Below are 554,971 nucleotides of genomic sequence, written 5' to 3' on the forward strand. Positions count from 1 at the left end.
TAAAAATGACTCAGTTACTTAAAAAAGCAGAAAAGATCCAAAATCACCAGAGCTCAAGCTAAGCTGGCAAAACCACAGAGACACTGAAGCCCAGCAACTCCCAAGAAGCTGAGCATTAAGATTAAAAATAAACTCTGGATACTGAATCCTACATCAACACTCTGAATTTATGTTTATTGTTAGTAATTTATATTATTCTTTTCTTTGGGTAAAAAAAAAATGTTTTAAAAAGAACCAATTTTTGGAATAAGCAATGTAACTCTGATCATTCTGCTATGTGACTACCAAAAAGGCTGCTGTTCTTTTAGCCCTACCACTTGGTAAGACAGAAAGCTCTCCACACACAAGGCCTAGAGAAGGCTGATATCACAAGTCAGTGTGAGTTACACTGTTCTCATGCAATGGAGCTACTAAAATACATACATTTGCTCTTACAAAAAAATTACAAAACTAACAAATCTCTTTTTCTCCAGAATTATAAAAGATAGAATCTATGAATCAGTACTCTAATGTGATCACAGAAAAATAGCAAACTGAGTCAAAAAGCACAGGCTGTCCATCATAGAGTCCCCAGTGTCTTTCCTTTCTACCTAGAGTCCTCAGTCTATTTGATACTTTCTACCTGCTCCGAGGATGGAGGTGTCATCACCTTAGAAAACCATGATCGGCTTTAAAACTGGGTAAAGAATCATCCCTAGGGTTAGGCAAATGTAAGTTCACTTATTGCTTACACGCAGGAAATAATTTGCTTCCTTTTCCAGGACATTATTTTAAGGATTACTTGACAGTGCTTCTTTTAAAGGTATCAAAAGATGTCATAAAAAAAAAAAAAAAAAACCTCTTTGGAATTCTCCCGGAATTCCAGAAAGATTATCTGGCAATTCATTCCTCCACCCTATCAAAATTTTTCCTTTGAAAAATTACAACTGATAACTCACATAAGATTTAATTAACTTACTTAAATAAGGGAGGGCTTCTCAGTATGTTTCCCCACTGGAAAACTAAGAAATTCAGTGATACTCAGTGCCAGTAACTAAGTGGCACATATCATAAAAATTCAAACTTGGACACAGGTACGTCACACCCAGAAAAGATTTTATACATTTGTAAGCTTGTGCTTTCACACTTTATAAGCAACACAGGCTAGTTTCACTTCAGTTTTCATTTTTAGTAACGTGCATGTCGTATGAGGGACGGTCATCAAACAGTCTCTCTTACACACACTTTAGTGTTTCGTCAGACCGAAAAAGAAACAGCCTTCTCTTTTTCTCTATGAAGATTCTCTCCGCCTTGGGAAAACAATCTTCTATGCAATGAAAGTCTTGTGGAATTATGTAAAGAAATCATACAACTGAATAGAATTTTAGAGGTCAATCAGGAACTAGAAGAAGAAAACCACGGTGTGGATGAGCCCAGCAGTTCCCTTCCCCACAACGTCTGCCTCCAGGTGACCCTTCAACAGCACATAGGCAGCACGAACTTCAGACTCAGCCATCTGCTCTTCCTCATTTCCCCCTTTCAAACAGGAGACTTATTTTTCTCTGTAATAAAGCAAGTAGTATTTCAGGGGATCTGGCAGAGGGAGGTTCAGAACCTTCTGGCGTAGGAAGTTCACCGGGGGGTCTGGCTTTGTTTCAGGCAGGGTCTTCTCTTCTTCTTCCCTCCGTTCCTCTTCCAAGTCTTCACAGCTGTTGTCATCTGAGGGGTTGGAAATCCGACTGGCAAAGACTTCTTTGTCCAAAAAGACAATCGTTTCCATTCGACGGCGGCGAACTCTCCTTCGTTTAAACCTGGGGGTGTTCTTTAGTCCGTTTCCGTTTTTGCTCACAGTTTCCTGATGAATAATCTTTTTAATGGTGCCCCGGATGGCAATGCGAGCCAAGTCCTGGAGGCTGCGAACTGCCACTGGTGCTGCAGCACGAAAGAGTGACACAGTCAAACGCATCTGAGTGACACTACCACAATGCCCACACATCTAAGACCCGTAACATCATCTGAATTAACCGGCAAATTTATGAGTATGTTACAATATGAGAGCATGCTAAGCAAATGTCAATTAGTGCTCTAATTTACAATCATATGGCACTTTTCAAAAGACGTTTTCAAACGCATCAATTCTTAACTTTGAAAGGGAAAGGAAGCAATATTGCTTGGCTATATTAATCAGTGGTGGAATCAACACCTGGGTCAGTTTGTCTTCCTGACAGCCTAGTTTCATTATTCTATTATTTGCTGTGTTCGTGTGTATATTAATACCCACCTACTAGTAATAGAGTGAATATGCCTCCAACATTCTTTTTTTTGGAGACAGAGTCTTACTCTGTCACCCAGGCTGGGGTGCAAGGGTGTGATCTCGACTTACTGCAACCTCCGTCTCCTGGGTTCAAGTGATCCTCCCGCCTCAACCTCCCCAGTAGCTGGGATTACAGGCATGCACCACCATGCCCAGCTAATTTTTGTATTTTTAGTAGAGACGGGGTTTCAATCATGTTGGCCACGATGGTCTGAAACTCCTGACATCAAGTGATCCGCCCACCTCAGCCTCCCAAAGTGCTGGGATTACAGGCATGAGCCACTGTGTCCGGCCTATTATTCTTTTATCTATTAATATTTTCATAGTTATTTACACATTGAATATTTGTTCCATTTTTACTGAAGTAGGGAAATGCAAATCCAAACATTTTTCAGAAAAAAACAAAAACTCCAAAGCACACCAAGGAGAAAGAACATTTGACAATTAAAGCTCACGATTTCATGCAGGCAATATTTCTCAAAGGGAAAATTACATTAAACTGAAAATCAGCATCACTTTTCCCCTCCACTACTCAACTTCTCCAAAGAATAAGTCTGCACTGTAGGGAGAGCTCTTGTGTTGTGCACATTTATCACCAAAGTCAGAAAGGCCTGCACAGAGTCTCGGCAATCTCCACTGTTCTTTGGAAACCCTCAAACAGGCTTGTGTCCCAGGCCCTTGGTAGTCAGTAGCACCTTCTCCCTTCAACCTTTCCTGCTTTTCTGACTCCACGGACAACAGGTCCCTTCTCCTTTCTCCAGGACAGGCTCCGGCACTTCCTTTGTCTTCAGTCCTTTCTCTTCACTCAACACCACGATCGTGCCTCTTGCCCCATCTGTGACCCGGCTCCCTCCTCAAGTACAGCCATCCTTCCTTCCTTCATCATCTCACATCTAGAAAGATTACTTCCAGAGCCACTGGGATCTGGCTGTTGCCCCAAGAGGCTGAAACAACTCCTTCCGAGGCCCTCAGGGTCCCGGCCTTCAGCTCTGGCCTCTCCAGATCTCCAAGGAGTCTGCTTGGGATAAGCAACGTGGCTCACTGCTCCCCTGGCCCAAGGCACAGCCGCTCCTCTGACCTCCGCAGCTCTTTTCTCTTGCAGGCTCTTCCTCTTCCATCCAGCCCAGTGCTGCTCCCTAAGGTTCCAATTCCCACCATTTCCCCATCTCGGTATGACTGCTAGTCCTTGGTTTCACATCCATTCTGTGGCTTTAAAGAACAGAGGCCAGCCAACAGCTCCCAAGGTTCTAATCCAGTTCGGACCAGAATCCTGAGCCTCACACAGACCCAGGTCTACGACAGACAATGAACACCTCACATGCCCTTCCTCAGAAGGACTGTATCATTGTATGTCTCACTGAATCTTCTCCACTGTGGAAGCCAGTGTCTTAGTTTTTATCTCTATCTCTCGCCTAGAAAATTTCAACAGGTTTCCACTGGTTCCTGCTTCCAATGTGTCCTGTGTCCATTCAATCTGAAAGCTAACCCGTCCATGCCACACCACACATATCTACACTCACACGATCCCATACCGTGCACTTCTGTACTCACATGACCCCACACCGTGCACGCCCACACTCACCCCACACTGTGCACTCACACGACCCCACACCGTGCACGCCCACACTCACCCCACACTGTGCACTCACATGACCCCACACCGTGCACACCCGAACTCACGACCCCACACCGTGCACGCCCGAACTCACACGACCCCATACCATGCACTCACACAACCCCACACTGTGCACATCTGCACTCACATGACCCCACATCACGCGTGCCCACACTCACACGATCCCACACCATGCACGCCCTCACGACCCCACACCGTGCGCTCACACGACCCCACACCGCGCACGCCCGAACTCACATGACCCCACATCACGCGTACCCACTCACATGACCCCACACCATGCACGCTCGCACTCACAGGACCCCACACCGTGCAGGCCCGCACTCACACGACCCCACACTGTACACGCCTGCACTCACACCGCACACCATGCACGCCCGCACTCACACGACCCCACACGCACGCCCACACACAACCCATCATGCACGCCTGCACTCACACAACCCCACACCGCACACCACGCGTACCCACACATGACCCCACACCACGCACACCCACACACACATTACCCCACACTGCAAATGTCCACACATGACCCCACAGTGCACACGTCCGCACTCTCACGACCCCACACCACACACGTCTACACTCACTTTGACCCCATATCGTGCAGGTCTAAACGTACACACCCCACACCACGTATCTACACTCACATGATCCCATATCACGTATGTCTATACTCAAAGAGTTTGCTACTCCACTGTCTTCGCAAACATGACTTTACTAGTCTAGGAAACTGGCCCAGGAAAAGAAAAGTTGCAAATAACTCAATGGGTCACTTCAGAAACTCTAAAAGCATCACACTAATGTTGATCATCTAACACTCTTCAAAGCCATCTCCTCAAAACAAGCATCCAAACTGCCCACCACATTGTCATGATTCTTAATCAGCCAGATGAAGCCCTCACAGGGAACGGCTCATTTCAACCAGACCCTCAAAAAGCCTCATAAATACCCCAAAGATGCCCCTGCCTTCCCAAACTCTGCTAAGGCTCTGGAAGCTGGTGCCCTCCCTGCCAAGGGCGGCAGTTACTTAAAAGGTTATTCTGGTGAGACTTTCAGAGCACGCATTTGACAGATTCACCCTCCACCCGACCACCAGGCTTATCCAGGATGCACAGGCACTGTATCTTTTACTTAAAGCATCTGATAGCTCTCCCCAGCCTACATGATAAACCCAATTCTAACCTACATACCAGTAGTTTCTCCCACCAGTCCCAACTCTGACTACATGGGGAACACGCATTTTGATTTCTGCCCTCCCACTGCTGGCACTTTTCTCCCCTTTCTTCTCTCTTTAGGGAATTCCTTTTTGCCCTTGAAGGCCAAGCACAGACATCATACTCTGCCAAACCTTCCCTAATTACTCGAACCGTTTTGCATGTCCTATTGTTGCTCATTATCAAATTTCAAGAACCGTGTCTATTTCTTAGAACCTGTATTTAGTAGAGACCAAAGCAAAGTGTAATCATTTAATAGATGATTCCTAAGAAATCAAAAAACCTTTCTGGAAGAGATCTGCCAAAATGTATTGTCTCTGGGTGGTGGGACTACGTAAAACTTTTCCCTTCCTATTATTTTTTGCATTTTCCAAATTTTCTACATGATCAGAGAGCATCCTGATAGTTTTATTTTAAATAAAATCAATTGGAACTCTCATTTCTGTGTGAGCCGTTTAAATTTTAAAACATTAGAAGGTTTTGCCGTCATGCTGGCCCTGGTATTAGTTCCTTGCTCAGTTTGCATCCTGAAATAGTGAAACACAAAGGCTCGGCTGTGTAAGCTTCCACGGAAAGTCTCCTATCCACACCCCAGCAGATTAGCGGGAATGTGTTCTCTGCCCTTGTCTACCCATGAGGCAGCAGGCGCTTGGCGCCCTGGGGAGCAGAAGCCCCGTGACTCTGTAGGAGCCCTCTGGCTGATGGCTCTCTCTGTAAGCCCCTCCCAGTGGAGGTGGCAAATAGGCTAAGTCTCCCACATGGCAAAACGAGCTCCCTTTTATGTGCGTCCTCGGCTTTCAATGGCGTGACCAGCAACAGCTCTTTGTAGATTTAAAAGACGGCTAAAATAACCTGAAATAGGTTAAAAATAGATTATAATTTTTTTAATGCCTGAAATTGCTTGTAGAATTTTACAGTTTCAGCATGGGAGTGGTGCTTTTTAATATCAAAAGGTTCTTTGTAAATTTTGTTTCCTTTTAAAATCTAACCAGACGAAAAAGATCTAAAAGATACCATAAGTAAAGATTGGTATACTTACGTAACTGGACAAGTCTTGATTTTCCTGACTCTGAATGGCAGGGCTGGATCAGAGGAGCAAAAGAAACAGCAAGAATCTTTTTGGTTTCCCAAGCTGAAGGACCTGTGCGTGTTATCTTAGTCAACTATCCCAGAGACAAAATGAGAATATTCAAAAGAATTGGCTACTAAATAGCTCATATTTAATCATTCCTATACATACTATAAAAATACATATATATGCTTACAATAAAATGAAATATCTTGACATACGGACCCCTAATGTGATGTGCCATGAAGTACATCTATCTTATGAATATTCCTGCAAAAATGCTTAACCTGAATATATTCAGGCCCTAGGCCTAACTTCTGTTTACAGAAATTATATATTACAGAGAAACTACTTATAGGATAGCAAGAGGAGACAACCACATAGACGATGTGGGGATTCGTACAAGACATGCTCCAGCACTCTCCAAAGAAGTCAATATTGAGGGTGAAAAGGGGGTCTGCTCTAAAGTAAAAAGTAATTACAGAGACGTTAACAACCAACTGAATCCTGACCTGTTGTTATTGGGAGGGTGGCTAAGTCCTGATAGGCACTGTAGTAACAGATCCTGTTACAGAATCCCTGTTACTTTTTTAAATGCAAACTTGTCATCTTGGATGCCTGGGCAATTATCCTCATGCTTTGGAGACAAATACTGAAGTGTTTAAATGAGCCTTGCCCTGATATCACCCCCACGAAAGCACCAGAATCTGGTGGCTTAACACACTCCAGTGTAGGTCATCAAAACATTTCTTTTGAATTAAAGTATTAGGAGCACCAGAGACCACAATTAGACATGACCTCTGTGCGCCCTGTGTGGCTGGGTCAGTCTCCAAGTAGCCTACACAGGTCACAAAACTATTTTTGGTCAGTTCTTTCATGCTATGATTATATGCTGGCCTTTTCTAAAAATATCTAAGTCAGTAAATCCTCTAAAAACTAAGATTCTATGTCATGAATCTTATAACTAAAAGGATTAAGTAGCCATGTAACTAAGTAAATATCAACAAACATTCTTGTATACCAGCAAGTTATTTTTATACATTTAAACATTTTTAAAATAATTTCTAGTTATAATGAAGAACAAGCATTTCAATATAATCAATAAATGATGTATAAAACCTTAAATAAAACTATATAAACCCCTATTTCATATTCTAGATAAGCAGATGAAACATTGTAAAGATGTCCACAATCCCCAAGCTATCAAGATGATACAATTCCAATAAAAAATCCAACGCATTTTGTATAGCAACAAAGATCTGTAATATCACTTGTATAGGCAAAGACATTTAAAACAATATTCCACCAGGTGTGATGGCTCATGCCAACAACTCTGGAGGCTGAGGTGAGGCGATTGCTTGAGGCCAGGAGTTCGTGATCAGCCTGGGCAACACAGTGAGAGCCCGTCACTAAAAAAATAAAATTAGGCCGGGCGCGGTGGCTCACACCTGTAATCAGAGCACTTTGGGAGGCCGAGGTGGGCGGATCATGAGGTCAGGAGCTCTGAGACCAGCCTGACCAACATGGTGAAACCCTGTCTCTACTAAAAATACAAAAATTAGCTGGGTGTGGTGGCGCACACCTGTAATCCCAGCTACTCAGGAGGCTGAGGCAGGACAATCGCTTGAACCCAGGAGGCGGAGGTTGCACTAAGCTGAGATCGCACCACTGCACTCCAGCCTGGGCGACAGAGTGAGACTCCGTCTCTAAATAAATAAATAAATAAATATTTTTAAAAAATTTAGCTGGGCATGGCAGCACGTGCCTATAGTGCCAGCTACTTGGGATGCTGAGACGGAAGGGTCACTTGAGCCCAGGAGTTTGAAGTTACAGTGAGCTATTATCATGCCACTGTACTCCAGCCTGGATGACAGAGCAAGATCTCATCTCCAAATTTTTATTAAAACAATTAAAACCTCCTAATTTTTGTTATTTGTGTTTTCCTAGTTCTTTGTGACTGGGAGACATTCTTCTTGGTGACCAATTCCTGATTAATCTGTTCATTTACTATAAACTATTTTTCCCAGTGAAATACAGTAACACAGACAAACATGCATGACCAAACAGCAAACTTGGACAAGACTCTCACTAAGCAAAGGATTTCTGTAAAATGCATAACATCAAGGCATATAACAATTAGACTAATGACGAGAATACAATTACTCTGATAATTTTATATATAATTCTAACAACAGAACAATTACAATAGATTAACAATTAGAATTAAAACTCAGAACAGCTGGGGGCAAGGAGAGGGGGAAGGAAGAGGGAGGTGAGGAGGAAGGGACAGAAGAAGGAAAAAGAGAGAGAAGGAAGGTGGAGAAAAGGGTTTCACGTGCAGGCTCTGAAGCACCCACCTGAGTCAGGTTCTGGCCCCACCTAGGGCATGTGCATGACCCGGCATCTCCCTCACCTGTCCCTGCCTCTGTTTCCTCATTTGTGAAATGCAGGAAATTGTTAAAAGAGTAAGTATCCATAAACTGCCCAGAACAGACCTTGGCACGCAGTGTGCAAAAATGTCAGTTATGAAGGGAATCTGACCTTCTCTTCCAATGGCATGACAAGGATCCCTCCCACTTTGAGAAGATTCTTCATGTACTCTTCATGTTCTTTCTGCACACCAGCCCCACAGTATACACGATCATACTGAGAACAATCCGGAGAAATCTCCAGGCAATTCCCAGTAACAAAGGAGGGTTCACAGAAGTCAAACCTGGAAGTAAAAAATGCTTCCTGCAACTGAAAGTATCACATTGCAGCAAGTCTATGCGTAAATCTACGCTAACCACAGGTTAAAATCCCACGGCAACGTGACACAGTTTACAGAGCGACGTGCTGGAAGAATTACAAATGTCCAAGAATTACTTCCAAAAAGAATTACACTATATAACTAGAACTCTAGAAATGCCAAACAAAATAGTATGAAAGTGAATATCAAAAGTTTTATCCAAATTTCACACAATCTCCAATCGCTGTTGTCTCTGTCATCTTCTTATCATCTTATGTAAGATCTATTAGTACTACACAATAAGTGAGATGTGGGGATGGTGAAACTGCACTTGGTGTTTCTAAAAAGTTTAATCCCTAAAATAAGAACTTTAATGCCTTCTTTTAAAATGGCAAAAGCTTGCTTTATATACACTGTTTAGAGACAAATGCAACAATTTTATTTGAGGAAAAATTAGGTGGTAAACAGTTGTCTTACATAGGAAGCATGAATATTGATCAAACGAACACCTTATGTATGTGTAACAGTTTGAAATACCCTAAAACCCTCAAAATACACAACCTTTTTTAGAAATTACAACAGGCAGCCAGGCGCAGTGGCTCACGCTTGTAATCCCAGCACTTTGGGAGGCCGAGGCGGGTGGATCACGAGGTCAGGAGATCGAGACCAGGTGAAACCCCGTCTCTACTAAAAATACAAAAAATTAGCCGGGCGTGGTGGCGGGCGCCTGTAGTCCCAGCTACTCGGAGAGGCGGAGGCAGGAGAATGACGTGATCCCGGGAGGCGGAGCTTGCAGTGAGCCAAGATTGCGCCACTGCACTCCAGCCTGGGCGACAGAGCAAGACTCCGTCTCAGAAAAAAAGAAATTACAACAGGCACATAGAATCATCCTACCACAGTTTAATTACGTTTGCTACCACATGAACACTAATCAGCTGATTTCTATCTGATCAAAACTTTGTAAAATTATAATTCACATGATCTGAGCCAATGGATAGTATTTCATCTTACTTGTCAAAACTATCACTTGTTCTGATGAAGAAGTCCAGTTTCTGCTTTGCATACTCTATCACATCTGAGTGAAGTTCCACCCCATGGTTCACACCAAAAGGACCTAAAAGGTTTAAGAATAAGAAAACATGTAGAACCAGAGCAAGAACTCCTGCTCATTTGTTCACTTCTACCAACTGTAACACATCGGATTTAACGTGCAACTACAGACATTCAGAAAGTTTTGAAGTCTCATCACATTATCACGGCTCACCACATCATAAATACTTGTGGCCTGGGCTTCTCTGCTCTCAAACTTTTAAAGAATCATTTGAAAATGGAAACAAACCAAGTGTTCAAGTCTTACTAATGAACTAAAGAAGAAACATGTGTTTTCAAGTGGAACTGACACACGCCTCACCTGTTTGTCCAGAGGTAACATTTAAGACGATTCTGTTTTCCCTGAAAAGTTCCCCAAAACACTCAGATGTGTGCATTATAATATTCACAAAACAGCGTTCAATCATCATCATTAAGATAAAACTATGCTTCCAAGTCACAATGAAACTTTTTTTATATCAAAGGATATTTATCAGTAATTTGAAATAAAACTGAGAAATGTTACAAGTCCACTTAACGATGAAAGTGCTCCCCCCATATAAAACTGCCCCTACGTTAACTGAGAACAAAGTATTGACACTCAACTTAGATGAGTCTCTGTTGTGGGAATCCACTTACACGAAGGTAAAAATTGGGCAAAATTCATCTGTGCCGACGAAGGCAAAACAGTCATCACCTTTCTGGAACATGCAACACTGGTGAGCTTTCTAGAAGGAGGAGGGGGCACGGGAGCCTTTTGGGGTGCTGATTCAACTCTGCATCTTGCTGTGGGTGGAGTTTATATGGCGGTGGATGCATATGTAAAAGTCCACCAGAATTCACACTTCGTACTTGTTCATTTACTATGGGTAAGTTACAGGTCAACTTTTTAAATCTACATGTAAAAATCACAGGGCATGTAGGACTTTACTTGGTAGGCAGATATACTACAGTGATCATGTAGCACTGGACTCTACAATCTAACAGAAATGCTGAGAAATGGGCAACTTTCTGTGCATCCCACACCTTTGCACCATGTGGGCCCTCCTAGTACAACAGCCACCAGCCCAGGCCAAGGCTTCCCTGCTCCCCATTTGGACAACTGTACCTGCTGCTCTTTTCTCTCAACATATTTCATACACAGAGCTGCAGCTAAAACATTACCTCGTCAAAATACGCCCTACCTGAGAGTTCCACTTTTCACTATCTACAACATCAAATCCTGAATTACTCTGAACGTCAAGACCTTCTGACAACTCCCTGACTTCAATTCCCGACTCTGCCACTGTGCCAGAGACCAAAAATAGCTGCTTGATTTTTCCCACTCATTCTATTTTCACTGACCCCTCACCTTCACTATCAAACACTTACTAAGCAGTTAATTCTAATAACAGATATGAGATATGGTTCCTATTCCCAAGAAGCTTAACACCAAACAGTAGTAACACAAACACCTTGACCCACCTGCTTAATAAAAAGATGACTAGCAGGGAAGGAGGACACAGGGTGGCCGGGGGGTGTCAGGAACACGGCACCTGGGACTCAGCACTGGAACACGGCATGAAGCCACAGCAGCAAGGCCCCCCTGGCAGAGCCACTCCTAGGTCTGCCCTGCTTCCTAATCACACGGCACTTTTCGGGTAGGTGACTTAGGAGTCACCATCTCTTAGTAGCTACTGTATTCTACCCTGGTTGATGACAAACAAAGGTTAAGGACAGCCCTGAGCAAAGGGGAGGGGAGCCCACAGAGCAAGCACAGGAACATGGCTGACCCAGGATGCAGCTCAGACCCCGTGAAAGGCAGTGGGGGCTCACAGTAAAGAACTCTATCAGATGAGAGACCCACATTCACAGGCACTGGGAAGCCAATGAGGTTTCACTCTGGAGTGCTCTGCACAAAGTGCTGTTAAGGTTGAATAAGCTGCAGCATCTGGAGACACAGCCAAGACACGCATCCATGACAGCAAACCCTGAAGTCACTTCCTTCAACCGCATCAAAGCAGCATGTTACATCCATTACAGCAGAAAACAGGCCTTTCCTTCCTTCAGACCTCTCTCCTCCCAAAATCCAATGAAATTCCCAGTAAACAGGGGATTCAGGAAAGAGAAGCAACCATATCGAGTTGGGAGGCCTTTCCTTACAACTGCGAGGGGTTGTCAAGTACAGCAAAGCCATTTCAGGCTTACTTTTTTTTTTTTCCTTTTTGAGATGGAGACTGGCTCTGTTAGCCAGACTGGAGTGCAGTGGCACCATCTCTGCTCACTGTAACCTTCGCCTCCCAGGTTCAAGTGATTCTCCAGCCTCAGCCTCCTGAGTAGCTGGGATTATAGGTGCGCACCACCACACCCGGCTAATTTTTTATACTTTTGGTAGAGACAGGGTTTCACCATGTTGGCCAGGCTGGTCTTGAACTCCAGACCTCAGGCCATCTACCTGACTCGGCCTCCCAAAGTGCCGAGATTACAGGCGTGAGCCACCGCACCCGGCCATTTCAGGCTTACTTTAAGTCATCTTTTCCTAAGCATTTTGGCTCTTTTCTATAGAATTTCTAATCTAGCCAGCTTGATCACCTATTTCTCCCCAAGGTTCTACCTTAGCTATAGCTCCTATTTTTCAGCTACGTTGGAGGAAATCACAATATTCCCAAATTCAAAAATGATAAATAATCTGGGCACTGTGTTCTCTTCTCAAAGCACGGGGATCACAACAGTCTCAATCGAAGAGAAGTTAAGGTCAAAAAGCATTATAAAAATCTACACATTTTTACACCTAAAGGTAGCAATCTATAGCCTAAAGCCAAAATAATTGGTCTCAAAACTTCAGCAAATTCCAACTTACACGGACTTAGAAAAAAAAACAAAATTATCATTCCATATCCACAAAAATCAATTACAGACGGGGTCTCACTCTGTCACCTAGGCTGGAGTGCAGTGGCGCAATCACAGCTCACTGCAGTCTTGAAGCGATCAAGCGATCCTCCGACCTCAGCCTCCCAAAGGGCTGGGATTACAGGAACGAACCACCAACCCAAGCCACATTCCTGATGTTCCTTTCACAACCACATGCAGCCCATCCGTAAATCCTGTCAGTTCTAACAGGATTTAGAAAAATACAGACTCCAGCTTCTCTGCACTGGTTTCATCCCGTCTTCTCAGCCAGCTTGCCTCAGCAGCCGCGCCCCTGCTTCCTGCTTAGAGCAAGGTTTTACGGTACAGATCAGCTCCTATCACCCCTCCAGCAAAGCCTTTCCACCTTACTGAGTTAAAAACAGATGCCTTCCCTGCCCCCCACAGCATTTTGCACCAAGTGATGTTCTTCCTTAGTTATCTGCTATTATTAAAAACAGCCATATTCCCATGTGCAGTCTCACAACTCACTTGTTTGGGAAAATAGGATAAATAGCTTCAAATAAGATAACCTGTGAAATCCCTTCCATCCCTGAAACTAATTTTAAAATCTACAGGTATTACTCTTAGTATTAAAACAAAAAAGTAGGCCAGGCATGGCAGCTCATGCCTGTAATCCCAGCGCTTTGGGAGGCTGAGGCAGGTGGAGAGCTGGCGCCCAGGAGTTTGAGACCAGCCTGGGAAACATGAAGAGACCCCGTGTGTAAATATAATTTTAAAATTAGCCAAGCGTGGTGGTGCATGCCTGTGGCCCTAGGTCCTCAGGAGGATTGCTAGAGCCCAGGAAGTCAAGGCTGCAGTGGGCCTGGTTCGTGTCATGGCACTCCAGCCTAGGCGATGGAGCACGACTCTGTCAAGAAAGAAAACCAACAAAACAAAAACCGCTTAGAAGTACTCCGAAAGGACTTTAAAGTTAATTACCATCAATTTAGAGAAAGAGTGACAAGGAAGACTGAGTGATAAAATTAAATCAAGAAATGATAGTGGGGTCAAGATTTACACAACTGTCTTTGTCCTCCGCTGTCCAGAGGGCAGGTGCACAGCACAGGCTGTGGCAGTACAGGAAGATGGGACAGAGAACAGGAGAGGTCCCTCTGGAGAATCTGGGGCACATGAGATGCATGCAGGCCTTCCTCCTTCATCGCTCTATCCACCACCCAGTGATGTGTCAACGTCAGATAACTACTGGGAAGGCTGTGGTCTCGACCCAGGCAGGCCATTAGCAGACTATATTTTCTGTCAAAGGAGATGCCTCCTTCCCTGAGACAGATGAGTTTTCAGACTCTCCTTCCACACTTACCTAGAATGAGGCCCACCATGGAGCTGAGATACCCAGTGCCACTGCCCAGGTTCAGAAATGAGAGTCCAGGCTGCAGATCCAGAGCTTCCATCACCTCCGAGTAGATGCACGGGGCTGAGAGGTGAATGTTTCCATGCTTCCATGCCAAGTCTTTATATGCATTTTCTTTAAATTCTTCGAGGTAATAGTCTGCGCGATCGATGGCTCTGAAAGCCTGCTCTACCAGCTCCGTGCGGATATACTGCGCCTCTTTCAGGTTATCTATCAGCTCGTCATTGTCTTCGCCAGCACTCACGGCACCGCCCATGTTCAAGATCACACTTAGGCAATACTACAACTAAAAATTTTTACAAAGAGTGGTTTACGTTAAAGGTAAGAGCAGAACAATCAAAGTTCTAAACAGATACCAATTTGAAATTCTGAATTCTGAAAATAATAATCTTTTGTCAACACCCACCTCATCCCCTGCCCCACCCAGAGATGCCAGATTTAGAAGAGAAAAAAATCCCAATTCAATTGGAAATTAAGGTAAACAACAATACTAAAAATTATTTGATGTTTATTTGAAATTCAAATTTAGGCCGGGTGCGGTGGCTCATGACTGTAATCCCAGCACTTTGGGAGGCCGAGGCGGGTGGATCACCTGAGGTCAGGAGTTCCAGAACAGCCCGGCCCACATGGTGAAACCCCATCACTACTGAAAATACATAAATTAGCCAGGCATGCTGGTGGATGCCTGTAATCCCAGCTACTCATGAGGCTGAGGGAGGAAAATCGCTTGAACCCGGGAGGCAGAGGTTGCAGTGAGCAGAACTCGTGCCACTGCACTCCAGCTTGGGGAACACAGCAAGACTCTTGTCTCAAAAAAAAAAAAAAGAAAAGAAAAGAAAAAAGAAAAAAAATTTAGGTGGTGTCCTATATTACATCTGGGAATTCTATATCCCCAACAGACACAAAAGTACCCACCCAAGTCAAGCAATCCATTTGACCTGTTGATTTGGATATTTTAATGTTCAAATTTTAGACAAAAACAGCAAGAAAACACTCTTCGCAAACTGAACGTATTGTGACAAATACCTTCTTCTAACAAATGCAAAATCAGCTTCCTGGCTAAAGTTTAAGTGTAGGAGGGGCTGCTACCAGAACTTCCTACAGCCTCTTCTCAATTGCATGATACGCAGCTTTCCCAGATCTTTAAAAATAACAACTACTTTGTCTTACCTTCTCCCAAGCTGCCTTCAAGAAGAAAAAGCGCAGCATGTGTCACCTCTGAGCCTAACTATTAAAATACAGCATAGCTTCATCTAATTCACAAGAAAACACTTTTTCATGTGGAGAAGTCTTACCCTTCTTAAACCTACAAAAATATCCTTTCCAATTTTATACTTACCGCATGTAACTTTTTCAAAGTAACTGCTTTAACTTCACATAAAATGGTAATGCTTTACAAAACACCAGATACAAATTGTCACGGAAAAAGACCACCAGACCTCATGAAGACATTTTCTGAAATGAACACAACCTTTTTAACAACCTGTTATAATCATGAGTAAGTTTATACTTGCTTTCCTCTTCACATTCCTCTGGATTTCTAACAGCAGAATGAGGATCGTAAAGAAATACTGTGGGGTGGCAAGGGGCCGGGGGCGAATTTCATACACACCCACGTACACAACTGGAGACAGTGGTGGGAGGTTTTCCCAGGAATGAAAATAATCACATAGTTTCTTACAAGTGAACAAAAAGTGTGAAGGGTTCAGCTTAACACAAATTCTCTTCTATTTTTAGGGTGCAATACTCAATCTTCACACTCAAGATTTTAGAGCTGAATATTAGGTTTGCAAATCAACAGGATGGTCCAGTCATTAAATTTTCACACCCTTTTTGAATTTTTTGAATTATTTCGGAGCCCTTGTTAGATTATGGTCCATAGCCAGCTGACTTAGATGGAATTAAGTCCTAATGAGGTCAACTTTAATCCTGGATAAGCCACTTAGTTCTGAGGCTGCACCCTAGCCTAGCACAGTCATGTTAAAATTTGGGTCAGTGGTTAAAAGCGGAATCATGTGTTTGGATGCTTAAGGGTCTATTTAGGAAAAGAGCTGGAAATCGCATACCCTCCTCAGTCAAAGCCACTTCTTCACCCGGAAGCCTGTATACAATGTTCCAACATTCTGTCTCAAAGCCACATCTTTAGAAGGTAACCTCAAACTGTATGTTGGATAGGTTTCATTTTCCACTAACTATCACTTATTTTGAACTCTGCCTTAATGTGAAAGTTCAGACAGCTTTTTAGTAAAAACAAGCACCTTTTTCCAGGTACCACCTGCCAGTCCTGGCCTCATTACACTTCACAACATTAAGAAGCAAATTGGAGCTGGCCGGTTAATTTGTTCATCATCGCATAGCCAGTTTGTGAGGAAGGGGGCTGCATTCAAACCCAGGACTGTATGGCAAAAGGCCTGTGTTTTTAATACCACACCAGTGCAGCTTTTAAAAATACTCAAGACAGCAACGTTCTTTACCACACAACACACTGGTAATCTTTGGACGAGGGGGTAACCCCATCTATACCTATTGCCATTGGTAGGATCCATGTGAATAGTTGTGGGGTCTGATATTTATTACCATCTTTGTCTGGCAATCTAACACTCCCTCACACTGGAAACCATCGATGTGATCAGTCATGATGTCACCAAAAACACCGACAACTAAGCTCTTCACCAAACCAAACCCTATCACTTTCACCTGGATTCTACAATCCAGTCAAATCCAATTTTTCAAAGTAGAAGTGAAGAATCATTTTTAGAATGCTGCACTCGATACTGTGCACATTGTCTGCTGTAATTAATCCTTAATATAATTCACTACTCTGTGGTAACTAGCAACAGTCCATGACAACCTGGCTGCTCCTTACAATGCCAACTGCCAGGGAACATGAAGAACACTTGCTGAGTGGCGACAGGCATGGGAAGGTCTCAGAACTGACACCTGAGGAGGCTGTGATTGTGGCTGTATCAACACAAGCATGAAGCTATGGTAATGGGGTTTTGGGAGGCTACATACGGAAGATCACATTCCAACCTGGATGTCACTTCTTAACGGTAATATGGACAAAGTAATTCATTGTGGAAGATGAGTGGGGAAAAGGACCCAAAGCCACATCTCCTTTGGGCAGAATGATCAAACAAACACACAAACAGATTTCTCCCCTTGAAAACCAGAACTCTGACAAGGAATGCAAAGGGACTTTTTTCAAATACAGATGGTCTCCGACTTCGGATGGTTCGACTTCAGGGTTAACGATGTGTTTACTGGATGCGACCCCACCGTAAGTCGAGGAGCACCTGTACTTGAAAAGTTGTCACATGTACACTATTAACGGCCTAACAAAAGCCAGACCAGTGGTACATGTTGGAGACAATGCCTACTAAATACACAGAGAAGCTTTCTAACAAATGAAGTTGCAGTGAATGAAAGGAGCTCTTGATAAGCCCAGCCAAGTTTCACTGGAGGTACGAGCTGGGGTGGGGCAGGGAGAAAGGCCCTGGATCGGTCACCTCTGAGGTCTCCTCTCATCACCTGAGTGGAGGGCTCTATTTCCCCCAAGCATGGCCACAACAATTTCTGAGTTGCTTATAGGCACCTCAACTTCACTCATTCTTGAATGACACTCTATCAAACGCCCAGATCGGAGCTGTTTAGCCATTCCCTTGAGAAGAAAAATTAAACTATTCTAGTCACACGAGTCAAGAGGGGGTGGATAAAGAGAGCGTGGATATCTAGATGACTTATTTGAGGTGCAACGCTGGAGCAAACATTCATTTAGGAGACACATCCCTCTCACAAAAACAAAACAAAGGCACGAAGCTCAGGCAAGTTCTCCTTCCTCCAACTAACAAAGATCTCTTTCCATGCGTGAACTGAAGTCCCAGTGCTCTGCTCCAATTCTTACTATCTCCAAGGCACGGTGCGGGGGCGGGGGGGGGGGGGCGGCGCAACTATTTTTTAAAAAATCCTGTCATCTTCTGAAAGGGTCCAAGGCAGACTTTGTTCTAAACCTTAGCTCTTGGCTTGCCTTGGAATTGCAAACGTTTCCCACTTGGGAAATCAAGGACAAGCTGCAGGTCTGGACTAACCAGACCCAAGAGTGTGAGTGAGCAACGGGCACCGGGAGAGACCGACGGGAAACCGCGAGCGCTCGGAGAGAGAAACGCGGGGCGCCCTGGAGGCCGCTGGGGGGAGGTGAGGGTGCCCGAGGTGGGGAGGGGCGAGGCCCCCAGAGGAGCGCCCCGGGCGCAGGGGTGCCGGGGGTGGGGGAGGAGGAGGGAAGGGGCCGAGGGGACACACCACCCGCTCGCCGCAGGCCGGGCCGAGGGGCGGCGGCGGCGGCGGCTCTACCTCCAGGCTCGGCCGGCCGACGGGTTCGGACCGCCTGGGCTGCGACCTGCAGCTCCTCGGGCGCGTCCCTCGTGTGTCCGCGGCCGAGCAGCGCCGCTCCGACCTCGGCCGCCGTAAACATCCGCCGCCGCCGCCGCCGCCTCTGCGCCTGCGCACAACGGCCTGATTGCGCATGCGCTGCGGGCCTGGCACTTAAAGGGGTGATGGCGGCGCAGGGCGGGCCGCACTACCCCGGGCTGCCTGCGTCTGCCGGCCCCGCTGAGAGCTCGCTGAGCCCTAGGCCGGGTCCGAGTCTCGTGGGCCCGCCGTCCGCGCATTGCTTAGCCAGGACGGACCCCGCACAGGCTGCCTCAGAAGCCCTCCCTGAGGGTCACCTGGACGCCTTTGCTGACCCACGGCTGGGGGCGTTCCGCATCTCCAGGGTGCCCTGCGGCGGCTGACTCGGGGCCGGCGCTGCCCTCGGGCGGCCTCCCAGAACCAAGCACAGCCACCTGGGGACCCCCGCCCTGCCACCCGGAGGGCCACCTGGCCCTGGGGTCCTCCTACCTAGCCGGCTTTGTGAAATCAGCTGCGAAAGGAAAATATCCTGGGCCCCCAAGATCACTAAGGAAAACTCCAACAGGAAACTGCCTCGGGCAAGCCTGCTTCCCATTCCATTCAAAGTCACTCCCCTGCTCGCTGAGATAGATACACATCTGATTTGCCTCCTTTGGAAAGGCAAATCAGAAACTCAAAAGAATTTAACCGTTGGTGTCCCACCTATCTGTGACCTGGACGCTCCCTCCCCGCTTGGAGTCTTCCTGCCTTTGCTTCAAGTTGTCCCGTCTTTCCAGACCGAACCAATGTACTTCTTACACGTATTGATGGATGTCTCATGTCTCCCTAAATGTATAAAACCAAGCTGTGCCCCGACCACCTTGGGCACATGCCGTCAGGACTTCCTGAGGCTGTGTCACGGGCGCGTCCTCAACCTTGGCAAAATAAACTTTCTAAATTAACTGAGACCTGTCTCCCTCCCATCTTCTGGGTTCACACAGCCCGCTGCCCAAACTTCGCGTGGGGCTTTGCAGATGGGCTTTAGCTGCAGAACCCTTTCTTCAAGAGCAGCCGTGCGAGCCGCCCCAGACGTGCAGCAAGTGCCAGCGTCGCTGCTGCGGACGAATGGGCCTGGGTCTCCGGTCCCGCCTCCCTCCGAACCCCGCATGAACCCCGCATTTCCCCCCCAGACCCTGGAGCTCCACTTAGGAGCAGAGTTTGAAAACCAAAGGCCAGTGCCTTCACCACGTTATGTGGTCCCAGGGAGACCTCCCTTCTCTTGTTGATCCATGGTCCTGGATCCATGGACCTGAGGTGGCCCACCACCTCGTGACCTTCATGGGGCTCTCAGTGTCCTTCCACCTGAGAGCTTGTGGTTATTTGTGACTGTTTCAAATTACGGAAGCCCTGGAGTCATCCTTGACTCTCTTCCTACTGCCAGGGGACACGTCCTCCATACATCCCTCCTTGCCCTGTCCCAGCTCCCCTCAACTCTCCCCACCCCTCCCAACATTCCCCTGGGCTCTGGCGAGTAGTCCTCCTAAAACAGTGTGATCACATCACTGCTGTCTTCAGACACTCCCTTTGTTCCTGGACCCAACTGAGGGTGGGGCTACTACTTCTCCTGGCCCCATAACAAGATGCAAATGAGCTGGAGAGTAAGAGAGGTTTTATTTCTGTAACCGGTTACAAGGAGAAGGCCTGGAAATTATCACCAGACCAACTCAAAATTACAAAGTTTTCCAAAGCTTGTACACCTTCTAAGCTATATGCCTACGTGTAAGTGTGCATTCATCTAAAGACACAAGTGATTAACTTCTTTTACTCTATGACTAAGGTCGAAGTCCTGAAGACCTTCTTCTGGAGCCTCAGAAAGTTTAATCTAAATGGGTCTAGGTGCTGGGGTGATTACCCTCATCTTGTCTCCTGCTAAATCCTAATGGTATGGGGAATTCCTTTAGACCCCCATACACTTGTTTGTGGAGGCCTGGGGAGTTTCTTCAGATCCCTAATACAACTTGTTTAATCCTAAAAAGGGTCCTGTTAAGAGTTCCTTCGTTATCTTGTCATGCTTCAAGGCCCAGGAAAAGCCTAGGCAAAACTCTTGGTGGGCTCTTTGTTACATTCCAAGCTTTGTATAAGGGCATTGGCTCAATCAGCTTTTAATGTTTAACCTGGCTACTCAGTCCGTGCTGGGACAGTTGTAATGACGGAGACCTGCGTTAGTGAGACCCGGCCTGCCACAACTTCAGACTCTTGCTTGGTTTTCCAAGGTGTCTCCACCATTCCCCTCCACATCAGCTCCCACTACCATCAGCATTCATAACCCTTCACAGGGTATATACTGAGCACTCTACATGAGTTATTTCCATGGAATAGGTACTAGTATGACCTCCAAGAAGAAAAGTGGACCGTGACATCAGGAGCTGGCCTGGGGCTCAGATCGAGGCCACGGGGTCTCCTGTTGGACATAAATAATTTTGTAGAGGAGTACCATCATGATCCAAAGCCACGTCATAATTTTGTCTAAGCACAAACAAAAATAGGGTCTCTGTGCCACCACAAAATCTAAGACATATCATCTCCAAGTTAGTAGCAATGTCCCCCACTCCTCTACCAGCTACACCTGAGTCTCCCTCTGCCCTGGCCTCCTCACAGATAACATCCACTAAGATACCCAGAGAACCGCCCTTTCCCCTGATCCGCTCCCCCAATTCCTGACAGCATCTAATCCATAAAAAAAATCACCCAACTCAAGCCCATAACCTTTAGTAAGTTTTCCCGACACCTCTGACTGAGATGCCTTGCAGTTCTCCATGATCTGCATCCTTCTCGCTGCAATGAGTGATAATCCCAACTCATTCAATTACAGGCAGGTTCCTGGCAACCTTTGGCTTGATGACACTGATACCTCCATTTTACAGATGAGGGAACTGAAACTACCAGAGGTTAGCTGGCTTCTTGTACTTACCAGCTAGTAGTAAGCACAGGAGGGTGGATGGGAATCCAACTGCTACTCTCACCCTCTCCAGGCTTCTCCCACACCCAGCCACGGGGAGCTTTCTGAGTATGTCTTCAGTGTCCCCTTGCCTATCCTCTTGCATCACTCCACTCATCTTTGTTGTATCTGCAGGAGGAGCCTCGGGACGGAGGGAAGGTCATGCAAGGGCCTGAGGCAGGGGTGTGGCCGGGTATCTGGGGAGCAAGTGGCTAGAGCCACATGTGGGAGGTTGTGTTGTTGTCTTCGAAATACACTATTCTTATTATGGTAAAGTATACAAAACATTTATCATTTTAACTATTTTTAAGTGTACATGAAGTACATTTACACTATTGTGCAACCTCACTACTATCCAACTCCACATTTTTTCATCATGCCCAACTGCAACTCCATACCCATTCATGTTAAAAATTCTCACCCAGCTGGCCGGGCGCCGTGGCTCACGCCTGTAATCCCAGCACTTTGGGAGGCCGAGGCAGGCGGATCACGAGGTCAGGAGATTGAGACCATCCTGGCCAACATGGTGAAAACCCGTCTCTACTAAAAATACAAAAATTAGCCGGGCGTGGTGGCGCATGCCTGTAATCCCAGCTACTTGGGAGGCTGAGGCAGGAAAATAGTTTGAACCAGGGAGTCGGCGATTGCAGTGAGCCGAGATCGCACCACTGCACTCCAGCCTGGGTGACAGAGTGAGACTCCATCTCAAAAAAAAAAAAAAAAAAAAATTCTCACCCAGCTAGTAATAGAGGGGCATTTCCTCAACTTGATAAAGAACATCTACAGAAAACCAACAGCTAATATCATACTTAATGGTGAAAAGTGGACCCTTTCTCCTTAAGATCAGAAACAAGGCAAGGATGTCCCCTCTCACTGCTTCTGTTCAACATCATATAGAAGTCCTAGCTGATGCAATAAGTCTTGAAAATAAGGGCTACAGATTTAGAAGGAAGAAATGAAACTGTCTTTGTGCACAGGTGGTAAGATTAACTGTGTATTATACCCTGAAGAATCTCCAGTAAAACTCCTGAAACTAATAACTGACTACAGCAAGGTTGCTGGATACAGCAGTGCCCCCCTCATCCTTAGGGGATATGTTCTAAGACACTGTTGGGGATACGTACCAAACCCTAGAGTACATATAGGAATGCTTGAAACCAGGGATGGAATCAAACCCTATATATACTGTGTTTTTTCCTACATATGGATCATCTATGATAAAGTTTAATTTATAAATTAGGCATAGCAAGAGATTAACAACAATAACTAATAATAAAATTGAACAATTATAACAATATACTGTAATAAAAGTTACATGAATGTGGTCTCTCTGTCAGCTACTCAGTGATTAACGGGCAGGTAGTGTATATGGCATGGATATGCTGAACAGAAAGGTGGCCCATGTACTGGGTAGCATGGAGCAGGACGGCACGAGATTTCATCCCACTACTCAGAACAGCACACAATTTAAAATTTAGGAATTATTTCTGTAATTTTCCAATTAATATTTTTGAATTGTGGTTGACTGCAGGTAACCGAAACCACAGATGGGGGACTACCATGTAAGGTTATAAACAAAAGCCAGTTGCTTTCCTATATACCAGCAATTAACAATTGGAATTTGAAATTAAAAATACAATACTGTTTACAATAGCACCAAAAAATGGGATGCTTAGGCGTAAACCTAACAAAATAGGTACAAGGTCTATATGATGAAAACTACCAAACTCTCATAAAGGAAATCAAATATTTACATAGACAGATATTCCATGTTTATGGAGAGGAAAAATCAGCAGTGCTATCGGTTATTTCCAACTTAATCTGTAGATTCAATGCAACACCAATCAAAATCTCAGCAAGTTATTTCATGGATATCAACAAGCTGATTCTAAAGTGCATGTGGAAAGGCAAAATGCCCAGAATGGCCAACACAATACTGAAGAACAAAGTTGGAGGACTGACACAACCAGATTTCAAGACCTGTAAAGTTACAGTAATCAAGACAGTGTGGTGTTGGCAACAGAAGAGACAAATAGATCAATGGAATAGAATAGTAAGCCCAGAAATAGACCCACACAGATACAGTCAACTGTTCTTTGACAAAGGAGCAAAAGCAATTAAATGGAGAAAGAATAGTCTTTTCAACAAATGATGCTGGGACAGCTGAACATCCATATGCAAACAAACAACCAAAAAACTAGACATAGATCTCAAACTTTTTACATAAAAGTTCTACAAAATAATATAGGAGAAAATCCTGGTGGTCTTGGGTTTAGTGATGACTTTTTTGACAGGTCAAACACACAATCCATGAAAGTAAAAATTGGTAAGGTAGATTTTGTTAAAATTAAAACTTCTGCTCTGTGAAAGACACGAGTCTTACCTTATGATCCAGCATTTGCACTCCTAGGTGCTTACTCAACCACTGTGTCCATGCAAAAAGTTGCACATAGATTTTTATAACAGCTGTATTCACAGTTTCCAAAAATTGGAAACAACCAAGATGTCCTTCAATAGGTGAATGAATAAACAAACTCACACATGCTAAGCAATGGAGTATGAATCAATGATAAAAAAAAAAAAAAAAATGAGCTCTGAGACAGGAAAAGACAAGGAGGAACCTTAAATGCTTATTGCGAAATGAAAGAAACCAGGATAAAAAGGCTACATATTAACACTATGTGATTCCAATGATACGACATTCGGGAACAGTGAAAACTGTAGAAACTGTGAAAAGATCAATGGTTGCCAGGGATTGGGGTTGGAGGGAGAGGGAGAGATGAACAGGCAGAGCAGAGAGGGTTTTTAGGGCACTGAAACTATTCTGTATGATACTGTAATGGTGGATACATGTTATTATGCTTTAGTCAAAACCCATATAACTAGCCAGGTGCGGTGGCTCACGCCTATAATCCTAGCACTTTGGGAGACTGAGGTAGGAAGGATCGCTTGAGGCTGGGAGGTGGAATCTGCAGTGAGCAGTGATTGTGCCACTGCACTCCAACAGAGCCTGAGCCTGTCTCCAAAAAAAAAAACCCACAAAACAACGACAAAACATGTAACTGCAACACAAACAGTGAACCCTAATGTGTACTATAGACTTTAGTTAATAGTAATGCATCAATATTGGTGTATTAGTTGTTACAACATACCACAGTGATTCAAGATGTTAATAATAAGGAGAGGGGTCTGTGGGAACTCTTTGTACTATCTGCTCAAATTTTGTGTAAACCCCAAACTGCTCTCAAAAATAAAGTTTGTCATTTATTTTAAACAATGAAAGATTTTTCTCAGACATACAAAGCTAAAAGAATTCATTAGCAGACCCACACAATGTGAAATGTTAAAGGGAATTTTTCAGGCAGACAGCAAATGAAGCAGATGGAAGAGTAGATCTACATTTTAAAAGGGACTCTGGAAATGAGAACTCCATGGGTAAATATGTAAGGTTAATTTCTTAGCATGTCTCAGCTCTGGCTAAGGACACAAATTCTCATTTAATTTACTTCTGTGATGTTTGTATGGACAATGTCGCTTTTGCAATGACAATTTACATTTTTTTTTATCCTCTAAGGGTTTTACAACAAGTGCCCCATTCTTTTTTTCTTTTTTTTATGGAGTCTCACTCTGTGACCCAGGCTGGAGCGCAATAGTGCGATCTCTGCAACCTCTGCCTCCCGGGTTCAAGCGATTCTCCTGCCCCAGCCTCCCGAGCAGCTGGGATTACAGGTGCCGGCCACCATGCCTGGCTAATTTGTTTTGTATTTTCAGTAGAGACAGGGTTTCACCATGTTGACCAGGCTGGTCTCAAACTCCTGACCTCAGGTGATCCACCTGCCTCGGCCTCCCAAAGTGCTGGGATTACAGGCGTGAGTCACTGCGCGTGGCCAGCACCCTGTCCTTGAGGAGGGGCTCGCTCCTGAGTGCCAGACAGTGGCTGCCTTGCCATCTGCCTGCTCAGTACCTGGTGGTGGTCAGGGGTGGCTGAGTCGGGACTGGCTAGATGAAGGCGAATCAGAACAAGACACTCTGATGGGTGATGTGCCAGGGGTTCTCCCCCATGCTGAGCAGAAAGCAGTGCTTTCACAAGGGAAGTGGGTGAGTGTGTGGAGAGGCCCCTGCAGCAGCCGCCCTACGTCCTCAGCCCCTTCCCTGCCACTCTTCCAACGTCTCCTGGGTGCTTTTTGCAGTCCAGTGAAGGGGCAAGGTCTCATGCCCACTCCAGGTGTCCTGGGCCTCTGAGATACTCGCCCACAGTCTTATCAAACGCAGGTTGGCTCTGTCAGGGCCGCAGGGGCAGGGGACCAGCACTGCTAAGGAATGGCCTTAGGCCTGGTCTCTCTCGCCTCTGGGTGGCTGGGGGGTGCTCATATGAGGAATTTACCGCAAGGTGTCACGGCTGCACAGCTGCTCTCTTGGGAGGGGACAAACTGGGTCATCTGGAAGGGGAAGTCGTTCTTCCTCATTTTAAGCCCCGTAGCCAGAGCGGAATGAACCAGTCTGTTTTCCGACGTCTGTCAAGGCTTCTGTGCTATTCATGCCACACAGGTGACAGCAGTTTGATGCTGATCTGAAAATACCGGTGAACTCAAATGTATTCACATACATAAAATGGTTGGGAATGAGTCTTAAAAATTATTTCTCATCTTAAAACAAACCCACTTTATGTGGGCATAGGAAAGAGGTCTGCAACGGCCAATTTTATATCAACTTTGCTGGGCCTATTAAGAGATACATATGTATCCCCTGTTGGTTCTGTTTCTCTGGGGACCCTGCCTAATACAGGGTCCTCACAAAGAAGTGGTGTCAGACCCAGGGCCCAGCGCCCTGTCCACAGGACACCTGAGGTGGGAGTGCCTTGAGCTGACACCCACACTTCTTAGGATGTGGGACCCAGGGTTCTTGGTGACATTGCTGCCATAACAGGAACTCCCCGGTGCCAGCTCTTCCCCTACTCCCCACTCCTCACTGCCTCTTGTGAATTGTGAAAGGAAAACCTGGAGGGGAACGTGAGAGTGGGTGTCGGCCTTGAAGAAGGAGGGGCCACCCCAGAAACGTCTTACTGCAACAGGTGGTGGAACAGACTAGTCGTGAGGATGAGGTGGTAGCAGAGGATGTTTTCACTCCCTGGGCACCAGGTGAGTGGCAGCTGGACCTGGAGGTGCAGACAGGAGGGCCTTGGGTAGCACTTCCGAACCAGGCTGGCAGCTGTTGTCAGACATCCGGTAGCCAGCAACCCACCAGGGGCAGACCTCGAAGCCAAGAGGAGTGGCTGGTATAGATGGGAGATGCAGGGGTGTCCCTGAAGTGTCATAGGTGGGTGAGCTGGGACCACAGTGCACCTTTGCAGGATGGCTTTATGTGGTAGGCAGGGGTGCCAGGCACAGGGAGAGGTACCCAGTTGCCAGCTGTCTGGAGAACGAGCTCCAAGTCAGCTTCTCCTAGGCAGCCCAGTCCTGGGATCTGGGTGAGGAAATGCAATGTGAAGCCCCCTGCCGTGTCTCGGCACTCATCCAGATGTCCCCAGTGACTTGAGGCCGGCCCTGGACTTCCCCTCCCTCCCTGCACTCAGCACTGTTTGCCTGCAAGGGCAGATCTCTCTCTTGACCCTGGGCATCCGGGGTTAGTAGGACAAGACCCTCATCTCAGGGATCTCGTGCAGACAAATAAACCAGAAAACACATCAGCAAGGTCACTCCACTGCCCCAAACCCCCAGTGTTACATCTCACACAGCGTCAAAGTCTGGCCGTGGCTGAACTCCCTCATCCCTCATGCCTCCTGCCGCCCCCGCCCCTTGGCCAGCCCCACCGGCCGGCACCCTTCCTCCCTCCCACCAGGGTCCCTGCCCCTGCCTCAGACACCCCCAGGGCTGGCCCGCGCCTCCCTCAGGTCAAGTGCAAATCCCCTCAGGAGGGGCATCCGTGACCACCATTGTGCCCCATTTTCTCTCCATGATTTCTGTGTAGCTCTCTTCACCAAATATGGAGGCAGACGAGGCTGCAGAATCTGCCTCCATTTCGAGGAGCCTTAGTGGTCTCCACCAGTCCCACCTGCCCTGGGGAATGATCAGATTGTCCCCAGAGGCAATGACATCTACCTGGCCTCCTCTTCAGGCATCCTGACTGGGGACCCAGATGGTTCCCAACTCTCCTGAGGCTGGAGCAACCCAGCGGTGAGCTCCCATCTTTCCCTGCCCTGCCAGGCAGATTCTTCCTGGCGCCTCCTGCCCTTCCCACTGGACTAGGGAGCACAGCAGCCCCTTCTCCTCTGGCCCCTTGGATACCCACTGGACCCTACTGCTCTGTGAGGATCCACTCTTCTCCTCCTGGATATGCTACAGACACTATCATGTGGTTCCAAAGGCACCAGCTCTGGAGTCAGGGGCCTGCAGGCAAACCCTGGCTGCACAGCCAAGCCCTGTGTGACTCTGAGCAGCCTTCTGGGCCTCGCTGGGCCTTGCTTTCTTCATCTGCTTGATGGGGACAATCCTATTGCTTGTATCACAGGTGGCTGAGAGGTGGAAGGAGCCCAAATGTGTAGAAAGGGATAAGATTCAATAATGGTCAGTCTTTATTTCTCCTTCTCTGCTCAGAGCTGAGCCAAGTAGGACTTCTATGTGGGGTGGGAGTTAGGGCAGCCATAATGGAGCCCTTCTAGATTTGGTGCCTGATGGGTTCTGAGATTATCCACCCATCAGGGGTCCCAAGCAGTGGCCCAGGGGGATATGGGGTGGAACCCGCAGCACTTCTGCTTGGTCTTTCCTAGGCAGCAGGTTGGTTCTCACATGGCTCCTCACCATCTTTAGTCATAAACATTACCAGGTTTGACTTCTGCTATTTTGACAACTTCTACAGAGAGAGCTGTGACCGAATTAAAGACAAGGAAAACACTTTTGACAGTGTATGAAATAAACAGGCAAAAGTGTGTCTAATTTGGCAAAAGGTGCCCCATGAGCAGAAATGAATGGGTCCCATGAAGAGGGTTCGCCGGGTGCTGCAGTGGTGGCTGCAGTTTGCTGCTCACCCTCCTGCTCCTGGGCTCCTGTGGGTTGGGGGACAAGGCTTCACAGGCACCCCCTGCCCCCCCGGCAAGATTTCTCACCCTAGGAGTGGTGGGTGCTCAGGGATGGCTCTGCAGGGCTGAGACTGTACGACTTCCTCCAACCTCACGGGGCTCCCAATGTGCCCCTCAAGACCTACACTGGCTCACGAGGCTGCCAGGGGTGTGGCCAGTTCTCAGGAGCTACAACCAGCCCAAGTAGACAGCTCAGGAAACTGTGACACTAGTTACTGGGAGGGGCTCCCTAGGAGTTCAGAGGAGTCACTGTGTCCACATGCTGGGCAGGGCACAGACTGTGCTGTTGTGCGTGTATCCCTGCATGGCTTTCCCCAGGATCCAAAATAACCATCCATTCTTCCCCCACATCATACACCTGCTCTAGTCAGGGCTGCTCTATGGTTGGCCCCATGGGGTGGCACATAGCACCAGCTGGGTATATCAGGGGCATTCACATTCACGTGGCACATCAGGCAGTTGTGGCCCCTCTTGGCAGCTCTCATATGGCCACGTGACCTACAGCTGGGTGACTGAACACCAGGGGCTGATGGGGGTTGGTATCTTGCTGGGCCCAGAGAGGACCAGGTGGGAGCAGTGGGCAGGCTGTTATGGTCACCCAGGCATGTGTCCTGATGCCTCTGGGGCATCCAAGTGCGTACCCAGGAGGTACCAGAGCCAGGGAAGAAAGGACTGGGGGACAGTATGGGAGTTCTCTGCACACAGCAGACATCAGCCTTGGGAATGAGGAGAAAGGGGCTGGGACATAGGCTGGGACAGCCCTGAGGCAGCTGCAGGGTAGGGTGGAAATCAGGAAGGAGGAGAGGCCAGAGCACATAAGCAGGTGGGAGGAAGATACAGTAGAGGGAGAGGAGGAGGGAGCCACAGCAGGTGCTGGAAGAGGAGAGGCCAGGCTTTAGAAAAGTCAGCACACACAGAGACCTGCATGCTGCAGACACTGAGAGGAAAGAAGGAGGCAGAGACAATGGGAGCAGCCAGGAGGGATGGTGGGCTTGGGGTGCAGTGAGGGCCAGAGTGGCTCAGAGCATAGCTCTGCCAAAGGTCAGCTGCCTGGCATTGGCCCAGGCCACCCACGATCATGGATAAGAATGCCCCTGTGAAGACTTAAGACTCTATTAGAGAAGTCCACACTCCACCTCCATATTTTAAGAATGGCAAAGGGAATGGCACAGAGGCTATAACCCCTGGGAGCATGGATGGCCTGTGCTGCAGGATTCACAATCAGCTGACGGTTAGGAAACCCTCCACATCCATGTCTTTAGCAGCCTCTGAGAGGCTACCGGCTTCAGGGAGACAGCGGTTAATAGGAAAAATCTCACCTGAACTTGAGGCTTCGCTTACTCATGGGGTGATGTTGACCCAGCACTAAGCTGACTTCCCGTCTGTTCAGGGAGACAGTCATGTGCTCATCAACTTGAAGCATGCCCATTCAGGTAAGGAAAGCAGGTGTACATGTGTATTTACCTTTGTTCTCTCTTACACCTGGCTAAAATGACAGATTTTAAGGCATAAATCGGCAGGAGTGAGGAGATGAAAGAGGGGACAACAATGCAATTTAGAAGCCAGAAAATTCACAGATGCAAAATACATGGCCTAGGGGACACAAAACACTGAATTCTAGCCAGAGTGTAGAAAGTTCAGAGCCAACACCGTCCACACCTCATAACCCCCAAGAACTGGTAGCACCAGATTCTGTTGAAGATGGGAGAAGACAACTGGTAGAAAGTGTTTCGGGAGCCAGTAGCCCCCTTCCCCAGAACTCCACCCCGACTCTGAGAGCCTGGCAAACACTCCCCTCCCTCTGGATGAAAGCTTGAGCTTCGTTCTCTGGATACAGTAAACAGGAGGGTCTGCAGGCTAGTAGAGAAGGCCTAGCTGTGGAGTCCCACACCAAAAATAAATCCTAAGAGAGCACATGCCTGTGACTCTAGACGCTCTTTCTCTCAGCTCCCAGTGGGCTGGTGGCCCAGCCAGTGCCTCTAAGCAAAAACTGAGAAAATCTTGGCGGTGACCAGCTCGTGCCATTATCAAACTATGGGATTGTGCAGCTTTCTAACATCATGGGAACAGCCTGTGTCCCCTAGCAGGAATATCGTAGTCCCCACCTCTCCAGCCAACTCTCATACCCCCCAGAATGACTTTACCTCAGCTTGCTGAGGGGACACTTCAGAATCGGTCTTGCTCACACCCACCCCAGCATCTGCTGTGCTGATGTGAAGGGGTACAACTCCAGGCCACTGGTCTCCCTGTCACAAACGGGGCCTCACCAAAGGGGACCCCCAGGAGCCCTTCCTCACAGTTGAACAGGTTCTGCATAACCCACCAGTGAGCACCGGGACCTGCTCGGGCCCCCACAACCAGCAGTTGGAGCCCTGAGGGCAGGTCAAATGTCCTCCACAGGTGTTGCGGACCCTGTCTGACTACAGCAGAGGGTGGAAACTCAGTCCAGAACTTCTAAGAATTTGTCAGTGAAGATGGATCCTTTGTTTGCATATCAGATGGACGCTCCAGGGCTACCACCAGGGCCAGATTCTAGGGAGGTCAAAAGCATGTTGACAGTTTAGGCTGAATGTGACTAGAAGCCCCAAGTCCAAGTCTTACTCTGGGAGCGCTAGGGCCCCACCTGACACAAAAGTACGAAAATGAAAAAGGGGAGAAGTCACTTTTTTTTTTTAAAGCTGGTTATATATTGGCTTTTTGGCCTTGTATACCAGCTTGAAAAAAAGAAAAGAATCCATTGCCTTATATAACTGGGCAGTTCAAGGGTGGAGTGCCTTCAGACATGGCTGGGTCCATGAGCTCTGAAAAGATCATCAGAGAACTCTCTTTTCTTCCACATCTACCTCCATTGTCAGCTTTGCCCCCCTCCAGAATGTCTGAACTCTCTCCTACTACTGATGGCTTCGTCCTGTGGCCAGGAGAGATAGCCCAAGGCAACCCCAGTTCCACACCCCCAAGTCTAACAACCTCAGCAGGAAAACTTTTTCTCCCTGACCCTAAGAGAAGACTCCTGGGAAAAACTTCAATTTGCATATGACTGGTCACATGGGAAGGGGCAAGATGCAGTGACTTAGACCTTCTAGAAACACACATGGAGGCGGTGAGGGAGGGCAGTTTCAAAGGAGATACTGGTTAAGCTGACACCAGGGGGGCCCCACGTGTGGTATCAAGGGGAGACCAGAGATGGAAGATTCCCCTCCTGGGCACGTGCTCCCAGGAGGGTGCATGATAGAGCTCACCAAGAATGGAGACAGTGTCCTCCCCACAGACCACAGCACCGATTCACAGTCAGAGTGGACTTTTATTAGGAAATCACCCTGCAAACACACCACGGAGTGCTGTGGGTTCAACGCGTTTCCTGAGGAAGGAGGGTCACAGTATTGGAGCTGTCAGAGGGACGGGTGGCACAGCCTGTGAGCCTGGCGGCGACTCGAGGCTGCCTGCAGCCAGCACTCCCTCACAGCAACAGGACTCCACCGCAAGAGCCGACACGCAAACGCGACACGAGAAACACGCCCAAGCACACACATCTGCGCTACACTTAAATAATAATAAATACAGAATTCCATTTGCTGTTATCCGTGCCTGAAACAAAAGGAACCCAAAATGGAAAAAGAAAACCAAAATGTCTTTCTCTCCATTAGACCAAGGGAAAACAAAATCCCCAAATTATCACAATTCCTCAGTTACAAAATACTTTTTAAAAAAATTCCATTATTAAAAGAATAAATAACAAAATATATAAAAAATAACTTGGTTGCATCAAAATTATAACTAGGAGTTATATCAAGATTTTTTGTGGCCTATATTATAGTCAAATAGTTATTTTTGCTTTGAATTCACTTTTTTCCCCTCTTACGGTGCCCTGGTGTGGGGTCTAGTTGAAATAGTATAAAATTAATAAATAAAAATGTTAAATAAATAGCAAACGTTAACATAAGAGGCTGTGAATATAAATACTTACATCTTGACAAAATTAAATAATTTACAGAATAATTAAACTAACTACTTTTTAATTTTTTCCAGGAAGTGCAATTTCTCTATTTTTAAATACTAACTTGGAATTGCAGTCATCATTGACTTGGATCTATTTACACAGTAGGGACATTGTGTTTTTAACACTTTAAATTAAAATGTACCCTTTCTTCGCATATTGGATGGATCTAAAAGAAGTGAAACCTTGTGGTCTCCTGTTAGGAATTTACCCTCTGACCTTGATGATGTCATTGCCACCTCCGTCACCATGGATGCAGAGGTCAAGCTCGGCCATGACCCGGATAATGTGGCAGTGATGGGTCGGGGGCCTGGGTGGATGCACAGAAGCCAGAGTGGTCCCTGGACGTGGATCCCAGACCCAGGGTCTAAAGGCTGCAGCCCCAGTAGGGAGCTGTGACCCAAGGCCATACACATCTGCACAGCCTCAGCGCCAGCTGCCCCCAGATATTAGGCTGATTTTCAGGAGTCTCCCAGGCTAAAATTCCTTGACCTGACAGGGGCTGCGATGCTTGTCAACTGTCTGGAGTGTCCTCTGGGAGGCCTACTCCTAACTTTCCCTCTGGGACAGAGCTTTGTTCCACCCTTAACACAAAACTGAATTAAATGAAAACAGAAAACGCACTTTCCTCCGCGGCCATCACTGAGCACAGACACGCTGCCCCAGGCGTGTCCTCCAGGCCAAGATGCCACTCACACCACCCGCCCACCACGCTCACGGCCACCCTCCCAGCCTCGACAGACAAAGGAATACTGTGGTTGCAAACTCCAAAACTTCCCTGAGAACCTTGTCCATGAGCTTCCACTGGAGACTTTGAGCTGCTCTTCAGATTTCTTTCAAAAACAAAAATAAATCGCTTTGTAATTCTTCAGTGCCCCTATGCACACGGACAGGGCCACCACGGCCCCGAGCCTGGAGGGGGCCTCGTGGGAGAGGCCGATTTCCAGCCGTCCCTTTGGATAAACCCGCCCGAGGCCACACCTGGCCACAAACAGGAAGTCACTGTGAGTTGGGCATCCCCACGGCGCGGGGCAGGGCGGGGCAGGCAGACGGTGTGGTGGGCTGGGAGACTTCTGGGTACCACACGGCCTAGACCTGGATGCCCCTCACAGCCTGCTTGATGCTCTCCAGCAGGTCCTTGTTCTCTGGGTCCTGGTTGGAGTACATGTCGGTGAGGGTGCTCACATAGGCATCGAAATTCTGTTCGCATATTGGCTCCTAGAGAACAGAACCAGGTTAGCAAGCCCCATCCATGCAGTGGGCCCCACACCACAGACCCTGATGTGGGAGCATCCAACCTATGTCCCCAGGTGACTCGAGACAAGCCCATACCAACCAGAGGCAGCACTGGCTGCACTGCCCTCGTGCTGAAACAACATGAGTGTTTCTCTCTGCAGCCATCCCCGCAGTAGCCTCTCTGCTGATGAAATCACCTTTTGCTTTGGATTCATGAGCTACTCCTTGTGGTGGCTAAAGCCACCATAGCCAACAGCCTGCCGGGCCATTCGGGGTGGAGACAATCTCCACAAGGGCACAGGGCCCCTAGGGCAGGACCCAGAGGCAGAGGGGGTGGGAGATGCCCTGCCCTCCCGCTTTGCGAAGAGCCCCCGGGGCAGCTGTGGTGCCGGCAGGCCCGCGTGCTGCCTACCATGTGCGGAAGGCGGATGTTGGCGAGACTTTGGATGAGGGCCTGGCTCAGGCCGGACAGCTCCAGAAACAGGGCTTCGTTCTGCTCCTCAATGAGCTTGTTCTCCTCCTCGATGTTCTTCAGGTTCTTCTCCATGGAGGAGATCTGTGCCAGAGAGAGACTCGAAGTGCTGCCTGCCCTTGGCCCACATCCTCCTGGGGGTCCTCTCTGGGCTGCCTCTCACAGCCCTCTGGGAGAATGCAGAACCCTGGGGTGGGGGAAGAGGCGGGACTCTGCCTTCCTGTACGGGGTTCTGCCACAGGTGAGGGGCTGGCAGAGGAGAGAAAGGCAGGGGCCTCTGGAGACATGGCCTGACTCCAGGGAAGCCAGGAAGGGGGCTCGTGTGGCACGTCCCTCTGTGCCATGCTTTCTAGATGGAATTGAAACCCCCTGTGCAGGAGAGGTCCCCACTCCTGGTTTTCTGAGCCCCTCTGTCCTGAGGGGATGGGGTGGGAGCACAGACTTCACAGCGCCCTGTCTCAATCTCAGACTCCACCTGCTGTGGTCTTAGCTTCACCATGTTTCCTGCTTCTATCTGTAAGATGGAAATCACTGCACACCCTGTGGGGTGTCAGCCTGCCTTTGGGTCTTCCCCTCACCAGAAAGACCAACAAAGAGCCTCCTCAGGGCCTCCCAAGCACGTCTTCCCCAGGCCAACTACAGACAAGTCTTCTCACTTCCCCACCATGGCGGTGAACCTGCCCTGAGGTGTTGGCCCTGAGGCCTTTGGTGTCCAGGAATAGCCCCCAGCCTGACTGCACATCTGCAGGGAGCCATGGGGGCAGAGGCTAAACTCACAGAAAGACAGTGTGGGTGACACACGAGGCAGGAGTGGGGAGCTCCTTCCTGGGAGGCTGTGGATGGGGTCAAGCATGCTTCTTCTGCCACCTGGTGACAAGCATGTGGCTTTGAAAGGGTTGCATGGGGGATAGGGACCTGCCTTCCCTTTGCCTTTGCCCTTCCGCAGAGGGCAGCAGTCACCAAACTCCCTCAAAGGGACAGGGGTTTTTGAGTCTTTCCAAAGGGATGCTAGTAAAAGGTAATGATCTGTCTTTAAAAAGATTGGCTTTGGCAAATAAAGAGAAATCAGAGGTGCTACCCCAAGGACACTGACACTGATGAAGGCCCTAAGAACTTTGAGAAGGGGAGGAGCAGAGAGCACAAAATGGGACACCCACACAACAGTGCATCTCCACACTCAGAGACACCAGGAGGGGACGGGGATGGCTCCGCCGGGAGGGGACGGGGATGGCTCCGCCAGGAGGGGACGGGGATGGCTCCGCCGGGAGGGGACGGGGATGGCTCCGCCGGGAGGGGACGGGGATGGCTCCGCCGGGAGGGGACGGGGATGGCTCCGCCAGGAGGGCCATCACTCCTTCTCTGTCGTCACTGCCTATGAACCTGGGGGGATGCAACATCGACATGCGCACGACAGCGAAAATCCCTCCTGATCCCCGTGGGGTGATGCTATTTTTATACAGGCTCTTGAGTAACAAGCGGTCAACGTGAGCCTGTTTGCCAGTAGAGAGAAGAGCAGAGTAACGAGGCATGTGGGGCAGGAGGATGTTACTCATTTTCTGCCGCCTTGGTGGAGGCCACCATCTCCCCAGCTGTCCCTGCCCAGAGGGGCTCTGCCCAAATTCTCTGTGGGACCTGGTCACTTCCTTGTCCCTTTGTCCCTCTAGCCGTTAGGGGCACAGTTATGTGTGCCCACTCCCCCAGCGTGGCTGCAGACTCCACTCAGCAGCCACAGGTGGGGCATGCTCTTATTTTCAAAATAAGATCTTTACTGCTTTTTTTTCTGATTACAAATGCTCATTTTAGGGAAATCAGGAAATATGACACAAACATTTAAAATAATTTGTAATCCTATCCCTCAGCAACAGCAGCCGTCACCGACGGCACATACTCTGGATCAGGTGCTTATGCTAAATGTTTTCCTCATAGAAATGCGTTCATTGTACAATAACCGGCTGGAGTAGAATCCTATTCTTACCTCCATTTTACGGAGGAACTGACTGAGGAAGAGGCTGAAAGGTTTCTCAGGTCTCTCAGCTGGTATGTGGTTGTGCTGGGTGCTGGGGAGGAAACCTGGCTCCAGAGACCTGGCTCTACGGCACCACGCTCACGGACCACACTCATGGACCACTGGTACTCACAAGACTGGTAACCCTAATGGGACCGCTAGTCTTGACAGGACTACGCATTCTAATGAGAGTAAGAGAAACAGTGCTGCTAATCTTAATGGGACTAGTATTATTAATAGTGTTATTAACACTAACGAGACCACAGCCCTAGCGGGACAACCAGCTCCAGCGGCCCGCCGGCACTCACAGTGTGACTTCACAGACACCGCAGTGTGAGCAGCCAGCAAGTCCTAAGTGTGCCTGTGTGCCAGGCACTGCGCTGTCTGTCAGCTCAGCCCTGACAGCAACCTTAATGAGTGCTGACGGATGCCTCACTGTCCCCAGGATGAATGTTTGGGTTGGGTGGGCAAAGAGCCCAGGAGTGGGGGGCGGCACCACCTACCTGGGACTGCAGCTGCACCATGGCAGCCTCCATCTCCGAGTTGGACTCGTTCAGGTCTCGGATCTCCTGGTTCAGCTGCTTGATCTCCTCATCATTCTCCAACACTGACCCAGAGAGAAACTTCAGTTGTGGCCCTGGGCCTCAGGCAGGCCTGGGCCAAAGTGCTGTGGGGAAGCCTGCTTTCTAGAACTGAAACCCCCTGTGCAGCAGAGGTCCCCCCTCCTGGTTTTCTGAGCTCATCTCTCTCTGGGGCTCATATCCCACATTATGTGCTGGAGAAGTCTGTCTTGAAAATTGTGAGATGAGTGTTTATGGTTTGCCTTCTGAGCTGGCTGGCAGGTGGAAAGGCTTAAATCTCTTTGGGAGGTATGAAATGCTGCATTAAAGATGGAAGTTTGTTCAGGCGATGCTGAATTTCCTCACCTAAGTGGGAATGAGCCACACCTCTCCACAAACTCACAGCACATGGGCTCCACTGGACTCTGATCCCAGTGGTCACCAAAGCCACAGGTTACAGCAGGCATGAGCTCCTGAGGGCCAGGGCCCCCAGACACAGGTGTCAACAGCTTCAGAGCCAACGTCCGAAAGGCTGTCAGCTTAGGTGAAGGGATCTGCCTCTGCCATGACTCACTCCAGGAGGGGCTTTACCTCTCTACCTTCTTCCCACCAGCACAAAAAGGTACACAGCTCTCACTCACCCGGGCACCTAGCCATGAGCAGGGAAATCCAGGAAGCCATCCTTACCATCGCTAGTCTTGAACTTTGGACTGAGGACCTCATCCCCTGACAGTTTTCCCTTCTTTCCAGCAAAGGTTGCTCTGGGACAGCCTGACAAACTGGAAACAGAGGCCACATATCATTCACCAGCCCAGGGTCACCCACCATGACCATCCCAGGGTCACATACCACGGCCAGCCCAGGGTCACCCACCACGGCCAGCCCAGGATCACACACTATGACCATTCCAGGGTCGCACACCATGAGCAGCCCAGGATCACACACTATGGGATAGTCTAGGGGTCACCATCACTAGTCTGGAGTCAGACACCATGACCAGCCCAGGGTCACACATTATGGGTTAACAGAAGGCACGTTCCACCTCACCTAGATGACCCGGAGGGCCTCCCTATGGCCAAACTGTGTTCTATGGGGAAAAAGAAGCTACATCTAGGCAGGGCAGAGGCTGGGAAGGGGACACTCCAGAGCTCACCTCGTCTGGCACAGCCATAGCTGACCCTGTCTGATACTCGGGGGCCAGGGCACTGTTGCTCTCTGCAGGGCTCCCTCTGGGGTCTGAGGTCCACATGACCCGCTTGCCGGTACTTTGCAGCCCTGACCTCCCAGAGGAGCCCATCCTAGCTGCCTCTGCCTCTGAGACACCCTCTAGGATGTGGTGGTAATGACAGTCACAGATCACTCCTCAGATATAGACACTCGAGCAGAAAAATGCATTAAAATTGTGCATTCTCAGGCATGATTTCATTTATGAAGTGACTGTGTCCACACTATAAGTAAAGGTTGACTGAGGCAAGGTGAGATGCCCTTAGGAAGTCCAGCGTGAGTCTCTGCCCAACTGAACCCGGCTGCAGTAGCCTCCTTTAGTGGCCTTCCTGGCTTCCGCAGCTGTGTCCATGCCAGCTGCCCATGCCAGATCTAGTCTTTCCTCTGCCTTCTGCCAGGGACCCTCACTCACAGTGAAAGCTGAGTCCTTGCCAGCTGGCAGCCAGATAAGCCCTGGCTCAGAACTTTCTACCTCATCTCCTTTTGCTCCTGCTCCCTGGTTCCAGCCCCTCAGCACCTCCAACCTTGTCCAGCGGGCCAGGCTGTTCCCAGCTCCAGCCACTTCACCGAGGGCTTGTGCCCCAGACACCTCAGGCCAAGCTGCTACCTCCTTCTCAAAGAGGACTTCCTTGTCCTCTTCCCTGCTTCTGTTTTGCCCGGCATACGCACCACCATTCGCCATACTAAGTAATTTACGTATTTATTTGTTTACAGGCTGTCCCACCTACTTTGCCCAAAATGCACTCTACAAGGACAAGGGGTAGTTGCCCTTTTTTTCTCTGCTCTCTCTCCAGGGCTTGGAACATGGTGCAAATGCTTTTGTTGAATGAGTGAGTGAATTAATCTTGTAGATGGAGGAAGGAAGGGAAAAGGGAGGGGAGGGGAAGGGAAGAAAAAGAAGAGAAGGTGAGGAAGGGGAGGGGGGAGGGGAGGGGAGAGGAAGAAGGGGGGGTGGGGAGGGAGTGAGGGGGGAGGCGGGGGGGTGGGCGGAGGGAAGGGAGGGGAGGGGTAGAAGAGGGGAGGGGAAGAGGAGGGGAGGGGAAGGGGAAGGGGAGGGGAGAGGAGGCAAAAGGGGAGGGGGATGGGGGAAGGGGGGAGGGGAGAGGGAGGGGAGGGAGAGGGGAGGGGAGAGGGGAGGGGGAGGGGAGAGAGGAAGGAAAGGGGAGAGGAGAGAAAGGGGAGGGAGAGGGGAGGGGAAGGGGAAGGGAGGGGCAAGAAGGAAACGGGGAGGGATAGGGGTAGGGAGAGGGGAGGAAAGGGGAGAGGGGAGGAACGGGGACAGAGCAGGGAAAGGGAAGGAGGAAGGGAGGGAGAAGAGGAAAGGAGGGAAAAGGGAGGGGAAGGAAGAGGGAAGAAGGGGAGGGGAGGGACGGGGAGGGAATGAAGAGTCAGTGTTGGCCCTAGGCCCAGACACAGGGTTTCTGATGGGACCAGGCACTCATTGTCACCACAGGACACAGACAGGAAGTGGGGGCTGGTGAGGCAAGGTCCTTCAGCTCTGGAGCAGGTGTTGGAGGGCAGGTGAGAGTTGGTGAATGCTGCCCAGGCCCACTGCCTGACAGCGAGGGGTCACCAGCTCCCTTGCAAAGCAGGCAGGGGTCTCTGCCCAGAGTTCAAAGAAGAGGTATGAATGGGAGGGACAGGGCATAAGCTGTAGGAGACAAACTTTTCCTGAGAAGTTGTCAGCCTGTTAAGAGAACGTAAGTGTCAGACCCAGGGCTCTGCTCATGTGTGGCCTCTGTGTCCAGCATAACACCCAGCCAGGAAGGACTCCATCAGGATGTGGAAGGGTGGCTTATGACAGGAGACGCATGGCGAAGACATAACCCACAGCATCACCTGGCACCAACAGACCCGCTAGCCTCTGCCATCCGCTACCCATGCGGCCTGGCCTTTCCCTTGAGAAACTGGTCACACAGAGCCCTGGTCTGGCCCTCCCTCAGGAGCTTCAGCCCCAGGCCCCAGGCGAGGGTCCCCACTGACTGCACAGAGGGGCAGGACCTGCAGGCACAGTTACCTCCGGTGGGTGAGGAAACTCCCATTGGCGTGGCCAGAGCCGTCACAGCCCGGGGTGGGGCAGGTCGGTCCCTCGTTCTTCAGGGACTTCCAGGAGAATGACGAGCCATTGAGGGAACCCTCCTTCTGCCTGCGGGCAGCCAATGGGCAGCCGGATGCGCTCCTGTGAGAGGCGTATTTCCCGCTGATGTGACCAAGCCCCACACAGCCTGGAACTGGGCACCTGGGTGCAGAAAGGCCAGGGTGAGTACAGGGGCGAAGGGTTGGGAGGAGAAGCCTGGAGACTCTCTCAAGCTAGACACGAGGGAACCCAACATCACACATTAAAGGGCTTCTGAGTGAGGCAGGGAGGGCAGCTGAGGTCCTGGAGCCTCAGGGAAGAACTGGCCCTTCCAGGCTGAATGTGAAGACTGCAGGACCACGCTCCCTCTTCCGCATGGCTGGGGTCTCTGCAGCCACCTTCTTTCTGTGCCCTCCAGCAGCCGTGACCCTGAGCCTGGGGGCTGCTCTCAGGTTCACTCCAAGCCTTGCTGCTGGAGTCACTGTGTGTCACTCAGCAATGTGGAGACATGTTGTCAGCTGAGACCACCCAGAGGCCACTCCCTAGGAGCTTGCATCAAGCATAGGCCTGGGGGCCGATGGATCACAAGAGAATGACAAGGTCCCCAAACAGGGGAGCTCAGGGACAGCAGGGGCCTGTCACCCCACAGCCTCCCAGACTGAGGCCAGTGCAATCAGGGGGCAGTGCCCATAGATGTTGCAGCTTTGCCACAACTGAGATCTATGTTCTAGAAGGAAGAACTCAGACCTCACGTGAGGCAGACTCGCCAGGGTATCCCATAATCACTCCTGCCTGAGGCTGGCCTTAAATGCTGTTTTCCTTTCCTTTGTTCTGGGTGTTCCAGGAGAGGGATAGAGGCCCTTATGAAAATAACATAAATTCAGATTGGCAAATGCCTTGGGCACAGTGTGGGTCGGAGACAAACAGGACAGTGCAGAGGGCCCAGGCCCCTGACCTCTCTGAGGGTCTGTCCCCACTGCCTCAGGGAAGGACCTGGACCAGGACTTGGGGATCTGAGGGACCACTTCATCCAGGAACCCACGCCAAACCCAGGACAAGATCTTCAGTCTGCAAGGCTCATTCTTATCTCTCCGTAAATGAAACTCATCCAAATTACCATTTGTCACACACTCCCTGTGTGCTGATTACCTGGCAGCACAAGACCCCAAGAGAGGTCACCATTGCTCCATTTACGAGGAGATTCACGGGGATACAGGGAAGTCGGGGTCAGCACAGGAAGCGCTCGGGAGGACGGTAGCAGGGGGCGGAGGCCGTGGCAGAGGCTCCTGCCGTAGGGGTGAGATGGGGCTCAGTGGAAGGTCAACAAGGCCTGGACAGGGAGGGCAGCGTCCGGCTCCTTGCCCCCACGCTCTGGCCTCGTCTCTGAAGCTGCCATTTCGGACCCTTCCCAGCCACCTCGGCCAGGGCCCTGCTTTCTCTCCCTCCACAGGCCCCTCTCTTGGTTCTTTTCCCTTTGTTACTCATCCCACCCACCTAGCCCTCAGAAACTTATAGGACATTCCCTGAGCCAGTCCAAGGTCACCTCATCCCTGTCCAGAGCAGAGACACTGCCAGGGGCCCCTACGGGGGCTTTGGGAAGTTCACATTCAATGTCCAGCCCCCCTCGGATGGGGGTGCCTCCCAGCCATGGGACCCCGGGGAACACCTGCACCAGGCACAGCCTGGCTGGGAAGAGGCACTGGCCAAATGGGAGGTGGCTGGCTCTTCAGTTACTCCACACAGTCGAATCTGAATTTTTATTATTATTATTATTATTTTTGAGATGGAGTCTCGCTCTTGTTGCCCAAGCCGGAGTGCAGTGGCGCGATCTTGGCTCACTGCAACCTCCGCCTCCTGGCTTCAAGCAATTCTCCTGCCTCAGCCTCCCGAGTAGCTGGGATTACAGGCGCCCGCCACCACGCCCGGCTAATTTTTGTATTTTTAGTAGAGATGAGGTTTCACCATGTTGGCCGGGCTGGTCTCGAACTCCTGACCTCAGGTGATCCGCCTGCCTCAGCCTCCTAAAGTGCTGGGATTACAGGCATGAGCCATAGCGCCTGGCCCAAATCTGAATTATTTTTACTCCCTTTCTTGCAAAACGCTACTCTCCTTCATCAAGGGAAACTGTTTTTGTTCCCTTGAATCGCATACATGGAGCGGATTTCGGATTTCAGGTATGTTCGCTTTCTCACAACACCTGGTGTGGAGACTTTCAAGCCGTCAGGGGCATCACGTTGAAAGGTGCTGGGGCGAGGGGAGCGGGCACTGAGCTGGTGAGGCCTCTGTGCTTCTTGGGTGAGCTAGTGTTTCCTATCACGTGTTGGGGGGCAGAAGCCGTGTGTGCCAGTGACATGAGAAACATGGCCAGGACCAGGAGCCAGAGGTGCGTTTCATTTGTCGGGTGTCTGTGTGGCCAGGGGCAGCGTGGGCTCCCCTCCAGGGACAATGGGCAGGGCAGGGGGAGCATTCACCTCTTGACTCCCACACTGGAACCTCCACAAGACTTTTATGACCAGTTATAAAGCTGTGGCAAAGGGATTTACCACCAAGTGCCTGATGTGACTTAATTTTAAATAGTGCCAGCAGGAGATGTCATAAAAAGGACTCTTGCTCCGCCAGACTCTCCAAATCACAGCTCACGCACGCCAACAAAATCCCATCCCTCAGCATGACCTGACGCACCCATTCAGGTTTCTGCTTTGATACACATCTGTTTAAAGATGCTAAGCAACTATAAGTGCAGTTAAAGTTTATGGCTGGGAAGGAACCCTGTAAAACGGAGGTGTTCAGTAGTCAGTGTCCCTCTGCCACGGAACCGTTAGGAACCTCATCTACCCTGCAAATGTTTCTGAAAGTCACAGTCTCCGCTTGGCTGCAGAACTCTTGTTTTTTTTAAAGCTAAGTTGACAGCACATTAGAAAGGAAAACCATTTTTCCTGGTTAATTTGAAAAATGCTGATCTTGATTTTAATCATTTGCAAATGCAGCACAATTCACTTATAATATCCCTGCCAGCAGGGTCCCTGCCAAATCCATAAAGGTGCTGCACTTATATGATCATAGGCAAATTCCTGGATTCTCAGGGGCAAAATGCTTTTTATCCACCTCATCATTTAGTGTGCGGCCTTCATAGTACTAACAACCACAAACTTTGCATTGTTAATTTAGCATTCATTACAGTTTTATTGTAAAAATTAAATAAACAAGCCACAGCCTATTACACCAAACAGCTGGTGGGGCCATCCCCTTCTGAAGGATGTGATGTTGGTCAATTAGGTTCCTCCAGTGTGGCCGAGCAGATGTTTGGGCACAGCTGGAGCAAACTACCAGGAGGAGCAACCCAATCTCAGGCCAAGCTGCCCGTCCCTGGGGGTGCTGTCTGGCTGCTCTTGGCCCAGCAGGTAACACAATCAGGGCAACCTGCTTCCTGTGGGCAGAGTAGGGCCCTGTCCCGACCAAGCCAGCCCCAAGGCCCTGGGCAACAAGGTGTCCAGAGCCATCATGTCCACTGCGCACCTGCTGGGGAACCCCCTGCCCATTTTGCCAGATGTCAGCTCTGAAAGTACCTCGGTCCTGGGCAACATGGCCAGTGGGTCACCTGGTTTGAGTCTGTAGCAAAGCATTCCCCCCACCTAAGAGTGGGCAGTACAGGGGACCCGTTCCCTATTGGGAGAATAAGCTTGCAAGGACACAAACCCCCACCAAGTAGGATAACACACAGAGTCAGGGTTCACCTATAAACCCCACAAAGACACGTGAGCCCCCACCCTGCCCCAGTGAGAAGAGCAATAGAGGAGAATCTTTTCGCCTCAAGGACTTGGGTCACTTAAGGCCCAGGATGTCCTCTTTCCTTCACCCAACAGTGTCTGGGTCCCAGTTGAGATCCTCCCGGCTCTCTCCATCTACCAGCTCTCTGCACAGGTGTGTGCGTGGACAGATACATGGGATTTGGAGCTTCAACGTCATTCTAACCACCCTCTCCTCCTTGACTCCTGCATCTCAACTTTCCTGCCAGACAAAAGTCTGCAGGTTGCAAGGCCCTGGGGCCCACTCCCAGGTGGCCCTAAGACATAGGTAGAAGGGTGCTCTGCCTCTCCCAGCCCCGCCAAATACTCCAGACCTGAGAAGCCAGGAGGATCTGGCACCCATGCCCTCCACACGACATCCAGGGCTCATATCTTCATAGGTATCAATGTGCAGTGTATGAGAGCTTCCATAAAAACGAAAGTTGGCATTGATCAGTTAGGTGACCCGTTGTATTAATGAAAAGGGAATCTAGTAGGAGTTTTTTTACATTATAAAACACAGGAAAATCTCAATTCTGCAATGCAATGAAAGAGCCAGCATGGCCCAACATACTTCATCAGCTCAGGGTCCTCCTTGTCATCCTTGGTGGGTGCCACCTTGACTCCACTTTTCTTTGCACGAGGGCAGCCGGACAAGCTGATTTTGAAAGAGGAAAAAAGGCCACCTTAGTGCTAGAACTGCAGCTTCTCACACCCGTTCATCTCATCCTCTCCCCTCAAGCTCTGTGACCCCAGGCTGGGGTGGGAGAGAGTGAGAGCAGTCGACGGATCAATTGTAAGAAGCAGAATCCACAGACATAGGCAGCAGGATCGGGAAGGAGAAGCATTACCATGAGCCCCTAACCCTGACCCTTTGCCTTTTTATCTTACTGCAGAGGGCAACATAGTGAGGTTCTGGAAACGGCAACAATTCAGATTAAAGAGATGGAAATGGACTCTGGCTGTCAGCAACATTAGTGTCTTCCAATCTTCAAATAAGGAAGAGATTCCCTGCCCACCCCTGGGGCCCAGGACCTGAGGGTGTGGCAGGCTCACCTCCGGTGCGAAGCGTAGTTCCCTGTGATGTGGCCGGAGCCGTCACAGCCAGGGGTGGGGCACCTGCAGAGGGAAACAGAACTGGAACCAGAGCCCATGAAGATGTTTAGCCCCGGCCCAGGGCCCTGGGACCCCCAGAGGAAAGCCTTCCGGGCTCAGCCCTTGAGTGGGCCCCCCCACATTCCCTTGTCCACAGAGGAACATCACTGATGTTCACCCCAGCTGCCTACTGCCAGCAACAGGGGTCTGATTCGATCATCTCAGGGGTTCAGTACTTTGCTCCTCCGTCTCCCCGAGGGAGACCAGGAAGTATGAGAGGAGAGCAGCCACCTGCTGCTCCAGCATCGCTTTACACCCAGACCCCTCCCTGGGCACTGGGACAGGCCTACAGGGTCCACTGCAGCCGAGGACACGAAGGGCTCCCAGCTCGGGCTTCTGTAGGGTCCAGGCTGGACTAAAGGCATTCAGAGCATATCTGAGTCATAACTTGAAGCAGAGCCTAAGACCAGTTCATCTTCCTGGGCGGGCTGGGAGCTTGCCCTCACAAAGGGTTGCCACCATGGGCTGGTACATGAACACAGGCTTTTTTGCACACCTGCTGCAGAGCAGATGGCGCAGCCCGTGCCAGGCCTGGCTGTTGGGTAGCGTGACTGCAGAGTTCACACAGCCAGTGGCTTGTGGCAGAGAGTAAGGAGGGGAAACACAGGAGTCCAACTTTATACACCAAAACTATTTGATGAATGTATCACATAAGGTGGTACAAAATTCCACTTTAATATTATAAGCACGGATGTTATTTTCTTCTGAATGTCCACTGAGAAAAAATATGTGAGTTCCTGCTGATGTTAGAGAGTGGGAGGAGGTGACCTGATTCTGCGGGTAGATCCATCCCCCGTCAGGCCTGCTCTCTGCGCCTCACCCCTCCCGACCCCTGACCCAGCAGGAGCCAGGCAAGAGTTCAGTGCTTGGGTCCAGATCACCTGCTGCTCACAGGCACTTTGCAGTGGCGCTCAGACCCCAGGGAGGACGTCTCACTTTCCATGCTGCTGGCCCTTCCTCGCCGGAGTCTTCCACCAGCACATGTGACATCTGGCCACCGGGACAGGACATCTCCTCGCTTGGAGGAAGATGAAGCCGGGCACAGCCTGGCACCCAAAGGGCTATGGCAGCACAGCAGGGCTGGCCCCACCTCTTGCAACCTTCTCTTCGGCCCCTAGGGGTTTTCTTGGGGTGCCCTCCTGGGGAGTCTCAGGTTCCTTCATCCTTGCGCTGTGGGCCACACATTGGATACCCTGCCGGCCAGCCAGGAGAACTGAAGATGGCCTGCCTCTCCTTCCTGGGTTGGCAGCTGTTCAAGTGGCCACTTGGGGCTCCAGCTCCTTGTCTCCGTGGCAGGAAAGCAGCAGGTAGAGCTCAGGTTCAGTGCGGTGGGCAAGTGGCCATTCACGTGGCCAGAGTGACAGACCCACAGCAGCTCCAGGCCTCGACGGGGATAAGCACAGCATTGGGCTGTGAGTGGCATCAACAGCAGAGGAGACACTCCCCGATGGCATCTGGGAGTGAGTGTCAGGTGGGGGTGTAACTCCCAAGGGGCCGGCAGGTACCTCACACGCAGGTGGGGCCATCCTGCAGTCCTCACTAAGGCCCGATTCGATGGCTTTTCTCAAGAGTTGTGTCCAAGAGAGGAAAGTACTCACATAGTCAGAGGAGCAGGTGTCCCCTCTGCATGCCCCTTATGGCCCTGTGGACCCCCACGGTCAGCTGCGGGAATCTGCAGCCACCCCCACCCCTCCCACCGCCTGCTTCTGAGTGCCCCATCTGGGCAGAAGGGAACACCGTGTCTGAGGGGCACCCTCTGCCTTGGCAATACACACCAGGTCTCACCTCTCTAACCCTGTGCTTTGGACAGGCATTCTTCACCCTGCACAAAGCCTGTCATGCCCTGGCAGGTGTGTGTGGTTGCAGCTCAACTCCCAACACAAGATGAGCTGAGTGGCCTGAGGCAGCCCTTGACCACATCAGACACATGGGAGGGAAGAGTGAACGCCCTTGGGATTCACTTAAAACACAGAACACACATCATCCGACTGTCGCTGCAGCCAGGTGTGGACAGGGAGGTCATGAAAGGAACCTCGTTTGTCCCAAGGCCACCTTCACCCATGGCTGCCACAAGGCTGATCAGGAGAAGCCAGTGCCTGATGCCGACTCACACAGGAGGTGGCAGAGAGCAAGGAGGCTGGTACACCGGGACACGTGGCGGGGTGAGACCACCAACGTCCCAAGCTCATGCAGTGGTCGGAGGGAGGAGAGGAAGTGGCCTCCCACGGAGGGGAGAGAGGAGTTTCTGAAGGAGCCTGGAGGCCTTGGCTGCCTGCCCAAACCCTGCTGATGCTGATGAGAGGTTCACTTTCAACAGGGGAGGCTTTTGGTCGTTATTTCTAAAGAAGTTTGGCAATTAAGGTTCTTCACAGGCTCTTAGTCTTCAAAAAGCACTAACTCTCCCAGACGGCCATGTCTCCAGGCCCGAACCGTGCCAAGCTCCTTTCATCCGCCCGAGCTTCCACTTCACAGGACAGAAAGGACATGGTGACATTTGGGGCCACTGAGTGCATGCAGCCACATTTCTCGCTCTTAAATTACTCAGGCCCAAATGGGAAAAACCATGGAAACTAATCATAGAAAAGAAAGCAGAATTGGAAAAGGAAAAAGGAACGCAAGAAAGATGGCAAGAGAAGACAGAAAAAGGGAGAGAGGGCAGTCCCAGAAGCTGCAGTACTGAGTGTTTCCTGGGTTTCTAGGACTGGACAAAGTGGGGGCAGAATGAACGAATAAGTCAATGTGTGAAGCTGCTGTGGGATCTAAGCCTCAGAAAACGCTTATGTTGAAGCTGTTAACTTCCAGGAAGGAAACTGAGACGGTGCACCCCACCCTGTGGGCACTGAAGGGCCTGAGGGCACACTCCTCCTGGCTGCTGGGGCCAGACCAGCCTCCAGAGAGGAACAGAGACAAGGCTGCTGGTGGGGGCTCTAGGAGACCTAGAGCTTTCTGTCCAGCTCTGAGCCAGCTAAGGTCCCTAGAAGCCTTCAGCAATTTCATTTCCTCATCTTAGAGGCACCAGTGCCCGGGATCCTGTCTGGCCCCAGAATGGAATGAGCCAGGGTGTGTTGACCTGGATTCAGGGCCCCCAACACGGAGGCCTATGTTGGGGGGAGGGAGGGACACCCCTGGAGAGGGGTGACCTGAGGAGACAGGAATGGGATGCCCTTCCTGCAAGGCCTCAGCTTGACCCCGGTGCCCAGGAGGAGCTCCCCACAGCTCAGGGTCACACAGGCTGTGGAGTCACAGCGCAACTGGAGGCACGAAAACCAAAGGCAGCAACAGTCCCTGAGTCCACCCCGGGAGGACACCGACCCCTGGAAACCTCTGGGTGCTTGCGCCTGGTTTTGCAGGACTGTCAGGCAGGCTATAGCTGGTGCCTGCAGGGCCTGCCCTGCCCATGCGTTAGGTAGGGGCGGGAGGTACAGAAGCAGAAACGGGTGAGCCCAGCAAAGAGAAAGCGTGAGCATGGAGGGAGAGGGCATCAGGGCCATGGCAGAAGCAGCTGGAGCGTGACGAGAGAGGGGAGGGCAAAGAGCTTTCTCTTCATTATCAGCGTTCAGTTCATTTAGCAAGAGCCGCACAGCCTGTGGCCTGCCGAGCCACGGCAGGGCTTACGTTCCCTGGTGGGTTCTGCGCTTTTCCCACATCTCTAGGGCAGTGAGAAAGCAGGCCCAGACAGCCCTGTCGGGGGTCTCCAGGGAGGCTGGAGGGTGGGGGACGGGGCAAGAACAGCGCAGGAGCCTGCAGCAGCCCCTAGCCCCCAGTGGAGAGGCAAACAGCAGAGCTCAGAGCAGGGCACAGAGGCAGAGCAGCCCCAGCCAAGCAGAATCGGCCCCTCCACGGCCCTGCCCCTCTGCCCATCTCAGGAGAGCTGGGGCCAGCTGAGGCTTGGCACCTTGGAGAAGGCTGATTTTGGCAGGAGCCTCATGGAAGGAGAGCAAAGCGAGGGTGCCGCCCAACAGACAGGAGGTCAGGGAGCGCAAACATACTTGAGGTCAGCAGAGTGGGCAGCCATGAGGTTTCTGAGGCTCTTGTCAGCAAGAGGGCAACCAGAGAGGCTGAAAGAGAAGAGACGGGATATTGGGGTAAGCCAAAGAGGGGGAGCAGAGGAGGAGGAGAGGAGGGATACCCACCACGAAGCACCCAGGCCAGGCCAGACAGACCCCAGCAGGAGACAAACCTGCGATGGGAGGCATAGTTCCCAGTGATGTGGCCGCTGCCGTCACAGCCAGGGGTGGGACAGCTGGACAAAGGAAAAAGAGTGTCAGACCAGAGAGTGGTGTGTACCTGCCCCCCAGGCTGAGCCTGCTCTGCGAGGGAGACTGGTGCCCACTCCTGGCTCACCCACGAGCCAAGCGGTGGCCCCTCCTCCCCTCAGTCCTTGGAGGACAGCCAGTGCCTCTCAGGCTGGAAGTTTCTCCCACACAACTTAACTCAAGAAGAAAAAGTAACCAAATTAAAGTTGACCTTAAAGTTAGGTGCCTCTGACACACATGTGCTGTGTGTGCACGCGTATGTGCCCATGAATATTTAGGCAGGGAACTCCTTCCCTTTTCCAGGCCCTGAAGCAAGGCCTTCCCTGGATCCAGCCACTCCCAGGAGGGCAAGCTGCAAGTGTGAGGGTACAAGAGGGGTTCAGGGTGGGGAGAAGAGGGACCCCAGGAATGTACTCTGAGCACATGTGAGAGCTGTATCACCTGTGGAGCAGGTGCCAGGCACAGCCTCTCACAGTCCCCTAGGACAGGTGGCTGGCAATGAGGGTTGGCCAGAAGGTCACTGACATCTGACTCATATCCATCAGCAACTCTGTCTGTTCCAACTCCGTGCGGACCAGCTCAGACACGCAGCCTCTGGGCCAGCCAGGATGACAGAGTTGAGGGTGGTGAGTCCTAAGGCAGTACATTCCAGGCCTTGGCCATGGAGCCCAAGGCAGAAGGTGCCAGCTGTGGCCTCAGGGAGAGGGCCAGGCCTCTGGCTGCCCCAGGGCTTCCTGCAGAGCTCTCTGGGAGCTCTCCTCCACTCTCCCCCTGCCCTGCTCTGTCCTGCTTGGTGAGCTTGGCCAAGGGATTTCTTTGTTCTTAATCACTTTTAGAAGATTGCAGTAAAGCCCAGCACAACGCAAAGGTGTTGGGAAACCTCTGAATACTCTGGCTCCTGTCGCAGGCTGCCTGGCTCGAGGTGGTCAGGACAGGTCGGGGGAAGCCTGAGCAGACCTGGTCGTCATGGGTTGGGACCAGGGCCTATTCCTCCCCAGGCCACAGAGGGTCTCCTAGGAGCTGTGCCAGCCGAACAGGGACTTACGTGAGCAGCTCCTTCTTTATGTCCTTGGAGAGAAACTTCAGCTTAAAGTTGGTCAGGGTGACTTCCCCCGGATACTTCCGCTCCTCAAAATTCTCTTCCGACACTTCCTGGTCATCTGCTTCAGAAGAAGCAAAAGAATGGGCTGCTGGCTCTGACTGCAAAAAACCAGCAGGGAGATGTTTTAACCGGCTGGCGGGGAGGCCTGGGCGCCCAACCCAGTGGGCGAGGGAGAGGGACCCTTCGGGACAGTGTCCACAGAAGCATCTCCCAGAGTCTCCTATGTTCTATTTTTTTTTTTTTTTTTTTTTTTGAGACAGAGTCTCGCTCTGTCACCCAGGCCCAGGCTGGAGTGCAGTGGCGCAATCCCGACTCACTGCAAGCTCCGCCTCCCAGGTTCACGCCATTCTCCTGCCTCAGCCTCTCCGAGTAGCTGGGACTACAGGCGCCGCCACCACGCCCGGCTAATTTTTTTTTGTATTTTTTAGTAGAGACGGGGTTTCACCGTGGTCTCTATCTCCTGACCTCGTGATCCGCCCGCCTCGGCCTCCCAAAGTGCTGGGATTATAAGCGTGAGCCACCGCGCCCGGCCCAAGTCTCCTATCTTCTGGATAAGGGAGGAAGACTTAACTCCCCCCAGCAAAACACAGAAGACGACGCCCCTGAGGGGCTGGATCCCTCCCCTGCTTCAGCCAGAGCTCCTGAGTTGCCCTAGAAATGAGGAGGCCTGGGGCTGCCCAGTGTGGCAGGCTCCTGACACCCTCCCTGGCCTCAGGTGTGTGGGTCCCCTCTGCCACGTCACTCCGCAGGGTAAACATCAGGATACAGTTCCCTTCAGAGCCAGGGACGGCACTCAATAGGCAGTGGGCTCTAAATAAGTGTTACTGAAATGCCACGGAGATGGCGCAACCAGGGTAATAACACACAAATTACGATAACTGCAGTAACCTTGAAACCACCTGGCCCGACACTCCCACCAGTGCGATGCCTTGATCACAGCAGGTACTTGATAAAGGCTTCAAACTGAAGGCTGGCTATGGAGGCTCAGTGCTGTGGACACAGGTAAGCAGGGCGCAGTCCCTCCCACGGAGGGGCCAGGGGTCCAGGAAGGGTCAGAAGGCCAACATTCTGCAGGATGCTGTAAACCAGAGCTCCAATTCCAGTCCTGACAGGCACTCGCATGTGTCCCAGGCAAGTGGCTCAGGCTCTTGGGGCCCAGGTGCCACTCTTTCCAACGTGAGATAACAGCAGCCCCTCAAAGGTTTTTGGGGGTCAAATGAGGAAATGCCGGTGAAGCCCACGGCCCAGCATAATCACAGTCTTCGGGTAATTGGACCTTGTTGTGGGGTCCCAGGCTGCTCCTCTATAAAATGGGGTGACCTGAGGGTGGTGTGAGGGCCAGTGAGGAAATCTGGCTCCCACTGAGGCCGGATTATGGAGGGGGCCCGATCCAGCCCCCACCCTTCATAGGGACCTACCCTGCCCCCCTCATTCCTCCTTGAGGGTCTGGCCCTGCTCCTTCCACAGGGACCCCTTCCACCTCCTGAGGGGCTTTAGGGGAGGGGAAGGAGAGGGAGAGGGGCCTGCTAGCCTCACACATGCCGCTGGTGCCACCTGGACCCTGGGCTGCCCTCACAGCTGGACATTGCTCTTCAGGACACACACCTCCTTGGGAAAAAGCCCAGAATTAGCTGGACTCGGAGGGTTCTTCGTTCACACGTTTTAAGGAACAACTAAAAAGGGAAGGATCCCCTGCTTCCCAGACCACAGTTCCAACACCCACGCCAGGTTGGTCCTGGTCTCAGGGACCTAGCCCACCATGCGCGATCCTAAGCCCAGGTCCTAAGCTCTCCCACTGGCTCCGCCCCTATCTGGACAGCAGGTCAGCTCTGCAGGGTGGTGGAAGGCTCAAAACCCAAGAAACCTGAGCTTTTCCCCAATCAACTCCTGGGATCTGAAAGGTGCCTTTCTCCTCCCCATGCCTCCACAGTGCCCACGTTGGTACTGGCCGCCACGCTCCACAGGGTGAGAAGGCCACCTCCTTCTTGACAGACAAGGGCACAGCATGACCCTGCTGCTGAAAATCCCACCCTGAGTCCCAGCCGCTGAGAAGACGAAGGGCTCTTCGGAAAATGGACGGCTCCCCGAGGCCCTTCCAGAAGCCTGTGAGGAGGAACTTCCTTGAAAAGCCAGGATCACATCAGCCTCAGGCAGGGCAAGCTGGCTGCAGCCGCCCAACCACTTGCCCAGGCGCCTGCACCCACCTCCTCAGGTTCCTCCTCTCTCGGGCGGCTTGGCTTGGTGTAGTCCAGGGGCTGGTCCCACTCGTCCGGGCGGGAGGCCTGGCTGGACTGGGGGGAGGTCATGGAGCTGCTGGGGGCGCTGGTGCCGCTCTGGCGCTGGGAGGCGTCCGGAGACTTCACACCGGGGCTGCTGCTGCAGCTGCTGCTGCTGGGGAAAGCATTTTCTCGTTTGCGGTGTTTGTGCATGCTCAAGTCCAGGGTTCCATTCTCATCTACCTCAATATCCACAGACTGCAATTGCAAAGGTGAGATCTGTTAGCGATTCCAGCCCCTTCCCGTGTGTGCCTTCTGGTCCATTTGAATCACACGTACAGAGTCCAGAACACTGGTTCCCATAGAAGGAAGCAGAACAACAGGGATAGACAGGCGGTGAGAGGAAAACATCCACTGCCATTTCCTGATTTCCCATGAAGGGGTCCCTACAATTCCTCTTGCCTCCCAACAGCACAAAAACCAGTCCCTCAGGACATGTCATAAACACGGGTAAGACTAGGTCCTCTGAGTGAGGAGAGTGTGTCAGCAACCACAAGACTCTGCGGGAAACACGTGTGAACAGGGCACGTGCACCGCCCTGGAGTCAGAAGGAAACACGTGGGAGTGTGTGTGCACCACCCTCAGGCTCAGAGGGAGACATGTGGGAACTTGTGTTCACAGCCCTTGGTCCCCCTCCGCTCAGCACACCAGGTTCTCTTGGTGGACCCACCCAAGCTCTGCGGTCCTTGGGGCCACGGCCAGGAGGGAGAAAAAGTTAAGAATGAGAATTGCCAGCTAGGCACGAGCCATTCCTAGGGACATTTTGTGCAGAGAGCAGGTGGGCCTGACTGCAGATTCCACCAACTCACCTCTCCCAAGGAAGGCTCTGTGGCGAATGCACTAACCTTGCTGGGGAGGTCCTGTGGCTTCGTGCTGAGGTTCTCGGGCATCTCCCAGCAGCGCGTGGAGAGGTTCAGGATGGCAGTGGCAGCCATGTGTGCAGCCTCGGCGTCGTGCGAATAGTCAAAGCCTGCAGAGGAGGGTGAAGTGATCCCCACATAACTACTGGAGGGGCTGTGCCTGGGGGAAGAGGCCTTTGGGAAAGGTTTGGCTGCAAAAAGGGAACAACACGAGACTGATACACAACTTGAAAAGAGGCAGCAACTCGGACAAGTCAGTGGGGAGGGGGCACTTTGGGAGGGATGGGAGGGCCCAGGGCACAGCTAGGTCGAAGTAGGCCAGGGGCCTGACCACCCATCCCAGTCCCAAGTCCTCACACACCTCGCTCCCAGCCACCCCCCTGTAGGGGACTGAGGAGACAATCTCGTTTCTGGCTCAGTGAAAATTTGGGCAAAAGGAGTAAAAGCCTCCAAGACATTCCAGCAGCCCTGATATTTCAAACAAAAATAACTTGTCTATCAGAAACTCAAGCATTCTGTGAACAGGATGAGTGTTTGCCATATCGCCCAAATAGGAAAATTGTGTCACATCATCTCAAAAGGGTGTACCCATATTTAGGCTGACTTGGTGTCCCCAGTAACCGTCACTGCCTTAAAAAAGTAACATTATTGCTCAAATGAACATGACAAATGAAGGCACGGAATGTTATCTTTTCTAGTAATTGTACTGTAGCTGCAAAATCACTCTCACGCACGATGTTCTCAGCAATCACGATGTCACTAGTATATCCAGAAAGGTCTAGATATATTGGAAAGCTTATCGTGCGGTCCCCCTCTCCACGGGCACCATTGCATTCCCTCATCCAAGTAGGCATGTGTGCCTGGAGGCAGGGAGTCCTCCACCCTAATGAGCAGGTTCTGTCAAAGTTAGGAAGAGAGGCCCACACCCCACAGTACTTTTATTATTCTCATGTAGGAAACTCGTCACGTCATCTTTGGGGCTGACAACATCTGCCACGAGACGCCACTCCCAATCTCATGTGTACACTGAATGCTTTTCCATTTCGCATGCATTTCCAGGGCTAATGGGCGTATTCCACAAATTAGGGCAGTAAGTGACAAGACAAGACAGAAAGGATTGTTCTTAAAGATTTGTAGGAATGATTTTTGTCAGTACAATTACCCAGAAAATTTGTTACTAATGTCACAGATAACACATTGTATCCAGTAAGATGGTCCCCACCAGGAGAGCAATGGCTTCCTGCCAGGGCACCGGGCCCAGCCCCACAGTTGTCTGGCCCCACCCAGCCCGCAGTCCGACCCTCCCCAGAGGCAGTGCTGGGAAATGGACACCCGGCTGCACTGGGATTAAACAGGTAGCACGAGGACAGTGGGGACAGCGGCGTCTCCCAGGGTGAACCGTGTTGGTGGCGTTGCTCTGAAGTCTTTGGACACACATGCCCATAACGGATCTGGGTTTTGTTTCACAAATAATTAGGAGACACATAAATGTTAATGGTGAACATGAAGGTGGCAGCAGGAGTGAGATGCAGGCCCCAAGAAAGCCACCAAAGTGCCCCCGGGACAGCTAAGACCTGCATCGTGGTCCTCCCATGAGGGCAGAGATTCCCTCCCTAGTAGCTCCTCGAGAGGGTCCCTCCTCCACTGCCCCTTGATCCTGCCCCTCCCGGGAGCAACACAGAAGAGAAACAAGAACAATTCTCCCCAACTTACATTGAAAGGCTTTAGGTGAGGTTTCGCTGGTCTGAATCTTTGGGGCAAGCATGCGTTTGCCAAAAACCTGAGCATCGAAACTTGCGTAGTCAAAGGTGACCTTGGAGAACTTCTCCAGCTCCTTGGCCAAGTTGGCCCTGGGTGTGGCGGGGGCCACGCTGGGACGGTAGCTCCCATATGGAGGGACCTCGAGCTGCTTCACGAAGCACATGGGCCTGGGGTGCAGTACAGGGATGCACAGCCAGTGAGATGGGACCTGGGGATCCCGTGCCACCCTCCCCAACCCCAATCCACAGACCAGGCAGGGGCCTCACAGCGTCTGGTGAGGAAGGAGACTCAGGAAGACACTCCCCCTGCATATTCCACCACTAAAGCTGGGCAGAGTTCCACCTCCCAGGGTCAAGGGCTCCCAGAGCAGGCCCGTGAAGAATTGCCTGCAGGGAGGAAGCAATAGGACCCACAGCAGTGGCCTGTCCTGCTGGCAGCATCAGCTAGAGAAGAGCCTAGGATTTTCCCCAGAACTTAGGAGAGCAGATTTCAAACAGCTCAGCTACAACTGGAGTGAGTATCGGGCAGGGCCAAAGAGTAGCACAGCCCAGGACAACAGCAAGACACTCCAAGGCAGCATAACCTAGAACTCCCCAGCAAGGAGGAAGTTGGGAAATCTACAGCAGACGCTAGTTGTATCAGGTGCATTTCTGAGGAGTGGCCTCAGGGCCAGGCCTGACCCTTCTTCATTCAGCCGGGGACTCAGCCCTCAGCTGCCCTCTTCTTAAAGCTGTGTTGAGGTGGACCCTCCAGGAACTGTTGGAAGGGTTAACAACAGCCACGAGAAAGCTACTGCAAGCATTCCGTTCGCTGCCACTAATGCTCTTGGAAGACTTCAGGATTTTACATGCACAAAAGACGGCATGAAGAAACTGGCATAGAAGGCACAGAGGCAGGAAGACTGGTGGTAGACGCTGGTGACCACACAGGCACAGAGGGGCTTCTGAACCTGGCAGCTCAGAGAAGAGGAGGTCCTGGCAAGCAGCCATGGCTTTCTTTGCTCCTGTCTGGACCAAGCAATGACTTCAGTCTGGAAAGTGTGCAATCAGTGGAATTAAGAAGGAGCTGACAATGACAGCCTCCAAGGTGCTGGGTGCTACGAGAACTTCAGTGTGGACTAAGAACAGAGCCCAGCACAGAGGACCTCCAGGCCAGCCCTGCAACCATGACCAGCTCTGATGGACCTGGAAGAACTGAACACTACCAGGCCAGGACGTGGGTGTGTTCTCCTTCTCCAGGAAGGGTGGGAGCCCCAGGATGGACCCTGACCCCAGTGGCAGATAGAAAAGTTGCAAGAGTGAGGCCAGGAGGGAAAAAACTAACTTTAAACTTAACATTGGGTCAGGTGTGGTGGCTTATGTCTACAATCCAAGCACTTTTGGAGGCCAAGGCAGGTCTCTTGAAGCCAGGAGTAAGAAACCAGCTTGGGCAACATAGTGAGACCCTCTCTACAAAAAAAAAAAAACAAAAAAAAACAAAAAAAAAAAAAACGCAAAAAAAATAGCCAGGCATGGTGGCACATCTGCATTCCTAGGTACTCGGGAGGTTGAGGGGGGAGGATCACATGAGACCAGGAGTTTGAGGTTATAGTGAGCTATGACTGAAACCACTGCACTCCAGCCTGAGCAACAGCGTGACACTCTGTCAGTAAAAATAACAATAGTAATAATAAGCTCAACATTGGTGCCACCGTTGATGGCTTCCTTGGCCAAGGCTTCAGTCAGAATCTGTCCATTTATTGTCCGCGATGCCAACGAAGCTTTGCAAAGCCCCTCCTCACACCCCAAAGTTCGACAGCCAGAAACGTGGGCTAGATGGAATCAAAAGGGCGTAATGGGAGGCCTCCTCCAGCCTGGCCACAATCTCTAGCGTTCAGTGAGTATTCACCATGGGCTGAGGGCGGCAGAGTGTCGCTGGAGCCTCATGAGTGACTTCGTTTGTTGTCCTACTTTTGTAAGTGAACAAACTGAGGTCATAGTCCCAGGGAGTACAGTCCTCAAAGTTGGAGCCTGTTTGACACCCCTGCCTGGCCTCACATGGGGGCCAAATCTGTGGTTTGACATTTTATCAGTGATTTAGATCAAAGAGGGAAAGGATTGAATTAGCAACTGACAGGAAGCTGGAGGGAACAGCAAATAAGATAGAGGAAAAAAGCAGCTTCAAACCATTGTGAGAGCCAGCGGGTGGAAAGCAGCCTGCTGGGACCGGCAGGGCTGAAGGTGCCCATGTGTGGGATGGCAAGCATGCCCACAGAGCAGGAAGGCAAGTCTCTGTCCTCTGCCCGGAGATCCCACATGTGGGAACGGCACCTTCAGAGGAACCCTCTGGAGCAGACCAGGGAAGGGCCTGGGTATGACACAGCCAAGGTGAGCAGCGAAGACCCTCTGGCTGGGACTTTGCCAATTATGTGCCAGGAAGGGCCGGGGTCAGGTGGGCCCCGCAAGGAGGCAGACAGTGGAAGGGGCTATGCAGTCATTCACACTCACCCCAGCCGGGGTCTCCCATACTCTTGTCCGGTGAGACAGATATGGAACAGGGGTCTGAGAGCTGGGGAGGAGGGGCTATGTGTGAGTTCTAGTTCCTCATGGAAGCGGGGAGCAGGGTGTCTGCAGGTGAAGACAGGAGCAGTGGAAGTGTCCTCTTCGACAGTGGGTACCATGGTCCAAGGACTCAGCCCCACAGAGGACAGACTTTGAAGCCAGGCAGGATGGGCAGGGTGGCCTTGGGCAACTCCCTGAGCCTCTGGCCTTATTTGTGGCACTTACTTCTTAGAGCCACATGGAAGGAGGGGACACTAATGGGACACATTCTGAAAGATCCTTATTGATGAGAGCCAAATCTACACGTGCACACACGCATGGACTTGCACGCACATGTTAACATACTCGCACATATGCAAACACAAACAGGCGTGTGAACATGCACACACATGCTCCCACATGTTCACACACACCTACTGCGATCTCAGAACCTCAGGGGCCACAAAGCACTCTGGGGAGCAAAGCCTGCACCCACCCTCTTCCTTGACTTGGGGTCTATCCCTGGGGTCGGGGAGGGACAGGCAGGACGGCCAAGGATTAGTGGCTCATGGTGCTCCTGGACATCCGTGGTCCTTGGCTGGTGCAGTCTGCTCTCTGCAGACAGGACCAGCCTCTCCACAAATGAATCCCCAAGGGGCCTCAAGTGGTCACATCAGACGACTCCAAGGAGGCAGAGCACCGAGGCAGAGGCAGCTGTGCAGGAGTTTGTGCTTTGGCTGAGGCACTGGCGAACGTGGCAGACATGAGACTCTGTCCTGTGTGGCTCCAAAACTGCCCCTCAGTTCTGCTCCTGGGGGGCCCGGGGCATGTCACACTCACATGCACCTACACTCACACACGCGCACTCACACACATGCACATACAGCCTGCGGGAGACTGAGAAGCCCCCCTGCAGGCATTTGGGAGGCAGCCTCTTCAGTTCTGCGGCTCATGCCACTCACCTGAGGATCCGATCGGAACTGGAGCTGCTCTTGGTGGGGTCTCCTGTCTGCGGCTGCTGCTTCTCATGGGATTTGGCTAATTTTTCGGCGGCAGCAATGGGACACCCAGACAAACTAGAGGAAGGAAGAGGAGGGGTTTCTGAGCCTTCCCCTCCATGCGTGTCCTATCCTGGGTGTCTGCGTGTGTGGGTGTCTCACGGCAAGGTCATTCAGATATGAGAACTCCATGTGTACAAGAAGCCCAGAGCTGGGAATGATCCTGTCATTCTGCAGGACAGGGGTTTTCTCTCTGGCTCTGTTCTTGAGCCTCAAAGTACAAGCTGCTCAGTCAGTTTCTGTTTTGGAACATTCTGTGCCAATGACACACAAAGACGAAATATATCCTAGAGGCCTTGAAAGCTCTGGGCAAAGATGCCTCCTCTGCATGGGTCTGGGAGACAGGCTTGCCCCTCACCCCCTCCTCTCCCTTCCCAGCTTCCAGGGCTGGATCCTGCAACCCTCTCTGGCTCTGGTTCTTTTTTTTTTTTTTTTTGAGACGGAGTCTCACTCTGTCGCCCAGGCTGGAGTGCAGTGGCGCAATCTCGGCTCACTGCAAGCTCTGCCTCCCGGATTCACGCCATTCTCCTGCCTCAGCCTCCTGAGTAGCTGGGACTACAGGCGCCCGCCAACACGCCCGGCTAATTTTTTGTATTTTTAGTAGAGACGGGGTTTCACCTGGTCTCGATCTCCTGACCTCGTGATCCGCCCGCCTCGGCCTCCCAAAGTGCTGGGATTACAGGCTTGAGCCACCGCGCCCGGCCCTGGCTCTGGTTCTGTTAGCTGCTCTGGGGCAGCCCAGGGCCCCACTTGGACCACAACCTGGGCACTGACCCTGGATGACTCAGGCCCAGGAAAGTACTCAGACTAAGACATGGAGGCAGCAGCTTCATCTGTCAGAATAAAGTCAACTGTGAGCTCCAGCGCCAGTCCCTCAGCCAGCCTGGAGAGGTGATGTAATGGGGAATTGGCCTCTTTTCAAATGAAGTGACCTCAAAAGCTCTGGCAGTCCTTTCAGCTGAGCATATGCCTGCTGGGGGAAAGGCATATCCCACCAAGGCCATGGCCACCCATGGCACTTTGGGTAAGGCTGGGGGAGTAGTCCCCCCTCGCCACAGAAGACCAGTCAACAGCTACACCTCGAGGGTGGTCGGGAAGCTTCACTTCCACCTGGCCTCAGAACGCCCACAAAGCAGCCCAGAGCACAGTCCTGGCCTGCCGAGGCTACTGTTCATGTCTGCCCTTTCCACTCAGGAGCAAGAGCCAGTGTGCAGAGGTGGGTAGGACACAAAGTATTCACCTGGCTCTCCACATGGTCATTGTACCTCTCTTCACAGAGGGCGCATCGCTCACTCCTCTGCAGGCTGCTGCCTGCTCTCTTGGGAGCCCCAGTCAAGGCAGCAACGGCACTGGGTGACTCTGCACCTTCAGTTGCTGCTCTGCCCACACAAAGGCCCCTCACAGCCCAGGTGTGCCCTGACCTTATACCCACCCCTCAGGGCAGCAGGCTGGGAGAAGGGCTGCACACAGGGAGCCCCAGGCAGCCCGGAGCCCCGTCCCAGGTCACAGGCCCAAGGCCCAGGCAGGGACACACAGGCCCACTCCAGGTGCCCTACCACCCATGGAGCCCCCACCCTGGCCCCCACTATGGCCCAGCTCAGTCCAAGTACCTTCTGTGCGTGTTGCGGTTGCTGTTCACGTGACCCTGGCCTGTGCAGCCAGGAGTGGGGCACTTCAGCACGTTCTCATGCATGGCTAAGACTGTAAGAGAACCGGGGGTGGAGGGAGCCAAGGTTGTCAGAGAATCTGGGGAGCTGTCCAAAGGCTGCTACTTGGTGGGCAGGTGGGGGACACAGCAACGCAGGGCAGCTCCAGCCCCCAAGAGCCTGCAGACGCAACTCCCCACACTCAGCCTGGTTAGGGCGTGCCCACCCCCCACCACTGTGGTCCCTCCCTCCTGTGGCAGAAACCAGACTCAGCTTTAAAACCTCTCATTCTGTGGTTTGCTCCTTTAAATTTAATTTTTGCAATTACTGCTTCTAGCCTAAACGTAAGAACACGTATTTGCTTCCTAATGACACTAGCCTGTCCCCTCCCATCCATCCGTGACTGTGGGGTCTGACCCGGACTGGCGTCTCTAGGTAGACAAATGGGCTGGTTGCAGGGCCCCAGCTTTAAAGGGCTCAAGTTTGGGCTGAGGGAGTTTGTGGGGGAAAGCGGGGAGACGTAAGGATGAGCATCTGGACAAACCAAAGGGGCAGGTTATGGCCCTGGGCAGGCCACACCTCCCCATAGACACCACCCAAACACCACAGAGGCAGCCTGAGCTTCCCAGTTAGGGCTAACGCTGCACAGAGCTACTCACTCTCTGGGGGGATCCTATCCTTGTGGGGACAGCCAGAAAGGCTGCGGTGGTGAGGGTACAACCCGGTAACGTGGCCAGTGCCATCACAGCCTGGTGTTGGACACTTGATCTCACGCTTCTCAGCTCTTGAAGGATCTAAAACACACAAGTCACATCAGTTAGAGCCAGGAATGGGTGGTGAGCAGAGAGGGGGCAGGGGTAGCTCAGGGACCCTCTCTCTGGCTGTCCAGAGAGAAGGGAGGCGAGACTGCCCATGAGCTTGAACAGGGACTGGGGCTGGACAGTCAGGTGACCCTGAAGAAACCAGCCCACACTGGCTACCTGTGCGAAAGCCCTGAAGCTGCCCTGACCATCCCAAATAGCAGTTTGTGCAGCGTTTTAAGGAGAACAACCCAGATGGCAGCTGGAGTCCTCTTTCCTCTCTCCTCTGACAGCGTGGAGGCCTCATGGGTCAGCTTTCTGCCTAGAGAGGTCAAGGCGTTTGGCAATATTCCTGCCAGGAGATGTCCTTGGGATTTGACAAAACGAGGAAGACAAAGGAGTTGAGTAACTTATCCAAGGCTGCATGACTAATATATGCCTGGGCAGAAATTTAAACCCAAGTCTCAGTTATGGACCTCATCTAGCCTCTGCAGGTCCAGGCCGGTCACTGTAGAGTGTAGGGACCAGCAGGAACACGGAGGACCCTCAGAGCAGAGCTGACATCTCAGTGAAACACGTTTGGATGAGCTGTCCCCTTTGGGAGGGTGCAGAGGTCACAGAGCCAAACTCAGAACTCCCGCCTCAGAGGGGGAGGGTCCCAGCAGGGGGCTCCAAAGGGAAGGAGCTCTTGAAAGGAGTCAGACTTCCACCCATGTGGACAGGCAGGGGTGTCCTGAGGGGCTTCCAAACCCCTGCCCAACACCGGCCTCCTAGGCTTGCCGCCCCTGTCCCACGGCCTCTGTCCAGAATTCTCGCGGCATCTGTGCCCCGACATCAGTCCCTTAGAACCAGAACCGCACGTTCACATTGCAGACACTCACAGCCCAGCTCGGCACTGCCTGGTGTTCTAAGCTTGGCCACCTGTGTCACCCGGGGCCGTGTCCCTTTGGGTCCATGCACTGAAAATCTCTTCCTGAAGGCAGGGCGCCTTGCGTCTGGGTCCTCCTATGTCTGTCCCACAGGTCTGAGACCCTCGAAAACCTGGGCCTAGGGCTGTCACTGGGTGTCTGTGTTCCTCATACGTGTCCCACCAAATTCTGCGCTGATGTGTGCAGCCCAAGCACACCACACCCAGGCTAGTAACCACCCCAGGCCCTTAACACCTGTCCCTAAGTCTCACCTTCAGCCTGCGTCTCTTTGTGCCCATGGCCCCACAAGGCCCGAGCATGACAGTGCTGACCTAAATCTGGGTCCCCAAACGGCTGTCCTGCCATCTGGGTTGCCCTAAACGGTGTCCCCACAAAGCCATTCTTTGGGTCCATCTCACCCTGAAACCATGTCCCCACCTGTGTCCCCTTAGTATCTTTCCCCTGAGCTTGTCTCATATGCCTGGGTGTTCCCAGAAAATACGTCCCTCATGTCTCCACTGACCCGCCTATCACGCCCCTTGAATTATGTCTCACTCAGATCTGTCTCTCCCATGACCGAAGTGCATCTTCCCAGGGTTGGCCCCAAGTCTGTGTCTCCTGCATTTTTGGTTCCTGGCTCCAGCATCTGAGTCATCTCCCATCCCAGTTCTCTCTCCTTATCTGCTCCCTCCCTGGTCTCAGCTAACCCTTCTTGGGGGCACTCATTGGAAGAGCACCAAGAACTCCCACCGCCCCGGCCACCTGGAGAAGAGATGCGGGACTAGACATGGGGAAAAAAGAGGCCGAGGTCAGGGCAGGTCCCTAGTCTTAGGAGAATAGAGGCCAAATGCCCAGGTGCAGGAGACCCCGGCACCAGGCCGGCTGGGTCAAAGCTGACCTGTCCAAGGCTTGGCCTCCCTGGCATGGCTCACTGAGGGAGCAGCCCCTGGCCAGCCCTGCTCCCAGGCCCCTGTCCCAAGGAGGAATGTGAGATAGCCAGTCAGCAGAGCAGAGCCAGCCTGTTGTCCAGACCCTGACACCCCAGTAACAGTGAAGGCCACAACTGTTTACTCAGGATTCGTCCTCAGACCTCAGCACTCCAGGCTCCCAGCTGCTCCCCAACCATGTCAGCTGCTTCCCAGCGGCTCCCCAACCACATCAGCCCAGCCCCAGGCCCCTCCAAGCAGCCCTCCTTCTCTATCCTCACCTCAACATCAGCCACTCGGTGTGATCAGGGAATGCCTCCCCTACACCCTGCACACTTTAGAGCCAAACCCAGAGGCAGATGCAGAGCCAGCGGCAGGCCGCTCCCTCTGAGGAGCAAGGGCACCCCTCACATCTGCCTGCTGGTCTCCACCCCACGAGAGGATCAGGATGGCCCAGCATGGCTGTAGGAAACGGCGGGTTCTGTCATAGCACAATCCCTGCCACGGTGTGAGTTGGGGTGGAAGGGACAGGACGGTCCCCACCCTCTCCAGACCCCCGATGCTGCTGTGACCAGTCACTGTGGGTGGGTCACTGTCCCTCCCACCTCCTCTCTCCCACCTGGTTCTTTCTCACACGTCTCCGCTCTGCGTCTCGCTCCAGATGGCTCTATGTAAAGCAGTGTGGGAACCTGTTTGCTCAGTATCTGACCACAGTCTGTGTCATGTATTTGTCCTTCCGTCTGCTTTTCTGCCATCCCCCAGCCCCCTGTCCTAGAAGGGCTCTCAGCCTGCATCTGCACACCTGGGGCAGGGGTGAAAGGATGAGTCTGCAGGGCCAGGCCACCGCTGAGCCCTACCTTTACTGTAGTAGCTCTTCCGCACAGCGTCCAGGGGCTTTCCTGCCTTCCCTGGCTCTCCCAGGCCCAGCTGGCTCTGCTCGGCAGGCGGGCAGCCCGGCTCACAGACTGTGCGCACCTGCTCCGCCTTCAGGGCGATGGCCTGTTCCAGGAGGCCCAGGTTCCCCCGGGTCATCATGTCATGCATCTCCGACTCGTCAGTGACTGTTGACTTCTGGGAGTGGGTGTCCTCGTCCTTGTCATCGTCCGAGCGGACCTCCACAATGACAGAGTACTCAGGCTTAGGACTGGGTGATTCTGGGCCCCGGAGCTCAGGGGCCTTCCGGGCAGAGGTGTGAGAGGTGTCTTCCTGAAAGATCACATCAGGAGCTGCCTCCTCCTCCTCTTCCTCTTCCTCCTCCTCCTCCTCTTCCTCTTCCTCCTCATCCTCCTCCTCCTCCTCTTCCTCCTCTTCATCCTCCTCCTCCTCCTCGTCCTCCTCCTCCTCCTCCTCGTCCTCCTCTTCCTGACTCAGGATGCCTTTCTGCTTGCTGGACTCTTCACTGGCTGCATCCTCCAAGGACTGGGAACACAGGTCCTGGGAGCGCTCAGTGGTGACTTCGACGACCTCCTCGGCATCCTCTGGCTGGACGAAGAGGCCCTTTTCACCGTCCTCGCTGGCAGCTCCCTCTGCGGCCTCCTGAAGCAGGTGCACGATGCCAGGACCTGGCTTGGCCGCCTGGCCCAAGTCCTCTTCCACCAGGGTCTCTTCAGCAACTTGACCCAAGTTCAGGAGAGAAGTTGCGATGATTCCCTGGTAGCTGCTATAGCTGCCCTTGGAGGAGCCAGTGGGGCTGCCGATGGGGTTGGATCCAAAATGGGACTTGACGGGGCTCCTTCCTGCACAAAATCAAAATCAACATGGGGGCCAGAGAACACGTGGGAAGACTCCAGGTCTCCAGTCCCCAACACACCCACCACCCCTCCACCTGACCTACCACTCACTCTTTATACGGGAGCCAAGGGGAAACCTGAAACTCCAGAAGTGGGGATTTGGTATGGACCTTTCTGTCAACCCTTCTGCCTGAATCCAGAAATCATGGTGAATATATTTTAGGAGGCAGGTCATGGGCCACTGATGTATCTTTTAAACTAAGAACTACTTTGATACTTTTTCTTAATGTTCCTCTCCCATCACGTTTACTTTCCCAAATCAGATAAACCTGCATTGTATACAATGGAGCTTAAGTAGCAAGTCAGATTTTTAAAAAATAATAATAATTGTTTCATAATTGAAAAACAGTAAATAAGAATGGGCGAGGTGGCTCATGCCTGTAATCCCAGCACTTTGGGAGGCCGAGGCGGGCGGATCACCTGAGGTCAGGAGTTCAAGACCAGCCTGGCCAACATGGCGAAACCCCATCTCTACTAAAAATACAAAAATGAACTGGGCATGGTGGTGTGTGCCTATAGTCCCAGCTATTCCTTGAACCCGGGAGGAGGAGACTTCAGTAAATCAAGATCGTGCCCCTGCACTCCAGCCTGGGCAATAGAGTGAGACTCTCTCAAAACAAAAACAAAACAAAACTAAGATATGGTAGGTGCTCACCACATGCAGGCCCCGTAGGGTTGTCAGCAAGGACACCTGGGCCAGCACGTCCCACAATGGTAGGAACGGGCTCTGCCATCCACCCACTTCAGAGGGGAACGTCCAAGCCCAGGTTGATGGCTGAACTCCAGACGCCTTTCTTGATAAGAAAGCAGGAAAATGTGTGTCTTTTCTACCTGGGATCTAGGACTGTGTTGATTCCACGGGGCAGCGCACTCACTCCAGACCCCCCAAGGGAGCTGGGGTTGAGGACCCTCTCTGGCTTTGCTTCTAAAATCCATCTCAGACCCTTCCCCACTGCAGAAGCTTGGGGAGTGTTGGGTGAGTGGTGGGGATGGCGGGGGGAGCGGACCTTGGGCCTCGTCTGACCCCAGGTCTCTACAGATCTGCCAGGGCTCTCAGGGGCACAGACCCCTCCCTCCGGAACCCAGGGGCCAAAGCACCTGCTTCATCCGCTTTTGCCAAGGGCCAGGTGCTCCAACGCGGCAGTCCTGGTAGACCCCACAAGGAAGTGGGAGACTCGTGTGCTTTCCTCCTTCCCCTCTTGGCTCCCCCGGACACCCCATTTTCAGAGGCCTCACCTGGTCCTCAATCACCTGAAGCTCAACCTGAGGTGCTTCCTCAGCATCTGCCTGTGAGTGCCTCAGGGGAAAGCAGACCTCTCAGCCATGCCCCCAGGCAGGTCTCCCAGAGGGCCAGGCGAACAGAGGGCCAGTCTAAGACCCTCCCTTCCCCACTTACAGACACACAGAGACACAGCCTTGTCTGTCTCTCTCATATACATGCAGGCACACCTGCCGAAACACGCTACAACTGCACACACACACACACACACACCAGCCCCGTGTCTGTGTCTGTCCTGCCTCTCTCCTACGCACACAGTGTTCACACACAAACACACCACAGGCCCCATAAACACCATGGGCAGACCTCTCTCCCAGGAAGCCCAGCACATGTTGGGACAAGACATGCCTTGTTCTCAGGAAGGGCTTTCTCTCGCCCAGAGTGAGCCCCTCCCCACTCACAGGCTGCAATTCTCCAGGGCCACACTAAGCGCCCTTTATTCGGGGAAGAAAGAGCGACAAAGCACCTTCAGCTGTCTCAGGGCGATGAATCTCGTCCTGTCCTGACGTCTCAGCCTCGGCCCCCTCCAGAGTTCCTTCCGATTCATCCGAAACAGAGGCGTCCTTCACCTCGGCGTCCTCACTGCCATCGCTGTCCACACCACAGCCCTCGTCCAGAGCCAGCTTCAGGGGGTGCGACTTCCTCTTGGACACCAGGTGCTCAGCCTCAGCGCCCTCCAGCTTCCTCTTCTTGGCCAGGGGGCAGCTCTGTAAACTGGGAGGGAGGAGTAGGCAGTGGAGAGGGCCAGGCTAGGGCCACGAGAGGCCTCAGCCACCCCATCAGCCCCTCCTAAGGGGCCTCCCTCCCTCCCTCCCTCCCCCACAGACTCATCCAGTCCTTGCAGGGGACCCAGACAAAAAAAACCAAAGTGCAGCGCTGGGAGGTCAGATGGTCTGTCTTCCCCCACATGAGGTGCCCATGGCCATACGGACCTCCATGCTAGAGTGGGAGGTTGCTGCCTCACAGAAGGTTCAGCAGCCTGGCCTTGGGAGCCATGGAAAAAGATGGAAAGTTCTCCATCTGCAAAAGGGTCTAGAGCAGAGTGGGCAGGGGCTCCAAATCTACTGCCCAGGAATCTCTGTGAGATCCAAGGGTCCTCTTACCTTCGGTGCCTGGAGTACTTGCCCCGGACGTGCCCTGAACCCGTGCATCCTGGGGTGGGGCAGCTGAGGGGAAATAAAAAGGCAAGGTCACATCAGGCGATGGGCTCAGATCTCGGGGCCCATCGCAGACCTTCACCCTGGGGAGGAGACTATCTCCAAACGATTCATCTCAGAATGGCTGCTTGCAGTTTGCTGAAAATTAATAACTCACCCCATTCAAATAAATGAATGGCTCATTACAGTTTTACGAGTGTTCAATTAAAGACTGTGTATATATAAGAGCAAGACTTCTAACGCCAGAGTCTCCCAGACCACTCCGGACGGCAGGCATTCCACCAGCTGCCACCAGGTCTCCAGGAGCTTGGACACAAGATACTCTGAGGTGCCCTGAACACAGCACCCCTCTCTAAAGAGGTCCCAAGTCCAAAGCACAAAAGTTGGCATTCTCTGCGGCCATCACTTATGCTGTAAGGCCTATGGCAATCGAGGGCAACAGTCTCTGCATTCCCTGCCAGCTGTGACCTTCGTGCCCCAGCAAACTGAGCCAGGACTGACAGGCAGAAAGGAATCTGTGGCCCAAGCCAAAGACAGTGGTGAAGATTCCACCAGTGCCTGTAGCTGGTGTGGGTCCCAGCTTCCGTGCAGGGAAAAGAAGCCAGGAGGACCAATGAACCAGGAGCTGACAGCATCTGCCTTGAGGAAGACTTTTGGACCGCGCTAAGAAGGGCAGTTTGGGGAGGGGGTGATACTGACCCTCCTGCCTCTCTCACTCTGGAAGCACAAGGCAGGACACCTAGGAGTTCCTCTTCCTTAACCATCATCTGTCTCCCTATATAACCAAACCAGCAGGAAGCTCTGGAAACTTCTGAGCATGAATACTGACTATGCCAACCAGCGTGGCGGCAGGACCACAGCTCCCACAGCAGCCTCAGCCACAAAGGGGCCAGTGTGGAGTGTGAGGCCAGAGTTCACCACATATCAGGTTCTTGTGGGCTGTCGGATGCATCCACGGCTCAAGGACTACAAGGAGCTGCCACGGTAAGACCCAGACGCCTGTGCCAGGTCGCCCAAGGCAGGCAGGAGGGGCAGGCCTGCGCTCCTTGTGGGAAGAGAGAGGCTTTCCTGGCCAAGATGGGAAGACCTTGCTTTTAACAGGATTGGCATTATTGTGAGTCTCAGCTCTTTCCAAAACCCAAGCACATCTTCCGGAGCCTGTGAAGGGAGGAAGGTAAGGGCTGGCGCCCCCACACCTGGGACCCAGGGAAAAGAACGCCATCCCCAGTTTCTATCCAGATACCTCTGATCGTTTCTAATTCGACTGACCACAGGCCTGACTGCAGACAACTGTGGGGCCCAATGGGCTTGCAGGCCACCCTCCCCGACAACCTCAGGGAGAACCGTCAGCAGAATCCAGGCCTTACCCTATCCCCTGGATCAACAGCAGCCATGGGGTGGGGGAGCTCTCATGCGGACGGACGTCCTCTGCAGCCTTCCAGGCTGGGGTTTTCAGTGTGTTAACGAGAAGACAGAAAAGGAGGGAAGGAGGAGGGAAGAAGGAACCCAGGCAGGAAAGGAGGGGAAGAGGGAGGAAGAGGGAGAGAGGGAGGGCACACCACACTTGACTGGGGGTTCCCTTTCCAAACTGAGGGAGTTGCCGCTGCTGCCACCCACCTCTCCCTGCCTCTAGTCTCTTCTAAAATCCAGGCCCACACTTGCTTTCACTCTTTGGAAAACTAGCTTTGAGACTTTTCACAAAAAGCTCCTTGTTATTGGGGATTTGAAGCTAAGGTCCCAATTAGTCGATGAAATCACTGAGTTAATCAGGCAATTAGGCGACAGCTGCTGTGGAGGCCTGTGGGGACTGGACTGCCCTGAACACATCACCCTCAGCTCAGAAGAGTCCTGGTCCCCAGAAAGGTGGGCCTGCACCTCCCAGCCCCAGCCTCAGAGGGTGTGAGACAGGGCTGTGAGCCCAAGTGCGTGGAGCTGACAAGGCCACTCCGGGACAGGAAGCTGGAAACCCCTTAGATGCCTGCTCCCCACCCCACGCCAAGTGGACAAGAGACCCAGCCAGGGCCTCCAGGGGTGTCGTGCCAGCCGACGCCAGCCCTGCAGTTCACCTGCAAGCACATTCGGCTCTTATTTACTGATGTCCTCTGGCTGCTCAGGGCAAGAGCTGTAGGAAGAGGAAGACGGCCAGGGCTCCGGGACTCCTGACCCTCTTTTCTCCGGGAGGAGGGAACTCCCCAGCCTTGACTCCCCAGCTCCAACTAGGGCTGGTGTCAGAGATGTGAGGAAAGGACGCAAGTGAGGCTGGGAAGAGGGTGTGGCTCACAGTCACCCCTCAGCTGGCATCCTGCATGACAGCTCTGAGAGACCCAAACTTGAAAAGTAGGCATCAAAGAAGACAAGTCAGGAGAGGAGCTGAATCCCAGCCTGGAGCCCCATGCTTCAGCTACCAGCCTTTGAAGACACTGCTTTCCCTGCCTTCCCTCCCTCTCCTGGGGCAGTCATCTGGGCGGGAGTTGGCCAGTGGCTCAAGGAGCAAGGCACCAGAAGAGGAAGGTGAGCTACAGACGTGTTCTCTCTCTGAATTTGGAGATGGTCCTGAACTCAGTGTTGTCGGCACCTCGCTGTCTCCAAGATGCTAACCCCAACCCTAACCTTCCCTAGTCTTCGCCTCCAGCAGAGCCAGTCTGAGGCCACGTGACAGCAGATGGACCCAGGCAAAAATACAAGCTGAAATGTCATCAGTTCTTCCACTGGGGTGAAAGGAAAAACCATCAAACTGCTTCTTCGCTCAGGCACTCCCAGTGGGCTCCAAGGTCGGAAATAGCCGCTCAGGGTCCTACTCCATCCAAGTCCAACCTCTCCTCAGCTCACCTGGTAAACAGCCAATGGAGTGTCTTCCTGGGAGCTCTGCCGGAGCTGGTGGGGAGGCGAGCTGGGGTTAGAGGCTCTGCAGGCTGTGAAGTTCTGAGTCAATGCAGTGTTAAGTCTCTCATCCACAGAACAAGTCCTGCACACAGGGGTTCCCGACAGGTGACTCTGTGTCCGTGAGCTCATCCAGTGCCACGGTCTGCACACAGGACGTGATGCTCCTCTCACAGACCGCAACAGTGCATTTTCTCTGTGGGTCATGCTTCCTGTTCTGGCACCCACAGTGTGGGCCCCCCCAGGACAGAGGTCTCATCCGCTTGTCCAGTCAGAGCCCAGGGTCTTTGGGAGGGGAAACACCATCAGTCCATTTCTGTGGTGTAAATGCTCCCACGACGGCTGGGCACGCAGTCAGCCAGCACGAGCCACAGGCACGCCCACGTGAAGCGTGTGGCCAACAGATGTTTGAGAATACAGGAATGAATAGTACCTCCCACGCAGAATGTATTTGATTCCTTGGAACATCAACTTTGTTCTATTTTACTCTAAGCATCCCTTGTCAGCAATGAAGAATTGCTGCAGAAATTGTTGTTGGAACACTAGATGTCAACACATCTCCCCCCAATTCCTCCATTAAAAAGTTTACGGGTCTCACTATTACCAAACATGTAGGTTGAGACCACAAGGCTCACAATGAGGGCGTCAAAATCCAAACGCTCACAGAACCCCTCACTGAGGCTGGACAGGTCCTCTCAGAATGTTTCAAAACAAACAAATCTATTTGAGAGTCACTTTTCCTTCCGCTGTTTCAAAGCTACAAGATAGCACCCTGCCATTTGTATTTGCCTTTTCAACTTCCTCCACACTCCATCTGTTACCACAAAAGCCTGGAGTTTCCTCAACTCCTGTGCCTCACTCACTGCGCCCTCGCCTGGGATTCTCCTCCATCTCTGTCTCCACCGTGTCCCTGGGCGGCTGCCACGTGGCACCTCCTCTTCCCTTTACTCAGGGCCCTTTCTGAGCATCTCTCGCCATCACAATCACTGCTTCTTCAGCAGGCCGGCCAAGCAGACAATGTCTCCCTTCCAGGGAGCCGACCCCTGTGCTTCGGGGGACTGTGTTCTGGGGAGCACCCAGTGGGATGCTGAGGACACCAGACCGGAAGTGCCGGTACACGACCTGGTTTGGCTGAGGTTCCACCCCACCCCTCCCACCCGTTACCCAGGGTGGGGCCTCCAGCAAGTAGCGCATGCCGTTCAGCTCTTCTGGTCAGATGAAGGTTAACCCCTGAGTCTCAACTTCCCCACTTCACAAACAGGATAATAACATCACCAGGCAGTGCTTCCATGACCTTTCCAGAGACCAAGACTGTGATGTGTGACTGACACAGAGCATGGGGCTTGCAGCACCCCAACTCCCTCCCGTAGTCCTCCCCCTTCATCTCCAAGTTACGGGGCCTCAAGTGTCAGAGGGACACTGTCTTCCTGTCCCACCTCTGCGAAAGGTTTACAAAGTGAACTTTGCAGTCCTCTCATTTTCCTGATCGGCAGAAGCCATCCACTCTTCAATTATATGCTGAACAATATGATGGTCCCTGCCCTGAGAATTTGTACCCTAAGAAGCAGGAAGGAAATGGTCACAGAGCTCAGCCAGCCACGTCACCAGCACACAGAACTGCTGTTTGCATCCTGAGCCAATGGAAGACTCAGGATGTAGAAGACCCCCTTCTCTCATCTCATCCCCGAACTGGGCCTCCAACCATCTGGCACAGAAGCACTTGTGAGGGTCCGCTAAGAGAGCAGTTCGTTTTTGGTTTGGGGGACCGCGGTGACAGTCCAGGTCCTCGTGGTGACCAGATGTGGGCACATCCGTGTCCTTGCCATGATGCTGGGGCACCACATGATGGGGCCAGGACAGAGGTGAGCACGGACAGAGATGGGGCCAAGACAGCTGGACACGTGGCCAGGAGAAAGGCAGTCTACTTAGGGAAAGCAGGGGCTCACCAGGGGTGTTTGGTCAATCCAAGAAGACCCCGTTTGGGACATTTAGGGTATCTCCAGGGTCACAGGCACATAGATGACACTCGGTGCTAACAGGAAGGGTTCCTTACCTGAGGTCTGCAGCTGTGGCCTCCGGGGGTCCTGGGAAAAAGAGAGAAACAGGGAAAACATGTGGGAATTGTGATTTTAAAGGCTCATTGCCCTAACAGCATAAACTAAGTTAAACAGCCGAGAGGATTGCCAAGGACAAGTGGAGGCAATCTCAATGAGACCTGAGCAGTTTCCCCGGGGCCCTCACCCTTTCCTGACCTCCCAGAGAGTCCTCCAAGGTCAACAGAGTGAGGGGCTCCCCAAGCCCGGTGCTGCCCCAGAAGCTCCCCTGAGCAGCCCGGCAGTTTTGCAGAGTGGGACAGATACTCCAGCTCAGACAGGATCTCTGGGACCTTGCGGCCAGGGATAGTATCTCTTTCTCTAATTGCAGATAGAAGTCAGCTTTTGGCAGGAAACACAAACCACCAGATCAAGCTGGACAGAGAAGAGAACAACTGGACCAAGTTACTGGTCCTTCAGTGATGGCTGCAAAGATGCACGGGGCTCTGACCAGGGCAGGCACACCTGAGATGCTTGGGCACAACAGGAAGCCCCCACCCGTATCAGGGAGGTAAGTCTGGCCAGGGGTTGGGGCTCAGATCCCAGCAGAGTGAGCAAGGCATCGGCCCCCTCTCCTCCCACTGCACTTCCAGCTCAACCCAGCAACCTCCTATTCCCCATCAGCACCAAGACCGATCTCCTGGGAAGGAAGGAGGATGGCGGTGGAAGGCTGGCGGCCTCTCATTTCCAAACAGAAGGGTCCCGTAACTGAGCCTTGCTACTCCCACTCCATGGAGCTAGGTCCGCCTTTACATTTCTGCCCTCAAGGCAGGTTTATCTGGGCCAAAGGCCCCTCAGCGGCCCTCTTAGATGCCAGCTTCAAAGCTCAGCAGCCCTGAGGATGAACAAGGCTGAAGAGGCCTGAGGTCCTCAGGGCATCTCTGCACACGTGTGGTTCGGGGTTTGTGCTCCTGAGGAAGACCACGGAGGAAAGTGGCATTTACAGCCCCAGAGGAGGGGAGGGCAGCACTCACCTCGCAGGGCCTTGGATCGGGTGCGAGCTCGCTTGTCTTCATTTTCTAAGCTCATCTGCAAGCAAAAAACCATGATGTTAACAAGAAAACCCAGCCAGTGCCTCTGGAGTCAGAGCCATCAGGAATGTCTGGCCATTTTCTGGCTCAAGCTTTGACAGCAAAGGTGATTTTGGGCACAGAATGACAAGGATGGGCTCACAGGACAAGAAAGGCCTGGGGCCAGGTGCAGCAGGTGGGAGGGTGTAGAGAAAGGACCTTCCACAAGGCTTGGAAGTGTCCCATCAGCATGTCCCCGCCCTCGGCAAGGAGGGTACAGTGCACCGTGCCCTCCCACTGCCCCCAGGTTTTCACCTGCCAACAAGTGCTGAGGCGTGGGCCCTGCCCCACTGAAGCCTGACGAATGTCCGTGTTTTATCCATGAGGGCCTCCTGGCCCGACACAGAGCAGCACCCACTGCTCACCTCACCCGGCCAGGAGGGTGCTGAGGCATCAGGGCAGGTCGCTCACCACAAACTCAGCCACCAGAGGCAGCTCCAGGTCATCCAATGGCTTCTGACCCCAACGTGTCCCCAGAGCACAGCTTCCCATGGGCCCTTTCTTCCCACTACAGCAGAAGGCTTTAATGCCCCTCACGCACCAGGGTCATCCCGTGAGAAACAGGCAACCTGGAGCGGCCCCAGCCCACATGTTCTCCGGGCCTTGAGGGCCTGGCTGCCTTGCCTGAGCCCATGGGTGTCCCTCCCCACCTGTGATCCTTGAATCTGACCAGCCTCTATGAGGACGCTGCCCACAGCATTGTCCTGCGAGGGAGCCATGGGGGACCCCCCAGGAGGGTGACAATCACAGAAAGGACATGTCAGGTGGTGGTGAGGGTCACACACAGCATCCTTGTCCTGTGTCACCCATGACAAATCTGGGCAGGCAGGTAAATCCCACACACTCCATGCTATGCAAAACATTCTCCCTGGGGAGCCACACCAGGCCGGGGAGGGCACCTCTATCTGGACAGGGGAGGCCCAAGAGGAGAACGCTGGACTCCACCACCATCACCTGTGGCCAGGAAGGGGAGGCAGCAAATCCACACCTGTCCCAGGCCACAGACACCAGAGCTGCCAGGGCTCTATGCATGAGGTAGTCAAAGGGAAAGCAGGGGAGTGGAAAGAAGTAGCAGAAGAAAGGAAGAGAGGCAGCAGGAGGGGGGCTCAGAAGCCCCCACGTCTTAAATGGGGCTTTCGTTCCTGAAAACCAGCAAGAGACAAATGTCTACAGTACCACCTGGGAAGAAAGAAAAAGGAATTCCCCCAATTAGTAAGATGAAATTTGCAAATTGAACCTCCCCCATGCAGCAGCACTAACATACAATGATGTATGTGATTTGTTAAGGAAGAAAAATCAAACCTGGGTAATTTAAGCAACCTGTCGACTCCGGGCTGTGGGGCACGGTGCTGTGAGCCGTGCGTTTATTACAGCCTTCCAATAGAACGGAAGACAATTACTACAATTTCTGTTTTTAAAGCGGAGGTTCCCCATGGGCCAATGGCTCACATTTAAAGTGAGAGAGGAGCAGGTGTCACAGGGACTTCATTACATTTATGAGCCTTCAAATGTCGTCTGCTCTGAGCCCGTGCGCAATGCCTTCCGATGCAGGACGTACAACGGGGCTGATGCGTCTGATTGCGCAGCGCCTGCACTCAGCTGAAATGCAATCTACAGCTCTATTTTATTTATTTATTTATTTTTGCCAGTTTTCCCAAGGATATTGGCAAGCATTGTGCTAGGTTAAAGCGTGCCTTGGCAATTTGGATGTCCTGCAGATAAATTATTCAAAGAGCAGAGAATAGAGAGGGTTGCAGGGATGTGTAATGGGCGCTGCTTGAAAACTGTGAGCTCCCGTTGATGAAGCTGACAGCTCTGCCGCTCCTTCTGCTGCGCACCTTACCATTTGCAATTTATCTGCATTGACTGGTCAATAAGCGAGAAGTTCTCTTAGGTGCATGCAGCTTTGATTTTTAAAGGGAAAAAACTGCTACCAAAGAAAAAAAAACCAGGCTCTTTAATATGAGAATGAATCCGTAAGAGCTGGGTGACTTGGGACACTGGTTTCTGAGCTGTTTGAAATCAGCAGTGCCAGCTGATGCGAAAGCATCTGGACAAAACCAGCACTGCTTGATTTACATCACTTTTCTTTTCGAAAGAAGTCAAAGCACTTCAGAGGTGAGTTCTCTGCTCTCCTCCTGCCGCAAGATCAGCACCACGATGTGGTAGATGGAGAGCGGGTGCTGGGGGCGGCCCTGTGCCCAGCACCACCCAGGCTCACCTTGGTGATCACTGGGCGGCAGCCCCCCAGACCTTCTGCCCCCACCACACGATGACAGCTGGGCCCTAAAGGGCAGCTCAATGACGCAAAGAAAATTAAACACTTCTCAATCTTTCATTGATTTTTAAAACACACTTTACTTGTTCCAAACACAAGCCAACCAGGTCCCTTTTTTGTGCAACCTGGAAATAGCCCAGTCCCCTCTCCCCTTGAGAGTGAAAAGGCAGAACTACCCCATCACCCACTCTCACTGCTGGGCCGGCAACCTTTCTCAAGAACGTCTGCTCTGTTTCTCCAAATGCCAGCTTCATTCTGCCACTGCGAGCATGTCTTGAGGCTCTAATTAATATTTCAATAGTTCTGCCTTCAATAGGAAAGCCATGAAAACTATGGGGAGGAGAATAATTCGTAAATGCAAATACGTTGTACATTGCTACATTAACCCAAGAGAACTGTCTCTTTGTCCATCCATTGAACTTGCTTTCTTAGTGCCATATAAAAGCAGTCTCTCAAAAGTGTGTTTTGCTTTGTTCTGTTTTATATTTCTTTTTAGTAAAGTCAACATTAATCATGTAAGCTCATTTGAAAATATACATAGTTCTGGCTGGGCGCGGTGGCTCATGTCTGTAATCCCAGGACTTTGAGAGGCTGAGGCAGGTGGATCACTTGAGGTCAGGAGTTCATGACCAGCCTGGCCAACAGGGTGAAACCACATCTCTACTGAAAATACAAAAATTAGTCAGGCGTGGTGGTGTGTGCCTGTAATCTCAGCTACTTGAGAGGCTGAGGCAGGAGGATCACTTGAACCTGGGAGGCGGAGGTTGCAGTGAGCCGAGATTGCACCACTGCACTCCAGGCTGGGTGATAGAGTGAGACTCCATCTCAAAAAAAAAAAAAAGTATATATATATATATATATACACACACACACACACACACATAGCTCTCACCATGACATGCTACGAAGACCAGCCCCTTTTCCAGACTCATATGCGTGCTGGCCTTGCCAAGCCAGAGTGCCCTGAGTTGGGTGTTTACAAACTCAGGAACCAAAACAAGCCAATGCAGTAAGCAGTCTTGAAACCTGCAGAGGAATCTGGACTCAGGCTGCAGCTGTGACAAATACAATCAGAACCCAGAAACAGGGCTGGGCGTGGTGGCTCACGCCTGTAATCCCAGCACTTTGGGAGGCTGAGGCAGGCATGGTGAAACCTAACTCTACTAAAAATACAAAAATTAGCCAGGTGTGGTGGTGGCCACCTATAGTCCCAGCTATCTGGGAGGCTGAGGCAGGAGAATCGCCTGAGGCGAAGGTTGAGATGAGCTGAGATTGCACCACTGCACTCCAGCCTGGGTGACAGAGCAAGACTCCATCTCAAAAAAACTAAAAAATGAAAAGAACCCAGAAACATAGCCAGTAGCAAACCACTCGTGTCTAACCTCTAAGGGGAAATGGGAGACTCAACTTCCAAAGATGTCAGGGTTGGAGATTTTCCATGAAGCCCAACAGGCTTTGTGCAAACTTCCACCTTTGCCCCCAGAGGCTGTGTCTCCCCACTCCTTCCCGGGCCCCAGGTCAGGGACACCCATTTCTCCTCGCTCACTCACTGACTCCCTCTCTGTCTCTCTCTGCCTCTTTCATTCCTTTTTCATGCTTCCTCCCAGGCCAGGGCCCTCAGAGCTGAACAGCTTCCTCCCTCAACCCCCATCACATCCCTTCTGCACCAACGGCCTGGGGCGGGTCAAAGGACAGAATCCTGGCTGAAGCCTGGCCCCAGCAGGACGGTGTCCTGGCCCTGAGGGGCACCAGCCTGGCATCCCAAGGTTTGTACATCACCCCAGGGAGGCAGGGGTGAAGATCCACGTTCCCACTCAACGATCTAAGAGCAGCATTCAAGCATTTGCGTTGCTCCCCTCCCGAGTATCCCAGGAGGATCATCTGCTGCGTCCACAGCCCTTCCCTTCCCTTTCTTTGGAGCATGGACCTGTCTGCCAGCTCAGCCCACAGAACAGATATAGAAAGTCGGTGACCTCAGCACACATCCTGCTTTCCACTCTCTTGCTCTCTGAGGCTAAACCATATGCCCTCACCCCTGAACCCCACTGGCAGCCATCACAGTACCCCTGGTTTCTTGCAGAGACAGTTCTGTCCCCACATTGGGTGATGTCTTGTTGCATGTCTGAAATTCTGAAATTCTCCTGACAAATTCAGCAGAATAGACCAGCCTCCTCCTTGGGGTACAGAAAGGACACCTCCATGGGGCATCATCTAACACATGTCTGAGAAGGGTTCTCTTGACAGCTCTAAGCATGGGATACTTGCTCACTTCTCTCCCAAATCAAAAATTAGAGCTACATAATGGATACCCTGATGAAGCAGCCATATCTGCAACTGTCTGTTAAAAACTCCAGCATAAATGGAATTTATACCCACCCAGGGTAGAATCCAACAACATAAAGAGAGGCCAGAAGGGCCATACCCAGTGGCAGCTCCTTCCCTTGCAGGAGCCTCTATCCAGTAGTCCTTGCCAGAGGCACCCCCTGCCCTGGGTGGCAGGAAGAAGGGTTGGCTGAATGGCCATGCAACTGATCTTTTCCTTGATTCCGTATCTCTGAATGTTTTGCAAGAAGGGGGTTGAGGAGCTACCATCAGTGCCTGCACACCACCACCTGACTTTTCTGGCAGCCCCTTCCAACCAGTCCTGAGCTGTCCACAGGCCTGGTGCTGAACTCAGAGGCATGCCGCAGGCTGTCACGGTCCCCTGCACAAGGTTTGTGTGTTCACTGCCCTCTCATGCTGGCTCCTCACCTCACCCATCTCCTGTCCTAAGCCAGCCTCTGGAAGGCTGACCCCAATGCTGCTGTGGCTGTGTTACATTCTCACACTGTGACCATGGCTCATCCCCTCTGCTGCCACCCTCCTCAGCCTCCTTAGTCAGGAGATTCTACCTGCACCTGCCCCACTGTCCTCTAGGCAGTCGACCCTTTCTCATCCTCTCGCCTTCTCTGGCACACTTTTCATCTTAGCTTCTCTATTCAGAGCAGTAACTCAGGCCCTATCTGCAAGAAATGAAGGGAAGTAAGCAGTGATGAAAGAGCCGGTGATGCCACGAGGACCTGGGCATGGACCCTGGCTTTGTTCACAGGAGCAGCACTTTGAACAGCCATGGGTTGTCCATGGTAGGTCCCAAACTCTGAGTTTGTCATGCCTGGACCAGGGGGAGACAAAAATCTTCCTACTCACCCCTGACATGGCACTAGACATTTGTAGATAACACTGCATGCAGAGCCCCTGGCCTCAAATCAAGTAACTTTCATGCTCACATGATCTCATGCCAGTACAGCGCTATGTGAATTCTCAGGATTTGGGGCAGGGTGAGGGGAATGAGGCCAAAAACTCAATGATCAAGATAAATAATATTTTAATTCAATATTTTGAAACATCAACATGATGCAAAAAACCCCTAATAAACAAGATACCAAAACTTCAAATAAAGACAGGATCAATATTACCAACTCTTCCTTGTGCCTCAGGCTCCAATATGGATCAGCAGAGCACTGAGAATCCTGTGGGAGCCAAAATATGAGCGGAGGAGCTTAACAAGGTATCTATAACAGACCCATTAAAATGTACATTCTCACCACCAGATTCAAAAGACAAAGGTTGGGTTTTGAGAGTAAAATAAGAGCACCCCCAAATGAAGTTCCCACTGCAATAGCCCTCCTTGCCTACACCCTACGCCATCACTGTCCTTGAGCCATGCCCTGAGTCACAGCTGGATCCTTGCTGGAGAGCATCTACATGCAAAAAAAAGAGAGAGCTCAGAATCCGATCTTTGGGAAGGGCTTCAACCTAAGCCTGTTGTCAGCCTCTCCTTCCAGCTGTGAGGGTCACCTGACCCTGGGGACCTGGCCTCATCCAGAGAGTATTGGTGGGAAGTTCTAGAATTAGAGGGTTGGTGGTGGAGAACAGTGGCTGTAAGCACATGTGACATCACAGTTCAGGAGTGTCCCCGAGGGGAGATCTTACACCCTGGGAAGGTATAAGGAGGGCTTGCACCATCTGCCTCCCCTTAGGAAGATCGAAATAAAACAAGGCCAACAGACTTCATAAGTTCCTGCCAGCAATCTCTGCTGTCAGATCCTGTTGGGATTCTCAGCCTGCCCAGGTAAATGCAGGGTGAATAGAGAACCATTGCTCAGGCACATCACAGAGCCCAGATGTGATCATACCTCAAAGCAGGGAAGTGAGACTCTGGGGTCACATTTTCATTTTGGTGGGTTTTTTTGTTTGCTTGCTTGCTTGATTTCTGAGACGGAGTCTTGCTCTGTCACCCAGGCTGGAATGCAGTGGTACAATCTTGGGTCACTGCAACCTCCGCCTCCCAGGTTCAAGTGATTCTCCTGCCTCAGCTTTCCCAGTAGCTGGGATTACAGGCGTGTGCCACCATGCCCGGCTAATTTTTACATTTTTAGTAAAGACGGGGTTTCACCATGTTGGCCAGGCTGGTCTTGAATTCTTGACCTCCAGTGATCCACCTGCCTCAGCCTCCCAAAGTACTGGGATTACAGGTGTGAGCCACTGGGCCCAGCCTGGGGTCACATTTTAGTTTTGATCTACTCAGAGTCATTTTTCTTCCCTTAATTTTAAAGTGACCAGATCATTGCTGATCCTAGTCTCCATTTACCCTTCACCTAACCTGGACTCTGGTGAGGATCAGACCAAAAGTTGCCTCCATGCTTCATGCCTGCAGCTGAAGAGAGGCTTTGTGCAGGCAGCCATGGGGTGGGGCCCTGTGACAGGGGCTGCCCTCTCATGCCTCACCTTGCAGTGTCTGCCCAGAAGGTGTCTTGAGGTCCTGCAGCTGCTGGCCTTGCCTCCGTGTGTCCACCTCTGATTTAGCAGCTCACCCCGGAACTCATTTTCTGAGGGTTTAAAAAGGTTCAAGGTCAGAAAAGGAAAGCTTGGTGGGTGCCAGCTGTGCTGGCTCAAGGGGAGAAAGTGAGAAACTTGGGACACTTTTTTAGACATCATATATTCAATCCCTATTTCCTGGAATCCACTGGAAAAACAGACAAGGTCATGGCTCCATGGCTGTTTCAGGGACAAGAGGCAATTTCTTTCCGACTCGGGAGCCTCCGTGGAGTCTTCCAGCACCTACAGTCCCCTGCACTGTTGTCCCAGCTCTGGTGCCGTTTCACGGAACATGCCTTGGGTAGGTGTTGGTTCCCACTGACAACCACGGCCACCAGAGAGGGCTGGGACAAGGCAGCTGACAGCCACCTTGAGAAAACTTGGCATTTCACCTCTCCAACTTTGAAAATGAGCTGACTAATGAGTAATTATTCGCATTACAACCAGATCCTTCCGCCCCTCAAAAGAATGCACAGTACATATGCATTTGAAAAAGAAGATTGTTTTGCACGACTTCTCTGGAGCCCACTGATTGAAGAAAGTGAGATCCACCCATGGTCTCAAATCAGCTTTGCTCCCCCCACAGGATCCCGGGGGCCCAGCACGCTCTTTGCCCTGGTTTCCAAAATCTTTTCTCACCCTGTGTTTCTGCCTCTCTCCAGGGCAATGCCTCCAGTTAATATTTAATTCCTCACATAAATTCCCATGTCTGAGCAGAGGCTGAATGCATCAGCTGGACATGACAAAGAAATGCATTGTGTACCTATTCCCTGCACGTCACTCCCCGTTTCCATGACAACCTGCTTTCTACATAACTGCAGCATTTCAAAGGAAGGTCATTAAGTAACCAACAATGAAACAGGAAATGAATATTCTCGCGTTCTGCTCTGGCTTCCCTTGGAAGTGAGTTTGGATTCTGCCGAAGGCACACTATTCCCACCCACTTTCTTTCTTTTCCTCATGTTTTTGATGTGCGTCCCCAAATGCAATTCTTCTCTAGGATTCTGGCCACTCCTGGCCCCAGGCAGCCCTGCGGCTCTGGCCACAGCATCCTCTTCTTATCTGGAAATGCTTCCATCCCATTACGGGGCTTCGGATTACCTTCTGGAGCATAAACACAGGGGAAAGCAGATTTGGTCGTCAAGGAGACAGCATAATATGAGGTCTTCAGAGGAATGAATAAAACCACTCAGATTCGGCACCTACTGTGTGCACCTAGTCTGTGCCTCCCCTCATTGAGCTGTAAGTCACCCGCAGGCCATCGCTGAGATGACAGGGCTCCCACCGCATGCTCCGGTGCCTGGACTAGTGAGGAGGGAGCTGCGGGAGTTTCCCCATAACCCAAGATCTCTAGGCCCCCTGGGTTCCCATCTGCCTCTGGTCATCTGCACTGAGCCAGTGTGAGGTGCCTCAAACTGGGGCCCAGCCTGCCCACCAGGTAATCCAATTCTCAACTCTATGACAGGGATGTGGCGTATAGGGAGGAAAAACACATTAGAAGATTCCATAAGTGAACCGACAAGAATCATATCAGCTGGGGAGTGTGCTTCACACTTTGAAGATGGGGCATGCGGTCCTCTGTGTGTCTCTTTTTTTATGTGACAACAGAAGCTGAGAGACAAGGCCCCAAAGTGCACAGGGCTCACTTTCTCAGCATCTACCCCAGGAGCCAAGATGCTGCAGAAACCTGCTCACTGGGCTGATTGGTAAGGCTCAAGCAGAATTTCTCGTTACCGTTACATATGTAAATATGCACGACAACTGGGGCATGTCTGGCTGACAGCTGGAGCGAAGGACATAAGGTCTGTGCACTCCAGAGGAGACGCTGCCTCTCCCGAGTGCGACTCCCCTGAGTTCTGCTCTGAGTCTCTCCTGCTTCTCAGCAAAGCCATGTGGACATGAACTGCAAGAGTCTCTGCAAAGGGACCTCCAGTTTTGTTTGGTGGGAGAGAACCAGCTCACTGGGGCTTCTCCACCCACACTCACCCGTGGGAGTCTGGAAATATGGAAGATTCTTCATTTGAATTCCACATTCATGTGGAATTCTTCATTGCCCACATCCCTTACACTCCTGTGCCTAGGTCAGTCAGCCCCGGGCTCTGAAGTCCTGAGGCCCTGAGGCCCCACATCTGCTCAGGAAAAGCACTTGCATCCCGGGATCAACTGCTCCTCCAAAGAGCCCCTCCTGCCTCCCTGAGGGAGCAAAGCCACTGAGCTTCTCTGGACAAAAGAGCAGAATGGCACCTGGTGAAAGCCTTTGTGCCACACCCCTGGGATACAGAGCACACAAGTAATCAAAGCACAAACCCCCAAGCTTAGACCCTCCTTTATGAGGACCTGAGGACCCGGCTCAACCCTGACAAGATTTAGCCTCCCTTCTCCAGGAAATGTCTTGGCAGCAAACGACGATCACTACTAGAAGCCCAGTAAGGTACGCCAGTTCTTCTCCTGTGGCCCTCTTGGTCCCCTACTGGGGCCTGTGTATGGCCAAGCCCCATGGGCTCAGCAGGCTCCACCCCAGACAAAGCTCTCCTGTCTGTAGGCTCTGCTCAATCAGCATCCCCGGCAGCACATTAAGCCCCCATGCACCAAAACAACATGCCAGGGCCACAGGCTACAGGAAAACCCCACAGAAACGTGGATGCTGGGGCCACAGGCTACAGGAAAACTCCACAGAAACGTGGATGCCGGGGCCACACGCTACAGGAAAACTCTCCACAGAAACGTGGATGCCGGGGTCACACGCTACAGGAAAACTCTCCACAGAAACGTGGATGCCGGGGCCACACGCTACAGGAAAACTCTCCACAGAAACGTGGAGGTGTTCCATAAAGACGCCCTTCCAGAAGTCATGCTGCTCCATGGACACTCTGTGGTAGGAACAAGGGTCCCCAAAGCTCACACAGGGCACTGCCGCCAACTCAGACCTGAGCAGCAGGTCACTACCCTCTCTGAGACTGAAGTTCTTCACCCATAAAGTGGGAGGGGAAGAATTATTTGGAGATGGAGAGACACGCACGGACGGAGCCTGGAAGTGAACCCATGAGGAGGTCAGCGCTGTTGTCATCACCGTGGCCTCTCTTGTCGGGAATCTGAAGTGACGTGGAGGTTTTCATCCAGACGAGCCTTTTCTCTTGGGTTACTAAGTTTCTCGTGAGTTAATCTGAATCCCTGCTCGTCGATGCAGATGGGAAACGGAACATCAGAGACAGCTACATCCTGAGTACGTCTCTCGGAAAACAAGCCTCTCGGGATCAGCTCCCAGCACCCAGAGGGCAGCGCTAGCTGGGACCCTTCTCTAGGGACCCGGCATCTTTGCACCTGGAGTCCTGCCTGCTCAAGGTCACCCCCACATCTGTCCCCACAGTGGCCCCAGGCTCACTTTTATGGGGCTCTGGTGGGCAGAAAAACTCAGTAAACAAACAGGGCCTGCTCAGTTGAGATTGATGCACAAAGTTCCAGAGGAGAGGGAACCACCCCTCACTGGCCAGAGACTCCAGCACAGGCCAGGGAGATGTGCAGAGCTGAGCTGCAGCCTCTCGTCTGTCTTCTCCTAATGAAGCCCTCTTTTTCCAACTCAGCAGCACTGCAAACTGGAGACCAGCCTGACCCAGGCCCCAGACAGGACGTTTGCACTGACAGCCAGTACTCTGTTGGGCTCTTCCCAGGCAGTGCCGCTGGCCTGCCCCAAGGTTTCCTTCTGTCGTCATGGCAAGGAGAGCCCCCTTGTCCCAGAGCTAACACCCCAGCTGCCGGCTGACCCACTGCCAGCACACACTTCCTCCTTGCACTGGCACTGTGGCCACTCCATGCACAACCCCATGGGGGACCCCCCACGGGCGACCGTGGCTGCTTTCATGCTGGCTGGGTGGCCTGGAATCTGGCCTGAGCCCACCTGCCCCCATGGTGCATCCCCTGGACCTCCGGGTGGGAGTCCCTGTGGCGGTTAGCTCTGATCCACTCCAGCCCTGGCAACCCGACCCCCTTCCACTGTGCAAAACCTCCCCACTCTGAAAACAAGAACAAAATAACAGGAAGGCTGAGTGACAGGCCAGGTGGTAAGTGTGGAAAGCCAAATGTTTTCAGTCTTCACAGGTTTTGCATCTCTGGTAACTAGGGCTGCCTTTGGGGCCAGGAGCTGTTACCACCTGCCCCTCAGCAAAGAGGGGAAGGGTAGTCACTTGAGAGGAGCCCATACCTCCATTCTCCCATGCACCCCTCCGGCCCTCCTCCGTCTCCAGCACAGGAGATGGAGTCTTGCCTCCCTGCTGAGCCGGCTTGTCCATCTGGACTTTATACCCACCTCCTTCCCACTGTCAATTAAAGTTCCCGGGAATATCAACTCTTCCCTCCATTCTTCTGGAATATTGAACTACTCTTCCCAACTCTTCAACAGGCGTGAGGCATCCATATTTAAAAACACAGTCTCTTTGGATGGCACGTCCCTGCCCAGCCCCCTCTCCATCTCCTGCTTCATGACTACGCTTCTTGCTGACCCTTCCTCAGTCCCCACCACAGTTGACCTCCACCCACATCCACCCACATCCCTCTACTGGAACAACAGGCGGCTTCATGTTCACAGGCCACGTGAGGGCCCACTAGACATCACTGCAGTGCACGTCTGTTCCCCGCTTCTGTGGCAAACACTCGCCCCGACCTTGTCAGTCACCTGTACGGGCTCCTCCTGGCCACCTGGCCACCCCATGTCAGACGCCCTCTCCTTTTTGCTTCCTCTCTGCCACAGTATCTGCTTCTTATGTGACTCGGGGTTTTCCTCTTCCCCCTCTTCAGTCATCAGCTCCTCAAGACAGAACCCTGAGGGGCATCCTTGGCCCCAAATCCTGCCAATGTTATTTTCTAAATCTCACCAGAATCTGACCATTTCTGACCTCTCCAGCTATGTTGTTTTGTTCTGTCTGCAAAAACTGACAAACTCATTCTAAAAATGTGTAAGGCAATTCAAGGAATATAGACTAGCCAAAACAATTTTGAAAAAGAGCAAAGTTGGAAGTCACACTTCTCAGTTTCCAAACTTACTACAAAGCTGCAGTAATCAAGGCAATGTGTTTCTAGCATAAGGACGGGCATATAGATAAGTGCGACAGAATTGAGAGTCCAGAAATAACCCCCTCTACTGATGATCAATTGATTTTTGACAACGAAACAAAAACAAGTTAATGGGAAAAAAAACTGTCTTTTCAACAAATGTGCTAGGACAACTAGATATCAAAAAAAAAAAATGAAGTTGGACCTCTCTCAAAAATTAACTCGCACTGGATCACATATCTAAATGTAAGAACCAAAACTCCTAGAAAACACAGGCGTAGATCTTTCCGACTTTGGGTTCAGCAATGGTTTCTTGGCTATGACAACAAAACTACAAGCCATTAAAGAAAAAAAGTAATATATTGGACTTCAAAAGGTTTAAAACTTTCGGAGTTAAAATAACACCGTCGGCCGGGCGCAGTGGCTCACGCCTGTAATCCCAACACTTTGGGAGACTAAGGCAGGCAGATCACTTGAGGTCAGGAGTTCGAGAGCAGCCTGGTCAACATGGTGAAGCCCCACCTCTACTGAAAATATAAAATTAGCCGGGTGTGGCGGTGCGTGTCTGTAGTCCCAGATACTTGGGAGGCTGAGGCAGGAGAATCACTTGAACCTGGGAAGTGGAGCTTGCAGTGAGCCAATATCGTGCCACTGCACTCCAGCCTGGGTGACAGAGCGAGACTCCGTCTCAAAAATAAATAAATAACACTGTCAATAAGGTGAAAAGAGAATCCAAAGACTGGGAGAAAATATTTGCAAATCGTAAACCTGACAAAGAGCTTGTATTTGGACAAAAGAACTCTCGTAACTCATAACAAGACAAATAACCCAATTTTAACATGAGCAGAGGATTTGAACAAACATTTCTCCAAAGATAACATGGAAATGGCCAATAAGCACATGAAGAGATGCCCAACAGCTAGTAGTCCAGGAAATGCAAATCAAAACCACACTCAGATACCATTGCACTAAAACGGCTGTAATTTTAAAGATAAACAGATAGTAACAAGTGTTGGCAAGAACCCTCATAGAATGCTGATGCGAATATAAAATAGCACAATCACTTGGAAAATGGCATGGCAGTTACTCAAAATGTTAAACATAGAGTTATATGACTCAGGAATTCCACTCTAGAATAAAACCATATGAGAAAATAGAATAAAAACAAGAGAAATAAAAACATATGCCCACATAAAGGCTTGTACACAACTATTTATAGCAGCTTTATTCATACTAGCCAAAAAGTGGAAAAACCCAAATGTCCATCAACTGCTGAATGGGTGATACGAAATACAGTGGCATAGTCTTTGGCAATAAAAAGGAATGAAGTTGCTTATACATGCAACAATGTGGGTGAATCTCAAAAACATCGTGTTCAGTGAAAGAGGCCAGGGACAAAAGACCACATATTGAACAATCCCATATTTATGAAATGTCCAGAACAGGCAGATTCATAGAGATAGAAAGTGGATTCATGGTTGCCTAGGGCTGGTGGAGGAGAGAATGGAGAATGACTGTGAATGGGCACGGGGTTTCTTTCTGGGGCGATTAAAACAGTCTAAAATTGGGCTGTGGTGATAGATGCACAACCCTATATGCTAAAACCACTGAGTTGTATACTTTCAATAGGTGAATTCTGTGATGTGCAGATTACATTCCAATAAAGCTGTTTTTAAACAGTGGCATGTGGATGGTCAGTGAGACACTCTGGGGACTCTTGCATAGGGCAGGAAGTCCCAGCAAGTCCCCCTTGGTTCTCCAGACTGGGTTCTGTGAGCCAGTGTCCTGGGCCAGCCTCTGGACCACTGTGCCTCAACCCCAAGCTGGACCACCTTGGATGCCTATCACTCCTTGCTCCTGGAGGCCAGGGAGGGCTGGGTCCAGGGATACAACAGGAGAATGGGTCATGCGGGTGATATGAGACAGGCCATGGAAGTCAGAGTGAGAGTTCTTGGGTCCACTGCACCCTCCCACTCCCCAGAGCAGTTAGAGCTGTACTCATTCAACAAGGCCAAAGGAAGGTGACCTGCCTCTGTGCAGCCAGGAGGCATCGTGACCCAGAACAGCACAAGCTCACCTCCCACCTCGGCCAGTGCTATGTCAGGATGTGTCAGCAGCTATCCATGCAGCTGCACTGATGGCCAGGGCCAATCCCAGCTGGTAGCTAATGCAGCAGCAACAACCCCCCATTCTGCCTGTTCGTGCGCATTGGCTGGACCTGCCACGTCCTGGGACACTGTGGCTGCTCCAGCCGCCACTTCCCTGGAGAGGGCAGGCCTTCTTAGCTTTCATCATACCTCATGCAGAGTGAAACGGAAAAGCTGGGCCCTGGGTTGAGTATAAACTTACATCTTGCCATTCGAAAGGAAAAAAAGACAAAACAAAAAAACTTTTTCCTACTTCTTCTCTCAATCCCTCATTTATCCCCTTCTTGCTGCTACTTGGGTTTAAATCAAAGCCTAGCAAGGCAGCAAGAAAAGGGTTAGAATAAAACTTTAGAAACAATTTAAGGCCCGCACGAAACCAATCACAGGTCACAGTAGACTCCTGGGGGACCACAGCCCAGGATTCTCTCTCTAGACCCAAAGAGCCTCTGACACCCAAGGTGACACCCCTGAGGTCCAGGCTGCACCCCCAGACATGGGAAGGTAAGGCACTAGGAGGCAAACAGACTCACATCTATGTCACATGGCTCCTGGAGGAGGCAGCAGAAGAACTAGGTCCAGCATCTCTCTCTCAAAGTTCAAAGCGAGGTCCCCACCGCAGTCTGAGAACTGCCAGGGCGCTCAATAACAGCTGTTCCTGGGACCGCTCCTGGCCTGTGGGAGGAACCTGCACCGGATGAGCAAATGAATGTTTCAGGAGGCTCCTTCAGGCTCCCTCCACTAACAGTGTGGGCAGCGGTTAGAGCAGGAACAAGGACAGACCAGGAGGCAGGACACAGACTCTCCAGACGCATGTGGACAGGCCAGATATGGCCCAGCCCAGACAGTGACAGGAGGACTTATTTGGGAAGTCCTGATACCATTGTGTCCATCCTCCCCAACTTGGAAATAAATTGTAAAACCAAAATGAAAAATTCAACAGAAGACCTGGGAGATAGAGTCAAAGAAATATACTAGAAAAGGGAACAAAAGGACGAAGAGATAGGAGAGACGGAGGAAACGCTGAGTGAGGCCTGACACCCGATTTGGGAGTTCCAGAAAGAGAGAATTAAGAAAATGGGAAGGAAAAGCATAAGTTAAATGATAAAAAAAAATTTCCCCAGAACTAAAGAAAATTATATTTTTAGATTAAAAGGCCCATTAAGCACCCATAACAGTGAATAAAAAAAGACCCACATCCAACCAAGCCCAGCACTATAAAATTTTAAAACACCAGGAATAGAAAAAGACCCTAAAAGCTTTTAAAGGGGGAAAAAGTCTCAAACGAAACTGATAACTACAATAGGATCACATTCTCAAGAGCAGCGTTCACAGACAGTAGAGAAAGCCTCTTCCCAGTTTCAAGGGAGTTGACATTCAACTTCAGGGCATGCCCTCTATGCCGGCAAAACACTGATCACGGGAAGTAGAAGAGTAAAAAAATCCAGAGATGCAAAGCCTCAAAAACTGCGCATTGAACAGTGAGTAAGGGAAGTGAGGCCAGGGCGGTTCATGGGGCAGGGGTGGTGATCGTTATCTACAAGAAAAACAAACCACAAAATCTTGTATGAGACGTAACACTGGTAAATACTGCTTGGTCCAGCAGCGAAACAATGAAGATAAAGAAAGATAATGCTCAGTGCTACAAAGGAAGCTAACTGGTCACTGTGAGCACAAGTGTCAGAAAGGTCCAGTTCTGGGGCCACAGGGAGGCCAACCAGCCCCTTATACTTGGAATGTCCTGTCCTACACCCTATGAACCCCAAAGTCCTGGGCAACTGGCCAGCGAGGCTCCCTAGCACCAGAGCCCTTGCAGGGGAGAAGGTGTCCCCATCAAGGCCTAGAACGGAGGGTGGGGCTGGCCTGTGCAGACCCAGAGGTTGGCCTGCAGAGAGAGGCTCAGCAAGGGGTCAGCACTTGTGTGGAGTGAGGACGGTGCTGGTAGGGGGAAAGAGGTGGATCAAAGAAGTAAACATATTAAAGATAATGGAAACCAGCTTTCTCACTGTTGGAAGAGCAAGTTATGCCTACGGAAAGGCAGAACTTTAGAATGAACCCCGTGTGGGAACTGGAATCAGAGGTTATCAATGTGAACTTGTGTTTTTCAATATACATCGATAGATGGAGAAGTAAATACAGACCTAGGTGAAAAAGGGCGTGTGTGTAGCGTGTGTCTGTAACTGTGTGTGTGTAGCATGTGTGTGTAACTATAATAGCATGTGTGTAACTGTGTAGCATGTGTGTAACTGTGTGTAGCATGTGTGTAGCACGTATGTGTAACTGTGTATAGCATGTGTGTAGCATGTATGTGTAACTGTGTGTAGCGTGTGTGTAACTGTGTGTAGCGTGTGTGTAACTGTGTGTAGCACGTATGTGTAACTGTGTATAGCATGTGTGTAGCATGTATGTGTAACTGTGTATAGCATGTGTGTGTAACTGCGTGTAGGGTGTGTGTAGCATGTGTGTAGCATGTGTGCATAGCACTTGTGTGTAACTGTGTGTAGCATGTGTGTAGCATGTATGTGTAACTGTGTGTAGCGTGTGTGTAACTGTGTGTAGCATGTGTGTAGTGTGTGTGTAGCATGTGTGCATAGCATTTGTGTGTAACTGGTGTAGCATGTGTGTAGCATGTGTGTGTAACTGTGTGTAGCACGTGGGTGTAACTGCTTGTAGCGTGTGTAGCATGTGTGTAGCATGTTTGCATAGCATTTGTGTGTAACTGTGTAGCATGTGTGTGTAACTGTGTAGCGTGGGTAGCATGTGTGTGTAACTGTTTGTAGCATGTGTGCAGCATGTGTAGCGTGTAACTGTGCAGCATGTTGTAGCGTGTAACTGTGTGTAGCATGTGTGTAGCCGTGTGTAGCATGTGTAACTGTGTGTAGCATGTGTGTAACTATGCATAGCATGAGTAGCATGATGTAACTGTGTGTGTAGCATGTGTGTGTAACTGTGTGTGGTGTGTGTGTAACGGTGTGTGTAGCATGTGTGTGTAGCATGTGTAACTGTAACTGTGTGTAGCATGTGTGTGTAACTGTGTGTGGTGTGTGTGTAACGGTGTGTGTAGCATGTGTAACTGTAACTGTGTAGCATGTGTGTGTAACTGTGTGTGGTGTGTGTGTAACGGTGTGTGTAGCATGTGTAACTGTAACTGTGTGTAGCATGTGTGTGTAACTGTGTGTGGTGTGTGTGTAACGGTGTGTGTAGCATGTGTAACTGTAACTGTGTGTAGCATGTGTGTAACTGTGTGTAGCATGTAACTGCGTGTAGCATGTGTGTAGTGTGTGTAGCGTGTGTGGCATGTGTGTAACTGTGTGTAGCGTGTGAGTGTGTAACTGTGTGTAGTGTGTGGCGTGTGTGTGGCATGTGTGTGTAACTGTGTGTGTGGCGTGTGTGAGTAGCATGTATGTGTGTAACTGTGTAGCGTGTGTGTGGCGTGTGTGTTTAACTGTGTGTGTAGCGTGTGTGTGTAACTGTGTGTAGCATTGTGTAACTGTGTGTGGCAAAAATGACTGGCATTTCCCTCTGACATAGAGGTGCCAGGATGCCCCATCAAATCCAGTGACCAAGTCAACATTATGAGTTAAGGGGCAAATCAGCGTCAGGTGAAGGGAGAACCTCCCACTCGGGTGTTCCTGCATCACAGGCAACACTGGACAAACCCACGTTGAAGGGCATTCCACGGAATAACGGCTCAGCGCTCCCACGTTCAAGGGTATCGCACTGAATAATGGCTCAGTGCTCCCACGTTCAAGGGTATCCCACTGAATAACGGCTCAGCGCTCCCACGTTGAAGGGCATTCCACCAAATAACAGCTCAGTGCTCCCAGGTTGAAGGGTATCCCACCGAATAACGGCTCAGCGCTCCCACGTTGAAGGGTATTCCACCGAATAACGGCTCAGCGCTCCCACGTTGAAGGGTATTCCACTGAATAACGGCTCAGCGCTCCCACGTTGAAGGGTATTCCACCAATGACTCAGCGCTCCCACGTTGAAGGGTATCCCCCCGAATAACGGCTCAGTGCTCCCAGGTTGAAGGGTATCCCCCCGAATAATGGCTCAGCGCTCCCACGTTGAAGGGCATTCCACCGAATAACGGCTCAGCGCTCCCACGTTGAAGGGTATTCCACCAATGACTCAGCGCTCCCACGTTGAAGGGTATCCCCCCGAATAATGGCTCAGCGCTCCCACGTTGAAGGGCATTCCACCGAATAACGGCTCAGCGCTCTTCCAAAAGCACAAGGTCATGAAAGGCGAGGAGCGCTGAAAACGACTTTAGATGCACGAGACACCAGGACCACACACAACACGTGGTTCCGAACCCACCCCTGAATGGGTCTGAGGACCAGATGGCCGTGAAGGTGAGGGTGGTGCAGTGGGAGAGCGGCCTCTCTGCTGGAAACACCCACCCAAGTGTCCTTGGTGATGGCATCGCATCGGCAACACGCTCTCAAACGCTCAGGAGAACAGCTTGGCTCTTTACTTGAAACGTTTCTGTGGCTTTGAGATTGTTTCAAAATGTATTTTTGAAAATAATGAGGATGGGGGACTGTGATTTAAGTAACCAGTGGTCAGTGGAGGCCTCTGTGAGGAGAGAAGCTGGGACCAAGGAGGATCCTGAGGTGCCTCCTCCGGGCAGGACGCTCCACCTCTCTCTGTCCCAGGACTGCTCCTGGAAGACCCTAAAGTCCATGATGTGCTCAGCCGAGTCTGTTTCCAAAGCTGGCTGGGCAGGTGCAGGCCCCAGCCCCACCCAGGGTTTCTCTCAGGGATGGCCGGCTCTGTTCCTGGGGGGCTCCTGGGAAGCCCAGGGGACCAGGCACCTGGGAAAGTCTGACAAGCTTGGAAATTTCCATAAAGAAGGTGGAACCCAGGCCTTAGAAGCTGCGGGTCCCATGGGGCTGAGAGGAAGGCGGAACAGGACTCCCTCAGCCCACACAGGAACCCCCGCCGCCATTTGCCCCTGCCCCCAGCCTTTCCCAGCAGCGGGTCCAAAACAGCTCCACTAGCTCCAGAGAGGGGTGCCCTCTTGTCCCCGCCCTGGAGAGGGGTGCCCTCTTGTCCCCGCCCCCGGAGAGGGGTGCCCTCTTGTCCCCGCCCCTGGAGAGGGGTGCCCTCTTGTCCCCGCCCTGGAGAGGGGTGCCCTCTTGTCTCTGCCCCTGGAGAGGGGTGCCCTCTTGTCCCCGCCCCTGGAGAGGGGTGCCCTCTTGTCCCCGCCCCGAGGGCCTCTTCCTCTCCACACCCTGCGGGGCCACAGTCACAGGGGCTTCTGCTCCGGGGTTTGGGGCATCTGGAGGAAACACTGGCAGGAAACACAAATGGGACCGAGGGGAAAATGAGGGCAAGTTTTGCTCCTTTTCTTTCCTTTTTTTTTGGTCTCTCTGGAATCCAGAGAGAAGTAAAATGAAGACTTGCTGAGTGGCGCAAAGGCAGACCAGCTTTTGCTGAGTTTAGGTGAAAATGAGAGAAGGGAGAGGTGGGGGCAGGGAGTTGGCAATTCTATAGCTTTGCACATTTCTCTCATTATTTTGCTTCTAAATCAGCCTCGCTGGTACTTTCTCTATTCAATAAAAGCCAAATGCAAGCCATGTCCTCTAATCTCTCCAACAGCAGCTCACTGCTGAGAAAATAATACAGATGTAACTTCCAGCATCATACACTTTCTTTTCCATTTATATGCAAATAGTGACCTTTCACCCAGGCTGTCTCAAAGAAGTGTTTCCTTAAAAATGCAAATAGCATGTTGCAGGCAGTTACTGTGGCTGAGTCTTTCTTATATTATTATCATTATTTCTTTTAACCTTACCAACGCTGTAAAAACAACAGCTAAACTGCTCTGCAGTAATAATGACTTTCCAAACCAAATCACAGGATGGGCTCTCCAGGCGGCCTGTCATCCCGGCTGCCAACAGGGGAGGAGTGTGCCCAGCCCAGGGCAAGCAGTGTGCTGGGAGGGACACCAATAGTGTCACATTCATCCCTCCAGGGGTGCCTGGGAGAGCAGTTCAGCCGTGTGACCAGGCCTCACACCCAGGCCGGGTGCCCGGAACCCAGGCGGCACCAAGGAAACCACTCCACACTGCTCCACGCAGACACACAGGATTCTCCTTCTGGGGCGACAACATCCTCAGCTCCAAGTGGGGTTCAATGCTGTGACCCCAGTCCAGCACATTCGCCCCACACCCAGGACAAGGAACCCAGAGTGGGGACCTCCAGAAATAGGTGGCTCCCAAGAGGCTACCCAGGGCAGCAGGAAAGACGCTACAGGAGGAGAAGTCAGGGACGGGGAATGGACACAACTACAGGCACTGGGGTACGGGCTCCCTCCTCCTCCCTGACCATCTCTACTGACTAGGCCAGGCCACAGGCTGGGGAGAAGCCCACAAAAGACACCCACTCTATCAGCCGCACCTGCCCAACAGCCCACCTCTGTCTGTGACTGCTGCCTCCAAGGGCTGCTCGAGGCCTGACCCACCCACAGTACTCAAGAGGGGAGGAAAAGTGGCCAGGCTGACCCATGGGCCTTGCCTCACTGGGCTACCATCAGAGACCCTTTTTCCAATCAGGCACAACTGGACTCGCCTGCTTGAATCCTGGGGTATGGGAAGGGGGAGAACACAGAGAAAACAAAGGTAGTAAGAAGGCGCTGTGATAGAAACAGGCCTGGTCCAACAGGTATTCCAGATGCAAGATAAGAATGAAGAGGGTATGAGGCCAGGAACGGTGGCTCAAGCCTGTAATCCTAACACTTCGGGAGGCCGAGGTGGGTGGATCATTTGAGGGCAGGGGTTAAAGACCAGCCTGGCCAACATGGTGAAACCCTGCCTCTACTAAAGATACAAAAATTAGCCAGGTGTAGTGGCACATGCAGGAGGCCGAGGCAGCAGAATTGCTGAACCCAGTAGGCAGAGGTTGCAGTGAGCCAAGATCACGCCACTGCACTCCAGCCTGGGCAACAGAGTGAGACTCCGTCTTTAAAAAAAAAAAAAGAGGGTACGGCCAGAGCCAGCAGGGCTGGGTTTGGGGGCGTCTTCCCCATGGATCTTTGGGAACTCCCCAGAAGACATGGCAGCCTCGCAGGATCAAGAGGTCCTGCTCTGGAATTCTGCTCCAGCATTTTCGTTCCTTGGTCCCAGAAATTTTTCTTAGAACCGTTCAGCTTTCCAGCCCAAAAAAGAGAAGAAATGGCCATCTCCTTCTGCCTTAAAACCACATTTTACTGAGGCCTTGAAGATAAAATTCCACTAGGAGGGGCATCTCACATTCCTTTTCGGGTCTGCCACACCCTGGCTCATCCCCAGTTCAGAAGGGAGAGGGCTCGAGGGAAGATCTCCAGGCCTCAAAGCCCTTGGGGATTTTGGCTTTCACAACAGTTCCATTTTCCTTCTCTAACCCCAGGCTCTCCAACCGCAGGACCCCTGCCCAAATCCCTGCGTGGGTAGGGTGAGCCCAGGCAGCTGCTCTCTGATGGGTTCAACTGCAGCCCCAGCTCCAGGGCTCAGAGCAGTCCCCTCTGCTGCTCTTCAGGCTTAGAAAAATTGCAGGGGGTGCGGGGATGTGTATGGTAATTTCCTAGCCTGGATGGACAGCGGTCAGTACACGAGAGCCAACACAGAACACATCTGGGGAAAACACAAACGCTTTACCCACACCAGAGGCGGCCTGGCCTCTGGGTGACTGGGCAGGAAGTGGGTGGCCAGCAGGAGGGGCTGGCAGGGGGAGAGCCCACCAGGTCCAGGAGGCCCGAAGGCCATCAGAGGGTTCTCAGAGGGATTGGACTCTAACTCTTATATCAAAGTGGGTTCGGGTTCCTCCAGATGCCAGAGGTGTAGGGGGTCAGCCAAGCACAAAGGCGCAGACCCTGGGGATGAAGGGAGCTCTACATCCAGTAGCAGGTTCTGACTTAGAAGCTACATGTGCGATTTGCAGCCAGACAAGCCCAGGCCACCGGTGTGGATGACACTCCACAGGGAAGAGGTGCAGGGCCCAGAGTCCTGGAATTGATTCTTGCTTCCCTGAATGCCACTCAGTAACAAATCCACTTTGTTTTCCCTCTCTGGCAGATGCACCTAGGAAGCAGACTCTCTGCTTACAGGACTTAACGCTAGATGAGGGAAGGCAGCAAGCTCACAGCACCTCATAACTCTTAAAAACTGGGCAAATTTGGCCGGGCACAGTGGCTCACGCCTGTAATACCAGCACTTTGGGAGGCTGAGGTGGGCAGATCACCTGAGGTCAGGAGTTCAAGAGCAGCCTTGCCAACATGGCAAAACCCCATCTCTGCTAAAAAAAAAATACAAAAATTAGCCAGGCGTGGTGGCACGCATCTGCAGTCCCAGCTACTCGGGAGACTGAGGCAGAGAGAATTGCTTGAACCCGGAGGCAGAGGTTGCAGCCAAGATGGCGCCACTGCACTCCTGCCTGGGCAACAGAGCAAGACTCTGTCTCAAAAAAAAAAAAATATATATATATATATATACATATATATATATATATAGGACCAATTTGTCTATCTGTGTCATGGGGAGGGAACGAACGCCTCACAGCCAACACACTTTGATGCACTGGTGACATGACTGGGTCATGGCTCACCGAGGCTAGGGTTGGGCACAGCCTTCATGGAAATAAAATTAGGAAGCACAAAACTCTAAATAAGCCAGCCAAAACAAAATCAGATCACTTAAAAACAAATGACTGTGAGAGGTACCTCTCCAATGTGCATTCATAGTCTAACATTTTATCTAGGCGGACATGATCGCAAATAACCAGAAGGCAGGGCTCAACCTCAAGAAGGAACAGAGAGTGGAGGAAAAATTCAGAACTGCTCAATTGAGCATTTAAGTAGCTTTTCTCCCCAACACAAGTGTCCTTCCAACCTCAAAGCTAAAATGTGGATCCTTCGCTGGTCCAGATCAGCTTTGAAAACTCCATGCACCGTGTGAACAAGGGAGTCCCTAGGCAAGATTGGGGTGCCCCCCTTGGGCCCAGCAGGCCCTAGACTTGGGGCACCCCCCTTGGACCCAGCAGGCCCAGACTTGCGGTGCCCCCATGGGGTCCAGCAGCCCCTAGACTTGGGATGCTTTCCTCGGGCCCGGCAGCCCCCAGAGCTGGTTACCTGCAGGCTCTCCCGGAAGGCAAGCAGGGACGCCCATCAGTCACAGCAGAGACACTGCATCCTGAGAGCGGGATTTCAAATGTGAGACATGTGAGAGTAAAGGTAAGTAAAGGAGGGTCCAGGGTGGCATCTGTACCAAGCCTTGAAAGAGAAGCAAAAATTCAACTGCAGGAGATGAAGGGAGATAGGGAGGCATGTTCGGGAATCTTGGGTAACAACCCAGCTTGGGACGGAGAATAAGGTTGGAGGGCATGCTGGGGACAGGCTCTAGATGTGTCCCAGGCTGTGAGGAAGAGACACGAGGGCAGTAAGGGTCATACTGTGGTCTGCGGGCAGCCTCCAAGGCAGCCTGGGACACTGGGCAGGAAGGCTGGGTGGGGCTGGGTGGGGCTGGGTGGGACTGTGAGGGAGGCTGTTCTGGAAAGATCTCAGATTCCAGCTACACCACTCACCTGGGAAGCTAATTTGCCTCCCAGCCTCAGTGTCCAGCACAGAACACATTCATGAGAATTAAACAAGTTAGCACAGTCTCAATGATTGAAATAACAGTGTCAAACGTGTTTCTTTGCCCCTTGCGACCTAAGTCAGATTTTTTGTTCCATTTCATAGATTAAGGCCCAGTCTCAATGAAAATAATGTTAAACATCGTTAAGTCGTCCCACTTTCAAATCCCTGTTTTTCCCTAAACAAAACTTTGGTAATGGCAGGGTGAGCACAATTCCACGTGCTGACGAACAACTGACAACCTAGTGTTGGGTCAGCAGTAACTGAGAGGCCGCTTCGAACCATCCCTGGGATCCCTGGGTCGGCAGATACCCTGGGAAACTCAGAGCCGAGAGGGAACTTGTCCCCCAGCTCTAAGTCTTGTAAAGAATGGGCAGCGCCTTCAGTTAGGAGCCACTTTGGCTGCACACAGAGCAGGACTGCTAAAGCCATTTGATTTTCAGAACCCAAAAAACCCTGTAGGTGTAAAGACCCAAGTGCTTTGACAAGCTAGCTCAGCAAGGCGCATGCAGGGACTGGGGACGCGCCTCGGGTCTGGCTCACCGTGGGTCTGTGGGTCTGGCTCACTGGGAGGCCACCCCAGGCACCTGCTGCTCTCAGTTTGCGGTCCGAGAGTCTCAGGGACCTTCTAGGGCCTTCTAAAGCAGGCCCTGGTGCACCACGGAGCATCCAAACTCCCACTCTCCTCGCACTCAGGCAGGGCAGGTCAGCCACTGGCAGCTCTGTGGGTCCCTGAGCTAGGGAGACATGGAGGGGTCCCCCAGGACCAGGTGAGAGGCTCCAACCGCCTTGACCCAGGGCCCCCTCTTCTCACACTCCTCCTCTGATGTTTGGATTGCAAGCGGCAAAATGGGAAAAAAAGAAGAGGACCCAGATGGCTTCTGCCCCAGCCCTCAGACCAGTGTTGAACACGATGGAGGTGTGAAGCCAGGCGTGAGAGAGAGGTGGGGCCAGCAAGCTCATCTGTCAGCAGCTCAGGCCATATGGTGCCTCCACTTTTCCTCCCTAGAATCTAGATCCCAAGTGCTCACCCCCACCTTGCCTGGCCACCCTGACTCATGCAGAGTGCTGCAGCCTACTTCCTGAGGACCGTCCAACCTGCACCCTCCTGGCACAGGCCATGCTCCCAGGCCACAGTCCCAAATAAACCCCAAGGCACAGCGAACGTATCCAATCAACTCCAAGCAACTCCAGGGCAAACTACACACTCAGTTGCCAGAACACAAAGTCACTCTTTTGAAGGTTGAGGCTGCTGAGTGGAGGCTTTCGGTGCTGCAGGATGAGGGGTGGCAGGAAGACCACAGACACCCACAGCTGTGTCGACATCCTCTCTCCTCTGCAAGGCCTGGACTCCAATCCTGGCCAAGGCAGATGTACTCAGCCAGGGCAGATTAAAGCATGCTGAGTTACTTTCGTTCCCGATTAAAATAACATTGCATTTTTTAAGTGCAAATTGTAAAATAAAAAAAAAAAGGATGAAGTGATGGGTGAAACGAATCTTCCCACACAGAAAGCTCCTAATGGCATTAACCGTAGGGAGAAAAGACTCCACGCTTGTATCAGGTTGGTTCCAGTAACACTGAAGAGAAACAGGAAGACATTTTCAAACTACGCTTTCCACTTGCAAGTATCCATTAATCTCTTCTCTCTGAAGCTGGCTCCGTGGAAGCCTGAGATCAAAAACATTTTAATTCAGGTGAAATTCCTCTTGCTCATTTTTGTTTTGAGTTTTTTAAGTGACGTTTGGGGAAATTTTGTCTGAAAGACAGAAAAATGCTGGGAACCTCAAGAGGCCATGAAAACACATTCCACCCCAAGGCCTCCAGCAAACACTCTGCGCTGGGCAGTGGGCTGCCCACTGGGGCTGTCCTGAAGTGGGGATGGGTCCCATGGTCACCAAGAAGCAGAAAGCCCACAGGGGAGCAGCACAGCCGCCACTGCTCTCTCCCTTCTGGGAAACACGGCGTTTCTCGGTCTGACTAATGATGCTGGTTCCCAAACACCATTTTCCCGTAAACTCACACCACAACATTCCTGTTAAAATTACGTCCGTAGACAACTAACTTCTGGTTTATTCATGAGTGAGTTCACAAGGAAAATGGAGAGGAGGAGGATCTAAGATGAGGAGGATGGGAGAGAGGAAGAAAGAGAAGACCCCCCCAATCCCCACAGGCGCCCCGCTCCACTCTCCCGCCCAGGTTCCTGCAAGAGAACAGGCAACAAAAGAGGGGCTCTGAGATGCATCTTCCAGCACTGGGACAGGCACAGCATCCACTCTCCAAGATGCCTGAGTAACATGAAAAGTCTGGCTGACCATCCAGTACCCTGCCCGCTCACAGATCAGGTGACCGCCAGCAGCCCCCACCCACCCCACAGCTAACCTCCTGACCCCTGTTCCACCAGCTGGGTCAGTTCTCGACCTCCTCATCCACTCCAGGCCTGGTGCTGACCAAAGTGTTCTGGTTGTTGCTGGTCTCATCCCCACCGTGAGCCCCGACAGAGGGACTGGGTGGCCCCAAGCCTTGCTCAGTCTTTTCCAAAGTAGATGTGCCTTTTGCACTGAGTCCATCTAGGAAGAGCTCAGCCCCCACCAGCCTGCCTGCTGCCACTGAGCAGCTGCTGGAGGCCCCAGGTTTCTCTCTGGCATTTTGTCAGTCTTCAGGAACCTCTCCTGCTCTCTCTGCACAGAACTGGGTTGTGCAAACTGGCATTCCAAGCGGCCCAGCCATCACCAGACTGAGCGGCACCAGGAAGACAGTTAGTCAGGCTCTGACCCATCTCCCCAGTGCAGAGTGGTGGGGTCTCCTCTACCCCCCACACCACCACAAATGTCATTGTCTGCACATTCAGGGACCCCTGGCCAGAGAGGAAGGGAGTGAGTCTCTGAGCAGCACCAGGGAGAGCGCCCACCACGTCCACAGAGAGGGGACAGGCCAAGCTCCAGCCACCATCCAGGCTGACTGCGGAGCCAGCACTGCCGTTGGTCAGCTGCCAGAGCTGCCCAGTGTGCACCCCCGTGGCCGCATACCCTGTGCAAGCCTCTCCCTGACATCTCCGGCACTAACAGAGCTTCCAAGTAGAGGCTGCTGCAATCCCCAGACCAGAGCAACTTCGCATCCCACATGGCTAGAAGGGGTCATCTCAGAGAGTTTTCCCCCGCTCATGCACCAGGGGCATTCAAGGGAGTAGGTGACCACTGCCTTTGCCAGAATCTTCCAAGGGGGGCCAGAGCATTGGCTCTGAACAATTGAGGCTCCCTCCAGATCTGTGGGCAATGACTGAGGGTCACACAAACCCTCGAGTGGCACTTGGGACAGAGGCAGCCCCCCTGCCTTGGGTAAGCTACCAGGCCCTCTTCAGGGACTCATGGCCCAAGGGGGTCAGAGCCGAGGCTGTTCCAGAGCAGAAAGGCCTCTTTGTCCAGCTCTCTGTGGCTCCTGCTCAAGCTCCTGAATCAGCAAGTACCTCTGGGAAGTTCGGCACCGTCCAGGTGCCCAGGGAGTCGGGGGGACCCTGTAGGAGTCTCAGTCTCTACAGGACAGAAGAATCCATAAAACTGCTTCCTTCTCTTTGAAAACAAACTGCCCTCTAAGCCCTGACCCAGCCTCCTCTGTATAAGGAACAGCTACCCAGGGAGACAGGGCAGGGTCCTGCCTCCACTGGTAGCAGCACCCTGGCTGGTACCACAGGACTCCAATCCCTGCTCTGTTACTCTTTTGTTTACCATTAATTAACAGGGCCATATGGAAGGAGGCGATAATCACAGCCAAGGACCAATGGGAGGGGAGCCCGGGGTGGCAGGGAGCCTGGGGGCCGAGGGGAGCCTCCCTCAGTCAGCCCTGGTGAGGACACAGCACCCCCACTCCCCAGGCCAGAGCGAGGCCAGGGCAAGCTCTGCCGGCACCTCAGAGGAGACAGAGCCAGAGCACACCCCTCAGCACCAAGTGGGCCCCCCCAAGTCTGCCCCAACATCCCTCCCACCTTTTGTGCACTCAGCCACTGGCATTAGAGGTATCCTCAGTTTTCTGTGATTTAAAAGAAAAAAAAAAAAAAAAACTACAAGGGCAAAATTCTCCACCGCCCTCTCCCAAAAGGATAATTATAATCAGCGCTGCCATTATCATCATCGTGACAGAGTCGATGCCCAGGACCAAACCCACCTGCAGCCACAGAACCCCCCGCACCACCACAAATGTTTTGTTTCCAAAATTAAACACCCAACTTTACCAGCCAATGGTGTCCACTGATTCAAAGGTGATGCTGAGACAAGCAAAGCCCTTGGTGACTCAGAAGGAGCAGTGAGAACCCACCACTCCAACACAAAGCCACCAGCACTTGTTTATTTTCCTGGCTTATAGAGAAGAAAGTGAATTCAATGGACAGAACCAAAGTCCACGGCCCCGGAACTACAGACAATGGCATTAGGGTGTTCAACTTCTTAGCTAATCCTGATTTTTAGTTTTAAATACAAAAATCCAGTTACACTACCACCATAAACAACCACACTCCACAGCCGCACGGACAAGTAGCAAAAAAAGGGGCTGAGAGGAGCGGCCGATATTTACTTCTGCACATCTATCCCACAGACGCATGCACCCTAGGTATTGATCCTTAAGTTGAGAAATGCGTGACATGCAGACAAAACGTTCGCATGAGCACCTCTACTCAGTACCTCGGGTGGGGGTCACACGTGACACACCCCGGACTCTGAGACCTGCTTCAGAGAGGTCTTCTGCTTAAACGGCCAGCGCTCTCGCCAGGTATGGAGCTGCTGGGTCCCAGGCCACAGACATATCCGTTGTTCCTCTTCCAGAAATGCGCATAAAGTTTCTCATTTTGATATGCGCTCCCCTCCCCTAATGTCTCCTCTGTCAGAAGCACAACATGCCCCCTGGAATCTCAGAGGAGCATGAACAACAGAGAGACAGGAGAAAAACAGCACACGGCAGGCCAGGGAGGAGAAGAAAGCCCCCGTCCTCCAGAGCAGTTTCAAAAAGCCATCCTCAGACCTGCTTTTCCTGCAAACAGAGCCTTCATCTTAGAAATTAACTCTGCCCGCGCGCCCTCTCCCTGTCTCTGTCCAAGAGGAAAAGCCAAGCGTTGGGTATCTGCCTTTGTCAGAAAGAACGTAAGGTTGACTTACCTTTCCCCACAGCTATTGTCTGTCCTCTTTCAAAATGACATCACGGAAAAGCAATCATGAAATTTACATGGGGGGTGCAGGGTGGACTGGGGGAGGAGAGGGAAGGCAGCTGCCTCCCGTACAGCGGTCACATGTGGGGAAGCCTGCGTGCGGGTTTCAATTAAATATCTTCTCCCCTTAGTGTGCGAACTCCTAAGCCAGCTAAAGGCGACGTCTCATTTACTTAATGACTGCTCTCATTAGCAGCGGTGGCACGGGCTGGCGGAGGAGGCTCCTTTGTAAATACGCTACCCATGAACCCTTGGGGCTCCAATATATCTGTTTACTCTCTGAGGTGAAATAAATTTACAGTATCGCATCAGAAAGATGGATCTGCTGAATTGGGGGTGAGAGGTGTCCCAGGCCGGTGGAGCCCTGTCCCCTGCTCTGAGCCTCGGCCAACAGAAGGTGCCTACATTTGTCCACACTGATTCATACCCAATGTGCAGCATGATTGAGTTTTTTTAAAAAGCAATACACACAAAAGGGCAGAGAGCATTACAACCACCACATTCACCCCCCTCTGCTTTCTCTGCCAGTGGTTCAGTCCAATAATTCCTAATAGCAGCAACCGGAATGACAGATGCCCTGGGTTAGCATGGCTACAGCGAAAGTACTTTACAATATTTATTGGTGGTTAGGAATATGACCTACCATCATAAAGAACGGGCTGCAGAATTTATTACTCAAATGAACCAGGAATATTACATATTGGCTCATCTGCATATTCAAGTACCCCTGACTTAAATGGATATGTATTTTTTAACGGCATAAAAGGTAACTATAGCCACAGACCAAAAAATAAAGTCATGCACACAAAGAATAGATCAGGAAAAGACATTTTTCTGTTGTCACATTTTCCCTTTTCACTTTAATTTTTACAATAATAAAAACCTTCCCAAAGAGAACTCAGGGATCCCTGGGCATGGGAACCCCCCCCCCAAAAAAAGACTAAGTTTATTCCAACCAGAGCGAAGCACACTGCCCAAGTTTTCTGCTCTTTTTCTGATTCTTTTATAAACGGCCTGAAAGGAGCTATCCAATGAAAATCAAGAAGAGAAAAATCCATAACACACACAATAGAAGTGCCCACCCACTCTCTATGCAGCCTGACTGTCTGCCTTCTCATCTGCCAGTCTGTGATATTTTCCCCCACATTCAGGGATAAATGTAGGAATTTCTTCAGTAAGAGAACTCAAGACCCAGAGTATTCTTGTTTGCGGCCCAAATCTCCTTCTTGTACTGATAAATCAGGCAAACGATTGTCCACTATCATAATCAGGATGTTAGAAACGAAACTGTGAAACACAAGGGTGAAAACTCAGTGTGAGACGCCTGCAAAGATGCCGCCGTCCAAGGGCAGCTGGAGAAGCAGAAAACTCACATCTCAGAAGTTCAGCGCAGAGATTTTAACGACAGTAAACATCATTTCTTGGTAAATTATGCAAGAACACAATACCCCAACTTAATTAGCACTAAAGGGCTCGGGCCACCAAAAGTGTGACTGAGGCAGAACTATAAACACTTAGCTTTCTCTAAGAGACCATGTTTTGAAAATCTTAGTGGCTTATTTTTAACATACAGTTTGTGCTTTACACGTTATATACAAACCAATAAGCTTCACCCCAAAGGCAAGTATCTTAGATTCTTATACGCACAAATTATCCTCAACGAATAAAACACAAAATGCACACAGAGCAATTGTTTAGATTGAGCACAAGGAAATAAATGCAAGCCTGCACTGGTCAAACTGAGGATGAAATATTAATTAGTCAAATGAGAACAGTCTGAGGTTTCCACAATGACTGCCTACCATTTTTAAATTCTGTCATAAACTTATATCCATTAGTATAAAAGGACACATTCAGCTGAGAGCACTCCTGAAAAGCCGTTTCTATCTCCTCTGGACATGCTGTGCGTGCTAGGATGTCTTACACCCCAAACCTTCGGCATTCAGAAATTCTATTAAACTCTTATCGGCAGGCTGCAGGCTCCAGGCAGGCTTGCGGGCCATTGTTCCATGATGAAGATAGAATCAAAGCGAGGGCCGTTGCTGAATCAGCCTTATTTCCCAACAACACCCAAGGTTTCATGAAAGCGACTTGATTCAGATATGCAACAGTCACACCTGAGAAACCACAGCGAAGCGGAGGTGGCAGCAGGGAGAAACAAACCTGCGCAACACGCGCTTCGTGGGGCACAGGAGTTTTTTCAGGTAATAGAAATCAAATTTGTGAAAACGTAAGTCTTTCGGCATTTCTCACTTCCCCTTCTGAACAATCACAGGCCTCCTGAGGTGTGGCGCTCCGGGGGTCGGGAATGGGCCCCCAGACCCTCTGCGGCGCTGCTAAGAGTATTCAGACTGTGCCTGGAAACTTAACATCGGTGCCTGCCGGCAGGACCTAGAGCGCCCCGGGAGCTCCCACCGGGAGGTTCCAGTGCTGTGAGCAGCTTCCGAAGATGAGTTTGGATGAGTAAAGGTTCGAACTCTTCAGCTGACCCCGTCAAGACAAAGGAGTCCAGGGAAAGAGCAGGGCAGAAAAGCGGCCGCGGCACGTTTCGCAGGTTCGGCTGCCGCCCTTCAGCCCCTGGGAGGGAGCCTGAGCGGTGGGTGGATCCGAAGTCTGATCAGCACTTCGGACAGCGCTCTCCCCCCAGAGCGCCTCAGTCTTTGTTCTCCGCACAGGGAAGCTTGAGTTCGCACCAGTATACAGCTATCGCTCAACTCTGGGCTCCGGGCTGAGACAGAGAATTCCAGACCCCAGCAGATCCCTGCTTGTAAGTGACAACAGCAAGGTATAGTCTTAAACTTCTTTTCTTAGAGAGGGCGAAAATTTGTCAGGACTTTTTGAAATCATAAAATATTTTCTCTTCCATAACTGAGCACGTTGCACACTGTTCCTTTGGGTTTTATTTCATAAAAGTCTGTGGGAAAGTCACATGTGACTTTTTAATATGTTTGGAAAGATCCACCAGGAAATAACTCCTGTCTGACTGGCGGGTCCTCAGACTCCACACGGGGAGGGAAACGGGAGATTTGCAAAACCAAACTTAGCCGCAGCCGCACTCGCTGAGAAAGTGCTTTGTGTGAGTGGGGGAGCAGGCTTAATGATCGCTTAGCTGGTAAGATCACTTCAAATAAAGTGTAATTACTTGTGCAAATCTGCACACAGACATTCCAAGTGTCAGTTCATTTGCTTCATAAAAACTCTTTCAAGTAATTTTGGTCTAAACTTTCTGCATCTGTAATTGGCACCACCTTCTCCGGTGACCAGCTGGGGGTGAGGGTTTTCTTGTTTCCTTCTGAAAGCTTCCCGCAGATGGGCGCCTGCCTTAATGCTGCAGACGACAATTAGGGCCGTTGTGTGAGGCCGAGATGGTGAGCATTAATATTGTATAGAACAGCTGAGGGCGGGGGTGCTGCCCCAGGCCGGCCCTGGCAGATGGAGCAAACAAAACCGGGATCCACTCTCCGCCACACTCTGGGCTGACTTTGTGTTTCTGTCTCACACTCACGCAGACACTCACAAACATTTGGCATCCAGTTTGTGAGACCCTCACATACGCATGCACACTCACACATGTGCACTCACACACAGTAACTTTGAGTGTGATGAGGACGCAAGCAGCAGCGGCCCTGGCCAAAGCCCCTTAGCTACAGTTAAGTCCCAGGGGACATCTGTCACACACAAATTCTCTCTGCCACCTTCTCACAGAGTCTCACAGAGCCTTGCTCCAGGCCAAGGGCTCCTGACACCCACCAGCTATATGGCCTGCTGGGCAGATCTGGGCAGGTAAATCAACAGAAAGAAGGCCCGGCTAGCCTCTGCACACACACCCTGCCCACCGCCCTCCCACCTCCAACCTTCTGCAGGGCAGCGTTCACAGGGCTGTGTGCCGTCAGCACTTCTGCAAGCCACAGGATCCGCTAGAAGGGGAGGTGGCTGTTTCCCCAGGGGCCCTGGCCATTGTTCAGGAGGGAGCATGTCTGTCACCTCCTCGGCTGCCCAGAAAAGAGCACGAGCTCTGATGGGGGGACACACACAGCTAATTAGTCCCTTTGGCATCTTCACAGAAACTTGTGAACAGACCAGGGAGGGGTGCGAGGGGCTGGGGGTGGTACGCACCCAGGAAGGTCCCGCAGAGCGTCATCCTGGCCAGGGGGTGCACCTTCTCTTTGGGAACACACGTCATTTCATGCTGGAAAAAGTTGCTGCACAAACTTGTGTCCCAGGGCCCTGGGGAGACCCCACTGCATCCAGCCAATCAAGACCAGGCAGCAGATAATCACAAATTGATGCCCCGGCTGCCTGCCAATGAGGCTCTCTTCTCCACACAATGGGCTCAGGCCCCAGACAATCTCTCCCCCACCCCGCAGGGCCAGGGAAGGGGAGTGAGGGGAGGCAGAGACACAGCCCTTCCCACACGGTAATGGACTCACAGCGAGTGAGGGGAGGGGGCCCTTCCTGAAGATGCATCCCTTCCCCCGCTTCCTCTCTCGGGTGGGACTGTCAGACTAGGTCCAGCTTGGGGCACCAGCCAGGATGGGTGAGTGGGGTCAGGTCTGGCTCCCCACAACCCAATCACTGGCTGTCGAGAGGGCAGGCCCCTGAGGGCCCTCAGCTGGTGTGACTCCCCACCACCAGGTCCCAGGCAGAAGCTATGGTGGGAGGTGCCAGGGGGAGGCAAACTGTAGAAGTCAAGACTCCCTCGGACAACCTCAGGTCCTGCAGGCAGAGGGTGGGGTGTGCAGGAAGGAAAGGGTAGGGAGAGAGGGCTGCCCAGAAGGACCTGGACCTTCCAGCAGCTAAAGCCACACCAGGGTCAGGGAGGGGCAGGGTGTGTGGATGGGAGTGAAGGTGGGCACTGCAGAGGCCTCTTCCAGAATGATTCCCAGTCCCTCCAACGGGGCCCACGACCTTTCACCACCCACAGCGGCCCTTTGAAACGATGAACTTGGCCACACCATGGAGCCTGGCTGTCCTCTGGGCCAGCTTCCCCTGATGCCGAGGGAAGCTCCCATCACCCTGGGCAGCTCAGGGTCACCCCCTGGTCCTCAGGTTCTGCAGGTGTCTGTCCCTGCAGGGGACAGGTGGAGGCCCAGGTGATGCTGGCTTATTTCTACCAACGCGCGGCCAAGTCCAGGCTAGTTTCTCCCATCCAGGGCAGCATTGAGGGGGAGGCCCGGAGTATGGAGGGTTCAAACCTTTGGAGGAGGCAGATCTGGAATGACCCCTGACCGGCCCCTCCCAGCTGGGTGACCAAGAGTAAAATGTTTAACATTTACATCTTCACTGAGGCCTATGGCGAGTGCTACTGGGCGGCAATAGAACGTAAAGGGCGTCCCAAGAGAAGCGACGAATTGCATTCCAGTTGGGACACCCCCTCAGGAATGAATCGGGTTGCTGAGGGTCTGGATGTGGTACAGACAGAGAGGCCACAGGAGACTCCAGGGCTGGCCAGAGCCATGAGGTGGGCGGCAGCACCCCCTGAGAGGGAGACGCTGAAGGAGGGCAGATTTGTGGGAGTTGCTGGCTCTGCTGGGATGTCTGAGCGCCTGTTAGTCACCAGGTGACACCGTCAACAAGGGTGTCAGTACGGAGGCTGAAGCTCGGGGCAGAGATTGGGCTGGAAATAAACGGTGAGTCATCTTGTTTAGAGGAGAAAACAGCGAGGGGGTGAATGTGCTCGAGGCTGGTGAGCGTGCAGGGGAAGCAGGAGGGAGCAGGTGGGTGCAGGGGGGACAGGTGGGAGGCCAAGAGGGGCAGGTAGGGGTGGGAAGACAGGTGGGGCAGGTGAAGGTAGGAGGGGGGAGGGGGGACATGTGGGGGGCAAAAGAGAGGCAGGTTGGAGGCAGGGGAGACAGGTAGGACAGGTAGGGCCAGGAGGGGCATATGGCAGTGGCAAGACAGGTGGAGCAAGTGGTGGGAGGGGAGGGGGTGGGGGCAGGAAGGTAGAAGAGGGACGGGGTCAGGTGGGGCAGGTGGTGGCAGGGACCAGTGGGGCCGGTGGGGGACACGGACAGGTTGGGCAGGTGAGGACAGGGGCAGGTAGAACAGGTGAGGACAGGGGCAGGTAGAACAGGTGAGGACAGGGGCAGGTGGGACATGTGGGGACAGGGGCAGGTGGGGCAGGTGGGGATAGGAGCAGGTGGAGACAAAGACAGGTGGGGACAGGGACAGGTGGGGACGGGGCAGGTGGGGCAGGTGAGGACAGGGACAGGTGGGGGACAGGAACAGGTGGGGACAGGAACAGGTGGGGACAGGAACAGGTGGGGACATGAACAGATGGGGCAGGTTGAGGACAAGGATAGGTGGGGACAGGGGCAGGTGGGGGCAGGGGCAGGTGGGGCAGGTGAGGACAGGGACAAGTGGGGCAGATGGGGACAGGAACAGGTGGGGACAGGGGCAGGTGGGCAGGTTGGGCACAGGGATGGGTGGGGCAGGTGGGGACAGGATGGGGACAGGAGCAGATGGGGACGGGGACAGGTGGGGCAGGTTAGGGACAGGGACAGGTGGGGACAGGGGCAGGTGGGGGCAGGTGGCCGCAGCAGATGCTGTGTGGAAGAGTGGTTTTCCCCTCTGAGTTCTGCCTCTTCTCCTCGTCCACAACGACGTCTGTGCTTAAGGGAAGTGACCTGCGGCAGATTGCCAAACCTTTCTGTGACTCAGTTTCCCGATCTATCAAATGAGGGCAACAGAAATGTCAGAAAGTGCCGGCAGGGGTTGGTGCTGATCCATCCGCCCGCCCATCACGGAGACACCCCTCGCAGTAGCCAGGGGGCCCCTCCTAACACCACAGCTATCAAATAGCGGTTTGCAGTTCCAACTTGCTCCACCTGACTGGGACTCCCTACCCTTGGGGAAAATGCCTTCTTCGGATGGAGTTAATTAAGACTAATTATTTAAAGGAACAATGGTGAGAAATCCAGGAAAAGCTTGTGCTGCTGCCTTTCGGTAGAACCAACCAGCCTGGTAATCCATCACGTGATGAAACGACCTGGACATGTTCAGAATCAGGAAAGAGAGCCAGCGCTCCTCTCTGAAGGTCTGCTCGAGAAAGGCCCTCCAGCCCCCCACCCCAACTCAACACGCGCTCAGGGGGCCAGCGCCAGGGGAACCTGGCCAGGCTGAGTCAGAACTCACCAGGTTGACCGTGGATGCATTAGGGTTTGAGGGGCATTTGCCATAGGCCATGCGGCCCAGCCTCACCCCACAGCCGGGAGAGTCCAGCCCCGTGTGTGGGATGCGGCTCTGACTATTGAAGGTGGCAATACCTCAGCCTCCCTCAGGGCTGCGTGTAACCACTGTACCTCCCTGCCCTCGACAGGAAGCTGGGCTGCAGCTGACCCAAGGGAAGCCCTCTGGACATCACCCACCATAGCTGAGTTCCCAGCACTCAGCACCACCTGGGCTGAAGTCATGTGGAGCCAGAGCAGGGGTCCTGCCTTCTGGACACATCCCAGGCTCCAGAGGTCACAGGCTGCTGGTCATCGCTGTCTAGGCTGGCACTGGTTCCTGCTTTAGTAGGGCACTCAATGCAGGTGCACCTGTGAAGCCCTCTGGTCTGCCCATATGGCTCCTCTGCCTGCTCTGCCCTGACCCAGGGCCATGACCTTGGAAGGCGGCATCCTAGGGGTTGGCTGGGCTGTGTGGATGCTGTGGAAACAGCAGAGTGACCTGGAGGACACGAGCTGCTCAGAGGACCAGGTCACCAGGCCCTCAAGCCTCTGAGGGGCCAGCCCAAGGGTCCTGGGGATCTGTGCATCTCACAGCAGCCTCAGCAACAGCCCAGGCCAGGAGATAAAGGATGTGGGGACAGAGGAAAGACAGAGGAGAGACAGCTGAGGGCTGGCGGCACCGGCAGGAGAAGGCAAGGTCACTGTGACTGCTGTGGCACCGGAGGAGACAGCTCCCTGCAGCAGGGGTAACCTAGGCCAGGCCTCAGGAAGAACTGGAAGCAGCTGCAGAGGGGCTACCTTCTCATCCCCCTGCAAGTCAGACTGGTGTCAAAGCTCTGCGGAGCTCAGAGGGACCTGCAGGGCAGGGGCAGCTGAACAAGGCTGCAAGCTCAGCCATGCATGGTTTGGGGAAGCCAGGAGGCTCCATGCTGAGCCCAGGACGCTGCATCTGCCCAGCCCTGTGGAGAGAGAGACACAAGCTCCTGACAGGGAGGCCTGACCAGGAAGGGGTGTTAGGTGAGGGCACAGCATGAGTGAAGGCTGCAGGGCGGGAAACGGAAGCACATTCAATGAACAGCGGGACTGGGCTCAGAGGGAGGAGCTCAGAGTGAAGGGCTTGGAGAGTAAGAAGCTCAGGCTGAAGGCACGACCCTGGGCACTGGGCCCAGGAAGCTAAGAGCAGTATGAGAAAGTACCCCCGCCCCGCCACCCACCTCATGACCTGGCCACCCTGAGGCGGAGGAAAGTGGGGTGGAGAGACAGGTGCGCCCGGAGTGGACCAGGAGGCCCCTGCCTGACTGTTCTAGGAGCATCCAAGAGGGTGAGGCACGGGTGGAAACCCCCCGACGTCCTGGTCCTACCAGCCTAGAACGATAGCCACAGGCAAAAAGCAGCTGAACCAGCAGGAGAGATAAGAGGTGGAGACAAAGGCCAAAGAGGGTCAAGGGGATTAAACACAGAGACGGACACAGACAGGGGCAGGAAAGGAGACAAAGGACGTGGGGAAAGAAGCGACACAAAGGCAGAGAGGTGAGGCAGAAACCAGGCCGGCTCAGACAAACAGATGGACAGAGAGGTGAGGAACACAGAGAAAGAGAGGAGGACACAGACTGGCCGACCACCAGGGTGCCCAGGAACCGGCTCGGGGACAGCAGGGAAAGGGAGCAGCCGGAGGGGCACCCTGACTGTCCCTGTCATCGCCTTCCACCCTGCAGGGGTCACACCACATCTGCATGTGCATGTGCGTGTGTGTGCCTGAGTGTGTGCACACACGTGTGAGGACAGAGGGCCCAGCGCCTTGCCCTGCTCCAGGCTCTGTTTAAATGGCTTTGGAATTGTGCTCCCAGAACAGATGGCCTCAGAGATAAAGCTACTGGGTGCCTGGACAGAGAGCGAGGCTGCGGGCGGTTACCATGGCAGGCTGGACTGGCGAAGATCGCTCATTAGCAGACAGAGCAGCGCTCACAAATGTCAAGATGGGCTCGTGGGGAGGGGCACCCCCAGCAGAGCCCCGGGAGGGAAAGACTCTGGACTGAATGTCCGGGCCCTGCATTCCCAAGAATGGAGCTTGGTGGAACAGGTAGGCACTGGCCAGCTGCTGACTGATGTCCAAGGACGACAGCCACGCTGGCCTGGCCATGTCGGGAGAAACACCCCTCCAGTCTCTGTCCCAAGATTTCCAAGCTGGAGCCTGAGACACACTGACCCTGGGATGGTTCCAGCCATGCCCCACATTGGAGATCAAGAGCCAGTTTGAGGCCAACACCACACTCTGGGATGACAGGATGGCTTCCTGAGTGAGGGAGCCCCCACCCTCACATGCAGCACTCTAGGGAGGGGTGGGAGCTGACCACAGGGGCTCTGGGAGCCCAGAGAGGGAAGGGGCAGTTGGAGCCCTGGACAGGATCTAGGAGACAGATCCTGGAGCCAGATCCCCCACCATTCCAACAAGCACACCCTGAGCACTTCCACGGCCAAACCCCACTGAGGAAGCCAGGCTGGATGTCCCCACTGCCACTCAAGCCATGGGTCCCGCCCCTGAGGAGGAGGAACAAGGATGCTCCCATTGGTACCAGGCACGGGGCAGCTTCATCCTTTAGTCCCGAGGGTCCACAGTGTTGTTCCCAACTTGTAGGTGGGCTCAGAAGGGTCGAGGGCCCGCAGCTCCCAGACAAAGCTGGGACTGACGCCCTGGACCGTCTGGCACCAAAGGCTGGATCTGAGCCAAAGAATGGCCTCACTGGTGCCTTCCTCAAATGAGAGTTCAGGAGGGACAGACCCAGGGCCAGAGGGGTCCCCTGCTAGGCTTCAAAGGGAGGCAGAGCCAGGACAGGAGGTTTCTGCCCTGGAGTGAGCAGGAGGCATGTGAAGGTCCAGGAGCAGAGCCAGGGTGCACAGGGTGGGGTACATAGCGTGGGGTCCAGGAGCAGAGCCGGGGTACACAGGGTGGGGTACACAGGGTGGGGTCCAGGAGCAGAGCTGGGGTACACAGGGTGGGGTACACAGCACGGGGTCCAGGAGCAGAGCCAGGGTACACAGGGTGGGGTACACAGCACGGGGTCCAGGAGCAGAGCCGGGGTACACAGGGTGGGGTACACAGGGTGGGGTCCAGGAGCAGAGCTGGGGTACACAGGGTGGGGTACACAGCGCGGGGTCCAGGAGCAGAGCCGGAGTACACAGCGCGGGGTCCAGGAGCAGAGCTGGGGTACACAGGGTGGGGTGCACAGCGTGGGGTCCAGGAGCAGAGCCGGGGTACACAGCGCGGGGTCCAGGAGCAGAGCTGGGGTACACAGGGTGGGGTGCACAGCGTGGGGTCCAGGAGCAGAGCCGGGGTACACAGCGTGGGGTCCAGGAGCAGAGCCGGGGTACACAGTGTTGGGGCAGCTGGGATGGCAGAGGGGACCCTGGGCAGGGGCCTAAAGGGCACACCCACCAGGACAACAGGGAACACGGGCATGGAGCCCGGAAGGCCTTGGGCCTGGTCAGCCTGGGACTGCCCAACGAGCCCACGCGCCTGCACGCAGCCAGGAGCTCTGCCTAGAGCCCCAGAACCTTCCCCGGGACCCCAGCCTAATATACCCTCCAGATAACCCCACCTTCCCAGGCCAGAGCAGCCTGGGGCCTCCAAATCCAAGAGCCCCGGGAGGCCCTTCCATCTCCACCACACACAACAGACCCTACACACACCCCACACATGCACAGACACACACACAACACACACAGACACACAGACATACACACCATATACACACCACACACACATACACACATACCACATACACACAACAGACCCCACACACACTCCCCACACATGCAGGCACACACACAACACACACAGACATACACGCCATATAGACACCACACACACACATAGACACACACAAACACACACACCACATACATCAAACAGATCCCACAGACACACACACACACTACACACAGACATACACACCATATATATACCACACACACACATAGACACACAAATACACGCACACCTCAAACACACCACACACATACACACAACACAAACAGACATACACACCATATACACATCACACACATATACATAGACACACAAACACACTACATAAACACACACACCGCACATACACGCATGCAGTGTGTGTGCAGTGGATGTGCAGAGACCCGCTGGGATGACACCACCTCCTCTGCCAGCACACACAGGCCATCAGTTCCTCTTTACACGAGGCCCCAAGCCCCGCACAGCCCAGTTATGACCAGGAACTAAGGCTCAGACAGTGACTAAACCGAGCAAGCTTCCAGGAAAAGTCAATGGCAGAGCGAGGACACCCCAGAGGTCCCGAACACCACAGCCCACCTCCCCCCACGAATGCAGGAGCAAGGTGTGCGCCCCAAGGAGGTGGCAGGCGAGCGAAGCCGTGTTCCGATCCGCCATTGTCCCACCACCTGTGCCAAGAGCCGCTGGCCCTCCCGGGTGTGGGTTTGCCGGCCCAGCCCCAACACTTCAGCTGCAAGGGCACCTGTATGCAAATGCTACCAAGGGCGCAGGGGGAGGGGGCTGCCCAGGCCAGAGCATGCAGGGTGCTGGGAGAAGGGCAGAGGAGGTGACCTGGGGTGACAGCTGTGTGCTTGTGGTTGGGGGGGGGCACAGGCCCCCCCACCCCAAGGGATAAGAAAGATCATGAGAGGAGGGGTGCGAGCCCCACCCCAAGCCTGGGAGCCCAAGGCACTGGCTCTAAAGAAGGGGCTGTCAGGCTGGGCACGGTGGCTCACGCCAGTAATCGCAGCACTTTGGGAGGCTGAGGCAGGTGGATCACGAGGTCAGGAGTTCAAGACCATCCTGGCAAACATGGTGAAACCCCGTATCTACTAATAATATAAAAATTAGGACGTAGTAGCATGTGTCTGTAGTCCCAGCTACTTGGGAGGCTGAGGCAGGAGAATTGCTTGAACCCGGGAGGCAGAGGCTGCAGTGAGCTGAGATCACGCCACTGCACTCCAGCCTGGGCAACAGAGTGAGACTCAATCTAAAAAAAAAAAAAAAAGATGGGGCTGTCCCACCTGAGGAACAGGGTGCTTGGAGCACGGGTCTGCCTGGGCATGGGCACATCAGTCACTGTATGAAGCAGGTGTGCTGACCCCTCCTCTCATCTAGCTGCAAAGTCTCCTTGGAAACCTTGCCGTGGACCGTCTGAGTCTGCAGGAAGCCATCCCGCCTGGCAGTCCCGGCAGGAGGAAGTACCCTTACACACTATGATGATTCCAGTGAATTATCACCGCGCCTCACAGGAAGACTGAATTTACTTGTTTTACAGGCTCAAAGAAATGACAGATCTTTTCTGAGGGCCATGACAGCATGGCTGAGTCAGGAACGGGGCCTCAGTGGGGCCGTGTCACTGGTACACAAAGCCCCAGGCCCCAACCTGCAGCAGCCAACACAGACTTGAAGGCTCAAAGACCACTGGATGTCCCACAGCACCACATGAAGAACTGAAGGGCAAGAGCTTCCAACAGAGACCCACATGACAGGCAATGTGTGCACACCAGGTACACAGGGGACCAAACACACACACACAAGCCCTGAGACCACACAAAGCCCGTGGGTCAGATTCAAGGTAGCTGAGACCCAGCTGGACCCCCGAGATGTGTACCCATCCTGCACCCTCACCGCAGCCACAAGCTTGTCTTGGGCTCCCCTCAACCTACCGGACTGATGAGGACCAGAAACATGGGAACATTCTGCCACCGGTTTCCAAATCACAGAAGATCCCAGACATTCCACTGGCTCCAAGTTAATGAAGCAGCTTGCAAACTCCTGCTACTCCGCCGTCTCCCTTTGTGCAAATGTGTTCATCAGCCCCATGCTTGCAAAAAGCTGATCGCTTCTAGTGCCACACAAAAGCCAGATGCAGATGGAAACCTGCAGGAGGGAGACTTGTCTGTAATTTGTTCTTTTAGGTTGAAATTGCCACCTCTGTTTCTGACCTCAGTGCCTCTGACCCGGCCTGGAAAGATGAGTGGGAACCTCCTGGCAGCCAAGGGCATCCTGTGGACAAAGGAGACGGGAACGCAGGAGCCAAACGCACACCCACACTTTGTCCTGAGGTTGGAGGGCGGCTGGGGAGGGCTTCGTACCCCTGGAAGATACAAAAGATACACAGCCGACGTTCTCTTCTGAACCCATCCTCTGCCCAGGACAAGTTGACCTGGGCACTCCTGATGCCACCACTGGGCACTCCTGATGCCACCTTGAGGACCTCGTGCTCCTCTGCGCCCTGCTCCCTACCAGGAGCCCCCGAGGCCTCCTCCACACAGATACTCCTGTGTTTCGACACCCACAACGAGGCTGGTCCTGACTGACCTCCTCCAAGTCCCACTCATCTCAGGACCTTTGGACGGCCCTGACACAGCACTTAGCACCCTTGACTTTGCCAGGAAGCTCAAAGAGGTGAGCTCTCTCTTCCACTGGGATACAAGCTCCCCGAGAGTTCCTGGCACACTGACATTGCTCCTTAAATACCTGAGTGGTCCAGCTAGTCTCCTGAGTTCTCCACAGGGAAGACCAAGTCACATCCTGTTCAGGGCTCTCCAACATCACCCACGAAGGCCTGATCCCCACTCTTCTTGAGGCCTAGGCCCAGATGTCTAGACTGAGCTTTTCTCATCAAGCACCAGCCTCACGACCCTGTCCTTGCCTCTGTGCACCCAGCCTGGCCTAGTCCCTGCAGTTCCTGTACTGACACCCTCCCCTTCCCATAGCCAGACTCCTAGGTGTGCACCTCTTCTCTGAGAGGTCACACTGATCATCCAGACACTCCAGTCTTAGGACCTCAGGACTAGCCTGCCCATCACTGACCACCAGCTTCTTCCACTGAGTGCCCATAGGGGCAGAGAGGAAACTAGACCACTCTCCATAGTAGTAGCGCCTCACCCAGGGAAGGCCTGTCCTTTCTCCACAGTCCTCCACTCCCACAACTTACCATGCACCAGTTCCCAGCTCCTGCTTTAGGGCCCTCATCCCTCCAGTAACATGAGTAAAACTCCAGTATCCTACTCTACAAACCAGAAACCTGAGGCCCAGAGAAGAGCCAAGATTTGAACCCAGGTCTTCTGCCTCCAGAGAGCATTTCATGTCCTCTTGTCTTCATAGCCTCAAGGCAGGAACTTACAGACAGGGAGAAATGACAGTTTCACCTAGCATGGCCCCAACCTGAGGCAGACAGCAGAGCTGCAGAGGGTCTGTGTTTGCGTGCATGTGTATGTGTGTGAACATCCATGTGTGTACATCTGTGTGCATGTGCATGCCCATTTCTATGTGCATGTGTGCATGCATCTCTGTGTACACATCTGTGTGTGCATGCGTGCATGCATCTCTGTGTACACATCTGTGTGTGCATGTGTGCATGCATCTGTGTACACATCTGTGTGCATGCGTGTGTGCATCTCTCTGTACACATCTGTGTGTGCATGTGTGCATGCATCTCTATGTACACATCTGTGTGCATGCGTGCGTGCATCTCTGTGTACACGTGTGTACATGCGTGCGTGCATCTGTGTACACATCTGTGTGTGCATGCGTGCATGCATCTCTGTGTACACATGTGTGTGCATGTGTGCGTGCATCTGTGTACACATCTGTGTGTGCATGTGTGCGTGCATCTCTGTGTACACATCTGTGTGCATGCGTGCGTGCATCTCTGTGTACACATCTGTGTGTGCATGCGTGCGTGCATCTGTGTGTACACATCTGTGTGTGCATGCGTGCGTGCATCTCTGTGTACACGTGTACATGCGTGCGTGCATGTGTACACATCTGTGTGCATGTGTGCGTGCATCTCTGTGTACACATCTGTGTGTGCATGTGTGCGTGCATCTGTGTGCACATCTGTGTGTGCATGTGTGCGTGCATCTCTGTGTACACATCTGTGTGCATGTGTGCATCTCTGTGTACACATGTGTGTACATGTGTGCATGCATCTCTGTGTACACACCTGTATGCATGTGTGTGTGCATCTCTGTGTACACATCTGTGTGCATATGTGCCTGTATCTCTGTGTACACATCTGTGTGTACGTGTGTGTGCATCTCTGTGTAAACACCTGTGTGCATGTGCCTGTCTGCTGTGTGGGCCTATGCATGCACATTTCTGTGTGCATGTCTGTGTACAAATGTACATGCCTGTATGTGCACATGCACATCTATGAATGCACCATCACACACCATTCCTGTCCCCATGAAGGGGACTAGGGCTGAGGAAGCACAAGAGCTTCAGGTCTAGCCCCTCACCTAGGAGAGAGCCCTCTAGACCAGCCCCCATCAGCTGCCATCTACGGAGCTGAGTCAAGGTGGAGCCCCTCACCGCACTGGTCTCCACCTCCTTCTCAACCCAGGGTCCATGATGCTGCCCTACAACCCCCTCCTCAAACCAAGAAGCTTCCTCAAAGTGGGCTGTATGCAATCCCCAGACTCCAAGGTCCCAGCTCCCTTGGGCCTTTGCAGGTGCTCCAGCAGGGACACCCTCACTTTGACCGTGACTAAGGGGGAAGTCTCAGGTCAAGTATCCTTCCTCGGAGGCCTGCCTGGGCCCCTTGGCTGGTTGGAATTCTCCACGCTGTACCCATGAGCTGTGTCTGTGGATGCTTTCCGTGCCTGGCCAGTACCATCACTGAGTGTCTCAACCACAATCTGACTGCAGCTATTTTGCTTTCTGCAAATGATGATCCAAAGTGTCTTTACATCTCTGCCTCTATTTGGTGGTTTTCCACATTTAGCCTGCCATTTGGGGCCATTATATAGGAAATTGCTTCATCAAGAAGTGAATACCTGTAATGGGAACAGCACACATCAGGGAGAGAACGTCCTGGCCATTAAGCACCATTCCGGCGGCCACCTTCCTCTCATTTCATCCTGTGTTTGTATAGAAGCCCTTAGCGGATCTGGGGAGGTAGGGGACAAGAAGTAGCCCCTTCTTTGGGGACCCCCCCCAAGGAAGGCTGGCACAAAGGGTCAGAAAAGAGGTTGTGATTAAGCTGAATGTCTTCAAGGTGAAGAGTCACCTGAGAGCTGAAACAGAGGTCCCCCGAGGTGGGGGGTGTCTGATACTTTCTACTTTGAGCTGCCAGTGACGCAAGCTTGTAGTCCACAGCAACTGTGTGGGTGGTCCCATGGTTTCTTAAGGAATGTTACTTGGGATTGTGAGATCTCCAAGTTTGAAGCCTGCTACTTTGTAAAAAGTACTTGGGAAAGGAAAATAAATCTCAGGACCCCAAAATCACTAAGCCAAAGTACGTCAGGCCAACCTGCCTCCCATTTTATTCCTGAATAAGATAGCGACAAGGATTGTGTGGAAGGCTACATCCTCCCTCACAATTTCCCCAAAAAGAAACTCTTCTTGGGCTTCAAGATCTTTGCCCTAAAACTGTTCTGCTGAATTTCACCCTGGCAACGTGAATGGATAGCTTCCCTTCACAGGTGCGGGACAATGGACAGGCAGAACTCATCAAAGTCATCCCACTGCCCACCTGAGACAAATGCACATCTGATGGCTTCCTCTGCCCTACTGCTTATGTAAAAATGCAGATTCACTGAGTCAGCCTAAGGCATAAGTGACTATTTCTCTACTCCCTCTCACATGTAAATTGTGTGTTCAGTGAAACGCTGATCAAAAACCCAAAAGAATGCAGCTGTTTGTGTCTTATCTACCTATGGCCTGGAAGCCCACACTTTGAGTTGTCCTGCCTTTCCAGACCAAACCAATGTACATCTTGTATACATTGACTGATGTACAAGGTAGATATTGATTGATGTCTCATGTCACCCTTCAAATGTATAAAACCGGGCTGTGTCCCAAACACCTCGGGCATATGTCGCCAGGACCTCCTGAGGCTGCGTCACGGGCCATGGTCTCTCGTATTTGGTTCAGGATAAATCTCTTCAAATACTTTACAGAGTTTGACTCTTTTCGTGGACACCCTTGGTTTCCCCTCCTCAGGGGATGCCCTGGGCCCAGACTTGCACTGCTCAGTGAAGGCACAGAGCACAGACACCTTCGTGTGCTTGGGCCACCATGATGGGCCCACTGAAGGCTCCCTTCGCGGGTTAGGGTTAGGATCACAGGTGGAGCCACCCCTCCTTGCCCCGACTGACAGCACTCACTCCCTCCTGTGCCCCTAGGGCACCATCACTTCTGTATAAAGACTCAGCCTCTAATCAGCCTCTCTGCTCCACCCACTATCTCCTTCCCCAGGGTCGTCCCGCTAAGCCAGTCTCTGGGAAGCTTTCAGACCAGGTCACAGCCCTTCTCAGAGCTGTTCTGGCAACCCTTGTTGAAGCTGGAATTGCACAAGTGCATGTCATCATCTGCTCAGTGTTAGGCCAAGGTGAAGGGCTGCATGGATCTGCCTTACCCGGTGCTGAGCCCAGGGCCTGCTCAGAGAAAGTGCCACATACTTGTGGACACATGCAGAAAAGACGTTGGTTAGGACTGCGGACACCCCCACACATCTGAGGGAGGCTGCGGCTGGTGGGGGCATCACAGAGGAGGCTCAGAAAACAGACCTTCTTTGAGAAGCTGGGAGTAGGGAGGGGCAAGGCCGGAAGACGGGGTCCCCGCACAAAGGGCTCCATCTGCGAAGTCAGCCCTGCACCTGCCCTGGTGCCCCATCCACGCAAGCAAGCACCTGGATCTCTCCCCGCAGAGCAGCCCAAGGGGCCCCAGGGAGGGCCCAGGGTCTGCAGCACCCACGGGGCCACCTCCTTCACTACCAGGCAGAGAAGGTGGTGTGACTCCAGCACTGGCTCAGAAGCAGGGCCTCGCTGCCATCCCACACCTAGTGGGAGAGGCCCAGCCTTTCAGAGGCCTCCCACTGAAGAACAGCCCCCGGCCCCACCAAAGGGTGCCCTCACCAGAGCTGGGGGCTCCTGGAGGCCACAGGGCCAGAGGCTGGGCCGCAATCCTGGTCAGTCCTCCCAATCCGCGCTGGGTACCCTCACCCTCACTCAGGGGCTGAGCCTCCAACCAGCACCCATCCCTTCTCTCCTTAGAGCAGGCCCAGGCCTGGGGTCTTGGGGGGAAGTTGGCCCATTTCCCCCGGCCTGCCCCGCCCTCCCAGTCCCAGAGCCCCTGTCTCTGGGTCTGTCCCCTGGACTGCCTACCCTCCCCTCCTCAGACCCTTGAGAGAAGGAGAGACGGTGGCTGGATCTCTGGGAGAAAGGACAGAGCCAGCAGAGAAAAGCAGGGCCTAGGCACTCCCCACAGCAGCTGTCAGGTTTGGCGAGGGAGGTTGGGGGAGGAGGCATGAGTGTATTCAGCATCTGCCTGCAGCAGCCTGGCCGCTAATTCTCCCTAATTGCTTTAAAGTTGTACTAATTGAACTGACTGAAAACAGAGTCTTGAGGGGCTGGGGAGGGCGTTGTCCGAGAAAACAGCAGCCCATCTCCCAACCCAAGAGATGCCCAAAGCTGGCTGAAGTTCCTCAGCTGCCCAGGGCCTCAGCCAGGGTGGCTGTTTGTCCCCTGACCCCAAGCCCAGCCAAGCCCCCTCCCAGATTTAGGGTCAGGGCTGGTGGCCCAGCAAGAAGGGGCCAAGCTCAAACAAGGGCATGTCCAACCCCAAGATGGGACCCAGGATGGGACCCAGGAGGGGCTGCTCTGAGACAGGAAGGGCTGTCAGTCTGTCTTACACATGTGGAATCCATGGGCCTGCCAGTCCACTGACACACTCCACAAACACCAGCCCCACCAGTGCTGACACTGGGGGTCCTGGGGGTAACAGCAGTGCACACAGTGCTTGGTGCACCTGCTGCATTTCAACGTGATTACGCCACATCTGTTCCCCCACCAGCCAGGAGACCCAAAGAGCAGGCCTGGGCAGGACATGGAAGGAAACATTTGGGAAGGAGGAATGGGTATGAATGAATCCTTCCCCATTTAGTGTGCGAGCCTCCAAACCCTCTATTAGCACCACGTCCGTTATTTCCTTCTCAAGTACTCTCCTCCAACATGCATGCCGATTGTCCAAAAATGCTGGAGGCTTAGTCCAAAGGAGGGCCAGTCCTGCTCCCAAAGCCTGGTAGGGAGGAGCTGCAGGAGAGCCTGTCGTTCCACTGGCAGTGCTGCTGCCATTGCAACCACAAGGTGTCACCGTGGAACACCGGTCTTGTACAGTCCTGTTGGTCTTGCTGGTTTTGCAGCATCTTTGCTGCCCTGATCCCTGCAGGCTGCTGTAGGGCCTCAGGGACCATGACTGACCAGCTTGAGCATGGCAGAGGAAGGCAGAGGCTGAGAGCTTCTAGCATTCGTCCCACAGTGTTCAGAATGCAGTCTCCCTAACCACAGGCCCAGGTTGCACCTCAGCCTTCCCTTTCTGTAGAAATAAGGCCCCTGTGCAGGAGGGGCCCAGTGTCTTTTCCTCCCAGCTGACATCTGTCACGACACACACAATCCACTGGCAGGGCTCTAATAACGCTTAACCCCAAAAGTGAAGGGGCTGGTGGGACAGGCATGGTCTCTCTCCCACTGCAAGTATGTCTTCCTCCCAAGCTTATCACTGGACATTGCTGGATTCCCAGCATGGAGAGAGGCTTCAAAGGAATGTTAGGAGAGGCTCTGCCCAGAGGAAGTGCTCAGCTCATTTCACTGCACTGAAGAAGCCAACAGCGGACCTCAGAAGATTACTTGGTTCCTCTTAAATAGATCAAAAACCAAGGGCTGGGCCCTCTCACCATCCCTGGGCTCCTAGGGACCTAAGGGACAGAGAAGGGTCCCCAGACATTCCTCTCCCTCTCACCTCACTTCCATGTAGAAAATCTAGGCCGACCCAGGCAGAAAGTCAAGTCTGAGCTCAGACTCCTGGACACCTGCTTTGCCACTGCACCTTCAATGCCCCCAGTGAGTACCCCAACACCCAAAAATACCCCAAAATGCTGCCTATGATCACATCCAGACACAGTGCATACCACACACATGCAACACATGAGCACATGTGTTCACATACAAAAGCACATGCAGCCACTGCAACTCAATACCCCCCACAAGCCAGATGTCCAGGTCTGTGACTGACCTCAGAAGAGAAGCAGGAGATCAGGAGAGCGCTGAGCGCATGCCAGGCAGACTCATTCAGCTGAAGACAGAGGCCTCAGCCCTGCCACCACGTTCTCTCCAGAGCTAGCAGGGACCCCCATCAGACTCAGTCTGAGACCTCTGTGCACATACACTTACACTCACCACTCACACACATATGTTCATGAAAGCACACATGTGTAGCATATGCACACACAAATCACTTGAACACATGCACACACACATGCATTACTTACACGTATACAACACACACACATTCACTTTTGCACATACGCACATGCTGACATATACACATGTACACACAATGTGCATGTACACACATGAACATAGCTATATGCACACATGCATGTGCACATATATACATGCACCCTCACATGTGCACACACATGCACATATACACGTGTGAACACACTGCCCACATGCATATACATGCATATATATACACACACCCCTCACATGTGCACACACATCCACACATACACACTGCTTATGTGCACATATACACTTGCATATGCACAAAAACCTACATGTACACACATGCATATACCACTTACACATACACACACGCACACATGTACATATACATTAGCGTACCTGCATGAGCATATACATGTCACTCACATATGCACACGTTTACACATACTTTGGTGCATGTGTGTACATGCAGACACATTCACACGTAGAGGTACATGCACACTCACCTAAACATGCATGCACTCACATGCGCATTCTCACTAACACACATGTCCGCTAATGCTGACGTCTGCAAAGTGGGTGCTGCAGAGCACGCAGAGCACACACCCTAAGACTCTGGTCCCACCTGGGGGCCTGTTAGCTCATAGGGGGGCAGGTGTCACAGTAACTGGATACAGGGTGGAACTTCCTTCCATCCAGAGGATCTCCCAGCTCAGGCTCATCCTGGAGCCAGCTCTGCAGAGGGAACATGGTGGGAGGGGACTCACACCATGACCTGTGTGGAGGTGGCCATGGTCGGGTGAACCAAAGAACCAAGATATGAGTAAGTGTAAGCCCTGTCTCAGTGCTCTGTGAGGTAGTGGTGAGCGAGGAGCCACACTGAACCCAGCAAACAAGTGGCAGGAGTTGAGTATTCGGAACATGCTTCCTCTTAAGGAAAGGAAGGACCCTCAGAAACACTGGCTTAAGTTTTATGTAATCCCTGGTCTAGGAGAGAGATGGGTAGGGAGACCTCTCGGCATGCTGAGTGGGGCTGGGATAAACGCAGGAAAAGAGGGAGGCGAGGATCCCCAGGGGCCATGAGGTTTGGGAGCCAGAGAAAAGAGTGGTCAGGAGAGCCCTGCACGGGCACTGTCCAGGGCCTCAAACACTAGGGTGCTGGACGGTCGGGACTGGCCGTGGTCAGCAGCAGAACAAAGCCCCGCCTGGGCAGGCACACCGACAAAGCCTGGGCGGACTGGAGAGGGGCCTACCTGCCAGGAGTCAGGCCAGGCAGCTGGGTGGGGGGACAGTTGCAGAGGGACGCCCCAGAAACAGTAGGATTTGGGAAGTGGGAAGGCAGGAGCAAGGAGAGGTAGCTGGATAATGAGCTGATTGGCAAATGAGTAAACAGCAATTGCCTGATGAAAAGTGTTTATGGTGCAATTAGCAGCTGCGCCATAAATAAAAGTTTAACTGTGTTTATTATAAACTTGTTGAGCCACAGGAAACAGCTCTCCGCGAGTGAGCCAGCCGTTAGTGCTCTATTTACTCCATGAGCCGTCTTTGGCGATGCATGACTAAGCTTCCTCTCAGCATCCATTCAATTCAGATCTTCATCCCTCTCCTGACCCCTCCCTCGGCACACACGGCCTCTCCTGCCCAAGCTCTCACCCCCACGGTGGCATGGCACAAGCACCTGTCCTCACCTGGGCTTCAGCCTCCTGGAAGTACCACCCCGCTTCCAGCCCCTGTGGCTCTCCCACCCTTCTCCCTGGCTCCTTTTCCTACAGAATTCTTCGTAGAATCCTCAAAGCCCTCCCTCTGCCCAGCCCACTACCCCAACTCACTCTCTTCACCACCTAGAAATGGACCCTTTTCAGCACGCTGCCTCCTCATCCTATCTCCCATCATCTTTTGTTGTTTAATTTTTAAGCATGAAAATATTCAAACGCACATTCAAAACACAGTCAGACAACGAAGAATGCTTGTCTTGTGCCCTCCTCCCCAGCAGGGGCATCTCTGAAATTGGTTTGTATCATCTCCCTGCATGTTTTCACAGTTTTTGTATCTACATACACATCCAAGAACAACACATACTATTTTTTTTCAGTTTACATTGATGTGATCATACAGAACAAAACCCTTTATAACTTGCTTTTATAGCTCGACTTTTTTAAAGAGATGGAGTCTCGCTCTGTCACCCAGGCTGCAGTGCAGTGACACAGTCATAGCTCACTGCAGCCTCGACCTCCCAGACTCAAGCAATCCTCCCGCCTCAGCCTCCCAAGTAGCTGGGACTAAATCCAAGCATGCGCCGTGTGCCCTACCAGCTTCAGCCTTATTCTTTTTTTTTTTTTTTTTTTTTTTTTTTGAGACAAAGTCTCGCTCTGTCACCCAGGCTGGAGCAGTGGCATGATCTCAGCTCACAGCAAGCTCCACCTCCCGGGTTCATGCCATCTCCTGCCTCAGCCTCGCGAGTAGCTGGGACTACAGACACCCACCATCAGGCCCAGCTAATTTTCTGTATTTTTAGCAGAGACGGGGGTTTCACCGTGTTAGCCAGGATGGTCTCAATCTCCTGACCTCGTGATCGGCCCGCCTCCACCTCCCAAAGTGCTGGATTACAGGCGTGAGCCACTGCGCCCCGCCTCAGCCTTATTCTTAAGGTTTATTCAAGTTGACTGATTTTAATCCCTGTGTAGCATTACCGTCAATGAATAATCACCTATGGCTCCTCTCCTTCCTTCAGCTATAACCCTTTGCACCTGCTCCCAGAGCCACGTGTCCCGCAGTCTCTCCACCTGCAGCACCTTCCCTGCCCTCCCCGAGGGCCTCCTGGCCTCCTCCTGGGATCCAGGGCCCTCCCTGCAGCAGCTTCACAGCACTTTAAGAGGGGGGTGCATAGCTGATTATTCATTGGAGGTAATCTATGCAGGGATGAAAACACTTCTTACACACACTTTTTAAATGTTTTGAATGCTTTTAGAGCTCCTTTTCATCATAGAAGAAATAGGGTAGCGTTGCCAACTTGGAAAACAGAGGAGAGGAAAGCACCCCTCAGGGCCTGGGCTGGTTCCACACAGCTGTTTTGCGCCCCACAGTGAAGGCAACGACATGGGGCCCGTGAGCCGTTCATGTTTGTGCTGCCTCTCCCACCAGCCAGGGGTGCCTGGGGGTCTCTGTCTCTCTGGGACACGCAGAGGTGGAGAGGGAGGAGGAGGGGGAGACAAGAGGAGACGGAGCAGAGAGCTCTCAGAACTTGGCTAGGATGGGGTCGAGGCTGAGAGAGCCTTTGGTTTGTTTTTTAACAACAGACTCCTGAGTGTGTCTTAAGTCCAAAGAGCAGGACTTCGTGAAGGAAAGAGGGAAGAGCTGCAGCGGGGAGGCTGAACAGGTAGGAGTGGGGCTGGTACTGCCCCCAGCCAAGCCACGAGGCCTCCAGGCCTCATGCCCCTTGCCTTGGCCTCCCACCTGCTCCCTTCATCTGGGAAGACGTTCCCTGCCTCCTTTCCACCTTGCACCAACCCATTCACACACCCCAGAGCCCCTTAGTCACTCTCACTTTCTTCCTTCCTCTTCCAGGGCAGCTGTCTGCCCACACCCCTGCTGTCAGCCTGTGAGCTCACGGACTGACTCTGCTTCTGAGTATATAAAACCTCCAGTCCCAAGTGGCTACCTGGTCCACAGGCACACCCACCTTCCCCCTCAACGTGGATTTTCTGTGGGGCCTGCGGTGGGGACAGTCTCAGGTGTGGGGAGAGAGAGCCACTGCCTTGAGATCCAGCTAGCACCTGGGCCCAGCCCGTGAGTCGCAGGTGGGCCCCCAGCTCTGGGTCAAAGGGTGGCCAGTCATGGCGCCCACCCGGCCTGAGAACAGTGGCAGAAAGGTGAGCTGCCCCTTTAATTTCTTCCCAGGCAAGGCCTCCAGACAACAAGAACAACATTTTAATTTAAATTCTGATTCCACATTCATTCACAGAGCAGCTCTGAGCGGGGATTTCATTAAAGGCTTTAACAGGTTTTATAGGACTTGTCATATCAGGGAAGGTGATGGAGCAAATGCATTTTCTCTGCTTCCAGGATTTTAACAACGGCTTGAAAAAACAAACTTACCATGAAAATGCAGGGCAGTCCAGCCTTGTGCAGACAAAGGAGAAATGAGCCTCACTCGGGCAAACAGTGCTGGCAACCTTCTCTCCCTCCCTCCACCAAGGAAAACAAAAGAAGGGCAAGGCCCAGAGTGGACACAGGCTTCTTCCCTGGGTCAGAGAAACACGAGGTCTCGGGGCCCAAATCCCAGCGCTGCCTAGAGGAAAGGACCCAGCACCTCCCAGCAAAGGCCTCTGTCCACAGCTCCCTTAGTCTGGGGCAGGGAAATCTGTCTACACCTTGGCTTGGCTTCTTTCCCTGGGCTCTGGGCAACAACTGCCTATCCGCTTTCCCCCTCAGGAACAGGGACACCTTGGCAAGGTGACCAGTGCGTCCCAGTTGGCCCAGATTGTGCTGGTTTTAAAACGGAGAGTCCTGGAAACCCCTTCACCTGGGCAAACCAGGATGGTGGAGCACAGGGCAGGACGAGCAGCAGGTCAGCCCTGGGGCCCACTGCTGCCGGAGGCTTCCTGGTCACTGTCTGTTCCCAAGCGCCTGAACTTAACCCTAACCCTACCCCTAACCCAAATTCAACTCACCACTGGCAGCACTGTCCTGTCCTGGACTACCTCCGCCCTGGCCAGGGTGCTCAAGGCCCTGTTGGTGGTCGAGGGGTTCCTGTGGATCCCGGACCCCGGCCTGGACCTAATCAGAGCCCGCCTGGGCCTCTGACCACCATCTCTCTCTGCTCTGCTGTCAAGGACCGCCCCCCGCACCCCCCGACCCGCCTTCTGCCAGGTACCTCAAGAGAAACATGGATGGCCCCCCGGGCTCCCTACCCCGGCCACAGGGCTGTGGAGGCCACTCCCTCTGAACGCCACACCCCACACTGCACATGCTCTGCCCGCTCCCCCAGCAGCAGAGTCCCTGCAGGGCGATGGCCAAGCCTCTTTCACTGGGCGAGCTGCTCCCTCTCCGCAGGGGCCCCAGCTACCCAGGTACAGAATTTCTAACAGTCAGAGCAAGTGTTTAGGGAACCATCAAAGCAGGACACCAAAAACAATTGTTTTAAGAATTTGGCATTTTTTTTAAAGTGTCTAAGTTGACCTCAGGAAAATCTGCAATGTTTTAGACTTTCTTATACTGCTTTTATGATTTAATATTGTTTTAATGCTTAAAGATTTTATGTCAAGAAGCATCAGAACTTGGCTGGGTGCAGTGGCTCACGTCTGTAATCCCAGCACTTTGGGAGGCCGAGGCGGGCCGATCACGAGGTCAGGAGATCGAGATCATCCTGGCTAACACGGTGAAACCCCGTTTCTACTAAAAATACAAAAAAATTAGCCGGGCGTGTTGGCGGGCGCCTGTAGTCCCAGCTACTCGGGAGGCTGAGGCAGGATAATGGCGTGAACCCGGGAGGCAGAGTTTGCAGTAAGCCGAGATTGCACCACTGCACTCCAGCCTGGGCAACAGAGCGAGAATCCGTCTCAAAAAGAAAAAAAAGAAAAAAAAAAAGCATCATAACTTTTTGGCAGGAGCTCAACATATGTGCTCAGTTCCTGGGCCGCAAGAATAGGTGAGTGCAGGACAGCGCATGCGGCTCAGCACGAATCTCTCCGCTGTCCTTATGAGATAATGAGGCCTCTGCCCAACCAATGGAGGGTGAATTCCCCAAAAGTGGAGACAGGCTGGCCTTCATCTCTGTGAGACTTCCCAGAGGCAGCAGCACAGCTTAGCAGAACGGAGCTTGAGGCCTGGAGTCAGCCAGTCCCGTGTTCGAATCCCAGCTCGGTGTGACCATGGGCAGGTTACTTAACCTTTCTGAAATCCAGTCTCCTCACTTAGAGGGCAGGGTTGTTGTGAGCATTAAATGAGCTCGTGAAGGTCAACAGAAGGAACCTGCATACAGTAGGTGCTCGTTAAAAGTAACTGCTAGTGTCTGATTCCTCATGGCCTTGTTCCAGGGCGTGGCTACAGCAGGGCTTCACCCGCGTGCACTGGATGAATGAATGACAACAACCTCCCCGGCCCTCCCCACCCCCCCAGACCCTGCCCCATCTATCCCAGCATCACCTGACCCCCACCCTTACCCCAAAACACGACATTGAGAGGTCCATAGAGCTCCCCATGAACAGCCCTGGGTTCACAAAGGCAGATCACAGCCTTGTCTAGAACAGCTTGTGGTCAGCTCATTCCACACTGGCCCTACCCTTTGGGCTCCACCAGGCCCAGACCTGAGCCCTCCAACACCCAACCGCACACTGCACCCCTGGGAGCTGAGTCCAAGTGCCCTGGGGAGCTCCTGGAAGTGCCCATTCCCCAAGTCGGTTGTTGTCGGTTCAGTAATGGAGCCGCATCTGACAGAGCTCATCCCAGCGTCCTGTGCTGCACCTGTCCAGCATCTGGCCCACCCCACTTTCCACCTCTGTGACCTGTAGGGCCACCTGTGGCTGCCTGACTCCGGGCTGCTGGGTGGGACTGGCCTGGAGGGAGCCCTGACTCTGGGCTGCTGGGTGCGATTGGCCTGCAGGGAGCCAACTGGGAGTGGGTGTTTGTTTCCCCAACCCTCCCTGTAGGGCCCTGCACTCGAGTCTCCCCACACCCAGGTCTCTGCTCCTGCAGGACCACCTCCCTTGCAGCCTCCCTGTGTCCTCTGAGGCCTGAGGGGTGCCACCCAGCATTAGCCTTAGTGGCTTCTCTACATGCCAACGACATCTTAGTCCCTTTATTCATCTCTCCTCAAATTTCCCAAGTTGAGGGTGACATCTGTCTCCTCCATGGATGCTAACTGACACCAATCACAAGCTTGGCTCTTATACCAAAATAAAGCCTGGATAGATATAAAAAGATTTAAAAGTTTTTAATTTAAATAGTACTAGAAGAAAGCATGGGGGACGGGCGATATTATGAAAAAGATTAATTACCTCATGTAATAAAAAGAAAATTATCTATGGCAAAACTCCTTAAGCAAAGACAAAAGTCAAATAAACCAGGGGAGGTGGTGCCACACACCTGTGGACCCAGATGCTTGAGAGGCTGAGATGGGAGGGTCCCTTGAGCTCAGGAGTTTGAGACCAGCCTGGGCAACACAGTGAGACCTCTGTCTCTCAAAAGAAAAATAATTTTTTTTTTTTGAGACGGAGTCTTGCCCTGTCGCCCAGGCTGGAGTGCAGTGGTGCAATTTCGGCTCACTGCAAGCTCCGCCTCCTGGGTTCATGCCATTCTCCTGCCTCGGCCTCTCCGAGTAGCTGGGACTACAGGTGCCCGGCACCTCGCCCAGCTAATTTTTTGTATTTTTTTTTTTTTTTTGGTAGAGACAGAGTTTCACCATGGTCTCGATCTCCTGACCTCGTGATCCGCCTGCCTCGGCCTCCCAAAGTGCTGGGATTACAAGCGTGAGCCACCGCGCCCGGCCCAAAAGAAAATTTTTTAAGAAAAAAAATGAAAAAAAATCTGCAAGTATGTAGGTGTAAGGTCCTTAATATGTAAACGCCCCATACAAATCAGTAAGACAAAACCCAACAACGCAATGAGAAAAATGGGTCAAGGGCCTGTAATCCCAGTATTCTGGGAGGCCGAGCCAGGCGGATCACTTGAGGTCAGGAGTTCGAGACCACCCTGGCCAATATGGCAAAACCTTGTCTCTACTAAAAATACAAAAATTAGAACCCAAAAGTTCCAGACCAGCCTGAGCAACATAGTGAGGCCATGTCTCTGTATTTTAAAAAATTAAAGATAATAAATTTTTAAAAAGAACGAGAGACTTCACAACACACACATTAGGAAGGCATGGGCAGCAAGGCACTGCTACCACCTCCATGGTACAAGCTCTGTGAAGGGCAGTGTCACAATAAGCCCTTCCAAGTCAAAACTTCAGACACCCTTCTGCCTGGCACATGTACCTTCAGAAATCTGCCCTAAGATGTGCTCACCCACTGGGAGACGACTCATGTCCAAGGACGCCTTTGGCACCACTGTCGGTGAAAAAGAAAACGTTGAAAGCAACCTGGCTGTCCCTCAATAACGGCTAAATCGGTCAGGCACCGCCACACCATGGGCAAGGGGGCCCTAACGATGCGGGATCTCTCTAAGCCATGGTGTTTCATGCAAAGGCACAGTGCAAAGTCACCTGACAACTGAGGGAGGGTGTGTGTTTGTGACGCACAAAACTGAGGGAGCCTGTGTTTGTGACGCATATAAGTGAGGGAGCGCGCGTATTTGTGACGCACAAAACTGAGGGAGCGCGCGTGTTTGTGACGCACAAAACTGAGGGAGCGCGCGTATTTGTGACGCACAAAACTGAGGGAGCGCGCGTATTTGTGACGCACAAAACTGAGGGAGCGCGCGTGTTTGTGACGCACAAAACTGAGGGAGCGCGCGTGTTTGTGACGCACGTAACTGAGGGAGCGCGTGTGTTTGTGACGCACGTAACTGAGGGAGCGCGTGTGTTTGTGACGCACGTAACTGAGGGAGCGCGTGTGTTTGTGACGCACGTAACTGAGGGAGCGCGTGTGTTTGTGATGCACAGAAATCACTGTCAAGGACCCGAAAGAGGAGAAGCAGAAATGCTTCTCTTTTTTTTTTTTTTTTTTTTGAGACGGAGTCTCGCTCTGTCGCCCAGGCTGGAGTGCAGTGGCACAATCTCGGCTCACTGCAAGCTCCGCCTCCCGGGTTCACGCCATTCTCCTGCCTCAGCCTCTCGGAGTAGCTGGGACTACAGGCGCCCGCCACCACGCCCGGCTAATTTTTTGTATTTTTAGTAGAGACGGGGTTTCACCGTGGTCTCGATCTCCTGACCTTGTGATCCGCCCGCCTCGGCCTCCCAAAGTGCTGGGATTACAAGCGTGAGCCACCGCGCCCGGCCCATATTTACTTATTTTTAAATCAAAGCACAGCAAACATGACCATGTGGGGGTGGCCCAGTGGACCCTCACAGTGAGCCCTGGGCCACACAGAGCATGGCCCTGGAGCCCGGCTATTATTCATTTTTAAAGTTTTGCTTTTTGAATCATCTGGATTTATAACCAATTTCCCCCCAAAAAAAGAAAATAATTTTTTAAAACATTTTAAAATTCCTAATCCCAGGATGGCCCCAGAGTGATCCTGAAGTGCTGTGGGGAAGGGCACACTTTAAGACTCGGGCAATGGGCTGCAACCTCCCGTTCCAGGCCGACCCCTCAGGTGTTCTCCCACTCCCCAGAAAGGATGAGGTCCCCCTGGTAAAAACCCCTGGATGGGGTCCAGGTGGGCAAACATGAACAGATGCTGCCACCCTCTGGTGCACGAGGAGGCAGACGCAGTCTGGAAACTTCAGGAAGCACCAAGGTCCCCCAAGACCCTGTTAAAACCTCACGGGGTGCTCCAGGGCCATGCTCTGTGTGGCCCAGGGCTCACTGTGAGGGTCCACTGGGTCATCCCCACATGGTCATGTTTGCTGTGCTTTGATTTAAAAATAAGTAAATATGGGCCGGGCGCGGTGGCTCACGCTTGTAATCCCAGCACTTTGGGAGGCCGAGGCAGGCGGATCACGAGGTCAGCAGATCGAGACCATGATGAAACCCCGTCTCTACTAAAAATACAAAAAATTAGCCAGGCGTCGTGGCGGGCGCCTGTAGTCCCAGCTACTCGGAGAGGCTGAGGCAGGAGAATGGCGTGAACCCGGGAGGCGGAGCTTGCAGTGAGCCGAGATTGCACCACTGCACTCCAGCCTGGGCGACAAGGCGAGACTCCGTCTCAAAAAAATAAATAAATAAAAATAAAATAAAAATAAGTAAATACATAAATAACCGAGTGTCCAGCCCCTCCCTGAGCTGCCTTGGGGTAGGGTCAGGTCTGAAGGTTAACTGCTCCCCAGCTGCTGAAGCAAAAAGCAGCTGAGGGCCCTTCCCAAAGCTGCTGTGGACCAAGACCCAAGCTCAAGTTCCGGGAACCCAAGGAGCAAATGCAGAGGGTCCTGAGGGTGAACAGTGAGGGGGTCTCTGCAGGCCATGAGGGTGAACAGTGAGGGAGTCTCTGCAGGCCATGAGGGTGGACAGTGAGGGGGTCTCTATGGGACATGAGGGTGGACACTGAGGGGGTCTCTATGGGACATGTGGGTGGACATTGAGGGGGTCTCTATGGGACATGAGGGTGGACACTGAGGGGGTCTCTATGGGACATGAGGGTGGACACTGAGGGGGTCTCTGAAGGTCCTGAGGGTGGACACTGAGGGGGTCTCTAAGGGACATGAGAGTGGACAGTGAGGGGGTCTCTATGGGACATGAGGGTGGACAGTGAGGGGGTCTCTGCAGGTCCTGAGGGTGGACAGTGAGGGGGTCTCTGCAGGCCATGAGGGTGGACAGTGAGGGGGTCTCTATGGGACATGAGGGTGGACACTGAGGGGGTCTCTATGGGACATGAGGGTAGACACTGAGGGGGTCTCTATGGGACATGAGGGTGGACAGTGAGGGGGTCTCTGCAGGTCCTGAGGGTGGACAGTGAGGGGGTCTCTGCAGGCCATGAGGGTGGACACTGAGGGGATCTCTGAAGGTCCTGAGGGTGGACACTGAGGGGGTCTCTATGGGACATGAGGGTGGACACTGAGGGGGTCTCTGAAGGTCCTGAGGGTGGACACTGAGGGGGTCTCTATGGGACATGAGGGTGGACAGTGAGGGGGTCTCTACAGATCCTGAGAGTGGATAGTGAGGGGGTCTCTATAGGACATGAGAGAGGCCAGGACAAGTCTGTGACAGGGGAGGATGTGACCCCCACCAGGTTCCCTAAACCTGGGCTCAGTGTGGAGTCTCAGCCGCACCCTCATGGGCTGCCCAGCCCCTCCTGGCCCACCTACAAGAGCCTGCAGCCCTGTGAACAACTATCCACAGCCCAGCAGCTGTCCTCATCTTGCCTCATGCCCAGCCCAGAGCACGTGCCCAGCTAAACACAGAGCAGCACAGTGTCAGTGTGGCCACCAGACGGCCCAGATCATCTGCTTCCCAGGATAACACTGCAGGGCATCCACACTGGGTGTGTCCACCCCTAGCGTGTCAATACTCCAGTGGCTCTACGCACACACGCACACGCCTGGATACGCCAGTGCCTCTACTCACACACACGCACACGCCTGGATACTCCAGTGCCTCTACTCACACACACGCACACGCCTGGATACGCCAGTGCCTCTACGCACACACGCACAGGCCTGGATACGCCAGTGCCTCTACACACACACGCACACGCCTGGATACTCCAGTGCCTCTACGCACACACACGCACATGCCTGGATACTCCAGTGCCTCTACTCACACACACGCACACGCCTGGATACGCCAGTGCCTCTACTCACACACACACACGCCTGGATACGCCAGAGCCTGTACTCACACACACACACGCCTGGATACGCCAGTGCCTCTACGCACACACACACACGCCTGGATACGCCAGTGCCTCTACACACACACGCACACGCCTGGATACGCCAGTGCCTCTACACACACACGCACACGCCTGGATACGCCAGTGCCTCTACTCACACACACGCACACGCCTGGATACGCCAGTGCCTCTACGCACACACGCACACGCCTGGATACGCCAGTGCCTCTACGCACACACACACACGCCTGGATACTCCAGTGCCTCTACTCACACACACACACACGCCTGGATACGCCAGTGCCTCTACGCACACACATGCACACACCTGGATACGCCAGTGCCTCTACTCACACACACGCACACGCCTGGATACGCCAGTGCCTCTACGCACACACATGCACACGCCTGGATACGCCAGTGCCTCTACGCACACACATGCACACGCCTGGATACTCCAGTGCCTCTACGCACACACATGCACACGCCTGGATACTCCAGTGCCTCTACGCACACACATGCACACGCCTGGATACGCCAGTGCCTCTACACACACACATGCACACACCTGGAGTCCAGGATTGCCAGTGGCCATTGCCATCGCCCTTGTGCTGAACAAGAAAGCATCAGTGGTCCAGGACAAATGCACCAAAATTCCACCTTTAACATCCAGCATAGTCTTCCACATGACCTCTTGTTCTTCCTGAGTGACCCCTGCCAGGAGGCGCAGAGGCCCCACTGGCCTCCCCAGCAGCGGGCATGCCTCTGTCACACTCGCCCTGTTCTCCATTCTCAGGCCCAGGGGTTAAAACCAACACAAGTTAAATAAAACCTCTGGCATGAGGGTCATAGTTTTGTCTTCAAAATGTGTGCTTTAACCTTTTCCAGAATTAGGGCTTTTTAAAAAAGCCTCCCATTGCCTTTAGGAAAACAGTTCAAAGGTTCTCCGTGACCCAGCACCTCCTTCCCCTACCCCCCACTCCTGGGACATCTGCGTGTGTGGTTTCCTCTGTCCGGAGCAGCCCCTTCCACGCATACTGCATGGTCTCTTAGGGCTCCATAATAAAGGACCACAGACCGGCTTAAACAACAGAAAATTATTCTCTCTTAGTCCTGGAGGCCGGAAGTCTGGAATCCAGTATTGGCAGGGCTGCATTCCCTGCGAAGACTCCAGGGATGACCCTTCCTCGCCTCCTCTAGTTTCTGGCAGTTGCTGGCAATCCTCGATGCTCCCTGGCTCACAGATGCATCCCTCCAGCCTCCACCACTTCTGTCTTCACACAGCACTGTCCTCTGCATCTTCTGTGTCCAAATTTCCCTCTTCTTGTAAGGGCACCCCAGTCCACCATGGCCTCAAATGGACTAATTAAATCTGCAAAGACCCCACTTCCAAACCAGGTCACACTCACAGGTGCTGGGGTCGAGACTCTACCGTATCTTTTTTTATTTTTGATGGAGGCTCACTCTGTCGCCAGGCTGAGTGCAGTGGCGCAATCACGGCTCACTGCAACCTCTGCCTCTCAGGTTCAAGTGATTCTTCAGCCTTGGCCTCCCGAGTAGCTGGGACTACAGGCGCCTGCCACCGCGCCTGGCTAATTTTTGTATTTTTTTAGTAGAGACGGGGTTTCATCATGTTGGCCAGGATGGTCTCGATCTCTTGACCTCGTGATCCGCCCGCCTCAGCCTCCCAAAGTGCCGCGATTACAGGTGTGAGCCACTGAGCCCAGCCGAGACTCCAACACATCTTTTAGGAGACACAACTCAACCCCCAACAATAATGAATGAAGAAGCCTGTTGAGCGTTAGAGCCCAGTTCCAAGGAGGACCCAAAACACGATCGACGATCCAGGGTGTGAAATAGACACAAAGCCTGGCCGCCCCGTCTGGGAAGTAAGGAGCGCCTCTGCCCGGCCACCCATCGTCTGGGGGGTGAGGAGCGCCTCTGCCCGGCCGCCCCGTCTGGCAGGTGAGGAGCGCCTCTGCCCGGCCACCCCGTCTGGGAAGTGAGGAGCGCCTCTGCCTGGCCGCCCCATCTGGGAAGTGAGGAGCGCCTCTGCCCGGCCACTCATCGTCTGGGAAGTGAGGAGCGCCTCTGCCAGGCCGCCCCGTCTGGGAGGTAAGGGGCGCCTCTGCCCGGCCACCCATCGTCTGGGAAGTGAGGGGCGCCTCTGCCCGGCCACCCATCGTCTGGGGGGTGAGGGGCGCCTCTGCCCGGCCACCCATCGTCTGGGAAGTGAGGAGCGCCTCTGCCCGGCCACCCATCGTCTGGGAAGTGAGAAGCGCCTCTGCCTGGCCGCCCCGTCTGGGAAGAAGTGAGGAGCGCCTCTGCCCGGCCACCCATCGTCTGGGAAGTGAGGGGCGCCTCTGCCTGGCCGCCCCGTCTGGGAAGAAGTGAGGAGCGTCTCTGCCCGGCCTCCCCGTCTGGGAAGTGAGGAGCGCCTCTGCCCGGCCTCCCCGTCTGGGAAGTGAGGAGCGCCTCTGCCCGGCCACCCATCGTCTGGGAAGTGAGAAGCGCCTCTGCCTGGCCGCCCCGTCTGGGAAGAAGTGAGGAGCGCCTCTGCCCGGCCACCCATCGTCTGGGAAGTGAGGGGCGCCTCTGCCTGGCCGCCCCGTCTGGGAAGAAGTGAGGAGCGTCTCTGCCCGGCCGCCCCGTCTGGGAAGTGAGGAGCACCTCTGCCCGGCCGCCCCGTCTGGGAAGTGAGGAGCACCTCTGCCCGGCCGCCCCGTCTGGGAAGTGAGGAGCGCCTCTGCCCGGCCGCCCCGTCTGGGAAGTGAGGAGCGCCTCTGCCCGGCCGCCCTGTCTGGGAGGTCTACCACGGAGGCCAGAAGCAATGTGGGGGCTGGATGTGGTGGCTCACGCCTGTAGTCCCAGCACTCTGGGAGGCCGGGGCGGGTTGATCACTTCGGGCTAGGAGTTCGAGACCAGCCTGGCCAACATGGCGAAACATGAAGAATACAACAGACAAACCAACCAACCCAGTGACAACAAACAGGTCCACCCTGGAGTCATACTCTAATTTTTTCTATTTTCCTCCCTTTCTGATCCTTTATCCCACTTTCTTTTTCTTCCTCTTCCTTCTCCTTCTTCTTTGTCAAATAGAGGATGGAGTTATTATCATTGATCCATACAAAGTCCCTCTCTCATTTATTTTCTTTAATTCCCACTCCCCATTTCTATTCCCCGTCTTCCCATGTGCAACCTTCCTAATATGTTTGATACTCATCTTTTTGTTTGTATTTTTAGAAAATGTTTATTGTTTTGTGTGCAAAAAATAATAATAATAAAAAAACAAAAAAAGAAAAAAAAAAGAAATAGACACAAAACAGGTCAATATCCACAAAACACTCATCTACTTCATTCCTCTGAGCAAAACTCCTTTGCAGCTCTAGAACAAGAATTGTTTGCATTACTATCAGTTTTCTACCACTGTCCCACTGAAGGGGCTGCTCCGGCTCTGGCTGAGCATCCTCCACCCTCTCCAACCTTTGGCCACCAAGTGTCCCCAAGCCCCTGGGATGCTCCCCATCACCAGTCTGGCCAGGCCCCACTGGAGGCTCAGAAGGGTCTGTGGGACGGGACTTAACAGGTCTCAAGTGTCTCAAACTAATCTGGGCCCCCAAGGTGGCTGACTGAGGCCTCAGCTGCTTCCCAGTGGGGCTGGCAGAGCATGAAGCTCTAAGAGCAGCACCCGTGGTCATGCCCTGCATCTCAAACAGGAGGGGAGATGGTGGAGTGGCATCTGGGCAGGTGCCTGCAGCCAGGAGGGACAGTAGATGAGGGAGGTGTGACACACCAGGCAAGAGCCTGAGGGTGGCCAGACGGACCAGGAGCAAGCAGGGGCCAATGCAGCACAAGGGTCTCCAGGAATGAACAGCCAGAGGGGCTGTGATTTGAGTGAAGGCGTCATCCCTGGAGTGTTGGGAGTTCAAGACCAGCCTGGGCAACATGGCGAGACCCCGTCTCTACTAAAAATTAAAAATTAGCCAGGTGTGGTGGCTCACACTTCTGGTCCAGCTACTTGGAAGGCTGAGATGGGAGGATCACTTTGCTGGAAGTTGAGGCTACAGTGAGCCCTGATGTGACCCACGCCACTCCTGCCTGGGCAACAGAGCAAGACTCTGTCTCCAGAAAGAAAAGAATGCCAATTTCACAGAATTCTTTGAGGAAACTGAAGAAGTGGGACTGTCTCCCAACTCATTCATTGAGGCCAGCATTACTCTGATACCAAAAGCACCACAAGAAAAAAAATTACAGACCAATATCCCTCAAAAACACAGATGCAAAAATTATTAACAAAATTTTAGTAAATAAAAATCCATCAATATTCAAAAAAGTACTATAATATGACCAAGCAGGGTTTATTCCAGAATGCAAGGTTAGTTTAACAAAATCAGTGTGATTCATTATATTAACAAACTAAAAAAGGAAACACATGATTATCATAATAGACGCAGAAAAAGCATTTGACAAAATCTAAAATCCATTCCTTATGAAGACTCTCAGCAAACTAGGAATAGGAAGAATGCGTCAGCCTGATATGAAAAACCCAAGTTAAATCTTAACCCATGTCTCTCCTCAGAGCAAGACGGAGGCAAGGATGTTCACTTCTATTCAACATTGTACTGGACACTCTAACCAAACCAATAAGAAAGAAAAAGAAATAAAAGGTGTCCAGATTAGAAAGAAAAAATTGTCTAATTCACAGACATGATCATCTGTGTAGAAAGTTGGGTATAATCCACAAAGAAGCTACTACAACTAATAAGCAACTTCAGCAGTTTCAGGATACAAAATCATTACACAAAAATCTATAGGATTTCTATATCCTAGAAACGAATAATCAACTGAAAGTTTTTAAAAATAATGCTATTTATAATAGCATCCAAAATATGAAATACCTAGAAATACAACTGACAGAAGCCGTACATTAAAAACTGTAAAACTGCTGAGAGAAATTAAAGATGTAAATAGGAGTTATGCTGTGTTCATGGATCAGAAAACGCCATATACCGATTCTACCCAAACTGATCTATAGATTTAATGCAATTAAAATTGCAAGAGGCTTTTTTGTGGAAATTAACGAATTGATTCTAAAATTTGCATAGAAATTTGCAAAGAACCTATAATCCCCTAAACAACTTTGAAAAACAAAGTTAGAGGGACTCACACTACCTGACCTCAAAACAGAGTATAAAGCTATAGTAATCAAGACAGTGTAGTATTTGAGTATAAAGCTGTAGTAATCAAGACGGGGTAGTACTTGAGTATAAAGCTGTAGTAATCAAGACAGTGTAGCATTTGAGTATAAAGCTGTAGTTGCCGGGCGCGGTGGCTCACGCTTGTAATCCCAGCACTTTGGGAGGCCGAGGCGGGCGGATCACGAGGTCAGGAGATCAAGACCACGGTGAAACCCCGCCTCTACTAAAAATACAAAAAATTAGCCGGGTGTGGTGGCGGGCGCCTGTAGTCCCAGCTACTTGGGAGGCTGAGGCAGGAGAATGGCGTGAACCCGGGAGGCGGAGCTTGCAGTGAGCCGAGATCGCGCCACTGCACTCCAGCCTGGGTGAGAGAGCGAGACTCTGTCTCAAAAATAAATAAATAAATAAATAAATAAATAAATAAATAAATAAATAAAGCTGTAGTAATCAAGACGGTGTAGTATTTGAGTATAAAGCTGTAGTAATCAAGACAGTGTAGCATTTGAGTATAAAGCTGTAGTAATCAAGATGGTGTAGTATTTGAGTATAAAGCTGTAGTAATCAAGACAGTGTAGTATTTGAGCCAGGCATGGTGGCTGATGCCTGTAATCCCAGCACTGCTACTAAAAATACAAAAAAAAAAAAGGCGTGTCCAGGCGTGGTGGCTCACGCCTGTAATCCCAGCACTTTGGGAGGCCAAGGTGGGTGATCATGAGGTCAGGAAATCGAGACCATCCTGGCTAACACAGTGAAACCCCGTCTCTACTAAAAATACAAAATATTAGCTGGGCGTGGTGATGCACACCTGTAATCCCAGCTACTTGGGAGGCTGAGGCAGGAGAATCGCTTGAACTCAGGAGGCAGAGGCTGCAGTGAGCTGAGATGGCGCTACTGCGCTCCATCCTGGGCAATAGAGGGAGACTCTGTTTCAAAAAAAAAAAATGAAATTCTAAGCCCCCCACCAACTCAACAGACCCCCTCTTGGCCAAAGGAACCCCAGAAAACCTTAAAAACTGAATCCCTGGACATGATGGTAAGGGAAGTTGGACACATCTCATCAAACACCTCAAGCATTAATGTTAAAACAGATTTCATAAGACTAACAAAACAAACTCTTTGTGACAATAAGATATCAAATTATAAACAGGACCTAAGGCTGTGCCAGACAGGAGTTAAGTCACGTACCCCTATGGGTTAAGAGGCTTATATCTTAACTCAAAACGTTCCTCTCTGCTGACTCTAAATTTTTAATTAAACTTTATTCCTTTAACCAGTTGCAAATTAAAAAATCTCTGAATCCACGTATAACCTGTACACCCTGCTTCAAGATATCCTGTCATTTGGGGCCAAACCAATGTCTACCTTCTATGTATTGATTTCTGTCTTTGCCTGTAACTCCTGCCTCTCTGAAATCTATGAAATCAAAGTGTAATCTGACTGCTGGGGGCACCCTTTCTCGGGAAACTCAAAACTGTTCTCCAGGCTTTCTCAGGCAACTCGAGACTGTGTTCTCCAGGCCATGGTCATTCATATTGACTCAGAATAAACCTCTTTAAAATATTTTACAGAGTCTGTTTTTTTCCATTAACGTTATTGAGTTTTGAGAGTTCTTGATATACTCTGGATACAAGTCCTTTATCAAATATGTGATTTGCAAAAATTTTCTTACAGCCTGGGCTTGTCTTTTCATTTTCTTAGCAGTGTCTTTGGAAGAGCAGAAGTTCTTAGTTTTGATGAAACATCTTATTTATTTGATGGATTATGTTTTGATATCCTATCTAATAATGCTTTACCTGATCTAAGTTTGCAAAGGTTTTCTCCTATGTCCTATTATAGAAGTTTTATAATTTTAGGTTTTACATTTAGGTTTATGATCCATATTGACTTAATATTTTAATATAGTGCAAGGTATGAATCAAAGTTCATTTTTTTGCATATGGATATCCAACTGTTAAACATCATTTACTGAGAACAAAACTGGCCTTTATTGAATTGCCTTTGCACCTTTGTTGAAAATCACTTGCTTATATTTGTGGGTCTAGTTCTGGTCTCTCTAATTTGTTCTATTGATCTGTCTATCTTGAGGCAAATACCACAGTCTTTTTTAAAATGTTATTTCTTTTATCATGATACTTCTTTTTCTTTTGTTTTGACAGTGTCTCACTCCGTCACCCAGGCTGGAGTGCAGTAGTGAGATCTCTGCTCACTGCAACCTCCGCCTCCCAGGTTCAAGTGATTCTCGTGCCTCAGCCTCCCGAGTAGCTGGAATTACAGGTGTGTGCCACCACGCCTGGCTACTTTTTTGTATTTTTAGTAGAGACGGGGTTTCACCATGTTGGCCAGGCTGGTCTCGAACTCCTGACCTCAAGTGATCCACCCGCCTCAGCCTCCCCAGGAGCTGAGAACTCTGGCAGGGAGGCTCTGTGGTGTAGGAATCCCAGGTCTCCAGCCGTGTCTGAAAAACAGTATTAACCCATGGCTTCACCCCAGGTTTGAAACACCTGGGTGTTCTTCAGAAATACCTGCTATAGCTTGGATGTTTGTCCCTGAACCTCACGTTGAAATTTGATCCCCGATGTTGGAGGTGGGGCCTGGTGGGAGGTGTTCAGGTCACAGGGAAGGATCCAGAATGAATGGTTTAGTGCCCTCCTCATGGTGATGAGTGAATTCTTGCTCTATTAGTTCCCACACGAGCTGGTTGTTTTAAAGAAGCCTGGCATCTCCCCTCTCTCTCGCCTCTTCTCTTACCATGAGACACCTCCTGCCATGAGTGCACGCTCCCTGAGGCCTCCCCAGAAGCAGGGGCTGGCACCGTGCTTCCTGTACAGCCTGCAGAACCGTGAGCCAAACAAACCTCTTTTCTTTATAATGACCCAGCCTCTATCCTTCTCCTCACCTAGGAGAAAGAAAAAGAAATTACCCAGCCTCAGATATTCCTTCATAGCAACACAAAACTAGGACAATACTGGTGCCCAGGCCCCAATCCAGACCAAGCACATCAGAGCCTGGGCATGGGGGTGGAGCCAGCTCCAGTGAGCTCCTGAAGTGCCCGGGGGTTCTGTGCACATCCAGGAGGAGAACGTGGCCGTAGGTGGTCCAGACAAAAATATCCTTTATGCGACCAGCACAGAGTTGTTGTTTAAACTCAGTGGTAAGAACAGAACACAAGAGTTTTAATGGGAGTCGTAGTTTTCACCATTAAGAATCTTTACCTACTGTTGGAATCCAGGCACACATATTTACCCTGGGGTTTAATTTGCTATGTAAAATTGACTTGGTTCTTTTACAAATTGCTGGCAAGTTGAGGTTGGGGCCACCACAAGTCTCTATAGCAAGACAAAGAGCATCGTTGTGTGTCTGGGTCTCTCAGCACCAGAATGGAGCTCCTTGTGGGCAGGGGCTGGCTTGCCGCTTATCTTAGTCTGTTTCCTGCTGCTTATAACAGAAACTGGGTAATTTAAAAGAAACAAAATGTATTTCTTACAGTTCTGGGGGCTGGGAAGCCCAAGGTCAATGGGCCACATCTGATGAGGCTTTCTTGCTGGTGGGAACCCCAGAGTCCCAAGGCAGTGCAGGGCGTCGCATGGTGAGGGGCTGTGCGTGTGCTGGTTCAGGTCTCTCTCTTCCTATAAAGCCACCAGCCCCATTCCTGTGATAACCCTTAATCTATAAATAAATTAATCTATTCATGAGGGCAGAGCTCTTGTGACCCAATCACCTCTTAAAGGCCCCGCCTCTCAATACTGCCACATTGGGGATTAAATTCCAACTTGAGTTTTGGAGGTGACAAATATTCAAACCACAGCATCCTTAAATCATCAGAGACTGGCCTGCCTGCCCCCATGTCCACTCGAAAATGAGTGCCGCGCAAGCCACGGCAGTCCTGTCACCAAGCCCGAAGCTCCAGCACTGGGGCCTCCCTGGGGGGCACCCAGGCTATTCAGGAAGGCGGTTAGGGTCACCGGAAACCGCGCCAGCCCCCACCCCCACCCTACTGAATGGTCCCTTTTCCTCCGCAGCAGTTCTCGGAACTGGCCACTGGGGGTCAGGGTTGGGCCGCATCGCACAGAACCTGGCTCAGCCAGGAGCCAAGGGAAGGACCTTGTTCCTCTACCGCAGCCGAGGGAAAACGGCGGCCCCTCCGTGGTTCAGCAGAGCTAGTCCAGGAACAGTGGGGCTTCAAAGTGCTTCCCCTCCATGGCAGAGCCAGCGCTGGCCTGCTGGTCTCCCAGTTCCTTGCCCAGGCTAAGAAGGGCGCGCGCGGGCACACCACACACACACACACTCACTCTACACTACCTCTGGGAAGTTCTCCCTGCCTGTGGCTTGCAGCTCGCTGCCACTCACCAGCCTCCTGTCCCACTCACAGCTGACTTGAGGTCAGTGTTCCCTCCAAGCATCCACCTGAGCTGCCCAGGCCCAAGGCCGAAACCCCAGACCAGGTCCAGAGCAGCACGGGCAGGTGGGCCCTCAGACGGGGCTCCCTCTGCACCGCTCACTGGCCCAACATGTGCAAGCCTCCAGCCTGAGGCGGGAAAATTATGATCCCCATTTGACAAGTGAGGAAACAGAGGCTCAGAGAGGTTGGGTAACTCACCCTGGGCCACACAGCAAGGAAAAAGCCAGTCCCAGACCTGTACTCCTGACCTCCCCCTGGTCTGCTCCCCTCAGGAGACTGTCTAGGCCACAATGGCATCCTTACCTGGCCTGAGTCTGGAGCACAGGTCCGCAGGGCTCTTTACCCAGGTTCCACTGCAACAGTCCCCAGGCCACATACATGAGCACAGCTTGGACAGTGGAGCAGTCTCTGGCCCGACCACAGGCAGCACCCCAGGGGCTCCATGTGCCTTTGGGGTACACTCCAGTGGGTGGGGAAGAGGGGCCTAGAGCTCCAGCTCAGCCTCCTTTGTCGTGAGTGAGCAGGGCCCCACCTACCTCCCCCTGAGCAGCCAGAGATGGGAACGGAGACTCTCCCAGGTGATAAGGTGTGAGGTCTCCCTGGTGAGAGTGTGAGCTCCCCACATTCAACACCACCGGAGCCCTGGAGAGGAAGCCACAGGCTCCGGGAAGCTCCATGCGGAAGCTGAGTGCCCCGTTGCTGTACGGTTAGCAAGCGCGCTCCAGGGAAACTCCATCAGAGCCTCCTGTTCTCATCTGCTAAATGGGATGACAGTAGTACTGCCCTGGGTCATTGTGGGAACAAAATGAAACACAGATGTGTCTTTAGCTGTCGGCACCCGGCACATAGGAGGCATTCAGAACCAGAGACAGACCCGAGGAGGCTCAGATCCCAGGAGTCAGCAAAGGTGGAGATGGAAGGAAGTGAGGTGGGATGGGGCCCAGCCATGCTGGAGGAACTGGGGCTGTCTTCTGGCTGAGCCCAGGCCTGCCCCCCCACCGCCACCCACATCAGGGTGCACTCATGCCCCGCACAGCTTTGCCCAGACCCCCCACACACATCAGGGTGCCCTCATGCACCGCACAGCTTCTCCTGGGGGGAGCACTTTCTCATATGTCTCCCGGCGAGACCCTACCAATAAACAGTTTGTCCAGGACCAAGAGATTTCCTGGGATGTGGGCATTCAGTGCTAAAACCTGGACAGTCCCAGGCCAATCCAGACTGTTGGTCACCCTTCCTGCAGAGGGGACATAAGAGGTCACAAGGTCACCAGGCTGACACTCCTGAGAGGGCACAGCCAAGATGGACACCAAGTCCTGTGCTCACAGTCTCCTCACCCGGCTGCCGTGGCTTCTGGAGAGCAAGGCCATGACTTGCCATACATGTAAGCAGTGGGGTCTGGGCCGGGCTGTGACTCCCCTCACCCAGACTGGGCAGGGACGCTCAGCCTCCCCCAGCAGAGGGTGGCTCCTCAGGCTTCAGGAAGAGGCCCGGGAAGGAGGAGCCCCAGGGTCCAGGGCTCGAGACAAAGCTCAAAAGACGCACAGCACAGACACAGCGCTGCCCAGCTGGCCTGGGGTCCGGGGGGAGGCGGAGAGGGGCCATGATGAAGAGCTTAGAGAGGGCCCTGGGCACAAGAAGTGGGCCCTGACCCAGGTGAGAGGCAACCATTAAGCTGAGGCCTGGGGCTGAGCTGGCGTCCCCAAGACCCCCTGTGCAGTGGGCCGTGGCCGGCCTCCCACCCCTCTGTCCACCTCCTCTGTCCCGTCCCTAGGCTTGTCTGGACTTTGCTCTCCTCCAAGACTGCAGCCATGAAGATCCTCATGCCACAGCCCCTGCAGACCCTCATCTCCCCTCAGGGGCCCTCCAGCCTGAACCCTGGCTCCCCTTGATCCCCACCCAGCCTTTCATACGGTGCCCTTGCCCAGCCCAGAGTCCTGACTGCCTAGGTCTGGCCCAGACCACGCTTTTGGCTTCTGCATCAAAAGCCATTAAGCTAAACGCCGTCACCACTCTTCCGAGACTGCCGTGTTCTTTTAAATCATCCCATAAACACAAGGTGGATGTGACGTGGCCCACGCCATGCCCCGCTTAGGGTGGGGTCTCAACTCCCTCAGGCTCCCAGAAGCCTCGGCCAGATGAGCGGCGGCATCACTCCGGTGAGCCCAAATTGGCTGAAAATTCCAGAAGCCAAAAAGATGACAGCGTGGCGTTAGAATTGTTAGCACCACAGCTGCAAGCAGCATCGAGGTGTTGGCGGCAGCCCCATGCCCCCACCTCCATCCCCAGCTCAGGGTGGCAGCCCGAAGGCCACAGGACCCAGCCGAGGGCACGGCCCGGCTTCTGCTACTGACTTGGCCTCGTCCGTTGATGACTGAGGCCACAGTTGTGGGGGTGGAAGGTGAGGGAGCTGCCCAGTCCTAGATTCAAACCTCTGTCTACCCCCTTGGGTACCAAAAGCTACGGTGACCACAGAGCCTGCACAACTAGACTCATTATAGACACGTCTGCTGCAAGACCTGCAGGCCAGGCAGAATCTAGGTCAGCACAGGGGAGGGCCAGATCCAGCTCCTGCCCTTCCCCACCGCAGACCACACTTTGGAGCTGGATATAGGCTGAGGTCACAGGCAAGGAAAACTGAGCCCCACAAGGCCACACATACCACCTCACACCTCACCTCACCTGCGCCACTGCACAGCCGTGCCACACCTCACCAACGCCAAGGCACACCAGTGCCACAGCAGCAGCCTGGAGCCGCCACATGGCTTTCGTACATGCCCAGCTCCAGCACATGGACGTCTGCACAGCCACCGAACCTCAGCAGGGATGCAGTTGCTATGACAACCTCAAGTCTTTAAAAACCTGCTCCTGCCAGTTCTGCCTCTGCTGGTAAAAGCCTCCTCCACCTGCCCCATAAAGCCTGCGACATCCCTGGGGATGGAGGAGGGAGGCCACTGAAGATCTAGTGTGATGTGCCCTACTGCCCTGGGCTGAGCACACTGGGATGGGGACAGGGTGGACCCAGAACCTGGCCCAGGACTCCATGGAGGGCTATGCAGGAGAGACAGATGTGTGTGTCCTGCAGGGCATGTGACAAACAGGGCCAGGACAAATGGAGAAATTGAGGCTTCTTCTGACTTATAAAGGTTTATCTGCTTCTCAGAGCTGAACCATCATTCACATCTCTTTCTAGCTCAGTTCCTCTGACAAAAAAACCCCACCACAGACTCTGGAAGTGCAGCCCATTCCCCTGCCTGGTCAAACGTTCTGGACTGGGTAGAGCTGCAGTCCTCGGCTGGGCCCCCCTCCTGGCTGCTGCCAGGGCAGTAGCAAAAGGATCTCATCCACAAGCCCTGGACAGAGGTACCACCCCAACCCCTGCCAGGTCCCAGCCCAGTCTGGGCCCCCAGCACTGAGCCCAGGGCCTGGCAGGCAGGGCACATCAGTTACATGGACGAGCAGAGGTGCTGGGAGCAAACGGGTGGAGATAGGAACCAGGGCAGCCCATCAGCAGGAGGTCCAGGGAGGAGCTGGCCCATAGCAGGGTCCCCAGAGCTGAGGGTGACTCCAGTCCAGTCCTTGCTGGTGCAGCAAAATGTCTAGCTCTGTGCAGAGAACAGGGATTCGGAGACAGGATACAACACAGGCCAGCCAGGTGCCACCTCCCAGCACTGCCCCAGCTGCCCTCCCCCGGCAAAGCTCTTCTTCAGGGTCCTCACAGCTACGCAGATTCACCTTCGGCATCCCCCATGCCACAGCCTGCCTGAGATTTCATCACAGCAGGATCCCTGCTCACTAGCCACAGAAAGGCTTGGGCTGTGGCCCTTCCAGCCCTGCAGCTGCTGGCTCCTCCTTGATGCTCACCCAGTGACCCTCCCAAGGCTCCTCGAGCAGAGAACAGGGTCAGGAACAGGCTCCCCCGAGTGAGAGGTGCCCTCCTGGGCTCTGAGCCTTATCAGAGAGACTCAGGGCACGTCCACGGGAGCACATCCCGTGAGCAGGAATGTGTGCAGCCAGCATGTGAAGCCTGAAGTGGGGCCCAAAAGTGCATCAAGTCACGCATGCAGACGTGTGCGGGTACAACAATGTTAGCCTTGCATGAGCGAATGAGACGGGGCGTGTGAACACGACACGTGGGGGCTGGATGCCATGAACACGGGGAATTAAACGTGCGTGTGCACCAACGCCAACGCCGCAAGGATGCAGGGCAGCAAGCATGTGGCCGTGGGGCTCTGCCCCTGACCCGGCCACTGCCCCTAACTCTAACATTCCATCCCACCCCCGGCCCCTCTCCAGCAGGGCCTGGTCCCACACAGCCACCCAGCCTTCCCCAGCCCAGTTCGTCTCACAGCAATCAGCCCAAGAGAACCCCACCCCACCCCACCACCCACAAGCAATGGCTCCTGGCCTGGAGACAACCTGGCAGTGCACAATCCAGAGTTGATCTGGAGAAGCTCATGCAAAAATGGAGTGTAAGTGTGTGACCGTGTGTGGGAGGGCAGGTGTGTGTGTGCTGGCATCTGTGTGCTTGTGTGTACATGTGTGCTAAGGTCTGTGTGTGCTGGAATCTGTGAGCAGGTGTGTATATGCGTGTGTGTATGTGTACTGCAGTCGCAGCACTAGGGTCAGCTAGTCCTCAGGGGTAGCTGAAGCTTCTGCCACAGGCTCAGGCCACTATCCGTCCTTTGAGGTCGGGGTTGGTGCCAGGCAGGTTAGAAGAGGAAGAGAATGGGCCGGGCGCGGTGGCTCACGCCTGTAATCCCAGCACTTTGGGAGGCCGAGGCAGGCGGATCACGAGGTCAGGAGATCGAGACCGTCCTGGCCAACACGGTGAAACCCCGTCTCTACTAAAAATACAAAAAAATTAGCCGGGCATGGTGGCGGGCGCCTGTAGTCCCAGCTACTCGGGAGGCTGAGGCAGGAGAATGGTGTGAACCCGGGAGGCGGAGCTTGCAGTGAGCCGAGATTGTGCCACTGCACTCCAGCCTGGGCGACAGAGCAAGACTCCGTCTCAAAAATAATAATAATAATAAATAAATAAAATAAAAAATAATAAAAAAAAAAAGAAGGGGAAGAAAACGGGCAAGGTCAGAAGCTCCCTCACCTCCAACAGGGCTCATCATTCCGACCCTACCAGCTGCCAGCCTGGATCTGTTCTCTCCTGTCTGGATGTCCCCAAGGTGAGAGATCCAGAAAGGGCGGTGGGGGCTGCCTCACCCAGCCTTTCTCCTCCAACCTTCCCACCCCTCCTCATCTGCCCACGATGGAGAGCCTGGTCCAAGGTCAACATGTCTAGCCCCTGGAGCATCCCAGAACTGCGGCCCATACTCCCCAGGCCCAGAAACCAGCCATGTGGGCATGGTCCCCCGCGGAGGGGCATGGTCCCCCGTGGAGGGACATGGACTGCTGGCCTGCAGGGTCATCTCCAGGCCAGGAGCCAACAGAGGAGTCAAAAGCCTCCAGATCTGGGCATGCATCAGCCTTTCCCATCTGAGGATCCTTCAGCAAGAATTCACGGCCTGACGAGGAAGCCAGACGTAACCCACGTCAGGCCTTGGACACTCCTGGGCCCTCTCTGGGGGCTCAGGGCGCTCTGCTGCTGCAGGCACCAGTGAAGGGTGTCGTAGGACATACACACACTCCCGCCCACCCAGATGTGTGTCCACACACACTGACACACTGAATACCCCCTCCCCCAGAGACTCAAAGGCGCCTGCACCTGTGTGCCCACTCTGCCCACAATCTCTGAGTGGCCACAGCTGCTCCCAGCCCTGAGGACAGGGTGACACCTGCTCCAGCCCTCTCCTACATCTCCAGACACGCTGAGATCACCCAGGGACACGGGCCTGAGGCCAGGCACAGTGACACCTCCTCAGTGACGCCCTCTGGGATTGAGCCTCCAGAGAGCACCTGGAAGCTTCCAAGCTCAGGGCAGGCCCATTCCAGGGCCTATTCCTGGTTATTAGGGCCTGGGACTGGCCAAGGCAAGGAGAACAGGGAGCAGTCACCACTGGGGAAGACTGCCCTGGGGGCCCGCCCTCCTGTGCTTGGATTGGGGCCTTTGTGAGTGAGCAGGAAGCTGCGAGCGCTTTGATAATTGATTTAAGCAACCCTCCCAGCCCCAAGAGGAGACAGGCTTGAGCCCTAGGGAACAGTCGCCCTCCTTCCTGTCTGCGTGCTTCAGTCACGATGGGATCTTTGCACCAGGCTCCCTGAGCCTGCCGCCTACACGCGCCTGGGGCGGCAGGAGGCATGTGGGTAGGGCAGGCACAGCTTTAGCAGATGAGGTTGAGAGATGAGAGGGAGGTCTCGGTGACCCAGCCCCAGTAGCCCTGTAAACCCCTACTGCCAAAGGCCTTGGTCAGGGTGGGGGCTGCCCACAGGCAGCCAGACCTACATGCCACCGTGACCTCCGGCTTCCCTGCAGCAGCCACTTAACCAACCTGCTCAGGCCTCTGCTCCCCCAACTGTCACCTCCAGAACCTCTGGCTTTAGGACCTGGTCCCAAGGGCCCTCTTTCCCCCAGGGGCGTTGCCCCCACTCGCCCAGCCTTCCCCACCCACTCCAGGTTTCAGCACAAGCGTTGCCCTCTCTGCAAGGCCCAGTGGCCTCCTGCTGCCCCCAGAGCTCTCCTCCCTCCTGCTCCACAGTGCACTGCACTATTTCACCCACCATCTGCCTCCCCCACCAAAGGGCCAGCCCCACGAAAGCAAGAATTGTTCCCTGTGTTCACCACAGTCCTCCTGGGCAAGTATTTGTGCAATGGACGAATGACTCAGGGCCTAAGGTCGGGTATTTGGGAGGTGGCTGAGGACCCAGTCTGGCTACCCTGGCCCCTCTCACCTGCCCTGAGCTAAGGTGCCCGGTGTCTATGATCCTGTCTAACATGACCTCCCCTGGGGACAGTTCATTGCTGACTGGAGGGGGAAAGAGAGGCAGCGGGTGCCCCGAGGCATGGTGGGGAATCCTGAATTCAAACGAGAAATGGCCCCTTCCCAGTTTTATAAATAAAGTGCGTTTTCTCCCAGCTTCCCTAGAGAATTCACCTCCCACTCTGAGGGAAACTGGCCCTGAATTACTTATCTCTTTCGAGAGAGCTAAGCTGCCCAATCACCTGCTTAGAGAACGCCAGGCCTGGGCCTCTTGCTGGTCTTTTTTTTTTTCCTTGTGACAGGGCCCCACTCCGTCACCCAGGCTGGGGTGCAGTGGCACGATCTCGGCTCACTGCAGCCTTGACTTCCTGGGCTTAAGCGATTCTCCCACCTCAGCCTTTCAAGCAGCTGTGACTAGAGGCGTGCACCACCATACCCAGCTAATGTTTGTTTTTCTGGGTTTTTTTGGGACAGAGTCTCACTCTGTCCCCCAGGCTGCAGTGCAGTGGCGTGATCTCGGCTCAATGCAACCTCCACCTCCCGGGTCCAAGAAATTCTCCCGCCTCAGCCTCCCGAGTAGCTGGGATCACAGGCACCCACCACGACGCTCGGCTAATTTTTGTATTTTTAGTAGAGATGCAGTTTCACCATGTTGGCCAGGCTGGTCTTGAACTCCTGACCTCAGGTGATCTGCCCACCTCAGCCCCCAAAGTCCTGGGATTACAGGCGTGAGCCACCACCCCCGGCCTTTTGTATTTTTTTGTAGAGATGGGGTTTCACCATGTTGCCTAGACTGGTCTCGAACTCCTGGACTCAAGCAATCTGCTCACCTTGGTCTCCCAAAGTGCTGGGACTACAGGTATGAGCTACCGCGCCCGGCCCTCTCACTGGTCTTAATGGCCTAGGCCTCTTGGGAGCACCTAACCTGCAGGGCCACAGCTACAGCTGAGGCTCATCTTGGAGAGCTGATGGAGGAGAGAGTGCAGGGCAGACACGCCTGGACTCTGGCCACAGGGCAGAATCCACCCCTCCTACCAGGGCCTGCCTGGCTGGAGATGAGATGGTCAGCATGCACACCGGAGTCTGCATGAATCTCTGGGTGTGTATGTCTGCTACATATATGCATGCCTGTGTGAAGATCCGAGTCGCAGCGCGGACTGAGGGACAGGTGTCCCTGCACACACAAGGACAGGTGGAGGGCAGCTGCCACACCTATATGAAGTGGCAATAAGAATAAAGCCAGCACAGCTATGCTGTATGTTGCTTAGGCTGTCTCAGGGTCCTGGCACTTCTCCCTGGCCCCTGCCCTAGGGGAACAGTGTCACTGTGCTCGGCCGCGCATAAATGTAGGTCTGCTTCTCCTTCGGGTCCCTGCAAGACCCCAACACAGAGCCCCACAAAATGCTCAGATGCACACTGACTGGCACCCATCCCTCCCTCACCCCACACCCCAGACAGAGGATGTGCCCTGTCAGTGGCCTTGCTACCAGGCCCCCACCACCGTTCCACCCGACAGAGCTGAGCACGGCTCCCTTCCTCCCTGGCCTCTCCTCTCTACACCCAAAGGGCGTCACAGGTTCATTTGAAAAGGCCAATTTATTTCTGAAAATGGAAATCACTTCCACAGAACGATGCTCTCACAAGCTCACAGCTGGCTGGAACAATACCCAGCCCACGAACGGTGCAAAGGGCCTTTCTGAGCCCTGAGTGCTGGGGGTACAGATGGGGGAGCACCCCCGGCTCAGGCCCTGGTGTTGCAGCGGGCATCAGTGAGGTAGGTGCTTCTGGGAGGAAGAAAAGGCCCCTGGGGCTGCTGCTTTTGTGGCCAGGAGGACCTGACACCTCCAGCCGGCCTCCCCGGGGTCCTGAGCTCAGCACCTGGCAGTCTCCCCCAACCCCACTGCCCTCAGGGTCCCCATCCCTTCCATCATGCGCACCCCACCTCCAATGTGACTGGCGGGTGTGGTGCCAGACCAGCCTTCAGGACAGGCTCGGGAGAGCAGAGCTAGAGTCTGGGAGGGGCTCAGATTCCCAGACTCACCAGATACCGGCGGAGCGAAAAGAGGGCCCAGACTCGTGGTTGGCTTCAGAGGAAGCCAGACGCACAGTGGGATCTTTGCATGGGAAGATTCTGTGCTCTGAGGGATGCCTCTGACACTGGGCTCCCCACTACTGAGGCTTAAGGGAAGACCCTCCTGGAACACCCTGCTCTGAATTAGGTGTGTGTGGCAGTCGGTGTCCTGCAGGGCAAAGAGCAGGAGGGGTGCCCAGAGCTCAGGCCACACGGGGGTCACTGGGCAGGCTGCCGGCCAGCCCTGGGGGCAGAGGAAGGCACCGGCACTAGCCTGGGCCCCTCCCAAAATGCATGGAAGGGAGAGGCCCCCAGCAACGCCCCCAGGGAGGCCCAGAGTCAGGCAGCGTGGCCAGCCCCACCCCAGGACAACAGCTCGGTGACAGCAGGCCTGGGACATTCTCCCAGTGCCCGGTGCTGAGGCCATGGTTGGCCGCTCCCCAGCCAAGACCAGTGACCGCCTGGCCCAGCCCACACCCTGGTCAATGCCTGGGCCACCAGGGCCAAGGAGGACAAGGTCATCACATGCCAGGCCTGGCCTCTCTGTGTCACGCCTCTGGTTTCCAGGAGCTGTGAACTGACCCCTCCCGACCCCACGAACACCCCAAATCACAAAATTCAGCCCCAGTGCAGCCCCTCCTCACAGCTGCTGACCACCATCGCCTGACCTTGTGGGCCTCGAACTCCACTTATGTGACAAACTGTGGCTACCACAAGCCCCACACTCCCTCGAGACACACCACAGATCCCCCCATCCCATCCCCAAACAAGCCCTACGCTCCCTCGAGACACACCACAGATCCCCCCACCGCCATCCCCAAACTCTGGCTGAAGAGGAGTGTGAGATATCTCAGCAGGGCTCCCTGACCCCAGACTCAACATCCACACGGCACAGCCCATGGAAGGGTAGCTTGGGGCCCATCCGCAGTGTACCCTCAGGCTGGCGACATCAGGGTACTCAGGGCGACTGCCCAGGCTCCTGTCCTAACCAACAGACTTGACAGCAACTCTCATGAAAGAAGGCAGACTGTGAGTGTGGGGTGACATCGTTGCAACCCCACAGGCAGCGGGCAGTCTCGATGGGCAGACACATCTCCCCAGACTGAAAGCACACAGTGACCAGGCGCAGTGGCTCATGACTGTAACCTGAGCACTTAGGGAGGCTGAGGTAGGCTGAAGCTCAGGAGATCCAGACCAGCCTGGGCAACATGGTGAAACCCCGTCTCTACAAAAAAATACAAAAATTAGCCAGGCATGGTGGCACATGCCTGTAGTCCCAGCTAATTGAGAGGCTGAGGTGGGAGGATCACCTGAGCCCAGGGGGTCAGGGCTGCAGTGAGCCATGATAGTGCCACTGCACCCAGCCTGGGTGACAGGGCAAGACCTTTCTCAAAAAAGAAGGAAAGAAAACACAGACCCTCTGACCCAACACGTCTCCACTGAGGAGCCGCTCTGAGACCGGCGACTGCTCGTGTCAGCTGTGGTGTTGCCTGCAAAGCAGGTCCAGACGCAGCCGAGCTGCACACACAGGGGCTGAATAAGCCAGGGTGCGTCCAGCAAGGATGAAAATCAGGGAGAAGGGAAGGACTCAAAGACCAACCCAGAGCAGAGCGCGACGCTCACCACCTCTGCAGGACGGCAGGAGAGTTACGTGTCAGGGTGCGAACGTCTTCTCTGCAGCCTTTCACAGCTTGCCTAGGCTGAGTTCCTCTTTTAGCAAAAGACAAAAAAAGAAGGTGGGTTGCCTATGGCCAACAAGTTCTGCTTCCACATGAGGCATACGGACCCCCCAGACGCCCACACTCAGCCAAGGACATGTAGACCCACTTGGATACAATGCAGAGCTCACCCACAGAAACTCCCATACAGGCAGACACAGGCCCACACACATGTACACATCCTAACTGGCACACACACACAGGCACACACCATGTACACACACAGGGTGGGGCACCAGACCCACCAAGACACCCATGTTCGCAGATAAGGGCGCCCAGGCCCATAGTGACTCCCGGACAGAGGCACAGATGCCCTCAGTGCCCTCTGCCCGAAGACCTGGGCACACCCAGAGGCCCCTGCATGGAGTGCCTTCCTGACACACAGGCACACACGTGCCTCAGCCACCCACTGAGGAGCCTTCCTGGGTAAGTGAGTGCTGAGGAGACCCTGGGACAGCCCACTGCAGGCGCTACTGCAGCTCAGGGGAAGGTGGGGCCTGCCTTCCAGGCTCCACGTCAGCAAGGGGGATCCGCCTCCCTCCCTCACCAGCATCAGCACTGACACCAGGCTGGGAACCTCACAGCCGGCGCTGAGGCAGCCAGCAGGGCAGGTCCTGAAACTCCTGAAACCTCAGCTGGAGGTCTGTCAGTGAGGACCACACCTCGCCCTCCATCCCTGCGACTGCCTGTACTGGCCAAAACCAGGAACACACCAAGGCTACCAACTTCTGGACTCGAAGCACTGGACAGGTCAGTGGAGAGAAGAGCAGCTGGACCAGCAGGGTCTGCAGCATCTCTCGGGAGGGTGTGAGGGAGGGTGCAGACTCCAAGACCCCTGAGGGAAGGACCTTCGAATTCAAGGGAGCCAGAGATGAGCTTGGGAGGTGTGTTTCCAAAGGGACGCCTTGATTCTACTTAGCCTGTGCATTTGCGGGTTGCTGGGGCAGAGACGGATCCACGTCTCCTCTTCCCAGGAGGGTGGCCAGCAGCTGCTCTCTGCGGGAGGAGGGAACTGATCTGCTAAAGTACCACCAGGAAGAGGCGGGGGGAGGCCCCCACACACCCCACCAGGCTCCCTCTGGCCCCATGTCCTTGACCTGGCAAAGTGGCCGCAGTCTCTGCCAGAGAACTTGGAGTGGCTGTGCCCTAACAGACGGCCGGATCTCAACGTCTCCGGCTGTTTTTCCTTCCTAGAATCCAGCCCAAGGAGGCCCCCGACCAGACACCCAACTCCAAGGCACCTCCCACCTGCCCAGGGCAAAATTGTCAACGGTCCCAGCTACAATGCAGGCCGCTGGGCACCCAGAGCCCCCTGACAGCAGGGGCTCCTTCTCCCTCCCCACGATGGGTGCCAACGTCCCTCCGGACAATGGCACCGGCCACAATGCCACCTCCTCTGAGCCACTGCCGTTCCTCTATGTGCTCCTGCCCGCCGTGTACTCCGGGATCTGTGCCGTGGGGCTGACTGGCAACACGGCTGTCATCCTTGTAATCCTGAGGGCGCCCAAGATGAAGACAGTGACCAATGTGTTCATCCTGAACCTGGCCATCGCCGACGGGCTCTTCACACTGGTACTGCCTGTCAACATCGCGGAGCACCTGCTGCAGTACTGGCCCTTCGGGGAGCTGCTCTGCAAGCTGGTGCTGGCCATCGACCACTACAACATCTTCTCCAGCATCTACTTCCTAGCCGTGATGAGCGTGGACCGATACCTGGTGGTGCTGGCCACTGTGAGGTCCCGCCACATGCCCTGGCGCACCTACCGGGGGGCGAAGGTCGCCAGCCTGTGTGTCTGGCTGGGCGTCACGGTCCTGGTTCTGCCCTTCTTCTCTTTTGCTGGCGTCTACAGCAACGAGCTGCAGGTCCCAAGCTGTGGGCTGAGCTTCCCGTGGCCCGAGCGGGTCTGGTTCAAGGCCAGCCGTGTCTACACGTTGGTCCTGGGCTTTGTGGTGCCTGTGTGCACCATCTGTGTGCTCTACACGGACCTCCTGCGCCGGCTGCGGGCGGTGCGGCTCCGCTCTGGAGCCAAGGCTCTAGGCAAGGCCAGGCGGAAGGTGACCATCCTGGTCCTCGTCGTGCTGGCCGTGTGCCTCCTCTGCTGGACGCCCTTCCACCTGGCCTCTGTCGTGGCCCTGACCACAGACCTGCCCCAGACCCCGCTGGTCATCAGCATGTCCTACGTCATCACCAGCCTCAGCTACGCCAACTCGTGCCTGAACCCCTTCCTCTACGCCTTTCTAGACGACAACTTCCGGAAGAATTTCCGCACCATGTTCCGGTGCTAAGGGGCCTGAGCACCCACCATCACCCCCATCATCACCCCCACCCCCCACCCAGTTCGGGTTGTCTCTTTCAGGGGACGCCCGGCCTGTTCACATCCCAGTGCTGTCCTCTCCACGCAGGGAGACACAGATGCTCACACGCTGGCCACCAGACCTAGACAGCCATGAGCATATACCTTCCATGTCTCTGCTTCCTGGACAGCCCCTGGGTGGACAGCAGCAGGGATCCAGGTCCTGGCAGAGGCCCCGACACAGCAAGCATCCTGGGTCCACTTACCCACGAGAGACAGACAGATGGACAAGCCCCTTGGAAGGCTCTGGGACTCAGGGTCCCTCATGACAGTGGTCGGGAGGGGAAGGAACCTGAACTGTGATCTTGACCTGGGCCAGCGCCATGCTGCAGTCTCTCCCCAAGACGGGGCTGGGAGGTGGTAAGTGCGGGCACCTCAGGCAGCAGCGATGCTGTGTTGCTGCAAAGGCCAAGGACACCTGCACCAAATGAGACCAAGAAATCCACTCTCACAGCCTGAAGCCCAAGTGGCATTCCAGCAGGAGGCCCATCCCCGCCGTGCCCACGTGCTATGGCCTGTGGCCCCCTGTACCCCCCCTGCTATGGCCGACGGTCCTCTCATACTTTGCTAGAGGCTACAGGGCCCTTTTGCCAGGACCTCTGGGCCACCACAGCCTAGGGACCATCCGTCACTTGGACAGGCTGGCACCTGGAACTCTTTCTCCCGGGGTGTGGCCAGGGGCTTGTAATCAGCCAGCAGGAGCTGCATGCTGAAACTCTGGTGGGGGCAGGGTGAGGGGTGGTAATGAAGTGCAGGCAGCTCAGAGACCACTGACTGTCAGGGTGGGAGAGGCCAGGGGCTGGTCCCAGATGTGCTGTGGCCAGGCCCTGACTCTTGGCCCCATGGCTCTCAGCTGGTTCCATGCCTGGCACTCCAGCCTGGCAGTGAGGTGTGAGTGCTCTGGGTTGGTTTCAGTCCTCATGACCCAGAGCTCTGATCAATCTGTCCAGCTGGCACACAGGACCCACCATTCACCACCCCACGAGGTGTCCCAGGGTGTATGCCCACCTCCACCCATCCACCAAGTACTCCAGCGTTCCAGGCCACGAGGGCTCTGCCTGTGGAGACCACTCGGCTCAGGCCTGCATCAGTGCCCCTGCTTCGTGCTAGCCAGCCACACACGCCAGGGCCATCTCCATGCACTTATCCTCCCGGACAAGACTGTATTAGTTATCTGTTGCTGCATAACAAATTTCTCCAAAACTTAGCAGCTTAAAACAACTTCTACTATTTCACAGCTTCTGTGGTTCAAGAATTAAAGTGGCTTTTTGGGTGGTTCTGGCTCAGAGTCTCTCCTGAGATTGCAGTCAGGACGTTGGCCCAGGCCAACGTCTGAAGGCTGGGCAGGCGCTGGGGTATCTTTTTCTGAGAAGTCTTCCTCCCTCGGCTACAGGCAGGAGGCCTCTGCTCCTCAACACATGGATGCTTCAGGGGCTGAGTGTCCTCGAAACATGGCACTGGGTCCCCCAGAGCCAGCGACCCAGGGGGGAGCCAAGAGGAAGCCTCAATACATTTGAGGCCAAGTGTCCAAAGCCACTTGCCGTCCCTTCTACTGCATTCTGTGCATTGGAAGCAAGTCACATGTCCAGCCCACACTCGGGGGCTGTAGATGGTTTATTTTTCTTTTGCTTCAATTTTTTTTTTTTTTTTTGAGAAGGGGTCTCACTCTGTTGCCCAGGCTGGAGTGCTGTGGTGCGGTCACGGCTCACTGCAGCTTCCACCTCCTAAGCTCAAGCAATCCCCCCACACCAGCCTCTGGAGTAGCTGGGACTACGTGCGTGCGCCACCACGCCAGTCAAATTTTTTTTTTTTTTGAAAGACAGGGTCTCACTATGTTGCCCAGGCTGGTCTCAAACTCCTGGGCTCAAGTGATCCTCCTGCCTCAGCCTCCCAAAGTGCTGGGATTACGAGCATGAGCCCAGACCGTGGGCAATTTTTAAGCCACCACCAACACCGACACCGCAGGAAGAACAAGCTGTCCCTGGATTTGTTTCCTGGCTGCGCTGCAGTCACACCTCGCAAAGCAGCAGCACGGCAGCCTGACTGCGCTCTGCACGCTGTTACTGTGCCCCGAGCCCCTTGAGGAGACAAGTGAGACTGTGTTTCCCAGACACCCGCTCCAAGCCCGCGGCAGAGCCAGGTGTGAGGCGTAACGAGCAAGTGAACAACGCGGGGCGGGCAGGAGAGGCTCGGGAGTGGGAATGCGCGCAAGGCAGGACTGACAGTGAGCACCAGGGGGCGGGGGGCGGAGGGGCGGGGGAGCTTAAGGAGCGCCCGGGCAAGAGCCCCTACAGCCCTCAGGGCCGAGGTCTCCACCCTGCCCCCAGTTTGCCCTCCGGCCCCAGCCGCACATCTCTCCGCTGCAGAGAAGGCGCCAACCAGGATTCCTCCAAAGAACCCGGACCCCTTCTTACCTCGGGCGTCTCCCATCCCCATCCACAGTCCAGCAATGGGATCCTCAGCGTCTTCTCCTCGGGGACCAGGCAGATAAGCCCCAGCCAGAGGGTCTGCAGACCACGCCCCAGCCAGCCGGGGGGAGGGGCAGGCGAGCTCTCCCCCACCGCGGACCTCCTGACACGGGGCGGGGTGGGCGCGGGGCGAGGGCCACGCTGAGCGCTCAGCCCGCCACGTCCCCGCGCTCTGGGCTCCTGGTCCCAGGGAGAGCCCGGCCCCGCCACCCGCCTTCAGACCCCGCTAGTCACCGCGGTTCCCACCGCAGCGCCCTGGGGCCCAAGGCTGGGCCCGCGTGAGCCCACAGCGCCCCCTGGCGGGAGGGTCCGACGCCGCTGCTGAACCCCGGCCTTCCTGAGGTCGGACAGGACCCGGGACCCTCCCGGGCGCCCCAGCCTTCCCCCACAACCCCACAAAGAGGGTTCGGCGGTCCCCTTTGCACACGGAAGGAAACCGAGGCTCAGAAAAGCCAGGCGACTTGACCAAGCCCAAAAGCAGAGGGGGGTTGGGGGAGCCGGGGGCTGGAGAGGAGACCCAGGGTGCGGTCAGAGGAGGGTGGAACCCAGTCCTGGAGGGTACGGGAGCTAGTCAGCCTCCAACGCCCCGCACCTCCTCCTACGGCCCTTGGCCCCTGTCTGGCCAGCTCCTTCTGGAAGACACTAGCTGTGGGCTTAGCCCTGGATCCACACCCACCCGAAGACAGGACAGTCAGCACCACGTGTGAGCCTCCTCTACCAAGGCCATACCGTCTCCCGGGCCCAAGGGCACGGTAAGTCCCGGTGCAGCCTGTCCCTCCCAAATTGTCCCTCGATGCTAAATTTTTGCTTTAATGGCAATGTGTTTGTTATGAACTATTTGTGTTCCTCCAAAATTTGCATTTTGAAATCCCAGCCCCCCAAGCTGATGGTATCAGGAGAGAGGGGCCTTTGGGAGATGACAGGTCATGATGGCAGAAGCCTCCGGAATGGGATGAGTGCCTTTAGGAAAGGGACACTCTCGAGCTGTCAAACCCATGTCATGATACAGTGAGAAGATGATCGTCTGCAGCCCGGGAGCGGGTCTCCCCGGAACCCGACCGTGCCTGCACCTGATCTCATCTCCAGCCTCCAGAACCGTGAGAAACAAATGTCTGTTGTCTCTATTGCCGCTGAGTCTATGGTACTTTGCTATAGCAGTCCAGGATAAGACAGTGTCTGTCATTCAAACCTATAGAAAACCCTACAGAACTTGCCCATCTGCCCATGCCCTGGAGACAAGTACTTGGACTGGAGTGTGCTCGTGCCCCCGCCCCCCCCCACCACCAAAGCCGCTCTGTTTTGCAGGTCAGCCTGGGCTGAACTGGGCCAAACAGGAACCAGGAGGCAGAGATGTCCATGGCAAGAGTGTGCTCAGCCCCAGAAGAGGCCGTCTGCTCATCCTTCACCAAAACTCCCCTCAGATCTGCTCAAGGAAGGGGAAATGAGCAGGAGCAGGGGTTCTTCTGAGATGAAATCGGGGGAAGAAAACCCTGAAACCTGGGTGGGAGCAGCACCCTCCCACTGGACCCTCAGGAAACCTCTCTTTCCGGGGGCAGGGGAGAGGTACAGCCATCGGTTGTTTAGGGAGAAACTGTGTGTGCTGAAGAAAAGGTAACAGCCCGGCCAACACACCATTAGCTGGCTTCAACTCTCCCCGGGGTTGCAGCCTCCTGGGGGACCCTTCACTGAGGACAGAGCCCAGCCTGTTGAGCAGCACAGGACAGGTACAAGAATTCAGCCTAAACCCATAGCCTCCTCCCAGCCACGTGCCAATCCCAGAAAAGTCACCCCAGAAGCAAATCCCCAGGTGGCAGGAGCCAGAAACACCTGTTATGAAGAATTATGAAGAAGACCCAGCCGGTGAGCAGGTGCTTATTACGGTCCTTTTTCATTACCCCAGAGACAGACCCAGGGCTGGCTACATGCACAGGAAGTAACGCTTGCCACATGCATAAATACGTGAAGATGCACATTACATCAGCACAGATTCACAAAACACTTAACCTTGGTAAGAAAACTGTAGCTAGGCAGCTCCCGACCTCAGAGACTCCTGACACAGACGTCATGGAGACAGCATGGGCCTCCCCAGAACAGTCCCCACGGCCTAGACTCCCCAGAGCTGGAGGAGCAGCCCAGGCTCTGTTGGGACACAGCCATCACTTCCTGTTCTTTGCAGGCGCCTAAGGTAGGTTACCTGGCCAAGGTCTTGGTGGAAAAAATGAGTTTTTTCAATGTTACAGGTCTTTTAATAGTTCATCCGTAAGAAGTGCGTTTGCAAAGTCACCAGCCTGCAGCTTCCATCTGTAGACCAGGAAGAGTGATTGGGTGACCACAGCGGGGCATCCCCTGAGGTACAGAGGCCCCCCCACCGCCGCAGTGTCCTCACAGCCACCACAGCCTTTGCCATTTGGCTCAAGCAAGCCCTGCCAAGCCCCACCCCTCATGCTGGCTCTGCTGTGAAGCCATCCTCCCGTTGGGCAGCAAGCTCAGGCCCTACGCAGAGCCAGTAAATGAAGCAGGCGTCACCAGAGCAGGACTCCGCTGTGGCCACCAGCTTCTCCTTCCACACAGCTTCCCCCGCAACAGAGCACGGCCACTGACCTCTGGCTTCAAGCAAAGGACAGGCTGTGAGGGGAGCCCTGGGAGGGTGTGGGGACCCCCAGAGAATCTTCTCCCTCCCAAACAGAGCAGTCAAGACCAGGAAAACGAGGCCTCCACTTTGTGAACAACAGAGCTGCCCATGTGGTCACGCAGCTCCTTCCTCCCGAGACAGCTGCCACACACCGAGAAGCAGAGCTCAGCTGACGGTCCACAGCATGATAGTTCATTGCACCGCTGGGGGGAATGGGCCAGGGCCTCTCGTTGGTCTCCTGAAGGGAAATGGGGGTTGGGCCCACAGTCCAGCTGCAGTCAGGGATGAGGCCTGCACAGCGCAGCACACAGAAAACCTTCAGAGGTGCGGCTGGCCCAGGACCAGCTCACGGTCTGCAGTTCCCGGGGTGGCCCTGGCTGCACAGGTGGAGTCAGAACAGGCAAGTCCTCCAGGTGGCAGCTCCAAGCTCAGGGCAAGTCCCACCCCAAAGAAAAGTGCCTGCTGCACTTCCCGGGCAGCGCCAAGCCTGTCCAGCTGCCCTGAGGAGACGTCACAGGGCTGAAGGCAGCTGGAGCCCTGCCATGCAAACAGCACACAGCACACGGGGTGCACAGGATGACACAGCTGCTGCTCCTCCTCCGGGTGCGTGCCCACCCAGGGTTCTGCCAATGCAGCAGCAGAGAGGCCAAGAGTCAGGTGAAGCGCGGGGAGGCAGGGGCACGGGCTCCAGTCACAGCCATCCACCAGCACGGCAGCTGCTTCCAGGTGGGTCCTTGTGTCCCCTCAGCCCTGCACCAGGAGGGCAGCTTTAGTCTGTCTGGGGCCATGGAGGTGGCCCCAATGCTTTCACCTGTCCCATGATGTCACTAGGTCCTCCTCTGGGACCGAGCATCCCTGGCCCACAGGGAAAAGCCCATCCCAGGCTCTGGATGCTCAGGGTTCAGGGTGTCAGCCTAGAGAGCAGTGACCTGTGTGAGCTCCGTGTTGGGCGTAGATGGGCTCTGCGGGCTGACAGGCACCATGGGCAGGTCCACGCCTAGTCATGCGGGCCGTGGTACCGTCTCAGAGGTCTTGCAGGCCAGGGCCACATCCTTGGCAATGCTGCGCACACGGTCAGACACCTGCACGTCCCGGCGCAGGGCAGATGCACAGCAGAACTTGCGGAAGCAGGCCTTGAAGTTCTCATCCAGGAAGGCATAGAGGATGGGGTTGAGGCAGCTGTTGACGTAGCCCAGGGCTGTGCAGAAGCGCAGAATGGCCACGGCAGTCTCGCTGCCCGGCTGAACTCCCAGCCCTTGGACCAGCACGAAGACCTGGACAGGCGTCCAGCAGCCCACGAACACAGCCACCACCACCAGCACCAGCCGAGTGATGCGCCGCAAGTTCCGGTCCTTCTCTCGGGAGCCTGAGAGCAGGCGGACTCCACGGAGCCGCCGGATCATGAGGCTGTAGCAGACAGAGATGATGAGCACAGGGATGATGAAGGAGAAGAGGAAGATGCAGATGGCAAACACAGGGCCCCAGTAGTCCTGAGGGGTAGGGATCTCCACCAGGCACTCGATCTCTGCAGGGAGAGAAATGGGGTCAGAGTGGACCCAGGAGACGTGGAGGGCAAGTGGGCCCAGAGGAGCCACTCAGGAGCCCCAGAGCCTGGTGAGGGTAGGAGGGGACACCCCACTGACCTTCATCCTCGACCTGTGCCGAGCCCATGATGGCAACAGGAACACCCACAGCAGAGGCCAGGGCCCAGATGGCCACATTGACAGCCTGGGCTTTGCTGGATGTGCGGACGTCGAGGGCACGGATGGGGTGGCAGATGGCCACATAGCGATCCACACTCATGGCAGTCAGGGTGAAGGTGCTGGTGAACATGTTGTAGTAGTCAATGGCAATGACTGTCTTGCACAGGGCATTCCCAAACGGCCAGAAGCCCAGGAGGATGTCTGTGCCCTGGAAGGGCAGTGTCAGCAGGACCAGAGTGTCGGCCAGGGCCAGGTTAAAGATGTAAATGTTGGTGGCTGTCTTCATTTTGGTGTGCCTGTGGAGTAGAGGGAGAAGAAGGGCTTCACTTGGCCATGCTGGCTGGACCGGGCAGCAAAGGGAAGGGGCTCCGCTTGGCCACCACAAGCTACACTGGCCCTGAGTCCCTTAACATCAGAGTTCCCATGGGGGCTTGGCAAGTGACAGGTCCTGGACCCACCTGAGACTCACTGAGTCAGTCTCAGGGGATGGGGCCTGGGGTCAAACATCTTAACCAGCTCCTCAAGTGACTCTGACACACACAAAAGGATTCCAAGCCTTAAACACGGGTCTACTTTAGAGGAGTCAGGGCATGTAGGGTGCCAGAACACACCCCGGATTCTGCACAGGAGCAAAGGTTTAGAGCCCTAAGGGAAAGAGCCTGCTCTCCTTGCTTTTGAGTCCCCTCCATGACCCCTCACAGAGTCAAATGCTGACCCTACAGTTGCCAGAGGTTTCTGAGGGCTCCAGAATCAATAAGAACATGTCAAAAGGCTTCCAAGTCCACACTGCTGTCTAGCAATGGAGACAGAAAATGGTGACAGGGACAGGAGGGATGCTAATAAGGTATGATTGTATCCAAGCACCTGAAAAGGTGCTGGAAAGGGCTGGGAAAATTGTTGGCGATTAATAAATTTTTGTTAAATAAGTTAATGGTTGTAATAGTTGGGGGAGGTTATGGTGGTAATGGTGGTGGTGATGGTAGTGATCATGGTGGTAATGGTGATGACTGGACATGATGGTGGTGGTGGTGATGAATGTGATGATGGTGACAGTAGTGATGGTGATAATGGTGGTGATGGTGACAAATGTAATGATGGTGGTGGTGGTGGTGATAATTATGGTGATGGTGATAGTGAGGATGGTGATGGTGGTGATGGTGATGATGGTAATAGTGATGATGAATGTGATGATGGTGGTGGTGATAGTGGTGATGGTGATGATGGTAATGATTGTGATGATGAATGTGATGGTGGTGGTGGTGATAGTGGTGATGGTGATGATGGTAATGATTGTGATGATGAATGTGATGGTGGTGGTGGTGATAGTGGTGATGGTGATAATTATGGTGACGGTGATGACTGTGATGGTGATAGTGATGGTGATGATGGTGAGGATGGTGATGGTGATGAATATGATGATGGTGGTGTGTGGTGATAGTGGTGATGGTGGTGATGGTAATGATTGTGATGATGAATGTGATGGTGGTGGTGGTGATAGTGGTGATGGTGATGATGGTAATAGTGATGATGAATGTGATGATGGTGGTGGTGATAGTGGTGATGGTGATGATGGTAATAGTGATGATGAATGTGATGGTGGTGGTGGTGATAGTGGTGATGGTGATGATGGTAATGATTGTGATGATGAATGTGATGATGGTGGTGGTGATAGTGGTGATGGTGATGATGGTAATGATTGTGATGATGAATGTGATGATGGTGGTGGTGATAGTGGTGATGGTGATGATGGTAATGATTGTGATGATGAATGTGATGATGGTGGTGGTGATAGTGGTGATGGTGATGATGGTAATGATTGTGATGATGAATGTGATGATGGTGGTGGTGATAGTGGTGATGGTGATGGTAATGATTGTGATGATGAATGTGATGATGGTGGTGGTGATAGTGGTGATGGTGATGATGGTAATGATTGTGATGATGAATGTGATGATGGTGGTGGTGATAGTGGTGATGGTGATGATGGTAATGATTGTGATGATGAATGTGATGATGGTGGTGGTGATAGTGGTGATGGTGATGATGGTAATGATTGTGATGATGAATGTGATGATGATGGTGGTGGTGATAGTGGTGATGGTGATGATGGTAATGATTGTGATGATGAATGTGATGATGATGGTGGTGGTGATAGTGGTGATGGTGATGATGGTAATGATTGTGATGATGAATGTGATGATGGTGGTGGTGATAGTGGTGATGGTGATGATGGTAATGATTGTGATGATGAATGTGATGATGATGGTGGTGGTGATAGTGGTGATGGTGGTGATGGTAATGATTGTGATGATGAATGTGATGATGATGGTGGTGGTGATAGTGGTGATGGTGATGATGGTAATGATTGTGATGATGAATGTGATGATGATGGTGGTGGTGATAGTGGTGATGGTGATGATGGTAATGATTGTGATGATGAATGTGATGATGGTGGTGGTGATAGTGGTGATGGTGATGATGGTAATGATTGTGATGATGAATGTGATGATGATGGTGGTGGTGATAGTGGTGATGGTGGTGATGGTAATGATTGTGATGATGAATGTGATGATGATGGTGGTGGTGATAGTGGTGATGGTGATAATTATGGTGACGGTGATGACTGTGATGGTGATAGTGATGGTGGTGATAGTGAGGATGGTGATGGTGATGAATGTGATGATGGTGGTGTGTGGTGATAGTGGTGATGGTGATAATGGTGGTGATGGTGATGGTTGTGATGATGATGGTGGCGACGATATTGGCAGTGGCAGCAGCACCCAAGATGACACTATTCTGTGTCAGTGTAGCTGCCATGAGGAAATGTGGGGCTCAGTTCTGCCTCTTAGAGAGGGATTATGAATAAGCACAAAGAAGCCACAATTACGAAGAGACAACAACAATGACAATGATGATGGCAAACACCTGTGACAAGCTCTTCAGGGGGAATTTATGTCATTGAAGATTTGCAAAAATACTACTTTGATCCCCACTCTATAGAGGAAGAAACTGAGGCCCAGAGGATCTATGTTGTTTTTTTAAGGCCTTAGAGCTGGTAAAAAGCAGAGCAGGGCTCAGAACGGAGTGTTCTGACTCCCAGGATGGTCACCCCAGCCCACTGGCTCAAAACATGCTGCATGCTGCCTCTTGGGCCAGTGTGGCCGCAGCAGCCCCTGAGCATCGCTCTCTCTGGGGACTCTGGCCAGCAGATGACCTTCCCTGTCTGCTCTAATCCAGGAAGTGCCTCTGAGAGATTAAATGCCTCAATGCAGAGGAGAAACACAGTAGAGAAGCAATAATATCAGGAAAGGTGCTCAAGCCCAGGGACTTCCCCAGGCTGCCGCACTCCTCAGCCGTGACACGCCCGCCAGCCACGAAGGGACATGCACATATGCGCATCACGGAGCAACCTCCCCAGGAGCTTCCCTTAGGAGTCGCACTGGGGAGGGACAGCTGTTCTTCCCACTCTCTCGTCTGACCATGCACCACCTGCACACACACGCATACACACACACACATACACACGTGGCTACATGGTCCACCTTGCTCACTTTCCAGATGGGAAAAACAAGGCCAGAGGGGAACAGCTTTTCTCAGGGACACTAAGAGGACAGGGCAAGGATGGTGGAAGCTTGAACACCCCCACTAGCCTGTCCTGCCTCTACCTACATAACACCTCTGGTTGGAGCCCTTTCAGGTTATAAGGAGGGAACACTTGCTTTAGAGCTCTGGGCACTTTCTTCAGAATCACCTTTTTCTGGGTCCAGGCAAATATCCTGGACCAATAAGAAACCTCATTCCAGCTGTCAGTCATTTTCCTGCTAAAGCACCACCCATAACCCCCAACTGCCTGAAGAACAGAGTTCCCCCAACTGGGCCTTCAAGATCGCACCTGCTGCCCCTTCAGTTCTGTCTCCTCGGGATAGATTTGGGGCCCATCATTTCCTCTGCCTAGAAAACCCTGCCTTTCTGCTTAAGTCATCTCCGTCTTCTACCTGCCCAATCCACAATCCACGTGAAGGGTTCCTTGCCCACGCCCACGCTGCCCCCCATGCTGTCCCCAGTGCTATTCCCCCGCTATCCCCTGGCTCCCCCCAACTATCCACCCCACACCATCTCCCCCCACACTGTCTCCCCCACGCTATCCTCCCACTATCCCCCCAGACAATCTCCCCCATGCTATCCACCTGCTATATCCCTGGGTCCCCCCACTATGCCCCCCACACTATCCCCCCCACACCATCTCCCCCACGCTATTCCCCTGCTATCCCCTTGGCTCCCCCGACTATCCCCCTACTGTCCCCCACACTATCCCCCCACTATTCCTCTGGCTGCCCCCACTGTCTCTAACACTATCCTCCCATGCTATCCCCCCGTTATCTCCCTGGCTGCTCCCCATTATCCCCCGCACTTCTTTCCCACACTGCCCCCAACACTGACCCACACACTGCCCCCCACACTGCCCCCCACTGCCCCACACACTGCCCCCACACTGCCCCCACACGGCCCCCACACTGCCCCCACACGGCCCCCACACTGCCCCACACTGCCCCCACACTGCCCCCACACGGCCCCCACACTGCCCCCCACACTGCCCCACACACTGCTCCCCACACTGCCCCACACACTGCCCCCACATGGCCCCCACACGGCCCCCACACTGCCCCCCACACTGCCCCACACACTGACCCCACACGGCCCCCACACTGCCCCCCACACTGCCCCCCACACTGCCCCCACACGGCCCCCACACTGCCCCCCACACTGCCCCCCACACTGACCCACACACTGCCCCCACACTGCCCCCACACGGCCCCCCACACGGCCCCCACACGGCCCCCACACTGCCCCCACACGGCCCCCACACTGCCCCCCACACTGCCCCCCACACTGACCCACACACTGCCCCCACACTGCCCCCACACGGCCCCCCACACGGCCCCCACACTGCCCCCCACACTGCCCCCCACACTGCCCCCACACTGCCCCCACACGGCCCCCCACACTGCCCCCCACACTGACCCACACACGGCCCCCACACTGACCCACACACTGCCCCACACACTGCCCCACACACTGCCCCACACACTGCCCCCACACGGCCCCCTCAACCGCAACTATCAGCTGCTCTCTCAATGGCCCCCACAAGTTTTCCCATCTCTGAGCACCAACAGATCATGGGCCCAGCCACAGACACCTGCCATGAGCAAGAGCCCTGGAGCCTGAGAGGGGTTTCAGAACCGTCCCAGCTCCAGCCCCTGCGCCTCCCTTCGCCCATCTAGGGAATGGGCTGAAAAAAGCCTCTCCCAGGGCCACTGTGGGATCTCATGAGGTCATTCAAGCAGACAGCTCAAACCAGGGGTCAGGGTGGTGACATCTCTGCCTGGGACAGAGCGGGGTGGGCCAGGGCCAACCCCCTCCCCTCCCCTCCCCTCCCTGGGGAGGGGAGCACCCAGGGCCTCAGGATTGACCCTGCCTCCTGGACAGGGTCAAAAACATTGAATGGCGGAAGCAGGAAATCAACAGCTGCTCAGGCCCGTCCAGAACAGGCCCCGCCTCAGTTTCCCCCTCTGCAGCTGTGTGGCACTCACCAGACAGGAACTTGCGGCCCAGCCTACCTGAGGATGACGTACATGACAAGGCAGTTCCCCAGGAGCCCTCCGACACACACGGCCAGGTACAGACCCACGATGGTGACCTTGAGCCCGAGGGGCAGGAAGGCGCCGTGGCTGGCATTGAGCAGCAGATGCGGAGGCAGCAGACTGTGGTTGGGGCTCAGGACGGACAGGTTGCCCTGCAGGTGGCTGCCGTAGATCACCTCCCAGAGCGGGGCAGGGAAGAGGGGCTCCATGCCACTGCCCTGCAAATCCACTCAGTGCAGTACCTGGGACAGAGCACAGAGACAAGTGGCTGCAGTGCCAGACACACGCCCAGCAGAGGCCTCACAACCTAGCACGTGCAGCCCAGCAGGCACATGGACCCCCACACTGGGCAGCCACAGACACTGAAGCACACGGGCACACACACCAGAACACACAGGCACACATGCACATGCAGGGACACATGGAGACACGAGGACATGTGTGCACAGACAGGGACTCACAGAACACAAAGACACATATGCACCCGCAAGGACATGGTCCCATTTGGTTTAGAGACTCACACACAGGCTGTCTGGAGGCAGCTACGCCCCAGGACACGTGTCCACCCACAGGGACTCATGAACACACAGCCACTCGTGTGTTCACAGCACAGGGATGCAGGGACACAAGTCACACACACAGACACACAGAAATGCCCAAACCTGCCCTCACGCACACGCAGGCACCAAAGAGACTGACACACCCAGAAACGCTTGGGACCCAGCCTTCCTCCTGGGAGCACAGCTTCCTCCTGCCCCCTCCACCCGCCCTGCTTTGCTGCAGTCTGTCAGCAGGACCCCCACCCCACCTCCAGCGGCTCAGGCCCTTACCTCTGCAACCTCCTTGGGAGCTGGGACCACCGTGGAGACCCCCACCCTCAGCCGGCCAGCAGTCGAGCACAGGTGCAGAGCAGGGGAGAAGCGGCCCCGCCGCCACTCGCCTCAGTACAGGATCTTCTCAGCAGACGCCAGACCAGACGCAGCAGCCAAGTGAGCCGGCAGCCCGAAGCTGGGGGGGAGGGGGAGGAGGCTGCAGCTCCAGAAAGGGAGGGGCTACGCAGGCTGGAGGAGGGGGGGGCTGCGGGAAGGTGGGTCACCGCACCCAGGGCTGCGCCGGCCCCACACTGGACGGGGACAGACACACAGACCAGGACACACATACAGAGACAAAAAAAGGAGGCTCAGACCCACAGACCCTAGACGGAGACACACGCACAGGCCAGGACACACGGACAGAGATGCCCACGGGTTCACAGACACAGGATTGGAGACACAGGACAGAGAGACACACACAAGGACACACAGACTCACACCTGGGGACGGAGCCTCAGGGAGACACACACAGAGACATGCTCACAGACTCAGACACACAGACACGGGGACCACGACTCACACAGAGACACAGCCTTGGACAGACTGGCCTGGACCCCCCAGCTGGGCTCCCAGCACACCGAAATGCCCCCACCTGGCCAGCTCTCGACAGATCAAAGCTTCGTTGTAAACAAGCAGGCAAGATGCTTGGGTCCAGGACACGGCACTGGCCCAGCACCTACTGTGTGCTCCTGGAGCTCAGTCACCCCACCATACCCGGTGACTGCTGAGAGCATGAAGCCGCAGAGGTGTGAGGCCACCTGTCACAGTGGCAGACAGGGTTGAAACCCAGGTCTGTTCGTCACTTGGAGACACGCCCAGGGCACCTCTGCCACAGCTGGGTCCAAGATCAATGCCTGAGCATCACTCCCTCAGACAGGTCCCTGGCACCCACACAGCTGAATGGCTCCTTTAGAGTTGCCTCCTTCTCAGCACGGGGGTCCCATGCCTGACCCACTGAGATGAAAGGTCACAGGTCAAGGCCGTGTGGGTGACCCCTGAGCTGAATCACCAGCTCCCTCCCGGTCATGGGGTCGTACTGCCTGCACGAGCTTTGCAGGAGAACCAGACCTCTCCCCACACAGCTCAGACCCTGCTCAGAGCACCTTCTCCAAGAGTGGGGACCTGGTTGCTAGGCAACTGGCAGCAGCGTTGCTAGGATACCTGGCAAATCAGGAGAGGATGGAACAGGCAGATGCCCCAGGACCCAGCATCCCTCGCTGTCCCCCAGGATTTCTCCCTGCATCTTCACGGCAACCAAGACTCAGGGACACGTGTGAAGGCACGGGGCACGTCAACAGAGACACTCAAGGGACACATGGGGACACACATTCCTGGAAACACACACACAGATGCCCAGACAGGCATACGGGTGAACACACAGAGACATGGGTACACACTCAGAAATGCAGACACTCACAGGGATGCACAAACACACGGGCCACACACATGCAAGATGACGCCAAGGTGCACACAGGCACATGGGTAGACCTAGAGTGTGCATGGACACCTGTGGGAACAGGCAGACACAGACCAAGGCCCTCCGACAGCCAGAGGACACACACATGCACAAACACGCTCTCCAGGCAAAGCTCGAGGGTGAGCCCCCTGACCTCAGGAGCCGAGAGGGGACAGGAATCCAGGCAGGCTCGGACTCCTGCAGCCCTCCGCCCCAGCTGGGCTCACCAAGGTCTGAGCAGGAGACCCTAGACCCTCCTACCCGAGCTTCCTGAGCCTGCCTCCCAGCCTGGGACCCAGCCTGGGCACTGCAGGCACTGAGGGTGCGCAGAGCAGAGACCTTGTAAGGGAAGAAGGGCAAAGGAGCCCCACCTGATGTCCCTGGCCCAGGAACCAGTGTCAGAGGCCAGGGCAGAGTGCTGGACACAGGCACCTCATCCCTGCTACTGCAGACACCTCTCCCTTAGCCTGTCTGCCTTCCACCTGGGTCACCCCACAACTTCCTCCCTACAGGCAGAGACGGGGAGGATGAGGGGTTGGGATGGCGAGGAGGAGGAAAGGGAAGGAGTGGAGAGGAAGTATGGAGAGATCAAGAGAGAGGATGGGTAAGGAAGGAGGGGAGAAGGGGGAGGAAAACACGTTGGGGATAGGAGGACAGGAAGAAAGGAGGGGGGATGAGGTCAGACCTAGCTCCCTGACCCCCACCTCTTTTGACCCCAAGCCTTCTCACCCAGCAATAGCAACCAGCCACCTGCACCCCCACCAAGGCAGCTCCCAGCTCTGCCTTGCCTGGCCTTTCAGGAGTCAATAGAGACCTCAACTCCCTTTGTGGGAGCCGTTCAGGGTCCAGCAGAAGGCCGTGGCCTCCCCAGTCCAGGTGTTCATAATCTTATAATGTGTTCCCTTGAACTTCCTGTGTGTTCTGTGTCATCCTGCCCTGACATGTTCATAACCATAGAACCCAGGACAGCTCTTCCCTCCCTTGTGCCTGCTGCAAACCCCCTGCACAGACCCTGGCATGCTGAATAGCCTAGGCCCCCTGCACAGAACCTGCCCCCACCCACATAGACCCCTAGACCCCTGGTACAGACCTTGCCCCTGCACTGACCCTGTCCACCTGCCTGCACACAACCTGTCCCCCCTGCAAAGATCCTGCCCCCTTGCAAAGATCCTGGCCACTCTGCACAGATCCTGGCCACTCTGCAAAGACCCTGGCCACTCTGCACAGATCCTGGCCTCCCTGCACAGATCCTACCCCTTGCACAGACCCTGGCCACTCTGCACAGAGCATGGCCACTCTGCAAATACCCTGGCCTCCCTGCACAGATCCTGGCCACTCTGCACAGATCCTGGCCTCCCTGCACAGATTCTGGCCTCCCTGCACAGATCCTGGCCTCCCTGCACAGATCCTGGCCACTCTGCAAAGACCCTGGCCTCCCTGCACAGATCCTGGCCTCCCTGCACAGATCGTGGCCTCCCTGCACAGATCCCGGCCACTCTGCACAGATCCCGGCCACTCTGCAAAGACCCCGGCCACTCTGCAAAGACCCCGGCCACTCTGCACAGATCCCGGCCACTCTGCACAGATCCCGGCCTCCCTGCACAGATCCTGGCCTCCCTGCACAGATCCTGGCCACTCTGCACAGATCCTGGCCTCCCTGCACAGATCCTGGCCTCCCTGCACAGATCCTACCCCTTGCACAGATCCTGACCACACCTGCAAAGATCTAGTGCCCCTGAAACCTGGCACAGACCGTGTCCCCACCCCACATAGATGCTATCCCCATGCATAGATCTTGGTCCATCTGTACAGATCCTGCCCTCCCTGGACAGGTCCTGTCTCCCAACTCCCTTGAACAGACACTGACTCCCAATGTAGATCCTACCCACTGCACAGATCCTGGCCCCACTGCAAAGATCCTGCACGCTGCACAGATCCTGTCACCCCCTAAAAGTCCTCCTTGCAGAGACTCTTGCTCCCATGCAGAGATCCTGGCCTCAATGCACAGATCCTGGCCCCTGTGCAGATCCTGGCCCCTTGCATGGATCCTGCCCCACCCCAGCCAGCTCCAGTCCTACCTCCTCCAAGAAGCCTACCCCAGGACCCCCAGCCCTGGGAACCTTCCTAACTTGGCCATGATTCAGTAATATGGCTGCCAGGCTAGGCCTGTGAGCTCTGGTCTCAGCAGATACCCTCTGAGAGTGTGGTCATGGACCCAGCAGGGCCTCACAGGAGGCAGGCACCTGGCCCCTCACAGGCACAGTCTTAGACAGAAGGACAGGCCTGGTCACCTGGCTAGGGGAGTGGCCAGGTGTGACACTGACGGTGCTCCCTGGGGTTGGCAGGGGCTCAGCCCTGGACCCAGAAAGGCTCCCACGCAGGAGAACTGGTGGTGCAGATGAAATGGCCCAGGTTTCTCTAGACCCCTAATAGAGTCCTGCCCTCCCCCAACCTGCCAAGGGTGGGGTGGTCCCTCCAGAAGGGGGAAGGTAGAATCAGGGTCCTATATAGAACATATATGTCATGCAAGAGATAGCAAGAGACACATGTTATATGAGAGAGCAAGACAACCTCGAACACACATGTCCTGGGCAGGCAAAACAATATGCGAGGATACTAGGGATAGCCCAAGACATGATACGATGACATGCGGATGACAGCACAGAGCTTGTGTCCACAGATTACCGTTAAAGCCTGACACAGGCTGCTGTTGGAGCTCCTGGGTATTTGGGCAGGCCTGGGTTCCCGGGTGAGATTCACACCCACTCACCAGGCAAATACACACACCTCACTCTCATTCAGTGACTCAGAATCAGCAAACGCCAGACGGCAGCTGGAGTACTGTCCTTCGTCCTTTCCACTCCCACCCCCAGGGCAGGCACAGTCTACCCTCCTCCTTCCACAGGTTCACCACTCTGGGCTGGCCAAGAACAGGAATCAAGGCAGAGGGTCTGGCAGCCCCTCACAGAGCAGCCATCCCCCGGGGAAGCCAGTCACCAGGCCATACATTTGTGCTATTAAAAAAGTGAAAGAATTTTACCAATTCTGAGTTTCGTCAAAATAAATTACTTTGTCCTTATGATTTTAACTTTACAAAATTTATATACAATGACAAAAAAAATTGAGTTGTAGCTTCTCAATATAATGTTAAATTTTGTAGTCATTAATAAAGCTTGGCTGGGCGCGGTGGCTCACGCTTGTAATCCCAGCACTTTGGGAGGCCAAGGCGGGCGGATCACGAGGTCAGGAGATCGAGACCACGGTGAAACCCCGCCTCTACTAAAAATACAAAAAATTAGCCGGGTGTGGTGGCGGGCGCCTGTAGTCCCAGCTACTTGGAGAGGCTGAGGCAGGAGAATGGCGTGAACCTGGGAGGCGGAGCTTGCAGTGAGCCGAGATCGCGCCACTGCACTCCAGCCTGGGCGACAGAGCGAGACTCCGTCTCAAAAAAAAAATAAATAAATAAATAAATAAATAAATAAAGCTTACTAATTTGACTTGAAGTTTCATTGTCAGGCCTTGGCAGCAATAAACATGCTTTTAGATCTCAGCATTTCCGTTAGCCCTTGAAAAACATGTGAATCCTGGGGACAGAAACAGATGGGAGCTGTCGGCCTGCTGGGTCCCTCACAGTTGCTGGACCCCAAACACACAGAGAACGCCTCCCTCCTTGCAGAACTGCAAATGTGTGGAGAAACAGTAGGGGTGAGGAATGTGAGCCAGGTAGGCCCTGGGAGTACCTGCTGGGAATTATGAACTAGGGGGTGTCAAGGTTTTCCAGTCCTATAAAAACAGGTTACAAGCCTCTTCTTGCAGAACAAAAGAATATTCCCCTACTCCCTGTGTGACTCCCCCACAAACGCCAAGAGCCAGGAAGCACCCCACCCATGTGTCCCCCTGGCCTGGGCCCAGGGAAGCTGAGACGATGGTCCAGGTCCCTGTCTCAAAGGACTCACCCCTACGGGAGCGCAAAGGCTGCCCGGAGAAAGCAGCTGCTGGGTGAGCATCCCTAACAGTCACTGCTGCTTCCGGAGACCAGGGACCTTCCTCAAGCTGAGCTGGTGCTGCAGTGCAGGCAGGACCCGAAAGGCCCCTGCAGGAGGGGAGGGAACAGCACCAGGAAGGGCCTTCCTGGGGAGCCGCAAAAGCTTGAGGGCTGGAAGGATGGGCCTAGCCATGGGATGGGGTGCCAGCTCTGGGACACAGGGCTGAATGTCAAAGTTTACCCTCTTACTGAGAGGCCAGGGCAGTCTCCCAGAAACAATGGGAACACCAACAGCCTCCTGCCAAAAGGCCAGAACCTCAGCTAAGACCCTGATCCTCAGCTAGGACAGCCCTACTCCCAGACTCACAGGTTCCAGACTCCCAGCAAGGTGTCCCAGTGGCAGGTCTGTGAATACACAGACAGCACAGACATCTCGTGGAAGTAACAGATACGTAACAGATTGGACTTTGTGCACTAATTTTTGCCTAAACTGTGGAATAAGCACATGAATTAGGAAATTCTAGAACACACTTATGAGTGCCTGAAGAAATTATAAAATGATTAAGTAGTTAATTGAGAATTAGTTACAAAATAAAGGAATGCACAAATAGATTTCCAAAATCTAGGACCTAGGACCCAAGATCCCAAGACACAGGGTTCAGCAAAACCCAGCTCTAGTCCTGGGGACACCAGGACCCCTGAGACCCCAAACTTGCCCTAGAAGAGGTGAGGGGTCCTGAGTTCTGCCCCATTATCCCTTTCTGTGAACACCAGCGGCTGGGACCAGGGCCCCCTGGCCATCAGAAGGGAATGGGCCTGAACCACAAAGGTCTCCTCATAGCCGAGGGCCCCACCCACAAAACTAACCCCAAAGACCCCTCAAGCCAGGAACCTGGGCCCACAACCCCTAGGATGGCACGTCTGCGGCCGCCTGGAAAGGACGCTCACCCAAGCTGGAGAAGCCGCCGGCTCTATGCCTGTATGCCCCGATGGCCCCTATGAGGGGCGAGTCCACGCCCAGGCTCTAACCCAGGGCCCTCCGGAGGGGACCCTGCCCCCCCACCTCCCACCCCCCCGCCACCACAACCCGCCCCACCTGGTCGAGGGAGGGGCAGGACTCCCGGTTGCTGGGCAACCGCGTCAACAAGCCCGAAGAGTCTGGGCAACAGCGGAGGTTCTACTGACCAGAGAAGGCAGCAAGGAGGGGGTGTGGGGACCAAGAGGTGGGGGCTGGGCCTCAGTTGCAGGAGCTAAGGAGGGGCGGGGGCGTTAGCCGCCGCTGGGGCTGGCCTGGCTCTGCCTCTGGCACAGCGAGCCCAGCCCTGGATGGACAAGGTGGCAGCTATAGGCTGGGGCCGGGAAGGAAGGAGCTAGATGGGCTTTTGGAACCTCCCTCCTCTGTCACCTGCCCCTTAGGCTCTGCTCCCCACAACCATCTAGGCCCCGAAGGGGAAGAGCCAGCTGTCTAGTGGGAGACCCTGACTGTCGGGGACCGCAGACATAGGGGCACAACGAAGGTCCCCCAGGCGTCACCTAGAGCTCTCCATGTGGCGCCCACCCTGGCAGGGCCTTAGATCAACTCAGGGGGGTCTCAGCATTTTCTCAATTCAAACAGAACAGTCCATAGGGTAGGAAAGATATTTCCTACAACTGAGTGGATCAGAAAGTTCTAGTTGACTGCAGGACTGAGCAGGATCAGCCGATGGCAGAGCTGCCGGGGACGTGCGCTCCGGAGAGGGAGAGCGCCTGGGCAGAGCTCAGAGGCTGGGGGTGCGGAACTCAAAACCGACTGCGGAGAGCCCAGCGGGCGGGAGCTGGGGCGCACGGTGGGGCCCTGCCGAGGGGCGGGCAGGGCCCGGTGCCAGCCCCGGCACCGACGGGACGCCCTCCTCCCTCCGCAGGGCGGGTGGATGCCGCCGCCAGCGAAGGAGGGCGGGCGCAAGGGCCCGCGGGAGCGAAGCGGGAAGAGCGCGCCAGGTGCTGCGCGGGGTGAGGAGTGCGCCAAGGGGGCGCCCGCGACAGAGCCCCCCAAGCCGGGCTGGGCCCTGACGCCGCAGGGACTGGCGGCCATGCCCCCTGCGCAGCGTCACCGCCATCTGCTCTTCGGCGACCTGCTGGAGGACGTGGGGGCGGCGGCCTCCACCTTCCCGTGCGGGTCGGTGGAGCCGGGGTACCGCATGCCCGACCCGCGCCCGTGGACGCAGTCGCTCGAGCTGCCCGCCGAGCGCCAGAACCGGCTTCTCGGCGTCCTCAAGGCAGCGGAGGCCCGCGGGCGAGTCCGCGCCCTGCGTCTGCGCTACACCCGCATGCGGGTGAGGCGAGGGGGTCGGAGGGCGGAGGGGGCGCACGGGGAGCGTGGAGCGGAGCCGGCCGGGGCGGGGCGGGGCGGGGCGGGGCGCGGCGCGCGCTCAGCTACCCGGGCCCGGCAGGCCGAGGAGATCGCGCTGCTCATCCAGCGGCAGAAGTCCGCGTGCGCCGCCATCCGGCTGGAGCTGTTCCTGCCGCCGCAGCTGAAGCCCACGCGGATCCCGGACCCCCTGGACCGCCAAGAGGTGCCGACAAGCCCTGGTAGGGGCGGGGAAAGGGGAGGTGCCCCGCCCGCCTCCGCACACGCCGGGCCCCAGCCTCTCTCCCCCGCAGCGGAGGCGCTTGGAGACCATCCTGGGGGAGAACGTGGATGGCACCATCTTCCCGCGGTGACGGCGACTCAGAGTGTGCGATGCGCCCCAGCCTCCCACATAAAGTGATAATTCTCCGAAGCCTCGCTGGTCTTTCTGCTGCCACTCCCCAGGACCCCCGAGGGAAGCGGGGAGTATGGACGCTGCCTCTCCCATGCACCTCACAGACATCAGGGTACAGAGAGTGGGGCCTCTCCCAAAAAAGTGGGGAGACGCAAGTGGGTGAGTGTGAAAGTAACAGGTCAGGGACACGCCTACCCCTAATCCCGACCTGCCCCCCACTGGCAACCTGGCGTTCTGTGGATCTATGGGAGGTCCCCAGTCTTGGGGAGGACGGAGAAAGAGCCTGTCTCAGCAAAAGTCACACCCCCAGAAGTAAGGGTAGCCTCAGGCTGCAGCGGTCCCGAGTGCAGGTCATCCCACCAGGGGGCCAGGGAGAGGGCCGTGCTGTGGGCAGCGGAAGTGACCTAAGCTGGCCTTTGAAGAGGCAGCAGCTGTGCCCAGAGGACCAAGAGACTGGGAAAGGGGAACCCCTGCTGCCCCCAGACAAAAAACCCACCCTCTGGCCTTCCTTTCCACCCTGAATAGCCTCCTGTGACCCCTTTAATGCCCACGCCACACCCCCACACCTCCCCCCACACACACACCCCACACACACTCACGCATGGAGTAGGAAAGGGAACCACCGCGTCCCATTCTGACAAACAGGCCCACGACCTACAAAATCCCTGGACTCTGAAAAGCCCCGAGGTTTCTGGGCAGACCTTCCTTTTCTCCCCGACATGAGCTCTTTGCAGAAGCTGGGGCTTCCCTAGGCCCCGCTTCCTTTTCCTACCTCCCAGCCTCCTGCCCAGCAGGCTGCACAGAAGCAGGAACTACAGGAACTCAGACAAACCGCTTCTCCTGCTAGGGGGCTCCAGCTGACTGCCTGGAGCCTGAAAGCAGATCTGGAAGGAGGGGCAGAGGTCAGACCTGGGGTCCAGAAGGGATCCTGTTCAATGGCAGCCAGTGTTTCTCCCCAACCCCGGCCAGGGGGTGGAGCCCTGCGCACTCGCCCCTCAGCCAGCCCTTCTCCCCGTGCACCAGGCTATTGCTGCCCTTGGCCTTGACCCAAGCCCAGACTATACAGAGCTCAGAAGTCAGCTGACAAGGAGGGGACAGAGAGATGGCAGGAGGGGTTTCAGGAAGGGAAGGGTAGGGAGGAAGGAGGCCAGGGAGAAGGGGCTTGAGCAGGGGCAGACAGACAGGGAAGGGAGGCAGTCTGTCCAGGAGTGGCAGCCACTCACACCCTGATGTGCTTGTGACATGTGATGACTGCCAGCCCTGGTGTCCTCTGGCCAAACTCCCTGCAGCCTGGACCCCAGGATTCTGTGTCTTGGGGATTGACTGAGTGCCTAAAATGAGTTCATCTATTGGGAGAATCACGTATTATTTCATCATTTCTCTGAGACTCCATTTCTTCATCTTTAAAATGAGGGTCTTGGTGCAGTGCCCCACAGCCGCAAGTGCTCCGAAGGGGATGGGTCACTCTGCATCAGACAGGCAAGAGGGAAGAGGGGCAGAGACAGGCACAGCAGAGAAGGCCAGCAAGACAGTGACCTCAGTGACTGCACCAGGGCAGGCCGGCGCTCGGGCCCTTTGATCCCCATGAAAAGGCGCGGCGGCGGCGGCAGCGGGGGGGGGGGGGGGGGGGGGGGGGGGGCTCGATGTGCAAAGGAGGCTGGGGAATGGGGCCTGGAGGGACGCCTGCCTGTAGAAAGCTCTATGGGAAGGAAGGCATGTGGTCCAAAGCCCAATATATTGAGGGCTGTGAGGGGGCAGAGGGTCCTGGGTTCAAATCCCAGCTCCACCATCAACTGTCCAGCTCACCTGGCTCCACCCATGGACTTCAGGGATGCTGTGTGCCGAGAGGCAGAAGCCAGGGGAGTGGAGAGCAGGCCCAAGGGGCCAGAGGAGACGGGGGAATGATTGCAGGGTTGTAGAGTGACCCGAGGGGGCAGGGAGGGCACTGACCTTCACCCCCTGCCAGCTGCCCACAGCTGCATTTTCCCACAGCAGAGACAAGAGGCCGGCTCAGCGGGGTCAGCCTGGTGGTGTGTGGCCTGGGCCAGGTGCTGGCCCATCTTCGTTGAGCTTCCCTGACCTCACCTGTGCCCACCTCTCAGGAGTGTTATGTGGGCTGAATAAGCAGCAGCCTCTGCCTCTCGTCCCTGTGGGCTTCCTGGCCCCTGCCTTTCCTTGCCTGGCCTGACAACATGGCAGTCACAGCGTTCTGCAGCCAGGCCTCCGGGTACAGCTTCGAGAGGCAGCCTGTCCTCCAGGGCCCTCTGACCTCTGACCTCCCCTTCAGGCCCTTGCCCCCCTCAGCAGCGCAACACCCTCCCCTCCTCAGCCCTCCCCCCTCTCACCCAGGCCTTCCCTGCCTGCTCCCCACAACTCACTCTGCACCCCCAGCATCAGATCCAGGCTGATCTATGTTGCTGGCTTCTGGTCCCACTGCCTGGCCCACAGGGGCACCCAGATACTGATATTTGGTTCATTGAATGAGGAACACAAGTAGAATCTCCAGCTCCCTTTGCACCCCTCAGAGTTCTGTGAAGGTGTAAGGTGTGCACCTGACCTGTGCAATTGGAAGGCATTTTACGAACAGGATCCCGACACTGGGAATTATCCGGGTCGAGTGCTTGTGCTGGGGAGGACAGGAGCTGCACACAGCCAGGCCCCGGGAGGGCGGGGGGCACGGATGCTCTGCAGACACTTCCAGAGCAGGGTCAGGGCCACCCTGACACTGGGCCAAAGCATGCTGCGATGAGAAGCCTAACCCACGTCTGTACCGAGTCATAAAGGATGAGAAGAGTCGGCCAAAGGGACAGGGCGTTCGTGGCAAAGGGGACAGTGTGGCCTCAAGCTTTAGGACATCTTGGGACACATGGGTCAGCAGGGACTCTGCCAGGCCCCACAGGAGACATTCAGCATGACTCCGGATGCGAGAAACTCCGGATGCAAGAACCCGCACCCCCAGTTCTCCCCAGCCCCGCAGCACAGGAATCTCCCCCTTCCTTGGGAACCCCCCCCACAGCACGACAGGCGGCTCTTAACCCAGTCTTACAGACGAGGCTCACAGAGGCGAGGGGTGGGCCGGGCTGGTGTACCCGTCGATCGGTCCTTTCCAGCAGCCTCCTCTTTCCCAAGCTGGGCAAGCAGCATATGGGGCCCAGCTCTCGTGCCTCCACTGTAGTGGAAGTCCCACACGGATGGCAAGGCAGGAATGGCCCCGCTGAGCAGAGTCCGGGGCCACGGCCACACCCCCATCTACTACCGTGCAGCTCCGTCCGCCCGGGAGCCAGGGCTCCACTGTGAGCACCTCAGCTCTCCGGGCCACCCCCAGGCGACTGTGGGGGCCGACGCGCGGGCGGGGCGGGTAGGGTGCGGAGCCGGCCGAGCGCGGGGCGGGGCGCGGCGGGCGGGGCGGGCCCGGCGCCTGCCGGCGCGAGGAAGTCCCGGCCCCTGGCTTTGGGGAAGTGCTGCCGAAGCGCCTGCGCACTGCGCCCCCGCGCCCCCTCCCCGACTGTCGGGCCGGACCTTGGAGCGCGCGGGCCGGCGGCGGCGCGAGTGGCTCGGGAGCGCGGCTGGTGAGTGCGCGCGCGCGGCGCCGGGGACGGCGGCCCTGCCCCTCCCGGCCCGGCCCCGGGGACCGTGCTGGGCGGGAGCTTCGGGAGCCGGCGCACGGGACTCGAACCCCAAGGGCTCCCGCCGCCAGGTCCACGTGGATCCTGGGCCGCAGTGGAACTGGAGCCCGCCCCCCGCGCGTGGGGGAGGGGGCGCTGCAGTCGGGTTCCCCTTTTTCTGGAGCTCAAAGCCTGGGGAAGTGATTGCTCAAAGGTGGGGGCCGGAAGAACCCAGGTTTCCGCGTCTCCCTCCCCCTCTCAGCCCGGTGAGGAGGGGCCGGGGCGGGACACCCTGTCCGCCCCCGCCCCCACCCCGCTGGATCTGGCAGCCACTCAGCCCTTCGAGCTGTAGGGGAGGCGCTGCGCCCCCAGCCCCAGCCGATCGGGGGCTCCTGGCGCTAGCTAGCCTCCCTCCAGAGCGCCGCAGGAGTCCCTCCTGCCGTCTGACTTGAGTCCCTGCTGCTGCAGTGCACGCCCCTTCGGCAGCCAGGGTGGGGCCCAGAACCAACCTGGCCCCTCCTGCCCCCACCCCGCCTTTGGGTCGCTGGTGAGTAGGGAGCCTTGAGGTAGGGGTGGGGGCGTCAGAGGCTGGAGAAAGAGGCACCTGGAGGAGGACACAGGCTCCTCCAGACTGGACCCTAACATCAAAGAGAGGAGCGTGGTGGGTGGGCCACCACCACCATTTCAGAGGTGGGGAGCACTGGCCTCCCTTGGAGGGGCCAGGCCAGGGCTCGCCCACCAGCCAGATGTGGAGGGTGGCAGATGGGAAAGGCCCTGGGTAAGAGCTAAGAACTGAGAATGGAGCCCCTTTTCAACCCCCCTCCCAAAGGTTATGACATTTTTTTCTGGGATTGTCACATTTTCTTATTCTTTTTTTGGACTGGGCAGGCTCTGGGACGTTCTTTTTCCTTCTGTGGAGCAAAGCGGCAGCCACTCCCAAGGGAGCCTCTATCCCCAGAGACCAGACGTGCCGCCTGTCCAGCCTCTCCCATCCCAGACTGGGGGCCAAAGCCTGGGAGGCTGGGGAACGGGGTCCCCAATGCCAGGATGACAAGCAGGAGGACCCTAGTTGAGACTCTGTATCCCCCAGGAGAGATGGGGGGGGTTGCCTGGGGACATGGGTTGCCCCAGTTGACCTGAGAAGGGTACAGGAAGCCAGGTCCAGGGACAGGTGACCAGGTCCAGGGCCTGCAACTGGGAAAGAAGGGGCTGGCTCCCTGCTCTGCAGCAAATGCAGCCCCTAGCACCCCGGCCCTGCACCCCTAAACACATCCCCTCCTACAGCTCAGAGCTGGGGTGGAGATGGTAGCCCAGGGGGACAGTCTCAGGGGTGCTAGAGTGTGGGGGAGGACCCTGGGTGGGGACAGAGAGGAGGAAGAAGTGCTGCATGGGGAAGCCACAGACAGCCCCGTCTGGGTAGAGCTACCAAACCTCAGGTTGCCACGCCCCTTCCTTTCCCTAGAAACTTGACCCCTGAAAGAAAGCCCAGCTGCAGGGCTACTTTCTGTCTCATCTACTTGCTAGGAGCCCGTGGGACCCCCAGTCTCAGAGGAAGCTGGGCCGGTGGTGAGGGGCCAAGGTCCCGGGGGATGCTGCACCTGCCCCAGACTTGGGCCAGGGCAGTGGCCTCTGCATGCCCAGGCCTCGGGGGTACTGGGGGCCCTAAGAGTGCAGGACTCCAGCACTGTCTCCTCTAAGGGCCATTCACACACCGTCCCAGGAGGCCAAGAGAGGCCAACCAGCCAGAAACAAGCATTCAAAGGCCAGGAGCTAGGGGAGGCGTGGCAGGGGGATGAAGATTGAGAAAATAAAGTAGAACGAAGTTGTGAGCTTCCTGGCCAGGGAGGAGGGTGGCAGATGAGGAGGGTGGCGGATGTGCACGGAGGCCCCTCCCTGCCCTGGGCAGAAGTGGGCGCAGGTGTTCACAACTGCCTCCGGGGCACTGATTGGCCCCCCTGTGCCATCGCCCAAGGAGACTTGGGATTCAAAGTGGTATCTTAGGTGGCACGAGGGCTACTCACAGCTTTGGTGCTCCTGGTGCACCTCCCCTGCAGACGGTGCAACCAAACACTAGGAGGGACATGCACCACACCACACCCCCACTCAGGGACTCCGAGGCTTCGACTGGGGAGCAGGGTGCCCCTACCCACTGCCACCCCCACTTCCCTGGCTGGCGCACCCTGTGGAAGGGCCTTGGTTCCACAGCGGTTTCACAGCCTAGAGGCAGTGGGCAAGGAGGGAGGGAAGTCTTGGGTGGGAGGTAGCAGGACCAAAGAACCATGTTTGGGGGGCATGTCCCTCCTCGCGGGGGCCCTGCCCCCCTTCCCACACCCTCAGGAAGTCCAGCCTGAGTCCCACTTAAATCCTCACTGCTGCAGGTCTAGTCTGCTGCCCCTGGCTGAGACCTCTGGGACCCACAGACAGACCTGGACTCTTGATGGGAAGCCACTCTGCCCACTCCCCACCCCAGACACCCTAGAAGCAAGTCTGGCCACCACCCGCACGCACCAGTTGGTAGCCCCAGACTCTCGGGGCCCCTTTGGGAGGGGCTGGGAGCCGGAAACCAAGAAAGAGGAACCCAGGCTTCCGGCTTCCCAGGGAGTGAGCGGATGGGGGTGTCTCGGAACCTCCTGTGGGGGCCTCATCTGGGGCCCAGCCTGGGAGGAGGGACCAGAAGCTGCTGCAGCTCCCTCCTTGATGATCCTGGACCCCCTCCCAGCCCTGCCGTAAGCTTGGGGTTGGGGTAGAAGCCCTAGGCAGAGCCGGGTCCAGAGGCAGGAGCAGGCCCCGCTAGGTAGACACCCTCTCAGGACCCCTCCTAAGGAGCAGGCAGGGACTGGGGTTTCAGGTTCTCAGTCAGAACCTTGGCCCCTCTCCCCAGACCCCCAGGCTGTGGTGAGGGTCTGAGAGCTGGTACCACGGAGCCTGGGCAACCTCCTCCGCCCACCCATGCCCACCCCGCATGAGGCTGAGAAGCAGGTATGCCACCTCCCCTTCTGTCTCTGCTCCCCTGGGGGAGATGGGGTGGGGCAAGCTGAGGGGCCACAAGGAGCTGGGAGATCCCTGAACACCCGGGAGGCCAGGAGGGTCATATGCCTGGGAACAGGCCCACCCATGGGAAGGTGGGGGAGAGGTGGCGGGTCTGGTGGGTTCTGACCTGAAGGCTGAGGTAGCCCCATTTTTCCCCAGATCACAGGGCCAGAGGAGGCGGACCGGCCCCCTTCAATGTCCAGTCATGATGCAGCCTCTCCAGCGGCCCCCAGCCGCAACCCCTGCTGCCTGTGCTGGTGCTGCTGCTGTAGCTGCTCCTGGTGAGTAGGGCCTGGGGTGCCCAGCTGGCGAGGGGTCGAGGGCGTGGGGCCAAGCAGACCCAGGAGGGGACCCAGTGGTGGCTTCTGAGGCATCCCCACAGGCAGGATGCCCCTGCCACCTCACAACACTGTCCTGTCCAGGGTCTGTTGGGCCCTGGTGATGAGTGGCCGGTGCCTTGGCCCCAGGGGGCTTATGTATGGCTCTTGTACCTGTCTTGCCAAGGGTGTGTCCGTGTGCTGTGTACATGCATGTGCCCGTTCACGCGGCATGTGCTTATCCATGCTGCTGTGAGCCAGCCCAGGCTGGGCCCTAGGGGCCTGCACTGGAGTAAGACAGGCACAGGCCGGGTGCAGTGGCTCACACCTGTAGTCCCAGCACTTTGGGAGGGCGAGGCAGGTGGATCACCTGAGGTTGGGAGTTCGAGATCAGCCTGACCAACATGGAGAAACCCTGTCTCTACTAAAAATACAAAATTAGCCAGGCGTGGTGGCGCATGCCTATAATCCCAGCTACTCAGGAGGCCGAGGCAGGAGTTGCGGTGAGCCGAGATCATGCCTTTGCACTCCAGCCTGGGCAACAAGAGCAAAACTCCGTCTCAAAAAAAAAGAAAAGAAAAGAAAGAAGGAAAGAAAGAAAGAAAGAAAGAAAGGAAAGAAAGAAAGGAAAGAAGGAAAGAAAGAAAGGAAAGAAAGGAAAGAAAGAAAGAAAGAAAGAAAGAAAGAAAGAAAGAAAGAAGAAAGAAAGAAAGAAAGAAAGAAAGAAAGAAAGAAAGAAAGAAAGAAAGAAAGAAAGAAAGAAAGAAAGAAAGAGAGAGACAGGCACAGACCCCATAGACTGTGTGGGGTGGAGGGACGTTTGAGCAGAGACCAGAATAAGGGAACTGCTGGCCCTGGGGTGATGGCTGAGAGCTTCCCGGACAGCATGCGTGGCGGAAGAAGAGCATGGGGCGGTGGCCGGGGGGTCTCTGGGCATCCCTGTGAGGGTTGGAGTGGGGCTCCCAGATGGTAACAGATTTCCTAGGAGTATAGGGGAGCTGGTGGATGTTTTCACGCCTTGCAGAAGCCTGGCCCTATGCAGCCTTCAGGCCCTGGCTGATGAGAGGGCAGCACTTCTGGACCCACGGTGGGCTCAGCGGACCCACGGGCAAGCTGGGGGTGGCCAGGGGGCAGTCAGGAAAGGGGGTGGGAGGAGCCCAGGGGCCTAGTTCTGTCAGGACGTTTGGGTGCACGATGTCTGCCAGCCGTCCAAGTGCGCTGGAGAGAGGTCAGCTGGGTGTGGATTTGGGTCCAGCACTGACAGGGTGCTAGGAGCCAAGGCAAAGAAGCTGCTTCCCTTGACAGAACCGGGAATCAGTCTCCAGGACCCGAAGGAGTGTGGACACATGGGTTTGGGGCTCTCACCTGTGTCAGCCGACGAGACACACTGCTGACGTGCCAGACCTGCAGCGTGTGGCCCCATCGGTGGGACAGGGACAGGCCAAGATCAGGCCCAGGAGCAGGGTGGCCCTGTTCCCAGGCACATGACCCTCCTGGCCTCCCAGGTGTTCAAGGATCTCCCAGCTCCTTGTGGCCCCTCATCTTGCCTCACCCCATCTCCCCCAGGGGAGCAGAGGCAGAAGGGGAGGTGGCATACCTGCCTCTCAACCTCATGTGGGGTGGGCACGGGCGGGCGGAGGAGGTTGCCCAGTGGGCCAGGGATGGGGAGGAGCACCAGGAGCTGAAGGGTCCCTCCTGGAAGGCCAGACACTCACGGGCACTGGGTCACACTGCTGGAATGGAAGAGGGCAGAGTCTGTGGTCTGGGCACTGTGGCAGGGACAATAACCTGGACTGCAGATTCCGTGGGGAATTTGGGAGCGACTGACAGGGAGCATGGACACCCTTTCCCAGGAGAGTGTGGGAGGAGCCAGCTCCAGAGGCTGCCCTCCTGCAGTGGGTGCCCATGTGTGTCAGGTGCCTGCCCATGTGCTGAGGGCCTGTGTGGCCGTGGAGGCGTGTGTGCCCACGGCAGTGCTGCTTCCTCTCTGCCACTAGGAACCAAGGGCGGCGGCGAGCATGGCAGGCCTCCCGGGAGAGCAAGCTGCAGCCCCTCCCCAGCTGTGAAGTATGGTGAGTCCAGCTGGCTGGTGTGTGCGTGTTGGGGGGCCCCAGTCCAGGAGACCCGGGCCTGACATAGCCTGGCCCCAATGCCTGCAGTGCCACGCCAAGTCCTGAGGAGGTGCAGAGCTGGGCGCAGTCTTTTGACAAGCTGATGCACAGCCCAGCGGGACGCAGCGTGTTCCGGGCGTTCCTGCGGACAGAGTACAGCGAGGAGAACATGCTCTTCTGGCTGGCCTGCGAGGAGCTGAAGGCCGAGGCCAACCAGCATGTGGTAGACGAGAAGGCGAGGCTCATCTACGAGGACTACGTGTCCATCCTGTCCCCCAAGGAGGTGCGCCAGACACCAGAACGGGCAGGGGGCCGCCTGCTCCAGGCACCAGGTGGGGAAGGCAGCTCCCGAGCCCCCTGACCTCAGTGCCTTGTCCTGCAGGTGAGCCTGGACTCCCGTGTGCGGGAGGGCATCAACAAGAAGATGCAGGAGCCGTCCGCACACACGTTTGACGACGCGCAGCTGCAGATCTACACGCTCATGCACCGGGACTCCTACCCACGCTTCCTCAGCTCTCCCACCTACCGTGCCCTGCTGCTGCAGGGACCCTCACGGTCCTCCTCCGAGGCCTAGGCCGCCCCCAGCAGCACGGACTCCGCCGCCTCCTATGGCCGACTCTGGGTTCCCTTCAGGTGTTGGTGTCGGCAGGGCTGTCGGGGCGCACGCCTGGCTGGCTGGAGTCCCCACCCGCGGAGACGGTCCTAGACCCAATGGGGAGCGCTGTGTCTCCTGGCTCTGCCCACCCGTGGCCAAGCAGGAACTCCAGGTGCAGGGCGGGCCAGAAGCCCCCTCATCGGCCCGCAGATGGCTGGCCCGGTGCTCCTGGCTGGGGGCTCTTGCGTGGTGAGAGTAGGGGTCCCCCCAGAGCCTCGCTGGGGCCTCCTCCCCAGGCAGCCGATGGGCCCCAGACAAGCCTTTGGTGGGGAACAGAACCTCCGCATCGTGTAGTTTTGTGACATAAGGAGACCTCCTACTTGAGCTGTCTGTACCCCAAAGTCAAACCCAGAACCTCAGAACCAGATGTAGGACCTCAGAATCCTGCACTCAAGGTGGCAGGACCCAACTTCTGTTTTATATGTTCATGAACTTTAAACCTGGAAACATGTCCTTACTAGGTGTTTTATCAAAAAGAGGTTTTCATATTTATCTCTATCCCTAACCCCCCAAAAATAGGATGTCTTATTATTGAAGACATTTTTAAAGCAAAAGTCTCTACTCATTTTTGTCCAAGTCTGGGGAGAGACTGGAGAATGAGGAGTGGCCCCAGACTCAGGGCTGGGGAGAAGTGTGCTTGTCCCAGGGCAGGAGCTCCAGTGCCCCTTGGAGGGGAGACACAGCCGCGTGCCTGCCCTCTTCCCACGCCCTGGCCTCCACCAGACCTCTCCTCGGAACAGTGGTCCCAGTGGGTGGCTGTGCTTAACCCTGCCCAGGGCATGAGCTCCCGGCCTCGGCCTCAGCCTCCTTCGCTGAAAGTGGGGCCAGAACAGTGCGACCCACAGCACCTCAGAAGTCAAGAGGCAACAGGAAGTGCCGCCCAGGCCCAGCTGGATGGGGTCCCCAGAGGCAGGCTGGCTGGGGCAGGAGGGGCTGCTTGGTGCCAGGCACAATGTCATCTTTACCATCTCACAGGCCCCATGAGTTGAGTGCTCACCAGCCCATTCCCTGCATTTCTGGGAAGTTAGGTGAGTTGAAGCTGAAATTGGCTCAGGGTCCTGAGACCACAACTCCCATAAGAACAGTGGAGGCAGCATGGGGACAAGCTTCCCTGAAGTGCCAGGACCTGGGTCCCGAGCTGCCCATGCCAAGGCAGTGGGGAGGACATTACCCTGCACAGGACGCACACAGACCCGCTCCCTAGCTGCCCTCACAGGCAGAGCCGCCCCAAGTGATCTCTGAAGGTCAGCCAAGCTCCTCTCCTGGGGCTGACCCACCAGGGCCAAACCCAAGCACTGCCCGACCCCAGGGAGGGGCCTTATCCACAGCAGCAGGAACGGGTCAAACATGGGGGACGGGTCCAGCAGGAGTAACGGCTGAGGAGAACAAGATGGCAAAAAGAAACATTTAATAACGAGGGGGAAAGGGCAGAAAGGTGCAATCCAGGCAGGCAGGTTGAGGGCAGGACATGCCGCCTTCTAGGGTCTCCAGAGAAGCTGTGTCAACGGAGGACGTGGGCAGGGGAGGGCCCAAGGCTGCAGCACATCTACACGAGGGCTCAGCAGAACTGCGAGAAAGGGGGTGAGGCCTCCAGCCTTGTGGCCACATGAGATCCCCCAGAGTGGAAGGCCGCACGGGCTCACCCACAGCTGGGGTCTCCACCCACCATGCCCCAGACTCCCAGGAAGCTGGTTGGGCAGGACCATCCCCAGTTCACACCACAGACCCCACAGAAGCTGAGACACCCCACCTCCAGAGAACGGAGCTGGGGGGCGCAGCCTGAGCCCGCTCACCCACCTTCCAGCGGTTTCCACACTCATTGCAGACAACAAAGGTGGTCATGGGCTCGTCAGAGCTGCGGGTCTGCACCTGTAAAGAGGGCTGGGTGAGCCCAGGGTCACCTCCATACTCTGCTGCAGATGGTAACCCCTCAACACGGGCAGTGCTGGCCTCGCAGCCACTGAGCTCCCACAGGTGACCTGATCTGAGGCCGCCTCGTGACTCCAACCTTCCAGAGCTGAGCCTCCGGGGGAGGGAGACAGAGTCTATCGGGGCAGAGGCCCTTGTGTGGGCCTGAAGCAGCTCACATTGGCTGGGGACCAGCAGGACCCAGACTTGGCTGAGGGCAAGAGGGTCCCAATGGTGGGGGGAACTAGCAGGGGTCCCCAGTGCCCGTGGCTGCCATCCGGAAGGCCCAAGGGTGAGCCTCCGGCCACAGGCAGAGCCTGTTCTGACCAGCATCTGGGAGCAGGAGAGAGGCAGGCTCTGCGCAGACCCAGGCCCCACGCAGCCTTCGAGGGGAAGGAAGGGCTGTCCTTGCAGCCTCTCACGAGTCCCATCTGCCAGGCACAGCGGCTGCCTCGACACACTCCCCTCTTTTTTTTTTTTTAAGACAGAGTCTTGCTCTGTCGCCCAGGCTGGAGTGCAGTGGCGCAATCTCAACTCACTGCAACCTCCACCTTCCGGGTTCAAGCAATTCTCCTGCCTCAGCCTCCTGAGTAGCTGGGATTACAGGCACGTGCCACCACGCCCGGCTAATTTTTGTATTTTTAGTAGAGACGGGGTTTCACCATGTTAGTCAGGCTGGTCTCGAACTCCTGACCTCATGATCCGCCTGCCTCGGCCTCCCAAAGTGCTGGGATTACAGATGTGAGCCACTGCGCCCAGCCGCACTCCCCTCTTAACAGGGTTGCTGCCATCTCATGGGATCCACAGTCTCCCCAGCACACTCAGTGTCCACCTCCATGGCAGGGACTGACGGTCCTGCAGTCACTGCCAGGCAGCAGGCAGCATGGCCCTCCCACCAACGTCAACACCTCGAGGGCCCTCTGTTCAGGCTGGGCTGGGCCAGGCCAGGCCCTCTGACTTGAGTACCTGCAACAAGTGGGCCCCACCACCCAAGACGCTGCCTCCTGGGGCCCAGAGGTCCTGGGTAGGGGGGAGTGGTCCCTGAAGGTGGCCATCATGCCTTAGCCTAGTCAGGGACTGAGAGGCTGGGGAAATTCATGCAGCAGAGGCGGGAACAGGCATGGGCTCCAAGGAGGGGCACTGGATGCCCTGAAGACACCGGGCCCGGGGGAGGGTGCCCAGCGGCCGCTCACCTGTGTGTAGGTGCAGTTCTTCTTCCTGCACTTGCCGCAGGTGAACAGGTCTGTCTGCGTGCCGCCAGTGCGGGCCATCTGGTGCTCTCGGATGGCCTCCTTGGTCATGGTCTTACGGATCTCCTTCAGCTCGTCACTGGCCATCTCCTGGAGCACGGGGCCAGTGGCTTAGCCCACCGCTCCGAGGGAGCAGCCCTCCAGCCCCTCCAATGGGGGCTCACCTCTGAGGTCATCACGGCGATCTGCTGGGGTGTTATGGCCCCACACAGCACATTCCGCCGCAGGTCAGGGTTCTTGGCATCCTTCAGGTTGGAGATACGACTCCGTACACGGTTCTTATACTTCATGTCTGTGTTTCCAACGTCCCGGAAGATGCGTGCAAGTGTTTTAAGGACCCACCTGAGGACAACGTCGCTGCCCTCCAGCTACCACCTGCCCCGCTGGGGGCCATGTTGGGGTGGGGGCTGGAAAGCTTCTGCCCACCCACACCTGGTGGAGAGGTGAAGGGCTGCAGGGCCAAGCCTGCCCCAGGCCCATTCCTGACTGAGACCCAGCTTCAGGCTACAGCCCCAGGGGACCTAGGCCCCACCAGCAGGCAGAATCAGCCCCCCAGCTGGTCCGGGGGCCCTCCTGGGGTGAGACAGCCTGACCACCCAGGCAGGTGACCTCCCAGGCAGGTGACCCCTAGACAGCTGGGCAGTGGCATCCAGCAGCCACCAGAGGGCGCCAGGCCAGGCAGCCTCCTGACCACCAGAAACCCAGGCCCACAGCCCCTACCCAAAGGATATATTCCTCAATCTGAGCCGACAGGCGCTCGCAGTCCGCACCGATGGCCACGTGGTCACCTGCAAGAGGGAGCCCTAACTAGTTGCCCCAATGGTTTCTCCACCTGCCACCCCTTCTGCCTGCAAAACACCCTGGCACCTTAGAGGGGACATCCGGGTCCCTGCAAGAGGCCCATGATCCAGGCACAGGCCCCACGCCCCTGCCAGGGCCACAGCAGTGGGCTGGGGGAGGACAGTCGCCCCTCTAGAAGCAGGCCTCCGCGGGCAGGCAGGGACCCGGGCCACCCTGTGAACCCCAGCAGGTGTCAGGAGCCAGGGCCGGCCGCACTCACGGTCTGTCTGCAGGGCAGCAGTCAGCATCTCACGGCACTTGCTGCGCACGGCATCACAGGTGACAGGCACCGGCGGAAACGTGGTGATCCTCGGAGTCGACGGTGCCCTGGGCAGCTCCGGCCTCTTGCGGCTGCAGAGAGCCAGGGCCAGCTGGGTTCAGACTCAAGGCTGCAGGCACCCCAGCGAGACGGTGGTCCCAGAAGCAGCAGATGCCACAGCATCACCCCCTCCAAACCCTGCTCGTCCTACTCTGCCAGAGTCCACAGCATCACCCCCTCCAAGCCCTGCTCATCCTACTCTGCCAGAGTCCAAAGCATCACCCCCTCCAAACCCTGCTCGTTCTACTCTGCCAGAGTCCAACAGTGGCCTGTGGCCCTGCCTATCTTGAGTCCAGCCCAGATGTCCATGGGGTGTGCCCAGCAGCCAGGAGGGAGGGGGCCGTGAAGTCCCCAGTGGGTCAGGGTGTACTCCCCAGGTGTGAACAGGGTCCCAGACCCAGCAGTCAGCATCTGGGCAGCATCACCAGTCAATCAGAATGAACCTGGCAGTTCCTGCCACCCCTGGGGTGCCCACCCACTGGGCCGCAACACAAATACTCTGCTGAGGGCAGCTGCAGCTGCTGCCTGGTCAGGGAGAGGGCGAGACCCACAGCTGTCTAGCGGTGAGACAAGGCGGGGCCACCCAAGGCCAGGTTCTGCTGTCACAGATGACCCCCTGGGCACGTACGGAATGGGACAAGGATGCCCCTCAGGGCTGGACCCCAACATGGGGCTGCCCAACGACCAGGCTGCATCCACCTAGCCCTCCCCTCATCCCCTCTGTGGAAGTTGGCAGAAGCAGGCAGCTTCCTGGAGGAAAACCAACTTGCAAAGGTGTCCATGAGCTCCTGGTGGCCCAGTCACCACAACCCAGTGTGGTCAAGGGCAAAACCATCTCTCCGCTATAGCCTGCCACAATAAGCACCCCCAGCTCCCAGCTGCAGGCCACAGAGCCCTCATCGGCCCCTGGCAGCGGTGACCACACGTGCACATGCAGGGCAGGAGAGGGGAGCTGGGCCCCCACCTTTGGTTCTGGGCAGAATTTTGCCAGAAGGAGGGGCCCTCGTTGAGTGAGGCTGAGGGGGAAGAAAGAACCAGACCCAGCAGGGGGCCTTGGGGGAAGAGGCCAGGGGGCTCCCACAGGCCCACTCAGGGTATACAGCAGCTCTTGGCAGAGGAAGAGGCCAGGGTGGCTGGCTAACAGCCAGGTGGACACAGACCCGCATCTCAAGTGGTCAGTGCAGGCAGGACACACCACAAGGCCAGTGTCCAGCATGAGGCTGACTGACTCTGTGTGGGGCCTCAAAGCAGTGCCTAGGCACACGGAGACTGGCACCCTTTCTCTGGCAAGGAAACAGGCTGGGAAGCAGGAGTGTGTGCACCTGCCTTCCAGGTGTGCTACCTGGGATCCGGGGCCTCTGAGGCATCCCTTGAGGACGTGGGCAGAGGCGTGCCCCTCCCCCGCTCCCTGGCTTTGGCATCGGAAGCATCTGCAGGAAAGATCGGGGATGGGCTGATCAGGGGGAGGCAGAGAAGGGAGGGGCGTAGACCACCACCAAGGTACAGCCTCAGCCCGACCACCAACACGGACCCAGCCCCAGCCCCCAGCCCCCCACCCAGCCAGAGGAGCCAGGGGCCAGGAGACTGCCCAGCCTCTGTGAACAGGTCCTCACCCTCCCCAGCAACCTGTCTGTCTCTGCAGTCCCAAGGCTGCCTCCCCTGAACCCTTTCCTGTACAAGCACCCACTCACAGAGACCACCTCTGGGGCCTCTCTGGGGCCCACTCTCCTGCCTGTCCTGGCCAGAGAGAACAAGCATGTCCTCAACAAGGCTCTTCCTGAAAGCCCAGAGCCAGGCCCAAGGGCTGGGGACCAGAACATGCTTGTGCCATGCACGGCCTGAGGGCCACACAGGGCTGGAGAGAGACTGTTTCACAAGGGTGTGGACAGAGCTAGGAGGGCTGCCTCCATCCCAGACAGCAGCATCTTTGCAACCCCAGTCACCCCACTGTCTCCAGGAAGAGGCAGCCTTCAGCTCAGTCCAGCCCAGCCCAGCCCTTCCCTTCCCTGGCAGGGGGCTGCCCCTCTGTTCCCTGAGTAGCTGGGGCGGCCCGCCTTCTCCTCCCGCTTCCCCTCTCCCGGCACTTCCCAGCCTCCTGGCCATGACCTTCCCCTCTGTGTGACCTCCCCACTCACCCCAGTCTCTCAGTGCTGTCAGTTCAAGTCCTGGCCTCAACTCTTCTCTCCTCGTTCTACCTGGAACCCTACCCCCAGCACACACCCTGGCCTCCTAGGCCACAGCTCCCAGCCAATGCTGACAGGCAGCCACTGATCCACTGCCAGCCCCAAGCTGGGCACTTCATGGTCTGGGTTTGCCACTGCCCCACTCCCAAGTGACCTGGTTCAGGGTGGGCACTGCCAGCACCCTACACTGTGCTGACCAGCAAGAGGCAGCACTTCTCGGACCCCTGCCCCAGCACTCAGTGGGCACTGCCTGAGCCGCACCCAGGAGCTTCTTCCAGGACTTGATGAGGGACTTGGCCAGTGCAATGACCTCCTCGTCCGAGCTCTGCTTCCGAAGGGCGTTGACAGACATCCCGACTCGGGTGGACTACAAGGCAAGTGGTCTGGGTCGGGGGGAGGCAGGGGCCCACCCTAGAGGTCAGATCCTCCTGGCCCACCCTTAGTGGTTCCCACAGGACAGGAGCCTGGGACCTGCCAGGGAGGTGGATGCCTCTCCCAGTGGCGACTGTCCCATCTGGAACCAGGAGCCTCAGCCACGGAGGACAAGATGGGTTATCCTCAGACCCCCTCCCTGTCCCACTGAGCCCAGAGAAAGGCAGAGACCCTCTCCTCAAGAACAGGCATTTGTGCCAACTAAGGCCCGGTGGGGAGGGTGGGGAAGCCCTGCCAGGTGCCCTCAGAACTGCCATCCCCTGGGCTGCACCCAGGAGCTGTCCTGGACCTGGGGCAGGTAGGGACCTACCTGGAGCAGGTGCAGCGTGATAGGCATGGCCTTCAGCTCCCGCAGCAGATCCATGGCTCCCTCCTGGAAGGAGAAGGAGGACCTTCATAAAGGACTTTAGATCTCAACGGACAATATCACCTCCTTCTGCCTACTGGAGGGGAACACAAGGCAGTGACAATTTGGAGATTCAACCTGTGGTCAAAAAGAAACCAAAATTCCTCTACCTGGAGACACCCAGGGCTCCGCCCACGTGTTCCTGCACCACAGCAGGGAGCCCTTACTGCTCAGTCAAGAAGGGGAGGGGTTCTGCAGCCTCAAGCATTCCAGGTTGGAACCCACATCCGTGGCAATGACCTCACTGACTTCGCTCTAACCACCTCAGGTCACTGACCCAAACCAGAACAGAAATGCCAGCTCCCCTGGCCAATCAGGAGGCTTCAGAGCCACGGCCCCTCCCCAGCAGCCAGGGCCACACCCAGGTGAAAGTGCAGCCCCGGGTTCATTCACTCCCCTGTGTCTTGATGCCCTGATGTGCAGGGCAGCCTCTCCCCAAAGCACCCACCCCCCACCAGCTGTGAAGGGCCAACCCAGGAACATCAGTGTCCCGAGCTGAGGCCAAACTCTCAGGGTCCCTCCACTCCAGGCACGGCCACAGCCAACACCTACAAGGCCCACAGCCCCCCTCCTCGTCTATCCTCCAGGCCTCTGAGTTGCCCCCAAGCAGGCCAGCACCCCTTGCCTGGACAGTTCCAATGCACCCCGTTCTCTCTGCCTTGTCTCCCCACCCGAGCAAGATCTGCGTTTCCTCCAGGTCCTCAACACTGATGAGGCCAGGCACAAACTGGTCACATTTCCACACCAGGCACGGCAACTCAGTGCTCCCCAAGGGCACTGAGCCACCACTGAGGCCCTCTGCACCTGGAGCTCCACTGCCTGGGGCAGCCTCCCAGGACATCTCCCTCCCTCCCTCCCGGGCTTTATTTAAACAACACCTTCTCAGAAAGGCCTCTCCTGTTTAAAACCGCAACTGTGCCCTGCAACACCCCATCTCCTCTGTAACACATGCATCTGTTTCCACGTGTGTATCATTCCCTCTGCCCTAAGGTGACCTGATCAGAGTCCAACAACCCACAGGCCATGGGAGGGGCTTGTCCCACCCACCCCCCCGCACAACCCCAGCAATCCAGGTGGCATGTCTGCTCACGCTGCAGCACCTCCTAAGCCCTCCCAGGCAGGCCCTGCTCCTTGGGCTGCACAGAATCCACCCTTGAGGTGATAGCCAGAGCCAAGGCCACTATCCCCTGAAAGCCCTGCACCAGCTTACGTGGCTCTCAGTGGGCTCAGGACCAGAGGCATAAAAACCCCCAAACCTGGCCCCCAGGTCCCCAAGGGGACCTCAGGCACTGGGACCCCCAGGAGGCTCTGCTGGCTCCCACTCCCCACTGCACAGCGCCCTCCTCCCCTCCTCATTCTCCCCTGGGACTTCTACTCAAGCTGTTCTTCCACCAGAAACCCCCTATCAGTTCTGCCCAGCCCCACCCAGCCCTCCCCTGGCTCCATGACCCATCTTTGCTTCTCCCACCTACAGCTCTTATCGTTTGTGTTTTGTCTCTTTTAAGAAGGGAACAGCTCCATTCTCGGGTCATCCCTGGAAACAGCTATGAATGGTTCGCAGACCCCTACTTTGTGCTGACCAGTTTTCTGGGGTGTGTGTGAACGCAATGATGGGGGTGCTGCACCCAGCAGGAATGAGTGGGAGCCTACCCCTTCCCAGGGCAGACCCCAGTCCAGAACGCTGGTCACAGGAACCCAGACTCAACCCTGCTCAGCCCAAAAAGCTTCCCCCAAGCCCCCACTGCCGTCACACAGCCCTGGGGTGGCTGCACAAATCACCCCAAACCCATGACTCAGCCACCTTCACTGCCCTGGGCTGGCCTGGCAGACACACAGCTGGCCCTGCCCTAGGGGTTCACAGTCTGGGTGGGAAAGCACAGGTCACGTTTATTGAGCCAGCCAGGAGCTCCAAATGACCTGCGGCCAGACCCCTCCCCGCCCCCCAGGAGGCAGGCGACATCCTCTAAAGATGCTTCTGTGGGAGGGTGCAGAGGTTGCCAAGGTCATGACGCCGGAACTGGACCCCCACTGGCCTGGCCCCTTCAAAGTCCTCACACACAGCCTCCTCCAAAGTCTTGCTGTGGCCGCAAGACAACAGAGGCCCATGCCGCAGTGAACAGAGCTGGCCAGAGGCTCCAGCGCCCAGACACTCCCAGAGGAGGCCTGCCCGACCTCCTAGGTCTTATATAAGCACACTGGCTCTTTTCGGAGGGTGTCCACATAACTACCCACAACCCAAGTTGCTGCGGGCTAAGTCCTGGCTAAAGAAGGGAGAGAATTTATTAGAGAAACCTGGTTCTTGTGGGTTGGGGACAGACAGGGAAGAAAATGGGCCCACAGGCAAGACAGGTATCTATCTGGCTGGCCTGTGAAGGAGGATGACAAGGGCTGGGAAGAGGCAGGAGAGGCACGGAAGCTCCAGAAGAAAAGGGGATCCAACCTCAGATTCCAAACTGTTGCCGGCGACAAATGCTATGGGAGACGGAGGGTGACAAATGCTATGAGACAGAGCGTGGGAGAGGGCTGAGTTGGGGGGCGGGGCTCGGCCCGTGAGGATGCCCAGGCAGGGACGGAAGAAGGAAAGGGGCTGGGGCAGCCCGCAGAGGAGGCCCGAACACTCCGGGGCCTCTGAGAGGCGGGACGAGGCCAAGGAAGGAGTCGACGGGCCAGGCTGGGGGTCTGGAGTTAAGGGACAGGGAAGGGTGCGGAGCCTGTGACTGCGGGCGAGGGGGAGGTCTGAGTCCAGAGCGGGTGGCTCTCCGGGACAAGGTCCAGGCCTGATCGCGGCCTCTGCTGGGGTTGCGGGGTGAACGGCAGGGCTGGCCCGGGGCAGGGGTCTCGGCCACGGGTAGGGGTCTCCCCTGCGTCCCGGTTAGTCTCTGCCGGGAAGGGGTCTCGTCCTGCCCCTCAGGTCGTCTTCTGGCCCTAACGGGGGTCGGCGAGCTCGACGGGGTCTCGGCGGGGCGGGGTTCCCGGGGTCCTGGCGGCCCGCGCCCCTCACCGCGCTCTTCTTGGTCACCATCTTGTCCAGCCTCCGGGCGATCCGCGCAATCTCCTCCTCCTTGCCCATCATTGCCTCAGGAGCAGCGACCCCCGCGCCCCTCGCGCCTGCCTCCGCAGCCGGGCAGGGACCCCGGCCCCGGCCGTCGCCACCTCCCACACCCGCCGCAGCCGACGCAGCCCCGCCGCGGACGACAGACCCCCGGTTCAAACCCTCGGCCCCGCGGCCGCGCGCGGCATCCTAGGATACGTAGTCCACGCGCCCACCCGCCCCGCCCGCCGCGCCCGCCGCGCCAGCGCTCTGGACCACAACTCCCAGGCGCCACGCGGCGCGCACAACCTCCTGGGAAGTGTAGTCCTGACCCGCCGCCGCCAGCGACTCGTAGTCCCACAATACCCCGCGAGGGAGGCGCCCCGGGCACGCCCCTCCCGGAGCCCAGACATCCCGGAGCGGCCGGGTCCCAGGAGGCCCAGGAGTCTGCTCCCTTCTCTCCTCCTGCTTCGGGCCTTGCTGTCCCCCGGCGTCCTTCGGTGGGTGGCTCAGGACCCAGCGCCCTCAGCCCTGCTCTTGGGCCCCGCTGAGCCCTGCGCGCGCCCCCCTTGGCCTGGAAGGCCATCCCCAGCCTCCCAGAGCCGAGTTTGGGTCATTCGGGCCTCTGAGTGGAGTTACCTCTTCAAGAGACCCGCGCACACTGGGAGGCCTCTTGTGGAGCCCTGCATGTGTGAGCGCGCGGTAGCTGGACGTGGCGTCTGGAAGGGGCCACTGCTGGGGTTCGCGAGGTGCGGGGGGCCTCTGCAGAGGCTGCGTGGGCAAGGCCCCTGCCTGCAAAGTCAGCTACCAGGGAGCAGATTCTGGGCTCTGCACGTTGAGCACTCTGTGTCTCAGTCTCCCCACCTGTGAAACTGGAATAAGTGTCCACCTCACAGGGCTCCCGTCAAGACGATGTAAGCTGATTCACATCACATGCCTGAGAACAGAGAGGGGATGGAGCATGACAATTAGTGTTCATTGCCATTGTTGGAGGTCCCTAGGTAGGGCCAGACTGCAGGCAGCCAGAGAGATGGCCCAGGCCTAGGGAGGGTTGAGGACGGGGACAGGTGCAGGGCCAGCATCCCCACCACTGCCTGGCAGCTCCCCAGTAATGCAGATGCTGGGTGGTTTCCTGGAGAGGGCACAATCCTGGGGGAGGGTGTGGACCAAGGAGCCTGTAGTCATTCAAGTTCAGGCCAAGGAACTATGAGGCCAGGTGGGCATTTCTTGGGCTGTCTGTGGCACTAATCACATATAACTGAGCTTCCCAGCAGCCAAAATGAAAAGGAACATATGGTCAGTTAAGAGATCTTAGCCAGGCACAGTGGCTCACGCCTGTAATCCCAGCGCTTTGGGAGGCCCAGGCAGGTGGATCACCTGAGGTCAGGAGTTCAAGACCAGCCTGGCCAACATGGTGAATCCCCTTCTCTACAAAGATACAAAAATTAGCCAGGTGTGGTGCCGGGCACCTGTAATCTCAGCTACTTGGGAGGCTGAAGCAGAATTGCTGGAACCCGGAAGGCGGAGGTTGCAGTGAGCCAAGATAGCACCATTGCACTCCAGCCCTGGCCGACAACAGCAAGACTCCGTCTCAAAAGAAAAAAAGAGAGAGAGAGAGACTCATCTTGGTCGGGCGCAGTGGCTCACACCTGTAATCCCAGCACTTTGGGAGGCTGAGGTGGGCGGATTATCTGAGGTCAGGAGTTCCAGACCAGCCTGGCCAACATGGTGAAACCCTGTCTCTGCTAAAAATACAAAAATTAGGCCAGGCACGGTGGCTCACGCCTGTAATCCCAGCACTTTGGGAGGCCAAGGTGGACGGATCACAAGGTCAGGAGATCGAGACCATCCTGGCTAACACGGTGAAACCCCATCTCTACTAAAAATACAAAAAATTAGCCAGGCGTGGTGGCGGGCGCCTGTAGTCCCAGCTACTCGGGAGGCTGAGGCAGGAGAATGGCGTGAACCTGGGAGGCGGAGCTTGCAGTGAGCGGAGATCACTGCACTGCACTCCAGCCTGGGTGACAGAGTGAGACTCTGTCTCAAAAAAAAAAAAAAAAAAAAGACTCAGGCCGGGCGCAGTGGCTCATGCCTGTAATCCCAGCACTTTGGGAGGTGGACTACCTGAGCTCAGGAGTTTGAGACCAGCCTGGGCAATAGGGTGAAACCCCGTCTCTACTAAAATACAAAAAAAAAAAATTAGCCAGGCGTGGCGGCATGCGCCTGTAGTCCCAACTACGCAGGAGGCTGAGGCAGGAGAATCGCTTGAATCCAGGAGGCAGAGCTGGCAGTGAGCCGAGATCATGCCACTGCACTCCAGCCTGGCAACAGAGTGAGACTCTGTCGCAAAAAAAAAAAAACAAAACTCAATCATAGGGAAAAAGCATAGAATTCCTTGTGGGGAGCAAAGCCTTTGTAAGACAGAGGCCCCGTGATATTATATTATTATATTATTATTAATAGACGAACACGGTTTCCATACTGACTGATTCTGCCCCTCACAGTGAGCTGGGGACATAGCTTCCAGCCTAGACCATCCAAGCAAGTCCTCGGGTCAGAATCCCATGGTTTGGGCATATATGAAGACTTGAAGGGTCCAGCCTCATCAGAGGTACGAGAGGAGGCTAGAGCCACCCAGCCTTCAACCACTCTCAATGGCTGACAACCAGACCAAGGAGCGGGCCAGGGTTCTGTAGAAGCCGCACTGGAACCGTCCTTGTGCAGGAACCCCAGAAGGCATGGCTTCGGAGGTCTGGGCGGCCAGGGTTTCAAAGCCGGTTCCCACCATCCGTGAAGACACCGGACACATCCACGGAGCCTGCCCGGCCAGACACACAGGCTTCTCCAATGGCCGAGGGTGAGTTGATTTGAAGACCACCAAAGGGAAGCCAGCCCTCAAGCTGGGGATGGGGGAGACCTCCAAGTATCAGGACTGCAGATCCTAAGATGCTGGTAAGGGCTGGAGCATAGAGAGGCCCCTCCTGGGCAGGAGGTGCAGCCCAGACAGCACAGAGGAGAACTAACCCCAGAGAGCTGCAAGTTCCTCAGAGTGGAGGCGGAAAGGACAGAGGGTCAACATCCCAGAAGCATCAAGGAGCCGTCAGAGGAGGCTGTGCAGTTGTGCATACGCCCCAGTCCCGGTTGAAGTGTTGGTGGGGTGGGGCCTGGGGCATCAGCACGGACTCCTGGAGCAAGTCACCATCAAGGAGCCAGCAGTGAGGCCGCCCCCCACCTGATTTCTCCCTAGGATGGACAAGCGCAAGGTTCTGGGGAGAGAGTGCACACAGACGCCCCGGAAAAACAGACTAGAGACCCACCCTTGACCCTCCCCAGGGTGGCCCAACCAGTGGAGGGACTTTGCATGAGGGATGCTTTTAAATATCTGGTTCATCTGAATGTTTTCAGCCACAAAGATCACCTAGCACAGTAACTCTCAAAGCATTACCTAGGGAGCTGGTTGAGAACAAAGACTACTGCTCCCTTGTACTCCCTGCCCCCACCAAGGGCTGGGGCCCTGGGGTCTCTGTCCTCTGTGATACCTGTGTGCAGATCAGAAGTACAGGCCACAGGCCAGCCAGGATGGATAAGGAACAAGGGGTGCCCAGAGGAAGGGACAGGCTCAAGAAGGGCTGGGAGTTTTTTTCAGAGGTGCAGAGAGTGTCCCAGAGTTGGGAGGGAGAGGGATGTGGTCTGGGGCGTGTATTGAAGCCCCAACAACCTTATCAAGCTGCAGGGAGGGACAGAACCCACTGCAGGACAGGGCCTGTAGTGACGATGGGGTGGGACAGAGACATACTGGGCCTGGGAGCTGGTGGGGGGGGGATCGGGCAAGATGGGAGGGAACAGTGCAAGGCGTCTCAACAATCCAGGGGGTCAGAGACCAAACCTCTGACAGAAAATAAACTGGTGGGAAGAAACCATCATCTTTTTTTTTTTTGAGACGGAGTTTCACCCTTGTTGCCCAGGCTGGAGTGCAGTGGCACGATCTTGGCTCACTGCAACCTCCGCATCCCAGGTTCAAGCGATTCTCTTGTCTCAGCCTCCCAAGTAGCTGGGATTACAGGCGGGCGCCACCACACCTGGCTAATATGTTTGTATTTTTAGTAGAGATGAGGTTACATCATATTGGTGAGGCTGGGGACATAGCTTCCAGCCTAGACCATCCAAGCAAGTCCTCGTGGTCAGAATCCCATGGTTTGGGCATATATGAAGACTTGAAGGGTCTCAAACTCCTGACCTCAGCTGATCCGCCCACCTCGGCCTCCCAAAGTGCTGGGATTACAGGCGTGAGCCACTGTGCCCGGCCCATCATCTCCTTTATACTGACCTCTGACCTCTAAAAGGTATCGTTTGTTCAGTTATGAACAAGGCCATGAACCAAATCTGGTCAGCTGGGCCCATGGCTGACCCGGCACAGATGGGAACTGCCTCGTACCCCCACACTCGCTGCTGCTGGAACTGCAGAGGCTGCTCAGTGGGTCACATCTTGTTCAGCAGATTGGTAAAGAAGCACTTGGGTTTTGATATCACACTTTAAGAAAATATTTGCGTAACTGTGTGTTGGTAGAACTGGCTTCCTTGATGATCCCATGAATTCTACCTTGTGCACTGTGTAGGAGGAGCCTCAACTAGGACTCCGGGAACTGGGACTCAGCCCTTGCTGAGTCAGAGCGGAGGTCCCCCTCTGGGCCCTTTTCCTCCTCCATGAGATGCCAGGTGCTCTTCTACCTCCTGGGTCCCTGGGCATGGCCACACAAGACAGAGCTCGTGAGGAGCCTGACATGTCTCAGTGGGTCCCAGTGGAGGCTGCAGATGGGGGAGGTCAAGATGCTGTGGCATCTTAAGACAATGGCTGGCAGGTCAGGGATTCCTCAGGAAGGGTGTCAGCCGTGGGCCCAGCCTACGGGGCTGCATTTGGGCACGTGGGGAGCCTGGTCGGACAGGTGTGGATGGGGTCACTGGTGGCCTGGTTCATGGCAGTGGCAGGTGATGGAGAGAAAGGAGTGGACGGCACAGGCAGGGAAGGGGGTTAGCAGAAGAGGTTGGGTGCCTCTGACCTGCGGGCCGCAGCCACTCTGCTACGACAGGAGTCCAGAACCCTGACATGCTCCAGTCCTGCATGGAAGCAGCTACTGCAGGCGGAGAGGTATAGGCCCATCCTGGTGATCAGGGAGCCTGCAATCCGGTGGGATGGTCCCATCCCCTGGGCAGAGGCAGGTGACTGGCCCCAGAGCCTGTGAGGAACGGTGGCCTCTAGGTGGCAGGAGTGAGCCACGGACGGGTGGGCCTCACTTCACCACCACCCCACCCCTAAGCCCCAGAGAGGTCCAGTTGGTTCCCAGCAAGAGCCACAGCTGCCCCCCAGGACTGTGAAGTGGCCGAGATGAGAAGGTGGCCAGTCCTAGAGAGTGGCCTCGCTTGTGAGGGCTGTGGCGGCCACCAACCCCAAAACTCCCCAGTGCCCCTGGTCCCGGGTCCTTCAGGAGCTCTGGACTTCTGGGACCTTGCTCAGTGCATTCCTGCCCCCCAGCAGACCCCTCCCGGACCTTACCAACCTCGGGACTTCCTCCTCCACGGAGCTTCCCCAGCAAGCTGCTCAGGGCCGCCAGACGCTCCTGTGCCCTCAGAATTTGCACCCAGAGGCTGACAACATCGGAAGCGCCGATTCTCCTGTGGGGCGTCCCCGCAGGGTGCTGCTCCAGCCCCTACTCCCACCCTCGGCAGCTGAAGAACTTTCCTTGCCCTGTGTGCAGGCACACGTGCACACACACACACACAGGCAGGAGCCTCGCACACACGGGGAGCCACTGCAGACTGGTTAGCGAGTGTCTGTCTCTCACACGGCCCACGGGACAAGGCCTGGGTCCTACTGAGCCGCGTTAGGGCTATGATTAACGTTCGGTTTCGGTTAAACCCTGAGAACAGTCGGAAATGCAGGTAGCCTGAAGGGTGGCTCACAGCGGAGGCAGTGCCGGCAGAGGAGAGGGACGTTCACTCACCCACTCCAGGCGCTGGGCCTGTCTCGTCCTGGGAGCCACAGCCACACGACATGCAGGTGGAGGGGAGAGGCCTCCTGATTAGGAGCTGCCACAGGGTGAGGAGTGCTTCACTCTCCTTCACAGACCCAGCGGCCGCACGACACCAGGCGAGGTCTCTGCGGTCACCTGCGGCCAGCCTCACCGGGGGCCGAACCCCAGCAAACGGGGGTTCCGTCTCCTCCAGGGTGTCCTCCACACTCCATGTCTTTATGGACGGGGACATACGGATAGGCCTTTAGGAATTCTCTGTGGGCAACAGGGCCCTGTCCTGAGGGCTCTAAGGGGGAGATGTGACCCACCTTGGAGGTCTGAGGGGGCAGCCCTGGCCCCAACAGGCGTCTGGGGAGAAACCCCCGGTCCACCCCACAGGGCCGGCCGCACCTTTGGCCCAAAGGCCTGCCCCTCCCCCATCCTGAGTCCAGGAAACGTCGGAAACTCAGGCCATTTATTTTTCTATTTGTGTCCCCTGCCCCCTGCCCGCCCAAAGCCGGCCATGACCCCAGTGGCCGCTGTCCATGCTTCCCCTCTGGCTGAGGCAGCGCGGTGGTGGGAAGGCTCCTGCTGCCAAACTCACACGGAGCCCCCCTTGCTTCCTGCAACCACAGAGCGGGGGCTGGGGGATCCTGCAGCCCCAGGAGCCCCCACCCCCTGCCACCCCATGGGCAGCCCTCCCACAGCCCAAGCACCTAGGCGCCGTCTCTGCGCCCCGTTCCATCAGACCCTCCAGCCCATCTTGGGGGCTCTGCTGAGCTGTGACCCCAGTGGACCCCACCCAGGCCTCCCTTGGATGCCCACCGGCAGGGCAGCAATGGGGCTTAGGTCCAGCAAGTGCTCCCCTGTCCCATGCACCAGCAGATGAGGGCAGGGGATGGGGACTGCGCCCACTGATCCTGGCTATGCCACTGCAGCACCTGGCTCTCTGGACCTCAGTTGCCCAGTCTGTAGAATGGGAAGAGCCACCTGCCCAGGGCAGCGTCTCTCGGAAAGTCCCCAGCCCAGCCCATAGCCTTGGCCCAGTCCCAGCTCCCTCCCACAGAAGCAACGCTGGGGGAGGCAAGAGGCATCCCCAGAGGCCAGTGGCGGCCCTGGCGGCCTGCTCCAGGCTTGCTCTAACAATGCACTTCCCCCACACAATTCCCAGAAATGCTGCCCTGCCAGCCCGCCAGCCTGGCGGCCACTCCACCCTCCCCCTCCCCAGAGGCCCCAGGCAGCCTTGGGGTCCGGGCTATGGGTGAAGCCTGGAGACCTGACTCACAGGGCAGCAAAACCAGGGTTCCCTGAGGCAGCACCTCCCAGGGGCCCAGGCCTCCCAGAGAGAGACCAGGGAGACTTCTGGGGCAGCCAGATGGGGGCTGAGAGCCAACCTTGGCCAGGCTCCCCTGCAGAAGGAGAGCCCCCTGCCTTCTCCGCTGGTGGTGAGCCCGTCCCTCCTGCCCCACACAGCCCCGTCTTCACGTAGCAGCTGAGCTGAGGCAGATCACACTCCACTCAGAACCTCCCAAGGTCCCATCTCACTCAGAAAATGCAAGACCCTCCCAGACCCAACTCAGTCCTTGTTCCCTCTGAGCCTCATCCCTTCCTCTCTGCACCCCCGCTCTGCTCACACCAGCAGACATCCCTGCCCCAGGGCCTTGGCACATGCTCCTCCCTCTGTGAAAAGACTCCTCCCATGGACCCCCAAGGGCAAAAGCCATGTATGGCCCTGACACAGCCCCCCTCCCTACACCTAGCACCCCAAGTTCTGGCTGGTTTGTGAATTTGTTTTTGGTTAGGTTTGTTTTGTTTCATTTTTGTTTTTTGAAACAGTCTTCCTCTGTCGCCCAGGCTGGAGTGCAGTGGTGCGATCTCGGCTCACTGCAACCTCCACCTCCCAGGTTCAAGCAGTTCATGTGCCTTAGCCTCCCTACTAGCTGGGATTACAAGCACGTGCCACCACTCCCAGCTAATTTGTTTTTGTTTTTGTTTTTGTCTGGAAACGGAGTCTCACTCTGTCACCCAGGCTGGAGTGCAGTGGTGCCATCTTGGCTCACTGCAACCTCCGCCTCCCAGGTTCAAGCGATTCTCATTCCTCAGCCTCCGGGGTAGCTAGGATTACAGACATGCGCCACCACGCCTGGCTAATTTTTGTATTTTTTTTTTTAAGTAGAGACAGGGGTTTCACCATATTGACCAAGCTGGTCTCAAACTCCTGACCTCAGGTGATCCGCCCGCCTTAGCCTCCCAAAGTGCTGGGATTACAGGCGTGAGCCACCACGCCTGTGTGTGGATTTGTTGATTGTCTCTTCTCACCAAAATGGAAGCTTCCCGCAGGCAGGGACCTGTCTGTTTTGTTCTCTGCCAAATTCCTAACCCCTAAAACAGGGTCTGCTACACAGCAGGTGCCCAATAACAAATGGATGGGTAGATGTTGCCCGTCCCTGAGATAGAACGGGTGGATGAGCCCCCAGAACACAGGCCTGCCCCCTCCAGCCCGTGTAGCAGCCCCAGCTGGCTGTCACCAATGTCAGGAAAAGCAACAAAAAGAAACACACAGCTTCAGGCATCCGGCCCTGCAGTGCCCCTCTGTGGCAGGGAGACAGATGACCCATGGAGGGTGTTCTCCCTCTCCCCATTTACCAGCCTGGCAGGGGAGAAGGAGGCTGGGCAAGCCCAGGACAGGGCAGTCAGAGTGGACACTGCCCTCCGGGGACCCTGGGGACCGGAGTGTGCTAACACATGCCCCACTGTGCAGGGTACACTGAGAGCCCCATTTGGGCCTCTACAGAGCCACAAGCGGACCGGGGCCCACATAAGCACAGGACCAGGTCACCCACAGACCCAAGCCCGAGCCACCAAGGCCTGAATAGGCAGCCATACAAGCACGGAGGCGGAGACAAGGGTGGGGCCAGTGGGACTTGGGCAGGAGCTCCCAGCCAGTGGGGGCCGGGGCCGCAGGACAGAATGTCTGGCGCCTGCTCAGCCTAAGCTGGCCCCAGGCTCCCTCCTCCTGCAAGGCCAGCCTTCCTTCCTGAGCTGCAGTTTCCTGGCCCCTCCCTGCTGTTGCCTCAGAAACCCAGAGCAGCCCAGCCCCCCAGCCTGCTTCCCATGGAACCCCCCACCACACACACACAAACAGCACTGGGAAGGCCGCACAGCAGGCAGCAACACCCAGGGACACAAGTGGCCCTGCAGCCGCCCCCAGGGCAGGACACCCCGAGGGCCACACAATGCGCCCCCCAGAGCTCAAGCAGCTGCTCTGACACCCTGACTCTTGTCCAGTGCCCCTAAAAGTGGGCACAGCCCTTGATAACACCCTAGGTACATGCCCACCACAGCACAACACCCCAGAATTTGAGAACAGGTTCCACATCACCAGGGCCCTGGGAGCACCTACAGAAGCCCCGCTCGCCACAGGTGACCCGACCCTGACTGTTCACAGCACATCTGCTGCCCGCAGCCCAGCATCACCCTGTGCATTCAGCACTCCCACCCCCACCAGCCCCCTGTGGCCCTCGACCCAGAGAAGCCCCCACCCCTCTCGGTCCTGCTGGCCCTTCGCACCCAGAGTAGAAGAGACCCTGACACCACACGATGACTGGCACCTGACACCACACGATGACTGGCACCTGACACCACACGATGACTGGCACCTGACACCACACGATGACTGGCACCTGACACCACACGATGACTGGCACCTGACACCACACGATGACTGGCACATCACCCCTTAGACTACAAAAGCACCCCACTCGCACCGCACACCCCAGCCTGCAAGCCCCCGACACAGCCTCCGACACCCCACACCTTCAGACGCTTCCCCACTCGCACCACACACCCCAGCTCTGCATGCAACTCTCGGGTCCACTGGCCTGTGGCAAATCGTCAGGTGAACCCTAACCCCACACCCGATAGTTGAGAGGTGCCGCCCAGGTGAGCAGGAACACGTGCACCTCTCATGCCTGCTCATGCCCAGGAACGCACAGGCACCTCCTGCCGCCCCACCTGCCCTCTCCCAGAGTTGAGGCCGGCAGCTATCGGAAGCCCGGTGACACTGTGCACCAGGACTGAGAGCTGGAAGGCACGGAGCCAGGAGAAGCGTCTGTCCCTGGGCAAGGGCCACCTGAACCGGACCTGTCATTGGCCAAGAGGGACATGCACACAACTGTCCACCTGGTTCTGAGGCATCAGGCGGCCTCGTCATAGACCCAGCCTCGCATTCTCCCTGCTCTGGCCTCTGCCATGTCTCACTAGGCCTGGAGCCGCAACCCCAGGACGAGGCCCACTAAATACAGAGCTCCTGAGGAGCCAGACGTGTCTCCGTGGGTCCCGAAGGAACCCTACCGAGGCTGCAGACAGAAGGAGACCAAGATGCTATGGCCTCTTGAGGACAGTGGCTGGGAGGTCGGGGGCTCCCTGTAGGAAGAGGTGTTAGCTGTGGGCAGAAGGTAGGATCTGAACTGGAGAGAGCTGAGGTTCGGGAAGCCAGAGAGCCCCCTCCACCTGAAACTGCATCCAGCAAGAACCCCCACCTTCACCCTGGAGGAGCAGGAGGGTCCAGGCCCCGCAGCACTCGGTAATTGGTCCCAGCCTCGCTGCTCTTGCAGCCGCAAGGGCTGGGCTGGTGGGAGCCTGGGAGGTCTGTGCCCAGGCAGTGCCTGGGAGGTCCCGCCATCCCGGCCCGGAGCCGCGCCAAGCCAAGCCCCCACCCAGAGTCACGGAGGGGACTACCCAGCATCCTTTGCAGGCCTCACTCGGAGGCCAGGGTTCCTGTCCAGGCTGAGGGAGAGGGGCAGGTGGCAGGCAGGAGGACAGTGTCCACTCAGTGCCCAGGCCAGCCCCACCCTCGTAGAGAAAGCTTGCCCCAAACTCTGCCTTTCTGACTGGGGTTTGGGGGCTACAGATAGGCTCCCTCCCAAGGGTGGGCTGGAGCCCACCTAGTCCGGGACAGACTGAGGTGGGGTTCCCGAGGCAGAGGGATCCCCCTAGACGCATGAACTGCCTGCCCTCTTTTGGAGAACGCTGGGGCCCAAGCTCAATGGCCAGAGAAGCCTCGGGGACCCTCCAAACTTCACGGAGCTGGACCCCTGGTCCTGGACCTATTATGGGTCCTCATCTCTTCCTGGGAGCATCCAGCTTGCCTGGCTCCCAAGGCCCTGGGCAGCCTCTAGCACTAGAGTCCCCCTCACCCCACACCCAGGCAGACATACAGACACAGGCCACACACAGACGCACAGACACACATCGGATGCCCCTCCCTCAGCACAGCTGGCCACACCCACACCATCCACTGTACAGCCCTGGCGAGTCCCCCCAGCCCTGCGGCTCCAGATCATGCCACCCTGGCTGTGGTCCCTACCCCCACTTTGTCCCATCTGGACACTGGGCCAGGGCTGCCAGCCTCCTCCCTGCCACGCAGAGGGAAAGGAGCACCTCAGGAGGCTCCCCGCCCAGCCCCGGCTCACAGGACGTGACGGCCGGACACCTGAGTCCACAGCCCAGCCAAGAGGGTGGGTCATTGGCTGGCGCCAGGCAAGGCGGCTGCTGGTGGGTGTTGTGGGGGACGATGAGGTCATGCCGGACACTGCCTGCCACTCTGTTTAGAGCAGCTCCAGTGACTCTGGGCTCTCAGGGGCGGCAGAGGACCAAGCAGGGCCCCCAGGGAACTGCAAATCCTTCCCCACGTGTGAGGGCTGCTGCAGAGGACCCCGAGGACCTCTTTCCCAGGCCCCAGTGACCAGCCACTGCCCAGGCTGAGCCAGGCCCTGCTGAGCCCAGACTGCATCCCTAAGGTTGTGAGTAGAGAGAGCTTCTGCCAAGTGGTAGCCCTTTGGGGGTCTTCACACAGCTCTCCACCCCCCTGCACCCTCCTGCCAGCTGCCCAGGAGGCCCACCCACACTGAGACTTGGCCAAGGGTCCAGCCACCCACACGGAGATTAAAGGAGAACTGGCACCATCCGGCAGAAGCCTGTGAGCCCATCCATCCCTGTGGCCACAACCCTGCCTGCCTCCCCAGAAAAGCCAGAAGCCGCACCTCCTGGTGCCCCACGGGCCCCCCATTAGCCAGCACGGGCTCAGTGCCTGTGAACCAGGTGCTAGGCCCGTGGGGCAAACTGGAGTGACAGGAGATCTGGAGACCAGACTGGGAGACCCAGCCCCGTGTGCTGGGACGATGGGCGTCGAGACAGACTGTGATGTGGGGCTTTGGAGAGGGCTGGACACTGACCACGACAGCCCTCGGTGGGGGCGCCCCTGTGGGGGTGCTGGCCTCAGGGCAGGAGCGGCCCTGGGGACAGTTCAGGAACAGCCTCTAAGGGGCACTGCAAGGCCCACGTGGGGCCCACTCCATTCATAACACAGGCTGGATGTGGCCTAGCGAGGCTGGCAGGGACAGAAAACCAAGAGCTTCTGGCCACACAGGCTCAGGGTCACCAAGACCTGTGGCCTCTACCCATGGGGCTCCCGGTGCAGTGTGGGGGGCGGGGGAGCTGGGGAGCCTCCAGGCTATGAGGAGATGTGCCGCGAGGTGGGGAGATTCTGACCCTGCCTGGAGGGCTGCTGGGGACACCCAACCCTTCTCCAGTAGAACATGCGTGGCAGTGGGAGGGGAGGACCTCCAGAGGGAGACCCTCAGCTCTGGAGCCCAGATCCCCTACTGATGGGGTGGGAAGGGGACAGTGAAAATTCAGGAAGCTGGACGCTCCTCTGGAACCCGCCCCCCCCCCAGGTCAGAGGGTCCCAGGAGGGGCCAGCGGGAAGGGCTCAGGTCGGCCCTGCCTCTTGCTGCAGTGGTGGCCTGGGCTGGGGAGGGGAGCCAGCCAGCCACTGCGAGTCCGAGCCCCTTCCCCAAGGGCCTGGGGGGCCAGGGAGGACGCCACAGCCTCTGCATCCCTGCTCCCCCTTCTCTTTGTGGGCTGCGTCCAGGGCCTCTGTTCTCTCCCTCCCTGTGTCAGCTTTGCCTTGTGCCAGAGTTGGTTTGGGAGTGAGGACAGAAACACGAAGACCATCTTGTCCCATAAAGGCATTCAAATTCCCTGGTGCTGACGGTTACACACGGGTGTGGAGTTTGCAGCATGGGCGTCCCTGGGTACTCAGAGCGCCTCCCCAAAGACGGGGGCTTTTCTGAAGGCGCTGCACTCCAGGAAGGACTTACCGGCTGTTGGGAAGGCAGCCTGCCCAGAACTTGGTGTGAAAAGGAGCCCTCTCCTCCCCACGGAGCCTCCTACGGAGTGCGGGGAACGGCAACCAGCGGGACACTGCCGCCCTCCCAGTTACTGCCCGGGGGTCCGACTCCGTGGGTGGGTGGCAGCTCGCCTCTGAAAGTCTGGCAGCACCGGCCCACATCAGCAGCCCTTTCTTTCCCACCCGGGGGTCTCTCCTTCTGAGAGGTTGCGGGGGAGGTGGGGGGGGGGCTGTGCGCGGGGGAGGCCTCGGTGGAATCCCGCCCGGCCTGAGAAGAAAGGGAGCCCCCGGGGAGGAGGCGGCCCCGACCCGCCCCGGCCCGCCCGCCCCGCCGCCGATTGGCCCTGAGCCGCTATATCTGGGCGCCCGCCCGGCCCGAGGCCACCGCCGTCCCCACTGCCATCCGCCCTCCCGGCCTGGCCCGCCCTTGCGCCCGGCTCCGCAGTGCCCGCCGCCCGCCCGCCGCGCTCCCGCGCTCCGTTCCGCCCAGGCCGCGCCCAGCTGGAATGCAGAGATCGCCGCCCGGCTACGGCGCACAGGACGACCCGCCCGCCCGCCGCGACTGTGCATGGGCCCCGGGACACGGGGCCGCCGCTGACACGCGCGGCCTCGCCGCCGTCCCCGCCGCCCTCGCCGCGCCCGCCGCGCCCGCCGCGCCCGCCTCGCCGCCCAGCCCGCAGCGCACTCCGCCGCGCAGCCCCGAGCCGGGGCGCTATGGCCTCAGCCCGGCCGGCCGCGGGGAACGCCAGGCGGCAGACGAGTCACGCATCCGGCGGCCCATGAACGCCTTCATGGTGTGGGCAAAGGACGAGCGCAAGCGGCTGGCTCAGCAGAACCCGGACCTGCACAACGCGGTGCTCAGCAAGATGCTGGGTGAGCGGCGGGAGGGCGGCAGAGAAGGGGGAGCGGGCGGGGGGGCTCGGGCCGGGGTGGGGCGGGGGAGGCAGGGGTCCCGGGCCGCGGCGTACTGGGGCTGCGCCAAACCCTCGCGGGGCGTCCCAGGCGCACGGAGGGCTCGGCGCCCACCCGCCCGACGACGTTGCACTCACTGGCGCCCGCGGCCCGCAGGCAAAGCGTGGAAGGAGCTGAACGCGGCGGAGAAGCGGCCCTTCGTGGAGGAAGCCGAACGGCTGCGCGTGCAGCACTTGCGCGACCACCCCAACTACAAGTACCGGCCGCGCCGCAAGAAGCAGGCGCGCAAGGCCCGGCGGCTGGAGCCCGGCCTCCTGCTCCCGGGATTACCGCCCCCGCAGCCACCGCCCGAGCCTTTCCCCGCGGCGCCTGGCTCGGCTCGCGCCTTCCGCGAGCTGCCCCCGCTGGGCGCCGAGTTCGACGGCCTGGGGCTGCCCACGCCCGAGCGCTCGCCTCTGGACGGCCTGGAGCCCGGCGAGGCTGCCTTCTTCCCGCCGCCCGCGGCGCCCGAGGACTGTGCGCTGCGGGCCTTCCGCGCGCCCTACGCGCCCACCGAGTTGTCCCGGGACCCCGGCGGTTGCTACGGGGCTCCCCTGGCGGAGGCGCTCCGGACCGCGCCCCCCGCGGCGCCGCTCGCTGGCCTGTACTACGGCACCCTGGGCACGCCCGGCCCGTACCCCGGCCCGCTGTCGCCGCCGCCCGAGGCCCCGCCGCTGGAGAGCGCTGAGCCGCTGGGACCCGCCGCCGATCTGTGGGCCGACGTGGACCTCACCGAGTTCGACCAGTACCTCAACTGCAGCCGGACTCGGCCCGACGCCCCCGGGCTCCCGTACCACGTGGCACTGGCCAAACTGGGCCCGCGCGCCATGTCCTGCCCCGAGGAGAGCAGCCTGATCTCCGCGCTGTCGGACGCCAGCAGCGCGGTCTATTACAGCGCGTGCATCTCCGGCTAAGCCGCCGGCGCTGCCCGGGTCCCTGCAGCGCTTCCTCCCGCAGCCCCCGCGACCGCTCCGACCGCGTCGCTGCCGCTCTGCTCTCTCATACGCGTGTATGTTTGGCTCCATGTCACAGCCCCCTAGGAGCCAGTGATGCTCGGCCTTGCGCTCGTTCCGCCTCCCAGGCCACCCTTCCTGGGCTTCTGGGCCACCTGCCCTCAGGGGGCCCCTGCGAGGGTGCCTGGAGTTCCCACGTGTCCTGGGGCTTTTCCAGGACCTGTTGGCAGAGTTGCCAGGGTTACATTTTTGAAGCACCTGTTCCTTTTCTTGCAGTGTATTTTCTACAACCAGATTGTATTAATATTTTTTACTTTGCCTTTTTTAAAAAATATACCTAATACAATATATTTAATTTTTAATTAAACTCTTAAGCTTTTCTTTCAAGAAGTTTCAGTGATCAGAAGCGTCACTGTGGTAAAGGCTTTTGAAATGTGAGGAATACAGATGTTTGCTTGCTGTAAAGGAGGAGCCTGGAGCTGGGTCCCCGGGCGGAGGGGCCACAATAAATCCTCGGGCCTTTCCTCTGCACACTGACATCTGTGGTGTTTGCAGGAAGGGAAAAGCAGTTCCCCAAATAGTCCTGGACGCCCCTTCCCTCCGAATCGCCCGCAGGGAGCCTGACTCCTAGCTTGAACCCCATAGCACTCCTTCCTCCTTCCGTGACACATCCCAGAAAGCTGGGTAGCAGACATGGGGTCCACACTCCCCGAAGCCCTCCACTCCCCTCCTGTCCCACCCCCCATGTTAAGCCTATTGGAGGTCAGACTATACCAGCAATCCCGTCACACCCCCGACAGGGTTTCATCACCCTTGCCTCCGCCTTAAACTTCCATGCCCAAGGACTGCCCAGTACGGCCCCCTTCCTGAGGGAGGCTGGCAGGTTGGCAGCCCACGTGCAGACACAGATTCCAGGGTCTCCGTCAGCTGTTCTAACTCACCCCAGGGAGGACAGCACCATGCTACACCCGCAGCACTCCCCCCACCTAGGTGACCTGTCCAGCTCTGCCCAGAGACGGGGCCCATGGCCAAGGCAGGAGAGCCCAGGCCTCACATCCCAAGACCCCCAACTCTGGAGCCGTATCTCACTAGCCCCCAGGAGGACTGGACGCCCTCTTTCTTTTTCTTTCTTTCTTTTTTTTTGAGACAGAGTCTCGCTCCGTCACCCAGGCTGGAGTGCAGTGGAGCAATCTCGGCTCACTGCAAGCTCCGCCTCCTGGGTTCACGCCATTATCCTGCTCAGCCTCCTGAGTAGCTGGGACTACAGGCGCCCGCCACCACACGTGGCTAATTTGTATTTTTAGTAGAGACGGGGTTTCACCATGTTGGCCAGGATGGTCTCGATCTCCTGACCTCGTGATCCGCCCGCCTCGGCCTCCCAAAGTGCTGGGATTACAGGCGTGAGCCACCGTGCCCGGCCTGGACACCGTCTTTCCGTGCTGACCTCTTGGTCCTCTCGACCTCGAACCCACGTGTTCAGGGAAGGTTGGAGTAATCACCCCCACAAGTGAACACCCAGACACAGACACACTCCTAGGGCCTGGCAGGTATAAGCCAAGAGGAGGGGCATGTACCTCCCTCCTGGGGGAAGGGCATATCCTGCCCCAGCACCCCCTCTGCATAGGTGGGGAGTTGGTGGGGAGAGCTGAACCTTGACCGCCCTGGTGTGGAAGCTCACTCACGGCTCAGCCTCCCAGGTATGGGGGAGCACACGCCTCTGACAGTGTGTCTGTGTGGTTCTGCATGTGTGGGAATGAGACTCCCAGTGTGGCCCTTCATGCAGGTGACAGCGTGTGTGTGGCACGTGGATGTGCAGCATGCCTGGGCGGGATGGACATGTGCCTGCTGCCTGAGTATGTGTGTGTGGAGGGGGTGGGATGGGGCTATTTTACAGGTACCCTCCCCCTCGAGCAGGGCATGTCACCTCTATGTTAATCAGCATGAGTACCACCCCTCAGATGGGCCCCCAGTAGGGGCTGCACCTGGGGCCCCTTCCCCACCCCATTGGCAGCAGAGCACACAGAACTCAAAGATAAAGGGACAGAGAGAGACACGCAGAGGGGACAGAAACAGACACGCTGAAGAGGGCAGGAGACAGGCTCGGAGGCAGAGAGAGATGCACCAGGCAGGCACAGACACAGCCCACAGGACACCCAGGTCATCGCCCATGTCTTCCAAGCACTGTCTGCCAGCACACAGCAGGAAGGCAGAGACGGTGAGGGACACAAGCCACATCTGTCTTTTGGTGGGGGGGGAGGGGGGTCTCTGAGGCACCAATGTGGACTCTTCCTGGGATCATACCATGAGATAAATGCTCACACCGGGCCGGGCGCGGTGGCTCACGTTTGTAATCCCAGCACTTTGGGAAGCCGAGGTGGGCAGATCATGAGGTCAGGAGATCGATACCACAGTGAAACCCCGTCTTTACTAAAAATACAAAAAATTAGCCGGACGTGGTGGCGGGCGCCTGTAGTCCCAGCTACTCGGAGAGGCTGAGGCAGGAGAATGGCTTGAACCCGGGAGGCGGAGCTTGCAGTGAGCCGAGATTGCGCCACTGCACTCCAGCCTGGGCGACAAAGTGAGACTCTGTCTCAAAAAAAAAAAAAAGAGATAAATGCTCACACCGGTGAGAGTGCTAGTCACACCCAGCTCTCATGGCCACCAACTCCTGCTCTGCCCACCCCCTGGAGCCCTGGGGTCAGCAGACCCAAGATGCACCCCCTTCCATGGGGATCTCAGCCAGAGGGTGACCCAGCAGCCAGAGTCTGCAAGTGGCTGACCCAGGCATGAGACCACCCACCCCTCCCCCAACCCCCAATCAGGGCAGGAGAGAGACAACAGACCCAGCCTGTCCTGCTGCCTAAATTCATGTGAACAGCCCCTGCCCCCGGCCTCCAGTACCTCCCTGTTTGGGCTGGGCATCTCCCTGGCCACTCCCACAGACAGAAACAGCCTGGTGGAGGCCACAGTGGCAGTCTCACGGCCAGCACGCATCCCCTATTCTGGACTCCTCAACCCCAGTGCACCCCCTCTAGGCCAACGGGGTGGAGAGCTTGGAAGATACCTTGGGTGGCAACACAGCCCCATGGTCTGTGCGAGGAGGGGACAGAGTGGGTACCTGTGAGAAGTCCCTCCCCCAAGTGCCAGGGTAGGGGGATAGTGAGGGGCCCGAGCTGAAGCAAGTCCCAGCCCAGAGGCTGCACATGCCCAGGAGGATCAGAAGGGGACATGAAAGAGGCTTCCACTGAGGGCACCTGGTTCCAATAGGGCTCCTTGGCAGCGGTGGGTGGGGTCTCCTTACAGGGCCTCTCCCAGGGCCTGGCCCAGGGATCTCCCCTCTACCTATCGAAGGCTGAACAGCCCTCCTAGGCGGGACCACCGCCCCAGGGCCTGGGTGCTCCAGCCCTGGCACCAGCTGCACACCCCTCCCGCTCCTGGCCCTGTCTGCCTTCTTCCCTGAGGCTCCAAGGGAGTCTCCACCCTCCTCCGGCTGAGTCAGGCCTTAGCTCCTGGCGAGAAGTTCCAGCAGCCCTGCCTGGCACTGGCCACAGCTCCCCTCCCATCTCCCATGCCCAGGACCCAGCTTGTCCCTAGAGTGAGCTGAGTGAGGTGTTGAACTCTCCCCAGCAGGCAGCCCAGGGGCAGAGTCAGAGAAAATGGGGGCTGAGAGCGGCTATGGTGCACTCCTCTCCCAGCAGATACAGTCAACACTTTGTATACCCTTGGGAACTCCACACAGACACACACACACACCCAGCCACACACCAGACGAAGAGCACACTTGACCCCAGCAAGGTCCTGCTGGGGCAGGCAAGGAGGGCACATGTGAAGACCTGAGCCCCCCACCACTCAGCCCCCACCACTCAGCAGGAAAAGCACCCCAGAAAACCCAACCGCTCCACTTACGTTCTACAAAATCTACGCAAAATTTAAGTATACAATGGAGTGGTTTTGTTGTAGTCATGAGGCTGGAAACCATCTCCACTGTCTTATTTTAGAGCATTCTGTCTATTGCAATCAAATGCTCCACCTCGGAGCTATGCTCCTTGTTGGTTTGCTGTACAGACTCCTATGTTTCCCAGGCTAGTCTTGAACACCTGGCCTCCCAAAGTGCTGCAGTTATAGACATGAGCTACCACACCTGGCCTTTATTTATTTATTTATTTATTTATTTTTTAGAGACGGGGTCTTGCTATGTTGCCCAGGCTGCTGGAGTGCAGGGGCTATTCATAGAAATGATCTTAGCGCCTGCAGCCTCGAAAAGTGATCCTCCCTGCCTTGCTGGAACTGCAGGCGTGCGCCCCCACACCCACCTTTAATTTTAGAGCTTTTCATTACCCTCAAGAGAAACCCATTACTCCGTATTCTTTCCTGCCCCCTGCCCCTGATAAACACCAAACTGCTTTTGGTCTCTGTGGATTTGTCTGGCCTGGACATTTCGTGTAAGTGGGATAATATACTATACGTGGCCTTTCGTGTCTGGCTTGGCTGGCTTGGTTCACCCTGCACACTTTCGAGGTTCACCCATGCTGTGGCCTGTCAGCGTTCCATTCCTTTAGTGGCTGAGTAACATCCCCTTCTTGTATGAATATACCACATTTTATTTATTCAGCAACTGATGGACACTGATGGTTTTTACTTTTCGGCTATCATGAAAAGTGATAATGTTATTGATAATGATAATGAATACTGAATAATGTTGCTATGAACATTTGTGTACAATGTTTTGTGTAAATGTGTTTTTATTAAAATTACAAAAATGTGTATCTCTAATAACAAAGTCTGAACAATATGTTAAGTACCTGGAACCCATGCTAGAACAGATGCCTGGAAAGAAGGGTCCAGAACTGCAGACCTCCAATCCCAAACAGGCCCCCTCAAAACTAAGGCCCTACAGGGACTGGCTCAACCCTCCATGCAGCCCATCCACCACTTCTGCCCCAGGCCAGGTAGGGAGCCCGAGGAGCCAGCTCCAGGCGAGCAGAAGGAGCAGGGTCTCACCTAGGTTCTTTTTTTTTTTTTTTTTGAGACGGAGTCTCGCCCTGTCGCCCAAGCTGGAGTGCAGTGGTGTGATCTTGGCTCACTGCAACCTCCGCCTCCCGGGTTCAAGCGATTCTCCTGCCTCAGCCTCCCTAGGAGCTAGGACTACAGACGCACACCGCCACGCCCGGCTAATTTTTGTATTATTAAGTAGAGACGAGGTTTCACCATGTTGGCCAGGCTGGTCTCGAACTCCCAACCTCACGATCTGCCTGCCTTGGCCTCCCAAAGTGCTGGGATTACAGGCGTGAGCCACCGCCCCCGGCCAGGTTCATTCTTACTGAGACTCCTCTGGCCTGCTCCGCTCCCCGCAACTCCTGCTCCCCGGGACCCCACCCCATCCTCCCCGACCCTGCTCCCTCTCCCACGACCCCTGTCCCATCCCCCTGACCCCCGCCCCGTCTACTATGACCCCGCCGCGTCCCCCACGACCCCTGTCCCGTCCCCCACGACCCCACCCCGTCCCCCACGACCCCGCCGCGTCCCCCACGACCCCTGTCCCGTCCCCCACGACCCCACCCCGTCTCCCACGACCCCTGTCCCGTCCCCCACGACCCCGCCCGCCAGCGCGAGAAAACAGGAAGTGGCGGCGCTGGAAGTGCAGGAAGCGGCGGCGGGCGCGGCACTTATCTCGGGCCGCAGCCCGGACCTCTGGCCTCAAGCCGGGCAGGGGGCGCCAGGGGCGGCCCAGGGACAGGGACTGCTCACCTGGTGGGGAGCCCCGGCCGCCTCTTCCCCCGACCGCAGCTGTCAAAATCGGGCCAGGCCAGGCGGGGAGGCTGCGAGGAAGCCCGTGTCGGGACCTCCCGACGGGAGCGAGGCCGGAAGGCGACCCGGGAACCCGCGTCCAGCCCCAGGGCTGCCCACCGCCCCAGCGCACGCGGCTCTGCCCTGCCCCCAGAGGCCTGACCTCCTCATTTCCCCCAAAACAAGGACTCACTTCCCCCAGCAGGTGCGACCTCCCGCTGGCTCTTCCGGATTTTAATGGGGAGGGGGAAGAGTGGGGAGGGAGCGATGGTTGTTTCTGTGTTTACCAAGCTGCGTTTTTTCCTGGGGAGGGGGCAGGATGGGGGCTGTCGCTGGGCCTCCCCTAGGGTCCTGAAGGCACTGGCAGAGACAATGGGCCCCAGCACCTGGCATCCCCCCACCAGTGAGTATGTGTTTCCTGGAGTTGGGGGGACTTGTTTCCGAGTCAGCCACAGCTGGAGCAGGGGGGCCTCCCTGCACACCTGCAGGGCTCAGAGCTCACACAAGGCCAGGCACCTCCCAGGTCGGGGTGCAGCTGTTTCCTCCGAGGACCACTCACACTGCCCCCCAGCCATCTCCAGCCACGGTGTGGTGGTCTGTCCTGTCTGCTCACAGGGCCTGGGTATGGCAGGTACTCAGACAACATCCATCTTTCCCACCACCTCCCTCTAGTCAGCTTCAGCAAAATTCCCAGGCTGGGGTGGGGGCCGGTGGCGGTGGTGGGGGAAGGTGCTTTGGGAGACCATGAGAGGCTGCACCACCCCCACCGCTGAAGAGGTGGAGGTGGGGTAGGGAGAGAGGGGAGCTTGGGGGCAGGGGTGGAGAACACACAAGAGGCAAAGTCAGGATTAACTTTTGGTTTTGCAAATCCAGAGACTAGTTAGCCAATTGCCTGAGTTCCAGATGTTCTTTCAAAGCCTCCCAGTCTGGGGAGGCCTCGGGACCCAGGCCCCCTTCAAAGCCTGCCTGGCCCCCTCCTCCCAGTGCGGCACATGGAGGGGCCTGGCTCCTGGGCTGTGGGAAGTTGCACAACCCCAGCCAGTGCCCTGCAGGCCCCATCTGTTACCCTGGCACAGCCCCCACCTCCCTGGAGCAGCCAAGCCCTGAGAAGGCATGAGGGTGGGACGGGACAATACTGTATGCAGCCCCAACCCAGAAACAGTATTTTACAAAGAACCGGGCTCAGGCCACCTGCCCTGGGCCTCTGCCAGGAAGGCACCACCAGTCGGTCTATGGACATACAGGGCCAGTCCATGGGATCTGCCCTCAGTGGGTCCGTGGCCAATGGCTCTGTCCCTATCAGCCTTGGGGCCAGTGAGTCTCTTTCCATCTCTGGGTTGGTTCTGGTCAGTTCCGGCTAACCAACATTTGTTGAGCAGCTCGTGTGTTAGCCTGGGCCAGGTGCTGGTGTATCATGCTGACAGAGACATGCCTCTATCCTCATGGAGCTACAGAGGAGCTACGGTCCCAGTGCTGAGCCCAAAGAGGACCTCAGCCTCTCAGGTCTGAGCAGGCACCTGCGGCTTCTCTCCTAGTCTCTGTGGCTCTCGGTAGCTCTGGGCCTCTTCGTGTAGCTCCACACGTGCCCCTAGACCTAGTCTGGTTGGGCTGTCTCCACCCTGGACAAGTGAACTTTCTCCCAGAGGCCCAAAGCCCACCCTGCTCCCATTCTGCATGAGGGAGAGGAGCCATGGGCCAGGACGCAGGACTTCTCACCCATCCATGTGGTCGTGGTCCAGGACGAGGCATGGACATGTGTCCCCAAAATCCTGAGGCCTCTGTTCCTCCTCCTGCCCCCAAGAGGCTGTGGTTTGTTGGAACCTTTCTCAGTCAGGGTAGAGGGAGCTGTTTCTGTTGCCCACCCACATCCCCAGCCTCTGATTGCTCTGAAGAGCAGAATGGGAGCACTGTGGGTGGGCAGGAGCCAAGGGGCAGCCCAGGAGGTCATGCATGGACAGGAGAGGAGTGCCCTCCCCATGGCCCAAGGGTTGGGGCAGGTCCAAGTGCAAGAAGTCAGCTGCCCCTGGGGCAATGTGACAGTGGGAGCCTTCATGGAGGGCCTGTCCCCACCCTGTCCCTGAGCCCAGCGCAGAACCCTGGACTCTTTCTCCAGGCCCCAGCTCAGCTGCCTCCTAGCCATGCTCTGCTGTCCATACCTTATGCTCCACACCCCAGCACGCCCAGCTGAGCCCAGCCACATCCACAGTTCCCCAGCTCCCTCAGGGCCCTCAAACAGACCCACTCCCCCTTTAGTGCTTCCCATGTTCAGGCTCCCCACAGACCCACCCAGGTACTCCAGCCAGGACCCTGAGCAGCCTTGACCTCTCTCCACCCCTTCACCCTCACCAGCCCTCCACACAAGCCACGGGGATCTTTCTAGATTCCAACTGTAACATCCCTCTTTCACCAAAGACCTTCCGCTGCCTCGGGGTAAGTCCGAGCGCCTCCCTCGAGTGCTTTGGCTCCAGCTGGGGCTCCTGCTCCCTGCATCTCCCCCTCATCTCTCCCACACTTGCCCCCACTGGCCCCCACGGAGCAGGCAATGCAGAACTAGGGCTGGGAACGTTTGCTAGGTGTTTGTGCTCAGAGCATGGCCAGGGACTCTGTCAGAAGTGCTAACTCTGCAGGGGAGTCCAAGGCTCTGAAGTCCAGGAAGCTTGGCCCCCAGCCTCCAGGCAGGGGACGTGTGGCAGATCCCATGCCCTGGGCCTAGGTCTGAGGCCAGCTCTTACACTGCTGGCTGTGATTTGGGGCAAGTCTCACAGTCTCCTCGTGCTTCAGTTTCCCCATCTATAAAACAGAGACAGTAGCTCCCGTTGCACAGACTAAATACATGAACACAGAGTGTGGGGCTGGGCCAGGGTCAGCTGGGGAGGTTACTTCTTTCTTCTGCTGCTGCCCCTGATCCCACAGAATGCCAGAGGCACAGCCTGCTCGCTGCCTTTCTGGGAAGGGGAGGGTAACAGGTGTCAGGTACTTTACCTCCCCTGCTCCTCCTTGGGCCGAGATTAGGGACGGGGGTGACAGACTCCCAGACCTGCGCATCAGGTGGGGGAACCAGGGGACAGTCCCCCAGCAAATGGAGGGTTCCAGGGGCCAGAAAGCAGGCCCCAGCCTGACCAGTGCCGCAGAGGGGGCTGGGCAGTCTCCGAGCCCGGGCCGTGGCCACCCCTCCGGAGGCAGCAGGAAATAGCCTGGCCAAGCTCACAGCCAGGGCCTGCAGCTCCCGCTTCCCTTCGGGCCCGTTTCCTTTATCCGGTTGTTTTGCTCCGAATTCACCAAGTCCAGCCTTCCCCTCCCCTCAATTTCCACCCCCGGCCCCGGTCCAAAGTGGAGCAGGACGGATACGTGACGTTTTAGGGGCCCCAGGAGTCCCCCGCTCTGCCCTCCGCCCAGCCGGGAGCCGCTGACGGAGCCGGAGCGCGCCCAGCGTCCCGCGCCTGCCCTCTGCTGCCCGAGGCTGGGAGCGGCGGCTCCGCCCCGTCCAGGTGCCACAGGAAGTGCCGGTCCCCGCATTCCCCCTCCACCGCCCCCCGCCACTGAAGCGCAGATCCCGGGGCGGTCCTAGGCCCACAGAGAGGCAGGCGAAGGGAGTGCCGAACCCGCAGCGCCAGCTCCGTTTATTGAGGCCTTCGGCACGTGGAGGGCGGGCCTCTTCCGAGTCCCAGCGGCGGCCAGGCGCGCTCCGTTCTCCAAGTCCTGGGCCCTCCGGGGAGCGCGGGCTGCGTCGGGCGAGGGGCCGAGGTCACCAACAAGTCGACAAAACGAGGCGCGTCTCCAGGCTCTGCCGCGGCCCCGCTGGTTCTCCTCCCGGCGCAGGGCGCTGGAGGCAGGGCCAGGACGGGCCGCGCTAGGAGCCCCTGGAGGCCGGGGCGCGCAGCGCGAAGAGCTTCTCCCAGCAGGTGGCGACGGCGTCCAGGGCGCGCAGCAGGAGCTGCCTTCGGCCGCCGCGACGCCGGGCAGGGCGCATCTTGGGCCGCCGGCTCCGCTGTCGGGGACAGGGCGGTCAGCGAATGCGCACGGCCCCCGCGCCCGGCCCGGCCCGGCCAGGCCCGGGAAGGGAGGCGCGGCCCAACCCGACCTCAGCCTAGGGCCGTGGAGCCCCGGGACGCGCGGCGGCCCTGCGGGGGTTAAGGGAGGTCTGGCCCCGGGTGCACTCAGGGACGCACACCTGGCGCAGCGTCCTGCAGTGGCGCCGCATCACCGCCTCGGTGCGCACAGCCACGGTCCAAGCAGCTCTCTCCAGGGCCCCGCGGCGGCCCCCGGCCACCGCCCCGCGCAGGGTCCGACCCAGGGACGAGATGGACAGGAGGATACTGTGCTCCTGGGGAGGGAAGGGAGGAAGGCGGGGTGGGGGTGGGGGGAAACTGAGAGAGGAGCAGGCCAGCGAGCTTGGGTAGGGGCGCCTCCTCCATACCTTCTGGGCGCCACAGGAGGCCCGAGGCCGTCCCCGCCGTCCCGAGCTCCCGGGTCTAGTCAGGTTTTTCTGTATGAAATGAAAGTGTCTGGAGCCTGGCCTGGTCTTTTCGGCCCCCGCCCCGCCCCACTTCACGGCGGCCTGCAGATCCTCGAAGATGATGGCGCGGTAGTGGCGGAGCACGTCGGGGACGCTGCAGGCCGGGGAATAGGCGCGGCTTGGCGCGGTCCCCAGCAGCGCCAGCAGGAGCGCCCAGAGTGCAGGCTTGGGGGGTACCTGGAGGAGACAGCAGGTTGGGGTTAGGCGTGGGGGGTGTTCCCAGCACAGGGGGCAGCCAGCCCACCTGCACTTTGTTTCCGTAGAAGCCCCACCCCCTGCCCCACCCCACGGGGTCTCTGAGCGAATGAAACGGACATGTCACCAATCAAGAAAGGCTGTAGGCACGGGCCTGGCGGGATAAATCAGGAGAGACAACAGATAGGTCTGCAAACCAGACAGCTCTATGCTCCCTGCAAAGATGTGAAAGGGGCGAGTGATGTGGGCTGGGGGGCGATGTCACTGAGCCCTGAAGAACCCAGCACTGAAGAACCCAGCAGGAGACAGAGGGGGCAGGAGTGGGGCCAGCAAGGCGTGGAGCAGCCTCAGGACCGCACAGAGCAGGGCCCCCCTGGCCCTGCACAGCTCGAGTGGGGCTGGTCTGCAGGCTCTTGGGGGTACAGTAGGAAGTTGTCCCATTACAGCCTGTCTCACTCATGGCCATGCCCATTCAACTCCACACCTCCCACACTGGCACCCTCTGGGTTAGCGCACAGAGACGTGGGAACTGGGGACTCCTTGTACCCCCAACCCAACTGGGGCAGGGGCTCAGAGCTCCAAGCCACACCCTATTGGAAGGGGAAAGCTGGGGGGACTCCCAGAAGCTACAGAGGAGGAAGGAGCCACCACATCCAGCCCCAACAGTTGCAAAAGGCCCCTCTGCCTGTACCAGCCGCCCCACGCCATCCCTCCAGGCAGCCTGTGCCACAGGCCTCCCAAAGTGGAGGGCCTGCTCCCGCAGCGATAAAGCCCAAACGTCAAGGAGACAGCCGACGGCCCCCAGGTTCCCAGCCGCCCAAAAGGGGCCAGCCCCAAACCTTCCCCTGGGCCCCCAGGATGGAGTCAGACAGCAGATCTAGGGCTGGAAATTAATCATGCGAACCCGACCAAGATAACAGGACTCGACTCGGCTTCCCAGCCCTGGCAGGGGAGGCTGACCAAGCAGCACCCCAACCCTCGCATAGAGCTGGGGGCCTGGCGGGGGGTGGCAGCTCCTGCTCGGAGCACAAAGCAGCAATGGCTGAAGAGCAGATGGCTTGCTGTGGCCCCTTCCTGAAACCTGACCCCCCAACCACACATGCCACAGCCAACTTGGTGGCTCAGAATTGCCACGTCATCCCCTCTGCCTGCTCTAGGTCAGAGGTCATAGCGAGAACCAGAGCCTGACCCCTGAGCAGGCCAGCTGGAGCTGCAAGGATGTCCAGCACCTGCTGTGTCCCACCCAGGTGGGGCCGACTGGCTGCCCTGGGAGTCCCACCTGGCCTGTTAGTACCACTTCCGGGCTCAAGCCTCGGCCCAGCTTAGAACAGGGTGGCCCGGCACCCAGCAGCCCCCTTCCTCCAACTACCAGAAGCCAGGGCACATGCACCCACTGCCACCCACAGTGACACAGTGACCAGAGCCGACCAGAGATTTCCTGGTGGGGCTCAGGGCAACAAGCAGTGTCTCCTGAGCTGTGTGTACCCCCAGCCCCTCCACCCAAGTAAGCCCCCTCCCTAGAGGAGGCCCACAGCTGCTCACCATGGGCCTTTCAGGGTCTTGCCCTCCCTCACTCCCGCCGGCAGGCCACACACATGATCCTGGGGTCCTCGGATGGGGTGTGCACTGCCGCACCAGGTCCAACGCCAGCCAACCGCTTCCCTGGACAGGCTGCCTGGACGACTGCAGAGGGGCAGGCCAGGCGGAGGCTTTTGAAGTTGGCTCCTCCAAGCTGAGGGAGGGAGCAGGAGAGGGAAGGAGAGGCCACACAATCCCAGCCCTGCCCCCCTCCCTCTCCCCACTCCCTATCACTTCAATTAACCTGGCCCTGGAGCTGAGCAGCCACCTCTCCCAGGGGATCCAGGGCTACTGTGGGTCTTGGATTAACTTGCCAGTCCCAGAGATACTGCTCTGTCAAGGAGGGGTGAGGCGCTGCGTGGGCTGGGGCAGTACAGGGCCCAGCTGGTGGGGGAGGGGAGCCAGGTGAGACTGGGGCCGACCGTGGTCAGCAAGTGCTGCCTCTCTCAGGGATCTGGCTGATGGGCAGAACTGGCGGGAGGCCCTCATCCCCTCCCCAGCTGCCGGACCTGTAGCCTGACATCCAGGGGGCCCTATGCCCCAGCAGGTCCCAAGACATGGGGCTTCCTGGGCCCCCGCCGCTGGCCCGGCCTCACTCCTCCTGGGCTGAGGGGTCTCTGGCTGGGGAGGTCAAGTCTGAGGCTGTTACTCTGCTGCCTGCGGTAAAGATACCTGGGAGCAGGCAGGGTGGGCTCCCCCGATCCTTGGCTGCTGTCGCTTCTGCTGTGGTCTGGGGCAGGCACTCTGGTTAGCAGCCTGACAGGCAGTGGTGAAGAGACACCTCAGAATAAGAGCAACCTCTGAGGCACAACTCATCTTTGCAGGCTGAAAAAATTTCAGTTGAAGACAAGGTAGTTTCCCAGGGGGAAAAGTCAGTGACTCACACAATAGTCAAGAACAGACAACATAGGTGACAGGAGTCCCCTAGGATTCTAACACTGCATCTTTACGTTTTTGCCTTTTCTGTGTTTGGATGTGATTAAATGCTGTGACAGGCTGTGCAGGTCTGCAGCCCAGGAGCCCCAGGCTCTGGCACCAGGGCACACAGCCTGCGGGTGCAGGAGGCCGTGCCTGCCAGCCTTGTGTAAATGCACTCTTTAATATTTGCAAGACAACATCGCCTAACGAGGTGTTTCTCAGAACGTATCCCTACCGTCAAGTGGCGCACAACTGTGGTTTGGCCAACTCAAAGCATCTGAGAAAACCCCACACAGGCAAGAAAGAGGAGACACTCACACATGGACAATGTAAGGGCTCTGGAACTTTCCAAGGGCCCTGCAGGAAGTCTCCCCTGAACATGGCCTGACACATTCTTTTCTGTGTGACCCCTCAATGCCCACCAAGCACTGGCCATGTTCAGCTCTGAAGTCAGAGAAGTGCTTCCTTCCTAGGCCTCAGTTTCCACATCTGTACAGGGCTGGGCTGACTTTACAAACTCCAAAAAGCTGCAGGACTCTCTTCATCTTCAGAATAAATTTTGAAGGCTCCCTCATGCTTCCATCTCTCCACGAGAGATCAAAGGAAACTCCTCCATAAGTTTTAGTGAAAACACTGATGAGGCTCCTGCAGCTGCTCCTCAGGACGGGGCAAGAGGAAGGACTTCCAGATTCCAACAATTTGAGCTGGACCCCAGGTTGCCTGCCGAGCAGAGACCAACCAGCAGTTCCTGACCCCACACGGGGGTGGCAGGTCCCTTGCCCGGGATTGACCATGTCCTCAAGGTCCCCAGAACCACAGGAAAGGGGGACCCACACCCACATTCTGGTCTACTAGGACCACCCCACGTGCAGGCAGGGATCTCCCACCCCAGCCATTCTCACTCATCAGGAGCAGGGCAGGCAGACCACAAGGCCTAGCACAGGCCCCATGTGCAGGTGGGCAGAGCTGTGGGTCAGTGACTGACCACCACCACAGGCCCTGCCATTGGTACCACAAGACAGGCTGGGACCCTCCAGGGCTCCCCTCTCACAAGGAACATCCAGGGACAGCTGCTCTCCAGCAGCCTTCTCGGCCCACGTGACAGCACCCTCGTCCTCCTCCGCAGGCCTGAGTGACTGTCCACCCACACCCTCTGCGCCAGCCGTGACCTCCAGCCAGATGTCTCTAGCTCCGGCCTACACAAGAGCCAGCTGGCTCCCAACTGAATGCACACACATGATCCCAGGCCTGAGGATGTCCTTTATCCTTACACAGCTAAGGCTGAAGAGAATCCAAGTCTCTCAGGTGATCAACGTTCAACCTAGAGATGAGAACCATTACAAGGGCTTTAGGGTTAAACTGCGAATGATAAATTAGCAAAAATAAACTCACGGCCGGGTGCGGTGGCTCACGCCTGCAATCCCAGCACTTTGGGAAGCTGAGGCAGATGGATCTCCTGAGGTCAGGAGTTTGGCAGTGGGCGCCTGTAGTCCCAGCTACTCGGGAGGCTGAGACAGGAGAATTGCTTGAACCCAGGAGGCAGAGGTTGCAGTGAGCCGAGATCACGCCACTGCACTCCAGCCTGGGCGACAGAGCAAGACTCTGTCTCAAAAATAAATAAATAAAACTCACCTCCAAAACGAAGAACACCTCTTACTGGTGACACTGTCACTCAGCACGTGCCTGAGGGGCCCAGGAGGCTGTGTGGAGAGGCCTTGAGCAGAGCTGAGTTCTCCTGTTTGCACTCAGACCCCAGGGAGGCCCCAGCTGTCCCCTGACCAAGACCCTTGCAGGCAGCTGCCAGGCTCCTGCAAGCACCTGTGTCCCACATGCAGCTCGGTCCCCACTGTCTCCAGCTGTCCTCACACAGGGCTTTCGGCCAGAACATCTGCACCCCCACCATCTTCTCCACAGTCTTGGGGAACCCGGGCACCTCCACAGTGCCTCCTCTGTGAGACACCGGCTGTCTGCAAGAGGCTTCTGTCCAAGCAAGGGCAATCACAGCCACCCCAGGACAGCGTGGGACAGGCCAGGACAGGCCAGACTGGGGCAGCAGAAGCAGGAGCCAGGGAAGGGCCCCAGAGAAAACCAGCAGGCTGCCTGTTCTGACACGAGACATAAAAACTTTTAATGAAGGAGGACACAGCTCAGAGCCCTTCCACATGCGGCCCAGCCCTGCCCCACGGAGACCGGCCACAGCGACTGGTCAATCAGAAGGTGTTCTTGATGCGGCCGGCCACCAGCCTAAGGATGTCCCCGATCTTCTTCTGCCAGTTGGCAATGTCCTTGGACACGGCGCACCACAGCTCCCCATGCCGAGGCTCTGCACTCTCACAGCGCTTCCTCACCTCCTCCTGCTGCTCCTGGGGGGACCACAGGGCATGTCAGGCAGGGGTCCTCCATGCTACTCCCCGGACCTCGCCTGCTTCTCGCCTGCCCCCTGCAGACCTGGCTCTGGCAGCACCAACCCCAACTGGTGGGCGAGAGGGCACAGGCCCTGCACCAGAAGGCAAGGCTCTTTCAGGTGTGTTCCTCAAAGGAGCCCCACCTCCTGAGAAGCATGGACCCCACCAGCCTCAGCACACAGATGAGGAACTGAGCCAGGCTCCCCATGTCTGTGCCTCACACGAGTGCTCACATCTGCCTTCTCCAAACAAGGAGTTAGGGTTCACATGGGCTGGCAACACTTTCCAGGGAGGACCAGGACAGCCTGACTGCCTCCAGCACAGCTCTGACAATGCCTGGCTCTAGGGGGGCGGGTGGGAGCAGAGGGGCTGTGGTCCAGGCTCTCCTAGAAAGCCACATCCAGGCTCAGGCCCAAGAAAAAGGCCAACTCCATTCCCATTCCTAAAGTGAACCCAGGCCCCAGCCAGCAAATAACTCATTAAAATACGCCAGCAGATAGGCCACTCTAATGGACAGGGCGCCCCAATTCCAGGGTGTGGAGCTGTGAGGCTATAAGCAGAAAACGGATGTGGAGGAAGAGACTGCCTCGTGGGGAGGTGTCAAGGATTCCGTGCCCCACACACCCGGTCCATCCTCCCGACCCCAGGCATAGTCACGCTGGCCGTGGCCACCTCCTAGAGCCCCCAGGGCTGGCGGAACTCCGCGCCACAGTCCCAGAAGGCACTGAGCAGCGGTCTGTCGAGGGGCCTCACCTCAGTGCCATGCTGCAGCTCAAACTTGTAGAAGAAGGCCCAGGCATCCCCCAGGTCCGAGTCAATCTTCACAGTACGGTGGAACCACTCCCTGGCCTTGGTGATCTTCCGCTGACTCCAAAACAGCCTGTTCCGGAAGAAGGACGTGAACCCAGAGTGAGTGGCTGCAGGACGGTGTTCTGGGGCAGGGGAATGGCTTCAGGGCTATCAGCTTCATCCCTGACCCACAGCCCTGGTGCTCCCTTCAAGAAGTCCCGAGAAGCAGGGCCTGGGCTCATCCAGAAATTACTCCAGATCATTAACTTGAAGCTGCTCTTCTCGGGTCTAACCAAATTGTTTCTTTTTTTTTTTTTTTCTTTGAGACAGAGTCTTGCTCTGTCGCCCAGGCTGGAGTGCAGTGGTGTGATTTCGGCTCACTGCGAGCTCCACCTCCCGGGTTCACGCCATTCTCCTGCCTCAGCCTCCTGAGTAGCTGGGATTACAGGCATGCGCCACCACGCTTGGCTAATTTTTGTATTTTTAGTAGAGACGGGGTTTCACCATCCTGGCCAGGCTGGTCTCGAACTCCTGACCTTGTGATCCACCCACCTTGGCCTCCCAAAGTGCTGGGATTACAGGCATGCGCCACCACGCTTGGCTAATTTTTGTATTTTTAGTAGAGACGGGGTTTCACTGTGTTGGTCAGGGTGGTCTCAAACTCCTGACCTCGTGATCCACCTGCCTCAGCCTCCCAGTGCTGGTATTATAGGCATGAGCCACCGCACCTGTCCCAAATTGTTTCTTAAAAAGTTCACACGCAGGGAAAGATCTTCCAACTCCGTAAAATTAAGGTCAAATACAAGGAGATGAAACTAAACCTGACACGAAATTAAGTTGCAACTTTGATGAGGGAAAGTTATGCAGTTTCTGCTCCTCAATGAGACACCTGCTGGGATCATCTTGCTCCACCCGGCCTCCAGCAGCAACCCCAGTGAACACTGAGAAGGTGGGCTCCGGGCAGCACCAGGGCCTAGGCCTGCAGCCCACAGCCCTCAGGCCACAGGGGTCACACCACCGTGCCTGCCAGACACACGGACACCTGAAAACCAGGCCTGAAGAGGTCCACGCTGACTGTTAGGGGCCAGGTGAGGGTGTGCATGGCACCCCCACCCACTGCTGGAGAAAGGATGGCGGGCGCTGGCTGCTGAGCATGCTGGCAGGCCCGGGACTCTGCGTTGCTGCCACCCTCTCCTCAGGGTCACCTCCCCCTGGAGCCAGAGGCACCACAGTCAAGAGACAACACAAGGAATCCTCCACTCCAGGCAGCTGTTCGGGTTCGTCTCAGTTGCCAAACGGAATAATTTCACACTCTGATAACCTGATTGTTTTTTAAGCCTTGTGGTATTCTTAATTGCCTGGTGTTAGATAAACTGTGATTTAAAGAGCACAAACCCAGATAGCAGACACACAAAACACTGGCTTGGGAATAGCAAGGAGTGACTTATTTACTTTAGCAAAGCCTTTTATAAGGTTTTATGGCTGCACTATCAGAGTGCCATCCAGAAGTCACTCTGGGAGGTGGACGCACAGGGCAGGACCAAGGGAGCACCAGGCAGACACAAGCCTCTCTGTGGGGAGCCTCTCTCATCTGTCGGGGACCTGCGGGCAGGGGAGAGGAGGTGCCCTACAGGCAAGCCTGCAGGGGCGGCACCCAGACCTCTGGAGACCAAGCACCACTCCCAGCAGTGCTGGGGAGAAGGGATGGAGAGAACCAAGAGCCAGCACTAGGAAGGCTGTTGTCTCTGCATGACCCATGGCGGGGCAGGTGGAGGGGAAGCCAGCACACGAGAGCTCCTGGGGCCAGGCACGCCACCTCTGCCAGGTGAGCCCACGTCCTGAGCTGCAGCCTCAGGAACCCAGGGTTCCTCCAACAACTCCCTTCACCCCCACATGGTCACTTCCCAGCCTCCTGACCCACTCAGGCCCAGCTCCTTCTCAGACTGTCATCCTCTTTCTAGAAGGAAACAGGGACCCTGTGGGTCGGGGATGGCCCCGAACTCCCTGCTGTGCCCCACACCTGGCAGGCCTTTGCCCACATGTGCCTAGAGTCTGCATGCTCTGCTGCCTGCGAGGTTCCAGAGTCACGTCCCCGGTGAGTCTCTGACCCAGCAACCAGCGCACCAGTGTGAATCACATGCGTCCCCGGTGAGTCTCTGACCACAGCACCCTCAGGTTTGTCTCTGCCAGGAGAGGCGCCTGCCCCAGACCACAGCAGGAGCGATGGCAGCCAAGGATCACGGAGCCCACCCTGCTGCCGGGCATCTTTACAATGACCAGGGAGAGGCAGACAGACTCTGGAAAAAGAGCCCATTAGGACCCCGAGATTCAGCAATCCTGTGGGGGCCCCACTCACTTGGCCACGGCCAGGAGCACGTGGGGGTCATGCTCACACTTCTTCAGGGCATCCACGCTCTTGGTCCTCCTCTGGGGCCTCGCCTCGAGGAAGATGGCCTCAGACCACAGGATACCTACAATTTAGAAACAAAGAACAAAGATCTGCACTCCAGCCTCCAGTTCTGGAAAGGTGCCCAGCCTACAGATTGTAACCCGGGATGTCCTCAGACCACGACAGGGGCCTCCCACACACGGCTCGCAGAACTTGTGCAAGGAGAACCACAAAGGATGAGCGCTCTGGCCCACCCAAAACCATGGCAGCCCTGAGGGCACAGAGGAGACACGCTGCAGAGTCTCACTCTGTCGTTCAGGCTGGAGTGCAATGGTGCAATCTCGGCTTACTGCAACCTCCCACTCCCGGGCTCAAGCAATTCTCCTGCCTCAGCCTCCCGAGTAGCTGGGATTACAGGCGCACGCCACCATACCCAGCTCATTTTTGTATTTTAGTAGAGACGGTTTCACCATGTTGGCCAGGCTGGTCTCGAACTCCTGACCTCAGGTGATCCGCCCACCTCAGCCTCCCAAAGTGCTGGGATTACAGGCGTGAGCCACCCCTCTTGACCTATTTATTTATTTTTTGAGACAGGGTTTCACTCCTGTTGCCCAGGCTGGAGGGCAGTGGCGTGATCTTGGCTCACCGCAACCTCTGTTTCCCAGGTTCGAGTGATTCTCGTGCCTCAGTCTCCCAAGTAGCTGGGACCACAGGCACACGCCACTGTGCCTGGCTAATTTTTGTATTTTTTGTAGAGACAGGGTTTCGCCATGTTGCCCAGGCTGGTCTCAAGCGATGGACTCCTGGACTCAAGTGATCCTCCTGCCTCAGTCTCTCAAAGTGCTGAGATTACAGGCATGAGCCACTACACCTGGCCAATTTCTTTTAAATTTTAAAAGAAAAAGAAATGATAACACTTCAGAACACGAAATCAAATTCTCCCATTTTGAGGCCAAGAATTTCATTAAAATGTCTTAATGGCCAAGTATAGCTGAAACTTTTGACTGATTCACACAAACAACACATTTTAATAAAGTCCATCTGAAGCCTGAGCCCCCACTCCCTCAGGAAGCGCCAGCCCTGCTGAGTCTGGGAAGCCAGGAAGCACCCCCTTACCGGAGTCAGGGCACCCCTTACCGGAGTCAGAGCACCCCCTTACCGGAGTCAGGGCACCCCCTTACTGGAGTCCGGAGTCAGGGCACCCCCTTACCGGAGTCTGGAGTCAGGGCACCCCCTTACCGGAGTCAGGGCACCCCTTACTGGAGTCAGGGCACCCCCTTACCGGAGTCCGGAGTCAGGGCACCCCCTTACCAGAGTCCGGAGTCAGGGCACCCCCTTACCGGAGTCAGGGCACCCCTTACCGGAGTCAGGGCACCCCCTTACCGGAGTCCGGAGTCAGGGCACCCCCTTACCGGAGTCAGGGCACCCCCTTACCGGAGTCCGGAGTCAGGGCACCCCCTTACCGGAGTTAGGGCACTCCTGCAGCGCCTTGGCCATGAGCGTATTTGCGATGTTCTTCAGCCCTGCACGGTACTCCAGCCGCACGGACTCCAACCTGAGGAGACAGGTTGGAGGAGGTCCCACAGCCGTCTACCAACAGCACATATTCTGGTAGCTTCTGGGAAGCCTTGTCTGAAGGGCTCTCCACAGTCACAGCAGCAAAAACTCCATTCCCTGCACAGCAGAGCTCATCCACCACAGAAGCAAGGCACTGGTGCCCACATCCCTGCCAGCCCCACTGGCAACCACCCCAAGGCAAGACCTCAGATCCTGACGCTGTCCAGGTGCAGGTGAAGGCATCCAGAACAAGCAAGACCAGCCTGGGAGAGCCAGGGCCGCACAAGGCACCCAGGAGCTGCCTGTCTGCGGCAGTGCCCATGCAGTGCTCCAGCCCTGTCATCCTGAGCTGGACGCAGCACCTCCATGAACAGAGCCTGCACCTAGCAGACTCCTGCCCACCTCCAGGGCCCTCCACGCCACCTGCTCTGTGGAGCTGGCTCTCCAGGGTCCATCCTTCCCTCATCCCAGCCATCATTAACCCCTCCCTCTCCCAGGCACCCTCCATCAGAACACAAATTAAACTGCATCAAACCATTACAGCCTGTCACAGTATCTAGGCTGAACTCTCCCAAGGCAGGGACCGTGATTTCTCATGGCCAGCACCTACCGCCCCCCAAGCCCCTGAGCCTGGAAGCACTGCACAAGTGACTCCACACAAGCAGCTGGGTGAGGGCGGCCCACCTGATGGGAAAGCTGTGCCCAGAGGCCGGGCTGCCCCCACCAGGACTCACCACAGCCCAGGGTTCTTTGGGTTCTTCAGACGAGACTTTTCCAAAATGGCCCGTGCCCGAGTAAGCTGCCCAATCTTCTCCTCCAGCCGAGACAGCAAAAGCCACAGGGGTGTGGAGTGGGGACACTTCTTCAACTGCAACCAACAAGTAAGAGAACAGCTCAGGTGGTGTCTATGAAGAACTGGGACACAGCCATGCCCAGCTTCTCATCTGCAGTGGGTGAGCAAGTGCCTCAGGGCTGCCATGTCCATGGAAAAACACCCCTCACACTCTGCATTTGTGGGTTTACAGGTGTGCGGTGGTGCTGTGGACCTGTGTACACAGGTCTGTATGTACCTGCCTTTACTGCAGGTGTGCCACACTCTGCATTTGTGGGTTTACAGGTGTGCAGTGGTGCTGTGGACCTGTGTACACAGGTCTGTATGCACCAGCCTTTACTTTAGGTGTGCCACACTCTGCACTTCTGAGCAGTGTGTGCAGCTTCATATAAGGAAAAGCACAGAACTCAGTGAGGGGACCAGGGTTTGGGTCCTGAGTCTGCAGCTGCATCAGCTGTAACCCCAGCCCTCCACATCTCCTCAGAGGTGAAGGGCAACGACCCTGCACCAGGGGGCTGAGTTTTGTGAATGCCGGGTCAGCTGCAGCCCCAGGGTGCAGGCAGAGACGTACCCCCTGGTTATAGGCTTCCCGCGCCCTCTCCATCATCTCCTTCTGCTCCTCGATCTGCCCCTTCATCATCCACAGCTTGGGGAAGTCCTCATAGTGCCGCAGGGCCTCCTCGCACAGATCCTGGGCTGCCCTGATGTTGTCTTGCACCCACTCCAGCTTCACAGACTTCATGAACACCTGTGGGGCAGACATGCACTGTCATGCAGGGCACTGGCTCCAGGGTACGTACTTCATGGTACGCTCATCCTTAACACTGTTACCTGCAGTATTGTGTGTACTTCTGTAAGCTTTTCATAGCCTGTTTGTGTACACAAAAGGTGGGGATAAATATATGTTTTGTTTTGTTTTTTTGAGATAGAGTCTCGCTCTGTCACCCAGGCTGGAGTGTAGTGGCGCGATCTCGGCTCACTGCAAGCTCCACCTCCCAGGTTCAAGCAGTTCTCCTGCCTCAGCCTCCCAAGTAGCTGGAACTACAGGCGCGCGCCACCACACCCATCTAATTTTGTATTTTTAGCAGAGTTGGTCAGGCTGGTGTCAAACTCCTGATCTCGTGATCTACCTGCCTTGGCCTCCCAAAGTGCTGGGATTACAGGTGTGAGCCACCGCACCCAGCCGTATGAACTTTGTTGTTGTTGTTGAGACAGTTTCCCTCTTGCTGCCCAGGCTGGAGCGTAATGGTGTGATCTCGGCTCACCGCAAACTCTGCCCCCGGGTTCAAGCGATTCTCCTGCCTCAGCCTCCTGAGTAGCTGGGATTACAGGCATGCACCACCACGCCCGGCTAATTTTGTATTTTTAGTAGAGACGGTTTCTCCATGTTGGTCGAGCTGGTCTCAAACTCCCACCCTCAGGTGATCCGTCCGCCTTGGCCTCCCAAAGTGTTGAGATTACAGGCATAAGCCACCAAGCCCAGCCATATGAATGTTTTAAAGTCACATCACAAAGATGAGTGTGCTGTGGTCTCGTCCGCCTGCCGTCATCTCACTCCCATCACCACCCAAGCCAGGCGTGGGGCCCGCGTGTGCACACCATGCAGCCCAGATGGCCCAGCCCTGCCTGTCACTGCATACCCGGGCGGTGGGGGCACTGCTCCGCGCCTTGGCCAGCAGCCTCCGGGCCCGCTCGTACTCATCATTCTCGGACTCCAGCTTCACGGCTGCCAGCCATATCTCCTCACTGTTGGGGTTGGCCTGGAGGGCAAGTACAGCAGCGTCAAGAGGGGTCAGAACACAGGGACCAGCGCATGATCACACTTAATCAAAAGCAGGCAGGCAGGAACCGAGCCAGGCCTTGCTCTGCTGCAGGATTAGTCTGGTCCAAGCCCTTCCCAGGGAGATGACAGAGCAGACTCCAGTGCAAGAATCTGGACTCACCTGGAAACACACAGGCCCATGTTCACTCTGGTACAGTGAGGACAGCGAGGAGGCCGCCAAAACACTCGAGCAATAATGGGGGTGGGTGCAGGGCCATCATATCCAGGATCCACCCACACCCTCTCAAAGCCCCTGAATGGGTCACTCACATCCTATACTGGCAGACTCACCACACGCAACCTCGCTCTTTCCCTTGAGCTTGATGAAAGGAAGCCAGCTGTCCTGTCCTCATGAGCTCACATGGGCAGGAGAGAGGACTCCCAGGGTGCCACTGGCATGGGGAGAAGGTGTCCACATGCCAAGGAGGCTCACACAGCCCAGAGCCCAGTGGACACGCAGGCTCTGCCCTCAAAGCCTCCCCAGGGCTGGTGCCCAGGGCTGTCTGAATGCATCCTAATCAGCACAGCCGCCTAAGAGAGTGGGTGGAAGGAAAGCCACCTGACAGGCAGAGAGCGGGCAGGTGGAGGGGACGCTGCAGTTACTCACAGGAGTGATGCCATCTCAAACAGGCAGCTGAGAGCAAAAGGTTAAACCCAGGCCAGTCCCCTCTCATGGTATTTGCTCAAAGAAGGGCACACTCTATGATAGCCTGAGCTACAGTAACAGACTTTTATATAGCATTCTATAGCTTATTAAAAAGTGTGTCATAAAGTATTAGGGTGTTATATGTGAAAATAAAGACAACGTACTTAAAAAAACACACGCGCTCCCCTCGTGACAACCAGGCACCCTCAGGCCTGGCTCAGTGAGGCTGTCTGAATGCGTCCATTCACATAAGGGCGCCCTCAGCCCGTGTGACCCCGTGCTCCATGTTCTGAAACATTTACCTGTGGTCACAGTGAGTGGGGGGACCGAGAGGGAAGGATCTGCCACGTGGGCTGCTTTCCTGCTCTCGGGCCCCTTCACGGCCCCTGCTCCTGTGGAGCAGCCCCTGGACTCCAGTGCACCCCAACCACAACACGTGCCACGTTGTATGTGGGAGATTTTCAGGCCCCAGTCAGGCCCCAGGTCAGGTCCTGTGTGCACGGGCCCCTCACCGCACAGGCGACCCTCACCCACCTGGAAGGCCAGGGCCAGGATGCTCCTTGCTGCGGGCACATCCCCTGCCAGCCACTTGGACTTGGCGCCCATGAGCCACAGCACCTCCGCTTTGGGGCAGTGGGCCACAGCCCTCTGCAGGAGTGCTTCCAGGGACTCCCTGCAAGATAGAGGCCACGGTCACCAGAGTCAGGGCCATAAACCAGAACACACACCACACTCAGCCATGGCGTGGGCGTGCCAGAAAGACAGTTACTGCTCCAAAGTTCGATGCTATAAATGATTGACCAGATTTTACGATGGGGAGAGTGTGGGGAAATCTTTCCTCTCCATAAAGGTTCTAAAATCAACTACTGAAGAGGGTTCTACAAAGCAATGCATTGTTTAAATAGCAGAGCTGGAGAGACGAACTTCACAAGAGAGCCTTTTACAGCCATGTGTCCTGGAAGCAGCAGTAACTTCAGTCTGTGACAGGGGAGGCCTTTTCATCTCGAACCACAGAGCACAAGCACACCCCGGACCCACTGATAAAGATTATGATCCCAGGTTGACTCTCCTGGCATCCAAAAGAATTATCTCATAGGAAGAAAGTGTTTTCAGGTCACTATTGGGCAAAACTGCCAGCCTTGGGCATCAGGTCTGACGCTCCTGGACTCTCACGTGGCCCACCACCCTCAGTCACATCAATGACCCCTTTGGGCCTCAGTGAGTGCGACAGCAAGACAAAGTGACCACACACAATCACACTGTGTGGAGCAAGGGCCAGCAAAGCAACCGTGCTCTCCAGAGGACCAGCTCCCCAGCACTGCTGCCTCCCCTCATCCCTGCAAGCTCATCCCTGCGAGCGTGCACTGGGGAGAAGGCAGGGCAGCCGTAGGGCACTGCCCACTGTGCCCAGGGGTCAAGGGCAGCAGTTCATATTCAGGTCACGGGCCGAGAGACCTCAGCCTACACCTGGCACTGCCCTGTTCTTCACTCAAACTGCCCCAGGTGACCTTCTACAGAGGGCCACCATGAGAGCCATTCCAAAACGTCCCCAGAGGAGATCACTCCGAAACACCAGACCAGCTGGTGGGCATGGGGAGGGGGCCAGGACTTCAGGAGGACACATGGAAAGACGTCCTGAAGAGGTTGAGATTAAATCACACCAGAAAAGGAAAGAGACAACGGCTCAACATTCTCAGCTGTGGCCCCAGTGAAACCAGCAGGGCCAGTCCTCACCTGGTACAGGGAGCATCACCCGAGGACCTGGGAGAGGACGGACAGAGGGTGCGTGGGGACACGAGCCCAATGCCCTTGAGAGCTACCCATTTAAAACAATAAACTGCAACGCCAAATTTAATCAGCATTTACAGCCAATAAAGCAAACCTGAAAGATGTTTTCAATTAAAGAGTACAGTTAAATAAAATTGTCAAGGATCTCCTCTGAGCACAAAAATCAGTCAAAACCCAAAGCCAGCAAGCTGAAATGGAAAACATGCCTGCCTGAGCCCAGATGCTGCCCCACCCACCGCTGCAGCCAGTGCTCGGCCGTGGGCCAGTGCTCGGCCGTGGGCCACGCGGGCTCCAGCCTCGAGTCTACACCCAGGCCACTCCTCAGGCTACAGGACACCTAGCGGGACGGGCCCCCTGGGTTCCTTGGTACCTCAACTAGAAAGCAGTATTATCGCTGTCCCAGAAGGGGCTATAAAGATGGGTCCAGTTGCAAAGTCCCAAGTGCCATAAAATCCTTCATCACGACCAGAGGGCCAGACCTCAAATGGGCACAAGACTGGATGAGCAGACATGAGAGTTTTAAATTCAGGGCTACACAAATGGAGCTGAAGGTTTCATTAGCGCCCTGGGGCAGGCGGGTCCCACTACATACCGAGTGCCATGGTTCTTCTCGAAGTACGCGGCACGCAGCCACACACTCTTCTTGCTGGGGAACACCTGCAGGGCGTAGGCGTAGATGGCTCGTGCACACTCCAGGGCATTGTGGGCTACACACTAGAGCAGAGAGACAGACATGAGAATGGGCAGCCCAGCACTGGACACAGAACAAGTGGCATGATGCCCTCCCCAGCCTCATACTATTCTCAAAGATGACATCTGCTAGAAGGTGTACCACAGGGTTTTATCTAGTTAGAACCACAATCCAGGCCAATTGCGGTGGCTCACGCCTGTAATCCCAGCACTTTGGGAGGCCAAGGCAGGTGGATCATCTGAAGTCAGGAGTTTGAGACCAGTCTAACCTACATGGTGAAACCCTATCTCTACTAAAAATACAAAAATTAACCAGACGCAGTGGCATGCGCCTGTAATCCCGGCTATTCGGCAGTCTGAGGCAGGAGATTCGCTTGAACCCAGAAGGCAAAGGTTGCAGTGAGCCGAGATCACACCACTGCACTCTAGGCTGGGCGGCAGAGTCACACTCTGTCCTCTCCCCCAGAAAGAAAGTAGAACCACAATCCAGGACTGGGAAACCTACTTCTGGGCACAGAAAACACTGTAGTTCTTACTCCAGCATTACAAGCACTTTGAAAAACAGCTGTGCTTACTCCAGTGTACATGAAAGAGACAAGCCTAAGGATGAGGACGAGAAACAAGAACACTGAAAAAGGGGCACATGGGGCTGCCTGCTGCTTCCTTGGCCTGCGAGAGGTGCGCAAGTCACTAGCTGCAGGTGATGGAGGTGTGCACAGTCACACACACACACACACACACAGGGCTGTGGCCGAGGCATATGCATACGTGCACGCACACACGCACACACACACACACGGGGCTGTGGCCGAGGCATATGCATACGTGCACGCACACACACGCACACACACACACGGGGCTGTGGCCGAGGCATATGCATACGTGCACGCACACACACGCAGACACAGGGCTGTGGCTGAGGCATAGGCACACGTGCACACACGCGTGGGGCTGTAGCAGAGGCATATGCATATGTGCACACACACGCACACACAGACGGCTGTGGCTGAGGCATATGCATACATTCACACACACACACACGGGGCTGTGGCCGAGGCATATGCATATGTGCACGCACACACGCACACACAGATATGGGGCTGTGGCCGAGCCCTATGCACATGCACGTGCACACACACACGGGGCTGTGGCCCAGGCATATGTACGTGTGCACATACACACACATGCTGTAACTGCAGATCAAACATATTGGTTTCTTTTTTAAAAATCAGGTGTAGTGGCCATGGCGGTGGCTCACGCCTGTAATCCCAGCACCCTAGGAGGCCAAGCCAGGTGGATCACCTGAGGTCAGGAGTTCGAGATCAGCTTGACCAACATGGTAAAACCCTGTCTCTACTAAAAATACAAAAACTAGCTAGGCATGGTGGTGCATGCCTATAATCCCAGCTACTTGGGAGGCTGAGGCATGAAAATTGCTTGAACCCAGGAGGCGGAGGTTGCAGTGTGCCAAGATTGTGCCATTGCACTCCAGCCTGGGCGACAGAGAGAGACCTTGTCTCAAAAAAAAAAAAAAAAATTAGGTATAGTATATATTTACCATGATAAAAAGTTACATTCATTAGAAACCTGTAAAAGACAAGTGAATACAAAGAGAAAAAACCCAACCACTCCAACAGAACTACAGTAAACACAGTTCTATTTTCTTCAGGCTTTTTTTTCCCTATACTCAAGAATGATTTTATCTCTTGGTTAGCATCAACAACAAAAGAAAACAAAGAAGCCAGTTACCATTTGCAGCGCTAAAGCCTCTGGGGGTTCGTCTGACTGGCGATCATGTCACCTGGAGACTCACTGGGCCGGGTTCAGACATTTCCCACTCAGCCTCACACAGGGACAAGTCACCGTCCTCTGCGCCCTACAGATGCTGAAAGGATTTTTTTTTTTTTAAGACAGAGTCTCGCTTTGTCACCCAGGCTGGAGTGCAGTGGTGCGATCTCGGCTCCCTGAAACCTCCACCTTCCCAGGTTCAAGCAGTTCTCCTGCCTCAGCCTCCCAAGTAGCTGGGATTACAAGCGCCTGCCACCACACCCGGCTAATTTCTGTATTTTTAGTAGAGACGAGGTTTCACCATGTTGGCCAGGCTGGTCTCGAACTCCTGACCTCAAGTGATCCACCCACCTCGGCCTCCTAAAAGTGCTGGGATTCCAGGCATGAGCCACCGCGCCCGGCCACTGAAAGGATTCCTGTACCAAGAAGGAGTTTGTTGCTGAAGGTAAGTGAGAGGCCACCAGGAATTGGGTCAGGAACAAAGTTTTGCAACTGTGAACATGACAATGGCGAAGATCTGGACTGACAGCTCAAAGCTGTCCAAGTCCCCACACAGGGGCACCGAAGAACACTTCCCAGAGGAACAGCTGCCTTCTACGAGAGGAAGGGACAACAGTGAGCCTCCCAGTGTTAAGGACTCCCAGCATGAAAACGGGTAAGGAGAAAGAAAAGGAGTGGGGATGTCACTGAGATTTCTTCACTCAGACCTGATGCCTCCCAAGTCACATGGCTTCAGTCTGACTCAACCAGCACAGAAACCAGCAAGGGCCCTGCCTCAGGCACTGTGTCCTGACCAGGAGCATCTGACAGGTCAGGGAGGATGCCAGTGAGGGTCAGGCCCTGGATAGAGCACTCTGGTCTATGCCCCTCTCTGTGATTTCTGATCCAAGTCCTGAGGGTTGGTGACAAAGCATTTCAGACTCTCCATCGCCTCCTCGGACCTTCACGAGCAACCCAAGAGTGGCCTGAACACCCACAGGATCAAGTGATGCTGTGCCCAGGGCCCTGGTGTCCGGGAGGGAAGCAGCACCATAGCACACTTCTGGGCACAGAAAACACTGTCCTTACTCCAGCATCAAGAGCACTTTGAAAAACAGCTGTGCTTACTCCAGTGTATGTGAAAGAGATGACAAAATAATAAGAGAAAAACAGGCCAGGAGCGGTGGCTCACATCTGTAATCCCAGCACTTTGGGAGGCTGAGGCAGGTGGATGGCCTGAGGTCAGGAGTTTGAGACCAGCCTGGCCAACATGGCGAAACCTCATCTCTATAAAAAATATAAAAATTGGCCAGGCGCGGTGGCTCACGCCTATAATCCCAGCACTTTGGGAGGCCGAGGCGGGCGGACCACAAGGTCAGGAGATCGAGACCACGGTGAAACCCCGTCTCTACTAAAAATACAAAAAAAATTAGCCGGGCGTGGTGGCGGGCACCTGTAGTCCCAGCTACTCAGAGAGGCTGAGGCAGGAGAATGACGTGAACCCGGGAGGCGGAGCTTGCAGTGAGCCGAGATTGCACCACTGCACTCCAGCCTGGGCGACAGAGCAAGACTCCGTCTCAAAAAAATAAATAAATAAATAAAATAAAAGGACGCAGAGACAACAGGTGAGACTGGGTCTTGCTGTCACTCAGGCTGGAGTGCAGTGGCACAATCACAGCTCACTATGGCCTCGAACTCCTGAGCTCAGGTGATCCTCCCACCTCAGCCTCCTGAGTAGCTAGGACTACAAGCGTGCACCACCATGCCTGGCTTTTGTTTCTGTAAAGACGGTGTTCTGTCATGTTGCCCGGGCTGGTTTCAAACTCCTGAGCTCAAGCGATCTGCCGTCTCGGCCTCCCAAAGTGCTGGGATTATAGGTGTCAGCCCCCGTGCCCAGCCTGTGGGTGCAATCTGAGTAAGGTCTGAAGTTACCTGTCCCAACATCAATTTCCTGATGTTGATAGCTGAGCTATGGCTGTGTAAGAGAATGTCCTCTTTTAAAGAAATACACACCAAAGTGTTTAAAGGTAAAGGGCATCACATCTGCAACTCATTCATTGTCAAACAGCTCCAGAAAAAAAAATAAGAGTTAAGTGCATGAGAGTAAACAGAAGAAGAAAGCAAATCTGCGGCCGGGCGCGGCGGCTCACGCCTGTGATCCCAGCACCGTGGGAGGCCGGGCGCAGCAGCTCACGCCTGTGATCCCAGCACCGTGGGAGGCCAGGAGCGGCGGCTCACGCCTGTGATCCCAGCACCGTGGGAGGCCGGGCACGGCGGCTCACGCCTGTGATCCCAGCACCGTGGGAGGCCGGGCACGGCGGCTCACGCCTGTGATCCCAGCACCGTGGGAGGCCGGGCGTGGCGGCTCACGCCTGTGATCCCAGCACCGTGGGAGGCCGGGCGCGGCGGCTCACGCCTGTGATCCCAGCACTCTGGGAGGCCGGGCGCGGTGGCTCATGCCTGTAATCCCAGCACTTTGGGAGGCCAAGGGGGGTGGATCACGAGGTCAGGAGATCAAGACCATCCTGGCTAACACAGTGAAACCCCGTCTCTACTAAAAATACAAAAAATTAGCTGGGCGTGGTGGCACGTGCCTGTAGTCCCAGCTACTCCGGTGGCTGAGGCAGAAGAATGGCGTGAACCCAGGAGGTGGAGGTTGTAGTGAGCTGCGATAGCGCCACTGTACTCCAGCCTGGGCGACAGAGCAAGACCCCGTCTCAGATTAAAAAAAAAAAAAGAGAGTTTTCAAATAGCCTGCTGTTCCCACAAGCAGAGACTCCATATTACGGACAAAGGCCCCTGTTGCCAACTCACACTGTCAGCATCCTCCATCCAGGTATGCTTCCGATCTTCCTCCTCAATCCCAATCCCAATCACGGCACGCATGACGGCCTGGCAGGTGGCCACACTCCCAGCCCTGTCACATTCCTCGGCATCCTGAAAGAGGAACACAAAACTTATTTTTGATTTTGGAAATCAGAGCTGCAGATTCCCAATGGGGAGCACGGCATTCCTGAATGGTTAAAACTGACAGACATCAGCACAAGATGCTGACACTGCCTACTGGGGATCTGAGGAAGTGAGTCTACTGCACGCCAATCAGAAAAAACAATAGAGAAATGTCACAAAGGACATAGGCACACTGTTCACTGCAAAATAAAAATGCAAACAACTTCTAAACATGTGAAAAGAAATGTAAAGCCTTTTTTTTTTTTTTTTTTAAGAGACAAGGTCTCAGCCGGGTGCGGTGGTTGACACCTGTAATCCCAGCACTTTGGGAGGTCAAGGAGGGTGGATCACGTGGTCAGGAGTTCGAGACCAGCCTGGCCAACCTGGTGAAACCCTGTCTCTACTAAAAAAATAAAATACAAAAATTAGCCAGGCATGGTGGTGGGTGCCCGCAATTCCAGCTTACTCAGGAGGCTGAGGCAGGAGAATCACTTGAACCCGGGAGGCGGAGGTTGCAGTGAGCCAAGATCATGCCACTCCACTCCAGCCTGGGCAACAGAGCAAGACTATGTCTCGGGAAAAAAAAAAAAGAGAGAGAGAGTCAAGGTCTCTCCCTGTCACTGAGGCTGAAGTGCTGTGGTACAATCATAGCTCAATGCGGCTTCCAATTCCCAGGCTCAAGGGATCCTCCCACCTCAGCCTCCTGAGTAGCGCAGACATGCATCACCATGCTCATTGTTACATTATGTTTCATAGATACAGGGTCTCCTTATGTTGCCTAGGCTGGTCTTAAACTGCTGGTCTCAAGTAACCCTCCTGCTTTAGCCTCCCAAAGTGCTGGGATTAATGCATGAGCCACCACACTCAGCCCCTATTCTTATTTTCAAGATGCTAATTAAACTATTCTAAGTACCATTTTGCACGTATCAGATGAGCAACATTGGAACATTTGCTGACTGGCTCACTTGGTGAAGGGGGGCATAAATCTTATACTGCAAAGAAGCACATATCTCTGGAGGGCAATTTCTCATTCTCTATCCAAATAAAACAGGCACCTATTTGACCCAGCAGTTCTACTTTAAGGCATTCATGTGACAAATATATTCCCATGTGTGCAAGACAATGCATCTACCAACAAGAGACCGATAAGCCAGCTAGAGCAACAGCGTGCAGGAGCACAGGCACCACTGTGGCGTGCCAACCTGGGGGACCACGATATGAGTGAGCAAAGTGTGACAGGAGCCACATGCCTCCCAGACCCTCCCAGGGCCCCGCCAGCACCAGAAAACCATCCCAGACAGAAAGCAGAACCAAGAGCAAGGATCTGAGGCAGAGACGCTGGCACGAAGGTCAGTGGTGAGAAGAATCCATGAGGCAAGGACGCAGCACCCAGACCCTCAGGGCCTGCAGCAAAGGTGCTGGCTCTTCGTCCATGTACAGTTTCTACTGAATGCAAACTGCTTTTGAACCACGGTAAAGTCAAACCATGAGAAGTCAGGGACCATCTGTATTTGCAAATCATGTCTCTGATAAGTGACTATATCCAGAATATATAAAAACATCTCTTACAACTCAATAATAAAACAACAGACAAAAATAATACATAGACCATAATAAAGACACAATCCAATGTAAAAGTAGGCAAAGGATTTCAATACCTCCATGCTACAACATGGAGGAACCCTGAAAACACACTAAGTTAAGGCCAGTCACAAGACAGCACGTGTCGTGTGATTCCACTCACAGGTGGCCCCCAGTGTGGGACGATGCAAAAGCCACACACATTCAGTAGAAGCAACACTTTGACTCAAACCACCACCCTGTTTTTTCACTTTCATCATAGCATTCAATACATCACATGAGTTATTCAACACCTTACGTTCAATGACTTTGCCCAACTGTAGGCTAAGGTAGGTGTTCTGAGCGTGTTTAACGTAGGTAGGCTAAGTGGTAAATTTCAGCAGGTTAGGTGTATCACACGCATTTTATTTCATTTTATTTATTTTTTGAGACAGAGTCTCGCTTTTTCGCCCACGCTGGAGTACAGTATCACGATCTCGGCTCACTGCAACCTCTGCCTCCGCCAGGTTCAAGAGATTCTCCTGCCTCAGCCTCCCGAGTAGCTGGAATTACAGGTGCCCACCATCATGCCTGGCTAATTTTTTTGTATCTTTAGTAGAGGCAGGGTTTCACCATGTTAGCCAGGCTGGTCTCCAACTCCTGACCTCAAGTGATCCACCCGCCTCAGCCCCGCAATGTGCTGAGATTATAGGCGTGAGCCACAGCACCCAGCCTCAAATCCATTTTAGACTTACGATATTTTCAACTTACAGTGGGTTTATCAGGATATAAGCCCATAAGTTGAACACCTGTAAATAAAATGTCCAGAAAAAAATGTATAGAGAAAGAAAGTAAAAAAGCAAGGTTAGACAGGCACAGTGGCTCACGCTTGTAATCCCAGCACTTTGGGAGGCCGAGGCAGGTGGATCATCTGAGCTCAGGAGTTTGAGACCAGCCTGAACAACATGGCAAAACCACGTCTCCACAAAAAATAAAAAAAAATTAGCCCGGTGTGGTGGCGCACGCCTGTAGTCTCAGCTACTCAGGAGGCTGAGGCAGGAGAATTGCTTGAACCCAGGAAGCAAATGTGGCAGAGAGCCACGACTGATTGCGCCATACACTCCAGCTTGGGAGGCAGAGACCCACTCTGTCTCAAAAAAACAAAAACAAAAACAAAAGGCTACAGAGGTATGTAAATGGGGAGCAACAACTCATGGATACAGGATTTTTTTCTGGGGTGATGAGAAAGTTCTAAGATTCTGGTGATAGATGCATAGCTCTGTGAATGTACTAAAAAGCACTGAATCGTAAACTTTAAATGGGTGGATTCTATAGAATGCTAATTCTAGCTTAATAAACTGTCATAGGCTGGGCATGGCAGCTGATACCTGTAATCTCAACACTTTGGGAGGCTGAAGTGGTAGGATTGATTAAGGTCAGGAGTTTAAGACCAGCCTGGGCAGCATAACAACACAAAAAATAAAAATAAAAAAATTGGCCAAACATGGTGGCACATGCCTGTAGTCCCAGCCACTTGGGAGGTTAAGGTGGGAGGATCGCTTGAGCCCAGGTCAAGGATGCAGTGAGCCATGAATGCACCACTGCACTCCGGCCTGAGCAACACGGCAAGACCCTGTCTCAAAAGAAAAGAAAAGAAAAGAAAAGAAAAGAAAAGAAAAGAAAAGAAAAGAAAGAAGGAAGGAAGGAGAGAGAGAGAGAGAAAGAAAAAGAAAGAAAGAGAAACAAAGAAAGAAAGACAAACTGTTATAAAATAAAACAGAAAATAGTAATTTCATTATTTATTTTTCTTGAGAGAAACATAACTCAGTGGGTGACTCCTTAAAAGAAGGCATTAGAGGGAACCCAAGCCCTACTTCCTGAGTTAGATGATCTTTGGAAACTTTTCTATAGCCTTAAGTCTACAGACAAAGATAAAAGACAGGGAAGACCAAGGCGGGCAGATTGCTTGAGGTCAGGAGTTTGAGACCAACCTGGCCAACATGGTGAAACCCTGTCTCTTCTAAAAATACAAAAATTAGCTGGGTATGGTGGCGGGTGCCTGTAACCCCAGCTACTCAAGTGGCTGAGGTAGGAGAACTGCTTGATCCCAGGAGGTGGAGGTTGCAGTAAGCCAAGATCATGCCACTGCACTCTAGCCCTCTAGCCTGGGTGACAAAGCGAGACTCCCTCTCAAAAAAAAAAAAAAAAAAAAAAAAAGCATGTGGGGGAGAGGGGAAGAGTAAAAGAAGCCATGAGACTTCCTGTCCTCCTCTCTTAGGTGTATCATTTCTACCAGCAAGGAAATGCAGTCGGGCGTGCACGCACTGAAAGGGCTTCCGAAGGGTTCACCCCAAGACGAACTCCAGGCCTGAATCCATCAAGAGCGACAGTGGGCATGCCCAGGTCCCTCAGGGCCCATCCACACCTGTGCCTGCTTCTGGTTCGGCGCAGGACTCCCCAGTACCATCCAGCAGCCCCCAGTCCTGCGTGGGACTCTCACGTGCGGCATGTACACTGTTAAAGCAGACACCACGACACCCGCCTGCGGCCCACCTGGATCCACTGCTCGCGGTTGATCTCCACACCGTTGGCCCGCAGAGAGGTGATGGCTCGGTCGATGATCTTCTCTACCATCTGCGTGTTCCCATTGGCTTCCTCCAGCTTAGCAGCCGTGATCCAGATATGTCGGTCTGTAGGAATGTTCTCCCGCGCCTTGTTCAAGACCTTGCGGGCATTTTCATAGGTCTCCAGCCTTGCCAGAGCAAGCCAGAGCTATACAGAGAGGACACCAGAAAAAGGAGAGGACGCTGTGCTGGGGGTACAGCTGCAGGCCAGACAGCGACCCGCCCTCCAGCGTGGCCCCATGTTCTTTCTTAGCTCTCGAGAACCATTTGAACATGGCCTGAGAAGTGTTCACAGCAGCACTTCTCACCTGACCAACTGTTCCTTTTATGCTTCTGACTCATTTAGTGACTCTGGTGAGCATCAAAAGATTCTCAGTTGAATGTTCACAAACGCAGCCTTCAGGCACACAGCACGCCAGACCTGATACCAGGGGCTGGCACAGATGAGCAGGATGAGGCTACTGCCCTCACAGGCCAAACACACAGAAGGGTGTTCAGCCTCCTGAAGTTCCCAGACCCTTGGTTCTGCAGCATTCCATCCCTAAGATGTGTATGGGCTTTATTCATTTTTATGTAAATAAAATAAGATTAATGTTGTTTGGAGAATTTCACAATTCCCCTCAGGATAATTAAAGACATACTAGGTATCATAAAACCAAGACTAAAAATCACTGCACAGAATGCTGTGAACTGGAATGCTTAAAACCACAGAAATCCCACTTGGCTTGGAGGCAAAGGGCAGTCACGTGGAGCTGACAGAAAGCAAGGTTTCTATCACCCCGCCACCTTCGGCTCCCACAACACACTCTGGGCTGATGAGAGGAAACGGCCCCTGAGAGAGTGCCCAACAGAGAATTTTCTGTAGTGGTCAGATATGAGCTAAGATTCTCTCTGAGCACAACTAGCGGAGGCCACTGACCACCCTGCCTAGCGGCTGTATACAGAACGGCATCCTGGGGTTCCACACGGCCTTCTGCTCCCAGAAATCGCAGCTGGAGTGAGCTCAATGCTCCACTTACATCATCACTTCCAGACACGGAACCTGGGCTCGGGCCTCGGCCACTTTGGGCTCTGGTGGCCCTGAGCCCGCCAGACTCACCTCCACACTGGTGGGGCAGCACTCCACAGCTCGGCTCAGCATGATTCTAGCGTCTTCAGGCTCTTCCAGTTCAACAGCTGCTTTCCACAAGCGAACCGAGTTTGGAACATGCTCGAGGGCTAGGAAAGGTCAAACAAGAAACCACGTCACAGAAAAGGAGATAAAAGCAGGAGGCTCACGTGGTGAGCATGCTGCTGGTCAGGATGAGACGGACTTCCCTGGTTGACAGTCAGGGACCGCACACCTGCCCTTTATGTGGCTTCCTTCAGGTCTGGGGCAGACAGAAACAAGGACAAACAGAGCATCTTGTGGTAGCAGAAAGCAAGGAAGTGACTGAAGACTGCCGGGGTCACATCAACAGGACTCAGGAAACCAGCAACAACGGGAATGAACCTTGAAAACATGCTGAACAAAAGAAACCAGTCCCAAAACAGTTTATACTGTACAACTCCCTTTATGTGACGTTTGATAAGGCAAAACTAATCTTGGTAAAATAAGTCAGAAGCATGACTGCCAACAAATGGGGATAGTGTGGATTGATTGAGAAGCACCAGGGGACTTTCTGCGGGGATGAAAATGTTTTTGTTTTTGTTTTGAGACAGAGTCTCATTCTATTGCCCAGGCTGGAGTGCAATGGCACAATCTCAGCTCACTGCTACCTCCGCTTCCTGGGTTCAAGTGATTCTCCTGTCTCGGCCTCTGAAGTGGCTGGGACTATAGGTGCGCACCACCACGCCTGGCTAATTTCTGTATTTTTAGTAGGGACGGGGTTTCACCATATTGGCCAGACTGGTCTCAAACTCCTGATCTCAAGTGATCTGCCCGCTTCAGCTTCCCAAAGTGCTGGGATTACGGGAGTGAGCCACGGTGCCCGCCCTGGAAATGCTCTATGCCTTGGTTGAGTGTGGGTTACACGGGTGCATGCACTTGTGAAGACATCAAACTGCACACTTAAGATCTATGTAATTCACTTCAAATATTTATGAAAAATGCCAGTGTCTGAAATACCTCTTTTTTTTTTTTGAGATGGAGTCTCGCTCTGTCGCCAGGCTGGAGTGCAGTGGCGTGATCTCGGCTCACTGCAACCTCTGCCACCCGGGTTCAAGCGATTCTCCTGCCTCGGCCTCCCAAATAGCTGTGAGTACAGGCATGCGGCCACCATGCCCAGCTAATTTTTGTAATTTTAGTAGAGACGGGTTTCACCATGTTGGCCAGGATGGTTTGATCTCTTGACCTCATGATCCGCCCGCCTCGACCTCCCAAAGTGCTGGGATTACAGACATGAGCCACCACGCCCGATCTAAAATATCTCATTATTACATGTTTTCCCTTAAACAAAAATAACTAAAACTTAAAAAAAATTCAAGAACAAACTAGAAGAGACTCCTACTGGACAATGATCGGAGAGTCTGAAGGTCAATAAGCATATTAAGAATATTACCTGCAATGTATTCAAACCCATGAAATACCACAGCATTCAAAAGCTCATAACAAAGCTCCAAGAGACCATTAGTCACCTTTGGAGAATGCTAGAGAACCAACTCATCATCCCGAAAGTTGAAAGGAAACAAATCAAGTATCTATTCTGTCTTTCCCAAATAAACTCAGAATAACCAAATCATGGATATAGGAAAGTTCTTCTTTTTAGAATAATTCTGGCAATAAAAGCAAAAAGAGTGACCTAATTATAATGTCGCCGTTTTGCACACCCTAATGAAGGAACAGATGCGGGCACGGGTCACCAGCCACTGCCAAAGGCAGGAGCTGAAAGGCTGTGGAGAACTCCATGAAGGACACTGGGGCCACTGAGCAGTGGCAGCCTCTGCAGCTCCTGACGCTGCTTGCATTGCCACGAATACTTCCTTGATAAAAAAAGAAAAAAAAAAACAAACACAAAGCTTACTCTTACAAGTCTCCAAATCTACCTTCCAATTTACAAGAGGGTACAGGAAACAGAGGATACAGGAAACGAGACCCACATGAAACAATCTCACGGCTGCAGTGAGCAAACCCCGATGTGAGGAATCTCAAGGAAAAACAACCCAATTCCATCAACAAACCCAGAGAAGACATCAACCAAACGGCAATGTTCAGACTTTGCTTAGATCCTGATTCAAACCAACTGTGTGTACACGTGGTTATGTGTGCATGTGCCCGTGCAGGTACTGACACGACAGCTGGAAAAACATGAACACAGCAGACAATTAATGATGTTAAGAAATTAGGCCAGGCCAGGTGTAGCCCGTAGCTCACGCCTGTAATCCCAGCACTTTGGGAGGTCGAAGCGGGCAGATCACCTGAGGTCAGGAGTTCGAGACCAGCCTGGCCAACACAGTGAAACCTTGTTTCTACTAAAAATACAAAAATTAGCCAGGTATGGTGGCATGCATCTGTAATCCCAGCTACTGGGGAGGCTGAGGCAGGAGAATCGCTTGAACCCAGGAGGCGTAGGTGCAATGAGCTGAGACTGTGCCACTGCACTCTAGCCTAGGTGACAGAGAGAGACTCCAACTCAAAAAAAAAAAAAAAGAAAAAGAATATTAGGCCAGGCAGCTGATTGTGGTGGCTCACACCTATAATCCCAGCATTTTGGGAGGCTGAGGTGGGAGGATCGCTTGAGCCCGGGAGTTTGAGACTAGCCTGGACAACATGGCAAAACCCTGTCTCTACAAAAAAAAATACAAAAATTAGCTGGGCGTGGTGGCATGTACTTGTGGTCCCAGCTAGCTGGGAGGCAGAGGTGGGAGGATCGCTTGAGCCCAGGAGGTGGAGGTTGCAGTGAGCCAAAACTGCACCACTGAACTCCAGCTCCAGCCTAGGCAAAAGAGGGAGACTCAGTCTCAAAAAAAAAAAAAAAAAGAAGAAAAGGGCAGGGCAGGGCAGGGCAGGGGAGGGGAGGGGAGGCGGGGAAGGGAGAGGGCAAGTGAGCTAGCTACGCTCTCCTGCAGGTACCTGCTCTCCTGCTGAGAAACAGCCCCAGGCTGGCTGTGAGGCCCTGGCAGGGAATGAACACTCAGCTAAGAAACATAAAATGACTGAGGAACCTGCTGACCACTCCAGGTGTTACTGACAGACCAAGCCACAAGGTTGGGCAGATGCAGCAGTGGCCTCATAGGGTGGAAATGGCACCCAGGAGATGGTGTGGAAGGGAGGCAGGTGCAGCACAGCTGCCTAAGCCACGGGGCAGACGCCTCCTACACTGGTGGCTGCTCAACCCTTTCCTCCCTCAGCCCACACTTACAACCTCTAGGGAGTTCCTTAGGATCAAGGGACCGAGAAGGCAAAAGTCTGTTGTGGTTTACACATGGTTCTGCACAGCACACTGGCCCTGACACCCTGGCCTTATTATCTGGATGTCCAGTTGACCAACTGAAAGACAGCCAGAAGACGAAGCTATGTGAATTCACTGATTCAGGCAGAACATGGTCTTACCATGCGCCCTTCACTCAGAGCCATGGCCTGGCAGCCCAGTAGAACGCCACAAATGCTGTGAATAGACACCAATCCCGGCTGCATCTCACAGCCAGAACACACGGGTCTAGGAATAAACAGTAATGTCTGAATGGCTCAAGTCCCATCTCCGCTGCCACAAGTTCCGTCTCCGCTGCCACGAGTCCTGTCTCTGCTGCCACGAGTCCCGTCTCTGCCTCTTTGGACCCTCCTGTCAAGAGAGTTAGTCCAAAGGCCGGGTGCGGTGGCTCACATTTGTAATCCCAGCACTTTGGGAGGCCGAGGCGGGTGGATCATGAGGTCAGGAGTTTGAGACCAGCCTGGCCAACACATCTCTATTAAAATGATGGCCAAACCTCATCTCTATTAAAAATACAAAAATTAGTCAGGTGTGGTGGCAGGTGCCTGTAATCCCATCTACTTGGGAGGCCGAGGCAAGAGAATTCCTTGAACCCAGGAGGCAGAGGTTGCAGTCAGCCGAGATCGCACCACTGCACTCTAGCCTGGGTGACAGAGCGAGACTCAGTCTCGGAAAAAAAAAAAAGAGTGAGCTAGTCCAAAGGGAGTATGTGCCGACCAGGGTGCAGGCCACAGCTCCCTCTGGCCTCCTCATGTACCAGGCCTGGCTGGAGAGGCTAACCCTGACTCCCAAAGTGAGACTGAGTTGCTGCCACCCACTGTGGGAGACTATCTAGAAGCCGGTCCTGAATATAGTTTAGTATTTCTACTTCTACCAGTAAAAGTTAATGGGAACTACAGCCACCAAAAAAGCAAAACTACCAACAAGTCAGACCCTTTGGGGATAAAGATATGGGTCCTGGCTGGGCATAGTGGCCCACATCTGCAGTCCCAGCATTCTGGGAGACTGAGGTAGGAGGGTCACTTGAGCCCAGGAGTTTAAAACCAGCCTGGACGACATAGGGAGACCTCGTCTCTACAAAAAATTAAAAACTTAGCCAGGCATGGTGGTATGTCCCTGGAGTCCCAGCTATTCAGGAGGCTGAGACTGGAGGATAGTTTGAGTCTGGGAGGTTGAGGCTCCGGTGACCTATGATCATGCCACTGCACTCCAGCCTAGGCAACAGGGCAAGATCCTGTCTCAAAATAAAAATTATCTGGGCATGGTGGTATCTACCTGTGGTCCCAGCTACTCAAGAGCCAGAAGCAGGAGGATCACTAGAGCCCAGGAGGTTGAGGCTGCAGTGAGCTGATTGCAACACTGCTCTCCAGCCTGGGCAACAGGACGAGGCTCTGTCTAAAACAAAAAAAAAGATTTGGGTTAACTCATCCAGGTCAAGAACCCTGACCATGCAGGGTGATAGCAGAGGGCAGAGCAGTAAAGAAAGAAAGTCCTAACCTCCAACTAGGCGACCAGGCACAGAGAGAAGACACGGAAAGACACAGCTGTTTTTCCTGTGCACTCTCACCTCGCCTGCATGGGAGATGAGTGCTCTATTTGTCTAAATATGAACTACTTCCCTTAATACTTTGTATATTGGTGGAAATGAACTTCACGTCTCTAAAGAACAAAATATTCATGCGGGACTCAATTTATGGAGTCATTAACTTACGACTCCCAGGACTCTGTGTCTTCAGGTTTTGGGAGAGAGCTAACGTATTTCCAATGGTATCTCATCAGAAGCCCACAGGCATGGCACTAAAACCAACCAGGTCACCTTCCCCAGGTGCTTTCGGAAGCCACACGGCACACCACGATACAATGGCCTTCAAGGACTGTGACTTTATGAGCAGAAGGGGAGGACGCACCACAGCCAGCCAACGTATGTGGAGGAAGCACACACCCCTGAAGTTGGCCTAGAACAGGAAAAGAGTATTCTGAATGCTAGACACAGCCAAGAAGACGTGACCGTGCAGAGGCCAACATGCTCTCCGGGGGCCACGTGACTGCAGGGAAGACCCTCGACCTGAACTGTGCCATTCCTGTGCCCCCAGAGGGACACGCTGGCGATGGCCGCTGAAGGATGCCATGCTTCACAGGCCAGAGCATATGGCTTTAGTGTAAAATAACTCCACTTCCACACATCTGCATTAACTAGTGGAGTACATAGCATGTGAGTGCGTTACTGTAGGGGAGCCGCCAGCCAGGCCTCCCCAGGGCACTCTGCACGTGGGACACCCCACCCTGGCCAGGAAGCCCACATGCTGCACCCTCCCCAATCCTGAAAGCCCTCTTCCCTTTTACAGAGGAAGACATGGAAGCTCAGAGGCCTAAGGTTACTCAGCCTCCTCAGGTCTCAAGATCAGCACCCAAAACGCCTATTCTCCCAACAGAGGACTAAGATGCCAGCTCAGCCCAACAGCGACCCCAGGCTTCCTGGCTGGCAGGTGTCCTAAGTCACCGGTGGAGGTAGCTGTCATCTTAATTTCAAAAACCAGACCCTTCAAGCAACGTGTAAGTGTTCACTAATAACCAAATGAAGCAGTGCTGGGCTTCACCCCAGGAAAAGAATAGGGTTTTTGGAAACACTCTTGGGAAAGGGCAGGCCAGGACCAGTATTAGGGGCTGCGGCAAAGGCCATCCTGGAGACCCTGGGTTCCTTCCACCTTAGCCCAGCTTCTCTGCCTGAGAGAGCAGAGCCAGGAGGCCACTCCCTGAGAGGACAGCCGTGGAAACACAGTCCCTCAACACTCCCCAAAGGCCCCCTCCTCCAGCAGCATACTCCCATCTCCAAATCCAAACCAACTGGAACTGAACCCAGACAATCTGGTGGTGAGCAGGGAGTGGCCACAAAGACATTCATGATCATTCATCAAACTGTGGCAGGAAGAATTCAATAGAGCTTTTCTAAGTAAACAATACTAATTACCCAGACTTTCATGGGCTCTTCATCAAAGAACTATTTCTTCCTAGCTGAAAAAAGATAAACTGATTTCTACAAACCAAGACAGGTGTTAACTTTCTGTTCCTGGCCTCATTATAAGAGGCTGTCTCTGGCCGGGCGCAGTGGCTCACGCCTGTAATCCCAGCACTTTGGGAGGCTGAGGCGGGTGGATCACGAGGTCAGGAGATCGAGACCATCCTGGATAACACGGTGAAACCCCGTCTCTACTAGAAATACAAAAAAAATTAGCCAGGCCTAGCGGCAGGTGCTTGTAGTCCCAGCTGCTCAGGAGGCTGCGGCAGGAGAATGGCGTGAACCTGGGAGGCAGAGCTTGCAGAGAGCCGAGGTCGTGCCACTGCACTCCAGCCTGGGCAGCAGAGCGAGACTCTGTCTCAATAAAAAAAAAAAAAGAGGCTGTCTCTGAGCATTCACTGAGCAGCTGGGCTGCGGTGAAGAAACCAGCCCCGACAGAGGAAAGCACGTTCACATGCGAGTGCACAGGGTCAGGGGAACGTGAGTCACAGGCAAGCAGCCTTCACCTGTCTTCCAACAGACGTGGACAGTAGGTGAATGAAACTATATTTGATACGGGGCTTTCTACCAAAGCGCCCTCATCTGCACGGTCCTATCAACACAGAAGCCTCAACGGGATATTTCACTTAAACACATTTGAAAAAACAAGAGCTGGAAAGCTCTCACTGAAAACTGCCCTTGATTCCACAAAATACACCTTATTTTTCCTAGGCTATAAATTCAGGAAAAATAGGCTGGATGCGATGGCTGATGCCTGTAATCCCAGCTCTCTGGGAGATCAAGGCAGGAGGATCACTTGAGGACAGGAGCTTGAGACAAGCTTGGACAACACAGCAAGATCCCATCTCTACCAAAAATTAAAAATAGCTGGGCGTGGGGGTGGCACCTATACTCCCAGCTGTTTAGGAGGCTAAGCTGGGAGGATCGCCTGAGCCTGGGAGGTGGTGGTTGCAGTGAGCCAAGATCGCGCCACTGCACTCCAGCCTGGGTGACAGAGCAAGATGCTGTCTCAAAAAAAAAAAAAAAAAAAAAATCAGACTGGGCACAGTGGCTCATGCCTGTAATCCCAGCACTTTGGGAGGTCAAGGTGGGTGGATCACTTGAGGTGAGGAGTTCAAGACCAGCCTGGTCAACACAGTGAAACCCCGTCTCTACTAAAAATACAAAAATTAATCAGGGGTGGTGGCAGGTACCTGTAGTCCCAGCTACCCAGAAGGCCGAGGCAAGAGGATTGCTTAAACGTGGGAGGCAGAGGTTGCAGTGAGCCAAGATGGTGCCATTGCACTCCAGCCTGGGTGACAAAGTGAGACTCCATCTCAAAAAATAAAAAAAAATTAAAAAAAATAAAAGGCCGGACACAGTGGCTCACGCTTGTAATCCCAGCACTTTGGGAGGCCGAGGCGGGCCGATCACAAGGTCAGGAGATCAAGACCATCCTGGATAACACAGTGAAACCCTGTCTCTACTAAAAATACAAAAAGAAATTAGCCAGGCGTGGTGGCAGGTGCCTGTAGCCCCAGCTACTCGGGAGGCTGAGGCAGGAAAATGGCGTGAACCCGGGAGGCGGAGCTTGCAGTGAGCTGAGATCATGCCACTGCACTCCAGCCTGGGTGACAGAGCAAGACTCCATCTCAAAACAAAAAACCAAAAACAAAAAAAAAGAAGCCACCTGCACAGATTAGCTTCAGAACAGCCCCCTGACTAGCACTTGTTCTGGACCCAGTTCAAGAGCAGCATCTACTACACACTTCCAGGGACAGGAGAAACAGTACTCCTTTTATGAATCCACAGTAAGAAAAATAAACAAACTACCCACAAAAGCTCTATCCTGGCAGGAATCCCTGGATGGAATCAGGTTCCCTGGTAGGCACACCGTCTGTCATTATCTGACCTGAGCTGACGGCACACGGTGCCTCGCAGGAGCAGGAGGCACAGCCTTGTCAGCAGCGGGAAAGAGTTCAATCAACGTGTGGCTCTGGTGCCTTCTCAGGAGAGAAAATCAGTAACATCCACAAAGGGTCTGCACATGCCAGGTGCCGGCTCAGTTCTTCACACAGACAATCTCCAGAGCCCCAGGACACAGGCTTTGAGCTACTATTGTTCTCACCCTGCAGATGAGGGAAGCCTGGACCACAGAGTGACCGCCCAACGCATCCAAGATCACACAGTGGAAAAAGGCAGGAGTGAGGGCTCAACCCAAGCATCCCTTCCAGGATGGGAACTCGCCCACCACAGTCTCCCTCCCCCATGGGGGTCCAAGGGCAGAGGCAACCCAACCTGAGCAAAGGCCTGAAAAACGTCCCTGGTCCCTTATCCACTCTCACCAAAAGCCTGAGCTAGGAGCAGGAAAGCTGCTGAGAGGAGGGGCCCCAAGGAGGGAGGCTCACCTTTCCGAAGAACCCGCTTCTTTGCACGAATGTCCGTTTCCAGCTCTGCTGCTCTGATGTAAATCCTGACAGACTGTGGGAGATGACGGACAGCTTGGGCTACCACGGCCTTGGCTGTGTCCCCAGGCTGCAACCTGGCTGCTTCCAGCCAGACATCTTCACTCTGTGAGGCAAGAGATAGGACCAATAAGGCTCAGTGCAGGCTGGAAGCCACAACAGGGCAGCAGGCACAGATCTCCAGAGCAGATCCTCGGGCCCCAGATTTTACAAAAGCCAATCAACTCAGCCTCTAACACACCTGCACCAGAAGTCGCCCCCTTATAACCACACGCGGGAACATGGCTACCATATGTCTGACTGAAGAACACCTAACGGCTGGGCGCGGTGGCTCACGCCTGTAATCCCAGCACTTAAGGAGGCCGAGGCGGGTGGATCACGAGGTCAGGAGTTTGAGACCAGCCTGGCCAATATGGCAAAACGCTGTCTCTACTAAAAATACAAAAATTAGCCCGGTGTGGTGGCGCATGCCTGTAATCCCAGGTACTCAGGAGGCTGAGGCAGGAGAATCGCTTGAACCCGGGAGGCGGAGGTTGCAGTGAGCTGAGATCACGTCACTGTACTCCAGCCTGGGAGACAGGGCGTGACTCAAAAAAAAAAAAAAAAAAAAAAAAAACATAAACACCACTTTGTGAAAAGAACATGATTTGCCTTCAGGACAACTCCACGGACAAAGCAAAGACTGCGCATCTGCTCGGGTTGTTCTTGTTTTTTTTTTTTGAGACAGAATCTCGCTCTGTCCCCCAGGCTGGAGCGCAGTGGCGCGATCTCAGCTCACTGCAACCTCCACCTACCGAATAGCTGAGATTATGGGCACCTGTCACGACGCCTGGCTAACTTCCGTATTTTTAGTAGAGACAGGGTTTTGCCATGTTGGCCAGGCTGGTCTCTAACTCCTGACCTCAAGTGATCCACCCGCCTCAGCCTCTCAAAGTGCTGAGATTACAGGCGTGAGCCACCGTGCCTGGCCACCATTAGGTGGGTGAAGAGATGACCAACTGAGCTCTTTATGATGAAGCTTAGCCTGCCATTAAACCAGTGGTGGATTCAGGCGTGGTGGTGGGCACCTATAGTGCCAGCTACTCTGGAAGCTGAGACAGGACAATGGTGTGAACCTGGCAGGTGGAGCTTGCAGTGAGCCGAGATGGTGCCACTGCACGCCAGCCTGGGTGACAGAGCAAGACTCCGTCTCAAAAAAAAACAAAAAAACAAAAAACGGTGGAGGATTAGCCTTCACTTCATGTGCAAACAAGCAGGAAAAAGCCCTTGGCTGCTTTTCACATCCTCCCCCAGCCTGTCCTATCACCTATAGTTTCAATACTAAAAGACAGAGATTTGCTCTAACGAGTTTACTCCCGTAGGGGACACAATCACGCAGCCTCCCAGGAAACGCCTCACAGCACGCCTCACCTTGGGGCACATCTCTGTCCCCTTCATGATAAGGTTCCGAGCTACTTGTAGCTTCCCAGTGACTTCTTCCAGGCGGGCTGACGCAATCCAGGCTGGCGGGTGATGAGGGTTCGTCTCCCGAACAGACTTGAGGAGCAGTCGCGCCTTCTTGATATCACTACGAGAGGGAGAGTGCACGCGGCATCAGGCCATACTCTCAGGGGTGCACCCGAGACCGGGGACGAAGGCACCCACTTCACAGTCACAATGTAAGAACTATCAGTCCTGATGTCCTGAGTTACACAAACCAACTCAAAACTTCAGTGCGCACTATTCCAAGCCTGTTTAGCCTCCCCGCAGACAAACGCTGAGAACCGAAGGTCCAGACAGGACATGTGGGACACAGCCGGCTGCTTTCCCGCCCAGCACAGGCAGGGACTTGCAGTATCATATGTAACACATTTAGTGTATGCAATGAATGGATACAGATACATTTCAAATGGAAAAAACAAACTACTCCACTTTATATTTCTTAGAACCACCATGTCACATTTTGACTGCATATTGTCCATATAAAATCCAAAATATCCTAGGCAACTAGAGTCTCCATCCCAGCCCAGCGATTCTGCAAAGCACTCACTTGATGTCTCCTCCGTGTGTCGGGATCATGGAATTTAAATCCGTCAGGTAGCCTTTGGGGTCAACGACGGTCTGTCCACTCACGGAGTCAGACACCTGTGAGACAGGCCAAGCTGAGAGTCAGCTGGACGTGACCAGGTGCAAAACAAAGTTCTCAGAGGGTCCCTGGAGCCCCTCCCACAATCCTGAGAGAGTAGTCAGAAGAAGAAAGAAAACAACCTTCATTTCACTCAGACAACACCTTGTGATAATACTGTATGGAAAAAGACCTTATTATTTTTTTTTTTTTGAGACAGAGTCTCGCTCTGTTGCCCGGGCTGGAGTGCAGTGGCATGATCTCGGCTCACTGCAAGCTCTGCCTCCCAGGTTCACGCCATTCTCCTGCCTCAGCCTCCCAAGTAGCTGGGACTACAGGCACCTGCCACCACACCCGGCTAATTTTTTGTATTTTTAGTAGAGACGGGGTTTCACCGTGTTAGCCAGGATGGTCTCGATCTCCTGACCTCGTGATCCGCCCACCTCGGCCTCCCAAAGTGCTGGGATTACAAGCGTGAGCCAGTGCGCCTGGCCAAGATCTATATTTTTATTTATTTTTTTGAGACAGAGTCTCACTCTGTTACCCAAGCAGGAGTGCAGTGGCAATCACAGCTCAGTGCAGCCTCCAGCTCCTGGGCTCAAGGAATCCTCCTGCCTCAGCCTCCCAAGACTCTGTCTCTACAAAAAAACGTATAATTTTTGGCCAGGTGTGGTGGCTCACGCCTGTAATCCCAGCACTTTGGGAGGCCAAGGTGGGTGGATCACAAGGTCAGGAGTTCGAGACCAGCCTGGACAGGATGGTGAAACCCCATCTCTACTAAAAATACAAAAATTAGCCAGGCGTGGTGGCACGCCTGTAGTCCCAGCTACTCAGGAGGCTGAGGCAGGAGAATCACATGAATCTGGGAGGCAGAGGCTGCAGTGAGCTGAGATCACGCCACTGCCCTCCAGCCTGGGTGACAGAGCAAGACCCCATCTCAAAAAAAAAAACAAAAAAACAAAACATAAAATTTTTATTAAAAAATAAAGAATAGAAAGCAGGGTCTCTGACAAATATCTGTACAACTGTTTTCACAGCAGCATTATTCACAATAGTCAAAAGGTGAAAGTGGTCCAAGTGTCCATCAGCGAATAAACAGGTCAGCGAATGCAGTCCACACACACCAAAGAGTCAAGTCTCATCCTGCCTTAAACAGAACATGCTGGCCGGGGCGCCGGGGCTCATTCCTGTAATCCCAGCACTTTGGGAGGACGAGCCACGCGAATCACTGGAGGTCAGGAGTGCGAGACCAGCCTGGCCAACATGGTGAAATTCCCATCTCTACTAAAAATACAAAAAATCACACTTCTAATCCCAGCATCCTGGGAGGCTGGGGCGAGTGGATCACGAGCTCAGGACATCAAGACCATCCTAGCCAACATGATGAAATCCCGTCTCTACTAAAAATACAAAAATTAGCCAGATGTGGTGGCACACGCCTATAGTTCCAGCTACTGAGGAGGCTGAGGCAGGAGAATCACCTGAACCCGGGAGGCAGACCTTGCAGTGAGCCGAGATCGTGCCACTGCACTCCAGCCCGGGTGACAGTGCCAGGCTCCGTCTCAAAAAAAAAAAAAAATTAGCTGGGCTTGGTGGTGCACACCTGTAGTCCCAGCTACTCGGGAGGCTGAGGTGGGAGAATGATTTGAACCCGGGAGGCGGGGAGCCTGGGTGACAGAGAGAGACTGTCTCAAAAAAAAAAAAAAAAAAAAAAAAAAAAAAAATGCTGACACACGCTGCACCATGAGCTAAGTGAAATAAGCCCATCACAGTAAGGTAAACACCGTATGATTCCAGCCATATGAGATCCAGAGAGCAGTGACACAGAAACAGAAAGAACAGTGGATGCCAGGGGCTGGGGAGAAAGGGCACGGGGACTCAGTGTTTAACAGGTACAGAGTTTCAATTTGGGAAGATGAAAACAGTTCTAGAGATGAATGGTGATGAGGTTGTATTAACAACATGAACATAATTATGTCAGTGAAGGTATGTACAGTCAAGAATGATTAAAATGGTAAATTCTGTGTCACATATATTTTACCACAAAAAAATTACTGTGACAGTTTTATTTATTTATTGAGACAGTCTCACTCCATAACCCAGGCTGGTGTGCAGTGGCGCGATCATAGCCCATGGCAGCCTCAACTCCATGACTCAAGCAATCCTCCCACCTCAGCCTTCTGAATAGCTGGGACTACAGGCACCACCAGGCCCAGCTATTTCTTTTAGTTTTTGTGGAGACGGAGTCTCACCATCACCATGTTGCCCAGGCTGGTCTTGAACTATTGAGCTCAAGCAATCCTCCCGCCTTGGTCTCTCAAAGTGCTAGGAGTACAGGCATGAGTGCCTGGCCCAAAAAGTTTTACAACTTCTATGTAAACAAATTTCAGGCTGGGCATGGTAGTTCACACCTGTAATCTCATCACTTTGGGAGGCCAACGCGGACAGATCACTTGTGCCCAGGAGCTCCAGCCCAGCTTGGGCAACCTAGTGACACCCCACCTCAACAAAAAATACAAAAATTAGTTGGGTATGGTGGCACATGCCTGTAGTCTCAGCTACTTGGTAGGCTGAGGTGGAAGGATTGGCTTAGCCCAGGGAGGTCGAGTCTGTATGTAGCGAGCCATGATTGTGCCACTTTTTGTTTTTGTTTTTTTTTGTTGTTTTTGAGACAGTCTCACTCTGTTGCCCAGGCTGGAGTGCACTGGTGCAATCTTGGCTCACTGCAACCTCCAATGTCCGGGTTCAAGCGATTCTCCTGCCTTAGCCTCCCAAGTAGCTGGGATTACAGGCGCCCACCACCACACCTGGCCAATTTCTGTATTTTTAGTAGAGATGGCGTTTCACCATGTTGGCCAGGCCAAAAGTAGTATGTTCCTTCATGGTTTCTGATATGCATATCAGAAAGAGTTCTGTACTTCACTGGTGTCTAGAGCACCTAGTCACCTACGCATTCCATGCAGGACCACAAGACAATTTACTGAGAGGCAGGAAGAAAACACATTTTTTTAAAAATTATTATTTTATATTTTAAAAAAAGGCCAGGTGCAGTGGCTCACATCTGTAATGCCAGCATTTTGGAAGGCCAAGGCAGACAGATCACCTGAGGTCAGGAGTTCAAGACGAGCCTGGCCAACATGGTGAAACCCCATCTCTACAAAAAATACAAAAATTAGCCAGGTGTGGTGGTGGGCACCTGTAATCCCAGCTGCTCAGGAGGCTGAGTTAGGAGAATCGCTTGAACCCGGGAGGTGGAGGTTGCAGTGAGCCAAGATCACGCCATTGCACTCCAGCCTCTGGGTGACAGAGCAAGACTCTGCCTCAAAATTTTAAAAATCTGCAGAATTATTCAGGCAAAAATCAAGCCAAAAAAAAAAAAAAAAAAAGGAGGAGGAGGAGAAGAAGGAGAAAAAGAAAACAAAACAAAATTAAAATGTCTAAAACTGTCTACAGGAAAATGCTGTGTGACAAACTCACCTGACTCAGCCTCATGTCCATCAGAGTGTTCCTCGCTTGGCCAATCTTCCTCATGTCCAGCTCACCAGTGCCAGGTGTCATCAATCCTGGTGTCATTCCACCTGGGTATGGAGTGTTTAGTCCACCTGGATAGGGTGTGTTAAGACCTCCAAATTGCTGGAGGAGAAGAGAGGAAAGGCAAGAATAAAACAATGGTTTGCATTTCATGCCCAAGAAATTTACTCTCTGAAATACTTCCCCAGCGGCCTGACATATGCACAGCTGTGCAGACTCAGCCACAGCACAGCCATGACCTGCAGAAGCACTGAATCCAACACCACCCACCATTCCTGCCACCGATATAACAAGACATGTGCCCGTTTTTGGATGCTCACAGTTTGTCGGGGATCCACTGAGGTATGGTTCTCTCCGGTCTGTAAATGTTTGGCAAAGAAGCTGTCGGGAACAGGGGTCAGCTTCTCATAGCGTGGGTTCCGCTGGCGCTTGTTTCTGGCATCGCCAACCTCAGGGATGCTCAGCCACTCTTCTTCCGTGACTTCCGCCAACTTCCTCTGGAAATGTCCAGACCCCAGAAACATTAATTTTCTGACAGAATTTCATGTGCCCAGGTAGGACCATGCCCTCCCTCACCTCTAGCCTCCAGATCGCCAAGCTTTAGAAGGGATTTTGATGCAGCAATTGTTTTTACTTTTGTTTTGAGATGGGTCTCATTCTGTTGCCCAGGCTGGATTCAGTGGCACAATCACAGCTCACTGCAGCCTCAACCTCCCAGGCTCAAGTGATCCTCCCACTTCAGCTTCTCAAGTTGCTGGGACCACAAGCGTGGGCCACCATGCCTGGCTAAGTTTTTATTTTTTGTAAAGACAGGTTCTCCCCAAGGCTGGTCTCAAACTCCTGGGCTCAAGTGATTCTCCCACCTCAGCCTCCCAAAGTGCTGAGATTACAGGTGTGAGCCACTGTACCCAGCCCCAAAAATAGTTTTCTACTACACTTAGAAAAATCAACTTATTGGATCTGCTCAACTTCACTAAAATGTAAATTATTCTCTCAAAGCCCAGGGGACAGAGTTTAGAAAATCTTACATATAAATGGGGCCAGACGTGGTGGCTCACGCCTGTAATCCCAGCCATTTGGAAGGCCGAGGTGGGCAGATCACTAGAGGTCAGGAGTTCGAGACCAGCCTGGCACACATGGCGAAACTCTGTCTCTACTAAAAATATAAAAATTAGCTGGGTATGGTGGCAGGCGCCTGTAATCCCAGCTACTTAGGAGGCTGAGGCACGAGAATTGCTTGAACCTAGGGGGTGAAGGTTGCAGTGAGCTGAGACCACGCCACTGCACTCCAGCCAGGGCAACAGTCAGACTGCCTCAAAAAAAGAAAGAAAGAAAGAAAATCTTAGATATAAATGGAGTCAAAATTACAAAGAAAATAAGTTCATTTATCCTACCTTTTACGGTAGGGGTTTTTTTTTTTTTACACACATATAATTAAACATACTGAAGCAAGCACTTTCTTCTTCTAAGCAATGACCCTCTAAATTAAAAACGTAAAGTCTCATCAATTCCACGTAACAGCAGTCTGAGTCTCTGCGGGTTAGGGTAAGAGCGTTAGAAACCGCACCCCATTCACCACTTCATCGGCTCACCTTGAGGTCTGAGAACTGCTGTTGGATTTTGGGGCGTTCCATACGATATTTCTCTATTTCTTCTTTCTCCCTTTGCTCCCTAGGAAATAAAACATGCACACATCAGAAACACTGCATGTCTGTTCTGAGGCAAATTTATTATCCATCTCAATTAAATCACCAAAAAGAACAATTCCATACTCTTAGCAGCTAAATCAAATACACATACACACACACACACACATATATATATATATATTTTTTTTTTGAGATGGAGTCTTGCTCTGTCGCCCAGGCTAGAGTGCAGTGGTGCGATCTCAGCTCACTGCAACCTCCACCTCCTGGGTTTAAGTGATTCTCCTGCCTCGGCCTCCCAAGTAGCTGGGATTACAGATGCCCACCACCACTCCCAGCTAATTTTTGTATTTTTAGTAGAGACGGGATTTCACCATCCTGGCCAGGCTGTTCTTGAACTCCTGACCTTGGCCTGATCCACCCACCTTGGCCTCCCAAAGTGCTGGGATTACAGGTGTGAGCCACCATGCCCAGCCCAAATCAAATATATTTTAAGGTAATTATGAATACATTCTTAGCTGGGCACGGTAGCACACACCTGTAATCACAGCTACTTGGGAGGCTGAGGCAGAAGAATCATTTGAACCCAGGAGGCAGAGGGTGCAGTGAGCTGAGATCGCACCACTGCACTCCAGACTGGGCGACAGAGAGAGACTCTGTCTCTAAATAAATAAATATAAATACATTCGTAAGTCTAATAATTCAATTATCCACCAAATAAAAACACGCAGAAATTCATTAAAATAAAAAAAAAAGATCTTACTTTGATCTAAATACCTCCATTTGGACATGAGTATATTTACTGCTTGAAAATTCACAAAATCCCAAAGGTAGGACCATCCTATAAACACCTAAGAAGGCCAGGTGTAGTGGCTCACGCCTGTAATCCCAACGCTTTGGGAGGCCAAGGTGGGCAGATCACCTGGGGTCAGGAGTTCAAGCCTGGCCAATGTGGTATTGGCCAATGTAGTATTGGCCCGTCTATACTAAAAATATGAAAATTAGGGCCGGGCGCGGTGGCTCACGCCTGTAATCCCAGCACTTTGGGAGGCCGAGGCGGGCGGATCACGAGGTCAGGAGATCGAGACCATCCTGGCTAACACGGTGAAACCCCGTCTCTACTAAAAATACAAAAAATTGGCCGGGCGAGGTGGCAGGCGCCTGTAGTCCCAGCTACAAGGGAGGCTGAGGCAGGAGAATGGCGTGAACCCCGGGGGGCGGAGCCTGCAGTGAGCCGAGATTGCGCCACTGCACTCCAGCCTGGGTGAAAGAGCGAGACTCCGTCTCAAAAAAAAAAAAAAAAAAATATGAAAATTAGCCAGGCATGGTGGCGCGTGCCTGTTATCTCAGCTACTCAGGAGGCTGAGGTAGGAGAACTGCTTGAACCCAGGAGGCAGAAGTTGCAGGGGGCCAAGATCATGCCATTGCACTCCAGCCCGGGTGACAAGAGTGAAACTTCGTCTCAAAAAAATAAAAATAAAAATTAGCTGGGCATGGTGGTGGGCACCTGCAATCCCCAGCTACCTGGGAGACTGAGGCAGGAGAATCATTTGAATCCAGGAGGTGGAGGTTGCAGTGAGCCAATCTAGCCTGGGTGACAGAGCGAGACCTTGTCGCAAAAAAAAAAAAAAACCACCTAAAAGGAAAAACAGTAGCTATCCTAATTACTACCAAACACTCTACTGAACTCATCCCTCCTTTCCCTCCTTGCTTCCTTCTCTTCCAAGTAAATAGTTCACCTCTAACAACCAACTCAGCTCAGCGGCACAGCTCTATGTGCCAGAACAGTTTGCATCACCCATGTAATTGTACTTCAGTGTTGAGACTACGTGTGAGGATACGGTATTCACAGTACTGTTCTTCCTACTTGTTTGTATTATGACAGTTTTCAGAATAAAAAGTTTTAATACACTACTTTTTTTTTTTTTTTTGAGACAGAGTCACACTCTGTCACCAGGCTGGAGTACAGTGGCGCGATCTCGGCTCACTGCAACCTCCGCCTCCTGGGTTCAAGTGATTCTCGTGCCTCAGCCTCCCGAGTAGCTGGGATTACAGGCACGCACCACCACACCCAGCTGATTTTTGTATTGTTAGTAGAGACGGGGTTTCACCATGTTGGCCAGGATGGTCTCGATCTCCTGACCTCATGATCTGCCTGCCTCAGCCTTCCAAAGTGCTGGGATTATAGGTGTGAGCCACTGTGCCCAGCCAAGTACACTACTTTTTAAAAACATTTAATTTAATGACTTTCTACATGGGTCCACATCACCTGCTGTTTTTTGTTTTGTTTTTGTTTTACAGACAGGGTCTTGCTCTGCTGCCCAGGCTGGAACACAGTGGTATAATCATAGCTCACTGTAGCCTCAAACTCCTAGGCTCAAGCGATCCTCCTGCCTCAGCCTTGGGAATGTAGCTGGAACTACAGGCATGTGCCACTGGCTAATTTTAACTTTCTTTTTGTAGAGACAGGGTTTCACTATGTTGCCCAGGCTGGTCTCGAACTCCTAGACTCAAGTGATCCTCCCGTCTTGGCCTCCCAAGGTACTAGGATACACATGTAAGCCACTGCACCCAGCCTGATGTTTTTTAAAATGCATTAGCCCTGGAGGTTCCAATCAATCTTTAAAATGTAGGGCTGAGTGTAGTGACTCATGCCTGTAAACCTAGCACTTTGGGAGGCCAAGGTTAGGGGAGGCAGGTGGATCACTTGAGGCCAGGAGTTCAAGACCAGCCTTGGCAACACAGACAAAAATTATCTGGGTGTGAGCCGGGCGCGGTGGCTCAAGCCTGTAATCCCAGCACTTTGGGAGGCCAAGGCAGGCAGATCACGAGGTCAGGAGTTCAAGACCAGCCTGGCTAACACTGGTGAAACCCCGTCTCTACTAAAAATACCCGTCTCGACAAAAATCAGCCGGGCGTGGTGGTGCACGCCTGTAATCCCAGCTACTTGGGAGGCTGAGGCAGGAGAATCACTTGAACCCTGGAGGCAGAGGTTGCAGTAAGCCGAGATCGTGCCATTGCACTCCAGTCTAGGCAACAGAGTGAGACTCCATCTCAAAAAAAAAAAAAAGAAAAAAGAAAAAAGAAAAATTAGCTGGGTGTGGTAGCACATGCTTGTAATCCTAGCTACCTGGAAGGCTAAAGCAGGAGAATTGCTTGAGCCAGGAATTCAAGGTTGCACGGAGTTATAATCAAGCCACTGTACTCCACCCTGGGTGACAGAGTAAGATCCTGTATCCAAAAAAAAAAAAAAAAAAGTAAAATGCAATGCCATTCACATTTAATTACTATAGATATAAATTTATGCACGATGATTTAATAACAAGCTTCTAAAAAGATTTCCAGGCCAGGCACATTGGCTTATGTCCATAATCTCAGCACTCGGGGAGGCCCAAGGATATGGTTTGCATCTGTGTCCCCATCAAATCTCATGCTGAATTATAACTCCCAATGTTTGAGATGGGGCCTGGTGGGAGGTCACTGAGTCATGAGGGCAGATCCCCGACGGCCTGGTGCTGTCCTCGAGACAGCAAGTTTACGTCAGGCAAGATCTAGTTGTTTAAAGCGTGTGGCAAGACTTGGCACGGTGGCTCATGCCTGTAATTCCAACACTTTGGGAGGCTGAGGTGGGCGGATCACTTGGGGTCAGGATTTCAAGACCGGCCTGGCCAACATGGTAAAACCCTGTCTCTACTAAAAACACAAAAATGAGCCAGGTGTGGTGGCACGTGCCTATAATCCCAGCTACTTGGGAGGCTGAGGCCGGAGAATCACTTGGGCCTGGGAGACTCAAAAAAATAAATAAAATTCCAGAAGAACTATATTTTACTATTCTAAAATTTTCTTCAAAAAATAAAATATCCTACATACATCAAAGGAAGTTATGATTACATGTATAAAAAGCAACAGAGCTGGGCGCAGTGGCTCACATCTGTAATCCCAGCACTTCGGGAGGCCAAGGTGGGTGGAGCACAACGCCAGGAGTTTGAGACCATCCTGGCCAACACGGTGAAACCCCGTCTCTACTAAAAATACAAAAACTAGCCAGGCGTGGTGGCAGGCACCTGTAATCCCAGCTACTTGGGAGGCTGAGGCAGGAGAATTGCTTGAACCCGGGAGGCAGAGGTTGCAGTGGGCCGAGATAAAAAAAGCAACAGAAAGAGGAAATGAGTCAAAACGTTAACTGTTACTTTCTAGACTTACGAATAAATGTTATGCTTTTACCCATACTTACTCTTATTTTCCTAATATTCTACAATGAGAACTTCTTATTTTTTTCCTTTTTGAGACAGTCTCTGTGGCCCAGGCTGGAGTGCAGTAGCGCACTCTTGGCTCACGGGAGCGAGCCACCACACCTGGCTTCCGTTCGTCCATTTTTGCTTTGGTTGCCTGTGCTTGTGGGGTATTCCTCAAGAAATCTTTGCCTAGTCCAATGTCCTGTAGAGTTTCTCCAATGTTTTCTTCTAGTAGTCTCATAGTTTGAGGTCTTAAAGTCTTTTGATTTTTGTATGTGGCGAGAGAGGGGTCTAGTTTCATTCTTCTGCATATGGATATCCAGTTTTTCCAGCACCATTTATTGAAGAGATTGTCTTTTCCCTAAATATTCCTGGTACCTTTGTCAAGAATGAGTTCACTGTAGATGTATCTATTTGTTTCTGGGTCCATTCTGTTCCATTGGTCTATGTGTCTGTTTTTCTGCCAGTACTATGCTGTTTTTGTTACTACAGCTCTGTAGTATAATTTGAAGTCAAGTATTCCTCCAGTTTTGTTCCTTTTGCTCAGGATAGCTTTGGCTATTCTGGGTCTTTTTTGGCTCCAGGTACATTTTAGAATTATTTTTTCTTTTTTTTTTTTTTGAGACAGAGTCTCACTCTGTTGCCCAGGCCGGAGTGCAATGGCACGATCTCAGCTCACTGCAACCTCTGCCTTCCAGGTTCAAGTGATTCTCCTGCCTCAGCCTCCAAAGTAGCTGGGATTACAGGCACCCACCACGATGCCCAACTAATTTTTGTATTTTTAGTAGAGATGGGGTTTGGCCAGGCTGGTCTCGAACTGCTGACCTCAAGTGATCCACCTGCCTCGGCCTCCCAAAGTGTTGGGATGACAGGCATGAGCCACTGCACCTGGCTATTTTTTCACTATCTGTTAATAATGTCCCCAGTATTTTGATATGGATTGCACTGAATCTGTAAATTACTTTGGGTAGTATGGATATTTTATTTTATTTTAAGATGGAGTCTCACTCTGTTACCCAGGCTGGAGTGCAGTGGTGCAATCTCAGCTCACTGCAACCTCGACCTCCTGGGTTCAAGTGATTCTCCTGCCTCAGCCTCCCAACTAGCTGGGACTACAGGCATGCGCCATCACGCCCGGCTAATTTTTGTTTTTTGTTTTTGTTTTTTTTTTGAGACAGTCTTGCCCCGTCACTCAGGCTGGAGTGCAGGGGCACAATCTCAGCTCACTACAACCTTTGCCTCCTGGGTTCAAGCAATTCTCTTGCCTCAGCCTCCTGAGTAGCTGGGATTACAGACGTGTGCCACTACACCCAGCTAATTTTTGTATTTTTAGTAAAGACAGGGTTTCACCATGTTGGTCAGCCTGGTCTCAAACTCCTGACCTCAAGTGATCCACCCACCTCACTTTCCCAAGGTGCTGGGATTACAGGCATGAGTCACAGCGCCCGGCAACTTTTGTATTTTTTTAGTAGAGACAGGGTTTCACCACGTTGGCCAGGCTGACCTCCAGTCATCCACCTGCCTTGGCCTCCCAAAGTTCTGGGATTACAGGTGTGAGCCACCGCGCCTGGCCATTTTTGTATTCTTAATAGTGACGGGGTTTCTCTATGTTGGCCAGGCTGGTCTCAAACTCCTGAACTCAGGTGATCCACCCACCCTCAGCCTCCCAAAGTGCTGGGATTACAGGTGTGAGCCACCGCACCTGGGGGCATAGCCTGCAACTTTAATGAATTTGTCAGCTCCAATAGTGTTTTGGTAGAGTCTTTAGGGTTTTCTAAATATAAGATCATATCATCTGCAAACAAGGATAATTTAACTTCTTCTTTTCCAATCTGGATGCCCTTTATTTATTTCTCTGGTCCGACTGCTCTAGCTAGGACTTCCAGTACTATGTTGAATCACAGTGGTGTAAGTGGGCATCCTTGTTGTGTTCCACTTCTTAGAGAAAAGGCTTTCAGTTTTTCCCCATTCAGCATGATACAACCTGTGGGCCTACTGTATGTGGCTTTTTTTTTTTCTTTGTGACACAGTCTCGTTGTGTTGCCCAGGCTGGAGTGCAGCGGCACAATCTCGGCTCACTGCAACTTCCACCTCCCTAGTAGCTGAAATTATAGGCCTGAGCCACCACACCCAGCTAATCTTTGGATTTTTAGTAGAGACAGGGTTTTACCATGTTGGTCAGGATGGTCTCAAACTCCTGACCTCAAATGATCTGCCTGCCTGGGCCTCCCAAAGGGCTGTGATTACAGGTGTGAATCACCCCACCCAGCTGTATATAGCTTTTATTGTGTTATGTTCCTTTTTTTTTTTTTGAGACAGGGTCTCGCTCTGTTGCCCAGGCTGAAGTGTGGTGGTGTGATCTTGGCTCACTGCAACCTCTGCCTCCTGGGCCCAAGTAATCCTCCCATCTCAGCCTCCTGAGTAGCTAGGACTACAGGTGTGTGCCACAAAGCCTGGCTAATTTTTTTTTTTTTTTTTTTTTTGAGACGGAGTCTCGCTCTGTCGCCCAGGCTGGAGTGCAGTGGTGCAATCTCGGCTCACTGCAAGCTCCGCCTCCCGGATTCACGCCATTCTCCTGCCTCAGCCTCTCCGAGTAACTGGGATTACAGGCGCCCGCCACCACGCCTGGCTAATTTTTTTTGTATTTTTAGTAGAGACGGGGTTTCACCGTGGTCTCGATCTCCTGACCTTGTGATTCGCCCGCCTCGGCCTCCCAAAGTGCTGGGACTACAAGCGTGAGCCACCATGCCCGGCCATTTTTGTATTTTTTTGTAAAGAAAGGGTATTACTCTCTTGCCTAGGCTGGTCTCAAACGCCTGAGATCAAGCAGTCCTCCCGCCTCAGCCTCCCAAAGTGCTGGGATTACAGATGTGAGCCACCATGCCCAGCCTGAGGTATGTTTCTTCTTTTTTTTTTTTTTTTTTTTTTTTTTGAGGCAGAGTCTCGCTCTGTTGCCCAGGCTGGAGTGCAGTGGCGCAATCTCGGCTCACTGCAAGCTCCGCCTCCCAGGTTCACGCCATTCTCCTGCCTCAGCCTTCCGAGTAGCTGGGACTACAGGCACCTGCCACCGCGCCCGGCTAATGTTTTGTATTTTTAGTAGAGACGGGGTTTCACTGTGTTAGCCAGGATGGTCTCAATCTCCTGACCTCGTGATCCACCCGTCTCGGCCTCCCAAAGTGCTGGGATTACAGGCATGAGCCACCGTGCCCGGCCGAGGTATGTTTCTTCCATACCCAGTTTTTCGAGAGTTTTTATCATCAAGGAATGTTGAATTTTATCAAGTGCATTTTCAGAATCAATTAAAATGATCAGGCCGGGCACAGAGGCTCAGGCCAGGCACGGTGGCTCACGCCTGTAATCCTAGCACTTTGGGAGGCTGAGGCAGGCAGATCACGAGGTCAGGAAATCAAGACCATCCTGGCTAACACAGTGAAATCCCATCTCTACTAAAAATACAAATACAAAAAATTAGCTGGGCGTGGTGGCAGGCGACTGCAGTCCCAGCTACTCAGGAGGCTAAGGCAGTAGAATCACTTGAACCTGGGAGGTGGAGGTTGCAGTGAGCTGAAACTGCGCCACTGCACTCCAGCCTGGGCAACACAGCGAGACTCCGTCTCAAAAAAAAAAAAAAAAAATGATCGTATGGTTTTTGTCCTTCATTCTGTTGATATGATGTATTAACACTGATTAATTTGCATATGTTGAAACACCCTTGCACTTGTATCCCTGGAGAAAATGCCACTTGGTCATGATGAACGATCTTTTTTTTTTTTGAGATGGAGTCTTGCTCTGGTCTCCCAGGCTAGAGTGCAATGTCGTGACCTCAGCTCACTGCAACCTCCACCTCCCCAGTTCAAGCGATTCTCTTGCCTCAGCCTCCCAAGTAGCTGGGATTACAGGCATACACCACCCACCAGGCCCGGCTAAATTTTGTATTTTTAGTAGAGACTGGGTTTCACTAGGTTGGCCAGACTGGTCTGGTCATCTGATCCTGACTTCAGATGACCCATGATCCGCCCACCTCGGCCTCCAAAAGTGCTAGAATTACAGGCGTGAGCCACTGTGCTTGGCCGATGAACCATCTTTCTAATGTGTTGTTGAATATGGTTTGCTAGTATTCTGCTGATTTCTGCATCAGTGTTCATCAGGGATACTGACCTAACATTTTCATTTTTCAGTGTGTCTTTGTCTGGTTTTGGCATCAGGGTAATACTGGTTCTGTAGAATAAGTTTGGAAGTATTCCCTCCTCTATTTTTCAGAATAGTTTGAGTAGAATTAATATTAGTTCTTCTTCAAATATTTGGTAAAATTCAGCAATGAAGCAATCAGATCCTGAGATTTTCTCTGCTAGGACACTTTCTGTTACAGCTTTGATCTCATTACTTTTTATTGGTCTGTTCAGGTTTGGGATTTCTTCATGGTTCCATCTTGGTAGCTTGTATGTGCCGTTTGACATCTTTAATTCATTTGCAAATTACTCAACATATCATAATCAAGTCAGTAGGCCCTTTTCAAAGATGGTAACCCTGATGTATCATAAAAGTAATCCACAAAATTCTGCTGATTTCTGGAAAAACTTAAGAGTTCTTAAGCTCTCCACTGCAGCCTCCAGGCCCTAAGGCTGTTCTGTAACAGCCCAGTGCTTATCCAGGCATGGCTACGACAGACCAAGACCCTCGGGTAGCCTAAGAGCTAGGCAGACACGCATACACTATTGCAACTTTTCTCCAAATATAAAACAATTCAAAACAAACTTTTTTTTTTTTTTTTTGGAGACAGGGTCTCACTATGTCAACCAGGCTAGAATGCAGTGACATGATCATGGCTCACTGCAGTTTCTACCTCCTGGGCACCTCAGCCACCCAAGGAGCTGGGACTACAGGTGTGCACCATCTGGCTAATTTTTAAATTATCTGTAGAGATGAGGTCTCGCTATGTTGCCCACACTGGTCTCAAACCCCTGGGCTCTAGCTATCGTCCTACCTCGGCCTCTCAAAGTGCTAGGATTACACACGTGAGCCACTGCACCTGGCCTCAAAAACTTTTTTTTAAGTTGGATAAATATTGTGAAAGGCAACAATGTCTTTTACCGTCTTTCTTTTCTTCTTTCATCCATCCTTTTATCCAGGGCTGCATAAATAGCATCTGCTTCCTCATCATCTTTCTCATAGGGTCCACTTGAGAAGAGGCTCCCAGCATAGCCATTAAACTGAGAAGCAAACAACATGTGTAGAGGTCAGCTTTTCCTCCAACACCATTCCTACCACCAGAAACAGAGAAGAGCTCTACTTGTGAAATACTTGCTAAATCATTTTCTTCAGCCAAAGAAGCCAAATCGAGGGACAGTCTACAATACAACTGGTGACTACTCTTCAAGCGTCAAGGGCATGAAAGACAGAGGAGCCCTCCAATTGGAAGGGACCAAGGAGACATGACGAAATGCAATGGGGGATCCTGGACTGAGCCTAAGCCAGAAAGCGGACGTTCATGGAAAAACATGAAATGCAAATACGACTGACAGATTAGTTAATAGTACTGTGTCAATGTTAACTCTTTCGTTTCAATAACTGCACTAAGGTCATATAACATGGGGAGACGCTTGGTGAAAGATATGCAGAAAGTTTTTTTTTTTTTTGGCACTATTTTTGCAAGTTCCTGCAAATTTAAAATTATTTCAAAACTAATTTTTTTTTTTTTTGAGAAAGAGTCTCGCACTCTCGCCAAGGCTGGAGTGCAGTGGCGCAATCTCAGCTCACGGCAACCTCTGCCTCCTGGGTTCACAGCATTCTCCTGCCTCAGCCTCCCGAGTAGCTGGGACTACAGGTTCACGCCACCACGCACAGCTAACTTTTGTGTAGTTTTAGTAGAGACGGGGTTTCACCATGTTAGCCAGGATGGTCTTGATATCCTGAACTCATGGTACGCCTGCCTCAGCCTCCCAAAGTGCAGGGATTATAGGTGTGAGCCATCGCGCCTGGCCTCAAAGCTAAAATTTTTTTTTTTTTTTTTTTGAGACGGAGTCTTGCTCTGTCGCCCAGGCTGGAGTGCAGTGGCGCGATCTCGGCTCACTGCAAGCTCCGCCTCCCGGGTTCACGCCATTCTCCTGCCTCAGCCTCTCTGAGTAGCTGAGACTACAGGCGCCCGCCACCGCGCCCGCCACCACGCCCGGCTAATTTTTTTATATTTTTTTTTAGTAGAGACAGGGTTTCACCGTGGTCTTGATCTCCTGACCTCGTGATCCGCCCGCCTCAGCCTCCCAAAGTGCTGGGATTACAAGCGTGAGCCACCGCGCCCAGCCGCTAAAATTATTTTTAAAAATTTTCCTCAGAGGAAAAATGTCATCTGTTAGAGGACAGTTAATCGGTATTCAGTCAGCTGAAGTTTTTCTTTAGATGCCTTTTTAGAGGGCAAGCACTAAAGCTAAAAAAAGCAAACACTATCACCAATTCCACTTTAAGTTTTTATCATTAAAGACTGGCAGCCAGGCGCAGTGGCTCATGCCTGTAATCCCAGCACTTTGGGAGGCCGAAGCGGGCGGATAACCTGAAGTCAGGAGTTCAAGACCAGCCTGACCAACATGGAGAAACCCCGTCTCTACTAAAAATACAAAATTAGCCGGACATGGTGGCGCATGCCTGTAATCCCAGTTACTCAGGAGGCTGAGGCACAAGAATCGCTTGAACCCAGGAAGCAGAGGTCACAGTGAGCTGAGATCGCACCACTGCACTCCAGCCTGGCCAACAAGAGCGAAACTCTGTCTCAAAAAAAAAAAAAAAAAAAAAAAAGACTGACCAATAGGAAATGCCAAGGCAGTGGTCCTAACATCTGCAAGAACATCTCTTCTGAGGGACAAAAAGTGCACATTTCTCCATGTTTTTCCTGCTCCCTCTCACTCTCAGTAAAGATGTTCCATGAATAGCGAAAATTTAAATGCATGAGCCACTCCAAGCCATTCATTACAGACACCAGCACATACTGGTTAGGTCAGCTGCTTCCAGAGACTGGCTGGAGGAGCCACAAAAGCCAGACACATCTCACCTCATCGTAATTGGTGTCATTTAGATCCTCGTCGTCATCATCAGCAGCCTGGTTTTTCTTCATCTGGTCCCCAACGGTTCTCTTGCCTGGGGGTGCATGGCGATCATCCACAGGGTCATTTGCATCACGGGCGGGCCCAATGTCTGACCGCGTGGTGAAGCCAGTGGCGCTGCAGGAGACCCCCAAGACACCCGGTATCTGAATGACTCTGTTCCTGTGCTCTTCTCCACCCCTGGTTATCACTAACTAACACCTCTTTTTCTAACACCTTTGGGAAACCTCCAAAGATCCTGGTGACAAGGAATTGCAGTCTCAAACACTTCCGATCTTCTCTGCTTACCTGACGGTTTCGGCCTACCCGGATGATGTTAACAAGGCAATCTCTCTCCACCCTAAGGCTTCGATCATCTCCCCCTCCACATCCAACCAGGCCCTTAAACCCAACTTGGCCCACACTGAGCTCTTCTGTGCCCACCTTACAGCTGCTCTGGGGTGTTTCAGCTGATAACAGCTGTCCCAGATGCCATGGAACCATGATGTAATCTTTGCCTCCCTCTCCCACTTTCCCCATCCTGTCTGTCCCCAAGTACTAATGAATCCACCTTCAAAATCCCTCCTTCCCAGACTATGACTCCCATCACAGCTGGAAACCAAGTTAGCTCTCCCTGCCTTTAGCCTTCCTCTACTTCAACCCATGCTCTGCCAGATGATTCTTCCCAAAACAGCTCCGACTAAAAAATTCTGGGGCGGGCGTGGTGGCTCACGCCTGTAATCCCAACACTTTGGGAGGCCGAGGCGGGCGGATCACCAGGTCAGGAGATCGAGACCATCCTGGCTAACACGGTGAAACCCCGTCTCCACTAAAAATACAAAAAATTAGCCAGGCGAGGTGGCGGGCGCCTGTAGTCCCAGCTACGCAGGAGGCTGAGGCAGGAGAATGGCGTGAACCCCGGGGGGCGGAGCCTGCAGTGAGCCGAGATCGCGCCACTGCACTCCAGCCTGGGTGAAAGAGCGAGACTCCGTCTCAAAAAAAAAAAATACAAAAATTAGCCGGGCGTGGTAGCGGGCGCCTGTAATCCCAGCTACTCAGGAGGCTGAGGCAGAGAATTGCTTGAACCCGGGGGAAGGAGATTGCAGTGAGCTGAGATTGCGCCACTGCACTCCAGCTTGGGCGACAGAGCAAGACTTCGTCTCAAAAATAATAAAATAATAATAATAATTCTGAAGGATCATGATCTTTCTAACGTCTCCAGGAGCTCTAGCCTGATGCTCAAGGCCCCTCCAATCTCCTGAGCTCTATTCTATTCGCTGCACATTCCACTCACACTGGACTCCCTCCTGTTCCCTGGGCTTCCTCCTTGCCTCACTTTTTTTGAACTCCCACACACAGAATGTCAGTTTCTCTTCTATCGTTACTGTTTCTACAGCCCTAAGTCCAGCTCTCTTACTAAACTTGGCTCCAATGCTACTCTCCATTAAGCATTTGCTTCTAAATCTGGTCCTCTTTACGTACTTATTTATCCTAATACCAAACCCTCCTTAGTGAGCTTCGGGTCCTCTGAAGATGCTGTCAATATCGGAGCCTTGTGTGTGCCCCACAGATTCTAATATAATACCACTACCAAGAAAAACTCAGTAGTGTTCCTCATCAAATGAATAGCCAAATAGGATAATAACGACTGCTCACTTATCCAACAACGTATGGTGGTCATCTGTGTTGCAGGCATAGAGGACCCAGGCACGCTTAAGGCGGGGCGGGGCGGGGGGGGGCGGTGTCAGCCCGACCTGGGGAAGGTGGTCGCGTGTTTCCACTACACATCAGATTCCTCTACTCCTCACTGCAGACTGCATACAGCATTACCCATCTTACAGACCAAAACACTGGGCTGAGAGTCAATATGTCACACCTAGGCGGCAAGCAGGGTGCACACACAGGTATGTCATGACCCCTAAGCCCGTTGCTTCCTGCAGGGATTAAGCCGATCCACCAAGCGTCTTTTAGACTGCGCGGCCACAGACCCCCGCCCCCAAACACGCGCACTGCGCTCCCATAGCCGGGTCCCCGCCCCTCGCGCGCCGCCCCAGGCCTCACCCCCGGCCCAGCCCCGGCACGTAGCCGAGCGGCGCAGGCATCCCCAGGAACGGTTTCTTCTTCTTGTTCATGGCGGCGGCGACGACCAAGGCTAGGAAGGAAAGGAATGAGGCAGCGGAAGAGGGGAAGACGCAGAGACTCTAGGCTTCGACGTCCAAGGCACTCCGTAGCAAGGTGTCGCCGTCGTCGCGTCACCCGCGCCCCGGAAGCACAGCGCTCAGTCCGCACACGCCCCGCCCACTTTTGATTCCCTGGGCGGAAGCCCCGACGTGCTGGTTCGACGACTTCCGGCTGCGGCTAGGGGGCGGGGACGTGGCAGGCGCGTGCGCGGGAGCGCCTCCTCGTGGCGAGGCGGAAGGAGCCAGGCCGAGCTTGCACTGGGACCGTAACTGGCCCCGGGGGGCCAAAAACAGCCTGGGGCATTGCTACTTCCCGTGTGCTCTGATGCATTCCCGAGGAGACCTGTCTGTGAGAGTAGGACCCATGGTCCCCTCCCTCTGAACCAGCCCGGCTGCCCGCCCTCGCCCCAGGTGGGCCCTGATCACTTCCGAGCAGAGCTGTACCCTGTCCAGTTGTGTAGAGCTTGTGTGTACTGGTTATGGGCACACCTGTCTGTGTGCGTCCTGTGCGCACACTGCTGCCTTACGCTTTTAGCACTCATATTCTTGAACCCCCATTCAGGCATCTGTCCCTCCAGTGGGACTAGAGACCCCACCCACGTCCGCCAACATGCCTTGGACATTCTGGTGAGGGCCACATCCTCAGCTCCTGGAGAGCTAGTTGACGAAATAAATAACCGCAGTTGAGCTGTCGGGAACACGTCAGTACATGAACATGGCTGTCAAGCATGTGGGTGAATTCTGTGTGTGTGATTAGTGGGGTGTGTGCACAGAGGTCACGTGTGCTTGTGTTTTGGGTGCACGTGCATGACCGTACTCTGTGCATGCATTTCTACATGTCTGTGTGCATCTCTGGTCCTTCTGCTGTAAGACATCCTCCAGAGCCCCTACATACACCCAGGGAGAGCACCCAGGCTCCTGGGCAGAGCAAGCCGAATAGCTGGTTGCAAGCCTGGCCTGCTGCTGCACCAGGCAACCACAGTTCCCTAGTCCAGCCCCATCCCAGCACTTCTCACTGGAGTCCTGGAGCAAACACACTGCTCCGGCCTGCTACAGCCTCCTTCAGTTCCTCTCGGCCCCATCTCCAGGCAAACCCCTTTCAGTTACAGAGCACTGTACCGCCCCCTCTCCCCCGGGCACTGAGCCAGGTTCCGGGGCTGCAGAGGGAAAGGAGAACCACCCTGATGTTCACAGTGGGGTGGGCGGTAAGAAGAGCCAAGCTGGTTTCTCCGGGGAAGCGGGTGCCTATTTGAGGGCGAGTAAAGAGGTAGGAGACCGAGGGAAGTGTGTGGGAGGGGTTGACCTGCCCCTTGTCCTGGCGCCGGTAGGTAGAAGGCCCCTGTAAGATGCCCCTCAGCCCACCCCCACGCACAGAGGGGCCCAACCTCAGAGGACCCCCGGCAGGTGCACGGGGACTCTCCTCCGCGGAGCCGTGCCCAGGGGCGCACGGACGCCCCTCGCCCTGGAGGACAGCCTTGGTGCACGCAGGCCCGCGCGCCGCCGACACACCTCGGAGCTCCCGGAGCGCGCCCGGCACACAGGGCTCGGCGGCAGGTGCCTCGCCGCGCACACTCGCGGGCCGCGGGGACCGGCTCGGGCGCGGGGCCGGCTGGGGCGGGGCGGGGCGGCGGCGCGCGTTCCCCGCCGGCCACACCGGCCGCCCTGCACTCGGCGAGGGGCGTGTGCGCGGGCCCGGCACCCGCGGGCCCCATGTTCACCGAGCTGAGGTCCAAGCTGAGCCCCCCGCGTGGCCGCGCCGGGGCAGTGCGCGCGGGCTTCGGGGAGCGCCGGGATGTGGACGGTGAGCGGGGCTGGACCGGGAAGCGGCGATTTCTCGGGCGGGGGTCTCAGGGACCCAGAGGCACGGGGGCGGGGCGGGACCCGGCGGGCTTCGAGCGGCGGCGGCTGGGGGTATTCGGCGGACGTCTCGGCTCAACGGGGTCCCGTGGCCTTTGTCCTGCTTTAGGGGGCAGCCAGCCTCAGGCCTTGGGGGTCAGCGCGCCCTTGGCTTGGGGTGAGGGGGTGACAAGCCGGGGCGCCAGTGTCCAGGCTGGCACTACGCTCGGGTCACCTTTTCCTGCGCGCGGAGAAAACCCTCCCCAGCCTTTGCAGTGGGGCCGAGAGGGGGCCGAGGTCACATCCCGCCTCGGTGCCCCCGCCCCATTTCCTTCTGGAATCCTGACGTTGGGGCGGGAGGGACCGGACCGACAGACCGCGGGACGGACGGAACTCCCTCCCGGAGTGAGGGCAGGAAATGGGCGGAGCCTGCTTGGCCGGGGCAGGTGCCATGCGGGCTGAGGAGTCCGACGGGTTCCCCGGACTGCCGCGCGCTTCTGCACCAGCCCCGCCGCTCGAGGCCCTGCAAAGCCCGGAGACCAAGGGGCCTGTCCGCTGGAAGGCGCGGGCTTAGAATAAGCCTTTTCCCACAGCACTAGGGGCTACCTCGGGGCGGTGGCCCACTGAACACACCCTCTGCTGACCCCAGACCTCAAATTTGGAGTCACCAGGGGTCTGGTTCCTGAAAGTTGCAAGAATGGGGGCAGAAGGTGTTATGTCTCATAAGTCTTACACGGGTGGGAGGACGGTGAAGTAGGATGTGGTTTTCGCTGATACTTAGACCCCCTAGACACATCCCCAACCCCTGCCCTGGGTATGGAGTGGGTGGCTGAGTCTGAGGCCGGGAGGGTCTCTCACTCTAGGGTGGATGGGGTGAGGGCCTGGCATGGGAACCTCACCCGCCCTGCTGAAGGCCTGTGTGCTTAAAGACAGGGGCAGGCCTGTGCCCACCTTCTGTCTCCCCACAGGCTCTGTTCACTTGCAGACACCATATAGAGCCCTTATTCATTCATTCATTCACAATGAATGTGGGGTGCCCCTATGTAACCAGACCTGGATCAAGACGCCTGCCTCCCCAGACTCAGGTCAGCAGTGTCCCCAGAGATGATGACAACGCCCAGATGAAACGCTTTAATGCAGTTACTGTGGGAAGAGGGAGCACAGAGCATCACCGTGGGTCCCCAAGCAATGGCTGCACCCCACATACCTGTGCTGACCCGCCCGTATCCAATGGGTACCCACCATTCACGTGGCCGGTGTTGTCCTGGGCCTGCAGGCCCTGTGGGGGGCGGCACAGCCGGAGAGCCCAGCGCGTGTTTGCAGAGTGAGCCCTGCTTGTCAGCTGGCCCACGGTTCAGGCTGTCAATGAGTCATAGTCAGTGAGTCGGGCCCCAACACCAGATAGGGCTGTGTGAACTGGATGCCTTCAATGGCGATGGGCAAGCAGCATCCTCAGCCCGGTTTCCCCAGCACAGACGACCTCCCCGGACTCGGGACCTGCCTTTGCTCAAAGCAGGCCGTGTGTGCACTTCCTGGTCTAGTGTGGCGTGTGCAAGGCTTGTGGGCCAGCCCAAAGCAAGGATGAGGTCAGGGCTGTCCCAGGATAACTCCTCTTGTCATATGTCTCAGGTTCCCTTCCCTAGAGGGCACATCTTCTGATCTAAGCAGAATCCATCCTGCTCCCCTGGGTCAGGTCCTCGAAACAGGTCCTGCACACTTCCTTCTACCTTTGGAGGCTTGGGAACCCCTCACTGGGGAAGTGATTTCCCGCACTAGTGTGAAGGAGATGGGGCAAGGAGCTAGCTCTCAAGTAGAGGAAGCCTCTAGTTCTGCCCTTGACTGCCCTGACCAGGCATCCCCACACACAGCCACTGCCCACTTCAGCTTCTGCCAGACCCTCCTGGAGCACACGGTGTCAGCTGAGAGCATCCCCTGCCACTTGCCTCGGACACCTGGCACCAGCCTCACGTGGCATGACTCCCGCAGCCAGAGGGCGGCCAGCAGCAGGCCAATCAAGCTCCTGCAGCAGCCCGGCACAGAGACCCCCCAGGTACCCACCCACTCCACCCACCTCCGTCCCTGCCCTCCTTCTCCACCACTCTCACTCTGCCTGCCACACCCCTCCCCTGCAGGGCCGGCTATACTCTGACCACTATGGCCTGTACCACACAAGCCCCTCGCTGGGTGGCCTGACCCGGCCCGTGGTCCTGTGGAGTCAGCAGGACGTCTGCAAGTGGCTCAAGAAGCACTGTCCCCACAACTACCTCGTCTACGTGGAGGCCTTCTCCCAGCATGCCATCACTGGTACAGTGGCACTGAGGGTGCTGTGGGAGTGGGGCTAACTGCCTCAGTGCGTCTCTTCCCCACACTTAGCCTGCCTTTTTCTTGCTATTGTTTTCATCTGTCTAGTTTCTCCTGTGAATCAACCTCCCCTCTGGTCTTCGTCTCCGCAGAATCTGTCTTTTCTATCTTTCTGCCTTTCTTTTTTTTTTTTTTTCTTTGGTGAGACAGAGATTTAATCTTGTTGCCCAGGCTGGAGTGCAATGGTGCGATCTCGGCTCACCACATCCTCCGCCTCCCAGGTTCAAGCGATTCTCCTGCCTCAGCCTCCGGAGTAGCTGGGATTACAGGCATGCACCACCATGCCTGGCTAATTTTGTATTTTTAGTAAAGACGGGGTTTCACCGTGTTGCCCAGGCTGATCTCGAACTCCTGATCTTAGGTGATCTGCCCGCCTCAGCCTCCCAAAGTGCTGGGATTATAGGCGTGAGCCACTGTGTCCAGACCTCTCTGCCTTTCTTCTGTGTGTCTTCCCATCTCTCTGTGCTGTCTTCATCTGGCTTTTCTCTGTTCCGTCCCTGCCTTTTGCTCTCCTTCCTTTCCCTCTGCCTCTCTCTTCTAAGTCTCTATGTGTTTCGCTGGTTCTCTTTCTCCCTCTGAGTCTCTCTGTACCCCGCTTCCCGCTTCCCGCTTCCTCTCTCTCTCTCTCTCTCCTCCCTTTTTCTCTTTCAGTCCCTGCTTCCGCCTTGGCTCAGTTTGTTTGTTTGTCTGTTTGTTTGTTTCTGAGAAGGAGTCTCGCTCTGTCATCTGGTCTGGAGCGCAGTGGCACCATCTCAGCTCACTGCAACCTCCGCCTCCCGGGTTCAAGTGATCCTCCCGCCTCAGCCTCCCGAGTAGCTGGGACTACAGGCACGCGCCACCAAGCCCAGCTAATTTTTGTACTTTTAGTAGAAACGGGGTTTCACCATGTTGTCCAGGCTGGTCTTGAACTCCTGACCTCAAGTGATCTGCCCACCTCGGCCTCCCAAAGTGCTGGGATCACCACACCAGCCTTGCCTTGGCTCTTGATGCCTCTCTTGGCCTCAGCTAAGCCCCTCTTTCCTCTCCCCAGGCCGGGCACTGCTGCGGCTGAATGCGGAGAAGCTGCAGCGGATGGGGCTGGCCCAGGAGGCCCAGAGGCAGGAGGTGCTGCAGCAGGTGCTCCGCTTGCAGGTGCGCGAGGAGGGGCGGAGCCTGCAGCTGCTCAGCCAAGGTCAGTGTGAGGTGCCAGAGAGGCCTGGGGGCTGATGGAGAAGCCCCTCTGAGAGCGGGGTGGGATGACCCCAGTAAGGACCCTAATGCAGTTGATGCCAAAGACCCCACCCCGTCCTCACCCTCTTCCCTCACACAGCTTCCTTCGGGAAAATGTCCTAGCTGCTGCTGAGGCTCGAACCCAGACCCCAGCACTGTGACGGGAGTCCACGGCTAGGGAGGAGGTTGGGCTGGCCCCGCAGCCCCTCTTGGACCCTGCAGGATGCCGGGGCAGCCAGGCTGGCCCAACGGACAGACAGGACCAGGATCACACCTCCAGGCGCCTCTGGTTGTACGTTCCAGGTCGTGCCCTGGGGCTGGGTGGGTAGGGGACTGCTTGAGTGTGGCCCCACCTCCTGGGACCTGAGCCCAAGCCCTCCCCTGGTGCTGCTGGCAGCATGTGGGGCAGCTGCCTGGAGCCAGAGCCGGTTTGGATGTCCTCCCCAGGCTCCCAGGGAGTCTGTTTATTTACATTCCCCTCTCCACGTGATGCCGTCCCCCATCGCCTGCTGAGTCACTTGTCTGTCCACCCACCCAGCCCAGTTCTAGGTCGTTCCCCAGCACCTCCAGGTTGGCCCACACAGGTGCCATAAGCTGCCTCGGCTCCCTGTGGCTTGTGCCCATGCCCCTGCCAGGGCCCAGCAGGCCAACCCATCATCTAGAGTAGTGGCCATCAGCACCTGCCTAACGGGCACCACGCCAAGCACTTTCATCATTCTTTATACATCGTCACCACTCCCCCTCTATTCATGAGAAGTAAAGCTGGGAAAGGCCCAGGTTGACCAAGCGCCAGAGACAAAATGTGGCACAACGAGGACCCCAGCCCTGTCCAGGTGGCTCCGTGCCCAGGGCCCAGGCTCAGCAGTGCGCCCTGCCCAGGTGGCTCCGTGCCCAGGGCCCAGGCTCAGCAGTGCGCCCTGCCCAGGTGGCTCCGTGCCCAGGGCCCAGGCTCAGCAGTGCGCCCTGCCCAGGTGGCTCCGTGCCCAGGGCCCAGGCTCAGCAGTGCGTCCTGCCCAGGTGGCTCCGTGCCCAGGGCCCAGGCTCAGCAGTGCGCCCTGCCCTATCTTTGGGAAAATCTTGCTTTTACGGTCTTCTCCCCTCTCGCCCTCAAGAACAAGGGCCTTGTGCGTGGGCCTTCCCTTTGCTGCTTTCCCAAGAAGGCCTGGATTCAGGAGAGAGGCCTCCCCAGGGCCACTCCCCCTACACCCGCCCAGAGGCCTGAGCAACCCCTCTCTGGGTGGTTTGGGGCTGGTGCTGCCTGGCGGAAGGACAGTGAGGGCGGCCCTGGCCGTCCCCGCTCTCTTGCGCCTCTGCCCTCTCCTGATCCCCCTGGGGCTTCTGAAAATCTCAGGGACAGACAAGGATGAGCCCCCAGTCCCCTCTGTGTGCTTTGAGCCGCCAGACTCGAGGCTGTTCACTGCAGGTCCCAGGTGGAATTTGGACAACTGACCTGGCCGCTCCCATCCCGTAAGCCCCCACCACGGGGAGACCCTCATCCCTGCCCCTGTGTGGCTGCGCAAGTATTCTGCCCGCCTCCCACCATCAGCCTTTGCCCAAGGGGCCCTTCTGCCTCTGCTTCCCTCCCTCCTCCTCTGTCTTGCCCTGGCCCACGCACGCCTGTCTCGTCTTCCTTGTTTTGCGCTCACTTTTTTATACTCTGACAAAAAAAAAAAAAAAAAAAAAAATCAGAAATAAAGCTGGTTCCCAAGTGCTGGCCGTGCTGGGTCTGCGAGGAGAGGGCGTCCGGGCAGCCGCGGCCACCAGGGGGCAGTGGCGTCGCGCCCTGGAGGGGCATCTGGGCAACCCCGCGCAGAGGCTGGAAACAGGGCTCAAGCCACACCTGCGGGCGGCCTCCAGTGCTGGACACAACGCCCGACACGCTGGAAGGGACGGCCCAGACAGCGCGTGAGGGTCCTGCGGCTGCCATGACAGAGGACCACCGAGGGGTGAGAACAGCAGACATTCATTCTCTCTGGAGTTCTGGAGGCCGCAGTCCAAAATCCAGCTCCCTCGGGGCCTCCTGGGAAGACTCCTCACCTCTCCAGCTTCCAGTGGCTGCCGGGGGAACTCGGGCGCATGGGCATTACCCGTCTCCGCCTCTGTAATCAGATCACCTCCTCCTCTTCTCTCAGATCTCCCTCTGTCTCTCTCTTGTAAGGATGCTTGGATTTGGGGCCACCTAGGTAATACAGGATAATCTCCTCATCACAAGATCTTTAATCACATCTGCAAATACCCTTTTCCCAATATGATCCCATTCACACGTTCAGGGATAAAACACGAACATCTGGCCTGGCACGGTGGCTCACGCCTGCAATCCCAGCACTGTGGGAGACCAAGGCAGGAGTATCGCTGGAGGCCAGGAGTTCAAGACCAGCCTGTGCGACGCAGCAAGACCCCATCTCTACAAAAAACCTTTGAAACTAGCCAGGCATATGGTGGCACATACCTGTAGTCCCAGCTACTTGGGAGGCTGAGGCAGGAAGATTCCTTGAGTCCAGGAGTTCAAGGCACAGTGAGCTCCGACCACACAACTGCACTCCAGCCTGGACAACAGAGCAAGACCCTGTCTCAAACACACACAGATCACAGCACACACACACACGCACACACACACACACACACAGCAATCAGACACACTCCAGCCTGGACAACAGAGCAAGACCCTGTCTCAAACACACACACACACACACACACACACACACACACACAGCAATAAGACACACTCCAGCCTGGGCAACAGAGCAAGACCCTGTCTCAAACACACACAGATCACAGCACACACACACACACACAGAGCAATCAGACACACTCCAGCCTGGACAACAGAGCAAGACCCTGTCTCAAACACACACACACACACACACACACACAGCAATAAGACACACTCCAGCCTGGGCAACAGAGCAAGACCCTGTCTCAAACACACACACACACACACACACACACACACACACACACACACACACACACACAGCAATCAGACACACTCCAGCCTGGGCAACAGAGCAAGACCCTGTCTCAAACACACACAGATCACAGCACACACACACACACACACACACGCACAGCAATAAGACACACTCCAGCCTGGGCAACAGAGCAAGACCCTGTCTCAAACACACACACACACACACACACACACAGAGCAATCATACACACTCCAGCCTGGGCAACAGAGCAAGACCCTGTCTCAAACACACACAGATCACAGCACACACACATACACACAGCAATCAGATAAGAGCATAAACCACACACAGACACTCATACACAGAGGCTCAATGACACTGACACCAGCAAACACCAACACACACAAACACATGCATGTAGTTGGCCGGACACATAGACACAAAGGTATGTAACAGCATGCCCCCAAACAAAGATGTCACTACACAAACACACAAATACTAGCATGCAGGCACACAATGACCTCCTAACACATAGAAACACATGGGACACAGCAGATCCCCGGTGTACACAAGCACACTGTATTGCACAACACCCTGGCATGTAGAAAACAGCCGTCCCTCACCAGCACCCTGACACTGAGACATGCCACAGCCTGGACACATGGATGCTGAAATCCAGGCACCCTGAGGTCTAATCGCCCAGATGCTAAAATACAGGCATTGGCCTCACCTAGCATGGGACACTGTCATATTCTGACACAGCAATGTCCAAACAGGTCACATGTATGGACACCCAGACTTACACAGGGAGAGCTGACGGCCTTGGCTTCACCTAAGGGGACACACACTGACCCCTCAGGAAATCCTGCTGGTCCTGTCCCCAGGGTGGGAAAGGTCAACAAGGGAAGGACATGATGATGCTAGCCTCACAGGGAATGCCCTCCCCTTCCTCCTCGGATAACACAGGCTGGTGTGCACTGGCCTCTCTGACTCAGATTCCCGAGGGAAGGACTGACTGACTGCCTCTTCCGTAAGAGTCAATCTCCAATCTCCATGTGAGTGCTCTGCACCAGCCTTGAGTGAAGCAGATCCCAGGCCCCTTTGAGGAAAGGCAAAAATCTTACTGCCCAACCCCCTAGCAGTGCCTCTGAGCTTGCTCCACAGGGAACAGGGAAAGTGGCCCACTGGGCCGGAAGGGCCCCAGTGAAGGAGGCACACCTGGTAGTTCCATTTCCTGACTAGCAACTTCCAGCCCACATCAATTTTAAGGAGTCCAGAATGTTTGTAGTATGCAAAAAGGGGCATTACGAAACTTTTAAAAGTCTGTTTTAATTGTAAAAGTAATATATGCACATGATTTAAAAAAAAAAAACCGCTGGCCGAGCGCGGTGGTGCACGCCTGTAATTCCAGCACTTTGGGAGGCCGAGGCGGGTGGATCACGAGGTCAGGAGTTCCAGACCAGCCGGACCAGCTTGGTGAAACCCGGTCTCTACTAAAAATACAAAAAATCAGCTGGGTATGGTGGCACATGCCTGTAATCCCAGCTACTTGGGGGGCTGAGGCGGGATAATTGCTTGAACCCGGGAAGCGGAGATTGCAGTGAGCAGAGATGGCGCCACTGCACTCCAGTCTGGGCAACAGAGAGAGACTTAATCTCAAAAAAAAAAAAAAAATGCTCTATGGGCACAAGATGAGAATCCAGAGTCTCCCTGACTCTTCCCTCCTGAGACCTGAGGCCTTTCCTGGGAGATGGGTGCTGTGAACAGGTAAGAATGGCCCTCCTAAGGCCAGGCGTGGGGGCTCACGCCTATAATCCCAGCACTTTGGGAGGCCGAGGCGGGCGGATCACGAGGTCCGGAGATTGAGACCATCCTGGCTAACACGGTGAAACCCCGTCTCTACTAAAAATACAAAAAAAATTAGCTGGGCATGGTGGCGGGCGCCTGTAGTCCCAGCTACTTGGGAGGCTGAGGCAGAAGAATGGCGTGAAGCCAGGAGGTGGAGCTTGCAGTGAGCCGAGATCGCACCACTGCACTCCAGCCTGGGCAACGGAGTGAGACTCCGTCTCAAAAAAAAAAAAAAAAAAAAATGCCCTCCTAGCCAGAGGCAGTAGGTCACACCTGTAATGCCCACACTGTGGGAGGCTGAGGCAGGAAGATGGCTTAAGCCCAGGAGTTCAAGACCAGCCTGGTCAACAGAGAAAGACCTCGTCTCTCTGAATACTTTAAAACTTAGCCAGGTGAGGTGGCACACACTTGTAGTTCCAGCTACTTGGGAGGCTGAGGTGGGAGGATTGCTTGAGCCCAGGTGGTAGAGGCTGCAGTGAGCCAAGATCACACCACTGCATTCCAGCCTGAATGACAGAGCGAGACCCTGTCTCAAGAAGAAAAAAAGAAAGGAGAAGGAGAAAGGAGAGAAAGGAGAGGAGGGGAAGGGAAGGGAGGAGAAGGGAGGGGAGGGGAGAAAAAGAAAGAGAGAAAGGAAGGAAAGAAAGGAAGGAAGGAGAAAGAAAGGGAGGGAGGGAAGAGAAGTAAGGGAAGGAAGGAGAAAAGGAAGGGAGGAAGGGAAGGGAAGGAAGAGAAGGAAGGGAGGAAGGAAGGGAGGGAGGGAAGAGAAAGAAGGAAGGAAAGAGAAAAGGAAGGAAGGAAAAAGGAAGGAAAGGAAGGAAGAAGGAAGGGGGAGGGAAGGGAAGGAAGAGAAGGGAGGGAAGGAAGAAAGGAGAAAAGGAAGTAAGAGACGGAAGGGAGGGAGGGAAGGAAGGAAGGCAGGCAGGCAGGCTCTCCTGGGGGAGATTCTTGTGGGTCCTGTGCTAGTCCCGTGTGGTGCCTCCTACCAGTCCTCTTTAGGAGAGCCACACCTTTCTCTGTCTCATTCATTCCCAAGTCCTGTGCTGTCAGTGCCCCGCCACCTCCAGACCACTCAGCCCACACCGGACCCCAGTGCCCCCTGCCTGCAGAAGCCCAAGCTGTGGGGCAGAGAAGGCCCTGGCACTGGTTCAGAACCACCGCCCCCAGAGCTGGGAAAGGATGACCCAATGGTCAGTGACCCCAGTAAAACCCCATGGCCTCAAGCCGCCAGCCACCGCCGGGGGCCAGTCGCAAAAGTGGTCTCAGGGCCAGTTGGAAAAAGGCTGAATCCTGCCCTGCCGGTGCACGGCCCCCAGGGCCAGAGGTCAGGGTCCCGAGCCCAGAGACCACCCTCGCCGCGCGGGCCAGGATGCGGCGGAATCAGGTCGCCTCAGTCCGTGCGCGCCAGACTCCGGGCAGTGCCTAGCGCCCCTATCGGGCCTCAGTTTACCCCACTGTCCAAAAAACGTCCCCCGCCTCAGGACGGCAGAACTGGCTACTCTGGACTGCGGGCCCGGCCGACGGGGGCGGAACCACGGAGAGGGGGGACCACAAGCCAGCCCGGGCCCCCTCCCCCGCCCCCTCCCCGTCGCGGAGCGGCCGCGGGAATAACGCGAGAGTTCGCCCCCTCCCCCCCGCAGTAAAACTGTCAAAGGTGGGAGGGGCGGGAGCGCGCATGTGCGCAGCGCGGCGCGCAGCCTGCGCCGCCCGGACCCAGCGCCCCGCGCCCCGCGCCCCCCGCCCCGGCCCGGCCCAGCCCGGCCGCAGCCCCGCTGGGCGCCGCAGGTAAGCGCCCGGCCGCGCCCCGGACCCAATCTGGCCGCAGCCCCGGCGCCCACCGCGCCCCGGATCTCGACCCTGCGCGCAGGCCAAGGAGGGGGCCGGGCCCGAGCCCCTCCGCCCCCCGCCGCGCCCGAGCCCCCGCGCCCCGCGCCGGCGCCGTCTTCCTGCCTCCTCCTTCTCCAGAAAAAGTCGCCATTTTGGTTCACTGCCTTCGCCCCCCCACCCCGCTCCCGCGATCGGCCCTGCCCGGCCAGGCCGAGGCCCGCGCCCCGCGCCCGCTCCCGGCCCCAGGTGACAGGTGGGTGGCGAGGCTGGCCCCAGGTGCGCGTCCCTGGCCGCGCTCACCCGCGCGCCAGGCCTGGGCCGGGGTCCCTGGCCGAACGGCCTACGCGGCGGACCCGCTGCTGGCGTCTCTTGCGCGCAGCGCGGCGGAGCCCCCTCTCCCCGCGAGGGCTCTGTCCCCGCTGGGCTCGGGAGGGCCGAAGCCCCTTCTCATCCGGGGCACCAGTCGCGTCTCTGCCTCCCAGGCTGGCCCTGGCCTCAGGTCCCACTATTCTGAATTCTTCTCCCAGGCTTCAGAAAAATTGGAAGTGGGGCCTCAGCAGGCACCTGCACCCAGGCCACCGGGGTCATCAGGTGCTGGGATGACTCATGCCGGCCCTGTCTCCTTTCAAAGTTGCAAAGTGAGGACTTCCAGAGAACTTTGTCCCCGGACACTGGCCTCCCCCTTGGCAATGGGCAGTGACTGTCCTGACCTCTGACCTCGGCTTTCTGGCACCCCTGGACACAGCAGCCCCTTCCCATCCCCTCTGATCTAAGTTAATTAGAAGCTATCAGGAGGGGGCCACCTGTCCACCCATCCCTCACCCTGCTTCCTGTCCCACCCCCTTCCGTGGCTTTTCCACAGGGCTGGGCCCAGAGTCTCCTCTGCTCCCCAGCTCTCAGGATAGGGTTCCCAGCAGCACAGGCCCTTGGGGGCCCTAGCCTTGGGCAGCAGGGTGTTCTCTCTGGCCAGCATCTTGGGCCTTCACTGCCGGTGCTTCTAAGACTTGTTTGGCTAAAGTGGTAGTGGTGGGTCTGTAGGCAGGGGACTGAGAGGCTCCAGAGAGAGGTGGGGGGCGGGTCAGCCTGCCAAGCCTGGAGACAAGTACGCGAAGAGCATCAGGTAGGATAGCTCAGCTGGCACAGGGACAGGAGCTTGGTGCAGTGCCAGAGTGGGCCGGGCGTCCTCAGTGCCCACCTTGGCTGTTTTCCATCTGTGTCTGGAGAGAAGATTCCAAGGGTACCTGCCTGGGGAGGTTGGCATTGCATCAAGTCAGCATGGGGAGGTACGAGGGCCCCAGTGAGAAGCTGTGCCCCCACTGCTGGGCCCGGGCAGCTTGTGAGCCAGCAGCCATCATCGGAGACATAATTGGCCCCTGGAGGAATGTTGCCAGCCTCCTTCCCCCTGCACAAGGCACCTCTCCCAGGGGCACACCCCTCCCAGCACTGGGTAGGAGTGCATCACCATCGGCATCATCTTCACAGCTGTGGAGCTACGTACACTGTGGAGCTGCGTGTTGGGAAGGGGGTCTGGAAGTTGGTGAGGGTCTCAGGACAGGACTAGATCCTTCCAAACTGATGATGCCTTCTGGGTTATCTGGGGAGACCTTGGCTGGCAGCCCCTCCCCTAAGTCAGAAGCCCCCATCACTTGCTTTTCGCACGTGAACAAAACCACAGGAGGGCAGGCCCCTCTTCCCTGACCAGAGAGGGCCTGCCAAGGGCAGGGTTCCAGGGCAGCCTCACCACGTGTTCCGAGTGGGGCCCGTCAGGCTTCACAGATTGTCTACTTGCTCTGCAGAGATGACGGATCCTTTCTGCGTTGGAGGCCGTCGGCTCCCGGGGTCCAGCAAGAGTGGTCCCGGGAAGGATGGCAGCCGAAAGGAGGTCCGACTTCCAATGCTGCATGACCCACTGAAGATGGGTAAGAGGAGTCAGGGCCAGAGACAATTCCAGATGGTTCTGGGCAGCAAGTGGTAGGAGTGGACCACCTCCCTGGGCGTTCTGTCTCCAGGTACCCAGCTAGGCCCCTAGAGTTCCCGAGGACCTTGCCAGGGTAGGGGTTGCCTTGGACATAGCCCAGGGTCCTGGGTTCTTGTCCTCAGCGGCCGCAGCCCCTGCCCCTGGTGCCCTGGTGTTGGGACAGCGATGCTCACTGTGGGCCTGTGCAGCCCCCGGTGGTAGGCAGTGCTGCCCGGCTTCCAAGCCTTGCTGTGTTGTGTGCTACAGGGATGCCGGTGGTCCGTGGTGGACAGACAGTGCCTGGCCAAGCCCCTCTCTGCTTTGACCCAGGAAGTCCAGCCAGCGACAAGACAGAAGGGAAGAAAAAGGGGCGGCCAAAAGCCGAGAACCAGGCCCTCCGAGACATTCCTGTGAGCTCCCTCAGGGCCATGGTGGGGTTCATGCTGGGGTCTCCCTATCCAGCCACTGCCCTGCCCTGATTTGTCCTCTGCACATCTGGTACCAACTCTATGCCTCAAGGTGTGGGCACTGGCCTGGTGGACTTCCTGGCTTTGTATCTGATGTGCCGGGAGATTCTGGGGATCATGTTGGTGGGCTCCTAGAACAGGTCTTGTGCGTGGCCCCTGCCAGGTGACTTGAATTCCCACTGCAGTCCTGGGGTTGAGGGGCTCATGTGGTGTGTGCGCCCTGCAGGCCTGGGGGGGCTCTGAGTCTGGGGCTCGGGCTGGCAGTGGCCTAGGTGGCTGCGGGTCAGCAGCGCCACCTTCCCCACGCCTAGCTCTCCCTGATGAACGACTGGAAGGATGAGTTCAAGGCACACTCGAGGGTGAAATGTCCAAACTCAGGGTGCTGGCTGGAGTTCCCCAGCATCTACGGGCTCAAGTACCATTACCAGCGGTGCCAAGGGGTAAGGGACTGTGGGTCGGGGAAGAGGAGGCCTCGGGGTGTGTCTGGGCAGAGGCCCTTGGGGCCCTGTCCCACACCTGCCCTCCCTGCCCAGGGTGCCATCTCGGATCGGCTGGCCTTCCCCTGCCCCTTCTGCGAGGCCGCATTCACCTCTAAGACCCAGCTGGAGAAACACCGGATTTGGAACCACATGGACCGACCCCTGCCTGCCTCCAAGCCTGGGCCCATCAGCAGGCCTGTCCCCATCAGCCGGCCCGTTGGGGTCAGCAAGCCCATCGGAGTGAGCAAACCTGTCACTATTGGCAAACCTGTGGGTGTCAGCAAACCCATTGGCATCAGCAAGCCAGTCTCGGTCGGCAGACCCATGCCAGTCACCAAGGCCATCCCAGTCACTAGGCCCGTGCCGGTCACCAAACCTGTCCCAGTTAGCAGACCCATGCCCGTCACCAAGGCCATCCCGGTCACTAGGCCTGTGCCGGTCACCAAACCTGTCACAGTCACCAAGTCTGTGCCAGTCACCAAACCTGTACCTGTCACCAAACCCATTACAGTCACAAAGCTTGTGACAGTTACAAAGCCCGTGCCGGTCACCAAGCCAGTGACAGTCAGCAGGCCCATTGTGGTCAGCAAGCCGGTGACAGTCAGCAGGCCCATTGCCATCAGCAGACACACACCGCCCTGCAAAATGGTGCTGCTGACCAGGTCGGAAAACAAAGCACCTCGTGCCACAGGGAGGAACAGTGGTAAGAAAAGGTATGGGGCTCGTTCCAGGTCAGGGTGCTCCCCAGCCACGGCCTGGGGGTAATGGGGCCCACAGGCCCTCCTGGCCCTCACCTCACCTGCTCCCTGCAGGGCTGCGGACAGCCTGGACACCTGCCCAATTCCACCCAAGCAGGCCAGGCCAGAAAATGGGGAGTACGGCCCCTCCTCCATGGGCCAGAGCTCAGCCTTCCAGCTGAGTGCAGACGCCAGCAGTGGCTCCTTGTCGCCAGGCAGCAGGCCGTCCGGGGGCATGGAGGCACTGAGGGCTGCGGGCCCTGCGTCCCCGCCTGAGGAGGACCCGGAGCGCACAAAGCACAGTAAGATGAGAGCTCCAGGGATGGCGGCCGGGGCAGGCTCGGCCTCCTGACGGTTATTTGACCAGAATCTCGGCCCCCGTTTTCTCTCCCCGAGTCAGGAAGGAAACAGAAAACACCCAAGAAGTTTACAGGGGAGCAGCCATCCATCTCAGGGACCTTTGGGCTCAAAGGTAAGACGCCAGCCCGGTGTGTACCTCCAGGGCTGGGGCTGTCCACTGAGTGGCAGCCCCTGAGCCCACTCCTGTTTCTCTCCACCCCACGTGTGCACACAGGCCTGGTCAAAGCTGAGGACAAGGCCCGAGTTCACCGCTCCAAGAAGCAGGAGGGGCCGGGCCCTGAGGACGCCCGGAAGAAGGTGCCAGCTGCCCCCATCACTGTCAGCAAGGAGGCACCGGCCCCCGTGGCCCACCCAGCTCCAGGTAGGGGCTGCCTGGCAGGGGCTCAGGGCAGCTCTAGATGGCGGGTAGATCCCACAGCACAGGGATGGGGGCTGAGTGTGGAGACTGGATTCTGTGCCTGGCGTCCGGGCCACTCAGCGGCCCCCACAAGCCTTCGAGGCCCCTGCCTTACCCACAGGTGGTCCTGAAGAGCAGTGGCAGAGGGCCATCCACGAGCGCGGGGAAGCCGTCTGCCCCACCTGCAACGTGGTCACCCGGAAGACGCTTGTGGGCCTCAAGAAGCACATGGAGGTGTGTCAGAAGGTAAGGCAGCTCCCGGAAGGTGCTGGGAGGGAGGCGCCCCGGACCCCAGGCAGGCTTCTCACACGTGGGCCATCTGCAGCTTCAGGATGCACTCAAGTGCCAGCACTGCCGGAAGCAGTTCAAGTCCAAAGCTGGTCTCAACTACCACAGTATGGCCGAGCACAGTGCCAAGGTACCGTCGGGCCCCCAGCTCCGGTCCAGCGTGACCTCTGACCTCGCACCCCACCTTCACCGCAGTTCCCCCCGTGTCTAACCTCGGACAACAGTGGCCCAACACCTGGGCGGGGCGGGGCCAGGGCAGGGCCCCGTGGTGGTGGTGGTGGTGGGTCACCGACGCTCACCCTGTCCCCAGCCCTCTGACGCCGAGGCCTCCGAGGGGGGCGAGCAGGAGGAGCGTGAGCGGCTGCGTAAGGTGCTGAAGCAGATGGGACGGCTGCGCTGCCCCCAGGAGGTCAGTGGGGGCCGCGGCAGTGTGGGGTAGGGGGGCCCTGCTGGCCACTCACCCACCCTCTGGCCTGACCCCCAGGGTTGCGGGGCTGCCTTCTCCAGCCTCATGGGCTACCAGTACCACCAGCGGCGCTGCGGGAAGCCGCCCTGCGAGGTGGACAGCCCCTCCTTCCCCTGCACCCACTGTGGCAAGACGTACCGATCCAAGGCCGGCCACGACTACCACGTGCGCTCGGAGCACACGGCCCCTGTGAGTGGCTCTCTGTTCTGTGGCACAGTGCTTGTTCCTGTGTGCCGTGTGTGTTCCGTGTGCCTTGGGTGCCAACCGTATTTGTCCATGTGCCGCCTAACGCGTGTGTTTCCCACCCGTCTCTGTAAGAGACACGTGTCCTGGTGGGCGGGAGGGTGAAACCTCCATGTTCCCTCAGGTTGCCCGCGTCAGCCGTGTCCCCAGCACACTGTGAGGCCTGTGAGTCCACCGGCCTTAGGGCGGCCTCACCGCGCGCTGACCTGACTCTTGCTCCCGCGGCTCACTCTAGCCTCCATGCCTTCCTGCCCTCCAGCCCCCTGAGGAGCCCACAGACAAGTCCCCTGAGGCTGAGGACCTGCTGGGTGTGGAGCGGACCCCGAGCGGGCGTGTCCGCCGCACGTCGGCCCAGGTGGCAGTGTTCCACCTGCAGGAGATAGCAGAGGACGAGCTGGCCCGCGACTGGACCAAGCGGCGCATGAAGGACGACCTTGTGCCTGAGACCGCACGGGTGAGCTGCCCACCCAGGGCTGTGGACAGCGCCGTGGTCTCTCGGTGGGACATACCGTGGCCTGAGCCTTGGGACAGCCACTGCTGTGACCTGGGCCACCCGCTGCCCCGGCCATCTGCAGCGAGTGTTTTTAGAGCAGCTGGGGTGTCTTCTGGCCTCGGGCTCACCCTGGTGCTGTCGAATTCACAGCTCAACTACACTCGGCCAGGGCTCCCCACGCTGAACCCCCAGCTGCTAGAGGCATGGAAGAATGAAGTGAAGGAGAAAGGCCACGTCAACTGTCCCAACGACGTGAGCGGAGGCAGCCGGGTGGGGGGCGTGGGGAGCCATACAGGGACAGAGCCTGGGTGTGGCCCTCTGAGCAGGAGCGGAGGCTGAGAGCTTTCAGGAGGTGCCCAGCCCACCCCAGGCCTCACGTGCCCAGTCCCCAGGACTCACACCCCCTCACTTGCCCCAAAGAGCCTCAGAGATCCCCTGGGGTAGGGCAGGGGTCTATCTTGGTGTGGGTGCCCACCAGAGGCCTTCGCCCACGGCTGCCTTCCCTGCAGTGCTGTGAAGCCATCTACTCCAGCGTGTCCGGACTCAAGGCTCATCTCGCCAGCTGCAGCAAGGTCAGTCCTGGGGCCTGCCCCACGGCCAGGTGCTGCACTCAGAGCTCCCAGCTCATCCCACGCGGGCCTCCCACACAGTAGTGAGGGACCCTGCCCTGCCCCCTACTTTTTCTACGTGGCCTCCTCTTCCACGAACCCAGAGACTGGGAGGTGGCTGACGGCCAGCCTAGGACACCTCCCTCGCCCCTAACCCCAGCCACAAGCCAATGAGTTCTAGTCCTGTCCTCGGACCTCTGCGTCCATGTAGGCGTGAGTGGGCACCCCGACCCACGCACATGGCACACTGGCTTAGAATAAGGGATGCTCGGCAAAGGTCTGCAACTCTTTCCCTGGGCACCTGCCTCTCCCTACCCTTCCTCTCCCCCACCACCCCTGCCGCCCTGGTAACCCAGTGGTGCCCTGCACTGTCCGGCACAGACAGCCACAGCTTTCCTTTGGCCACCCCTGACTCTGACCCTTTAGCCATGAGTAGGGGCTTAGGACAGATCTGGGTCCTTCAAGGGCTGGGGCACTGGCCTGCCTGTGCATTGCAGGGGGCCCACCTGGCGGGGAAATACCGCTGCCTGCTGTGTCCGAAGGAGTTCAGCTCTGAGAGTGGCGTCAAATACCACATCCTCAAGACCCACGCAGAGGTGCGAGGGCCATCACCAGGGCCTGTGGCTGGGGGCTAGCCCAGGAGGGGACGGGGCTGGGGTTGGGCACCCCTTGGGGGTGGAGAGGTCAGTGGCCTGCATGGAGTGTGCCTGGGAGAGCGGCCAATGTGGAGAAATCTGGTAGTTTCTCCTCAAAGTGGGGTCTGGCTTCCCTGGGGGAACTGGTAGGCTTGCACCCTGAGCTGGAGCTGCCCTGAGGGTGTCCGCCTGTCCAGCCCCCAGCAGCCCTGCTGCAGGTGCTTGCCTGGTCCTGAAGGCTGTGTCCAGCCCAGCCCTGCTGCAGGTGCTTGCCTGGTCCTGAAGGCTGACAGGTCTTCAGCTCTCAGGCTACGCCTGGCTCAGGTGCTCAGCATCCAGTCCCAGGTCTTTATCAGCGCTTTTCTCTCCCCAGAACTGGTTCCGAACATCAGCAGACCCACCTCCCAAGCACAGGAGCCAGGACTCATTGGTGCCCAAGAAGGAAAAGAAGAAAAACCTGGCAGGTGGAAAGAAGCGGGGCCGAAAGCCCAAGGAGCGGCCCCCAGAGGGGCCTGTGGCCAAGCTGCCCCCACGCCGGGACGACTGGCCTCCGGGATGCAGAGACAAGGGGGCCCGGGGCTCCACCGGCCGGAAGGTGGGAGCCAGCAAGGCGCCTGAAAAGTGAGCTTGGTGGGTGGGGCCTGGCCCCCACGCAGCCGCCACACCGCCCTCTGTTCAAGGCAGGGCCAGCTCCGGGACCTCCGTCCTCCAGTTCTCCATCCCCCACCCCCGCCTCTTCATCCGTCCCGTGGGGCAGCCACCACTCTCCCTTCCCTGAAGGCGGCCCTTCCCCTGTTAAGGCTGCCACAGGGCACACCTGGGTTGGGGCTCCCCAAGGTGTGCCCTGCAGAAGTGCAATAGCCGGGAGGGTTGCCCCTCCCCATGGGAACGTGTCTGGGGTCTTGGTGCCACAGGGGCTGCAGTGCAGAGTAGGCAGATGGCCTTTGGTCCCCCAGCTCCACTTCCTCAGGCCCTGCCGGGTCCCTAACCTGGCTCCCCCAAGGCTCAGGCATCCCCGGTGACCTGTGGTTCTGGGCTGGTGAGGGCACCTGAGCAACCTGGCAATGGCAGCCACCATCCTGGCCTCACCTCCACCCAACACTGGAACTCCAGCACCCCCAGCTACCTCCCAGGACAGACCCCCGTCTGACCACTGCCATGCTGACCTGACAGGCTCCGGCCTGCCCTTGGCCACCCACTTGGTCCCCTTGCTTCTGTTTTCTACCTCTCCAGGCCTGCCCCCTACCCCCACCCATGCCCCTCCTCTGTCAGTGCAATCCCTGCTGTGCTCAGGCCCTGCCCCCCAGGCCTGTCTGTAATGCTCCCAGCTTGGGGTAAGGGAGGGGTTTTGCTTCTTGTACCTACAGGGCAGCAGGAGCTTGATGCCCTTCAACACAGCTGCCAGCCCTGGGGGTGTGGGGCCCCTGGAATGTGCTCTCCTCTAGTGTTCAGCCTTCTGGCGCTGCAGGCCTAGGTTGGAGCAGCCTCATGGAGTAGGGACGGACTAGTTGGGGCCCTGGGGTCTTGCTGGGGCCCATGGGCATGTGAGGCAGGAAGCTGGGTAGAGCTGGCCTGGCTCTGAGTGGCCACTGGGGGAAAGGCAGCCTTCTGTCTGTCAATCTGGGTAGGCCCACTGGCCAAGCTCTCCTGGGAGCCCCCTCCCCACTTTTTTCTTAACCTGCCCCCATTGTTTCTGGTTGTGTGGTCATTTGATATGGGAACTGAAGGCCACCAGGGGAGGGGCTTGGCCAAAGTCACAGCAGGTTGATGGCAGCTCCAGAGCTGTCTTTGCCCCTTTGTGGCCCTGAGGACGGCTGGGTCTACAGGTAGGGCAGGGGTCAGGCAGGGAGTCCAGGGTGCCTGGAAGAGGTGGCCACAGCCTGTGGCTCCCTCCCTGGGGTCCTGCCTTCTAACCACGGCATTTCAGGGAGGAGGAGGCTCAGAGGGGGTAGGTTTGGAGGGAGGCCATTTTCCAGGGTGGGTGGGAGTGGGCCGAGGGCTCGTCCCCACTGACCCTGGACGATGTGAATTTTGATGTTTGCCCGTGTGCGTGTGTCTCCTGGGTGTAGTGGATGCCAGTCTTGTTGCTGTGACAAGTAACAACCTTTTTTTTAAATTGTTTTTTATACAAACACTCACAATCTGACATTTGGTGCTAAGGGTTTCCTGGTGCAGACGGTGGGCCTGGGGGTTGGGCTGGGCCAGGGCGTGGGTCTCTGGGGTTTGGGTCCCTCGCTGCTCAGGGAGCAGTACTGACTGGGCACTGCCTCTGCCCCCAGCACCCACCCTCCCCCATCCCCCAGGGAGAAGGGGCACCACTGGGCTTGGCCTGCAGTAGTAGGGAGACAAGTTCCAGGAGCACTTTGGGGACTGGGGTTGCAGTACACTTCCTGTCTCTGGCTTTATCCTTGGGCCAGAAGGCTCCGACCCTCAGCAGCCCTTGCCAGATGTGCTAGGGAGTGGGTGTGGAGACCTGGACTCCCCCCACCCACGCACACCTTGGCCTGATGAGAGGATGGAGGCTTGGGCAGAGATGGGCATGACCCAGCATCAGAGGGTCAGGGGAGGCTTTCCTTCCTGTGTCCCAGCGCTTCACTGATGCAGCTGGTGGAGCTGGAGGTGGAGGATGGGGTCTGGCGGCTGCTGCTGGGGCAGCCTCATGAGGGGAGGGGAGGGGAGGGGAGCAGGCACCGGACGGGGGCCTAGGTGCACTTTGTCTTTGCCACCAATGGCGGGAGGAGGGTGGACCTGAACACCTGCAGGGTGTGGTGCCTGCCCCAGCCTCTCAGGTACTTGGCCCTTGGGGAGAAGAGAAGAGGGTCTGGTTTTTGCTGGGGGTGAGTTTCCGGGACACTCCCAAAGCCCACAGATAATCCCTGGTGTGGGAAGAGGAGTCCTGGATACCTTGATGTTTAGCACTTTAACCCCCTTTGTCTTTAAGGTAGGCGTGGGGGCTACTGCCAGAAGTGGCTGTTGACCCCCTCCTTTCTGCCTTCCCTCTCCCACATGCTGGTCCGCAGAGCCCTCCTCCCAAGGGGTAAGGCCTTGGGTGGAGCTCAGCAGGGTCTGCCCACTCCCTACGCTGGCCCACATAGGCCTCCAGGAGCCCTCAGTGAGAGGGACCAGCATAGCTGACCCCCAGAGTGTGGTGGGCGCCGGCCCTGCCCGAGGCCCAGTCGGGGCCCTTTCTGCAGATCTACCTCTGGCTCAGCGCACGCCCCCTGCCCTGAGAACAGGAAAGGGCCCGGAAGGGCTGACTCACCGGGCCGACACTCACACGAAAATGGGATGCACTTTATTTGCTGGTGCAAAGGCAGGTGACGGTGCCTCCTGTGTGACCATTGGCCCTCCTGCCTGGTGGCGCTGAAGGGAAGGAGCCAGTGAGCCTGGCCCCGGGAAGGGCCATCCCCGTGTGCCCTGTTTGGCGGGGCCTCAGGCGGCTCCCCCAGGCCCGGGTCCGGAGCCCCAGGCTCTCCCCTGCCTCGCGGCCGCGCGTCCTGTGCTTTGGGTTTCTTGGTTTGGGTTTTTTAATGCCAGTTCTCAGTACATAAGTGCATTTTGAAAGAGGTTCCAGCTATCACTTGTAACCATATATATATACATATATATTCTATCTACAAAGTGTTTATTTGCGAGATGTTTCGACGGTGAGTTCGGGCCCCGCCCGCCTTGTGACCATCTGTCCCCGGTCCTCGTCCCCGCCCCGCGCCCTGGTCCCGAGTGGCGTGGGGACGGGCCATCACTGTATGTATTAAAATGACTGTATCAAATAAATGTTTATTGATTTTTTTCCAGGGTTTTTGTGCGGCTCAGTTTGTGGTGAAAAACAGGGGGCGGGGCCCTCCAGGCACGTGGCGGAGACTGCCGAACTACGGATCCCGCATGCCCGCTACGCATCCTTGTGGGGCTTGTAGTCCGCGACGCGCGGCCTTGTGGGACTTGTAGTCCGCGACACGCGGCCTTGTGGGACTTGTAGTCCGCGACACGCGGCCTTGTGGGGTTGGTAGTCCGCGGTGGGCAGGGAGAGGGAACCACTAGCTCCCGGCGGCCCATGCGCGCCGCCCGGCCCGGCCCGCGGAGAGGCCTCCGAGCGCCATGGCTGCACCCCCGGCCCGCGCGGACGCTGACCCTTCGCCCACGTCGCCACCTACGGCCCGAGACACACCAGGCCGGCAGGCTGAGAAAAGCGAGACCGCGTGCGAGGAGCGGTAGGCGTGGGCGCCGCCTCCACTCCACTGGCGAGGGGAAGAGGCTGCAGATCTGGCCGAACTGGGCGGGTGGTCCGTCTTCGCCGCGAGCCCAAGTCCCCCACTCCCGGAGGCCAGGTGGCGGCGCTCCGTTCTCCCACGTGCTGGGCGAAACTCCGCGGGCTTGAAGCGGCCGGGAGGACGGACCTGGCCCAAGCCGGCAGGCTCCTCGGGGCTCGGGGAAGGAGCCCGGGTGCGCACCCCCAGCGTTGACCTTGGTCTCTGCCCCCAGTGGGTGGGGCCCTCAGCCTCGAGCGCCCGGCGGGCTGTGGGACTGCTCGACTGTGCGAGCTCGTCTCTGTTGTCGGCTCGGGGTGTGGCCCTGCCCGACCCGCGAGGCCAGGGCTTGGGATTTGGAGATGCTGCGGCGCACGGTGCCTTCTGATTGCCCCGCACGCGCGTGGCACCTTCGAGTCTCTGCGGGGACTTTGCAAGAGCATGAAGTGGGGAAGTTGTGGGGGTGCAGCGGGAGGAGCCCGCTCCCACCCCGGTTCGTCACCCCGGGTGGCCCCTCTGGGAGCCGGGCCCTGCACGGCGCCTTTGCAGCTGTGGCCGTCAGGGGGCGATGGCCACGCAGTGCCCGGGGTGCAGGAGGGCGCTCTGGGCGCTGCCCCTCTCTTCCGGGTCTTAAGTGTCCCTTGGGGAGCCCGCGGGGTCCCCAGGAAGGGCTTGTTCCCACTCAGGCGCCTCTTGCCTGGGTTCAGGCTGTGACTCCGGTCAGAAACGCTGTGAGCCAGGACTCCCTCAGAGATGGGCTGCGCTGGGTGCCGCAGGGGGAAGGGTGTCCCGGCACAGGGTCGCTCTTCTCCAGGAGCTGCTGGGCAGAAAGAGCTTTCCCCTGGCCCTGTGTCCTTTCAGGTCCACACCCTCCCAGTGGGCAGTGACTAGGAACTTTGCGTGGCTGGAGTCTAAGAGACCTGAGTCCGTTCCTCTGCTGGTTCCAAAGAGGCTTTGTTTTTTTGTTTTGAGACGGAATCTCACTCTGTCGCCCAAGCTGGAGTGCAGTGGCTCGATCTCCTCTCACTGCAGCCTCCGCCTCCCGAGTTCAGTTCAAGCAGTTCTCCTGCCGCAGTCTTCCAAGTAGCTGGAATCACAGGTGTGCGCCACCACGCCCAGCTAATTTTTTTGTATTTTTAGTAGAGAGGTATTTTGTCACGTTGTCCAGGCTGGTCTCCAACTCCTGACCTCAGGTAATCTGCCCACCTCGGCCTCCGTGGGATTACAGGCGTGAGCCACCGCGCCCGGCCACCAAAGAGGTTTTGATTTAACCCAAGGTGGGGCAGGCCAACGCTAGATAAGCACTGAGGGCTCTTGAGAAAGGCACTGCCGGATGACACAGGTTGGTGGCAGCAACCATCTGGGCCTGCCCTGTGCACAGACGGTGGGCTGGGCACAGTGGCCCTCGCTGTGTCCCAGGAGGCAGAGACCGTTGTTATCTTTCTTTGGTGTGGTTACCATGGGACAGGAGGGAAGCTGCAGGCAGTGAGGATAGATTGCAGCACCCTTCTCCAGGGGCCCTGGTCTGCCCTGGAACTGCCTCTTGTCTTACGCAAATTTCTTGCACTGTGTGTCTTGATGCTTGTGCCATCGAGGACTTCCTCTGCCCCAGCCTAGGGCTTTTCTCACTGTTCCCCAAGCGTGTCCCCCAAAGTTCCTGCGTCTGCCCCTCTTCAACCTCTGGTGCTGCCCTTAGTATTCCAGAGCAGGCTTCAGCTTGGAGGTCTGTGCACGGGTGGAGGTCTGTCCCCAGGGCTGGGGTTCCTCCACCACCATTCCAGTTCCTCCTGTCAGTCTCTCCATCCCGGCAGTCAGTCTCTCCATCTTGCCTGTTGTTTATTGTCTGCTTGCCACTCGTGACTCTGCCCTGGGCACCTGCCCCAGAGCTGGCCCATGCTGGTGCAGGAACAGGTCCTTTGTGGTGTTAGCAGTGACTCCTGGCTGCAGTTGAGATGGAGTCTGGGGCTGTGGAAGTGGGGAGCAGAGGGAGGCTGCCCCATGATCTGTGCAGGGCAGGTCCTGCTGAGGGAAGGTTTCCTGAGTGGTGGGGTGGGCCAGTGCAAGCCCCCAACCCCCACTGCTCATCCAGCCTGAGAAAGCTGCCCTCATGACTCTCCGAGTCAGTCCGGCACCAGTGGGTCAGGCCTGCATTGGCTCCTGTGGGCTAGCTCCTCCCTGCTCCCTCCTCCCTCCGGCCTCATTTTAGTTGTCCGGCAAACTTCCCTTAAACCTGACCTGTCAGGAGGCGCTGTGCCACGGGCGCCCAGCAGGAAGGTCCGTGGGTGATGGTGACCCCGGGGGTGGTAGAACAGGCCTGAACCACAGCAAGGGAGTGCCCAAGCCTTTCTCCCTGTGTGCTCTCTCTGTGGCTGTTTCCTCAGCGTCAGTTTCACATGCGCTGCACTCCCTGCTGCTGGGCGTTTGCTTCTGGTTTCCTTGGCATTGTGGATGGTTCGTGGAGGTCTCCACACATGCCTGTGCTTATTTTTCTTTCTTTTTTTTTTTTTTTTTTTTTTTGGAGACAGAGTCCTGGGCTGGAGTGCAATGGCACCATCTCGGCTCACTGCAACCTCTGCCTCCCGGGTTCAAGCAATTCTCCTGCCTCAGCCTCCCGAGTAGCTGGGACCACAGGCGCCCGCCACCATGCCCAGCTAATTTTTCGTATTTTTAGTAGAGATGGGGTTTCTTCATGTTGGTCAGGCTGGTCTCAAACTCCCAACCTCAGGTGATCCACCTGCCTTGGCCTCCCAAAGTGCTGGGATTACAGGCATGTGCCACTGTGCCCAGCTAATTTTGTATTTTTAATAGAGATAAGGTTTCTCCATGTTGAGGCTGGTCTTGAACTCCGACCTTGGGTGATCCGCCCGCCTCGGCCTCCCACAGTGCTGGGATGACAGGCATGAACCACCGCGCCCAGCCACCTGTGCTTATTTCTTGACGATGACATCAGTTATGGGGGCCTTATCACCGATGAGGCATCTGCCTTGGTCTTCATGAGCTGACCCCCCTGTAATGCACCTGCTGTTAGTCCTTGAGGAGGAAACTGAGGCAAGCTGTGGCTCCGTGGAGGGGACTGAGCCACACTCAACTGTTCTGTGGCCCAGAGCAGGATGGCTGAAGGTGAGGGAAGGGCAAGGGGTGCCCTGAAGTGACTGAGGCAGCCTCCAGAACCATGGGCCTCAGACAGCCCCACCTGCAAGGAGGAAGCCTTAGGCAGAAGGTGCTCTGGGCAGTGCTTACCCCAGCGTGGCATCAGCACCTGTGGGTGGCGTGGCAATGGGAGTTCTCTCGACCGGCCCAGCTCAGCAAGTCAGAACCTGGGAGGAACACCAGTGAATAGGACCAGGGCAGGCTACTCCTCCCCACCGTGAGTGGCCCCTTCCTGCCGTGGGCTGCTGTGGCCGAGAGCAGCCCCATGGAGGGGCATGTTGGGGACCACGTGGCCTGCAGCGAGGTGACATGATTCTGGGGTGAGGCCTGGTGGTTCCATTCACAGCTGCGTACCTGGGCTCATACGTCCCTTGCCTGGCCAGCACAGTGCTGGCTTCCACAGGCCTGTAGCCTTGCCTTTTGGCCGGCTAGGGCAGCCAGGGTGCATGCCCATGCCAGGCAGACCAGCCTGAGTCCACTCTGCTGTTGAGACAGCCCAGCCAGTGGCATGGCCCCCAGGAGCCTGGACTCTGTGCCTGCTCAGGACAGCTTCCACCTCCCCGACCCTGGGCTGTCTTCTGCCCACTTCCCAGGTGAGGGATGTAGCTGCCTCCCGGGAGCAGAACGAGGAGAGGAAGCGCCTGTGGACACAGACAGATGGGCCGGTCCTGCCTGTGAGGCAGCTCCCGGGAGTGGCCTGCTTTTGAGGAGTGTGACCTCCATGTGGAGTTTCCCTTTCCCTGGGCTTCTGGCAGCCCCTGCCTCAGTACTGGAAGCTCCAAGAGAAACCCATGGTAGGAGGAAGCTGACACCCATGGCTGACCTGTCTGCCCCTGGGAGAGAGCTTAGGGCTGCCAGGACTTCTCTGTGCACATCCTTGACTGACTCTGCTGAGGGTGGGGCCGAACCCCTGTTTCTGTGGGCGGGGAGGTGGCTGTGTCCCCTGTGCTCTGCTGAGCCCTGCGTGGTGAGCCCTGGGTGGCTGCAGGTCCCTGCAGGATCCCCCTGAGTGGGGGTAGGGCAAGGCAGTTATTTTCAGATGGTGCCAGAGGGTGGAGTTTCAGATTTGTTTATGCCTGTCGGAAGCACTCTGGGGCTAGGGATGGGGTGCCCAGCTCAGCACTGACGTTCAGGACACCTGGCCAAGAGGCGCCTCAGATTTCCCTGTCCTGCTGTGGGGGGTTCACTTTGTAGCCCCAGGCAGGCCGGGGTATTGTAGCTTTTTCCAGGGGATCCAGGAGGGGTGCAGGCACACGGTGCGTGGTAGTCCTCCGCAGGCCTGCAGCCCTAGGCTGGCGGAATGTGCCAGCCCACACACAGGAGGGGGCAGTTCACACCGAGGGCTGGCCCGAGGATTGTCAGGGCCACACCAGGCAAAGCCAGCGCTATTAATATCAGGCAGGCAGAAGCCCCCAGCTGGGTGATCCTCTTATGCCTGCGGCCTTGGCCTCTGAGGAAGGCAGTGAGTGCTGTTCCCTCAGTACGGTGGGGGCTCCAAGGGCCTCCTAGCTGCTGTGCCTCTGCTGACATTTGGCAGGCAGCTTCTGCCAGCCAAGGGTCTTACCCCCAGCCCCCCGGCTCTGCACCCACTGTGCTGCCCACAAGAGTGGTCCTGCCCATGGAAGGGCCAGTTCAGGTGGCTGGAGCTCCTGAGCTGCCCTAGGGGACTGCTGTGGGTCTGAGGTGATGTCCCTCACGGCTGTCTGCGCCTGAACCCCCACGCATCCACCCCTGGGGCCACTCTGCTGTTCGGGAGCACCCACCCGTGTCCTGGACCATGAGCAGCCCCCCAGCTTACCCTGGCATCAGGATCTCAGGGTGCCGGGCCCTTGGAGCAGAAGGCAGGTGAGTCTCAGCCGAGGGTCTCTGCTGTGAGGGGCGCCCACTTGTGCTGTGGTCCTGGAAGGCAGGTGAGTCTCGGCCGAGGGTCTCTGCTGTGAGGGGCGCCCACTTGTGCTGTGGTCCTGGCCACTCGGACCTGTGTTTGGTGCATGCCTGTGGATATCAGGAATCAAGCAGGCTGGCAGGTGCTCTCGGGCACCGGGCAGAGCCCAGGGTCGAAGCGCCATTTTGCTTGAGGCTGTTGGTCTGGGTGCATCTCTCTTGTGTTGGTTACAGCTTGGAACCCTCCGGGTTGGAATTAACCTTCTGTTGTTATGGCCAGAAGCACTCTTGTCCATCTGTGCACAGGAAATGAAGTTTGTTGTGCAACTTTCTCCTTTTTATTTATTTTTAATATTCTAAAGTTTTTTGTGTGGAAACGGTCTCACCATGTTGCCCAGGCTGATCATGAACTGCTGACCTCAAGCAATCCTCCCACTGCAGCCTCCAAAGGGCTACTCAAGGCGTGAGCCACCACATCCAGCCAACTTTCCTCTGTCAAGGGGTGCTGCTTGTGTCCTTGGCTCTGAGAGACAGACCAGCTTTGGGGAAGGTAGTGGGGCTGGGCTTGGTGCAGACTCAGCCTGACGCCATCACAGGCCTGTGGTGAGGCGGGTTTCTGGCAGATTGTCCTGGCCTGCTTGTGACTGTTCCACTGCATGGGCACCGCTCCCAGCAGAAGGGCCAGCGCCTGGCCGTCAGCAGCGTGTGCGTCGGAAGGGATCTGCGGTGACGGGGTCGTTACTTCAGTAGGATGAGGAAGAGTCACAAATGCAGGCTTGGAAGGCTCCTGCTGGAGAGGCCCGAGCACCAGGAGACTAGCAATGGGGAGCGGACACGGTGCCAGCCCGGCCTCCGCCGTCTGGTGTCTGTCCCTCAAGTTACTCCCAGCTTTGTGCATTAGCGGGCTCACCCTCGGAATCCAGGGTGCATGGCGGAAGTGCAGGCAGCCGCAAGGGCTGTGCTGGGAGCTTCGCTGGGGGCCTCTTTGCAAGTCAGATTGTGTCGGAGCTTCCTCCCTGAGCTTGAAGACAGCGGGTGATTCCCTGCAGATGCTGGGGTTAGGCATAGAGGGGAGGGGCCGCCTGGATTTGTTCTCTGCCCACCACGGCCTCCAGGGCCACCAGAGCGTTTCTGTCTGCTGGGAACCTGCTGCTGAGCCTGAGCAGGACTGCCCCACTGTGTGCAGCTGTGGGCCATCCATCAACACCTGCTGGGAGGGGTGGCCCCCGGGGGTGAGCCTTGCAGGCCCTTTTGTTTACTGCTGGTGCGTTGGTCCTGTCCGTCCAGGGCCGCTGGGAGGCCGTGGCTTCTGTTTGCTGGGTTGTGTCTTCCTTCTTGACTGACAGCCCTTCAGGCAGACCTGAGTGGGGTGCAGGTCCCATTCCAGCCACAGCCCCCGCACGCGGTCTCGGGGAAGTGCTGTGGCACCTGCTCCCCTTTCAGGGCACCGTGCAGTGGCGCTGTCCCCCGGGCCTCCCTCGCCTGGTCGTCTGGGCCTTGTTTGTGCTCAGCCCTGCTGCTGACGTCACCGCTCAGCTGCAGAGCGATGTCTGGAGCCGAGGAGGCTGAGTGAGGCTGACTGGCTGATTATTCCCAGTGCTCGCTCCCCTGATGGTGGCATGGAAACAGGCAGGCCTGTGTGTCCCTGAGGAGAGGCACAGCGCGTTTTCCCCGTCAGGTGCAGACAGCGGGTCTCCTTGCTGCTTTAAATGCTGCCACACTGTTCTCTGGGCCCATGACAGCTGTCACGTGTTGGGCTGGGCTCCCTCCTTCCACTGCCCCCTGTGTGTGCACACGGACACTGTCCTCCTGGCTGTGGGTGTCATGGGTGCATGGGGAGGCGTGAACAACTGGGAACATCAGTGTTCCCACACTGGAGATGCCAGCTTCAAAGACAGACTACGGTTTGGTTTATGGTAACAAAGTGGCACCTGCTTAAAAAACATTCAAATGTGACAGAAGTTGCTGTTCCAAATCTTGGTGGCCAGAGTGATCATGGTTAGGGCTGCTGTGTACACACGCCCCCTCCCTCTCACACACACGCCCCCCCCTCACACACACGCCTCCCTCCCTCTCACACACACGCCCCCTCCCTCTCACACACACGCCTCCCTCCCTCTCACACACACGCCCCCTCCCTCTCACACACACGCCTCCCTCCCTCTCACACACACCTCCCTCCCTCACACACACGCCTCCCTCCCTCTCACACACACCTCCCTCCCTCTCACACACACACGCCCCCTCCCTCTCACACACGCCTCCCTCCCTCTCACACACACGCCCCCTCCCTCTCACACACACGCCTCCCTCCCTCTCACACACACGCCCCCTCCCTCTCACACACACGCCTCCCTCCCTCTCACACACACCTCCCTCCCTCACACACACGCCTCCCTCCCTCTCACACACACCTCCCTCCCTCTCACACACACACGCCCCCTCCCTCTCACACACGCCCCCTCCCTCTCACACACACCTCCCTCCCTCTCACACACGCCCCCTCCCTCTCACACACGCCCCCTCCCTCTCACACACACGCCCCCTCCCTCTCACACACACACGCCCCCTCCCTCTCACACACACCTCCCTCCCTCACACACACGCCCCCTCCCTCTCACACACACGCCCCCTCCCTCTCACACACACACGCCCCCTCCCTCTCACACACACCTCCCTCCCTCACACACACGCCCCCTCCCTCACACACACGCCCCCTCCCTCTCACACACGCCTCCCTCCCTCACACACACGCCCCCTCCCTCACACACACGCCCCCTCCCTCTCACACACGCCCCCTCCCTCACACACACGCCCCCTCCCTCTCACACACGCCCCCTCCCTCACACACACGCCCCCTCCCTCACACACACGCCCCCTCCCTCTCACACACGCCCCCTCCCTCACACACACGCCCCCTCCCTCACACACACGCCCCCTCCCTCTCACACACACGCCCCCTCCCTCTCACACACGCCTCCCTCCCTCTCACACACACGCCCCCTCCCTCTCACACACGCCTCCCTCCCTCTCACACACACCTCCCTCCCTCTCACACACACGCCCCCTCCCTCTCACACACACGCCCCCTCCCTCTCACACACACCTCCCTCCCTCTCACACACACGCCCCCTCCCTCTCACACACACGCCCCCTCCCTCTCACACACACCTCCCTCCCTCTCACACACACGCCCCCTCCCTCACACACACACACCCCCTCCCTCACACACACACCTCCCTCCCTCTCACACACACGCCCCCTCCCTCTCACACACACGCCTCCCTCTCACACACACGCCCCCTCCCTCTCACACACACGCCCCCTCCCTCTCACACACACACCCCCTCCCTCACACACACACGCCCCCTCCCTCTCACACACGCCCCCTCCCTCTCACACACACGCCCCCTCCCTCACACACACACGCCCCCTCCCTCACACACACACACCCCTCCCTCTCACACACACGCCCCCTCCCTCTCACACACACGCCCCCTCCCTCTCACACACACACCCCTCCCTCTCACACACGCCCCCTCCCTCTCACACACACGCCCCCTCCCTCACACACACACACCCCTCCCTCTCACACACACGCCCCCTCCCTCTCACACACGCCTCCCTCCCTCTCACACACACACCCCTCCCTCTCACACACACGCCCCCTCCCTCTCACACGCCCCCTCCCTCTCACACACACACCTCCCTCCTCACACCCGGGCGCGTGCAGGTGAGCGTCCTTCATTTCCTGGATTTTATACAGATGGAATCATATCTCCTTCCAGCTTGCTCTTCTCCCTGACCATGCTCTGAGGATGCCATTGCCTGTCCGCACCTGTGTTTCTGTGTCATTTTCGGGCGTAACTGGCATTTGTGGAGTATTCCATCTCCTGTGGAACTCCGGAGCGCGGTGGACAGACTGTGTCCCTGCAGGAAGCTACAAAGAGGTGGTCCTGCCGTTTGGGGAGCTTTCCCTCTTGCCCCCAGGGGCTCTGCCCTGCACAGACAGTGGCTGTGGTTCTGACTTGCTCCCCATGTGGGTGGGCCATGACCTGCAGGGCCAAGGTGCTGACCCCTGAGAGCTTCCCAGGGATGCCTGAAACATGATGCTGAGGCCACCACAGCCAGCTCGGTCTCTCCTGGGCAGTGGCCAGAAGTGCCTTCTGCCGAACCTGTGTCTTGTCTCATGGCATCTTCACACCAGGCTCTGCATCTGAGCCTCTCAGAACAGACTGAGCAGGCGCCACGTTGATGCCCCCTACCCCCCAGCAGGGCACTTGGCCACATTGAGCCTCCCCAGAGGCTGCCCCTCCCAGGGCTCCATGGCCAGTCACGGCCCCTTGCCCGCTTGAGGTTGTAAACTGGCGGAGAAGTTGGCAGGCGCCTGAGTGCCAGTCTGGCATGTGCAGTGCATGTAGATGCCACACAGCATAGGCCTGTGTCTTCCTCCCGTTGATTTCCCCCTTGCAGACTTTAGGGGCTCCCCTTACCCTGGGCAGGCTCATGGCAGCCCAGACAGGTGGCAGCACTTTCCTCTCTGGTATTTGCCAGATGCCGGAGGTTTCTGTCTTGGGGACCCAGGAGGGGCCACAGCAAGAATGAATGGGGTTCCCATAAGGCTCCCAGCCCAGGGTCCCCCACCCGGCACTCTTGACAGCCAGAGAGGCCAGGCCGAGGGACTGTGCTGGGCCTGCTGTCGCTGCAGGAGAATCAGGTCCTGGCTGAACCCTCTGCCTCTCTCCCTGAGCCCTTCAGCCTGGTCCTGTCTGAGGACCTCACCCTGGGCGTGTGCACACAACCTGGTCTGGTCTCACCTCCACCCACACGCTGCCCTCACGTCTCCTTGGGCACCCAGCCTTCAGCATGGCAGTGATTTGGCTGCCCAGAGAGTGTGCCGGGTTGCAACGGAACATGGTCCACTTTGGGGTCTCACCTGCCTTTCACAGGCCCACCTTGAGTCCCCTTGGGGACAAAGCCTGGCCCAGCCAGTGCCCGTCCACACAGCAGGATGAGCATGGCCCCAAGATAGCGTCTCTCCTCCTTCCCTTGTCCTTGTTTGCTGTCCCTCTGTCCTTGCTGTGTGGACATTGATGATCTGAGGCCCTGTGCCAGGCTGAGCACTTGGGTCTGTGTGTCCTGTGGCCCAGCTGCAGGCAGGGTTCTTTTTTTTTTTTTGAGGTGGAGTCTTGCTCTGTCACCCAGGCTGGAGTGCAGTGGCACGATCTCAGCTCATTGCAACCTCCACCTCCCGGGTTCAAGCAATTCTCCTGCCTCAGCCTCCCTAGTAACTGGGATTACAGGCGCCCACCACCACACCCAGGTAATTTTTTTTTTTTTTTTTTAATTTTTAGTAGAGATGGGGTTTCACCATGTTGGCCAGGCTGGTCTCAAACTCCTGACCTCAAATGATCCACCTGCCTCGGCCTCCCAAAGTGCTGGGATTACAGGCATGAGCCACCGCACCCAGCCCAGGCAGAGTTCTTATGGACCCCCAATGAGCCTGCCCACCTCAGCCATGCCTGTTGGGGTGGGGGGATGCCCTGTGGGCTGGCCATGCCAGCGGGTACCTGGGAGGTGGGCAGCCCTGGGCCATATCTGAGCACATCCCTTTCTGCAGCAGCAATGCAGAGTCCCTGGACAGGCTCCTGCCACCTGTGGGCACCGGGCGCTCTCCCCGGAAGCGGACCACCAGCCAGTGCAAGTCAGAGCCTCCCCTGCTACGCACAAGCAAGCGCACCATCTACACCGCGGGGCGGCCACCCTGGTACAACGAGCACGGCACGCAATCCAAAGAGGCCTTCGCCATCGGTGAGAGCAGCAGCGGGGTGGGACCTGCTGCCAGACGCCCGCCTCCGGCTCCCCTCCAGTGCCAGTGGAGCAGGAGAAGGAAGCCGGACAACCGCAGGCAGTGGCCGCGGGGTGGGCGCCTCCGGGACTGATCTGTGCCGCAGCCCGTCGGTTCCTCATGGAGGGTCTGCGCTCCCGCCGGCAGGCCTGGGAGGCGGCAGTGCCTCTGGGAAGACCACTGTGGCCAGAATGATCATCGAGGCCCTGGACGTGCCCTGGGTGGTCTTGCTGTCCATGGATTCCTTCTACAAGGTGGGCCCCCGCCCAGCTCCCTCGAGGACCCCCTTGTCCTCTCCCTGACCCTGGACCCCCTGCAGAAGTAGGTCCCTGGTCTCTGAGCCCCAGCGTGGCTCCTCCTGGGAGACCTAGAGCGCCTGTCCGCTGGCACTGGGTGAGGGCCCTGCTGTGCCCACGACTGCTCCACAGCCTCCCCCACCAGGTGCTGACCGAGCAGCAGCAGGAACAGGCCGCACACAACAACTTCAACTTCGACCACCCGGATGCCTTTGACTTCGACCTCATCATTTCCACCCTCAAGAAGCTGAAGCAGGGGAAGAGCGTCAAGGTGCCCATTTATGACTTCACCACGCACAGCCGGAAGAAGGACTGGGTAGGCCAGGGCCCTGCAGAGGGGGCCTCGGGGGGGCAGGCCAGGGCCCTGCAGAGGGGGCCTCGGGGGGGTAGACCAGGGCCCTGCAGAGGGGGCCTCGGGGGGGCAGGCCAGGGCCCTGCAGAGGGGGCCTCGGGGGGGCAGGTCAGGGCCCTGCAGAGGGGGCCTCGGGGGGGTAGGCCAGGGCCCTGCAGAGGGGGCCTCGGGGGGGTAGACCAGGGCCCTGCAGAGGGGGCCTCGGGGGGGCAGGCCAGGGCCCTGCAGAGGGGGCCTCGGGGGGGCAGGCCAGGGCCCTGCAGAGGGGGCCTCAGGGGGGCAGGCCAGGGCCCTGCAGAGGGGGGCTCGGACGGCTGTAGGCACATGAGCCGGGCTCTGCAACTCCTGGGTTTCTTCACAGAAAACACTGTATGGTGCAAACGTCATCATCTTTGAGGGCATCATGGCCTTTGCTGACAAGACACTGTTGGAGGTGAGCACCCACCAGGAATATCCACCCGCTGGTGTCTCAGCCCTGGCCGCCCTGTCCATGAGGTGTGCGTCCTCCTGCCCCGTCCCCAAGGCCTCCACACTCTATAGGCCTAGGCCAGCCACTCCCTACCTCAACCCCAACCCCAGGCATGCCACAGCTGGGTCCATCTGCCAGCCCCGCAAGGCAGAGCATGGCTGCCTGAGGCAGTGGTTCCCTCTCCACTGGCTGAGGCCTGTGCACATACCTGGCATGTTCTTGGTGTTCTCGTCCCTTGCTGTGGTCCTGACGGACAGGTGAGGACCCAGGGCTGGTGTGTTTGAGAGATTTTGCTGTAGCTCACAGGGGCCTTCGGGACAGAGCTGAGTGTGACTCAGGTTGGCCTGATCCCAGGGCCCAGGTCCTGCCCCTGGAACAGGCCCAGAAGACCCCATTGTCAGGCACATAGCAGCCCCCAGCCTCCACAAGGCCTCTTCACGGGCCAACTACTGTGTGCTGAGCATGGGGACAGACCCTAAACTCGCCATGTCCCCATTCCCCAGTGTGTTGGTGCCAGTTTCCTCAAGCAAAGGAGATCACATGCGCCCAGCCCCATTCCTGCCTGACTCCTTAGCCAGCCACCATGCCATGCCTCTTCACCTAAGCCCCTGAAGGGGAGCACCCCACCCCTAGACACCCCCACCTCCCCACTCCTCCCCACCTGCCAGGGTGCCCTGGGGAAGCGGCTCTGGCCAGGCCCACAGACCAGGCGGCCTCAGTGCAGGGGCTCGTCCCGCTGTCTCCACGCCGGCTGCTGGCGTCCGGCCACTCACTGCCCTGCTGTCTCCACCAGCTCCTGGACATGAAGATCTTTGTGGACACAGACTCCGACATCCGCCTGGTACGGCGGCTGCGCCGGGACATCAGTGAGCGCGGCCGGGACATCGAAGGTGTCATCAAGCAGTACAACAAGTTTGTCAAGCCCTCCTTCGACCAGTACATCCAGCCCACCATGCGCCTGGCAGACATCGTGGTGCCCAGAGGTGAGCCTGCTGGGCTGCCTGTTGAGGGGGCGTCGGGCAGGCCAACCGCTCAGCCCCCGGTCACCCTCCCCCTGTCCCGCCCCAGGGAGCGGCAACACGGTGGCCATCGACCTGATCGTGCAGCACGTGCACAGCCAGCTGGAGGAGGTGAGCGGGGTCCCGCGTCCCCACGGCCTAGCCCAGCCCCTCTACCCACTTCTCCGCTGCCACCACCCCCAGTGGCCTGCTCACCTCATTCCCCTGCGTTCACTGTCCCCTGCCAGGTGCTAGCCCTGAGTGTCCTGAGCCTGCTTGGTCAGTCAGATCGTCCAGCCCAGACCCCATCCCGTGATGCTGCGCAGGGCCTGGGTTCCCTGAGGAAGCTGGGGTGGGGGTACAGGTGCTCAGGACCCAGCCGACGGTGCAGCCCAGCCTGAGCTTTTGGGAATGACAGGCATGGCCTGCTGGCCCAGGACTGTGGGGTTTCACTGCTGGGTCCCACGCCAGGCCAGCTCCTCTCTTTCTCAGGGGGTCACCCCAGGAGCGACACCCCCACCAGAGGCCCCATGCTCCCTGAGGCATTCTATGGCTGGGCCTTGGAGCCTGGACTGGCTCTGAACATACTCCCTACCAGGATGTTGAAGGCCTGAGGCCTGCAGAACAGAGCCCAGGGTCCTGGCTCTGACTGCCCCATCGCAGAACTGCAGGTCTGGCCCAGGTGGTCCCCAGGTTACAGGCATTAGAAGCTTGCCACCCCCCATGGCTGGCTGTGTCCCTGCGGGCCTGCAGCATGTCCATTCCTGGGTGGGGGTGGCCTGGCCACCTGCCCTGGTCACTGACGCGCCACCGTTCCCTTGTGTCTTCCTGTGTTGCTGCCACAGCGTGAACTCAGCGTCAGGTAAGACTTGCACAGCTGTCTGCACAGATGGAGGCACTTCCAACACCTCCAAGGAGCTCTGGGTCTGGGCTGTGATCCAGCCAGGCAGGCAGTTATCTCTTCCCCAGTCACAGAAGGGGTGGTGTGGAGTGGTCCCAGCCCTGCTTCTGCTTCCCCTTGCTGGCAGATGAGGACACTGAGGCACAGAGACGTGAAGTAGCTTGCCCAGCATCACGGGGTCCTGACCCTGTCCTGGCCAGACCTTGCTGGAGGCTCCCCGACTCCTGAATCTGTCTGTGGGATTTGACCCCAGAGAGCACAGCTGCCCTCCCGAGCCAGCACTGCCAGGCCCCTGGGGCAGTGACTACAGACATGTCCCAGTAGCCAGGGAGCTTGCTGTTCCTCCTGTGCCCAGCCTCACGGACCAGTCAGCTTTCCCTGGTTGCAGGTGGGAGGGCCTCGCCCCTGTCCTCCCACCCATCCGGGTCCTGCTTGCCCCAGCTCTGTCCTCGCAGCCCGCACAGCTCTGCCAGCAGGAACTGGGCAACTGCAGCAAGAAGCTTGGGCTGGGCCGGGGCCGCATCCCACTGCCCCTCCCCAAGGGCAGGCGTGCAGGGAGGTCAGCCACGAGCGACCTGCCCTTCTCCCCGCCTTCTGTGGGTTGGGAGGCTCCTGACTGAGCCACCTGGTGGGAGAGCGCTCACATTCAGAGCCCTCCAAAGAGTTTGCCAAATGTTGGAAATGCCTCCAGTGCCCGTCCGCCAGCCGTCCAGCTTCCTGTGCCTGCATGAGTCTCCGCTTGGCCCTCTCCGCGGCCAGGGAACCCGCAGGTCTTGTCCCGTCAGGTTCCTCCTGAAGCCTTTCTTCTGAGAAAAAAAACTTGCCAGGGTTTCAAACTTGGAAAAACAGCTGAACACAGCCAGACACATTTTCCATCGTCTGGTCAGCCAAGGAAGTGTTGGCCTGTGGCTCCACTCACTTCCTTCAGCCCCAGGAAGCCTTGATGGGGGGCAGGAGGGAAGGCCAGGCAGGGCTGGGGGCCTGGCCGCCCACACTCCTCCTCAGGCCTGCGGGGAACGCCCTGCTCCCCAACTAAGCAGCCTTCTCTCTGTTCTCTTCCTTCTCTTTGTAAACCCCTGTTTCCTGCCTTGTTCCCTCCCTGAACATGCTCTTCACCCGGCAAGCAGAGGAAGCTACGTTGGGATATGTGAGCAGAGTGCTCCGTGGTGCTGCTGTGTGACCCGCCTTCCTGTAGCCCCTTGCCCCGCCGCTCCTGCCCCGCCCCTTTCCTGTCACTGCCACGCCTCTTTTCTGCCCTGCCACACCCCATTCCCGGCCCCGCCTCTTTCCCTGCCCGTGTCACGCCTCTTTTCTGCCCCTGCCCCGCCCCTTTCCCTGGCCCTGCCACGCCTCTTTTCTGCCCGTGCCATACCCGTTCCCTGCCCCGCCCTTTTCCCTGCCGCTGTCATGCCTCTTTTCTGCCCTGCCACACCCCATTCCCGGCCCTGCCTCTTTCCTGCCCCTGCCACACCCAATTCCGTGCCCCGCCGCTTTCCTCTTCCTGCCCCTGCAGCACCCCCTTTCCTGCCCCGCCCCATTCCCTGCCTGTGTCCCGCCCCTTTTCTGTTCTGTCCCCTCCCTGTCCCACCTCTTCCTTGCCTCCACCCCGCCCTTTTCCTGCCCGCTCCTAGACCTGCTCCTGCCCCGGCCATCCCCAGGCTTGGGCAGCGGGGCGGGACGGGGCAGCCAAGAGGCACTGAACCAGCTATGCCCCCCGCCCCCCTCTCTTGAGAGGGGCCGCGCACCACCTCGGGGAGGAGCCAGGGCGGGGCCTGACCCCACAAAGCTTTAGTTGTTCCCCCGGGGAGAGGCTGGGGACAAGCTACCTATTCTGGGGTATGAGACCTGTCAGCAGGTGTGAGCCCGCCCTGTGCCCGGCCCACTTCTGCTTCCTCTTAGCACAGGAGGGGTCCCGCACTGGGAGGGGCCCTCACACCCATCCCCCCTAGCTTTCTGCCTAATGGTGAGCTTGCCCCGTTGTTCGCCGCCATCTTTCGCCTTTGCCTGACTTCTCAGGTAGGGCGACGTCTCCCCCCAGCTCAGCCCCAGGCAGAAGTCAGGCCCGCTCTGCACCTTGTGCTGTGCCTGGCCCATGTGTTCCCCTCACAGTGACGCACAGCCGTTCTGTGGGGAGGGAGGGCTCTGGGAGAAGACCCCCTTCTTGAGTGTTCCCCATTGGTTTGTCCCCAGGGCTGCTCTGGCCTCGGCACACCAGTGCCACCCCCTGCCTCGGACGCTGAGCGTCCTGAAGAGCACGCCGCAGGTACGGGGCATGCACACCATCATCAGGTGAGGGCCCACCTGGGGACGGGGCGGCCCCGCGCGCGCTCTCCCGCTCAACTGTTGGCCCCACAGGGACAAGGAGACCAGTCGCGACGAGTTCATCTTCTACTCCAAGAGACTGATGCGGCTGCTTATCGAGCACGCGCTCTCCTTCCTGCCCTTTCAGGTTCGTAGCCCGCGAGGTGGAGGGTGGGTCCTGGAGCCGGTGCGGGCTCCCCGCGCTCACCGGAATCCTCACCCTGCACCCCACAGGACTGCGTCGTGCAGACCCCGCAGGGGCAGGACTATGCGGGCAAGTGCTATGCGGGGAAGCAGGTACCTGCCTGGGCGCACCTGGGCGCGGGACAGGCTGCTGGGGCGGGATGTGGGCGCTTAGCCTCCCCTCCCCGCAGATCACCGGTGTGTCCATCCTGCGCGCCGGTGAAACCATGGAGCCCGCGCTGCGCGCTGTGTGCAAAGACGTGCGCATCGGCACCATCCTCATCCAGACCAACCAGCTTACCGGGGAGCCCGAGGTGCCTGGGGGCAGCCGGGGCGATGAGCCCGGGGGTAGGGGGCAGAGGGAGCCCCACCTGCAGCCTGACCCCTGCCGCCCGCAGCTCCACTACCTGAGGCTGCCCAAGGACATCAGCGATGACCATGTGATCCTCATGGACTGCACCGTGTCCACGGGCGCCGCGGCTATGATGGCGGTGCGCGTGCTCCTGGTGAGTGGGCCCTGGGTAGGCGGGGCAGGTTCAGGCAGAGGTGGGATTTACCTGCCCAATACACTTGGTAGGACCACGACGTGCCTGAGGACAAGATCTTTCTGCTGTCACTGCTCATGGCAGAGATGGGCGTGCACTCAGTGGCCTATGCATTTCCACGAGTGAGAATCATCACCACGGCGGTGGACAAGCGGGTCAATGACCTTTTCCGCATCATCCCAGGCATTGGTGAGGCTGCTCAGGCCCCTCAGGCGCGCATGAGGGCAGGGTGGGTGGCCCTGGGAGGCCCCACCACACTGGATCCCCTCTTTTTCCAGGGAACTTTGGCGACCGCTACTTTGGGACGGACGCGGTCCCCGATGGCAGTGACGAGGAGGAAGTGGCCTACACGGGTTAGCCGCCCAGTGAGCCATCCCGTCCCCACCACCCTCCTCCTGCCTCCTGACCCAGGACTGCTGAATACAAAGATGTTAATTTTTAAAATGTTACCAGTATAATTTATTCTATGCATTTTATAAAATAAATAATAAAGCTTTAGAAAAATGAAGGTGTGATTGGTTAGTTAGTTACAGCACAGGAGTGGCGTCCTGGCTGAGGCATGCGTTTGTGGAGACCTCATGGAGAGGGAGAGAAGGAGCTGAGGGCCCTGCCTTCTCCCCTGCAGGACCAGGCATTCCCAGTCGCACTTGTGCCAGATGAAGGAAGGGGTAGAACTGGGCCCTGCAGCTCCTAGCTCTGCTAGATGGGGCCCCTAGAACCCATACCTTGGTGGCCACCTGGCCTGGACCTAGGGAGGGGACGGGCCCCCTGGTGCTCTGGGTCTCACAAGAGGCAGTTTCTGTTTTCCCCCCACCCACATATTTGTACCATCAGGGTCCTCCCCACAGTGGAGGGGGTCCTTCCCGTCAGGACAAGTCGCTGGAGGCAGCAAAGCCAGGAGCCGGACCAGGGCGGAAGTGGGGGCCTGCGCTTGGAGGCGGGGCCACCCGGGGCCCATGAGCCTGGAGCCGCTGCTGCTCAGGGCCCGCCTTGCGCACCCCCTCCAGACCTGGAGGCCCACCCGCATCCCGTGCTCTCTGCCGTGCCCACGCCCGCAAGCGCGGTTTTCCTTAGGTCCTGCCCACCCTGCTTTCCGAGCAGGTCCCCCCCAGGCTCCCCGAGAGGAGTCACCGCCGTGGTTTACTGAGGAAGAGGAGGTGCACGCGCGGCGCCCTCACGACGGGCCCCGGAGAGGCACAGATAACTGCATCAGCCTCCCGGGACTCAGCCGTGGAGCTGAGGGCTGATGCTGGGGGCTCAGCCGCGGGCCAAGCGCATCTGACACGGGACGCGGTCCTCCCCGTCCTCTCAGGTGCCAGCGCCTTCCTGCGTGGAAGTCCACGGCCAAGAGCGCGGCGTCCTCGGAGCCTGGCACCTCGATTATGCCAGATCCCGGATCGTGGACAGCGGTCTGCTGACGAAGGGAGGGACGGCGCAAGGCCAGTCTTCCCAGATACCTCGAGACCTTGCGCTGCAAGGGGGTCTCCCATTGCCCATGCGACCAGGCCGGGTGGGCGCTGGTCCCCACGTGGGCGGCCCATCTGCGGGTGCAGCGCTCCCGCCACTCGCCCACCCCACCAGCCCCGATTGGCCAAGCCCCTGCCCAGCCCCCGCTCCGCCTGGTAGGCCGGGTCCCGCCGGGTCCCACCGGGTGACCACGCCCCCCACGCCGGTCCCGCCCCCAACCCTCACTGGCAGGGTTCTCGCTGCCCGCCACCCAGTGTCCAGTGTTCGGCTCGCTGTTACTTAACATTTCTCTGTAAGAATCCCATATATAAAATACTTAACATAGGCCCGGCGCGCTGCCTCACACCTGTAATCCCAGCACTTTGGGAGGCCTACGCAGGTTCGAGACCAGCCTGGCCAACATGGTGAAACCCCCGTCTCTACTAAAAACACAAAAAATTAGCTGGGCGTGGTGGCGCGCGCCTTTAGTCCCAGCTACTCGGGAGGCTGAGGTGCAAGAATCGCTTGAACGCAGGAGGCAGAGGTTGCAGTGAACGGAGATCGCGCCATTGCACACCAATCTGGACCACAGGGCGACTCCGTCTCAAAAGAAAAAAAAAAAACTGAATGTAATAAACATGGATTCTACTTAATTAAGAAAATTCAAAGACCAAACCAGAAAAAACGTCTGACAACGCTAAGGCTAGAAGGGGCGAGAAGACGGGGTGCCTCTTTGCAGGGCAGCGTGGGGCCACCAGTCAAGGGAAGGCTTCCAGATCCCGCTCCCAGCATCCCACCCCAGAGACAACTCAGCAGCGACATTCAGGCAGCTTTGTTTCCACAGTAAGAAACTACAAACCTGTGGTCAGTTTGCCCAGGACCGATTGTGATTAATTTGTGACTGTTCTATATGAACCAGACCTAATATAACCACACGGCTTGATTTTTTAACTACTACTGTATCGAATGAAAAACTTAGGCCTGGTGCAGTGGCTCACGCCTGTAATCCCAGCACCCTGGGAGGCCGAGGCAGGCAGATTACCTGAGGTCCGGAGTTCAAGATCAGGCTGGCCAACATGGTGAAACCCCGTCTACCAAATACAAATAATTAGCCAGGCGTGGTGGCACATGCCTGTAATCCCAGCTACTCAGGAGGCTGACACACAAGAATCGCTTCAACCCAGGAGATGAAGGTTGTAGTGAGCCGAGATTGTGCTACTGCACTCCAGCCTGGGCTAGAGACTCCGTCTCAAACAAAAACAGGCCGGGCACGGTGGCTCACGCCTGTAATCCCAGCACTTTGGGAGGCAGAGGCGAGCAGATCACAAGGTCAGGAGATCCGAGACCATCCTGGCTAACATAGTGAAACCCCATCTCCACTAAAAACACAAAAAATTAGCCGGGCATGGTGGTGGGCGCCTGTAGTCCCAGCTATTCGGGAGGTTGAGGCAGGAAAATGGCGTGAACCCAGGAGGCGGAGCTTGCAGTGAGCCAAAGTTGCACCACTGCACTCCAGCCTGGGCGACAGAGCAAAACTGTCTCAGAAAACAAACAAAAAAAACAAACTCATGAGGCAGGTGGTGTACTCAATACTATGGTGTAGTACAATTTATGTAAAACGGTATAAACCAATAGTACGTTTTACTGGACCCGACAGTGGTAGACAGAGTTTAAGGCTATGGAAGCAGAGGATGGAAATGGGGAGAGGCGCAGAACGGTCTTGGATGCTGTCATTTTTTTAAAATGGAAAATCTGACTCAAATTTTTTTTTTTTTTTTTTTTTTGAGACAGTCTTGCTCTCCCAGGCTGGAGAGCAGTGGCACGATTTCAGCGCACTGCAACCTCCGCCTCCTGGGTTCTAGCGATTCTCCTGCCTAAGCCTCCCGAGTAGCTGGGACTACAGGCGTGCACCACCACGCTCGGCTAATTTTCTTCGTATTTTCAGTAGAGAGGGGGTTTCACCACGTTGGCCAGGATGGTCTCGTATCTCCTGACCTCGTGATCCACCCGCCTCAGCCTCCCAAAGTGCTGGGGATTACAAGCGTGAGCCACCATGCCCGGCCCTTCCTTCATTTTTCTTAGGTCAGAATAGAGGATTTCAAGATGTTTGTTACATTATTCGGAGTTTTTGTTAGTTTGTTGACAGGGTCTCCCTCTGTCACCCAGGCTGGAGTTTGGTGGTACGACCACAGCTCACCGTAGCGTGGACTTCCCGTGTTCAAGTGCTCTCCCTCCTGAGGAGCTGGGACCTCAGGCATGGCTACGCCCAGATAATTGTAAACTCTTTTTTGTAGAGACACGATCTCACTGTTGCCCAGGTTGGTCTTGAACTCCTGGGCTCAAGCAATCCTCTCATATTGGCCTCCCAAAGTGCTAGGATTATAGGTATGAGCCACCACGCTCGGCCTCTTTGCTCCAGTCTTGATATTTAGAAAATGGAGGTGAAAACAGAATCGAGAGGAAGGGGCATTTATCCACATTTGGACCAGGCAGGAGGGAAGTAAGGTTCCAGCCACAAGGGGTGCGGGGGGCTAAGATCAGCTGCTGCTCTCCAAAACCAGGGATCTGCGGGACCAGTGAATAAGACATACGTGGGGTCTGCAGTGAAAACATTTATTTTACAACAGTAATCTTTATTGTAGGTCAACATTCAGACATACAAGACGGAGATCACCATGCGGAACCAGCCTGGCCCTCAGATGTGTGTGCTTGAGCCAGGATCAGCCGGAGTCTGACAGCGCCTGCACCCCAACACGGTCGGATTCCAGGACGCCAGTGACAAAACCAGTGCATGGACAAGCAGCTTCCATGCGTGTGCACTTGATTTTTAAAAACAATACATATTTCAGTGTTAACTTCCCCCCTTACCTGGCTTGAAACATTTTCCCCATTTTCCAGGGAAACAAACTACCAAAAGGTGCTGCCTGCAGGACCCCGGGCCCAGCCCCTTCTGGAGGTGGTGCTGTGTAGACTCCTCTGGGGCGGACCCGGGGCCAGCACAGGGCCCCTTCCCAGGCCGCCCTTCAGATGCAGCTTTGCCACTGACCGTATCTGATGCTCGGAAAATCAGCTTTCATGTTTCAAGGGAGGGAAGGGCTTCCAGTCACCTCCTTGATTTCACACCGGGACACACACCTGGGTCAGGTGAGCGTGACACAGGGCCCCCAGGATGGGCACCCGACCCTGCAGAGCAGAGGCCAACGCCGGTGGGGGCCGTGGCAGTGCCCTGGGCACACACCCTCTGCACACAGTGGGCTCAGCGCTTCTTCTGTGCACCTGCCGGGAAAGCCTCCTGCAGGTCCCTGCCCGACTCCCAAGAAACCAGAGGCCGTTTCAGAGCCACCTTTAATTGTACTTGTCACTTCACCACGGGACAGCAGCATGAATGACACGCCTGCTGCGTGATATATACATATACACATATGTACACACACGGACACACCACAGCCCACACTCACAGCATGTGACGACGCGAACCATTGCTGGTAAGGACAGTAAAAATGTAGCTTTTGCCAATTCCACAGGAGAATGATTTACAACCAGAATAACAGACACAGGCCAGTCCTGCACCACAGGGGTTCACAGCTCCGAATACTGGGAAAGGGTGAGATCAGTCACTTCGTGTCCCCTCACGAGACGTCCCCACAGTAGGATGCACTGAGCCAGAGCTAAGGGAGGGTGGACAAGTGCTGAACTCCGCCTGCAGCACCCGGACCCTCCAGTGGCAGCCAGCATGCTGGTGCCCTTGCAGCACAAGGCTCGCCCGGAACAGAACACCTGAGAGCAGCCTCGACGGCCTGAGGCTCCAGGGCCTCTTCTGGACGGCAGCAGCCGGCGTGAAGACAAAGCTTTTCCTGCTGGGCACAGGAAACTGCATGCCAGTTTCTTTTTCTAATAGGTCCCCACTGGGTGCTGGCTGCACTGAACACAGAGAACTAGGAAAGTTCACAAACACTGAGCAGTAATATCTAAAGCAGTTTAAAAATAAAGCCAAAAGGAAGACAAAAAATCCCACGTCACTGAGTGGAGACAAATGTACACAGCAGCAGCTGCCGTGAAAGGGCCCGCGGGGCCGCTCCTATGCCTCCTGCAGGTCGGAAGCAGTCAGTGCTGCCTGGACCCCTTCGTGAACCGGACAGGCCTCAAAGCGCAACCCCAGCGGGCCCCTGGCAGCCCCCAGCAGTGGCGTCCAAAGGGACATTCTGTGCCCACGGCCACACTCGCTCACAGCACTGTCTGCAGCCCGAGAGTGAGGAGTCGGGGTCCCGTCACTGCCGCCAGCAGGAAGGGGTGCTGGGGGCGTCCTGATCTGTTAGCATGTGGACAGGGAGGCGCAGAAGCTGCCCCAGGACTCATCGCCTCTTTTAATTATAGGGAAACGGTCCACTCAAGAAAGAGAGAAATAAAACCCGGGAGGATCTTTTTCCTTAAATTAAGACAAGGCCTTAAAATCAACAGGGCAGGGCGCTGAAAACGGTTCTGCTTCCAGGTCAGGCAGGGGGAGGAACTCCAGGCCCCGAGTGTCTGGGCTTCCTGGGGGTCTTATAATCACAATCACTACCGTGAGAATGGCCATGGCCATGATTTATTTAGGTTTTACAAATTCTGCAGGGGACTGGGTTCCACAAACCTCCAGACCTGCTCCTCTTTCCCACCCTACCCCACCTTCTGCAGGGAGCTGCATGGTTCTATAAAATGGTCCACTGGACTCTGTAACTGAAAAGCCACCTGGCAAGGGGCCCACTCTGATGGGTACCAAAGGGCCTTGGAGTGTTCTAGCCACAGAGCTGTGTGTAGGCCCAACAGAGGGCCTGGTGGGGCTGAGCCAGGGCCCCCGATGGGCAGCTTTCTACCTTAGGTCCAAGCTTAGAACCTGGCTCTTGGCCAGTCTGGGGAAAAATAACTCACGTCCTAAGCTACGTCTACAAAAATCGCAAAGGCTGAGTACAGCCGGCATCTCAGGCTGAACTTGCTGCTGCGCTGGGCGGCACGGAGGCACCCCCACTGTCTCGCCGCCTCACGTTTCAGGACGGGCCAAACAACGAATTTCTTATTCTTTTAGGAGAGGTCTGATTTTGACAAATTATTCCTAATTTAATATCACAGTGCATATCTCTCCTCTCGTCAAAGGTCTTCATGATCATTTTAGTGAGAAGAAACAAAGAAAAGTGGGACAAACAAAACCGCCCCAGGACCTGGAGCTGGCAGCCGGCTCATGGTCCACACGCGCATCTACAGTAGGGGTCAGCTGGGGGCCCTCAACCAACAGCCTGTTCCTAAGCACGTCCAGATTTATCCTCACATCCATGTCCCTTTTGGCAGCTTCCTGGTCAACTTGAACCTACCCCTCTGCACAGCCTTGGGTGGCCACTGAGGGCAATGAGTGAGCTGGGGCCACGGGTCAGCAGGCAGGCAGGGAAAGCGGGCTTCAGGAGGCTCATTTGGTTGGTCCGAGCCAGAGCCACCACACACAGCCTCCTCCTCGGCTTTATCTCTGCAGGGACCTCTGCAACTCTGCAGCAGCCACCATGGACGTTCTGCAGAAACCAGGCCCACTGGAGTCTGCAGCATGGGGCCAAAGGCAGGCCCAGCACATGCCATGAGCCACGGAGTGGGGGCAGCTCTGAGCCCTCGGCCAGCACGGGCACATCAGACCCATTTCCCCTGCTCCCCTACCCAGGGCGCCACCCACGAGGTCTAGGACACGCAAGAGACTGACTTCCCATGGTCCACACGTGGCTTCCGTAGTCTGGCTGCCGGCCTCCCAGGGACCCACAATGGTCCACGTGTGGATTCTGTGGCCTGGCTGCCAGCCTCCCAGGGACCCAACCCTCCAGAGCCAGAGGGTCCCTCTGGTCCAGTCAGTCCTTCCTCCAGGGACCTAACGAATCTGGCTCTGCCTGAATCATCAATGACGGGGCAAAGGCGAGTGGGGCAGATGAGAGCTCTGGCAAACACAGGAGGAGGGGTCTTGGGAGAGCCCCCGTCCCCAGTAGCTGGGCGCTCACACATGCACAATCTACTCTCTGACTGTGGCTCATTGGGCTGGTCCTACCATCTGTGGTTCTAAAGGTCCAAAAAGGGCTACGGAAAGGACAAGTGGGCTGGAAGGAATGTGGAGAATGACCCCAAGATGGGAGGGGGGGAGACTGGCCCCATCAATCCAGCTCAGAGCCCGGGAAAAGTGCAGGAACACAGACAACCCCAACACGGGCAAAGGACACACCTCCGAGAACCAGAACCGCAGCGTCCACAGGACAAGACCACCAGGCTGGAAACACTGTGCGGAGGACACGGTGTCAACCTCGGAAGGGGCCTCCTGCGCTTTCCACACCAAATTCTCCCATGGGAGAAACCCTGCCACAAGGCCCAGGAAACCACAGACCCCCAAGCCAACTGTGCCCAGCACAGACACCAAGGAATGACAGTGACGCCGGTGACGCCAATGACGCGGCCCCGCCCCCTTCTGGCAGGTGAGATCAGAGTCCTACTGCAGCCTCTAGGCTGGGAGCAGAGTGTGGACCAGACCCCGAGGCCAAGACGGTAACACAGCTCTGCCAGGCAGCACCTGCCTCCGGCCCCTCGAGCACAGGTAGGAAAGGCGCAGCCCCCTCCTCCTCGCCCACCTGACTGACTGCAGTCACCCCTCCCTGGACCAACCTGACCGACTGCAGTCACCCCTCACTGGACCAACCTGACCGACAGCCCTGAGGCAGCTCCATCGTGCGGTTAACGCGGTCATGCCGCGGAATGTCCACAACACAGACATGGAACATAACCCCGTACATGCTATTAAAAAAGGAAAAAAAAAAACAGAAGACCGTAGCTACACTGCTTTAAATACTGCATGCTACGCACTTCGTGGGTCAAGGGTCGACGCTGGGTGGGCGTGGAGGCAGGAGGGGCCCCAGCAAGGCCAGGGCAGGCAGGAGGCTGCCTTCCCATCTCTGTGACTACAGTTCATGATTCTAAGGTTGGCGTGGCCAGGCGCTGGCTCCTCCTCTGACCACAGCTCCTCCTGGATTTAGTTGAACCCGTCGGTGTGGTAGCTGGGGTGGGAGTCAGCTGTGAGCTGGGTGGTCTCGGTGGCGGATGCCGGCTGTATGACGATCGGCGTGTCTGTGGCCTCTGAAAAGCAAGCACACAGGGCACTGCACGAGGGCCACAGCCTGGCGCGCGCCCACCAACGCTGGTCCTGTGGAGCGACTCTCGGGCACCTGGACACACTCTCCATGGGGAGAGGCTACTCGCTGACCTCCACCCCGCACGGCTTTCCTCCATCGCCTTGGGTCACCGCCAGCCCTCGGCCCTCAGCCCCGCCCCAACTGCCTGCCGCCCTGCCCCGCCTCGCAGTCCCTGGGATCTACGGCTACCGCAGGTCACGGTGGGGACAGCTCTATGCGCCTGCTTTACCTCACGGTCCACGTTCACACCTCAACAGTCCCAGCTGCCACCACAAACACTCGCGGCACAGTGTCAGTGCCCTCCTGTTTGACAAGACAGGTTGGCACCATTCAGGGCCCGTTCTGGCTCTGCCCTACACACACACACACGGGCCCTGGGGCGGGTACTCACCCCTCTCATCAGACTGCAGCTGTGCCTCCAGATCCTCAGGGGACACGTAGAACTCCGTCTCCTCGCCCTCGGGTGCCTTGGGCTTACACTTCCCGCAGCAGCAGTTGAAGCAGCAGCACAGACAGCAGCAGCAGTAGCAGCACGTGAGGAGGCCGCAGAAGACAAACAGGGCCTGAGGGGAGAAGAAGGTGGCGTTGCACGGCCTCCGAGGCCCCTGGAGAGGGAGGGGCAGGCCTCGGGCTCCCAAATGCCCTCGGCAGAAGGCAGGGGATGGGGGGTGCGTTCCAGGTGGGGACACTGCCTTCCAGACAGGAAGCAGAAGGAGAGAACTGAAGGAGGGAGGGGGAGAGACAGAAACCCGCGGCTTAAAGAAAAGCAGCCTGCAAGCGGGGTGCAGTGGCTCACGCCTGTCATCCCAGCACCCCGGGAGGCCGAGGCGGGCTGATCACGAGGTCAGGAGATTGAGACCATCCTGGCTAACACGGTGAAACCCCGTCTCTACTAAAAATACAAAAAATTAGCCGGGTGTGGGGGCCGGCACCTGTAGTCCCAGCTACTCGGGAGGCTGAGGCAGCAGAATGGTGTGAACCCGGGAGGCGGAGCTTGCAGTGAACCGAGATCGGGCCACTGCACTCCAGCCTGGGCGACAGAGCGAGACTCCGTCTCAGAAAAAAAAAAGGCAGCCTCCAGGCCAGGCACAGTGGTTCACGCCTCAATTCCTGCAGTTCTGGAGCTGAAGTGCAAGGATCACTTGAACCCAGGAGTTCAAAGTTCAAGCAAGCAAGGATCTCACCCAGCACTCCAGTCTGGGCAACAGAGCGAGACACTGTGTAACGTTAACTAAATAAAAAGTACTTTATAAGGATTCTAGTGAGAAGGCCGACTAGTCAAAGCCAAATACAGGCTTCTCACAAACAAAGGCCACGCGGTGATTCCAACCCTCTGGCCTCATATATGACATTTGGAACAAAACGAGGAAACGAAGAAATGTGGATGTAACATCAAGGCTCATTTCCTCCTGTCTCGTGAAGGACTGGGAGCCATTTACAAAAGGAAACCTGGCGGCTCTGCACAGCTCCTCCCTGGGACAATCTGGACGCTGTGGCTTGTTCCAGGCAGGACACCAAGCCAGTGACGGAGCTTCGCCCATCACACAGGTGAGGAGAAAGGCTCCATATGCCCAGAAGCCTTTTCTCAGAAGTGTAGAGTTGCTGGCATCAGCACACAGGCTCTGCAATGCTGGGAACCCTGCAGGCGTGGAGTGACTCAGGTGCCCGCACGGCAGGCGGCTCGCCCTCACCTTGGCCCACCAGCTGGACAGCACGAAGTAGGTGTTCACGTTCTCTTCCCCAAACTGCTCGGCCACGTAGAGCCCCAGCGAGCCGTACTTGTCGTAGATGTTCCTTTTTGTGGCGTCCGTCAGGATGGCGTGCGCGTTGTTGATCTCCTTAAACTTGTCTGCGGCCTCCGGGTTGTCAGGGTTCTTGTCGGGGTGATATTTCAAGGCAAGTTTCCTGCAAACCAAAACCATGTCCTGGCTCTACCCCGGACTTTGTTCCACCCGCACCCGCCGCCGCGTCCGTCCCACCCGCACGCACTGCCGAGTGCAGTGGAAGGCAGGTCCGCCCAGGCCACCTCACTGTCCCACTCTCCAGGGTTGCAGGGGCCAGGGACAAAAGCAAGCTCCGAGGTTGCTTCAGGTAACCCTCCTCACCCTGACCCAGCCTCAGAGGGAGCCCCCAGGGCTGTGAGCGCCAGGGCACATCTAAGTTCAGCAGCGCCAAGGCCAGCCCTGGTGTCCCGGCCGCTAACTGCACATGTGCCAAGTGAATGGTAAGCATGGCGGGGCGTGATGATGGCATTTTAAGATGTGTTTTATGAACTATACGACGCTAGCACACAAGAGGAGGACTATCTGCATGTCTGGATTAGTGATGGTGTCTCTTACAGGTTACTCAATGAAACTGTACCTAAGAGTGCAGTTCTTCAAGTTCAATCAGAAGGCCACAACAAAGTGAGGGGTCTCTGTCATCACTGTGCTAAAACAAGGAGACCACAGGACCATGCCAACGCTCTGCGGCTCCTGTGAGGCCTCTAACAGGTTCAGACCCTGATTCCCTATGGAACTGTGGACAGTGTGTAAGTTTCTCCTAAGTGCTATTTTTTGTTGACAAAAGAACATGAATACAATAATTTTAAGCTATAAGGAGCACATTACACATACAAAGGTGTTATGGAGCTGTGACCGGTTCAGCGCTGAGTCGGCCAGGATAAACTACGTGCAATGGTTCTTGGTAAAATGCAGACTAAACCACACGGGGCATGTGTGTCTTCCTGGGGAGATGTGGAGGCCACACTTGTCCACTTACCGATAGGACTTTTTAATGTCATCTGAGGTCGCGTTCTTGTCCAGCCCAAGGACGTGGTACAATGACTCCCCAGAGGTAGACAGTGAGCGCTGTCTCTGGTCTGCCATGTTAGGCTATTCTAGAAGAAAAAATAAAAAGAAAGTATCACAAAGTATAGATGAAAGTACCAAGGGCAGAGCTGATGGACTTTATTCCATAAGACCGTTCAAAGCAAAAGAATCCAACGCTGCCTTGTGGAGTTTGCCACGTGCACAGACAGACGCCATGGCATGGAGAAGTGTGAGACAGCAGTCCCCAGTGGGGACACGGTTTCTACACTGCATGCGAAGTGCCGCAATATGGCCACCCCAAGAGATCCTGAAGAATTGGAGCTGTATACTGTGGGCCGGCACAGGCGCTCACACCTGTAGTCCCAGCATTTTGGGAGGCTGAGGCGGGAGGACCACTTGGGCCCAGGAGTTTGAGGCTGCAGTGAGCTATGATCACACCACTGCACTCCAGCCCAGGAAACAGAGATCCTGTTCCTTAAAAACAAATATATAAATAAATTAATTAATTAAAATAACCATGCATATTGTAATCCTTACAGCAACCTCTGCATAAAAAAATGCAAAGAGGTATAAGCTAAAAAGTTAAAAGAAAAATGAAAAACTCAACACAGGAAACAAATAGAAAATTAGTTGGAAGATCTAAATCCAAACATATCAACAATTAAATTCAATGTTAGTGGACAAAAAACTCCAGCTAAAGGAAGGGACTGCCAGAATGGATAAAAATGCAAGACCCAACTCTTTTTTTTTTTTTTTTTTTTTTTTGAGACAGAGTCTCGCTCTGTTGCCCAGGCTGGAGTGCAGTGGCGCGATCTCGGCTCACTGCAAGCTCCGGCTTCCGGGTTCACGCCATTCTCCTGCCTCAGCCTCCCGAGTAGCTGGGACTACAGGCGCCCGCCAACACGCCCGGCTAATTTTTTGTATTTTTAGTAGAGACGGGGTTTCACCGTGTTAGCCAGGATGGTCTCGATCTCCTGACCTCGTGATCCGCCCGCCTCGGCCTCCCAAAGTGCTGGGATTACAGGCTTGAGCCACCGCGCCCGGCCGACCCAACTCTAATTTTAATACTTTCTCAGAAATCGACAGAACAGACCAAAAATCAGGAAAAACATCGATGTTCTGAACAACACTATCAACCACCATGACCTGATCTTCACAGAACACCCAACATCTAGAGAACACACAGTTTCTTTCTTTTTTCTTTTTTTTTTTTTTTGAGACAGTTTTGCTCTTGTTGCCCAGGCTGGAGTGCAATGGCGCGATCTCGGCTCACCACAACCTCTGCCTCCCAGGTTCAAGCGATTCTCCTGCCTCAGCCTCACAAGCAGCTGGGATTATAGGCACGCGCCACCACGCCCAGCTAATTTTGGTATTTTTAGTAGAGATGGGGTTTCTCCATGTTGGCCAGGCTGGTCTTGAACCCCCGACCTCAGGTTGAACTCCCAACCTCAGGTGATCCACCTGCCTCGGCCTCCCACAGTGCTGGGGTTACAGGCGTGAGCCACAGTGCCTGGCGAATACATATTGTTTCTAACTAATCAACCACCATGACATGACAGTCACAGAACACCCAACATCTAGAGAACACACATTGTTTTTAACTGAATGCTGTATACTAAGACAAGCCACATGTTAGGGCTTCAAACTGGTTTCAATAAATGTAAATGGAATGAGGTCATACACAGTACAATCCCTGACTTAGCTACAAACTGGAAACCCAGGAGGAAGATACATCATAAAACCTCAAGTACTCTTGATATTCAACAACACACCTCGAGCTAACATGTAGCTCAAAGAAGAAATTACAGGGGAAATTAGAAGGTGTTTTGAATTGAATAATAAATACAGTGTACGTGACGGTTAATGTCATGTCTCCTTCGCTGCATCGTGGGGTACCCAGATTAAACATGACTTCAGGGTGTCTCTGGAAGGGTGTTTCTGGGTAATAGCAGCACCTGAGCTGGGGGCTCAATGAAGCCAACGGCACTGCCCCGTGCAGGTGGGCGTCGTCCCCGTCCATGGGGGTCCTGAATAGAAAGGGGTGGGAGGAGGAGTTGACCTGGGTTTTCCTTCTCGTCTGCCAGCCTGAGCTGGGCCATGGGTCTCCTCCTGTCCTTGGACTGTATTATTCCACTGCTTTCCTCAATCCTCAGCAAATGGCAGAGCATGAGATTCTCTCTCCATAATTACGTGGGCCGATCCCTCATAACAAATCTCCTTTAGAAAGAGACACAGATAAAGGCAATGTTCTTCTGCAGAATGCTGACTAGTAAAACACGTTAATCAAGGCCTAAGTCTCCGCCTCAGGAAGCTACGACGTAGCAGGATAAACCCAACATAAATGGAAGGAAGGAAATCATAAGCAACAGAAGTCAGTGAAAACAAACAGATAACTTTAACAAGGCCAAAGAGTTGATTCTTTGAGCAACATGAGGAAAGACATCACTACAGATCCTAGAGGCATGAAAAGGATAAAATACGAACAACTTCATGCCAAGAAATTAGAAAACTTAGATGAAATGGACAAATACCTTGAAAATTACAATTTACCAAGACTGACATGAAATAGAAAATCTGGCCGGGCGCGGTGGCTCACGCTTGTAATCCCAGCACTTTGGGAGGCCGAGGCGGGCGAATCACGAGGTCAGGAGATCGAGACCACGGTGAAACCCTGTCTCTACTAAAAATATAAAAAAATCAGCCGGGCGTGGTGGCGGGCGCCTGTAGTCCCAGCTACTCGGAGAGGTTGAGGCAGGAGAATGGCGTGAACCCGGGAGGCGGAGCTTGCAGTGAGCCCAGATCGCGCCACTGCACTCCAGCCTGGGCGGCAGAGCGAGACTCCGCCTCAAAAAAAAAAAAAAAAAAAAAAAAAAAAAAAGAAATAGAAAATCTGAATAGGCCTGCATCTGTTAATAAAGTTATATTTGTAATAAAAAATTCCCAGAGGGCCAGGCGCCGTGGCTCACGCCTGTAATCCCAACACTTTGGGAGGCCGAGGTGGGCAGATCACGAGGTCAGGAGATCGAGACCATCCTAACACAATGAAACCCTGTCTCTAATAAAAATACAAAAAAAGTAGCCGGGTGTGGTGGCGGGTACCTGTAGTCCCAGCTACTCGGGAGGGTGAGGCAGGAGAATGACGTGAACCTGGGAGGCAGAGCTTGCAGTGAGCAGAGATTGCGCCACTGCACTCCAGCCTGGGCAACAGAGCAAGACTCTGTCTCAAAAAAAAAAAAAGAAAAGAAAAGAAAAAAAAAACCGAGAAAATTCCAGGCCTAGATTTTTTTTTTAACCAAATATTTAGGAAATGACATCAATGTGGGTTTTTTTTTGAGACAGTCTCACAGTCTCGCTTTGTTGCCCAGGCTGGAGTGCGGTGACGCGATCTCAGGGATACTGGCAGGAGGCAGCTGAATGCCACAGGCAGATGGGGTCCCCAGTGAAACCCACCTCCAAGCCAAAGACAGTTTAAAGCCTGACAGCTGAGCTACAAGTTAAATCCTCGGACTAGATGAAGAACTTGCCTTCCTGTTTGCCACGCTTTCCTCTGATTGATCCCCATCCTTCACCTATTTTACACATATCTACCCTTTCCTAATTTTTATTTTTGAGGTGGAGTCTCGCTCTGTTGCCCAGGCTGGAGTGCAGTGGTGTGACCTCAGCTCACTGCAATCTCTGCCTCCTGGGTTCAAGCGATTCTTCTGCCTCAGCCTCCCAAGTCACTGGGACTACAGGCACGCGAACCACACCCAGATAATTTTTGTATTTTTAGTAGCGATGGGGTTTCACCACATTGACCAGGATGGTCTTAAACTCCTGACCTTGTGATCCGTCTGCCTTGGCCTCCTAAAGTGCTGGGATTACAGGCGTGAGCCACTGCGCCCAGCCTCTTATAATTGGTTTTCTACACTGTCATGCCCACTTTAACCTTTTCTGCATACTCACAAACCCATCAGCAAGCTCTGCAAGCACTCCACATCCTGAGTCCATAAAAGGCCCCAGACCCAGCCACACAGGCGGACTTTCCTGCCTTCAGGTAGGGGAACAACCCCTGCATCCCCTGGTCCGCTGAAAGCTGTTTCACTGCTCAATAAGGTTCTTCTCCGCTCTCCTCACCCTTCAATGTCCAGTGTATCCTTGATCTTGAGGGCGGTACATGAGCTCGGGAACCGCCGAACACAGCACAAGCTATAACACAGGTGAGTTGGGGCACGCCAGCGTGGCCAAGCAGGGCCCAGGTGGGGCATCACTGGCCAGGGGTCCCCGGTTTGCAAAGTGACTGAGAAGAAAAATCCTAAGTCATCAACTCACTGCAATCTCCGCCTCCCAGGCTCAACCCATCCCATGCCTCAGGCACGCACCACTGCACCCAGCTGATTTTTGTATTTTTAGAGACAGGATTTTGCCATGTTGCCCAGGCTGGTCACGGACTCCTGGCCTCAGCTGATCCCCCGGTTCGGCCTCCCAAAGTGCTGGGATTACAGGCATGAGCCACCGTTCCTGGTTTTTTTGTTTTTAAGTTAAATAGGCATGGTGGCTCATGCCTGTGGTCCTAGTGACTGACTCAGGAGGTTGAGATAGGAGGATGGCTTGAGCCCAGGAGCTCGAGGCTGCAGTGAGCTGTGATCATGCCACTGCACTGCAGCGTGGGTGGCACAGTGAGACCTTGTTTCAAAAAAAGAAAAAGAAAGGCCGGGCGCGGTGGCTCACGCTTGTAATCCCAGCACTTTGGGAGGCCGAGGCGGGCGGATCACAAGGTCAGGAGATCGAGACCACGGTGAAAACCCGTCACTACTAAAAAATACAAAAAATTAGCCGGGTGTGGTGGCGGGCGCCTGTAGTCCCAGCTACTCGGAGAGGCTGAGGCAGGAGAATGGCGTGAACCCGGGAGGCGGAGCTTGCAGTGAGCCGAGATTGCGCCACTGCACTCCAGCCTGGGCGACAGAGCGAGACTCCGTCTCAAAAAAAAAAAGAAAAAGAAATAACAAGACCTATGAAATCTATACGTTGAAAACCACATATTGCTAAGATATTAAAGATAAGAAAAAGATTCCTCATGTTCATGGATCAGAAGCCTCAATACAAAGAAGTCACTTCCCCCCAAACTGATCTGTAGACTTGACACAATCCTAACCCTAATCTGAGAGGATTTTTTTTTGCAGAAACTGATAAAATGATTTTTTAAATGTATAAGGAAATGTAGCAGACAGATTAGCCACAGCAACATTAATAAAAAGTAGAAGTTAGAGAATTTACCCTATTGATTTCAAGACATACACTATGTATCGACAGTAATCAAGACCATCTGGTACTGAGGAAAAGACACACACAACAGCAGAATCGATTTCAGACAGATTCATACTGAAAGGCACAGAAGGGGAGAAAATACTTACATTACGTACATATAAAAAACAGTTCACAAGTGGAATAAAGAACTCTTACACCACTCAATTACTAAGGCAAAAAAACTCCATTTTTAAAAGTGGCCAGGTCGTTCTGGCTGAAGAGTGCGGAATGACTTGGAGGCAGTGAGAGTGGAGGAAGGGATGGACTTGGCAGACTTTCTTTTTTTTTTTTTTTGAGACGGAGTCTCGCTCTGTCGCCCAGGCTGGAGTGCAGTGGCGCAGTCTCGGCTCACTGCAAGCTCCGCCTCCCGGGTTCACGCCATTCTCCCGTCTCAGCCTCTCCGAGTAGCTGGGACTACAGGCGCCCGCCACCACGCCCGGCTAATTTTTTTGTATTTTTAGTAGAGACGGGGTTTCACCGTGGTCTCGATCTCCTGACCTCGTGATCCGCCCGCCTCGGCCTCCCAAAGTGCTGGGATTACAAGCGTGAGCCACCGCGCCCGGCCAAGGACTTGGCAGACTTTCTTTTCATTCTTACCATTTCAGGATAGAATCCAAAATTACTCAACACATAAAGCTGAGAAAATGTTAACTCATTCTTTCTTTTCCCCGCCTGACTTCATTGCCCGGGCTGGAGTGCAGCGGCCACATTTCGGCTCGCTGCAACCTTGACCTCCTGGGCTCAGGTGATCCTCCCACCTCAGCTTCCTGAGTAGCTGGGACTACAGGTGTGCAATGCCACGCCCAGCTATTTTTAAAAATTTTTATAGAGTCAGGATCTTGTTGGTCTCAAACTCCTAGACTCAAGCAATCCGCGTGCCACAGCCTCCCAAAGTGCTGGGATTACAGGTGTGAGCCACCCCATCCAGCTTAATTTTTTTTTTCAGAAACAAGGTTTTTCTCTGTTGCCCAGGCTGGAGTGCAATGGTGCGATCTCGGCTCACTACAGCCTTGAAATCCTGGACTCAAGACAGCCTCCCTTCTCAGCATCCCAAGCAGCTAAGACTACAGGAATGTGCCACCATGCCCACCTAACTTTAAAATTTTCTATAGAGACACGGTCTGGGTTTGTTGCCCAGGCTGGTCTCAAGTGATCCTCCTGCCTCAGCCTCCCAAAGTGCTGGGATTATAGGTGCAAGCCACTGCTCCTCACCAAAATGTGACTTATTCTTTTTCTTTTTTGAGACACAGTCTCACTCTGTTGCCCAGGCTGGAATGCAGTGGTGCAATCTCGGCTCACTGCAACCTCCACCTTCCAGGCTCAAGCGATTCTCCTGCCGCAGCCTCCTGAGTAGCTGGGACTACAGGCGTGTGCCATCACTCCCGGCTAATTTTGTATTTTTAGTAGAGACAGGGTTTCACCATCTTGGCCAGGCTCGTCTCAAATTCCTGGGTTCAAGTGATCTGCCTGCCTTGGCCTCCCAGAGTGCTGGGATTATAGGTGTGAGCCACTGTGCCTGGTCAAATATACACAATATAATTTTTTTTTATGAGATGGAGTTTTGCTCGTTGCCCAGGCTCGAGTGCAATAGTGCAATCTCAGTTCACCACAACCTCCGCCTCCCAGGTTCAAGTGATTCTCCTGCCTCAGCCTTCCCCAGTAGCTGGGATTATAGGCATGCGCTACCCCGCCCAGCTAATTTTGTATTTTTAGTAGAGACAGGGTTTCCCCATGTTGGTCAGGCTGGTCTTGAACTCCCAACCTCCGGTGATCCGCCCACCTCAGCCTCCCAAAGGCGTGAGCCACTGCACCCGGCCTATATACAATATGATTTATTTAATAAGATAAAAAAATTATTCTATTCCTGGCAAAAACATTCTATAGAAATAAAGGTGAAATGAAGACATTTTCAGATAAAAAGAAGCTAGAAGAACCCATCACAAAGACCTAATAGACAAGAAACGTCAAAGTTATTTGAGCCGAAGGGAAATGGTACCAGATTAAAACCTAGTTTTTTGTTTTTTGGGGTTTTTTTTTTGGGACAGAGTCCCACTCTATCACCCAGGCTAGAGTGCAGTGGCATGATCTTGGCTCACTGCCACCTCCACCTCCTGAGTTCAAGTGATTCTCCTGCCTCAGCCTCCTGAATAGCTGGGACTACAGGCACGCACCACCACACCTAGCTAATTTTTGTATTTTTAGTAGAGATGGGGTTTTGCCATGTTGGCTAGGCTGGTCTTGAACTCCTGACCTCAGGTAATCCACTCGCCTCAGCCTCCCAAAGTGCTGGGGATTATAGGCGTGAGCCACCAAGCCTGGACTATTTTCTTGGGGTAATGAGTCCAGGAATTTACCTGATGTTTGAAGTAGCACCTCACAACTTCATTCTTCCTAAACTTGGTTTAATTAAATTTCAAGGGGGCCAGGAGTGGTGGCTCACGCTGTAATTCCAGCACTTTGGGAGGCTGAGGTGGTTGAATCACCTGAGATCAGGAGTTCGAGACCAGCCCGGCCAACATGGTGAAACCTCATCGCTACTAAAAATACAAAAATTAGCCAGGTGTGGCGGTGTGCATCTGTAATCCCAGCTAGTCGGGAGGCTGAGGCAGGAGGATGGCTTGAACCTGGGAGGAGGAGGTTGCAGAGAGCTGAAATTGCACCACTGGACGTCAGCCTGGGTGACAGAGCAAGACCCTGTCTCCAAAAGAAAAAATTTCAAGGGGATCCCATGTCAACAGAAAGGTTATAACACAGTTAAAGGAGAGGCCTGGTGTGCAGCCGCAGCTACACGAGCAGCACCTGCTGCAAGTGACGAGCTGCCATCCGCGTTATTCACAGTCTTCATTTCCGGAGGGGGAGGGCTAAGTTCCAACCTTCAGTCAGAACTCTTTTTTTTTTTTTTTTTTTTTTTAGACGGAGTCTCGCTCTGTCGCCCAGGCTGGAGTGCAGTGGCACAATCTCGGCTCACTGCAAGCTCTGCCTCCCAGGTTCACACCATTCTCCTGCCTCAGCCTCCTGAGTAGCTGGGACTACAGGCGCCCGCCACCACGCCCGGCTAATTTTTCGCATTTTTAGTAGACACAGGGTTTCACCATGTTAGCCAGGATGGTCTCAATCACCACACCTCGTGATCCACCCGCCTCGGCCTCCCAAAGTGCTGGGATTACAGGCGTGAGCCACTGTGCCCGGCCCCAGTCGCAACTCTTTTAGTGACATGATTATCTTTAAAAAGCAAACAAGGTGGCCGGGCACAGTGGCTCAGGTTTGTAATCCCAAAACTTTGGGAGGCCGAGGAGGGCAGACCACCTGAGGTCAGGAGTTTGAGGCCAGCCTGACCAACATGGAGAAACCCCATCTCTACTAAAAATGCAAAATTAGCTGGGCGTGGTGGCACATGCCTGTAATCCCACCTACTCTGGGAGGCAGAGGTAGAAGAATCACTTGAACCCGGGAGGTGGAGGATGCAGCAGGCTGAGACCGTGCCGTTGCACTCCAGTCTGCGCAACAAGAGCGAAACTCTGTCTCAAAACAAAACAAAACAAAAAAAAAGCAAGGCTTTGGGAGGCTGAGGCAGGTGGATTGCTTCTTGAGGCCAGGAGTTCGAGACCAGCCTGACCAACATGGAGAAACCCCGTCTGTACTAAAAATACAAAATTAGCTGGGTGTGGTGGCACACACCTGTAATCCCAGCAACTCAGGAGGCTGAGGCAGGAGAATCGCTTGAACCCTAGAGGGGGAGGCTGCAGTAAGCCGAGATCTCACCATTGCACTCCAGCCTAGGTGATAGAGTAACACTCAGTCTCAAAAATAAATAAATAAATAAAAATTAAAAATGAAAAGCAAACAAAAAGGGTCACATTTTACAAAACTAGCGTATCCCAGTCCATTCTTCTGGCAGCAGCCCCAGGGCCTGCATACATGTCTAGGCAGACAGGACTGCACACATGCAGGGACGCTGAGCTTCTGAAACGGCGGGGAGCCGTGTCCTCCCTCCCTACGCCAGGGCAGCCACTCTATGACCTCGGCTCCTTCACAGCCCTGGCTGTAGCCTGAGGCCCCCGCATGGTGGCCAGCCCCACCAGACATTGGTGGATGAGAGCCCTGCTGACGCCAGCCCCTTCCCCCACCACACCCACCACACTTCCCGGTCCAACGCAGGACGACTTGTTCCCGGGCAGAGACAGAGTGCCGAGTCCCACGTCAGCCCCTGACGCACCTGCCGTCTCTTCAACACCCTACCCTGCTCCCTGCTAGCTGGAGAGCTCTCACTTAGACCCCAGAACCCTGAACCTGCCTTGGGAACCTCTCCTGCCACACAGCAGGGTGCGTCCTCTTCCGTGGCACTGTCCTGGGCCCAGGGCACATGTCCACACAGCCGGGTGCGTCCTCTCCCTGGACACACGTCAGTGCCGTCACAGCTCAGCATTCATTTGTTCAACAGTTACGAAGCATCGATCACATGCCTCACTCTGTTCTCAGAGCTGGGGACTCAGTGGTAACAAAATAAACCAAACAGGCAAAAATCTCTGCCTGCAGCGGCTTGCAGTCTAGCAGGTCCCTGCTCCTCAGAATGCAGCAGCTTGCAGTCTAGCAGGTCCATGCTCCTCAGAAGACTTAAAGATCTTCAGGGGTAAAAAAAATAAAATAAAATATGTGTGTTCTCATTTCTGTACTTCCAGGTGCAATCTCAGTGTGTGCAGCAAACGTTTTATAAAAGAGCTGCTGCTGAACTCAAACTACTGTTGGGAAAAACTGCAGCCAACTTTGTAAGGACAGATATGAAAACATCTTAAAAGGAAGTCTATTTTTGTTCTGCTTTAAATATTTTACTATGTATTATGTGAAATACAGAAAGAAATATATGGAATATATCGGCCGGGCGTGGTGGCTCACGCCTGTAATACCAGCACTTTGGGAGGCCGAGACGGGCAGGTCACAAGGTCAGGAGATCAAGACCATCCTGGCTAACATGGTGAAACCCCGTCTCTACAAAAATACAAAAACATCAGTCGGGCGTGATGGTGGGCGCCTGTAGTCCCAGCTACTCGGGAGACTGAGGCGGAGAATGGCGTAAACCCGGGAGGTGGAGCCTGCAGTGAGCCGAGATAGCGCCACTGCACTCCAGCATGGGTGACACAGCGAGACTCCGTCTCAAAAAAAAAAAAGAAAGATATAGAACATATAGGCCAGGCGTGGTGGCTCACACTTGTAATCCCAGCACTTTGGGAGGCCGAGGCGGGCGGATCACGAGGTCAGGAGATCGAGACCACGATGAAACCCCGTCTCTACTAAAAATACAAAAAATTAGCCGGGCGTGGTGGCGGGCGCCTGTAGTCCCAGCTACTCGGGTGCCTGAGGCAGGAGAATGGCGTGAACCCAGAAGGCGGAGCTTGCAGTGAGCCGAGATTGTGCCACTGCACTCCAGCCTGGGTGACATAGCGAGACTCCGTCTCAAAAAAAAAAAAAAAAAAGAAATATATGGAACATATAAATTATGATGCATAAACACCACGATCCCATCTCTAAAAACTGGAAAATTATCAATAACCTGGAAGCTTCCTTTTCCCATATATACCTTACATTCAATGCTATTCTCTTGCTTCTAAAAAATTACCTCATGTTTATCCCTAAACGCTATTTAGTCTTAATTTTTTTAGTTTAAAAATTCGGCCTAGCACTGGATTTACTTTTCTGTAATCTGCTTTTTTTTTTTTTCCTTTGAGACAGGGTCTTGCTATGTTGCCCAGGCTGGCCTCAAACTCCCAGGCTGAAGTGATCTCCCACCTTCAGGCTCTGAGTAGCTGGGACTATAGGCACACAGCATCATGCCTGGCTTGATCTGCTTCTGACACGCCTATGTTTCTAAGATTCATCTACACTGCAAGTTGTAGCTACAATTCATTCATCTCCAGTGTGGTCACATTCTATTCTGTGAATAGACCACAACTGATCCATCCACTCTTGCACTGAAGGACATCTGGGCTGTTCTCAGCTTCTGTTATCACCAAGTTGCTCGGAACGTTCCTAAGCAGCAGGCGCGGTGGGTGGCGAAGGGCCGACAGTGTGAGGCTGACGCAGCTACCGTGAGCAGCACAGATACTGGCAGCAGGAGTGGGCGACCGTCACAACAACAAGCAACTGAGGCGTGAGAAGACAGGCAGCGCCCCACTCCCTGGGAAATGCAAATTAAACCACAGAGCGCTACTATGCACACACCTATCAAAACTGCTTAAAAAGTAGTCCCAGAACTTTGGGAGGCCAAGGTGGGCGGATGGCTTGAGGTCAGGAGTTCAAGACCAGCCTGGTCAACATGGTGAATCCCCGTCTCTGCCAAAAAATACAAAAATCACCTCCATGTCATGGCGCATGCCTGTAGTCCCAGCTACTCAGGCGGCTGAGGCAGGAAAACCGCTTGAATCCGGGAGGCGGAGCTTGCAGTGAGCCGAGATCAGGCCACTGCACTCCAGCCTGGGTGACAGAGCAAGACTCCATCTCAAAAATAATAATAATAATATAATAATAAGGCTGGATGCAGAGGCTCATGCCTATAATCCCAGAACTTTGAGAGGCCAAGGTGGGCGGATCACTTGAGCTCAGGAGTTTGAGACCAGCCTGGACAACATGGTGAAACCCCATCTCTACAGAAAATACAAAAGTTCCAAAAGTTCTGCATTTTTTGTATTACACCTGCAGTCCCAGCTACTCGGAAGGCTGAGGCAAAAGAATCGCTTGAACCCAGGAGGCGGCGGTTGCAGTGAGCCAAGATCGCGCCACTGTACTCCAGCCTGGGTGACAGAGCAAGACCTTGTCTCAAAAAAAAAAAAAATAAGGCTGGGTCGGGCACGGTGGCTCATGCCTGTAATCCCAGCACTTTGGGAGGCCGAGGCGGGCGGATCACGAGGTCAGGAGATCGAGACCATCCTGGCTAACACGGTGAAACCCCATCTCTACTAAAAATAAAAAAATTAGCCAGGTGTGGTGGTGCGCACCTGTAGTCCCAGCTACTTGGGAGGCTGAGGCAGGAGAATGGCATCAACCTGGGAGGCAGAGCTTGCAGTGAGCCGAGATTGTGCCACTGCACTCCAGCCTGGGCGACAGCGAGACTCCGTCTCAAAAAAATAAATAAATAAATAAGGCTGGACGCAGAGGCTCATGCCTAAAATCCCAGAACTTTGAAAGGCCAAGGTGGGCATATCACTTGAGCTCAGGAGTTTAAGACCAGCCTGGACAACATGGTGAAACCCTGTCTCTACAGAAAATACAAAAGTTTGGCATTTTTTTTCTTTTCTTTTTCTTTTTTTTTTTTTCTTTTTTTGAGACGGAGTCTCGCTCTGTCGCCCAGGCTGGAGTGCAGTGGCGCAATCTCGGCTCACTGCAAGCTCCGCCTCCCGGGTTCACGCCATTCTCCTGCCTCAGCCTCTCCGAGTAGCTGGGACTACAGGCGCCCGCCACCACGCCCGGCTAATTTTTTGTATTTTTAGTAGAGACGGGGTTTCACCGTGGTCTCGATCTCCTGACCTCGTGATCCGCCCGCCTCGGCCTCCCAAAGTGCTGGGATTACAAGCGTGAGCCACCGCGCCCGGCCGGCATTTTTTGTATTGCACCTGCAGTCCCAGCTACTCGAGAGGCTGAGGCAAGAGAACCGCTTGAACCCAGGAGGTGGTGGTTGCAGTGAGCCGAGATCGAGCCACTGTACTCCAGCCTGGGCGACAGAGCGAGACTCCATCTCAAAAAAAAGAAAAAAGTTAATTAAATTTTTAAAAAGTAATAGAAGCCAGGTGTTGCGGAAAGTCAGGGACCCTGAACAGAGGGACTGGCTGGAGCCGTGGCAGAGGAACATAAACTGTGAAGATTTCATGGACATTTACCAGTTCCCAAATAATACTTTCATAATTTCTTACACCTGTCTTACTTTAATCTCTTAATCCTGTTATCTTCTTAAACTGAGGATGTACGTCACCTCAGGGCCACTATAATTGTGTTAACTGTACAGACTGCTTGTAAAACATGTGTTTGAACAATATGAAATCAGTACACCTTGAAAAAAACAGAATAACCACGATTTTCAGGGAACAAGGGAAGACAACCGTAAGGTCTGACTGCCTGTGTGGTCGGGCAAAATAGAGCCATATTTTTCTTCTTGCAGACAGCCTCTAAACGGACGTGCAAATAGCGAAGATATCACTAAATTCTTTTCCTGGCAAGGATTAATACTCTGGGAAAGGAATGCATTCCTGGGGGGAGGTCTACAGAAGGCCACTCTGGGAGTGTCTGTCTTATGTGGTTGAGATAAGGACTGAAATACGCCCTGGTCTCCTGCAGAACCCTCAGGCTTTCTAGGATTGGGAAAACCCACCCTGGTAAATTTCTCGTCACACTGGTTCTCTGCTCTCGAACCCTGTTTTCTGTCAAGATGTTTATCAAGACAACACATGCACCGCTGAACACAGGCCCTTATCAGGAGCTCCGCTTTTGCCCTTTGCCTTGTGATCTTTGTTCTCCTTTTTGCCCTTTGAAGCATGTGATCTTGTGACCTACACCCTGTTCTTGCACCCCCTCCCCTTTTGAAATCCTTAATAAAACTTGCTTGTTTTGTGGCTCAGGTGGGCATCACGGTCCTACCGATATGTGCTGTCACCCTGGAGGCCCAGTTGTAAAATTCCTCTCTTTGTACTCTTTATTTCTCAGCTGGCCGAAACTTATGGAAAATAGAAAGAACCTACATTGAAATATTGGGGGCGGGTTCCCCCGATAACCAGGCGTGATGGCTCATGCCCATAATCCTAGCACTTTTGGAGGCTGAGGAATGCAGATCACTTGAGGCCAGGAGTTTTGAGACCAGCCTGACCAACACGGCAAAACCCTGTCTCTACTAAAGATACAAAAATTAGCCAGGCGTAAGTAGCCAGGCATGGTGGCGCACGCCTGTAATCCCAGCTACTTGGAGGGCTGAGGCAGGAAAATCCCTTGAACCCAGGAGGCGGAGGTTGCAGTGAGCCAAGGTCACGCCACTGCACTCCAGCCTGGGTGATAGAGCAAGACTCTGTCTCAAAAAAAACAAAAATTAGCCAGGCGTGGTGGCGCGTGCCTATGGTCCCAGCTACTCAGGAGGCTGAGACAAGAGGATCATTTGAGCCCAGGAAGGTCGCACCATTGCCCTCCAGTCTGAGTGACAAAGCAAGACCCTGCCTCAAAATATTAATAATAATGACATGGGTTTGTATTTTATGTTCTGTGATTTCCTTTACTAGCTAGTCACTTTTGTTGTAGTTTACAAAAATATCATCAGTCTGTGACACTGGAAATCTTAAAAACGTAAATCTGGCCCTTCAGCACAGTCTAGGAAGAATTCTTGTGTGCACCTAAGAGTGGAACTTCTGGGTGCCCAAGAACGGGCAGGCTCAGCCTGACGAGGTGTGACAACTGCTCTCCGAGGACTCCACCAGTGGCCACTGGAGCTTAGGGCTCCCTGCCATTCCTGCAGCCTCAACAATGACTGGTATGGCCAGGCTCCCCGATGCTTGCCTGGCCTGATGAGGGTGAGCGTCTCCAGCCCATTTCAAGGCTGTTCTGTCTGCGGTGCCCAGTGGACACAACCGGGATACCAACCCTTCACTGGTTAAAAATGTTACAAGTATCTTCTAGCTCACAGTTCTTTTTTTTACTTATTATGGTGTGTCTTTTGATGAGCACAAGCTTTTTTTTTTACCAATTGTAGTAAAAAACATGTAACATCAAACTCAGCATCTGAACCATTTAAATGCCCCAGTGTTCACTACATGCCCGTCACTGAACAGCCCTCCTCCAAGTCACCTTTGAGGTCATGGAATATATCACAGCTTTCTGAATCTCTCAATCTGTTTTCCCCCTTTTTTGTTCAAGAAATCCTCCCTGACCCTAAGGTCTTATTCTATCTTTTTTTTTTTTTTTTTTTTTTTTTTGAGACGGAGTCTCGCTCTATCACCCAGGCTGGAGTGCAGTGGCACGATCTCGGCTCACTGCAAGCTCTGCCTCCCAGGTTCACGCCATTCTCCTGCCTCAGCCTCTCCGAGTAGCTGGGACTACAGGCGCCCGCCACCACGCCCGGCTGATTTTTTGTATTTTTAGTAGAGACGGGGTTTCACCGTGGTCTCGATCTCCTGACCTCGTGATCCGCCCGCCTCGGCCTCCCAAAGTGCTGGGATTATAAGCGTGAGCCACCGCGCCCGGCCTGGTTTTTTTTTTTTTTTTTTAATTTATTTTTTTTGCATACAAAAACAATAAACATTTTCTAAAAATACATACAAACAAAAAGATGCGTATCAAACATATTAGGAAGGTTGCACATGGGAAGTCGGGGAATAGAAATGGGGGTGGGACCCGGCCGCCTGCCTTGGCCTGCCAGGGTGCTGGGATTGCAGCCCCTGCCCGGCCGCCGCCCCATCTGGAAGGTGGGGAGCGCCTCTGCCCGGCCGCCCCGTCTGGGAGGTGAGGAGCACCTCTGCCCGGCCACCCCGTATGGGAGGTGAGGAGCGCCTCTGCCCGGCCGCCCCGTCCGGTAAGAAGTGAGGAGCGCCTCTGCCCGGCCGCCCCGTCCGGGAAGAAGTGAGGAGCGCCTCTGCCCGGCCGCCCCGTCAGGGAAGAAGTTAGGAGCGCCTCTGCCCGGCCGCCCCGTCTGGGAAGTTAGGAGCGCCTCTGCCCAGCCGCCCCGTCAGGGAAGAAATGAGGAGCGCCTCTGCCCGGCCGCCCCGTCCGGGAAGAAGTGAGGAGCGCCTCTGCCCGGCCGCCCCGTCAGGGAAGAAGTGAGGAGTGCCTCTGCCCGGCCGCCCTGTCTGGGAAGTGAGGAGCGCCTCTGCCCGGCCGCCCCGTCAGGGAAGAAATGAGGAGCGCCTCTGCCCAGGCGCCCCATCCGGGAAGAAGTGAGGAGTGCCTCTGCCTGGCCGCCCCATCCGGGAAGAAGTGAGGAGCGCCTCTGCCCGGCCACACATCGTCTGGGAAGTGAGGAGCGCCTCTGCCCGGCCGCCCCGTCCGGGAAGAAGTGAGGAGCGCCTCTGCCCGGCCGCCCCGTCCGGGAAGAAGTGAGGAGCGCCTCTGTCCGGGCGCCCCCTCCGGGAAGAAGTGAGGAGCACCTCTGCCCGGCCACACATCGTCTGGGAAGTGAGGAGCGCCTCTGCCCGGCCGCCCCATCCGGGAAGAAGTGAGGAGCGCCTCTGCCCGGCCGCCCCGTCCGGGAAGAAGTGAGGAGCGCCTCTGCCCGGGCGCCCCGTCCGGGAAGTGAGGAGCGCCTCTGCCCGGCCGCCCCGTCCGGGAAGAAGTGAGGAGCGCCTCTGCCCGGCCGCCCCGTCCGGGAAGAAGTGAGGAGCGCCTCTGCCCGGCCGCCCCGTCTGGGAAGTGAGGAGCGCCTCTGCCCGGCCGCCCCGTCCGGGAAGAAATGAGGAGCGCCTCTGCCCGGCCGCCCCATCCGGGAAGAAGTGAGGAGCGCCTCTACCCGGCCACCCATCGTCTGGGAAGTGAGGAGCGCCTCTGCCCGGCCACCTACCGTCTGGGAAGTGAGGAGCGCCTCTGCCCGGCCACCCGTCGTCTGGAAAGTGAGGAGCGCCTCTGCCCGGCTGCCCCATCTGGGAAGTGAGGAGTGCCTCTGCCCGGCCACCCATCATCTGGGAGGTGAGGAGCGCCTCTGCCCGGCCGCCCATCGTCTGGGAAGTGAGGAGCGCCTCTGCCCGGCCACCCATCGTCTGGGAAGTGGGGAGCGCCTCTGCCCGACCACCCATCGTCTGGGAAGTGAGGAGCGCCTCTGCCCGGCCACCTATCGTCTGGGAAGAAGTGAGGAGCGTCTCTGCCTGGCCGCCCCGTCTGGGAAGTGAGGAGCTCCTCTGCCCGGCCGCCCCGTGTCTGGGTAGAAGTGAGGAGCTCCTCTGCCTGGCCGCTCCGTCTGGGAGGTCTACCATGGAGGCCAGAAGCAATGTGGGGGCTGGACGTGGTGGCTCACGCCTGTGGTCCCGGCACTCTGGGGGGCGAGGCGGGTTGATCACTTCGGGCTAGGAGTTCGAGACCAGTCTGGCCAACTTGGCGAAACATGAAGAATACAACAGACAAACCAACCAACCAACTCAATGACAACAAAACAGGTCTACCCTGGAGTCATACTCTAATTTTTTCTATTTTCCTCCCTTTCTGATCCTTTATCCCACTTTCTTTTTCTTCCTCTTCCTTCTCCCTCTTCTTTGTCAAATAGAGGATTGAGTTATTATCACTGATCCATATAAAGTCCCTCTCTCATTTATTTTAACTCCCACCCCCATTTCTATTCCCCGACTTCCCATGTGCAACCTTCCTAATATGTTTGATATGCATCTTTTTGTTTGTATGTATTTTTAGAAAATGTTTATTGTTTTTGTATGCAAAAAAAATTAATTAAAAAAAAAAAAGAAAAAAAAAATAGATAGCACTTACACTCATTTCTAAGAGGAAGATGTACTTTAAATTCTGTACGAAAACATTGAGTTCCATGGTATACACTGTTGGCATTAAAACAATGAGACTTTTAATTCCTCCCAAAACTCTAATATATATATATTGGAGTTAATAATTAATATATAGGCCGGGCGCGGTGGCTCACGCTTGTAATCCCAGCATTTTGGGAGGCCGAGGCAGGCGGATCACGAGGTCAGGAGATGGAGACCACGGTGAAACCCCGTCTCTACTAAAAAAAAAAAAAAAAAAAAAAAAAAAAAAAAAAATTAGCCAGGTGTGGTGGCAGGCGCCTGTAGTCCCAGCTACGCGGGAGGCTGAGGCGGGAGAATTGTGTGAACCTGGGAGGGGGAGCTTGCAGTGAGCGGAGATCGCGCCACTGCACTCCAGCCTGGGCAACAGAGCAAGACTCCGTCTCAAAAAAAAAGCTAAAAATTCTTTCGCATTTCTAACCACATCATAGATAATAGTACTTAAAATAATATTTCAACATAAGCACTCCATTATGAAGCCCAGAAGGGTTTTAACAGCAATTACGAGGTAAACCCCGTGGGTCACGGCACCTCCGCGGTTCTGAGTTCCGAGCTGTAAGGACTGAAGTCTGGGTGCCGCTTTCACCAAGAGACAGAAGAAGGCGTCAGGGCTGCTCTAAGGTGCTTGGCCAATGGTGAGCGTCCCGGCCTCTCACTACTGCCTCGCTCTTCTCCCCAGCCTCCTGTGGTCACCCCAAGACGGTGGCTGGGCAGGTGGCCTCAAGAGACACTGCCTGAGGGGTGGGAGGATGGGGAGTGCTCAGAGAGAGACATTCCAGGCCACAAAGATAACACATCCTGCAATGGATGGTCTGAATATACAGATGCTAAGAAGGTGGCTGTTAGGGCCTGGAGCGGTGGCTCACGCCTGCAATCCCAGCACTTTGGGTGGCCAAGGTGGGCGGATCACCTGAGGTCAGGAGTTTGAGACCAGCTGGCCAACATGGTGAAACTCTATCTGTACTAAAAATACAAAATTAGCCGGGCGTGGTGATAAGTGCCTGCAATCTCTACTGTAAGCTACTTAGGAGGCTGAGGCAGAAGAATCACTTGAACCCGGGAGGTGGAGGTTGCAGTGAGCCAAGATGGCGCCACTGCACTCCAGCTTGGGCAACAAAGAGACCCTGTCTCAAAAACAAATAAAAAATAAATAAAAATACAAAAATCAGCCAGGTATGGTAGTGCAAGCCTATAGTCCCAGCTACTCGGGAGACCGAGGCAGGAGAATCACTTGAACCCAGGAGGCAGAGGCTGCAGTGAGCTGAGACCGCACCACTGCACTCCAGCCTGGGCGACAAAGCGAGACTCTGTCTCACCAGAAAAAAAAAAGAAACAAGGCTGTTAGGAACCCTGGGGCAAGCGGAACAACTCTAGAAAGAACAGATGACGTCTGAGGAGAAGACGGAGGACAGGGAAGGAAACAACAGGTGCTGCGGACTGCTGGGGAGTGGGGCAAAGAGAAGCTACCTAAGGATACAAAGGAAACGTGGAGGAACTACCAAGAGTGACAGTCACACTGGGACAGGGAAGACACAGGAGGGGCTGTGTCAGCAAACGGGCATGACACAGCATGGGCAGCTGCAAAGGAGGCACCAGCAAACACCTCTGGGAGAGACGGTACAGACGGGCAGATGGAGACCGGGCAGGGAGAGACGGTGCAGACGGGGAAACGGAGCAGGGGAGGCAGTGCAGACGGGGAGATGGAGACGGAGCAGGGGAGGCAGTGCAGACGGGGAGATGGAGACGGAGCAGGGGAGGCAGTGCAGACAGGGAGATGGAGACGGAGCAGGGGAGGCAGTGCAGACAGGGAGATGGAGATGGAGCAGGGGAGACGGTGCAGACGGGGAGATGGAGACGGAGCAGGGGAGGCAGTGCAGACGGGGAGACGGAGACGGAGCAGGGGAGACGGTGCAGACGGGGAGATGGAGACGGAGCAGGGGAGGCAGTGCAGACGGGGAGATGGAGACGGAGCAGGGGAGACGGTGCAGACGGGGAGATGGAGACGGAGCAGGGGAGGCAGTGCAGACGGGGAGATGGAGACGGAGCAGGGGAGACGGTGCAGACGGGGAGATGGAGACGGAGCAGGGGAGGCAGTGCAGACGGGGAGATGGAGACGGAGCAGGGGAGGCAGTGCAGACGGGGAGATGGAGACGGAGCAGGGGAGACGGTGCAGACGGGGAGACGGAGCAGGGGAGACGGTGCAGACGGGGAGACGGAGCAGGGGAGGTGGTGCAGACGGGGAGATGGAGACCGGGCACGGAGAGACAGTGCAGACGGGGAGACGGAGCAGGGGAGGCAGTGCAGACAGGGAGATGGAGACGGAGCAGGGGAGGCAGTGCAGACAGGGAGATGGAGACGGAGCAGGGGAGGCGGTGCAGACGGGGAGACGGAGCAGGGGAGACGGTGCAGACGGGGAGATGGAGACGGAGCAGGGGAGACGGTGCAGACGGGGAGACGGAGCAGGGGAGACGGTGCAGACGGGGAGACGGAGCAGGGGAGACGGTGCAGACGGGGAGACGGAGCAGGGGAGGTGGTGCAGACAGGGAGATGGAGATGGGGCAGGGAACTACCTCTTTGCTCTAGATGCCCTTGGCTCACTCTATGCAAAAAAAAAAAAAAAAATTGCTAAAAATACAAATACAAAAAATAAAACACAACTGGCATTTCTTTTATCCTGCTGGGGAATATTAATTTAAAATCTGTGATGAACAATGTAAAAACTGACTGCCGGCCAGGCGTGGTGGCCAAACCTGGAATCCCAGTACTTTGGGAGGCCAAGGTGGGCAGATCGCAAGGTCAGGGGATGAAGACCACCCTGGCCAACATGGTGAAACCCCGTCTCAACTAAAAAATACAAAAATTAGCTGGGCATGGTGGCAGGCGCCTGTAGTCCCAGCTACTCGGGAGGCTGAGGCACAAGAATTGCTTGAACCCAGGAGGCGGAGGTTGCAGTGAGCTGAGAGTGCGCCACTGCGCTCCAGCCTGCAGCCTGGGCGACAGAGCTAGACTCCGCCTCAAAAACAAACAAACAAAAACCTGACTGCCAAAGGATACTCAGACAGGTAGGTCAGGCAAGGGAAGGGCTGACGATCAGAGCATGCTAGGGACAGGCACTTGGAACACAGTTAAAAGGGTAAAAGCCCCACAGTTTGAATGTGTATTTCTGGATTTTTATTTGGAATAGATATTATTCAAAAAAAAAAACCCCGATTAACTTTGTAAATACATTTGAAGAAATTATAAGCAAGAGTCAACAAAGCAAGCTAGAGAGAAGACGCTGTGTGTCACATCACAGGTGTCCCTTGTCTTTATTCTTTTCTTTTTTTTTTTGGAGACCAATTCTCGCTCTGTCGCCCAGGCTGGACTGCAGTAGTGCACTTTCGGCTCACTGCAACCTCCGCCTCCCGGGTTCAAGAAATTCTCCTGCCTCAGCTTCCCGAGTAGCTGGTATCACAGGCATCTGCCACCATGCCCAGATAATTTTTGTATTGTTAGCAGAGATGAGGTTTTGCTATGTTGGCCAGGTGGGTCTCAAACTCCTGGCCTCAAGTGACCTGCCCACCTCAGCCTCCCAAAGTGATGGGATTACAGATACGAGCCAGTGTGCTGGGCCCTTCCTCCTAACTTAAAATGAATTGCAAATGTAAAAACTTTCTAGCCAGCCATGGCAGTTCATGCCTGTAATCCCAACACTTTGGAAGGCTGAGGTGGGGAGACTGCTTGAGCCTAGAAGTTTGATCATTCTGGGCAACATGGTGAAATCTCATCTCTATAAAAAAAAAAAAAAAAATTCGCCAGGCATGATGGTGCACACCTGTGGTCCCAGTTACTCAGGTAGCTGGGATGGGAAGATCACTTGAGCCCAGGAGGTCAAGGCTGCAGTGAGCCGAGATCGCACCACTGCACTCCAGCCTGACTGACAGAACAAGACCCTGTCTTTAAAAAAAAAAAAAAAAGAATTCCTAAAGTCCCTGGAAACACAGAAATCCCCAAAAGATTTCAGCTTTCCTCCTTAATTCTAAGAATAAAAAGCAACAGTGATGCTGAGCTTAACGCAACACAGGAACAGCAAGAGAAAACAAAACTGCTTCCACGACCATCACCAAGCATCCAAGTACGAGAGGAAGTGAATCTGAGCTGGAGCGAGCCACGGCGGCAGCCCGGCCCAGCCAAGGAGGAGCAGACAGGCAGGGCAGCCAGCCCTTTTCACACAGTAACAAGCCCCATGCTTCCTCACACACAGAGTGCCACAGAAATGAACGCCTGCCCTCATGAGTCACAAAGTTAATGTCAAGAAGCAACAAGACCAGCGGCCACACCTGAGGAAGGATCCAACTGCCTCAACCCATAGCTGCCACCCTGCCCAGAACCACGGTTTCCCGAAACTATAAAACCATTCCAAAGGTACGATTAGCTACAGAGAAACAAAACCAAACCCCACATGCTGAAGCCCTTTTAATTCACAGACCAATCTACTGCCCCAGGTCTTAATAGAACATTCAGTGAATGTCTGCTGCATTAATTTTATCGGTATTGACTGGGTCTGTCAATAAAGATTTTTTTTTCTTGTAAACTGATGCTTGGAATACAGTAATTCAAAATGAAAAGCAGATCAGAAGTTGAACAAAATAACTCTAGATATACATTTAAATACAAAAATCGAACAGGCTGGGCACGGTGGCTCAGGCCTGTAATCCCAGTACTTTGGGAGGCCGAGGCAGGTGGATCACGAGGTCAGGAGATCGAGACCAGCCTGGCCAACATGGTGAACCCCCGTCTCTACTAAAAATATAAAAATTAGTCGGGTGTGGTGGCACATGCCTGTAACCCCAGCTACTTGGGAGGCTGAGGCAGGAGAATCGCTTGAACCCGGGAGGCAGAGGTTGCACTGAGCCGAGATCATACCATTGCACTCCAGCGTGGGCGACAGAGTGAGACTCTGTCTCAACTAAAAAAAAAAAAAAAAAATCAAACATTCTCAAAACCCTATTACTCGGAGAGCAGGTTATCCAACACGACACTCCTGCCCTCCTGGGCACCGGGCACCCACGTACCTCGGGCCTCGCCCTCCCAGTCCTAAGCGCACATCACTTTTTTTTTTTCTGAGAGGGAGTCTCGCTCTGTTGCCCAGGCTGGAGTGCAGTGGTGCGATCTCCACTCACTGCAAGCTCCGCCTCCCCAGTTCACGCCATTCTCCTGCCTCAGCCTCCCGAGTAGCTGGGACTACAGGCACCCACCACCACGCCCAGCTAATTTTTTGTATTTTTAGTAGAGATGGGGTTTCACCATGTTAGCCAGGATGGTCTCGATCTTCTGACCTTGTGATCCGCCTGCCTCGGCCTCCCAAAGTGCTGGGACCCCAGGCGTGAGCCACCGCGCCCGGCCAGGGCACATCACTTTTGATGGTGCAAACAGCAGACAAAAAGTCCAGGTGACACCAATGAGGCCACAGGTTACGACACCTGGGCAGCGACTATTCAATCAAGGTTTCAGCCTCTCCATACAAAGGGGGCCTAGAACAAGCAAGCACCCCCAGGAACAGAACGAGTCTGAAGACACGAGTGACTCTTGCATTATCGCAGCGCTGCTGTTCAAATCAATCATGTCTGTACAATGCTAGAGAAGAAAGGTCCTAGAGAGAATCGTTACTATGACCAAAAGTATTCCAGAAAACCTTAACACAGTCCCAAGCATGAAGATAAGTATGCTTCATAAAATTAGTAACCATGAGGGCATGCTGGTTGCTGGTCTGGTTGCTGGTGTTCTAACCTTCACAATACTAAATCCGCAGGATTCTGATCTGGTGCACGCCCTGGCCCACGCAGGCCTCTGCTGCCCCCCGCAGACTCTCCCGAGGATCCCCAGCCAGATGAGTCTGGACACACTTCCTATCATGGAAGAAAAGGCATAAAACCAGCAATCGATTCAGTAGAAACCTACTCTCACGGGGAAGAATTTTTTCTTTCCTTTTCTTTTCTTTCTTTGAGATGGAGTCTTGCTCTGTCGCCCAGGCTGGAGTGCAGTGGCGCAATCTCAGCTCACTGCAGCCTCTGCCTCCAGAGTAGCAGGGACTACGGCACGCGTCACCGCTCCCAGTTAATTTTTTGTTGTTGTTGTTGTCGTTTTTGAGACGGAATCTCACTCTGTCGCCCAGGCTGGAGTGCAGTGGCGCAATCTCGGCTCACTGCAATCTCCGCCTCCCGGGTTCACACCATTCTCCTGCCTCAGCCTCCCGAGCAGCTGGGACTGCAGGTGCCCGCCACCACTCCTGGCTAACTTTTTTTTTGTATTTTTAGTAGAGATGGGGTTTCACCGTGTTAGCCAGGATGGTCTCAATCTCCTGACCTCGTGACATGATCCGCCTGCCTCGGCCTCCCAAATTTTGTATTTCTTTTTGTTTTTTTTTTTTTTTTTTTTTTTTTTTTTTGAGATGGAGTCTCGCTCTGTCGCCCAGGCTGGAGTGCAGTGGCGCAATCTCGGCTCACTGCAAGCTCCGCCTCCCGGGTTCACGCCATTCTCCTGCCTCAGCCTCTCCGAGTAGCTGGGACTACAGGCGCCCGCCACCGCGCCCGGCTAATTTTTTGTATTTTTAGTAGAGACGGGGTTTCACCGTGGTCTCGATCTCCTGACCTCGTGATCCGCCCGCCTCGGCCTCCCAAAGTGCTGGGATTACAAGCGTGAGCCACCGCGCCCGGCCCAAATTTTGTATTTCTAGTAAAGATGGGGCTTCACCATGTTGGCCAGGCTGGTCTCAAACTCCTGACCTCAGGTGATCCACCCACCTCAGCTTCCCAAAGTGCGGGGATGACAGGCGTGAGCCACCACGCCCGACTGGTTTTTGTATTTTTTTTTTTTTTGTTGGGGGGACAGTGCGAACACAGTCCCTCCACTACCACAAATTATGCAGTCAAGTTTCCCACATTTGGGGAAATCGCAGGGGTCAGCACATCCGGAGTGCAATGGCTAAGGCTTGCCCTGGGAAAACCACCTTCGTGATCATGGTATCTCCCCTGCCAGGTAAGTATGATTTTTGTATTTTTAATAGAGATGGGGGGTTTCACCATGTTGGCCAGGCTGGTCTCGAACTCCTGACTACAAGTGATCCGCCTGCCTCAGCCTCCCAAAGTACTTGAATTACAGGCGTGAGCCACTGCACCCAGCCTCTTTTCTTTTCTTTCTGAGATGGGGTCTCACTCTGTCACCCAGGCTGGGGTGCAATGGTAGGACCATAGCTCCCTATAGTCTGGAAATCCTGAGCTGTCTCCTCCCACTTCCAGCAGCTGGGACCACAGGCACGGGCCTGCACTGTGCCAGGCTAGAACTTTATCCGGATATAATAATCACAACATTCAAATCCTCAACTTCACATAACACATAAATTCATAAAAATACCTATGACCACAATCCTACTTGCAGTATCATATTTACTTAGCAACCTCTGCCCTGTTCATTCCGTGACCAATCAAACGGCACACCCACCCTGGCTGCGGCTCCACCCCACTGCACAGTGGACTTACAGGATGCTTCCACTGAGCAGACTGCAGAGCAGAAGCTCAAGACACAGACGGGATCCGCCACAGTTCATAAAACGCTACAGATGGCATCCGGGTATTTCCAGCACTTCCAGTGGGAACCCGCTCTGCAACGTAACTGATGGAAACGGCCCTGACTTTCCCACACTCACCCCCTGGCCTAAGGCTGCTCTTAGGGAAATTCACACTGGGGCAATGGCTGGCCACCACCTCCCATGCGTGGGGCTGTCCCTGGTGAAGCACACACATAGGGTTTCAGAGGGCCTCTGCAACTATGACGAAAGTCAAATGATTCCAGTGAGTCTAGTGTGCAACGAAGTATAAGGTGCACCAATTCAACCCTGACAAGCCAACCGCAAAACATGCGAAATTTCAGGGCCGGGCGCGGTGGCTCACGCCTGTCATTCCAGCACTTTGGGAGGCCAAGGTGGGGGGATCACAAGGTCAGGAGTTCGAGACTAGCCTCGCCAACCTGGTGAAACCCTGACTCTACTAAAAATACAAAAATTAGCCAGGCGTGATGGTGCACATGCCTGTAGTCCCAGCTACTGGGGAAGCTAAGACAGGAGAATCACTTGAAGCCGGGAGGCGGAGGATGCAGTGAGCCGAGATCGTGCCACTGCACTCCAGCCTGTCGACAGGGCGAGACTCCATCTCAAAACAAACAAAAAAAACCCTAAATTTCAGCGGTAGTTAAGTGGTAAAACACATGCATGCACCTCAAAATTGAGACAGTATGAGCTGACAAAACTTGTGATATCTGCTGTGAGTTTTATCTACACAGCAGCTGCAGCTTAGGAAACACTCACCACGTGCCTGCCATCTACTGAACAGAGCCCTTTCTAAGAGGCCTGTGAGACAGGCCTGGTCAGGGGGTGGGAGGGTAGCTCTGGGGTCACCTGTCTGAGCTGCCACTGACAGGGACTCAGTGGCCAGGCAAGTTACTCAACACCTCCCCATGTCAATCTCCTCTTTGTCAAATGGGCATTAAACAGTCCAGCAAGGTATGTCTGGGAGCTGGCTTGAATAAAGCGGTCAGACCCTATGCCAGGCACACAGTTAATGTTAGCTATTATGATGATGATCTGCACTTTTTGGAGAAGAAGGCTGAGACTCAGGAGGGTGGAGTAACCTATTTGCAGTCACCGTGCTAAGGATCAGCAGGGCTGTAACTGAAATCAAAGTCAGCCTCCCAAGCACTGGTACATCGTGACTGATTCTCAGCATCCATTTCACAAAAGGCAGTAATTCTTCTCTGTCCTGATCACAAATAACTTATTTTCTTGTACATCAAGCCTTTTCTGAATAAGGTACTATATGGACCACTGTCATTTATTTTATTTTATTTTAGAGACACAGTCTCACTGTATCACCCAGGCAGGAGTGCAGCGGCTCAATCACAACTCACGGCAGCCTTGACCGCCTGGACTCCTGCCATCCTCCCACCTCGGCCACTGAAGTAGTTGGGACTACAGGTGTGCAACCACCACACCTGGATAATTTTTTATTTTTTGTAGAGGCAGGGTCTCCCTAAGTTGCCCAGGCTAGGCAAACTCCTGAGCTCAAGTGATCCTCCCACCTTAGACTCCCAATGTGTTGGGATTACAGGTGTGAGCAACAGCACCCAGGCCACTGTCATATTTTTATTAATTAATTTTTTTTTTTGAGATGGAGTCTTGATCACTCGCCCAGGCTGGAGTGCAGTGGCTCGATCTTGGCTCACTGCAAGCTCCGCCTCCTGGGTTGACACCATTCTCCTGCCTCAGCCTCCCAAGTAGCTGGGGCTACAGGCGCCCACCATCACACCCGGCTTTTTCTTGTACTTTTAGTAGAGACGGGGTTTCACCATGTTAGCCAGGATGGTCTCGATCTCCTGACCTCGTGATCTGCTCGTCTCGGCCTCCCAAAGTGCTGGTATTACAGGCGTGAGCCACCGTGCCTGGCTATTAACTTATTTATTAAGACGGAGTCTTTCTATTGCCCAGGCTGGAGTGCAGTGGAACAGTCTCAGCTTACTGCAACCTCCACCTCCTGGGTTCAAGCAATTGTCCTGCCTCAGCCTCCTGAGTAGCTGGAATTACAGGTGCCTGCACCACACCTGGCTAATTTTCATATTTTTAGTAGAGATGGACGGGGTTTCGCCATGTTGGCCAGGCTGGTCTCAAACTCCTGACCTCAAGTGATCCACCCGTCGTGGCCTCCCGAAGTGCTGGGATTACAGGTGTAAGCCACCATGCCCGGCCCCATATTTTTAAATAAAAGTAAAATAAGTACATATATAGACAAAGTTTACAAAGTTTAATACATGTTTTGTTGGCTATATTTTAATTAATTCTCAGCTTGAAGACACATTAATTATTGTTGCATAGAATTTTAGATGTAAAAAGTATTTTCCTTAATTAAAAAAAAATCCTGGGCAGGGCATAGTGGCTCACCTGTAATCCCAGTACTTTGGGAGGCTGAGGTGGATCACCTGAGGTCAGGGAGTTCAAGACCAGCCTGGCCAACATGGTGAAACCCCGTCTCTACTAAATATATAAAAATTAGCCAGGCAAGGTGGCACATGCCTGTAATCCCAGCTACTCGGGAGGCTGAGGCAACAGAATCGCTTGAACCCAGGAGGCGGAGGTTGCAGTGAGCCAAGATCGCACCATTGCACTCCCAGTCTGGGTGACAGAGCAAGACTTCATCTCAAGAAAAAAAAAAAAAAATCAGCTGGGCACGGTGGCACACCCCCTATAATCCCAGCTACTAGGGAGGCTGAGGCAGGAGAATTGCTTGAACCCAGGAGATGGAGGTTGCAGTGAGAGCTGAGATCACGTCATTGCACTCCAGCCTGGGTGACAAGAGCCAGACTCCGTGGAAAAAAAAAAAAAAAAAAAAAAAAATCTGCCATGTGTGGTCATGTGTGGTGGCTCACACCTGTAATCTGAGGTGGGAGGATCACTTGAGCCCAGAGTTGAAGGCTGCAGTGACTGCACCACTGTAAACTAGCCTGGGCAAGAGTGTGAGACCCTGTCTCTTAAGACAAAAAAATCCAGCGCCGGGTGTGGTGGCTCACACCTGTAATCCCAGTACTTTGGGAGGCTGAGGCAGGTGAATCACTTGAGGTCAGGAGGTCGAGATCAGCCTGGCCAACATGGTGAAATCCCATCTCTACTAAAAATACAAAAATTAGCCGGGCGTGGTAGCGCACACCTGTAGTTCCAGCTACTCAGGAGGCTGAGGCAGGAGAGTCACTTGAACCCGGGAAGCAGAGGTTGCAGTGAGCCGAGATCGTGCCATGGCACTCTAGCCTGGGTGACAAGAGCGAGATCCTGTCACATACACAAAAAAAGACCAAAAAAAAAAAAAAAAAAAAAAAAAAGGCCAGGCACCGTGGCTCACCCTATAATCCTGACACTTTGGGAGGCCGAGGCGGGCGGATCACCTGAGGTCAGGAGTTCGAGACCAGCCTGGCCAACATGGTGAAACCCCATCTAAACTAAAAATACAAAAATTAGCTGGGCGTGGTGGCGGGCACCTGTAATCCCAGCTACTCTGGAGGCTGAAAAGCAGGAGAATTGCTTGAACCCGAGAGGCGGAGGCTGCAATGAGCCGAGATCGCGCCGTTGCACTCCAGCCTGGGTGACAAGGGTGAAACTTCATCTCAAGAAAAAAACAAAAAAAAAACCCATAGCTTATTAATCTGCCTTATTGTCCTTTGCCTTTTAAAAATATAAGAGAAGCCTGTTTAAGGCTTTAGGCGGAGGTAGCTGTCAGTCAGCCAGACAGCCAGCTGTTCTGGAGTGAGTCCAGGGCAAAGACTGCTGTAGGAACAGCACTAGTACAATTTTGCCTATTTATCCTCAACTAGAGCAGGTTTATAAGGATGCCTATACCATGAACACCTGCATGCATCTCAATCCGTCCACCTGGAGGTCAGACACACTAAGAGGCAGCTGGACCAGCTCCCTATTCAAGGCCACTTCAGATTCTATGTGAGTTACAGCGCCCTTGTCTTAAAGTATTTTCATAAATGTGAACTAAGCAGTGCTCACACCAGGGAGAAGGATGCTGTGAGTCTGTCTGTTGGTCTGTTGGTGACAATCAGTTAGGGTTACCCAACCTGGGGGGATGATGCAAGAGAAAACAGCACCAACAGAAACCACATCGTAAGAGGTAATTTTGGGGAAAAAAGGGTAATTTTGTAAATCCTGTGTTGTCACTTTAACATGTATGATGACATTATTTGTGCTTCTTCTTCAATATTACACCTTTATACTCCAGAATCTAAAAAACTGTTTAAGACCCACCCTGCATGGCTGTCCTGGGGATTATGGCTAATGCATATTCGGCAACCTTGTCCCAGAACTCCTGTTCAACAAACCACGGTTTGCCTCATTTCAGAGTGTTTTGCTATTTGGACATGGGGTATTCTTTTTCATCCCCCACTGCAACCTCCGCTTCCCAGGCTCAAGGGATCCTCCCACCTCAGCCCCTCAGCCTCTCGAGTAGCTGGGACCACAGGCATGCACCACCACGCCCAGCTAATTTGCTTTTGTATTTTTTGCAGAGATGGGGTTTCCTCATGTTACCCAGGTTGGTCTCAAATTCCTGAACTCAAGAGATCTATCTGCCTCAGCCTCCCAAAGTGTTGGGATTACAGGTGTCAGCCACTGTACCTGCCCAAATTTTTGTATTTTTAGTAGAGACAGGGTTTCACCATGTTGGCCAGGCTGGTCTCCAACTCCTGGCCTCATGTGATCTGCCTGCCTCGGCCTCCCAAAGCATGGGATTATAGGCTTAAGCCACTAAGCCTGGCCAGAAATGTTTCTAATTTTTTAAAAATTTCTATGCGAAGAGCCTTATTAAAAGTTTGAGATGCGCCAAGCGCGGCGGCTCACACCTGTAATCCCAGCACTTTGGGAGGCCAAGGTGCATAGACCACGAGGTCAAGAGTTCGAGACCAGCCTGGCCAACACGGTGAAACTCCGTCTCTACTAAAAATGCAAAAATCAGCCGGGCGTAGTGGCGCATGCCTGTAGTCCCAGCTACTACGGAGGATGAGGCAGGAGAATCGCTTGAACCCAGGAGGCGGAGGTTGCAGTGTGCCAAGATCGCGCCACTGCTCTCCAGTCTGGTGACAGAGACGCCATCTCAAAAAAGAGAGTTTGAGGTGAGTCAGTGAGGTGGTGCGTGCCTACAATCTCAGTTACTGAGGGTTAGGGTGATTCCAATCTACTGAGACTGTAGGCATGCACCACCTTGGGAGGCTGAGGCAGGAGGATCGAGCCCAGGAAGGCCAACCTGGGCAACATGTTGAGGCCCCATCTCTACAAAAATTAAAACGTTAGTCAACTGTGGTGACACGTACCTAAAGTCCCAGCTACTTGGGAGGCTGAGATAGGATGACTGCTTGGGCCTAGGAGAATGCAGTGAGCTAAGACTGTGTCACTCCTCTCTAACCCGGGTGAGAGACAGAGTGAGACCCTGTTGTAAAAAAACAAGATGTGGCCGGGCGCAGTGGCTCACGCCTATAATCCCAGCACTTTGGGAGGCAGAGGCGGGCGGATCACAAGGTCAGGAGATCAAGACCATCCTGGCTAACACGGTGAAATCCCTGTCTCTACTAAAAATACAAAAAAAATTAGCTGGGCGTGGCGGCGGGCGCCTGTAGTCCCAGCTACTCGGGAGGCTGAGGCAGGAGAATGGCATGAACCCAGGCAGCAGAGCTTGCAGTGAGCAGAGACTGAGCCACTGCACTCCAGCCTGGGCGACAGAGCAAGACTCTGTCTCAAAAAAAAAAAAAAAAAAAAGATGAGGCCAGGCGCGGTGGCTCACGCCTGTAATCCCAACACTTTGGGAGGCCGAGGTGAGCGGATCACCTGAGGTTGGGAGGTCGAGACCAGCCTGACCAACATGGAGAAACCCCATCTTTACTAAAAATACAAAATTAGCTGGGTGTGGTGGCACATATCTGTAATCCCAGCTACTCAGGAGGCTGAGGCAGGAGAATCACTTGAACCCGGAATGCAGAGGTTGCGGTGAGCCAAGATCACACTGTTGCACTCCACCAGCCTGGGAAACAAGAGTGAAACTCCGTCTCAAAAAAAAAAAAAGATGAGGCCGGGAGCAGTGGCTCACACCTGTTAATCCCAGCACTTTGGGAGGCCTAGGTGGGCAGATCACAACGTCAGGAGATCGAGACCATCCTGGATAACATGGTGAAACCCCATCTCTACTAAAAATACAAAAGACTAGCTGGGCGTGGTGGCAGGTGCCTGTAGTCCCAGCTACTTGGGAGGCTGAGGCAGGAGAATGGTGTTAACCCAGGAGGCGGAGCTTGCAGTGAGCCGAGATGGCACCACTGCACTCCAGCCTGGGCAACAGAGCGAGACGCCATCTCAAAAAAAAAAAAAAAAAGAGGGAGAGATGAATACAGCCCAGTAAAGCCTTTATGTGAATGTAGCTTCTTTCTCCATTAACTTAAAAAACAGATGTTGACTGGTTTTGTACATTTTTAAAGTCCATTTATAACAAGAAATTTATTATTTTTTAAGAGAGAAGGCCTTGCTATGTTGGCCAGGATGGACTCAAACAATCCTCCAGTCTTTGCCTCCCAAGCAGCTGAGACTACTGATGCATGCCACCACACTGGGCTCATAAGAAATTTCTTGTTTTAGGCCAGGCGCGGTGGCTCACGCCTGTAATCCCAGCACTTTGGAAGGCCGAGGCGGGCGGATCACGAGGTCAGGAAATTGAGACCACCCTGGCTAACATGGTGAAACCTCATCTCTACTAAAAATACAAAAAATTAGCTCGGCATGGTGGCGGGCACCTGTAGTCCCAGCTACTCGGGAAGCTGAGGCAGGAGAATGGCGTGAACCCAGGAGGCGGAGGTTGCAGTGAGCCGAGATCGCACCACTGCACTCCAGCCTGGGTGACAGCACAAGACTCTGTCCCCCGCCCCCCAAAAAAAGAATTATTTTAAAGAACACATCAGGAAAGAACAAAATTTATTCCAACTGGCAAAAATTTAAGATCTCAGATTTTAACAGCAAACCCTATTACAGTAGCTAAAAGAACACCAAAATACTGTGTTAAAATGCCCCGCAAGCAAAGGGGAAAGACAGACAGACACTGCCTGAGGGCTACGAACTTGGCAAGAGATGACAGAAATTACAGTCTGTACTCTTGGACCCAGAATTTCCTTCGTTATTTGTCTTAGGGAAACCCTCTTACAATAAAACACAATTCTATTTAATAAAGAAAAATCCGATGGGACTGCCCAGCAAAAACCCAAACATTCGCTCTGCTGCTAATCCCTCCCAATAACAGGAGGAGCAAAATAAAAGCCAGGCAGGGCCGCACACTCCACACACTCCCTCTGCTGAGCTGCAGTCACTCCTCCCGCCAGGCACCTGCAGCCTCGTCCGAGGTAGAAGCCTCTGGCCTGGGCTCGCCTCCACTCTGAGACTGATGAGCACGCAGACGGGGCCTCTAGCATCTGAATTCAGCTCCTGCTTCTTCAAGGGTCAAGAGTAAGATGGGATATTTTCGTTCTGTGGTTTCATTACAACACATTTCCACTCTACCTGGTGAAAAAGTAGAGGCACAGGGCAGGGAGAGCTCTCCCGGAAGTCAGCCGCGCTCTAGAGACAGCAAGGAGGGCAGGGCACAGCCGATGGGGCTGGGAAGTCGATTCCATCTTCCGACCTGCCAGCATCATGATTTCATAACAGGCACAGAATGCCTCAGAACGCAGATTGAGCACAGTGGCTCATGCCTGTAAACCCAGCACCTTGGGAGGCCAAGGTGGGCTGATTACTTGAGTTCAGGAGTTTGAGACCAGCCTGGGCAACATGGTGAAACCCCATCTCTACTAAAAATACAAAAATTAGCTGGACGTGGTGGCGCATGCCTGTAATTCCAGTTACTCAGGAGGCTGAGGCAGAAGAATCACTTGAACCCAGGAGGTGGAAGCTGCAGTGAGCCACGATCGTGCCACTGCACTCCAGCCTGGATGACAGAGCGAGACTCCGTCTCAAACAAAGAATCCCTGGACACAGCAATGTAGACACTACATGGCTCTGGACACTTCACCTCGTAAATGATCATTTCTGCTGGTGATACATGTTCAATGTAGAATACTTAAATTATAAACCCATGAAAAATAAGGTTCATTCATATTCATATTCAAGGAATCTTCACTAAGCACTCACAACACAGCACAAAAATTTAAAAATATCACTCAGGTTTAATATGTCGAGAATAAATGACAAGGTTCTCTGCCACAGAAATAAGTTTTTTGAAACCATTCACGTAAAATGTAGAATGATGTTGCAACAAAGTTAAACTCTGGCATATGCAGGTCTGTCCCGATGAGGAAATTACTGATCAAGACAGAACTTCCTTTTTTTTTTTTTTTTTTTTTTGAGACAGTGTCTTGCTCTGTCGCCCAGGCTGGAGTGCAGTGGCGCAATCATGGCTTGCTGCAGCCTTGACCTCCCAGGCTCAGGTGATCCTCCCACCTCAGCCTCCGAGTAGCTGGGACTACAGCTGCACGTCACCATGTCCGGCTAATTGTTTCTATTTTTAGTACAGATGGGATTTTGCCATGTTGCCCAGGCTGGTCTTCACTTCTGGACTCTAGCAATCTGCCTGCCTCGGCCTCTCAAAGTGCTGGGATTACACGCATGAGCCACTGCACCAGCCCAGAATTTTCAGAGACATGGCCCAAACCTGGTCTAAGTACTTCTTTCTTTAGAAAATGAGATGGTGGCTGGATGATCACTTGAGTCTAGGAGCTCAAGACCAACTTGGGGCCGGGCGCGGTGGCTCACGCCTGTAATCCCAGCACTTTGGGAGGCCAAAGTGGGTGGATCACCTGAGGTCACGAGTTCAAGACCAGCCTGGCCAACATGGCAAAACCCCACCTCTACTAAAAATACAAAAATTAGCCGGGCGTCATGGCAGGCGCCTGTAATCCCAGCTACCCAGGAGGCTGAGGCAGGAAAATCACTTGAACCTAGGAGGCAGAGGGTGCCATGAGCGGAAACCGCACCATTGTACTCAAGCCTGGGTGACAGAGTGAGACTCCGTCCCCCCCACCAAAAAAACAAAACAAACAAACAAAAAGGCTGGGCGCAGTGGCTCACACCTGCAATCCCAGCACTGTGGGAGGCCGAGGCGGGCGGATCACGAGGTCAGGAGATCGAGACCATCCTGGCTAACACGGTGAAATCCCGTCTCTACTAAAAATGCAAAAAATTAGCGGGGCATGGTGGCGAGCGCCTGTAGTCCCAGCTACTCGGGAGGCTGAGGCAGAAGAATCACTTGAACCCGGGAGGCAGAGGCTGCAGTGAGCCGAGGTCACGCCATTGCACTCCAGCCTGTGTGACAGAATGAGACTCCGTCTCAAAAGAGAAAAGAAAATGAGATGCTGTCCTAATTTCTGCAATTTCAATGTGAAATATCAATGCTTGCAAAACTCATACAAGTTAAAACAATTATTTCTAATGACCTGTATCTATTAAATGTCTGTGATGTACCAAGAATAAAGCAGAACACACTTCCTCATTAACACACATGCACCCAAAGTTAATGCAAAGGGTGATGAGAGACAAAATCTACACTCAAGGTTGTTGGGTAATCTAATCCTTAAATCTTCTGGGTTGAACTGCCTGTGACTGATAACAGACTAGCTGCTAATCCTCTTCACGGATGTCATTATCTGAGGGGTCCTGGCATGGCAGTCCCAGCTCCTAGATTAGGGGTAGCATTTTCATAAAACAAGACTATTACTGTTTTTCAGCCTCTTTGTCACTTCTATTTAGGAAGCAGGTGATGAGACACCTTTCATTTACTGCCTCCTTTTTTTTCCCAGCAGGACCCAGGGGAAGCACCACTACCCTCATTTGACAGAATGCAGAGGCTCAGAGTCACAGCAGCCCCAGTCACGGGAGCCCTGGTCTTGTCCTCTTTCACGAAGGAAGGCCTAGCACAGATTCTGCTGCCACAGTGGGAAGGCCTATGGCGGGGCAGGAGGTGTGTCTGACAGAAGATGGTGCTCCTTGGACACATCTCAGGACTTTGTGGCATGAGAATGTTCTCATCAGAACATCACAATGAGTCTCATTTTAGAAGCACTACAGTTTGTTTGTTTGTTGTGAGAGGGAGTCTCGCTCTGTCGCCCAGGCTGGAGTGCAGTGGTGCTATCTCAGCTCACTGCAACCTCTGCCTCCCAGGTTCAAGCAATTCTCCTGCCTCAGCCTCCCGAGTAGCTGGGATTACAGGCGCCCGCCACCACACCCAGCTAATTTTTGTATTTTCAGTAGAGACAGGGTTTCACCATGTTGGCCAGGATGGTCTCGATCTCTTGATCTCGAGATCTGCCTGCCTCGGCCTCCCAAAGTGCTGAGATTACAGGTGTGAGCCACCATGCCCGGCCTAGAAGCACTCATTTTAACTGCCCACTTGGAGATAATTGGAGCGTTAAGGGTCTCTTCTCTACCTCTTGTGCAGGACTAGTCATCACGTTCCATTTCTCTACAAATGGCTTCTTTTAACCCAGCCCGAGGACCCAGGGGTCTGTTTCCTTACTGGAGAAAAACTGCTTTCATTTGCTGATATAGTTTACCTGCGGCATTACATACTCCTAATTGGGTATCACGTTCACCTTACTGCCTGATTTCAGAAGCAAACTCCACCTTAGATAAATTCTACCTTATCATGACTCCCCGCCCCACTGCATTTTAGTCATCATTCAACGAACACCTACCGAACTGCTAACCCCAGGCATACACGTGAGCACCTCATGTCTGGGTTCTAAGGATGAAACAACCAGCACCTTGTACAGGGCTCTTCCTGGTGACGCCAAATACTTCAAAGAAACCTGGTCTAGAGAAGACTTGAATTCAAGTTCCAGCTCTGACGATTATTAACAGGGAGACCTTGGGCAAAGGTGCTGGTCACGGAGGCAGCTGTGCAACCGGGCTCAGTGGTATCCACCCTCCAAGCAAGGGGAACTGAGGAAAAATGCCTGAGAAACGTGCAGCGTCTGTTCAATCTCTGAACCACGTTAATACAACCATCTTCGGGGATGCAGGAAAGCCCTGAAGCCCACTCACTCTGAGTTAATGCCCTAAGTTAAAAACTCTGGGCAGGCCGGGCGCGGTGGCTCACGCTTGTAATCCCAGCACTTTGGGAGGCCGAGGCGGGCGGATCACGAGGTCAGGAGATCGAGACCACGGTGAAACCCCGTCTCTACTAAAAATACAAAAAAAAATTAGCCGCGCGTGGTGGCGGGCGCCTGTAGTCCCAGCTACTGGGAGAAGCTGAGGCAGGAGAATGGCGTGAACCCGGGAGGCGGAGCTTCCAGTGAGCCGAGATTGCGCCACTGTACTCAGCCTGGGCGACAGAGCGAGACTCCGTCTCAAAAAAAAAAAAAAAAAAAAAACCTCTGGGCATGAGGTGGAGGTTGTGGAAAGGACTCCAGAGTCCACAAGTCACCAAGCAGCCTCTGTGGCTCTGTCACAGCACCACAGCTAAAGGGCCTCGTGCTAAGGGGGTCAGCCACAGTCACTCCCAGGCAGTTCTCCTGAATTAAGAGCCAGGGAGATCATTCCACCTCACTCTATTTAATTACCAAATGTCACGACAGAGTATAAGGACTAGCATGTAGGGTTTTTCCTGGTAATCAAAGACAAAATTTCTAAAAGCATTATTACCACTGGCAGATCTGACTTTTTATTTTTTTATTTATTTGAGACTGAGTCTTGCTCTACCACCCAGGCTGGAGTGCAGTGTGGCGTGACCTTGGCTCACTGCAACCTCCACCTCCCAGGTTCAAGGGATTCTCCTGCCTCAGCCTCCTGAGTAGCTGGGATTACGGACGCCCACCACCACAACCAGTTAATTTTTTTTTTTTTTTTTTTAAGATGTAGTTTTCCTCTTTTTGCCCAGGCTGGAGTGCAGTGGCACGATCTCGGCTCACTGCAACCTCCACCTCCCAGGTTCAAGGGATTCTCCTGCCTCAGCCTCCGGAGTAGCTGGGATTGCAGGCACACGCCACCACACCCAGCTAATTTTGTATTTTTAGCAGAGATGGGGTTTCACCATGTTGGCCAGGCTAGTCTCGAACTCCTGACTCCAAGTGATCAGCCCGCCTCAGCCTCCTAAAGTGCTGAGATTACAGGCGTGAGCCACTGCGCCCCAACAGATCTGACTTTTTAGAAACGTTTTAACTTTGAAATAATTATAGATTCAAAGTTGCGAAAAGATTTACAAGTGTCCCATGCACCCTCCCAAGCCACCCCTTACCTGGCTGTCCTTCCCCAGTGGGCAGGTGAGAGCTGGTGGCTCTCTGTCCTGAGGGCCAACACTCCAGGAACCCTCACCTCTACGTGCTCAGTCCTCACCCACAAGGACTTCCGGGTGACAAGGCCAGCACCACGCACAGCTGCTGCTAAGCTCCCCACGTTCATTCACTGAACAAATATTTACTGGGCCCAGATCATGTGCCAGCAACTGTTTTTGTCACAAAACATTCTCTCCATGGACCTTACTCACAGTAAAATATTAAGTATGATAAATGCATTAAGCAGGACACTAGGAGGATTCAGCGGTGTGGGAAAATTAAGCAAGGAAGGGAATTGGGTGGCACGGCAGGCAGGCAGTCGCCAGGCTAGGAGGTTAAGGAACCAGGCATTCCAGGAAGATCCAAGGACAGAGCATGTGGGTCTGTTCAGAACTAGCAAGGAGGCTGATATGGCAGGTGCAGAATGAGTCAGGGGCCAGTCTGAGGGTGGGTGGACTCAGATGCTGCAGGCTCATTAACACCCTCGCCAGGGATGTCCATCAGAGTCCACACAGCCAGCAACCAGAGCGGGCCCCTACAGCTCTCTGCTGGGCCAGACGCCAGCTGGAGCCACCCCGAGTCCTACGGCACCGACACAAGTGAAGGGGGAACCATGAACTCAGCCGAAACTTCCCCAGAGCCCTTAGATCCAGGCTTCTAATTTCATCTCGTTTGACAGATTATTCATTCCTGAAACTCAGCTGACATTTTTTAAAAAGAGAAGCAAATAAACGAACATAAAATCTCAGAAGCTTTGGGTAAAGTTTTGCCTTCAGGTAACCATGACAATAGATGGAGCAATATAACTGTTTTTGTCATTAGAATAGGTTTTTCTAAACAGGCAAATAAGGGCAGAAGTGTCTAACCACCATCAAATCTTCCCAACCAAGCCTAAGCCGGAAAACAAAAATAAAGCTGAAATTTTTGCTTCCTTTTCCTGTATGACACAACTGAATGAATTTGAGAAATCATGGCTTCGGCACACGAAAAAGAGAGTCTTTAATCCAGACACTTAACACCAACAAGTTAGAACCTGAACGGATGAGTTCCTAATACTCTCCTTAAGAGTTCAATATAAAGCATGGCTTCAAATGTTTTCATAAAGCGGATAAAACAGGTTTTTTCTAACAGACCAAATGCTTTTTGGAATTTACAACGTCGGAAAGATTAATTTCTGATGCGTTAAAGAACAATTTTCAATTCCCCGAGCTATAAACACAACGACCCAGGGACTAAATTATCTGCCTCCCTAAAATCAGCGATGCCCCAGCTTCTCCAGTCCTCCCGCAGGAGAGGAGACCCCGGGGGGTTGGGGGCGGGCGCGGGGACCTGGGGGAACGGAGGGAGCGTCCGGGCCCCTAGAGACCAGCGGAGAGCGTGGCCCCAGCCCCCACCGCGGTGCTCAGACCCCCGGCCCGGCCCGGCCCAGCCCGGCTCCCGCAGGCCCCGGCGCCGACCTTCCCGCGCCCCCGCCCCGGCCCAGGCCGCGGCGTCGCAGCAGCTCCGGCCCCGAGCGCCCGCGCAGCCCCGGCCCGGGGGTCGCCGCCATTTCCGGCTCTGGCGTGCCGCCCCCGCCCCCACCCGCGCCCGCCCGCCCGCCTGCCCGCCTGCCCGGGCCTGACGTGGGCCGACCCGCCCGCCCGGCCCGCAGCGAGCTCACCTGCCTGTCCGCCCGCCCGCCCTCCCGCCGGCTCCGCGGCTCCGCTCCCCAATCCGCGGCGCTGCTAGGCAGCGGCCGACGCACTCCTCAGCCTGGAGACCCCGGGCGGCGGCGGCGGCAGAGGGCGCGGGTGCAGCACCGGCAGCGGCAGCGGCAGCGGAGACGCGCACGCTCACGCACGCACCCGCACCGGCGCGCGCGCTCCCGGAAGGACGTGGGCTCCGGCGGGTCGGAGCCGCGGGTGGGACTGGCTGCGCATGCGCCCAGAGAGCGGAGCGGAGGCTCTGCCCATGAAGGGGCGGAGTCCCGAGTGACAGCCCGGGGCCGAGGCGCCCGGTGGAGGTTCCGCCCATTGGTGGGCGGGGCCGAAGCTCGAGGGCGGAGCCAGCCCTCCCAGTCTTCAGGTGGCCGCAGGTGGGTCCCGTGTCCCGGGTGGACACGCCATGTGCTGCGGGGAACCGCGTAGAAGGAGAGGCGCAGGGCTTGCTGGTCTTGCAGGTGAGTTTACTCAGCGCTTTAAGTAAGACTGAGAAAACGTAATCGTTCTCATCAAAGAACTGACAGGGAGCTGGTGGGAGATGGCTGCGGACCGTCGCCCCCGCCCCCACCCAGAGCCACTGTCCTGGGACTGACATTCGCTCACCCCTGGAGCGCCGAGATGGGACTTCCTTCCTTCCTGTCCAACCACTGAAATGCCGTCACCAGCGCCCTCCCACCCTCCCAGAATCATCTCCAAACAGCAGCGTGGAGAGGCAGGACGACGAACGTCCACTCCACCTCCCTCTGCCCTTGCCCATCCCGTCGGCCACCCTTCCCTGTCCCTGTAACTGCAGGCGCTCCGCCACTCACTGACGCCCTGCCCCGCGTAGGCTGCCTGGGCCACTTCCCATCCTAGAAGCTCCCAGACCTCTGCGGCCGGTGCTCCTGCCTCCTCGCTTCCACCCTTGCCCGTTTACCTGAGTTCAGTGCGGTCATCTTTTTAAAACAAACCCAGTGGCATCCAAGGCTTCCCGTGATACACTGCGTGAAACCCAAATTCTCTCTCAACACGCTCTGGCCTCCTTCCTCTGCCCTCGTAACTCACTGCCATAGTGCCGGTCTTGAATTGCCAAGCTTGTTCCAGTCTCAGAGCCTGGAAGTGTCAGAGCTTGGGAAGCCTCCTAGCAGTCATTAAGCTGCTCAACATCAAGCAGGCAGCAAGAAAAGGCTTATGGAACCCAAGAAGCAGAAAGGCCAGGTTCATATCTACAACTATAGATTCAAGAGAATGAAATATTTCAGGCCAGAATTGGAGGGATGAGAGAATGAAATGGGCCCGGTACCGATCTCAGATTGAAGCCGTCTTCCACTTGTGCTGGGAGCTGCAAGAATGAATTAACCAGGCCTTAAGTGAGTCCCTCTGAGACCTAGTAGTTCCACTTTAGGGACATTCTTCCAAAGAAAATATTCGTAAATACAGAAAAAGGTATATGCACTGAAATATTCATGAAGGCACTATTTTTAATAGCAAGAATGGAAACCTGCCCAACTGCACAAGTGAGCACTCAAATGGAAAATATAGTTACTGAAATGTATACAACGGGACCCATGGCTCACGCCTGGAATCTCAGCACTTTGGTAGACCAAGGCAGGAGGATCACTGGAGCCCAGGAGTTTGAGATCTGCCTGGACAACGTAGTGAGACCCCCATCTCTACAAAAAAAATTTTTAATTGGCCGGGACACAGTGGCATGCATGCCCCTGTAGTCCCAGCTACTCAGGAGGCTGGATCCGGTGGGAGGCCAAGGCTGTGGTGAGCTATGATTGTGCCACTGCACTCCTGCCTGGGTGACAGAGCAAGACCCCATCTCTTATTTAAAAAGAAGAAAAAAAGAAAGATAATGTGTAGAAAGGCTACACAGGAGCAAAGAACTCCTGAAACTAAAATGAGCACAATGCATGATATGTAAACAGTATATTATCACACATATATCTGTCCATGAACACTCCAGCCTGCTTGGAGAAAATAAGACAGGAAGGTACGGCTGGGCACAGTGGCTCATGCCTGTAATCCCAGCACTTTGGGAGGCCGGGGTGGGCGGATCACCTGAGGTCAGGCGTTCAAGACCAGCCTGGCCAACATGGCAAAACCCTGTCTCTACTAAAAATACAAAAATTAGCTGGGCGTGGTGGCATGCCCCTGTAAATCCCATCTGCTCGCGAGGCTGAGGCAGGAGAATCGCTTGAGCCCGGGAGGTGGAGGTTGCAGTGAGCTGAGATTGCACAACTGCACTCTAGCCTGAGCGACAGAGTGAGACCCTGTCTCAAAAAAAAAAAAAAGAAAAGAAAAGAAGAAGACAGGAAGGTTGACAGTGGCTACAGTTCGGAAGAGTCTGATGTTTACCTCTGATACATCAGGCCCTGTGCTAAGTGCTTTATAAGCTTAAGCCCTTCAATATGGTGAGGCAGATACCATTACCCTCACTCTGAGAACAGGGGACTGAGCCTTCAGGCATTGCTGCCCGCTCCTCAGGTCCACTTACTCCACTTGCTCCGTCCTCGAAGCTCTCCAAGCGTTTCACCTCGTCAAACACGAGCCAGTTACATAGGGGAATATGTCTTCCCCAACAAATGGGTTGCAAAGTCCTTGAGCACTGGGTTCACATCAGATTCACCCTTGTACCCCACAAAACCTAGCAGACTCTTACCCGCAGGGCAGTTACAGTATCTGTTCAATAAATGAAGACCACATGAACTCATTCCAAAATAAATTAGTGTAAATCTTGACTGCAGGCGGCAATAGTGCATTTCACCCTTTATTGGTACCAGCTCCCTGCTGTATTGGGGCTTATGTGCCATACAATTCGAGGTCACCTAACTTTCCCTGCTCTTACATCTGGGGTGAGCCCAGCTACCTCTGACCTCCAAAGGAAGACTGGTGCTCCCACTAAAGTAGTTTTCCAATGGGAACTCCAAAGACTAGGAATGGATACGTGCAAAGCGCCAGACCAGGGGCAGAGTGGAGGTTCCCCCTCAAGGGTCTTTTTTTTTTTTTTTTTTTTGAGACAGAGTCTCGCTTTATCGCCCAGGCTGGAGTGCAATGGTGTGATCTCGGCTAACTGCAACCTCCGCCTCCTGGGTTCAAATGATTCTCCTGTCTCAGCCTCCTGAGCAGCTGCGATTACAGGCACCGCCACCACACCTGGCTAATTTTTGTATTTTTAGTAGAGACAGGGTTTCACCATGTTGGCCAGGCTGGTCTCAAACTCCTGACCTCAGGTGATCTGCCTGCCTCGGCCTCCCAAAGTGCTGGGACTGCAGGCATGAGCCATCGCGCCCGGCCACCCCTTAAGGGTCTGTACAGATGATGCAGTGAGCACTCTGGAGCGTGTTGCTGGGAAGGAGGAGCAAAGTGCAGAACACCGTATGCCTTTGTTTGACCGAGGAAGGGAAGGGAATGAACACATCTTCATATGTGCTTGCTTTTGCGTGAAACACACTGGGTGGATGAGCAGTAAGTCATGGCAGAGGGTGGGTGGGGAGCGGAGCCTGTTTCTGAGCATGGCTTTGTATCCAGTTTTGACTTTAGAATCCTGTAAATTACCTTAAAACACCTAACAACAAAGCAGCCCTTGCACCACCGTGGGACGTCCCGGAGTCACACGTGCACTTGTCTAACCCGCAGAAGCAAACGTTCTGCACAGCGGCAGGTGGATGCTTCCTGTGGCAGCTGATGGGGCTGCTGCTGCAGCTGCTGTCGGAACCAGGCCTGAGGGAGGGCCCTGCTTCATTTCACCTGTGCCATCTTGGCTGGTCTTCTGACCTGATCCAAGTAGTCCAAACTTGCCCTGTTCATTCAGCACTTGAGGGGCTTCAGGTACTCACTGTTATTCCAAATGACCCCTCATCCCTAGAACGAGGTCAAGCGTTTGAAGGCCGTTGAGCCTGGAGTAACACGACCCCCTGACAGCCATCACGTGCCGGCCCAGGTAGTGGGACCCTGACCACTTCCACCCACTTCCGCCCGGCGGGCTCCCCGCACTTGTGTCTGATGCAGCCTAGCTCTTCACCTGAGGCAAGAGGGCCAGCACGTGGCTTTACCAATGCACAGCACTCTATACTACAACTTTTTTTTTTTTTTTGAGACAGAGTCTCGCTCTTGTCACCCAGGCTGGAGTGCACTGGCGCGATCTCGGCTCACCACAACCTCCGCCTCCCGAGTTCAACCAATTCTCCTGCCTCAGCTGGGATTACAGGCGCCCGCCACTGTGCCTGGCTAATTTTTGTATTTTTAGTAGAGACGGGGTTTCACCATCTTGGCCAGGCTGGTCTTGAATTCCTGACCTCGTGATCCACCTGCCTCGGCCTCTCAAAGTGCTGGGATTACAGGCATGAGCCACGACACCCAGCCTACAACTATTACTGTTTTTTTGAGACAGGGTCTCAATCTCACCCAGGGCGGAGTGCAGTGGTGTGATCATGGCTCACTGCAATCTCAACCTTCTGGACTCAAGGGACCCCCCCCACCTCAGCCTCCTGAGTAGCTGGGACTACAGGTGTGTCCCACCACACTCGGCTAATTATTTCACTTTTTTGTAGAGTCAGGGCCTGGCTACGATGCTCAAGCTGGTGTCAAACTCCCAGGCTCAAGTGATCCTCCCATCTTGGCCTTCCAAAGTCCTGAGTTTACAGACATGAGCCACCACACCTGGCCTACTGTTTTTAGTTGAGATGGAATCCCGGTATGTTGCCCAGGCTGGTCCTGAACTCCTGGGCTCAGGTGATCTGCCTCACCCTCCAGAATGGCTGGGACTACAGGTGTGCCCAGCAGCAGCTCAGTGCTTGCAGGGGCAGCTGGCGAAGCCTCTGGAGCTCCTGGCCCAACCTGGAGCCTGATGGGCTCCTCCTTACCCTCCCAGGGCTCAGTTTCAACTCCTCTTCCCAAGACGCTAGGTCTGACCTCACAGGTTGGCCATATACCATTCTCCCCTCACAGCTGGCTCCACTTGTCCCAGCATTGAGGACCTGCCCTTTGTCTTTAGGACTGTCCCCTGCCTGCCTCTCCCAAGGGCGTGGACTCAGTAGGGCAGGTACCGTGTCTCGGTTCATGTACCACTCATCATGGTCCTGAACGACACATCACACAAGCCGAAGTGGACTTTCCCCCAAAGGAATGCTTTATTGGCAAATTACCCATTATTATAATAACTTTAAGGAAAAGATACATCAGTTAACAACCGCACAACCTGCCTTCTCACCACACCCCACAGGCCGATTTTAACCCTGGACAAAGGGCACCGAGCGCTGGGGTTCCCTGGCCCCTGCATCTTTGTCGTGTGTGGAATGCCATCCCCAAGGGTGTCTGAACTGTCCGGGGACACGGCTGTCAGAGGACACTTGTTCTACCGAACAGGACACCTTGAGTTGAGCAGCCCTTCCCCTCCTGGGAGTGGCAGAGCCAGGCACACCACAGGCAGGCCACTAAGGCACAGAGCTGCCCCTGCAGACCACGCCGTCTGACATGCAGGGCCCTGGTGTGCAAGACAGGCTGCTGGGGAGTGACCATTTAGTAACAGGAAGAGATCTTTGTAGCTCCTGAGAAAAAGGCAACAGCAATCCTAGCTGATGCCCACGCCCCACCCTCCACCTGACCTGTGGGGTGGTTTCATCCCAAGTGCAGCAAGCAGGAGGGTTGGAGTCACTGACGAATGTGAGCAGGGCCAGGCCCATGCAAAGGCAGCACTGAGAAGGGGGGCACAGCTCTTTTAAAGGGTGCTAAAGACAGGGTTTTCCTTCTCTTGGCCCCTCCCATTCCCAGAGGCTCAAGAGCCCTTTAGGGCAGGGCAGGGGAGCCAGTGGCAGCTGCCACGGTTGAGAAGAGAAGCAGGTTTTGTATACTGGGATGGAGTGTGTGTGAAATAAAACACCCCAACTGGAAGAGGCTGCCACGCAGGCCAGGTGTAAAATTCCACACAATGCTCACAACCATTAAGGAACCCTCATCTATATACATATAAAAATTAGAAAAAAATAAAGCATAAGGCAATGTAAGGCTTGTATTTCAGCTTGAGTCCAAAGAAATAATATTTTATGAGGCTAAAGCTGCTTTGCCTAATTTAAACTTTTTGAAAAGTCCACTGCATTTAAACAGAATGAATTTGCTTCCGTTCAAGCTAGATTAGGGTGACAATTAGGCAGCTGCTGAGGATCAGTTTCCCTTCTGGGGGTCTCAGAAAATGGACAGTTTTCTCGTTTGGCATTTTGAGATAAAAAATTGCGTTAACAGGTAGGACTTGCTGGGTGATTGCATTCCTTCTGTGAGTCAGGGAGGGAAGAGGAGGAAGAAGTCAGAAAATGCCGCTTATTTCATGGTTAGAACCCTTCAATCCTTCAACATTCTGATGGGCTAACATGATTCCCAAAGGGAGCCTGGGCTTTGGCTCAATATTCTTTCAAATCCTCCATCCTGTCCACTTCCTGCACCCCTAGGAAGGACAGCACAGTGATCTGTTTCATCTACAAACTTGAGTGTAAAACATCTGTGTACAAGCCTGTGTTCTTTAAATTCATGCGAACGCGGCAGCCACATCTCCATGTGGATGGGCAGGACTGTCCTCAAAGCCGGCTCTGCTCATCCGCCCTGGCTGGCTGCTCCGCTGAACAGAGCTGCGGCTGTGATGCTGAGGGTGTGTTGCGTGTGCTCTGCAGCGGGTGAAGCAACCACAGGCTTAGAAAGGTGCAGGATCCGACAGGGGCTTGTCACCACTCCCTGCTGAGGAAGGGAGGTTGTCACTGCCGTTCTCTCTGTCACCCACAACCTTAGACTACAGGAGAGAAAAAATGAAGACAGAAAAACCTGAGACAGAGCACACAACACAAGGCAGATCCCAGGCCCATGCTCAATGCGCTACAGAAGCTTGTGTAACACGAACACTGCTCAGCAGGGACAGGGAGCAAATCACGGACGGGCACCAGCCCGAACAGGTCTCCAGAGAACGATGCCAAAGGAAGACAGCGAATGCCAAAGAGCTGCACACTGTATCGTTCCATTTACGTGACATTCTTTTTTTTTTTTTTTTTTTTTGAGACGGAGTCTCGCTCTGTCGCCCAGGCTGGAGTGCAGTGGCGCAATCTCGGCTCACTGCAAGCTCCGCCTCCCGGGTTCACGCCATTCTCCTGCCTCAGCCTCTCCGAGTAGCTGGGACTACAGGCGCCCGCCACCACGCCCGGCTAATTTTTTGTATTTTTTAGTAGAGATGGGGTTTCACCGTGGTCTCAATCTCCTGACCTTGTGATCCGCCCGCCTCGGCCTCCCAAAGTGCTGGGATTACAAGCGTGAGCCACCGCGCCCGGCCTATGTGACATTCTTGAAATGACACAATTATACAAAGGGAGAGTGGACTAGGGGTTGCCGGGGGTAGGGGGGGAGGAAGGTCGGCATGGCCAAGAAGGTACCAGGAAGGGCAGTGGGGACCAGGAAGGGCACTGTGGAGGCGTTCCGTGTCCTGAGTCAGTGCCAATGTCCTGGTGGGGAGGCTGCACTACAGGATTTTCCAAGATGTCGTCGCAGGAGAGAACTGTGTAAAAGGCACAAGGAACCTCTCTGCATTACTTTCCACAACTGCATGTGAGTCTACAATGACTAAATGACTAATAATAAACAAGTTGCTGTTAAGTGACAGGTCACACCTTACCAAGACAATCAGACAGTCTGGGTACAATTACCTTTATGGTCCCAACTCGGTCCTCAAACGACTTGAAGGTTGCAGAGTTCCTTTAAAGAGAGAGGGAAGAGTGTTGGTGTCAAGAGGAAAGGGTTGTGCTGCTGTCCTAACTCAGAAGGGCCTCAGGGCTAGGGCCAGCCTCCAAAGGGTCCCTAACAACATCCCAAGATCTCATGGCAAAACTGTGAGACAGCCAGGTCATTCCGGAGACTCCCCAGGTCAGGAGTGAGGTCGGCCATGCCCAACAACCACAGGACAGGTCCAGACGTCACACAAGGCAACTGGAAACCCCTTGACTGTGCAGCTGGGGAGATGTCGGCCCCTCTCTGCTGTACCCTACAGGGACACCCTGGCCTCCTGTACTGAGGTTACGAAATGTCTGTGCAGTTTGGGGGCTGTCGGCCCCTCTCTGCTGTACCCTACAGGGACACCCTGGCCTCCTGTACTGAGGTTCCTAAAGGTCTGGAGTTCTTCACGCACATCTCTCAGAGAAGCGAAGGGAAGACCAAGGACGCTTCTGGGACAGCAGAGTGATAAGGACACAAGAGGAGAAAGCAGGCCAGCTCCATCCCACTCGGTCCCTCCCACACAACCAGATACCCCTCCCAGGCCCGGGGCCTCTAGAGGCCAGCATGTCTGCGACACCCAGCCGGAGTCCCCACAAGGAGAGTCAGGGCGGTGCTGATGGCGCAGGCACAGAATCCTGAGAGTCAGGGCGGTGCCTGACAGGCACAGAATAAGGACCACAGCTCTGGGTGTTCCAGTGAAGACTGAGACCGTAAAGTGTCCTGAGTGACAGCCCACCAGGGCAAGTGCCAGGATCTGTGTGCGAGCCCCTCGAACCCCACCCCATCCACTGCAGGCAGCCAGGGTCAGGACTTGGAAAGGACACGGCCCACTTTGACACAAGGATCTCCTCTGGAGGCTGCAGGTGAAGAGCCTGACCCCCTACCAGCTCTTCCTCGTCAGCCTAGAGGGGGTCTTTACCAGCCCTTAGCCATCAGAGGTTGCCAAGGGAATGGCGTCCTTAATTAATGCAGGGATATGGGAAGGGCAAGGTGTAACCGGCAGGAGCCGCCCCAACCCCCAGCAGAGACTCCCGGCTCTGCAGCCGCAGCAAGCAGGCATACGTTACCTCATGGCCGGCATACTTATTGAGTGGCGGATGGAGTAGCTGCTGCTTGGAAGCATGGCAGAAGCAGAGAAGGAAGTAAGAGTTAACACCAAGATCCACACACAACCCCAACTTGGTGGGGATGGGCAGAGATGGGATTCCCCCACTCCCAGCAATTGGAGCGAGCTGCCTGCCCCTCCACACAATGCCCTCGAAGGAAACTCGACCCCAGGGTCCTCCCTTGGCCTCACGGGGGGCACCCCAAGTTGCCCAGCGCATAGCACCGGGCAGGGGGAGAGCACTGCCATGGGAAGCTGTGAGGAGACCAGGCCTGGGCTTTTGAAAAGTATTTGGTACAAATAGCCTTCAGATGTCCTTACTTGACTTCGGCAAGTAAGGACCTTTCGGCAAAAGAGAAACCACCAAGTCAAGTAAAAACACAAGAAATCACAGATTGTTCTGGGCCTGGCTCTAGACCTCCCGGTTCCAGCCAGAAGGGCACGTGCTGGCGGTGCCCCGGGTTGGCCTAGAGGAGCTTGCTCTGGTCCACAGGAGGGCCCTGTGGGAGGCACACCTACGGGCTCTCAGGTGATAAACAAGACAAAACTCCATCTGAAGGAAAACAAGGAAACAGGACAGATGTTGAACAGGAAGGTGGTGAGAGTTGGCACAGCCCTCCCACGTGAAAAGGCTCCTTTTGAGGCCCGGTGCGGTGGCTCACGCCTGTAACCCCAGCACTTTGGGAGGCCAAGGCGGGTGGATCACGAGGTTAGGAGATTGAGACCATGCTGGCCAACATGGTGAAACCCCGTCTCTACTAAAAATACAGAAATTAGCTGGGCGTGGTGGCTCGTACCTGTAATCCCAGCTACTCTGGAGCCTGAGGCAGGAGAACCGCTTGAACCAGGGAGTTGGAGGTTGCAGTGAGCCGAGATCGCACCACTGTGCTCCAGCCTGGCGATAGAGCGAGACTCCATCTCAAAAAAAAAAAAAAAAAAAAGGCCAGCGTGGTGGCTCACACTTGTAATCCCAGCACTTTGGGAGGCCGAGGCGGGCAGATCACGAGGTCAGGAGATCGAGACCATGGTGAAACCCCGCCTCTACTAAAAAATACAAAAAATTAGCCGGGCGTGGTGGCGGGCACCTGTAGTCCCAGCTACTCGGAGAGGCTGAGGCAGGAGAATGGTGTGAACCCGGGAGGCGGAGCTTGCAGTGAGCCGAGATTGTGCCACTGCACTCCAGCCTGGGCCTGGGCGACAGAGCGAGACTCTGTCTCAAAAAAAAAAAAAAAATATTAGCCGGGCGTGGTGGCGGGCGCCTGTAGTCCCAGCTACTCGAAGAGGGTGAGGCAGGAGAATGGCGTGAGCCTGGGAGGCGAAGCTTGCAGTGAGCCGAGATCACGCCGCTGCCCTCCAGCCTGGGCGACAGAGCAAGACTCCATCTCAAAAAAAAAAAAAAAAAAAAAAAAAAAAGGCTCCTTTTCAGGAGTAAACTCAGGCCTGGAGACCAGGCCAGTTATTCACAGACCCGGCAGCAGGCGGCCTGTGAGCCTGGGGGGAGGAACGAGGAGGGGACACAGAAGGGCCGGGGGGTTCTGGGGGGGCCTCTGCATCAATCCCATGCTGCTGCTTTGCTCCCCGAGATGCAGCAACTGCCTGGCTGGCACTGCTGTCCTGGAAGGGGTGACCCCACTTTCACCTGCCCTCTACCAGCACAGCCGCCCACGGGCCCTGCCAGAGTCCACCCTGCCCCAATTCAGAGAAAAGTCTTCCGCAGGTGTGTCCAGGCTCAACCTTACCTAAAGGAGTGTGAAAATGGATGAGCCCTGGAAGGTGGCAGCAGAAGAAAAGAGGAAACGAAGTGTAAGCAAGGGAGGCCAGCACCCACTCACAGCCCTCCTCGGGGAGCCCCCGGGGAGGCCCCCTGCTCATGCTCAGTTAGGCCCAGCAGGGGAAGACCCTCCAGGACAGCTCCTCCAGTCCGCACACCACCAGGGAGAGCAGCCCTGTCTCCAGTCTCCTCAAGTCCTGAGTCAACAGGAGGCTCTCGCAAGCTCCTGACTAGCAACTGCTCAGCCTCACGGCTGTGCACAACAGGCCCCTGGGTCCACGCCCTGTCCACGCCTTATGCCCCAAGGCACACCTGTTTGGAGAAGTCACAGCACCTGGAGCACAACGGGCCCATCCAGCAGCGCACAGGTATGAAACGTGCCACAGCACGACAGCTGGGCTTGGCCAGCTCCACAGAACGAGCGGCCCGTGTTCCCCAAAGCGCATCAGCTGAGGGGGCACACGCGCCGCAGGAGGATGTGGGACACCCTTGGCGCTGAGCATTTCTGCTCTGAACTCCATCCATGCACACAGACGCCAACCTGGAAACCTGTGTGTCCAAGGGCAGCTGCCGCCACTCACTGCAGCCAGGCCCACTCTGACACGGAGGGAGCTACTGAAGAACTGAGAAATGCTCAACTAGCCCGAGGTCCTGAGAGGGCCGATGCCTCATCTGAGACCAGGGAGCCAGATGGTGACCTGACCCTGGTGTAAACACCCCACTCTGACCTGAATCCAGTTCCCTTCCTCCCATCCCCATCACCTGTGCCCCAGGGCACACCAAAGGCCTCACAGACTGGGGCTGCCCTGGGACAGGCCCATCATGGACACGGGCGTTGCGCAACTGTCTGGAGGGACTTCCGCCCAAGAGTCAGTAGGGGTCCGCTGGGGTTCATCCAGCCCTAAACCCATGATATAAACACCCCAGAACCCAATTTTCACTTTCAGGAAGCAGTGAGCTCTCAACCTCAGTCTCTAAGTCAAGAGGTGAATGGGCCCAGACCTCAGAAACCACCTGTGACTGCTTGGGGAGATGATGGGGATACACCAGGGGCTCCAGACGTCAGAGTTCCCACAACCATTGCAAACATAGAGGAGCAAGCAGGGCAAGACACACCAGCAAACAGGACCCTCCACGAGCACCGTGAACACGGCCAGCCAATCGGAGAGAGCTGGCTCCTCCCAGGTCAGCCTGAGGCCCCGCTCACCCAGCTGGCCCCACATACCAGGGCACATGTGCAAACACGTGGCACAGTGTGGCTGGGCACACTGACAGCTGTGCCAGCGTCACTGTAACAGGAACTCTGCTCACTGCCAGCCATGCCTTGAGGCTACACGACACCAGGGGACAGCTGCCAGCCCCAGGACTCAGCAGAGAGCAAAAGCCTTTCTCTCCATCAGAGAAGGAGGAGCAGACGGAGAACTACGACCGTGTCCCTGTGCTTCCAGAGAAAAACAGGCCAGGATCAAATGCCCGGATCAAAACCCCAGGACTGGCTTGTGCACGGCTATTCCAATCAGTGCCGAGGGCTCCGCATGCCCCTTCATTTCCACCACGATGCTCTCAACAAACTCAAAAGGGAGTATGGACACTAAGAGTGGGCAAACGCCTCCTGATGGCCAGCATAATTTAGGCACAACAGACACCTGTTACTTCCTGAAGATGCTCTGTGGTGAGACCAGCATTTTCGGGAAGAAAACAGCCCTGCGAGGCTGGGCTCAGCTGAAGCTCAGGGGGTCCCTCCTGGGTCCAAAGCTCAGCAGTGGTGGGGAAGACCTGCATTTGTAGGGTGCCCCACAAGGACCTCCCAAATCACAGCTGCTGGGGAGTGTGGAGCCTTGGGCGTGTGAGGGTGGACAGAGGAAACACACATTGCGTACTGATGACTGTGCAGCTTCTCCAGAGGTTTAAAACTTCACAAAATAGAAGTTGCAGGGACGGGAAGGTAGATTACCTCAAAAAAACAAAAATAAAAGTGGGCACAGCTCCTAGGCAGTGGCCATCCCCTCTGCTTGGCAGGGTGGGTCCCTGGGTGTGTGTGGCCGTCTGCGTCCTGGCCTGTGGCTCAGTGGTCAGGTGAGAGAACACTGGCGCAGGACGACCCCCACCTGGCAACCACAGACGGGCAGGCAGGACACACCTGACCTAAGGCAGGCAGGACATACCTGACCTAAGGCAGGCAGGCAGGCAGGCAGGCAGGGAGCCAGCCCAGCAGATGTATGTATCTCTGAATCTTGCAGGGGCCACAAGAGGGGAAGAGGGGAGAGCTGAGTGGGGTCAGCACTGTGCTCCATACACCGGTCCTCTAGGAATCCTGCACCCATCTTTGCCAGGATTGGGTCAGAGCTACAGGGAGGCGCTCTCTGAGATCCAAAAGCCAGAAGACCAGTTCTGAGAATGGGAAAGGGGTCAGGGCACGGTGGGCAGCAGCACCCAGAAGTTGGGGCCAGGATGCTGGTGATGGCGACAACCTGTATCATCCACTCCTACAACCCCTGTGAAAGAAGGTGTGCTCGAGGCCCAGCTGGGGTGCCCAGCCAGGAGGTAGCCCAGCCAAGCATCATACCCAGGCTTCCGGCTCAATCCCCTCATCACCATGCTGTGGTCAGGGAGCCTAGAACAGGGAAGGAAGAGCAAACGTGCCAGCCACAAAGCGCCGGCCCCCTGCTCACTCCTTGGCCCCAGCCCTGCTTGCTGAGGGACCTCTGATGGCCAGGAGGCTTTCACCAGCCTCTGGGAGAGAAGGCTCATTCAGGGCCTCCTGGCGTCTGACTGCACTTTCTGAGACCTGGGAAACACCCTGAGGAAGTACCATGCCGAGCCCCCGTCCTGGAGATGGTGGAGGACTGCTGTCCCACGCTGACCTGACTCTGACCCCCAGGCTGGAGTCGCTGCCTCTCAGTGCAGGAGTCTTCAAGGTGCAGACTCCTCCCTCACTAACGCTGAGCACCACAAGTTACCCAACAGCAGTGGCAGCCAACCCTCCTTGAAGAACACAGAAATGGCAGAAAAGCAGCCAACGGAGATGGACGAACCTCCCAGGCAAGGGTCCGCACACAGACTGGTCGGGGCCATGATGGCCACATCCCTGAGCCAGTGCATCTGAGCCCTGATCTCCAAGCAGGCTTCCTGTAGCGCCTCCGACACCTCATCTCACTCCTGGCCAGGTCTCAGGGCAGCAGAGTCAGGGTTGGGTCTCACCTCATGTCTCCAAGCTTCCTGCTGATGGCAGAGCCCACTGTGGACAGGGCAGCTGAAGTCTTCTGTCCTGCCTGTGAAAGAGTTTCCTGAGTCTTCTTGTAGCTGGAAGACACACCAGTTAAATCAACCAGACAGCATGGGCGGGTCACCACCCACAGCCAAGCAAACAAAGCACACCCGAGGAAAACTGAGGAAAGGAGCTAGGGCAAGGGGTGGACACTTGCCAGGTGTCTACAGAGGGGGTGCAGGCCCAGAGCCCCTCGGCCCCCAAAGGCCCCTGCAGCGAGGAGCAGCCTGTGCGTTGCTCACTCACTGAGCTCTCAGCGACCCTGCCGAGTCTCGGCCCCCTAGCCCTGCAATGACGCTGCTTTCTCATCTCACAATCCAATTTCACCCACTCGCCTGATACCTACTAAGCCCGCTTTCCTGTCTTCTCACAGCCCCTCTGACTACAGAGAACATGCCCCATTTGCCTGCTAGAGCAGACGGGCCCCCTGAGGTGCACACCTGGCAGGCAGTGCCAGAGCAGAAAGGCCTCTCAGTGCCCCGACCGGCCCATGCGTGCAAGGTTCCCTTTCCTCTTCCCAAATGAGACTGTGCTGAGGGGAGAAAATGCAAGCTCAACCACGTCTGTGGGGAACGAGCGTCACAGAGTGGCCATGCAGCCCGCAAGGTGCCCCTGCTCCAGACGGCGGGGCCCCGTGTGCCTTCAGAACATCGGACAGTTCCATTCCCAGGCCTCTTTTCACAGTGCAAGGGTCTGTCCTGGCCCCTAGTGAAGGCCCCGCTTCTATCCCCTCCAGCTCTACATCCCACCAAAGCAAAGCTTCAGGGCCTCGGCATCCGCAGGACAGGCAAAGGGCAGCAGGCAGGATGCTGTGGCTGCAGGGATTCTGTTGGGCCCACCATGACAGCCAACACCTGAAGTCGCTGGCCCTCATCCAGCTGCCACCATAAACACAAAACAGAGCAGACTCCGACATAACAAAGCCCAAAATGCGAACCCACAGCCACCTCATCACGGCCCCTCCCTCAGTGAAGCCAGGGAACTCGAGGCTGAATGGAGACGGGCTCCCAGGACCATCTCAGCGTTACCAGTGCCAATCTGGAGAGCTGGCAAACCCAGTCAAGCCCTGAGTGGCATCTGGGGTGACTGACGCCAGAGAAGGCGCAGGCTCCTCCCGCTCCCACTGGTGACACCAGGTCCCAACGACGGGCCTTCGGGAGCCCTTACTCACAGGCCCTCCCACCACTCCCTACAGGAGGCCCGTGTTAGCTGAGTGCTACTACTCTCCAGCCCCCAAACAGTTGATAGGAGCGTGTGACCCACCAAGTGTGCCCTGGCAGCACCTCCCAGCACAGCTCTCTCATGCCTGCCCCCAGCCCAAGGCCTACCAGAGGATGCACTTTCTTTCTTTTCTTTTTTTTTTTGAGACAAAGTCTCGCTCTGTCACTCAGGCTGGAGTGCAGTGGTGCAATCTCAGCTCACTACAACCTCTGCCTCCAGGTTCAAGAGATTCTCCTGCCTCAGCATCCCAAGTAGCTGGGATTACAGGCACCCACCACCACGCCCTGCTAATTTTGTCTTTTTAGTACAGACAGGGTTTCACCATGTTGGCCAGGTTGGTCTTGAACTCCTGACCTCAGGGGATCCACCCGCCTCAGCCTCCCACAGTGCTGGGATGACAGGTGTGAGCCACCACGCCCAGCCCAGAGGATGCACTTTCCCATCCAGGCTCCGTGCAGCTGGAACCATGGCTGTTTTTAAATTTTTTTTTTTACTAATAAAACACCAGTTATAAGTAACTAATGACCTGCTACATTTAGTTTCAAAAATAAAAATTCTTTTTTTTTTTTTTTTTTGAGATGGAGTCTTGCTCTGTAGCCCCGGCTGGAGTGCAGCAGCACCATCTTGGCTCACTGCAAGCTCCGCCTCCTGTGTTCACGCCATTCTCCTGCCTCAGCCTCCTGACTAGCTGGGACTACAGGCACCCGCCACCACACCCGGCTAATTTTTTTGTATTTTTAGTACAGACGGAGTTTCACCATGTTAGCCAGGATGGTCTCGATCTCATGACCTCGTGATCCGCCCACCTCAGCCTCCCAAAGTGTTGGGATTACAGGTGTGAGCCACTGTGCCCAGCCGAAAAATACAAATTCTGAAGACATCTTTAACCTTGATTTTCCCTGAAATAACAAATGCATAAAACCATGTGAACATTCTGTGGTTCGCTGAAGCAAAGTCACCTGCAGCAGAGGATTCTAAAGTCCTCACAGCACCTACATTTGTGCCTAATGAGTGGGGATGAGAAAGCTGCACCTGCATTTGTGCCTAAAGAGTAGGCATGGGGAAGCTACACGTGCATTTGTGCCCTGAGAGTGGGGATGGGGAAACCGAAGTTGGAGAGAAAACAACTGCCTGTGCCCGGCCTTCGGAATGAGATACGGGTCTTGAGCGTGACCTGTGGGTGGGGAAGTGCCACCCACACAAGGAGGATCGGAATGAGATGCGGGTTCTGAGTGTGACCTGTGGGTGGGGAAGTGCCACCCACACAAGGATTGGAATGAGATGCGGGTTCTGAGCGTGACCTGTGGGTGGGGAAGTGCCACCCACACAAGGATTGGAATGAGATGCGGGTTCTGAGCGTGACCTGTGGGTGGGGAAGTGCCACCCACACAAGGATCGGAATGAGATGCGGGTTCTGAGTGTGACCTGTGGGTGGGGAAGTGCCACCCACACAAGGATTGGAATGAGATGCGGGTTCTGAGTGTGACCTGTGGGTGGGGAAGTGCCACCCACACAAGGAGGAGGGTCCTGAGGGTCCCTCAGGACCCACTGACCACTGACACGAGGTGCCACTGTGGTCAGTCCCTGCCATGTCATAAACCACACTCAAGTCCCTGGGGGCCCCAACGCCCTCAGCATTGCTTGGGTGTGGAAATGAGGGGTCACAAGGGAACCTCCTCTAGAAACAGGAACCTCCAAACTGGGATGGCCCTGGAAACAATGGGCATCACCTGCACAGCCTGAGGCCACCACCAGCACCTCCCTGGCCTTCTCTTCCTACAGCAGGTCCCTGCCCGACAGCTGTGGCTCTGACCTCTCCCCCTTCTCAGTCCCATCCCGGGCCTCCGAGGTGGTGGCAGCAGCTGTGAGGCCCCCTTCCAAGGCTCACAGCGCTGCAGGCATGTTCTGAGAGCCTCAAACACACAGGCATACACATTCCTGAGTGGACCAGAAGGCTGGGTTGTTATTACTCCATGGTAGATGGGGAAGCTGAGCCGGGGAGGAAGGGGCAGGGGTCAGAGCCAGCATCGGCACCCAATAACTAGCTTCAGCTCTCCTTGAGAGCACCGGGCCGGGCAACCCCAGCCAGCACCCATTTGGAAGTTCCTAAGACCTTCTAGGAAGAGAGCCTTGGACAGACAGCAGTTTCGTCCCACTGCCAGTGAGCTGTCCCCTTGGCAGCACAGGGCATCTGGGAGACATCCTTGCACTCCCCCTCTCCTGAGTCTGTCTCTGGGGGCTGCCCCCACTCCCACTCAGGGTGGACAAATGATCCAGGCCTGGCCAGAGCACACCACCTCCAAGGCCACAGCCATTAGTCCAGGGAGACCCATATGGGGCCACACTGTTGGGCTGCAGCAGTGGGGGCAGGGACTTCTCCACCAGGTGAGTGCTCCCACCTCCCTGTTTGGTTGATGCTACCTTGAGTCGTGCTTTCTGTCACCTGCAACCAAAACAACTCCAAGTGAACCGGCTCATAACTGCAGGATCTATATAATGCCCCTCTCAGCACTGAGGTTTTTAGTTACCTCTGCCTATAAACAGAATGCAACAGGCAATCATTTCACCACTCGCAGAACACAGCTGCTCTCGCGTTCAGACATGACCCACTGAGAATGTGGCCGCATCGCAGCCTCATGGGGCCAGGCACCGGCGCTATCCTCCACCCACCGGCCACGTTCTCCTTCCCATCCATCCTCCAGGGTGCCAATGGCGGAAAAGACCTACAAACATGTGGGTCAGGATGCAGGGAGCTTTTACTGCCTTCCTTTGCAAGAACTCTAGGCGGTGGAGGCACACCTACAGCCCATCTCCTGAAGCTGACTAGGAGAGGCACCAGCCAGGAAGAGCACACGCCATGGCCAGATCCTCAGGCCCCACCTCCCGAGCCGCATCCCTTCCGCCTGAACCGCCCCACCAGAAGCCATCGCCCTCGGCCTGGGCCGTCCCACCAGAAACCATCGCCCTCGGCCTGGGCCGTCCTGGCAGAAACACTTCCACTCTGGAGCCGTCAGTTTGACAGCTCTCCCCACAGAACTCAGGGGAATGGCCTCTGCCAGGTGATGCACTGGCCATATGCTTCCATGCTGAGCCACAGGTTTCTCCAGAGGGGTCGGGATGTTGAGTGTTGTAATAAGCTCTCTGAAACACTATTTGTTTGAAATAGGATCCCGGCAGCTTTACGTCAGTTGGTTTTACAAAACAGCACTGAAGTCTCCTAAGACTATTTTCAGATTGAGTCTGCACTGTGCGTCTGCCTGATGCCCCAACTGCAAGGATGACCGTCACTGTCCCAACCTAGGAAACATCTGCTGCCCAGCAAAGTCACTGTTCAACGCAGCCCAAAAGACACCGCCCACCAGGGTCCCTAGAACACCCAGGTCAGGCTGGGCGCAGTGGCTCATGCCTGTAATCCCAGCACTTTGGGAGGCCGAGGCGGGCGGATCACGACGTCAGGAGATCGAGACCATCCTGGCTAACACTGTGAAACCCTGTCTCTACTAAAAATACAAAAAATTAGCCGGGCATGGTGGTGGGCGCCTGTAGTCCCCAGCTACTGGGGAGGCTGAGGCAGGAGAATGGCATGAACCCAGGAGGCGGAGCTTGCAGTGAGCCGAGATGGCGCCACTGCACTCCAGCCTGGGCGACAAAGCGAGACTCCGTCTCAAAAAAAAAAAAAAAAAAAAACAAAAACAAAAACAAAAACAAAAAAAAAAAACACCCAGGTCAACATGCCATGAACCGACCGGGTCCCCAGAGCACCCAGATGGCTGCTGTAGCCATGCCCACAAACCGCCGGGGTCCCTGGAATACCCAGGGCAACATGCTGGGAACCACCCGGGGTTCCTGACATCAGCCTCCCACTGTGACACCAGACGCAAAGGCTCCACGTGCACAGAGTGCCAGCCTGGTCCCCCAGGACCTTCAAGACAAGCTCGGCAGCAACCACTTCCTTTCAGCCCAACATGGGAGGACTTTCTGCCCATGTTCTGTGGCAACCATTACAGCGCTTCCTTCTAAATAACAGATGAACAAATCCCACAGAGACTATTTAAAAATATTCCCCTCCTCAGTTTAAAGACGTTATAATCAGATCAGAGCACAAGTAAATGAAGTGCTATTATCTAGTTTAAGGATCTCCAAATATTAGGAGTCACTCTGAAATACACCACTGACACACACATATGAAACTATCCACACTTGATCCACACTGGCTGATGCTCCGACAATGCGGTGCCTCCCAGACCGTGAGGATTTCAAATTTCCACCAGCATATCCTACACCACGCCCTCCACTCAAGAACTACCCCTAAAGGGGGAAAGCAATTCTGAGAACCCAACAGCTGGAGCTAAGCAGGGAAAAGGGTTAGGGTTAGAACAAACAAAAATTAGCCACCAACAAAACCAGGCCAAGTGGTGTCGTCCAGCTTGTGCACTGCTGGAAGCCAAGGAGCTCTATTAGTTAAAGATACAGCCAGGACCAGTGCAGGCCTCTTACATAAGGGACACGTATCAGGCAGAGGGGAGTTTTAAGTGTGGTCAGGTGGCTGAGTGAGTTTCTCTCAGCTACTATTCCCTGTTCCACAAAAGTTTAAAGGATGGTTCACCTGCGAGAAGAAAAGTTATAGTAAGAAAAAACAGCCAGCAAATACCAAAACAAGCTTTGTGCCAAGTGTGCACAGCCCCCTTCCCCGACTGAGTGTCAGGCGGCGGAGAGGAGGAAGGAGGAGGTGCTGATGATACAGGCACTCACAGGTCTGACTGGGTCACTTTCTCATTCCACTCTCCAAGTTTCTCAGAAGTTTTCACATAGCTAAAAACAGAAAGTCTACAGTGAATTATTTAGAAGAACAATTTTAACTCAGGCATCAAACTGCAGGTGAAGTTCCAGGGAAGACAGAGAAGGACCAGCTGGCAGGAACATCAACTCCACAGACGGCCCAAAAATGGGGTCCACTGCCTCGACCAGGCCCTGTGCAGGCCCCAGGCCGCCAGGTGAGCTGTGGGTGTGGCGGAACTGACGTTCCCTTTTCTGTCACCTGGCAGTAGCCCTTGGTCTCTCCCTAGGAGATTCTTGGGGAACAGCACTGCTGTGGGGGACTGGAAGGGCACAGCCCACAGCCCCAAAACACCCTTGGGATTCAAAACTTATGACATCCTAGGACAAAAACATGGGCCTCTCATATGTGAGATTTATGAAATGTGACTTGTTCTGTCTTTCTGTAGGAACATGGCATCTGGGAAACATTCCACACCCGCCTCCACCTTGAAGGGTATGTTTCAGAGAAGCCACGTGGACAGGGTCAAGTGAGAAAGCAGCACTCCCCAAATTCAGAGCTGAGCGACATCTGGGACAGGTGTCCCAGGGTTACAGGACCATGTCGTCACGTAGGACCACATCGTCATCGGGGAGGGTCAGAGTCCCTAGGGTTGTGGGACCATATGGTCCTATATATATATATATATATATATATATATTTTTTTTTTTTTTTTTTTTTTTTGAGACAGGGTCTTGCTCTGTCACCCAGGCTGGAGGGCAGTGGCATAATTTTGGCTCACTGTAACCTCCGCCTCCCAGGTTCAAGAGATTCTCCTGGCTCACCCTCCCCAGTAGCCGAGATCACAGGTGCGCACCACCACACCCAGCTAAATTTTTGTATTTTTTAGTAGACACAGGGTTTCTCCATGTTGGTGAGGCTGGTCTTGAACACCTAACCTCAAGTGATACAAAAGCCTCGGCCTCCCAAACTGCTGGGATTATAGGCATGAGCCACCATGCCCGGCCCATATGGCCATATCTGGGTCAGAGGCTGTGACCATGCCACAGCCACAATAAGGACCACAGAAAAACCATTCTTGCTAAGGACCTGATCAGTGCTCTCTCAAGTCTGGACCCTGAAACACAGTCTTCCTATCATTTTCCACCGGGACAACTAGCCAGTGTGTCTGCCTTTTTAAAACACATATATAAGCCGGGTGTGGTGGCCACACGTGTAATCCCAAGCATTTTAGGAGGCCAAAACAAAAGGATCTCTTGAGCCCAGAAATTTGAGACCAGCCTAGGTAACAAAGCAAGACCCTGTCTCTATAAAACATGAAAAAATCAGCCAGGCATGGTGGCGCATGCCTGTCGTCCCAGCTACGAGGGGGGTTGAGTTGGGAGGATTGCTTGAACCCAGGAGGTTGAGGTTGCAGCAAATCATGATTGCGCCACTGCACTCCAGCCTGGGTGACAGAGCGAGACCATCTCAAAAAATAATAATAATAAAAAAAAAAAAGGTCAGCGCGGTGGCTCATGCCTTTATTCCCAGCACTCTGGGAGGCCGAGGTGGGTGGATCACAAGGTCAGGAGTTCAAGACCAGCCTGGCCAAGATGGTGAAACCCCATCTCTACTAAAAATACAAAAAAAAAAAAGAAAAAAAATCAGCCGGGCGCAGTGGGAGGCGCCTGTAATCCCAGCTACCTGGGAGGCTGAGGCAGGAGAATCGCTTGAACCCGGGGGTCAGAGGATGCAGTGAGCCAAGATCACGCCACTACACTCCAGCCTGGGCGATAGAGTGAGACTCTGTCTCAAAAAAAATAAAAAATAAGTAAAGTACACAAAAACCTAAAAATAATAAAACACATGTAGACACCAAGCTTTTCGAACAAATAAGGCACAGTCCCTGGGCCAAGGGCTCAGAGCCTCTCTCTGGCTCCTTCCAAACAGGCCACTCAATTCCATGGCTGCAACTCGCCCCTGGGCATGATGACGCCCCCGCATGCCAGGGGCACGTGTGGTGCACGTTCTCTTCAGCCCCCAGGGGTGCGCCCGGGGCAGGTACCTACGCGTTAGAGACCTGCACATCATGCCAGCTCCTGGACAGGTTCTGTTTCAGCTCCCCCAGGGTGGAGAGGCCCAGCCTCCTCTTGAGCTCTCCACAGTGCCTCTCCTTGGCCGCCAGGACCTGGCGCAGAGTGACAATTTCCTCTTCCACCTGCAAAGCATGCAGTTGACATGATGAGCCATCACTACTGCAGGAAGTGACTAACATCCTCATGCACAGTGCCATGAGTTACACAAGAACTTTCCGCTTACCGAAGCATTAACTCGTCCTAGGAATAACAGCATCTACAGCAGACATCTGGTTTTTGGGTTTTTTTTTTTGAGATGGAGTTTCGCTCTTGTCACCCAGGCTGGAGTGCAATGGCATGACCTCGGCTCACCGCAACCTCTGCCTTCCAGGTTCAAGTGATCCTCCCGCCTCAGCCTCCCAAGTAGCTGGGATTACAGGCGTGTGCCACCATGCCCGGCTAATTTTGTATTTTTAGTACAGATAGGGTTTCACCATGTTGGTCAGGCTGGTCTCGAACTCCCAACCTCAGGTGATCCTCCCACCTCAGCTTCCCAAAGTGCTGGGATTACAGGCGTGAGCCACCACGCCTGGCCAGCAGACATCTGTTTTTATCTGGTACTAGGAACTTGACTCCAGAGAACTGTCCCATGCCCCACAGCTAAACGGTTCTGGGAGAGCCCCCAATCACTATGTCCGTTTGTGGTCATGAGGAATGGCCCAGGGTGACCACGCCAGGCTTGTCCAAGCTCTTTACTGGGACTGGGCATGGTATTAAAAAGGTGAAGACCAGCCGGGCACAGTGGCTCATGCCTGTAATCCCAGCACTCTGGGAGGCCGAGGCGGGCGGATCACGAGGTCAGCAGATCGAGATCATCCTGGCTAACATAATTAACACAGTGAAACCCCGTCTCTACTAAAAAATACAAAAAATTAGCCAGGCATGGTGGCGGGTGCCTGTAGTCCCAGCTACTCGGGAGGCTGAGGCAGAAGAATGGTGTGAATTCAGGAAGCGGAGCTTGCAGTGAGCCAAGATTGTGCCACTGCACTCCAGCCTGGGCGACAAGGCGAGACTCCATCCCAAAAACAACAACAACAAAAAAAAAAACGGTGAAGACCCTGGCCAGGCACAGTGGCTCACGCCTGTAATCCCAGCACTTTGTGAGGCCAAGGCAGGCGGATTATCTGAGGTCAGGAGTTTGAGACCAGCCTGGCCAACATGACAAAACCCCGTCTCTACTAAAAATACAAAAATTAGCCAGGTATGGTGGTGCACACCTGTAATCCCAGCTACTCGGGAGGCTGAGGCAGGAAAATTGTTTGAACCCAGGAGACAGAGGTTGCAGTGAGCCGAGATCATGCCACTGCACTCCTGCCTAGGTGACAGACCGAGACTGTCTCAAAAACAAGCAAACAAACAAACAAAAAACAGTGAGGATCCTTTTCCCTCAGGGCTCTCGGTCTGGGCTTGGACAATAGAATCTGGAACTGTTGGCAGCCGGTCACCGTCTGCACTCATAGAATTCCACATGCAGGGAGGAGGAGGCAGATGGACAGTGACACAGGTGACAGAAAAAGTGCCCTTAAGAAAACACTTGTGTTCCTGAGGTCAATTCCAAACCTTGGCAAGAGTCAGTTACACGAACCAAAAGGTAAATTATCTTTTGTGCTTAAGGTAGTTAGAACTGAGTAACAGAAAAATTCCTGATAATGAAGACTTGAACTTTCTCAGGTCTTAAAAAAAATAATAAATAAATAAAAGAACATGACCTCTGAAAGGGGCATCATTCAAAGCTTTACCACGTAGAATGAGTTCTCAGTATCTTCAGCTCATATATGACTAGCTTCTCTTTAAAAATCCTCTTTCTTGGCCGGGCACGATGGCTCACGCCTGTAATCTCAGCACTTTGGGAGGCCGAGGCGGGCAGATCACCTGAGGTCAGGAGTTTGAGACCAGCCTGACCAATATGATGAAACGTCGTCTCTACCAAAAATAGAAAAATTAGCCAGGCGTGGTGGCATGCGCCTGTAACCCCAGGTACTCGGGACGCTGAGACAGGAGAATCACTTGAACCTGGGAGGCAGAGGCTGCAGTGAGCCAAGATCGCACCATTCCACTCCAGTGTGGGCAACAAGAGCAAAACGTCTCAAAAAAAAAAACACCTTCTTGCATGTAATCCCAGCACTATGGGGGGAGGCTGAGGCAGGCAGATTACCTGAGGTCTGGAGTTCGAGACCAATCTGGCCAACATGGCGGAACTCTGTCTCTACTAAAAATACAAAAATTAGCCAGGCATGGTGCTGTACGCCTGTAATCCCAGCTACTCAGGAGGCTGAGGCAAGAGAATCACTTCAATTCAGGAGGAAGTGGAGGCTGCAGTGAGCCAAGATCATGCCACTGCACTCCAGCGTGGGCGACACAGTGAGACTCTGTCCTTAAAAAAAAAAAAAAAAAAATTCTTTTTCTTGGCTGCGCACAGTGGCTTGCATTTGTAATCCCAGCACTTTGGGAGGCTGAGCCGGGCGGAACTCTTGAGACTGGGAGTTCGGGACCAGCCTGGCCAACATGGTGAAACTCGTCTCTACTAAAAATAAAAAAAAATTAGCCAGCTATGGTGGCAGGCATCTGTAATCCCACCTACTTGGGAGGCTGAGGCATGAGAATCACTTGAACCAGGGAGGCAGAGGCTCCAGTGAGCTGAGATCATGCCCCTGCTCTCCAGCCTGGGAGAAAGAGCAAGACTCTGTCTCAAGAAAAAAAAAAAAAGCAATACAGAACTTCACCTTGTAGGGGCCAGGCACAGTGTAGGGGCCGGGCGCAGTGGCTCACACCTGTAATCCCAGCACTCTGGGAGGCCAAGGTGGGTGGATCACGAGATCAGGAGTTTGAGACCAGCCTGGCCAACATGGTGAAACTCTGTCTCTACTAAAAATACAAAAATTAGATGGTCATGGAGGCACGCGCCTGTAATCCCAGATATTCTGGAGGCTGAGGCAGGAGAATCGCTTGAACCCGGGAGGCAGAGATTGCAGTGAGCCGAGATCACACCATTGCACTCCAGCCTGGGTGACAGGGCGAGACCATCTCCAAAAAAAAAAAAAAAAACCATCTTGACTAAAAACACAAAAAAATTAGCCGGGCGTGGTGGTGAATGCCTGTAGTCCCAGCTACTCAGGAGGCTGAGGCAGGGGAATGGCGTGAACCTGGGTGTTGGGAGGTTGCAGTGAGGCGAGATTGCGCCACTGCACTCCAGCCTGGGCAACAAAGAGACTCCGACTCAAAAAAAAAACAAACAAAAAAAAGAACTTCACCTTATTGTAATTCAATTCTGAAAAAAACCTTGTGGATTTAGTTTCTAAACTCACATGTTCTGAATTTAAATGGAAAGCAAAGTGTCCTTGGACTTCCTGCTACTCTCCTTTAATCTTCTAGGCTAGAAATAGCTGTGTGATGTCCTCAGGATCTGAAACCTGGTCCTCAGTCTCAGCGGCACAACCAGCCTTACTCAGACCTAGGCCTGGACCCAGATTCTGGAATTAAACTACATCACAGGGTGAAAAGAAAACTCTTGGCAGTTGGTTTGACTAAAAATTATGGTTGGAGGCTTTTGTTCTTAATTCCTACATTACTCTTAAGGGACTCTCACGTAAAGAAGATCACATAAATACTTTTTAGAAAGAAGTTTTTGTTTTGTTTTTGAGACAGGGTCTCATCCAGTCACCCAGGCTGCTGTGCAGGATGCAATCACAGCTCACTGAAGCCTTGACCTCCTGACCTCAAGCAATCCTCTCACCTCAGCCTCCTGAGTAGCTGAGACTACAGGCACATGCCACCACACCTGGCTAATTTTTGGGGGTAGAGACAAGGTCTCACTGTGTTGCCCAGGCTGCTCTCAAACTCCTGGGCTCAAGTGATCTTCCCACCTTACCACCCTGTCCTCCCAAAGCACTGGAATTACAGGCATGAGCCACTGCATCCAGCCAAAATAAGTATTTTTAAAAGAAAACTTAAGATCCAGGACAGAGAGATTCATGGGGTCTTAAAAATGATTATCAAGTGTTAATTCCAACAGAGACACTCCCAGTAGATGGCTGCTCAGAGGCAGTTCATGTGTGAACACTCCTCAGGGAGCACTTAGGAAGGGCCAGACACAGAGGTATGGGAAGGGAGTCACACCCTGTCTCCACTGCCAGGTGGCTCTGAGTCCAGCGCATGGAGCTGGGCACATACAAAGGGAACCCCGTTACCAGTGGGAACACAGAGCAGGGTAGGTGACCACCCAGGACAATTCCTCCCAAGCATGGCCAGTACCCTGGCCTCTCACTAATCCAAGAGGGCCTTAACTCCAATTCACCCAGGACAGACAGCCAAGCCACAGCACCTTGGTAAGCTCAGCCCTGAGCTCCTCCTCCTCAGCCTCTGTCAGACCCTCAACAGCAGGAGTCCGGGCAGCCACACCTGTGTCGACAGGAACATCCGTCATGGAGTCAGACAGCAGACCTTTGTTAGGAGAATTCAGGTTGATATCTGCCAGAGACAAAATGAGGCCACAAAGTGTCAAATAAGTTACTTACTTCCAAGTAAATACGGTAGAGGTCTCTAGCAGGACAAAAGCAAAGGTGGGAGTGGGTGAGACCCTGGAGACTAACACCTCTTCTCTGAAAGGTCTGTGAGGACAGCATGGGCAGTAGACGAGAGCAGCCACACCTCAGGCCACCTGAGATGAAAAGCCAATGCCACTTGTGCTGCTTCAGGGCACGAGAAATGCCGGCCCAAGGCAGCCAAACCCGAATTCTGGCTTCTCAGTGAGAATACTATCTTCGGAGGCAGGAAACCCTTGCTACAAAGAAAGCAGCTCAGTCTAGCAGATCTTCCACTTTTTTTTTTCTTTTTTTTGTCATGGAGCTCACTCTGTCACCCAGGCTGGAGTGCAATGGTGCGATCTCAGCTCACTGCAACCTCCATCTCCCGGGTTCAAGTGATTCTCCTGCCTCAGCTTCCGAGTAGCTAGGATTACAGGCGCACACCACCACGCCGGCTACTTTTTGTATTTTCAGTAGAGACGGGGTTTCGTCATGTTGGCCAGGCTGGTCTCCAACTGCCGACCTCGGGTGACCCGCCCGCCTTGGCCTCCCAAAGTGTTGGGATTACAGGTGTAAGCCACCATACCCTGAAACATTTCCACTTTTTTTGAAAAAAGGAACTTAATATGGTTAATATACACAATAAGCATCAGTTTCCTCTCAACACATCTGACAGGGCACATGCTAAAATTACATACTAGGAGCACATGCTGCTCATTCAGCTCCTTCAGGGAGTCAGCAAAATTCCCTTTACTTACCTCCTGATTCTCATCCCACTGCCAGAAGGCTGCCAGCAGGCGGAGAGGTGCAGAGCGGCGTGCTGCCGCCACATACCTCAACTACACCCAGATCACATTCAAATTCCTGCAGCCACTTTTTTTTTTTTTTTTTTTTTTTGAGACGGAGTCTCGCTTTGTCGCCCAGGCTGGAGTACAGTGGCGCAATCTCGACTCACTGCAAGCTCCGCCTCCCGGGTTCACGCCATTCTCCTGCCTCAGCCTCTCCGAGTAGCTGGGACTACAGGCACCCGCCACCACGCCCGGCTAATTTTTTGTATTTTTAGTAGAGACGGGGTTTCACCATGTTAGCCAGGATGGTCTCGATATCCTGACCTCGTGATCCGCCCGCCTCTGCCTCCCAAAGTGCTGGGATTACAGGCGTGAGCCACAGCGCCTGGCCAGATGCAGCCACTGTTTTTTCTTCATGTCAAATGCATCTTCCTGACTACACTAAAAGTCTACAAGATTTCACATAAGGAAAAATAGTCTATTTCGATTCTCTCCAAATCCAAGCACATGACTATTATAACACTTTCCCTGTTGACCAGAACATTCTGAAAAGAAACAGGCTTACTGCTGGGCGCAGTGGCTCATGCCCGTAATCCCAGTACTTTGGGAGGCCGAAGCAGGCGGATCACATGAGGTCAGGAGTTCGAGACCAGCCTGACCAAAATGGTGAAAGCCCATCTCTGCTAAAAATACGAAATTAGTTAGCGTGGTGGCACGCACCTGTAGTCCCAGCTACTTGGGAGGCTGAGGCAGGAGAATCACTTGAACCCGTGAGATTACAGGCGTTGAGCCACCACACCCGGCCAAAAAAAAATTCTTTTTAAAAAAATAAAAGAAAAGCTGGCCGGGCGGGGTGGCTCATACCTGTAATCCCAGCACTTTGGGACGCTGAGGCGGGCGGATCACCTGAGGTCAGGAGTTCAAGACCAGCCTGGGCAATATGGTGAAACCCCATCTCTACTCTTTTTTTTTTTTGAGACTGTCTCAAAAAAAAAAAAAAAAAAAGAAAAAAAAAGAAAAGAAAAACTAAGCCTTTTAAATTAAAAGACAACACAAAGAAACCAGATAGAATGCACTTAACAAAGACACTCTTCTTAAAAGCTGGCTGCATCTCACTCCCTTCAAATGTCCCACAGGACTGGAGCCGTGCACTTCCTTGGCACTCAACAAACGCTTTCTAAACGAAGCGTATCCACTGATTCTCATTTTTTTTTTTTAGACGAGTCTTACTCTGCTGCCCAGGCTGGTGTACAGTGGCACGATCTCCACTCACTGCAACCTCCACCTCCTGGGTTCTAACGATTCTCCTGCCTCAGCCTCCCAAGTAGCTGGGACTACCGGAGTGCACCACCATGTCCGGCTAATTTTTTTATTTTTAGTAGAAACGGGGTTTTGGCATGTTGGTCAGGCTGGTCTCAAACTCCTGACCTCAAGTGATCCACCGGCCTCGGCCTCGGCCTCCCAACGTGTTAGAATTATAGGTGTAGGCCACTGAGCCCAGCCTTTCTCTTCTATTTAAAAAAAGACAAATGAGGCTGGGCACAATGGCTCACACCTGTAATCCCAGCACTTTTGGAGGCCGAGGTGGGCAGATGGCCTGAGGTCAGAAGTTCGAGACCAGCCTGACCAACATGGAGACACCCCATCTCTACTAAAAATACAAAATTAGCCGGGCATGGTGGCACACGCCTGTAATCCCAGCTACTCGGGAGGCTGAGGCAGGAGAATCGCTTGAACCCAGAAGGCAGAGGTTGTGGTAAGCCAAGATCGCGCCATTGCACTGCAGCGTGGGCAACAAGAGCGAAACTCCGTCCCAAAAAAAAAAAAAAAAGTAGAAAGACCAATTAACCTAGCATGGTGAGCCTGTAGTCTTATAGTCCCAGCTACCTGGGAGGTTGAGGCAGGAAGATCGCTTGAGCCCAGGAGTTGAAGACTGCAGTGAGCTATGATTGCACCACTGTACTCCAGCCTGGGAAACAGAGAGAGACGCTGCCCCTAAAAAAAAAAAAAAAAATTAAAAAAAAAAAAAAAAAAAGGCCAGGCGCGGTGGCTCACGCCTGTAATCCCAGCACTTTGGGAGGCCGAGGTAAGCAGATCACAAGGTCAGGAGATCAAGACCATCCTGGCTAACAGTGAAACCCCGTCTCTACTAAAGATACAAAAAATTAACCGGGCATGATGGCGGGCGCCTGTAGTCCCAGCTAGTTGGGAGGCTGAGGCAGGAGAATGGCGTGAACCCGGGAGGCGGAGCTTGCAGTGAGCCAAGATCTAGCCACTGCGCTCCAGCCTGGGCGACAGAGACTCCATCTCAAAAAAACAAAAACAAACAAAAAACACCCTCCAGAATAATGCAGCACCCAGAAATTATAAAGCTTAATAAGTGGCCAGGCACAGTAGCTCCCACCTGTAATCCCAGCACTTTGAGAGGCTAAGGCAGGCGGATCACAAGGTCAAGAGATCGAGACCATTCTGGGCAACATGGTGAAACCGTCTCTACTAAAAATACAAAAATTAGCTGGGCATGGTGGCGCGTGCCTGTAGTCCCAGCTACTCAGGAGGCTGAGGCAGAAGAATCGCTTGAACCCGGGAGGTCGAGGTTGCAATGAGCTGAGATTGCGCCACTGCACTCCAGCCTAGCGTCAGAGCAAGACTCCGTCTCAAAAAAAGAAAGAAAGAAATTTAGCATCCCTCTCTAGAGCCCCAAAATGGAAGGCAGACTTGTATCATCTTCTCAAGACTTTAATCTCCTGGGCTCGCTCCACGTCCCTCAGTGGCCATCTCATACTCCTCTGGGGCGACCGTTCTGGAAACAGGCCTGGTATGCTGGGTGTGCCCCTGACTCACTCCACCCCTCTCCATGAGGCAACCGCTCAGCAGGCTGAGCTCCGAGCAGAGTTGCTGCCCAAGGGGAGCTCTGCTGAACGCGAAGACCCCTTCTCTGCTCGGGAGCCGCCCTCAACACCTCGGACTGGGTCCAGGGCCAGAGAGCGTGAACCCGACGGCCCAGCGCAAGGACCGGGGGGTGGCAGAGCAAGCAAGAGCAGGGTGCGGGGTGGGCGGCATAAGCGAGACCTGCTTGGAGCAAGAGAACCCAAACTACGGGAGCAACGGCGGGCGCCAGGGAACCACACCTCGAAGCGGTCCCAGAGGAGACCGGGAGGGCGGCTGGAGAGAGCCCAGGAAGCGGTCTGGGCCGCGGGCAAAAGACACACCACGACCATCATAAGCTTCGAGGTCAGTGGGCTGGGAGCTGAAGAGGGGCCGCGGGGTGGGTGAACAGAGACCGAGAGAACAGAGAGTCGCAGACGCGACCCCGGGAGACCAAGAACACCGGGCGGCCTGCGCCCATCTGCAGCGGCGGCGCCCGGCCCAGCAGGTACCTTGGCCGGCGGAGTCCATGTCCAGGCGGCGTCCGGGCCGCTGTCGCGGGCGCTATGAGAGCCGAGCGGGCGGCGCCGGGAGTAGCTCGCCGCGTACACACCAGACAGCGGAACTGCCTCGGCTCCGCGGCGTTACGTAATCCGCGATGCGACGGCTACTTCCGCCCGGGCACGTACTCCGCCTTCTTCCCGCCCCCACCAGTGGTGTCCAATGAGAGCGTCGTTTGGCCCGTCCTGGTTTACCCGACTCAACCTGATAGGCCGAAACTGCGGGCGAAGCAGGAAAGGGAGGCGTGGTTCGGAGGGAATCCATTCCAGGTTGACTCCACCAGCGAGAATCACAGGTAGAACGGTCAGAGTAGCGGGAGGACGAGGAAGGTGGGAAGTGGGAGGACCGTCCAACATGGCGCTGTGGAAAGCCAGCGCAGGGCCCCAGGGGATCTGCCGGGGCGGATGCAGCTGCCTAGGAGTGCTGGGGCTCGCGCGCCTCGGCGGCTCAAACTCTGACCCCTTGAGATCCTTTCCAGCCCGACCCCTTACTTTACGGGTCAGCCTCCCCCTGTAAGTCCTGTATTTATATTCTTTTTTTAGTTGGTCCTTGTTTTTCTTTTTTTTTTTTTTAGACGAAGTTTCACTCTTGTTGCCCCGGCTGGAGTGCAATGGCGCGATCTCAGCTCATTCCAATCTCTACCCTCCAGGTTCAAGCGATTCTCCTGCCTCAGCCTCCCGAATAGCTGGGATTACAGGCGCGCGCCAACACGTCTGGCTAATTTTCGTATTTTTAGTAGAGAAGGGGGTTTCGCCACGTTGGCCAGGCTGGTCTCGAACTCCTGACCTTAGGTGATCCACTCGCCTCGGCCTCCTAAAGTGCTGGGATTACAGGCGTGAGCCACCGCCCGTCACGCCTGGCTAGTTTGTCCTTTTTATGGGAACTTTGTATTGTATGCGAGTTACGCTGAAAAAGATCGCGATTCGTCCCCTCGCCCTGCAGGCGCCGCTGCCGCCTCGCGTCGGGCGTGGACTGTGCGGCTGGGGCCTGCGCGTGTGCACCCCGAGGTTGTCTCACTTCCTGTTCAGGGCGACCAGTGCTGCGCCCTCCCCACTCCACAGATGAGGAAGCTGAGGTTAAAGTCACTTGCCCCAGGTCACTCCGCAAGTTGAAGCGCAACCAGGATACTCTGGAACACCAGGCAACTGGCCCCACGAAAACAAGTCCCACAACTTCCCTTCTTTGGCTCCTACTTGCTCCCGGAAGAAAAGCCTTAAACAGTATTCAAGCCCTTTAGGATCTGATGTCCTAGGACTCCACTCTGGGCTTCCAGCCTGGGGTGGTACTGGTCCCTAGGCATGGAAGCTCCTCCCACTGCCCCTTCCTTCACCCGGCCACCTCCTCCCACAGGTGTCTTCCTGGTACTCTTGCACAGGCCCGAGTCCCTTACCACCACGGCCTTATCCTGCTCTGGTGCTCTCAGTAATGTTTCCTCCATTTGCTGCCTTTCATTCTTTCCAGAGATTCTTGCTCAACCCAACCAGGCCAGCCCAGGGACTAGGGACATGTAGGGACAATAGTCCCTGCTTCAGACAGTTCAGGGCAGACCACAGAGATGTGACATTACAGACCGTTGTGAGCAGAGGCCTTGTCTCATTCTGTGTTGCATCCCTAAGCCAGGAACAAAGTCCAGCCCAGGCCTGGTTCCAGGGGACACGCAGTAGTGTTCTCTGGCCTGTGCACGTGTATCTGTAGCATCACATGCCACCGTGTGAGTCTGCAATCTGCCTGTGAATGCCCTGGTGTAGAAGCCAGGAGTTTGGAGGTGGGAGGGAGCCCTACAGAATAATAGCCAGTGTGAACTCTTGGGAATGTCCAGCCACTAAGACCTGCCCACAGCCCTGCGATGCCAATGTCCTCCTTTTCACGGGAGCAGCTTGCACAGACTTTCAGCGCACAGCTGGCATCGTTTTCCCAGGAGCCATCCTGTAACCCAGGCCAGGTGAAGGGCTCCCCCCTAGGACCCCACAGCCCCTGTTCCCATCATCCTTCTGTGGTGATCAAGGCACCCATTACACAGCATTGCCATAAACCGGGTCAGGTTAACCTTTCATTCCCTTAGGAGCTGGGTGGGGGCAGCCAAAAGTATTTGTAGGAGGAAGACAGAAAGGAAGAACGGGAGGAGGGTCAGAATGCCCCTGTGAAGGAAGGAGAGCACCAAGTCCCCATGTTCTGCCTACCCACCTACCCTCCCCCAGGCAGCAGATCAGGAGCACCCCAGCCCCCCCCCCACCGTCGGTGCCGGCCCCCCGCAGTGGTTGGGGGTATGGGGAGGTGAACCAAGGAGGCCACGGAGGTGTTCAAGTGCGTGATCCCCCACTGGGTCATATAGGTTACAGCCCCCAGGGCAACTGAAACTCCTCAGGCTCCAGAGGGCTGAAGTGAGTCGCCTCCACGTTCTTGAGGTGCTTCCGAGCCAAGAACAGTGCGAGCCACCGGCGCCGCCGCGAGCTCAGGCCCTGGCCCACCAGCCATGGGAAGGCGGGTCCGTGTGGCCCCTGGGCCTCCTCGCCCTCCAGCTCTTCTTCGCAGCGTGCACGGTAGGAGCGCAGCAGCGCCAGGCACCAGTCCTCGTCCACGCGGTAGCGTGCATAGAAGGCGGCCTCCTGCGCCAAGCTGCCAGCGCGCAGCCAGCGGGTGACGACGGCGCGGCCTTCTCCCGCCATCACGACGGGGTAGCGGTGCTCCAGCAGGCGCAGCAGCAGCTCATTGCCCCGGTTGCCCTCCACGTCGCCGGGTGACAGGGGGCGCAGGCGGCCCGAGGTGCTGACCACATCGTCTTGCGTGCGTCGGAGCAGCAGCACTGGCCCCGGGTAGCAGCACAGCTGCTCGGCCACGTTGAGGTTGAGGTGCTCGCGCACGGTGCGCACCACCAGCCCCTTCCAACTGTGGGGCATGACCTTCAGCGCCAGCGGCACGAGGTCGTCGAAGGTGGCGTCCAGCACCAGTGCACCCAGCTCCGGGTAGGTCATGGTGGCCCAGGTGGCCGTGAAGCCGCCAACAGACCAGCCGTAGACCACCAGCTGCGCGGGCGAGAAGTGCAGGCGGTGCAGTGCGTACTTGACCACCACGTCCATGGCGTTGGCGTCGTGCTGAGGGAAGGGCACGCCAGTGCTGCCGCCGAAGCCGGGGTGGTTCCAGCCCAGCACGGAGTAGCCGGCCTCGAGCGGTGCAGACAGACAGCCCATCTCATAGAAGCCCGCGTTGCCTTCGCAGCAGATGACGAGGCGCAGCCCGTGCCCGTGGCTGCCCGGGTGCTGGCGGCGGTCCATGAACATGGTGTCGATCTCGTTGCCGTCACAGGCCACCAGCTTGGCGCGCCGGCCGTGGTAGCGCTCCACGAGGCGCTCTTGGCCCTGCTGCAGCAGCGGCAGCAGCACGCGCGTCATCAGGGACACGGAGCCAGGGTAGAGGAGCCAGCGGCCCAGCGAGTGGGCCAGCGCGTAGCTAGCGAGCTGGCCGGGCAGCTCGCGGAGCTGCTGCAAGAGGCACTGCGCCTGGCTGCGCGCCCCACGTGGAGGCCGCCCCAGCGCGTCCCCGCCCAGCGCCTCGTCCCGCAGCAGCCACACCCCCGCCGCGGCTGCAGCGCAGGTCAGCGCCCGGTGGCTACTGCTCCCGCCCACGGTGCGCACGTCATCCCAGCGGAAGGCCACGGGCCAGCCGCGGAATGTGTAGGTGTAGCTGGCGGTCAGGTAGATCTTGAACACGTGCACCAGCGCCTTCACGAAGCAGACGACGCACATGAGCGGTGGCCCCAACGCCCAGCCGCTGGGCCAGGGTCGTCGCGAGAGGCACAGGGCAGTCTTAGGGGATACCGGCTCCCAGACAGGCCCTGATGGCCTTTGTGACCTAGCCTTCCAGGGCCGAGGGAAGGCTGCATCCTGTTGCTAGGTGATGGGTGCACAAAGTTCCCAGAGATGATGAACCCACGGTTCTGCCCGTCCCCCGCCTTCGCCAAGACCCCACCAGCCAAACGCTCCCAGGCCCAGCTTTCCCACCCATGATTTGAGCAGCTACTGTCTCCCTCTTTCTTCCTTATTTATTAAATCGAGATGAGGTCTCGCTATGCTGCCCAGGCTGGTCTGGAACTCCTGGGCTTAAGCGATCCTCCCGCGTCCACCTCCCACAGTGTTGGGATTACAGGTGTGAGTCTCTGCACCCCGCCTCCCTCTTCCTTAAACTTCAGATGGACAACCCCACAGGCCAGAAAGGGACAGCAAGGCCTCCTCCGCCTGTACCAGGCTTGCTGGGGGTCCTGCCCCCATCCCTTCAGGGTCTGCTGGTTTAAACCTCATCTCCCCAGGACGGCCAGGGTCAGAGACAGGGCGGCTGCTGCACGAAAAAGGCGGTATTTGCTCTCGGCCTGGCCCCTCCCCTCCACACTTTCCTTCTTCAGTGCTGACCAGAAACAAGCCCTCTCCTTTTCTGGATCCTCTTTTCACTGGCTGCCAGCAACAGCCGTGACCTTCTCGGGCGGGTCCTGCCTGGCTGGGGTTCCTCTTTCTCACTCCCGGGTTGAGCCCCCACTCCCAGGCTGCGCCTCCCTCTTTTCTGGAGAGGTATGGCATGTTCCCCTTTTCCTCCTGCCCTGGAAATGGCCAGCCCACCTGAGGGCAGGGTCGGAGGCCGCCCGCCGGGGGGGGGCCAGGGAAGGGGGCAGCTCCGGGAACTCAACAGCTCCCCAGACCAGAGGCAGACATGCTACAATCAGGGAGTTTGGCAAATCCAGCCAGAGCCTCTGAGCCCAGGTGCTAGGCCTGCCTGAGACCCCAGCCTTCTGGGGAAGGGGTAGTTTCAGGCTGAAGCACCCCTCTCTGCTCTCCTGCTTAGTGTCTGGGTTAGAGGCACTACCTGACCCAAACGGGCCCCACCCCTAGTTGGGGAGTCAGCTGCTGCCTTTAGGGGTTGGGGGACAGAAGACAGGGACCATTAACAAAGGAAGCGATTTGGGGGGCTATTACCCCCATTCTAGGTTGCCAGATAAAATACAGAATAATATGCCAGTTAAATTGGAATTACAAATAAACAAATACTTCTTGGGTATAAGTATGTTCCAACTACTGCTTGAGACATTATTTTAAAATTGTTTATCTGAGGCCGGGCGCGGTGGCCCACGCTTGTAATCCCAGCACTTTGGGAGGCCAAGGCGGGCGGATCACGAGGTCAGGAGATCGAGACCACGGTGAAACCCCGTCTCTATTAAAAATACAAAAAATTAGCCGGGCGTGGTGGCGGGCGCCTGTAGTCCCAGCTACTCGGAGAGGCTGAGGCAGGAGAATGGCATGAACCTGGGAGGCGGAGCTTGCAGTGAGCCGAGATTGCGCCACTGCACTCCAACCTGGGCGACAGAGCGAGACTCCATCTCAAAAAAAATAAAAATAAAAATAAAAATAAAAATAAAATAAAATAAAATAAAATTGTTTATCTGAAATTCAAATTTAACTGGATATCCTGTTTTTATCGTTTGTTTGTTTGTTTGTTTTTGAGACGGAGTCTCACTCTTGTCGCCCAGGCTGGAGTGCAATGGTGCAATCTCAGCTCACTGCAACCTCTGCCTCCCGGGTGTTCAAGCAATTCTCCTGCCTCAGCCTCCCAAGTAGCTGGGATTACAGGTGCCCGCCACCACACCCGGCTAACTTTTTGTACTTTTAGTAGAGACGGGGTTTCACCATGTTGGTCAGGCTGGCCTCTAACTCCTGACCTCAGGTGATCCACTCGCCTTGGCCTCCCAAAGTGCTGGGATTACAGGCATGAGCCACCGCGCCGGGTCTAGATATACCCTGTTTTTAAATTTGTTTTTGTTTTGCTAAATCTGGCAGTCCTTCCCCCAGGCACACACACAGTTGAGATCCAAATTTTCCTGGTTATCCAGCTTTGATCTCAGATTGGCTACTGTGCTCATTGGTCAAGGCCTGAGAACAAAGAGGGTGTCTCAGGGTCCACTGGTGCACCTGTCACACCATCCTTTCCACTGGGTCCTGGGCAGCAACAGGAGCCCTGCGCCAGGAGAAAACCCACAGGGTACTGCCCCTGGGGCCAAGGGATGGGCAAGGCTTCCCCTGGGGATTGGTGGTTCTGGTCCTGCTCAAGTGTCCACCCCTAACCCTGTGGGGAAAGGAGCCTGGCGTGGATAGAGGTGGGGATGGAAACTTCTGCAGAGGGTGGGAGATGATTCCTTTCCCAGGAGCCTCTTTCTTAAACTCAGTGGCTGCTTACTCTAGGCGGGTTGGGGCTGTGGGCCCAAAGGCTCCCGGCCCATTTTGTGTGAGACCACAGGAGTGAACCCAGCAACAGAGCTGAGGATCTGACAGGGGGGTCCCTGCCGCCTCAGTTCAGATCCTGGCAGCGGCAGGAGTCCTGGAGGACTGTCCACGCAGGATGTTGGATGCCCTAAACTTTATTTTGATTCCCCTGAACAGATAGATCCTGCTTGGAGGAGCCTCGTCCTCCTGGGGGCAGTCTCCCAGCTTGATCTGCTCTGGGACTTGTTTGGAAATGGAGGCTTTTCTTTAGCCAGGCCCACCTGCCCTTAGCTTCCCCCACAACAACCCACCCACACACACACACAGAGCAGGAAGTTCTTGAGAGGAGGAGGGGAGAGCCTGGGACCGGATTCTGAGGGGCAGAGGTCAGCGGGCTGGAGCCGCTGGCCCCCAGGGGTTCCATGCCTCATCCTGTGTCTGGCCCAGCCCCGACCCCACCAGCCCACGGGAGTACAAGTGCCCCAGAACCCCCAGCTCTGTTGAGACAGGAAAGCATGTGACAGGAAGGGAGATGTCCCCTCTCCAGAAGAGCCCTCAGACTGGACCAGCTGCAGCAGCCATGACCTCTCAGGGAAGTGTCCACAAGGTGGAGGTGGGGGCTGTGTCCCTGCTGATCTGTTTGTGGAGGCAACCCCGCCCGCACCCTGGTGCCCTCCAGGCCGACATCCGAGCTTGCACCCCACCCCCACAGGGCCTGCCAGTCTCTGAGCCCTCCACCCCTTGGTTCCCACCCTCCTGCACTGGGGCAGGGCTCTCCCCCTGGCCAGTTCTGCTAACCCTCCCTGGAGGCCCCCTGGCCAGTTCTGCTAACCCTCCCTGGAGGCCCCCGGCCAGTTCTGCTAACCTTCCCTGGAGGCCCCCTGGCCAGTTCTGCTAACCCTCCTGCACTGAACCCTCCCTGAAGGCCCTTGATTTATGCCAGTGGAGCCTGTAGAGCCAACCTTGGAGAAGGAAGGAGAGGAGAGAGAGAAAACCAGTCCCAGAGGCCGGAGGGGCAGGAACCAGGATCAGAGCCCCTGGCAGAGGGCATCCATCAGGGAGTGAGCCGACCCCAGCAGCCCTGGACTCAGGGAGCAGTACCCAGGCCTTGGGAAAACTGAAGCTACCCTGGTGGGTGCGGGAGCTGAGTCTGCACAAACGCCTCTGCTCAGGAAATGGGGTGCAGGGAAGGTGGGGGTGGCTTGGAGCCCAAGGACAGGAGGGGATGCTTCCTGGAGGATGCAGGGTCAGGAGAAGGGGCGGAAATGGCCAAGACAGCTGCTGAACATCTGGAGTCACAGAGAATTAATTACTCAGAGCCCTCAAGGACGGTGGGGTTGGTGGGGGAGTGACGCCTTCTCCGTCCTGGCTCCCTGCAGGGCCTGTGCTCTGGGCCTCTCTCCTGCCCAGGATGAAGGACGCCGGTGAGCAGCCCTCCCCAGAGTACCCCCCAGCACCCATCCCAGTACACACCCCTGGGGGCCATGCTGTGTATATGTGGAGGGCTCACCGTCCTCGCTGCCTACAAGCACTGCCACTGGAGCCTCCGGCACCCCCACGCTGGCATTTAGCTCCTCTCCAGGCCCGTTCCCCGTCTCCTGTGGGAATGAGCCAGGGTCTCTGCAGAATCCTTGACACAGTGCCCTGCACTGTCGGGAGGAAGTGGGGACAGCTCCCCACATCAAGGTAAAGTCTGGGTTGGGGTCAAGAGTCCTGCAGAGGCCAGGCATGGTGGGTCGAGCCTACAGTTCCAACCACTTGGGTGACTGAAGCGGGAGGATTGCTTGAGGCCAGGAGTTCAAGGCTGCAGTGAGCTATGATCGCACTGCTGCACCAAAAGAAAAAAAAAGTCCTGCTGGCCTGTGTGATGTAGGCTGAATTATTCTGGGGCGGTCTGCACCATTTCTGCAGACTCCAGTGCAGAAATGGTACATCGTCCCCTGGGCCCCACACACACTGTGAAGGGCATGTTCAAGGCCCAGGCTCACCTGGCTTGGAAGACCCTAGAGCAGGGTCCTTTCTCCCACTGCAATAACCAGTTTTTGATATAAGTGCTGATTTTTGTTATTCGAAATGTAACGTTCTCATCATATGCAGTGACACAGGGATGTTAGGCGATTAACTGTTCTTTCCACACTCCTCCTAGATATCCAGAGTTGCTAGTCAGGACCGTGTCTTTCTCACCCTCCATTTGCCTACAAATACACACATGCATAGAGTCTTATCTAGGGGTCTTCTGTCACTTGCTCGTACAGAAACAGACCTGGCGTTCACGTCTCCCTGCAGCGGGCTTGCTCTTCTCCGAGGTACGTCCTGAGCGCTGCTGCAGCCTCGCAGCACAGGCCTGCAAATGCCCCCCGGTGTTCCTGCCCTGGCACCACTGTGTCCACTTCTGCTGTTGGACACACGGGCTCCAGACCTCTCCCCGCTGCAGACACGGGGCATTGCACACTTTTGTTCAAGGACCCTGACCTTTAGGAGCTTTTCTTTTTTTCTTTTTTCTTTTTTTTTTTTTTGAGACGGAGTCTCGCTCTGTCGCCCAGGCTGCAGTGCAGTGGCACGATCTCAGCTCATCGCAAGCTCCGCCTCCCGGGTTCACGCCATTCTCCTGCCTCAGTCTCCTGAGCAGCTGGGACTACAGGCGCCCGCCACCACGCCCGGCTGATTTTTTGTATTTTTAGTAGAGACGGGGTTTCACCGTGTTAGCCAGGATGGCCTTGAGCTGTTGACCTCGTGATCCGCCCACCTTGGCCTCCCAAAGTGCTGGGATTACAGGCGTGAGCCACCGCGCCCGGCCCCAAGGGGGTATATTCTTAAAGCCAAGAGCTTTGCCGCAGTCGCTTTTCCACAAGTTGTGGTTGTGTCGCCTGTGAGTCTTTGAGGGAGCTTCTCCGCAGGCTCTTCTGCCACGCCGGCGGCTCCGTGCTTTTCTCTGTATTTTTATTGGTCCCTCTGTGTTGTATATTCAGCGAATACCCATCCTGGCCTCTGACCAGGCCGGCACCAGCAGCCATTCCGCCCCATGAGGCGATCCGCTCCGGCTTTTCACGCGTTGCCCCTCGGAGACCCTCACCTGGGGGGCGCGTGGTGACCGGATGGAAACCATGGCCTGGATCTCGGACAGTCAGCTCTGGGTGTGGGTGAGGAGGGGAGATGATGCTGGGCCTGGATTGGGGGATGAATGGAAAGGGTGGGGGTCCCTTGGCTCTTGGTCTAAGAGCCAGTTTGGTGCTTCCTGGCCCCTGCATTTGGCCTCTCCAGCCTGCATCCCAGGTGGACCAGGGGCCTAGCCCAGAGGGCCTAGGATGTGTTTCCCCACAGGAGTCTCTCGTGGGGATTCCAACTCCACCAGGGGTGCCACGTCCGCAGGAGGCCACAGAGGTTGCCCCTTTTTCCTGGTTCCCCCAAGTCGTGGAACCATCGAAAATCCCTCAGGGCGACGGCGACGGCCCGTGTGCCCCTGCGCCTTCTCCCCTCCCCACCTCCACCGCACCTGCAGCTCGGGTGGTGGGTGGTGGGGACGGGCCGCAAGCAGGCACAGGCCAGCAGAGTGGTCAGAAGGACTGGAGACCCAGCCCTCCCTCCCTGCGCCCAAAGAACAAGGGAGGCGCGCCCAGCTTGTGTCAGCAGGGGTGGAGTGGTCGCTGGCAGCCAAGTCAAGGTCCTGGTGGGGACCCCCAGGCCTTCCTTCCTGGGGTGCGTGGCTCCCAGCTGCCGGGTGGGTGGGCTGAAAGCCGGCATCCGATAGGGCCCGGGCGTCTGTGCTGTGAGCTCAGGGACAGGACTCCTTCAGGGCCCTAGATCTGCGGGAGCCTCCGGCCCTGCACGCCTGAGAGTGGGGGAGGAGGGGAGGGGAGGGGATGGGAGGGGAGAGCCAGTCCGGGGCGGGATGGACAGACTTCGGACATGCAAGGTCACCACGAACGCAGGTTCTGGCTGGCAGGAGAGGAGGAAGCTTCATCCGGGGTCCCCACTGCCCTGTGGCCACAGCTGGGTGGGGGAAGCTTCATCCAGGGTCCCCACTGCCCTGTGGCCACAGCTAGGGGGGAAGCTTTGTCCGGGGCCCCCACTGCCCTGTGGCCACAGCTGGGGGGAGGGCACAGTTCTTGGGCCGAGCCTCCCCACACTTCCCGAGCTCGCTCTGAGCGGATCTAGGTTGCAGCCCTGGCGGCTCCTTCTAAATCACTTGTGCAGATTAAAAACGGCAACTGTCCCAGAGCTGACCCCAGGGGACCCTGAAAGCTGCCCCCCGCCCCCCAGGCACTCTCTGTTCTCAGCGTTTGCCGGACTCTGGGGCGGCTGCTTCTAGGTCCCCGCCCCCAATACCTCCGCCCAGGCCTTCCCTGGGGAGCTGGCGCCAGGTCAAGCCCACCACAGCCCGGAGGCCTGGACAGGGAACCCCTTCTTCTTAATGGCCCCTCCCCTCCTGCCCCCCTTCCAGTTGGAGAGTGGGGAGGGAGGAAGAGAGGAAAGGAGGAAGAAAGAGAGGCTGTCCTGAGGGGTCCTGCAGGGGTGCCCCCACCACAGTTCCTGTGGCTTCTCTAACTGGGACTGACCACCGAAACCCACAGGCACTAAGCAGATACACAGGTACCCCTAAAGGTGGCCCCTGCCTCAAGACAGGATCTGGGGGCCAGGAAGGTACCTGGGCCTTTGCCCTGAGCCAACCCAGGAAGGCAGTGGGAAGGGGAGCATAGGAGCAGAGGAGGGGCTCTGCCAAGGCCTCCATTACCGCCTCGTGTCTCCCGTCCCAGCCCTGGGATCCGTGCTAACCACGGAGGCTGCCCACCCCTGCTGCTTTGAAGCTGCCCTGAGGGGAGGGGGGGCCAGCTGCCAGGGGTGCGTGTGCCCGCCCAGCCCCTCCAGCTGCGTGGGAGCCTGGATTGACCACAGGGCGGCCAGCAGCCTTTGAAGTGCTGGGGTGCGGCCACAGGAAGTGGGCGGTAGCCCACCCAGGCCCTAAGCCCCACCTCCCCAGGGTAAGTGTCTGGTCCACCAACTGGGCTGGGAGCCCAGCCTGCAGCGTCCCCTCTGCACCCCAGGTGTGCCTCGGCTGGGGACTGCAGCCTCTCCCCCAACCCCTAGACCCAACCCCAGGCCCTTAGCCCAGGCTCCTTCAGGGCAGCAGTGGGGCCAGGAGCTGGGCCCTCTCCCTCAGCTAAAAATAGCAGGCCTCAGGCTTTGCGGAAAGCCCCTGGGGCGGAGGAGGAAGGAGCAGGCCGGGAGCTGGAGCTGCAAGGAGGGAGGCCTTGCAGGAAGTGCCCGGGTGCCCTGGCCGCCCCAGCAAAGGCTCCTGGTCAGCCGCTCAGCCCCCTGGAAAGTCCCAGGCAGTGCTGACCTGAGTGGAGGCCGGGACCAGGAGGGTGAGGGTGGGTGACCTGAGAGGAGGAGGCCGGGACCAGGAGGGTGAGGGCAGCTGGAGCCTCTCACCTTCCAGGTGGGCTCCCCCTTCCATCAGCTGATGTCCTTCTGGGCCTGGGTGGTCTCCTGCCATGGATACCAGGAGGGCAGGATGAAGGCAGTTCTCCCTGCCTCAGTCATTCTCTGCATCTGGTGATGACCTGATCTCCCCACTCTCCCCACCGTCCCCCTTTACCATCCTTAACAGGAATCATTCATTCAGCGGACGTGTGTCGCGGGCCTGCTGGGCTGGGCGAAGCACTGGCTGGTCCCATCCTTGCCCTCAGGGTACTTGCTGTGAGCAAGTAGGGATTTAACCCAAAGAGGGGTTTTATCTTATTTTATTTTTATTATTTATTTATTTGAGACGGAATCTTGCTTTGTCGCCCAGACTGGTGTGCAGTGGTGTGATCTCGGCTCACTGCAAGCTCCGCCTCCCGGGTTCAGGCCATTCTCCTGCCTCAGCCTCCCAAGTAGCTGGGACTACAGGCGCCCGACACCACGCCTCGGCTAATTTTTGTATTTTTAGTAGAGACGGGGTTTCACCATGTTGGCCAGGCTGGTCTCAAACTCCTGACCTCAGGTGATCCACCCGCCTCGGCCTCCCAAAGTGCTGGGATTACAGGCATGACCCACTGAGCCTGGCCTATTTTATGTTTTAATTTTATTTATTTATTTATTTATTTATTTATTTATTTATTTTATTTTATTTATTTTTTTTTGAGACAGAGTCTCGCTCTGTCGCCCAGGCTGGAGTGCAGTGGCGCAATCTCGGCTCACTGCAAGCTCCGCTTCCGGGGTTCAAGCCATTCTCCTGCCTCAGCCTCCCGAGTAGCTGGGACTACAGGCGCCCACCACCACGCCCAGCTAATTTTTTGTATTTTTAGTAGAGACGGGGTTTCACCGTGGTCTCGATCTCCTGACCTCGTGATCTGCCCGCCTCGGCCTCCCAAAGTGCTGGGATTACAGGCGTGAGCCACCGCGCCCGGCCAATTTTATTTATTTATTTATTTTGAGACAGAGTTTGTTCTGTTGCCCAGGCTGAAGTGCAGTAGCGCGATCTCTGCTCACTGCAACCTCTGCCTCCTGGGTTCAAGCAATCCTCCTGCCTCAGCCTCCCGAGTAGCTGAGATTACAGACTCACACCACCAACTCCTGACCTCAGGTGATTCTCCCACCTCAGCCTCCCAAGTGTTGAGATTACAGCCATGAGCCAACATGCCTGGCCTAATTTTTTTTTTTTTTTTTTTTTTTTTGAGATGGAGTCTTGCTCTGTCGCCCAGGCTGGAGTGCAGTGGCGCAATCTCGGCTCACTGCAAGCTCCACCTCCCGGGTTTACACCATTCTCCTGCCTCCACCTCCCGAGTAGCTGGGACTACAGGCGCCCGCCACCACGCCCGGCTAATTTTTTGTATTTTTAGTAGAGACGGGGTTTCACCGTGGTCTCGATCTCCTGACCTCGTGATCCGCCCGCCTCGGCCTCCCAAAGTGCTGGGATTACAAGCGTGAGCCACCGCGCCCGGCCCTAATTTTTGTATTTTTGGTAGAGACGGGGTTTCACCATGTTGGCCATGGTTGCCCAGGCTGGTCTCAAACTCCTGACCTCAGGTGATCCACCCACCTTGGCCTCCCAAAGTGCTGGGATTACAGGTGCCCGCCACCACAGTCAGCCTAATTTTTGTATTTTTAGTAGAGACGGGGTTTCACCATGTTGGCCAGGCTGGTCTTGAACTCCTGACCTCAGGTGATCTGCCCACCTCGGCCTCCCAAAGTGCTGGGATTATAGGCATGAGCCGCTGCACCTGGCCAAGAAGGGTTTTGCAGGAAGTAAACACCAGCAGCTGCCATCCTGGAGGGGAGGTGGATCAGGAGCTGAGACCAGAGAGATGGGTAGGAATTCACCCTGTGAATTAGGCTGCGGAGTTGGGGCTGACCCTGGGAGAGGCCCTAGTGCTGAAGGAATAAGAACAGAGGCCAGAGTGGCTGGGACCTTAGGGACCAGGAGGAATGAGGCTAGGGGTGGGGAGTGGGGAGATAGGTTAGGGCTTTGCAAACTGGTGCAAGGAGTTGGAAAGGAAGCCAATTTTTTTTTTTTTGAGACGGAGTCTCGCTCTGTCACCAGGCTGGAGTGCAGGGGCGCCATCTCGGCTCACTGCAACCTCCGTCTCCCTCGTTTAAGTGCTTCTCCTGCCTCAGCCTCCCGAGTGGCTGGGACTACGGGCGTGTGCCACCACGCCTGGGTAATTTTTGTATTTTTTTTTTTTTTGAGATGGAGTCTCGCCCTGTCACCCAGGCCGGAATGCAGTGGTGTGATCTCAGCTCACCACAACCTCCGCCTCCAGGGTTCAAATGATTCTCCTGCCTCAGCCTCCCCAGTAGCTAGGATTACAGGCACATGCCACCACACCCGGCTAATTTTTATATCATTAGCAGAGACGGGGTTTCACCATGTTGGTCAGGCTGGTCTTGAACTCCTGACCTTGTGATCCGCCCACCTTGGCCTCCCAAAGTTCTGAGATTACAGGTGTGAGCTATTGTGCCCGGCCTAATATTTGTATTTTTAGTAGAGATGGGGTTTCACCATGTTGGCCAGGCTGGTCTCAATCTCTTGACTTCGTGATCTGCCCACCTTGGCCTCCCAAAGTGCTGGGATTACAGGTGTGAGCCACCGCGCCTGGCTGAAAGGAAGCCACTTCTAAGAAGCTCCTGAAAATTTCTCAGCTAAACATTTCTAGGCTCCTGTCTGCATGTCAGAGAGGTAATGGGTGGTAAATGGTGGGAAGGCTGGAGGGCAGGGAACAGCTTAACATACAAACCATCCAGAGACTAAGTCCGCAGTGCTTGGGAAAGGCCACGGCATGCAGCGGGTGGGGACTCAGTGGACAGACGTCTCGTTTGCCAGGTGTGGACTCCCCAGGAGCAGGGTGCAGCAGAGCGTCCAGACGTGGGTTTTGGGTGGCCCCCATCTTCCTGGCTTGATTTTCCCTACAATGGGCAGTGGTTTAGGTGCTGGCAAGGCTGCAGTTCTCAGAAGGGTGCCACAAAAGGAGGGACATTTGAAGACTTCCCACATTTTCGAGAGAGTGACTAAGAGTGGACCACAAAATGTGAACTGGATAAAAAGGAAGCCAAAGGAAGGGGAAGGCAGCCTGTTTGGAGAAAGGAGGGTTGTCCTGGAGTGAAGTGCTTGGTGAGGTGTGACAGCCAGGGAGGGGCAGTTGCACCACAGAGGGGGAAGCTGGAAGTAGCCATTTCAGAGTTCGTAGGTTTTGGTGACAGCTGGCTCCAAGGTGTGAGTGAGCGTGGGTGCCTGAAGTAGGGGAGGTGGAGGAGCCATGTGACATCTCCCCAGGTGAGTTTAGTTTCAAGGAGGGATGAAGGAGGCGTCTCCCGCCTGTGTGAGGTCTTCCCCGTTACAACCACCCGCCCACAGCTGCATCACTGCTGACGGCCGCTGTCGCTGCCTCCTCATTTACCGCAGTCACCGTCAGCATCTTCTGCGGTGCCTCCAGCCCATCGTCACTTCCCCATTAGCATCACCAGGACCCACCGTCCTGGCACCGCTGCCATCCACCCGTTCACGCAGTGGGCGAGTGTCTGTTCAGAAGACCCTCCGGGCCAGCAGTCATGTTGATCTCTGGTCACGGCAGCAAGCAGCACAGGCAAGGTCCTTGCTCTTAAGGATGCAGTCATGGGGTGACCAGAACGTATAAAGAGATTCAGGCCGGGCTCGGTGGCTCATACCTGTCATCCCAGCACTTCGGGAGGCCGAGGTGGGCGCATCACGAGGTCAGGAGTTTGAGACCAGCCTGACCAATATGGTGAAACCCCGTCTCTACTGAAAATACAAAAAATTAGCCGGGCGTGGTGACGAGCGCCTGTAATCCCAGCTACTCCGGAGGCTGAGGCAGGAGAATTGCTTGAACCCAGGAGGAGGAGGTTGCAGTGAGCCCAGATCGCGCCACTGCACTCCAGCCTGGGCGACAGAGTGAGACGCTGTCTCAAAGAAAAAAAAAAAAGAGATTCAGGAAAGGAGACGTAGCGTGACTCAGCGTCCCGCTCCCAGGATTTACCCAAAAGAGATGAAACATGTCTGCATGAAGACTCGCCTCAAACCTTTGTAGAGCAGCGTTCGCAAAACTGAGAAAACCAAGTATCCATCAGCTGGCGAGTGGATAAGCGAACCGTGGCTCATCCGCATGGTGGGAAGACAAGGCCGCAGCTACAGGATGTCCCTCATCCCTACGGCGGGAAGACAAGGCCGCAGCTACAGGGTGTGGCTCATCCCTACGGCGGGAAGACAAGGCCGCAGCTACAGGGTGTGGCTCATCCCTACGGCAGGAAGACAAGGCCGCAGCTACAGGGTGTCCCTCATCCCTACGGCGGGAAGACAAGGCCGCAGCTACAGGGTGTCCCTCATCCCTACGGCGGGAAGACAAGGCCGCAGCTACAGGATGTCCCTCATCCCTACGGTGGGAAGACAAGGCTGCAGCTACAGGGTGTGGCTCATCCCTACGGCGGGAAGACAAGGCCGCAGCTACAGGGTGAATCCCAAAAACAGGATGCTGAGTGAGAGAAGCCACATGCAAGAGACCACGTGCTCAGGGCCTCCGTTACGTGAAATCCTAGCAAAGGCCAAACTATCCTTGCAGAAAGCAGATGCGTGGTTGGTTGGCGGGGCAGGGGACCTTGGGGCAGTGGAGGTGGTTTCCTGCTTTCCCTTTGTCCAGGCTCTTCAAGTAGGATGCTTAAAACTGGTAAATATCGTTGTATGTAAAATTATGCTTCAATAAAACTCAATTTTTATTTTTATTTTATTTTATTATTTTTTTTAAGACAGAGTCTCGCTCTGTCACCCAGGCTGGAGTGCAGTGGGGCAATCTCGGCTCACTGCAACTCCGCCTCCCGGGTTCACGCCATTCTCCTGCCTCAGCTTCCTGAGTAGCTGGAACTACAGGCGCCCGCCACCACGCCCGGCTAATTTTTTGTATTTCTAGTAGAGATGGGGTTTCACCGTGTTAGCCAGGATGGTCTCGATCTCCTGACCTTGTGATTTGCCCGCCTCCGCCTCCCAAAGTGCTGGGATTACAGGCTTGAGCCACTGCACCCGGCAAAACTCAATTTTTAAAAACATGTAAAGATTTTGAGTGGAACCACAAAAAACACAAGGGGAGAGGTGGTGGAGGAAGGAGACGGCGTCCCTGGCAGAGGTGTTGTCTGGAGAGCCTCACTTCGGGGCAAGCATTCCTCTTGTTTGGACACAGGGAGCAGAAATCCTGGGTCATATGGTGACTGTGCTTACGATTCCCTCTGGTAATTTTAACTCCTAGGGAAACGGAGGCAAATTGACACTCAAGGTCTGTGTTGAGATATTCTTTGTTTTTTTTTTTGAGACAGAGCCTTGCTCTGCCACCTAGGCTGGAGTACAGTGGTGTGATCTCAGCTCACTGCAACCTCTGCCTCCCAGGTTCAAGCGATTCTCGTGCCTCAGCCTCCTGAGTATCTGGGATTACAGGTGTGCACCACCACACCGGCTAATTCTTTTTGCATTTATAGTTGAGACGGGGATTTCACCATGTTGGGCAGGCTGGTCTCGAACTCCTGACCTCAGGTGATCCACCCGCCTCGGCCTCCCAAAGTGTGGGGATTAAAGTGTGAGCCACCGCACCCGGCCTTTGGTCATTCGTTTTTTTGTTTTTTTTTTGAGACGGAGTCTAGCTCTGTCATCCAGGCTGGAGTGCAGTGGCGCAATCTCGGCTCACTGCAAGCTCCGCCTCCCGAGTTCACACCATTCTCCTGCCTCCACCTCCCGAGTAGCTGGGACTACAGGCGCCCGCCACCACGCCCAGCTAATTTTTTGTATTTTTAGTAGAGACGGGGTTTCACCGTGGTCTCTATCTCCTGACCTCGTGATCCGCCCGCCTCGGCCTCCCAAAGTGCTGGGATTACAGGCTTGAGCCACTGCACCCGGCAAAACTCAATTTTTAAAAACATGTAAAGATTTTGAGTGGAACCACAAAAAACACAAGGGGAGAGGTGGTGGAGGAAGGAGACGGCGTCCCTGGCAGAGGTGTTGTCTGGAGAGCCTCACTTCGGGGCAAGCATTCCTCTTGTTTGGACACAGGGAGCAGAAATCCTGGGTCATATGGTGACTGTGCTTACGATTCCCTCTGGTAATTTTAACTCCTAGGGAAACGGAGGCAAATTGACACTCAAGGTCTGTGTTGAGATATTCTTTGTTTTTTTTTTTGAGACAGAGCCTTGCTCTGCCACCTAGGCTGGAGTACAGTGGTGTGATCTCAGCTCACTGCAACCTCTGCCTCCCAGGTTCAAGCGATTCTCGTGCCTCAGCCTCCTGAGTATCTGGGATTACAGGTGTGCACCACCACACCGGCTAATTCTTTTTGCATTTATAGTTGAGACGGGGATTTCACCATGTTGGGCAGGCTGGTCTCGAACTCCTGACCTCAGGTGATCCACCCGCCTCGGCCTCCCAAAGTGTGGGGATTAAAGTGTGAGCCACCGCACCCGGCCTTTGGTCATTCGTTTTTTTGTTTTTTTTTTGAGACGGAGTCTAGCTCTGTCATCCAGGCTGGAGTGCAGTGGCGCAATCTCGGCTCACTGCAAGCTCCGCCTCCCGAGTTCACACCATTCTCCTGCCTCCACCTCCCGAGTAGCTGGGACTACAGGCGCCCGCCACCACGCCCGGCTAATTTTTTGTATTTTTAGTAGAGACGGGGTTTCACCGTGGTCTCTATCTCCTGACCTCGTGATCCGCCCGCCTCGGCCTCCCAAAGTGCTGGGATTACAGGCGTGAGCCACCGCGCCCGGCCGGTCATTCGTTTTAAAGGCTGCTTTTAGACGAGGAGCATCATTTGCTGCTCAGGTGATTGGGACAGACTCTGGCAGAAGTGCTCACAGATGACCAGCGAGCTGGCGTGTTGGGCGTGGAGCTGGCGTGTTGGGCGTGGAGCTGGCGTGTTGGGCGTGGAGCTGGCGTGTTGGGCATGAGGCTGCAGCCAGGAGATCATGTGGGAACAGGGGTGGAACTCTCCAGGCCTCCCAGACCGGCAGGGTCTCCTGGGTCCTGGCTGAACTGTGAGGTGAGCGCAGGAGGTCTTTCTGCTTCTAGGGCCTTCAGGCCCCTCCAGGACCCCTCATCTCCCAGGGCAGTGAGCAGAGGTCGGGTTCTACTGCTGCTCAGCCCCCAGGAGCTGGGGTCCCCATGGCTGTCACCCCATCCGACTGTCCCTAGGCTTCCTGTCCTGGGCCCTGGAGGGCCAGGGCCAGCCTGAGGCCTCTCCTGCAGGTGGCGACCCCAAGATTTGCAGAGCTGAGGACAAACCCAGGCCTGCCTGTGCCTCCCATACACGTGGGGCCCCCAGGGATGGATCACCTGGGGGCGGGGGAGGCCATTCCACTCTGGCCATGACGAGCCTCATCCGCCAACACCTCCAGCCCCCACTGGAGGTGACCTGGACTGTCCATGGACACTGCTGGCCGAGGGTGGAACTGGTGAGCCCCAGGCCCCAGTGACCCTTTCCCCTGTGGCCTTGCCCGGGGCTGGGAACCTCCGGACTGGGCGTCCTGTGTCCTGCCGAGAGGATGTCCTGTCCCCCTCCCCCGCCCTCCGCATTCCTCTAGGAGCTGCCCTGGGCCTCCTGGGGTGGAGGTGGGGTGTGAGGTGGACGGGTTGGAACTGGAAGCTAGCCCCTGCCCCTCACCCTGGCACCTGAGCCCCAATTGTCCCAGCCCCCAGCTCCCTCCTCTCGCTGGATCCAGAGGCAGTGGCCCCAGCCAGCACCTGGGGTTTTTTTTCCAGGACTGACTCCAATTCCCTCAGCAGGGGTCAGGGGGCAGTTGCTCCACGGAACAAAGGCTGGGGGAGGAGAGGGGAAGTGGGGAGCAGGGAAAGGAAGGGGTGGGGCTGAGCGCATTCTGAGGTCAGCTCTCCGCTGCCTCCCCTGCAGCCGTCCTCTCCTGGGGCTTCCTGCCCTGAGAGTGTGGGGGCGAGCATGGGGGAAAGGGGAGGCCACAAGCCCGCCCTTTGGTGGGAAGGGTGTGGAGACCCCTGGAGCTTGTCCGTCCACTCAGTGGGATTCAGGGACATTGGGCTGGTGCTGGGGGAAGGGCCAGAGTGGGCAGAGTGGGCAGCTCCACCTCCAAGCTTCCCCAACCTCGGCCTCCAGGTATGACCGGAGGGTCCGACCCTCCCCAGAAGCCCCACAGCTGGTGGTCTCTGGGCATCTGTGCCTGTGTGTGTCCATGAAGGGGTGGGGCTCGCCTTCAGGGCGTTTGAGTCTCCAGGCATCTGGTGAGGTCTGCCCACAGCATCCACACACATCTGTCCTTGTGTCCTGAGGCTCCTTGAGTCTCACACACTCCTCAGCTGTCCCTAGGCAGAGTGTGTGTGTGTGTGTCTCGGTGTGTGTGTGTGTCTGTGTGTGTGTCAATGTGTGTGTGTGTCTCTGTGTGTTTATCTGTGTGTGTCTCTGCATGTGTGTGTGTCAGTGTCTGTGTGTGTGTCTGTGTGTCTCTGCATGTGTGTCTGTGTGTGTTAGTGTCTATGTGTGTGTGTCTCTGTGTGTGTCAGTGTCTGTGTGTGTCTCTGTGTGTGTGTGTGTCAGTGTCTGTGTGTCTCTCTGCATGTGTGACAGAGTGAGCCTGGGTGTACCCCTAGTGTGTGTTTTTGAGTTTGTGTCTCAGGCTTGTGTCTGAATCTTGGAGTATCTGTGTGGCCTCTGAGTGTGACTATATTTGCAGGGTGGAATGCCGTTTCTCCTCTAAGGTCAAGAATGACCAGCACCCCCAACCCACCCGGCTAGAAAGGGCGAACCCAGGGAGGGGTGGGGGCAGGACAGCAGCTGCAGCTCCTCCCTCCTCCCCACTCCCTGCAGGGCTAGGTCCACCTTCAGCTCTGGCTGCTCAGCCAAGTTAAAAATAGCCCGGGGCCTCTGGAAGTGAAGGGGTGGGATGGAGGGAGGAGAGCAGGAGGCATCCTGGCTGTCCAGCCGAGGGCCGGTTCCCCAGGTCCCAAGCCAGTGCTCCCCAGCCCGCCGGCCTGGCTCCAGCAGGGTGAGCCCCCACATCCGCAGCCCCACCTGTGTGGCTGTGGGACACCTCCACCCCACATGGCTCCTCCAGGCTCTTCCAAGAAAGGCAGAGCGGGCCCCGGGGCGTCAGCCTGGCTGCCCTGCTCTGAGCCTAGCCCCACCCGCACCTCCCTCAGGGGCCGCTCTCTCCTACCGCCTCCTCTGCGTTCCCTCCACGAAGGGTCGGGGCCATGACCTGGCAGTCTCTCCCTGGCTTTCAGCCCAGTCCGCCCTGCGACTTCCCTGGAGGGAGCAAGGTCGCCTTAGGGGCTGAGCCCAGACAGGATAGGGCAGGAGGAAGGCAGGGGCCTCAGGGAATGTTCCTCCCTCTGGAGGGGTCAGGGGAGGGTTTCTGCTTGTGTGTGTAACTTTTTTTGTTTTTTTTGAGACGCGTCTCACTCCGTCGCCCAGGCTGAGTGCAGTGGCACAATCTCAATCTCAGCTCACTGCAACCTCCACCTTCTGGGTTCAAGCAATTCTCCTGCCTCCGCCTCCCAAGTAGCTGGGACTACAGATGTGCACCACCACACCTGGTCAATTTTTGTATTTTTAGTAGAGACAGTTTCACCATGTTGGCCAGGCTGGTCTTGAACTCCTGACCTTGTGATCCGCCCATCTCAGCCTCTCAAAGTGCTGAGATTACAGGCGTGAGCCACCGCGCCTGGCCTGTGTGTGAAACTTTTTTTTTTTTTTTTTGAGACGGCGTCTTGCTCTGTCGCCCAGGCTGGAGTGCGGTGACGCGATCTCGGCTCACTGCAAGCTCCGCCTCCCAGATTCGTGCCATTCTCCTGCCTCAGCCTCCCAAGTAGCTGGGACTACAGGCGCCCGCCACCACGCCCGGCTAATTTTTTTGTATTTTAGTAGAGACAGCGTTTCACCATGTTCGCCAGGATGGTTTTGATCTCCTGACCTCATGATCCACCTGCCTCGGCCTCCCAAAGTGCTGGGATTACAGGCGTGAGCCACTGCGCCTGGCTTGTGTGTGAAACTTTGTATTGAAGTTTCACATACATGCAGAAAAGCATACTCACCCTAACTGTGTGGCTTCCTGAATCTCCATAGACTGAATGCCTCTTGTCACTAGCACCTGGATCAAGAAAACAGGACATTGCCAAACCCAGGTGGCCCCTAAGGCACTACTGGCCAATGCCCCAGAGGCCATCATTCATGGACCCCGTCCACTTGCACTGGTCCTGCCTGTTCCCGAACCTAATCCGTGCTGGGCACCAGCTCTGCCTGCGCTTCTGGCTCTGCTTCCCGTTGTCTGACGCGGGGGCTGTGGTGGAAGCCAGGTGGTGCCTGGCGTTGAAGGTGGCTCCTCCTGGCTACAGTCACTGTCCCTGGATGAGAGGCCACACCCAGCATTGGTGGGCATTTGGGTTTTCCAGGTTGGGGTTATGAAAAGAGTTGCTTGGAACATTCTTGCTTGTTTTTTGGTGAACCCAAGTATAGATTCCCACTGGACAGATCCCTAGGAGTGGAACTGCCCCTGAACTGGCCGAAAATTCCTCTGAGCCTCGGCTGGGGGAGCCAGGCACGCTATCCCAGAGGATGCTGGCATCTGCTGTGATTTCAGGGAGTTCACACCCCACCCCGGGCCTGAGCCCTGGACCCAGGTCCAGGGTCCAGCCTTTGCAGTCTGCTTGTATCTGGTGGGGCAGGGCCTTGGACTGGGGTCCCCCAGGAGGGATGGGCAGTGCATGTGTGCCCTCCACTAGGCTGGGTACACCCAGAGGAGGCGCCCATCCCGGAGGCCCACACCCACCCTTCCTTCCTCAGGAAAACCTGTGGTCTGATAAGGCCTCCAGTCTCTGGTTTTCAAAACCACCCCGGCACCAGGACCCCCCAAGGGAGGAGGGGCCAGAGCCCACCCAGCCTGTGGCAGTGGGGGCTACGGAACCCAGCTCTTGGTGGTGTGCACCAGCCCCTGAGCAGCGGGGCCTCCCACCAGGCTCCAGAAGGGAGCTCTGAGCACCCTGGGTCTGGGGGCTATGAGGCAGGGGCAGCCAATTCAGGTGGAAGGGCCACTCCTTCCTGCAGTCCCACCCCTGGGCAGGGCACCCCCTCACCCAGGCCTTGGCCAAGTCCCCAGTCCCCCTGCAGTCCCTCATCCTAGTTTTCCCTTTGATGCTCCCTGATCCTGTAGGATGACGGGCCCTCGGGGGCAGGGGGCCCAGATGAGAAGCCCTCCCAATGTTTGCTCACCACCCACGTATCTGCCCAGCTCCCAGGACCAGGCCAGCCCCTTTCCTCCAACCCAGCCGTCCTGCAGGGTCCTTTAGCCCCCAGGGTTTCCAGAAGCTGCCAGGGATAAACCTGAGCACAAATCCCAACAGAAAGGAAGTACCCACAGGGCATCCAAAATGTGGGAGCGCAGCCCACAGCCAGGGAGCGGCCCTCGGCGCCCGCCCCACCGTCCACCTTGCAGTTGCTGATCCACTTAGGGTAATGACACCCACGAGAAAGGCAGTGTTTTCTGCGGCTTCGCTCCATGAGGTGGTTTCCCTGGTGCAGCCTGGTGCTCAGAGCAGCGGGAGACTCGCCCCGCCCCACAGCGGGTGGTAACTCCAGTTCTAGCCAGGACAGCTCCAGAGCCCTCAAGACTCAGGGGCACACACAAGCCACACAGGTGGGGCTGCAGATGTGGGGCTCACCGTGCTGAAGCCAGGCTGGTTGGCACTGGCACGGGACCTGGGGAATCAGCCCTCGGCTGGGCAGCCAGGATGCCTCCTGCTCTCTTCCCTCCATCCCACCCCTTCCACTTCCAGAGGCCCCAGGCTATTTTTAAGGGGAAGCGGAAGGATAGAGAGAAAGTGCAGGCAGGGCTGGGGTCCAGGCCTGTGGGACCCTAAGGCAGGAGGGGAGGGCTATGTCATGATGGCCTGGAGCTGGGGCTGGAGGTGAGTCTTCCAGGATGCTGGGAATCACCAGGTGGGCAGGAGGGGTGGTCCAGGCTGAGGGAAGGGCAGGTGCAAAGCCCAGAGTGAGGAAGGAGCTGGGCAGCAGTGTGGGTGGTGCAGCCGGACTGGTGGGAGAGGCCGAGGCTGCGGCCGAGCGGGCCATGAACAGCGGCTCAGCCGGCCACCTCTCTCAACAGAAGCAGGGTGTGCAGGCCTGGCATTCATGTTTCATGAGGCATGCACAGGTACAGATCAGAGGTGGAGCCAAGGCCATCCGAGCAGGTGGGTGGGCAGCAAGGAGAGAGATGGTGTTCTGCTTTTTGTTGTTGTTATTTGGAGACAGGGTCTTGCTCTGTCGCCCAGGCTGGAGTGCAATGGCACAGTCTCAGCTCACTGCAACCTCAACCACCTGGGCTCAAGTGATCCTCCCACCTCAGCCTCCCGAGAAGCTGGGACCACAGGCATGTGCCACCACACCCAGCTAATTTTTATAGTTTTTGTAAAGACTGGGTCTCACCATCTTCCCCAGGCTTGTCTCAAACTCCTATGCTCAACCTCTCAAAGTGCTGGGATTACAGGTGTTCGTTCTATTTTCTTTTTTTTTCTTTTTTCTTGAGGCGGAGTCTCGCTCTGTTGCCCAGGCTGGAGTGCAGTGGCGCAATCTCGGCTCACTGCAAGCTCTGCCTCCCGGGTTCACGCCATTCTCCTGCCTCAGCCTCCCGCGTAGCTGGGACTACAGGCGCCCGCCACCACACCCGGCTAATTTTTTTTTTGTACTTTTAGTAGCGACAGGGTTTCACCGTGGTCTCGATCTCTTGACCTCGTGATCTGCCCGCCTCAGCCTCCCAATGTGCTGGGATTACAAGCACGAGCACTGCGCCCGGCCACCGTTCCATTTTCATTTCAGATGTTTGCTTCTCCCATCAGACTGTGCTAATCCGGAAGGGACCCCAGAGTCCGAGCTGTGTGGGACATCTGGGGAGGGAATATCACCTGCTTGGGGTGGAGGCTTTAGCCAGAACTGTGCAGGAGAAGAATGAGCTAGTCTTACCTGACTGGGGCTGCAGGTCACTTTGTTCCATTTTGATGGGGACCCAGAAGCCCGGAGCACGGATTCTGCTGTCCCAAACCCCAGCCAAGGTAGGGAGAGAGTCCTGGGTCAAGCTATAATCTGGACTGGGTGCTACGTCTCCATCCTCCGGAAGCAGCTTGTGGAAGCCCCACTTGGGACCTAGGTGTCCTAAGGACGGGGCTCTGCCTTGGCTCCTGCACAAGGGACCTCTGAAACCCCAAACAGGGAAGAGGAAGCAGTGCTCTGAGGTCCCCTCACAGCTGCATGGCCTCCCCAGCCCCAGCCCCTGCGCACCCCGGTCCCCTCACCGCTGCACGGCCTCCCCGGCCCCAGCCCCTGCGCACCCGGGTCCCCTCACCGCTGCACGGTCTCCCCGACCCCAGCCCCTGCGCACCCCGGGGGTCACGGCTCTGCTCCCTCTGGCTTCCTCCAGGGGCTTCCCCAGCCTCCTCCCCTCAGGACGCACCTGCAGCCCTGGCCTCTCTCTTCCAGCCTGGGTACCATGCCCACACCCCTCTGCTTCCTGTACCATGAACCATCTGCCACCACCCACACTGGCTGTGAAGAGATGTTGGCCCTCCTTTGATTTCTTGATTTCTCTCCCGTCTCCTACTTCCGCACAATCCCAGGGCACATCAGCCCTACGTCCTAAAAATTTATCTGACTGATCATTATTAGATCAAGTCTGTCTGTCGTTCTAAAGTCCTAATAGCGGCTAGGCGCGGTGGCTCACACCTGTAATCCCAGTACTTTGGGAGGCCAAGGCAGGCAGGTCACCTGAGGTCAGAGGTTCAAGACCAACATGGTGAAACCCTGTCTCTACCAAAAATACAAAAATACAAAAATTAGCCAGGCATGGTGATGCGTGCCTGTAATCCCAGCTACTCAGGAGGCTGAGGCACGAGAATCACTTGAACCCAGGAGGTGGAGGTGACAGTGAGCTGAGGTCACACCATTGCACTCCAGCCTGGGCAACAGAGTGAGATTTTGTCTCAAAAAATAGGCCGGGCGCGGTGGCTCATGCTTGTAATCCCAGCACTTTGGGAGGCCAAAGAGGGCAGATCACAGGGTCAGGAGATCAAGACCATCCTGGCTAACATGGTGAAACCCCGTCTCTACCGAAAATACAAAAAATTAGCCGGGCGTTGTGGCAGGTGCCTGTAGTCCCAGCTACTCGGGAGGCTGAGGCAGGAGAATAGCGTGAACCCGGGAGGTGGAGCTTGCAGTGAGTCGAGATCGTGCCACTGCACTCCAGCCTGGACGACAGAGCGAGACTCCGTCTCAAAAAAACAAATAAATAAATAAAATAAAATAAATAAGGGGTTGGGTGCACTGGCTCACGCCTGTAATCCCAGCACTTTGGGAGGCCAAGGCGGGCAGATCATGAGGTCAAGAGATTGAGACCATCCTGGCCAACATGGTAAAACCCTGTCTCTACTAAAAATACAAAAATCAGCTGGGTGTGGTGGCACACGTCTGTAGTCCCAGCTGAGGCAGGAGAATCGCTTGAACCTGGGAGGCGGAGGTTGCAATGAGCAGAGATCGCGCCACTGCACTCCAGCCTGGCAATAGAGCGAGACTCTGTCTCAAAAAATAAAATAAATAAATAAATAAATAAATATGCTGGGCGTGGTGGCTCACGCCTGTAATCCCAGCACTTTGGGAGGCCAAGGCGGGCGGATCATCTGCGGTCAGGGGTTTAAGACCAGCCTGGCCAACATGGTGAAACCTCATCTCTACTAAAAATACAAAAAAAATTAGCTGGGTGTGGTGACGGGCACCTGTAATCCCAGCTAGTTGGGAGCTTGAGGCAGGAGAATCTCTTGAACTTGGGAGGTGGAGGTTGCAGTGAGCTGAGATCGTGCCATTGGCCTGGGCAACAAGAGCGAAACTCCGTCTCAAAAAAAAAAAAAATTAAATAAATAAACAAATAAATAAATATAGTCCTAATAGCATCTTCAGCCCAAAGAAAAGCCCAGAAGCCCTGGCTTGGCAGCAAGTTGTTGGAAACTGGCTCATTCCCATGATCCCAGCAAGGCCTCTGAGCCTCATCTGTACTCCTCGTGCACATGCTCAGGGCTTGGCCCAACTCTGTCCAGCTTAGGCTGGGCACTCCCCATTCCCCTGCATCTCCATGGCCACGGCCCCCAGGAAGCTTCCCAGAGCCCCACCTCCCTCCAGAGAGGCACCTTGCCTTCGATCCTGAGACTGGGCTCATGGCTCACCCTTGGTAGGGTGGGCCGCTGAAGGGCAGTACCGTTTTTTGTCCAATGTCCAGAACTGGACGTGGCTGGCAGATGACATCGGAAAGTGCAATACAGTGGGCATGACACACTCACAGACATGGTCAGCCACCAGCAAGCAAGCACACAGACCCACCACACATGGGTGCGCACAGGCAGACACAGTCAGCATCCACAGACACACATGAGCAAGCATACGCCGGCAGGAGCACAGACATGCGGCTGAGACACAGGCAGAGGCATGGGACCTGGAATGAGACCCAAGCCCGGACACCTGAAGGCGGAAAGACGGGTTTTTTTTTTTTTTGAGACGGAGTCTCGCTCTGTCACCCAGACTGGAGTGCAGTGGCGCAATCTCGGCTCACTGCAAGCTCCGCCTCCTGGGTTCACGCCATTCTCCTGCCTCAGCCTCTCCGAGTAGCTGGGACTACAGGCACCCACCACCACGCCCGGCTAATTTTTTGTATTTTTAGTAGAGACAGGGTTTCACCGTGGTCTCGATCTCCTGACCTTGTGATCCGCCCGCCTCGGCCTCCCAAAGTGCTGGGATTACAAGCGTGAGCCACCGCGCCCAGTGGAAAGACGGGTTTTACTCAGATTGCGGTGTGGGGGAAGACTGCAGTATTTTTTTTTTTTTTTGAAACGGAGTCTTGCTCTGTCCCCCAGGCTGGAGTGCAGTTGCAATCTCTGCTCATTGCGAGCTCTGCCTCCCAGGTTCAAGCAATTCTCCTGCCTCAGCCTCCTGAGTAGCTGGGACTACAGGCACCCGCCAACACATCTGGCTAATTTTTGTATTTTTTAGTGGAGACGGGCTTTCGCCATGTTGGCCAGGCTGGTCTCAAACTCCTGACCTCGTGATCCACCTGCCTCGGCCTCCCAAAGTGCTGGGATTACAGGCGTGAGCCAACCGCACCAGGCCAACCCAGGTTTTTTTTTTTTTTTTTTTTTTTTTTTTTGAGACGGAGTCTCGCTCTGTCGCCCAGGCTGGAGTGCAGTGGCACAATCTCGGCTCACTGCAAGCTCCGCCTCCCGGGTTCACGCCATTCTCCTGCCTCCACCTCTCCGAGTAGCTGGGACTACAGGCGCCCGCCACCACGCCCGGCTAATTTTTTGTATTTTTAGTAGAGACGGGGTTTCACCGTGGTCTCGATCTCCTGACCTCGTGATCCGCCCGCCTCGGCCTCCCAAAGTGCTGGGATTACAAGCATGAGCCACCGCACCTGGACCAACCCAGGTTTTTAAAGGGAAAACAGAAAAGGAACAAAAGAGGGGTATGGGTAAGTAATGAAGGGGGAACCCAAGAGGCGCTAGGGAAATGGAAAATCACAGAAGGGCTGAGTGGAAAATAGGGAGAGTGCTTTAGCTGTGGAAAGTTTGCATTGGGATAGAGAGTTTGCACTTTGCATTTTGGCAGCATTTTGTTATCTTGAGCAAAGACGCAACACAGAGCTGGAATCACCTTTAGGGATGAGGCTCCTGCAGGCCAATGCCAGGCTGAGCTTTGTAAAAGTCTCTCAGGACAGTGTTCTGGTAAGTCTCCTCCGCACTGTGAGGGTTCACAGTTCGTAACACGTAGGTGCATGTGAACGCGGGGACCAACCGTCCTTCCACACGGGGTGCACCCTGACTCAGCTTGGAGGTTCTGTGGTCCCTGTGGCCTGTGTGTGCTTCCAAGCTGGGCAGAGCCAGGAGCGCCCTGAACCCCTGAATTCTAAAACCAAAAATGAGCATCTTGCCTGAGATAGGCCTGGAGAGGCTGCTTAACTCCCAACGCCAGGGCCAAAAGAAGGTGGTTTTCTTTGATTGTTTGGTTTTGTATTTTTTTCCTTTTTAAAAAATAAACTTTAAGGCCGGGCGCGGTGGCTCACGCTTGTAATCCTAGCACTTTGGGAGGCTGAGGCGGGCGGATCACGAGGTCAGGAGATCAAGACCACGGTGAAACCCCGTCTCTACTAAAAATACAAAAAAAAATTAGCCGGGCGTGGTGGCGGGCGCCTGTAGTCCGAGCTACTCGGAGAGGCCGAGGCAGGAGAATGGCGTGAACCCAGGAGGCGGAGCTTGCAGTGAGCCGAGATTGCGCCACTGCACTCCAGCCTGGGCGACAGAGCAAGACTCCGTCTCAAAAAAAAAAAAAAATAAATAAATAAATAAAATAAAATAAAATAAAATAAAATAAACTTTATTTTGGAATAATTTTAGATTTCAGAAAATGGGCAACATTGCAGGAGGGGTGCGGTGGGTCACGCCTGTCATGCTGGCATTGTGGGAGGCCGAGGTGGCTCCCGCCCGTCATCCCAGCACTGTGGGAGGTGGAGGTGGGTGGATCACTTGAGGTCAGGAGTTTGAGACCAACCTGGCCAACATGGTGAAACCCTGTGTCTACTAAAAATAAAAAAATTGGCCGAGCACAGCAGCTCACGCCTGTAATCCCAGCACTTTGGGAGGCCAAGGCGGGTGGATCACCAGGTCAGGAGTTCAGGACCAGCACGGCCAAGATGGTGAAACCTCGTCTCTACTAAAAATACAAAAATTTGCTGGGCGTGGTGGCAGGCGCCTGTAATCCCAGCTACTCACAGGAGGCTGAGGCAGGAGAATCGCTTGAACCCAGGAGGCGGAGGTTGCAGTGAATCGAGATCGCGCCACTGCACTCCAGCCTGGGTGACAGAGCGAGACTCCATCAAAATAAATAAACAAAATTAACTGGGCGTGGTGGCGGGCACCTGTAATCCCAGCTACTCAGGAGGCTGAGGCGGGAGAATCGCTTGAACCTGGGAGGCGGAGGCTGCAGTGAATCAAGATCACGCCAGCCTAGCCAGTAGAATGTGACACTGCAAAGCGCAGAGTCCTATGCACCCATCACTAAGCCTCTGCCTTCCCTGACGTCGCCATCCTGTGTTGCTGGGTTGTCTTAGGAAGCCCACGTTGGGGTCCGTTTATCTCCCCCGCAAAACGGACTTTATTTGAAGCCTACCAATCCTGACATCAATGGCCTTCTTTGGCTTCAGGGCCCCATCGGGTGCCACAATGTTTAGAGCTGTCCCGTTTCCTCAGGCTCTCTTGTCTGACAGTTTCTCAGATTTCCTTGTTCTTGGTGACCTTTGAGGATCACCGACAAGGTGTTTCTGTAGAAAGTCCCTCGGTTTGGCCGGGCTTGGTGGCTCACGCTTGTAATCCCAGCACTTTGGGAGGCCGAGGCGGGCGGATCACGAGGTCAGGAGATCGAGACCACGATGAAACCCCGTCTCTACTAAAAATACAAAAAATTAGCCGGGCGTGGTGGCGGGCGCCTGTAGTCCCAGCTACTCGGAGAGGCTGAGGCAGGAGAATGGCGTGAACCCGGGAAGCGGAGCTTGCAGTGAGCCAAGATTGCGCCACTGCACTCCAGCCTGGGCGACAGAGCGAGACTCCGTCTCAAAAAAAAAAAAAAAAGAAAGTCCCTCGGTTTGTGTCCAGGCACGGTGGCTCATGCCTGTAATCCCAGCACTTTGGGAGGCAGAGGCAGGCAGATCACTTGAGGTCAGGAGTTCAAAACCAGCCTGGCCAACATGGTCTTGTTACTAAAAATCCGTTTCTACTAAAAATACAAAAAATAGCCAGGTGTGGTGGCAGGTGCCTGTAATCCCAGCTACTCGGGAGGCTGAGGCAGGAGAATGGCGTGAACCCAGGAGGCAGAGGTTGCAGTGAGCCGAGATCTTGCCACTGCACGCCAGCCTGGGTGACAGAGCAAGACTGTCTCAAAAACAAAAACAACCACAACAAAAGAAAGCTCCTCAGTTTGGGTTTGTCTGATGTGCTTTCTCAGGAGTAGACTGAGGTTTTGAGTTTGGGAAGGATTTCACAGAGGTGAGGTGCTCTTTGCATCACCTCTTATCAGAGCTGTGGGGCATCCGCACAAACGCCGGGCAACGCTCACCTGGTCACCTGGCCAAAGGGTGCCTGCCGGTCACCTCCTCGGCCGAGCTCCTCTTTACCTGTATTGACTCCGCTCTTTGGAAAGGAGACCCTAACCCAGTCCTCACTCATGGTGTGTGCATGGGGTCATCTCTGCTCCTGGAACCGACAGGTATTACTGGGAATTCTTTTGTAGGGGAGGTTGGTGTCTTTCTTGCATTTAATTGTTCTTATTTTTTATATCAGCACGCGCTCCAGCTTGGGGTCATAAGCCAGCACTGCATGATTCTGCTATTCTCCTCCCTGGCCTTCCTGCCCCCTGTCGTCCCGCCATGGCCCGTGGGCCTGGCCCTCCTGCCCCCTGTCGTCCCGCCATGGCCAGGAGCTCAGCTTGCCTTTTCCTGCTCTGCCCCAGCAACAGCCATGTCCCCAAGGGGCCCATTCCCAGTTCCTTTTTATGTCAGAAGAGCTCGTTTATGAATTTGCTGACCTGTCACCGACTCCCCACTCCTGCAATACAAGGGGTTTTATCTGACTCTCCAGACCTAGCACGTCCTGGCATGCAGTAGGTGCCATGATCCGTGAATGCTGCCCTACAAGTGAGTGAGTGAGTGAATGAGGCTGAGGCGACAGGCTGGCCTTGTGCAGGGCTGGGGCCTCTCCATATCCACCAAGGGAACCCCAGGAGCCCCCTCTGGTGGGAGGGGAGGGGCCACAGCCACCTCCCTTCTCTCTCCTTCCCAGGCCCCAGCACCAGAGGTGGGACCAGGTGACCCTGGAGAGGCCTTGCCCTCCCTGTTCCCCAAGTAGGGAGATTCCTGGCACACCACAGGCGCTCAGCAAACCTTCCTCCAGGGCCAGCCCGACTGACAGGCTGACGTGGCCCCCGTGCCTGCTCCACTACGTCCCATCATGGAAGGCGGACTGCCCAGTGGCAGCTCCTGAAGGGCACACCAGGGAGAGCCAGGTGTCCATTTCACCCACTGTGGCTATCTGCAGAGCCATCACCCGCCTCTGCAATGCGAGCCCTCAGAGGCCGGGGGCCCCTGGGGAGCAGCTGTGTCCCTTCAGCCGGGACTGAGGCCCCGGCCCCCATCACCTCCTGGTGCTGACCGGCTGGTCCAGAGCCTGGGATGGAATTACAGCCCCAAGTCTGACCCGCAAGGGCAGCCGTGCCTCCCCTAGGCCTGGTGAGCTAACTTGCAGGCACCTGCTATGTTCAAGGAATAGGGTCTAGCAGGCTGGGGGATATGGAGGGGGTCCCATGTTGGAGGTGGGGATCAGGGACCACTGGGATGAATGCAGAAAGAAAGCTCCAAGGAGGGAAGGGGCAGCAAGGTCAGGGCTGGGACTGAGAGGCCACGCGTTGGAACCTAAAGGGACTCAGGCCGACCCCAGGTGCCATGTGGTGAAGCAGGAGGGAGTCCAGGCTGGCCTGGAACAGCTGAGGCCTGGGAGCTGGTTCCACCCTGAGCTGTGCAAGGCTGGTGGGGAGGGGCCAGTTCCCCCGAACATGGCTGGGAGGACCCTCCAGGGGTCTGTGGTCAGGCCAAGCTGTTCACGGACCCTCTGAGGGAAGGTCCATCTCCCCCCTGCAGCTCCCAGGGCCTGCTCAGGCTAGGCTCTGGCTGCTTTCCCACCCCTGTGCTGGGCCTGGTGTGGCCCCTGGCACTGAGGATGGGCTACCCTGCCTTCTCCCCTGCCCCTGCCCTGCCCGTGCTCTCCCTGCCCCTGCCCTGCTCTCTCCCCTTACCCTGCTCTGCCCGTGCTCTCCCTGCCCCTGCTCTGCCCGTGCTCTCCCTGCCCCTGCTCTGCCTGCGCTCTCCCTGCCCTGCCCTGCCCTCTCCCCTTCCCCTGCTCTGCCCGTGCTCTCCCTGCCCCTGCCCTGCTCTCTCCCCTTACCCTGCTCTGCCCGTGCTCTCCCTGCCCCTGCTCTGCCTGTGCTCTCCCTGCCCTGCCCTGCCCTCTCCCCTTCCCCTGCCCTGCCCGTGCTCTCCCTGCCCCTGCCCTGCTCTCTCCCCTTACCCTGCTCTGCCCGTGCTCTCCCTGCCCCTGCTCTGCCCGTGCTCTCCCTGCCCTTTGCCTTCTGTCTGCTGGGGCCTCAGGTCTCAGACCCTCAGTGCCTCCCCCACCCCATCCCATCCGATTAGGCACACGGCAGGTGTGGCCTGGCCTCTGTCCCGAGGGAAGGTCTGGAATGCAGATCCCTGGTGTGGTGGCCTGGAGTGGTGGTGGGAGCCAGGGCTCAGGAAGGGAGGGGGCTGGCAGTTGGCAGCAGCATTTTGGAAGGACGATTGGGGGTGAGCAGGCGCTTGGAATGGAGACCGGTCGACAGTTGGCTGTGGCAGCTGGAGCGGCAGTTGGGGCTTGGCAGGGGCGCAGGCCCGGAGGACAGTTGGGGTGGGGCAGCCGTGGGGTTGGCAGGTAGCCCCTGGCCCCAGAGCAGCTCTGGAGGGTGGTCTTAGGGAGGCCTGGGTGGGAGGGCAGGGCCAGCTGGCACTGGACCTGACCAAGCCAAGCCCAAGAGGAGGCCCACCTCAATCCAGCCTCGACAAGGCCACCTCCCCCAGCCTGTGGGTGGGGCTCTGCTGCAGCCCACGGCCGGCCTCCGGTCCACCCGCAGGACCCAGGATGACGTGCGGTGGGCGGCTCCCTGGACAGCCCCAGCATCCTCAGGCCGGTGGCGGGCCTCTCTCCCCGCCCTGCCCTCTGCCTCTCCCTCTGTCTGGGCTCCCAGCAGCGGCCTGGAGAGGGCACGGACAGGTTCTGGGCAGTTCCCTGGGAGGGGGCAGGACTCCCAGGGCTGTTGCCATGGGGACGACTGAGCAACACCACTGGCTGGTGAATAAACAGGCAGGTTCCCTGACCAGTGACTGAGACAAAGACAAGCATAGAAATCCCAGCTGGGGGTGGACAAGGAAATGTCTCCTTGGGAGAAGAGGGGGTGGCGGTAAAGGCCCTGGCGAGGTTGGGGAGCTGCTGGGGGGGGGGGACACAGACAGGAAGGGGTATCTTGTTCCTCGGGAATTTTCTTTCCCAAAGCTCCTCCCAGGCCATCCTTCCTGAGGAGGAGAGGCAGGTCCCTACTCTCATGGTGGTGTCAGAGCAGCTGGAATGGGGCTGGGTCCCCTCCCAGATCCCCGGCCCCTAGAAGCCACACAGTGAGGGTGGAGGGCAGGTGGCCGGCTGGCAGGGTAAGTGGTGCAGGGAGTCTGTGAGCACAGGTCTGCGGAAAGGCCATAAGCGCGAGGCTGTGCCAAGACCCTCCGGGGGCCCTGCCGGCCAGATGGCTCTCCATTTGTGTCTCTGGTTGAGTTTTTCCAGGGGTTTGTCGGGGGCACGTCCCTCAGCAGGTACAGCCGCGGGGCTGCCCAGCCTCTGCACCTTGCCCTGAGCCCCCTGTCCTCCAGAACTCCTGGCCTGCTGCCGCTCATCCCTCATAGGCCTCAGGGTCCCCTGGACAGGCTCCCGACGTGCTCACCCAGATGGCTGGGGGTGACTTTCAGGAATGACCACGTAATGCAGCGTGGACAAGTGTGCCCTACAGAGACCTGACCTTTTGTTCACCTGTCTTGTTCACCCACTTGGCGAGGTCAGGGACCATGTCCAGTTCATCAGGTCACCCTCAGGGACCCCACCCTCTGGACCCTCCCAGACACCCATGTGCTGGCCTCCCAGCCCTGACCCCAACGCTGCTGAGGCCACACTTCATATCCTCTGTTCCCAGACCTGCCTCCCAGTGGGCTGTCAGGCAGCAGATCCCTCCTTGCATCTGTGGCCCCCAGGCCCGGGCCCTAGGAAGAGGGGGAACTGCGGCCCAGCCTGGCATCCCCCTGTCTCATGTCTAATCCCAGCAGCAGCTCAGCAGATGCTGGGCTCCAACAAACCTGAGGTTCCTGGGCCATGGGGCCAGCATGCCCGTTGGAACAGACACATCCACGTGGCTGTAGGAGTCCAACTACTCCACCCTCCTCCTCCTCCCAGTTCGGCTGAGAGGCTGCAGCTGCTGCTGCTGGTTTTTGTTTGCTTTTCTTTTAAATAGTAATGGGGTTTATTAGCTCTCGGAATAACGGTCTGCAGGTAGGGTGGGCTTTAGGCAGGACTTAATCAGGGCGCTGTCTCTGAGACTGGTCTTGGTTCTTCCTTTTTCACATACTGGCTTCATCTCCAGGCTGCTTGACCTTCTGTTGGTTCTTGGAGCAGAAAAGTCAGGAGTCTCCATCCCCAGTCACTGGCAGTGTTGCCGAGGGGGTAGGGGGGACGAGTGGGACTCCCAGGTGAGAGAGGGCCCAGAGCCTCATCCGCCCGGCTCATTCTAGAACTGAGCACATTTCTTTTTTTTTCTTTTTTGAGACAGAGTCTTGCTCTGTTGCCCAGGCTGGAGTGCAGTGGCATGAACTTGGCTCACTGCAAGCTCCACCTCCTGGGTTCACGCCATTCTCCTGCCTCAGCCTCCGGAGTAGCTGGGACTACAGGCGCCTGCCACCACGCCCGGCTAATTTTTTGTATTTTTAGTAGAGACGGGGTTTCACCGTGTTAGCCAGGATGGTCTCGATCTCCTGACCTCATGATCCGCCTGCCTCGGCCTCCCAAAGTGCTGGGATTACAGGCGTGAGCCACAGCGCTTGGCCCTCAGCAAGTTTCTACCAAGACAGGCAGCCCTAACCTGGCAGGTGGGGTTGGCCTGGGTCGTGGTGAGATCAAGGCTTGGTTCTTACGGGCAGGCCTCCTAAGCGAGGACTGAGTGCCACTGTGTGTTCTGCCAGGCAGCTGCTGCTGCTCTCCATCCCTGCATGGACAACGGACATGGCAAACCATCAACACTGCTCTCCTTCGAGGCTGTCTAGGGAGGTCCAGACATCTTGGGAAAGACTGGGGTTCTCTTTTGCGCAGGAGAGCGTGGGCAGGCTCTGCGGGAGGCTCCTGGGGCAGGCATCGGGGCTCTGGTCCTCCTTGCTTTGGCTGAGTGGGCCCGAGCTCTCCTGTCTCCCCAGCCCTCCTTTCCTCCGTGGGGTACCACTGGGGCTCTGGGTGGGCAGGTGGGGGCTCCTGCAGGCAGTGCTCTCTGTTCCCTCCAAGGGGGAGGCACATGACCCGCCAGACCCTCCTGGAAGCCGCCTCTTCTCAGAGTGGTTGTGCTCAGCCCCCACCTCCCGAAGGTCGGTGACGCTGGGCCTGCAGTTTCAGACCAGAGCAGGCAGTGCCACCGAGAGGGTGCTGCGCGAGGTAGGCCGGGAACGGGGCTTCCTGGGCCGCAGTGCCATCCCGGCGACCTTGGCGAGGGAATGGGAAGGGGGTGTCCGCACAGCCATTTCCAGGCGCCCGCGACGGCAGTAATGGAGTGTCCCAGGCGTTGGTCCCGGCAGCCAGACCTCGCTCGCCTTTGCTCACTCATGGAGAGCCCTCAGCCGCCTCCCACTGCCGCTCCTGAATGCGCCTCACACATCCTGATTTGAAAGCACCCATAGGGCCGCCGCCTCCCACCTCCCGAGGAATCCGCCGCGCTGGGCCCGCAGGAAGGCAGGCTGGACGGCCCGGGCGCCTCCCCATTGGTTGGCCGGGCCGGGCTCGACTCCCTCGCGCGGCTGCCGGCCACAGGCTCACCTCCCTTCCCGCCGCCGCGCCCGGGGAGAGGAAGCGAGGTGGCCTTTACCCCCGCGCAGGCCGGCCAGGAATGTGGGGCCGCGCTTCCCACTACACCCGCCCGAGGGCTGAGGACGGCGGAGGCGAGAAGCGACGTGCAGAGTCCGGGCGCCGAGTGGTGGAGACGCGTCCCGGGCCGTTCGGATCGGGGCTGGGGCGAGGCCCGGGTGGCTGGTTCCCGCCCCCTCCCGGAGCCGTTCGTCCCCCGCAGACGACACGACGGGAGGGACCCACGTGCGGCCGCCGGTGCTCCTAGTCAGCCAAAAGCGAGCCCCACTGGCGGGCACCCCCACGAGGCCCGCGCCCGAGGTGCGCCGATCTCCAGGTGCGCCGAGGACCCCGAGGGTGGGCGCGCGCGGTGCCCAGGCCCTTCCGGACCCCGCGCCCCGGGTGGCCTTCCTTGGGGGCGCCTTTTCCGCACCGCGAGCGGCCCGCGTTGATGCCCGGCCGGGCTGGGGGAGTCGCCAAGTTTGCGAGACGCGCGCAGCGCAACGGCGCGTCAGGCGCGGGGACGGCCAGTGACCTGGGCACCCGCGCGCCCCCGAGGAACCTGCGCGTGGGCAGCACCCGGTGCGCGGCCCAGGAAGAGACCGGGTGCCCTCGCCGGGGTAGCCGCTCCCGTGGGGTGGTTTCCAGACTGCTCCGCGCTCGCGGGGCAAGGGCGCAGCCGGGGCCGGGGGACCCCCGCGCCGCGCCGCCCCAGCCCCCCGCCAGCCCAGGGGAGGGGGCTTCCCACAATGCCCAGCGAGCTCCAGCCCGCACTTCCGCTGTCCGGCCGCCCGAGAGGGGGAGAAAGGACCCCCGGCGCGGCCCCCTGCGACCCCGCGGCGCGGCGCCCGGGGCCGAGCGAGGGGCGGGGCCGGCGGCCGGGCCGGCGTGGGCGGGGCCCGGGGCGGTGGCCGCGGCCGGGGCGCGGCGCGGGCCAATCAGCGGCGGCCGGGCACGCGCCGGGGGGCGGGGTCAGGGTCCGCGGGCGGGGCGCGCGCGCGCGCGCGGCGGGGGCCGCGGGGTTGGAGCGGGCGCGGGGGCGCGCGCCGGCCTGACGGACCGACGGACGGACGGACGGACCGAGCAGCCCCGGCGAGCGCGCAGCTCGGACCCGCCCGGACGCAGCGCCCGCCCGGCGGCGGCGGCGATCACCGGCGCCGGCCCGGCGGCCGCGGCGCCCGCCCTCGCCCGAGCCCCATGGGGTCACAGGTAAGCGGCGCCGGCTCATTGTCCGCGCGGCCGGGCGGGCGCATCGCGGCGGGGGCCGAGCCAGGAGCCGGTAGCCGGGGCTGCTGCGAGCCCGGGCGCGCCCCCGCCGCCGGCCGCCCCGCCACGCCCCGCCCCGCGGGGGCGCCCTCCCGGGGGCCATCGGCTCTCCCGGCTGCGGCGCGGGCTCCGGGGGCGGCGGCGGAGACCCCGGCCCGGCCCCCGCGGGTGCCCCCCAGGCCGGCAGCGCGGGGCGGGGCGCGCGGAGGCGGCGCGGGTTCCCCGCGGGGCTGCGCGCGGAGGCGGCTGGGCTGCCCCGGCCCCTCGGCCCCCGGCACCTCCCGCCGCCGCCGCCGCGCTCCCTCTCCGGCACCTCCGAGAGGGGAATTTTCCAGCTGGTAATTTCTGCTGCGTCAACGCCTGGCCCCGAGGCAGCCCGGGGGCGTCCTGGCGCCCCCCGCCCGCGCCCCCCGCCGGCACAGCCCAGCCGCACCCGGAGCCGCCCGCGCCGAGTTTGCCAAGAGTCGGAACTGCGGGAGGTGGGCGCGGGCGGGTCCCGGCGCCCTGGGGCCGGGGGGTCATTGTCTCCCCGGACGCCGGGCGCCGGCCTGGTCTCCATCTTAATCGCCGGCCGAACCGGGGCGCAGGGGCCTCGGGGCGGGGCGGCAAGGGGCGCGGAGGGCTCGGGGCGCGCGGGGCGGACGGGGCGCGCGGAGGAAGCGGGGTCCGCTGCGAGCAGCGTCTTTGTTTCTCTGTAAATAGACATGTCAGTTTCGCGGGGGAGCGCGAGCCGGTGTCTGACAACTCAATCCCGAAGGCAAACGGGGAATTCTGTGCGCCAGAGGGAGGGCACCGGCTAGTTGGGGTTCCCCTGGCCCCGCTGACAGATTCACTGTTTGTAGGTTTAACGAAGCACACACAATAGGGCTGGACCGAGGAGCCAGGGTACAGACCAGATGGGGCGAAGAACGGATATTTTCTGACAGCGAAGAAATATAAACAAAAGAAAGTTTGACTGAGATTCGCAGCGAATTTCCTCTCGCTTTCCATGCTGCAATCTCAGCGATGCATTTGGAGTGGATTACGGTGGCAAGATTGTGATCAGCATTGTTTAAAGAAATGCTAATTAGAAACGTGTTTAGCGCACGGCCTGGGCGCAGACACCTGTGCGCCACCGAGAACTCACGGGCATTTTAATTGTATCGATTGTAGAATCTTTCATATTGCCTCTATTACCAGAGCTAACTTCCCGTTTGGGTAACAGACTGGATACATCTCTGCTGCTGGCACTCACGCTGCCTCTGCAAGGCACTGTTTCACTCTACAAGAGTGGAAAATAGTTCGTTCATCAAAAGGAAATGTATAGAAGGGGTTTTTCACATGAATAATGAAGCAAGCGACAGTATTTATCAGAGTAGAACCTTTCTGCTCGGTGTGTTTTACGTGTTTCTAACTGACACCTTTGGGCACCTCAGCCTGGTTACTACTGCAGAAAGAACGGAGGAGTGAGGGGAGTACTTGGGCACAAGTTACTGCAAATTTAGGTGGGAACTTACACACTGTGCCCCCTAAAAAGCTAGACATCTTCTTTTCCGTAACTAAAGGAAGAGGGCTGGGGAGTTACTGTCGAATTTCTCCTTGGGAGGTGGAATGCACTCACTTTGCGGTGTTTAGAAATCCAAAATTCCGCCTTGCTTTCAGGCCAGCCTGGGGACAAGCATTTAATTAAGCCTCTCACTGACAGCATTATCCTGAACGTGAGAGCTTTCTTTTGCTTAGATGAGGTGATTTCTGCCCGGGTTTAGCAGTTTCGTGTGAGGATGAGTCGTTCTGTGCTCAGACCTGAGTGCCACTCCTGTTTCGGATGTTCGGGTTGGGTGGACCGTTACCTAAGGGCCCCTAGGTCAGTTCCACCAGGGCCAGGCTGACCCAGTGCCCTGCGCCCTCCGTCCCTCCCCAGCCCCTGGTGGTCACAGAGGTCAGGAGGTAAACGCTGTGAACGGTGAAACTGCTCCAAGGATTTAGAGGAAACGCCGTGGAGGGTACACAGTTATTGTCACACAATGTATTATTTACAAACACTGAAGTAAATTTTAGCAGAGTGAACTTTCCAACACTGCCCTGACGTGAGGTTTTTAAATTAAGGGAAATTGGGCCACTCTGTCCCTGTGGCCTGTGTTTCTGGGACAGCGGTGCAGCTCCAGTGCTCTGTTCTCCATCAGAGGTCTTAGCCCGGCCTCTCAGAGCCCAGGAGACCCACTTCGTGCACCGTGCCTAGACGGCGCCACAGCCCGAGAACTGGAGCTGGTTGCTCCCATTGCCGTGACTGGTGCCCAGGCACCCGCTCCACTGCTGAGTTAAAGTGAGAGGAAAGGTCTAGAAGTCATCGCCCCTTCCCATCCCCACACCCAGTGTCACGGTGTCTGCCATGGTAGGTTCCCTGTCCTGGGACTTCGTGTTCTTGCCCAGGTTCCGTTCTCGTAAAAATTCAGGCTGCCGCTTCTCCCTGGACTTTGCATGTTTTACCTGGAAGTCTCACGAGTGACCTTGAGTGATGGTTGATACTTGCCTCTACTGGTTTTTCTAGCAGATTAAAAAAAAATACCCTTTGAATCTGTCCCTTCCCCTGGGGGAAAAATTCATCTTGTTGCTGCTAAGTTTGCTTGAATGGCCTGACTCCTAAGAATAAATGTTTGATTAAAAATCTCTATTAAGGCCACAGACTTATTCAGGGCTTTGAGAGGCAGCCGCCTTATCCTGATTGTGGTCCTGCTGCCGTCTGCCGCGGCTCCGGCGTAGCTGTGAACTTGTGCAGAGTGCTGGGGTCTTAGGCCATGGGGTCCATGGGAGGGATTTTCCTGCTTTTCTGTTATCACTTAGACACTTTGAGTGCCTCACATATACAGACCCAGGCTTGGTGTTCTGGTTTGCTGGTGATGACAAAGGGCCCCAATGGTGGTGTTTATAGATGGAAAAGAGAAAGGATGTTTTTTAACAACCTAAAAGTGGTTCTGAGGCTGGGCGTGGTGGCTCACGCCTGTAATCCCAGTGCTTTGGGAGGCTGAGGCGGGAGTCTGAGGCTACAATGAACCATGATTGTGCCACTGGACTCCAGCCTGGGCAACAGAGTGAGGCCTTGTCTCTAAAACAATAAAATTAAGTAATAAATAAACAAATAAAACATTGTCCTGTTAAAGCATAAAAACAAATGAAACCAGTGAAATTTGACCTAAGTATGATTTATGCAGAGTTTTCTGTTGAATAGTTCTGTTGCATAGTTGAGTATCAGCAGTGCCGTTTTACTCTAATTTACAATTTAAAATTATTAAATGCTTCTAAACATCATTATCTGGATTAAAAATTTGCTACCATAGCTATTTTAGAATAGAAAGTTGAGAAACATTAGTGTATTTTTCAAAAGCATTTGCAGATCTTTTGTGTTTTGACAGATGTGCTTTTGCGTCTTACTAGAGAGACACTCAGGGTTTCCTATTCATGACAGTTCTTTGGTGTTACTGAGGGCCTGCCATGGACCAGACTTTGGGCCAGGTTGGTGACAAAGTTCCCACGGAGATGGGTTGGGGGCACACAGAAACCACTGAGGTGACCCAGTGTGGTGGCAGAGGCTGGTGAGAAACAGCCCAAGGCTGGGAGGAGGGTGCCTGGACTGCTGTGTAGACTGCTGTGGGGAGTGGCACCGGAGCCCAAAGGTGACTCGAGGGAAGGGGGTCCACTTGGAGATCCACCCGCACGGTTCCAGACCTGGCAGTTGTCCAGTCCTGGTGGAGCGAGTCATATTCCAACCCCCGCTTCTCGGAGAGCGGATTGCTGGCCAGAGGGCAGGGCCACCATACGTAGGAGGCAGCTTTTGGGAGCTGGTCAGCTGTGGGGGTAGGCATGAGGAGCAGTTGAGTTTCACGTTGTACCTTCTGAAGACTTGGTTCAGCACACATAATGCCGTCCCAAGGACACTCGCTGTCTTTTTGGAAAAGTCATCCGTGAAGCATTTCTTTTTTTGAGAGGGAGTCTCGCTCTGTCGCCCAGGCTGGAGTGCAGTGGCGCCATCTCGGCTCACTGCAAGCTCCGCCTCCTGGGTTCACCCCATTCCCCTGCCTCAGCCTCCCTAGTAGCTGGGACTACAGGCGCCCGCCACCACGCCCGGCTAATTTTTTGTATTTTTTTCTTTTTAGTAGAGATGGTGTTTCACCGTGTTAGTCAGGATGGTCTCGATTTCCTGACCTCGTGATTCACCCGCCTCGGCCTCCCAAAGTGCTGGGATTACAGGCATGAGCCACCGCGCCCGGCTGAAGCATTTCTTCTCTGGCCCTGTCATTGTCAGCCCAGGTGTTGCCCCCGGGCTCCTCTTGGTTTCTCTTTGAGCATCTCTGACTTACTAGCGCCTCAGTCCTTCTCAGTTTCCCCCAAAATGGAAAAGAGCCACATGTGTGTGTGAACAATCAGTTTCTAAAAATGACTTCATTTATCTGAAAGTCAGGCAGCATTGCTGCTTGCATGGGACACACAAATACTTTTTTGTTTGTGAGACTTTTTTTTTTTTTTTTTTTGAGACGGAGTCTCGCTCTGTCACCCAGGCTGGAGTGCAGTGGCCCGATCTCGGCTGACTGCAAGCTCCGCCTCCCGGGTTCACGCCATTCTCCTGCCTCAGCCTCTCCGAGTAGCTGGGACTACAGGTGCCCGCCACCACGCCCGGCTAATTTTTTGTATTTTTAGTAGAGATGGGGTTTCACTGTGGTCTCGATCTCCTGATCTCGTGATCCGCCGGCCTCGGCCTCCCAAAGTGCTGGGATTACAAGCATGAGCCACCGCGCCCGGCCTAGTAAGACATTTTCGTTTACAAAAATGCATCACGTTATCTCTTCCAACCACTCTGAAGAAAATGAAGAAAATGAAGCCTCTTTGCACAGAAAGCCTTCCCATTCGCTGGCATATCGCTGCACATGAGGCCTGCGCAGGTGCTCCCGTGCCCGTTCGCTGGCATATCGCTGCACACGAGGCCTGCGCAGGTGCTCCCCTGTGCCCGTTCGCTGGCATATCGCTGCACACGAGGCCTGTGTCGGTGCTCCTCTGTGGAGATGTGGAGAGGGGCACCGCTGTGCCTTGGGCTACGTGCAGAGGGCTTAGGAACTCCCGGTGTTGACAGCTGCCTTTGTGAGAGGTGGACACACCTGGACCGCGTGGCCCACGTTACTCTGGGCAAGTCTTCTTAGTGTGGGTCACCTGCCGGATGGATGGAGGCTTTGCTTATCCGCTGGGGTGTCGGGAGCAAAACTATGGCTCTTAACTGGGCAGAAGAACGAGAAGCCGGCCCAAGCTAAGCATTACCTGTCGCAGTGTTGATTCGCCGCTTTCCCAGCTGACTTCGCTGAAAGAATCCCACAAAAAGTCACAGAGATTAGAAGCTTCTGAGTTATGAAGAAACTCAAAGGCCTGGTGGTTGATTTCTGGGCTGTAGAGGGGCACATCCAGACACACAGGCTTTCTAGAAACACACTCATAATCCACTCATTGGCCATAGCCAGCTGCTTTGCAGAGGCTGAGAAGTGGAGCAAGGCCGTTCTGGTTAGAGGAACAGCAAGTGCAAGGATAGAACCAGAAAACAGAGTTGTTGGCACAAAGTGCCCAGGGCTGTTTGTGCAGCGTGGGGACAACTGGCCCTGGGAAGGGGGAGGGAGGGGTTTGATGGTAGTGAGATGGTGGGCGGGAGGGAGGGAGGGTTTTTTGTTTTTTTTTTTTTGAGACGGAGTCTTGTTCTGTCCCCCATGCTGGAGTGCAGTGAGGAGATCTCGGCTCATTACAACCTCCGCCTCCCAGGTTCGAGCGAATCTCCTGCCTCGGCCTCCCTGGAAGCTGGGATTATGGGCATCCGCCACCACGCCCGGCTAATTTTTGTATTTTTAGTAGAGACGGGGTTTCATCATGTTGGCCAGGCTGGTCTTGAACTCCTGACCTCAAGTGATCCGCCTGCCTTGGCCTCCCAAAGTGCTGGGATTACAGGCATGAGCTACCGCACCTAGCCAGGAAGGGTTTGATGATAGTGAGATGGGGGTGCAGTGATGGGAAGATGGGGGAGGGAGGGTTTGATGACGGTGAGATGGGGGTGCAGTGATGGGAAGATGGAGGGAGGGTTTGATGACGGTGAGATGGGGGTGCAGTGATGGAAAGATGGGGGAGGGAGGGTTTGATGACAGTGAGATGGGGGTGCAGTGATGGGAAGATGGGGGAGGGAGGGTTTGATGATGGTGAGATGGGGGTGCAGTGATGGGAAGATGGGGGAGGGAGGGTTTGATGACGGTGAGATGGGGGTGCAGTGATGGGAAGATGGGGGAGGGAGGGTTTGATGACGGTGAGATGGGGGTGCAGTGATGGGAAGATGGAGGGAGGGTTTGATGACAGTGAGATGGGGGTGCAGTGATGGGAAGATGGGGGAGGGAGGGTTTGATGACGGTGAGATGGGGGTGCAGTGATGGGAAGATGGAGGGAGGGTTTGATGACGGTGAGATGGGAGTGCAGTGATGGGAAGATGGAGGGAGGGTTTGATGATGGTGAGATGGGGGTGCAGTGATGGGAAGATGGAGGGAGGGTTTGATGACGGTGAGATGGGGGTGCAGTGATGGGAAGATGGGGGAGGGAGGGTTTGATGACGGTGAGATGGGGGTACAGTGATGGGAAGATGGAGGGAGGGTTTGATGACGGTGAGATGGGGGTGCAGTGATGGGAAGATGGGGGAGGGAGGGTTTGATGATGGTGAGATGGGGGTGCAGTGATGGGAAGGTGGAGGGAGGGTTTGATGACGGTGAGATGGGGGTGCAGTGATGGGAAGATGGGGGAGGGAGGGTTTGATGATGGTGAGATGGGGGTACAGTGCTCTCGGAGCACCCAGAAGAACGGGGGTGGGGGGAAGGCGGTAAGTGTTCCTTGGCCACATGAAGTTTTGGGTGGGATTAGAACCACTGAGTTGTCCTGCAGACCCTGAGCTTTCAGGAAAAAGGGCGTGGTTCAGGGCTTATGTGGCAACCGCCAAGTGAATTTTTCTGATATTTGCTAAATTAGCTTTCGAGACAACATGGTCTGTAGTCTTTCTTGTCTCGGTGTGGCCCTTTTCGAATAAAATGGGTGTTCTCTTTCCATGCCATTTAAATTATTGAATCTGGTGAATGGCAGTATCCTTTTATTTGGCAAGTTCAAAGCCAGTTTAGGTATTTTCGAAAGAAGTAGCGATTATTCAGCTCCTTTAGGGGTGGAGAACAAACTGGCTGAAGAAGGCACTTGTTTGTCCAGGTTCAGCCCCGTTTCCTCCTCCTCCGATTTCAGTGTGGAATCTGCAGACCCACAATACTCGGGATTTCCCATGCTTCAGGGAGACCGGCTCGGTCAGTTGCAGATCGGAGGCGCTCAACCTCTAAGGTGGTCCTGATGCTTAGGTGGGACGTGTCTGCTTGTTATCCATTCAAGGAAACAGAGGATTTTGGCCAGTGACCCTGCCCTGAGCCTCTGGTCTCTAAAGAAGCCTTGATTCGCCTACAGCCTCCTCTCTGCACTCAAAATCTCCACTTCTCAGGTGTAATCTGGTCGTTTACGTTAGTCTTGTGGGGAGCCCGTTCCACGGTTTACATCTCCCTTTACAAACAGAAAACGGAGCAGTCCCAAAGAACACACACACACACACACACACACACACACACACGGTTCCTAGAGGACAAAGGTCAGGACAGGAATCAGGACAGAGGAAAAGGAATTGGAAGACACGACAATGAGAAAACTTGTTCTGGGAAGTGTGTGGTCAGGGATGCAGTGTGACAGTGGGTATTGTCCTTTTTTCTGGTCTGAATTATTTAATTTTTTTTTGAGAAGGGGCCTCGCTCTGTTGCCCAGGCTGGAGTGCAGTGGCACAGTCATGGCTCACTGCGGCCTCAACCTGGGCTCAGGCGATCCTGCCACCTCTGCCTCCTGAGTACCTGGGACTACAAGCACGCACCACCACACCCGGCCAATTTTCTAATTTTATTTTTATTTCATTTTATTTATTTATTTTTTAATTTTTTTGAGACAGGGTCTCACTCTGTCGCTCAGGCTGGAATGCAGTGGCATGATCTCGGCTCACTGCAACCTCTGCTTCCTGGGCTCAAGTGATTCTTGTGCCTCAGCCTCCTGGGTAGCTAGGATTATAGGCGTGTGCCACCACACCCTGCTAATTTTTGTATTTTTTTTAGTAGAGACCAGGTTTTGCCATGTTGCCCACGCTGGTCTTGAACTCCTGAGCACAAGTGCACCCCCATCTGCCCACCTTGAACCCCCAAAGTACCGGGATGACAGTGAGCCACTGTGCCTGGCCTTTTGTTCCCATTTTTATTTTTATTTTATTTATTTATTTTTGAGATGGAGTCTCACTCTGTCACTCAGGCTGGAGTGCAGTGGTGCAGTCTTGGCTCACTGCAACCTCCACCTCTCAGTTTCAAGCGATTCTCCTGCTGTGTCAGCCTCCTAAGTAACTGGGATCACAGGTGCACGCCACCATGCCCAGCTAATTTTTTTTTTTAAGTTTTAGTAGAGACGGGGTTTGTCCATGTTGCCCGCACTGGTCTTGAATAGTAGAGATGGGTTTGTCCATGTTGCCCAGGCTGGTCTCGAACTCCTGAGCTTAAGTGATCCACCCGCCTCGGCTTCCCAAAGTGCTGGGATGACAGGTGTGTGCCGCCGCTCCTGACTTTTTGTTTCCATTTTTAAAATATGTTTTGTACAGACAGGGTCTCGCTGTGTTGCCCAGGCTGGTCTCAAACTCCTGGGCTCAAGCATTCATCCTGCCTCAGCCTCCCAAAGTGCTGGGATGACAGGTGTGAGCCATAACGCCTGGCCCGTGGTCTGGAATTCCGAGACTCACCGTAGGCTCCACTCTCTCATGTTTTCGTGCTTGCCAGGTTGGCCGTGTCCCGTGCTCACCGTGTGGTCGGTGCTGTTCCTGTTTCTCCTAACAGCAGCCGTTCACTGATGGTGCATCTTCCTGTGGACATGTTTTTAAACCCAAGCGTGGGAGGGTGAGGAAGCTGTCAGTCTGGTGTAGGACTGAGCCCAGCCTTGGCCAATCACGGAACCCGTTGCACTGAAATGGAACAGGCCTCCTGTGCTCCTCTGTCGGGGCCTAGAGCCCCTCAGTCCCAGGGCTGGGTTTTGCATGTACACGTGTCAGCTCTAGGGAGAGCACCCCAGGCTTTTCTCATTGGGGGCCCGTGTCACATACAAAAGTGCCTGTCTCCTCCATGGGTGTGCTGGTGGGTGAATTCAGGGCGCTTGAACTGAGGAAGGCTGGACGTGTGTCCCGTCGTTTATTCCCAGTTCTCCCAGCCACCTCTGGTCCCCGACGCTGTGAGTGCAGCTTTGCTGGCTGGTGCTGCAAGTGTGTTTAGGATTTTCTGCCTGTTTCGGGAGTGTATCGGTTCTGCTTGATCAGGGCTGTGTTCGTGTTTCTAAAATGTTAATGGTAAGAGCTCACTATTGAGTAAAAGCACAGATGGTAATTTTTCCTGCAAAAAGCTTCTTAGATAGAGGAAGTTAAAGGTGTAAGTTCTCGCAGTGTGCTGAGTGACTGGCTGGGTTTTCCTGGTGAGTAAGTGCTTGGGGCAGGCTGTGGGACAGCCTCGTGCTCTGAGAATTGTTAGTGATATCACAAAGGTTTTTATTTCTGAAGGGAAACTAAGGGAGTTAGGATATTTAAAACCACCTCGGTGCTTCCTAAACAGTGGCTGTTGTTTTTGTCCAAAGTGAATGAAACATTTCAGGTTAATGTCACTCTGTACTTTAAGTATTTCTGTTTAGCATCACATTATTAAAAGTGAGCCTGGACTGGACATGGTGGCTCACACCTGTAATCCCAGCACTTTGGGAGGCTGAGGTGGGCGGATCACCTGAGGTCAGGAGTTTGAGACTAGCCTGGCTGACATGGTGAAACCCCATTTATACTAAAAATATACACACACAAAAAATTAGCTGTGTGTGGTGGCACACACCTGTAATCCCAGCTACTTGGGAGGCTGAGGCAGGAGAATCACTTGAACCCAGGAGGTGGAGATTGCAGTGAGCTGAGAGCGTGCCATTGCATTCCAGCCTGGGCAACAAGAGGGAAACTCTGTCTCAGAAAAAAAAAAAAAAAAAAAAAAAAAAAAAAAAAAAAAGCGTGCCTGCTTGTAGTCCCAGCTGCTCAGGAGGCCGAGGCAGGAGGATCGTTGGAGCCCAGGAGTTTAAGGCCACCCTGGGCAACACAGCAGGACCCTCTCTAAAATAAAAAATAATAATAGTAATAATAATGGCCAGGTACAGTGCTCAGACCTGTAATCCCAGCACTTTGGGAGGCTGAGGTGGGTGGATCCTGAGGTTAGGAGTTTGGCCTGGCCAACATAGTGAAGCCCTGTCTCTACTAAAAAAAAAAAAAAAAAGCTGGGCGCAGTGGCTCACGCCTGTAATACTTTGGGAGGCTGAGGCAGGCGGATCATGAGGTCAAGAGATTGAGACCATCCTGGCCAACATGGTGAAACCCCATCTCTACTAAAAATACAAAAATTAGCTGGGCGTGATGGCGCATGCCTGTAATCCCAGCTACTTGGGAGGCTGAGGCAGGAGAATCTCTTGAACCTGGGAGGCAGAGGTTGCAGTGAGCTGAGATCGTGCCATTGCACTCTAGCCTGGGCAACGAGAGCGAAACTCCATCTAAAAAAAAAAAAAAATTAGCCATGCATGGGGGCAGACACCTGTAGTCCCAGCTATTTGGGAGGCTGAGGCAGGAGAATCGCTTGAACTCGGGAAGCAGAGATTGCAGTGAGTTTAGCCATGCATGGGGGCAGACACCTGTAGTCCCAGCTCTTTGGGAGGCTGAGGCAGGAGAATTGCTTGAACCTGGGAAGCAGAGATTGCAGTGAGCCGAGATCGTGCCATGGCACTCCAGCCTGGGCAACAGTGTGAGGCTCCATCTAAAAAAATAATAAATAGGCTGGGTGCGGTGGCTCACGCCTGTAATTCCAGCACTTTGGAAGGCCCAGGTGGGCGGATCACTTGAGGTCGGGAGTTCGAGATCAACCTGACCAACATGGAGAAACCCCGTCTCTACCAAAAATACAAAATTAGCCGGGCATGGTGGCGCATGCCTGTAATCCAGCTACTCGGGAGGCTGAGGCAGGAGAATCGCTTGAACTGGGGAGGTGGGGGTTGTGTGAGCCGAGATTGCACCACTGCACTCCAGCTTGGGCAACAAGAGCAAAACTCTGTCTCAAAAAAAAAAAAAAAAAAAAAAAAAAAAAAAAAAATATATATATATATATATATATATATATATGTCTTAAAAAGCGTGCCTGTTTACATTGGCCGGACGCGGTGTCTCATGTCTGTAATCCCAGCACTTTGGGAGGCCGAGGCAGGCGGATCACAAAGTCAGGAGATCGAGACCATCCTGGCTAACACAGTGAAACCCCATCTCTACTAAAAACACAAAAAAACAAAATTAGCTGGGTGTGGTGGCGGGTGCCTGTAGTCCCAGCTACTCAGGAGGCTGAGGTTGGAGAATGGCGTGAACCCGGGAGGCAGAGCTTGCAGTGAGCCGAGATCGTGCCACTGCACTCCAGCCTGGGCGACAGAGCGAGATTTCGTCTCAAACAAACAAACAGTGTGCCTGTTTACTGTTTTTATGACTTTTGTTTTCTTTTCTTGGTTATACGTTGCTAACGTCATACACTGGGAGTTTGCATGTTTTTGCCTGAGGAAATGGTTATGTTTCGCTGCCTACGGTGATATATGGAAAGACATCTATAGTATTTCATTGTTTTTATTTTAGTTTGTATGTAGACTTGTTCTGTACTTCAGAAGAAGTGTTTTGAAGAACTTTTCGGAAGTCATTAGCAGACACCCTCTGCTGGACAGTGAAATGCATGTCCCGTGATGGACAAAGCGGCTGTCAGTGCTCCCAGCGTCCCAGTTGTTTTTCTTACTTGTTGGCGGAGTGAGGCAGGGTGAGGTGGCACTCACTCTGATATCCCATCTAGTTAAAGCCATTTTCACGGCTGCTCACTGGATTTCACTAGACGTTGCAGGAACATTCAGGGAGGCCGAGAAGTGGTCTTTTTAATCCGTTTGCCTCTGGTCTGGCCCCTGGGGCACTGTTGCTGTTTTTGCCTCTTCAGTGTGGAAATTGCCAGAGAGCTTCGGAGAAGGGAGGGTAGGAGGTCCCATCGTCTGGGGGACCCTGTGTCTGTGTAAGGCCATGTTGAGTGCCCATGGCAGAGCCCTCACAGGAAGCAGAGTTGTGATCACAGACGCCTCTGGGTGAGCCTGAGACGCAGGGTCAGGAAGGGTCGGAGTGAGACACACACCTGCACCCTGGCAAGGGCTGGCTTGTCTTCTTCGGGATGCGCTCCTGGAGGGAGCAAAGCCAGCAGGCAGCATCCATTAGCGTCCCGGATGCTCTCTCTGTTCGCTTAATATCATTGATAACAACCTCATTTTGTATTTCACCTGATTTTTGCCTTGTCTTAAGAAGGAAGTGTATCCAGGAAGTCATGAGTAGGTGTCTCAGTGATGCTCTGCTCTGCTCTGCTCTTCTCCTCTCCTCCCCTCCTGTCCCCTCCCCTCCCCTCCCCTTCCCAGTCCTTTCCTCTCCTCAGACAGTCTCGCTCTGTCGTCCAGGCTGGAGTGCAGTGGTGCTATCTCGGCTCACTGCAACCTCCATCTCCCGGGTTCAAGCGATTCTCCTGCCTCAGCCTCCAGAGTAGCTGAGATTACAGGCACACACCACCATGCCTGGCTAATTTTTGTATTCTGTAGTAGAGACGGGGTTTCACCATGTTGGTCAGGCTGGTCTTGAACTCCTGACCTCGTGATCTGCCCGCCTTGGCCTCCCAAAGTGCTGGGATTACAGGCTTGAGCCACTGCGCCTGGCCTTCTTTTTTTTGAGCTGGAGTTTCATTCTTTCATCCAGGCTGGAGTGCAGTGGCGCGATCTTGGCTCACTGCAACCTCTGCCTTCCAGTTTCAAGCGATTCTCCTGCCTCAGCCTCCCCAGTAGCTGGGATTATAGGTGTCCGCCACCATGCCCGGCTAATTTTTGAATTTTTTTTTTAATAGCGATGGGGTTTCACCATGTTGGCCAGGCTGGTCCCAAACTCCTGACCTTGTGATCTGCCCGCCTTGGCCTCCCAAAGTGCTGGGATGACAGGCATGAGCCACCGCGACTAGCCAGTGATGCTTTTCTTGACACGCTGACATGAACACATAACTATCAGGAGAGATGGCAAGTGCCCAGGTGTTGGCCGGAGCTGTGGCCACTGTTGCTGTAGAACACGCCCTGGGGGTCCGCGCTGGCCTGGCCCACTCTCCCTCTGCAGAACTGACCTCGGGGCGGCACTGTGCTGCTCTCCTCACGAAGACCCAGGGTTGGCCCTCCTTATGCAGCCCAGCTGGAGGGGACTGTGACTTGGTTGCAGGGGCTGCGCCAAGGGCTTCTGGGCTTTGCATCTGGTTTCCGGGTGGCTTTGCCACGTGCTTTCCAGCAGGACCATGGTCAGGGCATGCCTCACCTGGCAGGGGAGCGTGGATGGTGCCAGTGGCTCTCACCCCAGCGCCCTTGTCCAGCTCTACAAAGGGCCCCTTGCAGTGCACATCAAAACTGTAGACTCAAAAGGCAGGGGCCCTGGTGGATGAGACCATGTGAATCCTGGGTGAAGACCCCCAGTGCCACCACTCAGAGTGTGGTGCCGTGCAGTCTCTGTAGGTGAGCTTGCTGTTTGGGCGAGTTCCTGGGGCTGTGTTACGCAGGACCATGGCCTGAGTGGCTGAAAACGGTAGAGACTTATTCTGTCACAGGGCTGGAGGCTGACGCCCAGCATCGGGGTGGACGGGGCCACCCTTCCTCCCAAGGCTCCAGGGGAGGGTCCTCTTGCCTCTTCAGCTGCAGGCGTTGACCACAGTCCCTGGTGCCTCTCAGCTTGTAGACGCCTCACTCCAGCCTCTGCCGCTGTCTTCACACAGTCTCCCCTGCCGGTGTCCAGATTTCCTCTTCTTTCTTCTTCCTTTTTTTTTTTTTTTTGAGACAGTCTCACTCTGCCGCCCAGGCTGGAGTGTAGTGGCACCATCTCAGCTCATTGCAGCCTCCACCTCCCAGGTTTAAGCGAGTCTCCTGCCTCAGCTGTCCAAGTAGCTGGGATTACAGGCGTGTGCCACACGCCTGACTAATTTTTTGTATTTTTGGTAGGTACAGGGTTTTACCATGTTGCCCAGGCTGGTCTCGAATTCCTGACCTCAGGTGATCCACCCACCTCGGCCTCCTGAAGAGCTGGGATTACAAGCCTGAGCCACTGCACCCAGCCTCTTTTTCTTTTTCTTTTTTCTTGAGACAGGATCTCACTCTCTGGGCCAGGCTGGAGTACAGTGGCACAAACACAGCTCACTGTAGCTTCCTTCTCCCAGACTCAAGGATCCTCTCGCCTCAGCCTCCCAAGTATCTGGGACTGCAAGAATGCACCATCATAGCTGGCTAATTTTTTTACTTTTTGTAGAGACAGCGTCTCCCTTTGTGGCCCATGCTGGGCTCAAGCAATCCTCCTGCCTCTGCCTCCCCAAGAGCTGGGATTACAGGCATGAGCCACCACACCTGGCCCTTTCCTTTTCTTTTTTTTTTTTTTTTTGTGACCGAGTTTCGCTCTTGTTGCCCAGGCTGGAGTGCAGTGGTGCGATCTTGGCTCAGCGCAACCTCTGCCTCCTGGGTTCAAGTGATTCTCCTGCCTCAGCCTTCCTGAGTAGCTGGGATTACAGGCATGCGCCACCACGCCCGGCTAGTTTTATATTTTTAGTAGAGACGGGGTTTCTCCATGTTGGTCAGGCTGGTCTCGAACTCCTAACCTCAGATGATCTGCCCGCCTCGGCCTTCCAAAGTGCTGGGATTGTAGGCGTGAGCCACCACGCCTGGCCTGGCCTTTTCCTTTTCTTTTAAGGAAGCTGGTCCTATTGGGTGAGGGCCCGCCCTAATCCACTATGACCTCATCTTAACTCGATTATATTTGCAAAGACCCTATTTCCAAATAAGGTCACATTTGCAGGTTTAGGACTTCAGCAGACACATTTCAGCCCTTAACAGCATCAGAGCTTGGGTTTTCTTGATGTGTCTTCCACACGTATTTCTCTGTGGAGGCTTCTCCACGCATCAGCAGCTGCCACCTCTCGTGGCCACTGTATCCTTGACGCTGCTGTTATTTACAGCAGAGGTGGCAAGTAACCAGCGTCACCGAAATATTAGCTAATGCATTCAGCCAGTGTGCACGCAGCCCTGGGCCTGTGGCAAGTCGGGTTCCTGGCCTGGGTACACAGCAGCTCATGGAGTCCTTGCTTTGCTGGGTTATGCAGACGGGGGAGACGCTTTGAGTATCTTGGGTGATGTGAGCCTGCCAGCTTGTGAGGAGAGACACGGGATGGGTGGGGAGGGAGTCATGTTGGGGGTGAGCAGAGATGGAGCCAAGAGGGGCAGCTGAGTGTAGCGGCTGCTTGTGCCTCCCCATCCTAAGCAGGACTCAGGCCCTCCTCTGGGCATCTTCTTTGCCTTTCTCACTGCACCTGTGCCCCCTGGACCTGTGCCCACCTGTGCCCACTGCATCTGCACCCACTGCACCTGTGCTGACCTGCGCCCACTGCACCTACACCCATTGCACCTGTGCCCACCTACGCCCACTGCACCTGCACCCATTGCACCTGTGCCCATCTGTGCCCACTGCACCTGTGCCCACCTGCACCCACTGTACCTGTGTCCACTGCACCTGCGCCCACCTGCACCCACTGCACCTGCACCCACCTGCACCTGCACTCACTGTACCTGTGCCCACCTGTACCCACTGCACCTGCGCCCATTGCACTCACTGCACCTGCACTCGTGCCCACTGCACCTGCGCCCACTGCATCTGTGCCTTCAGCTCAGACTTGGGCTCTCCGCCTTTTGTGTCTTCTCAGCAGCTGGTGAGCTGTGGCCCCTTTTCAGAATAGCACGTTTTGTTTGTTTATTTTGAGACAGGGTCTTGCTCTGTCATCCAGGCTGGAGTGTAGTGGCGCGATCTCAGCTCACTGCAGCCTCGACGTCCTGGGCTCAAGCGATCCTCCTGCCTCAGCTTCCTGAGTAGCTGGGACCCCAGGCATGTGAGACCATTTTCAGCTCACAATAGCATTTTTAGTGCATCCAGTAAGATCCCTGGAAAATGAAGGGTAGCAACTACTGAAATATCATTGCTAAAATTCAGGAAAGTTTGGTTTGTGAGGTAGTAACATGTGGAACTTTAATTTAGCACATAGCATTGTGAATGGTGCATCTGATATTCCTAATTCCGAAGTAGGGTGAGTGTCAAGAGCATTCTAAGTTGCCTGCGGTGGCCATGGTGCGATGTGGACATGGCTGTGTCTGTGGCTTGTCACCCACAGTCAGACTCCTGAGGCCCAGGCTTGCTCCACTCCTCTGGGAGGTCACCCCCAAATGAGGACCCTTGCCTGGGGGTGGGAGGAGGCAGGCTCCCCCTGCAGAGGCAGGTCTTGGGCCTCCTGTTGAGGGGTGGGGCTGCCTGTGGGTTTCCAGATGAGATTCTCTCTCACCGCATTTGCATCGCTGGATTGTATATTTTCCCAGTTTTGTAAAAGTTATATTATTTTAAAACCTAATTATATTTTTAAAAACTTATTTTGGAAGTTTTCTTTCTTTTTTTGAGACGGAGTCTTGCTCTGTCGCCCGGCTGGAGTGCAGTGGTGCGATCTCGGCTCACTGCAAGCTCTGCCTCCCGGGTTCCCGCCATTCTCCTGCCTCAGCCTCCGGAGTAGCTGGGACTACAGGCACCTGCCACCACGCCCGGCTAATTTTTTGTATTTTTTTAGTAGAGACAGGGTTTCACCATGTTGGCCAGGATGGTCTCGATCTCCTGACCTCATGACCCGCCTGCCTCTGTCTCCCAAAGTGCTGGAATTACAGGTGTGAGCCACCACGCCCGGCCATATTTTGGAACATTTCAAACATACACAAAATTAGAGAGAATGTCCACGTCGCCTGGCTGCGGGAACCCCCAGTGCTCTGCTCTTGTCTTACTCATCTCTCCCACTCTCTCCCACTGTTTTCTCGTTTTCTTTTTTTTTTTTTTTTTTTTTGAGACGGAGTCTCGCTCTGTCGCCCAGGCTGGAGTGCAGTGGCGCGATCTCGGCTCACTGCAAGCTCTGCCTCCCGGGTTCATACCATTCTCCTGCCTCAGCCTCCCCAGTAGTTGGGACTATAGGCGCCCACTGCCATGTCCAGCTAATTTTTTTGTATTTTTAGTAGAGACCGGGTTTCACGATGTTAGCCAGGATGGTTTTGATCTCCTGACCTCGTGATCCACCCGCTCGGTCTCCCAAAGTGCTGACATGACAGGCGTGAGCCACTGCGCCTGGCCCTTCCCACTGTTTTTTCTCTCAAGTATTTTAAAGCAAATCTCAGTTTTACCCTCAAGGGCTTCGTTGTGTGTGGCTTACATGTATCTGGGCACGCCACAACACTTCCTCAGCGTCACGACGCTGGGCTGGGCTCAGCGTTCTTGACTGTGGCCTGCACATTTTCACTGTGGCTTTACTTGAATCAGAGTTGGGATGAGGGCCACGCGCTGCTTGTGGGTGGTGATGTCCCTGAAGTTGCATTTCTTCTCTCCGTTTCGTGCTACTTATTTGTTGAAGGATCAGTTGTTGGTTCTGTGACATTTCCTACCTGAAGGTCTGGCTGGGTGCATCCTTGTGACCTTGAACTCATGCCTGAGCCGTCAGTAGAACCAGGTAGAGGCGGGAGGGCTGGGACTCACCCCCGCAGGGCAGTGGCAGGGGAGCAGTTACTCTGGTGTGTAGCCACAATGCTTACATTGGAATTTCCAACTTAATATATTTTATTTGTCTATTTATTTATTTATTTATTCTTTTTTTTTTTTTTGAGATGGAGTCTTGCTCTGTCTCCAGGCTGGAGTATAGTGGCACAGTCTCGGCTTACTACCACCTCTGCCTCCTGGGTTCAAGTGATTCTCCTGCCTCAGCCCCCTGAATAGCTGGGATTACAGGCGCGCTCCACCATGCCTGGCTAATTTTTGTATTTTCAGGAGAGACGAGGTTTCACCATGTTGGCCAGGCTGGTCTCGAACTCTTGACCTCAGATGATCCACCCGCCTCAGCCTCCCAAAGTGCTGGGATTACAGGTGTGAGCCACAGTGCCTGGCCCCAACTTAAAGTATTTTAAAACACGGGTTGTCGGGAGGTGGAGCTTGCAGTGAGCGGAGATGGCGCCACTGCACTCCAGCCTGGGAGACAGAGCGAGACTCCGTCTCAAAAAAAAAAAAAAAAAAAAAAAAAAAAAAAAAAAAAAAAACGGGTTGTTTCATATTTTGGTGCCTGTTTTTTTTTTTTTTTTTTTTTGTTTTTTTTTTTTTTTTTTTTGAGACAGAGTCTCACTCTGTCACCAGGCTGGAGTATAGTGGAGCGATCTCGGCTCACTGCAACCTCTGCCTTCCATGTTCAAGCAATTCTCCTGCCTCAGCCTTCCAAGTAGCTGGGACTACAGGTGCACGCCATCACACCCAGCTAATTTTTTTTTGTATTTTTAGTAAAGATGGGGTTTCACCACATTGGTCGGGATGCTCTCAATCTCTTGACCTCATGATCCACCTGCCTTGGCCTCTCAAAAGTATTGGGATTACAGGCGTGAGCCACCACGCCCAGCCATGGTTTTTTTTTGTTTTGTTTTGTTTTTTGTTTTGAGATGGAGTCTGGCTCTGTCACCAGACTGGAGTGCAGTGGCGTGGTCTTGGCTCATGGCAACCCCTGCCTCCCGGGTTCAAGTGATTCTCCCACCTCAGCCTCCCGAGTAATTGGGATTACAGGCACGCGCCACCACACCCAGCTAATTTTTTGTATTTCTTTTACTAGGGATGGGGTTTCTACATGTTGGCCAGGCTGGCGTTGAACTCCTGACCTTGTGATTCGCCTGCCTCCACCTCCCAAAGCACTGGGATTATAGGCGCACACCACATCGCCTGGCTAATTTTTTGTATTTTAGTAGAGATGGGGTTTCACCATGTTGGCCAGGCTGGTCTCGAACTCCTGACCTCATGATTTGCCCGCCTCCGCCTCCCAAAGCACTGGGATTACAGGCGCGCACCACATCGCCCGGCTAATTTTTTGTATTTTTAGTAGAGATGGGGTTTCACCGTGTTAGCCAAGATGGTCTCGATCTCCTGACCTCGTGATCCGCCCGCCTCGGCCTCCCAGAATGCTGGGATCACAGGCCTGAGCCTCCTTGCCTGGCCTTGTGAAAAATTTTAACGTTAATTTTCTTATTTCAAGTTGATTTTCATTTAGTTTTTACTAAAAATGCAAATGTAGTTTACTGTTGCTTCTCTTTTTTTATATAGGAAAAGTTGATGCAAATTTTGCCTGAATTTGGAGTTTTCCTATTAGTGAGAGTTTTTTTTTTTTTTTTTTTTTTTTTTGAGACGGAGTCTCGCTCTGTCACCCAGGCTGGAGTGCAGTGGCGCAATCTCGGCTCACTGCAAGCTCCGCCTCCCGGGTTCACGCCATTCTCCTGCCTCAGCCTCTCCGAGTAGCTGGGACTACAGGCGCCCGCCACCACGCCCGGCTAATTTTTTTGTATTTTTAGTAGAGACGGGGTTTCACCGTGGTCTCGATCTCCTGACCTTGTGATCCGCCCGCCTCGGCCTCCCAAAGTGCTGGGATTACAAGCGTGAGCCACCGCGCCCGGCCTAGTGAGAGTTTTGTTACGAAAAGATCGCCGCTACTTTGGTGGGTCAGCACTAAAGCCTTGTTTCAATATTTGCAGGGTCAGTTCTTTTGAATATTTTAATGCTTCCCTGTTTGGAGTCTAAGAGCTATTTTTACTTTAGTTTTTTTTCCCAGGCAAGTACTTGGTCTGAACAATGTATGAGGCAGACCTGGTAGAAAAGTGGGAGTTGGTGAAATAGATGTGCTACTTAGTGGCAGAGGCTGTGATTCTAACATTTTGTCTCATGGCAGAGTTGGATGAAAGGAGTTTGTTCCTGCAGCATGGCTCACCTGCCCAGTGTGTCCTGAGTCCTCGTGTTGCAGGGAGTCAGACAGCGGCAGCTCTCTTCCCAGCGGGGTAGAGCTCACCTGGCTGCAAGGTGAGCCGGCTGGCCCATCGCCCAGCTCAGAGCTGACCCTCACACGTACAGATCTCTGCCGGGCCCGGCGGTCAGGGCCCGCTGTCTGCGTCACCTGTGGGCCGCCCCCTCTCTGCACCCAGAGATTTTCCTGCTCTCTGCATCACCTATGGGCCGCCCCCTCTCTGCACCCCGAGACTTTCCTGCTTTCTGCGTTGCCTATGGGCTGCCCCCTCTCTGCACCCCGAGATTTTCCTGCTCTCTGCGTTGCCTATGGCCGTGGGCACAGTGGGCTTCCTGGAAATACTTTCAGAGGAGGTGACAGTCGTATCCTGCCAGGGCCCCTCCTGCCCTGTGGAAGAACTTACTTCTGCTCCTGGAAGTTAGAGCTGGGAGGCCTGGGGCTGTAGCGTCTTCTGTATGAGAGGTGGGGTGGGGCTGGGGAGAGGAAAGCTGCTCAACTCTTCTTCGGGGAGACCCGCTCCATGGCAGCTCCGAGGTCCTAGTGGGCGGGTGGCTCGCATCTCGTCCACCTGTTGTCGTCTCTTGCCCCTCGGGGGGCTGATGCCCATCCTGTGGGGTTCTGGGACCCAGACTCGCCCCTGTGGGCTGGGCGGTCGGGGGGCTCATGCCTGTCCTGTGGGGTTCTGGGACTCAGACTCGCCACTGTGGGCTGGGTGGGGGGAACGGGGGGCTCATGCCCATCCTGTGGGGTTCTGGGACCCAGAGAGGCAGACTCTTCGCCTGCCTGTTGGGTTTGTGAAAAGTCAAAGAGAGTGGAGCATGGACGCCGGCTGGTGCTCTCCAGTGTTCTCCGGCTCTGCCGCTGGAGCTCCTCGTAGGAGTGAGGAAAAGGAGTGGAGTACGGACGCCGGCTGGTGTTCTCTGGCTCTGCTGCTGGAGTTCCTCGTAGGAGTGAGGAAAGAGAAACGTAGATTGCTGTCATGTTCGCGCTCTGTTCACCTCCTGGGTGCTGATTTCCCGTGGCGTCATCCTACCCTGCATCTGTGCTGGTGGGCATGCTGTCGCGTTTGTGTTTTATTTTTATTTATTTTTTGTTTTTTTGAGACAGAGTCTCACTCTGTTGTCTGGACCGGAGTGCAGTGGCACAATCTCGGCTCACTGTAACCTCTGCCTCCCGTGTTCAAACAATTCTCCTGCCTCAGCCTCCCTAGTAGCTGGGATTATAGGTGCGTGCTACCACGCCCGGCTAATTTTAGCATTTTTAGTAAAGACAGAGTTGCGTTATGTTGGCCAGGACGGTCTCAAACTCCTGATCTCACATGATCCACCTGTCTCAGCCTCCCAAAGTGCTAGGATTACGTTTGTGTTTTATAAATAAGGACCTTGGTTTGCGAGGGGAAGGAGGGTTTTGGTGCCTATCCTGAGTGTGGTCGGTGTGTGTGAGCTTGTGCAGACACGGCCGGCTGGGCTTTCTGTTCTCATTTCTTCCCGTTAATTTCTGATAAACTTCTAAGCATCCACGTAACTGGCACTTTTAATGTTCCTGGAATTGGGTTTTGCTCAGTTTTAATACTTCACGGTTTTCTGGGCCATCTTCGAATTGTTGAGTGTTTGGGTCTTTTTCTGTTTGTCACTGTTAGCCATAGCAGTGCTTGGAACATCTTGGAACCAATTAGCTTTTTGGGTTATTTCCTTGGGGCAGAGTCTCAGAAGTGGAATTAGTCAAAGAGGCAGAGGCATCTGCAGGCCTCATCCCCACGCTGCAGGCTGCTTCGAGGGCCGCCCCATTCTGGGCCTCCTGTGTCATGGCCACCTTTGTAATGACTTTACGTTAATGTTTGTCAGTTTCATGTATTTAGAGTTTTCTTTTTTTTTTGAGAGAGGGCCTTGCTCTGTCACCCATGCTGGAGTACAGTGGTGTGATCTTGGCTCAGTCCAACCTTGACCTCCCAACTCAAGGGATCCTCCCACTTCATCCTCCAGAGTAGCAGAGACTACAGGTGTGCACCACCATGCCCGGCTAATTGTTTCTATTTTTTGTAGAGATGGGGTCTCACCATGTTGCCCAGGCTGGTCTTGAACTTCTGGGCTCATGCCATCTGCTCGCCCCGGCTTCCCTCAGCATTGGGATTTCAGGCATGAGCCACCGTGACTGCCTGGCCTTGAAATCTTTTCTCAGAGTCAAGCACGTGTCTTTTAAGTCCTTTCCATAAATCTTTAAAATTGTAGCATTGAGTTAAGCCACACTGGCCACACCACATGGCTAACATTGTAAGGGAGAAGAAGTGAGAGGAAGGGAGGTCGCGGAGCTCCTGCTGTCTCCCGGAGTCCTCTCACCTGCTGGGCTCTGGCAGGTTTGTTGAGGACCGCGTGAGGGCGCTGCTGTCTTCTGGGCTCAGGGCTCCTGTGAGCTCCTGAGGCCTGGACCCAGGGGTGACCTTTGTTGCCCCCTTGGGCATAATATGGGGGGACACAGGCAAGATGTGGGGCCACTACCCCAGCAGGCTTGTGCCAAACCCCAGGACCCCATTCCTGGAATAGACGCGGCCATGAGGACTGGAAGCGCTGGGCGTGGCCCAGGGCGGGGCCCCCGGGGCTGCTGACCTTACCCGCCTTGGCTCCACCGAGCCTGCACCTTTAGTGCCCATTTCGGCCAAGCCCATGGCGAAATGCCCGAGGTGCTGCGGTCCCTGCGAAGGGGAACGTGGAAGGCGAACATGGAGAGCCCCTTGAGTGCCTCTGCAGCACCGGAGCACCGAGCCGCCCTTGCCCGGGCGTCCCTCAGGCCCTGAGTCCTGGCAGCTCCCAGGTCTTACCTCATGAATCATGGAGTTTTCTTTCTTCTTTTTTTTTTTTTTGAGAGGGAGTCTGGCTCTGCCGCCCAGGCTGGAGTGCAGTGGCGTGAACTCGGCTCACTGCAAGCTCCGCCTCCTGGGTTCCCGCCATTCTCCTGCCTCAGCCTCCCGAGTAGCTGGGACTACAGGCGCCCGCCACCGCGCCCCTGCCCCGGAGCCCAGGCCCTGCCCTAGGAGGAAGAGCCTGGCCTCCCCTTCCCTCCCGCCGGGGCCCGGGGCTGAGACTCCTTGTGGGTCCGGATGACCCGGTCCGTGACCTCCGCCTTGGCCCCGCTTCCCGCCCCACAGCCCTCTGAAGCCCCGGGCTCCGTGGCCTCTGCCTTCCGGGCCCTGCGCTGCGCTCAGCCCCCGGGGCAAGGGCTGGGAAGGATGGCTTGACTGGCCTACAGGGTACAGGGGACCCCTGACAGGTTCATCTATGGGGCCCCATGGGCCCCCCTCCGTCTGTTACGTGCGGATATGGAGACTGAGGACTCCTCCATCGAAGGTGGCCTGTGGTGAAATCCAGTGGTCTGGGTGGGGTCCTTACCGCACTGTCCGCGGGATTTCCTCACTGCTCAGGCGGCTGCTGCTCATCCATGCCAGCTCCGTCGGTCTGTTCAGCTTCCGTGAGTGTTCCCTGTGGGAAGGTCCGTTCAGCTTCCGTGAGTGTCCCCTGTGGGAAGGTCCGTTCAGCTTCCGTGAGTGTCCCCTGTGGGAAGGTCCGTTCAGCTTCCGTGAGTGTCCCCTGTGGGAAGGTCCGTTCAGCTTCCGTGAGTGCCCCCTGTGGGAAGGTCCGTTCACCTTCCGTGAGTGTCCCCTGTGGGAAGGTCCGTTCAGCTTCCGTGAGTGTCCTCTGTGGGAAGGTCCGTTCAGCTTCCGTGAGTGTCCCCTGTGGGAAGGGCCTGTGCCGCACAAGGTGGGAACTTGGGCACACGGCCTCGGAGGCCGGACACCGGGCGAGCCCCGCTCCGGGAGTGAGACCCGCTTGGAGGGGGAGCGAGCCCTGAGGCGCCGCCCGTAAGCCAGACCGGCTGCCTCGCACAGACGGGTGCTTCGCTTGTTTTGGACTAGTACAGCTTTTAAGCAAAAAGTAACTGGTTAGGGATTGTATCATATTGCTTGAGGTAAACATATGCGGCAAAATGTTAAAAAATGGAGTAGCTGAAGGCCGGGCGCGGTGGCTCACACCTGTAGTCCCAACACTTTGGGAGGCCGAGGTGGGAGGATTGCTTGAGGCCAGGAGTTCGAGACCAAACTGGCTAACATGGTGAAACCCCGTCCCTACTAAAAATACAAAAATTAGCCAGGTATGCTGGCGTGCGCCTGTAGTCCGAGATACTGGGGAGGCTGAGGTGGGAGAATCACTTGAACTCGGGAGGTAGAAGTTGCAGTGAGCCAAGAGGGCGCCACTGCACTCCAGCCTGGGTGACAGAGCGAGACCAAACTGACTCAAGAAGAAACAGAAAATCTGAATAGACCTATAACAAATAAAGAATCAGTAGTCAAAAAACTTCCAATGACAGAAAAGTTCAGAAACTTTCACTACAGTTGTACTTTTTAGCTTCCAAAAAGAAATTGACTTTTCTTTTTGGAAGTTGAATCAATAAACTTCCAACAAAAGGAAAGTCCATCTCTGTCTCTCTCTATATATGTATATGATTGTATATATCACTTCACTGTTGAATTCTATCAAACATTTTAATAATTAACACCAATCCTGGCCAGGCGCAGTGGCTCACGCCTGTAATCCCAGCACTTTGGGAGGCCGAGGCAGGTGCTCATGAGGTCAGGAGATCGCGACCATCCTGGCTTACGTGGTGAAACCCCGTCTCTACTAAAAATACAAAAAATTAGCCAGGTGTGGTGGCGGGCACTGGTAGTCCCAGCTACTCAGGAGGCTAAGGCAGGAGAATGGTGTGAACCTGGGAGGCGGGGCTTGCAGTGAGCCGAGATCGCGCCACTGCACTCCATCCTGGGCAACAGAGCGAGACTCCATCTCAAAAGACAAAAACAAAACAAAATTAGCCGGGCGTGGTGGCGGGCGCCTGTAGTCCCAGCTATGTGGGAGGCTGAGGCAGGAGAATTGCTTGAACGTGGGAGGTGGAGGTTTTAGTGAGCCAAGGTCGCACCATTGCACTCCAGCCTGGGTGACAGAGCCAGACTCCATCTCAAAAAAAAAAGAAAGATTCCATCATATTCCTTGAGAGCACAGTGTTACCTTTATTTTAAGCAGGTATTACAACCTTCTTATTTAGGTTCTATTTTTTTTGAAGTTACCATTTCAGGTCAGAGTTAGCCATAGCAGTATCTCAGATTTAAAATGTACACAAATAGTTTTCTTGCCTTGTTAAGCTGATTAGCTTTCTTTTTTTTTTTTTTGAGCTGGAGTTTCACTGTTGTTGCCCGGGCTGGAGTGCAGTGGCATGTTCTCGGCTCACTGCAACCTCCGCCTCTCAGGTTCAAGCGATTTTCCTGCATCAGCCTCCCGAGTAGCTGGGATTACAGGCGCCCGCCACCATGCTAGGCTAATTTTTTTTTAAATTTTTAGTAGAGCCTTTCACTATGTAGGCCAGTCTGGTCTTGAACTCCTGACCTCAGGTGATCTGCTCGCCTCGGCCTCCCAAAATGCTGGAATTACAGGCGTGAGCCACCTTTCCCAGCCAGCTGATTAGCTTTCTGAGAAAATTGCAATTTTTTTTTTTTTTTTTTTTTTTTTTTTTGAGACGGAGTCTTTCTCTGTCCCCCACGCTGGAGTGCAGTGGCGCGATCTCGGCTCACCACAACCTCCACCTCCTGGGTTCACGCCATTCTCCTGCCTCAGCCTCCTGAGTAGCTGGGACCACAGGCGCCCGCCAACACGCCCGGCTAATTTTTTGTATTTTTTAGTAGAGACGGGAGTTTCACTGTGTTAGCCAGGATGGTCTCGATCTCCTGACCTCGTGATCCACCCGCCTCGGCCTCCCAAAGTGCTGGGATTACAGGCTTGAGCCACCGCGCCCGGCCCAAAAAAATTGCAATATTTTTAAAAGTTGGGGCCAGGAGTGGTGGCTCATGCCTGTAATCCCAGCACTTTGGGAGGTGGAGGCGGGCGGAGCACCTGAGGTCAGGAGTTCGAGACAAACCTGGCCAACATGGTGAAACCCTGTCTATAGTAAAAATACAAAAAATTAGCCGGGTGTGGTGGCACATGCCTATAATCCCAGCTACTGGGGCAGCCGAGGCACGAGAATCACTTGAACCTGGGAGGCAGAGGTTGCAGTGAGCTGAAGGTTTCAGTGAGCCGAGATCGCGCCACTGCCCCCCATCCTGGGCGACAGAGTGAGACTCTGTCTCAAAAAAGAGGAAAAAAAAAAAGCTGCATGGCTTTGTGTATTAGTTAGTTTCCTGGGGCTGCTGTGAAAGTATCACCTGCTGGGCAACTTGCAGCAGCAGAGGCGTCTCCTCTCAGTTCCAGAGTCCAGCGCTGGAACTCGGGGTGTCTCAAGGCCACGCACCCTCTGGAGACTCCGGGCAGGGCCCTTCCTGCCTCTTCCAGCTCCTGGTGGCTTCAAGCATCCTTGGGCTTGTGACTTCGTCAGTCCAGTCTCTGCCTGTTGTCACATGGCCTTCCCTCCTCCCTGTGTCTTTTTTTTTCTTTAGAGATGGGGGTCTTGCTTTGTCACTCTGGCTAGAGCGCAGTGGTGCAATCAGAGCTCACTGACTGCAGCCTCCAACTCCTGGGCTCAAGTGATCCTGCCGCCTCGGCCTCTCAACGTGCTGCGATTAGAGGTGTGTACCACACTGCCCGGCTGCTGTTTCATTTTACCTTCTATCAGCACTTAGTACGAGACATTTTTGAAATACTGTAAATCAGTATTACAGATTTAATGTTCAAAAGGTACTGTAGGTCGGGCACAGTGGCTTATGCCTGTAATCCCAGCACTTTGGGAGGCCGAGGTGGGCGGATCACGAGGTCAAGAGATCGAGACCATCCTGGCCAACGTGGTGAAACCCCGTCTCTACTAAAAACACAAAAATTAGCCAGGCGTGGTGGTGCAAGCCTGTAATGGCAGCTACTCGGGAGGCTGAGGCAGGAGAATCGATTGAACCTGGGAGGTGGAGGTTGCGGTGAGCCGAGATCGTGCCACTGCACTCCAGCCTGGCAACAGAGCGAGACTCTTCTGAGAAAAAAAAAAAAAAAAAGTCATGTACGTTTTTGTTGTTGTTTTTTTGAGACGGAGTCTCACTCTGTTGCCCAGGCTGGAGTGCAATGGTGCCAACTCAGCTCACTGCAACCACTGCCTCCCAGGTTATAGCAATTCTCCTGCCTCAGCCTCCTGAGTAGCTGGGACTACAGGCACTCCCCACCACGCCTGGATAATTTTTGTAATTTTGGTAGAGACGGGGTTTCACCATGTTGGCCAGGCTGGTCTCCATCTCTTGACCTGGTGATCCACCTGCCTTGGCCTCCCAAAGTGCTGGGATTACAGGCGTGAGCCACCGTGCCCGGCCTGGTACTGTAGTTTTGTTGACCCCAAGTGTATGTGGTGGGCCTGCCCAGCATCGAGATGTGGTCCCTGGGCTGAGAGGAGGGCAGGGCAGTGTCAGGCAGCGAGGTGGGGTGTGTGCTGTCAGTGTAAGAAAAGTGACACCCAGGAGGGCTTCCTGGAGGAGGAGGAGGAGGCTGTGTCCATCAGCTGAGAGGGCTCAGGACTGTTGTTGTGATTCATGGCAGGATTTGTCTTTACAGATCTGACCTGTTCCACTGTGTCATTCATAACCCAAATGACCGACTAGGAGCTCAGCTGCCCCGGCCCCCTCCCGGGTGCCCAGAGCACCTTGTGCCCATCTGGGGGCACCCCTGCCACCCTTATACATGGTCCGAGCCAGGCACTGCTCCAGGCTTCCCCTGCGTGTGACTGGTGGGCACCTGGCTGGAGCTGGAGGGATGCTGAGGCCTGGAGCTGCTGAGGTGGGAGTGGAAGCTCCTCCATTCAGGGACCCCACAGCCCACCGAGACCCTGGTGGCTGGGGCTGAGACGGGACAGCGCAGGGCAGTGAGAGGTGTTTGGAAAGGGGAAGTGTGCTGTGCTCTGGCTGGGGACACCCGACAGAAGGAAGTGACGTTACGTCGGTGCAGTGGCTCACGCCTGTCATCCCAGCATTTTGAGAGGCCAGGGTGGCAGGTTCCTTTGAATCTAGGAATTCAAGACCAACCTGGGCAACATGACAGAACCTCGTCTCTACAAAACAAACAAATTAGCCCGTGTGGTGGCGTGCCCCTGTGGTCCCGGCTCCTCAGGAGGCTGATGTGGGAGGATCCTTTGAGCCTGGGAGGTTGAGGCTGCAGTGAGCCGAAATTGCTCCACTGCACTCCAGCCTGGGGGACAGAGTGAGACCCCATCACAGAAACAAGAAGGAAGTGACGGTAGGCAGGTTCGGGAAGGCGGAGGAGGCGGCTTGGGTGTCGGAGCCGGGCTGGAGGTGAAGGAACTGAAAGGGGCCAGTGAGCAGGGAGGGGTGGGGCTGGCAGGGCCGCCGACGGAGACCTGGGCAGCCGGGGGCCGGCAGACATGGCTTTGCATCTTCAGATGGCCACATGGGGGCTGCCATGTGGAAAACCTAAAGTCCTCATCGCCAGCACCCACTTGCTCACTGGAGATGTGGATAGTACCACTGGTCTCGCTGCCGAAAGATGACTCTGCTAACGTGTCTTGGAGTATTTTCTAGTCAGAGCTCACTTAAAAATTTTGAAATGTGACCACGAACAATGATAATATGACGTATATGAAATTCAATTTGTACAACAGTTTCACAGTATTCATGTCTTAACCTTGATTTTTTCAGAAGAAGGTAAACCATGAACGCCTTGGTATGAGGGGAGGTGCCTGGTTTCTGCTGGCAAGGCGCCCTGGGGGATGGTGCCCACACTGGTCCCTGCCAGGATGGCGCCCTGGGGGATGGTGCCCACACCTGGTCCCTGCCGGGATGGCATCTTGGGGGGTGGTGCCCACACCTGGTTCCTGCAGGGATGGCGCCCTGGGGGATGGTGCCCACACCTGGTCCCTGCCGGGATGACGCCCTGGGGGATGGCGTCCTGGGGGATGGTGCTCATACCTGGTCCCTGCTGGGATGGCACCCTGGGGGATGGTGCCCATGCCTGGTTCCTGCTGGTGAGGTGCCCTGGGGGAGCTGGGTTGGGGGGTTTCTTCGCGAGAGTGGGCAGAGCTGCCCATAAACAAACGTGTGTCCTCCTGTTGGCGTCTGTGGCATCGCGCTCTTTGGTGGTAGAAACGGTGCGTCAGTGACCTGGGGCTGCCACGTCAAAGGGTCACAAAGGGAACATCATAAACAACAGACATCTATTCCCTCCAGTCCTGGAGGCTGGAGGTGTGAGGTTTGGGCATCAGCCCGCCGCCATTCCTGGGAGGGTGTTGGGGGTCTGAGGTTCAGGCATGGGCCCGCCGTGGTTCCAGGGAGTTTGCTGGGGGTCTGAGGTTTGGACTTCGGCCGCTGCGGTTCCTGGGAGGGTGGTGGGGGTCTGAGGTTCGGTCGTTGGCCGCCGCGGTTCCTGGGAAGGTGCTGGGGGCCTGAGGTTCGGTTGTTGGCCGCTGCGGTTCCTGGGAGGGTGCTGGGGGTCTGAGGTTCGGTCGTCGGCCGCGGTGGTTCCTGGGAGGGTGCTGGGGGCCTGAGGTTCGGTTGTTGGCCGCTGCGGTTCCTGGGAGGGTGCTGGAGGTCTGAGGTTCGGTCGTCGGCCGCGGTGGTTCCTGGGAGGGTGCTGGGGGCCTGAGGTTCGGTTGTCGGCCGCGGTGGTTCCTGGGAGGGTGCTGGGGGCCTGAGGTTCGGTTGTCGGCTGCGGTGGTTCCTGGGAGGGTGCTGGAAGTCTGAGGTTCAGTCGTTGGCCGCCGCGGTTCCTGGGAAGGTGCTGGGGGCCTGAGGTTCGGTCGTCGGCCGCTGCGGTTCCTGGGAGGGTGCTGGGGGTCTGCTCCAGGCCTCTCTCCAGCCTCTGGCGGGGCCTCCGCTGCTGCCGCGTCACACCAGCGTGTGTCCAAATTTCTCCCCCTTTTAAGGGTACTCATCATACTGGATTAGGGGCCCCTAGTAACCTCATTATTATTTTTTTTGAGACAGGGTCTCATTCTGTCACTCAGGCTGGAGTGCAGTGGCGCGATCTCAGCTCACTGCAGCCTCCATCTCCCAACTCAAGTGATTCTCCTGCCTCAGCCTCCCGAGTAGCTGGGATTACAGACATGCACCACCACACCCAGCTAATATTTATATTTTTTAGTAGAGATGGGGTTTTACCATGTTGGCCAGGCTGGTCTCAAACTCCTGGCCCCAAGCAATCTGCCTGCCTCTGCCTCCCAAAGTGCTGGGATTACAGGTGTGAGCCATCATGTCCAGCCCCAGCGACCTCATGTTAATTTAACTAATTGCATCTGCAACGACCTATTTCCAAATAAGGTGGAATTCTGAAGTATGAGGGGTTAGGACTTCCGCGTGAATTTGGGAGGCGGGGGCGGAGGGTTCAACCCATAACAAATGGCAGTGAGGTCCTTGGATGGATGAGCACAGGATTATAGCTGAGGAAGAATATTTTAACAAAAACTAATCCTTTATTGAGGCATAATTCACATGCAGCAAATGGCACTTGTTTAACGAGCATAATTTGATGAGCTCGAACTCTTGGGTGGAGCTGCCAGTGGCTTTGGAGACACAGGCCGTCCCCATTGTGTCCGGAATTGGTGGGTTCTTGGTCTCACTGACTTCAAGAATGAAGCCACAGACCCTCGCGGTGAGTGTTACAGTTCTTAAAGGCGGCGTGTCCGGAGTTTGTTCCTTCTGATGTTCAGATGTGTTCAGAGTTTCTTCCTTCTGGTGGGTTCGCGGTCTTGCTGGCTTCAGGAGTGAAGCTGCAGACCTTTGCGGTGAGTGTTACAGCTCTTAAGGCAGCGAGTCTGGAGTTGTTCATTCCTTCTGGTGGGTTCGTGGTCTTGCTGGCTTCAGGAGTGAAGCTGCAGACCCTCACGGTGAGTGTTACAGCTCATAAAGACAGTGTGGACCCAAAGAGTGAGCAGCAGCAAGATTTATTGCAAAGAGCAAAAGAACAAAGCTTCTACGGTGTGGAAGGAGACCCGAGCGGGTTGCCACTGCTGGCTTGGGCAGCCTGCTCTTATTCCCTTACCTGGCCCCACCCACATCCTGCTGATTGGTCCATTTTGACAAGGTGCTGATTGGTGCGTTTACAATCCCTGAGCTAGACACAAAAGTTCTCCAAGTCTCCATTAGATAGCTAGACACAGAGCACTGATTGGTGCATTCACAAACCTTGAGCTGGACACAGGGCGCTGATTGGTGTGTTCACAAACCTTGAGCCAGATATAGAGTGCTGATTGGTGTATTTACAATCCCTCAGGTAGACATAAAGATTCTCCAAGTTCCCACCAGATCAGCTAGACACAGAGCGCTGATTGGTGCATTTACAAACCTTGAGCTAGACACAGGGTACTGATTGGTACATTTACAAACCTTGAGGTAGACACAGAGTGTGCTGATTGGTGTATCTACAATCCCTTAGCTAGACATAAAGGTTCTGCAAGTCCCCACCAGACTCAGGAGCCCAGCTGTCTTCACCCAGTGGATCCTGCACTGGGGCCGCAGGTGGAGCTGCCTGCCAGTCTGGCGCTGTGGACTTGCAGTCTTCAGCCCTTGGGTGGTCGATAGGACCCGGCGCCGTGGAGCAGGAGGCGGCACTCGTCAGGGAGGCTCGGGCACGCAGGAGTCCCCGGCGGGGAGGGGGAGGCTCAGGCATGGCGGGCTGCAGGTCCCAAGCCCTGCCCTGAGGGGAGGCAGCTAAGGCCCGGTGAGAAATGGAGCTCAGCGCCGGTGGACTGGCACTGCTGGGGGACCCGGCGCACCCTCCGCAGCTGCTGGCCCGGGTGCTAAGCCCCTCACTTCCCCGGTCCGAGTGCGGAGCCCACCAAGCCCACGCCCACCCGGAACTCTAGCTGGCCCGCAAGCGCGGCACGCAGCCCCGGTTCCCGCCCGCGCCTCCCCTTCCACACCTCCCTGCAAGCTGAGGGAGCCGGCTCCGGCCTCGGCCATCCCAGGACAGGGCTCCCACAGTGCAGCGGTGGGCCGAAGGGTTCCTCAAGCACGGCCAGAGTGGGCGCTGAGGCCAAGGAGGCGCCAAGAGCGAGCGAGGGCTGTGAGGGCTGCCAGCACACTGTCACCTCTCACCATCACCCCAGGAGTTTCCCTCAGCCTCTTCCCCCACCCCAGCCCAGGCAGCCCCTGGCCGGTTGTCTGCCACTGTGGACTCACGTCTGTTGTCTAGAGTTTCCTATAAAGGGAATCACACGCTTGCCTTGGTGACTGTCTTCTCTTACTCAGCGTAATTGTGGGATAATCCGTGTGGCGTGGATGTGAGCTGTATAGGGGGACGGAAGGCTAAGCAGGGAGGTGCCCCAGGGCGCTGAGGCCGGGACGGAGCCCAGCAGCCCCTTCTTGTGCCTGAGCTGCCTCTGTGGTTTGGAAGCGTCCCCTGTGTTTTCCTGCTCACCCGTTGATGCACATTTGGACATTCGGGTTGTTCCCAAACGTTGGCTGTTCTGAGCGAAGCTGGTGTGAACGTTTGCGCGTGAGTCTGTCTGGACGGGTGTCCAGCCTGTCTGTCTGGGGTGGGTACCGGAGTTGTTGGGTCCTGTGGAGTTCTGTTTCGCTGAACTGTTTTCCACAGCGACCGCACCGTTCCGTGTGCCCTCAGCAGCTGAGCAGGTTCCACGTGCTCGCGTCCTCGAGGACACATGGTGTGGCCTTGCCTTAGCCCTGGCCACTCTCATGGGGGAGCTTGCTGTGGTTCTGGGCGCACTTCCCCGACAGCTGGGGAAGCCTCTGTCCGTGTGTGCCTGCTGATGTTTCTTCTTTGTGATGTGTCTGTTCAAAACGTTTTCCTGTTAAAAAATTAGTTTCACCAGGCTGCACGTGGTGGCTTGTGCCTGTAATCCCAGCACTTTGGGAGGCTGAGGTGGGAGGATACTTGAGGCCAGGAGTTCAAGACCAGCCTGGCCAACATGGCGAAACCCTGTCCCTACTAAAATTACAAAAATTAGCTGGGTGTGATGGCGCACACCTGTAATCCCAGCTTCCCCAGGAGTCTGAGGCACAAGAATTGCTTGAACCCAGGAGGTGGAGGTTGCTGTGAGCTGAGATCGCACCACTGCACTCTAGCCTGGGCGACAGCAAGACTCCATCTAAAAGAAAAAAAAAAAAGTCTTACCAGGCCACACGTGATGACTCACGCCTGTAGTCCCAGAACTTTGGGAGGCTGAGGCTGGTGGATGGCTTGAGCCCAGCACTTCGAGACCAGCCTGAGCAACATGGTGAAACCCTGTCTCTGTAAGAAATTAAAAAAAAAAAATTAGCTGGTTGTGGTGGTGTGCACCTGTGGTCCTAGCTACTCAGGCGGCTGAGGTGGGAGAATTGCTTGAGCTCGGGAGGTGGAGGCTGCAGTGAGCCCTGATCATGCCACTGCACTCCAGCCTGGGTGACTGAGTGACACCTTGTCTGAAAACAAAACAGTTTCACCAAAATAATTGTGGAGAGCAGTTCTTAGAGTAGGTGAGTTAAACTTGATCTGGACAGATGGCTGCAGCCACCTTTGTCTTCCCCAGAGCCCTCCTGGCTACTGGCAGTTTGATTCTAGAGCCAAGGGTATCTTGCTTCCACTTTAAAATGGTGATTTATCTGTTAATTAATTACATTTTTATTTTTTTTTTTTAGACAGAGTCTTGCTCTGTCACCCAGGCTGGAGTGCAGTGGCACCATCTTGGCTCACTGCATCCTCTGCCTCCCAGGCTCAGGTGATTCTCCCACCTCAGCCTCTTTAGTAGCTGGGACTCACAGGTGTGCACTACCATGCTCAGCTAATTTTTTTTTTTTTTTTTTTGAGATAGAGTCTCGCTCTGTTGTCCAGGCTGGAGTGCAGTGGCAGGATCTCGGCTCACTGCAACCTCCACCTCCCAGGCTCAAGCGATTCTCCTGCCTCAGCCTCCTGAGTAGCTGGGATTACAAGCATGTGCCACCAGGCCCGGCTAATTTTTGTATTTTTAGTAGAGATGGGGTTTCACCATGTTGGCCAGGCTGGTCTCTAACTCCTAACCTCAGGTAATCTGCCCACCTCGGCCTCCCAAAATGCTGGGATTACAGGTGTGAGCCACCACGCACGGCCAACGCCCAGCTAATTTTTGTATTTTTTGTAAAGACCGGGTTTCCAATGGAACAGAACAGAGCCCTCAGAAATAATACCACACATCTGCAACCATCTGATCTTTGACAAACCTGATAAAAACAAGGAATGGGGAAAGGATTCCCTATTTAATAAATGGTGCTGAGAAACCTGGCTAGCCATATGTAGAAAGCTGAAACTGGATCCCTTCCTTACACTTTATACAACAATTAATTCAAGATGGATTAAAGACTTAAATGTTAGACCTAAAACCATAAAAACCCTAGAAGAAAACCTAGGCAATACCATTCAGGACATAGGCATGGGCAAGGACTTCATGTCTAAAACACCAAAAGCAATGGCAACAAAAGCCAAAATTGACAAATGGGATCTAATTAAACTAAAGAGCTTCTGCACAGCAAAAGAAACTACCATCAGGGTGAACAGGCAACCTACAGAATGGGAGAAAATTTTTGCAATCTACCCATCTGACAAAGGGAGAATATCCAGAATCTACAAAGAACTTAAACAACTTTACAAGAAAAAATCAAACAACCCCATCAAAAAGTGGGCAAAGGATATGAACAGACACTTCTCAAAAGAAGACATTTATGCAGCCAACAGACACATGAAAAAATGCTCATCATCACTCGTCCATCAGAGAAATGCAAATCAAAACCACAGTGAGATACCATCTCACACCAGTTAGAATGGCCATCATTAAAAAGTCAGGAAACAACAGGTGCTGAAGAGGATGTGGAGAAATAGGAACACTTTTACACTGTTGGTGGGACTGTAAACTAGTTCAGCCATTGTGGAAGTCAGTGTGGCGATTCCTTAGGGATCTAGAACTAGAAATACTATTTGACCCAGCCATCCCATTACTGGATATATACCCAAAGGATTATAAATCATGTTGCTATAAAGACACATGCACACGTATGTTTATTGTGGCACTATTCATAATAGTAAAGACTTGGAACCAACCCAAACATCCATCAATGATAGACCAGATTAAGAAAATGTGGCACATATACACCATGGAATACTATGCAGCCATAAAAAATGATGAGTTCATGTCCTTTGTAGGGACATGGATGAAGCTGGAAACCATCATTCTGAGCAAACTATCGCAAGGATGGAAAACCAAACACTGCATGTTCTCACTCATAGGTGGGAGTTGAACAATGAGAACACTTGGACACAGGGTGGGGAACAGCACACACCAGGGCCTGTCATGGGGTGGGGGGAGGGGGGAAGGATAGCATTAGGAGAAATACCTAATGTAAATGACGAGTTAATGGGTGCAGCACACCCACATGGCACATGTATACATATGTAACAAACCTGCACGTTGTGCACATGTACCCTTAGAACTTAAAGTATATATAAAAAAAACCAAAAAAACAGGGTTTCACCATTTTGCCCAGGCTGGACTTGAACTCCTGACCTCAAGTGATCCTCCTGCATCAGCCTCCCAAAGTGTTGGGATTATAGGCCTGAGCCACCGTGCCTGGCCTGTTAGATTACATTTTAAGCAAAATTTTATTTTATTTTAATTTAATTTTATTTTTTGAGATGGAGTCTTACTCTTGTTGCCCAGGCTGCAGTGCAGTGGTACGATCTCGGCTCACTGCAACCTCTGCCTCCCGGGTTCAAGTGATTCTCCTGCCTCAGCCTCCCAAGTAGCTGAGATCACAGGCGCCTGCTATCACGTCCTGCTAATTTTTGTATTTTAGTAGAGATGGGGTTTCACCATATTGGCCAGGCTGGTCTTGAACTCCTTACCTCAGGTGATCTGCCCGCCTCGGCCTCCCAAAGTGCTGGGATGACAGGTGTGAGCCACCACACTCGGCCTTAAGCAAAATTTTAAATGAAAGGTTTAAGTGGAGCCTAACGGAAATGCAGGTTTCAAGTCAGAGGCAAAACAGAGAGATCAAGTGTGAATGTGGTAAAACAGTGTGAGTTGATGCGTGAGAGGGTCGTTCTTGCCCTGCTGAGTTGTTTGGAATTCAACCCAGGGATGGGCCCTAGGGAAGGAGCTGGAGGCCTGGGTCGCCGCGTGCCAGGCGCTGCCAGCAGGGGGAACCCGAGGCCTCCTGCCTTCCTTGCCTTGTGCCCTACGCGTATCGGGCGTCTGGTGGATGCGGCAGACACACCACTGCCTGAATCACACCTGCTGTTTTACATTTTTATTAGAACAAACAGCCTTCCAGGCAGAGCTCCTTAGGGACGGGGGGAAACGTAACCCCAGTCTGCCCCCTAAATTAATACTTTGAACACACAGTGCAGCAAATGGAGTATATTCATCGTGGTCTTAGATTTCCTGGCTCTGCGTCCTGCGACACGGGGATCTATCCAGGCTGTGGCCAGGGCACATTCGTCCTCAAATGAGAGGATTGGAGTGAGTGGGAAGTGTGCGTCCTCAACAGCAGTGCGCCTGTTCACAGTCTTCAAAGGCGCTCATTGACGGACACCCGTCACCTTCTGGGAGTGTGTTGGAGAGAGGATTTGGGATGGGCACCGCCGCTTCCAAGGTGGCCCTAGAGGCTGGGCTGTTCCTGTGTGCATTCGGCAGAGGCCACTTCCTCCACTCCAGCTGACCCAGGGAGGAGGAGGATAGAAGCCACGTTTGGCGGAGCCTGTTTGCCGGTGGTCATTCTGCTGGGGACTCGGGCGCATGACCTTGCTCCCCGGACCCCAGGGAGGGTTGGCAGACCTGGTGCCAGCACAGGACGGCACGATGGGTGGGAGCACCTGGGCTTTGGAGCTAGAAGCACAGGCTCACCGCTGAATCTCTCCCGGCTGTGCTGGTTTTGAGGCCCTCAGTTCGTTAGCGTGCACTGTGGAGACCACCTCTCCCTCTCCTGGTGGCTGCTGGGGTTTGAAATAGCCCCCAAAAGCACAGCGTGCTGGCGCATTGCCTGCCTGGCAGGACAGGCCCCACGCAGCCCCCCTCACTGCCTGCACAATGTAAGTGCACAGCGTCCTGTGCACCTGGGGAGGTGCCTGCACGGTGTAACCGCACAGCGTCCTGTGCACCTGGGGAGGTGCCTGCACGGTGTAACCGCACAGCGCCCTGTGCACCTGGGGAGGTGCCTGCACGGTGTAACCGCACCGCATCCTGTGCACCTGGGGCGGAGCCTGCGCGGTGTAACCGCACAGCGTCCTGTTCACCTGGGGAGGAGGCTGCGCGGTGTAACTGCACCGCATCCTGTTCACCTGGGGAGGAGGCTGCACGGTGTAACTGCACCGCATCCTGTGCACCTGGGGCGGAGCCTGCGCGGTGTAACTGCACAGCGTCCTGTTCACCTGGGGAGGAGGCTGCACGGTGTAACTGCACCGCATCCTGTTCACCTGGGGAGGAGGCTGCACGGTGTAACTGCACCGCATCCTGTGCACCTGGGGAGAAGCCTGCACGGTGTAACTGCACCACATCCTGTGCACCTGGGGAGAAGCCTGCACGGTGTAACTGCACAGCGTCCTGTTCACCTGGGGAGGAGGCTGCGCGGTGTAACTGCACCGCATCCTGTGCACCTGGGGAGAAGCCTGCACGGTGTAACTGCACAGCATCCTGTGCACCTGGTTGTCCGCGGTTGGGGCGGAGCCATGCGTGGGTTTGTGTCCCCAGCACCTGCACGGTGACACGGCTTGTGAGTTTGGAGCATGGCTTCAGGTTGTTGTGGTCAGCAGAGTGGTTATGCTGATGCCCGTTTCATAAGCGATTCTTTTTGAAGGGAAGGATCTTGACTTTCGTGACGTATAAGTAAAGCAGATACCAAGAAGCCTCAGAAAAAACTGAGGCGGTGTTTGGAGGAGACAGCAGAGGCGGCATCCCTCTGAGGGTCTAGGGTAGCTATTGGGCAGCCTGACATCAGTGCAGCCGCGGGTGCCCCTTGGTCCCTGCAGCCCGCAGCACCCACTCTTTGGAGACTTGGCACCTGTGCCCCAGTGTGGATCGGAAGCTCCTCTCTGAAGGGGCACCTCACGCACGGGGGTGCCACACGGGGACCTGAGATGTACCAAGTGCCTGTGAGCCTGTGCGGCAGCCACAGGTGTGCCCAGCAAACAGGTGTGTGTCCTGTGGATGCAGCTGTCTGCCCACAGATGTGTCCTGTGAACAGGGGTGTGTCTATACTCCTCCAGGCCAGGGCAGGTGCTTCCCACACAGAACACGGGTTGCGAGCTCAAGTCCGCTGCTTGTGTGTGGAGCCTGAGTGGCCCCGGGTGCTTCTGTTTTGGGGTTGCAGCTGCTCTTCTACCACAGTGGGGTTGACGTGGCCCCACGAGCGGATTTCTGATGCTGAGGGATTATCGAATTTGAAATGTAAATTCAAGTATTCTCCTAGAACTTCCCTGTTCTGGGCTTACAGAGATTATGTGTATTCTTAATATTTCCGTAGCTGACTCTCTTCTGAAGATTATCGTTTTTTGTCAGGGTGTGGTGGTTCACGCCTGTAATCCCAGTGCTTTGGGAGGCCGAGGTGGGAAGATCGCTTGAGCCCAAGAGTTTGAGACCAGCCTGGGCAACAAAGCAAGACTCCTGTCACTACAAAAAATGAAAAAGTTAGCCAGGCATCGGGGTGTGCACCTGTGGTCCCAGCTACTTAGGTGGCTGAGACAAGAGGATTGCTTGAGCTCAGGAGTTGGAGGCTGCCGTGAGCCGAGATCGTCCCACGGCAAAGATTATTACTCTTTCCCTTTTAGTGGACAGATAACTTTTTTTTTTTTTTTTTTTTTGAGACGGAGTCTTGCTCTGTCGCCCAGGCTGGAGCGCAGTGGCGCGATCTCGGCTCAGTGCAAGCTCCGCCTCCCGCGTTCACGCCATTCTCCTGCCTCAGCCTCTCCGAGTAGCTGGGACTACAGACACTTGCCACCACGCCCGGCTAATTTTTTGTATTTTTAGTAGAGACGGGGTTTCATCATGTTAGCCAGGATGGTCTCAATCTCCTGACCTCGTGATCCGCCCGCCTCAGCCTCCCAAAGTGCTGGGATTACAGGCGTGAGCCACCGCGCCCAGCCTGACGGATAACTTTTTTCCCAAATGAAAACTTTATTGTTTTTTTTTTTTTAACTATAAAGTCTCTGAGTACATAACTGATTTTAAGCTGCCCTGATGGGATAATAATGTATTTCAGAACTTTTGATTTAAGTTGAACTTATGTGGAAGTGTGGACCGTTGTGTGGTAACCACTGCTTCTATAGAATCTTATGTGGAGGTGTGGACCGTTGTGAGGTAGCCGCTGCTTATATAGAATCTCTGGCATTTTTTTGTTGTTGTTCTTTTCATAGTTCTCCTTAATTCTTACAGGCTCTGTTTTCCTGACGAATAAAGAGACGTTTTATTCACGTAGGAAATTAAATATGATCATTCAGCTTTCTAGCCTGAATACAGGGTGCCTGGAGCTTTTGACGGTTCCCATCACGTGGCCCGGAGCCAGGTGTCACTAGTGGACCCCCCAGCTTCGAGATTGAATGGTTGTTTTCCTGGGTTTGAAGTGTGTTTTGGTCACTTCCCCGATGCCTCGTTAATCTGGGTGGAGCTGTGCCTGGTGGGACACCTGCCCTGCTCTCCCCAAACCCCTGGGCCCGCCCTGTCCTCCTGGGGCTCTGAGATGCCCTCCGGTCAAGAACCACTGGGCGGCCTCAGCACATGACCCCCTCCCCACAGCCTGCTCCGAACGTTCTGTCTTCCTTTTCGGCAGCCCCTTGTTCCACTGCTCGCACCCACATGCGTTTGCCTCTGGCCCTCAAGCCCGGGGCCAGTGTGGGGCGGGATGGGGCCTTTGTCCTCTGCCGGCGTTGAGGCGGCACCTGGAGTCAGGAGGGGGCTGGGTCTTGGCATCCTCGGGGCTTGAGGCCCTGCCTGTAATGGTCAGCGGTCACCGCCGTTGCAGCCCTCGTGCCCAGCGGGGAGGAAGTGAAGGGGAGGCTGGGCCCGGTCTTCTGCAGCGCGTCTCCGGGCAGGCAACACCGGCTGTGGGGGCCTGGGAACCCTGCACCATCCGAGGAGGGGATGGCCCAGGACCCTGAAGGCAGAGACAGGCACAAAAGCCTCTCTCTCCTTTCTGCCTCATCTTCCCAGCCTGTGAAATGTGAGACAGAATAATTACTTTTCTCAGGACATTTTAGGCTGGGTGCGGTGGCTCACGCCTGTAATCCCAGCACTTTGAGGCCGAGGTGGGTGGATCATCTGAGGTCAGGAGTTTGAGACCAGCCTGGCCAAAATGGTGAAACCCCATCTCTCCTAAAAATACAAAAAAGTCAGCTGGGCGTGGTGGCGGGTGCCTGTAGTCCCAGCTACTCTGGAGGCTGAAGCAGGAGAATAGTGTGAACCCGGGAGGCGGAGCTTGCAGTGAGCCGAGATCAAACCACTGCACTCCAGCCTCGGCGACAGAGCGAGACTCCGTCTCAAAAAAAAAAAAAAAAGAAAAAGAAAATATTCTGTCATGACTAAGGGAGGGTGTGTATGTCGTAACAGGTCGGAGCACAGGAGTGTGTGATACAAAGCTGCCGACCCCCGGCTCCGGCCCCGTCCCCCATGAGGGCTGCGTGTGGGGGCTCCCTGCAGGAAGGACATGGAATATTCCCACGCTGGCTTAGTTTTCTCCTATTAAACACATTTAGCATTTCAGGTGAGTCCTACTTGACTCATCAGCTGGAAAATGGGGTTTGTAACGGGAGAGACCCAACCACTGTTTCTTTCCCAGGCAGGGCTGTGGGGTGAACGTGTCCCCTTACGATTTGTCTGTGGAAGTTCTAGCCCCCTAGGACCTCAGAATGTGACCTTATTGGAAACAGGGTCACTGTGGATGTGATTAAGACGAGGCCGTGGGGGTGGGCTCCTACTCCTGGACAACTGGTGTCCTTGTGAAAGGGCGACATTTGGACACAGACGTGCACACCGGGAGAAGCCGTGTTGAGACGGCAGCAGAGCTCGTGCGATGCCTCCACACAGAACGCCAGCTGGGGGAGGGGCTGGGACAGGCACCACCTCGGCCTACATCCTGATTCTAGACTCAAGAATACGTTTCTGTTGTTTGAGCCTCCCAGGCTTGTTAGGGCGGCCCCAGCAGATGAGAACAGGAGGAGGACTCACATCCCTGAGTCTAAGGAGAGACAGGAGAGACTCCGGGGCGGGTTGCACCCAATTCAGAAACGATTCTGTGTCTCCCATGACTCTGTGAGGCAGGGCTGTCTTCTGATGAGGGAACCCAGAGACTGCAGTCATGTCTCAGACGTCCAGGGCGCTGGCAGCCTCAGGGGCTAAGCTCCCTCCTGCCCTGGCCCAGTGCTGGGCAGGGACCCTAAGCCAGGAAGCCTCCTCCTCCAGAAGACTTGAGCTGGTTTGAGCTCAGAGTTTTGGAAATTTTCAGGACTAAGGCTATGAATGCTTTAAATCCTTATTCTGTGGGTTTTTTGTGTAGGAAGTTTTTGTTTGTTTGTTTGTTTGTTTTTGAGATGGAGTCTCTGTTGCCCAGGCTGGAGTGCAGTGGCGCAATCTCGGCTCACTGCAAGCTCCGCCTCCCGGGTTCACGCCATTCTCCTGCCTCAGCCTCCAGAGTAGCTGGGACTACAGGCGCCCGCCACCACGCCTGGCTAATTTTTTGTATTTTTAGTAGAGACGGGGTTTCACCGTGTTAGCCAGGATGGTCTCGATCTCCTGACCTCGTGATCCGCCTGCCTCGGCCTCCCAAAGTGCTGGGATTACAGGCGTGAGCCACCGCGCCCGGCCTGGAAGTTTTATTCTTTTTCCTTAAGAATGTTTCTTCAAGCGTGAGGGATGGCCACGGTGTGGGTCATTTAACCAAGTTCTCAGTTTGGGTAAGAGTTGCTCACCTACAGCCTGGTGTTCTCTTCGTTCCTGGGATATGCGAGTTGCTGTGTGTGGGATTCTGTTCAGAACCCCATTAGCCTCGAGCACGGAAACATGTGGCAGACGTCCCACCCTGGACGCACTGGTGCCCTCTGGCGTTTGCTGCCCTGCTTCAGGCGGAGACACAGGCCTCCCGCTGCACACCTGTGGATGGGCTCTTGAGGGGGTCCTTCTCCCACTGGCCGCACTCTGCCCCATGGCCCTCCTGCGTCCCGCCCGGCGTCTCTCGGGCTGCCTCTCACGGCCTCTGTCTGTGCTGAGCTTGGGTAACTCTTGTTCTTACCTCCACAGAGTCTGTAGAAGAGGTGACACCAGGGCTTCCAAATGAACAACCGAAAGGAAGATATGGAAATCGCGTCCCATTACCGGCACCTGCTGCGGGAGCTCAACGAGCAGAGGCAGCACGGCGTCCTGTGCGACGTCTGTGTGGTCGTGGAGGGCAAGGTCTTCAAGGCGCACAAGAACGTCCTGCTGGGCAGCAGCCGCTACTTCAAGACGCTCTACTGCCAGGTGCAGAAGACGTCGGAGCAGGCCACGGTCACGCACCTGGACATCGTCACGGCTCAGGGCTTCAAGGCTATCATTGACTTCATGTACTCCGCGCACCTGGCGCTCACCAGCAGGAACGTCATCGAGGTGATGTCAGCCGCCAGCTTTCTGCAGATGACGGACATCGTGCAAGCCTGCCATGACTTCATCAAGGCGGCACTGGACATCAGCATCAAGTCGGACGCCTCAGACGAGCTTGCGGAGTTCGAGATTGGCGCCGCGTCCAGCAGCAGCACGGAAGCTCTCATCTCGGCCGTGATGGCCGGGAGGAGCATCTCCCCGTGGCTGGCACGGCGAACGAGTCCTGCCAATTCTTCTGGAGACTCGGCCATCGCCAGCTGTCACGACGGAGGGAGCAGCTACGGGAAAGAGGATCAGGAGCCCAAGGCCGACGGCCCTGATGACGTTTCTTCGCAGCCTCTGTGGCCTGGAGACGTGGGCTATGGGCCTCTGCGCATCAAGGAAGAGCAGGTTTCACCGTCTCAGTACGGAGGGAGCGAGCTGCCTTCTGCCAAGGACGGTGCAGTACACAACTCCTTCTCGGAGCAGAGTGCTGGCGATGCCTGGCAGCCCACGGGCCGAAGGAAGAATCGGAAAAACAAAGAGACCGTCCGGCACATCACGCAGCAGGTGGAAGATGACAGCCGGGCCGGCTCCCCGGTGCCGTCCTTCCTGCCGACGTCGGGGTGGCCGTTCAGCAGCCGAGACTCAAGTAAGCCGTTCGCTCGCTACAGGGGCTCAGCTGCCCCAGTGTGTCCAGGCCTCACGGCCGTGCGCTGTGCAGAGGCAGTGACGCATGTCCAGGCTCACGCTGGTGGCTTCCTAGGGTCACTTCCTCTTACAGGAAGTTGTTGTGACCGCTGGGAATGCAGCCAATGCATCTCAAAGGCCAGGGCATCGCCAGGGCCCTCAGAGACCCTGTGTATCTGTCCCCATCAGCACGGCACTGGTGGCAGCACAGGGGCTGCCTGGGCGGGGCTCCTCTGAAGCCAAAGGGACGTGAGCCGGGGGGTGGGTGACACCGAGAGGGGACCCCTCAGCCCTGGTGAGGGCGTGGCTTGCAGGGTCGGCTTCCCCTGGCCTGTGGGACCCTCCTGTGAGCCCTGATTGGGGTAAATTGACTGGCCGCTTGCCAGGGTGGCCTTCATCTCCAGGCTTTTCATCCTGAGACTTCTGCCTTTGGTCACTGTTGCTGTAGTGAATGTTGAACGGAAACACCATGTGAATGTACTTTGTCCTTGGTGCCTTAGCTTGCCTTGACCTGGGGACCTGAGAGGTTACAGCCAGGAAGCAGCCTTTCCCAGCAAGTGGATTTTGTGTCTGTTGACACGTGTGGGTTCTGTTGTTGAAGCCAACAGTGTTTGTTTCCTTTCTTCTCTTTTCTTTTTTTTTTCTTTTCTCTTTTTCTTTTTCTTTTTTTTTTTTTGAGACAGTCTCACCCGGGTGTGGTGGCTCACACCTGTAATCCCAGCAGTTTGGGAGGCTGAGGTGGGTGGATCACCTGAGGCCGGGAGTTCGAGACCAGCCTGACCAACATGGAGAAACCCCGTCTCTACTAAAAATACAAAAAAGTTAGCCGGGCATGGTGGCGCATGCCTGTGATCCCAGCTACTCGGGAGGCTGAGGCAGGAGAATCACTTGAGTCCGGGAGACAGAGGTTGCAGTGAGCCGAGATCACACCACTGCACTCGAGCCTGGGCGACAAGAGCGAAACGCCATCTCAGAACAAAAAAAAAGGAGAGACAGTCTCACCCTGTTGCCCAGGCTGGAGTGCAGTGACGTGATCTCGGCTCACTGCAACCTCTGTCTCCCGGACTCAAGTGATTCTCCTGCCTCAGCCTCCCGAGTAGCTGGGGATTGCAGGCACGTGCCACCACGCCCAGCTAATTTTTGTATTTTCAGTAAAGACTGGGTTTCACCATGGTGGCCAGGATGGTCTTGAACTCCTGATATCAGGTGATCTGCCCGCCTTGGCCTCCCACAGTGCTGGGATTCCAGGCGTGAACCACCGCGCTCTGCTGATGTTTTTTTCTTACACTGCATGATACAGAGTTTCCCCTTGGGTCCTGCCTATTACTCACTGCAAAGGGGCTCTGAGCTTAGCTCTGTTGAAGCTGGACGTCACCACCTGAATGGTTGTCCCTTATGTGTCTTCCATATTTGTAAATAATAAATTAAATGTTTGCTGAATACTGGCCACCATTCCTGGTGCTGGGCATGTCATATTAATAATAATTGTGGGGATTTGGCCTCTGCTCTTTTCCCCAGGCTGTGGCCCAAGTCAAGGAAGGATATTTGGAGTTGGGTGTGGTGTTGCCTGTGCCTGTAGTTCAGCTACTTGGGAGGCTGAGGCGGGAGGATGGCTTGAGCCCAGGAGGTCCAGGCTGCAGTGAACCGTGATCGCGCCGCTGCCCTCCAGCCTGGACGACAGAGCCAGACCCTGTCTCTTAATTAAAAAAAAGAAGAAATGGAAGCATCCTAGCAGGTGCTTCCCGTGGGGAGGTTCCTCCAGGACGAAGCCTGGAAATGAACGTGGGAGGGCGTGAGTGGACAGAGGAGGATGAAAGACAGCAAGCCACAGGGTGGGAGGCCCTGAAAAATGTCGCAGATGCCGAGTGTGTGGGTGGCACGGTGGGAGACGCTGCCTGCTCCCCTGGCTGGAGGGCTTCCTGGGCAGGGTGGGTGTGGCCCCTTCTGACCCTGGTTCCTCCTCTCCGTCGCTGAGAGATCTCTGAGAGCTGGGAGTGAACACAGCTTGATATACGTTAACTTGTATCATTGTGGTAGAATATACATAATGTAAACCTTACCATTTTAACCATTTTCTTTTTTTTTTTAACCATTTTCTTTTTTTTCTTGCTCTGTTGCCCAGGCTGCAGTGCAGTGGCACGATCTCGGCTCACTGCAAGCTCCGCCTCCCGGGTTCACGCCATTCTCCTGCCTCAGCCTCCCGAGTAGCTGGGACTACAGGCGCCTGCCACCACGCCCGGCTAATATTTTATATTTTTAGTAGAGACGGGGTTTCACCGTGTTAGCCAGGATGGTCTCAATCTCCTGACCTCGTGATCCACCCGCCTCAGCCTCCCAAAGTGCTGGGATTACAGGCGTGAGCCACCGTGCCCGGCCATTTTAACCATTTTCAAATGTACATTTCACTGGCATTAAAGTCATGCATTGCTTGATGACAGGGATAGGTTCCAAGAAATGCATCGTTAGGTGATTCTGTTGCTCTGGGAGCGTCATGGAGGGCCCGTCACAGAACTAGAAAGTGCAGCTGGTTACAGGCCCAGCACGAACCTGCCAGAGTGTTAGTTACCGTGCTGAGCACTGCAGGCAGCTGTGACACCATGGGAAGTGTTTGTGTGTCTAAACATAGAAAGGGTGCTGTAAAAATAGGGTATAAAAGATAACAGCATGCCTGGGTAGGGCCCCTGCCATGCACAGAGCTTGCTGGACTGCAGGTTGCCCTGGGTGAGCGAGTGCTGAGTGAACATGAAGGCTGAGGACAGGACTGTTCACTGCTGCAGACTTTATAAACACTTGGCATGGCCTACACCAAACTGATTTTTTAAAGTTGTGCTAGGACGTGGAGATGGCTATGACGTCACCAGGTGACAGGAATTTCCCAGCTGCGTTCTAATCTACAGGACCACAGTGGTTATCTGTGGTTAGTCCTTGACCGAAATGCCCTTCTGTGGCACATGAAGTTGTGCGATCACAACTTTTCCATCATCCCAAAGGGAAACTGTATCCGTCATACAGTACCTTTCTCTTGCCTCTACCCCACCTGTGGGTAAACGCCATTCTACTTTCACACAATGTAGCTTTTATTCATTCTCATCTCAATTGTTGTGCATCCTGCACTGAGCTATGGCCGGACCCTGGATGTTCAGTAAAAGTTGGTGGCCACGTGCAGTCGCTCAGGCCCGAAATCCCTTTTGGAGGCACTTTGGGAGGCCGAGGCAGGAGGATCCCTTGAGGCCAGGAGTTTGGGACTATCCTGGGCAAAGTAGTGAAATCCCATCTCTAATACAAAAGTTATGTGAGGCCTGGCGGGGTGGCTCACGCCTGTAATCCCAGCACTTTGGGAGGCCGAGGAGGGCAGATCACAAGGTCAGGAGATTGAGACCATCCTAGCCAACATGGTGAAACCCCGTCTCTGCTAAATATACAAAAGTTAGCTGGGCGTGGTGGTGTGCACCTGTAGTCCCAGCTGCTCAGGAAGGTGAGGCAGGAGAATCGCTTGAACCAGGGAGGCGGAGGTTGCAGTGAGCTGAGATCGCGCCACTGCACTGCAGCCTGGATACAGAGTGAGACCCTGTCTCAAAACAAAACAAAACAAATCAAAAAACCCCCAAACAAACAAAAACCACAGCAGTTGGTTTAACTCAGCCTCAGGCTGAGTTGTGCTCCATCGTGAGGCTGTCCTGGGTACTGCAGGATGTTAGCAGCACCCCTGGCCTCCACCCACAGATGCCAGGAGCACCTGCCTTTGGATCCCCCGTTGGTACAACCAAAAATGTCTCCAGATATTACCAGTTGGGAAAATTGTTTCTCTATGTGCTGCTGTACATGTGGAGAGTGTACAGGCAGCAGGTCAGGGCCAGTGGCCTGTCCATCTGCTCGTAACTGTTTATAATCTTCCACTAACTCCAACTAAAATCTGAGAAGCAGTGGTCCCTGGCAAGAGACACGGCTTTGGGGGGCGTGTTCTGATGTTTACAGACGCGCTACAGGGTCCGTTGTCAGCACAGCAAGGCCCCTCCAGCGGTCCCAGGCCACCTCCCTGTGCGTGCTGGTAAGTCGCTGGCAGGTGCCCGTTGTGGAGGCCTTTACATTATGAGAGTCGATCCAGGCACTGAGAAATAGTGCACTCCTTAAGCCTGTGGGCTGAATGCTTTAAATGCAGTTGTCGAGCAGAAGGTGTTTTTAGAATCCAACAAGTGATTTTGGCTGTGTACTTTTGTTAGAGTCTTAAATCCCTTGGGTTTCCAAGGCAACTGTGAAACTCTTCCATTAGATTATTCCAAGTTGCTAAGATGAGGACACGAGGCTGTGAGCTGTGTGAGGATGGAGGATGGTTCTGCCCACGCTGTGGCGGCCAGTGACTCCCTGTGTGTCCTCCGCCTGAGCCCTCAGGCTGGGATTTGGAAGCTTGGGGTTTGGAAGTAGATCATGATCCCATGGAGGTCAGTTTGCTTCCATTAAAGATTTATTTTATCTTAGAGAAGAGAATTTTTAATTCTCATCCCATTTATAGAAGCAAAGGCCCTTTTTTTTAAATTTTTTTATTTTTGAGACAGAGCTTCACTATCACCCAGGCTGGAGTGTGGTGGTGTGATCTCGACTCACTGCAGCCTCCGCCTCCTGGGTTCAAGTGATTCTCCTGCCTCAGCCTCTGAGTAGCTGGGATTACAGGCTCCCGCGACCACGCCCAGCTAATTTCTGTATTTTTAGTAGAGACGGGGTTTCACCATATTGGCCAGGCTTGTCTCAAACTCCTGACCTCAAGTGGTTCACCCGCCTCAGCCTCCCAAAGTGCTGGGATTGCAGGTGTGAGCCACCGTGCTGGGCCACAAAGTCCCTTTTCTTTCTTCTTTCTTTCTTTCTTTTTTTTTTTTTTTTTTTTTTTTGAGTCTTGCTCTGTTGCTGGGCTGGAGTGCAGTGGTGTAATCTCAGCTCACTGCAACCTCCGCCTCCCGGGTTCACATTATTCTCCTGCCTCAGCCTCCCGAGTAGCTGGGACTACAGGTGTCCACCACCACGCCTGGCTGATTTTTGTATTTTTAGTAGAGACGGGGTTTCACCATGTTGGCCAGGATGGTCTCGATCTCTTGACCTTGTGATCCACCTGCCTCGGCCTCCCAAAGTGCTGGGATGACAGGCGTGAGCCACTGCGCCCGGCCACAAAGTCTCTTTTCTAAGGACACATGTCAAGTGGTCACCATGGATCATTCAACACCGATGCCCCAACCCCTCTGTGCTTATCCCGGCTCCTGGTGACCCTGGGGCCTGTTTGTTTTTAAGAGTGATTTTCTAGGCAGGGAGGCCAAATTCATTCTAACTGAGCAGCTTCCAAGAAACAGTATCCCTTGAAATTTATTTCTGAGTTACAGCAGTTTACTTCTATGAGAGCTTGTGGGAAATAGCATTAAAATGTTCAGATTCATGTGTGCAGCTATGGAGCAGCCAGGCAGGCCCATGCCTCCCCAGGCCCTGGCGTCTCCTTCTCATCTGCGGCGGGAGCGCAGTAAGGACTTGAGAGGTGACTGGTGAGGCCTTGACAAAGTGGATGTGTAGCTACTACATGAGAAGATGGTAAAGAAACAGCCCAGGTGCCCCAACTAAATGGCCCCACGCACGCCTAAGCTGTGCGGCTACCGGAGAATCTGTGTGTTCCGTGAAGTAAGTGTGTACTTGAACCCTGGCGAGGCAGGAGCTTGACATCTTGGGATTTTTAAGCGTACATCAGAACTGCGGGAGCTCCAGATGGGGGACGATGGCCTCTCGGGTGCCCAGCGCTGCCTGCAAGCCTCCTGTCTGCTCCGGGAGGGGAGTGAGAGTCCCAGCTCTCAGGGTAGGGGGGTCTTTGAGCTGCTTCTTGGACCAGGCCGGCCTGCCTGTGGCAAGGCTCAGAGTTTCTCTTCCTTGTGCTGACAGCAGCTCCTCACCGCCCCCAGAGCTCTTTGCTGGGGATAAAGCAGGAACTGGTGAGCGGAGGGGGCTGTGGCTGTGTCCCCTTCTGGTGTTCCCTCCTTCTCTCCACGAAGGTTGGGGAGGAGGACCCCCCACGGTCTCAGCCGTCCTGATCACACGAGGGCAGGGAGATACCTCTGAGGTTACGTCCATGCAGGGACTCCCATCCTGAGTGTGTGTGGCATCTCGGCCCTCCTGGCGCCAGACAGAATGTGAGGTCCCCCCACCTGGCCGCCCGAACAGTGTTTCGCCTCCTGAACACCTTTCACAGCCTGTTTCAGCAGCATGGCAGATCTGATTGTTCTGTTGAAGAAAATTTCCTGCACTTGGGATGATCTTTTTATTTTTTGGGTGGAAGGGTTTCAACCAAAAGATGACATCACGCGCTTTGGTCAGTAGTGGGGTGGTGGGAAGGGTGTCCGGCTCCACACCCTGATTCCCACAGCTGCTCGGGAGATGCTGGGCTTGGCCTGTTTTCATCCACTCCCCCGTTCAGTCCTGTCCTGGGAAGCTTGAGAACTCAGCTGCGCCTTCTCTAGATGTTTTTGCTTTCAGGTATGAACAGAATTACCTGAAATCAGGCCGGGCGCGGTGGCTCACGCTTGTAATCCCAGCACTTTGGGAGGCCGAGGCGGGCGGATCACGAGGTCAGGAGATCAAGACCACGGTGAAACCCCGTCTCTACTAAAAATACAAAAAAATTAGCCGGGCGTGGTGGCGGGCGCCTGTAGTCCCAGCTACTCGGAGAGGCTGAGGCAGGAGAATGGCGTGAACCCGGGAGGCGGAGCTTGCAGTGAGCCGAGATCGCGCCACTGCACTCCAGCCTGGGTGACAGAGCGAGACTCCGTCTCAAAAAAAAAAAAAAAAAAAAAAAGAATTACCTGAAATCAGCTTTGACCACATTACAGTCTGTGGGGGAGCAGCTGGTGACTGGGACAGAGACAATAACACCCTTCACAGGAACGTGCTGTTGTTTGTTTTTGTTTTATTTTTAAAAAACTTCTGCGCTCAGCACTGGACAGAGTATTTTTTGTTTTTTGTTTTTTTTTTGAGACGGAGTCTCGCTCTGTCACCAGGCTGGAGTACAATGGCGCGATCTCGGCTCACTGCAGTCTCTGCCTCCTGGGTTCAAGTGATTCTCCTGCCTCAGCCTCCCGAGTAGCTGGGACTACAGGCATGTGCCACCACGCCCGGCTGATATTTTGTATTTTTAGTAGAGATGGGGTTTCACCATGTTGGCCAGGCAAGTCTCAATCTCTTGACCTTGTGATCCACCCAACTCGGCCTCCCAAAGTGCTGGGATTACAGGCACGAGCCACCGTGCCCAGCCATGTTTTTTGTTTTTTTTAAGACAGGGTCTCACTCTCTTGCCCAGGCTGGAGTGCACTGGTACGATCTTGGCTCACCACAACCTCGACCTGCTGGGCTCAGGTGATCCTCCCACCTCAGCCTCCTGAGTAGCTGGGACTACAGGCGCCCGCCACCACGCCTGGCTAATTTTAAAAAATGTTTTTTTGTAGAGATGTAGATCTCACTATGACGGGAGACAGGATTTCACTATGTTGCCCAGGCCAGTCTCAAACTCCTGGGCTCAGCAGTCCTGCCGCCTGGGCCTCCCATGGTGCTGGGATCACAGGTGTGAGCCACTGCCTGGCCGACTGAATTTTTGTTGTTGTTATTGTTTGTTTGTTTCGTTTTTTTTTGCTTTTGAGACGGAGTCTCGCTGTCGCCCAGGCTGGAGTGCAGTGGCGCGATCTCGGCTCACTGCAGGCTCCGCCCCCCAGGGTTCACGCCATTCTCCTGCCTCAGCCTCCCAAGTAGCTGGGAATACAGGCACCCGCCACCACGCCCGGCTAATTTTTTTGTATTTTTAGTAGAGACGGGGTTTCACCGTGTTAGCCAGGATGGTCTCAATCTCCTGACCTCGTGATCCGCCCGCCTCGGCCTCCCAAAGTGCTGGGATTACAGGCGTGAGCCACCGTGCCCGGCCTGGCTGACTGAACTTTTAACGCAGCTACTCGGCAGGGTGTCCTTGCATCTCTGGCTTTGCTCTTTGTCCTGGTGTGGGAGGGACTCACGGCCACGGCCGGCAGCAACACTGCTCCTCACCCGTGGATGTGGGGGTGTGGGGCGTGGGGCGTGGCTGCAGCCTCTCCTGTGGTCGTCCGGATGTGGGCGTTTGGGTGTCAGGCTCAGGGCTGTGAGGCTCTCCTGCAGGTGTTTTTTGTGTCTTCTGTGCTTTTGGCTCCTGATGGCTGCTGTAATAAATGATCAGACTTAGTGTCAGAGCAATGCACGTTTTGTCTCACGGTTCTCTGAAGTCCGAAGCAGCCGGCAGGGCTGGATCCCCTGGAGCTCCAGGGGAGTCCGTGTGCCTCTTCCGGCTTCTGGAAGCCACAGCATCCTTGGCTCATGGCCCCACATCATTCCTGCCCCTTCCCATCCTCAATTCTGTCACCCTCCTGCCTCCTTCTCTGCTGACAGGGACCCTGGTGGGTCCATTTAGGGCCCACGTGGCTCATCCAGGACTCATCATGAGATCCTGAACCAAATCAGGTCTGCGGAGTCGTTCTTCCGCAAGGTGGCAAACCCATGGCTCGGGGGTTGCGGCCTGGGCGTCTCTGCAGGGGCCTCATTGGCTCACCACTGGGGGTTTGCATACTGTGGCCGGGGATTTTGGTGAAAATCGCCACGCCTCTTTTCTATTTTTTTTTTAGCCTGGCTAAATTTTTTTTTTTGAGACGGAGTCTCACCCTGTCGCCCAGGCTGGAGGACAGTGGTGCGATCTCAGTTCACTGCAAGCTCCACCTCCCAGGTTCATGCCATTCTCCTGCCTCAGCCTCCCGACTAGTAGTAGTAGCTGGGACTACAGGCACCCGCCACCATGCCCAGCTAATTTTTCATACTTTTGGTAGAGACGGGGTTTCACCATGTTGGTCAGGCTGGTCTCTAACTCCTGACCTCAGGTGATCCACCCACCTCGGCCTCCCAAAGTGCTGGGATTATAGGCGTGAGCCACCACACCGGGCCCTTTTTTCTATTTTTTTGAGGTGTGATATATTACATACAATAAACTACACAGATTTCAGGTGTACAGTTTGTACAATTTTTTTCTACTCCTAACACTGTATTGGGAAAATATTCACACTCAGAGAACGGTTGAAAAAATGAAATGGTGAACATGCCTGCTGCCTAGATCCCCCAGTTAACATTTCGCTGTACTTGCTTTGTTATATATTTGTCTATCAAATCACTAAAAACGCTTCTTATTTTTCAGTGCATTTCATTGCAGGCAGAGGCGTCAGGATACTTCATCCCAAAACACGTCAGCGCTCAGCACCTTTCTGTTTCTCTCTGCACTCTGACATGTGCCAATCTCAGGTGCACCTTTTCTTTTTTTAGAAGACACAGGGACTCGCGTTCCGGGGCTGTGATGATCCTCCCACCTCAGTTTCCCGAGCAGCTGGGACTGTAGGTCCGTACCACGGAGCCTAACTTCAGATGGACCTTTTGAGAAGTTGTGGTTTTTTTATTTGAGATGGTGATGCCCAGGCTGGAGTGCAGTGGTGCGATCTCAGCTCATGGCAGCCTCAACCTCCCTGGCTCAAGTGATCCTCCTACCTCAGCCTCCTAAGTAGCTGTGACTACAGGTGCACACCACCACGCCTGGCTCATTTTTGTATTTTTTGTAGAGATGGGGTTTCGCCGTGTTGCCCAGGTTGGTCTTGAACTCCTGGACTCAAGTGACCCACCCGCCTTGGCCTCCCACAGTGCTGGGATTATAGGCGTGAACCACTGTCCCCAGCCCGAGAAGTTCTGATAAATGCATGTACCCAAACCCTCCCGAGGTGCAGCACATTCTCCCAGGGCCTCCCTCAGGCCTCCAGCCGGCTTTTGGGCGAGGTTCCTTTCTTGCATCAGTGTATTTGGGCCCATCCATGCTGCTGTATCTGCCTGCACTTCTTACCTTTTTCACTGTGGCGGGTGGATCACCTGAGGTCAGGAGTTTGAGACCAGCCTGAGCAACATGGTGAAACCCTGTCTCTACCTTTTTCATTGTGGCGAGACTGTCTGTAAAAAAACAAAAAAAAAAAAACAAAAAAAAAAACCACGTTAACCATTGTGGTTCAATTTTTTGAGATGGAGTCTCTCACTCTTGTTGCCCAGGCTGGAATGCAATGGCGTGATCCCGGCTCACTGCAAGCTCCGCCTCCCGGGTTCAGGCGATTCTCCTGCCTCAGCCTCCTGAGTACCTGGGATTACAGTTGCCCAGCACCACACCTGGCTGATTTTTTGTATTTTTAGTAGAGACGGGGTTTGGCCATGTTGGCCAGGTTGGTCTCGAACTCCGGACCTGTGGTGATCCGCCTGCCTCGGCCTCCCATAGTGCCGGGATGACAGGTGTGAGACGCCACACCCGGCTTCTCTGTGGTCTTTGATTTGCATTTCTTTGATGGCGGATGATGCCGTTCATATATCTTTTTTGGTAAAGTGTCTGTCCGGGTCTTTTTGCCATGTTTCAATTGGGCTGTCTATGTGGTGACCGTGAGGCACTGGCCGCGTGAGTGTCGTGGCTCAGCTCGTGGTGATGAGCATCGGGCACCTGCTCCACATCCGGGTCTCTTCTTTGGGGAAGTGTCTGTGCAGATCTTCTGCCCATCTTTTATTACTGAGTAGTGAGAGTTCCTAGGTGTTCTCGTTCCAAGTCCTTCATCAAGTATGTGCTTCGCAAATATTTCCTCTTGGCCTTTGGCTCCTTTTTTCTTTCTTTCTCTTTTTTTTGAGGCAGAATCTTGCTCTATCACCCAGGCTGGAGTGCAGTGGCACCATCTTGGCTCACTGCAAGCTCTGCCTCCCGGGTTCATGCCATTCTCCTGCCTCAGCCTCCCAAGTAGCTGGGATTACAGGCGCCCGTCACCATGCCCAGCTAATTTTTGTATTTTTTTTTTTTTTTTTTTTTGAGACAGAGTCTCGCTCTGTCGCCCGGGCTGGAGTGCAGTGGCGCGATCTCGGCTCACTGCAAGCTCCGCCTCCCGGGTTCACGCCATTCTCCTGCCTCAGCCTCCGAGTAGCTGGGACTACAGGCGCCCGCCACCGTGCCCGGCTAATTTTTTGTATTTTTTAGTAGAGACGGGGTTTCACCGTGGTCTCGATCTCCTGACCTCGTGATCCGCCCGCCTCGGCCTCCCAAAGTGCTGGGATTACAAGCGTGAGCCACCGCGCCCGGCCGTATTTTTTTTTTTTTTTAGTAGAGACAGGGTTTTACCATGTTGGTCAGGCTGGTTTTGAACTCCTGACCTCATGATCCACCCGCCTCGGCCTCCCAAAGTGTTGGGATTACAGGCGTGAGCCGCCGTGCACGGCCTCCTTTCTTCATTTAACAGTGTCTCTTCAGGAGGATCCTTTTTTTTTTTTTTTTTTGGAGACAGAGTCTCATTCTGTCGCCCAGGCTGGAGTGCAGTGGTGTGATCTCGGCTCACTGCAAGCTCCGCTTCCCAGGTTCACACCATTCTCCTGCCTCAGCCTCCCGAGTAGCTGGCACTACAGGCATCCGCCACCACACCCAGCTAATTTTTTGTATTTTTAGTAGAGATGGGGTTTCACTGTGTTAGCCAAGATGGTCTCGATCTCCTGACCTCGTGATCTGCCCCCCTCGGCCTCCCAAAGTGCTGGGATTACAGGCCTGTGTGCTACCGTACCCGGCCACTAATTTTTGTATTTTTAGTAGAGACGGGGTTTCACCATGCTAACCAGGCTAGTCTCAAACTCCTGACCTCATGATCCACCCATCTCGGCCTCCCAAAATGCTGGGATTACAGGCGTGAGACACTGCACCCGGCGGAAACCCAACTTTCAGCATTTTCACACAAGGGAGAGTTCTTTCAGCTTATCCTGATTTCTTTTATGTGTTTTTCACCTTAATTTCTTACAATAATTTAGATTTAAAATTTGGCTTTAAAATTGGGTGATTTTGGCCAGGCATGGTGGCTCATGCATGTAATCCCAGCACTTTGGGAGTCCGAGGCGGGCAGATCACCTGAGGTTGGGAGTTCGAGACCAGCCTGACCAATGTGGTGAAACCCTGTCTCTACTAAAAGTACAAAAATTAGTGGCCGGGTGCGGTGGCACACAGGCCTGTAATCCCAGCACTTTGGGAGGCCGAGGGGGGCGGATCACGAGGTCAGGAGATCGAGACCATCTTGGCTAACACAGTGAAACCCCGTCTCTACTAAAAATACAAAAAATTAGCCGGGTGTGGTGGCGGATGCCTGTAGTGCCAGCTGCTCGGGAGGCTGAGGCAGGAGAATGGTGTGAACCTGGGAAGCGGAGCTTGCAGTGAGCCGAGATCACACCACTGCACTCCAGACTGGGTGACAGAGCAAGACGCTGTTTCAGAAAAAAAAAAAAAAATTAGCCGGCGTGGTGGCACACACCTGTAATTCCAGCTACTCATAAAATAAAATAAAATAAAATTGGGTGATTTTTTTTTGAAGCCTCTTAGGAGCTGAATGTGCACCCCCACACTCATGTGTTGAAGCCCCAGCCCCTGTGTGGCTGCGTCTGGGGAGGGCCTTGAAGGAAGTGATAAAGTGAAGTCACAGGCGGGGCCCTGATCCCTGAACACGCTCGTGAGAACACGGCACCCACCACCCACTCTACTCCCAGACTCTGAGGGGGGGCCCCCAGGGCTCACCTGCCACCGTCTGCAGGTCAGGAGGGGCCTCACCAGACACCAGATCTGCTGGCACCTTGACCTTGGACTTCCAGTCTCCAGAGTGTGAGGAAACTAATTTTCGTTGTTAAGCTGCCCTGCCTATGGTATTTTGTCATGGCATCCCAAGCTAAGACAAAGCCGTAATGTAAGTTTGGATATAACCTGTATATTTAGTTCCTAGAAATGCACAATTAATATGATGTATCATTGAGGGATTTGCAAAAAAATATAAAAAGGAGTATAGTTTGGAAAAATAGAGTAGAGTTTGGAAAAATATCCCTTAGAGGCCTCCAGAAGAAGTTATACGTAGCTCGACGGTCCGAATGTCACTGTCCCCGGAGACTCCCACCCGCTCATGCCAGGCTGGACTCACCTCGTGTGCTGCCTGAGGGGGGCCCTGACACCTGCCACACCCAGCTCTCAGCTGCTGGGCCTCACAGCACCACCGAGTGGCGTGTGTGAGCGACATGTGCATGTTTGTTCCAGGGGTGTTTGCAGACGTCACCTCTGCCCCTGCTTCAAGTCCCCCCTGCCCCATGCCCCTGTGTTTCTGTGGTTCCGATCCCGATTCCTGTCAACGACCACAGTGGAAAATCCGTTCTCTTGCTGTGGGAAAATATCTGCAGATCATCATCACTCAGCATATTCCGGGGGTGTTCTGATGCCCTGCATACAGCCCCACTAGAGGGAGGCTCCTCCACGAAGCCCTGGCTGGCCTGAGCTGACACTCGGAGGAATCCGTTGAATTCATGACTGAAGTCGTCACCTTTTGTTGTTGTTGTTGTTAAGTAGAAGCTTTACTGAGAGATGATTCACACCCCATTCACCCATTTTAAAGTTTGCAATTCAGAGATTTTTGGTATATTCACAGCGTCCTGCAGCCATCAGCACAGTCCACTTAGAACATTTTCCTCAGCTTAAAGGGAAACCTTGTACCACTTAGCCCTCACCCAGCCCCTTTTTGCAGCCACAGACCTACTTTCTGCCTCTCTTGATTTGCCTGTTCTGGAAATTTAATGGAAATGAAATGGTGTATGGCCTTCTGTGTCTGGCTTTGTTCACTCAGCAGTTTTCAAGGCTCCTCTGCGTGGTTCTGTGTCTGGCTTCTTCCGCTGAGCATGTTTTCAGGGCTCCTGTGTGTGGTGGCCTGTGTCTGTTCTTCATGCCTTTTCATGGCCACATAATATTCCATTGCGGGGATGGACCTGTTATGTTTATCCATTCATCCATCGATGGACTTGTCGGCTGTTCCACCTTTTGGCTGTTATGGGTAATGTGCTAGGCACGTCCTGGACAAGGTTTTCTATGGGATTTTGTGTCATTTCTCGTGGGTATCTGCATGCATACACGTGGAACTGCTGGGCCCCGTGGTGATTCCCGTACCTGATGTTGTGAGGACCTGCTCTCCAGGAGGGCACCACATTACACTCTTACTAGCAAGGTTCCAGGGTTCTGATTTCTTCCCATCCTTGCCAATATTATCTGATCTTTTTTTGTTGTTGTTTTTGAGATAGGGTCTCACTCTGTCACCCAGACTGGAGTACAGTGGCTTGATCACAGCTCACCACAGCCTCAACCTCTCGGGCTCAAGTGATCCTCCCACCTCAGCCTCCTGAATAGCTGGGACCACAGGCACAACCCACCACACTCAGCCAGTTTTGTTTTATTTTAACTTTTTGTCCTGCTGTGTTGTCCAGGCTGGTCTTGAACTCCTGTTCTCAAGAGATCTTCCGGTCTTAGCCTCCCAAAATGTTGAGACTGGAAGCGTGAGCCACGGTGCCTGGCCTGACTTTTTATTTCCAGCCATCCCAGTGGGTGTCTGGTGGAATTGTGGCGTGTGGTGGAATCGTGGCGTGTGGTAGAATCGTGGTGTGTGGTGGAATCGTGTTGTGTTTTGCATTTCCCTAGTGATGGGTGATGCTGAGCATCTCTTCATGTGTGTCTTGGTCATTTATACGTCGTCTTTGGACAAATGTCTAGTAATATTTTTTGCCCATTTTTATATTGAGTTACAGTATTTGTCTTTTTATTGTCAGATATATAGGTTGCAATTTTTTTTTTTTTGAGACAGAGTCTTGTTCTGTTGCCCAGGCTGGAGTGCAGTGGCGCGATTTTGGTTCATTGCAACCTCCACCTTCTGGGTTCAAGTGATTCTCCTGCCTCAGCCTACTGAGTAGCTGGGATTACAGGCACGTACCACCACGCCCGGCTAATTTTTTTTTTTTTTTTGAGACGGAGTCTTTCTCTGTCCCCCAGGCTAGAGTGCACTGACGCGATCTCGGCTCAGTGCAAGCTCCGCCTCCCGGGTTCATGCCATTCTCCTGCCTCAGCCTCCCGAGTAGCTGGGATTACAGGCGCCCGCCACCACGCCCGGCTAATTTTTTGTATTTTTAGTAGAGACGGGGTTTCACCGTGTTAGCCAGGATGGTCTCGATCTCCTGACCTCGTGATCCGCCCGCCTCGGCCTCCCAAAGTGCTGGGATTACAGGCTTGAGCCACCGCGCCCGGCCTAATTTTTGTATTTTTAGTAGAGATGGGGTTTCACCATGTTGGCCAGGCTGGCCTTGAACTCCTGACCTCAGATGATCCGCCGGCTTCGGCCTCCCAGAGTGCTGGGATCACAGGTGTGAGCCACCACACCCGGTGTCACTTTCTTGGTAGTATCCTTTGAAGCACAGACGTTTAATTTTGATGAGTCCAGTTTATTTCGTTGCTTGTGCTTGGTTTTGTATCTAACAATCTATTGCCAAATCTGAGATCATGCGGATTTTCTTCTAAGAATTTTATAGATTTAGCTCTAACGTCATTGATCCATTTTGAGCCTCTCCTCGTCTTTGAGAGTTGGAAATACTGCCGCCCCAGGAGCCTCTGAGTCAGGCCCTCGGCTCTGGAGCAGAGCAGGAACCAGGTCTGCAGCCCCTCATCCAGGGAGGGCAACCCCGTTGTTCTGAGTTGAGCTGTCCTCCAAAGCCTTGGCTGAGACTCCACCACAGCCATGGGACCTGGGTGGGCAGGAAAGGCCGGGCTGGGCCGAGGCTGCTGCATTGCTGGGGCAGGTGCCCAGCTCCCAGGGTGGGCTGCACTTGATGCTGCTCTATAGCTCAGGCAGAAGCTGGTCGCTGTCCTTCTAAATCTGTCGCCTGTCCCACTTGGAGAGTCTGGGAACGACCCGTGTCTTCTGACGTGTGTCCCTCTGTCCCCAGATGCGGACCTGTCCGTCACCGAAGCCAGCAGCTCCGACAGCCGAGGAGAGAGGGCCGAGCTCTATGCACAGGTCGAGGAGGGTCTCCTGGGAGGAGAAGCCAGCTATCTGGGCCCTCCCCTCACCCCGGAGAAGGACGACGCCCTGCATCAGGCCACCGCGGTGGCCAACCTGCGCGCCGCGCTCATGAGTAAGAACAGCCTGCTGTCGCTCAAGGCCGACGTGCTGGGGGACGACGGCTCCCTGCTGTTCGAGTACCTGCCCAGAGGGGCCCACTCGCTGTCCCGTAAGTGCAGGCCCTGGGGGCCGCTTGGCTTTGGTGTGGTTTTGAAGGCTGAGAGTTGCAGGTCCCGGGCCAAGGTGAGATGAGGCTGAGGGTCTGTCCCTGCTGCTCGGCCGCCTGCTGACCTCCCTGTTTCGGGAGGTGAGGGTGCGGCCTCACAGCCTGGACCGGCCTCTCGGGTCCACGGGGAGCTGGCTTTAGAGTGAGGAGGGAGTGGACGCGGTTGTGAGGGCGGCGGGCAGGGGAGCAGCCGAGTGCTTGCTGGAATGCTTCTCACCCGAGTCACTGGCTGAACGCGAGCCCGTCCGGGTTGCGCAGGGGCCGGGGGTCTTTGTGCTCCAGAGACGGGCTCGGGCGCCCCCTGCCGGCCCCTCTGTCGTCTTCCTGCTGAGACTCGTTTCGCGCAAGGGAGATGGGGGCGGTGGCTGCGAGCCGATTGCACTTGGGGGCCTCGCCTTGCTTGGCCTTTGCTGGATGATGCTGGTGGCGTGTGACTTTTAAAGATGCGTCGGATGTTGTGTGTTTAAAACGTAAGTGTCCCCAGCTGAATCCAATGACGACGCGCGTGCCGAGATGTGGCCAAAAGTTCAGCCACTGCTGCGTGTCGGGCTCACCCCAGACTGACTGACTTCCTGACAAGACGGCGGCATTCAGCTTTCAGAGTTTAAAAAAAAACAAAGGGGCCGGGCGCGGTGGCTCACGCCTGTAATCCCAGCACTTCGGGAGGCCGAGGCGGGCGGATCACAAGGTCAGGAGATCGAGACCATCCTGGCTAACACGGTGAAACCCCGTTTCTACTAAAAATACAAAAAATTAGCCGGACGTGGTGGCGGGCGCCTGTAGTCCCAGCTACTCAGGAGGCTGAGGCAGGAGAATGGTGTGAACCCGGGAGGCGGAGCTTGCAGTGAGCCGAGATCGCGCCACTGCACTCCAGCCTGGGCCACAGAGCGAGACTCCGTCTCAAAAAAAAAAAACACAAAAAACCCACCGCAGCCAGCCCCCAGCCAGCTGCCTTCTGGGCTCGAGCTCACGTGGGCCCCCCGGCAAGGCCTGGTGCTGGCACCTAGCACATAGCTGGCACTCAGCATGGGGCTGAGAGTGAGTGAGGCGCGTCCCGTTTCCCTCCAGGGGAGGAGGGAGCGAGTCTGGCGTGAGAAGCCCCCACCTCCGCGGCTGGGGTCCAGGTGTGCTGAGTGGTGTGGACACATTGTTTCCTGAGTATTGAGGGAAGTGAAGGAAACGTGCCAGCCGTCCTTGAGGCTGGGATTTGGGAAGTCTATCTGTTTCTCTGTTTCTTTACGCTGCTCTAAAAAACAGTGTTTTTACAACTTTGTTTTCATGAGCACTAAAATATTCTTTCAAATTTTCGCGTTGGTGTGAGCACTGATGCCAACTGTTTGTGGGTAACAAAGACTACACGTGGAAAGTGGTGTTCACCTTCCCTTTATTCCGTGTACTCAGTGAGGGGCCGTGGCCATCGAGGGGTCTTGGCCCTGAAAGTGAGGCTCAGGGCTGAGCACTGCACGGACCGACCGGACAAGCTGCGGGTGCTGGGCTGTCACAGATGTCCTGAGGCCTCACTTCCCACATCTGAAAAACGGGGGGGGGGGGGGGGGGGGGGGGTGTGCCACTTACACAGCTGTTGTGAATTCAAACAAAATAGCGTTTCTAAAATATCAAACACGGTGCAGGCAGAGTGTTTGTGATTTATGCTGCAAAATGTTGGCCCCGTCCCCTCTCAAATGCAAAAGTGTACGTGTCAGCAGAAATGGTTGGATTTGAGCAAACCCCGGGGTACTGGGGCCTTTCCAGGAGGCGGTGGCAGGGTATGTGGGCATCCTGCAATCAGCCAGCCAGTCAGATGGAGCGCTGGGCACGTTTCATGGGCGTCAGGAGGGACAGGCTGGGTGCGGCCAGCGGCTCATGCCTGTGGGTGTGGTCGGAGGGGGATCCCGGGCCTCCCTCACTACCCTCTCCTCCGAGCGCCTTTTCAATGAGCAGCTTGAGTGCAGCCAGGGGCACATGCCTGTGGGTGTGGTCAGAGGGGGATCCCGGGCCTCCCTCACTACCCTCCCCTCCGAGCGCCTTTTCACATGAGGGGCTTGCGTCCTGTTTCCTCTGGATGCTGTCAGACCGTCGTATACACTCATTCAGGGCAGGGACCCCAACACACCCAGTTCCTTTGCAGCACCCCAGGTACAGCTGGTGCGTCTTGGTCATTAAGAACAACTTTGGGAGCCTGGGCAACGTGGGGAATCCCCATCCCTACAAGAAGTTAGCCAAGCATGATGGCGCCTGTGCCCGTAGTCCCAGCTACTCAGGCGGCTGAGGTGGGAGGATCGCTTGAGCCCAGGAGGTCGAGGCTGCAGTGAGCCATGATTGCATCACTGCCCTCCAGCCTGGGCGGCAGAGCGAGACCCTGTCTCAAAAAAAAAAAAAAAAAAAAAGCCATTGGACTGAGGGGAAACAATTTGTGCTTTTTCTACTCTTTCTGCGTCTGACAGCCTTCCCTGGGTGTGGCTCCGTCCATGAAGCCTTTGGCGGTTTGTGTGTGCAGCAGATGGGGTTGGAGGGCACGGCTTGCCAGAAGACATCGATTTCACCCGCGGCGGCCGAGCCGTGGGCCCTCTGGTGCCAGGTCCGACCTTGGGGAACACACACCCCAGCTTGGCCTCGGCGGCCCTGGCAGTTTCTCCCCTTCCTCCCGGGGCTTTTCTGTTCTGGGCCCCTCCTTTTGGGAATTGAGCCCCTGAGCACGTGCAGGGAGTGGCCGTGGAGCGCGAGGCTGGGGCCTTGAGTGGTTCTGGCTCCTTCCCAGGGCCTCTCCCTGCAGTGAGAGTGCTGTGTCTTCTGCATCCTGAGTGTGTCCTAAATCCTGAAGGCGGGGTGAGGGCACACCTGGCGCTCCTGGGTGTGTTTCTGTGTGTGTGGGCGTGTGTTTTTTTTTTTTTTTTTTTTGAGACAGGGTCTCGCTGTCTTGTTCAGGCTGGAATGCAGTGGCGCTATCTCGGCTCGCTGCAGCCTCTGCCTCCCAGGCTCCAGCAGTTCTCCTGCCTCAGCCTCCCAAGTAGCTGGGACTATAGGTGGGTGCCCCCACACCCCACTAATTTTTATATTTTTAGTAGAGACGGGGTTTCACCATGTTGGCCAGGCTGGTCTCGAACTCCTGAGCTCAGGTAATCTGCCTGCCTCAGCCTCCCAAAGTGCTGGGATTACAGGCGTGAGCCAACCCACCCGGCCCCATCTCACTCAGTTTTTAGTTCATCTGTGACTAACTCCAGGTGAAGTTGGCTGGTGGGTCTTTTGTTATTTCTCTTAAGTTCCAGCCTCATTTTTAATATTCTAAATTTTCCACTTCTCTTGTAAGAATTTGCCCTTTTGGGCCAGGCATGACGGTTCACACCTGTAATCTCAGCACTTTGGGAGGCCAAGGCAGGTGGATCACCTGAGGTCAGGAGTTCGAGACCAGCCTGGCCAACATGGCGAAACCCCATCTCTACTAAAAATACAAAAAATTACCTGGGTGTGGTGGCGGGCACCTGTAATCTCAGCTACTTGGGAGACTGAGGCAGGAGAATCGCTTGAACCCGGAAGGAGGAGGTTGCAGTGAGCTGAGATCACGCCATTCCAACCTAGGCAACAAGACCAAAACTAATCAGAAAAAAAAAAAAAAAAAAGAATTTGCCCTTTTGTTTTCTGTAAACACGGTTTAGAAGTTGTCAGCATCCTTCGCTTGTTGGGCTGTGAACTGGATGACCCAGACGCCTGCCCAGCAGACAGAGTGGCTGTAGAACTCAGCGGGGGACAGGTTATTTTAAAACGTAATTTTCTGGCATCCTGCGTGGTCCCTGCCTGTTTCCGGCATGCACTGAGGTAAATAATGGAAATACTCAGAAAAAACTTGGATTTTTCAAAGTTCTGTGGTCCTCCCTCACTGCCGTAGGCCTTCTGTCCCCGACGGTTGGTCCCGTGGAATCCGCGCAGAAGTAAACCGTGGACACCAGTGCCTGCCTCCGGGGAAGCCTTAGCCGAGGCGCCTCGGTGTGATTTGAAGGTGGGGTCCGGGGGCCTGGCCTCTGGGGGGGCTGCCGCGGGGGCTGCCGTGGCAGAGAAGTGCCTCAGAGTTCATGGCGCAGCCCCACTCGCCGGTACCTAGGTGGACACTGATCGGGGGAGAGAACTGAGCTTTGGGGTCTGACGCCGTCTGCTGATCTGAAGCGTTGAACTCATGGACTTTTAATTCTCTCAACACCGTGCGGGAGCACCAGGCCCCGCGGGACCGCGTCGCGCCCCTCTCTCCCTCCTCGCCTTCTGGAGGGTCATGGACGCAGAGCCATGTCCTCCCATCGCTGAATGTGGGGGTGACTGTGGGGTCGGAGAGTGGGGGCAGCTCACTGCAGCTTGTGGCATAGCCCCCCCTCATCTTGTAGCTCTGGAAATGCGCCCCTGAGTCCCGAGGGCCGCCGGCTCCTCTCTTCCACTCCCTGTCGGAAGAGAGAAGAAGACAAGAGCGGCCTCAGCTGGGCGAGGGTCCCCAGTACCCTGCCCTCAGAGCGGGGGGAACTCAGCTTCAACTCAGGCGAGCTCTGAAGAGGGCCTGGGAGGGCGAGTAGCCCCTGCTGTGGTTCTAGGGGCCTGGCCACTGTGCCGGGCGTGGCCGGTCCTGACTTGTGACCTCCTCCTGACGTGGCCCCTGCTGTGGTTCTCGCGGTGTGACTGCTGTGCCGGGCGTGGCTGGTCCTGACTTGTGACCTCCTCCTGACGTGGCCCCTGCTGTGGTTCTAGCGGCGTGGCTGCTGTGCCAGGCATGGCCGGTACTGACTTGCAACCATCTCCATGTGCTGGTTGCAGGCGATGAGCATTTCCAGGGCTGGGCCTCTTGTTAGCGTGGTCTCTAGGGTGTCCTGTCGAGCATAACTCCCAGTGGCCTGGCGCATCATGCAGGAAACGGGGACACGGCGGTCCGCACTGTGTGTCCACTGCAGCTTTGTGGCGCGGGGTGCCAGGGTGGGGATCCCACCACCTACCTGGTTCTCCTTGTCATGAATGCGCCGTGGTTCAACAAACACTGTCCAGCCGTGGCAATTTTGCACAAGAATGGGATGGTGGTCGCAGATTTCTGAATTTAGAGAACCCTTAAATATGCAGGCAGCAGGCCAGCGGCACAGAGCAGCTGACACTCAGAGGGCCTTTCGGGATGGTTCTGGAATATTCTAGAAAAACTGAACTAGTTTCTTTGGATTTGTAGGACCAATAACCTTGGCTTGGCTGTTAAATTAAACAGATGGCAGTTTCATTACTAGACCATCAGTCTCTGACATCCCTGTCAGAGGACTTGCTGTACTTCTCATTTGATTCTGTGGAACTTCGTGCTTACTGTTATTCCTTTTTCAGCAGTAGGTGGGCCTCCTCCCTGTTAATAATCATTGTTCTCCCAGTAGAAACCATGAAAAGTGTCATTTAGGCTCAAAACATGGCTGCCCACAAGTTGTGCTGGGCTGGCGCTGACCTCCTGGGGCCTTGAGGTGTGTGCTGCCTTTGTGTCTCCAAACAGCACGAGGACGCCAACTTCACACAGAAAAGCCGAGGATGCGCCGCCGGCCGGCTGGGGACAGGAGCTGTGAGTCCCGCATCAGCCGTGCCTGGAAATGTGGGACACGGCCTCTGGAGCATTGCTGGTGTAACCCCCCTCACTCTTTTAAAGAGTCAAGGATTCTAGGGACAGCCACGGCGGTGCGGTCCCACCTCCCGTGAAGCTCATCCCAGCTCCCTGCAGTCCCTTCCTGGGGGGATGGCTTCTGGCCAGCTCGTTACTGAAGAAGGTGGCTGTGGAGATGGTGGAGCGGCTGGGCCCAGGTGTCAGGAGGCGTTTTGCAGAGAACAGTCGCGGCTTGTCTTTGTTTCGGTTGTGGTTTAAAGACTGTTTCCCTGTGGTATTTAAAGGATGAATCGAGAACTTTAACTTGATTCTGGATCGAGACTGGAATTGTGAACAGTTGCCGACCAAAGGGCATTTGGTGGACATGGTGCTGCACTTTCAGGCGGTCCAGGCCAGCGCGCCTTGGCGTTCTCATCGGGAGAGCATTTCTGCAGTCCAGAGGTGTTCACACTCCGACTTCCTCCGCCAAAACCCTCTGTTGGAATCCCTTGGCTCCCAGGAAAGAGACCCCCCCGCGGAGAAGTCACGGGTGGAGACCTCGGGCATTTGGGGTTGGCCGGCTGATCAAAGCACTCAAACACCTGCCTCCAGCGAGACCCTCGGGGCATCACCAGGCTCACATCGCATGCCGGGAAGATCGTCGGTGCTTCTGGAACTCTCTAGAACCCAGCAGCTGGTGCCCGTTCCTGTGGGTGAGACTCCTCCTTTCCTGTGTTCCCAGGGCCTGGGTCCCTTGTGAGGGTCGCTGATGGCAGAACAGAAGCCCCTCCACCCTCCACCCTCCACTCTCAGAGCCACAGGATGAGCTCTGGGGAACCGCCAGACCTAGCCCAGGGAGCCGGCGCTGCCTCCCCCAGCTCAGGTAAGACACCAGGGTGGCCAGCTTTGTCTGGGGCAACTCGGCCAAACACTTGGGGCATGGTGTCCCTGACACCCATGTGTGCGTGGCCACGGCCCAGATGAGCCCGGGCACCTCCGAGGAGGCTCTTTGGTGGCACCTGCTCTCCATGTGCCCTCCTCTCCCACCCTCAACTCAGCCAGGTACAGAGAAAGCCCATTTTAGGTCAGCTGAGTTACTCGCTTTTGTAATAGTAATTGTTCCACTCCCACAGCAACAGGTTGTATGAAGTTGAATTGGTTTTTATATTTCGAGCAATTTTTTTCCCCTAATGTAAAGACATTCGATTCATGTTGCAGTGGGTTGGAAACATAAGTTCCTAGAGCTCAGTGGTGGTGGCCGGTCCCTTCCAGGCCTGGTCACTGCACGTTTCTGGACAAGCTCCGACTTGGAGGCCACTGCCCCAGCCCGAGCCGCGCAGAGCCCTGGTGGAAGGCGTTCTCCTTCCTGTGCCTGAAGTTGCAGGGTCTTTTCTATAAAGAAAGGGCCATGGGGTGTGTTTGCCTCCCTGGAGAAAAAAAAATTCTTTAACAAGAGCTCAACCACTTTTTTTTGTTTGTTTTTTTGAGACCGAGTCTGGCTTTGTCGCCCAGCCTGGAGTGCAGTGGCGGGATCTTAGCTCACTGCAACCTCCACCTTCGGGGTTCAAGCGATTCTCCTGCCTCAGCCTCCCAAGTAGCTGGGATTACAGGATAGGGTATCCCGTTGGGCACACCACCACGCCTGGCTAATTTTTGTGTTTTTAGTAGAGATGAGGTTTCACCATGTTGGCCAGGCTGGTCTCGAACTCCTGACTGCAGGGGATCCGCCTGCCTCGACCTCCCAAAGTGCTGGGATTACAGACGTGAGCCTCCTCGGCCTCCCAAAGTGCTGAGATCATAGGCATGAGCCTCCTCGGCCTCCCAAAGTGCTGGGATCATAGGCATGAGCCTCCTCGGCCTCCCAAAGTGCTGAGATTACAGACGTGAGCCACCTCGGCCTCCCAAAGTGCTGGGATGAGCCTCGGCGCCCAGCCTTAACTACACATTTTGGATTTTGAAATTAATTGCTATTCCCACACGAGTCATTTCTCACAGGATAGTTTTGGTGGCAGGTGTTGATGTTTTGTTAATGCATGTATTTTTTTGAGTGTCTCTTCCTTGAGAATTAATTACAGTCTTCCTTTCCAGATGGCTGTTGACAGGCTGTCTTAGTAGCGATTGGACAACGTCCCAGGTGAGTGAGGGCAGCAGAGTGTCCACCCCAGAAGTCTTGCTGCTTTTATCCCATCCTGACGGTCTATAACTTGTCTGTCTCTGGTTCTAGATCGACACCTCTCATGGCGTGGAGAGCCGGGCGGAGCGGTCCTCTTCCAGAGTTGGCTCCCGCTGGCATGAGGGTGGGTTTCTGCAGGGCCTGTGGCCTGTCCAGGATGCCTGAGGAGTCTTCTTCCAGCTCAGGCCTGGATGGACTTGCCCAGCCCTGGATGGACTTGCCCAGCTCTGGGGGCAGCCAGTGCCAGGACGGCTTGGCCTCGCCTGGAGCTCCTTGGGCGCTGACAGCTTTACCCTGAGGCCAGCTAAGGAGCCCTGTGAAGCAAGTGACAGAAGCAAAGGCACCTCTCCTGCTGGAAGTGGTTTGGGACAGAACTGCGAGTACCTCTGGTCTGTGTGCTGGAGCCAGCATTTGCTTTTACCTCGATGCTGCAGCCAGAGCTTTGGTGTCCAGGTCCTGGTGGCCAGCTGGGTGCCTCTGGTCTGTGTGCTGGAGCCAGCATTTGCTTTTACCTCAATGCTGCAGCCAGAGCTTTGGTGTCCAGGTCCCGGTGGCCAGCTGGGTGCAGCTACCCAGGCGCGAGAACTCTCAAGTGTGTAGGAGCAGGAGGGGAACTGGGTGACTGCACAGCTGCGTCGGGGAGGGGATGTCTGCGGAGAGCTGTGACTGGGAGCTGGTGTGTGCCTTTCTGTGGTCATTTCTCGAGTCCTCTGCCGGCTGCTGCCAGGTGAAGGCGTCTCCGTGCCCAGCCGGTGGGCAGGTGGGGCAGGTGGACCTCCAGCTTCTGCCTGACGGAGTTCAGATGACCGAGATCCTGTGGGGTTGCCAACGTGTGGGGACGGGGGTCTTTCAGGGGTAGGAAAACATGTCCCCATTCGTGGGAAGTGGAGCCACGTAGCTCCCACCCAGCAACTTTCTAGGAAGATCGAAAGACAAAGCCTGCCGTGGCGTCCTTGGCGGTGTGTGCCTGGCATGTGCGCGGTGCTCCACGTGTTGGCGTGGAATTACAGGATGTGCTGCCTTTCAGAAAGAGCGCCCCGCGGTGCCCTTGCCCGTCCTCGTCGGATGTATTAGGTTCAATGTCAGCTTTCTATTCAGAGCAGGTGGTTGTGGACTTGGTGGGCTCCAGGGACCCAGAGCGGCAGGTGGGCTCAGGAGGGAAACAGACATCCCCCGTTCCGGATTCTGGAATAACCAGAAGCGCCATCTGGCAGGGAAGGTGGCATGTCGGGGGAGCCCACTCCCAGACCAGAGATGCGTCCTGCCATCTGCCCAACAGTGCATCCCCTTTCCGGACAGCCCCCATCTTCGCTGGAGCCTCCCCTTGTTGCTCAAATCTTTATGTTCCTGAGATGAGTTTCTGCAGATGGAGAAAAGTGGGATTTCTAGCAAGGTTTGGGGCATTTTACCAAAGGTGACCGCGCTCTGCTGGCGTCTGTGAGGGTCGGGAGAGCAGTCCACACAGGCCGCGCCTTCTAAGCTGCCAGATGCCTCTTTATGCAAATGCCTGTTGGAGTTTTAATGTCAGTTGTAGAAAAAATGAAGCTTTTCTTTTTTTATTGGTCAAAATGGGATCTCTTGGCCAGGTGCGGTGGCTTACGCCTGTAATCCCAGCACTTTGGGAGGCCGAGGCGAGCGGATCACCTGAGGTCAGGAGTTTTAGACCAGCCTGGCCAACATGGTGAAACCCTGTCTCTACTAAAAATAGAAAAATTAGCTAGGCGTGGTGGCGGGCACCTGTAATCCCAGCTATTCGAGAGGCTGAGGCAGGAGAATTGCTTGAACCTGGGAGGCAGAGGTTGCAGTGAGCAGAGATCATGCTATTGCACTCCAGCCTGGGCCACAAGAGCGAAACTCCCTCTCAAAAAAAAAAAGGATGTCTCAACTGTTGGGCCTGAGATGGTATGTCTCAACCTGGGCACCGTGACAGAAAAAGCGTGTGGCATCTGACTTTGAGATTAGTCCACGCCTGGGCTCTGCGTTCACGGGCGGGGCACACCCTGGTGCTGTTGAAGCAGATACATCAGAGGCCGCACGATAACTTTGCCTTTTGCTCTCCAGGGTGGACAGCAGGTGCCCCAGTGGGGAGAGGGTTGTCTTGGGGGTTGATAAGGAGGCCTGGTTGTAGAGATTCACTCTGCACCATTTTGCTGAAAGAGTTTGGTTAACTTTTTGAAAACAATTTAAAAATTGTAGACATGTGCCATAGAACCTAAAAAAATATGTTTGTGGCAGGTAGTAAAATGATAAAGGCTCTAAGAACATTTTTAGAATAGATAGCAGTATGACTATTCCTACTTCTAACATTCCTTCCCCTGAAACTACACAGACATTCATTCAGCATATGAAGTTTTCAGGCTGGGCGCAATGGCTCATGCCTGTAATCCCAATACTTTGGGAGGTTGTGGCAGGAGGATTGCTTAAGCCTAAGAGTTCAAGACCAGCCTGGGCAACATAGGGAGACCTTGTCTCTACAAAAAAAGTTTAAAATTAGCTGAGCGTGGTGCTGTACATGTGTGGTCCCAGGTACTCGGCAAGCCGAGGAGGGAGGGTCGCTTGGGTACAGGAGGTCGAGGCTGCAGTGAGTCATGATCACACCACTGCACTCTAGCTGGGCCACAGAGTGAGACCCTGTCTCAAAAAAGAGAAGAAACGCCCACACATAACCTACCCGGGAAGGGGGCCAGTGCAGGTGGGACAAGGCTGTGGTCCTTGAGAGAAGAGAGAACACAGATGAGCTGCGGCGGTGTACAGACACAGAGATTGTCCTTTGGGGCAGCCAGAGGAGCCAGAACTTGAGGGGCAGAATCCCAAAAAGCAAGAAACAAAGAGGAGGACCCCAGCCTCTGCATACAACTGCCCCCACCCCAAGCCTCTAAGCCATACACACACACACGCGTGCACACACACGCACGCACGTGCACACACACACACGTGCACACACATACACGCACGCACACGCACAAACATGCACACACATGCACGTGCACAAACATATGCACATGCACACACATACACGCACACACACGCAAGAATCACTTGAACCTGGGAGGTGGAGGTTGCAGTGAGCCGAGACTGCACCATTGCACTCCAGCCTGGGTGAGAGAGCAAGACTCCGTCTCAAAAGAGAAACAAAATCTTAAAAGCAGCCAGAGGGCCAGGTGCGGTGGCTCACACCTGTAATCCCAGTACTATGGGAGGCCGAGGTGGGCGGATCACCTGAGGTCAGGAGTTCGAGACCAGCCTCAACATGGAGAAACCCCATCTCTACTAAAATACAAAATTAGCCGGGTGTGGTGGCACATGCCTGTAATCCCAGCTACTCGGGAGGCTGAGGCAGGAGAATTGCTTGAACCTGGGAGGTGGAGGATGCGGTGAGCTGAGATCGAGTCATTGCACTCCAGCCTGGGCAACAAGAGCAAAACTCCGCCTCCAAAAAAAAACAAAAAAAAAGGCAGCCAGAGAAAAAATGCTTAACATTCAGAAGAACAACACTGATGGCTGACTTTCCCAGAAACTACAGAAGCTAGAAGACAATGAATGACGTCTTTGAAGTACTGGACGGAAAAAGGATGCCAACCTGGAACTCTATACCCAACAAAAATATTCATCACAATTTTTTTTTTGAGACAGAGTCTCACTCAGTCACCCAGGCTGGAGTGCAGTGGCGCGATCTCTGCTCACCGCAACTTTCGCCTCCCAGGTTCAAGCAATTCTCCTGCCTCAGCCTCCCCAGTAGCTGGGATTACAGGCATGAGCCACCACGCCCGGCTGATTTTTTTGTATTTTTAGTAGAGACGGTTTCACCATGTTGGCCAGGCTGGTCTTGATCTCCAGACCTCGTGATCTGCTGACCTCGGCCTCCCAAAGTGCTGGGATTACAGGCGTGAGCCACCGCACCTGGGCTTCATCACAATTTAAGAGTATATAAAGCATATTGTCATACAAACAAAACCAGGAAAATTCATTGCCAAATGACAAGAAGTACTAAAAGCCCTTCAGGTGAAAGAAAAAGTATCCCGGATGGGAACGCAGCATGAAGAAAGGGGTAAAAAGCACCAGAAAGGGTCTGGGTGCAGGGGCCACGCCTGTGATCCCAGCACTGTGGGAGGACGAGGTGGGAAGATTGTTTGAGGCCAGGAGTGTGAGACCAACATAACAAGGTCTCATCTCTACAAAATAAAATTACCTTTTATTTTATTGATTGATTGATTGAGACAGGATCTCACTCTGTCACCCAGGATGGAGTGCAGTGGTGCAATCTCAGCTCACTGCAACCTCTGCCTCCTGGGTTCAAGTGATTCTTGTGCCTCAGCCTCCTGAGAAGCTGGGATTACAGGCGCGTGCCACCACATCCGGCTAACGTTTTTTTACTTTTAGTAGAGACAAGGTTTTGCCATGTTGCCCAGGCCGGTCTGGAACCCCTGGCCTCAAGTGATCCACCCACCTCGGCCTCACAAAGTGCTGGGATTACAGGCATGAGCCACCGTGCTTGGCCTATAAATTTTTTTTTAAATTAGCTGGGTGCAATGGCTCATGCCTGTAGTTCCAGCTACTTGGGAGGCTGAGGTGGGAGGATCGCTTGAGCCCAGGAGGTCGAGGCTGCTGTGAACCGTGGTTGCACTGCTGCACTCCAGCCTGGATGACAGAGCAAGGCTGTCTCTTATTTAAAAAAAAGAGAGAAAGAAAAAAGAAAGCACCGGATAAGGCAACTGTGTGAGTAATAGAAAAGAATCTGCATTGTTTAAAGCAACAATTATAATTTGGGGGATTTTTAAACTTAAATAGAAGCAAAACATATGACACTATTAGCATGCGGGGTGGATGAGAGTTAACTGTCGTGTGGTTCTGATTCTTTATAGTCACAGGAATGATGACTAAAAATAGTAAAGTAGTGTGATTCAAAGGCTCAATGAGGAGAAGAAATGGAATAATTCTTGATACAGTTTGGATCTGTGTCCCCACCCAAATCTCATGTTGAACTGTGATCCGCAATGTTGGACGTGGTGCCTGGTGGGACCCCCCATGAATGATTTAGCTCCCTCCCCTTAGTGCTGTCCTCATGATAGTGAGGTCTCACAAGATCCGGTCGATTAAAAGCATGTGGCACCTCCCCCATGGCCCTCTCTCTTGCTCCTGCGCCTGCCGTGTGAAACGCTTGCTCCCTCCTTGACTTCTGCCATGACTGGAAGCTCCCTAAGGTCTCCTCAGAAGCCGATGCCACCATGCTTCCTGTAGAGCCCGCAGAACCGTGAGCCAGTCAGACCTCTTTTCTCATAAATTATCCAGTTTCAGGTATTTCTTTATAGCAGTGCAAGAATGGCCTGATACAATACGTGATTAATTTGAAAGAAGGCAAGAAAGGAGGAATAAGAACAAAAAGCATAAAGGACAAATAAAAAACAAGATGATAGCCTTACACCAGCCACATTAATAATTACATTATTAAAAATGAACAAACACATAGCCTGTTTTTTAAAACTATTTGTTGGCTGCTTACAGTGGCTCACACCTGTAATCCCAGCACTTTGGGAGGCTGAGGTGAGAGGATCACTTGAGGCTGAGAGTTTGAGACCTGCCTGGGCAACTTAGCAAGACCCCATCTCTGAAAGAATTAAATAATTAGCTGGGTTTGGTGGTGCACACCAGTGATTCAAGCTACTTGGGAGGCTGAGGCAGGAGATGACTTGAGCCCAAGAGTTTGCGGTTACTGTGTGCTATGATTGTGCCACTGTACTCCAGCCTGGGTAGCGGAGCAACACCCTATCTCTACAAAAGAAGGAAAAGAAAAAGATGAATCAAGCAAACACTAACCGAAAAGAATGTCAGTATAGAAATCTTAATATCAAAGTAAACTTTGAGAGGTAACTCAGGAGGGACTGGCATAATGATAATTAGTCAATTCAGTAGTAAATATAACAATCCTAAATGTGTATTGCTTCTAACAGCTTAGTTTTTTTGTTTGTTTGTTTTTTTGAGAGGAGTCTTACTCTGTTGCCCAGGCTGGAGTGCAGTGGCGCGATCTCGGCTCACTGCAACCTCTGTCTCCCAGGTTCAAGCAATTATCCTGCCTCAGCCTCCAAAGTAGCTGGAAATACAGGCGCGTGCCACCACCCTGGCTAATTTTTTTTGTATTTTTAGTAGAGACGGGATTTCACCACGTTGGCCAAGATGGTCTCAATCTCCTGACCTCGTGATCCACCTGCCTCAGCCTCCCAAAGTGCTGGGATTACAGGCGTGAGCCACTGCACCTGGCAACAGCTCAGTTTTAAAATACATGAAGTAAAAGCTGGCAGAACTAAAAAAAGAGATAACTTCACAATTACAATTGGGGGTTTTAAAACACTTCTCTCTCAGTAATTGATAGAACAGCAAACAAAATCTCAATAAGGATAGAGAAGATTTGAACACAGTTTTCAAATGTTAAATTCACCTTGAATTCCTGGAAATAAACACATCTGGTCACAAGCTGCTATTTTTCTGTATTATTGGATTCAGTTTGCCACTGTTTGGTTTGAGTCTTGCATCTGTGTTCACAGAGATACTGGCTGTAACAGCACAATTAGCCCAGTTTGAACGTTAACACCAAACAAGTGCAGGATATTCCAAATGGACAGGAAACATTTACCAAAATAGACCAACCAGGGCCATAATTCAGGTTTAACAAATATCAAAGGATTGAAATCAGAGAGAGTATATTCTCTGACCTTAGCAAACTGGAATTAGAAATCAGACACTAGAATATCCCCAAATGCTTACGTTTGCACAAGCCTCAAGTCAAAGAATAAGTCACTTTGGAAATGATAATTTTTTTTTTTTGGGGGGACAGAGTCTCGCTCTGTTACCCAGGCTGGAGTGCAGTGGTGCAATCTCTGCTCACTGCAACCTCTGCCTCCCAGGTTCAAGTGATTCTCCTGCCACAGCCTCCTGAGTAGCTGGGACTACAGGCGCCCACCACCACGCCTGGCTAATTTTTGTATTTTTAGTAGAAACAGAGTTTCACCATATTGGCCAGGCTGGTCTCGAACTCCTGACCTTGTGATCCACCTGCCTCGACCTCCCAAAGTGCTGGGATTACAGGTGTGAGCCACTGTGACTGGCCAAAATATTTTTAACTGAATGATAATGAAAAAATGCCATATCAAAACTTTTAGGCCACATCTAAAGCAATATTTAAGGGAAACTTATAGCTCTAGTTCCATATTAGGACAGAAGAAAGGTTCTAAATTTCTTTGTCAAGAAGAAAAAGAATAGCAAATTAAGCCCAAAGAAAGTAACAGAAGGGAAATAAAGAATAGATAGGGTGAGTGTGGTGGCTCATGCCTGTAATCCCAGCACTTTGGGAGGCTGAAGTGGGTGAATAACTTGTGGTCAGGAGTTCGAGACCAGTCTGGCCAACATGGTGAAACCCTGTCTCTACTAAAAATACAAAAATTAGCCGGGTATGGTGGTGGGTGCCTGTAATCCCAGCTACTCAGGAGGCTGAGGCAGGGGAATTGCTTGCACCCAGGAGGAGGCGGTTGCAGCGAGCCGAGATCATGGTACCACACACCAGCTTGGATGACAGAGGGAGACTCCATCTGAAAAAAAAAAAAAAAGAAGAGCTATCAATGAAGTAGAAAGCAGACATACAAAAATGAACAGTGCAGCTGGCATGGTGGTGCACACCTGTAATCCCAGCACTTTGGGAGGTTAAGTTGGAAGGCTCGCTTGAGGCCAAGGAGTTTAAGGTTACAGTGAGCTATGATTACACCGCTGCATTCCAGCTTGGGCAAACCCCAAAACCGAAAGTGAACAATGCCCAAAGCCAGTGTGTTGAAAAGATTAATAAAACTGATATAACTCGGCCGGGTGCAGTGGCTCACGCCTGTAATCCCAGCACTTTGAGAGGCCAAGGCAGGCGGATCACGAGGTCAGGAGATCCGAGACCATCCTGGCTAACATGGTGAAACCCCGTCTCTACTAAAAATACAAAAAATTAGCCAGGTATGGTGGCGGGCGCCTGTAGTCCCAGCTACTTGGGAGGCTGAGGCAGGAGAACCCAGGAGGCGGAGCTTGCAGTGAGCCAAGATCACGCCACTGCACTCCAGCCTGGGCAACAGAGCGAGACTCTGTTTAAAAAAAAAAAAAACAAGGCTGGATGCGGTTGCTCACGCCTGTAATCCCAGCACTTTGGGAGGCCAAGGTGGGCGGATCACGAGGTCAGGAGATTGAGACCATCCTGGCTAACACAGTGAAACCCCGTCTCTACTAAAAATACAAAAATTTAGCCGGGTGTGGTGGTGGGTGCCTGTAGTCCCAGCTACTTGGGAGGCTGAGGCAGGAGAATGGTGTGAACCCGGGAGGCGGAGCTTGCAGTGAGCCGAGATTGTGCCACTGCACTCCAGCCTGGGCGACAGTGAGACTCTGTCTCAAAAAAAAAAAAACCTGATATAACTCCTGTGAAAAGAGATCAACGGATATTGGATAGATAAGATTATTATACATAACTTTATGCGAATGTATTTGACAAATTGGAGGAAATGGGAAAATTCCTGGAAAACAGAATTTATCAAAACTGGAGCAAACAGGAAGAGCTCAATAGTTTTATGATCTGTTCAGAAAATTGAATTAATAACTTTAAAACCTTCCCACAGAGAAAGCTTCATGGTGAGTGCCTTCACTAGTGAATTCTTTCCAATTTTAACGGAAGAAAATGACGCCAACGTTAGACATATCTTCCAAATGCTAGAAGAAAGGAATAGTCTCCAGCCTATCTAAGCTGGCATAATCTTGATCCCAGAGCCTGACGTAGCATTACAAGAAAGGAAATTATCATTATCACTCAGCAGAGATGCACAACTATTAAAGTAAATACCAGCAAATTGAATCCAGTGAGACAGAGGAAGAACCATGCTGCACGGTCCGCAGGCTCATTCCAGGAACTCAAGGTTAAGTGAGTGTTTACAATCAACGTGTATAATTCAGCACATTAGCTGAATAAAGGAGAGAACTCGCTATATCACCTCAATAAATGCAGAAAACACTTGATAAAAGGAAAAAACCTTCGTGATAAAAATCAGCAAGTTAGAGTATAAAGAAATGTTCTGAATCTGACAAAATGTACAAAAAAAAAAGTTAACCTTCTGGTTAATCGTGAAATCGTGATGACTCAGCCTCTGAGCATGAGAATGATACACAGATGCCCATCGTTACCACTTATATTCAGAGTTGGCTGGAGATCCCACCCGGGTTGTGTGTGCAGGGCTACACCCGAGAGCTCTTGCCTTCCTAATGTTTGTGTCAGGAACCTCCCTTGCCCACCTCCTCCCTGAGTCCCACCTCTTGTCCCAAGCCGTGCAATACAGTGATAGGTGAAAGGGGCCAGGCACTGTGGCTCATGCCTGTAATCTCAGCACTTTGGGAGGCTGAGGTGGGTGGGTCACTTGAGCCCAGGAGCCCAAGACCAGCCTGGGCAACATGGCAAGACTCTGTCTTTACTAAAGAAAAAGAAATGAATGGAAAGGAATAAGTAAAAGCATCATTATTTGTAGGTGACATGACTATGCATATAGAACATTCAAAAGAATCTAGAAACTTAGATTTTTAACAGGAGAATTTACCAAATATATTGGATATAGAGCCAATGTATGAAATTCAGTATACAAAAGTCAATTGTATTTCTATAAATAACAGTTTCATTTTATAGGACATCAAATGCCTAGGAATAAATTAAACAAAAAATATGCAAAGACCTCTACACAGAAAACTATAAAATATTGCTGGGAGAAATTAGATATTAATAAATGAAGGGATATACTATGTTCATGGAAAAGAAGACTCACTATTGTTAAGATGTGAATCTCCGCCAGGTGCAGTGGCTCACACCTGTAATCCCAGCACTTTGGGAGGCTGAGGCGGGCGGATCACGAGATCAGGAGATCGAGACCATCCTGGCTAACACGGTGAAACCCCATCTCTACTAAAAATACAAAAAAATTAGCCGGGCATAGTGGCGGGCGCCTGTAGTCCCAGCTACTCAGGAGGCTGAGGCAGGAGAATGGCGTAAACCTGGGAGGTGGAGCTTGCAGTGAGCCGAGATCGCACCACTGCACTCCAGCCTGGGCGACAGAGCGAGACTCCGTCTCAAAAAAAAAAAAAAAAAGAAAAGATGTGACTCTCCTTAAGTTGATATATTGGGTCAGCACAATTCCTGTTAAGATCTCAGCAGAGGGGCGTGTGTATGTGTGTGCGTGTGCATGCATGTGTGAGTAAATCGACTGCTAAATATATCTGGAGATGCAAAGGATCTAGGATAGTGATCTAAGGGCACCTGGGGATTTGTGTTAATCAGGTGTGGTAGGACACACAGACACAGAAATAACTCATAAAGGGAAGAAATTTGTTATACTCACCAATTTCCAGAATAGGAGGCCCACCAGCCCAGGCAGAGACACATGGGGAAGCACCAGGGTCAGTGAGGAGGCAGAGGGAAGAGGGGGAAATGCAGGCCGGAGCCTTGTTTGATTTCTGTGGGGAGGAATGGGCAAGGCAGGGTAAGCTGGTTTAGGATTGTGTGATTTGAATAATTTCAGCAGGCTCTGAGCATAGGAGCTGTGTCTAGTTGTAGTGTGAGAACCTATGGAGCAGGTGGAGGGAGTGTGAGCTCTGGGCAGGTGGAGGGAGTGTGAGGTCTGTATGGGCAGGTGGAGGGAGTGTGAGGTCTGTATGGGCAGGTGGAGGGAGTGTGAGGTCTGTATGGGCAGGTGGAGGGAGTGTGAGGTCTGTATGGGCAGGTGGAGGGAGTGTGAGGTCTGTATGGGCAGGTGGAGGGAGTGTGAGGTCTGTATGGGCAGGTGGAGGGAGTGTGAGGTCTGTATGGGCAGGTGGAGGGAGTGTGAGGTCTGTATGGGCAGGTGGAGGGAGTGTGAGGTCTGTATGGGCAGGTGGAGGGAGTGTGAGGTCTGTATGGGCAGGTGGAGGGAGTGTGAGGTCTGTATGGGCAGGTGGAGGGAGTGTGAGGTCTGTATGGGCAGGTGGAGGGAGTGTGAGGTCTGTATGGGCAGGTGGAGGGAGTGTGAGGTCTGTATGGGCAGGTGGAGGGAGTGTGAGGTCTGTATGGGCAGGTGGAGGGAGTGTGAGCTCTGTATGGGCAGGTGGAGGGAGTGTGAGCTCTGTATGGGCAGGTGGAGGGAGTGTGAGCTCTGTATGGGCAGGTGGAGGGAGTGTGAGCTCTGTATGGGCAGGTGGAGGGAGTGTGAGCTCTGTATGGGCAGGTGGAGGGAGTGTGAGGTCTGTATGGGCAGGTGGAGGGAGTGTGAGGTCTGTATGGGCAGGTGGAGGGCGTGTGAGCTCTGGACGGGTTGGTTCACCTGTGAAAGGTGCACCCAAAGGCGAATCCAACCTGCTATCTCTAGGAACTGGGAGGGGAAGTTCCTGCAGGTCATCGAGACCCCAGATGTCAGGGCATCAGAAACCTGGAAATAAAAGCCAGGATTCATATGGATGGCTAAGGTGATCTTGGAAAGGAAGGAGAAAGCTGGAGGACTGATAGATGCAGATATCAAAGCTTATAGTGCTGCGGTCATGGAGACGCTGTGGTGTTGATGCAGGGTAGACAAGCCATCATGGCCATTGAGTTACTAGAAAGCCAGCTCTGCAACTCAGTGTGGGACGGATGGTCTTTTCAATATATGATGCTGAGTGACTGGACATTGACATGGAGGAAAAAAGTGAATCGTGGCCGGGCGCGATGGCTCAGACCTGTAATCCCAGCACTTTGGGAGGCCAAGGCAGGTGGATCACCTGAGGTCAGGAGTTCAAGACCAGCCTGGCCAACATGGCTAAACCGCGTCTCTACTAAAAATACAAAAATCAGCCTGGTGTAGTGATGAGTGCCTGTAATTCCAGCTACTTGAGAGGCTAAGGCAGGAGAATCACTTGAACCCAGAGGTGGAGATTGCAGTGAGCTGAGATCGCACCACTGCACTCCAGCCTGGGTGACAGAGCAAGACTCCATTCCCCTCCCCCAAAATAGTGAATCTTGACCCCTAATTCTGACCAAGCACAAAAATTAATTTGAGAGGAATCATAAATCTTTGGAAAATTGGCAATATCCACTGAAGCCAAGCAGGTGAACACCCTGTGGTCCAGAAACCCCCCTTCCCCGCCAGGGCATGCCCAACAGAAATAATGAGAACTTAAGTCACCAAAAGACACATGTAAGAGCCATCAGATCTCCACTGTTCAATAGGCCCAAACTGGAATCTGCAGGATGGACATGTGGCTTAGGGGTGCCATGGAGTACTACGCACAACAACTAAATCCTCCTCCAGGCAGCAGTGCGGGCCACGTCTAGTGAAGAAAGCCCAACACGAGGGTAGGATCACACGTATACGAAGTCCCAGGGCAATGAAACGTGTGGTGATTGAGGGCAGAGCGTGCTCTCTGGCGGGGGGGGGTGGGTTACAACTAGGGGAGGGCCAGAGGCTCGTTCGAGGGTGCTGGGAACGTGCAATGCCTGTTTGAGTGGCGATGTGTGGTGTACGTAGATAAAGTTCATTGAGCTGTACATGTATTTGCACTTTAAATAAGGCTTAAAACGTTTTTGAAAATAATCTGGACAGATCACAATTTCATCACATTCTAACACAGAGTGACAGCCTAATACATTTGTAAACAAAAAAACAAAGTACAGTTGATGTTTGGATCCCTTTCTGAAATGCTCTCAAAGTGCAGTCTTTTGAAAATTATATCCAGACCAATTCAATATCCAGATGGTTTTGTGATGAAGACTCAGGAAGCAGCAGACTTGAGCCCTCCGAAGTTGCCTTGTCCCCTGTCTGCCTGCCTGAAGCCAGCTGCCAGTCCATTTGGTTCACGGCTGGTTTCTTGCAGTCTTTGACACGATCATGAAAAGGTTCTGGAATGTTCCCTGGTATAGTGGCTATTTAGGACAGGTCCGATTCTCCTGCAGCGGAAAGCGTGATGGGAGGGGACAGAGGAAGGGCCAAGGGCAGGTGGCCATGCAGCCGACTTGGCTTGGTGCGGGGAGGCCAGAGACCTCTGCTCTTCCCTGAGCTTAAGGGAGGCCTCCAGTCTGGCATGAATGACTGCAGTGTTTTCACAGGTGCAATTCTGTACGGTCGCAGCCGGATGTCGCTGAGTGCCCTGTTTTCGGGGGTCCACGCCAGCTTTGATAGCATTGCTTCTCAGTTACTCTTTTGGAAGTTGACCTTTTCCTTGCGAGAACACCTGATTCCTGGCAAAGGGTTCCGTTTTTAGGACAGACCGCGAGAGTGCCTGTTTCCATATAATGATCTTTATGCATTTTTATTTAATTACTGTTACCAAATGGACTTTAAGGCCTTCCCAGTGTTTATGAGAATGAAACTATGTGATGTTAATTTTTTTCTAAGATATATAGACTGTAAATCACAAATAAATCATGGAAGGTGGTGTTTCCAGTAAGAAATTATTTTAATAATGACAGCCAGTGAAATTCCCTCAATGATCACAGTACTGTCAGTCAAATGTAGTGGGTTGAGCAGTGAACACCCCCTGAAAACGGAGGTCTTCATCCTGATCCTCAGAGCTTGTGGATGTGACCCTTTGGAAAAAGGGTCTTGCAGATGTGATGAAGGATCTCAAAAGGAAGTCCTCCTGCATTGTCCAGATGGGTCCTAAGTCCAATCACAGGTGTCCTTCTAAGAGAAGAGGAAGAGACACAGACACAGAGAGAAAAGGCCACATAGATGGTGGCAGAGACTGGAGCGATGTGGCCACAAACCAAGGGACAGCTGGAGCCACTAGGAGCTGAAGAGGCCGGAGGGACCCTCCCCGGAGCCACTGGAGAGAGCCAGGCCATGCTGATGCCTTGATCTCCGACCTTTGGCCTCCAGAACTGCAAGAGGGTGGACCGGGTTGTTCTGAGCCTCACACTTTGTGGTGCTGTGTTATGGTAGTGACCGGAAAATAGAGCATTAAGAAAGAGCCGAAGTGCATCGCAGGCAGCTTCAGAACATGCAGGTCGTAAGGGGACCATCCGCAGCTGCGGCTCTGCCCTGGGCCCGTGGCGTTTATTCTCACAGGGTGATTAACGCTGAGTCCTGCTCATGTCCATTCTAAGTTGTTGTTCTGGGGAAAAAAATACAGGGTTTCTATACAGAGATAAATATTTAACATGTAGGTCTGAATTAAATAAAAATGGCTAAAACATATGATAATTCAAAATTTTAATTTTCATGTTTGTATAGGAAGAATAGAAACCATGAATGAATATATTCTCAAAAGAGTTGTTTTGGCCGGGCGTGGTGGCTTATGCCTGTAATCCCAGCACTTAGAGAGGCTGAGGCAGGTGGATCATGAGGTCAGGAGATCGAGACCATCCTGGCTAACATGGTGAAACCCCGTCTCTACTAAAAATACAAAAAATTAGTCGGGCGCGGTGGCGGGCGCCTGTAGTCCCAGCTACTCTGGAGGCTGAGGCAGGAGAATGACGTGAACCCAGGAGGCGGAGCTTGTAGCAAGCCAAGATTGAGCCACTTCACTCCAGCCTGGGCGACAGAGTGAGACTCCGTCTAAAAAAAAAAAAAAGAAAAATTGTTTTGGGCCAGGCACAGTGGCTCACACCTATAATCCCATCACTTTTGGAGGCCAAGGTGGGAGGATTGCTTGAGTCCAGGAGTTCAAGACCAGCCTGGGCAACATGGCGAGACCTCATCTTGTTTAGAAAAAAGAAAAAGCTGTTTTAAATAAACTAATTGAAAAACTCATTTCCTTGCTCTCCTTTTCCAGCCTAGAATGTGTGGAGCATTTGCTCTGTTGGGTGTGATAATGTGAAAACCAGGCGCTGTCGGGGTGAGAAGGGCGGCCTGGGGGACGGTGGCGGTAAAGAGAAGTCTCTTGTTACCTGACTCACGGAGGAGAGCCAGGGGCACAGTGTGGCTGACAGAGGACAGGCCAGGAAGAGCTTGGATTTCCTCCTCAGGAGCCACTTGGGGGATGTGCGGCGGGGACATGCGTCTGAACACAGCCAGCTGGTCCGAGGTGCTTCCGTGCCAGGCGGAGCCTCGGGGGTTTTCTGTGTCTTGGCCACACAGACATGCTCCAGTTTCACAAAATGAGCGGTCCTGGCAGATGCTGAGTTTCCTGTTAGAGCTGCCTTTTGGGAGGTCCTTGTCATGGGGGTGTGCCTGTCCACTAGAGCCCCCAGAGCCTCAGTAGACCCTCCCTGCACGGCAAGCGGGGACTGCCAGTCACGAGGGCAGGTGCTTATCCCACTTGTCAGAATTTATCTTCAGGAGGTGGCAGAGGGCTGCAAAGACCCATCTGTAGGAGCCTCACTGAAGTGTCCACAAGGGTGAAAACACAGAAATAAGTGTTCAGCAGTAGTGCCTGTTTAATAAATTATGGTGTGTTCAAACATCCAAAAGCTGTGTAATTAAAACTCCCGGCACTGAAAGGTGGTCACAGTATGTGGAGGGGAAGATGTCCTGCATAGCAAGTACGTCGTAATCCCAGGGTGAGCAGCCCACGTGCATGCGCCAGGCTTTTCAGGTGGGTCTCCTGGAGGGTCCCGCGGACGTGGCTGCTCCGGGCTCTCTCGGTGGCCCATGCCCAGGTCTGACATGCCGGTATCTGGGCCTGAGTAGCATAACGGCATTGGGGGTGCTGAGGGTCCCTCAGGTTTTTGAGCCTGGCCCCAGGGCACACACCATGGATGTGGTGTGGAGTTCCTGCCACTGAGTGATGTTGGGTCTCAGGGTTGGGGGAAAAGAACTTGATTAAATGGGTCTGGCTGCTTCTCCCGCATCCAGCAAGAAGAGCCCAGGGCTTTGAGTCGCACCCACGTCTCCCATTTCCCCTGCACACTTTTGGGTCCATGTTACTCCGCGGTGTTTGTTTCTTATCTGCCTCCAGGGAGGCGTCTGATCCGACACCACGCCCAGGGCCTGCTACCCACAGATGCTCAGTGGGGTCTGAGGGCTGGAAGGAGGGTCCTGCAGGGACTGGGCACTGTGTTCAGCATTGGCCGTTCTTACCCCTTGCCTCCTGCCTTGGCCTGGGGTCTCTTGGTCTGTCGTCAGTGGAGCGATGGTTCCTTGGCCTGGATGGAAAGATCTGAGAGCTGGGGCTTCTGAGCTCCGCCGGGCTCAGCCTTGCTGGCACCGCCCCTGTCAGACAGTGGGTGGGACAATCTATGCAGATGGTGGGGGAGCCTGGCCTGTCACAGTGCTGACCAACCCCCCGTGGGTGGCCGTGGGAGACAGCCCGTCCTGGCTGCTGGGCTGCGGGGTGCAGCCGTGGTCTGTGGGCCGCAGGGTGGCACATCCCAGGCCTTGCTGACGCCTCGCGGGTCTCTCTCTTTCAGTGAATGAGTTCACGGTGATCAGGAAGAAGTTCAAGTGTCCCTACTGCAGCTTCTCGGCCATGCACCAGTGCATCCTCAAGCGCCACATGCGCTCGCACACGGGAGAGCGGCCCTACCCCTGCGAGATCTGCGGGAAGAAGTTCACGCGGCGCGAGCACATGAAGCGGCACACGCTGGTGAGTGCGGGGAGGGTCCGTGTGCCGCGCGCTATGTGTGGCCACGATGTCTGGGCAGGCGGGTCCTGATGAGGGTGCAGACCGCCCCGGACCCCAGAGCTGCGCGGGGGGGAAGACAGCAGGGCAGGGAGAGCCGCCCCGGTTAGCACAGGGCCCTTGCCTGCTCCGCCCTGGCCTCCTGGGCGTGGGTGGGCCACATGGCCCCTGGGTAGGCTTCGGCCCACCCTGCTCGCCTGCTGGCCCCCAAGGCAGCCAGGCCTCGGCAAACTCAGCTCGCTCTGCTTGGAGCCCCCAACCCTCAGCCACCTCTGCGCCCCCTGCCCCCGCCCTGCCTCTGGACAGGGAACCCTGTCCTTGTGCCTGCCGACCTGTGTGCACCCACTGCGCCCACCCTGGAGCTCAGCACCGGCAGGTCGTTGTCAGGTAGCAGGTGTAGAGTGGATGGATTTGCTTGGGGAGGAAATAGTAGAAAAAGGCAGCCTGGGAACAGGAAGGCAGATTTGCCAAAAAAGGCCTGGCGAGGGCATCCCAAGTGGGTGAGATGAACCAATGAGGCGGGTGGGGCACAGGCAGCCCAGAGCGGGGCGCCCCGAAGGGTTCGGGGAGTCCTGGGACGCCCACCCCGAGGCGCAGGGTGCAGGGGGAGCTCGCGGCGGGCAGCTGTGTGAGGAGAGGCAGTGGAGGCGGCCCCGCGCTCCGGGCTGAAGTGGGGCTGCTGTCGGGGCAGAAGAGGCTCTGGAGCATCGCTGCCAGTTTAGGAATCCCAGGAGAGTCAGCAGGTTCTGGAGCGGACCTGCAGGAGGCGAGCTCCACCGGGAAACCCACCGGGGGGCGTGGCTTTATGGAGAGACCCACCAGGGGGCGTGGCTTTATGGGGAGACCCACCGGGGGGCGGGGCTTTATGGGGAGACCCACCGGGGGGCGGGGCTTTTGGGGACACCCACCGGGGTGGGGCCTTATGGGGAGACCCACCATGGGGCGGAGCTTTATGGGGAGACCCACCGGGGGGCGGGGCTTTATGGGGAGACCCACCGGGGGGCGGGGCTGAGCACCAGGGGTCAGGTTCTGTTGGTTTCTGCTTTTCCAGCGCAGTGGTGGATACTCATTTGGGGTAACGACCCCTGTGGGAGCTCCCTGAGGTCAAGCTGCAGAGTTAGAGGGGTGCCAGGGCCCTGGCCCGCCCGTGTCTGCCTGGCCGGCTGTGGGTGAAGGGCCACTCCAGGCCCTCGGATGCTGCCTGGGATGTGTCCTGGAGTGGATGTGGAGCTGGGCTTAGTGCTGGGCTCTGGCCTCCCCTGATGTCCCCACATTTGCCTGTGCGAGGTGCAGGACAGTAGAGAAGGAACAGTCCTGGGAGGGGACCCTGGACCACGAGAGGGCAGGTCTGCAAGGCCAGAAGCAGACCCACATCCACGCGGAGCTGCAGAGGCCCCAGCCTTGTTTTCCGTAGCTGAGGATGTGCTTCTGTTCACACAGGCCACAGGGCTGATCTTACAAACCACTTACAAAAAGCCTCGCGGGGGGGGTTAGCTGCACCATGCCGACACGTTTCCTATTCAGAGAAAATCGCATCTTGTTTTTTAAACTGATAGGTGCTAACACGTTTTAACAACATGGATTGCAACATCTTTCTTTAGCAAATCCATATTAACCTCTCAGTAAGCGTTTTGATCCTGTTTGAGGTTCAGTGTGGCTGCCTGTTCCTTCTCATTGGATCGGGTTAGGGTTTTTTTTTGTTTGTTTTTTGTTTTTTAGAGACAGGGTTTCACTGTGTTACCTAGGCTGGAGTGCAGTGGTGTGATCACAGCTCACTACAACTTTGACCTCCTGGGCTCAAGCGATCCCTCCACCACAGCCTCCCAAGTAGCTGGGACTACAGGTGTGCACCACCATGCCCAGCTAATTTTTGCGTTTTGTGGCGATGGGATTTCGCTATGTTGCCCAGGCCAGTCCCGAACTCCTGGCCTCAAGTGAGCCACCTGCCTCTGCTTCCCAAAGTGCTGGAATTACAGGTGTGAGCCACTGTGTCCGACCAGTGCTGGGATATTTTTTTTTTTTTTTTTTTTTTTGAGACAGAGTCTCGCTCTGTCGCCCAGGCTGGAGTGCAGTGGCACGATCTCGGCTCACTGCAAGCTCCGCCTCCTGGGTTCACGCCATTCTCCTGCCTCAGCGTCTCAAGTAGCTGGGACTACAGGCACACACCATCACGCCCAGCTAATTTTTTTTTTTTTGTATTTTTAGTAGAGATGGGGTTTCACCGTGGTCTCGATCTCCTACCTTGTGATCTGCCCGCCTCGGACTCCCAAAGTGCTGGGATTACAGGTGTGAGCCACTGTGCCCGGCCAAGTGCTGGGATTTTTAGCCTGGGGTTCATGATTGGGCTTCAGGGGGTCATAATTCCCTGGAAAATGTACTTATAACATATGGAAAGCCAAGTGTGGTGGCACATGCCTGTAATCCCAGCACTTCAGGAGGCTGGGGCAGGAGGATAGCTTGAGGCCAGGAGTTTGAGACCAGCCTGGGCAAAATAGCGAGACTCTGTCTCTACAAAAAAAGAAAAAAAAAATTAGCCAAGTGTGTGTGGCCACGATGTCTGGGCAGGTGGGTCCTGATGAGGGTGCAGACCGCTCCGGACCCCAGACCGGGTCCACTCTGCACCGGTGGGGGAGACAGCAGAGGCTGAGGCAGGACGATCACCGGAGCCCAGTGAGGTTGAGGCTGCAGTGAGCTGTGACTGCACCACTGCACTCCAGCCTGGGCAACAGAGTGAGACCCTGTCTCTAAAGAACAACAAACACGGCCGGGCGCGGTGGCTCACGCTTGTAATCCCAGCACTTTGGGAGGCCGAGGCGGGCGGATCACGAGGTCAGGAGATCGAGACCACGGTGAAACCCCGTCTCTACTAAAAATACAAAAAAATTAGCCGGGCGTGGTGGCGGGCGCCTGTAGTCCCAGCTACTCGGAGAGGCTGAGGCAGGAGAATGGCGTGAACCCGGGAGGCGGAGCTTGCAGTGAGCCGAGATCGCGCCTCTGCACTCCAGCCTGGGCGACAGAGCGAGACTCCATCTCAAAAAAAAAAAAAAAAAAAAGAACAACAAACACAAGCAAGCATATGGAGCTTGACTTTTTCTGAGGAGAGGCTCTGCGTGTGGCCTTCTCTGGGGTCCTGGACCCGAGAGCATGGAAATCCGAGTGTGAGACGGCAGCTCCAGCCGGTCCAGCCTCCACTTTCACGATGGCACTTACGAGCGCTGACTGTCAGCCCTTCCCTGGCCTGGGTGGCCCCTCCACCCGTTCCAGGAGGAGCACCAGTGGCTGGGGCAGGACCCCCCACGCCTTGGCAGGGCCACATTTGGAGGGTGGGCCAGCCGTGCTTTTGCAGCCACAGTGCCCCAGAGCCTGGGTGGGCTGCCCAGGTGTCCAACCTTCCTTCCTGCTTCCTTCCAGGGCATCTGCCCATTTGGATGAGTTCCCAGCCATCCAGCCCTGGCCACAAGGTCCCTGTGCCACCCCAAGCTGCCCCTGCTGCCTCCTCAGGTGCCCTGGCCCCTGCACACATGGGAGCCTAGGCCTCGAGAGGCCTCAATGGGTGCACTAGCCCTGCTCCAACCCTTCCTGGGCCTGTGTGCACCAGGTCACCGTGTTGGGAAGTTTCTACCGTGGCTTGTCTTGAATTTTTGTTCTGGAAGTCCTTGGTTTAAAATACAGCAAAACAGGCTGGGTGCGGTGGCTCACGCACTCCAGCCTGGGTGAGAGAGCAAGACTGTTTCAAAAAATTAATAAATAAAATAAAATAAAATAAAATACAGCAAAACAAAAGCCCAAAGGAGCAGTCCTGGCACCAAGTTGTCTGAGGCTGTGTTTCTAGGGTTAGCATGTTTGGGCATCTGAGGTGGGCTGTGTGGTGCTGCCCTGGCCCTGAAGGCCACCAGCTGCCCCTGAGGGTCTCACATCCCTGTGGGGCCCCATCCCAGGCCATGCTTAGAGCTCACACAGTTGCTCCGGGAGCAGACATTTGAGAAGTGAGGTCTCTATGGTTCCCGGTTTTATGGAAGTTACAGGCAACTCTGCCCTCAAGGAAGCGGGTCTAGAAGGGGAGGTCGGGCTGTGCTGGGTGGCCTGTGGGCCTGTGGATTCGGGACGCTGAGGCCGGTGACAGGAAGTATATAAGGGCCCGGGCCCAGCCCCAGGATGGGGAGGTGGTAGCTGTGGTGCCTGCCTGTCAGAGGTCTTTGCAAGTGTAGCGGGACCATCTTCCGCCATGACACACATTGATTATATATGTACTTGCTCATGGGAGAAAACTGGTGAGTTTGGAATGGTTTAAGGAAGAGCTAAACTCACAGGCACATCCCAGCCTCAGTTCTCCGTGCAGCCTCAGAGGCGCTGCAGGCCCCGGGAGACAGCCCCGCGGATGGAGGGGGGAGCCTGGGATCAGTGCCCGGTTCAGCCTGGAGGACTGACGTGAGGCCAGCCCACCTCAGAGAAGCCCCTTGTGTGGACTTGGCCAGGGGCCAGGGGTTGCTATTGGGGTCCTCTGTGGGTCCTGCCATCTCCGTCCTTGGAGGGCAGGGACAGGGGCTGTGCTGTGAGGGATCAGGGCCAGCCCCCCAAGGCCTCCTCGAGTTGGCCTGGCCGAGGGTGCCCGTGAGTGGGTACATGGGCCGCCTCTCCCCGTCCCTGGCCATGTCTCTCTGAGGTCTGGTTCTGCACAGCACAGGTGTCCCGCCCACCCTCAGCAGAAGCCCACCTGGGGCCACATGTCCCCAGCAGTGTGTGGTAGTTCCCTCAGGCCTCAAGGCCGGTGCCGAGACCCTCCAGGAACCCAGCACCTCGCATCCTGCCACATGGGCCCTCTTCAGGGTGCCGCCTCGTCTCCCTGCTGGGCCCAGCACAACTGTCCTCCCTGGCAGCCACACCTCCTCCTGTGACCATAAATGCTCATCTCTCTTCTTGCCTGTCTCAGTTGACCTTGAAACAGCCGGAGAGTGGGGGAGTTGCCTCCTTTTCACATTCCTGGAGTCAGGGTCAGGGGCTGAGGGGTCAGGGACTGAGGGGGTCAGGGGCTGAGGGAGTGTCCACACAGCCAGGCTGAGGTGTGGACCCACCTGCCCGGCTGGCAGCCCCAACCCCGGCCCGTCCCTGTACAGGGCGCACGGCCATGGCTAGGTACAGGAGGAGCTCTGTGAGCTCCAGTCCAATGCGGGGCCCTTAGCCTGTCCTGCAGGGAGGTTTGGAGGAAGCCAGGCTTCTAGGCAGAGGGGTGGTGTGACCCCTGTGTGAAGTGTGTCAACCCAGGGGGCCTCTGGTGGGGATGCTTGGACACACAGTGTAGATGCTGAGACTGACCCACCTAGGGGCTGGGTTTGCGGGGGAGGGGCACTGCCGCCCTTGTGCCAGCATCCCCTTGGGACAGGGCTGCGTTGGTGCCACCTGCAGTTCTGCCTGTGTGGCTCTGATAGGAGCGGGGGCTCAAGGTCTGAGCACTCCTGTCTCTGCGCACCTCCCCCACCAGGAACCTCTGCCTGTGCAGATGCTCTGAGGGCCCGGGAGGCTGTGCTCCCCCCACCCCCACCGGGCCCTGCTCACGCCCTGCCCTGCCCCCCCCACCCCCACCGGGTCCTGCTCACCCCCCGCCCTGCCCCCCCACCCACCGGGTCCTGCTCACTCTGCCCCGCCCCCCCACCCCCACCAGGCCCTGCTCACCCCCCCGTGCCCTGCCCCCCCCAACCCCCACCAGGCCCTGCTCACCCCCTGCCCTGCCCCTACAGGTCCACAGCAAGGACAAGAAGTACGTGTGCAAGGTGTGCAGCCGCGTCTTCATGTCTGCCGCCAGCGTGGGCATCAGGCATGGCTCCCGGCGCCACGGTGTGTGCACCGACTGTGCTGGCCGCGGCATGGCCGGGCCCCTGGACCACGGCGGCGGAGGCGGCGAGGGCTCTCCAGAGGCGCTGTTCCCAGGTGACGGGCCCTATCTGGAGGACCCTGAGGACCCACGAGGGGAGGCAGAGGAGCTGGGTGAGGACGACGAGGGCCTGGCCCCTGAGGATGCGCTGTTGGCGGATGACAAGGATGAGGAAGACTCGCCGCGGCCACGCAGCCCCCCGGGAGGTCCTGATAAGGACTTCGCCTGGCTCTCCTAGGCCCGCCTGCCGGCAGGGTCGGTGGCTGTCTCGCTTCGTCCACCTGTGTGTGTGTCCGGTGGGTCTCCAATGCGGGGCCGGGACCACACTCACCCCTCTCGCGGCCCCTCCTCTGCTTCCCCCTGAACCCACCCCCCACGGAAACCAGCCCTGTGGGCTAAGAAGCAGGTGCGACCCCAGCAAGAGGGGTGCTCTGGGACCAGACATGAAGTGAGTTGGGGGAGGGCACAGGGTGGGTTTGAGTGAAGGGAGAGCACGGTCCTAAGTCCCCAGCAGGTGGTGTGGGGGTGTGAGTGGCCCCTGTGACGGCCAGCCTGGCTTGGACATGTGATGGTCCTGTGGCCGGGTCCAGTGGGCACTGGGTGGGTGGTGTGTTCGGCCCAGAGGCCCCCAGCCTGAGCAGGTGCAGAGTTTTACAGACACCCGGTCAGCCCGGCTGGAGCCTGCCCTCCCCTCCCCTAGCAGCCAGGTCACTGCCTGTGGCTGCAGCCGTGGCCCATGGCAGTCTGTAGAATCCAGGTGCACAGAGAGCCCTGCCACCCTCTTACCTCTGGGCTTTGGTGCTTAACACATAATACAGCTGCAGAACCCTGCTGGAGGCCGAGGGTTCCAGGTGCTATCTTAGGTGGACACAGCCCTGGGGGCTCCTTCCAGGAGGGGACCCTCAGCCCTGTGCCCCCCACACTTCAGGCCACACCAGGTTCCCTCTGCAAGGGCCTCGGCTCAGTCGTGTGCACTTCTCGGAGAGCCTTGGGCTGCCGTGTCCACCCTGGGCTCTGCCCATCCTGTTCTGCCCATGGCCCAGCCCGGCCGCTCCTGCTGACCCCTCCTGGACGGGCTGGAGCTGGGCTCCTGCCTTTGCTGCTAACACTGGAGGCGGTGTTCCTAACTGCAGTGTGCTGCTTACACCTCCCCGCGTGGGTAACCAAATTTTTAAGTAGTCAGAGACATATCAAGGTAGTTACATAAAATTATTTTGTTTGGCATTATTTTTCTCACTCGATGAAACTATATAGGGTTGTTTTTCCTTTAGCTTGTGGTCAAGTCCTCTTGCTGTGTTTTCAAAAGCACTCACATGTTCTTTCTTTTCCTGAGTGAAAAGCAAAGGTACCATGGTGTATGCTGTGGTGCACCGCCTGGCTTTGGGGGTCCTGGAGGCAGGCTGCCCAGACTCACAGCCTCAGGACAGTTGCCACAGCCTGTCTTCTTGTTCAGGCTGCCTCTGACAGCACTCACCACTAGGACATTCCATCCCTCACCCCCTCCTCTGGCACAGGCCACCACTGCGGTGCTGTGCCTTCGGATGGGAGGTGGGTGCAGTGGCCGCCTCCTTCCCTCCAGGACCTACCCATGTGAAGACCCCCTGGAGTGCTGAGCTTCAGGGCTGCGTGGAAAGAGTTTTTACTCTTTTTCTAGCCTGTATACCAGGCTTTTCCCCACATTGTCAGGTAGAGCACCAGCTTCCCTGACCGTTGCTGCTCGGGGAGGGCTGGGGGGAGTCCTGTGGAGGAGTACGTGGAGGATCCCAGGTACAGCGCAGGAGTCACGGCTTTTGTTTTTTTGACATCGGCCCCCGGTTCTACCAATGACAGGGTGCCCTGGCTGGAGCTGTCATCACACACCCCCCTCAGCTCGGAGGCTGTGGGCTCCTCAAAGCTGGAGAAAGAGGCCAGGATTTTTCTGCACACAGTGTGGGGACAGGAGCCGGGGCAAGCGCTGGCCCCTCAGCGGTGAGCCCTGCCCAGTCTTACCGAGCAAGGTGGGCAGCTCTGGCACGAGTCCCCCAGGGGGACAGCACGGCTACTGAGGAGCTCCAGCCCTCACCCCAGGCCAGCCCCGCCCCGGCCTCTGGGAGAATTCTCAGAACTTTGTACCTTTCCCCTGATTTTTAAACCCCTTTTCTAAACAGACTGACTTTCTTATAATATGCATTTGGAAACCAGACCTTTGCTACCCACCAATGTCTCTGGGTTTTGTACCAGTCCCTGCTCTCAGGCCACCCTGCCCAGGACCCGGGCCCACCTCCCCTCCACACTCAGGATGTCCTGCTCCGTCTGGCCGGCTCACTCCGTGTGGCTTGCCTTTGCTGACCGTTTTGGGGTTCCCCGTCGGAGCTACAGGGGCATTTTCTTCCCTGAAACCAACAGCGTCCCACTGACCTCCCCAAGTGTTTGCTGCGTGGCAGATTTCCTGTTCTTGTTCGCGGTTTGCTGACTGAAGAGTGTGGGGTTTCCGAGGCCCAGGTGAGCACGTCCATCTCTCGGGAGGCGTGGAAGGAAAAGACATGTCATGAAGAGTTTTTTTTTATGTGACTGATTTTTTTTTAAATCGATGTTCAAACTAATAAATATTTTTTTATGAAGAGGAAAAATGTGTAGATTACATTTCACATTTTGTATTTTTGTTTGTGTCTGTTTGTATTTTGGTGTTTGCAACACCAAAGTGGGAAATACAGTCCATTGGGGGTAGTGTTATTTGGGGGCGGGGAGGGGGCAGGGACACCACGATTTTTCTATCAAGCTCTGGATCCTGACCAGGTTGTACACTGGGGCACTCTGGGCTTTGGGAAACAGGACACTGCCAGGGCTACGTAGGGACCTGACTCAGAAGACGCAGCTTACTGCTTCCAACTTTGCACATCTTCCTCTTTAAAAAACTGAGAAAATGCAAAAACTGGAACTTTTTGCAATATTATAAAAGAATCTTATTTTAGCTCATTCTGTGACATGTGCAACTCTTAAGAAAGCCATACTTAATGGTGGTGTTTTTTATTTTTTAGATCTTATATTGTGTTTTGTATGCAGCCCTTTTAGAACTACTTGTAGTGAGGGTGCTGTGTGTGCTTTTCTTAAATATTTATTTTTTCAACATGCTTTCAACCTGTCAACAAAAACAAAACAGACAAAAAGAAAGGGCAGTGTTTGAAGATTGTTGATTTTTTTCTGGGGATAATCTATATTATATCGACTTTCTATTATTATAAACTTGTGTTTGTGTTGGAGATGTGTCTACTATTGGGGGAAGAGGTTCTCGTAATCGCTCGGTGGGAAGTCATGGCTCTGCCGTCCTGCCTCTCTGTGGCCGTGGGTTCACGTGGCCTCTGCGGTGAGTCTCAAAGTTTCTGCCTAGGCGCCTGTGCGTTTCCTTTCTGTGACGGGATTAGCTTAGACATCCTTGCAAAGCGATCACTTTCAATAAATTGGGAAATTGCTGCTCCAGCAGATGCCTCCTGCGTCTCAGATGATCCTTCCTCCGGCCTCGCCTGGGGTGGCGGCGGCCGACGGGTGACCCTCGGCCCTCTGTGGCCGGCTGCCAGACTCCACCCACTTGCCCACCATAGGGTCCCAGCCCCACGGCTTTCCTCCCAAGAGGCAGACAAAGCTTCTGGAAAAACCTCAAATCTTTAATTTCTCTCTTCGCCTGGTGCAGCCCAGACGTGAGACACCTGAGCTTCAAAAACATGGTAAAAACAGCCCCAGGGCCTGAGAGCCATTAAGTGCGAGTGGGGGAGTCCTCTCCCCAACACCCCTCAAAGTGCATCGGGACTGGCCCCCCATAGCTGGGCCCATAACACCCTCGATAAATCTACGGGCCGACAGGCGGGGGGCGGGGGTGGCTGCCCCCAGGGCCCTTGGGGCTAAGGGGACAGCGGTGTGGTTTGGCTTTAGTGCAAAAAGCTGGTTTCTTCAGAGGCACTTTGAGTGGTGGGACCCCTCCCCGACCTGGGGGGGGTTCAGGGTCAGCCCCCCCCAATTAAAAGCAGACCCTGCAGCTGGTGAAGGCCAGCCCCTGGGGCTGTTCCGGGGCTCTTTCAGCCCCGGGCCTGGAGGGGGTGGGGAGGGAGAAGGTGGTAGCTTATGTTCTTGAACGAGCCAGACTTAGTCCAGGAACCGCTGGCAGGCCTTCTTCCAGCGGCAGGCTGTGCACCACAGGTCCCGGCGCTCCATGCCATACACCTTCCGGCACTTCTTCGCGTCGCCGCGGGGCTTCCTGTGGGGGGGCACAGGACATGGGGTGCTGTGAGACCAGGACCTCCCCACCTGGTGCCGGCTGCAGGCCCTCAGCCCACACACACCTCAGGGTGACTCCAATCCTGGAGGACAAGGCGGGTGGGCAGGCTCCAACCTCCGTGGGCTGCGGCTCCAGGCGGGCAGGCGTCAGGCAGCCCTACAGGGAGACACAGCCAGGGCTTCACTCCCCTCCAGAGGACCCTGAGACCCACCCCAGCTGCCACCTGTGGCCTCACCCACCTGGTAGACACGGTCACTGTGGCAGGACTGGGGGTTAGCAACAGCGCTCAGGACAGGGGGCGGGGGCAGGGGCAGGGGCGGGGGCAGGGGACTAGGCAGGGCTGGGGGCTCCAGCAGCTCTGGCAGCTCCAGGCGGGGGAAGGCAGGCGGCATGGAGGCCGTGGGGGACACTGGAGTCAGGCTGGACAGCCCGTCGGTCAGCGTGTCCACACCAACATCCAGCTCTGTGTAGTAGAAGTCCTCCTCACCATCACTCTGCTCAGGCTCTGCCTGCCTCCTGCGGGGGAGACAGCCAGAGGGAGCTGAAGGGGTGGCCTGGCCAGGCCTCACAACCCCAGCCAGCCCACAGGCCCTGCCGCACCCCAGGCCCCGCCGCACCCCAGGTGCACCAGGCGGATGTGTCTCTGCATCGCGGATGCCGTGCTCAGCACCTTCCCGCAGCTCTTCCACAGACACTGGAACATGACCTGGGCCGGGCTCTGCAGCAACAGGGGCCGGGGTCAGGCTCAGCCGCCACACCCGCCCCTCCCTGGGGGCCGCCCCCAAGCTCACCTTCCTTTTCCTCAGGGTGGGCTCCCCGAACAGAAAGTGGGCTGCCTCAGGGGGCAGTGGGGGTGACGGGGTGGACGGAGAGGACTGGTCACTGGCCAGGTCCCAGCCCCAGTCTCCACTGTTGCTGCTGCTGCTGTAGCTGCCTGGGGGCCGCACCAGAGCCTCCTTCCAGGGCTCCAGGCCAGGCTCTGTGGGGACACGGCCCCCCGGCCTTAGAACTTCGGGTGGGTCCAGGGAGTCCCTAACCCTGAGCTGCCCCTGTTCACCGAGTCTGGTGAGACTGGTGGGCAGAGCATCTTGGAGGAGCTGGCCCCAGGGCTTGGGGAGAAACCCCCCAGCACAGAAAAGGGTCAGCAGACGTGTGTGGCCAGCCGCATGAGGCGAGCAGGTCACGGAGGCCAGAAGGCCTGAGTCCTGCCGCTTTGGCCTCAGTAAGGGGCACTGAGGGTGCGGGGGTCCATTTTAGAAAGGAGTCCCAGGTTTGAGGGCTCTGCTTGCCCCACAGAGGCTGGGTGGCTGTAGGTTCTGAGCCCTGTCCCCACCCACACCCCTAAATGCAGACATCTCAGTCTTACCTGGGCTGAAGGCTGCAACTGGGGCCCCCAGAAGGAGAGGGCTGGTGGACAGACTTGTAAGGGCAGCGGCAGCCATGACCTCGTCCAGCCGGGCTTTTCCTGGGGTGGCTCTGGAGGAGATGGGGGCGGGGTGCGGGTGACCCAGCCAGAGCTCTGGGCCCCTCCCCTGGTCGGTCCACGTGCAGGCCTGGGCACGCGTGCACACCAGGCTCCCCACTCCCAGCCCTGGGCATGAGGCCTGGCCCCTCCCCCAGCTCAGGTTGCAGAGAGAGCCTAAAGCCACCCGGAGCAGGGCCAGGGTCTCCTGAAGCCTGAGTTCTCCACATCGCAGGCTTGGCACCACTGTGGTTCCTTCAGACCCTGGTGCTGGGCAGGGGTCTGAAGCCCTGGCAGAGGGGCGGGCCAGGCCCAGGCCTCCCCCCATCACACATTAACCAGGGTTGTGCAACAGCAGCTGTGGGCCTCACGCCAGGCCTGGGAGGTGGGAGTGGCCAGCAGCCGGCAGCAGCCAGGGGGAGACTGGGCTGGAAGCACGGGCAGCTCCCCAGGCCCCAGAGAGCCAGGCCAGAGCCCGCCCCTGCCCTGGCAGCCAGACCGAGGTGTCCGGCCTGGCAGGGGTTGGGAGGTGGCGGTCAGGAGCCCCAGGGATTCCTGGATAGTGGCCCCATGTGGACCGCGCAGCCTCTTCTGCACAGAGACGCACAGCCGCCCCCTCCGGGTTCTGAGCTCTACCCCGAGGAACTGCGGTGGAGGGAGGTGGAGGGACTACAAGTCATCGATCATTTCTGCTCAGCTCCTCCAGGGCTGAAGAGCTTGGGGGTGGCTGGTGATTACAAACCTGGGGCCCTGACCTGGCCTCCATCGGGGCCCGTGTCTCCGCACCCCACCCACCGCCCCTGCGCACACCGAGTCCCGGGGCACAGGGCCTCCCGCTCACCTCTGTGCTGGGACGGGGATGTGTGCCGATGGAGTCCGGGGTCCCGCCGCCGCTCCCGTCCACGTCCGGGGGGCCCCCAGGTCCGAGGCCCGTGGCTCCAACTCCTGCGGCCGCGCAAACTCCAAGACCGCGAGGCCGCCGCCCACGGAAGAGCCCTGCGGATGGGGAGGGGGCAGACTCAGCGGAGGCGGCGGCCTGGGGAGAGGGGGGGATCCCTCAACCTCCGCCGCGGATCCGCTCGGCGCCCGCCTCGAAAACCGGCTGCGGCCGGTGTGGATGGCGCGGCCCCGCCCCCGGCCCCGCCCCCAGTCCGGCACGGCGGGAAGGGCTCCCCGGCCGCCCGGCGCAGCCCCGGCGGGACCCACGGACACGCGCGGACCGACGCTGCCGCCCTCCCCGCTGCCCCGCCCCCGGGGGCCCGAAGTTTGGGCAGCACTGACGCCATCTTTGCAGCGAGAGAAACTTGGTCGGCGCCCCCGCCCACCGGCGCCCGGTACCTGCGGCGGCGTGGGCACCGTCACGGCCGCGGCGCGCGGCCCCGGACCCTCTGCGCGCAGCCACGGCGCCTCGGCTCGCAGCGCACTGGGGTCCCGGCCGGCGGCGCGGGGCGGGGGGCGCTCCATGGCCGGCCGGCCGGGCGCCGAGGCTGCAGCGGCGAGGGCTGACTCTCAGGACGCGGCCCCGGGCCGGGCCGGGCTGGCCGGGCCGCCGACCCCCGCCCTGGATCCGGCCGCCGCCCGCGCCGCGCCGCCCGGAGGCTGCCCGGCCCGCCCCGCCCCGTCCCGCCCCGTCCCCTCCCGGCGCGCGCATTGGCCGCGCGGCGTCCACACCGCAGGCGGGCGGGCCCGGCCGGCCGCGCTCCAGCTGGCCCGCGCTTCGAGGCCCCGCCCCGGGTCCGCCCCCTCCGGGTCGCTCCCGCGCTGGCCTAGAGAGGGAGGCCCGGCCCGGGCCAGCTCCGAGGCCTCCGCCCACCCTGCGCGCCCGCGCGCCCCGCCGGGGAAGGCCCGTTCCCCACGGGCGCGCTCGCAGAGCTGCCAGAGCCAGGGAAGGGGCCGCGATTCCTTGGCCGGCTTCCCGGCAGCAGGTTACTCTTTAACGCTCGACTGCCCACCTCCCCCACCCCTTATGTAACACCAGGCTGGGTGGCGGAGCCCTCCCGTGGAGTCCAGGGTCCAAGTCCCACCCGGGGGCGGCCACCCTGCCGGTTGCGCTGCCCCCCAGGAGTGACTGGGACCCCGTCCCCGCACTGACCGGGAGTCTGGCCGGCAGGAGCACCGCCTCGGCTAGGCCCAGGCGCCCCGGGGGCAGCCAGTCCCCCAGAGCCGGAGGGGACAGCTCCAAGCCTTCCAGACAAGCCCCCCGCCCCAACCCGCCCAGCTTTCAAGAAGAGCAGGCTGCGAGGCTGGCCGCTTTCATCCTGCGGTGGCGCTTTATTTAGACGCGGGCCTTCTCTGGAGCCCGGGGAGGCGGCGGCTGTCAGAGCGGCTAGGACCTCACGGACCTCACGGGCTGGCAGCCCGGGGACCTGGGACTGGCGCTGTCAGCTGTGAGGCGGGGCGGGGCTGGGGACGGGCCTCACTCTGGAGGAAGGAGCACAGGTCCTTGAGTGTTCAGGGCGGGGAGGGTCTCCAGCCCCTCCCTAGGCTGGGGCAGCTGGAAGCAGGGGGCGTCCGAGTCCCGCACGTGCTGCTCCTGCCAGCAGGGTCCCCCAGCTCCTGGATGCTCTCATACACGTTTTCCAGGGGGCCGCTGTCCACATCCAGGGCCCTGAGCGGGAGGGTCTGGTAGGCCGGGTCACTCGCCAGGGCCAGAATCGCTCCGTGGCCCTTGGGGTCCAGCGGGTCTGTGGTGGGTCCTGGGTCCCTCCTTTTAGGCTTGCAGACCCTGGAGTACAGGACGTCCACCTGGAGACAGGAAGCCAACCCGAGGAGGGGTCAGCACTATCCAACCTGCTGAGGACCTGCCGGCCCCACCCACAGTGCCCTACCCTGGCCCACATTACCTGAGCGGCCGGGGTCACCTCAGCCTTCCCCTGCTGTGGCTCTTGGGGACTGCGATGGGTCCCTTTGCACTTCTGGACGCGGGCATACTCAGCCACCACAGGGCTGGCCGCCAGGCTGACCCCCGGAAGGGCCGCCAGCCTCACGTTGGAATAGGTGGCGTCGAGGCCAGCGCACCCTGCGGTGGCTGCAGCTGCCGGCAGAGCCCAGGGCAGCTTCTGGTGTGGGAAGGCAGAGGGGGCTGCCTGCGGTCCGGTGATGTCCCTGGACACCTCCAGCCGGTGTGGGCGCAGGAGATCCATGCTGGCAGGCCGCAGGGCTGGGGGTGGGGTCAGGGCAGAGTTCACTCCGGGCAGGGGGCAGGAGCGGGTCTGGCCCAGGGGTTGGCACGCTGCACAGTAAGCCCCGCCCGGCCGCCCCCGCCCCGCCCTCCGCTCACCCCTGCTGCCGCGCGGGCCCCGGTGCAGCTCGTGCAGTCTGGTGTCCGACTTGCTGAGGGAGCAGAGGTGGGTCCGCCTCAGCATGGACTGGGGGCGAGGAAGGCTGGTCGGTCCCCTGCGGGCCCCACCCTGGTCCCTGGGACAGCCTGGCACTCACCGCTTCCGCTGCCGTCGCACTGCCCTGCAGCCTCGCCCGCTGCCTCCGCGCCCTCTTCCTGGGGGATACAGCGTCCTCAGGCCTTGGGGGTAGAGGTGGGGGGTGGGGGGCGGGGTCGTCAGCCTCGGGTCCAAGGCCCGGTGCAGGGGCGCGTGCCGAGCTGGGTGCGCGGACCTGCCTCCAGCCCCTTCCCGCGCTGGAATGTGAGTGGCAGCCGCAGCAAGGCCCCAGACAGAACCGGGCTGATGGACCTACCTGCGGCAGGCTGTGCACAGCGCCCACAGCCAGAGGAGCAGGGCGCAGCACCCTAGAACCCAGAGGGCAGGAGGGGCCCAGGACACTGGCAGCCCCATCCTGTGAAGCCGAGGCCCTGGGGGCAGAAGAAAGGGGCACTGGGGGCTGGCCAAGGGGACCTGCGCCACCTGGCAGCCCCAAATCTGCACCTCCCGCGGCTGCGGGGCTCCTGCGTCTCCCGTTCCGGCTCTGACTCAGCACAGGAAGCCCCAAGGCCTGGCAGTCCCTCCCTCCCAGAGGTGCCCACCTTCTGGTGGGGGCTCCCAGTGAGGTGAGCTAGGGCTGCTCTGCCTGGCCCCTCCGTGTCACCATGGTAACGCCCAGCACGGCCGCGAGGAGGGGCAGGACAGCTGTGGCCACCATAGCCCAGATAGTAACCAGCATCGGGGGAGCCCCTGGGTGTGCGCCACAGGCCACAGACTCCACCTGCAGCCACCCTCTGCCCAGATATGGTCTCCTGTGTCAGGTAGTGCCCCCAAGCCGCTCGCTGCGGAGCCCAGAACTGGGAAGAGCTGGAGGCTGGTCAGCAGGAGGGACCCTGCACCCGGAGGAGCTGGAGGCTGGGTCAGCAGGCAGCAGCAGCAGCTGCTGGGGTTGCTGATGCCCCCACCCCACTTCTCTCTGGCTCTTCTTGTCTGCCAGTGTCTCTGCCAGAGGATCTGTCCCCTTCTTGGGGCTCTTAGCAGAACTTCTGTGGGTGGGGGATGCCTTACAAACAGCACAGTCCAGCAGCAGAGGCAGAAGCTGGGGGGTGAGGGGTGGTCTGTGGAGTTTGGGGCCAGTCTGCTCAGACCCAGGGAATGGGCTTCAGCCTGGCCGACTGACCCAGCTGCAGCCACATCCCAAGGCCTCCCAGACCCCAGCTGCCCCCCAGGAGGGCACTTGGGGACCAAGGCACTTGGGGATCTGCCCAGGCACTTACCAAGCCCACGGCCAGGGGTCCTCAGCTCTGTCTGGGGCAGGCCAGGAAGGTCTTTGTGCAGCCCTCGGCTGAGCTCCCCACCTCATCACTTCCTGCTCCTGTCGCCGAGCGCCTCCCCTGAGCCTCCCACCCTGGGCAGCAGCCATCACCGCAGCCTCACCCACCTGCTACGCCCCGCCCGACGCCTAGATGAAACGTGTGTGCCTCTAGCCCGCACTGTTCTGACAGCCTAACTCACATCCCCTGAGCAGAGCTAGCACAGAATCCCCAAACCCACAGGGCCAGGTCCGCCTGCCTCACCAAGAGTGCCCCACGTGGTGGGCCACAGTCCTCCCGCCCGTCTCGCCCGCTGGAGCAGCACTGAGCTCCACCCATCTGTGGGTGTCAGGCAGCCTGATGGCCACCCTGGCCTCCGATCTGCCTTGATCAGAGAAGGGAAAGAAGGGAGAATGCAGGCCTCCTAGGCCCCTCCAGCCCAGCCCGTCTCTCACCACAGCCCTGCACAGACCCTTCTCTCCCCAGAGACCCTGCAGCCAGCTGATCTCCACTGAATGACACTGTGAAGAAATCACTTTAATGTCCTTGCCAAGGAAATGCCCAAGACACTGGCAGGTGGGCAAGTAAGTGTCCAGATGGGACCCTGCAGCTCTGTCTCCACTCCGCAGTGTCCACACGCCCCAGGCCAGCAGGCCGGCCCCTCCTCGGGCAACACCGGTCTTCCTGAGGGCAGCCCGTGCTGGGGTCCCTCGCTTCGTCCATAGTGCTTGCGGGGTCTCTAGAACTCAGTCATCTTCTTGTGGGTGTCTGCCTTCCTCTGCTCCTGCTGCAGGCCGGCTTCCTGAGCCCGGAGCTGCCCCAGCTGGCGCTGGGCTCCTGCCAGCTTCTCCTGCAGCTGGGCCGATGCCACGCTATGCCTGCAGAGGGGCTCACCAGTCAGCGTGGGGTCCTGGGCCATGCCACCAGCCCGTCTGCCGTACCCACTGCCTGTGTGCCTGCTGCCTGTCCTCCAACATGCAGACCCCTCCTAGACTCAGCCCGCTATGCTTGGGTCAGGTGACCTCCTGCACGAATCCTGGGGGCAGGGCCACCCTGGGTTGCCCTTTGCCCTGAGCCGGGCCCCACACGTACCGACCAGCGTTGCGGGTGAGAGCCTCCTGGATGCTCCTGATGTCCCGCTGGGTTTGCTCGATCTTCTCCTCGGTCTGGAAGAGCCGCAGGCTCAGGGCCCGCTTGGCACTCTTGCTGGCATGGTACATGTCCTTGCTCCTTCTCCCCGCTGGGGCCGCCCCAGCCTCTAGGGCCCCAGGAGCCTGGCCTTGCAGCTTTTCATTGAGGAAGTCAAACACATTCCGAGGGGGTGGGCGGCCCCCGGGCCTGGCCCCTCTTCCCCGGCACCTGGGGGGCTTGTTGGTGCCAGCTTTGCCAACCCTGGTCTGCTTCTGCAGGGTCTCCAAGCACTGGTCCAGCGACTTCCCTCGAGGCAACACTACAGCATGGATGGGCTCCACCCGGCCTTCTGCGTGTCGGCCCAAACCTGAGGAGGCACGGGGATGGCAGTGCTGTGGCTGCCGGACCCCGGGAACCCGGTGGCTGTGGGACCCCGGGAACCTGATGGCTGCTGGACCCGGGCTGTGCTGCAGCAGCCTGCCCACTTCTCCAGGGCAGCTTGTACTCACCCTTGCCAAACTCATAGCCCATCTTGGTGAGGAGTCTGGAGCCTATGCCTCGAGTGTGCACCTCCCAGCCAGCAAAGGCAGAGCTGCAGGTCCCAGAGTCCACAGCGTCTGACCCCACCACTGCAAGAGACGGACAGAGGGCAGAGGACTCTGCAGAGTCCACAGCGTCTGACCCCACCACTGCAAGAGACGGACAGAGGGCAGAGGACTCTGCAGAGTCCACAGCGTCCGACCCCACCACTGCAAGAGACGGACAGAGGGCAGTGGCCCAGCCAGGCGAGAGGACTGTGCATGGTGACCCGGGCTTTGACCAATGAGCTCAGATCCTGGGCAGAGCCCCGACACCCCACCTCTTGGGCTCCGTGCTCTTGTCACCGAGGCTGCTGTGGGCATGTGACACCAGGCAGAGTGCACGGCAGTCCGCACGGCCTGCTGCACCGTGGCCCCTCCTCCACAGCCCTCTCCTGCCCCTGCCCTTCTCCACCTTCACGGGGCTGTGAGCGCCTCACCTGCCCTCACAGAGTCCTTGGTTTGGTCCTCCTTCACCAGGGACATGGGCTTCAGAAACCACCATCACGGATCCCTGGGTACACCTCCAACATGCAGACCCCTCCTGGACTCAGCCCGCCATGCTTGGGTCAGGTGACCTCCCACATACACACACACACACATACACACACCCACACATACACACACCCCTCTGGAGAGCTGGACACTGCCCACCAGTTCCCATTCCCAAAACTTCCACGCTGGCTGTCTGGACACAACCTCTGTCTGCCACGATCCCAGGCACCCAGGTCCCAAGTCTGAGAAGCCATGTGGAGGAGCTGCTCCTCTTGCACTCCAGGCCCCATCAGTTGGTCATTTCCTGTGACTTCCTTGGCAACTCCGGGCCCCTCCTCTCCCGTGGCCACAGCCACGACCATGGCCTCCCATCAATGAGACTAGCTGTTGCACCCCGTTCCTTGAAGATAAAGGCCGCCACGGATCTACCCCTAACCACACGGCCTCCCTAGGCACAGCTGGCACCCTCGCTGCAGTCACACACTCTCCAATAGTTTAGTTAGATGGTTGGTGCCCTCCCCAGCCAGGAGCCTCTCAGGGTGACCCCACCTTCCTGGCTCCTGGGCTGTGCAGCTGCTGCCGTACCTCTGGCATAGCTGGAGTCACCTGCACCGTCGCTGTCTGAGTCGGACCCTGTAGCCTCTGTGCGCAGTGGGGGCAGGATGCCGTCCCCCTCCACCACGGCCTCCCTCAGCAGCAGCGAGTCAAACTTGACTGTGTAGTAGCCGTTGTCCACATCTGGGGGCAGAGACAAGCTGCAGGTCAGAATCCTTGATGGCAGGTGCCAGTGATGGGGAACCACCCTGGACATCAGGAGCAAGGCAGGGCAGAGGCTGAGGGTAGGTGTGCTCATTTCGGGCCCAGAGCCAGAGTCCCAACACTCAATCCAAAGGAAGCAGGGAGCAGCCACACAGTGATAACACATGTGGAGCCTGGGAGGGTGTTCCCGGGAGGCCCCCACGGCCAGCCTCACCGGTGATGCGTGCTGCGTGCCAGAGGCCATCCTGGTGCTTGGCCAGACACGCAGAGCCGGCCTGCAGGGAGCTCAGGTCTGGGTCCTGGAAGGGGCGCAGCTCATCCAGAGAGACCACCTGCCCATGGGAGAACCTGCAGACAGAGCCGTAAGGGGCAGGGCTCAGACATGGGCCACCAGGGGCAAACAAACCCAGGAGCACTGACCCATTCACCTGGGCACTGTCCTGAGGGAGCCACACACGCATGCATATATATACACGCTCACACATATACACACACACGCACATATACACACACGTGTGCATACACACACGCATGCACATATACACGCGTGTGCATATACATGCATGCATATACACGCACATACACACTCACCACATACATATAAACACGTACACATACACACGCATACACACATACAGACGTATACACATACACACAGGCATACACACATATATACACATACGCATATGCATAAACAGGTACTCACATGCATACACACATACATGCATATACACGTACACAAACAGACATACACACATATACAGAAGTACACATGTATACACATGCATACACATGCACTCACACATGCGCACACACATACACACGTACACATATACACACGCATATTAACACACATATATACTCACACATGTAGTCATAGACATATACACAGAGACCCTCACAGGTGTATAAACATGCACTCACGCACTCATGCAAATACAGATGCAGTCATACATGGATACACGCACACACCATCTCACCCATACGTGCACACACACGCGCCCTCACCCACACATGCGCACACATGCACCCTTACCCACACATATGCACACGCACACCTCTCACCCCCACACACGCACACAGGCACTCACCCACATGCGCACACACGCACCCTTACCCACACATATGCACGCACACCTCTCACCCCCACACGCACACACACGCACCCTTACCCACACACATGTGCACACGCACCCTTACCCACACGTGCGCACACACCTCACCCACACACATGCACACACACGCACCTCACCCACATACGCGCCCTCACCCACACACATGCGCACACACCTCACCCACACACGTGCACACGCACCCTTACCCACACACATGTGCACACATGCACCCTTACCCACAAGTGCACACGCACCCTCACCCACACGTGCACACATGCACCCTTACCCACACACATGCGAACACACATGCCCCCTCACCCACACACGTGCACACACACATGCACCCTCACCCACACACGTGCACACACACATGCACCCTCACCCACACACGTGCACACACATATGCACCCTCCCACATGTGCACACACATGCACACACCCACACACATGCACACACACATGCACCCTCACATGCACACACACGGACTGTCACATTCACTCACACTCATACATGCATATCACATACATCACACGGCATGCACATATACACACATGCATATACACACTCACACTTGCATACACACAGTCTCTTGGTATCCATGGGAAACCCCCCGCAGAAACGAAAATCCAAGGATGCTCAAGTCCCTTATATACAATGACATAGTATTTGCATATAACCTATGCACATCTTCCCATATACTTTAAATCATCCCTAGATTACTTACTTGCAGTACCTAATACGATGTAAATGCTATGTAAATAGTTGTCATACAGTGTACAGACGCAGCCATCCTTTTCTTCCCCAGTTATTTTCTACTCGAGATTGGTTGAAATGATGGATATGGAACCCACAGATACCAAGGGCCAATTGTACACTTTACACACGTATGCACATGCACACACACACACACACCAAGGGCCAACTGTACACTTTACAGACGTATGCACATGCACACATACACAGTCTCTCACACACACACAAAGGGCCAACCGTACACTTTACACACGTATGCACATACATCACACACACATATCAAGGGCCAACTGTACACTTCACACACATATGCACATACATCACACACATATCAAGGGCCAACTGTACACACACGTATGCACATACATCACACACATATCAAGGGCCAACTGTACACTTCACACACATATGCACATGCACACACACACAGTCTCACACACATCACACACACACACACCCGCATTCTCTCTCGGGATGGACTTGGCTGCTCCAGAATATGCCCCGTGTGCCCCACTGCCTCTGCTGGAGTCACAGTGTGGCAGCGGCCTTCTGACAGCAGCTCCCATAGCCTCACTACTGCACAGGCAGCCACAGCACCAGTGCATCAAGGCAGACGTGTTGGGGGTGTGCATGTGCATGACTGAGTGCTCCCCCAAACTAGGAGGACCTGCTTATGAAACAGTGATGCCTTGACTTTTAGGTATCAGTGAACCAGTAAAATTAAAACCAAAACCAAGACACACACACAGAGAGAGAACGAAGAGGAAACGTGGGGACAGACAGGACTGCAATCTTCAACTTTGCCAAATAAAGACATGAAAAACCAACCGCCATCCACTGCTGCCGTGCCATCGTTTCAAAAAGGAAGTTGTTTTAACCCCACAAAAGCAACTGAGGGGCCAGGCGCAGTGGCTCACGCCTGTAATCCCAGCACTTTGGGAGGCCGAGGCGGGTGGATCACGAGATCAGGAGTTCGAGACTAGCCTGGCCAACATGGAGAAACCCGTCTCTACTAAAAATACAAAAATTAGCAGGGCGTGGTGGCATGTGCCTATAGTCCCACCTACTCGGGAGGCTGAGGCACAAGAATCGCTTGAACTCGGGAGGCGGAGGTTGCAGTGAGCAGAGATTGTGTCACTGCACTCCTGCACTCCAGCCTGGAAGACAGAGTGAGACTGTCTAAAAAAAAAAAAACAAAAAAAGAGCAACTGAGGACAGGCCTTCAGCCCATGACATGGAGCCAAGGCTGTCTTTCCAGTAGGAACGGGTGGGTGGAGCAGAGTGAGGTGGAACAGGGATTTTGTCTCATGGGTAGACAAAGGTGGCCTCATACACCTCCCCAGGCCAGGATTTTGGGCAGTTCCTTCTAGTGCCTACTGTTCTTAGGCACACAGGGCCCTGCCAATGACCAGGGGGCACCAGGGGCTACAGGACTGTGCCTCAAATGCACTACAGCAGAGACTGGCTGAAAGGAGACAGAGAACATGTTCAAAAAGAAAGGGTTAAACCCAGAGTGAATTCGATTAAATACGCCCCTTCAACACACCCACACCATCAATTAATAAAACCTCTTCTAGAATATTGGACAATATTAAAAGCCTTGAAATTTGTAAATTCTTTAACCCAGAAAGTGCTTCTATGATTTGTGTGTGTGTGCAGTAGAGGCTGGCTCTCTTGCCCAGGCTGAAGTGCATGGTAGGATGACAGCTCACTGCAACCTTGACCTCCTAGGCTCAAGGAATCCTCTCGCCTCAGCCTCCCAAGTGGCTGGGACTGTGGGAGTGTGCCACCATGCCAGCTGATTTTTGAATTTTTTTGTTGAGACAAGGTCTCGTCATGTTGGCCAGGCTGGTCTTGAACTCCTGGGCTCATGTAATCCTTCCGCCTCAGCGACATGATTTTTACGGAGAATGTATGTAAAGATTTGGCCACAAGGATGTTAACCAAATATGAAAAACTTGGAAATGACCTAAATTTCTAACCATGGAAAGTAGTTAATGGCATATCCATGAAGTTAATTGAAAACCAAGAGAACAGGCAAGTTATCAATGGAGCAAAGGAGAGCCTCCAGGAAGAGCCCCCGCTCATACAGAAAGCCTCGTGTGGCAGAGGAAGCATCACAGATGGGATGCAAGGAGAAAGACTATGGATTTCATAAGAGAAAATTAAAAACTGGGTTTTCATACATAAAAGATCCCAACCCAATCACCTACCTCACAGCATTGACGGAAGTACATTCCAGAATTAGTAAAGACTTAACCCTGAAAACAAACAACATCTAAAACTAAAAGAAGCTTCTGAGTTCCAGCCACACCCAAGTAGAGAGGTCGTTGAATTGAATCTGGGCCGGGCGCGGTGCTTCACGCCTGTAATCCCAGCACTTTGGGAGGCTGAGGTGGGTGCATCACTTGAGGTCAGGAGTTTGAGACCAGCCTGGCCAATATGGTGAAACCCCACCTCTACCAAAAATTTAAAAATGAGCCGGGTGTGATGGCATGTGCCTATAATTATAGCTACTCGGGAGGCTGAGGCAGGAGAATCGCTTGAACCCAAAAGGCAGAGGTTGCAGTGAGCCGAGATCGCCCCACTGCACTTCAGCCTGGGTGACGAAGTGAGACTCCATCTCAAAAAAAAAAAAAAAAAAAAAGAAAAGAAAAAAAGAAAAAATAATCTAAAACTAGACAAAATTATCAAAACTCACTGATTTAGAACTTTTCAGAGTTCTGGAAATTGACCAAAGCTGAGAGCTCACTGAGAACAGATTCTTCTTGAAAAATGTTGGGTCTTGGGTCAGAACACTGGCAAGTCTGCAGCCTTTGCACCTGGGGCTGCCCCTGGCTCCTACCTCCCGAGTCAGCAAACCTGAGTGTTTACCAGGTCAGGGTGGCTGCAAAAACCAGCAGCAGCAGAGCTGGATGTGGGACAGAAGGCAAAACCCAGGCCTCGCAGTTAAACACTTAGAAAATTGGCCGGGCGCGGTGGCTCACGCTTGTAATCCCAGCATTTTGGGAGGCCAAGGCGGGCGGATCACAAAGTCAGGAGATCGAGATCACGGTGAAACCCCTTCTCTACTAAAAATACAAAAAAAAAAAAAAAAATTAGCTGGGCGTGGTGGCGGGCGCCTGTAGTCCCAGCTACTCTGAGAGGCTGAGGCAGGAGAATGGCGTGAACCCGGGAGGCGGAGCTTGCAGTGAGCCGAGATTGCGCCACTGCACTCCAGCCTGGGCGACAGAGCGAGACTCTGTCTCAAAAAAAAAAAAAAAAAAAAGAAAAGAAAAGAAAAAAACTGACGGCCCTGATCATCTGGGGTTGTGATCCCAACTGGAGTGAGCACTGGGCCAGCCAGATACTTAACAGGAAGACTCTGAAAATGAGAGAGCCACAGAAGGGCTCAGCTCTCCCAAAAAGGGCCTGGCTATTGAGGAGACCACTGCAGGTGTTGGGAGCTCCAACAGAGGCCGGGGAAAGTGAAAGCAAAGAGAGAGGGGCTGGCTGAACTCATCACATGCTCTGAAACCACGTAGTGTGGTGGGGAGCCTTTTGGGTCAGGAGTGTTTGAGCACACCCTCTTGCCCAAATCTCTGGCTGACCACTACCATATGCAAACACAGAAGCAATTGCTAGGAAGCCAGACTAAAAAATAGAATTTAAGGCCGTGCGTGGTGGCTCACACCTGTAACCCGAGCACTTTGAGAGGCCAAGGTGGGCGGATCACAAGGTCAGGAGATTGAGACCATCCTGGCTAACACAGTTAAACCTCATCTCTACTAAAAATACAAAAAAATTAGCCAGGCATGGTGGCACACATCTGTAATCCCAGCTACTCGGGAGGCTGAGGCAGGAGAGTTGCTTGAACTCAGGAGGGGCAGGTTGCAGTGAGCTGAGATGATGCCACTGCACTCCAGCCTGGGCAGTACAGCAAGACTCCATCTCAAAAAAAAAAAAAAAAAAGAATTTAAAAATCTGAGTAGAGACATCAGAGGCTGCAGGGGTGGGTGGGCAGGTTTTGCAGTTTAAGTCCAAACATCTTAACTAAAACAAACAGAACACAAGACTCAGGAAAACAACTCAGAATCCAGACATAGATCATCTGAAATATCCAGTTTTCAACAAAAAAAATTATAAGACAGGTAAACAGGAAATCATGGTCCTATTTAGGAAAAAAAGCAGTTGATATAATGTGACTCTGAGTGGGCCCAGATGTTGAGTTTAGCAAAGACTTCAAAGCAGCTACTATAAGTAGGTTCAAATAATTAAATGAAAATATGATGGCAATGATTCAGGAAACAGGGAATCCTTTTTTTTTTTTTTTGAGACCAAGTCTCACTCTGTCACCCAGGCTGGAGTGCAGTGGCATGATCTCAGCTCAATGCACCTCCACCTCCCAAGTTCAAGCAATTCTCAGGCCTCAGTCTCTGGAGTAGCCGGGACTACAGGTGTGAGCTACCACGCCCAGCTAACTTTTGTATTTTTAGTAGAGACGGGGTTTCACCATGTTGGCCAGGTTGGCCTCAAACTCCTGACCTCAGGTGATCCACCCACCTCGGCCTCCCAAAGTGCTGGGATTACAGGTGTGAGCCACCATGCCCAGCCTAGGGAATCTTAAAAAAAGAAATGGTAGAAAAGAAATCAAATGGAGGCCGGGCGCTGTGGCTCACGCCTATAATCCCAGCACACTGGGAGTGTGAGGCAGGTGGATCACCTGAGGTCAAACGTTCAAAACCAGCCTGATCAATATTGAGAAACCCCATCTCTACTAAAAATACAAAAATTAGCTGGGCTTGGTGGCATGAGGCTGAACTCCCTGTTACTTGGGAGGCTGAAACAGGAGAACTGCTTGAACCCAGGAGGCAGAGGTTGCAGTGAGCCGAGATGGCACCACTGCACTCCAGCCTGGGCAACAGAGGCAGACTCTGTCTAAAAAAAAAAAGAAAAAAAGAAAAAAAAAATCAAATGGAAATTCCAGAGTTAAAAAGGACAATCACTGAAAGGAAATTTGTAGTGAATGTAGTGGGGAGGGCAGGATGAACAGGTGGAGTACAGAGAATGGGTAAGGTTGTGAAGCTTCTCTGTCTGATGCCACAATAGCAGATGCCTGTCACAAAAGCAGGATGAACAGGCGGAGTACAGAGAATGGGTAAGGCTGTGAAGCTTCTCTGTCTGATCCCACAATAGTAGATGCCTGTCACAAAAGCAGGATGAACGGGTGGAGTACAGAGAATGGGTAAGGCTGTGAAGCTTCTCTGTCTGATGCCACGATAGCAGATGCCTGTTATTATACATGTGTCAAAGTCCATAGAATGTACACCACCAAGAGTCAGCCCTAATGTAAACTGTGGACCTTGGGTGACAATGATGGGTCTGTGTAGGTTTATGGATTGTAATAAACGTACCAGTCTGGCGAGGGAGCATGATGGTGCTGTGGGGAGGGGCTGTTGCATGTGTGGGGGTCAGGGGTATATGTGAAATCTCTGTATCCTCCACTCAATTTGGTTGTGAACCTAAAACTACTCTAAAAACTAAAGCCAGGCCGGGCGCGGTGGCTCATGCCTGTAATCCCTGGACTTTGGGAGGCCAAGGTGGGCAGATCACCTGAAGTCAGGAGTTCAAGACCAGCCTGGCCAACATGGTGAAATCCTGTCTCTACTAAAACTACAAAAATTATTTAGCCAGGTGTGGTAGAGGGTGCCTGCAGTCCCAGCTACTGGGGAAGCTGAGGCACAAGAATCGCTTGAGCCTGGGAGGCGGAGGTTGCAGTGAGCCGAGATTGCGCCACTGCACTCCATCTGGGTGACAGAGCAAGACTCCATCTCAAAAACAAACAAACAAACAAACAAAAAGCCTATTAAAAAAAAAATTCAAGGCCGGGCGCAGTGGCTCATGCCTGTAATCCCAGCACTTTGAGAGGCCGAGGCGGGTGGATCACCTGAGGTTAGGGGTTCAAGACCAGCCTAGCCAACATGGTGAAACCCCGTCTCTACTAAAAATACAAAAAAATTAGCTGGGCGTGGTGGTGGGCGCCTATAATCTCAGCTACTTGGGAGGGTGAGGCAGGAGAATCGCTTGAACCGGAGAGGTGGAGGCTGCAGTGAGCCAAGATCGCGCCATTGCACTCCAGCCTGGGCAATAGAGTGAGACTCTGACTCAAAAAAAAAAAAAAATTAATTAGATGTACTCAACAGCAGATTTGAATGGCAGAAGAAAAAAATTTATTAAAAATTATCCAGGCCAGGTGCAGTGGCTTGCGACTGTAATCCCAGCACTTTGGGAGGCTGAGGCGGGTGGTTCACCTGAGGTCAGGAGTTCAACACTAGCCTTGCCAACATGGTGAAACTTCGTCTCTACTAAAAATACAAAAATTAGCTGGCCATGGTGGTGACACACTCCTGTAGTCCCAGCTACTCAGGAGGCTGAGGCAGGAGAATTGCTTGAACCTGGGAGGTGGAGGTTGCAGTGAACCAAAAATCGCGCCATTGCACTCCAGCCTCAGCAACAAAAGCAAAATATTTTAAAAAATTTAAAAAAATTAAATAAAAATATTAAAATATTAAATAAAATATTAATTTTATTAAAATTAATATTTTAATTAAAATATTAAAAATTAAAATATTAAATAAAAAATAAAAAATATTTTAAAAATAAAATAAATAAATTATCCAGTTTGAACAATAAGGGGAAAAAAGGTTGAAGAAAAAAAAGCTTTAGAGAACACACACCAACATACATGCAGTGGGACTCCCAAAAGGAGATGAGAGGGGCAGGAAAAAAATTTGCTGAAATGATGAGTAAAAACTCTCCAAATTTGGTAAAACAAAACAAAACATTATGAATCAAGAAGCTTACTGAAGCCCAAGTACGATGCACACCAAGAAATCCACACTTAGATACATCACAACTACTAAAGGCCAAAGACAAAGAGAAAATCTTGAAAACAGCAAGAGAAAAAAAAGATAATTCTTCAAGTACAAGGGGACAGTTTGACAGATGACTTCTCATCAGAAACAATGGAACCCAGAAGGCACCATGACGACACTTTTAAACGCTGAAAAGAATGATCAATTAATAATTCTATAGTCAGCTAAACTATCCTTCAAAAATGAAGCTGAAATAAAGACATTCCCAAATAAACACTGAATTGGTTGCTAGCAAGCCTGTCCTACAAGAAATTCTAGCCAGGCGCGGTGGCTCACGCCTGTAATCCCAGCACTTTGGGAGGCCAAGGCGGGCAGATCACGAGGTCAGGAGATTGAGACCATCCTGGCTAAAATGGTGAAAACCCGTCTCTACTAAAAATACAAAAAATTAGGTGGGTGTGGTGGCAGGCGCCTGTAGTCCCAGCTACTCGGGAGGCTGAGGCAGGAGAATGGCGTGAACCTGGGAGGCGGAGCTTGGCTTGCAGTGAGCCGAGATCGCGCCACTGCACTCCAGCCTGGGCGACAGAGCGAGACTCCGTCTCAAAAAAAAAAAAAAAAAAAAAGAAATTCTAAATGGGCTGGGCGTGGTGGCTCATGGTAATCCCAGCATTTTGGGAGGCCAGGACAGGCGGATCAGGAGGTCAGGAATTCAAGACCAGCCTGGCCAACATAGTGAAACCCTGTCTCTACTAAAAATATCAAAAAAATTGGCTGGGCGTGGTGGCAGGTGCCTGCAGTCTCAGCTACTTGGGAGGCTGAGGCAGGAGAATCACTTGAACCAGGGAGGCGGAGGTTGCAGTGATCTGAGACTGCACCATTGCACTCCAGCCTGGGCAACACAGTGAGATTTTGTCTCAAAAAAAAAAAAAAAATTCTAAATGAAGTTCTTCAGACTAAAAGGAAATGACACTAGACAGTAACTCAAATTCACAGGAAAGAAAAAGGGGCAAAAAAAAAAAAAAGGTAAAATATGGATGATACAAAAAACTACAAGTATACTTTTTTTCTCTTTGAATTTCTTTCTTTTTTAAATAGAGATGGGGTCTCGCTATGTTGCCCAGGCTGGTGTTGAACTCCTGGCCTCAAGTGATCCTCCTGCCTCGGCCTCCCAAGGCTTTGGGATTACAGGCATGAACCGCAGTGTCCAGATCTTAATTTGTTTTCTTTTTTTTTTTCTTTTTTCTTTTTTTTTTTTTTGAGACGGAGTCTTGCTCTGTCGCCCAGGCTGGAGTGCAGTGGCGCGATCTCGGCTCACTGCAAGCTCCGCCTCCCGGGTTCACGCCATTCTCCTGCCTCAGCCTCCCGAGTAGCTGGGACTACAGGCGCCCGCCAACACGCCCGGCTAATTTTTTTGTATTTTTAGTAGAGACGGGGTTTCACCGTGTTAGCCAGGATGGTCGGCTAATTTTTTTGTATTTTTAGTAGAGACGGGGTTTCACCGTGTTAGCCAGGATGGTCTCGATCTCCTGACCTCGTGATCCGCCCGCCTCGGCCTCCCAAAGTGCTGGGATTACAGGCTTGAGCCACCGCGCCCGGCTTTTTCTTTTTTCTTTAGGCAGATTCTCACTCTGTGGTCTAGGCTGTAATGCAGTGGTGCGATCTCACTCACTGCAACCTCCGCTTCCCAGGTTCAAGTGATTCTCTTGCCTCAGCCTCCCAAGTAGCTGGGATTACAGACACCCACCACCACGCCCGGCTACTTTTTTTATTTTTAGTAGAGTTGGGGTTTCACCATGTTGGCCAGGCTGGTCTTAAACTCCTGAGCTCAGGTGATCCACTCACCTCAGCCTCCCAAAGTGCTGGGATTACAGATAAAAGCCACCATTCCTAGTCCCTTTTCTTCTTTCTTGAGATAAGATCTGCACCCAGGCTGGAGTGCAGTAGCACGATCTCAGCTCACTGCAGCCTTGACTTCCCAGGCTCAAGTGATCCTCCCACCTTAGCTGGGATCCTCCCCCAAATAGCTGGGACTACAGGCACATGCCACCATTCCAGACTAATTTTTTGTAAGTTTGGTAGAGATGGGTTCTGTCATGTTGCCCAGGCTGGTCTCCAACTCCCTGGCTGAGGTGATCTGCCCACCTCAGCCCCCAAAAGTGCTGGGGTTAAAGGCATAAGCCACTGCCTCCAGGCAAATTCTTTCAAAATACTTTCGAAGCAATAATTACAACACTGAAGAGCTAAAGTTATAACATACATAAATGTATATATGGCAATAATACATGAAGGAGAAGAGGGGATGGAACTATGTCAGAGGAGGAGGGAGGATGGAGCTATGTCGTAGGAGAAGGGAGGATGGAGCTATGTCAGAGGAGGAGGGAGGATGGAGCTACGTCAGAGGAGGAGGGAGGATGGAGCTATGTCAGAGGAGGAGGGAGGATGGAGCTATGTCAGAGGAGAAGGGAGGATGGAGCTATGTCAGAGGAGGAGGGAGGATGTCACAGGAGGAGGGAGGATGGAACTAGGTCAGAGGAAAAGGGAGGTTGGGACTGTGCTATAGGAAAATGGAGGGGGAACTATGTCACAGTACAACGGAGGTAGATCTATGTTATAGACATGTTGCCATACTTAGGCCTGGCACAGTTGCTCACACCTGTAATCCCAGCACGTTGGGAGGCCGAGGTGGGCGGATCACCTGAGGTCAGGAGTTCAAGACCACCCTGACCAACATGGTGAAACCCCATCTCTACTAAAAATACAAAATTAGCCGGGCGTGGTGGGGGCGCCTGTAGTCCCAGCTACTCGGGAGGCTGAGGCAGGAGAATGGCGTGAACCTGGGAGGCGGAGGTTGCAGTGGGCCGAGATCACGCCATTGCACTTCAGCCTGGGTGACAGAGTGAAACTCCATCAAAAAAAAAAAAAAAAAATGCTATACTTTAAGTGTTAAGTCAGTAATAATCTGAAGTACATTGTGGTAAGTTAAAGATGCACATTGTCATCTCTAGAGCAACCACTAATAACTTAAAACAGCATAGCTAAAAATTCAGCAACAGAGCTGGATATCACTAAAACGATGGAGTTGGCAGCTCCAAGGATCCATCTCTCCAGCAAAGCAACTATTCTGCTGTCAAAACTGTCACAATAAACCTTTTTCTATTCAGCTGTCAAAACTGTCACAATAAACTTTTTTCTATTAAACTGTCAAAACCTCCCAATAAACTTTTCTGGAACTCTGGTGTCTACGAACTAGAGGACTGCTTAATGAAGTAAGACCCTGCTAAATTTCAGGAGGACAGCTGGGGTATTTCTGCTCAGCCACAACTACCAGCTCACACGCAGCCATAGGGAAGGCAACCTGCGTTTCTGATGTGGCTTGCTGGTGTCAGAAGGGATGATACAGACCTTTTCTCAAGGAATCATGCTTATGCATTTGGATCTTTCTAGTGCCTCCCTGAAGGGCTTGCTTTTGTTTCACCCCCTCAAACTCTCTCAGGGCTAGGGCAGCCTCCAGGGTCGTGCTGTTGAAGGCATTTTTTTTTTTTTCCCCAAGATGGAGTCTCACTCTGTCACCCAGGCCAGAGTGCAATGGCACGATCAAAGCTCACTGCAACCTCCGCCTCCCAGGCTCAAGCAGTTCTCCTGCTTCAGCCTCCCAAGTAGCTGGAATTACAGGCACCCACCACCACGCCCAGCTAATTTTTGTATTTTTACTAGAGACGGGGTTTCACCATGTTGGCCAGGCTGGTCTCGAACTCCTGACCTCAAGCAATTCACCCTCCTCGGCCTCCCAAAGTGCTGGGATAACAGGTGTGAGCCACCGCGCCCGGCCTGAAGGCATTTAAAGGCAGGTAATACCTGAAGCTGCGGGGGCAGGGACAACAGATGGGCAAAGAGCTGACAGAAAAGCCTAGGAAGGGGGAAGCTGGGAAAGGAGCTACATGAAGGTCTAAGGGCTTTGGAAAGCTCCTGTTCATGCCTGGAAATCCAGAAGGCCATGCACACAGCTGGGGCTAGACAGGGGCTCAGAAACACCTGAGGAGGACCTCAGCTTTCACCTCTGGTTCATCCCTAGGCTCCATGGGAGCGAGAAGTAAAGGCTGAGGAAGAGCCATGAACAGCCTGGCAGGCACTGAAGGACTTGCCCCAGTACAGAGGCAACCTGGAAAGGATGGAAGACGCTCTTTATCCGTTTTTGTTTTTTTTTTTTTTCTTTGAGACGGAGTCTCGCTCTGTTGCCCCGGCTGGAGTGCAACGGCACAATCTCAGCTCACTGCAACCTCCGCCTC

At 55.0% G+C, this 554,971-nt stretch overlaps 21 protein-coding genes, 1 long non-coding RNA gene and 1 other non-coding gene across 139 annotated transcripts in view; 10 read left to right on the forward strand and 13 right to left on the reverse strand.

The window, feature by feature from the left end:
* PCMTD2 (protein-L-isoaspartate (D-aspartate) O-methyltransferase domain containing 2) overlaps positions 1-18,811 on the reverse strand; it is a 19,723-nt gene extending 912 nt beyond the window's left edge. The window contains exons 1-6 of one of the 13 annotated variants that reach the window (XM_063634109.1): positions 18,644-18,811; positions 14,243-14,579; positions 9,958-10,060; positions 8,760-8,931; positions 6,189-6,231; positions 1-1,911 (exon numbers count right to left, since the gene is read on the reverse strand). The exon at positions 1-1,911 is cut by the window's left edge and continues 912 nt beyond it. In XM_063634109.1, coding sequence (XP_063490179.1) covers positions 1,532-1,911; positions 6,189-6,231; positions 8,760-8,931; positions 9,958-10,060; positions 14,243-14,549 — 1,005 coding nt within the window. In that variant the 5' untranslated portion in view covers positions 14,550-14,579; positions 18,644-18,811 and the 3' untranslated portion in view covers positions 1-1,531. The other 12 variants (XM_055265581.2, XM_063634108.1, XM_055265582.2 and 9 more) reach the window with 12 other exon arrangements.
* A 13,222-nt stretch (positions 18,812-32,033) lies between these two features.
* MYT1 (myelin transcription factor 1) lies at positions 32,034-159,883 on the reverse strand. Of its 9 annotated transcripts, none has more exons than XM_055266485.2 (24): positions 159,658-159,883; positions 115,636-115,849; positions 80,687-80,787; positions 73,546-73,600; positions 72,532-72,562; positions 67,545-67,607; positions 66,908-67,155; positions 64,230-65,108; positions 61,398-61,532; positions 60,703-60,793; positions 58,997-59,110; positions 55,468-55,682; positions 53,740-53,945; positions 52,823-53,092; positions 50,562-50,716; positions 49,441-49,503; positions 49,250-49,318; positions 45,162-45,224; positions 44,680-44,763; positions 40,261-40,482; positions 37,707-37,798; positions 36,963-37,066; positions 34,395-34,538; positions 32,034-33,964 (listed from the first exon to the last, which is right to left on the reverse strand). In XM_055266485.2, exons 4-24 carry the CDS (start codon positions 73,598-73,600, stop codon positions 33,836-33,838), a joined length of 3,432 nt encoding a protein of 1,143 aa, XP_055122460.2. In that variant the 5' UTR covers positions 80,687-80,787; positions 115,636-115,849; positions 159,658-159,883; the 3' UTR covers positions 32,034-33,835. The 9 variants fall into 9 exon arrangements, with proteins under 9 accessions (XP_055122460.2, XP_063490144.1, XP_055122459.2 ...); XM_063634074.1 differs by lacking the exon at positions 159,658-159,883 and adding an exon at positions 146,911-146,983; XM_055266484.2 differs by lacking the exons at positions 115,636-115,849; positions 159,658-159,883 and adding exons at positions 97,079-97,219; positions 102,726-103,040 and having other exon boundaries at positions 53,740-53,864.
* NPBWR2 (neuropeptides B and W receptor 2) lies at positions 155,480-157,958 on the forward strand. The gene is made up of 2 exons (XM_055266501.2): positions 155,480-155,639; positions 156,084-157,958. The coding sequence occupies exon 2, from the start codon at positions 156,174-156,176 to the stop codon at positions 157,173-157,175; it is 1,002 nt and encodes a 333-aa protein (XP_055122476.1). The 5' UTR covers positions 155,480-155,639; positions 156,084-156,173; the 3' UTR covers positions 157,176-157,958.
* Positions 159,884-161,580: 1,697 nt separating the features above from the next.
* Positions 161,581-182,194, reverse strand: OPRL1 (opioid related nociceptin receptor 1). Of its 14 annotated transcripts, none has more exons than XM_063634101.1 (6): positions 181,802-182,093; positions 175,506-175,600; positions 170,519-170,696; positions 169,665-169,930; positions 163,987-164,342; positions 161,581-163,868 (listed from the first exon to the last, which is right to left on the reverse strand). In XM_063634101.1, exons 4-6 carry the CDS (start codon positions 169,895-169,897, stop codon positions 163,345-163,347), a joined length of 1,113 nt encoding a protein of 370 aa, XP_063490171.1. In that variant the 5' UTR covers positions 169,898-169,930; positions 170,519-170,696; positions 175,506-175,600; positions 181,802-182,093; the 3' UTR covers positions 161,581-163,344. The 14 variants fall into 14 exon arrangements, with proteins under 14 accessions (XP_063490171.1, XP_063490167.1, XP_063490173.1 ...); XM_063634097.1 differs by lacking the exon at positions 181,802-182,093 and adding an exon at positions 175,973-176,519; XM_063634103.1 differs by lacking the exon at positions 175,506-175,600 and having other exon boundaries at positions 181,789-182,194.
* Positions 177,232-178,760, forward strand: LKAAEAR1 (LKAAEAR motif containing 1). 4 transcript variants are annotated; one of them, XM_055266519.2, is made up of 4 exons: positions 177,244-177,336; positions 177,903-178,313; positions 178,431-178,569; positions 178,642-178,760. In XM_055266519.2, exons 1-4 carry the CDS (start codon positions 177,328-177,330, stop codon positions 178,746-178,748), a joined length of 666 nt encoding a protein of 221 aa, XP_055122494.1. In that variant the 5' UTR covers positions 177,244-177,327; the 3' UTR covers positions 178,749-178,760. The 4 variants fall into 4 exon arrangements, with proteins under 4 accessions (XP_055122493.1, XP_055122494.1, XP_055122495.1 ...); XM_055266520.2 differs by having other exon boundaries at positions 178,431-178,553; XM_055266518.2 differs by having other exon boundaries at positions 177,232-177,771; positions 178,431-178,760.
* Positions 182,145-189,014, forward strand: RGS19 (regulator of G protein signaling 19). Of its 18 annotated transcripts, none has more exons than XM_063634133.1 (7): positions 182,225-182,311; positions 184,726-184,861; positions 185,229-185,326; positions 185,537-185,658; positions 187,692-187,766; positions 187,854-188,088; positions 188,188-189,014. In XM_063634133.1, the coding sequence occupies exons 3-7, from the start codon at positions 185,297-185,299 to the stop codon at positions 188,377-188,379; spliced, it is 654 nt and encodes a 217-aa protein (XP_063490203.1). In that variant the 5' UTR covers positions 182,225-182,311; positions 184,726-184,861; positions 185,229-185,296; the 3' UTR covers positions 188,380-189,014. The 18 variants fall into 18 exon arrangements, with proteins under 18 accessions (XP_055122487.2, XP_063490196.1, XP_063490203.1 ...); XM_063634124.1 differs by having other exon boundaries at positions 182,232-182,311; positions 184,726-184,857; positions 188,173-189,014; XM_063634131.1 differs by having other exon boundaries at positions 182,232-182,311; positions 184,726-184,857.
* An 837-nt stretch (positions 189,015-189,851) lies between these two features.
* On the reverse strand, positions 189,852-219,700 carry TCEA2 (transcription elongation factor A2). 6 transcript variants are annotated; one of them, XM_063634121.1, is made up of 10 exons: positions 219,682-219,700; positions 195,703-195,765; positions 195,222-195,327; positions 194,120-194,207; positions 192,679-192,809; positions 192,350-192,406; positions 191,783-191,937; positions 191,562-191,708; positions 190,258-190,329; positions 189,852-190,027 (listed from the first exon to the last, which is right to left on the reverse strand). In XM_063634121.1, the coding sequence occupies exons 2-10, from the start codon at positions 195,754-195,756 to the stop codon at positions 190,019-190,021; spliced, it is 819 nt and encodes a 272-aa protein (XP_063490191.1). In that variant the 5' UTR covers positions 195,757-195,765; positions 219,682-219,700; the 3' UTR covers positions 189,852-190,018. The 6 variants fall into 6 exon arrangements, with proteins under 6 accessions (XP_063490191.1, XP_055122483.1, XP_055122484.1 ...); XM_055266508.2 differs by lacking the exon at positions 219,682-219,700 and adding an exon at positions 213,730-213,748; XM_055266509.2 differs by lacking the exon at positions 219,682-219,700 and adding an exon at positions 213,079-213,146.
* Positions 212,409-214,300, forward strand: SOX18 (SRY-box transcription factor 18). Its single transcript, XM_055266489.2, has 2 exons — positions 212,409-212,902; positions 213,098-214,300. The coding sequence occupies exons 1-2, from the start codon at positions 212,536-212,538 to the stop codon at positions 213,892-213,894; spliced, it is 1,164 nt and encodes a 387-aa protein (XP_055122464.2). The 5' UTR covers positions 212,409-212,535; the 3' UTR covers positions 213,895-214,300.
* On the forward strand, positions 216,101-220,470 carry LOC134735946 (uncharacterized). Its single transcript, XM_063634253.1, has 4 exons — positions 216,101-216,148; positions 216,969-217,081; positions 219,259-219,925; positions 220,039-220,470. The coding sequence occupies exons 1-4, from the start codon at positions 216,101-216,103 to the stop codon at positions 220,390-220,392; spliced, it is 1,182 nt and encodes a 393-aa protein (XP_063490323.1). The 3' UTR covers positions 220,393-220,470.
* Positions 220,471-223,314: 2,844 nt separating this feature from the next.
* C24H20orf204 (chromosome 24 C20orf204 homolog) lies at positions 223,315-228,943 on the reverse strand. Of its 7 annotated transcripts, none has more exons than XM_063634140.1 (5): positions 226,682-228,943; positions 225,974-226,163; positions 224,138-224,413; positions 223,892-224,044; positions 223,315-223,708 (listed from the first exon to the last, which is right to left on the reverse strand). In XM_063634140.1, exons 2-5 carry the CDS (start codon positions 225,974-225,976, stop codon positions 223,571-223,573), a joined length of 570 nt encoding a protein of 189 aa, XP_063490210.1. In that variant the 5' UTR covers positions 225,977-226,163; positions 226,682-228,943; the 3' UTR covers positions 223,315-223,570. The 7 variants fall into 7 exon arrangements, with proteins under 7 accessions (XP_063490210.1, XP_063490211.1, XP_055122475.1 ...); XM_063634141.1 differs by having other exon boundaries at positions 225,974-226,114; positions 226,254-228,943; XM_055266500.2 differs by having other exon boundaries at positions 226,254-228,943.
* An 87-nt stretch (positions 228,944-229,030) lies between these two features.
* On the reverse strand, positions 229,031-279,541 carry PRPF6 (pre-mRNA processing factor 6). Its single transcript, XM_055266488.2, has 21 exons — positions 279,262-279,541; positions 277,170-277,338; positions 275,222-275,340; positions 265,842-265,920; positions 264,570-264,746; positions 264,196-264,351; positions 260,644-260,738; positions 260,025-260,181; positions 258,558-258,720; positions 249,845-249,963; positions 248,675-248,893; positions 244,427-244,549; positions 239,748-239,869; positions 237,902-238,040; positions 236,540-236,659; positions 235,471-235,647; positions 234,802-234,935; positions 233,974-234,065; positions 232,478-232,592; positions 230,086-230,212; positions 229,031-229,290 (listed from the first exon to the last, which is right to left on the reverse strand). Exons 1-21 carry the CDS (start codon positions 279,330-279,332, stop codon positions 229,138-229,140), a joined length of 2,826 nt encoding a protein of 941 aa, XP_055122463.1. The 5' UTR covers positions 279,333-279,541; the 3' UTR covers positions 229,031-229,137.
* A 1,449-nt stretch (positions 279,542-280,990) lies between these two features.
* SAMD10 (sterile alpha motif domain containing 10) lies at positions 280,991-286,496 on the forward strand. Of its 3 annotated transcripts, XR_010119502.1 has the most exons (6): positions 281,229-282,301; positions 283,085-283,266; positions 283,349-283,520; positions 284,608-284,748; positions 284,887-285,619; positions 285,804-286,496. XR_010119502.1 is itself a non-coding variant. In XM_055266505.2 (5 exons), exons 1-5 carry the CDS (start codon positions 281,091-281,093, stop codon positions 284,907-284,909), a joined length of 609 nt encoding a protein of 202 aa, XP_055122480.1. In that variant the 5' UTR covers positions 280,991-281,090; the 3' UTR covers positions 284,910-286,496. The 3 variants fall into 3 exon arrangements, 2 of the variants coding, with proteins under 2 accessions (XP_055122480.1, XP_055122479.2); XM_055266505.2 differs by lacking the exon at positions 281,229-282,301 and adding an exon at positions 280,991-281,181 and having other exon boundaries at positions 284,887-286,496; XM_055266504.2 differs by having other exon boundaries at positions 284,887-286,496.
* Positions 286,497-291,214: 4,718 nt separating this feature from the next.
* ZNF512B (zinc finger protein 512B) lies at positions 291,215-302,297 on the forward strand. 5 transcript variants are annotated; one of them, XM_063634078.1, is made up of 18 exons: positions 291,218-291,331; positions 291,901-292,011; positions 293,170-293,292; positions 293,598-293,740; positions 294,109-294,237; positions 294,331-294,989; positions 295,089-295,315; positions 295,414-295,485; positions 295,588-295,734; positions 295,892-296,016; positions 296,096-296,188; positions 296,369-296,467; positions 296,543-296,713; positions 297,027-297,221; positions 297,411-297,512; positions 297,770-297,832; positions 298,366-298,464; positions 298,877-302,297. In XM_063634078.1, exons 3-18 carry the CDS (start codon positions 293,172-293,174, stop codon positions 299,126-299,128), a joined length of 2,697 nt encoding a protein of 898 aa, XP_063490148.1. In that variant the 5' UTR covers positions 291,218-291,331; positions 291,901-292,011; positions 293,170-293,171; the 3' UTR covers positions 299,129-302,297. The 5 variants fall into 5 exon arrangements, with proteins under 5 accessions (XP_055121356.1, XP_055121354.1, XP_063490148.1 ...); XM_055265382.2 differs by having other exon boundaries at positions 291,220-291,331; positions 297,003-297,221; XM_055265381.2 differs by lacking the exon at positions 291,901-292,011 and having other exon boundaries at positions 291,215-291,331.
* A 205-nt stretch (positions 302,298-302,502) lies between these two features.
* Positions 302,503-320,182, forward strand: UCKL1 (uridine-cytidine kinase 1 like 1). 16 transcript variants are annotated; one of them, XM_055265392.2, is made up of 15 exons: positions 302,503-302,711; positions 313,405-313,592; positions 313,777-313,883; positions 314,071-314,241; positions 314,639-314,710; positions 315,540-315,729; positions 315,815-315,876; positions 316,590-316,606; positions 318,836-318,934; positions 319,001-319,094; positions 319,181-319,243; positions 319,321-319,443; positions 319,528-319,635; positions 319,707-319,863; positions 319,953-320,182. In XM_055265392.2, exons 1-15 carry the CDS (start codon positions 302,599-302,601, stop codon positions 320,030-320,032), a joined length of 1,644 nt encoding a protein of 547 aa, XP_055121367.1. In that variant the 5' UTR covers positions 302,503-302,598; the 3' UTR covers positions 320,033-320,182. The 16 variants fall into 16 exon arrangements, 13 of the variants coding, with proteins under 13 accessions (XP_055121367.1, XP_055121365.1, XP_055121368.2 ...); XM_055265390.2 differs by having other exon boundaries at positions 302,505-302,711; positions 313,402-313,592; XM_055265389.2 differs by lacking the exon at positions 316,590-316,606 and adding an exon at positions 317,773-317,792 and having other exon boundaries at positions 302,516-302,711; positions 313,402-313,592.
* Positions 320,183-323,719: 3,537 nt separating this feature from the next.
* DNAJC5 (DnaJ heat shock protein family (Hsp40) member C5) lies at positions 323,720-370,700 on the reverse strand. Of its 3 annotated transcripts, none has more exons than XM_055264982.2 (5): positions 370,415-370,700; positions 331,065-331,182; positions 329,996-330,209; positions 328,696-328,867; positions 323,720-328,248 (listed from the first exon to the last, which is right to left on the reverse strand). In XM_055264982.2, exons 2-5 carry the CDS (start codon positions 331,169-331,171, stop codon positions 328,145-328,147), a joined length of 597 nt encoding a protein of 198 aa, XP_055120957.1. In that variant the 5' UTR covers positions 331,172-331,182; positions 370,415-370,700; the 3' UTR covers positions 323,720-328,144. The 3 variants fall into 3 exon arrangements, with proteins under 3 accessions (XP_055120957.1, XP_063490218.1, XP_063490217.1); XM_063634148.1 differs by having other exon boundaries at positions 323,720-328,607; positions 370,415-370,657; XM_063634147.1 differs by lacking the exon at positions 370,415-370,700 and adding an exon at positions 333,174-333,326.
* LOC129474962 (U1 spliceosomal RNA) lies at positions 355,743-355,907 on the reverse strand. The gene has a single exon (XR_008654704.1). It is a non-coding gene; the product is annotated as a U1 spliceosomal RNA (small nuclear RNA).
* Positions 370,701-375,547: 4,847 nt separating the features above from the next.
* TPD52L2 (TPD52 like 2) lies at positions 375,548-401,283 on the reverse strand. 10 transcript variants are annotated; one of them, XM_055264967.2, is made up of 9 exons: positions 401,136-401,266; positions 396,766-396,911; positions 392,379-392,527; positions 390,303-390,362; positions 384,263-384,364; positions 381,030-381,056; positions 379,253-379,294; positions 378,119-378,167; positions 375,548-377,217 (listed from the first exon to the last, which is right to left on the reverse strand). In XM_055264967.2, exons 1-9 carry the CDS (start codon positions 401,152-401,154, stop codon positions 377,122-377,124), a joined length of 690 nt encoding a protein of 229 aa, XP_055120942.1. In that variant the 5' UTR covers positions 401,155-401,266; the 3' UTR covers positions 375,548-377,121. The 10 variants fall into 10 exon arrangements, with proteins under 10 accessions (XP_055120942.1, XP_055120946.1, XP_055120945.1 ...); XM_055264971.2 differs by lacking the exon at positions 390,303-390,362; XM_055264970.2 differs by lacking the exon at positions 381,030-381,056.
* Positions 401,284-402,719: 1,436 nt separating this feature from the next.
* ABHD16B (abhydrolase domain containing 16B) lies at positions 402,720-404,927 on the reverse strand. Its single transcript, XM_055264966.2, has one exon. The coding sequence runs from the start codon at positions 404,925-404,927 to the stop codon at positions 403,518-403,520; it is 1,410 nt and encodes a 469-aa protein (XP_055120941.2). The 3' UTR covers positions 402,720-403,517.
* Positions 404,928-437,925: 32,998 nt separating this feature from the next.
* On the forward strand, positions 437,926-532,058 carry ZBTB46 (zinc finger and BTB domain containing 46). 5 transcript variants are annotated; one of them, XM_055265348.2, is made up of 5 exons: positions 437,926-437,992; positions 481,203-482,172; positions 498,075-498,359; positions 522,519-522,694; positions 528,466-532,058. In XM_055265348.2, exons 2-5 carry the CDS (start codon positions 481,236-481,238, stop codon positions 528,835-528,837), a joined length of 1,770 nt encoding a protein of 589 aa, XP_055121323.1. In that variant the 5' UTR covers positions 437,926-437,992; positions 481,203-481,235; the 3' UTR covers positions 528,838-532,058. The 5 variants fall into 5 exon arrangements, with proteins under 5 accessions (XP_055121323.1, XP_055121324.1, XP_063490150.1 ...); XM_055265349.2 differs by lacking the exon at positions 437,926-437,992 and adding an exon at positions 438,694-438,864; XM_063634079.1 differs by lacking the exon at positions 437,926-437,992 and adding an exon at positions 466,502-467,236.
* Positions 532,059-532,219: 161 nt separating this feature from the next.
* SLC2A4RG (SLC2A4 regulator) lies at positions 532,220-535,911 on the reverse strand. Its single transcript, XM_055265350.2, has 8 exons — positions 535,649-535,911; positions 535,152-535,306; positions 534,215-534,324; positions 533,640-533,827; positions 533,466-533,566; positions 533,088-533,364; positions 532,913-533,004; positions 532,220-532,827 (listed from the first exon to the last, which is right to left on the reverse strand). Exons 1-8 carry the CDS (start codon positions 535,772-535,774, stop codon positions 532,716-532,718), a joined length of 1,161 nt encoding a protein of 386 aa, XP_055121325.1. The 5' UTR covers positions 535,775-535,911; the 3' UTR covers positions 532,220-532,715.
* Positions 535,912-536,558: 647 nt separating this feature from the next.
* Positions 536,559-539,389, reverse strand: LIME1 (Lck interacting transmembrane adaptor 1). 5 transcript variants are annotated; one of them, XM_063634117.1, is made up of 6 exons: positions 538,965-539,017; positions 538,004-538,118; positions 537,749-537,806; positions 537,591-537,678; positions 537,154-537,470; positions 536,559-537,055 (listed from the first exon to the last, which is right to left on the reverse strand). In XM_063634117.1, exons 2-6 carry the CDS (start codon positions 538,099-538,101, stop codon positions 536,762-536,764), a joined length of 855 nt encoding a protein of 284 aa, XP_063490187.1. In that variant the 5' UTR covers positions 538,102-538,118; positions 538,965-539,017; the 3' UTR covers positions 536,559-536,761. The 5 variants fall into 5 exon arrangements, with proteins under 5 accessions (XP_063490187.1, XP_055122067.1, XP_063490186.1 ...); XM_055266092.2 differs by having other exon boundaries at positions 537,749-537,830; positions 538,965-539,013; XM_063634116.1 differs by lacking the exon at positions 538,004-538,118 and having other exon boundaries at positions 537,749-537,830; positions 538,965-539,389.
* A 127-nt stretch (positions 539,390-539,516) lies between these two features.
* ZGPAT (zinc finger CCCH-type and G-patch domain containing) overlaps positions 539,517-554,971 on the reverse strand; it is a 25,363-nt gene continuing 9,908 nt past the window's right edge. For 3 of the 13 annotated variants that reach the window (XM_055266086.2, XM_055266085.2, XM_055266084.2), the window contains exons 3-7: positions 542,178-542,311; positions 541,790-541,942; positions 540,641-540,760; positions 540,093-540,498; positions 539,517-539,878 (exon numbers count right to left, since the gene is read on the reverse strand). In XM_055266086.2, coding sequence (XP_055122061.2) covers positions 539,740-539,878; positions 540,093-540,498; positions 540,641-540,760; positions 541,790-541,942; positions 542,178-542,311 — 952 coding nt within the window. In that variant the 3' untranslated portion in view covers positions 539,517-539,739. Of the gene's footprint in view, positions 539,879-540,092; positions 540,499-540,640; positions 540,881-541,753; positions 541,943-542,177; positions 542,312-554,971 lie in introns of all 13 variants that reach the window. The other 10 variants (XM_063634090.1, XM_055266082.2, XM_063634089.1 and 7 more) reach the window with 4 other exon arrangements.
* Positions 541,941-544,850, forward strand: LOC134735911 (uncharacterized). Its single transcript, XR_010119506.1, has 2 exons — positions 541,941-542,043; positions 544,532-544,850. It is a non-coding gene; the product is annotated as an uncharacterized lncRNA (long non-coding RNA).

The sequence above is a fragment of the Symphalangus syndactylus genome, chromosome 24 (genome assembly GCF_028878055.3).
Source record: "Symphalangus syndactylus isolate Jambi chromosome 24, NHGRI_mSymSyn1-v2.1_pri, whole genome shotgun sequence".
Taxonomy (NCBI): Eukaryota; Metazoa; Chordata; class Mammalia; order Primates; family Hylobatidae; genus Symphalangus; species Symphalangus syndactylus.

Excerpts from the sequence above, each read along its gene's own strand:
- UCKL1 (XM_055265383.2), top strand. The coding sequence starts at position 302,599 with ATGGCTGCACCCCCGGCCCGCGCGGACGCTGACCCTTCGCCCACGTCG. Across the intron at positions 314,242-314,638 it reads ACAGCCGGAAGAAGGACTGG|AAAACACTGTATGGTGCAAA; the intron begins GTAGGCCAGGGC and ends GTTTCTTCACAG. Across the intron at positions 317,793-318,835 it reads AGGAAGCTACGTTGGGATAT|GGCTGCTCTGGCCTCGGCAC; the intron begins GTGAGCAGAGTG and ends GTTTGTCCCCAG.
- SOX18 (XM_055266489.2), top strand. The coding sequence starts at position 212,536 with ATGCAGAGATCGCCGCCCGGCTACGGCGCACAGGACGACCCGCCCGCC. Across the intron at positions 212,903-213,097 it reads GGTGCTCAGCAAGATGCTGG|GCAAAGCGTGGAAGGAGCTG; the intron begins GTGAGCGGCGGG and ends CGCGGCCCGCAG.
- OPRL1 (XM_063634103.1), bottom strand. The coding sequence starts at position 169,897 with ATGGAGCCCCTCTTCCCTGCCCCGCTCTGGGAGGTGATCTACGGCAGC. Across the intron at positions 164,343-169,664 it reads GTCATGTACGTCATCCTCAG|GCACACCAAAATGAAGACAG; the intron begins GTAGGCTGGGCC and ends TCTACTCCACAG. Across the intron at positions 163,869-163,986 it reads GGCACAGGTCGAGGATGAAG|AGATCGAGTGCCTGGTGGAG; the intron begins GTCAGTGGGGTG and ends CTCTCCCTGCAG.
- SLC2A4RG (XM_055265350.2), bottom strand. The coding sequence starts at position 535,774 with ATGGAGCGCCCCCCGCCCCGCGCCGCCGGCCGGGACCCCAGTGCGCTG. Across the intron at positions 533,365-533,465 it reads ATCCGCCTGGTGCACCTGGG|GAGGCAGGCAGAGCCTGAGC; the intron begins GTGCGGCGGGGC and ends TCTCCCCCGCAG. Across the intron at positions 532,828-532,912 it reads AGGATTGGAGTCACCCTGAG|GAAGCCCCGCGGCGACGCGA; the intron begins GTGTGTGTGGGC and ends GCCCCCCCACAG.
- SAMD10 (XM_055266504.2), top strand. The coding sequence starts at position 282,103 with ATGGGAACCTCACCCGCCCTGCTGAAGGCCTGTGTGCTTAAAGACAGG. Across the intron at positions 282,302-283,084 it reads GCCTGCCTCCCCAGACTCAG|CCACTGCCCACTTCAGCTTC; the intron begins GTCAGCAGTGTC and ends CCCCACACACAG. Across the intron at positions 283,521-284,607 it reads CTCCCAGCATGCCATCACTG|GCCGGGCACTGCTGCGGCTG; the intron begins GTACAGTGGCAC and ends TCCTCTCCCCAG.
- TPD52L2 (XM_055264967.2), bottom strand. Across the intron at positions 384,365-390,302 it reads AAAGTGACCCAGTCAGACCT|CTACAAGAAGACTCAGGAAA; the intron begins GTGAGTGCCTGT and ends TGTGTCTTCCAG. Across the intron at positions 378,168-379,252 it reads ATAAGTATGCCGGCCATGAG|GAACTCTGCAACCTTCAAGT; the intron begins GTAACGTATGCC and ends CTCTCTTTAAAG.
- LKAAEAR1 (XM_055266517.2), top strand. Across the intron at positions 178,314-178,430 it reads TGCGCTACACCCGCATGCGG|GCCGAGGAGATCGCGCTGCT; the intron begins GTGAGGCGAGGG and ends CGGGCCCGGCAG.
- PRPF6 (XM_055266488.2), bottom strand. The coding sequence starts at position 279,332 with ATGAACAAGAAGAAGAAACCGTTCCTGGGGATGCCTGCGCCGCTCGGC. Across the intron at positions 264,352-264,569 it reads CAGTGGATCCCCGACAAACT|CAATTTGGAGGTCTTAACAC; the intron begins GTGAGCATCCAA and ends CTTCTCCTCCAG. Across the intron at positions 234,936-235,470 it reads GGGAAGCCTATAACCAGGGG|TTGAAGAAGTGTCCCCACTC; the intron begins GTACGTCTCTGC and ends TGTTGGTTGCAG.
- ZNF512B (XM_055265379.2), top strand. The coding sequence starts at position 293,172 with ATGACGGATCCTTTCTGCGTTGGAGGCCGTCGGCTCCCGGGGTCCAGC. Across the intron at positions 293,741-294,108 it reads AGGCCCTCCGAGACATTCCT|CTCTCCCTGATGAACGACTG; the intron begins GTGAGCTCCCTC and ends CCCCACGCCTAG. Across the intron at positions 298,465-298,876 it reads TCCTCAAGACCCACGCAGAG|AACTGGTTCCGAACATCAGC; the intron begins GTGCGAGGGCCA and ends TTCTCTCCCCAG.
- TCEA2 (XM_055266506.2), bottom strand. The coding sequence starts at position 198,871 with ATGATGGGCAAGGAGGAGGAGATTGCGCGGATCGCCCGGAGGCTGGAC. Across the intron at positions 195,328-195,702 it reads TCACGCTGCACCTGCTCCAG|TCCACCCGAGTCGGGATGTC; the intron begins GTAGGTCCCTAC and ends CTTGCCTTGTAG. Across the intron at positions 191,938-192,349 it reads GTCGGCTCAGATTGAGGAAT|GCATCTTCCGGGACGTTGGA; the intron begins ATATCCTTTGGG and ends AAACACTTGCAC.
- RGS19 (XM_055266510.2), top strand. The coding sequence starts at position 184,957 with ATGGGGGTGTCTCGGAACCTCCTGTGGGGGCCTCATCTGGGGCCCAGC. Across the intron at positions 185,074-185,536 it reads GACCCCCTCCCAGCCCTGCC|ATCACAGGGCCAGAGGAGGC; the intron begins GTAAGCTTGGGG and ends ATTTTTCCCCAG. Across the intron at positions 187,767-187,853 it reads CTCCCCAGCTGTGAAGTATG|TGCCACGCCAAGTCCTGAGG; the intron begins GTGAGTCCAGCT and ends CAATGCCTGCAG.
- ZBTB46 (XM_055265348.2), top strand. The coding sequence starts at position 481,236 with ATGAACAACCGAAAGGAAGATATGGAAATCGCGTCCCATTACCGGCAC. Across the intron at positions 498,360-522,518 it reads AGGGGCCCACTCGCTGTCCC|TGAATGAGTTCACGGTGATC; the intron begins GTAAGTGCAGGC and ends TCTCTCTTTCAG. Across the intron at positions 522,695-528,465 it reads ACATGAAGCGGCACACGCTG|GTCCACAGCAAGGACAAGAA; the intron begins GTGAGTGCGGGG and ends CTGCCCCTACAG.
- NPBWR2 (XM_055266501.2), top strand. The coding sequence starts at position 156,174 with ATGCAGGCCGCTGGGCACCCAGAGCCCCCTGACAGCAGGGGCTCCTTC.
- DNAJC5 (XM_055264982.2), bottom strand. The coding sequence starts at position 331,171 with ATGGCAGACCAGAGACAGCGCTCACTGTCTACCTCTGGGGAGTCATTG. Across the intron at positions 330,210-331,064 it reads GACATTAAAAAGTCCTATCG|GAAACTTGCCTTGAAATATC; the intron begins GTAAGTGGACAA and ends TTTGGTTTGCAG. Across the intron at positions 328,868-329,995 it reads TGTCCAGCTGGTGGGCCAAG|GCCCTGTTTGTCTTCTGCGG; the intron begins GTGAGGGCGAGC and ends TTCTCCCCTCAG.
- LIME1 (XM_063634115.1), bottom strand. The coding sequence starts at position 539,110 with ATGGCTGCTGCCCAGGGTGGGAGGCTCAGGGGAGGCGCTCGGCGACAG. Across the intron at positions 537,807-538,003 it reads CTGTGCACAGCCTGCCGCAG|GAAGAGGGCGCGGAGGCAGC; the intron begins GTAGGTCCATCA and ends TGTATCCCCCAG. Across the intron at positions 537,471-537,748 it reads GTGCGACGGCAGCGGAAGCG|CCCTGCGGCCTGCCAGCATG; the intron begins GTGAGTGCCAGG and ends CCCCACCCCCAG.
- MYT1 (XM_055266482.2), bottom strand. The coding sequence starts at position 97,115 with ATGGGCGTCCCTGCTTGCCTTCCGGGAGAGCCTGCAG. Across the intron at positions 61,533-64,229 it reads GAAGAGCTACTACAGTAAAG|ATCCTTCAAGAGCTGAGAAG; the intron begins GTAGGGCTCAGC and ends TGTGTGTTTTAG. Across the intron at positions 50,717-52,822 it reads GAGAGGAGGAACCTGAGGAG|TCAGAGCCAGCAGCCCATTC; the intron begins GTGGGTGCAGGC and ends GGTTTTTTGCAG.
- ABHD16B (XM_055264966.2), bottom strand. The coding sequence starts at position 404,927 with ATGTGCGTCGTCTGCTTCGTGAAGGCGCTGGTGCACGTGTTCAAGATC.
- C24H20orf204 (XM_063634137.1), bottom strand. Across the intron at positions 223,709-223,891 it reads ACTGCAGGACGCTGCGCCAG|CGGAGCCGGCGGCCCAAGAT; the intron begins GTGTGCGTCCCT and ends TGTCCCCGACAG.
- LOC134735946 (XM_063634253.1), top strand. The coding sequence starts at position 216,101 with ATGTCTTCCAAGCACTGTCTGCCAGCACACAGCAGGAAGGCAGAGACG. Across the intron at positions 216,149-216,968 it reads ACAGCAGGAAGGCAGAGACG|GCCAACGGGGTGGAGAGCTT; the intron begins GTGAGGGACACA and ends CACCCCCTCTAG. Across the intron at positions 219,926-220,038 it reads GGACTCACTTCCCCCAGCAG|GATGGGGGCTGTCGCTGGGC; the intron begins GTGCGACCTCCC and ends GGGAGGGGGCAG.